Below are 576,716 nucleotides of genomic sequence, written 5' to 3'. Positions count from 1 at the left end.
AAGTCCATGCCGAACAAATGTTTTTCCCCCTTAGTCCCACCTGCCATGGGAGTCCCATATAATTAGTTAGTTACCCAATTGTAGCTAATTTCAAACTTCAATTACTGAATCTAAACATCTATCCATTTCTTAATAAATGATTAACATTTTTAAATAGCCCAAGTGTCCAAATAATATTCACAAATAATTCACCATAAAACATGATTTTTAAATCTCATTTACATCAATTTATAGGCCAAATGGAAAGAATTTAGTGTTCAATTGCTGTAAATTAAATTTAAATCGCCTTTCTAGTTGGTTCCTGTGAACGCGCTGGTTTAGAATGTTCACATTGCGCTGGATTTGTGCCCTCAAATGCCCAGAAAAATACTGCGGGATATAAAGAGCCCAAAATGAACTACTCGCTATAGAAAACTTTATATACAGGGTTATATACAAGCCCCATTTAATGTAAAAATAAGGTACATACCTTTAATTGTTTGCTTTATAAAACCCTGGGGCTGTGAGTGGTTGCGGAGTGAGAGAGTGATTTTTAAACTACTATAAATATTATACAAGGCCATAAAAACTAATAATACCTTTTGCGACGGGGTCTTTCAGCGATTTTCCGTTAATGATTTACTAGGCTGAACATTTTCGATTGGAACAGCCTAGTAAAAATCGCGTTTTAAACCCGCCCCCTCTAAACAGCGCCAAAATCACACACACGGGGCGGGGCAGATACTCAGACGCGATTCAGGTAGGTTTTGTAACATACCTACTAATAACCAATCTATTGAGTTAACAAACATATATACTGGGTGAAGTCTGTGGCCTGACAGTTGCATGTGTGCTTCAGAAAAAGGTCAGACACTTAAGAGAGATGCAGTGCTCCCAAGTTTTTACTGGAGATTCTGTCTGCCACATTCTAGAGTTTGAGGAGACGTTGCTGAGCAGTATGGGGAGAAATGTAGAACATTTGCCCTTAAGCTGTTTGCCATCACTTTCATGCAGAAAAACTACCTTGTTTCACTCAAGTTTCTTTGTTCTTTCAGGATTTACCCAATGCCATGAATGCTGCAGAAATCACAGATAAATTGGGATTACACCAGATATGCCAAAGAACATGGTACATTCAGGCAACATGTGCTACCAGCGGTGATGGCATTTATGAGGGTCTTGAGTGGCTAACCAATCAATTCGGACAACACAAGTGATCCATTCCACTTCTCCAAGTCTCTGCATGACCAGCCGCGTGTGTGTGATTGTGTGAGAGAGTTTGAGTGGGAGCAGTTTCCTCACCACGTGCCTTTTTATAATACAGATGGGTTTGGGACACTACTTGTAAGAACGGGTAGTGTGGGCATTGATGAAAGTATTTTATTAATAAATGAATGGCTCTATTTTTGAAATAGTTGCCAAATAACACTTGCAGACCTAAAATAAATTTACAATTTGTAATTGCTAGCTAACCAAAAATTAGGAATACGAATACTATTTATGCCCCCTTTTCTAAATTAGAGGGGGAGGGGGGGGGGGGGGTAGAGAATGTGCCTGATCACTAGCAGATCTTGTCAATATTGAACGGTCTTGCAGACCTTGGTTTGCAATTTAGCCCAAGTCTGAGTGATGCAGTTTGAGTTTAAATTGTGCATGTATACACCAATCAATTTGGCAATTTAGCAAATACATCTTGGAAGGAAATTTCCTTGAGTTCTGGCTAGTGTTTTATGGCTCTGCAAATGATCCATCAAAATTGACCATGTTGACCAAAATTGACTTCTACTAGTGCAATTTTATGGATTTTTAGTACCTTGTATCTGGTAATTTAACGTTTAGAAGTCACAGAGGTAGCTGCTCCCATTCCTTGTTTTGTAAAGATATTGAATGACACTTGTATGTATTTGATATGAGGCGGGCAAAGGATGAAATGCATATAATAAATATAAGCCTTTTTGTTTGGATATGCCAAGACAAGCCCCAGCAACACCAACACTCCCTCAAAATAATACTCATCGCCAGCGTCGTGACACTACAGACACAAGTGGAATTTGAAATTATGCACCTATTTTCCAGAAAGCTTCCCCACGTATGAACATTTTCCAAAAAGTAAATTGAAAACGTTTCGGTATATTTCAGATAATTTAGAGGTTTAGTGAAATATTTATCCTGTACAGATCAGTAGCATGCACTTCAAATTGACTTGTTCATTGTAATGTTAATGACCAGTTGAATACTGATCTAAATTCAGAGACAACAATATACTTTATGCTTATAGGCATGTTTTTTAAACTGTAAACTGCAATCTTGTAAATTATAACAATATGAAAGGAAATGAGTCTGGAGAATTATTGGTTTCAATCTACAATTAAATATGTAATTTAATTTTGCTTGGACATTATGCTCAAACCTAATAGTGGAAATATGAAGCTTAGTTGTGGAATAAGGTTTCTGTCGCAAAATATCAAGAGGTGGGGAAACGTAATTTCGAAATTGATCTGAAGAAAAATCAGCTTATTTTTAACCATATCTGTAAACTTGTCTTGGGATGCATTATATGTTAAAGATATCTTTATGAGAATAATTGTTTGCATTACATACCAGTATGTTTGGATGCCAGTGTGTGACCAAATTGCAGACATTCGTGGATGTGTTTGAGAAAGGTGTGGAGAAGGGAACTTGTTGCAAATATTTCTGCTGCCAATAAAGGCTTGTTCCCCTTCCTAATATCTGCGTATTGATTGATTCCAAGATCGTTTATTTGTCATTTAAATTACAGTACAGGATTTGGTATTGGTATCAAAACTGGTTTTAAGCAGCATTAATTCTGAAGAGTCTAGACCTGAAACGTCACCCGTTCCTTCTCTCCAGAGATGCTGCCTGTCCCGCTGAGTTATTCCAGCACTTTGTGTCTACCTTTAATTCTGAACCCCTTAACTAAGGTTTCAAAGTCTCCTGCATTTTAGTTTGGCCTCAGTTTGATTTTAACATATTGCAATCTTATTTGAAGTGCATAGGGGAGAAAATAAGAGTGAAATTGTACATATATCCACCGGTGCTGAGAAATGGTCACATATGTTCTAGGTGCCACGTATTTGCAGTGTGCATTTTCAGAGCCTCCTTGCCAAGCTAGGTGTAGAATAATTCTCATTCCCCATTCCTATGCTTATAAATAAGCTTTCTCCACACTAGATTGTAAATCCACAGAAAAGGTACTTGCCCATACTGAGATTTCTGATTCATTAGAAATTTTAAAATGCTTTATTTCTTTAAAATATTGGTTCAAAGAAAAGAGCAAAACTTGAACTCAAATGTGTAGTGCAGAGAATCTTAAAGTAAAACAAGTTCAGCCTTAAATAGCTGAACATCGATTTGGTAAAAATGACGTGATGGCGTCAGTGGAGTGAGAAGGATGAAAAGACAGCAATAGATTGCATTAGCAATTAATGAGAAAAAAATTGTAGGAGCTTTTCAGATTTGTATATCTATTAATCTCATGAGGAATTCAAATATCTAGATTAGATATTAGCCAAGATACTGCTGCAGTCCCAGTTGAACAAGCTGGTCATTTAGTAGAAAACTAATTGGGGAATGGGAATACTTCTGTCCTCAAGAATTGCTTTTGCTAGAATAATCAGAATAGTTCTGATTGGTCATAGAAACAGCCTTGTCTCCTACTGATTCTAGATTACTTGCTGAGATTTTCCTGCATTTGAGCAAAAAGCAAATTGCTGGAGAAACTTGCACTTCTCTACACAGAGCCCCCCCCCCCCCCCCCCCCCCCCACATGCTACCTGCCACCTATAGAAAATGGCAGTACTGCTGTATATAGTCTAGACTTCAAGGTTTTTTTGCTCGATGTTCCAGCATCTGTAGTCTCATAACTCTTTTTCCATAATTTTTGGTTTTGATCAAAATAGCTAGTGATGGTAGTTTGGATAGAAACCAATGGTACAGTGGCAACTTTAAAGAATCATTTTCATCAATGGAAATTGTAAACTATGAAGGTCATCTTTTCCTTTTATAAATACAATACTTTAAATGCTTATTCCTAAACAGTGATTCTAGTGTGGAATGATGCAGCATTCCAATATTTGTCAGTCATGCAGTACATGAGGGCCACATAGCCTGCTGAATCTTCATTGATCCATTACATTCATTGATACCCATTAAAACCAGTCTTTATTTTTCCCCACATTCACCAACTTTTATCTCTTGATTCCTATTTAGGAATGGTCAATAATTGAGCAGTCCTGTTCAATTCTGATGATAGGTGCAGTAGGCCATTTGTCCCTTCGAGCCAGCACCGCCATTCAATGTGATCATGGCTGATCATCCCCAATCAGTACCCCGTTCCTGCCTTCTCCCCATATCCCCTGATTCCGCTATTTTAAGAGCCCTATCTAGCTCTCTCTTGAAAACATCCAGAGAACCGGCCTCCACTGCCTTCTGAGGCAGAGAATTCCACAGACTCACAATTCTGAGGAAAAAGTGTATCCTCGTCTCCGTTCTATGTGTCCATTTGTCTTTAGCACTTAATATTTCCAACTCAAGTTCTCTTCTCTTGCATTTTATGTAGCTTATATACCTTGAATTATGGATATAGAATATTATACTTTGATGTATTTTATTGTACAGATGCTACAGCAAATTGTAAATGTTTAAATCCTGCACTAAGCAAAATTAAGTTAAAGGTCAGCTTGGAATGGGATTGGAAGTAAAGTTATTGGCAACTGCAGGAGCAACTGAAAGCAAATGCAGTTGTAAGCCCTTAACAGCTATTCCTTTAGTGTGAAGTTCTGTAGTTCTTTGGAGGTGCTGTCCAAAATGGAAATCAGTGACACAGTAAAAATAATGCAAGAAAAGAAAACTGTACAATTCTATTAAATTCTTTGATCTGCGCAAGTTTATCTGGAATGTAAGACAGCTCCACCCCAAGAATTACAAACCAGAAAGATTCTTTAAACATGAATTATGTTCGTTTGAAACTTCTATTTCACTATTCACTTTCAAGTATACAGGTAGTATTAGCTCATATTTACATTTACTGAATTTGTGGTAGGGTTCTGAATTGTATATCAAATCAATTAGTACATTTTAATTAAAATTATGTAAAGGAAAAGCTCTTGCTCTGAGTTATATTGGAGACTGTCCGTTTCTATTTACGGTTGTACTATTAGAAGGAAGGCTCAACTCTTATGAACATAGGTAACAAGGAAATAAAGACTGGTTTCTCCATTTTATCATATGTGATATAGGAGCATTTGACTAACCATGACTATTGATTGTACACTCAATTATCTTCCGATCTGGGCAAAATACCAATCTCTGGTACACATCTGGTAACTTGATTTTCATTCCAAGTACTTGCCATGTTTGAAAATGTCATATCTGAAATCGCTTACACTATGTCTCAAAGTGTTATTTACTGAAAGAAACAATCAATTTGTTTGTGAATTGTTACGAAAGGCTTCCACCACTTCCTGGAAATTAGTTCCAGAGAATTACCTTTCACTAAAATATTCTGTGGATTTTTAAAATTTAACTTCCTACTTTGGAGGTCGTCCTTTGCTTTGATTTTACCATTTTTGGCAAAATGAAATAGCTTGTCAATGTCTAAATTTTCTGGTCCCTTTAAAATTCTCTAAAAGGAAATCTTTTCACTTCACCCTTTGAGAATATGCAGTAATTAAATCCTCATTTGCTCATGTTGGTACCCTCTTCTGCATTCTTACAGTATGCTGCAAGAGTAGTCTTGTTCAAATGATATAGATCACTGGAGAGATGGCATCTGGATTCTTGTTTGCAGGTCTCGTCTCCCTGCCTCAGGAAAGATATTCTGGCACCAGAGGGAGCGCAGTAAAGATTCGTCAGATTGTCTCCTGTTATGGCAGGTTTGTTGTATGAGGAGAGAAGACCATGCCTGTATAATACTGCAGGGTGGTCTACTGGATACATTCAGTTCTCCTACAGGGCTTGATAGGGTAGATGTGGATTTGATATTTCGTTTGGCTGAGGATTTTTAAACTAGATATCACAGTCTCCAAACAAAACTTAGACATTTTAGGAGAACATTGAAATTCACTCAGGAGGTGGTGAATCAGGAATTGTTTATTCATGATGGTTCAGAAACTAATAGAAACGAGGTATAGCAGGGTAGCAAGGGAAGTGGTGTGGGGCAAGAGATGAGACACAATCTTATGGAATGTTTCTATTTATGACGTTACATTGCAATATCTTTGTAAACCATTAAGTGGAAGATTAGATATTTTATTTATCATTGAAAAATGTATCGATGGCAGTTACTTCACCAATGCTATTTTCTGTTGCAGTTTCAAATTAGCGATAATGTTCATGTAGTGCAAGTACATATGAAAGGGTTGAGTTTATTAAAGGGTATAAGGACAATTCTTGGAACTGTCGGGCACGATGGAAATATTGTAGTTTGTATTTGCCTTCAGAAACAAATGGAACAGTGCAGATCCCATTGAAAGAATTACAGATGGAATAGTACTTGATTTAAAAGTAGCATTATTGAAAGTTGATGATTAGCATAAGACCTGAAGGTTACTAATGTCAAATGACTACTTAGACAAAGCAGGAAATTGCAGGATAGTCAGCTGGAAATGACCACAATGAGACAAAATCGTACATTTGGGAGGGTGTAGGTTAATCAAGAAGATAAACATCTTTCAATGTTATTGGATTATTGTTCTTGAATTATTTTTAAGTGATAAAAGGTTGATCAGGGTGGTGCAGTGGATTACAGGCAATGTCAGGCAAGTGTTTCATCCACAGGAGATTCTTGAAAGCCAAAATGGAAAACAGATGCATGGATAAATAATTGATTAGTCTTCGAAATCCGGATGGGCAGTAGTGTTGGATACAGGTGGTGGTTATTCAGTGCTCCCTGAATGTCAATTTTGGGAGTATTACTTAACTTTTTAAAATATGGATAGTCTGCACTATAGTTTTGGGAGCCGCATTGCAAAATTTACAAATGACAAAAGAGCAGCGAAGTGCATAGAGAAACAGCAGATTAGTGTCAAGACAGCTGAAGGATGCACTTTAGATTGAAAGATGACTTCATGTGCAAGGGAGAATTCTCAAAGGAATGAATTCCAAGTGACAGAACAAATAAATAATGTGGTTCTGAAAAGGAGAAAGGGAGAATAAAACAAACCAAATTTATTTTGAACAGCTGGCATCTTTATCAGAATGCATGGGAACACTGTGGGCCAGTACTGCTCTCCATACGAAATACACAGGAAATGGAGAGTGCATAAAATATTGAAGTGAAACCATAACAAAGGGCTTGTACCTATTAAAGATTGAATGAGGTGAGAGGTGACCTGTAGAATAGACTTGGCTGAGCGTTTGTGTTCTAGCAATCTTTTGGATCATGAAGAAATTCACAGTGAAAATGTAATGAAGACATTTTCACTCATGAGAAAGGTCATAAACTTAAGATGGTCACTAGGACGGTTAAAGGAATGGTAAACCTGTGGTGGCAGTGAAATTAAAAAATACGGTCTGATTATTTTGCTTTTGTATTCACCAAAGAGAATTAAATGGTGTGGTTGATGAAGGGTAAGGAGATTAGAACATAGGTCAAGATTCCTATGTATATCTCACTTAAAAAGCTAACAAATTATCCCATCCAGATGGAATATCCTAGGTTGCTGGCAAAAATTAGTTTGGCACACCTCAACCTTTCAATCCTACTTTGGATTGTGGAATGAAGTAAGAAAACGCAGGACTACACAACACCCTTATTCAAAAAATGAAGGGTAAACCAAGTCACCAGGTTTTATCCACTTTGCCTCTGTCTTCCCCTTCCTGACTCAATTGTCAATCATGCCTCCCCATTTGACTCCACCTTTCACTTGCCAGTTCTTACCCCACCCCTTCCTCTCACTGCTCTTCACTAACTTCCCTCCGAGAGTCTGAAAATGTTCTGATCCAAAACGTCATATATCCATTTGCCACCACAGATAATACCTGACCTACTGGCTTTTTCCAGCAGTTATTTTTTTGTTTACAACTGCAGCATCTGGAGTCTCGTTGATGAAGTACCTCATTTCAACATGAAGCACATGTTATTAGAGGGGTTGTGGTAATATTGCTGCAAAATTGGCTAAAGTTACATCAGAAACTATGGAATGATCACTTATTCTATATATATATATATATATATATAGATATATATCTATATCTATATATATCTATATCTATATATATCTATATCTATATCTCTATCTATATCTCTATCTATATCTCTATCTATATCTCTATCTATATCTCTATATATATCTCTATATATATATCTATATATCTCTATATATCTATATATCTATATATCTATATATATTGTCTATATATATCTATATATCTATATATCTATATATATATATATATATACACTACACTACACTAAGTGGGACCCGTTGGGTCCCAGCATCTTACAGGAGGGCTGGTCATCCAACACAATATTCCACCTCTCCACCAATTCACCAATATTATTTTTCATTGATGGGAAGAATTCTCTGCACCTGCTCAGCGGAGGGGGACTGAGTAAGATGGCCAAAAATCACAGCCGTAAGTGGTAGCGTTTTATCTAAAATCAATATACAGTGCAAACAGGAAGTAAGTGCATTTACAGTAGTGCCTTTCAACTTCAAACCAAAGCACCCAAGCCACCATTTGCAGTAAGTAGTGCATTTCAACTTCATGCCACCATTTGCAGTAAGTGGTGTCTTTCAACTTCAAACCAAAGCACCCAAGCCACCATCTGCAGTAAGTAGTGCCTTTCAACTTCAAACCAAAGCACCCAAGCCACAATTTGCAGTAAGTAGTGCCTTTCAACTTCAAACCACACCCAAGCCACCATTTGCAGTAAGTATTGCCTTTCAACTTCAAGCCAAAGCACCCAAGCCACCATTTGCAGTAAATAGTGCCTTTCAACTTCATGTCACCATTTGCCGTAAGTAGTGCCTTTCAACTTCAAGCCACCATTTGCAGTAAGTAGTGCCTTTCAACTTCAAGCCAATGCACCCAAGCCCCCATTTGCAGTAAGTAATGCATTTTAACTTCAAGAAGCCATTGCACCCAAGCCACCATCTGCAGTAAGTAGTGCCTTTCAACTTCAAGCCACCATTTGCAGTAAGTAGTGCCTTTCAACGTCATGCCACCATTTGCAGTAAGTAGTGCTTTCAACTTCAAACCAAAGCACCCAAGCCACCATTTGCAGTAAGTAGTGCCTTTCAACTTCAAGCCATTGCACCCAAGCCACCATTTGCAGTAAGTACTGCCTTTCAACTGCAAGCCAAAGCAACCAAGCCACCATTTGCAGTAAGTAATGCCTTTTAACTTCAAGCCACACCCAAGCCACCATTTGTAGTAAGTAGTGCCTTTCAACTTCATGCCACCATTTGCAGTAAGTGGTGTCTTTCAACTTCAAGACACACCCAAGCCACCATATGCAGTAAGTAGTGCCTTTCAACTTCAAGCCAAAGCAACCAAGCCACCATTTGCAGTAATAGTGCCTTTCAACTTCAAGCCAAAGCTCCCAAGCCACCATTTGCAGTAAGTAATGCCTTTCAACTTCATGCCACCATTTGCAGTAAGTAGTGCCTTTCAATTTCAAGACACACCCAAGCCAACCAATAGAAATCTTTTGTAAGCTTTAGAACCAATAGACACTTTTTTGCAAGCTTTAGAACCAATAGACACTTTTTTTGCAAGCTTTAGAACCAATATACATTTTTTGCAAGCTTTAGAACCAATAGAGATTTTTTTGCAAGCTTTAGAACCAATAGACATATTTTTGCAAGCTTTAGAACCAATAGACATTTTTTTGCAAGCTTTAGAACCAATAGAGACATTTTTTTGCAAGCTTTAGAACCAATAGACATTTTTTGCAAGCTTTAGAACCAATAGACATTTTTTGCAAGTTTTAGAACCAATAGACAATTTTTTGCAAGCTTTAGAACCAATAGACATTTTTTTTTTTGCAAGATTTAGAACCAATAGACATTTTTTTGCAAGCTTTATAACCAATAGATACATTCTGCAAGCATTTTAGAACCACTGAGGGCACTTACATTTGAGTAGACATGTGTTCAGTGTTATTCACAGCTCAGAGAAACGTGACCCTCTGCCTTCCTCCAGCTTGCAGACACTGATTGAGGCACACCACTTCCTGGTTTTATAGACCCTCCCCCCTGCCGCCAGCGGGGGCAGCAGAGAGAATGGGGAATTTTGTAAAAACATTAATATCTCTGTCATTTTTAATCGACGGGAAAAATCCTTGGCACACATGTGGCGGTGGGGGGCTCTGAGCGAGGTGGCTGAAAATGACGGCAGTAGGTGGCGGCGTTCTCTTGGAAATCGCAGCACAGATTGCCAAAACCGGTCAAGAACAGAGTTTTAATAATATAGATATATATGTGCTGGACTTGGCTTTAGGGAGTACAGTTTATAGGTTGTCAATGTAATAAATGGGCATTTGATTGCACGAGGGCAGAGATTAGTGAAATGGGTCAACAAAGATGCATTTTAATGCAGCCAGATTATAAGGGAAATTTGGTTTGTGAATACTGAATGCAATCAAGAAGGGTTTCGGCCCGAAACGTTGCCTATTTCCTTCGCTCCATAGATGCTGCTGCACCCGCTGAGTTTCTCCAGCATTTTTGTGTACCTTAGATTTTCCAGCATCTGCAGCTTAAATGCAAAATCAAGAATCACTGGTTAGGCGTTAGTAGGAGTATTACATACATTTCTGGGCACTTATGAAGGATACAAAGAAAATGTATTGGGATGATATTCCCCATGGAGTAAAAAGTTTCAAGGGAAACCAGAAGTATTTAAAATTGAGCGACGAAGAAGAAATATTTTTTGGTACGTGCGATAGCAATCAGTTACAAATTAAAAAAATAAGTGTCAGAACAATAGAACCTAAATGTAACAAGGAGATAGTTCATAACTCCTGAAATATTGAGCTCTACTTTTTAACTTCTTCATCCTAGTTCTAGATCTCAAGCAGAAATCGTTTATATCTTCCTAATCAATTAATCCTAATATACTGAAAATGTCTGTCACACCCATTTCTTAAATGTCGAGATTATGAGGAATATAACCGACAGTTGTATAATGGTAACCAAAGTCACTTTAATCTTCTATTGGCCCTAGCTTTTGAAAGTATTCTGGTAACTCTAAGCGTAATATTTGCATGCACTGAAATCCATTAGCTCTCCTGCTCAACCTATACAAATCTCTTTGGTATTTGTATGTGGGCAGGGATTTGGGAAAGGAGGGGGTTGTATAAGGGACAGGAGGAGGACGGTAGGAGCTGATAACAACAGAATCAAATTGCAACAATTTGAATGTCCTTGGTCCATCCCACCTCAATAATCATGGACCCTGCCAGGGCGAACTGTTATTGTTGTACACAGGTAGAAGTTATTTTTGGGATATGGTCCACAAAATTGATGGGAATGTTGAATACCAACAGCCACTTGAAAGAAGTGTGGGAAATGTTAGAATCTATCAAGGGTGCATTTTGGTTGAAAAAAGATTATGAATTAACATTTTCCATTTTGACAATCACTTTTCTGCTGTCAGATACTCATTTTCCTGGCACTTCAAAGTAAGACCTTGTACTTAGCAACTTTTTGTCCATTTTAGAGAGATGGCAATTTTTTTGCCAAAATGATTTGATCATTTGCAGAATAACATCACATGCAATTTGGTCTGAAAATCTCCCTCACAGAATTCCTATTCAGGTACTGTGTACCAGAATGAAGGAACATGTCCTGGATTCACGAAAAGTGCTGAATACATCCAATGGTACTCCAGGAATGTAATTACTTTTAAATGTGTTTAATTAATAGCAGGAAAATTGGCCACCAATTTGTTCTCAGCAAGTGTCCACAAACAGTATTAATCACCAGATCTTTTTGTTATTGTTTAGGCAATGTGATGGACATACGCCAACAAGAATTATTGAATTCTTTGAATAGTGTCAAGAGATTTTTAGCATCCGTCTATCAGAGATAATAGGGCCTCAATTCAAAGTGCCAGCTGAAAAGTTAGAGCTCCAAGTGTGCAACATTCTTCAGTCCTGTATTGATGTGCCAGCCTAGGTTTTGTTCTACGGTGCAGGAGTGTATTGATCTTAAAATAGCTTTTTGCTAAAATGTAGGAATTTTCACCCTTTAACATGACATGCAGGGGTTGAATTGGACTAAGAAGACCCTTTAGCAGTGACAAAACTAATAAAAGTGATTAGATCTTCAGCCTACATTCTAAACTATGTGTTCTCATTTTCTGTGGCTTAGGTATTTATTTGCAATATAACCAATTCCTCTGGGCATTGTCAAGGTTTGAGTTTTATTTTGAAATATGCTTGAAACATGTTGCTGACAGTTATGGTCAGAGGAAAGTATTTACATGTCAAAACGTTCTACTTAGTGCCCACCCAGACAGTTGAGATAGGATCATGCATTTGAGTTTTTAAAACTCTTAACCAATATCCAAACTTACACATGCATGATTTTTCTATTGGATTTTATTCAAGTTGCTGTTGAAATAGAATTTGCTCTATAAAATATAATTGGCGGCACAAAATAATGCAAGGGATTCAGTGGGTGGCCTTTGTGAGCATTTACAATACACAGTTCTAATACTTGAGGGCATGTTTTTGGTTTGCTTTCTAAATGGGCTTATGTTGCCTAATGGGTAAAATATAGCAGAATATTGAAGTCCTAATTACACCCAATCAGCTTTGTTGGCAGGCCCCATCATTAACATGTAGATACAAGGAACTTCTGTGATTGTTTCTTCAAAGTAGGGGGTCTTGACCCGAAACGTCGCCTATGCATGTTCTCCAGAGATGCTGCCTGATCTGCTGAGTCAAGGAAATGCTGTGTTACAAAAAACAGGACACAAAGTGCTGGAGTAACATAAAGGGTCAGACAGCATCTCTGGAGAACATGGACAGGTGATGTTTTTATTTGGGACCTGAAACGTCATCAATCCAAGTTCTCCAGAGGCTGCCCGACCCACAGAGTTACTCCAGCACTTTGCGTCTTTTTTTTCCTCCTCATTGTTATCATGTCAGATTCCAGATTCCCAAAAACGAACTCTCTATTCTGAGCTCCGTCTCATCAATATTCAATTCAATTCAACTTTAATGTCATCGCACAAATACAAGTATCAGTACAACGAAATGACTGCCAGAGAAGAAGGCTCATGGATGTTCTCAGAGTCTTGTTGAAATGACTCTGCATCCCCATGGATTGATGAGAATCCCTGGCCCATGATCACAAAGTACAAAAGGACCAGTGGGGGTGTTAAAACTTCATCTGCACATCAGAGGCATCCAGAGGGCAGAGTAAATAGCAGGATGCACACATCATCTTATATTTGACCCATGCACCTCTTGCCCTACCTGAGATGCAATGTGCAAGTTCTCATTTGCCCCATTAGTATTTCAGATATCTCAGAGGCAGAAAGGAAGCACGACAACCTCGACCCCTACAGGCTATCGAAGAGAGAAAATGCTACCTTTAGAATGATATGGCAGAAGAATGTTCAACTCATCTGCCCTGTCCCCATTCCTTCAAAGGACATTCCAATTAGTCTAATTCCTCTGCCCTTCCTTCCCAGCCCTTAATTTATCTTTCAATTCCCTTCTAGATGTATGGTCCACTGCAGTATATCTCAATCAGTTAAATTCATAAGCCTAGTGCTATTGAGCTTCCTGCCAGCAGATACAATCTCCCACTTACTTATTTTGAAGCCTACTATTAACTCTTCCTAAATTCATCTTATTGGGTCTAAAGAGAAGGATCCAGGTTTTTCCAGTGGACCCACATGATTGAAGTTGCTGGTATTCTTCCAGCAGTCCTCGTGACAATGTAAATAAAGAGGTGAATGATTACAGAGTTCTGAAGAACAGAAACAGACTGGTGGAAGGCAAATGAAATTCAGCAAAGCATGAATGATATGATGCTTTTTGGCAGGAAGACAGGAAAAAGGCAAATTACACAATTTATGTAAAGGACAGGTTGAGAAATCTGTAGTAGAATACATGGGACCTTAGCTATTTTAAATGAAATAACATATCAAAAACATGGGTGTTATTCTAAATGTAATAAAAAGGAATGGCAGATGTAGTAATTGCCAAAGATGGACACAAATTGCTGGAGTAAAGCAGCAGGCCAGGCAGCATCTCCAGAGAAAATGGATAGGTGATGTTTTCAGTCAGGACACTTCTTCAAATGTTCAGGAGTTATTTTAAACCTGTATAAATTGCTGGTTAAGCCTATCCAGGTGAAGCAAATTAAATTCAGGACAACAATGTATTGAAAGGATCTTCAGAAACATAGAAAATAGGTGCAGGAGTAGGCCATTCGGCCCTTCGAGCCTGCACTGCCATTCAATATGATCATGAGTATGACGGTTCAGGGAAATGTTGACAGATATGTACGGAATTTTGAAATGAAATTGAACCTGAAAGGAGAATTGGTAATCAATTCCAGGTAATTGTCCAACGGGAAAATACGAGGATTTATTTGCACACAGTTCTTGGTTTCTTGGTGAATCTGGAGTGCACAGACAGCAGGGGTTGGATAGGTTCACATTTGCAAAAGATGGAAGCAAGGAGTTTGGCCATGGGAGTAATGGAATTGTCCAGTTTGAAGGCAGGAGAAATATTGGCAATATGTTGTCTGCTCCCTGCAAGGAGTTAAACACCCTCCAGAGAGAAAGGATGAAAACAATGAAAAAAAATGGAAGGAGAAAGAAAATAAATGAGAAAGTTGTTTGAAATTGCAAGAAGCTTCCAGAGAACCATTGCCCTCCAGCCAACTACCTTGATTTGTGAGTGATAGCACTAACTTTGTCAACTGACGTTAGACAAAAAACAATCTACAGATGAAAGAGTATTTGGTTCAGGTACGGTGCTCAGACTGCAGTGGGAGGTCCCGGATAAAAGCTTATTTCCTATCTTATAAAAAGCCTGCAGGGAAGCAGTGACTTGGGTCAGGAGTGGAGAATTTAACTCCTCCCACTGACCACTGTACCTGCAGTCAATGAGGGTAGACGTTTCTTCCAGGATACGTTTATTTATACTGTATACACTCCCTTTGTTTGCCTTGTGTGCCAGAAAAAGAAAGAGAATGGATATTTATATTGGGCCTTCCATGACCATAGGACATGCCAAAGCACTTCACAACCAATGAAGCATTTTTGAATGGCAGTAAACAAGAAAGAGAATAGCAGTGGCCAATTTGCACACATAATTGTCCCACAAACAGCAACAAGATTAATGGGCAGATAATTTACTTTACTGATGTCGAGAGATAAATTACACTCCTTGTTCTTATTCAGAACCTGTTGCAAGATTTTTTTTTGCAATGAAGTATCACCCAAATTGTGTACACACACCAGGGCCTGATGGTCTGCATCCCTGGGTACTTAAGGAAGCGGCTCTAGAAATCGTGGGCGCATTGGTGATAATTTTCCAATGTTCTATAGATTCAGGATCAGTTCCCGTGAATTGGAGGGTAGCTAATGTTATCCCACTTTTTAAGAAAGGCGGGAGAGAAAAAACAGGGAATTATAGTTAGCCTGACATCGGTGGTGGGGAAGATGCTGGAGTCAATCATAAAAGATGAAATAGCTTCACATTTGTATAGCAGTAACAGGATCGATCTGAGTCAGCATGGATTTACGATGGGGAAATCATGCTTGACTAATCTTCTGGAATTTTTTGAGGATACAACTAGGAAAATGGACAAGTGAGAGCCAATGGATATAATGTACCTGGACTTTCAGAAAGCATTTGATAAGGTCCCACATAGGAGATTAGTGGGCAAAATCAGGACACATGGTATTGGGGGTGGAGTGCGGACATGGATAGAAAATTGGTTGGCAGACGGGAAACAAAGAGTAGGGATTAACGGGTCCCTTTCAGAATGGCAGACAGTGACTAGTGGGGTACCGCAAGGCTCGGTGCTGGGACTGCAGCTATTTACAATATACATCAATGATTTAGATGAAGGGATTCAAAGTATCGTTAGCAAATTTTCAGATGACACAAAGCTGGGTGGCAGTGTGAACTGTGAGGAGGATGCTATGAGAATGCAGGGTGACTTGGTGAGTGGACAGATGCGTGGCAGGTGCAGTTTAATGTGGATAAATGTGAGGTTATCCACTTTGGTAGCAAAACCAGGAAGGCAGATTATTATCTAAATGGTGTCAAGTTGGGAAAAGGGGAAGCACAACGGGATCTGGGGGTCTTTGTTCATCAGTCAATGAAAGTAAGCATGCAGGTACAGCAGGCAGTGAAGAAAGTGAATGGCATAACAGCCTTCGTAACAAGAGGAGTTGAGTATAGGAGCAAAGAGGTCTTCCTGCAGTTGTACAGGGCCCTAGTGAGACCACACCTGAAGTATTGTGTGCAGTTTGGTCCCCTAATTTGAGGAAGGACATTCTTACTATTGAGGGACTGCAGCGAAGGTTCACAAGGTTAATTCCAGGGATGGCGGGACTGTCATATGCTGAGAGAATGGAGCAGCTGGGCATGTACACTCTGGAGTTTAGAAGGATGAGAGGGGATCTTTTTGAAGCATATAAGATTATTAAGGGTTTGGACATGCTAGAGGAAGGAAACATGTTCCCGAAGTTGGGAGAGTCCAGAACCAGATTCCTGTTTAAGAATCAGAGGTAAGCCATTTAGAAGGAGATGAGGAAACACTTTTTCACACAGAGAGTTGTGAGTCTGGAATTCTCTGCCTCAGAGGGTGGTGGAGGGCGGTTCTCTGGATACTTTCAAGAGAGAGTTAGATAGAGCTCTTAAAGATAGCGGAGTCAGGGGGATATGGGGAGAAGGCAGGAACGGGGTACTGAAATCGTTTTAGTTAAAATCTTTTAATACCTGCTGGGATTTAATTAGGGAAGGCCTAGTGCATTAAAACATACAATGTGCTGGAGTACCTCAGTGGGTCAGACAGCATCTCAGAAGATCATGGATAGGTGAAGTTTTGGGTCGGGACCCTTCTTCAGATTGATTGTGGGGGGGGGTGGGGTGAGGGAAAGAAAGCAGGAAGAGAGGAGGGCAGGACAAAGCCTGGCAGGTAGATACAGGTGAGGGGGAGGGGGAGGGGGGGTGACAGGCAGATGGTTGGACAAAGGCCAGACATGAAAAGGTGGAAGGCGTGAGATGAAAGGATTGAAGAATTGCAAATGTTAGTTTTTAGTTTGGAGATACAGCATGGAGACAAGACTGGGGAACCCGCAAGGTCATGGGGGAAGTTCAAATTCCCATACAGAGAACATCTGAAGTCAGGATTGAACCCAGGTCACTGGAGCTGAGGCAGCAGCACTGTGCTGTAAATGTGATATCCCAGTTCGTGTAAAAGAGCACAGAGCAGTCATGTAATCTGCCACTTCAAGGATCCATTCCCCTAATGGGTAAACATAGTGTCAGTTCTTTGTTATGTTCTTTCTTAATTTCTTGTCTTCTCTCCCTGAAAGCATTGTGCGGTGAAATTATCAACCTCTGTCTGCATCCCTGCCGTGATCTTCATTGTTCATGTCCAGATTAGACTGCCATTAACTATCTGACTGCCACGTCATTCCTTACATGACATGCAAGGAATGAACAGGACCTCAGAATACAACACAGCAATTTACCAAGCCAAGAAACAAACTGAAGGGAGGAACTCGTCGAGCAGATCGACGACATCTATGTTTCGGAATGAAGGAGTATAGTGGGGATAGTTATTAGTGGGTAGAGAATTTAAAAGATCAATGAAGTACTTCTGATTTGTGGTTGTTACCATTCTATATTAAATAGAAGTGCTTTGATCAACCTCGCACGAACAGCCACATGGTAGCCCATTTCAATGGAGTTGTTTAAAGTGTCTGAAGAAGTGTCTCGACCTGAGACGTCATCCATTCCTTCTCTCCAGAGATGCTGCCTGTCCCGCTGAGTTACTCCAGCTTTTTGTGTCTATCTTGTGTTTAAAGTATCTATTGGGCATTGATAGAATCATTTTGTTTGCATTGATTTAAGAAGGCAGCTTACACCTCCTCCAACAGAACAAGCCAGGGAGGGAGTACAAGACCAGCTTCTGAACTCAGATCTCCACCTTGTGGTCTCCGACTCAAGGTGAGAGTTCTACCAGTGAGCCACAGCATGCATCTTCAAAAGCAGAACTCAAGATAGGTAGCAGTCTGAAGAAGGGTCCCGACCCAAAACGCCACGCGTCCTTTTTCTCCAGAGATGCTGCCTGACCCACTGAGTTACTTCAGCACTTTGTGTCTATCTTCGGTATAAACCAGCATCTGCAGTTCCTTTCTACACGCTCAATTCAATAGCATTCAGGAACAGAAAAACAATTTTGTGTACCATCGATCTTCCAGCATCTGCAGTTCCTTCTTGAACAACTGTCTGGTTGTGTTCTTTTTCATCAGCCAGGCTGGGTGAGTTCAATGGTAAATGAAATGAATTAACTCTGCACTCACCAGGAACTACACCTGAGACTGCTGGTGTAGATCGCTGTTATTGCATGATGAGCAGTTTGTTTATCTTTAAGCCCATCAGCAGCGTCTCATCCTTTCTTGTTTGATCTTTTATCCCGACAGAGAAATTCCTAGTCACAGCACAATGCATATTTTATCTCCATTCTGGTCTGATCAAGTCGTACTCTGAGCCCAGTTAATTTTTATTGTTTCATCTGGAACTTGAAAGGAGGCTTCAAAAGTAATGGTTTTCACCTACCTGATAATAGCCATTGACAACATGAGAGGTTGTTGGCAACTCCACGATAATGATGACAGGTAACCTTCTGCCGTCTCAATCCCATGGGAAAACTGGACGCATTTTCTTTCTTGTTTGTGTCATCTGGCGCTTATTTCCTGTGGGTAAACCTTTGGTTCCTGGGTCAGAAAGTGCAGGGATTAAGCCCTGCTCCACACAGAGGAGGTGAGAGAGTTGATGGATGCTCCGAATCCCCTTCCCCATTTCATTAAAAAAAATTATGTCAAGGACTAACTGCCTTGTCCGATGTAAAAGATGGTTATGATCACTGAAGAAGTATTCATGAGAGGCCCTCATGACGGGCTAAGACTGTGTTCCTTTGGAGCATAGGAGGATGAGGGAGGAACTTTTAGAGGTGTATGAGATCATGAGGAGAATAGAGTCTTTAACCCTGAGTAGGGGAATCAAGAACCAGAGGGCACAGGTTTGAAGTGAGTGGGGAAAGATTTAATAGGAATCTGAGGGGCAACGTTTTCGTACAGAGGGTGGTAGATATATGGAATGAACTTCCGGAGGAAGTAGAAACTATAACAACATTTAAAAGGCATTTGGACAAGTACATGGACAGGAAAGGTTTAGAGGGATATGGGCCAAATAAGTGCAGGTGAGACTAGTGTAGATGGGGCACCTTGTTCGACACGGGCAAGCTAGGCCAAACGGCCTGTTTCATGACCTATGCAGAAACGACAATTTTCACTTAAGAAGAGCTGCTAATACCCCAGGTGAACCACAGCAGATAAATCTGTCAAAAAGGAAGCTTTGGCAGACCTAGTATATTTTTTCACCATTTCTCAAGAGAGAGCAGGGCAACATTTTTCTGAGGAAGGGTGTCGACCCGAAACGTCATCCATTCCTTCTCCCCAGAGATGCCGCCTATCATGCTGAGTTACACCAGCTTTTTGTGTCTATCAACATTGGTTTAATATGTGCGCTCACTGGGCATGCTGTTACATAAACTATGGCTACAAGAACAAGTCAGACACTAGCTATCCCGCAGCAGGGGATTCATCTTCTAACCTTTCAGATCTACAAGCCATTTGTCTGATGCAATTTTATCCGGTTCATAAATGAGTGCGGCTCTAACAAAACATTAGAATCTTTGTTTTATTCAGGACAAACCGGTTTTCTTGACGCACTCAACCACCTGCCTGAATGGAGACATAAGGAACTGCAAATGCTGGTGAACAAGATAATGACAAGTGCTGGAGTAACTCAGTGATTCAGGCAGCCTCTCTGAAGAACGTGAATGCTTGCTCTCCCCACCACGGATTGCTATGCATTGTATCTGCAATAACCCCTGGTTCCTTCTCTGACGGCAGTTCTCAAACCACGCCCTCCATCCCCTGAGGGCAACAGAGATGGGGGCATGTCGCCCTCTGTAAGTTCCTCTCCAGATCACACGCCATCCTTGCCTAGGGCTATTACTGATGTTTTCAAATCCTGGAAGTCCTTACCTGATGGTGGAAGGATTACAGCAGCTCAGTGTACGGTGGCTTAGTACTGTCCTCAACAAGCTTTGCTCCATAAATGCTGCCCTTGCACGCATCTCTTGAATGGATAAATAACATTTGTTGCGGCTAATGACTCATTGTTTCTAATTTGAGTCTACAATGAAAAGTAAGTCTAGACTAGGGGCAGCATGGTGGCGCAACAGTAGAGTTGCTGCCTTACAGCGCCAGAGACCCCGGTTCAATCCTGACTACTGGTGTTGTCTGTACGGAGTTAGTATATTCTCCCCGTAACTGAATGGGTTTTCTCCAGGTGCTCAGGTTTCCTCCCAAACTCCAAAGGAATACAGGTTTGTAGGTTAATTAGCTTTGGTAAAAATTGTATGGTGCTTGTGTATGGGGATCACTGATCGGCGTGGACTCTGGGCCAAAGGGCCTGTTTCCGTGCTGTATCTCTAAACAAAGCTAAATTTAAATTTCCCTTGGTGTCCCTGCTGGCATAACTTGAAGGACTCATTGAAGCATTCATTGCTGCTTCCTTAAGAGGTAATCAACAGCCCCTTATATTCTGTGATCAGATGCTCCATTGCCAGCAGGGAACTAATGGGGCTGTCCAACTTGGGCGACCTAATTGGCGAGTTTAGAAGAGTTTGAAAAAATGGCATGTTGAAGACCTCCTTCAACTATGTTGAAGACCTCCTTCGACTATGTTGAAGGCTAGCTTCGACTAGCTACAACTAGCTACGACTAACTTGGGGAAAATCGGATACTGAATAGTGGAGAGTGAAGATGACCTCCTTCGATCTCCTTCGACCTCCCTTCGACTATGATGAAGACTATCTACGACTACCTTCGATTACCTTCGACTACCCTCGATTACCTGCGACTAACATGCTGACCTACTATGACCTAATACGACCTACTACGACTAAACCTACGAGTAAAAAAAGTATTGTTTTTTCCATGGCGACCTTTTTTTACTCGCGGGCATTTTTTAACATATTGAAAAATACCGCCGCGACCCAGCTGAGGCCTCGAGTACACGGAGCCCACTCTCGAGCAAGAAGGAGAGTTACGAAGACCTCCTACGACCTCGTGTCGACCATGCTGCGAGTATGAGTCGAGGACAAACTCGCCAGAACTCGCGGATTAGGTCGCCCAATGGGACAGCCCCTTAATTTTTCGTACCTTTAGCAATTCTCACTCCTCGCTCACATTGTTCTAAGTTGATGCTGATGTGCCTCGGGTAGATAATATTAGTTAATCCAGCATTTCAGTGTTAACGGAAGATAGCTATTGGCTTCCTCAGGCATTGGCTGGAAACTTGGCACAGACCTCAACTGGCATGCTAGTGGCCAGCATGTGAACTCTTGAAGTATAAACAATGGCCTGGACCGGTTTGTGGTGAATAAACATAACTTATAATTCAAGCTATCAATGGTTACCTTTGTGTTTGCAGTCAGTCCACCAGCTCTTTCCTTCCGATGTGTGTTAACCCAACAATGCTGAGTGCAGGTCTGTACAGATCTGTGGTAGATTCCAAGTAGCAGAGCAGCTTCATATGGAGAGCTTTCATCTGAACATCAACCACTTACATTTATAGAACAGACTGATGTTTCAAGTTGCACCAGAACACAAAATTTGATGCCGAGCCACATAATTGTACCAGAATGATGCTTGGATTAGGAGTATTACATGGAGTATTAGGGGCTACAGGGAGAGGTTGGACAGACTTGGATTGTTTTTTATGGAACGCTGGAGGTTGCAGGGCGACCTGGTAAAAGTATATAAAATTATGAGAGCCATAGATAGGGTTGACAGTCAGAACTGTTTTTCCCAGGATTGAAAAATCAAGTACTTGAGGGCAAAGCTTTAATGTGAGGGGTAAATTTAAAGGGAAATGTACAGGCCAATTTTTTTACACAGAGGGTTGTGAGTGCCTAGAACAATTGCCAGAGGTGGTGGTTGAGGCAGATATGATAGTGACGTTTAAGAGATTTGGGATAGACGTATGGATATACAGGGAACGGAGCAATATGGATAATGCGCATGTAGATAAGTTGGTCGTTGCTTCATGTTCAGCACTGACATTGTGGGCCAAAGGACTTGTTCTTGTGCTGCGATACTGTTCTATGTTCTATAGGCAGATGAAGCGATCAAAGCTTGGACAAGGTTTAAAGCAGCAAGGCAGAGGAAGATGTAGAGAGGCAGAAAGACTTGAGGAAGAAACTGGGCTCTAGTCAGCTGAAAGTGATTCAAACAGTTTATGTCTTGGAGGCTTTAAGAGGAGGAGTGCAGAGACTTAAGGGCCTGTCCCACTTACATGACTTTTTCGGAGACTGCCGGCAGCCGTCAAAGGTCGCCGAAATTTTTCAACATATTGAAAATTAAGCGGCGACCAGAAAGACACTACGACTCTTTGGGTGACTAGGAGACCACTCACGACCATACAGGCGACACCCTGGCGACATGTCGCGGAGTGTCGAGAGTGTTTCCCGCGACATGTTACCAGGGTGTCGACTGTATGGTCGTGAGTGGTCTCCTAGTCACCCAAAGAGTCGTAATGTCTTTACGGTCACCACTGAATTTTCAAAACGTTTAAATATTTCAGCGACCTATGACGACTGCCGGCAGTGGCCGAAAACGTTGCGTAAGTGGGACAGGCCCTTTAAGGGGGAGGTGCAAAACTATGCAAGGATAGGAACCCAAGATCGGAGAAGTTACATTTTGGGTATTGTTGGAGTGGCAGAGTGTATTTAACGGAGCACAGGGATGAATGGGAATTAGCATGTGGAGGCACAAACAGTAGTGTTGTGCATGAACTTATAGAGGAGGGAAGACGGAATTCTGGTCAGAGGAGGTAACAAAGGCTTCTGGACATAGACACAAAATGCTGGAGTAACTCAGCAGGACATGCAGTTTATCTGGAGAGAAGGAATGGGAGACGTTTCAGATCGAGAACCTTCTTCTGCATTGGCTAATCAGAGTAAATATTCTGTGTGGTTTCGACTGATTTTCTCCTTGCATGCCTCATTTATGACACAAAGATCTTCAGGTAAATGACAACACACATCAGACTTGTGGAGAGTTCTATGATATCCCTTTATTTCTTTAACCAGGGAGCTTTTTCACTGCAACATGGTTGCAGAATTAGACAATTCGGCCCATCGATTCTACTCAGCTATTTGATCATGGCAAAACTATTCCTCCCTCTCTCGACTCCATTCTGTTGCCTTCTACCCGTAACCTTCGATGCCCATAGTAATGAAAAACCCAGAATTGAAGGCCAAATCTTTCTTGGAGTAAACCCTGCTGATTCAAGAGGTGTGGCTCAAACCAAGGTTGACTAAGGTTCACTCAGGCTGCAAAGTAAAAAATGCATTGCAAGCTTGTACAGATGGACCTTCCAGACAAATAACAGCCAACTTCTGCCTCTGATAGTTTATCTTGGCATTGGTAGATTGTCTCAGCGCCAACTTGGACAAAACATGTGATCTCGGATGGGGCTCGCAGTGACTTGTTCTACTAGAATAGGTCTAGATATAAGATTGGTTCCCACTTACCGGAGATAGGGAGAGGTTATCGCATCCAAGATTGCCACCTAGTGGCAAGGTTCATAACAGCAAATTCATTGCAGTGAAGTTGAAAAGCCACTTTCACTTTACCACATTTCTCTGACAAATTGCAATATACTGATTTAAATTGCAAGATGCTGATTTAAACCAAAGAAAGACACACAAAGCTGGAGTATCTCAGAAGGTCAGGCAGCATCTCTGGAGAGAAGGAATGGGTGACATTTCGGGTGGAGAAGGACTCTCTCGAACTTCTACAGGTGCACAGTAGAGAGCACACTGACTGGCTGCCTCGTGGCCTGGTTCGGCAACTTGAATGTCCAGGAGCGGAAAAGAATGCAGAAAGTTGTGACCACTGCCCAGTCCATCACCGACTCTGACCTCCCCACAATCGAAGGGATTTATCGCTGCCTCAAAAAGGCTGCCAACATCATCAAAGACCCACACCATCCTGGCCACACACTCATCTCCCCGTTGCCATCGGGAAGAAGGTACAGGAGCCTGAAATCTGTAACATCCAGGTTCAGGAACAGCTGCTTCCCCACAGCCATCAAGCTATTAAACACAACATCAAATAAGCTCTGAACAATATTATTACTATTGCACTTTATCTGTTTATTTATAGTGTATATATGGTCTAAGGTCTGCAGACACACTGAATTTTATCTCCCATTCAGCATTGTATATTCTGTTGTGCTGCAGCAAGTAAGAATTTCATTGTCCTATCTGGAACACATGACAATAAAACTCTCGACTCTTGAAGAAAGGTCTCGGCCCGAAACGTCACCCATTCCTTCTCTACAGAAATGCTGCCTATCCCTCTGTGTTACTCCAGCTTTTTGTGTCTATTGTATCTTTGGCTGTATGACTCCATTAGGCTGAAGTGTCAAAACTTAAAGGAGATGTGCGGGGAAAGATCTTTACAAAGAGGGAGGTGGTGGAGGCAGATGCGATGGTGGTGTTTACGAGGCTTTTTGGTTGGGAACGGAGGGGTATGGATTATGTGATGGCAGATGAGATCAGTTTACCTTGGTATTATGTTCGGCACAGCCATTGTGGACCGAGGCGCTTGGTCCAGCCCTGAACAGTTCTATGTTCTATGACAGCCTCAGCTATAACTTCAGGAGGTGGAATATGGAAGCTATGTATGACGTGTTTAGGCAAATATACAGCTGTCTGAGCCATAGCATCAATTTATTCAAAGCCTTATTGTACCCAAATATCTTAAGACATTTCATCAGAACTTGATTATTGACATTGAGCTAACATAGAATCAAAGATAACTGATCCCAAGCTTCATTACAGGGGTAGGTCTGCAGGAAGAGACAGATGGACTGATTTGGAAAGGTAATCCCAAAGCTAATGTCAAATCAAGTTGCATTTATGAGACTCTTAAACTACATTGTGCAACTAACTACAACCATAAGTCAGCAATGATCTATTATGAACTTTATTTTTGGTTGCACCATGTGCTTCAATTTGCACTATTGTGGTCTGGCCACTATTATTGATACTTTATTGTATTATTTGTTATTGTATATATATGTATCAACGCGTTAATGTGCTATTGTAAAGTTTGTGCGGCACAGTGGCGCAGAGGTAGAGTTTCTGCCTTGCAGTGGCATCGACCCAGGTTCGATCCTGACTATGGGTGCTATCTGTACGAAGTTTGTACGTTCTTCCTGTGACCACGTGGGTTTGCTCCAGGTGCTCTGGTTTTCTCCCACATGTCAAAGATGTACGTACAGGTTTGTAGGTTAATTGGCTTCAGTAATAATTGTAGATCGTCCCTAGTGTGTAGGATAGTGCTGCTGTACAGGGTGATTGCTGGTCGGAGCGGATTCAGTGGGCCGAAGGGCCTGTTTCCGTGCTGCATCTCTAAAAGTAAAGGACATACAATGCAATCAGTTCAGGTTTTTCTCTACCAGCATTGTGCCATCAAATTGATGCATTCTATTAATCACAGTCAAAAATGAAAGGAGCAAGTTGTAACACTAGTAATGACTCCTTCCACCTCACATTTATTGTGCGATTGGCAACATTATCCTTGGTGCTTCCTGATACCTGCCAGTTACCACATGCGAGAGGATGATATGATTAATTGGAAAACAATTGGGCCTACTTCAGTCAGGCTTTGTGCTCAAAGTGAGCTGTGTTTACATTTCACGCTAACATTAACACAAGCCCACAAAGTAGAGAATGGCGGTGTCCAAGTGCCCCTCATTTGGATTAAGCACACAGTAAAATGCTTTGCTGCCTTAGGGAATGACAAATTACCAAGTAAAGTTATAAACATGATGAAACATTTCACAGTTGACAGTGAACAATTTTGCTTTCTACTTTTCACAGGTTTTATTTTACATAAACAGACCTTGGCAAATCCAGCATTTACAATCTGCCACTGGTGCTCCAGGCAATACCCAACACTGCGATGAGCCACTGCTGCTAGTTAAAGTTTGTTCAAAGTTGTTTGCAAGCTGCAAAATACAGTCAGTGTTCTTGTGTCAGCCATGATGCCAACTCCTTATAATTATTTTGCTGATTCACAGACTGTTTCCAGGGACACATTCAGAGACGGACATCACGTGCTGCTGGAAGGTCATCAACTCGATGAAATGTATTCCTTGGTCGGCTCGAAACCTGTTCATCTCCCAGCAGAACGAGATGTCCGTCGGGAAATGTTGCCGACTGGCCCGCTGCAGACTGCAGGAGTATGTGCTGAGGTTGGCACTGAAACTTGGTGCAGCCAAGGCCAAGGCTCTGTGGAAGGGGCGGGGGGGGGATCACCAGTCGATGGTCTTTCCACCAAAGATTATAGAGCAATGCAAGATGCGCCACTCTGCGAAAAAAGCGTAGTATGACATGACACCATTTTATTGAGCAGCAAATTACAATAATATTAATAAAATTTACAATAATATTAACTAAATATGTGAAGTGATCGATGCTATATAAAACACTGTTCCCTACAACACTGATTACACCAAAGATGATAGAGTGGATCAATCTGTGGAACGGATTACATCAAAGATACTAGAGGAGCATTGCCCGCTGCCTCGGGAGACCCGACCGCGGGCAGACGCTTGAGGCTCTCCCGCCGGCCGCCTTCATCTGGTATCGGGGGGACCGAGAATCAGTCCTGGATCAACTCTGGAGTGGAGGAAACGTCCTCTTCCCCCAAAGATGCTAGAGGAGCCTCTAGTATCTTTGCTTTTCCCTGCGACCTGATGTAAGAGCAGATTTGATAACTGTGGAGTCCGTCCCCACTACTAAAGATGTCGCGTTTGGCATAAACAAATGGCGGCCGTGATGTTCCGTTACGTACTACACGTAAGTCCATTGGATTTCGGAGGAGTGGTCTACCTTGCTCTGCTCTATAATCTTTGCTTTCCACTGCTGGACATTAGAGTGCTGGGTGTGGTGGAGACGCCCCTCAAACAAGGGTTGTGATATCACCGCAGGGGCCACAAGGGTGCTTGGTATAATGATGGTTTTGTAAACATTATGTACATATGTATGCACAACACTATGTTTGTACAGCCACAGAGAGTGTCAGTAACATTTTTGAAAAATGTTCCTGTGTCGAATATTTTTTATTATTCTGAATAAAATGTATTTTTTGGGGAATAAAACTATTCTGCGATTTCTACAGATGATATTCCCTTTTGATGATTGCCAGCTGTAATGCGCTCCACAGCCAGGGACAGACTGGGAGAAAAGAGGCTGGTGTTCATCTTGGGCAGCAGCACAGCATAGGCATGGGGCCCGTGGCAGAGCCAAAGTATTTTACTGCAATAGCATTGAATTTTGAACAGTGTCTATCTGAGGCAGCTCAAGTGATTCCTCCCATTCAGTGCCTGACACATAATGACAACCCTCGCTGCAGATAACGCAAAGACTTTGTCGGGAAGGATCACACTTCAGTCCGAAGAAAGATCCTGGCCCAAAATGACATCTCTCCATTGATGGACACAAAAAGCTGGAGTGACTCAGCGGGACAGGCAGCATCTCTGGAGAGAAGGAATGGGTGACGTTTCTGGTCGAGGCCCTCCTTCAGACCACTGCGACATCTCTCCATTTCCTTCCATGTGGACACTGCCTGGCCTGTTAAGCTCCTTCAACAATTTGTTTTTTGCCAAGGTGTTGCCACCACTGCACACAGAGAGGTTAAGCCCTGTGCAACTCTTCCTGGGTGCATTGTTGAAAAAGGAAATAGAAATGGCTTTGATGCATTGTAAGCAGAATGTCCCTATTAGATGACAGAATGAATGTATTGATCTGATGACATTATGAATTAAGAGAAAGACGTGTACTGATTATATTGTATTTTCTGCTTAGATTGTGAACACAAATGCTAACATACTGATGCTGGGGATGGATGTTCGTTGGGAGACAAAGCCTCTGGTAAGCAGAGGGAAAAGGCAGATTGGTGGTAATATTTCATTTCTGTGTGTGTGTGTGTGTTTGATTAATCCCAACCCTTTCTCTCTGGAACGTTAGAGGTTGAGGGGAGATTTGATGGAACTACATAAAATTATGAGAGGCATAGATAGGGTAGACAGTCAGACCTTTTTTTTCCCCAGGGAGGAAATGTCCAACACTAGTGGGTTTAGTTACAAGGTGTGAGGGGGAAAAGTTTAATGGAGATGTGCGGGTCAGGTTTTTTTACACAGATAGTGGAGGGGCCTGGCAAGCGTTGCCAGGGGTGGAGGCAGATGCAATTGTGCCATTTCAGAGGCTTGAAGTTAGGCATATGGAAGTGCAAGGAATAGAGGGATATGAATCATGTGCCGGAAGATGAGATCAGTTCAACTTGGCATCATATTCTGAGTAAAAATACTGGACCTGTTCCTGGGCTGTACCGTTCTATGTTCGATAACCTCTTGCCCTTTGTCTCATTATCCGCTATGGCAGTGATTCCCGACCTGGGGCCACACATGGCAAATTTCAGGGGGGCTACAGAAACATTTGGGGATTTAGGGGGCCACAGGTTCAATGAAGCTACCACCCTGTTGCCTCCTAAATTTCAGTTCTAATAAATTTAAATCTATGTAGTTGAAATACTTTTGATGTTTGTGGAATAGAATAAAAGAAAATACATGTGCAATTAATAGACATTGATATTTTTATGGAAGGTATTATAATATTGAAGTACTTTTTTTCCGCTAATAATGTCGGGGGGGGGGGGGGGGGGGGGGGGGGCTACAGAAAAATTAAAAGATCCCAAGGGGGCCATGAGCTAAAAAAAGGTTGTGAACCACTGCTCTATGGGACTCACTACTCCTGCAATCCACACAACCTGACATCTCTGTGTAGTCTCCCTACAGCGCACTGAAATGATTAATTCACATCTACATCTTTAAGCCCGTTTCATCTACGCAATTATCCAGTGTAGCTCTTGAGATCACCAATGGAACAAGCACACCCAATGGGAAACTGGAGCACCCCTACTGACATGCTGAGTAATCTAGATCTCTGCAGCAGGGAGAGTTACGTTAAACACAAAATGCTGGAGCAACTCAGCGGGTCAGGCAGCATCGGTGCAGAGAAGGAATCGGTGACATGCTTCTTTCCTTTCCTCCAGAGATGCAGCCTGACCCGCTGTGTTACTCCAGCTTTATGTGTCCATCCTCAGTTTAAACCAGCATCTGCAATTCCTTCCTACAGAGAGTTGTGTTAAAATTATCTCTGGGTGTTTCCTGATCTAACTTGTTTTTTGTTCCTACTTTTTTCTGCTTTGTTGTTTCCATGCCACCTTGTCGCCTGCCTTTACCCTGCATATAGTTTTACCCCCACACTTCCCCATAGGTAAAGGGTGCAAGGTATTTATTCGTCTTGCTGTCACCGATGTATTAACATTTCAGTTTCCTTTTTGAAGTGCCATTGTGAACTCTCTCACACCTATGTGAACTCTATCTGTACGTTGCCAGCACACAAATGCAAGGATTTGACACAAAAGTCATGAGCTGGGTATTCACATATCAGTCCTTCCCCTCTGCCAGAGGCAGAATGGGATCAGTTACAAAGAAAAGAGTCAATGGGTATGCACTCTTATAGTGACCCACAAACCTAGGAAGGTTTCAGCTCCAGCCTCGGTTAGTGCTATTTTAGTGAAGTGGCCTGTATGTTAAAGCTATATGTTAGGTGTCATTCTCAGTTCTGAGTCAAAATCTTGTGGGTTTAATTGCAGAGTCCAGAGTTGATAATCCTGGTTGATGCGCAGTAAAATCAGACCTGAACCTTGCCCCCATCAACCCTGTCAGGTGAGAGCAAAGGTCCATAAGCACTTGAAGGTAATGTAATGGTCAACATTTATCCCCGAGCCAACATTATGACAGTGACCATGGGTTCATCCTGCAAACATGAAAGACACTATTAAACAAATCTATTTCTTTCCTTCTATGCTGGATTTCCACTGTCACCTTCCAGTGCCCACTTGCTGTGAAGGAGGTGGACTACAAAGGTGGGTCAAGGTCGTGCCGATCAACAAACCTGATCGTGAGCATGGTACAGGGTAAGGCTGCCACCGCTCATCCATGCTTGCTTTATTATCATCATATGATGCAGTGTTTGGTTGGCCAAACTTCAGCGGGCAGTCTAAGCAGTCATTAAATGAATAGCCCCATAGTCCTACCATAATAATAATAATAATAATAAGGTGCACATTTATAGTCAATTTTTTGACCCCAAAGGTTGGCCATACAAACATAAAGATGGGTTAACAAAATATAAAAATGCATAAACAGGGTAACATAAACATCTACCACAGTCTGGAGCAGTCCTCCTCATTTCCCCCCCCCCCCGTAAATGAGTCCAGTCCAGGAGTCTTTCCCCACCGCGGCTTATTGTGTCCTAGATTTAAAGTACCTAAGGCAAGAACAAATTAAAATTAAAACATGCCTTCATGTCCTCTGGGTACCACACAGCAGATCACATCTGGTAAATTATTTCTGAGGTCACAGAGTCATACAGCACAGAAACAGGCTCTTTGGCCCAACTCCCCCATGTTGATCAAGATGTCTTAAGATAGATGCTTTAAACAAGTCCCATTTGCCAGCATTTGGCCCATGTCATTAAACCTTTCCTATCCATGGATCTTTTAAATGCTGTTATTGTACCTGCCTCAACTACCTCCTCTGGCAGCTCATTCCATATATCTACCATTCTCGAGTGAAAACGTTGCCCCTCAGGTTCTTGTCCCCCTCACCTTAAACATATGTCCTCGTGTTTTTGATTCCCCCACCCTAGGTAAAAGGCTCTGTGCATTAATCCTATCTATTCCCCTCATGCTTTTAAACACCTCTGTAAGATTGCCCCTCAGACTTCTGCGCTGCAAGAAGTAAAGTCCAAACATGTAGTGACATAGGCAAGTACAGAACCTAGTTATTGAAAAGCGATCCCACAAACAGCAAGTTGGTCAAATTCTTCTAGCTTGAGTAGTGAATGCTGGTCAACAGACCAAAAAACTTGGATGTTCCTTATAAGGATACCACAGGATCATTTATATTCACCTGGAACAACTCACCTCAGAGGAGACATAGTCAGAGTCTTGGTTCATAGTCAGAGTCCTACTTCCAAACCCTTCACCAATGCTGAACAATGTCCAGACAAAGACTTAAGATTTTTTGCATTCCATCACAGTGAGGAGGTGTCTGGTGAACTCACTGTGGTGGATGTTAAATTTGTGTTTATTGTGTGTTTTGTTATTTTATTACATGTATGACTGCAAGGCAACAACATTTCAATGACAGAATGACAATAAATTCCAAGATTCCAAGAAACTAAGCACTCAATTCCTGAAGATAGACACACAATGCTGCAGTAACTCAGTGGGACTACAGCATCCCTGGATAGAAGGAATGGGCGATGTTTCGGGTCGAGAGCCTTGGAGACCCAGTCTGAAGAAGGGTCTCGTCCCAAAACATCACCCATTCCCACCCAGAGATGATGCCTGTCCCGCTGAGTTACTCCTGTATTTTGTGTCTATCTTCAGTGTAAACCAGCATCTGCTGTTCCTTCCTACTCATTTCCTGAAGTTGGTTTGAACTCTCTGCTTTGTGAGCAAGAGGCTTGGTGAAGCAGTCAGCTGGCAGACCCATTGGTGACTAGAGATTGCTGCATGCAGGTCGAGCCACCTTGACTTTTAAAGTAGTTTTGATCCTAGGGTTCCAAAGACTTGCAAACAGCAAGAGCACAGCTGGACCTCCTGTTGGGGTCGACATCTAGAGTGTAAGACCAGGTTTAGCTGGGTTACTTTTGTGCACCCACAGTAAGTTAACATTCAGTCCCTCAGTTCCTGGGTTGCCAAGGGTTGGGTCTTGGGGTGCACAAGCAAAATGCACAACTGGTTTGGATTGTGATGGTGGGGGATTCAAAAGAGAGTATGTTTGGTTTAGTTTTAGTTTAGAGACACAGCATGGAAACAGTCCCTTCGGCCTATCGAGTCCTCGCTGGGCAATCATATACACTAGTTCTATACTACACCCTAGGACAGTTTTACAGAAGCCAATTCATCTACAAATCTGCATGTTTTTGCAATGTGGGGGAAACCAGAGCACATGGAAAAAATCCCACACGGTCACAGGGAGTATGTATAATATCCGTACAGACAGCACCCGCAGTCAGAATCGAACCCAGGTGTCTGGCAATGTAATGCCCCTGTCCCACTTAGGAAACCTGAACGGAAACCTCTGGAGACTTTACTCCCCACCCAAGGTTTCCGTGCGGTTCCCGGAGGTTGCAGGTGGTTGCCGGAGGTTGCAGGTAGTGGAAGCAGGTAGGGAGACTGACAATAACCTCCGGGAACCTCCGGGAACTGCATGGAAACCTTGGGTGGGGCGCTAAGTCTCCAGAGGTTTCCGTTCAGGTTTCCTAAGTGGGACAGGGGCATAAGGCAGCAACTCTACAGCTGCACCAACGTGTCATCCTCTTTCCCGACTCCATTTCAGAGGTCTGAGTTCCACTATACAAAACCTGGACACTGTTAAGTTTCTGACACGATGAGTGACAGAGGTTGAATACAGACTGAATCCATTGTTCGACAACAAAACTTAAATCTGTATCTGAAACCGGTTCTGTTTCTGAAATTGTTTTCTTTTCAAGTATTTATCCAATTCTCTTCTGAAGGTTTAGATTTGCTTCCAATGCTCATTCAGACCATTCTTTCCAAATCATACCCCCACACAGAGACATTTCTCCTCACGACATCTATGTTTCATTCAGTGTTAGTTAATTTCATTTTCTGACATACAATTCCTCAGACTTGAAATAAGCAGGTTGTTGGTGCCATCTGTTGGGAGAAGATATTTAGCACATCAGGCAGCATTCCGGATGAGAATTTTAGATCAGCACATTCAGGGAAAAGTTTCAGACACAAAGCCACAAAGTCAACCCACTCCCTGAAACTACACAATCCATACATTTCCTTTATTCTAGACCCTTGCACGTCCAAGAAGAAGGGTCCTGACTGTAAACGTGGCCTATCCATGTTCTCCAAAGATGCTGCCTGACCTGCTGAGTCACCAGCACTTTGTATCTTTTTTTGACAACCAGCATCTGCAGTTCCTTGTGTCCCCAGTTTTCACAGCTGTACCACAATGGGGCATTCCTGCAACAACAGGTCCTTTAACCCTTTCAAAACATCATCTCTTAATTTGCCCCTCCTCCTGTCCCAATCGTTTTGAAGGGTCAGTGTCAACGTCCCGTATGTGCCTGAAGATATTTCACCATATTAAAGGAGCGAAGAAATGCAAGATGCTGTTACTGAAGAAAGCTTCAAGCTGAATCATTGATAACCTGCGCATGTGTTGCACAGATTAAGTTCAGTAATTTATCAACAAAGAAACATGCCAGAGTTAAAAGGAACAGCTTTGCCATTTTTCTATATATCAGAGAAGAATCTCTTCCTCTCAGAGTGGTCACAGTTAGAAAAAGATATGGCATGGTAACAGGCCCTTCAGCCTTCCAAGTCCGCACCAACCATCAACCAGATGATTATACTAATCCTACATTAATCCCACATTCTCTTCAACTTCCTCCAGAATCTACACATTGGGGGCAATTTATAATGGCCAAGCCTTTTGGTATGTCTAGTATTAGAGGACATAGTATTGCACTGAATATGCAATGTAGAAACAGGTTATTCATTCACAACTAGTCCATGTACTTCAACTCCAGCATCCTCCCTCACTTTGAAAAAACAATCCTCTGTTCCTTTCTCCTTTTCTAACATCCCTTTGTTGTCAAATGTCATTTGCTCCCTTGTATCTTTTCTTAGATTGGGCCAATGCATGATGCTTTGTACAATATTGTACAAATGTTGTCCTGTGCAAGTAAGAATGTTCTGCTGCTGCGAGTAAGAATTTCATTGTTCCATTTCCATCCATATGATGAAGACTTCAGAAGAATTTTTGAATATGTTACTGTTTAATTGGCCAAAGATGATTTAATGATTATGAGTAACAACCAAATCTTCAAGCATCCATAAGTATTTCATACCACTATCTTGACTATGATTGAGGCAGAGGGACCCTACAGCCAATATACAGTATATGCAGCTTGCTTCTACATACGTCACCAATAAATGCCATCTGCCTTCCATCTGCTGCATTGTCACCTGTCAACATCCTATAGAGGTCTCCTGCCATCCTCTGCACAGTTTACTAAAGGGCCTGTCCAGCCAGCATGCGACTGCATGCGGCTAGCGCGACCTAACGTGGACGATTGAGCCGTACGGCCTTGCGGGGCCGATCCCACTTCAATCTCCGGAGCCGAATGGAGTTGCGCGGGGCTGGTCTCGACATCGCGCGGGGCTCCGTAAAACTGACACTGTCCAAAAATTCTGCGCGGCAACAGCCTGTCGGCCTGCAGCCGCATTGAGGCCGTACGCAGCGCCTCGACGGGTGTACGCCTGGCGTGTGGCGTTGCGCGATGACGTAACCGTATGCCTAGCGTCTGGTGTTGCGCGATGACGTCACTGCCCGGCGTGCCGTTGCGTGATAACGTAACCGCCCGACGCCGTGCGACGTCCAAACTCAGTCGGCCCGCCTCCTGCCCAGCTGATTGGTGAGTATGATGTCGGGACCAGCCCCGCACAACTCCAGACGGCTCCGCGGTTGGAAGTGGGACCGGCCCCGCGAGACCGTATGCCTCAAGCCACCACGTTTGGTCATGCTGGACGCATGCAATCGCATGCTGGTGGGACAGGCCCTTTAAGTTCTAGGCTTTGTATTGTCTGCAAATGTTAAATGTCCCTTATATACTGTAATGTATTCATGCATATTCATGTATATGTTAATGAGTTGGTGTTGTATAATAAGCAGGGAATGTTGGGTAATATATCTCTCTCTCGTGATCCAGGCAACCTGCGTGTAAGTTGTTATTCATTCTGCCGTCCGGAATATAACATTTGCCAAAGTCTAATGTATGAGCAAAACACACAGCGGTGGAGGGTGAGTCATGAAGCACCTATAGAGGGAATGTGTGTCTGTCCATTCCCTCCGCAGATGCTACCTGACCTGCTGAGTTCCTCTAGCACTTTGAATTTTGCTCAAGATTCAAAATTTCAAGTCCCTTCAAAGTCCAATGTTTGTTTTGGAAAGCAATGGTATCATTGACAAGGGATACCACTTCAGGCTGAAAAAGAGCCTTCCACTCCTAATCCCTGATTCCTGGCATTTAGCCCATTTTCCTTTTGTGCTGCTTGTCCAATGCATCTCTTCAATCTAAAACCGGTGATCTGATCATTTATCCCACAGTATTTGGCAGAGACTACATGTATGCGTTACATACTATACTTTAAGAGTAGCCATTTGTCACTAATCGTGGCTATTATGCACTTTGGGATGCTAAAGCATTTTATAATAAGACATAAGACCCCAATTAAAATAGTGTAATGAGGCACCCTTTATGGTACCTTCACCTCCTGGGGACAATTCAATTCTGTAAGCAAGTAGATCAGCAAGTGGATCTTTGCCACATCGTCCCAGCCAGATGGAATAGTTACGTAGTGAGCCATCAGGGAAGCTCATTTTTCTTTTCTCTTAACACCTAATGCTGTCCATTGAAATTACTGCAATGCTGCAAGGGACAGCCATTTTAAATGATCACACACGAAACAATGACAGACTCTAAAATTACAAGCTAGCAGTAGCGAGCTGCTTAGTAATGTCAAATACCTAATCTCTCCAAAGAAGCTAAACTAGCCCTAAAGTATATATCTTCTCAGATAATAGGCGGTTGGCAGTGATTACAAGGCTGCCTTTCAGTCAAAGAGTTTAAAAGACTTCATAAACTGTGAGAGCGCAGCTTCAGTGCTTTATGAGTGTCAGTAAAACCCCAGAGATTACAGCTTTACCAGCTCAATGTTTTTGGGTGTATTAACTGGCATAACAATAGGGTGCAGCAAGCAACAGCTGGAATGAGGGCAGGTGTCTCTCTGTTTGACCCTGTCAGTTGCAAGGGAATACAGAGAGGGACCAAGAGAAATTATAGTGTTTTAAAAGAGGCAGGTAATAGATTTCTCACAGCCTAATAGATTCTCGATGATTCCTGGTTCAAGCAATGACATACCCTGTGTTTGAACTTGGAGGCACAAAGGGCAGGTGAGGACATTACCTGGGGAAATGATTCCCATGGAGAATGAGCTCTATGTACTAGTTGGCCTCAAGTATTCTGTGCGGGCTGTTTGGATTGATAAAGACTACTGGGCAGTCATATGATGTCACCTTCAATGGAATTTTTATTTCCAATACTGAGGCGCTTCATCAATTTTGAGATGTGTTTGAATGGATTCCATCTTTTTGCACACTGATTTGGGTCTGAACGTTTTATATTTACCCTGTTATTCAGTTCTATGCACCACATTACTATGGCGCAGCATATAGAGCTGCTGCCCTACAGCTCCAGGGATGCAGGTTTCAATCCGGACCTTCCATGCTGTTTATGTGAAGTTTAAATGCTCTCCCTCTGAATGTGTGGGTTTCTCCTGGTCTTCTGGTTTCCTACCACATCTTAAAGGCATGCAGGTTGGTAAGTTGGTAAGAGGCATCTGTTTCCATAGCGTGCAGGTGAATTGTAGAACAAAGAAGAGGTTGGATATGAAGGATCAAAACAATTGAATGAGTGTAAATAGTTGCTCTGTGGCCAGTGTTGACACAATGGGCCAAATTGCCTGTTTCCATGCTGTGTGATTATGACTGGAGAAAAATAATCAGAAAGTTCTGCTATAATGCGCACTTCCACAATACAAACTGTATCTAACGCAATCATTGAATTAGGGAACATTATTTGTATTACTTGATATTATTTGTAACTCAATTTTTATTGGGAATTCGAGAACCATTTGAAAGTTACTTTGGAGGTTTGCAAGTAGAAAAAAAAGATATGTAGCCTATCTGCAGTAATCAGTCACCATCATCTCTTAAGAACATAACTGCCATGATGCAAAGCTGCTGAAATTAACAAGTGATCACTTCTGTTGTATTACTCAAATTTAATATTAATCAAAGTAACGCACAGCTTTTAGTATTTTAGCATGCAGTAACAAAAATAAACTTACGTTATTAAAAATACTTTTATTCTTGGAAATCTTGCAGAAAAAATTACTTGGATTGCCTCAGCGCAGAGGGAGAACAAGGAGGGAAGAGACAAAGACTTAAGATTTTTGCCTTCCATCACAGTGAGGAGGTGTCTGGTGAACCCACTGTGGTGGATGTTAAAATTGTGTTTATTGTGTGTTTTGTTATTTTATTATATGTATGACTGCAAGGCAACAAAATTTCATTCAGACCGAAAGGTCTGAATGACAATAAAGTTTCCAAAATTCCAAGATCCAAGATTTGTGTTTGTGAGTCTGAAATTCTTTAACTGAACCCCCCTTTGCCCTGTTGACACGTGTATTTTTTCTAACCTAATGTTTCTTGGAAACACAACTGTTGCATTATAATATAACTAGTTTTATTGGGATTTACAGCATTATTGTGCAAATTTACAAAATAAATACCCAGGACAAACATTATGAGGAAATTCCATATAATTTTGATTATGTTTGGTGGAACGTAGACAATCGATTAACCCAATGCAAGTACTTAAATGATTGCAGGATTTGAATATATATATGGAGAAACACTTTTATGTGACAAAGGAAAATAATCTTAAAATTGGAAGCTAAATCATTTGGAATTGTAATCAAGGAAGTTCTTCCTCAAATGTTGGTGATGCAGGAGGGTGGAGGAGACTGTTGAAAATGGAAAGGTGGAAATTACCATCCAGAGAGTTATGAATCTGTGGAATTCACTGGGTGTTTTCAAGAGAGAGTTAGATATAGCTCTTAGGGATAACGGAATTAAGGGAAATGGGGAAAAAGCAGGAACGGGGTACTGATTTTGGATGATCAGCCGTGATCATATTGCTGGCTCGAAGGGCCGAATGGCCTACTCCTGCACCTATTTTCTTTACTTCTATGTTTCTACCAGATTTATCTTAAGCAAATACATCAATAAATATAGATTAGATAAAAATAGTTGAGATACACAACATCAATGTTGTGAAGTTACACAGATCACATTGAAACAGACCTTTGGTCCATGCCGACCATCAAACCCCCGTGAACATTTATCCCACACTTATCCCATTCTATTCTCCTTACACTCCATCAATTCCCCTCCCAGATTCTCCCACTCACATGTGGGGATGGGGCAATTTACCACGGTCATTTGGCCTACCAACTTCCACAGCCAAGAATGGACCATTGTGGGCTCCACCTTTCCTGAGTCATCACTGCCGGCTGATTGTTCCGTACCTTTTCATATCTCTAGTTTCCCTTTCCCCTGACTCTCAGTCTGTGGAGGGCCTCGATCCTTTTCCCCAGAGATGCTGCCTGGCCCGCAAAATTACTCCAGCATTTTGTGTCCGTCTTTTTGAGATTTGAGATGTGGGAAGATATGGGAGCAACTCGAGGAAATTCACACATTACAAAAAAACAAATCCAAACTGCACCCAGGCAGCAGTGTGCGGTGAGGGTGGAACCCAGGTGACCGGTGCTGTGAGGCAAAGGCTCTAGTAACTGTATCACTGCGCTGCCCATTTACCATGTGGTCCACAGACACTCTTACAAGGCGGCTGCTATTGTAAACTGTGTCGATGGAAGAATCAGTTGGCAATTAGCCAATGGCAAATGGGTTTCACTATTGGGAAATTTAAGTTTGTCCTCTTTGGAATGAATATACATAGAGCAGGATACTTCCTGAGATGAGAATATCCAAAGAGACTTGGGGGATTATTAGATAATCAAATGCTGTGGACAGATACAGAAAATAATCAAAAAGGCTACCGGGAAGTTGTATCCACCCTTCGGGAGGGTCTCGACCCAAAATGTCACCTATTCCTTTTCTCCAGAGATGCTGCCTGACCTGCTGAGTTGCTCCAGCTTTTTGTGGTCTATCTTCCATTAAAGGCAAGCTAGGTGGGTGAGAAACAGGAGAAGAGTTTGTTCAGCACGGGAGAGGGATATGTGCGGGTGTGGAAGAAAGATGTGTGGAATATAAGCACCAACAACGAGCTGTTATGCTGAATGACTTGTTCTTGTACTGTAAATACATTGTAATCCCTCATCAAGTTTAAAAATATGTGTTTCTTCCACATGTAGAATTAATTTTTAGTGCTAGTGGTGCTGTTTGACAATAATATGAACAAAACGTATGCACATGGCAATAGAAAAGACCCTCTGGCAATTTAAAAGTTTATCCACCACACAGGTGTTACATGTGTAGGAAGGAGCTGGTGGTTTATACAGAAGATTGACACAAAATGCTGGAGTAACTCAGCGGGACAGGCAGCATCTCTGGATAGAAGGAATGGGTGACATTTTGGGTCGAGACCCTTCCAAAGGATCTCAACCCGAAACCTCACCCATTCCATAGATGTTGCCTGTCCCGCTGAGTTTCAAGAAGGGTCTCGACCTGAAACGTCACCCATTCCTTCCAGCCAGAGATGCTGCCTGTCCCACTGAGTTACTCCAGCATTTTGTATCTGTCTTCTACTCACAGGTGCTACAATTGAACATGTGCCTCTGTGACATGTTGCTCTGTGCGATATGGGAATGGTAATGCTTCAGAAACTGAGGGTTGCTTGGACAGGCTGTGCATTCACCTGGATTTTTCTGCCTGATTTTACTGTTCAATGAGCTCTCTTATTGTTACTTTTACCACAAAATCCTTGCCATCATAATGGAAAAAAAAATCGCACTGAAAACAGTGATTATGTTCTGGGGTTTATGTCAAACAGAGCCTGTGATGTCTTTTGTCTGAATGGATTTTCCAAATAATGTTAAAATATTACTTTAGGAAATCCTCTTCAGCTGAACGGGAAAAAGGTTAATAAACTGCGGATTCCTCATAAGAAGCCATTTATTAGTTCCCCTGTAACACCAAGCCCCACGGATCACATCCCAACTGCTCTGCCAAGTTTCACCTCCTCACTATTTTCTCAGCTAATTTGCTGAACTGTTAATTCCTGCCTGACACTGTTTGAAAAGTTTCTCTTTCATGTTGTCAGGTTTCATCTCCTGGGTTTTAGGGGCCTTTTCTTCCCAGCTTCTAATGACTGTGAGGCTGATAAAAGGATTAATAGTACTAACAATGGCTGTGTCACTAATCTCCTCCCCTTCCACTTTGAGTAATGCCAGTCGCAGCCAGTGCTGATAACTCTCACGTTGATGTGAGGAAAGGAGCTGTCAGGACAGGCACCTTTATTACCTCAGCAGGGGGTAATATAGGAGGTGAGGGAAGGGGTGGGGGGCTTGTGCTGGTGGTGGGGGAATTTGAGGGAGAAAGGGATGCTATTTACCAAGGCCATCATTTCTTGCACAAATAATATGTATCACAGGCCTACACCTCAGCAACTCAATAGCAAGCCTATCTGTAAGTGTGTGGGAAGAAACTGCACCAAAACATCACCCATTTCTTCTCTCCGGAGGTGCTGCCTGTCCTGCTGAGTTACGCCAGCATTTTGTGTATATCAGCCATGATCACAATGAATGGCGGTGCTAGCTCAAAGGGCCGAATGGCCTCCTCCTGCACCTCTTTTCTATGTTTCTATCTGTAAGTGTACTGTCTACCAGAATATCTTCCAGTGTGATGTGTCGCCATATCTTTCTGTATGTTTCAGATGGAACTGCAGATGCTGGTTTACACCAAAGATAGACACAAAAAGGTGGAGTAACTCAGCGGGTCAGGCAGCATCTCTGGAGAAAAGGAATAGAGACCCTTCTTCAGACTTCTCCCCTGACTCTCAGTCTAAAGTAGGGTCTTGACCCGAAATGTCACCTATTCCTTTTCTCCAGAGATGCAGCCTGGCCCGCTGAGTTACTCCCGCTTTTTGTGTCTAACTTTGGTTTAAACCAGCATCTGCAGTTCCTTCCTCCACAGTGTGTCTGTCTGTTGGTCGGTTAACTCTGTCTATTATCCAGTGATGTTCTTATTTCTATCAGTCTACCTGTTCTACTAATTATCCATCTAACCGTTTATCTGTTTATCCATTCATCTGGTCTACATCGGTAAAACGATACCACATAACAACAGCTCATGGGCCTCCCACAATAATAACAATTATATGCATTTATGTACCATCCCAGAAGGGCATCAATATGATTTGACATGAAGCCACATAAGAATATTAGGGGGATGACAATACAGTATATTGCACAAAGGTAGGTTTTAAAGAAGTGTACTTGAGGCATTATTTTCAAAAAGGTACCTAAAGGATATATTATACCTACATGAGGATGGCATGGTGAGGCAGCTGGCAGAGGTGATGTCATACAACTTCACCGATCCAGGTTCAATCCTGGCCTCCGGTGCTGTCTGTCTAGACCTTGTCCTCGTGACTCCTTGTTTCCTCTGGATGTTTCATTTGTCTCTCACACCACAAAGATATGCGGGGTGGAAGGTTAATTGGTCTCTGTAAATACCTGATGTAGCGGTCTGGAGGCAGGATAAGATAGGATTTGGGCATATGGGTCCTTGCTGGTTGATGCTAGTTTGATAGCTCCAGATACTCTTTCCATGTTGTATTCTTGAGAAACCTCATGGGTCTAAACTTAAGATCTCACCCAGAGGAATATACTTCCAACAGTGCAGCGTTTTCTCGTCCGAAGAAGGGTCTCGACCCAAAATGTCACCCATTCCTTCTCTCCAGAGATGCTGCCTGTCCCGCTGAGTTACTCCAGCTTGTTGTGTCTATCTTCAGCATTTTCTCAAATTCAGATTCATTCAGAATGAGTTTATTGCCCCATACACAGGGTTGCAATGAAATTCTCTGTTTGTAAGGGGCTGATAGAATAAACCATGAATTCAATAAGTACACAATAGATACAACAGTGAATGCAAAAAACAGCAGAATGGTGCAAAGATGTTAGTGCAAACTGAAGTACCACAAAACAGTGCAAAAAAGGAATAACCGGGTGAAGTAAAGTTAAGAGTAATAGTAAAGAATTGAGTGATTCTTGAATCTGACAGCCATGGGGGAAGAAGCTGCTCTTAAATCTGTACGTTCTGGCTTTGAAGTTCCTACATTTTCTCCCAGAAGGTAGAAGATCTAGGCCCAGGATTGGGATGTGTTCACCACGTACAGGTGATCAAGAGCACGGCAGTTGCCATAGCAACCTGTGATGCATTCTGTCAAAATGTACTCCATTGTGCATCTGACGTAATTCAAGAGAATTCTTGTAGACATGCCAAATCTTCTTTCTAAACTGCATCTGAGTATGGGTCTGGATTTATGTACATATATTTCCGGGGTGTGCCTTGATCCTATAATTTTGTTCAGATGCCAGGATCGCCAGGTTCCCTAAAATCCCTCTTCATACTTCTGTTCTTCACCTGTTTCCTCCTTTTAAATACCCTTTAAGATTTACCTCATCGGTCAATCTTTTTATGCCAATGTTTCCTTCTTTGTTTCAGAATCAATCCGTATGTGCTGAGGGAGTGACTTAACAGAATGAGGGTGCTGAGGTAGTGTGAAGAATGGAAGGTTCACAAGAAGACGGAATGAGTTCCTGCAACCAATCCTATCTGCGAGCTGTTATTGAATGGAGAGTTGGGGGAGTTGGGAGCACAAATACTGCACAACTGAACCTTGGGGAATAATAACAGCTAGGAGCAGTAATTGCTGTTAATAATTTTGGAGGCATTATTGAAAGAGGTGATGAAATCGCCGGATATAGTCCCATATTTATCATGTACCAGCAGCACAAAAATATGTTATTTGCTGATTTGTTGCAAAGGATTTTTGAAATCTTGGCATGGTCAAATTGATTAGTTATGATCCTTCATGTGTTTATTTTCACCATACTCCACAATGAAGTTATGCTGTCGATCATGTGGCATGTTTGTCTCTCTTTAACGCATAGTTTAGTTGTAAGCCTAGATCCTTTTTAATTCCTTATTGTTAGAACAATATTATAAACAATAATAGGCAATTTGAGAACTATTTAAATTAAAGGGGAATAAATTACTAGGATCTCCCAAGTCATTGACATGGATCTTATGTGAAATGCAAAGGGAATTATAAGGCAGATAAATTATATGGAAGTTTTATTGAGGGCAAATGTGTTCTGGAAGATTAAAGAGTTGTTAAAATGATGATGTTTTAATGGTTTATTGTTTTTTATTATTATCATGTGTACCAAGATACAGTGAAAAACTTTGACTGTATGTAGTCAAATCATATATTAGAAGGGTTCCGACCCGAAAGGTCATCGATTACTTTTCTCCAGAGATTTTGGCTGACCCGCTGATTTACTCCAGCATTTTGAGTCTATTTTCTCTCTTTCATTTGGTATGCAAAGATCTGAGATTACTATACCTGTCTTCAAAAAAGGAAGATTTCCTTGAGGATTGCAAGGAATCTTCCAGCAGTCTGCTACAATTGTCACACAGTGCCTCTTGTTAGATGGAAGCTTTTTTTTATTTGTTGGATGGAATCCGCACTGCAAATCTGCGAGAACCACTTCTATACTGGTAGATGTGGCTGAGAAGGTTCCTTGCAAGATCTTGCACTTCAAACAATCTTTGGCTCAATTCGACAAAGGCCGTGCAGTGAATATGGAATACGACACAAAATCAGCGGGACAAGCAGCATCTCTGGAGAGACAGAATGGGTGATGTTACGGGTCGAGACCCTTCTTCTGTCATTGTTAGATTCTTCTAAAGTCTGAAGAAGTGTCTCGACATGAAATGTCACCTATTTCATCCATCCGGGGATGCTGCCTGTCCTGCTGAGTTACTCCAGCATTTTGTGTCTATCTTTGGTGTAAAGCAGCATCTGCAGTTCATTCCTACACATATGCAATGTGTATTGATTTATTTCATCTTTTGCATTTTCACTTCCTAACATTAAATCGTGATCTACTTCTGGGAAACTGGTTTGCCGAAGGTCAGCAGAAGTGGAATTTGGAATATTTTTAGAGGAGGGATAGTGAGATCGTTGATGAGTAAGGGGGAGAAAAATGATTATAAGTAGATGGGAAAGTGGAGATGACATTACAATCAGATCAGCCATTATCTTACCAATGCAACACCAATTTGATCTGAGGACCAAGTAGCATCCCATCAATTCTCGTGGAAACAATCCTTGATGTGCCATCAACATAATAGTCTTGACACAAAAAAATGCCCCAGTTGTTTCTTGAGCCACAGAGATGTAGGGATGTATTCACAGATCTTGGTGAATATGCCTGAACTAACCAGGAATGTAGAGTAAGCTGAGTCCTTTAGGTTCTCAGATCAGTTGGTGTAGCTGTATATTTTCTTTCTTTTTATTAGGCATCCCCTTGACATCGAGGATGGCTCGCTTCCACTTTGGTGTAAGGGGTTCCGAGGTGGCTCACAAAGGCTCTGAGAATTGCAGCTTTACTGCAGAAGGTAAGAATTTCAACATTCCACTTCACATCAAGTGCATAGGACAAACAAACGCTCGCGAAAAATGACCAGCATCTGCAGTTCTTTTTTTCTATAAACACTCTTGAAACCCTGAAATCTATTCATGGGATACATGCTGGATGATGGGGTGGGTGGGTGGGTATTTTGGGGGTAGTGCGTTCCTTCCACCACCAATGCAGTGTTCCCAATGCATTGATGTTCTCAATACCTCCTCAAATGCACCTTCTCCATTTTCTGCAGTCATTGCTCAGAGGTTCTCAAAACTCAGTGTGGGTATTCCATTTATTCAATGATGCTTTGAGCACATCCTTGAATCTTTTCCTTTTGACTCTTCCCTCGACAGAGCTGTTTCTAACCAGCCTTTGGTCCCAGTTCAGTCCAGTTTTATTAACTCTTACTGCATGCACTGTAGACCTGCCCCGTGTATTTTGCTCTAAGGCTCCTCTCAGTGAAGGTCTGTAGTGTGCTCTCCATCTCCCAATCATTTTGCACTATAATTAATATTGATTCCATCAGAAAGGAGTAAAATTATTTCAGTTCAATTATTCAACGCCGCAGAAGGAGGAGACTTGCTGGACACATTCCGGAAGAGAGGTCTTTCATAGTGAGACATTTAGCTCCACTGGCCATGTTTATTATCAGTGGCAGCACTCATGCTACTTTCATCATCATTCGCAGAAAAGTATAAACTCTTAGCAACATCAAGAATAGAAGAAGGCAGTTTATCTCCTTGGGTCATTGAGATCAAACATAATTCAGGATGAACAATCACTACCAACCTTGCCAGATCCTTACATTCTCTAAGATAAAAATAACATTCAATATGATTTTGTCTGATCTGTCTCTCATGCTTGCATCATATCCTTTGAAATCTTTCCCGAACAAAATCTATGTCTCTCTTGAAAGCTCCATCCTTATCTTTTTGAGGGAGATTTCGAGTGTCCTACGAGCATTCATTCCCAATGGCTTGGTTATAATTTTCTTCCACTTGGCCACCAGAGGGAATAGTTTCCTTCTATGGATGTAATCAAACCCTGTTAACATCTCAGAAACTATCACTGATACTTTGTATTAATGTTTTGTTTATAGGGACAGTGCATATTAATTAACATTTTGCATGTAAATATGCGAGATTGGAATCAGCAGCTAATTTCCGTCTCTAGTCCCAGGCAAAGGTAGGTGAAGTGTCTTGCCCAAGGACACAACGACAGTACACACTCCAAGCAGGATTCGAACTGGCCACCTTCAGGTTGCCAGCCGAACACTTAGCCCATTGCGCCATCTGTCGCCCTTTGGAAATTCAAGAGAATCCAAGAAATGTGTCCTTATAAATTGATTTCTAAACCTGAGATCATTCTGAACTGCAATTTTATTTGACACTGGGATTGCTGAGATTAAACTGGTGTTTTGGCTCAGCCCAATCCACTCAGCGAGGACAGAATTAATTTAAACAAGAGATGATGTTTTCACCCACAGATGCATCAAGCTTAACCCCGAATGACCACAGTCAGACGTACCCAGCAGCTGAGCTGTCAGGTTGTGTTTATCAACATGATTCTGCCAGGACGATGAAAATGGCACAGGAACTTGACAGCGGGGAAGTGTGAGGATGAATTTTGGGAAGAAATAACAAGACAACAATGTTCTCAATAAATGTGTAAAAAAGAGCAAAAGCACAGGTATTGTTTAGTTTACTTTAGAAATACAGCACCAGAACAGCCCACCGGGTCTGCACCAGCCATCGATCACCCGTTCGCATGGCATTGCCACTCATGTGGTCTCGTTGAACAATGCACCCTCCCAGTGTTTGCAGGTCTACTAGACTGGACCCAGTCTCTCGGTGCCCTCGACACTGCAGCAGCACCTTGTATTGCAGTCCTTCCCCATGAAACCTATGGCTGCAGTGACTCAGCACATGCTCCTGCAGAATGGTATGTACTGGGTGGCAGCATTCCCTTATCGACATCTCGTTGTACTGTCTGTCTTTGATTGAGTTAATGATCTTCTGGTAGCGGTGGGATGAACAGTTAAAAAAAACCTTAAAGGCTCACTCCCTTTGTACACTGTTCTCCAGGCAGCTGTGGTGAGGATGAAGCATTTGTCCACCTGTTTGTGGATTGTGTGTTTGCAAAGATAGTCAGGATACGCATACAAAACTCCATGTCAAGGTTGATCCTGAGCGCTGCCTAACGAAGGACTCTGATCTATGTCCCTGGAAACAGCCCATAGATCAGAGTTACACAGAGTTGCTCAGGATGAACCTCAACTTGTATCTTTCTCTTGACCTTCTTTGCAAACGCCCAGTCCACAAACATGTGGACAATTGTTTCATCCTCACAACAGCTGCCTGGAGACCAGTGAACATAGGGGGTAAGCCTTTAAGATTTTTGTAACTGTTATTCTCACTTTACCGTGACAATCTCCACTCTCCACTCTCACTGCTGGTATAATTTTGGTGTATCATTAATTTTCCTATGCTACATCGTAATCCTGGCCTCTCAGCCTCACAGAGTCAATAATCACCCCTACTCAGTCATACTACCCTGGAACCTTTGAAATGCTTCACATACAGTAAAGGCCCACTTCACCACAATCCCCAACCCAGCAGAATTTGAAGAGTTTTCTCTGTGTCGATTTGTATGAGGTCTTGTGCGTGGTCAATTATTTTGGCCGTGAGCAAAATAGAACATTGCTATGGAAGTGCTGGGTTATTAGGAGGCTTGGTACTGTCATAAAAAGGATGCAAAGCATGGCATTGCATCAGGTAAAGGTGCTGAAGACCTTACAGGCCCTGGACCCCCTTAAATGGACTAACACCTGAGCCATCTTCCATTTCATCTGGGGATCCAACATGGAATGCATCCAATGGTTCATGATGCACGTGTTCAGAGAATCCCGGGAAAAAGCTTATCCCAACATTACCTTAATCCTGACTACACTTTTATGTGCAGCTGCATCAAAATACACACAAACACTGTTGTGTGCAGAAGAGGTTCTCCCTGTCCCCAATGTTGTGAAGGATGAGGGTTACACAAAAAAGCTGGAGATACTCAGCGGGTGCAGCAGCATCTATGGAGCGAAGGAAATAGGCAACGTTTCGGGCCGAAACCCTTCTTCAGACCCTTCTTCTTGTGAAGGATGAGCCTGACCTTGTTGTCACACAATGTTCCATTCAGTTAGACTTTGCTACACTCTCTGTCTTTCTTGAAAATGTTTCCACAGAAAGTCATTTTTGAGCACAAGTCCATCAGGCAGTGTTCAGTACAGAACCTCCTGCAGGCCCCGTGGGTGGAGCCGATGAATGCTGTGGGATGGTTTCCCAAGCAACCTGTCAAAACCACATATCACCAGAACTCACCAACGATCACCAAGACCGCACTTGGCTTGTAATGAAAGGGACCCTCCCCAACAGATCCTTCCTGTACAGCCAGAGTCACACTCCTAAAGCTTGCTATCCTAAGAGCGGCTGCAATGTCAATAGTGTAATGGCCCACCTCTTTGTGGATCGAGAACACGGTCTGTAAAGAATGGTCTGGAAAAGTATGCAATAGTCCTTATCGTAGTTCCTTCTGAGCATTTGTGTTACAAAGACTATCTGATCTATGTGCTGTTCCCATGGATTCACACCAAGACAGATATCAAGTGCTGCTTGAAGATCATCATCCCGGTGAAAAGCAAACTTTGGTCTATCCAAAACTAAGTCTTTCAGTCCAACAAGATAGCCGTAAGTGAATATTGCCGAATGATTCCAGTCTGCAGATGTACGTGCTGGGGGATGCACTGAAGCTTGAAGCAGCCAATGTTAAAGCTCTGTGAGAAAGGACTGCAATCTAAGGTCCTGCTGCCGCTGAACACGGGGGAGCTGGGTCCAGTGTAACAGTCCCGCAAATATTTGAAGGGTATATTTTTCAAAGAAGCCACGAACGCAGTGGGATTTTTGTACTTTGCATTGTATGAAGTTCATGACACCAAGAATGCAAAGAAAGCTGTGGTGTGTTTTATATTTCTTGCATGTCGTTTTTATGAATTAGGTTTATTTTTGAGATACACATATAAAAAATTTGATGTGAAAAAGGCAAAGAAAAATTTGCAAGGACGTGACGTAGTCACTATTAGCAAAGACGGAACATGCCAGAGGTGTTCATTGTAGGAAAGAGACTGAAGGTTGACTTTTCACAAAGTTCAAAAGGCAGATGTAGAGAAGATGCTTTCCATTACACAATTCAATAGTAAGTCAGGATAGCAAAAGAGAAATTATGAATACATCTAAAAGAAATTCAGGAAATGCTTCTTTACCCAGAGAATGGTTAGGTTGCACGACTTGCCAACAAATGGTATAGCTGAGATAAATTGTATAGAGACCTTCCAAGGGATGTTACAGTGCATGAACTAGAATGGAAAAGATGGTGAGTTAGAGAAAGGAGCATTAGAGGAAGATCCTGTGGCATGAACTGCTAACATTACTGTGTTTAAGAAGGAACTGCAGATGCTGGAAAATCGAAGGTACACAAAAATGCTGGAGAAACTTAGCGGGTGCAGCAGCATCTATGGAGCGAAGGAAATAGGCAACGTTTCGTCCCGAAACGTTGCCTATTTCCTTCGCTCCATAGATGCTGCTGCACCCGCTGAGTTTCTCCAGCATTTTTGTGTACCTGCTAACATTAATGTCCTGCTTCAGTAATAAAAACAGAAAATGATGCAACTCCTGATAAGATCAGATATCATCTAGGGGAAGAGAAGCAGTGTTAATACTTCAGGCCGATGAATGTTCAGCAGAACGCCATTTTTGTACATTTTGGGTACTTCATGGTGATACAGTACATCTGTTTAATTTCATTGTGTTAGACCAGCCTGCAAACAAAGTAATGGGAGGTAAGTGAATGTGGAGGTACTGATAACCTAAGTAGACACAGCGAAACAGGAGCTGATGTCCCTAACATTGCTGGAGTTCCCCGTTCTGATGGTAGCTGACGAGTTTCTGAACATCAGGCAAGAAGCAGACTTCTGTTAGTCACATAGATTGCTCACTGTTCCTGCCCATTCCAGAAGGGAGTTTTGCAGCTTTGACCTGCTGCTTCTTGTGGAAATAGTCAAACAGGAGTAGGAAACAAAAGGAGAAAATTAATTTTAAAATAGGTTTAAAGAATGGTAAAAAGAAAACACCAAACAATTCCGGATAATTTTGAGTTTGTTTTTTGCAAAAATCCCATTAAGGTTCCTTATATGTCAGAATGACAGCCTGGGATCAAGACTGCAGTCTGTTGGGAGGAGGCTGTTAAATAGGCTTCAATGGATGGGTGATAGGGCACATTTAACCCCTCTCTAATATCTGTCACCATCAGTCACCAACTCCTCCCTGCCTTTCTCTCACTTATTGTTCAGTCATGTCTCCTCTCTCTCGCTGTTCCACTCCCTGACCTCACCCTCCTCACTTTTAATCAAAGAATAAAAGAAAAACAATTAAACTCTTACAGATGCATAGCAACTGGCTAAGGCATGCGCCACTAGGGCTGGGAAAACACTTCCAGGCCGATTACTGATTGAGAAACAAGACAAATAAAAAAGCTACTACAATGGGGGAAGAATGTGTAATTGGCAATAGGTCAGAATTCTGGCACAGGGCTGATTGATAGCGGAGAAAATCGCAGCTACACATAGAAAAAGGCTCGGGCTCCAGCCACCCTGGACCAGCCGTGGTGCTGCAGAACTCAACATCATCTCCTTTAATTCAGAATCTTAAAGGGTCTGTGCCACCTGAGATTGTTTAACACAATAAGCGGAATGGTAATGGGATTAGCCTTGGTGCTTCTGAGCCCTTTCAGCAGATTCGGGAATCGTTTTCCCAGTCTGTACTCCTGTTGTGGGGAGAATGGGACATGCCTGCCATCGGCGTAAATCAAACATTTCCTGCTACCCACTATTTTCCAATTGCTAATCATATTAGATGATTACACACGGCTGGCAGCTCCCTGGATTCCCGACAGGGTGTGTTGGTCCGTGAGTGTCCCGACCATAGAGATCCCCTCGCCGGATTGCAAACTGAACTTCAAGTCACTTGTGGGCCCTTTCACTGAGGGAAATGTTTTCTACTCAAACATACGCAGCAAAATCATCAGAAAAATATGGGAATGTTCTTACGTTGAGTGTTTGCTACAACCTTAAACTTGTAGAATGCCTCATTCGCATAAAGCAAACTACCAGAGCTGAAATTTATGCTTGAAAACACTCAAATGCTTGCTTTATTGTGTCCTGAATTGTAGACCTCTAAGATTCCCTTTGTTTTGCCAATAAAATAAACTTGTCTATTTGGGTGCAATGAAATGACAAAACAATTCTCTCACCCCCCATTCACACGCACCATTACACAAATCACAAAAAGATTCAGCACACTCAAAGTAATTGGGGTTCATTTAAGAGTCAAGAGTTAAGAGTCTTTGTCATATACAGGTATACTGTCTATAGAACAATGAAATTCTTATTTGCAACAGCTTGACAGGCCCTTAAATGCAATACACACAGATAATATATAATTTTTAAAAATTCAATAAATGAATAATCCTAATACTTGTGCAAAAAAAAAAAGAAGCTTTAGGGCAACCAAAGACATAGAAGTCCTTAGGTTATTGTTGTGTCGTGTTCAAGAACCTGATGGTTGTTGGGAAGTAGCTATTTATCATTGTGACTTTTTTGCACACCTTTCATTCATTGTTCTTTATCTCTGCACATCACCGTCTATATCCCTCGTTTCCCTTATCCCTAACCAGTCTGAAGAAGGGTCTCGACCAGAAATGCCACCCATTCCTTCTCTCCAGAGATGCTGCCTGTCCAGCTTTTTGTGTCTATCTTCAGCTTAAACCAGCATCTGCAGTTGCTTCTTACACAAGAAGCTATTATTGTTTGTTTTTTTAATATTTAGATATACTGAACTTCTTTTTGGTTTATTATAGTGTTTACAGAATACAAAGTATACATACAGTACATGTTGTGCTGCTGCAAGTAAGAATTTCATTGTTCTGTTTCGGGACATGTGACAATAAAACACCCTTGACTCTTGATTCTTGTCGAACATGCTGGGGATGGTTTTGAGGCTTCTGCACCTTATTCCTGATGGTAGGAGTGAAAAGATAGTGTGGGTCAATGTTATGAATCAGAATTGCCGACTGAAGAGATTTGGAATAGTTTGAACTTTGAGTGATTTGTATAGAATTCAGCCATTCATTGAATATCATATCCAATTTTCCTTTTCATTGAAGTTATCATGGGATAGGAGTAGAATTAGACCATTCGGCCCATCAAATCTACTCCGCCATTCAATCATGGCTAATCTATCTCTCCCTCCTAACCCCATTCTCCTGCCTTTTCCCCATTCCCCTTGACAAGTTGGTTTTATATAATTGATGGCAATTTCAATTGTGCAATGTCAGGCACAATTGACATTCTTGTCGGAAATTAGACCTACATGTCTGATTGTGATAATGTCAACAAGTACAAACAAACTGGTGGGGAGTGGTAAGGGATCAGAGAATGCCTTTACAGCCGGGTTCTACACAGCACACAAACAAGAGGGGAGTGGACAATCCTGCCAGACTCCAGACCTGATGGGGGGAAGCTATCTGTTTCCCACCCATTGATTTGCACTGCACTATAGATATCAGTGTAGAGCAGTTGGATCCAGTTCCTGATTCCCTCCCCAAAGCCTATCACAGTGGGTGTCACCTTAATTGTAGGCCCACTTGAGAGACTACTTGTTTTCCAGCTGTTGCTCTGTGGATCTATTCCTGGAACAGACAGGGTATGTGCGCCCGTTCCATATCAGTGACTTGAAAAGAAAATCAGTTTGATGGAGGTGAAGGATGAGGGAACATTTCCAATGTTGTTCCTTGAAATTGGTCACTGGAATCTTTTACATCTAAAGCTGAGGAAATGCTACACAATCAGTCATTTAAATGTAGTCATTTGAAAGAGAGAGAGCTTGCAGTGAATGATCCTAAACTATTATTTGGAGAAATGCAGAGGATTTCTCCCTGGTCTCTGGGTCAAGGTTCAGCCTTAAATGTCCTTAAAATGAAAAAATACCAAAACTGAACTGTCATTCAGTGTAAATCAGTAAAATTATGACAGGTGCTATTTAAAATAAAGTCTATCATTCCTATTGCCATCAGTCCAGTCCACCTATGGCCAGGTTTAATAATATCTTGGCATTAGCTGTAGAAAATGATTAGTGCATGCACAGGGGGTGCTCAGCACTGGGGAAATGAGAGGCTCAGCTTTAACGAGAATTTGCTCAGCTGCATGGAGATTCAATGCATTCATCTAATTGTGAAATGCATGCAATTCCCAGGTAAATTGGCTGAAGTGCCCAAATTATATTCCTTTGCTCATCTTTAACTTTGGTTGCATGCCATTGCTAATGAGATCGTTCTGTTTCTGTTAAAAAAAACAAGCTAAATGCAGTTATTGGGTATTATTTTGAACTCAGGCGATTAATGCACCACTTACCACAAAGAGATCAATTTTGGATTTGTGACTTTTCAACAGTTATGGTACACCGTTTGCCTGCACAATGAGTGTAATTTTTCAGCTTAATCTTAGTGCAAGTTGTAGGCATTGGAGTATTATGTCATCTACTTCCAGGATGCTGGAATTTCCCAAAATGTCTGCCCAAATTAAATGGAAAGCTGTATCCCCAATCCTTTCCACTCATCACTTTAATTTCATGTTTCATGTATTGTGTGTTTTTATGACCATTGGCAGATCAATCTCCCTCCTGGAATAAATAAAGTCCTATCGAATACCCATCAGAAACATTGATGTGTATCAATAAATGCCTAAAGGTTGTTGTGCTGTACAGCTATCCTAACCTTTGTCATAGTTGCTGTACAGCTTGCTGTACACATTGTGCTGTACAGCTATCTTAAACTTTGTAAATAATGCAGCTTCCACAATGCAGCCCGAGTTGTGTGCATTTCAGTCTGAAGTTGGATGCCAATGGATTGAAATTGTTAAAAAAAAGCTTGATCTCATCATGAAAGACATGCATCAAAGGGCATCACTAATCTCTTCTCCTCTCTGGGAATTATTGAACATATGAATTGCACCAACTTCTTAAGAGGAATAAGATATTACACTGATCTGTAGCAGATACTGTAACATCAGATTAATTGAGTACCAAATCTCTACTAGTTCATGATCATATAACCAAAAACGGGAGAGCAGTTAAAGCAAATGATGTGGATACATTTAAGAGATCAAATAATGGAGAGGAGAATAGATGGTTGAGCTGATATATTGAGATGACTAAAGATAGGAAGAAGTTCAAGAGGATCATAAAGTTAGCATGGTTCATTTGGGTGGTATGTCCTGTTCGTGTGTTACACAATACAATATAACCTTAAAGCTACTGTCAAATTGCAGCCTACGCACTATTACCAGCGACATTATGAAAAACCTGCAATACCTGGAAAACCTGTAATATTTGCTTTGCACAAAGGCAGACATAATTACATGCATATTGAGAAGGAAATGCTGATCATTATCAGGAAGGCTGGTTTTGTCGTGGTGACGGAGTTGGGTTCATGGGAGGTGGTCTTGGAGAGGAGGATGCTCCTCAAACACTGGAGCATCTTGGACAATACAGCTCGCCCCCTCCATGGCACACTAGTCAACCTGAGCAGTACAAACTGTACAACTTCCTCACCTTCTTCTGTCGTGGGGTAGACTGACCCCCACCCACCCACTCCTTTACCAATCGTTGCACATCCCCAATCCTTTCCACTCGTCACTTTAATTTCATGTTTCATGTATCGTGTGTTTTATGACTGTTGGCAGATCAATTTCCCTCCTGGGAGAAATAAAATTCTATTGTATCGTATTGGTAACCATGTTTGTTTGTTGGTTAGTTACCTCAAATTAGAGAACTCAATGTTCATACTATTGGGTTGAACCCTAACCATGCGGAGCAAGGGGTGCTGTTCCTCCAGTCTGCATGTGACCACACTCTGGCAATGGAGGAAGCCCAGGACAGAAAGATCAGTATGGGAATGGAAAGACGTTAAAACGGTTAGCAACCAGGAGTCCCAGCAGGTCGTGTTGCACTGATAACAGGTGTTCAGCGAAATGGTCACCTAATCCAGTTAATTTTAGCGGACTTCGTTCTGATTCCTTCTTGATTCCTTTTTGGCTTGACAAAGTGACAATAGTTTATTTGTTCTTTTGATGTGTGATCAAACTGGACTCAAGTCTGGTAACATTACAAATGACCCACTGAAGAGCCAGGTATGGCCATGGCCCGTCAGAAGTTCTTCTGCCATGCGTTCATAAATTCATAAGTGATGGGAGCGGAATTAGGCCATTCGGCCCATCAAGTCTACTCTGCCATTCAATCATGGCTGATCTATCTTTCTCTCTCAACCCGATTCTCCTGCCTTCTCTCCATAACCCCTGACACCTGTAGTAATCAAAAATCTATCTATCTCTGCCTTAAAAATATCCATTGTCTTGGCCTCCACAGCCTTATGTGTCAATGAATTCCACAGATTCACCACCTTCTGACTAAAGAAATTCCTCCTCATCTCCTTTCTAAAGGAACGTCCTTTCATTCCGAGGTTATGACCTTTGGTCCTAGACTCTCTCGCTAGTGGAAACATCTTCTCTACATCCACTCTATCCAGGCCTTTCACGGTTCAGTAATTTTCAATGAGGTTCCCATTCATCCTTCTAACCTCCAGTGAGTAGAGGCCCAGTGTCGTCAAACACTCATCATACGTTAACCCACTCATTCCGGGGATCATTCTCGTAAACCTCCTCTGGACCCTCTCCAGAACCAGCACGTTCTTCCTCTGATATGGGACCCAAGATTGCGCACAATACTTCAAATGCAGCCTGAGCAGCGCCTTGTAGAGCCTCAGCATTACATCCCAGTTTTTGTAGTCTTGTCCTCTTTGAAATAAATGATAGCATTGCATTGTAGGCTCTGTCGATATTCTGTCGGGGATATCACTCAATAACAGCATTGCCTCTCCCAAAACACTGAGCATCATCCCTCAAAAAAAAAACCCTGCACTGCCAATCAGAGCAAACCTGCTGAAACAAAACCAACGAACCAACCTCAAAGATGAGCTGTTTCCCCAAAGTAGATCCAAACCCATAAGGAGATAAATCTTAGCTGCCCCTCTAGAATCAGTTACAGTCCCAAAACAGAGAACACAGAGCTGCACCTCCATACGATGTTGAACCCCAAAATCTGAGCCACAATGATGAGTCACCCCACCCCAAATAACAGCTGTACCCTAAAAAAGCATTGCACCACTCAAAATTAGAACCGCACTCACTCAGTCCACCTCCAACCCCTTTGCTTCAGTTTCAACGTATACCCTGCACAATGAGCACTGACTCCAATATGGTCAGCACAGGCCAAGTGATTCGTGCTTCAAGGGTTAATGAGCTGCTGTCGAGAGTTCCTGCTCTAACAATGCTTTAAGGTCATTGCTCTGCCACGTTGACAGGAGTGGTAGTCAGACTCCAGGCCCCCTTCTGCTCAATGGAGTATCTGGGTCTTGGGGCTGCCCATGTGAATGGTCGAGGCCATTGTGAGTCACTGATGAACTGACTCAAGCGGTGCATTATTCTGGCAGTGAGCCTGATGGATGAGGTGGGCCCTGCCTCTACCTGCAGCTTTTCCCACGTGAAAGACTGGAAAAAGTGTGCAGTTCTCCTCAATAAGAAAGAGCCTATTTGTCCGTTCCCAGTCACTTCCTACAGTTCCTGGTCAAATTAAACAGCAAATGACTCTCTTAGAGACCCTTGAGTTTAGGGACTCTCTCGTGTCTGGCGGGACTTTCTCCCCTGTTGTTAATAGCGAGGGTTTGGTTAAATATTTATGGTTGTTTTACTTCCGCATTACAGTCATAGTTATACTTATACAGCACTGAAACAGATCCTTTGGCCCAACTCCAAGATGCCCCATCTAAGCTAGACCCATTTGGCCCATACCCCTCTAAACCTTACCAATCCATGTACTATCCAAGTGCCTTGCAGATTGATTTCACAATTACCCCACAGTGGCCTGTGTGCTTAAGCACAACATGTGAACAATTTCCCCGTGGAATCAAAGAACTGCAGATGCTGGTTTATACCAAAGATAGACACAAGGTGTTGGAGTAACTCAGCGGGTTGGGATCCTTGTTCTGAATGCAATTTCCCAAAGTTCTTTAGGAAGTTTTGATTGCTTCTAGCATTAGTGTCCAGCTCAACAAAACTTTACCCGTATAGTGGAATTTGCCCAGGGAACTAAATAGAATCTATAGTGCCGATTCAGACCAACAAGTCTCTGCCTATCCCTAGCACCTTCTGTATACTTCATATTCTGTAGATGTTGGAATGACAAAATGAAAATGAAGCTTCCACTTAGAAGTTGGAGTGGGAGCAGGATAGTGAAATGAAATTACAAACTGAAGACCAAATGGAAGTATTCTACAAGTAGTAAACCAATTCATGTTCGCTTTCTGCAGTGTACAGGACATTGTATTCTGTATGAAACAGAAAGAAAAATGTCGTAGCACAGGAGATCTTTATGATTTCTGACTCTGGCATCACATTCACAGACTGTCTTCATATTTCTGATACATATCGTGACGTTGAAGGAAGTCATTTATCCCATAGGTTCCGTGCCAGATTTCAGGAGAAACAATCGCGTTCGTCCCCATTTTCTCCCTCTGTATCCCCGGAAATGTATTCTTTCTCACATACGCCCACCAACCCTGTTTTTCATTCACTTTGCCTTGCACTAAGGGACAATTAACACCACCTAATTGGCACACCAGTACATCTTTTGATATGTGGGAGGAAACCCACATGGTCACAGGGAGTACGTGCAAATTGTACACTGGCGTATTCTGGGCCACTAAAATGGGAGCCAAAAAACCGCTCCCATACAATGAAAGCTTTTCCTCTTTTTGTTAGCCTTTTGAATATTTCCAGCAAGTTTAGCTTTTGTACCACTGTGACCTGATGCAGAAGAACTGGAGACTGTGTTCATGGAATAACCACTGAACTACCACCACAATCATTGAACCACCCAAATGTATAACAATGGAAATCGGTCTCAGGAAAATGTTCAAATGGTTTAAAAACAATCAACTCTAACAAATGGAAAGATAGCTGAGGCACAGTCCCAACAACATTTGGAAACATTTCTCAAAATAGTGAAGTATGGAATCCGGTTTTACTTTCTTTTGTTAACAAAATTCTAACAGCCTTCCATAAATTAAAGATGAAATAATGTTGGCAATGATTGGGTGGACCTCTGGCGCCATCCACTGCCTCATTTTCTAACTGCGCCAGTTTTCACTGATTTTTTTTTGTACATCAGCATCTGTGTCTGAATTATCTTGTGCCTGATACAGAAAATGATGGAAAATTCTGAACTGTTCGAAAAGCATCCTGAGAACAGAAGACACAAAAGCCTCAAAATGCGAACTCTCAGGGGAGTATTTTATTTGTGATGCAATATAATTATTTCACGTTGTCTATGAAGGCGTCATGGTTAGTAACTTTTCAGATACACTAAAACCTTCGGTATTGTTGGAAGTGAAGAAGGTCATCTATAATTACAATGGGATTCTGATGAACTGGATTAATGGGCCAAGGATTGGCAGATGGAGTTTAATTCAGGTAAATGCGAAGTCAAATTGTGTGAAAACAAAGCAGGGCAGTACCTACACAGTAAACGGTCGGGACCTATAGAATGCTGTAGGATAGGGATGCCCAAGGGTGCAGGTGTTGAGTTCCATGAAAGTGATGACAAAAGTAGACTAGAAGGGTGGTGAAGATGTCCTGCATGCTAGCCTACATCAGTCCATGGATGAGTACAGGAGTTGTGACGTCATATCACAGCTATACAAGATATTGGTATGGCCACATTTGGACTACTGGTTGCCTTGATACAAGAAGGATGTCATTCAACTGGAAAGTTACAAAGGAGGTTTACAAGGATGTTGCTGGGTCTGGAAGGTTTGAGTTATAAGGAGAGGCTGGAGAAGCTGGGTCTTTTTTTGTCCCCTGGAGTATAGGGGGCAGAGGGGTGACCTTTTAAAGGGTTATAGGTTTCTAAGGGGCAAAGATAAGGTGAACAGCCCCAGTATTTTCCCTGGAGTAGGCATTTCAAACGAGAGGGCACAGGCTTCAGGTGAGGGGTGGGAATTAAAAAAGGACCTGAGGGGCAACTATTTTCCATACAGAGGGTAGTGCGTATATGGAATGAGCTGCCTGAATTGGGTACAATTACGATGTTCAAAAGCCACTTGGTTGGGTTCATGGAAATGGAAGGTTTGGAGGGACAGGGGACAAGTACAGGTAAGTGGGACTAGCTCAGTTAGACCGAGCTCAGTTAGGCAGCTTGCAATAATGTTTGCAGGTTGCTGTGGGTAATTTGCCTAAAGTGTTTTCCTACATTACAAAAAAAAAACTAATTCCAACAGTTTTTAGTTAGACGAATGGCAGTTTGGAGGTCCTACAGTAAGTGAATGATCATCTCCAAATGCCTCTTTCTTTTCTCCCAAAAGCATTGATTCAAACAACTATGAAAACTTACCTTAAGAAAGCAGAAGAAGTCTGAAGAAGGGTTTCGGCCCGAAACGCTGCCTATCTCCTTCGCTCCATAGATGCTGCTGCACCCGCTGAATTTCTCCAGCATTTTTGTGTACTTTAAGAATGCAGGTTTGGCACTCATAAAACATTCCAATTCATTCATTGCCTTTAGACTTTAGAGATACAGAGCAGAAACAGGCCCTTCGGACCACCGAGTCCACGTCGACCAGTGATCACCCTGTACATTAGCACTATTCTACACACTAGAGATAATTAATAATTTTTACCAAAGCCAATTAACCTACAATCCTGGATGTCTTTGGGGTGCGAGAGGAAACCGGAGCGCCCAGAACAAATCCATGTGGACACAGGGGGAGCATACATACTCCATTCAGATAGCACCCATAGTCAGGAATGAAGCCGGGTCTCTAGCGCTGCAAGATAGCAATTTAACCACCACGCCATTGTGTCACCCCTAGTGTCAGATAAATTTGATACCCATTCAAAGGATATGATAAAAAACAGGAAGGGGTTTCTTACCTGTGTACAGTTCTGATTTGTATTGAGAGTACGATTTGAACTGACTTCATTCAACATCAATTATTTGTATCTGTTTGGCAAAGGGGTGCTGGATAATGATCAGCACCAATAAGCTAATACTTGTGAACCATGAAACGCCAGGTCTAATGGAGTTGCCCCGATCATCGTCAGGCTGGATTTTGTCAACTGAATTTAGACTGGAGATCAAACCAAGTATCTCTTCAAGTATGATTCAACAGATAGCGCAGTTATTCTCCAAGGCACCACAGATACCGAACATGTCAGTATAAATACCATACTTGGTGAAGTTCTGGCTTGTCCCTGACCTTAATACTCCAAGCTAAAGAGAGATACAATGGAGACTTCTGTCAGAAATGTGGATCATGACATTAAGTCTAACAGTGTTACGTCTCATAGTGAAATGGCCAAATTATATATAAAATGTAAATGCAATAGGATAAAAATGATGCTGGATAATCCTGTTGAACATCACTCTTGAGATAATTCTCTTTCATGTGAATTGTGAACATGTTCACTGTGGAGAACCTATGAAAAGCAACTTCTATCTTTACAAAGTCCTTCAGCCAATGGTTTAATTCAGGAATGTGTGAGGTGCTGCCATTTGGAGGTCTAATGTGAAGAGAAAGTGTACTGTTAATGGCAAGACCCTATATACATCGATGTGCTGAGGGATTTTGAGGCTCAAGTCCATAGGTTCCTCCAAATGGCAACACAAGTAGTTAGAGTGGTAAAGAAGGCAAGTATGTGCTTGCATTCATCTGTCAGGCCATTGAGCATAAGGGTCAGGCAATCATGTTGCAGCTTTAGAAAAACGACTGCATTTGCAGTAATGCGTGCAGTTCTGCTGGCCCAGTTGCAGGAAGGATGTCAAGGCCGTGGAGAGGTTGCAGAAGAGGTTTACTAAGATGCTGCCTAGATTCAAGGGTGCTAGCTATGAGGTTGGACAAACTTGAATTGTTTTGTCTGAAGCATTCGAGGTTGAGGGGAGACCTGATCGAAGTATATACAATTAGAAGAGGCAGAGACAATGTAGACTCGCACAGCATTTTTTCCCAGCATGAAAATGTCAAAGACTGGAGAACATAGATTTAAAGTTAGGGGTGGGAAGTTTAAAGGAGAAATGTGAAGCAAGTATTTTATACAGAGAGGGATGGTATCTGGTATGTGCTGCCAGGAATAGTGGTGGAAACAGATTTGATAATGGTGTTTAAGAGACTTTTAGATAGACGCGTGAATATGCAGAAAATTGAGGTATATAGGTCACATACAGGCAGAGGAGATTAGTTTGACAAGGTATCATGTTTGGAGCAGACATTGGGGGCCTGTTCTATGCTGTTGTTCTATGTTCTATCTTCAATGCAGTGCTTGCACCCTAGGTAGGCAGTGAATACTGTAACTAGACACAAAATGCTGGAGTAACTCAGCAGGACAGGAATCTCCAGAGATGCTATGCTGCCTGTCCCACTGAGTTACCCCAGCATTTTGTGTCTATCTTCGGTTTAAACCAGAATCTGCAGTTCCTTCCTACACATAGTGAATACTGTAAAATGTCAACTAATGTCCCAGCATTCTAACTTCGATACCATCTATTCAACCACTACCGGGGGAAGGTAACATAATTATTAACCACAAAATAAAACTACTCCAATGTCCCATTAAGTCAAGTCAAGTTTATTTGTCACATACACATACAAGATGTGCAGTGAAATGAAAGTGGCAATGCCTGCGGATTGTGCAAAAAAAAATAGCAGGTCAGGTAAAATGTTCATTTGACGCAGACTCAAGCTTTGTGTGCACCAGTGCAACAAGCATTCCCAGGCTTGGTGCAATACCGTTAGATGGTGAATAAGGTTCCCTTTACACTGCCAAAAGGTTCCTCGCTTCAGCAACAAACTTCCTTTGTTGCCGCATTTGTAGCAAAATCGTACTCACATTCTTTCAAAAAACAAGTTGACAATTTTTTTCAAAAGTAGCAGACGTAATCTCCCTGAAAGAATAGACAATGTTGTTACACATAGCAACCAGAGGAATTCATGCCCCAAAGCGCCTTAATCCCACCTCGAGAAGGAACCCCTACTGCATCAGTGACAGGTTCCTTTCCCACACCAGTTTTGTGCCTGAGGCAAAGAATAAAGACAAGAAAAAGCTTTTAAAAATGGGGGGCAAAAAGGATCATTCTGGAGACAGAGAAACAGCGACGCTAATAATTGGTGACAGGAAGAAAAACTGGAATGCTACTGCATACACAGAAAAACATTTCATTGTTGGTTATTGTGATGCCAAATTGTGATTGAGACATTCAGCTTAGCATTTAGTAGTTGAGGACTGAAGGAAGCTTTCGGTGCAAATATAAATGAAATTAAAAACAAACAAAATCAACAGAAAACCTTTGCAGTACCTGCCCATGAGTGCAAAGGGCAAAAATAGTTCTGCAAAGACCAAGCATCATCTCATGAATGGGATCCACCAGGACAGTCAATCCACATTCAACTCACAGGCTGGGGAGACGCAGTGAGGATGCAATCCTTCTATGGGAGATACTATGTGTTGGAGTTGTTCAAATTATCTAGCTCAGGATGTGCCAAAGTTCTACAAAGCCAACTGAGCATATTTGAGCTGCAGCCTCCTCTAAGATAGGAGCTGATGTATATTAATTGTGAACAGCAACATCCCGCAAATAACAATGAGGCAAATGAAGCAAATGATAAATGACCTAGTTTAGTGGGTCTGGGTGAGGGTTAAATGATGGCAGAGCCGTGGGGAGAGCATGGTGACTCTGTTAAAAAATATATCATGGGGCCTTTTATTGGAAAGGTGGATCATGACTTCTAATGATCAATGCTGCTTGACCTGTTGAGTATTTCCACCATGTTAGATCTTTCTATCAAGGCAATCAAGTGTTCTAGTTTAACATCTCATTAAAGACCATCTGACTATAAGACATAGAAACATAGAAACATCGAAAATAGATGCAGGAGGAGGCCATTTGACCCTTCGAGCCAGCACCGCCATTCATTGTGATCATGGCTGATCGTCCCCAATCAATAACCCGTCCCTGCCTTCTCCTCATATCCCTTGATTCCACTAGCCCCTAGAGCTCTATCTAACTCTCTCTTAAATCCATCCAGTGATTTGGCCTCCACTACCCTCCGTGGCAGGGAATTCCACAAATTCACAACTCTCTGGGTGAAAAAGTTTTTTCTCACCTCAGTCTTAAATGGCCTCCCCTTTATTCTAAGTGTGGCCCCTGGTTCTGGACTCACCCAACATTGGGAACATTTTTCCTGCATCTAGCTTGCCCAGTCCTTTTATAATTTTATATGTTTCTATAAGATCCCCCCTCATCCTTCTAAACTCCAGTGAATACAAGCCTAGTCTTTTCAATCTTTCCTCATATGACAGTCCTGCCATCCCAGGGATCAATCTCGTGAACCTACGCTGCATTGCCTCAATCACAAGGATGTCCTTCCTCAAATTTGGAGAACAAAACTGTACACAATACTTACCAGAGCCCTATACAACTGCAGAAGAACTTCTTTACTCCAATACTGCAATCCTCTTGTTATGAAGGCCAACATTTCATTAGCTTTCTTCTCTGCCTGCTGTACCTGTAAGCCATCTTTCAGTTACTGGTGTACTAGGCACCCAGGTCTCTCTGTACCTCTCCCTTACCCAACCTAACCCCATTGAGATAATAATCTGCCCCCTTGTTTTTGCCACCAAAGTGGATAACCTCACATTTATCTATATTATACTGCATCTGCCACGCATCTGCCCACTCACTCAACCTACTAGGTCACCCTGCAACCTCCTAACATCCTCTTCACAGTTCACACTGCCACCCAGCTTTGTGTCATCCACAAACTTGCTAGTGTTGCTCCTAATTCCCTCTTCCAAATCATTAATATATATGGTACACAGTTGCGGCCCCAACACCGAGCCTTGCGGCACTCCACTCGCCACTGCCTGCCATTCTGAAAAGGACCCGTTCCGTTCACTACTACTCTTTTGGATTCCAGTCTGCCAACCAATTTTCTATCCACGTCAACACCATGTGCTCTAATTTTAGTCGCCAGTCTCCCGTGCGGGACCTTATCAAGGGCTTTCTGAAAGTCTAGATACACTGCATCCACTGGCTCCCCTTCATCCATTTTATTTATACATCCTCAAAAAATTCCAGAAGATTAGTCAAGCATGATTTTCCTTTCATAAATCCATGCTGACTTGGACTAATCCTTTTACTGCTATCCAAATGCCCCATTATTACCTCTTTAATAATTGACTCCAGCATCTTTCCCACCACCGAAGTCAGGCTAACTGGTCTGTAATTCCCCGTTTTCTCTCTCGCTCCTTTCTTGAAAAGTGGGATAACATTAGCTATCCTCCAATCCACAGGAACTGATCCTGAATCTATTGAACATTGGAAAATGATCACCAATGCGTCCACTATTTCTAGAGCCACCTCCCTGAGGACACTGGGATGCAGACCATCAGCCCCAGGGGATTTATCATCCTTCAGTCCCATTAGCCTACCCAATACTATTTCTCGCCGAATGAAAATTTATTTCAGTTCCTCTACCCCCTTAGATCCCCTGTCCTCCAGTACTTCTGGGAGATTGTTTGTGTCTTTCTTAGTGAAGACAGATCCGAAGTACCTGTTCAACTCTTCTGCCATTTCCTTGTTCCCCATAATAATTTCACCCGTGTCTGCCTTCAAGGGACCCACATTTGACTTTGCTACTCTTTTTCCCTTAACATATCTAAAGAAGCTTTTACTGTCCTTCTTTATATTCCTGGCCAGCTTCCCCTCGTACTTCATCTTTTCAGCCCGTATTGCCCGTTTTGTTTCCTTCTGTTGTCCTATGAAAGTTTCCCAATCCTCTGGCTTCCGGCTACTCTTTGCTGTGTTATACATCTTTTCTTTTATTCCATTCCTAACTTTTCTTGTCAGCCACAGTTGCCTCCTACTCCCCTTAGAATCTTTCTTCCTTTTTGGAATGAAATGATCCTGCGTCTTCCGAATTATGCCCAGAAATTCCTGCCATTGCTGTTCCACTGTCATTCCTGCTAGGATCCCTTTCCAGTCTACCTTGGCCAGCTCCCCTCTCATGCCTTCATAGTCCCCTTTGTTCAACTGCATCACTGCCACTTCCGATTTAACCTTCTCCTTCTCAAAATGCAGATTAAAACTGATCATATTATGATCACTTCCTCCAAGCGGTTCCTTTACCTCTAGTTCTCTTATCAAATCTGGTTCATTGGACAACACTAAATCCAGAATTGCCTTTTCTCTGGTCGACTCCATTACAAGCTGCTCTAAGAATCCATCCAGGAGGCACTCTACAAACTCTCTTTCTTTGATTCCTGAACCAACCTGATTTTCCCAGTCCAGCTGCATATTGAAATCCCCCATCACCACAGTGGCATTACCTTTGTTACATGCTGTTTTAACTCCTGCTGCAACTTACACCCTACATCCAGGCTACTATTTGGGGGTCTGTAGATAACACCAATTAGTGTCTTCTTGCCTTTCCAATTCCTCAACTCAATCCACAGTGACTCTACCTTGTCAGTCCCTATGTCTTCCCTCGCAAGGGTCTGAATTCCATCCCTCAGCAGCAGAGCTACCCCCCCTCCTCTGCCCACCTGCCTGTCCTTTCTATAGGATGTATAACCCTGAATATTGTTCCTGTGCCCGATCCTCCTGCAACCCCGTCTCAGTAATCCCCACTATGTCATATCTACCAACCTCTAACTGAGCCTCAAGCTCATCTACTTTACTTCTTATAGTTCGTGCATTCATATACAATATTTTTAATTCCTTCGCATCTCACCTTTCACATCGATCCCTATTTCACTTGGCCCTCCTCTCCTATCCCTTTGTGAGCTTTCTTTACCGTTAATTCTGGGGTCATTAACTGTCCCTTTTCTCCCTTTCCCTTTAACTCCATCCTTGACTATCCCATTTGACCCCCCCCCTCCCCCCCCCACCATAGGAGCAGAATTAGGCCATTGGGCCCATCGTCCGCTGCATCGTTTTTCCATCTCAGCTCCATTCTCCTGCCTTCTCCCTGTAACCTTTGGCACTTTTACGAAGCAAGAACCTTCTAATCTCCACTTTAAAAATACCCAATGAATTGGCCTCCACAGTCGTCTGTGGCAGCAAATTCCCCAGATTCACCACCTTCTGGCTAAATAAATTCCTCTTCTAAACAGCAACTTCTCAGACCCTAATGCAACATTTCAGCATTCCCTCAAGTATGGACCAAAGCATCAACCTTTGATTAAGATGATTAACAAGGTAACAATATCTTGGTGACCGGGGTAAGGAGTTATGATGCAAAGGACAGTGGACACATCGGACAAGATTTATTTCTCTTAGTGCTTTTATACACTTATTCATACTCACATTATAATGAAAGAGCATGTTCGACTTCTTCCTCAGTCCATTCAAATAGTCTGTGAAGCTCCACAGCACAGTATCAGCCAAATGAAGAGTGACATGATGGGCTTTTGGAATGTAATCCAATTAAATGGGGCACAGTTGTCAAAGCAGCTGTAATCTTTGGTGAATATATTCACCTCAATAGCCCTAAACCTACAATCCTCCACCCAGTGGCTATTAAGCAATCTACTGAGTCTTGGGACATCATCCTTTGGAGGATCCAGCTTCAAGAATCACCTTGGGTGATAATGTGCACAATTTAATATGTGGTGGCCGGAATAAAAATCATATTGCACCCTAACCATTTTTTTAAAAAACACAACTAGTCCTTCATTAGAAGTTGGCTAATCATGGATATTACATGATATATGGATTTATGTTCTAATTTGCCACAAGGAACTTAATGAAACTGTTGAAAGTGTTAGTACTGGAGTAGCAGAAGGCAGAAATAAATTCTAAATTTAGCTGATCTTTGCAGTGCATGTAAAGCAGGGTTACGAGAATAAAAACATGAAACTGTGAAGGAGTGGTCACTAAAAGGGTGAATTAACCTTCCCATTAACTATTGCCCATCCTCTGTCACAGTGCAGCCACAACCACACAATCTCCATGCTGCTCTCCTGCCCTTAAATCCCAGGTTCTGCTGCCCAGCCACTGAAGCCTCATAGCAGATCCTAATATTGCATCCACCATATTTCTCAACCAAATCAAACCATCAGCAGAGGGTTCTGCTGCTCCCACACCAAATCATGTGTTGGGTTTTGATGCCTTATCCCCAAATATCAATCTATTTTGAACTTCAATACTACCACCCGTCATCTATTAGCACCGGGCTCATCCTCTACCATCCATCCATCAGTGCCGGGTTTTGATGCTTCACCCACTGATGGTCTGATACATCCCTTGGCAACATTACAGATCCAATCAGATCTCTGGTCACAACTACACTCTTGTCATTAATCAGGCCTGGGAACATAGTAATGGGTGGCAAAGGGTGTGTTCAAGGCCTGGCCAAGGAGACATTTGTTAGTGTCCTGCTGTAAAAAAACATCAATTGCATCCTTTGGCAAACTAGAATTCCCTTGCCTTTATCTGCTGGCTGCAAACAATTAGATCCAACATCAATATATTGGATGAGGCACTAGAGGAAGACAACATTAAATCACATCATGACAACAAACACAATATTAAAATGGGCCCTTCCGTTTAAACGCTGGCAATCAGCTCTAATTCACTTCTCATTATAATCACTCTTACATTGCAGAAATTAGCACCAATGATCCACTGTAATAGCTTTCCCCACAAAGCTCAGATCTTTTATTTTGTAACATAAACCCACAGATCTGTCAAGATCCAAAGAGCTGTTTATTACAAAAAATTGTCGTGATATTACAAGCTTAATGGCCCAAAAGAATGAGTTCTCAGGCTCACTTTGGTCAAACATTGTTCTATGATTGCTTTTGTCATGGACACTTGGCTACTATTTCATTGGCAGACAACTGTTGTGCTTTAGATCTCATTTAATGGCTCGTTTTGGTAGGAGTTCGATTTTCACAAGTTTGCAAATGAACCTACAATTTTTTCCATTGCATTCTAACATGTTGAGATTTACTTTACATTTGGCACAACAAGCAATGACCAACCACATATTTAAGAATCGTATGAAGAATAATGGATGGCGGTTTGATTTGAAGGGATTTCAGAATATTTGAATACCAGAATATTCTGAAATGCAAACCGTTCTGAGCTGCAGTTTTTTTTTACCTTTATCAATTTTTGCTGCTTTTTACAACTTCTGCTCCTAAAGTTTCTGGAGTTTGTAGCTTGACAATATTTAAAAGTGCATGGAACCAGAGTAAAACTAAATTATAATCTTGCCGTATCTATAATTAAACACTGGAAGCCAACAAATGCATCATCATTAAGAAAGGAAAGCTCTTTTACAATTATCACCAGTGGCCCTGGTGTAACAGCCATGCCTCTTTCACTCCTTCAAGCATGGCCCAACGACAATAACCAGCAGAGTCCCTTTTGTCGTTATCAATGGTAGCTCTATTACAGTAACAATGACCCTATTACATTAGCCATTGGTGGTACATTACAGTAAACAAATGATCAGACTGTGCATTTGAGATTATACCAACTCACAGAGTAAATAAGTCCTCATCTTCCTTTTAGTCTTTTCAGCAATTGCCTTAATTCTGTATTATCTGGTTATTGACCCTAATGCCGGTAAAAATACCTCCACATTATTTATTCCACTGAAACTACTAAACTTGAAATGCTACATTTTGTGACCAATGAATAAAATAAAGCCCCTTATCTCAAGACAGCAAAATATGTTCTTAATAGCTACTAATGTCAATGTGAATAACTATTGTTGTTAAGCATCAAGCACTATGGATGTTTTACTCCTCCACTGTGTTAGTGTCAGGTAATAAAATACTTTCTTATTTCTGAGTCACAATATCCAAATCTCCAAATCAACCAGATCACTGGTATATGATGAATATAGCTCGTCTTGCCTAAATCAAATTGTAATCCTCCCAAGCAATTGTTAGCGTGACAAATAGTTACAAAATAAGCAGAATAACTTTCACACCTCAATATGCCAAGAAAAATGTGGGCATCAACAATTGTGCTCAAGGTTTTGTGCCAACATTTGTGAATGTGAATTCTGCGGTGCATGGAATATCAGAAAAAAACATTTAAATTAATTCCAGGACTTAGTCTGAAATTGTATCCACTTTCTTAGAAATGTAGAGATTCAGTAAGCCTCCGAATACTCTAACAATCTTTTACAAATGTACCATAAAATGTATCCTGACTAGTTGCATCATGGTGTGACATGGCAAATCCAATGCATAGGAACTCAAGAGGCTGCAGAGAGTGGTGGACTCAACCCGTCTATCATGGATACAGCCCTTTCCTCCATTGAAAGCTCCTACATGAAGCACAGCCTCAAGGGTGTGGCATCTATCACCAAGGAACGTCAGGTGTAGGACGTGTAGGAAAGAACTGCAGATGTTGGTTTAAATCGAAAAGGTAGACACAAAATGCTGGAGTAACTCAGCGGGTCAGGCAGCATCAGGACCATGCCCACTTCTCACTGCTACCATCAGGCAGGATGTACAGAAGCTTGGAGTCCCACACCACCAGGTTCAGGAACAGGAACTTTCCTGCAACTATCAGGTTCTTGAACCCTACCTTGACACCAGAACACTACAGCCCGCTGTAATATCACTTTAAATTATGGTTTTACATTAATGTCTAGTTTTGCTGCATTTTCTTTCTTTTAGAATTTTATGTGTAAATTTATGTAAAATTTTTGTGTAATTTGCCTTTTGTGTGTTTGGTCGATTCTGTGTGATGATAACTGCAACATGCAAGACATTTCCGTGTAACTGTGCTTCACTGCACTCATGCTTAAGACGATAATTGAGACTTGAAACTTAATTTTCCGTGTTAACCTGCTTTATTGTTGAAAATGCTGGCTGTTTTGAACAACTGTAGCGCTTCAAGCTACAAACTGCAGCAAGTCCCGTACTCCAACACATCAGGGGAAATGCCAACAACTCTTCTGGGGTCATTCACCGTGGACAGAACAGACAGCCCAGTTACATCTCTTCAGTGCTTAATGGATTTACCTTGGCAAGGAGTTGGCCAATATTATTCAGTCCACTGGCCAGCACGTTCCCACGAGCTGCACTGTCTTCTTTCGCATTAAGACTCTCAGCAAGTCCTTAAATGATGACCTTCTGTAAGTCTTAACCAGGTGTTGGCAACGGATACAAAACTCTCATTATAGGGGGAAAAAAGGGACAGGTTTTTGGAACCTGCCATATATACTGGAAAGCTATCACTCCTGTCACCTGGTTTAGAGATGTGGTGGGGCCTGTCTGACAGTGGCATTAGGAGGAATCCTGGTAAGGCACCATCCCGACTGAAAGGTGAAAGACGGCGATGGGTAATATTAGTGGGAAGACCAAGGTGGTAAGAATGATAACGTAAAAACCAATTTATTTGGCAAAAAAAGGCTTTGGCATTGAAAGGAGCTTTTAATGTCAAATCAGTAAATTAAACACTTTACATTGGCACAAATGGCTGCTCTAAAATATTTGGATCCAATACTATGTGCAGGTTAAAGCGGTTAATTGGGTTAAGTCAGGGTCAATAATAATTAGGTACTTTTCAGAGTTACCCATTTTACAGAGTTCCCACCGACTTTCGAGCTGAATGCGCTGGTTATTACCTACTCCCATCTCCTCATGACTGCCTGTCAGGCTGCCCGCAGACCCCAAGCCCTGCCTGATAGTCTGATAGATCAAAGAGTCGGACAGTGGAGAATAATTTAGACAGCTATTCAGTCCAATTGGTTTAAAGAAGGCTGTTATAAAACCATCAGTGTTTTTCCCAATGTCTGTTGATACGACACAGAGTCACAGACAATAACCAGGAAACAGAGTGTCATTCAAACTCGCGAGCCAAATCGAATCGGATTCATCGTCTTCAAGCTGCTTTCTTATACTAAAATGGATCCTGACAACAGGATATCTGTAATCAAACTAGACTCTCATCCCACTTTTATTTTCTGTCTAACATCTCTCAACAGTCACGGAGGATTGAAGCTCTGACCCTTCTGTCAGTAGCTGTCAGTCTATTCCATTCCCCTTTTCATGGGCAGAATAAATGATATCTGCCCAGCAGTTTGACGTGAATAGTCCCAGACATGCAATCTGCTGGGATTAGTCTCCTGAAGACCCATTTTAACCATTAATCTTGCTTTTATGAAGATCTTGCCAATACCAGGTCCAGTGTGAGGAACACCGAGGGTGGCACATCCGTCAGTGTCATTAGGAGAAAAGGAGAGGTTTATTGGAATCCAGCTGAGCTGCTACCCCCTGCCTGCTCCCCTTATCCCCGTGTCTGAGTAAGTCAGAACTAATCACCCTGCACAAGAACACGAGTGACGTTTAACCCTTTCAACAGCAGAACCCAGCCACTCAGTTTATGGAAAAGTAGAAACAAATTGTGAATTCTTAAATAAAAGCAGAAAATATTGGAACAGAAGTCAGTTAGAATCTATGAAGGAATCTGCTCCAAACTATTTATAACTATCCTGTCTTGAATCTTGTTATCATTAAGTGCCCGGGATTACTCAGTATCAATTTTTTGAGCTGTTATCTTTCACCATACCAAAACCTATTGACTGTTATGAAAATATTTACAAAGATGTAAATTTTATTTTAATATATTAACATTATTTAGAAGTTAACTTCAAAACCCTGTTCCATTCCCATTCAGTTCTTTTACTAAATGATTTGGATGAAGGCACTGAAGGTATGGTAGCTAAAGTTGGTGCTGATATAAAGGTAGGTAATAAAACAGGTTATGAAAAAGACATGTGGAGGCTGCAACGGGATATGAATAGGTTATGCAAGTGGGCAAAGATTTGGCAAATAATGTAAAAAATATGGGAAAATGTAAAATTTGTCTTTTTGGGAAGAAAAATTAAAAGTATATTCCTTAAATGGTGAGAAATTGTAGAATTCTGGGATGCAGGGAGATCTAGATGGCCCAGTGCATAAAATGCAAAAGATTACTGAAAAATAAATAAATATTGTTCAGTGCTAGAGGAATTGAATGCAAAAACAGGGACATTCATGAGGCTTCATCAGGAATGCTGTGCACAATCTTGGTCATATTATTTAAGGAAGGACGCTATGCATTAGAAGCAATTCAAAGAAGTTTTGACTAAACTTGAAATGGGTTACCGTTGAAGGCTGGGCTAGCAAGGCTTGTATCTGCTCATTTGGTTCTAAAGAGCTGAAAATACTAAATCTGTTTCTCGTTCTGTAGATATTGATTGATCTGCTAATTTCCCAGTCAAGTCAAGTATATTGTCATATGCACATGTATGATTAGGAGCAGGTACAATGAAAATTTTGATTACAGTAACATTACTGGCACATAGACTAAAAAATAAGACAATAGTGAGAGTGTAAGAAAAGAGGTTTCAAATGTATTTTATTGTCACATGTAGCAATTAATGTACAGTGATATGCAAATTACCTTACAGCCATACGGGAAAAAAAAACAAGACACACAACTGCATAAAAGTTTACGTACTGTAAACATCCACCACAGCGGATTCCCCACATTCCTCACTGTGATGGAAGGCAAAAAATCCCAATCCTCTTCCTCTTTATTCGCCTGTGGTCAGGGCAGTCGAACCATCCATTGGGGCGATCAAAGCTCCCGCTGCCGCCGATCGAAGCCTCCGAGTCGGGGCGATCGAAACTCCCGCGACGGGGCAGTCGAAACTCCCGCGACGGGGCGGTCGAAACTCCCACGGCTTGGAGTTCCCGGAGTCGGTCTCTGACCAGAGAGTCCGCGAGCACCCACGGTTGGAGCTCCGAGGTCGACCCCTGGCAAAGGGATCGCGAGCTCCGCGATGGTAAGTCCGCAGGCGACCACGGTGGAGCTCGCAAAATCAGTCTCCAACAAAGCCCGCCAACTCCTCGATGTTAGGCCACAGTTCGGGGTAAGAGATTAGAAAAGGTTTCCCCCCACCCCCTCATAAAACAAGCTAAAGAACATTAAATACATACATTTAACACATACAATTAAAACACAAAGAAGGAAAAGACAGACAGACTGTTGGTGAGGCAGCCATTGCTAGCGCTACCCAGTGGCTCCATAGTGTCCAGATACTGTGATATGATTAGGTTTTTGCAGATGATTTAAGAATCTTTTTGGTTGTAAGAAAGTAGGTTCCTGAACCTAGTTATATGGGATTGGTGTGGGGCTTCTCCTGCCAATGGTAACAACAAGTGAAAGGCATGGCTGGGTGTGGGATCTTTGATGCCAAATGCCACCTTCTCGAGTTAGTGTATCATGTGGATGCTTTTGATGGTGGGAAGGGCTGTGACCATGAAAAACCAGGCTAAAACCACCACTTTCTGCGGTGTAGTGCATTCTTGTGTGCAGGAATTGTTGTACCAGGCCACAGTGCCACTAGGCAAAATACTTTCTACAGTGCGCCTGTAGAAGTTTGTTTGAGTATTTGGTGACATGTTGAATCTCTTTAAACTTCGAAGAAGGTCGAGGTGCTATTGTATCTTTTTCCTGATTACATCTATGTGCTGGGCCTAGGGCAGGCCATCTGAGATGTTAGTGCCCAGGAATATGAAACTGCTAACTTTCCAATGCTGGCTCACCAATGAAAGGTGGCATGTGCTTTCCGGACTTCCTTTCTGAAGTCAATATTTAGTTCCTTGGATAGACACAAAATGCTGGAGTAACTCAGCTGGGTCAGGCAGCATCTCTGGAGAAAAGGAATATGTGATGTTTCAGGTCAAGACCCTTCTTCAGATTCCTTGGTTTTAGTGACATTGTGCAAGAGGGTGTAATTAGGGGTGTTCTATCTCTCTCCTGTGAGCTGGCTCATCACCATTCGTGATTCAACCAATGACAAATTATGACATTGGCAAATTTATAGATGGCATTAGAGCTGTGTTCAGCCACACAATCTTGGGTGTAAAGACACTAGGGCAGAGAACTAAGCATGTACACCTGTGTTGCTGATCAGTGAAGATAAAATGTTGTTATCAATCCTCACTGATTGAAGTCTACTGATGAGGAAGTGAAGGATCCAATTTCAAATGGAGATACAGCCACCCAGACCTTGGATAGACACAAAATCTGGAGTAACTCAGCATCTCTGGAGAGATGGAATGGGTGAAATTTTGGGTCGAGACCCTTCATCAGACTGAAATTCACGGGAAAGGAAAATGAGAGATATGTTTTCTCTTGTGAGAACTACAATACAGTTTCAAAGTAAGGGATCACTCATTTCAGAAATCAAGGTGTAATCTTATCTTTCAGAGGGTTGACAGTCTTTTGAATACTTTTCCTCATAGGGTGGTGGAAGCAGAATCTTTTTAGGATCAATAAGCAAAGTGGCGAGAGGTTGTCACGTGTAAATGGAAGCATGGAACTGAAGTAAAATCAAATCCGCCATGATCTTATTATGTGTAGCAGGCTCAAGGTGCCCACCCCTTATTCCTGGTTCATTCATACGATTTCATTATGTCAACTTCTCTTTGATTGCTCCTGTAATAATTTCTTTCCCAAAACTTATTGGAACAGTCATCAATATAATGTTTCTTTCTTCATAGATGCTGCCTGACTTGCTGGGATTTCCCAGTATTTAGTGTTTTAGAATGGAGGATGGATTCTCCAGGTAAAGCAGTGACAATGTCCGGCAGTGACATGATGGATTTATCAGTGGGCTTGAGAAATACAAGAATCTCATCAATTTACCCTGTAGATAGACCAAGTGGAAGTGCTCTGACACAGTAAACTATGTCATCAATCTCCCTCTTGGAGGGTATATACGGAGCAAAATAGCATGTGAAATCCATTACTGAAGGAATTGAAGAGCCACACCGACTTTGTGAAACAGGCAAAAAAAAGAAAGGTAAGAATCAGATCAAAAAATTAGTCCAGGATTGTTGTAACATTACAAGAATCTACAAGTGAAGTGGAGGACAAATGACTTGGCATGAGATACTGTACTAAGGTAATTTCAGTTATATCTGGCAGAAACATTTGTGCTGCCAAAGGTGAGAATGTGCTGGTTTTGGAGAGAGGTTCTGTTTCTACAAGACTTTTATTTATAGATCACAGATTTATAGAATATTACAGAACAGAAACAGGGCCTCTGACCAAACTCGTGCATGTCGACCAAGATGCCTATTTAAGTTAACTCCATTTGTCTGCCTTTTCCTCTAAAACTTTTGTATCGGTATATATGTCCGAATTACATTTTAACCATTATAACTGTACCTGCCTCAACCACCTCCTCTGGCAGCTCGTTCCATATACCACGTACCCTTTATATTTTTTAAGAAGTTAATGAATAACAGGAGTCCAGTGTGGACTGCACTGGTTATTTAAGAGAAGACTGTTTTCTGATTTCCAAAGACCTTCTGAGAGCTGTCACAATAAACATGGACTTGAAAATGTCAAATCAAACAGTACGGGCAGAATGTCACAAGAGAGGCTGAAAATAATCATGGCGGAATTGGAAAAGTTAGCTGGGGAAAGTTAGAGAAGGCAACTTCATAACTTCAAAAAGGGGCTGCGGGAAGAGGACCAGACCAGTGCCCACTAGATGTCAGTGGAAGTTAGAAAGTGAGTGAAAGAATGCACAAACATAAATTGTAAAGTATAAGTTTCTTTTATTGAATTTGTGATATCTCAAAACATTCCAATTTCAATATATAATTGCATCCCTACGATAGCAGATAAATGTTAGTAGCCTGCATTGAGTTTAAACTTGAGAGATGATATTTAGAAAATTTGTAATTCAATGTACTTCTCATTATAATATAATTATGGAGACATAATAAGACATAATGATTATTGTCAAGCCTAAGGGGTCAATGAAAGAGCATTCACGTCGCGGCCCTGTTTCCGCCAATCTTTTCACCACTACGCACAAGAAGCACAAGAAGCGCAAGACGCCATTGTATGCAGATGCCGAGAAGTGTGGTCAGCTCTGACTGAACAATTTCTAATATTGCGATGTGGACTCGATAAGTAGAAGATCAAGCCTATTTTAAGATATGATATCAGATTAGTATATGAAACTTTGCTGGAAATATGATCTATTGGAATCATTGGTGCCTGAAGCTGATAATTTCAATTTAAATGGAATCTCGATTCTCTTCTTCTTCTTGCGTATGGCGTGCTCAGCCTAAAGTTGTAGGACAACTTGTTCTATTTGATCTTACTTGATTGTGCACGCCAGGTTGATTACATTCGTCGAAACAGGGCGGACCACGTGAAGGTTGCAATCTTCCACCCCGAATCTCGATTGAAGAGTTTGCAGTTGAGGAGGCTATGAGATGGAGATAATGTTTGTTCGGTCAGACTCACAAGTCTGTACATTTTTTGTGTAAAAACTTTCTACCTTATTTAATTTAATTTCTGTAAAGTTTACGGATTACATCTTTTGATGTAAATCATTGATAGTTTGTATGCATTCGCTACTTTCTCTAATTGGAAGCACTCGTATATATGAGGATGAATGTATCTTTAAGAAATAAATGCACCATATACAGTAGTATGACTTTTATACATTGTTATACCAGACACTGTTGCATCAATTGGTGGTGGTTCTCAAATAAATTGTCAATTAAATACAACCCAGATTCAGAATTTTCAGTAGGAACAGGATCACTAGGTTTCTGCTGTATTCATTGATGACTGGGATTCTCATTGGTACATGGCAGATTCTCGGAGATTTGATAAGTACTTGCTGCTTTCTCTAACTGTAGATTCAAGTTCAGTTTCTTTACCCATGATAATCCTTGCATTTAAAAAAACCATACTTATAACCATATAACAATTACAGCACGGAAACAGGCCATCTCGGCCCTTCTAGTCCGTGCTGAACACGTGTTCTGCCCTAGTCCCATCTACCTGCACTCAGACCATAACCCTCCATTCCTTTCCCGTCCATATATCTATCCAATTTATTTTTAAATTATAAAATCGAACCTGCCTCCACCACCTTCACTGGAAGCTCATTCCACACAACTACCACTCTCTGAGTAAAGAAGTCCCCCCTCATGTTACCCCTAAACTTCTGTCCCTTAATTCTCAAGTCATGTCCTCTTGTTTGAATCTTCCCTACTCTCAGTGGGAAAAGCTTATCCACGTCAACTCTGTCTATCCCTCACATCATTTTAAAGACCTCTATCAACTCCCCCCTTAACCTTCTGCGCTCCAAAGAATAAAGACCTAACTTGTTCAACCTTTCTCTGTAACTTAGTTGCTGAATCCCAGGCAACATTCTAGTAAATCTCCTCTGTACTCTCTCTATTTAGTTGACATCTTTCCTATAATTAGGCGACCAAAATTGTACACCATACTCCAGAATTGGCCTCACCAATGCCTTGTACAATTTTAACATTACATCCCAACTTCTATACTCAACCTCTATACTTCAGCCCTCCAGTTTCACCACTTTTCTTAACCTCCCCGTGTCTCTCCTTTTTTGAGACAGACTGGTTATAAACTCTACCTTCCTATCAGTACTTTAATTTGCTAACATTTTACTCTGGATCCCACCCCCTGCCACTCGTAGTGAATCTCCCTGCAAGGATATTGGTCCCCTCAGTTCAGGTGCAACCCGTTTCTCTTGTACAGGTCAGCCCTGCCTCAGAAGAGATCGAAATGGGCGAAAAATCTGCCCCATGCACCAACTCCTCTGCCTTTCATTTGTCCGTCCTATTGTCGCTCAGCTACAGCAGCAATGACAATTATGTTAGTGGACCAAACTTACATGTAACACCTGAATAAAAACTACTGTTTGAACCTGCCTGATGTCTGGCCTTTTCCTGACCACATTTGGTGCCACTACATTGGTGACCCCGACGTGATCCCAACACGCAGACTTCTAATCTGCTGATGAGGGTGTGACCATAAGTGGTCTGTGTATCAGCTGACGCCACACTATCTTCCTATTCTTACCCTTGCACAATAATAATAATAATAATAATAATAATAATAATAATATATTTTATTGTCGTTGCACATAAGTGCAACGAGATTTGGGTTTGCAGCTTCCATCCGATGTCATAAATTAAATAACTAATAAAATTTAGATTTAGATACCCCGAGAAACATGGTTTGTAAAAAGGACATTACAACAGTAAAACAGTTCAAACAGACTAAAGTGCAGATGTGTCTGTGCGACGTGACCATCCAAGGGAGACAGACCATGGGGGGTGGGGGACACTCAGCAGGGCCAGTTCAGAGCCATTATAGCTCTGGGAATGAATCCTGAGTCTGGAGGTTCGGGCGTAGAAGGCCTTGTAACGTCTGGTTGATTGCATTCGTCGAAAGGCACCGGGTGTAATCCAGAGTGCACTACCCTTGAGGTCATGCTTTTTAACTTTTTACCTAAATTGCTACATTCACCTCAGAAAATCATGTGCATTCTTTATTGCAAACAGTTCTCTACCAAAATCAGTCGGTTACCTACAGGACAGTATTCTCTTTTTTGATTATGTGTTGCAACTGATTATTCTGTGATTTATAAGGTACTTTAGCAGCAGATGATGAGACCTGGTATGTCCAAGCCACATTTGATGATGAATGATAAACAAATTGTACACCAGTTGCACGCGAGGCTGTGCTCTCTTGTGGACTTCTGTGGATATTGGACATTGTCAGGACAAGAGAGCACCAAAGATATAAGGGATTAAAAGCTGTGGACAAATGAGAGGCAATGGACTAGGCAACTGGCACCCTGAGAGTGAATTTGCAGGTGATTGGGCTGGAATATAAACACACCAATATTGGAGTTATCCTTCAAACAAAAGATTATCACCACGCTGTTACTGAAACCTCAGTATATTAAATGATGATATTGGTAAAATGAGACAGTAATATTTATCTACAGAACAGCAGATAAAGTAACACTTACAAACTTTTTCTACCCCTTCCTTACTGCCATCAGTTGTTCATGCTGTGTTATGAATTCAGGGTCTTCTCTCTCATAGGTTGGTCCAATGTTCATGTTACTGTCAGCTTGAGACCTGCATTTATATAACCTTTTTAGTTTAATCATACTTGTCAGCTAGATATATGCACAGTGTTACTCACAGTCATTTCCATCATTCTTAACCTATGTCTCTATATTTATGTGAATTTCTGATGTTTGAATTGTGAAATAAATACTCCTTCCCAATTCATATAATTTTATCTTTAATGTCAGTCCAAAGCTTGGTTTTCTGCTGATAATGGCATCTCTATTTATCTATTCTCTATCATCTTTCAACCTTAAGATAAACCCATTTATATATTGGCCTATCATGAAACCATTTAAATCAGGTAAGCCACCTTTTGATGCAAAGCAAATATAAATAGTATTCTCGTATCTTGACTAAAAACACTTCAAAAATAAAATATAATGCTTTGAAAACAAGATAGATTTGATATTGTTTTTCGCTAAGTTGCTTCTTGTTATTTATGTTTATTAAAGATACAATATAAATCCGTTAATAAGAAGTCCTATATATGAAATTCTCTCCTAATATGTTTAAAGGTGCAAAGTTTATCTTTTATCGATTCATTAATTTTCATGAACAGCTAGAAATAAACATTCTGTACTACTCCGTACCTTCCATTACCTTTAGTTTCCCTCTCCCTGAGTCTGATGAAGGATCTCGGCCCGAAATGTCACCTATTCCAGTATCCGGAGATACGGCCTGACCCGCTGGGTTACTCCAGCATCTTGTGTCTATCTTCGGTGTAAACTGGCATCTGCAGTTCCTTCCTACACAGAAATAAACATTATTCACTTTGTTTTGCCAACCAAAAATAAGGGATAATACTGCCCATAATGTACTACCTTATCTTGAAATTCGTATTCCCTATGTTCTTAGTCTTGCAATTAAAATTTGTTTTAATTTGTTACGCTGTTGCATTGGTATAATTTCTTCTCATATTTCGGCAATATGTTGCATCATCGCCAAGTTATTAATTATTTCTAGTTGGCTACAAAATATCACATCTGATGTCACAGCTGTCTTGATGCACAGAATAATGAAAACTGAACCAATATATATGTGTTTCCTCATCTCAAAGGTTCTACATTCATTTTATCAGATTGGCGTGGTTGTAGAAGTCAAAACATAGTCAAAATACCTCTTATCACCTGGTAGACACAAAATGCTGGAGTAACTCAGCGGGACAGGCAGCATCTCTGGAGAGAAGGAATGGGTGATGTTTCGGGTTGAGACCCTTCTTCAGACCCACCTTTTCACCAGCCTTTGTGTTTATGTAGTACTGGTGAAATTCTTCCTCAGCTTAAATAGATTAACAGATAATTATCAAATTCATGGGATTTTGCTGAATGAAAATAGATATCAATGTTTTATTGTGTAACAATTGTGACTGTTAGGTCCTTCAGGTTGTGTCTAGAGCTATACAAGTCTATTCTTTCTTATTGAGAAACCAATTAGAATGATGATGGAAAAAGGTCATTTTTGGTTTATGACTTGGAAAAATATAGAAAATGTTTAGATGCTTCTTGCGTAACTATATGAAGAAGAAATTATATTTGGAGACAAGAGATTACTGCTGGAATCTTGAGCATAATACAAACTGCTGGATGAACTCAGTGGGCTTGACAGCATTTATAGAAGAAAATGGATTAACAACGTTTTTGGTAGGAACGCGGCATGGTGGCGTAGTGGTAGAGCAACTGCTTTACAGCGCCAGAGACCCAGGTTAGATCCTGACTACGGATGCTTGGCTGTATGGAGTTTGCACATTCTCCCCGAGACCTGAGCGGGTTTTCTCCGAGTTCTTCAGTTTCCTCGCACACTCCAAAGACGTACAGGTTTGTAGGTTAATTGGTTTGGTATAAATGTAAAACTGGCCCTAATGTGCTTAGGGTAGTGTTAATGTGCGGGAATCGCTGGTCGGTGCAGACTTGGTGAGCCGAAGGACCTGTTTTCGCACTGTATCTCTAAACTAAAAAACTAAACTCAACCATTCTTCAGACTGATGGAGTAGAGGGGAGATAGCTGGTGGAGCGATGCTGAGAAAAACGTTGCTTGTCAATTTCCTTCCACAGATGTAACTTGACGCTCTTGAATTCCCCCAACATCTTTTTTTTGGCACATGATTATGTTTGACGCTTTTGGAAAAATATTCAGATAATCTCCTGGGAATTTTACCTTTTTAAAAATATATATAGAAACATAGAAACATAGAAAATAGGTGCAGGAGTAGGCCATTCGGCCCTTCGAGCCTGCACCGCCATTCAATATGATCATGACTGATCATCCAACTCGGTATCCTGTACCTGCCTTCTCTCCATACCCCTTGATCCCTTTAGCCACAAGGGCCACATCTAACTCCCTCTTAAATATAGCCAATGAACTTCCTTCTGTGGCAGAGAATTCCAGAGATTCACCACTCACTGTGTGAAAAATGTTTTCCTCATCTCAGTCCTAAAAGATTTCCCCCTTATCCTTAAACTGTTACCCCTTGTTCTGGACTTCCCCAACATCGGGAATAATCTTCCTGCATCTAGCCTGTCTAACCCCTTAAGAATGTTATAAGTTTCTATAAGATCCCCCCTCAATCTTCTAAATTCTGGCGAGTACAAGCCGAGTCTATCCAGTCTTTCTTCATATGAAAGTCCTGCCATCCCAGAAATCAGTCTGGTGAACCTTCTCTGTACTCCCTCTATGGCAAGAATGTCTTTCCTCAGATTAGGAGACCAAAACTGTACGCAATACTCCAGGTGTGTCCTCACCAAGACCCTGTACAACTGCAGTAGAACCTCCCTGCTCCTATACTCAAATCCTTTTGCTATGAATGCTAAGATACCATTCGCTTTCTTCACTGCCTGCTGTACCTGCATGCCTACTTTTAATGTGTTCAAGAAGGAACTGCAGATGCTGGAAACTCGAAGGTACACAAAAATGCTGGAGAAACTCAGTGGGTGCAGCAGCATCTATGGAGCGAAGGATTTTGAAGTCTGAAGAAGGGTTTCGGCCCGAAACATCACCTATTTCCTTCGCTCCATAGATGCTGCTGCACCCGCTGAGTTTCTCCAGCATTTTTGTGTACCTGCCTACTTTTAATGACTGGTGTGCCATGACACCCAGGTCTCGTTGCATTTCCCCCTTTCCTAATTGGCCACCATTCAGATGATAATCTACTTTCCTGTTTTTGCCACCAAAGTGGATAATTTATCCACATTATACTGCATCTGCCATGCATTTGCCCACTCACCCAGCCTATCCAAGTCACCTTGCAGCCTCCTGGCATCCTCCTCACAGCTAACACTGCCCCCCAGCTTCGTGTCATCTGCAAACTTGGAGATGTTGCATTCAATTCCCTCGTCCAAATCATTAATATATATATTGTAAATAGCTGGGGTCCCAGCACTGAGCCTTGCGGTACCCCACTAGTCACTGCCTGCCATTGTGAAAAGGACCCGTTTACTCCTACTCTTTGCTTCCTGTCTGTCAGCCAGTTCTCTATCCACACCAATATTAAACCCCCAATACCATGTGCTTTAAGTTTGTATACTAATCTCTTATGTGGGACCTTGTCGAAAGCCTTCTGAAAGTCCAGATATAACACATCCACTGGTTCTCCCTTATCCACTCTACTATATATTTGTGATAACTCTTTTCTATTACTTTGCTTGGCACATCATATGTACATATGGTTGGTATATACTGTCTGTGCCTTGTTTTTGTTCATTGTGTGGGTGGAAGCTTGAAAAAATCAGGTCCTTCAGACTGATGGTATAAGGGGGAGAAAGCTGGAAGAGCGAGGAAGTGTGGGGGGAGAGGCAAAGCCTGGCAAGTGATGCTTATGTGAGAGGGGTGATATAGGCTAGAGGTGAAAACAGGACAAAAGGGCCTATGAGATGGAAAGAAGGGGAGGAGTAAAATGCAAAGCTTGTCTCATTTTCTTCTCCACCCCTTTTCACTATCTCCACCCATCTGCCTAGAAGTGGGGAGGTAGATCATGTACCAGCTTTGGGGTGGGGAGGTAGATCATGTACCACATCATGTACCAGCAAGTTCTTATAAAACTTCTGCCGAAGAGAGCTCAAAGAGTAGTCTACTCATGAAGGCACTAAAGCCTGAAGGAAATGTCAAGGAGCTTCTTTAATATGGTTGGAGCAACATTCTTCGAGGCAAGCACTGGAAATTCCTTTATAATCCTGAATGTTGCCTTGTAAATGCTGACAAATTGTGGTAAAGTATTGTAAGGTTAGCAGCTGAGCCATTTACTGCATAACCTACAAAGTGCTCTTAACTACAGCCACAGTAACTAGGTGCCAGTTCTATGTCAGTTACTTGCCAATGACCAACCCAAGGACTGGACACTAGTGATGCTATTAATTGTTAGAGAGAAATAATTGTAATACTCTTGTCGGAAATTATCATCCCTCGACACATGTGGCGCGATGTAGCATCATCCCCAGTCCAAATGATAAGGTTTGTCCTGGCTCTTTGAACAGGAATGGGCCTTAGTTATACTGCGCAGATCACCAAATAAATACAGCCTGGTAGGTCATCTTGCCTTTGCCTCGTGTCTTATTCTTCTAACTCTTTCTCAATCTTCTTTCTCCAACTACTGCAGCAAAGGTTCACCATCGTATCAGACAAATTGTGAAGAATACAGGCAGCATGCAGGTTATAATTACAGAGGGTGAGAAATTAGTTCACATTGTGAAACATTTTTCTGACAGTTCCGGATTTGATCATGACTTTTTAATTTTTTTTTAATTTAATTTTTATTAGGTACAGTAAATTACAGTAATACACATCACCTATATCTTATTACATTTTGTTGTACCACTTTGGTTTTTTTTGCTTTAAAAAAGGTAGAAATAAAAGAAGTAAGGAAAGTGAGCAAGAATCGTGAAGGTGCAGGAAAGTGTTGGGAGAAGAAAGCCCCTTGGGGAAGAAGTTAGAGAAGGAAGTAAAGAAAGGAAATAAGACCCTAGAAAGCAAAGAAAAAAAAAGGAAAAACAATCGCTCTTTTTTAACACAAAACTCCGCAAAAAAGGATATACCAACCGTGGTTTTTTAAAAATTTATTTTATACCCACCGTTACCAGATCCTGGTGCCATTTATATTTTAAATTACTATTACACCTTATGCTTATAATAGTTCCGTAAATGCAGACCACGTCTTTTGAAAGTGGTCTGCTTTGCCTGCTAGGAGGACTCTCATCTCTTCCAAGTGTATTGTTTTGAACATGTTTGAAATCCACATTTTTATTGTTGGTATTGGAGCATTTTTCCAAAATTTGAGTATAAGCTTTTTTCCCATTATTAGCCCGTAATTAAGTAAGTTCTTCTGAAACACATTTAATTCGGGGTTACCTTCTGATATTCCAAAAATGATCCATTCTGCTTTTGGTACAAGTTTTATTTTAAATAATTTTGTGAAGATTTCAAATATTTTGTTCCAGAATTTTTGAATTTTTATACAGAAAACAAAAGAGTGCACTATGTTAGCTTCTTGTGACTGAAATTTATCACAAATGGGTGAGACATAAACGTTTATTTATTTTAGTTTTTGAATAATATAGTCTATGTAATGTTTTATATTGAAACATTATATTGACTTTCATCATGAAATATGATTGAACTGAACTGGAGGTGCTCTGTTGGTATGAAGAAGGATTTCAGCCCGAAACGTTGCCTATTTCCTTCGCTCCATAGATGCTGCTGCACCCGCTGAGTTTCTCCAACACTTTTGTCTACCTGCTCTGTTGGTATGGGTGTCTCTATGGTTGTTGTGCCACATGTCAGTGACTGATCAGTCAAAGGTTCAGAGTCACAGGTGCTACTCTGCAGATGTCGCATTTTGCTTGGAATACCTTGAAATATAAAAACACTCACAGGAAATTAAAAAAATCAGAAACATTTTAATTACCATAGGTTTTCCTTACCACGTCAAGTCAGTCAAGTCAAGTCAAGTTTATTCGTCACATGCACATACGAGATGTGCAGTGAAATGAAAATTGGCAATGCTCGCGGACATTGTGCAAAAAGTCAAACAAACAACCAAACAAACTACAAACAGAATGGAACAGAATCACATATTCTTTTACATATTAAATAATGTGGGCGGAAGGAAAAAGGGAAAAAAACAGCAATTTTTTAAAAAAGCAGTAGAGTGGTACAGTGAAAGTTAGTCCCTGGTGAGATAGGAGTTTACAGTCCTAATGGCCTCTGGGAAGAAACTCCTTCTCAACCTCTCCGGGGTTCTCAGAGCATGGCAACGGAGGCGTTTGCCTGACCGTAGCAGCTGGAACAGTCCGTTGCAGGGGTGGAAGGGTTCTTCCATGATTTTATTGGATCTGGAGTTGCACTTCCTGATGTATAGTTCCTGCAGGGGGCAAGTGAAGTTCCCATAGTGCGTTTGGCCGAACGCACTACTCTCTGCAGAGCTTTCCGACGGGAATGGTGATGGACGCACCACACACCTCTGTCCTCCATGCAGCTAGCAAGCTCCTCTTTTGTCTCTACACATGCATCTTCCATCAACGTCTTCAGCATCGTCTTGATTGGCCGTCCCGTATCACGTCTTCCATGGGTGGCTTCCCACAGCACAACCTTGTTTGCTGGCATTTCTGGGTGTTGGTGGCAGTGACCAGCGAGCCTCATCCTTCTCTACCTGATCGTCTAGGTCAGAGGTGGATTCTCCCCATAGAGCAGGGCGCTGGTGATGTGGTCCCTCCAACTGACATTTTGAACTTTTCTTGGTTCTACCACAAACTTTCAAAGAGCTTGTGGTAATATCACTTGAGCTATTCTTTTATTCATTTTAGTTATACTTGGCTCTTCAGATGAGGGCCAGTTTTAGATGGAAGATGTTTTACTGTCTAGAGGTACAGATATAACAAGTACCCCTTTTTTTCTCGTTTCTCACCATCTCTATGCCCCTGTGTGAGGAAGGAACTGCAGATGCAGGTTTACACCAAGGATAGACACAAAATGCTGGAATAACTGTAGATCACGTAAGGTTACGAAAGGTAAATCATGTCTGACGAATCTTATAGAATTTTTCGAGGATGTAACTAGTAGCGTGGATAGGGGAGAACCAGTGGATGTGGTGTATCTGGACTTCCAGAAGGCTTTCGACAAGGTCCCACATAAAAAATTAGTATACAAACTTAAAGCACAAGGCATTGGGGGTTCAGTATTGATGTGGATAGAGAACTGGCTGGCAAACAGGAAGCAAAGAGTAGGAGTAAACGGGTCCTTTTCACAATGGCAGGCAGTGACTAGTGGGGTACCCCAAGGCTCAGTACTGGGACCCCAGCTATTTACAATATATATTAATGATCTGGATGAGGGAATTGAAGGCAATATCTCCAAGTTTGCGGATGACACTAAGCTGGGGGGGCAGTGTTAGCTGTGAGGACGATGCTAGGAGACTGCAGGGTGACTTGGATAGGCTGGGTGAGTGGGCAAATGTTTGGCAGATGCAGTATAATGTGGATAAATGTGAGGTTATCCATTTTGGTGGCAAAAACAGGAAAGCAGACTATTATCTAAATGGTGGCCGATTGGGAAAGGGGGAGATGCAGCGAGACCTGGGTGTCATGGTACACCAGTCATTGAAGGTAGGCATGCAGGTGCAGCAGGCAGTAAAGAAAGCGAATGGTATGTTAGCTTTCATTGCAAAAGGATTTGAGTATAGGAGCAGAGAGGTTCTACTGCAGTTGTACAGGGTCTTGGTGAGACCACACCTGGAGTATTGCGTACAGTTTTGGTCTCCAAATCTGAGGAAGGACATTATTTCCATAGAGGGAGTGCAGAGACGGTTCACCAGACTGATTCCTGGGATGTCAGGACTGTCTTATGAAGAAAGACTGGATAGACTTGGTTTATACTCTCTAGAATTTAGAAGATTGAGAGGGGATCTTATAGAAACTTACAAAATTCTTAAGGGGTTGGACAGGCTAGATGCAGGAAGATTGTTCCCGATGTTAGGGAAGTCCAGGACAAGGGGTCACAGCTTAAGGATAAAGGGGAAATCCTTTAAAACCGAGATGAGAAGAACTTTTTTCACGCAGAGAGTGGTGAATCTCTGGAACTCTCTGCCACAGAGGGTAGTTGAGGCCACTTCATTGGCTATATTTAAGAGGGAGTTAGATGTGGCCCTTGTGGCTAAGGGGATCAGGGGGTATGGAGAGAAGGCAGGTACGGGATACTGAGTTGGATGATCAGCCATGATCATATTGAATGGCGGTGCAGGCTCGAAGAGCCGAATGGCCTACTCCTGCACCTAATTTCTATGTTTCTATGTTTCTATCAGTGTTTATGATATTCCAACAGTAACTCTGTGGGACAGGCAACATCTCTGTGCCCCGGTCAGATGTGGGAGGAATAAAACTACATTACCCATCACGCAACAGACGAAGACTGCGCATGCTCGGGAACGCCGATGGCATTTGCTCCGCCCCGTGCACATGCAACCTTAATGGCGCTTAGACCCGCCCACAGCAGACGATCATTGGACCTGTGGGTGCAATGATGTCACCAGCCGCGAGTGTGATAGGCCGCGGGACTGTCAGTCAGGGAACGTTCCGCAGAGCGGGATTAGCAGGTTAGGGTGCGCGGCGGATGGGAGGGAGTTGATGTGATTGTCGGAGAGGACAAAGATGGCGGCGGCGGCAGTAGTGGAGTTCCAGCGGGCTCAGTCCTTAGTCAGCACCGATCGGAACGCGTCTATAGACATCCTGCATAGTATCGGTAAGCGAGAGGGGTGGGGGGCCGCGGCCAGCGGAGGGAGGGGTGCGGGGGACAGATGCCGTGGGGCAAGGCGGGAGGCGCCGGGCCGTGCGGCTAACGCTGCTGACTCACTGTGAGTGCGGGCTGGGCCTAGTCGGCACACACACACACACACAGTCATTCTCACACTACCCGGGCACTAGGATGGCAGGTACATCGAGCTGGCCCACAACTCGGACTCACCAGCAGGACATCCGATAAAGTGTAGCAGAGCGGCGTGTGCGAGTTGGGAAGTAGCAGCCGCAGGCGGATGAATGGAAAGTCTGACAGGCAGAGGTTTGAAACTGCTCAGCTGCCCAGAGCATGGCTCGCAATTCAACGAGGTTTCGCACACGATTCTCCTGTTACTACTACAGTAACTTAAAAATAACAAAGCACTGGTTGATAAGCAACTAGCAGAGATGAGCACCTACAACGAGAAATTATCCCAAAATTCGTTTTAACATGAGAGGGGAGGGATGCAAATTAGTTATCAAAATGCAATACTTAGAAGTGAGAAAGTAGTCCAAGAATAGTTGCCGAGAAACTGGATAGATAATGTACTGAATCATAGTAACAATGTGCAGACATGTCATTTATGATCAGTCAGTGGAATTAAGAACAACGTAACATTGGAAGGCGTATGAAGGAACAACATCGAAAGTGGGAATCGAAGTGTAACTGAATATTCTGAACGACTTAAATATGGAGGCAGTATAAATTTCCTGATTTATAATAATTTTCCAATCTGGAATGATATAATTGTGTGACTGCAGTACATCCTTGACATTTTTGATACTGCAAAAAAGAATAATGAAATGCTAAATAAAACTTGCTTTTTCCAAGTAGACAGAAACTGCGATGCTTGTTTACATAAAAAGAGACAAAGTGCTGGAGTAATTTGGCAAGTAAGGAAGCATCTCTGGAGGACATGGATAGGTGATGTTTTGGGTAGGGAACCTTAACTCTGAAGGGTCGTGGCCTAAAATGCGCCTGTCCATGTTCTCCAGAGATGCTACCTGACCCGCTAAGTTATTCCAGTACTTTACCTTATTTTGCTTTTTCTAGCAATCATAACAGCAGAAAAAAGGCCATTTGGCCCATGAAGTCCACTCTGCCATTCAATCATGGCTGATCTATCCCCTCTCAGACCCTATTCTCCTTCCTTTGCCCCATAACCCCTGATACCCTTGGTGTGTTTACCATGGGTTTGCTCAAATCAACTGATACATGTAAAATAATTTGTGTACGATTGAGTGAATGTACATTGTCTATGGGGATGCTAAAGAAATCATATCCAGTCAGTACCTGATTTTCCCATCATTCATAAACTTAGTACCTTTGAAATGAAACACGTATAATGCAGGAGAGAACCATTGTGAAATGAAACATTTGAAAATAAGGGAAAGATGAATGATTGAAGTTTGACACTTGAGCAAAATATGTTCTGTGCCTTTTGGATTGTTGATTTGTCAAGGGGGAGACAAGAACTTTCAACCTGTTTTCAAATGTAATTTCTTTAATGTGATATGGAGGTCGGAATAGGCCTTAACATTTGCTTGAATCAGATATGTTGATCGTCCTGTGGCACCATTAACTTAAGTGGGAATTCAATACAGTCTTTACCGTGCATTTGGAAATTGATAAAATAATAACCTTAACAGCAACTATTTATAGTTTTAGGTAGCATGCTAACCTACTTTAGGGTTCATAATTGTTACAATTTGATCTGCAAAGTATTTTCAAATTTCGGGTGTTAGACGTGCCATTATCTAGGTGGTGTCCATACAGAATGTGATGTAAATTGTGCTATAAACTGTCCTTAAGTTTTAATGTAAGTGAATAATTCATGAATTATGATGTGTCCTATTCCAACAATTTTCCAATCATTCAGAAACATATGCCTTCTGGAATTGGACACCCATATTATCACAAAAATAATTTGCAAAATGATTTGGAGATGGACAATATAAATCAGAAAAATGTTCTGATTTGCAGTAGTGTTTGAGAATTAAGCCTTAAATTTACTTCTAAAATGGTTAATAGTCCAGAAAATGGCATAGAATTGAACTATGTTATTTCTGAAATATTTTCATACATAATCTAATTTTATAGGTTTTTATCTTGATGATCTGTTTGTTATTGACTCATTATCTACAGACATAGTCATACAGCACAGAAACGTGTCCTTTGGCCCAACTGACTAAACTGCCCACATTTGGCCCATATCCCTTTTAAAACATATCACAATGCAGCACATGATTTAATACTAGCTTCATCTGGATTATTTGGATGAACCGGATTCCATTAGTGTAATATAAGTTAAAAAATTCAGTCATGCATGTTTATCTTGATATTTGAAAACTCCTTGTCTTTGCTTTCCTTTTTTATTTTAAAGTGCACATTTAAGAATCTTGTGCATCTCAATTTGCATTGCCCTTTTGTGAAAACACCTGCAAAATCAATAATGCTGACTGATTTCAGGTTTGATTTAAGGCAATTTAATCAAGGCATGTTCATTCACCGATGACAATCATGTTTTTTGTACTATTATTTGTTGTTATAAATGAAGCAGTTATTACTCCAGTACATTGCTTGAAATGACATTGCGTTGCACAAGGTTTGGTGTCATACTTGTCGAGTACGCTAGTTTTTTCCAAAATTGTCTTTTTGATGCAGCAGAATAAATTTGCACGTCTATAGAGTTAAGTTGTTTTGTCATGATAACCATTTGGTTAATTTATTCTCATGAATTACTACCAATCCAAACTTGTGTTACAATTGGTAGATTATCATAACAAGTGTAAATGTCCTGCCAGTAACTCTCATTAATTTAAATACTTTTGGAGTCTCAGTAGAGAAAGAATCATTTATGATTGTGAATTATTTAAACATTGATAAGGAAGAGATATTAAAGATAAAGAGGAGAGATTAGAATGCCAGCTCAGACTTTGGTGCAAACAGACTAGCACATTTTCTGGAACTTAAAGGCTATTCTTTGGACTGGTGGGAAGTGTACATTGGAGTTGCCCGGGTCTTGGAATAAACACCATTGTTTGTTATACTTTGATATACATTATTGATTTGGGCAGTGATTTCCAAAATTAAACATGATTCAAGTTGGTAGTGTTGTGAACAGAAAAGAGAATGATAGCACACTTCAAGGAGATACAAAGCACTGGAGGAACGCAGCGGGTCAGGCAGCATGGAAGATAGGCACAAAGTGCTGGATTAACTACGTGGGTCAGGCAGCATCTCTGGAGAAAAGGAATAGGTGATGTTTCAGGTTGAGGCTCTTCTTCAGACTGATTGGAGTAGGGGAGAAAGTTGGTAAAACATGGTGAGGTCCGGACAAAGACTGGCAATTGTTAGGTGGATACAGGTGAAGAAGGTTGGATTGGCAGATGGGTGGAGTCAATGACAAGCTTGCAAACTCATTCTGCTGAAGATTCCTGGATCTGCAGTTTCTTGTATCTTCAAGGAGATTTAAAACTGACTGAGAGTTAAAAAGGGCAGATAAATAGTAAATTAAATTTGAAGCCAAGAAAAGTGAAGTGTTATACTTTGGTCAGAAAGAATGAAAGGATGTCACATAAAGTAGAGCACCCGATTTTAAATAGATGCAAAATCAAGTGGTATACGATAGAACTTGGAGGGATGTTGATCTGGATGCATATGTGCACAACTTCTTGGAAATCAAAGAACAGTTTGAGAAAGTGGTTTAAAAAACAAGTCTTTATTTACCGAGACATAGATTACAAGAACAAATAAATTATAATGGATTTGGGCGAGGCTGGTTCAGCTACAATTGGAATAATTTGTTTTCAATGCTATGTGCTATGCTGCAGAAAAGACCTGGCGATTTTATAGAGGATGTGAATGAGATTTATTAAAGTTATTACAAGGTTGCGGGACACTAATTATGTAAATATAGTGGAGTTACCTGTGAAACAAAACGATTGCAAGGGCATCACAGAATGAATGAAGGGAGACCATTCCAATGTCACCAGGATGGCCATGAACTAGGGGACATGGAATGAAGATTGTCAAAAGTGACACGAGAAAAAGCATTTGCACAGCAAGTGCTCTGGTGTCTCGTGCACTGCCAAGCTTTTGGTAGTAGAGATAGATTCAATTATGACATTTAAAAGGGAGCTTGGTAAATTTTGAAAGGAAAGATTTTACAGGAGAGGAAGGGGGAGTGAGAAGAGCTTGACCTCTCCTGCACAAAAAAAATATGGATTTGGCAATCCAAACAGCCACCTCTTTTTGTAATCATTCTGCAATACCATTATTTCCATACATTCCCACCATCCCATCACCAGCATCTTTGTATTAGTGAATTCAAAATAGTTTCTCTATATTCAGAATTTATGAGGCAATTTGTGATTGCATTGTACCATTCAAACACATGTTTGCTAGTCTGTAAACATTCTCATTTGGTTATTGGTTAGATAGCTCTGGACCTGGCTGCACCTCTTGCAGATTATATGCAGACACATTTAGCTCTTGTGGCTGTATTGCTTCCAAAGTCCTTATGGCTTTGCTGTTGCCATCATTCTGCAAAGTGAACTGGTACATAAGCAGCAACTTGGGCATGGCCAGCAGGTACCAAGTCTCTACCCACAGATAACCACTGCTATACCATTATCAGGGATGACTACTGCTCCAATTCTCACCCACACTTTAGAAACCATGACCATTTGACTTTGCTGTTTCCTCCACCAAACAACAAAGACTGAGAAAGCAAGTCATGGGAAGGCAGAAAACCCCTTATGGGACTGCCTGGATTTGTCAGCAGACCTGATTGAGTATGTCACAATTGTCACTAACTTCATGAAGAAATGCATGAAGGAGTGTGCACCTTCAAAAAATATTTCAGAAGCCTCGGATAAACCAGGAGATTTGTAATCCACTAAGGACTAGAAATGTGGTGTTTCGGATTGATGATCCAGAGTCATACAAGAAGTCCAGGTACGATCTTCTAAAGGCCGCCACATATGTGAACCAACAATTCCAGACTAGGCTGAAGTCACAGATGGAAGTTTGATAGCTGTGGTGGGGTTGCACACTATCACCACCGACAAAGTGAAACCTGATAATGTAAGTGGCAATAATGGATCACTTCCAAATAAGTTCAATGCCTTTTGTGCAATCTTTGAAAGGAAGAACCATGATGCACCTGCATGAGCCCCCTCAGCCCCTGACAACTCTGATCTCAGTATCTGAAGCTGTCATCATATCGCTACTTTCTTAGTTTAAAGAGATTCAACACTAACAAAGCAAAACAGATGCACTGAAGAAAGTATCGTGGCCTGCTACAGCATTTATGAAGCAGAAGTACATGAGACTGCAGAGAGAGATGGACTCAGCCCAGTCCATCACAGACACTGCGTTTGGATCTGGATGTAGTACGCTGAAAAGCTCTAGTTAGAGCATCACTCAGCACTGGACAATTTTACATTTTTTATCAAGCCAATTAACCTACAAACCTGTACGTCTTTGGAGTGTGGGAGAAAACCGAAGATCTCAGAGAACACCCACGCAGATCACGGGGAGAAGGTACAAACTCCATACAGACAGCACCCATAGTCGGGATCGAACCCGGGTCTCAGGCGCTGCATTTTGCTGTAAGGCAGCAACTCCACCACCATGACTGCCTCCATTGGAAGTATCTACATGCGGCACAGACTCAAGAAGGTGGCATCTATTATCAAGTATCCCTAACATCTAGGCCATGCCCTGCTTCTTGCTACTGTCAGGCAGGAGGTACTGAAGCCTGAAGATCCATGCCATCGGTTCAGGAATAGCTAGCTACCTTTCTATAACCTCAGGTTCTTGAATTGACTTGTACAATACTAAACCTACTTCCATAATAGAAGACTACAGATCACATCTTGCATGTCAAGGAACATTTTCTAAGCAAGAATTTATTCTACCTTATACCTCATCATACTTGTGCATATGGCAGTAAACTTGACTTGACTAAAGACTGGTCCTATTTAGAGCTGCTCAAAGTAGCCAGAGAAATGTGCCCCATGGTCATGTTGTCAACGCGAGGTAAATCAGAGCCTGAAGAAGGGTCTCGGATGATTCAGAGTTTGAAGAAGGGTTTCGACCTGAAACGTCACCCATTCATTTTCTTCAGAGATGCTGCCTGTCCTGCTAGTTACTCCAACATTTTGTGTCTACCTTTGAGATAAATCAGTGTTTTTGTATCTGTTTGGTTCTGATGATAACAAGTAATGTTGTGAGACTAAGAAATTCCTAATTGTACTGAGTAGTTAATTGAAATGGTCTTTGGTATATCTGCTGCAATTTAATTGTAGACTTCTTTCACTTCTCTAAACCATTCTCCTGGAATATTATTTGAACTCATCACTTAAGCATTCCAATTGGAAGAAAAAACATTGATGCAAGATTTCCCTTGCACAATGCTGAAAGCACTGGGTCTTGCAAGGATGTGCTTCAGATGGCCTGGCAACCCAGATGGAGATATTTTATTTTCAAGATTTAAAACAGTTAATCCTCAAGTTTACTGTGGCACCAATTTTTCGTACATGTTCACACAGCATTTAGAAGCAAAAGTTAGTTTGCGAAATGTAGTCGTAGATTTAATGCTAATATGTTACCGTTTAGATAGTTCCTTTGTGGCCTAGGGATCAAACTCCAGTCTATATTTTGAACGTTCCTAATGAGGGCGTGGTAAAACATATTAGACTAAGTCCTTACTGTTTAATACTAAAAGGTGTGCAAGGTTATTTGTTTCTGACCATTTCCTTTCCTTTATTTCCCCATATATATTGACATTAGTTGAACAAAGAAAGCTAATCTATTTTAGTGAGAATCTTAAGAAAAGTTTTAATTTTGGCAGTTTTCCATATATAGCACATTTATTACTTCAGCACTGTTGTGTATATCAGCAGTTACTTAGTTTTTGTCTAATTTTGAGTTATGAATGGAACTTGATTCAATATCTTTTTGTGAAAATCATGTTAGTAACCCGAACAAAATATTACACCTGTTTGGCAGTCACCCAAGATTCGCAGTACTTCAGCTTGTTCCTTTAACCTGCTTTAAAATCTGTTTTAAAAGTGCTTTTAGCCACTATGAATAAAATAAGCGAAGGACCAGGTGATTTATATTTCCTAGATAAACGCAAAGGTCTAAAGAAAGGTCTCGACCCGAAACTCCACCCATTCCTTCTCTCCAGAGATGCTGCCTGTCCCGCTGAGTCACTCCAGCATTTTGTGTCTATCTTTGATTTAAACCAGCATCTGCAATTCTTTCTTACACTTGATTTATCTATCCATTTGGTTTAACTATAATACACTCAAATTTATTGTCAGTCACTTGTGATTTGCCCGAAAATATGGTTGAATATACTGTTTATTACATAAAGGAAAGAAGGCTTACAGCATTGAGTTATGTGAGATAAATGCTTTATCCAGAATTGTAATACTTTTATATCCAGACATGGCTAAACCTAAAACCACCACTGGCCCAACAGCTTGCAGGAGCCAAGGGGAGACATCTGCTTGAGGATGAAGATAGTGCAACAAGCAGTGCTGCCTTCAGATTGATACCAACGGCCCTGTAACACTGGTTCTACTTCCCGCAGGAGCCAAATGTCCCTAAACTAGAAAGGGTCTAGAAGAGATTTTTACGAGGATGTTGCTAGGGCTGCAGGTTTGACATAAGGTGAGACTGGAAAGGTGGGACTTTTTTTCTTTCCCCCTAGAATGTAGGGAGCGAAGGGGTGACTTTATGAAGTCATAGGGCCATAGATGTTGAATAGCCAATTATTTTTGTTGCCCTTCCCCTAGGGTATGAGAATCTAAAACTAGAAGGCAAAAGGTGGAAGGTTTAAAAGGAACCGGGTGGCATGTTTCCACATTGTGCATACATCGAACGAGGTGGCAGAGGTAGATACAATTATGACACTTAATAGACACTTGGACAGCTACATGGATAGGAAAGATTTGTCATGAAATGGGCTTAGCAGAAGCCTGAGGGACAAGCTCCATTGGGCAACTTGGTTGGCCTTGCTATATAGTTCTGACACCATGAATGTCCTAATCACTCAATATAACACTTTAATACAGTATTGTTTGCCTTTTGAAGCATCATGATTAGATGGGGGGGTGTGGTGGGAAGAAGAAAGGAAGAGGAGCCAGAGGGCTGAGGGAGAGCTGAGAAGGGGAGGAGACAGTGAGGGCTACCTGAAATGGGTGGTCAATGTTCATGCCACTGGGGTATAAACTGCCCAAGCGAAATATGAGGTGCTGCTCCTCCAATTTCCAGTGGTCCTCACTCTGGCCATGGAGGAGGTCCAGAAAGGTCGGATTCGGAATGGGAGGGGGAGTTGAAGTGCTGAGCCACCGGGATATCAGGTTGGTTATTGCGGAGGTGATCGCCAAGCCCATGCTTGGTCTCACAGAGTAGCGGATGCAATAGATGAGGTTGGAGGAGGTGCAGGTGAACCTCTGTCGCACCTGGAACGACTGCTTGGGTCATTGAATGGAGTCAAGGGGGGAGGTAAAGTGAAAAGTGTAGCATTTCTTTTGGTTGCAAGGGAAAGTGCCCGGGAATGGGGTGGTACGGGTGGGAAGGGACAAATTGACCAATGAGTTACGGAGGGAGCAGTCTTTGTGGAAAGCAGACAGGGATGAAAAGATGTGGCGAGTGGTGGGGTCACGTTAGAGGTGGCGAAAATTACGGAGGATTATTTGTTGTATGTGACGGCTAGTAGGGTGGAAGGTGAGGACTAGGGGGACTCTGCCCTTGTTACGAGTGGGGGGGGGATGAGGAGAGAGAGAGCGCAGTGTTACGGGGTATGAAAGAAACCCTGGTGAGAACCTCATCTATAGCAGGGATGGAGAACCCCCGTTCCCTGAAGGAATCATCTTCATCCTTCATCTTCAGGGAACAGGGGTTCCCATCCCCTACTATAGATGAGTCTTTCCAGGTGTGGCAGAGGTTCACCTGCACCTTCTCCAACCTCATCTATTGCATCTGCTGCTCTAGGTGTCAGCTGCTCTACATCGGTGAGACCAAGCGTAGGCTTGCCGATCGCTCCGCCGAACACCTCTGCTCGGTCCGCTATAACCAACCTGATCTCCCAGTGGCTCAGCACCAACACCCCCTCCCATTCTGAATCCGACGTTTATGTCCTGGGCCGCCTCCATGGCCAGAGTGAGGACTCTCCTCAATGTCTCCTCCCCTTCCCGGCTCTCCCTCAGCCCTCTGGCTCCTCCTCTTCCTTTCTTCTTCCCCCCCCCCCACATCAGTCTGAAGAAGGGTTTCGGCCCGAAACGTCGCCTATTTCCTTCGCTCCATAGATGCTGCCGCACCCGCTGAGTTTCTCCAGCACTTTTTGTCTACCTTCGATTTTCCCACATCTGCAGTTCCTTCTTAAACATCATGATTAGATGCATGGATGTTGTATTTGAGTAGCCTATGGTACGTTTGATTGTGTGCTTATTGATACAGTGACTTTTTAAACATGGTTGTGATTAAGTACCTGTTGGTGTAATTGTGCTGAAAAGTCCAAAACTAGAAGGCATATGGTAAACGTTTATGGTGGGTACCTGGAACAGCCTGCCAGGGGAAGTTGGTATATTTACAAAGTTTAAAACACATTTGGACTTGTACATTGATAGAAAATGTTTAGAGGGATACGTCAAATGCGGACTAATTGTACAAGCTCCACTAGATACCTTGGTCGGAATGGATGAGTCACGCCTGGTGGCCTGTTTCCCTGCTGCATAACTATGACTCTACAACTATCACTTTAGTAATTGAGAGTAAACTGTGATTGCAGTTAACCATATTGTAATCTGCATGCTTCATTCAGTCTGTCTGAAGAAGTGTCCTGACTTAAATAGTCACCTATCCATGTACTCCAGAAATGCCTGACCCGCTGAGTTGCTCCAGCACTTGGTCTTTTTTGTAAGCCAGCATCTGCAGTTCCTTGTGTCTACATCTGTACCATTGAACCAGAGTATTTTTTCACTTAAAGAAAATATGTGCATTTGAAGTCATTGTTAAAGTATTTTTGCTGCAGAAGTAAATTTTCAGCAAGTGACTGTCCCATGTGGCTGCTGGTGACCTGAGTGTATTGAAGGCAGGGTCATGTTGACAAAATGTGAATGTTTAAGTAAAGAGTGGTGGAAACAGATGTTTTATTACTTTTGTAATGTGTATATAATTCAAAATATTAATTGATATGCTGCTGATAATTAGAGTTATAGTCATCCAGCATAGAAACAGGCCCTTTGGCTCAACTAGTCTATGCAAACCAATATTTCAATACAAGTTACCTCTATTTATCTGTGTTTGGCCCACATCTCTCCAAACCTATTCTATTTACTACCTGTCCGAATGTGTGCTGCCTCTACCACTTCTTCTGGCAGTTTGTTCCATATACCCTTATGTAAAAATGTTGCTCCTTGGGTCCTTTTCAAATCATTCCCATCTCAACTTGACTCCATGGTCTCTAAATTTAGCCTCCCTACACTGGGAAACAGACTTTGGCCATTCACCTTAATTTTCTTTTTTTTTGTGATGATTTTTATCCCCTCTTGATTTTTATAGGCTTTTTTAAATGTTACCCCTTGGCGTCTATGGCTAAAAGTCCCTCCATTTCCTGATAACACAAACCCTACATTCTCAGTAACATCCTTACAATTGCACCTTTCCCAGCTTAATGACATCCTTCCAATTGTTGAGCGACCAGAATGCACACAATAGTCCCATGTGTAGTCTTGTCATCAGTTTGTTTGGTTGCAACATGATGTACTCGTGCCCTGACATCATGGCAAGTTTAAGTGGTCATTTAAGACGGCTTGCATGACGCGTGCGATAATGTGCTCGGCTGAAGGGCGTAGTTACTAGACGGAATTATGCTCAATGAAGTATTCACACATTATTTCTGCTTCAAATAAAGTAATAAGCTAAACATATTCACCAATCAAGACATGATATATACCACAATGACATGCAGCAAAATTATAATACAGTATCTCGACTCTTTTTACAATAAATGCAATGTCTATTATTTCCACTTCCAAACAAAAATGCGGTTGGATTATTCAGCATATGGTCAATCTCGGTGAGACCAAGCGCAGGCTTGGTAATTGCTTTGCACAGTACCTCCACTCAGTTCGCAATAACCAACCTGATCTCCCGGTAGCTCAGCTCTTCAACTCCCCCTCCCATTCCGAATCCGACCTTTCTATCCTGGGCCTCCTCCATGGCCAGAGTGAGGCCCACTGTAAATTGGAGGAACAGCACCTCGTATTTCGCTTGGGTAGTTTACACCCCAGCGTGTATGAACATTGTCTTCTCCAATTTCAGGTAGCGCTTGCTTTCTCCCTCCATCCCCTGAAGAAGGGTCTCAACCCGAAACGCCGCCTATTCCTTCGCTCCATAGATGTTGCCTCTCCCGCTGATTTTCTCCAGCTTTTTTGTCTTCCAACGGGATTCCACCACTGGCCACATCTTCCCATCTCCTCCCCTGTAGGCTTTCCGCTGAGACCGCTCCCTCCGTAACTCCCTGGTCAATTCGTCCCTTCCCACCCAAACCACCCCCTCTCCTGGCACTTTCCCTTGCAACCGCAGGAAATGATACACTTGGCACTTTACATCTCCCCCCCCCCTTGACTCCATTCAAGGACCCAAGCAGTCTTTCCAGGAGCAGCAGAGGTTCACCTGCACCTCCTCCAACCTCATCTATTGCATCCGCTGCTCTAGGTGTCAGCTGCTCTACATTGGTAAGACCAAGCGTAGGCTTGCCGACCGCTTCGCCCAACATCTCCGCTCGGTTCGCAATAACAAACCTGATCTCCTGGTGGCTCAGCACTTCAACTCCCCCTCTCATTCCGAATCCGACCTTTCTGTCCTGGGCCTCCTCCATGGCCAGAGTGGAGGAGCAGCACCTCATATTTCGCTTGGGCAGTTTACACCCCAACGGTATGAACATTGACCTCCAATTTCAGGTAGTCCCTGCTTTCTCCTCCCCTTCCCAGCTCTCCCTCAGCCCTCTGTCTCCGCCTCGTCCTTTCTTCTACCCGCCCACCCTCACATCAGTTTGAAGAAGGGTCTCGACCCGAAACGCCGCTTATTTGCTTCGCTCCATAGATGCTGCCTCACCCGCTGAGTTTCTCCAGCATTTTTGTCTACCCACTCACACAAGTTCTGTTATCTCACTTTCCTCACCCACTCTCTACACATTAGGGGCAATTTTACAGAGACATGTTAACCTACAAAGGCAATGCTTCTTTGGGATGTGTGAGGAAACCCACACGCTTGCAGTGAGAATGTGCAAATTCAGCACACAGTGCCCGAGGACAGATACTTTATAAAAAAAAAAAAAAGAAACTCTCCATTTTCAGTCTAAAATCTCTAAGTGACGCTATGTCCCCCTTTACAGCTACTGTAATTTTTAATTCAGTTCAAGACTATGGGGCAGTACATTGGCCATAAAGCTGCTGCCTAAAAGTGCCAGAGACCCGGAATTGATCCTGAATATGGGTGCTGTATGGAGTTTGCTCCTTTTCACTTTGATCGCATGGGTTTTCTCCGGGTGCTCTTGTTTCCTTCCACATTTCAAAGGTGTGCAGACCCAACCCAAAGCGTAATATTTTCCTTTTGTCCAGAGATTCTGTCAGACCTGTTGAGTTGCTCCAGCTTTTTGTGTTTATCTTTAGATTAAACCAGCATCTCTAGTTCCTTCCTACACACACGATACTATACGATAGAATTTTATTAATCCCAGGCGGGAAATTGTGTGTGTGTGTGTGAGTGTAGTATTCTGTTGTGCTGCTGCAAGTAAGGATTTCTTTGTTCTAACTGGGACGCGAGAGAATAAAACACTCTTGATTTACGTCGCTAATGTGTGGAATAGAACTAGTGTATGGGTGGTTGGCGTGGACTCGTGGGCCGAAGGGCCTGTTTCCACGCTGTATCTTTCAATTAAACTAAAAACACTTAAAGCCAGAAGAAATCTAAAGAAGGGCCTCTACCCGAAACATCACCCAATTTCTTCTATCCAGAGATGCTGGCTGCTCCATGGAATTCCCCCACACAATTAAAGTATGGAATAGTCTTCACCCTACCATAGTTACACAACCAGACGCAACTAAATTTAAGGTAACTCTTTTTTCCCCAAGAACCCTTTTTTTGCTTAAGTCCAAGTCAAGAGTCAAGTGAGTTTTATTGTCATGTCTCTCTCTCTGTCTCTCTGTCTCTCTGTCTCTCTGTCTCTCTGTCTCTCTGTCTCTCTGTCTCTCTGTCTCTCTGTCTCTCTGTCTCTCTGTCTCTCTGTCTCTCTGTCTCTCTGTCTCTCTGTCTCTCTGTCTCTCTGTCTCTCTGTCTCCCATCCGTATCTGTGTCCAGGCCGCCAGGACTCCGCTCTCCGCCCGCTCATCTGCACAGCCGGCTGCCTTGTACATGCGCACTGCCACGGCCTGCACGTCTTCCCCTTGCACATGCGCACAACCATGGCCAACACATCATCGGCCGCCCTGCAAATGCGCACTGCCGCGGCAACTGGTCAGCACCGGGCACTTTCTCCCTCCCTTTGCATTGTGGGAGATCTGGCCGCCATTGCTGTCCGGTCGCCGCCCCTCGCCACTGCTGAAAACCAATGCAGAATCACTCCCTGGAGTAGGAGTAACTCTTGCTTCTTGGTTTCCTGGTCCTCCAAAAATATTCCAAATGGAATTTAAACTGGAGTGGACCCTCCACCACCAAACTCCAAACTCTGAACCTCCACCACCAAACTCCAAACTCTGAAAAATAACAGCTTATTGCACTATCTGTTTATTTATTGTGTAGATATGGTCCATGGTATATAAACACACTGAACTTTTATCTCCTTTTCTGCATTATGTTTACATATTCTGTTGTGCTGCAGCAAGCAAGAATTTCATTGTCCTGTCTGGGACAAATGACAATAAAACTCTCTTGACTCTTGACTTGGACTTAAGCAAAAAAGGGTTCTTGGGGGGGGGGGGGGGGGGGGGGGGAGGAAAGAGCTACCTTGAATTTAGTTGCATCTGGTTGGGTAACTATAGTAGGGTGAAGACTATCCCATGCTTTGATTGTGTGAGGGATCTCCATGGAGCAGCCAGCATCTCTGGATAGAAGAAATTGGGTGACGTTTCGGGTAGAGACCCTTCTTTAGACTCCCTCTGGTCTTAGTGATTTAGTTTAATTTAAAGATACAGCGTGAAAACAGGCCCTTCGGCCCACCGAGTCCACGTCGACCACTGATCACCCATACATTAGTTCTATCCCACACATTAGTGACATAATTCACGAGTCAAGAGTTTTATTCTCTCACGTCCCAGTTAGAACAATGAAAAACTGTCATTTGGCAACCTAAAAAGCTGCCAAGGTTGGTTGCCCTGCTGATAACAGAGAAAAAAGGTTAAGTACGAGCCCTGATATTAATGCTTTCAAATCTATTTTGCTGTCACCTATAACAGTGTGGTTGTAGGCTGTGGTCACTAGGTGGCAGCAGAGGAAAAATAATGGCATATATGGCCATGGTTCTTGTATACAAACTGCTACACAAACTTACAGTTGTGTTATTAAAGTGACATTGTTGCTTCCTGTGATCCTAATTCTATTTTTCAAGTTCTTTGCTGAATTGTTTTGTTGGCAGCTTGGCCCAATCAGAATACTCTAAACTCCACTACAATATATCAAAATATCAAGATAGCTGTCACTAAAATTATATGTGCTTTGCTATTCTCACTTTTTCAGGGGTTCTACAGCTGAATCCTCTGCGTGTATCATGTACAACTACCAAAACCTCTCCTGGGAAGGCAAAGTGTGTTTACAGTACAGATTTCAGCAGCATGTAACTTAATTTTTAAAGCTGAGTTTTAATTTATTTTTCATTTTAGCAGTTCAATCTATAGGTTATTTAACAGACCTATCAACTATTTCAGTTATTTGAAAGGCAATTTGTTTTTCAAGGCATGCTTTACGTTCTATTAAATGCTATTAAAATTTGGTCCCTTTCACTGATAATTCAAAAGGTTCATACATATGTAGATGTTGAAACTTTAAACATGCTGTAGATGGAGGAAAATGCTCGAGTTTTTCAACAGTGATCAGGATGGAATTATTCCTAATTTTCCACTCTTGTACCCCACCACATGATTAGTGACAATTTAGCTGAAGCACATTATGCATGTAAACTTTTAAGCTATAATTTGCTTTTGTAATATCCATTGTCCTTTTCTGACAGGTACATGTTAAACTAATTATTACCAGCAGTTTATTACTCAATCAAGACAAACTTTTATGAAATTGAAGTGTCACTTTGTCAAGTACAAGTTCAGTGGAACATATTATTTAGACATAATGTCATTGTTCCTTTTATATAACACTTTGTAATGTTCGGGGAATCAAGAATAGAAAGATCATTATGGGAATGGAATGGAGAGTTTTGCTGCTACCATCAAAAGTGTCTTGGAGCCATTGGGAGATATAGCATATAAATGGGCCCTTTGACCCATTCAACCATCAACCACCCATTTACTAATCCCATTTTTTTACTCCTCCCCCCCCCTCTCCACCCTTACCCTAGACTATACCAATGACCTACACACTATTGGCAATTTGCAATGGCTAATTAACAAAAACAAAACACGGAATAAACTTGTGTGGTCACAGGGAGAACATACAAACTGCATATCCAAGCCCATGATTAAACCAGAGTCTGTAGCACATTTCTAGCAGCAGTTCTCCTAGCTCCATCGCTGTCATTCATGGTTTGTCATCTTTTGTGAAGTTTATTGGTGACCTTAACATATGGGACCTCCAATACTGTGCAGATAATCCTCAACAATTGATACCAATACTTGTAAATGCCATCCTGTGAGATCTTTCCATCAATTTATGTAAATTGTTTGAGCGCAGATTTTTATCATTTAAAAAAAAATCACTTGTATTTAAACATGGAAAAAGTACTGTTTACTATTTGATGTTTAACGGATGAAGAGTACTTGAGTGTTTGCACACTGAGTGGATTTTTGAAGCTGGACCATAAAGAAACATGTTTTATTAACTTATTCTTTTAAGATAATATCTCTTATTCCAGCATAATAAAAAGGAAACAAGTCAAATGTACAGTGCACTCCATAATGTTTGGCCCATCATTTATGTATTTTCCTCTGTACTCCACAATTTGAGATTTGTAATAGAAAAAAATCACTTGTGGTTAAAATGCACATTGTCAGATTTTAATAAAGGCCATTTTTATACATTTTGGTTTCATCATGTAGAAATTATAGCAGTGTTTATTCTTAGTTCCCCCCCCCCCCCCCCCCCCCCCCCCACCGCCCATTTCAGGGCATCATAATGTTTGGGGCGCAGCAATGTCATGTAAATGAAAGTAGTCATGTTTGGTATTTTGTTGCATATCCTTTGCATGCAATGGGGTGGAAGATTGCAGCCTTCATGTGGTGTGCCCTGTTTCGACGAATACAATCAACCCGCCGTGCACAATCAAATAGAACAAGTTGTCCAACAACTTTAGGCTGTGCATGCCATACGCAAGAAGAAAACTGCTTGAAGTCTTGCGATTCATGGACATTACCAGTTGCTGGTGATCTCTGGTGATGCTCTGCCAGGCCTGTATTGCAGCCATCTTTAGCTTATGCTTGTTTTGGAGGCTGGTCCCCTTCATTTTTCTCTTCAGCATATAAAAGGCATGCTGTATTGGATTCAGATCAGCTGATTGACAGCCACTCAAGAAATGACCATTTTTTTTAGCTTTGAAAAACTCCTTTGTTGCTTTAGCAGTATGTTTGGGATCATTGTCTTGCTGTAGAATGAACTGCTGGCCAATGAGTTTTGAGGCATTTGTTTGAACTTGAGCAGATAGGATGTGTCTATACACTTCAGAATTAATCATGCTGCTACCATCAGCAGTTGTATCATCAATGAAGATAAGCGAGCCAGTACCTTCAGCAGCCATACATGCCCAGGCCATAACACCCCCACCACCATGTTGCACAGATGAGGTGGTATGCTTTGGATCTTGCGCAGTTCCTTTTCTCCTCCATACTTTGCTCTTGCCATCACTCTGATATGTTAATCTTCGTCTCACCTGTTCACAAGACCTTTTTCGAGAACTGTGTTTTCTCTTTTAAGTACTTCTTGGCAAACTGTAACCTGGCCGTCCTATTTTTGTGCTAATCCGTGGTTTGCATCTTGCAGTGTAGCCTCTGTATTTCTGTTCATGAAGTCTTTTGCGGACAGTGGTCATTGACAAATCCACACCTCTCCTGAAGAGTGTTTCTGATCTGTCGGACAGGTGTTTGGGTATTTTTCGTTATTCTAGAGAGAATTCTTCTGTCATCGGCTGTGGCGGTCTTCCTTGGCCTGCCAGGCCCTTTGCGATTAGTAAGCTCACCAGTGCTCTCTTTCTTCTTAATTATGTTCCAAACAGTTGATTTTGATAAGGCTAAGGGTTGGCTGACGTCTCTAACAGTTTTATTCTTGTTTCTCAGTCTCATAATGGCTTCTTTGACTTTCATTGGCACAACTTTGGTCCTCGTGTTGATAAACAGCAGTAAAAGTTTCTAAAGGTGATGGAAAGACTGGAGGAAAGACTAGATGCTGAGAGCTCTCTTATACCTGCATTAAGGAGGCAATAAACACACCTGAGCAATGATAAACACCCATGAAGCCATGTGTCCTGAACATTATGGTGCCCTGAAATTGGGGGACTAAGTATAAACACTGCTGGAATTTCTACATGGTGAAACCAAAATGTTAAACATGTCCTTTATTAAAATCTGACAATGTGCACTTTAACCGTATGTGACTTTTTTCAATTACAAATCTCAAATTGTGGAGTTCAGAGGCAAATAAATAAATGATGGGTCTTTGTCCCTAACATTATGGAGGGCACTATTATTGAGGCTCTCCTGTTCTATTGTTAACAAAAGCATCAAGGAAATTTCTCGAAAATAATCCTTTTAATGCAGAAAAACTTTGAAGTGATGAACACCTGAGTTATCACATTTTCCAATGGTACTAAACTGGATTTTTTTTTCCAGTGAAACGAGATATCCAGCAAGAAGATGAAGAAGCTGTTCGTGTTAAGGAGCAGAGCATTCTGGTGCTTGGGGGGCTCCTAGCCAAAACGGGGCAGGCAGCGGGTAAATATGGCACTGATCATCATTAGTATTTTGATAGGAATGGCAATCACATTATGTCTGACAGCATTATTAAAAATTAACTGCATGGCCCTACTTGTGTTCTATTTGGTGATAATAAATCATGATTTTGCAGGTTCACTCAGGTTAAATTCTGCTTAGTTGCATTATTTTTCAGATTGGTTAAATTGGAATTGTTCTCTGCCTCTTGTTTATTATTCATTCTTGATTATTGTAACTAAACTATCAAGAGAACTACTCTAGAAAGTGTGCCCTAAGCAATTGTATCTGCAAGTATACTTTCTACGTAAAACCTACATGAGAGATACAGTGAAAGGCCAAGCCACTGATTCCAAGTGCATGCATCACTCCAATCATTTTATTGTACAAGGCTTGGATAATTCAGGAATATTGTCTTTGTGGTCATTTTCTTTGATTTGGCTCTGAGCACTTGCTGAATATTATTTCTTGCCATTTTTTGTGTTGGTTCTATTGAGGCATACAACTGGATCCACCCTATCTAATACTGATTTGAGTTAATTAATATAAACCTGGCTGTCCTGGTAGATAACATGTGACATTCTGAATTCTGGTTGTAAAGTATACCATATTTTTCTGCATTAATGTCTCTAAATTTGTTAAATCCTCCACAACTACTGCATTATGTTTCCTCTCCTTTCGAGTAGCCTTCACTGCAAAGTAACATGGTCAGCATAGTGGATGCCCTTCCATTTGTCAATCCTTCTCCGATTTAAAATATCCTTGTAACTATTGAATAGTATTAATTTATACAGATTTTCATTGTCTCGCATGAGTTCCTGCTGTTTTGTACAATCCCAGACACTGCATTGTTGATCTCATCCTGTACCCTTCGATATTTAGGGAGCAAATTCTGAAGTTATTATCTGGATATCATCCCCTTCTCTGTATCAAAATATTTTCAATTTGCACTACTATTTATTGGCGGTAAGCTTTAAGCAAGAGTTGGAAGAAGGGTCTCGACCCGAAACGTCATCCATTCCTTCTCTTCAGAGATGCTGCTTGTCCCACTGAGTTACTTCAGCATTTTGTGTCTACCTAAGCTTTAAACAAGAATATGTTTGTTCAAAGCAGCCTGCCTGTCCATTAACGTTCACATACTGCCACCCCACCTATCATACCTAAAGCTTATGCCTTTTTATCTTTTAAGGTCATTTAAGCTACCCGCTAATGGCCATGAGAAAACAATTAAAATAATCCAGATTTAGAGCAATTGTATTGCAGGGCAATGCAAAGGATGCGAGTCAACACAGGATTGAATTTTAAAAGAGTGGCCTACACAGACTTACTACATAAATTATTTTTCAATGGTGCAACTTTGTGGAGAATGTCATCAAACCTGGTTTTATCTTGATCGAATGTGTGGGGAATTAAACTTAGCTGTAGCTTTCATGCTACAGAGCTGAGGCTGAGTATTCTGGACTATGCCTGGGTAAATCTTAGTCTTGGGTGCATTTTCAGATGAAAGCCAAGGCTAGGTTTAATTCCTTATCCACTGGTTCAAGCCAAAACCAAGTTTAAAGACGTTTTCTCTGAAGGTGCAATCGAAGGAGTGCATTGAAGGTTCATCAAAATGATTCCTGGGACTGGCTTCTCCTGCAATAAGAGAGTCAGTAGTCTGGGCCGATGAAAGAACAAGTGTATAATTCTGCTATACTCTGTAGTCTGCTTTTCCTTAATTGCAAATAATTTTGGTACAAACTGGATGAATCAGCGGAATAAGAGCATTGTGTATCTCTGAGATCACGCACAATTTTGCAGTATGTCTGCATTTGCTGCACTGACTCCACCATGCAAGATGGTTTTATTAAGAGGAAGTATTTCTGTTGAGTTTCTATTATTGTCGTTTTCTATGCTGTTAGTGTGCACAATTGATGTGTATAAATGAGAGGCATTATTTTGTTCATTGTAATTATGTGCAATTCATTAAAACCTCTAACCACTTGCAATGACCACTAAAAGCAGTAAATTGCCTACCTAGTTATTTATGACCTATCTAAGGTGCACATATTTGAAGTCGCTATTTTGAACCTCTCCTTTCATTTGTTTGATACCTTGCCACTCTAGTTCCACCATGTTTTGCTGCTGATTTATCTCTTGGACTGCAACGTAGCTAACCAACTTTCTAAAGGCTCTGTTCCTAATGCTCTGCCAGTTCTTAAACACTGCATAAATCTATCACTACCTTCTCCAAAAAGTATCACCTCAAACTTTTTAACCATGTCACCTAATTCAGTTTTATTTTGTTAAGCTCTGGAATTAATTATGCATCATTTTGATGCTTTTCTCTAATACTCCAATAATTGACATTTTTACTGGTAATCAGGTGATATAAGCTAAGGAGGTGCGCAATGTCAGAAAATTATTTTGTGAAAGTGATCATTAAGTTGTAATTGTACTAGGAAACAACATTCTGAGATTTTTATGAAGGTTTGAAAACTATAGTAGTAAAATCTAATTGTCTGAAATCTTTTTCATATCCTAAGAACTCGGGGGTTTGCTGAAATATGTTAGACCATTCCTGAATTCAATCAGTAAAGCAAAGGCTGCACGGTTGGTTCGATCGCTGCTCGACATGTTTCTGGATATGGAAGCAGCTACTGGCCAGGAGGTAAGAACTAACTAAACTGGGATATCGTTAAGCAATATTTATTTAATTGATGTTTTGATTCTGTAAAATTGGGGTCTAATTAGTGCAGGATTAATGTCATGCCAAAAATTGTTGGTCACTGGCATCTCATACATAAGTCCAAATTCATGAATCTTACTGCACCTTGCACTCGCTTAGATGGGAGTGAGGTTGATGGCAGGAAACAAATGTAATTCCAGCCGGTAATAATTCATCATCGTTGAAAACGTTAGCGACACAGTGGTGCTGGTCTCCGGCGGGAAGAATCCTTCGCCTAACATCATTGCTGTTTATGCAGCCTTGCTGTGAGCAGATTGGCTGCCATCCTCCTTGAAATGTGGCTCTGAAGTGCTTTGAGACATCCATTCCTGCAAAATGTGAATTAAGGTATTGATGGATGGTTTTTTTTTTTGCTTGATTTTTGCAAAATGCTGACCCGCACATCAAAGAATAATTGGCACTTTTTTTCTTTTCATTTAGTTTTTTTTACAGTTTTTGCTACAGTCAAGGATTATTTAACTTGCATTTTCCTTTGTACTTGGCTATCTTGGCGTTCACAGGTTGAATTATGTTTAGAATGCATTGAGTGGGCGAAATCTGAGAAGAGGACGTTCCTGCGACAGGCTTTGGAGGTATGTTTTCCACTTCAACATTGATCTTTGCGGAAATTAAAATTGGAATAACATCTAATTTAAGTTTCCAATTCACCCAAGATTACTGAGGTTTTCAAAACAACAATTGTCTTCCAATATAATTAGTAGGGTGAATTAATTTTAATGTATCCATAAATGTTGATTTAGTACGTTCTTCACCAAATTAGTCAAACCGGTAATCAAAAGTAATGTTTTTTAGGGATTTTGAGGGACTTTTCATAGTTCACTCATCAGGATTATGTGAATTCTTTAATCATGAATAATTTTACAAAGTATAATAGTATAAATTTTATACTAATCACATTTTTGGCAAATTTCCAATATTTTTCCCTGACATTAAGGGCAATTGAATGTTGAGACTGTTAGAATCTGAATTTCGGATCCTGAGAATGAGAAGTACTCTGCTTTTTGTGTCAAAGTGAATGAAATTAAATTAACTTGTACGTAACTCTTATGCCTTTTCTTCCATTTCTGCATAAGCCGGAACGCTTTGGGCTTGACGTTATCCTGCTGTTTTAACAAAGCAGTTTAATTTCCAGATCGGCAACTGCTTCATTCAGAAGCATTCATGGTCGAACTTTGTTTCGACTTTGTATAAATTCAGTAAGGTGTTACTTTCTGTTCAAATTAATCTGCAAAATTTTACAATCTGAAATTTTAAAATGAATATCTAAAATTATAAACCAAATTGTTGGCTTAGGTTCTGGAAATAGCTGTTGCATTTGTACCTTTATATGGAATTGACGCCTTGCACTTATTCAGTTGGTTCACAACTGTTGTGAAAATAATGGATTCTGCATATAATGAAGTCACAATGATTCAGTATATTGTGTGTGATTGGTACAATGTATTGATCATCAAAACATCATAATTTTGGGGAAAAAAGTATATTTTCCTTACTTTAAAATCATTCGAAAGGTTCATCTTGGTTGGTCCTAATAAGTTCCAAGTCTGATGCTATTTAGCAAACACAATGTCTGGATTTCTAAAGAATCATTTGAAGTTTCTTAATTCAGGTAGGGGGTGGGGAAGGAATGAGTTGATGGCAAGTTTCCTGTTAAATAAGCAAGTTAGGACGATCAGCTATTATCTTGAAGGTGAGTGAACTCCATGATCCATAATGATGAATAATATGGTAATGTCCAGAAGTACCTCTAAATTAGAGATATTTGTATGAGAGATTAGTAATATGTGCGTATCTTCCAGAAGCATTTGATAAGGTCCCACATAGGAGATTAGTGGGCAAAATTAGGGCACATGGTATTGGGGGTAGAGTGCTGACATGGATAGAGAAGTGGTTGGCAGACAGGAAACAAAGAGTAGGGATTAACGGGTCCCTTTCAGAATGGCAGGCAGTGACTAGTGGGGTACCGAAAGGCTCGGTGCTGGGACTGCAGCTATTTACAATATACATCAATGATTTGGATGAAGGGATTCAAAGTAACATTAGCAAATTTGCAGATGACACAAAGCTGGGTGGCAATGTGAACTGTGAGGAGGATGCTATGAGAATGGAGGGTGACTTGGACAGGTTGGGGGAGTGGGCAGATGCATGGCAGATGAAGTTTAATGTGGATAAATGTGAGGTTATCCACTTTGGTAGCAAAAACAGGAAGGTAAATTACTATCTAAATGGCGTCGTTGGGAAAAGGGAAAGTACAACGGGACCTGGGGGTCCTTGTACATCAGTCTATGAAAGTAAGCATGCAGGTACAGCAGGCAATGAAGAAAGCGAATGGCATGTTGGCCTTTATAACAAGAGGAATCGAATATAGGAGCAAAGAGGTCCTTCTGCAGTTGTACAGAGCCTTAGTGAGACCACACCTGGAATATTGTGTGCAGTTTGGTCCCCTAATTTGAGGAAGGACATTCTTGCTATTGAGGTAGTGCAGCGTAGGTTTACAAGGTTAATTCCCGGGATAGCGGGACTGTCATATGCTGAGAGAATGGAGCAGCTGGACTTGTACACTCTGGAGTTTAGAAGGATGAGAGGGTATCTCATTGAAATATATAAGATTGTTAAGGGCTTGGACAGGAAACATGTTCCCGATGTTGGGGGAGTCCAGAACCAGGGTCCACAGTTTAAGAATAAGGAGTAAGCCATTTAGAACGGAGACGAGGAAACACTTTTTCCACAGAGAGTGGTGAGTCTGTGGAACTCTCTGCCTCAGAGGGCGGTGGAGGCAGGTTCTCTGGATACTTTCAAGAGAGAGCTAGACAGGGCTCTTAAAGATAGCGGAGTCAGGGGATATGGGGAGCAGGCAGGAACGGGGTACTGATTGGGGATGATCAGCCATGATCACATTGAATGGCGGTACTGGCTCGAAGGGCCAAATGGCCTACTCCTGCACCTATTGTCTATTGTATAAGCCAATTTGAGGCTGTATTGATGGAGATTTGAGGTATATACTTCCTTTGTAATTGTTATCTTTCCAAAGGATTTTAAATGCAGATGGATGGCAATATAGATTTCGAATTTTCTCCTTTCTTTCTGTGTGTCAAATGTATTATTAACCTGGGGTGAAATGAAATGGGTGCAGGATTTAACTGCCATTTGACATCCAAAGTGAAGGTGTCTTTCAGTGAGATTTAATTAAGACTTCGGGAACTCGTTTTTGCTATTTTCAAGCATTGAGTCTGGAGAGTTGTAGACAGTAGGTGCAGGAGTAGGCCATTTGGCCCTTCGAGCCAGCACTGCCATTCACTGTGATCATGGCTGATCATCCACATTCAGATATGCCTTCTCACCATATCCCCCGACTCCGCTATCTTTAAGAGCTCTATCTAACTCTCTCTTGAAAGCATCCAGGGAATTGGCCTCCACTGCTTTCTGAGGCAGTGAATTCCACAGATTCACAACTCTGTGGGTGAAAAGGTTTTTCCTCATCTCCGTTCTAAATGGTCTACTACCCCTTATTCTTAAACTGTGGCCCCCCCAACATTGGGAACATATTTCCTGCCTATAGTGTGTCCAATCTCTTAATAATCTTATGTTTCAATAAGATGCAGTGGTGAACCTGGCATGGCTAATATTGTAAAGTTGCACTTTGCTGCAATGTAATAGGTAATCTGTAGAGTTGCGCTGATGTATAGTAGTTCAGTGGATTACATATATTATCTAATCCATTGCTAGATTCTGTGAGGACAGTCAACCATATAATCATCCTCTAGCCTCGTTGTATGATGCAGCAGGGTAATGTCATATCTAGGTACTGCTTTGGTGGAAGAGGATCTGAAATCTTCCCGGTGTAATGTTTTGATGTGTTGCATGGTTCAAGGAGTAGCACCCTTCATTGATTTGTGAGGCTGTGTTCTTTTCAAACTATGCACTTTAATTATTCTGGGTTAGAGATGTTGATTTTATCAGAAGATAGTGAAAATTGCATATTGAATGTAGTCCACATTGGATGGATATATCAATTGTTAGTATTGTGATGTATTTGCTTGTGTGCCAGATGAGAAAAGATTGCAGTTTGTTTTGTTTGTATCGAGCTGCGTCCTTGCAAATGCGTACAGGCAAATACAACAACATCTCAAACCCAGGCTTTGCTGTTTCTTTAGCAAAGCAGACATAAGAATCAACCAATTTATTCTAGATAGCTTTCTGTACTTTAGTTACTTGAACTAAAGTACTGGATTAGAATAAAAACTTTCCACAAACATTTTCCAAGGGTATTAAAGGAAACAAGCAATCGCATAAAGTGTAGCAAATCTGGCTTTGATTTATCACTTGGATAACTTACGGATTTATCATCAGTAGTTGGTGAAGTGTACATTTGATATTTCCATTTTAAGCAGAGTCTGTCTGACTATTTTGTGAAATATTGTTATCTGCTCAATGAGCTTTATCATTCATTAAATGTTAATGAACCTTGCTTCCAATAGTTTATAGAATGATAAATAGTAATGCCATTTGTCAGCTTCTGAAGCTTGAGAAGAATTTATCTCCTAGTTTAGGCTGAATGTAATAAATAAGCTTTTAGTTTGATGCCTGAAAATTTGCAAGCTCGCTTTTTTTGTGAGCGTGAGCTCACTTCCTGGGTTAATTATTAGTAATGAGGCTGAGGAGTCTGAATTGTATTTAAAAGAAAAATGGAACTAATTTCCAATCCAATTTGGCAGAGATCTGCAGTGTCTTCTGATTAGTTTGGCAAATGCATCCAGTTCACACAATGCTTGATGATCATCTAGCTTCTGACATACCATCGACTTGTAAATAAGTGTAAAACTAGTGCTATAAAGTCTTACAACGTTGACTTTGCATGCACTTTTGAGATGCTTCAACTGAAACTTTACACAAGGAGACCAGCCTTATTTGATTTACTTTGGTAATCTTTGTGTTGCTCCTCTGCACTTCAACTGCAGCATTGTACCTCTTCACTTCACCTTGAAGGTATTTAAAAAAAAAATTGAAAATTTGTCCATTTGTTGACTATTGCACTTTTTTGAACATATCAGCATTTTTATTCATTAATTTTATTTCACTTGCACTCACGATGCTTCCATAAATTTTGGGCACATTTTGTGTGATTATTTATCTATATTGATCTCGAGGTCGATGAATTCAGTGTTTCAAAAAGTGATTTTACAACATCAAGGCAATAAATTATCACTCAGTACATAAAATGGAAACAGAAAATGCTGAAAACATTCTGCATCTGTGAAAAGTGTAACAGAGTTCACATTTCTATTGAAGAACATCTATTCAGAACTTGGTCAGCAGTTTCCTGCGTTGGCAGCATTGCGTTTTTGACAGCAAAGGCAATGGAACAGTTGCAATGCCAGCTTGAGTTACATCAAGTATTTCATTCACTTTACTCCAAAAAAGCGTTTAACACTCACATTTACCCTCATTTATTAGAGTATGATTAAAATATATTATTTATTTTTACAATGTAACTATACCTCAGAAAAAATGGGTTTTCATTCTGCAGTAGTGGCGGCTTAGCCATTTTAGAATGGCTGTAAGATAGTCACTCACATCTGAAAGCATGCTGAAGGTGCCTTGTAATGGATTTTCATCAGCTGAATTAAAATACTTTTTGCATTTTTACTGTGCTTCCAGAAGTGTAACACTTTGACTTGCATTCAAACGCAGCTGAAACAGACACATTTTAACCATCTTAATATTTCCTATACAGGCTCGCTTGGTTTCTCTGTACTTTGACACTAAGAGGTACCAGGAGGCATTGCAATTAGGTAACTATTGATACTGCATTTCATCTCTTGGGTAGATAACAATGGGAGCTGTGATCACTGCGGCAACAGTGGTGGGGGTTGGTGATGTCCGGAAGAGACATAACTTCAATTAAAAATTCCTGTTGGGTAAATTAGAACCCAAGAATTTCCCAAAATTGTTCAACATCATGGTAATCACTAGTTTGTCAACAAAAAGTACTTTTTATTGTTAGGCAGAGTATCTTAGTGACTGGGTTCAGCTGTGTGTTCTTGAGAAATAATTTTTCAGTTGTACATGCGAGTTTGATATTCTGAAAAACGCAAGGAATCATGGGATTTGTCAAAGGTCATTCGAGGGGGGAAAAAAGCGAACGGGGGTGCCAGGTAGCGGGAGAGCGGGGTGTAACAGCGAGAGAGAGAGAGAGAGGGGGGGCAAATGCGATTGGGAAACGGGGAGAGACTGGACCAGCGGAGAGACGATGAGAGGTAGGGGAGAGTGTAGGGGGCTGATAGACGTGCATGTTTGTGTTTTACTCACAGATGTGTATAGTACATTCTGCGGGGAGTGCCGGGGCGTGCACGTTGGTTGCAGAGGCGGGTAATGTCTCCCAGTCCCCCCCCTCCAGTCTGGGTGGGGGTGCAGGGATTGTCCTAGCGCCAGGGAGTTCTTGCGGTGACGGGATATCCGAGATCTGCAGTGAAACTGCGAAAGCGAGTTCCTCTCACCCCATCCATTTCCCCGCCGCCTCGCCTTTACCCACGGACTGGCGTTGCTCTGTAGGAAAGAACTGCAGGTGCTGGGTTACACCGAAGGTAGACAAAACGTGCTGGAGTAACTCGGCGGGACAGGCAGCATCTTTGGAGAAAAGGAATAGGTGATCTTTCGTGTCGACCCTTCTCCAGAGATGTTGCCTGACCTGCTGAGTTACTGCAGTATTTTGTGTGTATCCCCGTTGATTACTGATGCTCAGCTTTCGCCAGCACCGCGGGGGTTAACCGACAGCCACTGGATAAGGCGGGAGGTGCAGCTGACGGTCCCAGGCCTGTCGGGGAACGGGTTCCTTGGGAGTTGGAGCAGACACTAAGAGGTGGAGTTCTGAGCTGGAGTTCGTGCTTCTTCTCTGCGCTGGCTGTAAGCCTGGGGCCGCCGGAGTCCCGTCAGTCCAGGGTCACCTCGGACATCTCCGGTCACCCTGGACAGGGATGGGACACTTGGGAGAAGACGAGGATGGTAGTGAGATTCCGCTCACAAATCTGCCTCCTGGGGTTATGCAGGAGAGGGGTGCGTGAATTGCCCCTGTATAATAACCCTGTATAACCCGGGAGGGCAGCCCGAGTGAGAACGGAACCCATACACCCAGGCTGAGAGGGACCGGACTACGATTCATTAGATTGTCACTGCTAAGATTTCTGCATGAACCAGTGGAGAAGGGAGAACTAGTGTCGCTAACTCCAATTGCAATTCCACAGCGCTTGCAGCGCCGGAGACCCAGTTTAATCCTGATTATCGATGAAACGGGGGTCTGTATATACGCAGCAACTCAGCAGCCGAGAATGTTTATCTCCGGTGACCTATGACCTGGGCATGCGCAGTCTGAATACCGAACTTGCTTAGTGAGATGAATCTTGTGTAAGACTCATGATCCTTGAGAACGCATAATTAACGAATGCAGTAATAAGATGAGCTTCTGAGTTTAAGTGCAGATCTTTTGGTAAAACTCTGAACAGTCTATTATTCAACTTTTTTTTTGACCTTATGCAATATGTAATAACTTGTATGGTGTGTCACAAAAATATTTCTTGACCACATTATTTTCAAGGTGGGTGAAGCACCATTGTGCAGTTTTTTGCATAGTACATAAATAATCCACCAGAGGGCAGGACTCTAAACTTTCATAAATTGCTGTTACTTAATACCATGGTTTCTTTATCCACAACCATCCAGTAGGGGCCAGTATATTATAGCGGCATTATTTGCAGAATTTCTCTCAGTCCTGCAAAGCTGAATTTTCATTGTTTTTTAATTTATATTTCATATTAGACAGTTTGAAAAGGTTGTACAATTCTTTGAACTTGAAGAAAGTCAAAACACTTTGCATACTAAAAGATGCATAAAGTAAATAAATTAAATAATCCAAGGAATTGTTACTGGATACATTTTCAGGAGAGGAGTATAAAAATAATAATAACACCTACCTGAGATATGAAGTTACCTCGAAATAAAGTCAGTGAATCCTGAAAATGCTCAGCAAGTCCATGGGGAGAAAATAGTTAATGTTTCAGGGCAATTACTTTTCATCAGAACATTTTAAGGAAAGAGCATTGAAAATAAACTTTAACTGTTATCCTTCTAAATGTGTCCTGACCTTTTGAGTATTTTCAACATTTGCTATTTTTATTTCCATTTCAGCAATTACAGTATATGCATTTGTCCACTGTTTCTCATACATTTTTAATACCACATTTTTATTTATTTGTACCCACATATTTAACATCGGAACAAAATTGTTTAATGTTTGTCATCTACATGCCAGTTCTCAATGAGATTATCTAAACCCATATTTTCCATGCATTTGGTGCCCAGGTCTCCTTGGCTACCTCTCTCAATCTCTCCATTTTTTCTACACTGTCAGTGTTTGTCTGGCATTCAATATTAGATTCACAGAGATTTTCACTTGACTTGGAAAGATCCAAACTATTTTTGATTAATGTCATACACTCTATGCCCTGGCCACCAACTTAATTTCTTTACCTGGTATTTGTCTGACACTTAACCAAACTTTTTCTTGCCTGTCTCAATGCCTTGTAAACATTATAATTGTATCTGCCTCCTCCACCTCTGGCAACACATTCTAGATATCAATTGCTCTCTGTTTATGTTTTTATTTTTCCTTTCTCATATGCTTTAAATCTCCTGCCTTTCACCTTAAATATATTTCCTCATTTTTTTTAACGCCCCTGTCAAAGGAAAAATATTTTATTTACCCCAGCTAATCCTTTCATATTTTTTTATTTGTATCTATCTGGTCACCCACAGCCTGCTTTGCTCCAGGGAAAACAAATCCAGTCTCCTTACAACTGAAGTCCTAAAATCCAAAATCCTGGTGAATATCAGACTCGGAATTAAATTTCAACCTGCAAACCTGCTCCATTGCTATTTTCATGTCCCAAACAGTTGTGACCTTTTAGATGTGCTTGTTCCTGGTAATCGTCCCCATTCTAACTTTAGTATTGAGTTCTTCTAAAACTCTACTGCTTGTTTCCATGTATCCCATTGATCCATTTGTCTTGGAATTGATGACCAACCGTGGCTCCATGTTGAACAGTGCCTCACCTTAGAAAATCTAATCTTCATGCCATCTTCCATTCAGCTCTATAATCTCTTCCATCCCCATTATCTAATCACAAACCTGTTCCCTACTAGCTAATTCCCAAATCTGGTTTTGATCATTCATTCTTTTAATTTGTTTCTTAATTGGTAGCTTGTTTTAAGTGAAATTTCTCTTTTCTCTAAACTGCTCCTTAGAATCCAATTATTTGACTAAACTCTTGAATCATTTCCATAACCCTTGAAGTAACTTGTCAAATTCTGTTTGGGACTGCCTGGGTAAATATGCTGCATTAAAGGTGTCATATAAATACAAGTTGTTGGCAGTAAATAATGGAGCTGCTTCGATTTTTGTGCATCTTCCTTTGTGCAATTATTTTCAACTAAACTGTGTTCTGCAACCAAATGGTCTTTGCTAAATAGTTCAGAATAATTTTCTTTTCTCTGTGCTAAGGTCAGAATGTTGACGGTTGCAGCTTGCTGTATAATTTGAGCTGCATAAATGTGTTCTTGTTTCCCTCGCATCTCGAAATGTGTGCTGTTGTGTTAGAGGTATAAAGTCCTGTTGGAGTCGACATCTTGAGAGAAAGGTGTCTAGTTATTGATCAGGTGTAATTTTTTTTCTCACTTTCTCGCAGCAGTACCAAGGGCAGCACAGGCTGAAGTCCAATATGCATGTCTTTGGAACAGCAAATTATTTTTATCTAAATAGAAACATTTCAAGTTCCTCGGTATTTTAATCAGTAGATTTAATCGGTGACTGGGAATATGGTCTGGAGGAACCACAAGATTTATCTCACAATTTTGAAGTTATATTTTGGAAAATACAACTGTCCTTGGTATCCTTGTATTCTAAAAGATAAATTGGACAGGTGTCATGTCTACTAAATTAATTGTTTTTGGCCGTTGTAGGTGTGTGGATATTGGGTTTATAACATTTATGGTGGATTAGAAGTTGATTATGCCATTAAACTTCAAGAATGAAAGTAATTGCTGTTGGATATATATTTTATAATTCCTCCTGTGCCCCACATAATAACGGGGCCTATTCAAAAAATATTTGAAAATTGAGAATAGAACATGATACACCTTGACAGACAATCCAGTGATACAATGTCATAGAATTATCATACTATGGATAATCTGCTTAGTGTGCAGATCTTTTGTTCTTGGTTGCATTGTAGATCTCAGACTGAAAGTCTTGGTAGAGTGTGATGTGTAGAAAGTAACTGCAGATGCTGCTTTGTACTGAAGACAGACACAAAATGTTGGAGTAACCCAGTGGGTCAGGCAGCATCTTTGGAGAAAAATGACAGGGATGTTTCGGGTCGGAACCATTCTTCAGACTCGTGTAGTGTGAAGAAGGGTTCTGACCCGAACCATCACCCATCCTTTTTCTCCAGAGATGCTGCTTGACCGGCTAAGTTACTTCAGCACTTTGTGTCTAGTCTTGGTATCGACATTTGGTTTTGTTTTGATGGTGATTATGCAAGATTCAAACTGTGTCATTCCAAATGACTTTTCGGCCCTGTTTCCAAACTCGTCTCAGTCCTCCAGCTTGGCAGTGTTCTTGTTATATTATATCTAATTGCATATTTATGATGGAAATGTAGAAAATGCCACCGAATGAGTCGATGCTTGTTCTTTGAGAACTTTAATGTATTTTGCTTAATTTAGTATTGAGCGATGAAATGTGGAATAAAAGTAAAATAAATGGAGATCTAGGTGTTCATGATTTACAAGATTGACAGAACATCTTGAAATACAGAATGGTCTATTTTCATCTCCTGCCAAATATTATAATATATTTGTACTTCTGTCATTAACTTTCCTCAATTAGTCTGTTGAACCACTAGTCAGTTTGAAAATCTATAAATTCATAACGTAGAAACTTAGAAAATAGGTGCAGGAGTAGGCCATCCGGCCCTTCGAGCCTGCACCGCCATTCAATATGATCATGGCTGATCATCCAACTCAGTAACACTAAATTCAAGAGTTTATTAGGTTATGTGTAGTGACTTAGTTTAGTTTTAGTTTAGCATTAATTTAACTTGCCAATTTAGTCCAGGAACCTTTAGTATTAGATACAGTAAACCATGTAGCAAACTATCAAGTGTACTGTCTATTGATTTACTTTTAAATTCAGTAATCCTTCATGGTTTCTTGTTAATAGGATTGATGCAGAGGATTGACTTTTTATTTAATTGTTACTTGTTTACTTAACTTTTTTTTCTTTGTGATCTCTTTAATTTTAAACCTGACATTTTTGGAAAAAATGACCAGTCGTTGCTGAAAAATCTCTATTTATTTCAATCTACCAGCTCAACAACAAAAATTCCAGTATTGGTGTTGTTGCTTTTATAGTTTTTGGGTGTCATGTGGGCCTTTTAGCCATTCAAGCGTTTTGTAGTTAATATGGTTGAATGTCCGGAAGTCGGTTTGCAAACAACAAGGATCCATAAACAGCAATGTGATGGTGACACATGTTGTTTGGATAATTTTGGCCGCCATACTGGGAATAATAACTCCTCTGCTGTACTTTTAACAGAATGTTTTGGGATCTCTTTGGTTTACCTGCAAGAGTTTTCGGAATCTTCATTTAACTTCTCAAATGAAAGAGTACAGTGTACTGATGTCGGCTTAATTTTTTTGTGCTTGAGTCTGATCTTTGGGTGCTATTGATTCACCCCCATTTGACGAATGTAACAATTGAAAAATAAGGAAGATTGGAACCTTGTGGTCAGATAAATTAAAGTATTTTCTTTGGTCATTCTTTAGAAACCACAACGCTTTTTTCCAAAAAAAAGGCTCAGTTTCTTCCTCTTCCCACATGAAGTACGGCTGACCTTTTCCCCCAGTAATTGCTGCAAGTAACCACGAGTTGTTAATGTCCTTCCCTCTTTTGATCACCCTGCTATAGAAGGTAATACATTTGTGAAATTTGGGCAGGACACTAGGAAATAATTTTACAATAAATCTATATCTGAACTAAAAAATAAACCTTAATGTAATCATCTCCAGGATTAATACCCATTCAAACTTGTATAGCAGAATATAAATTGGTGGCAATGATTCTTAAGTGGATTAGCTGACCATCAAGAAAGTTCAGCATTTGTTTTTGGAGATCTTTTTTTAAAACCAAAATTCTAATATTTTTCAGGATCACAGTTGCTTCGCGAACTGAAGAAGATGGATGATAAGGCACTTTTGGTGGAAGTTCAACTGTTAGAGAGCAAGACATATCATGCACTGAGTAATTTGCCAAAGGCACGAGCTGCTCTGACCTCAGCACGAACAACTGCAAATGCCATCTATTGTCCACCAAAACTACAAGCCGCACTCGATATGCAGTCAGGTATTGATCGTCTCCTATTTAGTTGCTTTTGCATAAAATAGGACAGCTGACATCTTGAGAATAAGATTATTTTAAAGTTCTAAATAAACAAATTTAAATATATTAAGTGTGAGTGAGCAGCTTTATAGGATTTTAGTTTGGCTGTGGTTGGGTTACTGCATGTAGTTCTGGACGCCTTAATACAGGAAGGATATTAAGGCTATGGAAGGGGTGCCAAAGAGGTTTAATAGAATGATGCCTGGATTAGAGGGTATGAGCTACAAAGAGAGGTTGGATAAAGTTTGTAAAATTATGAGATGCATTGATAGGGCAGACGCAACCTTTTCCCCCAGGTGGAAAAATCAAATAGTTTGAGGTGTGAGGGGCATAGTTTAGAGGAGGTGTGCGGGGGCAGGTTTATTTACATACATAGTGGTGAGTGTCTGGAACACACTGCCAGGTGTGCTGGTGGTGGCTGATATGCTAGTGGTATTTAAAAGACTCGTGGACAAGCATATGGATATGCAGGGAGTGGAGGGATATGGATTATGTGCAGGCAGACAAGATTTGTGCTTTGCATCATGTTCAGCAGAGACATTATGGGCTGAAGGACCGACTCCTGTGATGTACCGGACTGTATTCTACTTTCTAATAATGCAACTGACAGAACTGGAGTAAGCTGCAGTAGATTGTTATGCATTGCCTCTGAATATTAGTCTCTTGAGTCAGGCCACATATTTGGATTTGATTCCCGAGATTGGAGGACAAAATCTAAACTGACAATTTAATACCAAGGAATACTGGCTGAACTATCAGATGCTGTTGATGAGACCTTAAACCCAGGATATGTCTTCCTTGGTTAGATGTCAATAGTTCTAAGCCACCAAGCAGAGAAGTGCATGAAAGTTTTTCTTTTTTCTGATTTAAGTTTTCCTTACAAATCAAAATTAATAACTTTAAACGTCATCAATCTACTGCTTTTGGGACTATGCTGTAGAAACATTGGTTGCTGAGTTTCAATACATAATGATCATTTGGTGGAAATGCATAATGTGATAAAATGTTTTTGAGATGCTCTGATGATATAAAGGACACCAGATAAGTGCCAAGACATCAGTGAAAATAATTATATTAAAATAATGTTGGTGCTTCCATGTAGATGAAACAACATCAGAGACTTGCATTTTGCACATGTTTTAAATTTTTTATTTAGCCTGACGTTAAAAGTAAATTTTAAATTGCCGCATCACCATTTTGAACATTTTGTGCCTGCATGCTTTCTTTCCTTTTTCTGATGCTGGTGATCCTTTGCAATTCACGGGCGAGGGGGGGGGGAATTACTTGTATCTCGCCAACTACTTGACCATTACCTGTGAACCTTATCTACTGCCCCCTTTGCAGCCTTAGTTGGGGTTTGGAAACCAAATACATTAAGAACTATCAACTGCATCCATTTGTTCTTCATATTTTTCACTTAGAATTGCTGTGCTAGCTGAGACCTCATAACCGCAACAATTTTTGAAATAAAGTATAAAATGTTTGCCTCACCTGTTCATTGTTAGCCAGATAAGTCATGAAGCAATTTTTATTTTATTTTTATTTTATTTATTTTATTTTATTCTTTATTTCAAACAGAATAAAAGAATAAAAAACAAGTGTGAAACAGCATACAAAAAAACAAAACAAGAATATTTATAAAGTGTCTACACTTAATAAACAATATCTATAAATAAATGAAATCGTATGTGTCCGAAAAGGAGCAGGAAGAAGCCAAAGCTTATTAATTCCCACCCCTTATTCAACTGCTTATAATTATCTTATACAAATTTAGCAGCTATATGTACACCATATGTACACCAGCAGCTATATGTACACCAAATTATTTACCTTTACATTTATACACTAATCAAATATTTACAAAGCCATACAAAAAAGAGAGAAAAATAAATAAAAAAGGAAAGAAAAAACCCTCATATACTATACCGTATCTTAGTCATATATACAACCCATCACCCTATAATCACCCTTCCCAATACAATCAGTATAACAAATATCCCACTCACAATCACCTATCCTCATAATATCCTTTTAAAAAAAGTGTTTTTGTACATCTTTTTAAACTGAATTATGTTTGTGCTAAGTTTTATCTCCTGTTCCAGACCATTCCACACATTCACAACACTGATTTATTACAACTTGGAGTAATTCTGGTTAGGGTTCCCTACGCCTATTCCTTTCGTACATATTTGAACGATAGGAAATGTGTCAATCCGGCCAAGAAAATAATTATGACTTAAAATTACCTTTTTAAATTTTTCCTTTAATGTGTGCTGCTTCTACATATAGGTATTATCCATGCTGCTGAAGAGAAGGATTGGAAGACTGCATATTCTTACTTTTACGAGGCATTCGAAGGCTATGACTCTATTGATAGCCCTAAAGCTATTACCGCATTGAAATATATGCTACTCTGCAAAATCATGTTAAATACGTAAGTTTGAATGGTCTGCTCCGTTGATTGTGCAGAAGTAGTAATGTATCTTGGGGAACAATACTGTCAATTGAATTTTAATGGTCTGTTTTTTATCGGGTAGCAGTGGGCTTAGTTAGGCTCAAACCCAAACAGTTTGGTGTCTTAAGTTGAATGTATAAAACATGATCTCTTGTGATTTAAAAAAAAAAAACAATTTCTGTAATTTAATTCTAATCCATTCTCTTTGAAGTGGCCATAAGTCCTAAACATTTTGTTATTAGGCATGTTCATTTGCAGTGAACATAGCTGAAGCCAGTTCATTAAAAGTACCATGATACTTAATGGTGTTATAGTATTATGAAAGAAGAAAGTTGATCAAATGTATAATTAATGGCAACCTAATTAATGAATATATATGATTTTATTATACCCAAATCACAGGTAGGATAAAATTCCATATTTAAAAATCTAAAACTTTGTTGAGAAAATAGGGGAGGCGCAGTGTCGGTACAGTGGAGCAGTGGTAGAATTGCTACCTTACAGCGCCAGAGACCCACATTCGATCCTGACTAGAGATGCTGTTTGTACGGAATTTGTAATGTCCTCCCTATCTGTGGGTCTCATCCATATGCTCCAGTTTCCCCCCACATTCCAAAGATGTGCAAGTTTGTTGGTTGGCTTCTGGAAATTGTCCCTAGTGTGTAGGATAGAACTAGTGTATGGGTGATGGCAGGCCAGTGTGGACTTGGTGGGTCGAAGGGCCCGTTTCCATGCTGTATCTCTAAACTCAAAATACATCGAGGAGAGAAAAACTGACTTGGAGGATAATTTTAGTGATTAATTGTTGTCTAGGAGGTGCATATTCATGTTCAATTTATTTTAATAATTTATGATCAAACCCAAATTTTCTTTGTGATCTTGAATAGATCTACGAACTTCAGCTGTGGACTTTCCACAGAAATATTCAAGATGATGAAGAAAACGTGTCTTTGATGACATTTGATTAAAATAAATTGCATAAGAATCTGCAGAAATGTTGTGCATCTCAGACTACAATGATGAAAAGTTTTATTGTGGGACGTGTATTCTTTTGAGTGTTGTAATGGGTCAAATTACAAGGCAGTTTATAATAAGTACATTTGTTTTCCTTTCAGGCCAGAGGATGTGCATACATTAGTGAGTGGGAAGCTTGCTCTCCGATATGCTGGACGACAGGTAATATAATTATTATTTTGTTTCATTCATGAGAGGAAAGGATGGATTCCCTGTGTAGATTTGGTGTGTTTCTCACAGACACACCAGTATCTTGTCTCCGTTTCCAATGAGCCGGGAAAAAAATGATTAAAATATTTGACGATCAACTTTAATGGGTATCCATGGCTTATTATATTTGCAGAAATAAGGTGGAATTCTCTACAAATATTTGCTAGGTGGCTTGTCCGACTAATGTTATGGGTTTCAGCATGTTAGGGGTGGTGAATATGAAGTAAAATGATCAGATTATTCGTAGGTTAGCTGCCTTTAAAATCAACAGTTTTCTGACTATTTCCTTTTCCAGCATAAAGCATGTTTAACTATTTAGATGTAACTGGAGACTGAGAAACAAATTACACAACTTGATTTTCAAACGTTTGAATGGTTTCTCAATTAACAAATAACGACAAGGAAGAATAAAATGATGCCAATGTGTAGATTGAACTTTCAGGATATTGAACTGAGAAAGAGTGCGTTCTTGGTCTTCAAACACAGTTTAGATGCAGAACAAGCTTGAAATAGTTAGTATTTTGTAAAAAAAAAATGCACTTGGATGATCATAAAATATAGTTTTTTAATATCCCCATATTTTATTTATTTTGATTTGACTAATGATTATCTTTTAATTTATTTTCAGACTGATTCACTAAAATGTGTAGCTCGAGCAAGCAAGAATCGGTCTCTGGCTGATTTTGAAAAGGTAAGCTGACTAAAAGATAAATATGGATAATAAGATATTTCACTATCTGTCAGTATTAACCATAAGACATAGGAACAGAATTAACCATTCAGCTCATCGAGTCTGCTCCACCATTCGTTCATGGATGAACAATTTTTCCACCTTGATCCTATTCTGCCTTCTCCCTGTAAACTTTTGACACCCTTACTAATCAAGAATCTTTAAATCTCTGTTTTAAAAATACGCAATGGCTTGGCCTCCACTGTCGTCTGTGGCAACGAATTCCACAGATTCACCACCCTTTGTCACTAAAGAAATTCCTCCTCATCTCCTTTTTAAAGGTACATCTACAGGCTGTGCCCTCTTTTATTCTGAGGCTGTGCCCTCTGGTCCTAGACATCCTCTTTGCATCTACTCTAGCCTTTCATTATTTGGTAGGTTTCAATGAGATCGCCCTCGACCTTCTAAACTCCAGCAAGTACAGGCACAGGGCCACCAAACGCTGAGATGATCAATAAAAGTCATTCTGTGATCATTAACATACCACTAATGTGCAAAACCAGTCTCCATTCCCCCACCCTTAAGTCGTAGCCCTGCATATTTTTTTTCCATTTTGATACTTGTCACTGCCTTTCCGAATGCTACAATTGAATTTGCCTGCACTTTTCCCATCAGAACTGCCCCCTCCATCGACTCTTTTAAGTCGAGACTAAAGACTTATCTATACTCCCAAGCCTTTCCTGACGTCCTCTGAGTGAGGGCTGCATGTATATTTGTATGTAGTTTGTTTTGTTGTGCTATTCTTATAACAAATGTAAAGCACTTTGGCCAACGAGAATTGTTTTTTAAATGTGCTATATAAATAAATGTGACTTGACTTGACTTCTACCCCGGCAGTACATTTTTGACCATGAACACCAATGTTTTCCTTGTAAAATTCTTCTTTCATTTTTGGTTCTTTTTTCAATCACAATGTGAAATATGTAATTTTGTTAAAAAATACCTCCGTTTTCATTAATCATAGTTGATTGTCCCATTATCCGGTGGTTGTGGGTTGGAAAAGTGTGTATTGTGGTGGAATTGGGTAATTATGTCAAATGGTTTTTGCATTTAAATATGGGGAAAAAAGAGCATGTGTGGATTAACTAGATCCACACATGCTTTGAAGCATTCGCGATGTAGAGAATATCCATCTAAACTACACAATAATGACTCTTTCCCCCCCAGATAAGAAGCATCTGTAAAATAATAGATTAAAAAGAAAATGTTTTGTTCTAACTTAAAGAATTTTGTCATCCATTCTTTAAATGCTATCTTGCAAAAGAAAAGTAGGAACTTCAAATTTGCTTGCGATTTGTGAATATTAATTTTACAGTTCTTGGTGTGTACTGGCTACTGTAAGTATCTTTTTGATTTGCAGGCTTTAACAGATTTCCAAGCAGAACTGCGGGATGATCCAATTATAACCACGCATTTGGCAAAACTATATGATAACTTACTGGAGCAGAATCTTATCAGAGTGATTGAGCCTTTCTCCAGAGTTCAGGTAGAGGTGCAAGAAGTGTGAATGAAATACAGATTCCATAGTATTGTATGCATATCAGGTTTAGAATCCCTCCTGAAATCAATTTTAATTAGCTTTTGAGGCACTGCAATATTGACTCGTCAGTATTGCACAAGTTGATATTTATGGTTTATTTTGCAGTGGACTGATATTGAAAACTTAAAAATATAGGGTTTGGTTTTTAACAAGGAGCAGAGAAAGTAGCGAGGGGTCGTGTCAGTTTTTTCATTAAGACAGTTATGTTCTCAACTACAAAGACACTTCATTATAAATTTGGGTAAAATGGGATTATAATAATACACGGTTGCCATGGACATGGTGGGCCGAAGGGCCTGTTTCTATGATGTAAGACTAACTATTAAAAGTGTATGTGTGTAAATATATTTCAAAGGTGGTAATTTGTTTAGATCTACTGTCAATCTTCTCTACCAATTAAAGTTTTGCTACCTCTTGCTAAACCTTTCCGTTATAAGTACATTTTGCTTTTTGGTTTCCATCAGTCCATTGGGCATCAGCTAATTTGCAAAATAATTTGATTGCATCATACCCAAGAACAAATTATTTCCATAGTAAATCTTCTACCTAGGCCTTTACAATGTCTTAAAATATGAAACTTAAATTGGTACGCGAGGAAGTATTCCACTTATTCCATAGATTTCAGCAATCTTCTTTGGCAGCAGAGATTTTGTTCTTCACAAACTAAATGCTAATTTTTCTGCTTGTGCCAGCACGGCATCACATATGCTATATAGTCACAAGTACCATTTTTGTGTGCCAGTTCGGTTTTGCCTGCCCGGGTCTTGTATTGAGTTAGTTGCTCATAGCCCTGTTTACATCTCTGGTCTCCAGTGCATGGGGCTGGATCATCTAATTTACTCCCACTCCCATGGTCTCTGGCCAGCCTCTTAGCCTTTTCCAGCATACTCACTCTGCCCAATTAATTCGAGACCTTGTGCGTCCCTATTTCCACAACAGATTTCACAAGCCAAACCAATCATGCATTGGCTTGGACCAATAAACTGCAGTGTACCAAGGGATCTAACAAATTGCTCATTAATTACGCGGATTAAAAACTCCACAGACACAATTTGGAATCATGTTGATCTTTTTGGAAATTTACAGGGTATTTTGGTAGATTAAGTTTTCCCACCATCCTGGGAACAAGCATGTCCAGTGACTGATGCAAGTTTTCGCAGTGGGTAATTTTGCCTGTCTGCCTGCAACTCGACTGCAAACTTTTGAACTTCTTTCAGCAATTTGAGGTAGTGACTTGAATAAGAGCATAAGTAGTAGAAATAGGAGACGGCCTGCTTTGTCATTAATTTAAATCATGGCTAATCTTTCACCTTGACATTATTTTCTTGGGCAAACTCTTATCGTTTGCTTAATATCTTAATAAAAGCTGTTGATCTTTGTCTTAAGTATAGTCTTCAGCTGAGCATCCGTAGCCCTCATGGGATGAGAATTTCAAAGTTAACCACCTTCTTGATGAAGAAATTTCTTCTGATTTTTGTCCTGAATATACAACCTTTATCTTTAGACTATAACCCCCTAGCTCTAGACATCCTATTGAATGAAATGTCAAATGCCATACTGGAGTAACTCAGTGGGTCTGCCATCATCTCTGGAAAACATGGATAGGTGACATTTCAGGTTAGGACCTTCAATTCTTCAGGTCATAAATATTTTGTACACTTTAGTGAGAAAGCCTCTACCTTAATATCTCAATACCATTCCATTCCAAAAATTAGTCTGGTGAACTCTTTCTAATTGCTATTTTTTTTGTTCTCGGATAGGGAGACTTGATATGGATATGTATGTAGTATGTCAGATTGTGGTCTCTGAAGTACCATATATAATTTGAGCAAGATATTGCTATTCTATTGAAATATATGTTCAGTAAAGGCCAAATTCTCCCCTCCCCCCCAGCAATGTTTATGCTTTTAAAATGCAAAATAGAACATTCTACTACTTCTGCATAAATAAATTTATGTAAAACAAAAATAAAAATCTATTTGGTGGTTGACTCCTGAAGTGTTCCACCCATGAAACATCAGCATTAAGTATTAATAATGGCAACTTCTTATTGATCAGACAGCTTGGCGAGGAAATAGTTTGGTATGCCCAAATTGTGAAGAGACAGATGAACCCACCATAAAAATGATTATTAGCAGGAGGATTTCCTAACTAGTGTATAAATTCACATATGAAGTGTTACTCAAGAATATATATATTTTTTGAATTGTCTGATTATATCTGCTGACTATTAAAATTGTATGGCAATGTCAACAATGTTCAGTGAAAAGATACTCTTGATTATACTGTGCAGATAAAATTGTGCTAATTAGTAAAATGGCTACGAACTGGGTTTTTTTCCTCTACCTGTCTTTTGAATGATGACCTTAGAAAATGTTATTTCTTTATCTTACAGATAGAGCACATAGCAACCATTATAAAATTATCCAAGGTATGTGATAACCAATACTGAAACATTGCACATAAAGTTATGCATGTTGTTGTTCATCTGACTAATTTTTTTTAAATGCAATATTTCTTTACTTGGGATCATTCTTTGCAAGAATAAGCACTCTAGTTCCAATCCAGGTCTGCATACATAATCCTGGTAAAAATTTCAGTTGACTGCTTTGGGTGATATCTGTCTCCGGGGACAAATACTGTGGAGAACGTGAGCAAATTTAGTAGACGGGCCATCAGGAACATGGCAAAGAGAGAGGGAAGATCAATGGTTTAATTTGCATTTATTGTGATGCAAGAGGCTAACAGGAAAGGCAGATGAACTCAAGAAGTGGACTGGCTCGGGGGTCTCTGCGAGGCGAGATGGAATGGTTTTAAAAGTGCAATAGCTAGGGGCAGTGTAGTCCTGTTGGGGTGAAGGACAAGGCTGGCAATTGTAGAGGACTATAATTGATGAGATATTCAGGCTCTGGTCAGGAAAAAGGAGTCATGCGTCAGGATCAAGTAAACCCCTCGTAAGCATTGTAGCACTATACTTTAGAAAAATCAGATGGTCAACAAAGGGAATGAGGTGGATCTGGCAGGTAAGGTAAAAGTAAATCCCAAGAGTTTCTGCAGATATGTTAAGACTAAATGTGTGGCTAAGGACAAACACTTCAGTTATGGGGAGAGAATGGGCAAGTCAGAACGTTATTCATTGCAGCGTTGAAGATATGAATGTTGATATTATAGAGGGAATAAATCACGAGGGACACAGATGAGGTGAATACATAGTCTTTTTCCCAGCGGAAGGATAGTCTCCAACGAGAGGACATAGGTTTATGGTGAGAGGGGAAAGATTTAAAGGGGACCTCAGAGGCAACTTCGTGACACATAGAAACATAGAAATTAGGTGCAGGAGTAGGCCATTCGACCCTTCGAGCCTGCACCGCCATTCAATATGATCATGGCTGATCATCCAACTCGGTATCCCGTACCTGCCTTCTGTCCATACCCTCTGATCCCCTTAGCCACAAGGGCCACATCTAACTCCCTCTTAAATATAGCCAATGAACTGGCCTCAACTACCCTCTGTGGCAGAGAGTTCCAGAGATTCACCACTCTCTGTGTGAAAAAAGTTCTTCTCATCTCAGTTTTAAATGATTTCCCCCTTATCCTTAAGCTGTGACCCCTTGTCCTGGACTTCCCCAACATCGGGAGCAATCTTCCTGCATCTAGCCTGTCCAACCCCTTAAGAATTTTGTAAGTTTCTATAAGATCCCCCCTCAATCTCCTAAATTCTAGAGAGTATAAACCAAGTCTAGCCAGTCTTTCTTCATAAGACAGTCCTGACATCCCAGGAATCAGTCTGGTGAACCTGGTGACACAAAGGATGGTGCGTATATGGAATTAGATGCCAGAGAAGGTGCTTAAGGCAGATATAACAACATTTATTAGACATTTGGACAGGTACGTGGATAGGAAAGGGATGTGGGTCAAGCGTGGACAAATGGAACTGGTTTGAATGTGCAACCTGGTAAACACAAAAAAATTGGCCCAAAGGGCTTGTTTGTGTGTTGTTTTACTCCTACTAATTTCAACTATAAACAAATTATTTGAACCTAATAAAACTATTAAATAAAGAGAATTATTTGCAGTATCTTAGGATCTCTATTTTAATCTGTTATCAATGTTTTCTGAAGGATACAATAAAACAAGTAAGTTTCAGCATTAACTGACATCCTTTATCCTGTGAGCACAACTTTCAAAAATAAAATTGTTATCTCTTGTTCTAGAACTGAAGGTCTTGTTATTTATTATGCTGAAAAAAATAATAATTGGCAAGATTGACCCATGTATTTTTTTTATAATGTGGCAGCGTACTTCATAATTGCTTTTCACTTTATTTTTAAACAAATCAAATGAAATATACCTTTGTCTTCCTGTCCTTGCTGCTATACTCTTTCGAAAGAGATAAAGGTGCCCTGCGTCAGAAATCGATAGGAAAACACTTCAATAACAAATTAACGATTAATTTCCTTGCAACTCAAGGGAGTGTGTATAAACTGTATACCCTTTGTGTCATTTGTAACTGGTGGTCCAGTTATTGCATTAGCTCACAAGTTTGATAGAGCCACTTGAAGATCCATTTTCCATTTTTGCCTAAATATATTAGGAGCTGGATGTTTATTTTAGGAAAGAGTATTAACAGCACTGTATCCTTCAGCACAAGCATTATGGACCTGCTCCTATACCTGTTTGATTTATGCTAGTTCATAAAATTAATCAAAATTAGCAGGTTTTTGATCATATAGTTGAGACCTCGGGTTTAATAATGGAGAAATCTTTTGAATATTTTAAAGGCTATTTATTCTTCGGATTGATGGTCGAAAATAACTTCTGTCCCATTTGCAAAACGTGACCGCCCATGAAGTTAACAAAAGTATTATTGTCAAGCTACTGATCTTCCCAATCTGTCATTGACAGATTTATTGACTGAATTTAAAATTCCATGAGCTTCAGTTACACCAAGGAGGAAAGAAAACCGAGTTGTGAATCCTTAAGTTTGTGTACTCGTTGTGGGGTGGGGTGGGGGTTCCCCCTGTGCTGGCTCAATCGCTGAGTATATTCAAACGCAGATTGAAAAACTTGTTGGGTATTAAGGGATGTGAGGCTGGTAGACCGTGGAATCGTAAAAGATCAATTATGGAATGCAGAGCAGAATTGTGGGGTTTATTTTAACCCCTGAAAATGGTGCTAAAGATATCATGGTTGTCGCTGGATAAGTTTAATATAGAACTAGATTATAACACCATTCTGTTATTTTAGGGTGACGTGGAAAGAAAACTCTCCCAAATGATCTTGGATAAGAAGTTTCATGGTAAGTGTAGAGCTGTGTCAGTGCTAAGCAAATGAGAAGTTAAATCGTAGTTTATAACAGTTCTATGTGGCTTCTTTATTAAAAAAATCATCGTTGTCTCTGCACATCATATTGAATCAATCTGTAACCAAACATACTTTCCATAGAATTGATACAACTTAGTCTAACCACAATAGCTATTTAAAATTTGATATCTTGATGAAGCAGTATATTTCCTTGTGGGTATACGTCATGGTCAAACAATTTTTTTTTTTTTGTGATTTTATTTGATGCTTGCTTAGATGTAGAAAAAAAAACTGCATTTGTTTTTTTTTGTAGGTTAATTGGCTTGTTTTTTTTTGTTTTGTTTATTTTATTAGAAGTTAATACAGCACAAAACAGTACAGTGGAACCTAATTTTGCCAACTATGTAATACCGTAATCCATTCTATGTACAACCACTAGTTTTATGTTATGAGAAGGAAAAAAAAACTGCATTTAGGCAGTAGAATTAAAATTAAAATATGTTTAACTAGTCATATTGGGTTTATGCTTGCATCTTTTCCTTATGCTTATTTCAGGTATTCTAGACCAAGGCGAGGGAGTCCTCATTGTGTTTGATGAGCCTCCAGTAGACAAAACATATGAAACTGCGCTTGAAACAATCCAGAATATGAGTAAAGTAGTGGACTCTCTCTACAACAAGGCAAAAAAACTGACATAGGTAGGTGTAATGTAATGAAAGGAACAGAGTACCTAAACAAAAAAATTCGGGGACAGTTGATATAATTACATTCATGTGACAATATCCGTAGCCTTTGATACTCAAGACAATACATTAGTATGGACACCAATTATAAATTTGTGTACTTGCATTTATTTTGGAAATTATTTGCAAACTTGTCTCTATGTAAATGTGCATTTGACTAACAATAACTGCAGTGCCTGAGGTTGATGTCTCAACCTCTATAATCTGTGTCACAGAAAATCTAATCAAAGCCAACCTTGGGTCTTTACTTCTCAAATTGCTGCACATTTGGTGTTTCTTTTGATTTATACTTCATGGAGACATAACTCAAATCTTTAAAATAAAGAACATTTATGTCTGTTTGCCTTAATCAAATTAAAGCCTATGATCTTGCCTTTTGTCAATTTAAAGCTTGCTCTTTTGCCTTGTTGCGATTACTTTTAATTTTCACTTCATGACTACTTGTTTTGGAGGATCAATAGATTTCTTGCTTCTCAAAAAAGATGCTGAACTGCAATTCATGGAGTGGTATTTGCTTCTTTATCTCCCTTTCAATTGTCCATGTCCAGCAAGGGAGTCTTCTGAGAAGTAATTGATGAGCATCAAGATCCATTAATGATGGATCCTTGTGTAGCTTTCAAGAGTTATTTAACATTTTTAAGACACAATGTAGTTGGTCCTTTACTGGCAAAATTATTCATATTAGTACTGAATGAAATGAACATTGCAAAGATCACTTTTCTATTTGAATTGCTTGGTTTTTTTTTTAATGAAGTTATGCACGTAGTGAATGCAAAATACTTAATTCTAGATTCATTAGGAATTGTAAAAACTCCATCGTGATCATTTTTTTTGATGTTTTGGGCCCCTTTGGATCACCTGGCCAGTTCAAAGTCTGAAATATTTTCAAACAAAATGTTCCCAAGGCTGATTTATTGGAACACTTTTTAAACCATACTTTCATGGTGGCTTACTTTGTTTGTAAGGGAGACCATTGTTCATGCACAGCTCATTAAAGTTCATAGCTCATTAAAAATGTTATTGCTTTATATGATTGCTGCCCTTTTTCCAATATATCCCCCTTTAGTGAAGATTGAAGAAATCTTCACTAAAGAAAATCATTCACCTTGTATATTTTCCGATTCTGACTGAAATAGAACCTAATTTACTTATTATGTAGGGATGAATTTTTTTTTTCCGCCTCTTTATGTTCAATAGAATATTTTTGTCAACTGTGTTGTAATGTTTTTGGTCAATGTAGACCAGTCATTTTTTCCACAGATCAAACAAAATCCCAAAACGGAAATTAAAACGCTGCAGAGGTTCTGAAGGAACCTGGAATGAAACGTCAAATGTCTCTTTTCGCAGATTCTGCCTGGTCTTTTGAGCGTTCCGGCATTTTCTGTTTGTATTCCAAAGATGGAAACATGATATGACCATTTTCCACCAACTTAAATTTTCATGACCATGAAAAAGATTTATGTAAATAATTGTTACTTGGTAGTGCAGAATACATTTTTCCTGTTTGAAGTAACCAACCTCCATGTACTAAAACCCAACTATACTTGTTTTTGTTCCCCTCTGTTTCTCAATTGACCTCTTTGATGATAATATCGAGAAAATTGACCATCATTTGTAGATTTATGAATGAACTTTTTATCAAAACTTCTTTTGTGAAATTATTCCATCCTAAAAATTTGTCCTTGCCAGAGTTAAAGCATGAAAAGGGGCACTTTGACCTACCAAATCCACACTGGCCATCAACTGTCCACTTAAACTAATCATACATTAATCTCTTTTTTTTTAATACTTCCCACATTTTCATCAAATCCCCCAGATTCTACACCTCGCTACACATAGGACAATTTACAGTGGTTAATTGACCAGCGAACTGCAAGTCTTTAGGATGTGGGGGAAACCATGCATTCACAGAGAGATGATGCAAATGCCACACAACAGCTCTGCTAGCTGCACCATTCTATCATCCAATCACTTGATCTTAATTGATTGTTACTCTTTGGTTGAAAGCTTCTGGAAAAATGCTTGCCAGAATTCTGCCAATCGTTAAGTTTTATTGCCCAGGAACTAATTACTCTTGTAATGTAATATAGGGGAAAAACCTCATTTGCAGTATTAACTCTCACTGTTGCATGTGGCAGAAGATTGGAACTAATACAGTTATCAGTTTTTAATTTAAAGTTCTGTGACCCAACTTATTTTTTAGCTCGGATTCTATACCAAGCTTGTGTTTTTAACCAATGGTTTGCATAAACTGATATGATTCAAGCATTCCAATGATCATTTTAACTGCATTGCAGTATGTAAATTATCATAGAATTATAGCAGTAAATTGAAAATATTAATTTTATATTAGTACTAAATGACAGTGGATGTTGTGGGGGGTTTTCTGACTTTGAAGACACGTTACAGATTTAGATTAAAATTGAAGTATAAAACTAACTGAACTTTGGGTGTGGGTTGTTGGATGACTGTCACTCTTTGAAAATTGTCCACAGCAACATTTTTAGTAGGGGTTGGCTGACAAAGAAATACAGTTTTTACTTTTAAAAATTACTCAGTAGCAAGATTGGATAGTCTTTACGTAGGCAGCTGTAAAAGATATTGTGGACCACTATCGACATAATTATTTTTGTGATGAAGCCCATTGATTCTCATCCATAGTTTCAAACCTTGGAAATAAATGTAATTATCCTGTCAAATTTCTACTGTGACATTTCCATTCATAACTATCGGTAAGTGAAAGAATACTGCATAACCTTGGTATTTACAGCAGAGAAAGACCGATGTCCAAACTAGCCAATAGGTTTTTCTGCTAATCCTGCTTCCTGGCTTTGTCAGCAATCTTGTGGTTTCTGACTCTTCAGTTATCTATCCATTACTTTTTAATTGTCTCCATCATCTAGCCTGCAGGGTTAAACCATTCAGTTCATAGGTTCTAGGAGCGCGATAAGGCCATTCGGCCCATCAAGTCCACCGCTATTCAATCATGGCTGATCTAATCTTTCCTTCTCAAACCCATTGTCCTGCCTTTGCCCCATAATCCCTGACACCCTTACTAATCAAAAATATGGTAATCTCCGCCTTAAATATCCATTGACTTGGCCTCCACTGCCATCTGTCAAAAATAAACTTCCTCATTTCGCCTTTAATACTTTCTATAAACCTAAATATATATACACTAGTTAATGGCCTCCTTCCTGTTCACTCTGTCTAGCATTCCAATTTTATGCACAATTACATTTGCCAAGATCCAGGGGCCTGCTTGTTTCATTTCAAACTGAATTTGAGCATGTACACAGGCCACCGTCAAATCTTAAGTGGAATTTTTGAGCAGGGAGTCTTCAGTTAGTATCTTGTATGTGGACACATGCATAATACACCTACAAGAGCCCAGCTCAAGGCTCACAAATTATTCTAAATCAATCCACGCATTTATATTTTAGTCTCTGTCACTTACCTGCTGTACTGGGCATTCAGTTTAGTATAACATTTTTTAAATCTTCTGGTCAACGGTTGAATTAGACGGTTACTAGGTTTGCATAGTTTTAAATAGATACATAGTATTACTTCAAATAGGCATTAACAGTACCAATTTTCAATTACATTTTTTTTTTTCCCCTGTCAAAACCTGTAAGGCATGTTAAAATGGTTAAACGGATACAGTGCTGGAGTAACTCAGCAGGTCAGGCAGCATCCATGGAGAAAACAGGATAGTTGACGTTTCAGGCCAAGACTCTTCAGACGCCACACTGTAAAGCCATGGCATAGAGTTCTTCCATCTTGTGTTTTCACCCTCCACCTCTATTCTGACACAACGATCAATCTTAGGAGGCTTTGCCTTTACACCCCTCTACCTCAACAAGTTCTGGGTCCACCATGATATAGAGCTCTTCTTCAGTACTTTGTAGAAGATTGCATAGATTTTTTAAATCTATGCAAACTTATAAACATTTGCTTTCATTGTCAGACTAGCTATTCTTCAGTTTTAGCAAAATATGTTCAGATATTTGTTTTCCTTCAACAGAGAACGACTTTGATCCGGAGAGTTGGAGTGTGTGACAGAAGAGAGTGGAGCTTGGAGAAATGCTAGGATTTTTTCAGTGTGTCCTACTTTCAATCTGAAAGTTTTTAAATCCCTTGTCAAACTCATTCTGTTCAGAACAAGTTTGTTCCAGTTTGATGTAGCCTTTGCCCAGCAGATTGTCAGGGGGTGGCATGACATTTTTAAAAAATCCTTTTGTCAAATTTTGTCCTACTCGTCATTCTCTTGAGGGTTCAACTAAACCCTTGCTTTGTTAGACCCGGAGGTTTTTGGTTGACCATTGACCCACACTGTCTCTATGGACCTGGCTGACATCACACTGCTTTTGACCTGACTTGTTTTCCAACAGTTTCCTAAACATGCCGTCACTGTTTTGGTTCTTGCCATCAATATCAAATGTACAAAAGGTTCTCGCTAACCAACAATTATCAGGTATATCTGATGTTCAGATGAGTTCATAAATAAAGAAGAAAACTTTTTTTTCAAAGTGTGTGTGCTTTTTTAAAAAATTTCTAAGTTAGCAAGGAGAAAAAGTACAAAACCTAATTTCATTACTAGAACTCCTGGATACTAAAGAATATTATCTTTGCTTTTCCACAGATGTTTAAATATTTTAACTAGAAATGTTACAGATGAGTTGTTGGTAGCATACATATTTTCTGCATCTGAATTTCTTGGGGAGGTGGGTGGGTGGGGAAGAGGAGAAAGAATATTTCTTTTTGAACATCCGTATTAGCACTGTAAATTTATTCACTGAAATGTGTGCGGAGTTGGATAAAACTAAGTTACAAATGTTAAATCAGTATCTTAAAGGAGGAGATTTGCACAAAAACCTGCTGGAGTCGCCTTTTTGAATTCACTACCACTTTCGGCCAGTAAAATTCGTAAATGAGGAAAGGGAATATTTTCAAAGAAGAATCCAGAAGTTTTTAAAAGGCTAGTAATTTGAAGTAGATTTAAACCTAGTTTTCATGGTCACTAGAGTATGACACATACTGAGTGACATTGTGCAGAGTCACTAGGCTCCTTTTGGAATTAGCTAGGATAGAACCTGCATGTTACTCAGTTGCAACTGGACCTTCCGTCCATAATTATTTATAGTAGCACAAAATGTATTCAGTTGCATAAGATTCTGGAAATTAATTTCTAGATTTCATTAATAAGCTGCTGGATTGATTCAGAACACAATGTTCTATCTGCAATCTTAACTGTAGATGTGGAATGCAATTGGATTATGTTAATATCACAAAGTGTTGGTTGCTTTTATAATGTCAAAAGCAGAAGATAAAATGTTTCCAGCTAGTTACACTGAATGACTGAAGGTTACGTCAACATGGTCTTGTTTTTTCTCGCTCGGTAATTTTATTGCAGTAAGTGATTTGCTTCCCACTGTGAGATAAGTAATTTTTGATGTTTTGATGTAAACTGCTATAATTTACGCAAACTACTGCCAGTATGATCAGTTTACTTTTTGGAGCACACTTGTGTGACAATGATTGCTCCACGTTTCAAAAATGAATCTGCAAAATCAGCAATAACTTTAACTGATTCTAATCCTTTATAGCGTTCCTGACTGAATGACGAGATTTAAAGAGAACTGCATTTCCGCACCTTCCCAAGAGTGGCATTCAGTTCTACCATATTTTCACTCGCAGCGTGCGGTGTGGTTACTGGTTTTGGGACCCTCGCCTCAGTGCGCAATGGAATAGTAGGATATTTAGTCAAAAACTACCAGGAGCAAGTACATTGAACTTCAGTGCCTCAAACACAATGCTCTTGCTTGATTCCAGATTTACATACCATAACCAGGAATTGTATGAATTGATAATGTTAGGAGAGATAAGATGTGTACGTCTTGAGAAGCTTCATTATCCCAAAGAAAAATTATTGTTATTTCACAGCTAATTTTGTACTCTAGTATCTGATTCTTTAATAATCCAATCCAATTGATTAATGATTTGTTATATAACAAATCAAGATTAAGTAGACTTTTAAAGATTTTTGTTTGCTAATGCTGCTTCAATGATTTGCTGTTTGTAGTGATCACCAAGTAATTTATAGTTTGGTGCAGGTGTATCTTGTATATATTATTGGGAGGGTTTTTAAGCTTGAATGCAGTTTTCATGGTGCTACATTTGATTGATCTGACTTAGAATGTGTGGATTTTGTGCATGATCTCTTCCATTAACTGCACCTCTTTTAATATATTTATTATATCTGAAATATTGGATGATGTTGAGGACATGTTGACATTTCCACAATTAATAAACTCCATCTTTGATCTGGTGCATTTTAAGAGTTTTTAATTATCTGAATGCCTAGCAACTTGTATGATGTTCATATTGAGTTGTTGGTGTACTCATTACTAAATAAAGGTTTCTTCTTCAGATATGAACCAGAAGTGAGAGCATGCCGTGCTTGTACTCTTGACCAAACAGTTCTTCTGTTTCCATTCTGCAGAGGAGGTCCATTTTGCTCTTTTGGGATGGCAGTTGACTTTCCTCTACCATGCTACTCAATAGTTCTGTCTTAAGTTGCCTTTAAGTTGTATTGTAGTATTCATTTTATTTTTGCTTGTTTTGGTGAAAGTTGGACAGGGTGCTGATTGAATGTTTTAGTTTTTTTTTCAAAAAAGTTGTCATGTGCATGCTACTCTTGGTGATTGAAACGAGTATTATATTTTTAAGAGAGCCTTCAATGGGTTATCTTTGTGTTATGAATCCTAACCATTGTTCTTCACAGTTCCGATGTCGTCTTTTAAAGTGTTAGTAAAATTCATAGGTCTTTATCACATGATTTGCCTTCATCCGAGGTAAATTTGGAATTGGAGAATCGTACAGCATACAGGCCATTCAACCAAACTCATCCACATCGACCCAGTGGACACTCCCTATTAACGCCCTCCCGTATTAATCCCATCTCGCAGCACTTGATCTAAAACCCATGCCAAAGCAATTCAAGTGCTCATCTTTATATTTAGTTGCTGTCCCAGACCGAGCTTCATATCTTCAATTTTATTTAACTGTGGGAGGGAAAGCTTCCTGCAGATTATCATGTCTATACTTATAAATTATGATTTTTATATACCTCGACCAAGTCACCTATTAATTATCTCTGCTCCAGGGAGGACAGATCTTGTTTCTCTAATCTCTTCTCATAACTGAACTGCTCCATTCCAGGCAATATGCTGGTGAATCTCCACTCCGTCTACTCGAGCTAGTCTCTGCATCTAATGTTAAGTAATGCTTAACTCAGTTTTTGAATAAATGACTGGTATGTTAAGTACTTGTTCGTTTGATTTGGAATTTGAGGCCTATCGGATATAGATGAATCTCCTTAAGGATTACTTTGTGTTTACTCATTCATGGAGACTCATTCTGGGATTCATGGAGACTTGGTAGATTGGATTCAAAATTGGCTTGAGTACAGAAGACTGGAGTGGAGTGGTGTTATTCTGACAGGAAGTCTGTGCCACATGAATGCCATCCAGGTTTGTCCAACGTCTCGTAGCTAATGCTCTCTATTCTAGGCAGCATCCTGATGAACGTCTTCTGCACCCTGACCAAAGCCTCAACATCTTCCTGTGATTGGGTGTTTCTCTGATGCTCCACCTTCCTCCCACATACCAATAGGCTGATAGATTCATTGATTACTTTAATTGTAGATTGGTGATAGGTGCTTTAGTTTTTGTTGACTCTTCTGAATTGCAAGATGGGCATCAACATTTCGGGTTGGGAACTTTCAGAGGTCTAGGGGGAGGGGGGCGGGGGAAGAAGAGTCATCCCGAAGGGGAATGTTGGAGGCTGATGCGTGACCTTAGACGTTGATAAAACTGAGACCGAGACCGAGTACATGATCAAAGTATTTTTTCTCTCTAAGACAAATTTAAGATGAAAAATTTAAGACATTTCATGGGTACGTTTTTCCAGTGAGGTGGTGAATATCATGAATGTACTGCCAGAAGAGGCAGTGAAGCTGATAAGAATACAATGTTTGAAAGTATATGGAGATGTACTTGGATTGAAAATGCATAAAGGAATATAAGTATACTGTGAGATTAGTGTAGATGGGAATCACGTTTAGCGTGAAAGAGATGGGCCTGTTTCTATGCTGCATGTTTCTGTAATTCCATGATTTGATAACCATCATTTGTTTCTTTAGATTTGATAAAATTTCTGGTTAAAATAATCTCCCGTTCGTCCCTTTTGAACCCCAAATATAAATTTGCATTACCATAATCTTTTTTGAAAAGGAAAACAACCTTTGGTTAAGTGTTTAACTATTTAAACCGTGTCTCCTTTACACATTGTAACATTGCCTATAAAACAAAATCAACATTGCCATTTTGGGCACAGCACAAAGATCCTGACATCCTTTGCATTCAACAGCTATTGAAATGTTGTGAAGTACTGTATGTATTGTAATGTTGAAACTTTAGCAGCTAATTTGCATGCAAGCTTCCACGAGCAGAGATGTAATGACCAGAGTATTGCTCAAGTCCTTTGCGGTAAGAACCATAATAAACAAAGTTAATTGGTTAGACGGGATTTGGTACTTTGGGGGGATGGGGAGGTAGAGAAAATGGGATTGCAGGCCTGTTCAAAAGAATAGTTGTTTAGTATCTGTTACCATTGACCCATTGGAGCTCAAGACATATCTGTTCCATTAATAATTCCATTGTTCATTCATGCATGCATTCAATTATCTTTTTACAACGTCAGGACATGGAAATTTCACAACCCCACCCCGTCTTCCCCAAGCCTCAGGTCGTGAATGGTTGAGTGTTGGATTTTTTTTTTTTCTTGGAAATTAAACTGATAAGCCCTGTTTGAAACTTTGGAAAGATTCACAAAGCAAACTTGAGGAAGTAACCAGCGATAGAGTTGTGGCGGCAAGCTGCAACAGAGGGATTCAATAAACTCTTGCTTTTGTTTTCAAAATTCTTGATTTCCCTCACTAGCTCAGCTGTTTAGCAAGGTTGCGTCAAAATGCTACTTGCCCATGTTTAAAAAAATTAGTAGTCCATTCAATTTTTGGGGGTTTTTTTGCAGCACTAACAATCGTATCAATAATAAATTTATATTTGCAGTGGGCCTTTTAACTTTGGGCAGAGAAGGGTTGTAACCTCCATTCAAAAATATGGTAATCTTATCAAATTGACTTGTGGTTAAATATTATCTTTACTTTGAAAAATGTGTCAGTTCTGTGATTTGAGATGAAATCAATAAACACTTAGAAATTGAGTGGTGCGGGACTAATTGGATGCTTAACAGCTATTACCCCTTCAGTTACCTGCCCAGATGCACAGAATCGCTACTGAAATGGCCGTGCCTGAACAGGGTGTATAACAGCACACAGAAGAACCTAAATACAAACTCCTTGCTCCTATATAAAAGTCTTTCAGCTATTTGACACCCAGCCAAGCTGGCAAGATTAAATAGAGTTTTCATATGTACTGCAAAGGATGTACCTCTTTGGTTGGTGATTGTGATATAGAATATTTATTGATCTAAAATGATCACAGAATATGCAGACAAATTAGGTAACATTAGTGTGAAGTATATTTGCTGCAGGAAATAGTTGGGCAAAATGACCAAGTTGTCTCTTAAAATGAAAATTACATAGATGATTTTTTTAAAAACACGACGATTTTGAGCTGCTCGAAGGAAAATAACAGGACTGTCTTATATAATTCTGTATTCTCTGGTATCCCTCTGTAAAATCAGTTTACAGTATGTGCTACTCGGATCTGGACACTGTAATACTGCTGTGGCCAAATATGACAAAGGGTCATTAAGTCTTAGTGAAATGCTGCAAGGAAATGGGCCTTTCAGCTCACCAAGCCCATGGTGACCATCAACCCCCCCCCCCCCCCCCCTAATCCTTTCATCCTCCCCACATTCCCATCAACTCCATCTGCCTTGGATCCTGCATGAGGGGCAATTTATATTGGCCATGCAGGGTGCCAACATGCACATTTTTGGGATGTGGAAGGACATTGGAACACCTGGAGGAAATCTGCAGTCTTGAGGAATATCCACATGCCACAGACAGAACAAGCTCAGCATTGTACTTGTCATTGGCCTTATGAGACAGCAACTACTGATGAACACTGTATGAACACTTCTGTGCTGCCCAACTACTACATCCACCAACTGTGTTGGTGGGCCTTCACCTATTACTACCATTTCTCTTTCCACAGATGCTGATTGATCTGCTGAATGTTCCCACCAATTTCTGTTTTTGTACCCAAGGCTGCTCTTTATAATTGTTCAACGTGTACTTTTGTGTACTCTGGTTTGAAAATAAAAGCTATAGCTTTAAAAAAAAAAAAAAAAAAACCTTTCTGAACTTGCTCATTTATCCATATTTAACAGATGTCTCTATAGTCTCAGCATATCCAATCACTTTGTGTACAGCGGGTAGGTATATGTTCAATGTGCCATAGGAAGTAGTCATTTAAAAGACATTTAGACAGGTACAAATAGGAATGGGGTGGAGGGATAAGGACCAAATGGGAGTAGCTTAGATGGGGTGTCTTGGTTGGCATGGATGAGTTAGACCGAAGGGCCTGTTTCGGTGCTGCATGACTATTGTAAGCAGGTGTTGCTGGTGCAGCAACTTTAATCCTCTGTGACCAATTGCACCTGTGGGTATCCAACCTTAGTTTCATTTTCTGTTTACATGCATAAACCTGTCTTAGACCTTGTGCACTCTCTGAAAAGAGTTGACTGACAGAATGCCGATCCTTTTTACCAAATTTGGTTAAAGTGAATCTCATTGTAGTGTAGAACGGAATAAATAACACACAATGATTGAATTATACGCCTTGCTGTCTCTCAAACTTGGAATTTTAGTAACAATTTAACAGAACCTTCCAATTTACGTCAGTGAAGGCTGACGATATGGAACGGGGCTACAGATTACATTTTCGGGCTGCAGTTTTTGGCACGGATCATCATTTTGCTTTCCTGAGATATGGCACATGAAAATGGGGTGGTATAATCAATCGCTATTTAACAAGGTGGCAAATAGGTTTTCTTTAAATGGTTTGTAAGGAGTTCAGCCGTGGAGAGCTGTCGTACGGCAAGTCCAGAAAAAATGCGTGGTGACCAGGAGTAGGTCTTGCCCTTCTCCCCACTTGTTCTACAGTTGCTGAGGTTAGTAGGATTGCTCCAAATAGTCAGTACAGTGATGCAGGAAAATATCACTTTATTTTCCAGACAAGGAAGGGTATGTGGTATTTGGCTTCGGAAACAAAATACATGAATCATTGATACCTTAAACCTTCTCTGCTATTTCCTCATTTCCTTACCAAAGCCCTCACCCCATTTTTAACTGATCCTGCTAGACTGCCTAGTTCCTCCAGCACTTCTGTGTCTTGCTTTGATAGGGAAGATTGAGCTGCTGTTCCTTCAATGGCCAACGGATGGCCCCCTTGCATGAAATTCCACACAAAACACTTTCACTCCACAAAATGTGACCCAGGCTCAATCTGGAAATTTCAGTTGAAAATCACTCTCACTGGATTCCTGGCTAGAATTTAAATCACTATTTATTTTGAGACTAGGGATGTACCAAATCCGCGAGTTCAAGATATGACAATTAAACCAACCAAACCCAATTATAAAAATCCATGGCACTAAATGGATTAAAACTCTACAAAGACATTAAGGGTCTTGGCTGCTAGCAAATTAATTATTTTATAAAAGGCTCCCAGTTTTAGCGGAAACCAGCAAAAACCTTCCTCCTCCCCCCGCCTCTTAAAGCAACCAGATGGGTAATACTTCCTCATTATCGCCTAAAATCTGGAGAGGGGAATTAACTCCCGGGAATGTTTGTACCACGAAAGCAAAGCGGCGAATTTCATTTATTTATTTAAAAATGCAAATCATGTTATGTTTTCACTGACTCCTTTGTTTTCCTCTGACAAAATGGGCCGACTGTCAGTGGCTACATTGTCCCTCAAGCTGTCGGGGAGGCTGCAGAGGGAATTATAATTTCGTTGATTATATTCGCTGGCTCATCTCCATACTGGACGAAATATGTGCTGAGCGGGCGTGAGGCGGAGCCAATTATTAACCCGTAATGTGCCTGGATTAACCCCGGGCTGTTCCTCTTTAAAACGATATCTGATATTAAATTACTAAAATTAACAGTTGGCAGAAATTTAATTAAAACCCCTAGACTATAAATTCGTTTAAATAGCATGCAGAGAACATTAAATTTATTAATGTGGTTTGCACAGATTTAAAATATCAATTTTTTAATTATTGTTCAGTTAAACAGCTCATTGCATTTTGTCTATAGCTAAGACTACAATCACAATAGGACAGGTAAGAACCAAGACATATTTGCCACAATGATACAGCTCAGAGGCAGGCCCTTCAGCCCACTAGGTCCACTCCGACCATCGATCATCCATTCACATTTATTCCATGTTATCCCATTTTCCACCTACATACCAGCAGTAATCTACAGAGGCCAATTGCCTACAAACTCGCAAGTCTTTGGGAAGTAGGAGGACACCCACATGGTCACAGGGAAACCGTGTAAATTCCACACAGACAGCACCCGATGTCAGGATCCAACCCGGGGCGCTGTCGCTGTGAGGCAGTAGCTCTACCAGTTGTGCCACTTATACTTTTAACATTGTAGGATGACAAATGACTGGAGAATTATGTAAAATGAAATATAATATTTTGAAATAATTATATGCTGGATTAGAATTTGCCCATTATGTGTTAATAGAGCTGCAGATCAAAGGACTAAGATAAAAGAATAAAACATGGATCCTTTTAATATAATCACTCAGTTTAACCTCCAGCATGAAATATTTTTGCAACACATGAGTATGTTAAATGATTGGAAACGTAATATTCAGGAAACTTTCATTTGTGGAGTATTTTGTGTCTGCCAGGATATGAGACGTACTTTGAGAATTGGTCCTATTTGTATGCAATAAAAACCCAGAGCTTTGTATTTTTATAGAACCTTTCAGGATCCATGGAGGCTATCGGAACGTAAAAATTGAAGCCTAATTTTTATTGTGAGGCCATATAAACAATTTTGAGCTGCTGCCTAACCCGGGTTCAATCCTGACCTTGGGTGCTGTTTGTGTGAAATTTGCACGTTCTCCCTGTGACTATGTGTTTACTCCGAGTGCTTCAGTTAACTACCGCATCCTAAGGATGTATAGGTTTATGGGTTAATTGGCCTCTATACATTGCGGTTTGTGTGTAAGGAGCGGATACCACCCTGGGATAACAGAACTAGTGTGAACGAATGATCGATGGTCGGTGTGGACTTGATGGACCAAAGAGCCTGTTTCCATGCTGTATCTTTCAATCAATGAATACTAAGATCATGATCTGGGACGTTATTTTAATAATGTTGGCTAAAAGATAAATATTGACCAGGACACTGGAAGAATGCTGCATTTCCCCTTCTATATAGTCATAGCATCGGTCCCATGAGCAAATAGTAGCTTTGTTAATATCCCACTTTATGGGTTGGAATGAAGCACCAGGCTATATTTTGTGTGCAAGTCTCTAGAGCAGAACATATCTACTGTGTTTGGAAGAGAGAGTACTTACTACCCAACAAGGAATGACTAACATTCAGGGGAAATAATTAATCCACATGAGGATGTTTAACGGCAGCGTAAAACTAACGGATGGTTTTCGTTAGGTTTTAATCCAAGTTTATGTTAACAGTCTGGGAGACTAAACTAAGAGTATCTCACTCTGACATTCAAATTAAAGGATATGATATCTCAGCTTGTGTTTTTTTTTCCCCCAATAAAAACTGAATTATGTAGCTGGTACAGTGGCAGAATATAAATTCCAAGAATATCGGAGGGTGTGAAAGACTGATTTCCGGGAAACATGAATCTTCGCCAAATTTCTTGGGGTGGCAGGACTGAGCTGTTAAGAGAGAGAGAGGGATTGGGTTCATTAGGCTTGATTAGACTGTTGCATGCCACAAGTAATTGCAGAAAGTTATAGCACAGACCATCATTGACTCCATCTCCACTTCACGCTGCCTCAGAAGAGTAGCCAACATAATCAAAGACTCGTCCCACCCTGGTTATTCCTTCTTCCTGCTCCAGTTCTGCAGAAAGAATAACCAGTTATTCCAGCACGGTTACCAGTTCCACACGGCAACCAGCCAACAGTCGATTTATGACTGTTGGCAGATCAATTTCCCTCCTGGGATAAATAAAGATCTATCATATCGCAAGGTACAAAAGCTTGGAAGCACACAACGCCCGACTCGGAAACAGTTTCTTCCCCTCTGTTATCAGGCTCCTGAATGGTCTTTCCATAATCTAGGGTACTATCAGATTCACCTCAACTGCATGGAGCTCATTGGGCTTTATCTATGGAATGCTACAATGGCTCTACAATGCTAAGAACTATATTCTGCATTCTGCATCTTCCCTTTGATCTATCAGTACTTGGTTTTGAAAGCATTGCATCTATGTGAAGTATATCCAATCTGTTGTTATAGCATGCAAAACTAACTTTTATCACTTTACCTCGGCATACCTGACAATAAACATAAACCTATTTCAATTGTTAGGATATGTGTCGATGGATGCAGATGCCACTGTTATTAAAATTGTGTTATGGTGATATCTGGGTTTGGAACAGCATCTCACAAGACCGTGGCTAAATGTGCTGAACTCTGTACAAATGAGTAGGAAAAAGGTCTTGTACCCTTTCACTCCCAGTGGCATGGGATATTCTAATGCATTATGTAGCCAACAAAGCTGGTTAGGATCAGGATAAGACATCAGCCTGAAGTGTTTTGTAGCATCTTGCACTACATTTCTGAAACATAAAATTTAGGTAAAGTATCAATTATAATGTTTTGTTTAATGTAAGTCTTAAATTAGGCCAAGCGGATAAACCTATATATGCTTCCTAATGTTAGTACAGGTACTTCACAAAAATCCAGCAAATTAGTTACTTTATGTTAATAGGTTAATTTTTACATTGGTAAATATTATTGCATCTCAAGACTTGATTGCATTATTGCTTCTTTTTAACCTACCCTTGAAAAATGCTGCATCAAATTGAAGGCTCAAAAGATGTCCAGCATCCAGCAAATTACAAGAGCCTGGAATCTGGAGTAAAAATGAAAGTGCTGGAGGAACTCAGATTGTGAAGGAGAATAACATCAATGCCCTGCAATTACTTTTGGGACAGACTTTACTCTGAAGAATTGTTTTTTAAGAAATTATTTTGAAGAAATGAATTTTCTGTGGTTTGGGGCAGAACACCTGAATTGCATTTAAATTATGGGGTTTAGAACTAAATTTATAAATTCTGAATTCGGTCTCGAAATTGGGTGGTGGTGACTTGTGGAGACTTTAAAAAAAAATTGAATTTGGAATGGACTTGGGGAATCTGACTTGGGACTAATTGGAATTTTGATAGTTAATTGACTTTGTTATTATCTCATCCGCAGAAAGGCAGACAAGGATGGGAAGGATTGTTCAAAGGGATCCAAGAAGGATGGAATTGGAAGAAATCTGGTAATTTGGAGTTAATGAGGGAATATGAGAGTTCAATAGAAATTAGGAGTGGAAATTGAAATAAACATTGGGATTTAAAATAAGAGGTGATTTTTGAATATGATTGGATGTGGTCAAAAGAGGAACTGTGAGCAACAGGACTTCCCTTTAGGAGACTGGATCAGGATATCATCCAGTGGTTGGAAATTATAAGAACAAGAACCCCCAGACAATGAAGCCAATATAGTGATGGAGTAATGGAGTAAAAGACAATGATGCCAGGGAAAACAAATCTAATAAAAGGAAGGAGCCAATAGAATAAAAGGGAGAACCCCTAGACAGAGAACAAAGCCAACCGAGTAAGAGTTAGAATAATAGTAAGAGCTGACATAATAGGAGTGGAGGTAATAAAGAAGCATTAGAGTGGAGAGTTTGCAATATCATAGTAAGAGCTCTGATAGAATAAGGGAAAGTAGAGGACAGACTTGGTTAACTGAAGGGAGGAAACTTGGATTGTATTGGAATAGCAGAGCCAATGTGTATTTGCCCGATAGCTTTGAATTGCTTAATCCTTGATGGTAAAGAGGCATATTATCAAGGTGGAGAGAGATTGGATTTGGCAGTTTGATTGGACTTTGTATGAAATTGCTGGTATAGAAATTGATTGGTTAAATTTGAACAGCTGGGAATTCCACAGGAATTGGAAAGAAATTGTAATATCGGCTACAATGCTGTGGAATGAAGAAGATGGGCATTGAAATTCAAAATGGTAAATTTAAGGCTCAACTGAATTTGGTTTAATTGGAGCACTTAGCATGGTTTGCGTTAAATTAAAGTGCGCCTTTAGGGGAATCTGGACCAAACCCAGCTGAAATGTATATGATTTTCTGTCATCAGGTATACATATTGTGTGAAGTAGAGGGAGATTCCAGTGCGATCCTAGAGTAGTCGTGTAGGTTAGGGAGTACGAGCCATTAGGGCCAATAGACTTTAGAATAGGGCTAGTTAGGTTTCAGTGGAATGGGAATAGCAAATTTGTGGTATAATGGTAACTTGCTTTATCCAAAGTTTCTTAGGGTTTTTCTAGGATCTAGGTTCAACTGGAAGGTGATGGAAGACTGGGCAAGAACACGGATGGAGGGAGTTTGCGCCCACAAAAACCCGGGCGGTGAAGATTCCTCCGACAGGACTTGTGAAGTCATGCCCATGCAAACTTGGGATGCTTTACAAGATTCTGAGCAGAGACAGCATTATCTTGTGTTGCTGATAGAAGGGAAATGTAAAGCACATATATGTATATCTGGTTAGCTGATGACTAAGATTCTCTAGTTATTACTTATGATGGATTATCATAATGATAAAAGGAAGGAATGCTAATTTGGGCTAAATTGGACCAGTCAGGACTTCAAATTGGGGTTAAGTTTCAGGGCTTGCTGGGAGATTTGGCTAAATTGGGAATGCTCTCTGCAAAGCTGGGACAAGCTGCGAGAGGTGACAGAAAGTCTGGAGCTTAGATACAATTCATATGGAAAAGGGCAGGGAACCTGCAAGCCTTGTCAATCTGATACCTACAAATGCATAGAATGGATTGGGTGGTTGCAAACTAGATATACATTTTGTAAATAGGTTGTAAGTAATGTTGCAGAATCCGACTGCTGGATGTTTATTGGACGGGATGTTAAGCCTTGTCTGAAAGCTCTGTAAATCAGGATACATGTTTCAATAGTTGACCATCTCGAAGTCCGTTGTGAATACAATGTATTGAGCTGTTGTATCATTGGGTTTGGGAAACGTCTTATGTATGGGGTTAATCAATATCTGTTATTGGGTAATTGTAAGACAACCCCCTGTGTGGTTCGGCCCTCAGGTTCGCGGGGCATATAAAAGGCCGTGATCATGAGGCTCAAGGTCGATCTTCTGGAGAACTTCTGGGTGTCTCTTTCTGCTAGAGGGCTTGAACAGGCAGGACGCAGGGATCGAACCCGCGGTGGGGATAGGTACAGTGTTTGATCTGTGACGTGCTTTTGGCGAAATAAACTTTAGTTATTTCAAGTGCTTGATTCAGTGTTTTTACTGAAACTAGACAGGGGGGAAGCTCCGAAACGAGCAATTATCAAAGACTGGACCCGATCCAAAACATAACCCATCCTTTTTCTCCAAGATGCTACCTGACCCACTGAGTTACTCCATTGAGCACTTTGTATACGGTATATCTGTGGTAGAAACCAGTATCTGCAGTTCTTTGTTTCTGCGTTTCCAAATGCAATCTATGTGAGGAGGGGTGGATTGGTTTGATGGAGTCAGGTGATGGAGAAAGGGGTGGAGAAAACCAGAGGTTGGGACATGATAGGTGGAGGTGACCAGGAGCTGCAGATGATGGAATCTGATGGGAAAGGGAGGTGGGAATGAGAACCAGATAAGGGAGGTTGGATGGGCAGAGGAACAGTGGGATGTGGGGAGCCAGTGGAAGGAGTGTCTGGCCGACGAACAAATGGAGTGGGTGGGAAAGAAGCAGTGTGGGAGGGGTGGCATATTGTGGGCAATAAGGATAAAGTGGGAGGATCTCAGTAGATAGAGAGACTGGGATTGGGGGAAGCCGGTTACCTGAACTTAGAGAATTTATCGTTTATGCCATCGGGTAGTAGATGATGAGGTGTTGTTCCTCTTGCCCCATCTCCCTGACATCACTCAACAGCTGGTAGTTTAGGATCAAGCATTTGTGGTACAATTCACACAGACCAATGAAATTCTCTCATAATGCAGAGATTGCTGCAAACACCCAGTGAGTCAGGCAGCAGCTGTGAAGAAACAAATGGGAGTTAATGTTTCAAACCAAAAATATTTTATTAGAACTGTTACATACTGTATTTTTGCTTACAATATCCTGTTGTGCTGCAGCATGCAAGAATTTCATTGTCCTATCTGGGACACATGACAATAAACTCTCTTCACGACTTGACTTGATTACTGATCCAGTTGAAAATCTAAAAGAGTCACGTGTGGAGAAATCACACAAAGTTAAAAGCAGGAGATGGGGCTAGCAGCTAGGAGAGGGAAGAATGGCCCTTGGCTCCAACAGGACAATCTACCTAGTCCATATCCCCAACAACACTATAAGGAAGGAACTGTGACTTTGCTGCAATGCGGTATTTCACACAACATTCACAGAGATGGACAGATTATCAATCCAAACCTCATCTATGGGTCCCTCAGGAGAAATGCTTTTCATTTTGTTCAAACTATTCAGGAAAATGTATAACGACAGACTCCTGGTGTTATGTAGAGACTGATCCATGGCCATTAGTACTGTACCCAAGGTTATACAGGCTCCTGTGCCCACAAACACTGTACCACAGTATTGTACAGTGATAGACCTGTGCCTATCATTACCATACCAGTGACAAATTGCATTCAATAATATTATGGGGCGGTGCAGTGGCGCAGCTGTCGAACTGCTGCCTCATAGTGCCAGAGGGTTGGGTTCGATCCTGACCTCGGTTGTCTGTGTGTAGTTTGTACGTTCTCCCTGTGACCACATTTGTTTCGTCCGGGTGCCTGGGTTTCCTCTCATATTCCAAAGACGTGCAGGTTTGTAGGTTAATTGTCTTCTGTAAATTGCCCCTGGTGTGCTGGATGTGGAAGTGGGATAACATGGAACAAGTGTATGGGTGATGAATGGTCAACATGGACTGAAGGGCCTGTTTCCACGCTGTATCTCTAAAGGAAAAATAAATAACCAGCCATACCAGTTTTCTACCTCATATTTCCATTTTGTTTTCTCATTGCTCTTCAGGTATGTCAGATTCTTTCATCTTGCCCTACGTACTGCACGTCCACATTTAACACCTGCTCCCTGCCAGCACCACCCGTTCCTTCAGCCTTTGCTGATCTCCGTCCTATTTTGACCTCGCCCATTCTTCTCTTTGTTCCACCCTTATTGCAAACAATGTTCTTCATTTTAACTCCTCCCGTTTCTGATGATCCAAACTGCACCATTCACCCTGTTTCTCTCTCCCATAGATTTTGCCCAACCCATTGACTTTATTTTCAGATTCAATTTTAATTGCCATTGTCAGTGTACAGTACAGAGACAACGAAATGCATTTAGCATCTCCCTTGAAGAGCGACATAGCAAACGATTTGAATTAAAAAAAATAATAATAAATAAATAAAAATAAAAAATAAAAAATGGGGGGGGGTGGGGGGGGGGGGGGGGGGGGTGATTGGCAGTCACCGAGGTACGTTGTTGAGTAGAGTGACAGCCGCCGGAAAGAAGCTGTTCCTCGACCTGCTGGTTCGGCAACGGAGAGACCTGTAGCGCCTCCCGGATGGTAGGAGGTTAAACAGTCCATGGTTGGGGTGAGAGCAGTCCTTGGCGATGCTGAGCGCCCTCCGCAGACAGCGCTTGCTTTGGACAGACTCAATGGAGGGGAGCGTGGAACCGGTGATGCGTTGGGCAATTTTCACCACCCTCTGCAATGCCTTCCGGTCGGAGAGAGAGCAGTTGCCATACCATACTGTGATGCAGTTGGTAAGGATGCTCTCGTTGGTGCAGCTGTAGAAGTTCACCAGGATCTGAGGAGACAGATGGACCTTCTTCAGTCTCCTCAGGAAGAAGAGAAGCTGATGAGCCTTCTTGATCAGAGTAGAGGTATTGTGGGTCCAAGAGAGGTCATCGGAGATGTTGACTCCCAGGAACCTGAAGCTAGAAACACGTTCCACCTCCGTCCCGTTAATGTGGATGGGGGTGTGCGTGCCGCCTCTGGACTTCCTGAAGTCTACAATGAGCTCCTTGGTCTTCTTGGAGTTAAGGGCCAGGTTGTTGTCAGCGCACCATGCTGCTAAGTGCTGGACCTCCTCCCTGTAGGCCAACTCATCGTTGTTGCTACTTCCTTTCGCTACTTTCGCTACTTTCTGTTTTATTTGAGATTTCCAGCACCTGCCTTATGTTGCATTGAATTTATCAGCCTAACAGAATACTAAGGATAATGCGGTAATGTGGGGCTGGGTCTGAAAATTGGAAATGATATGAGGTTGGGGAGAAGGCCCGTGTGTGGCTGGAAAATTGTGTCACACACATAGTGGAAATGTGACTGGGTCCATTTCCAAAATAATCCAAAAGGGAGCTCAGGATTGGCACTTGACCAACAAATCAATAGATCAGTAGAGTAGTAAGGAACTGCAAATGCTGGTTTACACCGTAGACCCAACATGCTGGAATAACTCCGCGGGACAGGCAGCATCTCTGGAGAGAAGGAATGGGTGACATTTCGGGTGGAGACCCTACTTTAGACTGAAGTAGTGTAGTAGAGACCAAACTGACTGATTGTGAGATGACCTGCTACGCTAACACGAACGCCCAGGAACGAAGGAAACTGAAGAAGGGGAGGGAGGGGAGGAGGGGGGGGTTGCCCGGCCCATCGCGGGTATTGACATCACCGCCATCAAAGGGGTCTGTAGGAGGTGCTGCCTCAAAAAGGCAGCTAATATCATCAATGACCCGTGAGAAAAAAAACATGGTTTCACGTTGCTGATCCAACGAAGAAGTGTAGGAGTCTGAGGACAGTGATCTCCAGGTTCCAGAACAGCTTCTCACCAGCAGACATCAGCTTCCTCCACAACACATCTAACCACAACCCGACCTCACCAACTGTTGACTTTGTTTGCTCGCACTAAGTACTTCCGTGTTGGAGTATTATGGTCTGGTTGTCAAGTATTAACGAGTATTCATAGAAACATAGAAATTAGGTGCAGGAGTAGGCCATTCTGCCCTTCGAGCCTGCACCGCCATTCAATATGATCATGGCTGATCATCCAACTCAGTATCCCGTACCTGCCTTCTCTCCATACCCCCTGATCCCCTTAGCCACAAGGGCCACATCTAACTCCCTCTTAAATATAGCCAATGAACTGGCCTCAACTACCCTCTGTGGCAGATAGTTCCAGAGATTCACCACTCTATGGGTGAAAAAATCTCTTGTATCATTGATTATCACATATTTATTTGTTGTGTTAACGGGCCTGTAAAACTGCAGCAAATAAGAATTGTGTTGCTCCCGACCCGGTACATTTTTTTTGTCTACAGGCAATTAAACAAGCTTTACTCTTGCCCTCTCCGCGTAATGTTCTATTAGATACAGCGTCAGTAAAGCTATCCTAACATACGATAATGTCGGAAATAATTGCCTGAAACCCACACAGCCGTCTATCTCATGATCAGAAGCCATTTACAATTAGAGTCGGTATCTCCTAATGGCGCTGCACTTCCTCAGTCGTCTGGGCGCCTGCATTTTATGCTGAGTGGAAACTTGACTAAATGACTGGGGAATATTTGGAACTGAATAGACGTGAGAAGTTTATCCATTGCCGTGAAGATGTAGCATTTTTCTGCATTTTATTCTTACCCCATAAAACGAGCTTTATGATATATTAGCAGCATTTAAAAGTCATTTTTCTCATTCGGATGCCTTCGGCGAACGCATTCAATCAATCAAAGACAAAAACATCAGTTGTTTTTCTCGTATTTGTGTGCAATGCCTTTCACAATGTCAATGTGATGCTAAAATGCTTCCAATCATAGATGCTCTTTCGAATGGTGAGCACCTCTCGCGTTGTATGCAGCGTGACAGACACTTCACGCTCGGTCCACGAAAACCAACCCAGTATTAGATTCTGGGGAGACACAAAAAGCTGGAGTAACTCAGCGGGTCAGACAGCATCTCTGGAGAAAAAGAGAGAAAACGGCGCCTAGTATTTGTCTCCGGAGATGCTGTCTGACCCACTGAGTTACTCCAGCTTTTTTTTGTGTCTAACTTCGGTTTAAACCAGCATCTGCAGTTCCTTGCAACACATCAGATTCTGGGTAGCGGATAAATACCGGGCTGAACCACCACGCACAAACGGGCTGCTCTGCTGTGCAATGCTCCGGGTTTAGCTCGGCCACGCTGCTCATCTCCGCAGTGAAATCTCCGTGGCATTACAGCATCTCCTCCGTCTAAATTTGACGCAGAATCTCCAACCTCAGAGGCATTAAATGGGTCATGTGCAAAACACAAAAGTTCTGGAAGAACTCAACGGGGCAGACTTTGAAGATGTGTTCTAACCCGAAACATCGCCTGTCCTCATTCCCTCCACAGCTTGACCCGCTGAGTTCCTCCAGCAACTTGTAATTTGCTCAAGATTCCAGCATCTGCAGTCTCCTGTATCCCCGTTAATGGGTCGCGGCTGGAGAAGCGCCGAAAGGGTTAACAACAACAAAAAATCACCATAACTCCTCCTGCTTGGGAGGCGTTGGGTGTTGTGAGTGGTGGGGGAGAAAGGAGGCGGAGAGTCAGAGCGAGAGGGGGCGAAAAAAAAAATCAGTTGTCAGTTAGGAAATAGCAGTTTCCTGGACGAGAGAGGGGAGAGAGGTGGGAGTGAAGCGGGGGGAGAGGGGGAGACAGAGCTCACCGATCTCGGGAGCAAGTATCGCCTGCTTCTCCGTCGGCATGATGCAGCTGCCCGCTTAGAGGGGACGCGGATCACGGAGATCTCTCCATCACCCTCGGGCAGATACCGCTCCAACGGGGAGAGCAGGGCGGAGGAGCGCAGCTGGGCTGAAGGATTGTGGAGACGGGGCCCCCCTCCATCTCCCTGTTCATATATAAAAACACACGAGGGCAGGGAGCCGATGTTCGCCTGACTCCGGGTGACATCGAGGGACCCCGCCGTTTTACCGCAGCGGAGACCGCCTCCACCGACACTGACACATCGCCATTGAAACACAGTGCAGCGAGGAGAGACCAAGCGCGGTGCCTTCAACCAAACACAGACGTCTGCTCTTCCCAGAAGCTGGAGAAGGTCTGGATTAATTCAGATGTTTGCCTTTTGCACTGAGACCGAACACGCCGTGTACATCTGCAAGGACCAGAGAAGGGGGTCTCCGTGTCCCGCCGCCCAGACAGAGTGAGCCCCGACTCGGCGCCATCGACTGAGACACGGCTATCCCTTCACTCCCCCCGCTCAGCCCCGCCAGCCGCGCCCCCGGGCCGCCAGCTCAGCCATGGGCACCGTGCTCTCTCTGTCGCCCAGCTACAGGAAGGCGGCTCTGTTCGAGGATGGCTCGGCCACGGTGGGCCAGTACACGGCCGTGCAGAACAGCAAGAACTCCAAGGACAAGAACCTCAAGCGACACTCCATCATCTCCGTGCTGCCCTGGAAACGCATCGTGGCTGTCTCCACCAAGAAGAAGAACTCCAAGAAGGTCAACCCCAACAACTACCAGAACAACGTCACCCACCTCAACAACGAGAACTTGAAGAAATCCCTTTCCTGCGCCAATCTCTCCACCTTCGCCCAGACACAACCGCCGGCCCAGCGGGTCAACCAGCTGCCCGCCAACAAGAACGCCGCCTCCTCGGTGAAGAAAACCCCCCACGGCACCACCGGCGGCTCCAGCTCCCCCAAGAGGGTGATCGTCCAAGCTTCCACCAGCGAGCTGCTCAAGTGTCTGAGCGAGTTCCTCTGTCGTAGATGCTACCGTCTCAAGCACCTGTCGCCCACCGACCCGGTTCTGTGGCTCCGTAGTGTGGACCGCTCTCTCCTGCTCCAGGGGTGGCAGGACCAAGGCTTTGTCACGCCGGCTAACGTGGTCTTTGTTTACATGCTGTGCCGGGACGTGATATCGTCGGAGCTGGCCACCACGCACGAACTGCAAGCTACCCTCTTGACCTGCCTCTACCTGTCCTACTCGTACATGGGCAACGAGATCTCTTACCCGCTCAAACCTTTTCTCGTGGAGAGCTGTAAAGAGGCTTTCTGGGACCGCTGTCTCAGTATCATCAACGCCATGAGTGCGAAAATGTTGCAAATTAACGCGGATCCTCACTTCTTCACGCAAGTCTTCGCCGACTTAAAGAACGAAAGTGGCCAGGAGGAGCGAGGTCGGATACTGATAGGATTAGACCGGTGATTGTTCGCCGGGGCCCTCAAAACGATACATCTATCGAGACAGCTCGATGCTCTTGGAGTGCGCACCCTTTATGTTCCTTTGTTCCATTGGGGTCTAGTTCAAAAGAGATTTATTTCCATGCTGCTAAAAGTGTTTTAGAACAAATTTTTTTTAAAAACCGGCCCTGCAAAAACGGCACGTTTTCCTTTCTCTCTCTCTGTCTCTCTCTCTCTAAATATTTCTCTAACTCGCTCCAGTGGTATTGTGCATGCTAAGTATCTCGTGTCCCTGACATCATCTTAGTAAAACTGACTCGCAGCTAGAAAGCCACATGGCAAGAACAAAAAAAATCCCTAAGGAAAATATCGAGTATTCGGACATTTGGGGGGGGAGGGGGGTTAAACGTTTCAATAAGTATTTATCAACACGGAGACTTGAGGGTGGGGAGGTTTTTTTTGGTCGTTCTCGGACGCACGTGTCTGTGTTTCTCTCTGAACCAGGTGACTGCGGAGCCTGCAAGAATGTGCCATTGCAAGGATGTGCCATTGTCACGGGTGGTCTGTCAGATAGACTTCAGCTGTACATTCTAGAAGTGCTAATATATGAAGATGTTTCCCCCAGTGCAATTTGTTATTTAAAAACAAGTGAAAATCTCTGTTGACCAAACGGTGTTATTTGTTGTATGTGTATAGGGTGTGTGTGTATGTGTGCGTGTATGTATGTGTGTGTGTGTGTATGTATGGGTGAAGTTAAGGATATTGGTGTCACAATGCTGTAAACAGCGGAGGCTGTATTTTACGTTGAAATTTTTTTAATTTTTATTTATTTTTGTACTGTGATTAATAAAATGCACTGATCATTCATGACCGATTGAGACTGCGAGTTTTTTTAAGGCGACAAACAGCTCCTTACCAGAGGCACATACCGTGATGGTCAGTTACTGGGGCATGACCAGTTCTGGACCATTGATCCAGACACGAGTTCTAGTCCAACTTCGGCAGCTGGTCAATTTAGAACTGCTGGATCTTGTTTTACAAAATCTAGTTTCAGTAATGTTATGAATCAATCTATATCGGCACTGAAAGGTCGTCTGTTTGCAAATTATCTTCTGGAGGTGAAATTGGTCGTCATTATCTATTGGGGGCCTACATGTAGATCATCGTTCCTCTGTTTAGGAATGAAAGTAAATATCAGTGGTGGCCACAAACAAATAACAAGTGCTCTTGGTGACACAGTGGCACAGCACAGGGTATAGCTGCTGCTTCACAGCACTAGCGACCCAGTTTTGACTGGTTCACTGAAGATGGACACAAAATGGTACAGGCAGCATCTCTGGAGAGAAGGATAGGTGACGTTTCGAGTCGAGACCCTTCTTCAGACTGAGTCAGGGGAGAGTGAAACTACAGGTTCCTACGCATTTTGACTGATCCACTGCCGTTTATGGAGTTTGCACGTCCCCTCTCTGGCCGTTTGGGTTTCCTCCGCTTGCTTGGGTCACTACCTATATTGGCTACTGTAAATTACCCCTAGTAGAGGGAGGAGTCAGGGCAATGGGAGGGGCGTGATAGGCAAGAGTCAGAATGGATGACAGGGAAACAAGTGAGAGAATGGGAACAACAGTCACAGCAGTCAGATTTATTTTTATATTTAACCACTAAGATTGCCTGACATCCTAACATCCAATTAACTCATCAATATTTCAACTAACCCTCCACACTCCCCCATATGTGTTTTATGCCAATTTGGTTTGTGAACAGCTCCATCCAGGACCATTACAAATTGCAGCGAATTGTGGACGTGGTCCAGGCCATCACACAAACCAACCTCCCTTCCATCGATTCAATTTATACCTCATGCTGCATCGGCAGGCCAGCAGCATAATCAAGGATGAGTCACAAGAGAGTCAAGAGTGTTTTATTGTCATATGTCCATGATGGGACAGCACCCTAGCCCCTTCTCCCCTCTCCTCTTCTCTCTCCCATCAGGCAATAGGTATAGAAGTGTGAAAACGCACACCACCAGATTCAGGTTAATAACATTCACAAATAATAAAACCTGTTGCAAATGGCCCCAACCCCAGGTGATTCTTTGTATGCTAGTCCCAGAAGTGGATCTCCAATCATGCATTACAATGGCTTCACTCTGTAAACCTCTACTTCAATTCATATTATTCCCTTTATCATGTATCTGTCCACTGTGGATGGCTCGATTGTAATCATGTGCTGCTTGCAACTGACTGGTTAACACACAACAAAAGCCTTTCATTATACCTCAATACACGTGACAATAAACTAAACTCAAATTCAACCCATTCTGCATATTTTTCTGTACTGGATTGTTCAACAATAATACTATGTCATTGGAAACTCAGTGACAGCTCATGTTAATATGTTTATTGTTTTTTTTTTAACAGGAATAACATGTAAAAAGTTCAAATCTCTGATTCTGTATTGAATGTGTTTGTGACATTTGGATCAGAAAATGCTGTTGTCCACTTTGTAAAGGCAAAGTACAGACAAAGGTACTTTCCCTGTCATTTACAACTACTATGTTTTTCGACATTCCACTAATTGTGTAGATTACTGGCATTCAGCCCATTCTCACAGAAAGATCAAAACATTCTGCCTGAGATCCTGACTGCAATTGAGGAGACAATAAATGGCAGTCAAAACCAAAGGGTATACTACAGGGTCATTGTTGTTTAAGAGAATGCTAATTGACTGCTGACCAAGGTAGCCTTACCTACTAAAACCCAATGCCATTGTTCTATATAACCATGTAGGATGATTGATATTCCATGTCAATGTGAGATAGGCGTAGGTGGGAAGGGGAATGAGAAGAGAAAGGAGATACATTGATTATCACATGGTCAATTACCGTTTAAAATGCCTGTAAGAAAAATATATTATTTAAAAGTTAGCCTTTTATTTGGTACTATGGTGGAATCATTTTTTAATATGTGACCATGTCAATAATACATATTGGCCAAATAACAATGTGACTAGTTAGATTACGCTAGCAATCATCTCTGGGGTAAAATCATGCCCATTGGAAAATCCATCTTCAATCTGACATTTTTGCAGCATCAGTCATGCATCAAATGATATCCCAGGTCATGTTCTAGACATTTCCTCCCTAAGTGACATTAACTGGAGCTTCTGGCTGCAACCTCTGACCTTTGACGGGCTGTCACTGAAAGAATTAGGAGTGCAATGATCAAGGAAATGTCAATTAAAGGGACTCCATTCTGACAATAATGTCTTTCAGCATCTGCCATGTCAGGTCTTGATATTTGAAAGCTCATCACTGGATTTTTCAGCATTGATTGCAGCTCTTTTGTTTGATCCACCAAGAAATGCACGCTTCAATCCCTGCTTCATTGATCACCGCACACTGCAGCCAGTCAGGGCAAGACTCAATCATGGCAGATTAGCTTGCGGAGTTAGCACAAATGTTGTCGAGCTTCCCCTTGTCTGCATGGCAACCCATAGATAGAATATAGAGTGCTGGAGGAACACTGCGGATCAAGCAGCATCTCTGGAGGACATGGATCGGTGATGTTTCAGGTCGGGACCTTTCTTCGGAACATCACAGAAAAGACACGGCATTTGTGAATTTCTCAGGCAACTTCTGCAGGTGTCTCTTTAGCATCGTATTCCTATACTTATCCTCCAATGCTGCTCCACCAAATGTTTGATTTATTTGTAGATGACTCTGCAGAGAGAGAGAGAGCACCACATACAGATAAAATTCACAGATAGTCAAATATTTCTAAACATGGTTAAGCATTTAATAGAAACACTGAGGAGAGCAAAAGCTCACAAACTCTCTTTATTAAAGTGGCACACATCATATCCAAACCACTCCTTCTATCAAACATGATATTTAATTGTTATTATTTCATAGGTTTTGAAGTATTGCGAGATTAGGACGCAATGTCCAATGTGTCATGTGGAACTTCTACCAACAACAGTGACTTTTAATGTCCCTATTTATTACAGTGACATAAATAAGAGATATTTATGTAGCTTTGATTGGGTTCCCAGTTTCTCCAGGAGATTCCTTTTGTATGAAGTTGGGGTGTGCTGCTGGGTGACAGTTAGGAATAGGAATACTTTATTGTCACACGTGACTAAGCATAGTGAGATTCTTTGCATACACAATCTTGCATGATGTGGTTGATTTAATTTGGCAGTGATGTCAATTTTAAATATTTTTTTGTTTTGAAATGTGATATTTAATCCCTTGTACTGGAACCATTTCAATGTTAAAATTGACCTATTTTGATGTATTATTTTTTTCAGGGTAGGTGCATCACTGGTTAAGCTTGCATTTATTGCCCATCCCTATCACTGACTGGCAGACACTGGAGAGCCACCTTGCTGAATAGCCCAGCTTCACCTTTAGTAATGTTAAATAGTGCTGATATATGTTGGATGAAATATTATCAGAATTTTAACATTACTCCAATTCGTAGTCGTCACCAGATGGAGGATGAAGGATTCTGGCGATCGGAGCTAAGGATTAGATCGGAAGAGCAGAAACTGCTGGGGAGAACAAAGATGGGTTTTCCGTAGTTTGGACAAATCACAGAGTACAAAGTACAACACAGAGATGCAGCTGGTAGAGCCACTGCCCCACAGCTCTTATGACCTGCTTGGTCCCTGACTCCATCTGCTGCCTGTGTGGAGCTTGGATTTTCTTCCTGGGAAAGATTTTAAGAGCTCAATTGAATGAGGGCATGAAGTAAGAGGATTCTGTTGGAATAAACAGATAATTTTAGGTTAGGAAACAGTAGGTCAACACAAAATGCTGGAGTAACTCAGCGGGACAGGCAGCATCTCTGCAGAGAAGGAATGGGTGACTTTGCGGGTTGAGACTCTTCTTCAGAATATCACTGCTCCCCCTCAGGCAACAATACTGGGTCCCCCTGATGATTAGCGACTAGTGACTTGTGTGAGTGGATGGGATGTAATGTATCCACGTTTCCTGATTAAGAAGGAACTGCAGATGCTGGAAAATCGAAGGTAGACAAAAGTGCTGGAGAAACTCAGCGGGTGCAGCAGCATCTATGGAGCGAAGGAAATAGGCAACGTTTCGTGCCGAAACGTTGCCTATTTCCTTCGCTCCATAGATGCTGTTGCACCCGCTGAGTTTCTCCAGCACTTTTGTCTACCTTCCATGTTTCCTGATACCTAGCCAGGAAAGGTCAGTTGTGAGGAGATCACAACAAGATTGAGTTAAGCAAATGGAAAGTGTAGATGGTTATGCATGCAACCATATATGTAACTACCTCATTAGCATATTGACCCTCCCACATTCTATAGTATAACTGTAGTCTCTGCATGTTCCCTCCCTGTTAGGTTCCAGTACGTGTGTAGACCAGATGTGGTTAGTACTGGAACGTGTGTTATTAGTGTATAAATAAAGATCTAGCTAAAGGACTATGGACAACGTCTAGTTTCCTTTACATGGTGTCAGAAGTGGGATTGTAATACAGAAAGAATGAAAGTGATGTTGTTCATTTGGGTAAGAAGGATAGAAATGTGATTTTCTTCTAAACATGTGAGCTACTGGGATAGACCAAGGTGTGTTCATTCATGAACTTGCCCTGAGAATTCTGGAGGTTGACTCACTGAGTAGATTCACAGCTGAGACAGGCAGAATTTTGCATTGTCAGGGCAAGAGCATAGGCAGAAACGTGGTGTCAGGCCAGGTCAGATCAGCCCTGGTCTTACAGGGCATGTAGTTAGGAGTCAGGTCTACACTGGCATCATTGTAAAGTGGGGGAAATGATGGTGGCATTGGAAGGATTTTTTACTGGAGTTGTATAGAGACTGGTATTTTGATATCAATGAATTGCTAATGTATACAGATAATATAGGAAATGGGCATGGAGTCACTGGATTGAATCTTCAAATGATGGGTTGTCTCTGTGGTTACATTAGCTCATACCCACAACAGTTTGGGAGAATGTGAGGTGATCTCACAAAAATATATAATATTCTGAGAGAGATTGACTGGGGATATTGTAGTGTTTCCGATGCCAGCTGAGTGCAGTACGAGGGACTATACTTCAAAGATAATGGATCAGCCATTTAGTACTGAGATAATGGAGCAATCTTCTGTTCATGTGCTATGAATACTTAGAATTCTTTAGCGCAGATGGCAAGAGGATAAGCAGCCTCTGTGTATATTTACATTTGAAATCAATAGATTTTTGGAGACTGGGGTGAGAGAGAGCAAGTGGGAATGTGGACTTCTTGAGCGAATCAGCATGGTCTGAATGCCTCGTGGTGCGTGGTGGGACTTTCACTGGAGATGTGTCCATTGTCCAGAGATGTGGGGTGTATTAACAGAATACTATTTTGAACAAACGTTTTTTTTAAAAATCAGAAACGCTTGTATTAAAAGATTAAAAATGACAATTTTACGCATCAATCTGCTCCACTGTGTGGAATTTGCTGATCTCGTATATGCTGCTTTTACCAGTGAAAAGGGCAGATCAGATTTTAACTTGATAAGGACATGCAAAATATAGGATGTGGTTGGTGACGAGTTTCAGCTCATTGATATATGTTTTGTTGACACAATGGGTGATAAAATGGTTTCACTCGGATCATTGAGCTCAAGGCCCCATCAGAGCCTTGAAATAAAGAGATGAAACCCAGAGACAAGGCAGTAGTGACTGCCCATAGCATCATAAGTTCATGTTCATAAGTGATAGGAGCAGAATTAGGTCTTTCAGCCCATTAAGTCTACTCCACCATTCAATCCAAACCCCTACTCCCCCATAACCCCTGACACCCACACTAATCAAGAATCTATCTATCTCTGCCTTAAAAATATCCATTGACTTGGTCATCATTATATAACATCAATGAACCCAGGTGAAACTGAAACACATTGCCAAAGTGTACACAAGCATACTGTGGGAGAATCTTTATTAGGGGATTGGGGAGGGGGGGGGGGGGGGGGGGGGGTCATTTAAAATTAAGGTGCGTAGGAACTTCTTGGAGAGGTTGGTGATTATCTGGAATTCGCTACCCCAGAGGGTTGTGGAGGCTGGATCATTTGGAACATAGAGCATAGTATAGCACAAGAACATGCCCTACATCCCACAATGTCAGCGTCAAACATGATGCAAAGGCCAACTCTTTACCTGTGAATAATCCATATCCCTCCCATTTCCTGAATATCCATATACCTGTCCAAAAATCTCTTAAATGCCACGATCGTATCTGCCTCAAACACCAACCATGGCAATTTGGTTTAGGCATTCACCACTCTCTGGGCATAAAAAATAGCCCCACACATCTCCTTTAAACTTTGTCCCTCTCATCTTAAAGGTCTGTGCTCGAGTGTTTGATTTCTCCATCTTGAGTAAAAGGTCCTCGCTGTCTACCCAATCTCAGGCAAGTAGATATGGAAGGAGTGTTTGGGAGTAAATATGTTGTAAATAAGTAGATACGGAAGTAAATATTTGAAAGATCATGGGAATTAAGGGCTATGGGGAACTGGCAGAGATGTGGAGATGAGGCCAGGGGTAGTTGACCCATGAAAAAAACAAGCAGTTTTAGTAAGTACAATTGGGACTGACAATATTTCAGCTGCAGCTTTCTCGAACTAATATGCTTCTTGCCAAGCTGGTCCTGCATAGTTAAATTCTGACATCCGCAAACATTTGGAAAGTTGCCCAGGGATGTACTGTCAACAAAAAGCAAGAACATCCAAACAGGTAATTATTGCTCCTTCAGTCCACTCTCCACCATTAGTCAAGTGATTTAGAAGCGACATGTCACTAATAGCCTGCCCACTATGTTCATTCTATGTATATGGACACAAAATGCTGGAGTAACTCAGCGGGTCAGGCAGTATCTCTGGATAGAAGGAATGGGTGACGTTTCGGGTCGAGACACTTCTTCAGACTAAGAGTTGGGGGAAAAGGAAACAAGAGATATAGATGGGGATGTAGAGGGATATAGAACAAATGAATGAAAGATAGGCAAAAGAGTGACAAACGTAAAGGAAACAGGCCATTGCTAGCTGTTTGCTAGGTGAGAAAGAAAAGCTGGTGCGTCTTTGTGGGGGAAAGATGGAGAGAGAGGGAATGCAGGAGTTACTTGAAGTTAGAGAGATCAGTATTATGCGTTTAGTCAGGACCTCTCAATTGCAGATCTTGTCACAAACATGGTCCAAACATAGACCTAGGAGCTAACTTGCAGAGGCAAGGTGAGAACAGCAGTCCTTAACATCAAATCAGCATTTGACTGAGCTAATACAATGACTATGGGGAGTGTTTCCGTGAAGCACAATCGCCTTGGCTGAGATGATTGATTGCAACTTTATGTTAGGAATGACTCCGAGTGTTTACGTAAAGTTGACATCAATGGGACACGGGAACACACTTCATTGCTTGTAGTCATTCCTCGCATAACCAAGGCCATTGTGTTCCACAAAAAAGACCCCCAAATCATAGTCATAATCATAGAATCACAGCACGGAAAAACTCCTTCAGCCCACTAAGTCTGCACAAACCATGAAGCACCTACTGCCACTAATTCCATTTTATTTTCCCACGTTCCCAACAATTCCCCCTGGATTCCAGCAGTCAGCTACTCATTAGGGGGTAAATTTACTTTGGACAATTAACCTAATAATCCACATTGGTCTGTTAATTGGAAAACCAGCACAGTCACAGGGAAGCCATGCAAACTCCACACAGACAGCGCTTGAGGTCACGATTAAATCCAGGTCACTGGGGCCATCAGCAGCCACACTCCTCAACTACTATATCAAGAATCAACCAAAATCATGTTCATTAATGAGTGCACAATCGATTCCACATATCATTCCTCAGATAATGAAATGATTTCTGTCGTATGCCGTCAGATTCAGACAAGATTTGAACACAAATAATATTTGGGGGGAAATTGATAAATGAGTAACCAGTTCTGATTAAGTAGAGGTAATCTCTTCAACTTGATATTAAGTGCCATTATTGATGCTGGTCCACTACTATTGAGATCCTGAGGGTCATAGAAACATAGAAACATAGAAAATAGGTGCAGAAGGAGCTCATTTGGCCCTTCGAGCCAGCACCGCCATTCATTGCGATCATGGCTGATCGTCCCCTATCAATAACCCATGCCTGCCTTCTCCCCATATCCCTTGACTCCACTAGCCCCTAGAGCTCTATCTAACTCTCTCTTAAATCCATCCAGTGATTTGGCCTCAACTGCCCTCTGTGGCAGGGAATTCCATAAATTCACAACTCTCTGGGTGATCATTGACCAGAAATGGAAACGGAGTGGCCACGTAAGTGCTATTGCTGTGAGGCTGGTTATTATTTGGCCAGTGACAATTCACCAACAACCCAATGCATTTCTGGCACTGAAGAGCACAAGTGAAGGCGAGGTGAGGACAGCTTCAACACTTCGGAAGCTCAGGTCAACAGAGCCCATTCTGACTCCATCACACAAAAATCTGCACTCCTCTACCTGCAGCACACTGTGAGAACAGTGTGCACTGCAGATACTCTCTGACCCACACAAGGCTGCCTCAAGAGCACCCATGAAAACAGCCGAGCTATTACCTCAAAGTTGAAGGGCAGCAAGGTAGATGCCACCAACATTGACCCCTGATCTGAGGCTTCCAGCCAGACATAGATCTGGTGCTGGCAGCATGCAGCCATCGTGTGGAGGAGCAGCCGATATATAGACCACAGACTGTCTGCAATACAGTCCATGGACTCAGGTTAATCACTCACTCTGATACCTGTACCCTTTCTTCAGAGACTCTCAAATGTAGCCAATGTTGGGCACACTTAACATTGCAGAAGGGTTTTGTACAACAAATAAAGCAAGGTGGTTCTCTGCAGATTATAATGGAATAGTAGGAATGTTTTTTTTTTAATTAATTGTGACATAAACATTTCTGTTTAGATTATATGTGGTAAAAGATCTGGTTCTGTATGTCTATACTAACAGAGCAATATTGCTCATCATGCCAATACATCATTCCATTCTGCACCATTTTGCACCAAGATGGTTACAAAATCTGGATCATTAGACCCTTTGTCTGAAATCACTAACAGCTGCCTCTTGCTACAGCTGGTGCAGCTCCTTGAGTTCCCCATTAATGTGAGAAAAATACAGTTAAATTGATTCTAAAAGCTCTGCTGAGGTTTTCTGAAGTGCTAGTCAGGTTAAGTGTTAACCAATTGATGTTCCAGCAAGGACGGCGACCAAAATACTGATGGCTTCACGTAAAAGCCCCGTTTAGAAAGAAAGTGCGATTCAGATGAAATAAAACATTATCAGGGTGTGTGGATGAGTATGGTGGCTCTGGGGAGACTCAATAGACAATAGACAATAGGTGCAGGAGTAGGCCATTCGGCCCTTCGTGCCAGCACCGCCATTCACTGTGATCATGGCTGATCATCCACATTCAGTACTCCATTCCTGCCTTCTCCCCATATCCCCTGACTCTGTGATCTTTAAGAGCTCTATCTAACTCTCACTTGAAAGAATCCAAGAGAATAGGCCTCCACTGCCGCCTGAGGCAGAGAATTCCACAACAATGGTGAACGGAGAAGTGCATCTAAAATTGAGCCTCACTGGCTTGGATCTGGTGAGCTGTGGGCAACCACCCTGGGAAAGCAGAATCAGATTGGGGCATTTAGTGCCAGCAAAGGTCCTCTGGCAAGTGACAGTGAGGGGCAACAAGGAAGCAAAGAGGCAACCAGGTAAAAGGGGCAATTGGGACTGCTTGGGTGTGACTAGAAAGTGAGAGAAGAGGGATTGGTTGGGAAGAGGGTAATTGGGAATGGGATTTGGTGACTTGGATTTGGCACGAGAAGGTGGAAAGTTTGGAAGTGGCTGCAACAGGAAAGGAGGATTGGTGACTGAAAAAAATTGGCCAAGAAGGTACAGGGTGGGGCTGATTAGGAAGGCAGATAACTGGGTAACAGGGGTTTGGGAAAGAGATGATTGGGAATTTAGATGTTGTGGGAAGAGTGGTTGGTGATGGGGAGTGAAGGATGGATGCCAATTGGAGGAGCAGTGATTGGCCACTTGTGCACAAAGGCCTGTTTTGGGTATAGGCAGTGAGTGAGACTCTCTAGTCCTTACTGTAAGGGGGAGGGGGACATACACTTCCTGGCTGCCATATTGTAGCCAGCAGGCTACAATCATCTGAGAAACATCCAAGTTTTAGGGCAAACTTTGTCAGTCTGTTATGCATACTTAGTGGTGAGATATTCATTGGGAATTGCTATTTGGGATGGAATATTTGAAATGAAGTAACTTTTTCAATATCTCCCTATATCCTAAGAGGCATATGACCATGATTATTTTGTCTAAGTTGCAGAGTTTGAAATCAGCCCATCCATCTACAGAGCCCCACATTTAGAGAACATTTGCTCATAATTCACCAATGAACTTTGGAAAGGCCACAGTTGGCAACAGTCAGGTCGCAAGATAACAACATATCCATAGAGACTGCAATGTCACCTTGGTGATCACAATGGCATAATCAAGAGAGAATGTCACAATTACAATGTCACGATTCTGATAAAGTCTTGGTGATTTTTGCCTCTGTAGGATTCAGTGAAGCCCTAATTGGGAGCTTAATTGGATCTCTGATGAACAATAGACTCCTGCCCTATAATCCAGACACTTTCCCAGGGAGCTGAAGGAATCATTGGCACATATCCAAGGACATCCTGCAAGTGTACCTACACTATAGGGAGCTGCAGTAATGACTGCTACACTCCCAGGAATCCTCAATAAATTATGGTACTCTTCCAGGGATCTTGAATTATTGAAACACACAACCAGTAACTTCCAAGTATTGCCACATTTCAGAGAGCTTCGATAATTTTGGTTCCCTTCCAGAGATCCCTTATATGTAAGGACACTCTTCTAGGATTCACATATTAACCAAAATGTTCCCAGAGATTCTCCATCTCTGTTTCAGAAAAGACAGTTAGATAGTCAACGAGAACATGCTATAATGACATTAGCAATATCAAATAATCTGTTTGGTTTCTCTGTGAATGCAGAAAAGCAGAACCATTTGTGGGCGAATAGACAGAAATGCAATGATTTTGGTTTGTACTGTTTCATCAGGGACTGGATTGTTTTTATTATGTGTGTAATGTTTGAGTTTTATGTGCGATGCTCCGGTATTCCCTGGGAAACGTCTTCTCATTTTGCACTGTACAATTGCTGCTTTGCAAGATGACAATAAAGGTGGATTGATTGGATTGATTGATTAGCAAAAGTTGGGATTCCTCTTAAATATCTTCCGTCTTTCGGTTTTAATGTCGACCAGGTCATGATGGTCGATCTACATGTAGGTATTATCTAAATGGTAGCCGATTGGGAAAGGGGGAGATGCAGCGAGACCTGGGTGTCATGGTACACCAGTCATTGAAGGTAGGCATGCAGGTGCAGCAGGCAGTAAAGAAAGCGAATGGTATGTTAGCTTTCATTGCAAAAGGATTTGAGTATAGGAGCAGGGAGGTTCTACTGCAGTTGTACAGGGTCTTGGTGAGACCACACCTGGAGTATTGCGTACAGTTTTGGTCTCCAAATCTGAGGAAGGACATTATTGCCATAGAGGGAGTGCAGAACGGTTCACCAGACTGATTCCTGGGATGTCAGGACTGTCTTATGAAGAAAGACTGGATAGACTTGGTTTATACTCTCTAGAATTTAGAAGATTGAGAGGGCATCTTATAGAAACTTACAAAATTCTTAAGGGGTTGGACAGGCTAGATGCAGGAAGATTGTTCCCGATGTTGGGGAAGTCCAGGACAAGGGGTCACAGCTTAAGGATAAGGGGGAAATCCTTTAAAACCGAGATGAGAAGAACTTTTTTCACACAGAGAGTGGTGAATCTCTGGAACTCTCTGCCACAGAGGGTAGTTGAGGCCAGTTCATTGGCTATATTTAAGAGGGAGTTAGATGTGGCCCTTGTGGCTAAGGGGATCAGGGGGTATGGAGAGAAGGCAGGTACGGGATACTGAGTTGGATGATCAGCCATGATCATATTGAATGGCGGTGCAGGCTCGAAGGGCCGAATGGCCTACTCCTGTACCTAATTTCTATGTTTCTATTCAGCATCTTATGACCGGCATGAGTCACAGGTTAAGCACATATTTTATTGTATTTTCTAAAGCTTGTTTTATTGGACAGATATCACACATTGAAACAGTTTTGCCTGAAAGCCAATCTTTCTCAGTTATTGGCATTCTGATGAAAGGTGAAGGAGAAACATCAAGTTTTGAAAAGAATCATAATTTCCCCTTTCTTGAGTGATGAAGCAGGCCAGGTGGCTTGTCGAAGACCCTGAAATTCAAGTTTGTTATTTAGCTCCTTCAACCTGGTAGAAGAGACCAGGTTGAACAGGGGAAAACTTGAGATGGGGCTGTGTGGTAGAGATCTGGTTGGAAAATAATCAATGTGCCGGGTGGCACAGGAATAAAACAAAAGAACTTTTATTTAGCTACCAGTTTATCATTTGATTATTGGAATTCATATGTGAAGGAGAGGTGCTAATCTTATACAGATTATTGGTTTAGACCCTTCAGGTGGGCATTCAAACTTTAGCATAAAATCTCAGGAAAGAACTTTTGGCTTAGAGGCAATTATATCAAACTCAAAGGGTTACAGTACAAGGATAGCCTGCAAGCATTGCCCTATAATCCCTTGAGTTTGATCCCTTCAAGGTGTTTAGAATGATAAAGGGATTTGCAGGAACAGCTAAACAGAAATTATGTCCTCAAGGAGGGAACAAGAATGAAGGTTGGAAGTGGGCCATTGAGGAGTCACAAACCAGGAAGCACATCTTCACACAATGGTCACCAAGGGAATCTACAGTGTCCTCAGGAAGTCTCAAAATGCTTCACAGCCATTGAAGTATATTTGCTTTCGAGACATCATTGTCATTTAGACACATGTAGCAGCCAGTACTAGTTTCAGTTGTGGTTCAGTTGGTCACTTCCAGTCACAAGCCTGGAGGTTGAAACTCACTCCCAGAGGCCTGAGAATAAAAGTCCTCACTGACACTTTAAGTTGGGACTGAGGTAGAGATGCACATGGAAGGTTTGCTCTCTGGATGAAAAAAAATCCTAGTTTGTATCTCTTCCCTCATTTAGTCATTATTCCAAAGAAGCATTGCTAAACATGATTAAAACAGAGTATTTAGACAATGCTGATCCGAAGTCTCTGGAATCATGAGCAAAACACAAAGTGCTGGAGGAAGATAGCGGCTCAGGCAGCGTTTGTGAATGGAGTGAACTGGCAGGATTTTAGGTCAGGACCTATCTTCAGAACCTTCAAGGGTCCAGATCCAAAATGTCAACTTTCTATTCCCTCCACAGATGCTGCCTGACCTGGCGAGATTCTCCAGCGCTTTGTGCTTTGATCAGGACAATGCTGTTGGCAGAACTCGCTGCATGGAAACTGGTTGTTGTGATTCACGTCTAACAGCAGCTGTTACTCTTTGGAAGTAATCATGGGCAGCTCTGGGATGTCTCAGCACTGAGAAAGGTGCACAGCAAGTTCTCATAAACAGATAATGAGACAAACAACCTGGGGATTTGTACCTGATGCCTTAACTAGGATGCAGGTCAGTGTGGGAAGAAAACCTATTTATTGTTGAATAATTCATTATTCATCCACTCAAACACTTGATAATGCAGAGTACCACTCTGTTTTGTCTTGATTTATCAGATGTAAACTGTGGAATAGATTTACACCTCTGGCTTCTGATAGCAGCAAGATTCCTATTGAGTAAATAAAATTGATTGGAAGAAAGTAAAACTAAAATTAAATTTGAGGCACATAACTTTTTTAAAGAGATACAGCACAGAAAAAGGCCCTTATGCCCACCGAGTCCATGCCAACCAGCGACCCCCTACACGAGCACTATCCTACACACTAGAGACAATTGGCATTGATCATTTTTATCAATGCCAATTAACCTACAAACCTGTGCGTCTTGGCAGTGTGGGGGGACCCGGAGAAAACCTACGCGATCACGACGAGAAAATACTAACTCTGTACAGACAGCATCCGTAGTCAGAATCAAACCCGGGTCTCTGGCGCTGTAAGGCATCAACCCTACCACTGCGCCACGGTGCTGCCCCAAACTTTTCAAACAATACTGAAGGAGAACCTAGCAATATTTTGGGGGTGAATTTATAATAACTGGGTGAAAGTCTGCACAGAGGTGACATGATTACTGAGGGGGGTGTCAGTGGAGAGACAGAGTTTGGTAACTAGGTTCAGAAAGCTGAGCCTCCAGTCAAATTTTGGGAAGTGAAACAAACTAATTATGAAGCGGTCTCGTCACGTGTGAGGAGAGGAAGGTGCTCTGATGCGTGTGGTGACATGCAATCTTTATGCCAGTGTTTGTGACTACTTGCGGCTGTTAATATGGTGGTGGCGATATCCTAAAAGGATGTCCCTGGCCCTTTTCAGCAGCCGTCTGAAACCTCCCCTGCGAGCTGTTGATGTAGAATAATGAAAGGAATAACATGATAGAAGAACCAATGTATTTGCTTCAATGTTGCTATGGAGATATGCTAATAAGTTCCTTTTTTTGTATTTTACATCCTCTGTTTTTTGTTCATTTGGTTTGGCAGTGTAAGCATAATGTCTCTTCTCATTCAGTGTAGTGAATTGTGGACGCAGCCCAGACCATCACACGAACCAACCTCCCTTCTATTGACTCCATTTATATATCACGCTGCCTCGGCAAGGCCAGCAGCATAATCAAGGATGAGTCGCACCCTGGCCACTTCCTCTTCTCTCCTCTACCATCAGGCAAAAGCTATAGAAATGTGAAAACGTACACCACCAGATTCAGGGACAGTTTCTTCCCAACTATTATCAGGGAATTGAATCATTCTACCACAGCCAAAGAGCACTGCTGAACTACTATCTGCCTCTTTGGTGACTCAAGGCTATCCTTGATCGGGCTTTGCTTGCTTTACCTTGTACTAAATGTTATTCCCTTATCATGTATCTATACACTGTAAATAGCTCAATTGTAATCATCTATTGTTGACTGGATAGCACACAACAAAAGCTTTTCATTGTACCTCGGTACACGTGACAATGAGCTAAATTGAACTGATTACCAAAGACAATCTTGGCCCACCATGCATTTCTCCACCTCCTTGCTGTCTCATGACGCAGGTTGAGAACTAATTTGGTTTAAAGATCCAGTTTTATTTAATGCTTTTACCTACACCTACAGACAAGGCCTGTTAATTTAAAGAATACTCATTGATTTTTTTGTTGTTTCTCTCTCCATTTCTGAACAGTGTGTTGGGTTTTATGATATTCCTCATAAAATGCAACACAATGTTCAGAAATGGAAAAAGTAGTATATTTGAACAAGATTGAATATCATGGAAACAGGTAGCCAGTAATGTTTTTGGGCAGCTTGCAATTGTTTCTTTCTTTCGTTTTTATTAATGCAGCTGTATCCTGATGATCTCCGAACAATATTGATTCAGTAAATTGTCATGAGGTATTTCAGAAGAAAAAAAATCATACACAGTTCAAAGAAAGACAAATTAAGACATAGGATTAACATGTGGTCAAAAAGTTAAGTCTTGTGGGGACTTTTAGAGAAAGAGAAAGGAGCTGAGAGATTTAGGGCCTCAACAGCTGAAGATTACACCAGTCATGGAATGAAGTTTGTTCTGATAAAAAAAAAAAGGCAAGAGCTGGAGGTCTATAGAGATATCAGACCATTGTACAACTGGAGAAGATTATAAAGGCAGGGGTTAGATCAAGGAGGTTTCTGAGCATAACAAGTGTTATTGGAAGACCAAGTATATTAACTATGTGTTCTATTTTTTAGGAGATGTACTGCATCACCCACTGATGTACTATAATATGTACTTCGATTATGCATTATACAACTCAGCAGCACATGCCTCAAAGTCTGGATTTATAAATAATATTGTGCCATAGATGTTACTGAAATGAATTGTTTTCTGGAAAACAAGATGTGGCAAGGCATGAGTAATTAGGTAAGTGAAAGAAAGAAAAGTCTATGAGCTGTATAAGCGCTGACTTGAAAAAGAAAGTAACACAAACCTGTGATTTCCGGCAAACGTGAAAGATGGCTAAGACGATTGCCCACGCAGTTAGACAAATTAAAACGTTGAATAATCAAAGAGCCAGTCTCCCGATCAACCCCAGGCAAGGGAAGAGGAGATGAAGTGAAACAACAGAAACAAAGGGGGAGTCAGACTAAGAATACGATTACTTAGCAAACACAGACGATTCAATGAAGTCAATCTGCAAGTTTAACCACTTACAGAAGAAGGTGTGCAGATTGAGAGAGAGAATATATCAAGAAAATGGTGCAGCAAGAGTGTGAAAACCAACCCAAAATAATCCAAACCAGAACTTTCATATAATGGGAATATTGATTGATCAGTTGATTGAAGGATACATCATGGAAACAGACCCTTCAGCCCATCAGGAGTGTATAGTAACATCATATCAGTTTATAAAATATCAAGTTCAAGTTCAAGTGTGTATGATATATTCAAAGTAGATATCTTAAAACAATTTAAATTAATAATATATGGAGGTAAATTTCTACAACTTCGAATGACCCAAGTGCACATTTCTAAATTTGCTGATGAAACAAAACTGGGTGGGATTGTGTGTTGTGAGGGGGATGCAATGATGCTTCAAGGTATGTTTCGAAATTTAAGAGCATGGGCAATACATGGCAGATTAAGGTAATACAGATTAAATTATCTGCTTTGGTAGGAGAAACAGAAAGGCAGCATTATTTATATGTCGGTCGACTAGAAAATATTGGTACGTGAAGAGATCAAGTGTCCTTGTACATCAATTACTGAAAGCAAGCATGCAGGTGCAACAAGCATTTAATGCAAATGATATGTTGGCCTTATTGTAAGAAGTTTTGAATATGAGGAAGTCTTTCAAAAATTATACAAGGGAGGCCAGTATTTGGAATATTTTGTGAAATTTCGATATTAATACTGTATATATTGTGAGGAACTGATGTTGCATATTGATACCTGTAGTATCTGCTTTGGAGAAAAAAGACTTGTTTATTCCTACCCCTTATTTACCATTGGCCATCCATATCAGCTCCTTACTCCCAAATTCATATGATTTAATTTTCCCTGCTAATTTCTTATGTGGGACCTTATTGAAAGCATCTACATCCACTGGATTATTGCTGTTTCTCTTGTCGGTAATGCTGCTGGATCTGCCCAGTGCTTCCATCATTTGTTTCTACTTTCTTTTGAGATACATGATTGTAGGCAACTCGTCAGCCAGGTAGGAGTGTGGTGAGTGGTCGGGCAGAACAGCAGCAAGTCAGGTCCGATCTTATGGGATGGGACATGGGATGCCTCCAGGATTAATATTATGTTTTCACTCAGATAGGTTGGCTTAATCTTATCCTCTATTTCTTCCTCTGATTTTTATTTTTATTGTTTTCTTTCCTTTAATTTTCCTTTCAACAGTTTCTCTGTCCTCAACATTGGTGCCGTCTTTGTATTGGTTTTCCAATTTAAACAGACTCTAATCCCAAACACAGCTGGTTGTTTATTCCCCATAGTTTCAGACTTCCGACATGGAGAATGCAGGGAAGAACTCGCTTGATCTAGGTTTCAGTCTGCTAGGAAGGCTATGAATTAATTTTCATTACAAATGTACTTCTAAAATAATCATCACTTGGCACGGAGTTTCAAGGAATGCTTTTATTAATGAAAACACTCTTTTATTGTAGTGTGGAACATATCAAGCATTTATGAAAATAAAGTAATTTATCGAATAGCCAGTCAAGGCTACAATGGGACAAAACTTTTCAGAAATACTAATTTACAAATCAAAAAATGTATATCAAATAAAATTGCACTATAAACTTTGATTTGAGGAAAACATCACAAAACCTTTGATTACCAACTATTATTCTCCTGATATTTGTAAGTATTCATACTTTATAACTAATCTGAATTCTGAATATTATATTTCTAAATATAAAGCTGATTTATACATGATTCATTAGTGATTAAATACACCATTTTATTACAACTGGTAATATCTAACACACCAATACCAAATGATTTCAGGTGCATCTTCCAATGACCTGCATTTTCAATATAAAGGCACTTGAACAATTACGTGTGTTGCTGGCACATTTGATTGCATATTTTTTAACTAACGCACCTGATCTCATGACTAGATCTGTGAAGGGAAAATCCGATATTAAGAACAAAACCAACATGCATAGACATTTGCCCATCACCAAACCTGATATGTTGGCACCTGGCTGTGATGGAGAGTGAAGGGAGAATATGAAATAAGCTATTTTTCTCCTTGCAGCCAGTGACACTGCTACTCCTCTCCATCCTAACACATGCAATTGAGTGGTCCCATGCAACCTCCTCAGCTCCTGCATGGTCTGACACTTTTACTGTCTTTGGATGGTTAAAATGTTTGGAATTAAATCGAAATCATTGTAACCAGGTTGCAGAAATGGAAATAGCAGAGTTTGATTCAAGTCAATTATTGGAGTTGATACAAAACATAAAATCTAGCAGAGGCCATTTTTACATTGAACTCTGCAAGTCAAAACACCAAGGCATCCTTCAGAAGTTGAACATTCCATGACTATTCCACACAACATAACTGATTATTGAAGATAGACCAAGCATTTGTAGTGCAAGCTAAATAAATAATAATCAAGGATTGCCTGATGATAAGGAGGAATGTGTGCAATATGCACCCACATCTTTGGCATTATTTCTTTCATTGGAACATAGCTGAACATTAATCATTAACATGATTGGTCTGTGGAAAAACTAAAACTAAAACTCATGATCACCTTTCTATCCAGTTCCTTGACCCAATCTTTCCAAAAATGATACATTTAAAGAAACGCTATTGATCAGTGTGAATCTTCAGGACTATCCACTTCATGAGAGATAAAAATGACTCTCTGATCTCACAGGATAACAAATGCCAAACTACATAACAAAATGCTAGATATTCAGCCATTTAAATTATATTCATCTTTCTGTTATTAAAAAGTCTTAGATGGTACAGTTGAGTCTACAGTTATGCTCAAAAGAATAGTCTTGTCAGCAAACACAAGGTCAAGGATCAGTGAATGTGTACTCACAGCTTAAAACTGCCCAGTTTCACAATAAATTGAAAATTGTCGTAAAAAATAGCAATGAGAGAAAATTATTCGTTGATGGCCCTGCCCTGCAGCAGGGAAGTGATTTGAATGTACTGCTTAAGCTGTGCATACGGTTCTTTATACATCAGCTATTATCATTTTTAAATGAATACATTTCCTAGACTGTAGGTTTTCAAAAGACATGAATGAATAATTTGCATCATTGTACAGTCTTCCACTTCCTGGGATAGACCAGAGCTTTTTATAGCCAATGATATGTATCCTTTTCCAGGGAAATGTAAACCCTAATTTTTGTACAGCAACGCCCAACATACATAATAAGATCAGTTTAAGATGCTGTTAATTGAGGAATTATGTCAGCCAGGAAATGCGAGAACCACAATCTGCTCTTCATTTAATCTCCTCCATTCTCCAACGTGATGTAGAAAGAACCTTTGATTTACTTTTTTTAAAGTATTTGAATGCTGGAGTAGAAATTGAAGTCATCATTTTCGAACTCTGGAAGGGATATTTACTGCAGCTAAAGTTGGTTATGTAGGAACTTATAAGCAGATTTCATTATGCTGCTGGCCATGTTAAGCAACATTTGAGGGGGTGCAACACAACATTCATGGACATTATCTGCTATAAGACCAGATTGCTATCCATCCCTGACTGACTTGTTCTGCTTTAAAGGGCATAGGCTTAAGGCGAAAGGAAAGTGATTTAAGGAGGACTTCAGGGGCAACATTTTCACTCAGAAGGTATTCCGTATCAGGAATAGGTTGCCAGAGGAAGTTATAGAAGTGGATACTATGACAACTTTTAAAAATACATTTGGACACACAGGTTTAGAATGCTATGGGCCAAATGCAGACAAATTTCACTAGCCCAACATGCCAACTTGGTCGGCATGGACAAGGTGGGCCGAAAGGCCTGTTTCTGTGCTGTATGTCTCTATATCAGCAGAGGCATTGGTCTACAGAGTTAAAGGAAAGGGGAATTAAAACAGAGAAATAAACTGTCCCTATAAGTGTCTGCCATAATAGGATTACAATAAGATAATGTCAAACCTTATGATAACATGAATTCTAGTTATGAATATAGGTTAATGTATGAATAATTGAAAGTTTCACTTCAACAGTAAGCAAGATGTGCTATGGTTAGCAGATGTTGTGGTGAGGGCAGCACATTCACAAGCATCTGAATTATAAAAGCCAACAGAACGGTTAGAAAATGTGTAAATAACTCTGTGTACATTGAAGTGTTGGGGTAGGGGTGTAAAAGCGCAAATCTGACGTTTAATAAAACCAAGATCTGTAAGTTTGATTGAAAGTTATACAGCGTGGCTGACATTATATAACCTCTTTCAAGCTAGATTAACAAATGAAAAACGTTGCAAGTTCAAGCTTTTTACTCATTTAGACAAGAGCTAGCTGGCATGGAATCAAAACGTACTGTGGCTTGGAGTTTTGCAGAGATCATATCAGAATTGCAACAGTTCCAGACTGACATAACATCAGATATGAGTTATAATAAGCAGGAATCTGAAGCTAAATAGATTAATTAAATGGGCATCATAAGATACATGATTACCTCAAGTACAGTTCATTTCATAAGGGTCTGTGAGACTTTACAGACTGAAGATAATTATGGATTTTCATATGAGACGATTTGTTCTCTCTCTTTCTGCATTATTAAAATTTGAGTTAAAACTTTAAATAAAAAAATAAATAGCGAGGGCAAGAGTCCACAGCCCTTAAAATCTACACCAGAGCCTGCTGTGCATGATCATTATGTTAAGGAGATTGAGAAATCATGATAGACAAAAGAAGAAAGCCAACTTCAGCTGGTAGCAGGAGAAAGAGTGTCGAAGAAGGCAATGCAGATCAAATGCAAAGAGGATAATGCAGATCAGTCAGAAGGGGCATGTCTACTAGGAAACATGTCTGCAGCATGAATGTTTATATTGCTAAACGTGACATATGCATGCCCCTTTTCCCATCATTAATGTTGAATTTTTTCATGGTGAATTTGAAGGGCATTCTGGCCTTAAGCCACAAAACTATAAGAGGCGTTTGTTAGATTCCAGGCCAGGAAAGAACAAATCCTGATCGTGTCTTGGTGAAGTCGGGCTGCGACTGGTTGATCTTGGTCTCCACAATGATGGTGTACTTCTTGCCATGCATAGTACACTGAACTGGATCACTGGCCTTCACATGGAAGTTCCTTTTCTCACTGGAAACAGGAGATAAAAACATTTAATCAAAATGTCTGTTTTAGGTATTTTCAAGAAATGTTTGAATATTAAATGAATACCATTAATATTAAAACAGTTACATTTTATGAAACATATAATGAGCATGCAAAGGCAAAACTTGCACCATTATAATAAACGGAGTCAGAACCAATACTCATTCAATCCTATTGAATGTGACAATGACCCTTTTTAGCAATAAGTTCTTAATGACAACATCTTAGAGATAGATATTCACTCTTAAAATCAGCAAAACAATTTGGCAAGTTTTCAGGGCTGCCAAGCTAAACCTGCTTAGTTGTTTGTTGTTCTCAACACTCTATATATTTTTAAAGTCTGTAGCCCAAATTTGTATTAAAATGGATCACAACCTATAAACATTTCCAGCAACGTTTCTACAACAGATAGATGTAAGGCCAAGGATGATCAAGCTTTACTGTATTGTCTTTTGAGCTCTTTTCCTAATTGCAATGACATTAGGACAAACAGATAAGCACATTTTATTTAAAATTAAAATCAGTAATGAACAAATGGAAAGAGGCTTGCTTGATTACAGCCTTGCAAAACTGTGCAAGATAGGCACCCAGGGATTAATTAATTAGGCATATCTTGAAGTAAAAAGGTTGAAATTGTGTTATGAAATGGTACCTCACAAAGGCACTGTTGGAGTCTGAACATCTCAGAGCAAAAAAAAGATTGATTTCCATTGCTGATTTGTGACAGGATTAGGACAGCATTGCCTGCGTATATCAGTTCCTTGTTACTTAGCATTGAAAACATTTTATATTTATCTTTCACAGTTGGAGAACATACAAAAAAACAAATATCAGGTACTTTATTTGAATATAGTAAATATCTGGTACTTTTAAATATCAGGTACTTTATTTGAATATTGTAAAGAGCATTTGTGAATTTTCAAATGTGGCTTCATATTCAAAGCATAACATGGCTACATGATAAAAGTTAGAAAAACGTCCAACTGCTAATCTCATATTTTACAGGATCTTGATAACACCACGATCCAGTGTGACTGTGCTTCCCATCAATGCTGGACCATGACAGACTTACTCTCTGTGATATCTTGGAGAAACTCAGCGGGTGAGGGAGCATCTACGGAGAAAAGGAAATAGGCAAAGTTTTGGGTCTAGACCCTTCAGACTGAAGAAGGGTCTCGTCTCGAAACGTTGCCTATTTCTTTCGCTCCATAGATGCTGCCTCACCCGCTGAGTTTCTCCAGCATTTTTGTCTACCTTCCATTTTCCAGCATCTGCAGTTCCTTCTTAAACACTCTGTGATATCTTGAAAGTTTTCCTTTTGAAGCTCTCCTTGCATAATTTTGAAGCTCTCCTTGCATAATCTTCTTCAAAAATTCAAACCATTACTCAGACCATAAACAACCCATTGGGCCCAAGTAAAGAAGACTGCAAGTTAGGCAAACCATCTTTTTTTCTCTCCTTGGTCTGTCATTGCTTGTGTATTTCACCATTAAATATGGGTTATCAGCAGATCATGCAATCGATGCATTCATAAATCCCTCCCTCATGCATACTAGAACTATGACAATACAAAATATGTACCTCATGATTTAATGCTCAAACGATATACACATTTCCCCTGCATGGAATCACTTTAAATGCACTATCGAAATCATTTGGAAAATTACAATAAGCAAGCATAAAACCACAACATTATCAACAATATGCATAACCCTTTATCTTCCATATATCTAGAACTGAACAGTTCCATATATATATATATACATCTGAATGTTCACCAAGCTAAAATGATAAACAAAAACTTGCCATTGAAAATACCATTGTTTCAGCCTTAAAATTCACAACATACGGCCCTGGTTCAGGGACTTCATTCAGCATTAAAGGACAATGGGTTTGAAGTTTCAAAATGATTGCCAAATGAACATTATTGAATAATTGGCATGTAGCCATTGTAAATTGGACCAATTTCCATTATAATCTTCAATTTGCCTATTGGGAAATACATGTATAGTCACTTAAGCCATGCATTCAAAGATATCCGGACCTTCATTTTCTTACACTTTGCTATATAGTTGCAGCCAGAACTACAAGTATATTCAGTAGTATCAGTAATGGAAGGAATATCAGTGATTCTAGGACTGGGGCAGAATGAAGGCAAGGCAAGAATTAATCTTTCTTTGTTAAATATAAAGAAGGTCGAACAAATTCAGTGAATACATGTTAGCACAACTCTTGTGCATAATTTCTCAGAAATAAACAATGATAATGTGTTGGGGAATGAAATGTCTGCTTTCTTGCCTCTTGGAATTAATATTCTCCGATGATTTTAATTCAGCTATCATATTCTTGGCCATGTTTCTTTCAGTATGAGTCTTTCAATGTTTAACAAAACATTAACAAAATAGAAAATAAACACCATCAGTTTCTTATTTTTACATGGGCAATGACAGTGCCTTGTTCAAATCTGATCTGATAAGGCTCCTGTCTCCCATCTTGGGTATTTTATTAAATAAAAACGCCACATTGTTGTTGATATACGGTGCATTAACTTGGATAATAAGCTTTTCTTTACTTACACAGTGCAGCTGTACTGGAACTTTCCATTAAGTACTTCAGACTTCGTAATTATTTCCAGACTCATCCCATGACCCTATCTATGAAGAAGTTTTGAGCTTGCAATAATTGCCAACACAACACTTGAAAGGAAAATAATTTGAATGTGAAGTTTTGAGAATGAGTGAAAGCTGCAATTCCAAATGGAGAGTGTTCTGCTCCAAGGGAGTTTACATACATAGACCTCTCAACTCAGTGGGATTTTCTTTTCATCTGTTTCACTTCTCTAACACAATGCATTTTATTCCTGTCCCTATTTTTCCTCCGTTTCAAAAAATCTTCCTGTTGTACCTCAACATTGTAAAATGAAAGGCACTGATGGTCAATTGGATTTTACAGTGTATTATTCAAGTCATTCCTTCACTCCAATCCAAAACAAGATTTCAAGAATATGAAAATACTAATTTCATAATCTTCACCCTCTACATTTCCACATCTTCATAGCAGTAAAATGTGAATTATAATTTATTCACAAATTTTATAAAATTAATCCAGATGTTCTTGGAAGAAGTAGGCCTTTCTCACGGGGCGGCTTGACGCAAGATGTAACCAGAGTGAAGTGGTCGTGGTCTAGCACGATATCACACGATATAACGGGGGGGGGTAGACAAAGAGTTCCCACGGTACTCGGCATTTCTGTTATTTGTGCGAGTGACTTCGTCTCCCGAGCTTTCCCGTTAAATCTTGAAAGACATTGTAAACTGTCAAGTGTAATTAAATCATCACATGGCACAAATGATGGGGGGGAGAGAGAGAAATGAGGGGAGACGTATATACACACACAAAGCAGAGTTTTACTGTGTATGTGGGAGACACAGATGGACTGAGCACAGTACCTCGGTCTTACTGTGTGTGGGAGAGGTGGAGAAAGAGACGTACACTCACAGAGGCAGAGTCTCTCAGCCTGTGTGAGAGGGAGGGAGGGAGAGAGAGGCACACACAAGGTGGATGTGAAATCTCACCTGCCTGTTTCAGTGACAGACACCCGCCGCCAGTAAATGAAGACACCCCCATCTGTCTCCCCCTCCTCTCCCTCGACTCCCCCATCTTTCCCTCCCAACTCCAGTCCCGTCCCGACCTCCTGGGAAACTGAAGGGAGCAACAATTAACTGCTGCATGCCCGCTGAGTTAAAGAGTTCCCACGGTATTTCCAACGTGTGTTTCAGAGTAAAGAGTCAGCGCAGAATCCTTGATAATCAAAAACTGTCTGAATCAGCAAGTTAGACACAAAATGCTGGAGTAACTCAGCAGGCCAAGCAGCATCTATCTCTCAAAGAAGTACATGTGAAACATTTCTCACGGACCATAAAAATGCGGGACCTTTCAGTAAAGTCCCTATTAAAGATTATAGTTATTTTCTTGAATCTCATTAACATAACTCATGAATAAGTTGATGTCCATATGCGGATGCAAATCTTTATTTTTTAAATTCAATCCCACAGAAGACAATTTTTACTCACCTTCTGTCCCCTCTGTCCAGCTTCCGGGTTCACCGTTCGCAGGAGTTCCCACGGTACACGCAAGAGTCAGTACGGATATCGCACTGGCCACTACGTGCATATAATGTTGCAATGTTCAACCACAAGTGTACAAGTTGCCGTACGGTTATCGCAAGAGGTTCCCACGATGTTCAACTCTTGCGTCAAGTCGCCCCGTGAGAAAAGGGTTTAACATATATGCCTTAATACCCCCACGAATTCCATTCTTGATGAAGTTAAAAAAACAACCTGCAAAGACTGAGGACTAACATTTATGCTGATCAAGATGCCAAAATCTATGCTTGTCTCATGTGTCTATGTTTGGCTCATATCCCTCTAAGTATTTCCCATCCATGTAACTGTCCAAATGTCTTTTAAATGTTGTGATAGTACTTGCCTCATTAAGGGCCTGTCCCACTTTCACGACCTGATTCACGACCTTTTTTACTCATGGACATTTTTCATCAGGCTAGAAAAACGCCGCAGCCTACTTGATGCCACAAGTACCTATGACTAGCATCACGACCAACCTACAACCTCGTGACGACCATGAGTCAAGGGCAAACTCGGCAGAGGTAGTGAATTAGGTTGTGGAAGTGAGACGGGCCCTTTAACCTCCTCTGGCAGCTCATTCCATATACCAACCATATACCAACCATAAACATGGCATTAATGATCTAGGCATATGGGGTAAAAACAGTTATACTTTATTGAACTAGGATGATCAGCCATAATCATAATGAATGGCCTGCTAATTTCTATGTTTCTAATGCAATTACTCTACAGTTATTCAAGTGTTCAAGTGAGTTTATTGTCATGTGTCACTGATAGGACAATGAAATTCTTGCTTTGCTTCAGCACACAGAACATAGTAGGCATTTACTACAAAACAGATCAGTGTGTCCATATACCATAATATAAATATATACACACATGAATAAATAAACTGATGAAGTGCAAATAACAGATAATGGGTTATTAATAATCAGAGTTTTGTCCAAGCCAGGTTTAATAGCCTGATGGCTGTGGGGAAGTAGCTATTCCTGAACCTGGTTGTTGCAGTCTTCAGGCTGCTGTACCTTCTACCTGAAGGTAGCAGAGGAGATGAGTGTGTGTCCAGGATGGTGTGGGTCTTTGATGATACTGCCAGCCTTTTTGAGGCAGCGACTGCGATAAATCCCCTCGATGGAAGGAAGGTCAAAGCCGATGATGGACTGGGCAGTGTTTACTACTTTTTGTAGTCTTTTCCTATCCAGGACGCTCAAGTTGCCGAACCAAACCACGATGCAACCGGTCAGCATGCTCTCTACTGTGCACCTGTAGAAGTTAGAGAGAGTCCTCCTTGACAAACCGACTCTCCGTAATCTTCTCAGGAAGTAGAGGCGCTGACGAGCTTTCTTGATAATTGCATTAGTGTTCTCGGACCTTGAAGCCTTACAATTCATCTGTTAAACTAAATAGGATTTTTACCCCTGGTTGTATAATGCACCTCCACAGTTGAGGTGTGTATTCAAGCAGGTGGGATTTTTTTCCCTTTCTATGCAATATCCTGAAAACCTTTTTAGATCCATGTCAGTTTAAGCATTGAGAGCTTTGCACAAGATTGGCTAGTTAATTAACTGCTCTAATTCTTTTGCAGGGAATCTGTTCCTCAGCTGCTGTTAACATCTGTACTCTACATTACCTAGAGTACAGCAGCCCAGGGTTTCGAATCCTGAAAAATTCCACAGGATCACAAAACAGCTGCCTCTAGGTGGATTTATTGTCCACTTAAACTGAAGGATTGTGCGACATATGGCAAACTACGCCAGACACAATGAGAGCTAGGACCTTTCAATGCATGTGATCAACAGGATGCTTGCTTCATGCTAGAGGTCAGCTAGGGGGAAGTGGTTTAAATACTCGTGTTGTTCAGGCTTCAGTAGTCGGAGATCATATATTCTGCTTTCTTCAATAAAACGAGCACCAATTTGTGTATGGGAATGCGTAACCACTTTTGTATTCACTAAAGCTGAATTTATTTTAAGAGGCTGAGAGGCAGCAAGTGACGGGACACACATTACGAAGCAGCAATGGGTGTTATTAAATGTTTTCTTTGCAGTTCCATGCATTGGACCTCAGCTGTTAAATTAAGCTCATCCAAAGCCAGTCCCAAGCAATTTGTTTTTGCCAGGGGTGAATCTCTCTGAGGCTTGGCAACTGAACCAAAGTGGAATTCAGAAAGCCAAAGGCACAAATTCTGCACTGACTTCATAGCAGAACGGTGTAAAATCTTGGTCGGTCAGCAGTCTGCATAGATTGTGAAACTGCTTCCCAAAACTAAATAGTAATAAATACATTTTCAATAAATGCAACCCTTTCGGGGAATTACAGACCAGTTAGTCTAACGTCTGTAGTGGGGAAACTGCTAGAATCAGTTATTAAAGATGGGATAGCAGCAAATTTGGAAAGTGGTGAAATCATTGGACAAAGTCAGCATCGATTTATGAAAGGTAAATCATGTCTGACGAATCTTATAGAATTTTTCGAGGATGTAACTAGTAGAGTGGATAAGGGAGAACCAGTGGATGTGTTATATCTGGACTTTCAGAAGGCTTTCGACAAGGTCCCACATAAGAGATTAGTATACAAACATAAAGCACACGGTATTGGGGGTTCAGTATTGATGTGGATAGAGAACTGGCTGGCAGACAGGAAGCAAAGAGTAGGAGTAAACGGTTCCTTTTCACAATGGCAGGCAGTGACTAGTGGGGTACCGCAAGGCTCAGTGCTGGGACCCCAGCTATTTACGATATATATTAATGATTTGGACGAGGGAATTGAATGCAAAATCTCCAAGTTTGCGGATGACACGAAGCTGGGGGGCAGTGTTAGCTGTGAGGAGGATGCTAGGAGGCTGCAAGGTGACTTGGATAGGCTGGGTGAGTGGGAAAATGCATGGCAGATGCAGTGTAATGTGGATAAATGTGAGGTTATCCACTTTGGTGGCAAAAACAGGAAAGTAGACTATTATCTGAATGGTGGCCGATTAGGAAAAGGGAAGATGCAACGAGACCTGGGTGTCATGGTACACCAGTCATTAAAAGTGGGCGTGCAGGTGCAGCAGGCAGTGAAGAAGGCGAATGGTATGTTAGCATTCATAGCAAAAGGATTTGAGTATAGGAGCAGGGAGGTTCTACTGCAGTTGTACTGCACTTGGTGAGACCACACCTGGAGTATTGCGTACAGTTTTGGTCTCCTAATCTGAGGAAAGACATCCTTGCCATAGAGGGAGTACAGAGAAGGTTCACCAGACTGATTCCTGGGATGTCAGGACTTTCATATGACGAAAGACTGGATAGACTCGGTTTGTACTCGCTAGAATTTAGAAGATTGAGGGGGGATCTTATAGAAATGTACAAAATTCTTAAGGTGTTGGACAGGCTAGATGCAGGAAGATTGTTCCTGATGTTGGGGAAGTCCAGAACAAGGGGTCACAGTTTAAGGATAAGGGGGAAATTTTTTAGGACCGAGATGAGGAAAACATTTTTCACACAGAGAGTGGTGAATCTCTGGAATTCTCTGCCACAGAAGGTAGTTGAGGCCAGTTCATTGGCTATATTTAAGAGGAAGTTAGATGTGGCCCTTGTGGCTAAAGGGATCAGGGGGTATGGAGAGAAGGCAGGTAGAGGATACCGAGTTGGATGATCAGCCATGATCATATTGAATGGCGGTGCAGGCTCGAAGGGCCGAATGGCCTACTCCTGCACCTATTTTCTATGTTTCTATGTTTCACAAGCTCACTTTTGAGCCTCGTCCTCTGACGTTACCTTCCTTCTGTAAGTATTCTCCTACCTGCTACAGCACTATTTCATTCTCGATGCAACCAGCATCACATTCATTGGTTCTGCCCATGATAGCATTGAGTTGGTCAGTTATGAACATATAGAAGTTTCCACAAAAATTGCAGCCAGATATTGTTCACTGACTTTTCTCTGAATCTCCTTTCCATGAGAATTTAAGATTTAATTTTCAATTTGGCTCTGTAACAACTTTGGAATGCTTGCTCATCTGTCAAGATGATCTTCTCACACTGTTATGACACTATTAGACAATAGACAATAGACACGGGAGTAGGCCATTCGGCCCTTCGAGCCAGCACTGCCATTTAATGTGATCATGGCTGATCATCCCCAATCAGTACCCCGTTCCTGCTTTCTCCACATATCCCCTGACTACGCTATTTTTAATCTAGCTCTCTCTTGAAAGCATCCAGAGCACATGCCTCCACTGCCCTCTGAGGCAGAGAATTCCACAGACTCACAACTCTCTGTGAGAAAAAGTCTTTCCTCATCTCCGTTCTAAATGGCTTACTCCTTATTCTTAAACGGTGACCCCTGGTTCCCAACATCGGGGACATGTTTCCTGCCTCTAGCATGTCCAAACCCTTAACAATCTTATATTTTTCAATGAGATCCCCTCTCATCCTTCTAAACTCCAGAGTGCACAAGCCCAGCCGCTCCATTCTATCAGCATATGTCAGTCCCGCCATCCCGGGAATTAACCTTGTAAACCTACGCTGCATTCCCTCAATAGCAAGAATGTCCTTCCTCAAATTAGGGGACCAAAACTGCACACAATACTCCAGGTATAGTTTCACTAGGGCTCTGTACAACTGCAGAAGGACCTCTTTGCTCCTATATTCAACTCCTCTTGTTATAAAGGCCAACATGCCATTCGCTTTCTTCACTGCCTGTTGTACCTGCATGCTTACTTTCATAGACTGATGAACAAGGACCCCCAGATCGTGTTGTACTTCCCTTTTCCCAACTTGACACCATTTAGATATTGCAACTACAAACTGCCCATTTCAACCATGGTGATGTGTCTTTTTCATTCATTTTCTGATTTGCTAACTTGGTCCGTACTTACTGTCTATGCATAATTGTTTTTGTGATGGTGAACCACATTCCTGAACTACAGTTCTTCTGGTGAAAGTATTTCCATAATGCTATTGACAATGGAGTATAAAGATTCAGACCAGTGACATCGAACAAATGATGATAAATGTCCAAGTCAAGGAGGCGTGAAAATAAAGTAGTTATATAAATGTTTGGTATGGATAATGGGTTTCTTTGGCATGGATAATGGCGGTCCTTTTGTGTGCTACTGAAGCTGGTAAGGGAGGGAAAAGAGTGATCCTACACACTTTCGACTTTAGTCTTGCAGATTGTTGAAAGGATTTAGACATCTGGAGCTATGACACTTGCCCAACTATTGATCTGGTCATGTAATCACGGTATTTTGTATGGTGGTCCAGCTGGGTTTCTGGTCGAAAATAGCTCTTTGGTTATTCGGTCATGGCAATGCTATTGAATATCATGGGTAGGTGACTGGAGATAACAACTGCCTGAAAATAATATTATTTGTCACTTATCAGACCAACTATGAATGTTGTTGCATACAGACATGAAGAGCTTTATTTGTTGAGGAGTTGTTAGTGGCATTGCACTCAGTGCTATAATCAACAAACATTCCTGCTTCGTTATGGGGAGAAGGTCATTGATGAAGCGGCTGATAATGGTCAGACTAAGGATATTGTTCCGAGGAACTCTTGCAGTGATGTCATGGGGCTGGGATGAATGACTCCAATAACCAACTACACAAATATTTTGTTTGATTTGAGTTATGCCTCCAGACATTGCAATACTTCCCCTTCAATGCCCCTTAACATTGGTTTCACTGGAATATTTCAATGCCACATACTCCCGATGCTAACACAGATAAATGCATTTGCTATATATAAACTAGCAAGGACATGGCCAATTTGGTTTGACCTTACCTTCAGTAACTGTCTACCTGCCATTAATTCAATCTACAGCCATGACCTTCATGGCTTGTCCCGCTCAATTAGAGGTGGTGATACCAGGCACCCTTGGCAAATGACAATGAAATTTCCCATCCACGGTATATCCCATCCCCTTGCTAATTTCAGTGCTTCTGCCAAGTATTGTACGACATGGTGAAACACTGATTCATCAGCTAAAGGAGTGAGCAATGTTATAAGATTTCATAGGTTCTGGAGGATGTAGATTCACAAGGCTAGTCCTTCCCGTCTGTATACTATGAGCCATTACCTTTGCTATATTTGTCCAGCTGGTTATAAAGGACACATCCAAGGATTGTGATGGAGGAGTATCTGTCAGACTATTATTTGACTAGACTGTGGGACATGCTCCCAATTTAGGCAGATGTTTGTAAGGGGGACTTCAGAAATCTGGTTTAACTGCATCCAAATCCCACTGCATTGGTGCAGCTGGAGAGCCGCTTCCTCACAGTGCCAGAGGCCCAGGTTCGATCCTGACCTTGGGTGCTATCTGTGTGGAGTTTGCACATTCTCCGTTTCCTCCACAGGCACCAGTTTCCTACCACATCCTAAAGTCGTGTGTGTTTGTAAGTCAACTGGAACCTGTAAATTGCACCATGTGCAGGAAGTGAAAGCGAAAGTGAGATAACATGGAACTTGTGTGAATGGGTGATCGATGGTCAGTGTGGACTTGGTGGATCTGTTTCCATTCTATATCTCTAAACTTAATTTAAAAGTTTGATGTCTAGGTCAATGCCGCTTAATCCATCCAGTTATTATTTGTGTTGTTTCCACGTAGTGGTTATATGCAACTGAGTAGGTTCCCATTTCAGAAAGCAGTTAGGAGCCAACATTACTGCGGGTCTGAAATTACACATAGGCAAAGACTGGGTAAGGATGAGAGATTTCCTTTGTTGAAAGTCGTGAGTGAATCAGATGCATTGTTAAACCAATCTGGCATTTCACGATCATCATTACTAAGACTAATAAAAAAAAAAAATTAAAAAAATTCTAACCAAATTTAAATTCCACATCTGACAGTGGGATTTTAACTCATGCATGTGAAATGATAGACTGGTCATCAAGATTACTAACTTAGCCACTGCACCATCATCATACCCTTGGGGTTAAAATGATTGGCCTCCATCAACCGTTCACTGTCTCCTGTGAAAGTGATATTGTTCACGGGTTTGAGTCAGCAATTTGTCTGCGTTTTCTGAGGGATGCATTCCCTAATCCTGCATTCTCCAATGCTCCTGCACATTCTCAATTTTCATTACTCATCACTGGCAACTGTGCTCTCAGCTGTCGTGGCTCTAAGCTCTGAAATTCCTTTCATAAACTTCTCCAATTCCTTTCGTTCTCCTTCTATAAGGACAACTCTGACCAAGGCTTTGGATGCTCATCCTAATATCTGTAACTCAGCATCAAAAGCATCTCAGGACATCATACTAGTGGGAAGAAGCTACATAAGGGCAGGATGTTGCACTGCAAAATGGTTATATTATTTCAGTGTTGAATAGCTTGAACTGTTTTATTCCACTAGGCTAGTTAAAAACATGGAGAATAATTATTCATAAGAGCTGAGAAAAAGAAAAGCGCCAAGTATGTAAACGGACATAGTTCTATGGCGGTTTTTTTAGAACAGTGTGTAATACAGATCCATTTCCTAGATGATTAACTGTAAACCACAGAGATAAAACATATGCGGCCCTCGTGAGTTGGAAGTGGCAGCTGCCCATTACAAGAACTTGAACAAAACCACTGAGTGGGTGGGGCAGGACCAATTCAAATTTCAATCAATTCCAATAAGCAACTCGGTACTCCCAGCACCCTACCACATGGATACAAACTTCTCTCAATTTACAGTGTGAATGAAACATAATTGACTCTGGGGCAATTTGCCATAACACTACAACATTACACCCAATATGTGAGTGCACCGATGGAATAAATATGTTCGGCCATCTTATCATGTTTACATCAAAATGCATGATGAGGACTTGGCAAGCTTTAATGTTGAAACATTTATGTTGCTCTGCCAGCTTAATGATATGTAAAAAGGGAAAAGAGAATACATGAGAAGTAGAATGCATTTAGAATTTGAAACAGGAATCCATTGCATCGGGAGGCTGTCGAGAATACCGAGTTAACATTTCCATTCACAAATATATTTCTAATACATTGACAAAGCTTGCCAACTACAACAGACTTAGTTGACATCAGAATCGTATTAACGCTGCCTTGAATGTGCAGCCTCTGACAATCAAGGAAAATAGAAAATTCAGATAATCGCTTTTAACATTAACAAACCAAGGGGCTTAAATCTTTTCAAAATGTTCTTAATAATTTGCTTCTAAGGTTTGAAGTTCCATTGTTATTATTAACAGCACTACATTTTCTGGATTGGAACAATTACAACTCCTTTCAAAGGTAGTTCTATTATCTGTGTGGTTATAGTTCAAGTTAGACTGCTTTAGAAATATGATTATGGAATTGTTAATAAGTATCTGGTCTTGCTGTACACCATGTAATTTCATTTCAGGTATATGAAAGAAGTGCCACAGGAATAGGTCATTAGATCCTATGAGAGTTGTATTTCAGTTATGTATGAATATCAAGTACTCTCAGAAAAAACGATGATGTGAGATTTGGAGGGCTTTGTCATTATTCAGGCTTTACAATTTTGAAACTGCATATTCAATATGCACATCTCTATAAATGCAAAAAGCACCATTTTTTATTTACCTATTTTTCAGAATCTGATTATTGCAGGCAAGGCTAACATTTTTTTTAAGTGGTCTTCTTCTTAAACTACTACTGCACTTCTTGTGAAATTACTTCCGCAATAATTTGTTGGAAGGACTTCTAGCATTAGTCCCAGTGACAATACATTAATACTAATTAACTTGCAAATTAGAGTAGTGGGCAAACTGCAGGCTGTGGTGTTCTCATCCACCTAAAGCCTTTGTCCTTCTTAGTAGTTTGTCTATTGAGACCCTGCTGGCAAACAAGGTGCACAGCATGCTTGCCTTCATCAGTTGGGGCATTGAAAATAAAAGTTGGAAAATCATGTTGCAACTGTATAAAACTTTGGTTTTGATACTTACTGATGTTCAAATCAATGTCTGAATAGGAATATTGCCATGGATTTACAACAGAACGTATGTGACTGAAGGGGGATAAAAATACTAATCTATCCATTTACTCAAGGTGCTGTATTGAATAAACAATTGTTAAATCTGATCTAATTCTTGGGAACGTTTTTTGATGTTGACGGCACAGATTTTATATGAGCAGCTTTAGTACACCTCTGCTTTATTGCTGACTGCCTTGGTGCAGTTGTTAACATGCTGCTCATGAGAGTTGCGGTTACTAATACATCTGATACGACTGTAACTACGGTCGTTGCAAAACGTCTGCTCCTGTGGATGTTATCTGCACATCATGTTGTCTTTCAATGATGCACTGCGACTGTGAAACCACTTCCGAGTGCAGTGTTGAGATCTTACAAAAGTGAAGCAATTCTATAACTGTTTCCTTTTCAACCAGAACCATATTTCTTTATTTCAGGCTTGTTTTTATATGGAGATACAGAAATGCAGCAATTTGCACAAGAGTTTGTTCCCTTAAGCAGTCGATGGTTAGAACCCAACACTGTAGCTTACGTATTAGAGTACAACTGAATTACTCATTTTGCATATTATCCACCAGCCACCCCCCCCCCCCCACACTTGTAATTGTGGAATTGTTGTAACTTTTGGTTTGTTTTCACTGGAGCATTGGAAGTTGATGGGTGATCTGATGGAAGTATATAACATTTTGAGAGGCATAGGCAGAGTAGATAGCTAGTCTTTCCCAGGATGGAAATCACAAATTCTAGAAGGCTTGGGTTTAAAGTGAGAGAGATAAATTTGAAATGCAATTAGTGATGCAATGTGTTTTTACGCAGAGGGTGGTAAGTGCCTGGAACACGCTGCAATGCTAAATGGCAGAAGTAGCTATAAAAGTCACATTTAAGATGCATTTAGGTAATCACATGAACAAGCTGGGACTAGAGGGATATGGAGCCAGTTCAGGCAAATGGGATTCGTATGGATTGGCATCATGGAATCATCTGCACAGACATCATGGAAATAACTTAAAGTATCAAGCTTGTGGTGATGTCACATAACATTTTGCACCTCATTAATGACATATAGGCCGAGATGGCCTGTTTCTGTGCTGTAATTGTTATATGGTTATATGGTTATATGATAATCATCTACATGACGAAAGTCTCTAACCATATGCTCTTGACATTTAATGAGATTATCACTTTTGACGTCTCTTAATTTACTGAAATAATCACCGTCAAGAAACATTGATGGCGATTAAATGGCATATAAATGTCATTGCATTATAGTCAAGATCAATGCCCGGGTATTTGTTCTAAGTGGCCCATTCTACATTTCTATACTCCTACTACAGGTGCACAACCTTTTATCCGACAGCCTTGGGACCAGACACTTTTCGTAATTTGGAATTTGTCGGTCTTCGGAATGGAAATTTTTTAGCGTAGATTTTAATGGCTGGCTCAGTGGTAGAGTGCTCGGCTCATATCCGCAAGGTCGCGAGTTTGCGCCTTGATCCCGGCAGTTCCTCGGTTGCGAGTTTGAGTCTTCAGTGTAGTTTTTTTCTTGCAGAATAAATGTCTGTATGAAATGCAGTGTGTTGAATGAATTCCTGAATTTGTAAATGTGACCGCAGCATTGAATCACCTCCCGCACTCATGTCACCCTAGCGGGGCTACATGCCCTTAGGCGGCCTAAGGCGACATTTTCACACTCTTATATCCGTGTGCAGCAGAGGCGCCAAACGTGAGCTTTGGTGTGCAGACGACATCCTGGAAAAAATGTCTGGTTTCTTCCAGGTAGGCGATATACCCTCCCGCGCAATATACCCTCCACTTCTCTTTTTAGTTCCCCTTTCTTCCAGGACCGACCCGAGGTTCCGCTGTCACCTCTGCGGGCCACCCTCGGTGAACGCTCACTCAACTTTGTCTTGGGATTCCTACTCTCCCGCGCAGTACCCTCACCTTCTCTTTTATGAATGGGGATTTAGTTCCCCTTTCGTCGAGGACCGACCGGAGGTTCCGCTGTCACCTCTGCGGGCCGCCCTCGGTGAACGTCCTGTCTCCCTGTCCCTGGGATAGTAGCGGGCGATCAAACAGCACAATACCCCCCTCCCCCCTCCCCCCCCCCCCCAACTCCAGAGGAATCCGCTCCCCGATGGGCCGCTACGGCGACAAGTGGCAGTTCGCCCACAGCCCGAGTTGCGCTACCTCAAGAACAAGACCCACCTTGCGCACCATCAGCTTCTGCCCCTCTGGAGTTGGAGCGGGGCTGGACTGGGGTTGCTGATCTGGGATCTCCGTGCTTGCAGTGGGCCTGGGGGTCGGCGTCCCGATGAGGGGGCACAGCTCGGGCTGTGGGCGAACTGCCACTTGTCGCCGTAGCGGCCCATCGGGGAGCGGCTCCTGGTGGTCCCGATGTCTCCCGCTAGTTTGCAGTTTTCCTCTGGAGTTGGAACGGGGCTGACCTGCTGCTGGCTGTGGGTCTCTGGGATCTCCGTGCTTGCAGTGGGCCTGGGGGTCGGTGTCCTGTTGGTCCTGACGTCTCCGGTGACTGGCACAGCTCGGGCTGTGAGCGAACTGCCACTTGTCGCCGTAGCGCCCACCGGGGAGCGGCTTCTGGTGGTCCTGATGTCTCCCGCTAGTTTGCAGTATTCCTCTGGAGTTGGAACGGGGCTGGGCTGCTGCTGGCTGTGGGTCTCTGGGATCTCCGTGCTTGCAGTGGGCCTGGGGGTCGGTGTCCCGTTGGTCCTGACGTCTCTGGTGACTGGCATTGCCGACGTGAAGACAGTGCAAAGCCCCCACGCCGGTGCAATGGGCGGGGAGCTGGAGAGGGGAGGGAAGGGGTCACACACATGGCCGGGAAGCAGAGGGGTGTAGGTGGGGTGAAACTGAAGGGAGCGACAATCTGCAGCTCCCTGCCCGCTGAGTTAAAAAAGTTCCCACGCAAGACTCACGATACACTGTGTATCGTGAGTCTACCGTGGGAACTTTTTTAACTCAGCGGGCAGACAGCAGCATATTGTCAATTATTAACCCTCCCGCGCAATATACCCTCACCTTCTCTTTTATGGATGGGGATTTAGTTCCCCTTTCTTCGAGGACCGACCGGAGGTTCCTCTGTCACCTCTGCGGGCCGCCCTCGGTGAACATTTTCAAGGACCTTTTTTCAAGGACTGAAAAAATGTCGCTATTCGGAGGTTTTCGTTATTTGGATCTTCGGATAAAAGGTTGTGCACCTGTACCTACAAAGTCAGGTCAAAAGCATGGAATGTTATTCTCTACTTGCCTGGATGCATTGGCATGGAACAACACTCAACCAGTTCAAGACCACCCAAAATAAAGAAATCCACTTGCTTGACACCTCGAAGGACATAATGTAGCCCTGATCATTGCTAGTGAATAGAAAACTGCAATATTTGTCACAGGATGCCTTGTAACCACTTGTCAACGTTATTTTGCTCAACACCAAGGATGATGGGACATCATCTTATTATACATATATCACTCTTCTTTCTTCTGTATGGGATATGTATCAAGCTAAACTTGGAAGTAGCATCAATAATAGGCCAAGTTGACCAACATCTTCCCACACACAATTTGATGAATGCAAAGTGTGGTACTGTAACACTTCATCCAGAACATGTGAAACATTTGACTTTATTTAAAATAATTGCTTAGTTAAATTTTGCAAGGGACTGTTGACAGAAATCTGTAAATATTAAAAACTCTTAACATAGGCCAATTAAAAAGATGTTGAAAATAATAACTAGTGCAGTCTGGAACATCTGGTGAGGTGGACAAGCTCCAAATGGCAGGTAAGCCTCAGAAATCACACAACAATGCCTTGATGGCCTCTAGTCTTGACATTTCTACCCTAGGAATAAAAATCTGACTGTCTACCCTATTTATGCGTCTCACAGTTTTATATACTTCTGTCAGATTCACCCTCAAGGTATGATGTCCACAGAAAACAATCCAAGGGGAAAGTTTAAAGAAGATGTTCGGGGTATGTTTTTTTTTTAACACATAGAGAGTGAAGGATGCCTAGAGTGGGCTGCCAAGGGTGGTGGTGGAAGCAGATATGACCATGGCATTTAAGAGACTTTTAGATGGGCACATGGACTTGTAATGATGCATGGTTATGGATCACATGTAGGCAGAGAAGATTAGTTTATGTTCCTCTTCAGTACAGACATTGTGGACTGAAGGGCCTGTTCCTGTGTTGCACTGTTCCATGTACAGCTCACTAGCATACTTGTTTCGAGCTAGTGTACAGTTAAATCTCAAAACCTCATTTACACAGATTTGATTTATAGAGCCTGTGTAATAATGATGATAAGATCGGATCTTTTCAACTTAAAAGCAGCATGAAATTCAATTGCTATCATTAGTCTGTTTCAGTGTCACTTGTCCTAGTTTTTTTCATCGCTGCTCGATAAGTTTTTGTATAGACAGATTAAATTTTAAAGTTAAGACCAGTCAGAACGATTTAGATGAGAATACTCTATTGCAAAGAGTGAGATCTAGTAGGGTTTTTATTAGCAAGAGATAGAGCAAAGCAACAGACTTTGTTACCAGTTTCCTGCCAAACACCTGTCAACAGTTTGGAAAACTAGGCATATCCCGCAGCTCCGCTCTTACTCTATATCCTGCAGCTCCGCTCTTAGTCTCCCTCCCCCTATTCGTTAGACAAGGACGGAGTCCCCCTTGTCCTCACACCCATCAGCCGTCGCATACAACATATAATTCTCCGACATTTTCGCCACCTCCAATGGGATCCCCCTACTTGCCACATCTTCAAATCTCCTCCCCTTTCAGCTTTCCGCAGACCGCTCCCTCTGTAACTCCCTGGTCAATTCGTCCCTTCCTACCCATACCACCCCCTCCCCGAGCACTTTCCCCTGTAACTGCAGGAAATGCAACACTTGTCTCTATACCTCCCCCCTTGACTCCATCCAAGGACCCAATCAATGTTTCCAGGTGAGGCGGAGGTTCACCTGCACCTCCTCCAACCTCATCTGCTGCATCCAATGTTCTAAGTGTCAACTTCTCTGCATCAGTGAGACCAAGCTCAGGCTCTGCGATTGCTTCGCTGAACACCTCCGCTCAGTCCGTGTTAAACAACCTGATCGCCCGGTTGCTCAGCACAGCAACTCCCCCTCCCATTCCCAATCTGACCTTTCTGTCCTGGGCCTCCTCCATTGCCAGAGTGAGGCCCAGTGCAAATTGGAGGAACAGCACCTCATATTTTGCTTGGGTAGTTTACACCCCAGCGGTATGAACATTGACTTCTTTAATTTTAGATAGCCCTTGCTTTCTCCCTCCTTCCCCTCCCCCGTCCCAGTTCTCCTACGTCCTACTGTCTCCACCTACTTCCTTTCTTCCCCCCCCCACCCCCCGAATCAGTCTGAAGAAGGGTCTTGACGAAAAATGTCGCTTAGTCCTTTTCTCCATAGATGCTGCCTCACCCGCTGAGTTTCTTCAGCATTTGTTGTCTATCTTGTCAAGTCACATTGATCTTTTCTTCAAAACTAAGGTCCTGCAAACTGGATGATGTCATTTGTTGAGACATGCAGGTCCTCAAACACCCTCTAAGGGGCAAAGAAATGAACGTTTGAAATACTGGTCCTAAACAATCAGTCCTTTTGAGCACAATGTGACGGTGAATTATCATCAGTTATCAGTAGATGTATGATTTATACATCATTAATTAAGGTTGCATAGTTAATTCAAGAAAAACTAAAAAAAGAGCTTTGGATACTTATCTTGTAGAATAATGTATACTTATAAAGCAAAAACATCCACTCTATAATAGTTTGCAGGACGAAAATGAAAACTTCAACCTGTGGCTGATTAATCAATTAGAATTTAAATGTCCTATTCTACAAAATACAGTAAAACACAAAAATAGGCCTTTTGGCCTATCGATATTCAACTTCAGATAATTCCACCATCTAAATTACTATTTGCAGTAGCAGACTCCATGGTTTAATCCCTCGGTTTACATAAATTTTTGCCTGGATTTATGCATGAATATCAGAAAGTCATAATCTGTTCTATCCACATGTAAAAATGTTCTCTTTGTGCTATTCAATCAAATTCTTCCATAGTGCGAAAAGTCTTACTCATGTCACACATTGGTTTTACCTTTCCTAGTGCAAACAGCCTCAGTCTGCTTATAACTATATCCACAGTGTATCATTCTCCAATCTCAACGAAGGCCAGTAAATCTTTTTCCAGATGTCTGGGAATGGACCATTAATTTGAACACATTGCTGATTGACATTCTTTCTGTTGCTGCTCCCCATGGAAGGGTGAGTGAAGTTTGAATAAAGTTTGAAGCAAAGTCTGAGAGGCCAGACTTCGTTTTCACTCCCCATCCCTACCCCCCTTTGACATGATGAAAATTTTGGACAATTGACGTTGTAGACCATTATTGATTGACACAATTCACATTTTTAATCTATTGAAATGCATCTAACAGCTGCTGGGACAAACACATGATTCATCGAAAACCCTTCATTTTAACTTGGCTCTTTCGTCACTGCTGTATACCACCTTTCTGCAATGAAATACATTGGGTTGGTTTGGGAATGATCTGGCCTGCTGCACATGCTAGCTCCAAGCTTTTTCCAGAGCTGCACTAACTCTTTACTGCTCTGTAATACCGACTGACTTTGAGCTCTGGATGCAGCAGCTGCCCTGTGAGTTGCAATTAAGTCTTGGGCTGCCGTCAAAGGTCTTTAGAATCTTGTTGAAAGTCTCTGATAATTAGTGACATTTAAAAACAATTATAGCTGACACGTACTGCATCACTTGTTTTCTCTTTCAGTTTTATTATTCACTGAACGCTACAGTCTGTGCTGAAACCTAACTTCCTACATGATCTCAGGAACTTTAACTATGTGTGAATCAAGAAAGTACATGCTGCAGGTTTCTCATGTTGTAGAGATGTTGAAAAGTCCAATGTGATTTTCATTCATCCTCACAGCGGTCTCACATCTCATCTGTGCTTTCCCTCCCTGCAAATTCAACTGGTCCTTCTCATCTTCTGTCCTACCCAAAATTCAGCTGGTTCCATCTTAACTCACTTCTGTTTTTATTTTTACATTCTGTCTGTGCTCACTAACCTACAGTGACTCCCAGTGCAGAAATACCGAAAGCATAAAATATTTATATTTCGCCTTGCAGTTCCTTATCGCTGTTAAATGTTTCAACCCTATAACCTTTTGAGAAATCTGCATTCCTTCAATTCAGACTTGTCGTAACACAACACAAAATGGATGAGATTGGGAGAACAATGGTGAGCAAGCTAACAATTACTGATTATTTGGAGAAACAGCATCAATGCTAGGTTGTTAAACATCAGTTATCTGAGCCAATTTACCCCCGAAATTAAAAAAAATAAATTATTAAAACTAATAATTTTGACAAATTCTCTCTTGCACTCCCCCTTCCTATAACATCTGTGGGTGCAGGCCCAATTGCGTCCCTCTCGCTCAAGATATAGAGTCAGCTCAGGAAAAACTTTGGTTTACAAGGCCCTTCCATCTTGACCCCACTGCTTAAAAACCACATCTTTAAACCTTCAAGTACAGACCACGCATTCAAAACCTGGCATAGCAACGGTATCAGTAGTAACAAAAACCTATACAAGGATGGCATTTTTTCGTCTTTTGCGGAGCTCTCGTCCAACTATAGCCTCCCAAACTCCCACCTTTTTCGTTTTTTCCAGATTAGGGATTTTGTGAAGAAGACATTCCCCCATTTCGCCCCCCTGAAACCCTGACCGATACCATCTTAGCTCTAGATCCCAACCGGAAGAAATGCATCTCTGTTTTGTATAACTTGTTAGGGTCGGTTATATTGAAACCTCATACCTCATTAAAAGCTGCGTGGGAGGGTGAGCTGAATACGAAACTAACAGACCAGCAATGGGACTCTGCCTTGGATTTGATCCATTCTTCCTCCATATGTGCCCGTCATGACCTAATCCAATGCAAAGTCCTTCACAAAGTCCACTACACAAATACAAGATTATCTAGAATTTACCCCGCTGTTAGGGACACCTGCAACAGATGTAATCAATCTCCTGCCAACCATAGCCATATGTTTTGGTCTTGCCCTAAGCTAGCAGCCTTTTGGAGGAATGCTTTCGACTTGATAAGCAGAGCCTACGGCCAGACTATTCCTCCAAACCCATTGTCAGCCATTTTCGGTACCCCTCCCAACACCAACCTCTCTGTTGCGGTGAAACGGGTTCTAGCTTTTACAACCTTGTTAGCCCGGAGACTGATCTTGCTTAACTGGAGGCTCACCTGTCCCCCGACACACGCCCGTTGGATTAAGGAGGTGCTTTACAATTTAAAGCTTGAAAAACTTAGGTTCTCTCTCAAAGGCTCTACCAAGACATTCCTAGATACATGGAACCCTTTCTTGGGACTTGTTAACTCTCTCAACTTGTCCCCGGACTCGGAAGAGGACTGAGTGTTCTCCACCATTGTTCTGCTCTACTGCAGCTGCTCTCCCCTTAACCCCCCCCCACACTTATTTATTTAATTACTTACTTATTTACTGTTATTAGTGACTTTTTTTTTCCCCAGTACTTTTTGTTTCGTTTATCTTACCATATTTGTGTGGATTTGTACGTATGTGAGTGTTGTTTGTCCCCGTTTGGTTCCGACCTGATTCGGGTGGGTTGAAGGTGGGTAAGGGTAAGGGCTTTGAGGGTCGCTTACATACTGTTGCACAATTATGCCTTGACTGTCACTGTCTGTTATCATTGTATGTATGCAAATTGCTGTGAAATTCAAATAAAAAGAAAAAATTCTCTCTTGCACAAGGCGGCAAAAATAACTGCAAAAATCTTAATTTTGTTGGTGACACCAATCATCAACCATTAAGCCTAATACTTGAGACAAAACATTCTCTTCTCAGTTAATTCTTACTTGAGATTTGTTGATTTAATATCAAACTCTCTAATTTTCTAGATTATAAAGTGAGCTATAATGGAGCTCTTATTGCAACCACAACTACAGACCTATCTATTCCTGACCTCTTTTGTTACTGACATTAAGAAATAGAAGAAAGCAGAGAGGGAGACACAGGTATAAGGTAGGGTCATGAAGCAGCAGAGAGGAATGTTGAGGCACATGGATGGAGAGAAGTGCATGGCTACTCAGGACAAACATGAACCAGCAACACACTTGTTCAAAGAGATATGCAGAGTCACATGAATTAGAAACCTACAATGCAACAGGCAGAGTGTGCTAACACTTCAGAGAGAAAGAGTCACAGAGTTATGAGGAAAAAGCATGGTAAAAGGCATGGTAGTACGTGCTTCAACTACTTCATCTGGCAGCTCATTCCATATCCCATCATCTTCTGAATGAAAAGTTGCCCGTCAGGTTCCTATTAAATCTGTACCTTTGTCCTCTGGTTCTTGATTCCCCTACCCTGGGTAAAACACTGTACATTCACCCTATCAATTCCCTTCATGATTTTGTACACCCTTATATGATCACCCCCTTAGCCTCCGGCACTCCAAGGAATAAAGTCTTAGCTTTCCCAATCTCCCCCTGTACCTCAGACCCTTGAGACCTGGCAACATCCTCATATGTTTTTATTTACCCTAAACTTCACATATAAGAGCACAATACCTAGAGCGGCACTGCACAAACATAGCCTGCACAAACGCTTAATTTGTAGTTTTACTAGAATTTTTCAAATTTCTGACCTACAGCAGTGACAAAGAATATCGTTAATGTAACACTTCTAATGTGGAAACACAAGATGACTATATAAATGACTGAGCAGGATGAAAATGGGAGCATGATGAATGCAGTCACAACCAGCTGGACAAAGATGAAGGGATATAGGAGGAGCATGGTATGACTGACTGTCTCAAACGGTATACTCAGTTAATTGAAGATCAGTTGGACTGTTTACCGTTATCACATTCAGAGAAGGGATGTACTGGGGTGGAGGTTTGGAGGAACAACAGGTTCAAAGTTACTTTAAACTATGTATTTGTAAGGCTATAACTGTTGCCTTTATACATTCTTGGGAAACACTTACAACTAATTACAGACCACATCCTTCCACCTGAACATTACTGGAAGCTGAACAAGATCAGCTGTAAACTTGGTGCTGCAGTTGGCCTTAACATGACGTTTTAACCACAAATCTGCCCCATCACTAAGACAATCACTTCCATCTGCAGACAACCCTGCCTCAGACTTAATCATTCTAATGCTTTTCTGGCCTGTCTTCCATCTTCCACCCACAGAAAATTCACTTCATGCCAAATTCTGCTGGCTGTATCACAATTCACATCCGGCCCTACTGATCCATTACCCTTGTGTACAGCAAATGTGTTCCAGTGCAGTTTTTTTCCCTCTACCACCCTCATTCATCTACCTCCATTGACACCCCTTCAGATAATTTAGCCTTGATTAACAAGCATTCATTACCCTCTATTTGACTGCACTGAAAGTGTCACCTGGTAGTTTTGATATCTCAGTTCATCATCCTCCATTCCCTACACCCTCAACTTCACTGAAACTTAAAAACATGCTTGTTCTCCATTTCCCCCCCCCAGTTCTGATCTGATCTGATTGACCTGAAATTTTAATTCTGTTCCTCTCTGCACAATTGTTGCCTCAGTTGCTAAATATATTCAACATACTTAGTAATTGATATTAACTAGCAGTTGTGCATAGAAATTACAGAAAAAATGAACCAAATTTGCCATTATTATAGTACAGATTTATGTAATTTTTCGTCAGAAGCTGAGAGATGGCTGGAATCTGCCTTAATGTTCATTAACTCGTCCGTATGTTGGTTAAATGGCATATGCCCATCCATAGTAATTACCTGTGAATATCATACCAGATGAAGGCAGAATTGGACATTGTTGCTTAGCTTTCCTCAGTCAAATGCATATCAACACTGTTCACACCCAAATATAACAATCTATTGGGTAGCATGAGTTGCTGATTGAAAGGCGGGTGAGAAAAATTGATTGGGGAAAGGACAGTCACAGCACTGCTTTAAAACAAAGCAACACAGTGAGGTGATCCAATTTTGGCCTGATTCGTATTTAGATAGCTTCCAAGTGCAGCTGTTTTGACAAAAAAAAAATGAAGCAGAATAGGAGCTACTTAAACTACATTCATGAATTTCTTAATGCTATAGGATGCCATTGTATGGTATGCAAACTGCTTTAATTGGCTTCTTGTGAAACAGGTACCAAAACAAGAGAAAAACACATCTGAAAGAAACAGGATGAGGCAAATAAATAAAATGTGCAAAGCAATGATTAATCTCTGAGCCACAAACATCTGTATCGCCTTCAAGAAGGAACTGCAGATGCTGGAAGATCGAAGGTACACAAAATTGCTGGAGAAACTCAGCGGGTGCAGCAGCATCTATGGAGCGAAGGAAATAGGTGACGTTTCGGGCCGAAACCCTTCTTCAGACTGATGGGGGTGGGGGGGGGGGGGGGGAGAAGGAAGGAAAAAGGGAGGAGGAGGAGCCCGAGGGCGGGGGGATAGGAGGAGACAGCTCGAGGGTTAAGGAGGGGGAGGAGACAGCAAGGGCTAGCAAAATTGGGAGAATTCAACGTTAATGCCATCAGGACGCAAGCTACCCAGGCGGAATATGAGGTGCTGTTCCTCCAATTTCCGGTGTTGCTCACTCTGGCAATGGAGGAGACCCAGGACAGAGAGGTCGGATTGGGAATGGGAGGGGGAGCTGAAGTGCTGAGCCACCGGGAGTTCAGGTAGGTTATTGCGGACTGAGCAGAGGTGTTTGGCGAAACACCTCGCCCAACCTGTATAGCCTTAATGATTTAATTTGTGCACTCGTTTGTACTCATTAACATTCAGGAAGTGATTACCAACTTCTTATTTGCATAAAGTACATGGCATTGGGGGTTCAGTATTGATGTGGATAGAGAACTGGCTGGCAAACAGGAAGCAAAGAGTAGGAGTAAACGGGTCCTTTTCACAATGGCAGGCAGTGACTAGTGGGGTACCGCAAGGCTCAGTGCTGGGATCCCAGCTATTTACAATATATATTAATGATCTGGATGAGGGAATTGAAGGCAATATCTCCAAGTTTGCGGATGACACTAAGCTGGGGGGCAGTGTTAGCTGTGAGGAGGATGCTAGGAGACTGCAAGGTGACTTGGATAGGCTGGGTGAGTGGGCAAATGTTTGGCAGATGCAGTATAATGTGGATACATGTGAGGTTATCCATTTTGGTGGCAAAAACGGGAAAGCAGACTATTATCTAAATGGTGGCCGACTAGGAAAAGGGGAGATGCAGCGAGACCTGGGTGTCATGGTACACCAGTCATTGAAAGTAGGCATGCAGGTGCAGCAGGCAGTAAAGAAAGAGAATGGTATGTTAGCTTTCATAGCAAAAGGATTTGAGTATAGGAGCAGGGAGGTTCTACTGCAGTTGTACAGGGTCTTGGTGAGACCACACCTGGAGTATTGCGTACAGTTTTGGTCTCCAAATCTGAGGAAGGACATTATTGCCATAGAGGGAGTGCTGAGAAGATTCACCAGACTGATTCCTGGGATGTCAGGACTGTCTTATGAAGAAAGACTGGATAGACTTGGCTTATACTCTCTAGAATTTAGGAGATTGAGATGGGATCTTATAGAAACTTACAAAATTCTTAAGGGGTTGGACAGGCTAGATGCAGGAAGATTGCTCCGGCTGTTGGGGAAGTCCAGGACAAGGGGTCACAGCTTAAGGATAAGGGGGAAATCCTTTAAAACCGAGATGAGAAGAACTTTTTTCACACAGAGTGGTGAATCTCTGGAACTCTCTGCCGCAGAGGGTAGTCGAGGACAGTTCATTGGCTATATTTAAGAAGGAGTTAGATGTGGCCCTTGTGGCTAAGGGGATCAGAGGGTATGGAGAGAAGGCAGGTACGGGATACTGAGTTGGATGATCAGCCATGATCATATTGAATGGCGGTGCAGGCTCGAAGGGCCGAATGGCCTACTCCTGCATCTAATTTCTTTGTTCTATGTTTCTATGTTTCTATAAACCTTTGTCTTGCTTCAGAAGAACAACTCTTGTGCTTCTTGTTTATCATATTGTTTACAGTGTACTATGTTTACATATTCTGTTGTGCTGCAGCAAAAAGGAATTTCATTGTTCTATCTGGGACATAAAACACTCTTGACTTGTCTGAAGAAAGGTCTTGACCCGAAACGTCACCCATTCCTTCTCTCCAGAGTTACTCCAGCATTTTGCATTTCACATTTCACTCCACCTCTCTCTGTAGCTGACACTTCACTCTCCCTTACATTTCTAGTCTTAAGGTCCTGTCCCACCAGCATGCGATTGCATGGGTCTAGCTTGACCAAACGTGGTCGCTTGAGGCGTACGGCCTCGCGGGGCCGGTACCAATTCGAACCGCGGAGGCGTATGGAGTTGTGCGGGGCTGGACCCGACACCATACTCACCAATCAGCTAGGCAGGAGGCGGGCCGACTGAATTTGGACGTCGACACGGCGACGTCATCACGCAATGACACGCCAGGCGGTGACGCTGTCAAGACGCTGCGTCAAGACGCTGCAGACGTCAAGATGCTGTGTACGACGTCAAGACGCTGCGTACGACGTCAAGACGCTGCGTACGGCCTCAATGCGGCTGCGGGCCGACAGGCCGTTGTCGCGCGGAATTTTCGGACAGTGCAAGATGTCGGGACCAGCCCCACGAGGCCATACGCCTTAAGTGACCACGTTTGGTCGCGCTAGACGCATGCTATCGCATGCTAGTGGGACAGGCTCTTTAGTCACTTACTCCACCCATCCAATCAAACTCATCATCACCTGTAACTTGCCAAGCCTTGTCCCACCCCCACCTTATTTCCAGCTTTCTCACCCTACTATAATCAGTTTGAAGATGGGTCCCAACCCAAAACATTACATCCATTCCCTCCAGGAATGCTGTCTGTCCCGCTGTGTTACTCCAGCACTCAAGGTTCCAGCACCTGCAGTTCCATGCGTCTCCTCTTGTCCTTTTGCACAAGATCAGATACAACTGTAGCTAACCCAAGTTTAGCCACGAGAAACTCCCCTAAGCTTCTTTGGCTGTATATTGCTCTGTCAGAAGATAATAACAATGAGAATCTGTGTCTCATTATGGTCTCTTAAATGATAATAGCTATACAACAGTGACTTTACTTTAGGGTGGTTTCCAGATGATTCAGGTAAACTCAGCAGTTTCCAAAGTTACAATTATCTTAAAGGAGACTTGCTTTGCTTTGTTTTAATTTACAATGTATTTCAATCTAAATTAATATTAAATGAATGGTAGATTCTATGAACGGTAAAATGGCATCTGCAGTTCCTTCCTACACAAAACAATAGGTAATCTTACCTCTCTCTCCCTATTACTACAGTGACATTATTTAATGAATGTTGAATGACAATAAGGAGACAAAACATTAAAGATATGACATTTCCTCCGCAGGTGCCCAAAAGCTAAAACCTCAAATAAATTAATATTTTGTCTTGATTTGTATAATTTTTGAAGCAGAAGATAACATATTTTGCTCTACTATTAATTGATGCTACTGGAATTCAAAGAACCTCAATGAAAAGAAGGGTTTGATGAAGTTAGAGACACACGTGACTGATTTTCAGGCAGACATGAAAATAAGGCCGTGTTGCAAAGATTAGCATAGTCACCAAAGATCTGTGGTGTCCTTGCTTGTTCAAAAGGAATATATGATCCCTTTGTGTATTTAGAGCAAAAAATACGATGGTGGGATGCTTAAAGGAACACAATGCACAGGAGAATCAATAATCCATTCAGCTCTTCGATCTTGCTCGTATGCCAATTAAATCATGGCTGAACTTTGATCTCAACTCCACTTTCCTAGACCATCTCCATAACCTTCAATTTGCTCAGCAGCAAAAATCTATTGATCTTTGCACTGAATGTATTCATTGAATGTCCATCAGCAGTTCTCTGGGGTAAATCATTCTGAAAATTCAGGTTTAGGTAACGATTTTGCTCTTAATCTCACTAGTAAATGAGACTTCTTATTTTGAGGTTTGACTGTGTGTGTGGCTATGTCTATTAAATAGATATAGACACATATCTATTAAAAAGATAATTAATATAAATAATATTTTATATTATAAAACTATAAAAGAGTTTTATACGCTTTGAATTTTTCCAAACTCAAGGAATATGGATCTTGCCTACTTATTTTTTCCACACAAAAAATTTATGTCACAAGCATAAACATAGTGAACTTTTATTTTACTTTATCCAAGGCAAATACGTCTTTTCATTTTTAAGCAACCTGAAATAATTTGTGCCAAGATCCTAGATAGTTGCACAATTCTTATCAACTGCTATTTCCTATCATGTTATCTTCCACATGTTAACTTCCAGTGAATTGTACAATAGGACACTTACGATTCTTCAAAATATAATTTTTTCCCCCAGATTCTCATAGATGAATAGTTAAAAAATATTTCACCAAACCCTCACACATCAAATGTCCAACTTCAACGCTGTCCTTTGCGCACATTGCTACAGCATTTGAGGAAGGGCTTTCTTGCTATTGAGGGAGTGTGACGTAGGTTCACATGGTTAATTCCCAGGATGACGGGACTGTCATATGTTGATAGAATGGAGTGACTGGGTTTGTATACACTGGAATTTAGAAGGATGAGAGGATTTCTTATTGAAACATATAAGATTATTAAGGGATTGGACATGCTAGAGGCAGGAAACATGTTCCCGCTGTTGGGGGAGTTCAGAACCAGGGGCCACAGTTTAAGAATAAGGGGTAGGCCATTTAGAACGGAGTTGAGGAAAAACGTTTTCACCCAGAGAGATGTGAATCTGTGGAATTCTCTGCCTCAGAAGGCAGTGGAGGCCAATTCTCTAGATGCTTTCAAGAGATAGTTAGATAGAGCTCTTAAAGATAGGGATATGGGGAGAAGACAGGAACGGGGTACTGATTGTGGATGATCAGCTATGATCACTGTGAATGGCGGTGTTGGCGCGATGGGCCGAATGGCCTATTCCTGCACCTATTGTCTATTGTCTAAAACTGACCATCTTTCTAATCCTTTATTTGTTTCATGCTTGTTAGTTCCTCTCTGAATGCAAGAAGCAGATCCTTAAAAAAGTCAAGGATACATCAACGGTATAAATCAATCACAGGTGAATGATATCCAGTTTGACCAGTTATTCTTAACAAACAAGTTTCAAATAATAAGTTACAGAAAATACTGAAACCGAGTCAACAGAACAACCAGGAAAACATGCAGGTTTATTTACAATGCTCCATGGGCCTTCACCTCAACTTTATAAGCAAATCACAAGTTTAGAATAAAGATATTACAATACCTCACCTCTCCCATCCCAGCTAAATAAATTTCTATCATATTGCCATTGTTTAAACATTGTATTAAAACTTTACTCACAGACATATAATTCTGTCTTACATGGAACCCAATCCTGGAAATGATGCCAAGAAAAACCATAAGTTCTCCCTGAACTGATATAGCCTGAAATATTTAACAAACCGACTGATTATGGATATCACTGCTGCCTCTGCAGCATGGCTGAAACGGAATAGTTGTGTTGTTTTCCTGCTCAAGAATACGTTTGAAAAATAGTTGGATGCATTAGAGCATTATAATCGTTGGGGGCGGCACCTAACGGCAGCGGCTCGACTACAGTCGTCCGTCTTCTTTTTAATTTTTGTCTTGTTAAATGTATGTTTTGAGCTTAGTTTTTATTATTTTTTAGCTGTGTATATGTGGGGGGGGGTGGAGGGGAAACCGTTTAATCTCTTCCCTGTACGGGGACCCGACTTTTGCCCTGTCGGGTCTCCGGTGTCGTTGGGCCTAACACCGAGGAGCCGTCGGCGGATTCCGGCCGGGACCAACCTGAGGGCTCCAGTCGCGGAGCCTGCGGACCTGACAACGCAAAGCTGGCCGTCTTCAGAGCGGGGAGAGCTGTGGTGGCGCGCGGCTGCGACCCGACTTTGGAGCTTCGGAAGCTCCGGCTGCAGGCCCGGTGGACAGGGAGCTGGGGGGAGATGGCTTTTCGGAGCTCCCGCAATGGCAGCTTCTCCCGCTGGAATCGCGGGGTTGAAAGGACACGGAGCGTGGCCTAACATCGTCCGGCGTGGCTAAATGGCCACAGGACTTGCCATCCTACCAAGCGGGGGGCTTTAACATCGGAGCCACAGTTCGCCTCAACGCTGCAGTTGGACCGCGGGTGGAGAATAAAGGGAAGAGATAAGACTTTGCCTTCCATCACAGTGAGGAGGTGTTGGAGACTCACTGTGATGGATGTTTATGTAAACTGTGTTAAGTGTGGGTCTTGGTTTTTTTTGTAATGTAAATAACTGTAGTAAATGTAATTTTGTTCAAACCTAGGTTTGAATGACAATAAATAGCATTCCATTCCATTCCATTGTATGCAAAAGGAAGGTATAAAAAGGCAATGTTATGGTCTGTGTATAAACAGAGACTTCTACCTACCAAATGTCTTCCCCTCTCACTATACTGAATCCTGATTGGAGCATAATAGTTTACAGCAAAACATTTTATAAGATTCGAGCCATTCTTAATATGTTATAATAACATCAACATTTGAAGCATAATTTACAGTTACAGGGAGGCATTCCCTGTGATAAGATTTCAGGAAATGCAACAAATAAGTCAAAGATTTTGTTTCTTTATCTTGTCAATTGATTCCTTATTCATATTCTGTTGTAGCCCCAAGTGGTTTGTTAGTTTGGCAAGCTAAAAGAGTGTGCCTACAGGCTATTTAACTAAGGGAGTGCAATGCTAATCAACAAATGTGCACATTTCTGCTGAGGGTTAAACATGTAGAAGTAAAAAAATGATGATCCTGCTCTGCTCCCTAAATAAGGGGTGCTGAGATCAGCTGCAGCAATTCTACCCCTCCAGTGGCTGCCGTCTATAAATTAGAAACAGCAATTTTTGAATATGTGGGCTGTTAGGTCTCTAGAGTTAACCTACTCACTCGATTAGTCCTTTGCAATTCTACAAAGTAAATGCACTTACTAACAATAAATAACCATTTCCAGTCATACCTTTTTATAAAGCTGAGTGCTTCTCTGTGTTTCAGAAATGTCCATACTTCACGCACTCACCACCTCACCATCTCTTATTCTCTGATTTGTTAAATGAAAGCTCGAATCAAGGTTGCTTTTATGCAAAGTTGAGAATTTGCAAAGGTTATCAGATATTTGCATTAGGTTTGATCAATGACGAAATTCACCGGAATTGCATTGGTTCACTGTTCCTCTTTCCTCTTCCTTATAGTTCTGAAAGATTAAATCTATGTAAATCATGAACAGAAAGTAGGGGATAAAATACTGTTTTTGTTATGGTAGAATGAACATTAATCAAATTGAAAAGAAAAGTAATCTTGACTTCATGATGTAAGAGAATTCCAGCTGAATTAGTTAAAAATGGATCTTGAGATATAGTGGGAGGTTGTGACGTGATACAGGAAGATAATGTTAAACTTGGGGAACTTCTCTCTAAGTGTAAACCTTTTTTGACTATCCAGGCTCTTTGTGCTCAGTGGAAAAATGAAAGTTGATATTGAACAGGAGTATTCATGTGTGAGCTTTCATTATCTACTTGCTGTGCCGCTCTTCCACATCTCCATTCTGATCTTCAAACTGCAAATCTCCTGACTCTTCTTTCTCAGGTACCAACTGGCACCTTCTATTAACTGGGTTAAGTAGAACACTATAATAAACTCACTGCACTTGCACGGTGTGCATTTCAATGCATCATTAGACTGAAAATGACAGTGGAATCTCATTTCCAGAAGACGAATTGCATTCCCCATAACAATGCTCATATTTGTGCTGCTGCTGTTATATTGATATTCAGCTGCAATAATTTGAATGTAAACAGATGTCAAATGTCACAGAAGAAGTGGGTACACCTTGTCTCCAGGAACTATCTCTCTGGTAAATGCTGGCTGCTTAAAATGTCAGGCAATGTGAACTCACAAGAATAAGGAAATTAGGCAAGCTGCCAGGAAATGTGAAATTGCCTCATAAAATTCTTCATAAGATTCTTGATGTGCACATTTAAGGAATGGAAACCATTTATATTAATAATCAGATTTTTAGACAGTCCTTCAGGTTAAAAGTGACTTGCTTCTAGTCCAGTTCTAGGAATCTGAGGTGACGACAGGAGCCAACACAGGATCAGCACCTGTTTGGCTTTTCTGCATTTCCCTTCCCCTGTCCCACATATTTGTTCCTCTGGCTTCACATTTCACACCTGTTCTATCCTAAACTCCTTATCTCACTCATTTTGTCTTCTCAACTATTGTCTTTGTACAAACATCTGCCAATCACCCCCCCCCCCCCCCCCCTCACCTGTAACCACTGATCACTTGCCAGGCTTTGTCATACCTCTAACTCTCTTCCAGCTCCCCCCCCCCAACCCCCAACTACAAACCGTATGTAGAAAGGTTCTGACCCAAAACATCACCTATCCATGTCCTCTAGAGATGCTGCCTGACCCGCTGAGTTACTCCAGCACTTTGTTTGTAAACCAGCATCTGCAGTTCCTTGTGCCTACATTAATTCTGTGCAAATGTTTTTATTTTTACTCCACTATACTGAAGAATAAACACCAATATAAAACATTAACTACAAACAAAATCATTTGTTAACTTAGAATTTGTATTTTTCATCCTATTTCAAAATAGGCCTTCACAGATCAACCTATTTCATCTCTCTATCGTATCAGGTTCCTGGTTCAATATAGCAAAGTATTTTTAGCGCTATCAAACTCTAGCATTAATGATCAAATACTCCTTGAAAGCTGTACCGAGTAGAACAAAAGACCTCAAGTTACTGACAATCTTTCAGACAACTTCCCTTTCAGCAGAAATTTACTGTGCACAACCACCTTACAGAACAAAAGCCCAAAATAAGGGGACTATTTAAAAAATGATTTTGCGATGTCTGTGATGTCCAATAAACAATCTCTTCTTGTTGGATTTCAAAACTTCTCTTGTGAATTTCTCATTATAATTGTTCTTTCCAAGGAATGCATCTAGCTTCATATATCAGTTTAAACTATTCAATGACTTTCATTCCCTGGGAATTGTCATAAACTTTAGTCTTCATATGATAACAAATTAGAGTGTCCTGTTTTTTTAAGTGCTTATTCTTCATATTTAAAAGATGTACACATATATATATCCATTCATGTCTTTACTAACAATTACTGAGGGTTTACAAAATTGATGATGTTTTCAATCATGCTCATGATTGCAGCACCTGCATTTTCATGTGCTTTTGTGTTTTCAATCATGTTGGCTTCACGTATCCAAATACTCGTATTTTAATCCAGTTCCTCTTGCATGTGAATTGATGATAATTCCTACATATCAATTGCCACCTGGCGACATTTGAAAGGCTTAATTCTTTCTTTCTGTTATAACACACAGTATGTCTCATAAGTTGCACCACAGTCACAATTCCAGTCAATTTTGTCAACTTCAGTTAATTTTAGCTGCAAAGAGAGTGAGCCACTGACTACTGCATTCTAACTACTGCATGTTCAAGTAGCAAATATATGCATACCCATCTGCTGTAGCCAATCCTCAACACCTATTATATGTAGCTCTTGGCGCACTCCCACACGTTCTGTTAGAATTCAGAGATCCTGCCTGACATTGGAATTGACTGATATCATTCAGTTCATTCATTTATTACGTACATTTACATATTCAGGTCTACAGTCTGCATAAAATATGTTCTCAAGCTGGACAATTTTATTTCTGGTGGCAATGATGTTTTATTGCTGATGCCTTTCTTTGCTCTCAATTATTCACCTGTGGATTGACTGAAGCTGATCGATAAGCCAATGTTAAATAATCCAAAAACTGAAAGCATTGGAAAACGTGATTAACAAGACTCCAGCTTCAAGTAAATTTCTTAGAGATTTCCAGAAACACTATCACTTTGTAATTCATGAGTAGAAAAACTCTCATAGACTGTTCAGATTTGTCACATTTTCAGACATGTCTTGCCAATCTAAGACTATCTGATTCAGTTCCCTCCTTTGTGTCGGAGTAATTGATACCAGTATTCAAGCAGGAAAGATGGATTATCTGTTGAATATATAGCTTTCCTCAGTTAGAAAGAAGCTCAACTTTCACATGCAAAAAAGTTAACCAAATATAAATGAAGACACCCATTCAGCCTGATAATTGCTCTTTTAAGCTTCCTCCCAGTCTAGTTTCAGTAAAAACACTGAATCAAGCACTTGAATCAACTAAATTTTATTTTACCAAAGGCGTGTCACAGTTCGACTACTGTACCTATCCCACAGTGGGTTCCATCCTCGTGTCTGCCTGTTCAAGCCCTCTAGGCCTCGCTCAGACAGAGACACTCCAGAAGTTCACACCGTCCCAAGCGCTCTCCCAGAAGTTCGACGCTGAATCTTGTGGTAGCGGACTTTTATATGTCCCGGGACCTCGAGGGCCGAACCACATGGGGGTGGTCTCTTAATAACCCAATTACAGATATCAATTAACCCCATACATAACAGGTATTCCCCTAACCCAATGATACAACAGTTCAATACATTGTATTCAAAACAGACTTTGTAAGGAAGCCAACTAGAAACATTTACCCTGATTTACAGAAAACCCAGACAAGGCTCAACACCTCATCCAATCAACACTTGGCAAACTCTACAACATTATTTACAATTATTTACAAGGTGTATGTTTGGTTTGCAGCCATCCAATCCATGCTATGCATTTTGCACCTAATTGACAGGGTTTACAGATATTCCCATTCTTTGCTTGCAAACTGTATCTAAGCTCCAGACACTCTGGCACCTCTTTGCAGCTTGTTCCAGCTCTGCAGAGAGCAATTCCAAATTGACCAAATCTCCCAGCAACCCTGAAACTTTACCCCATTTTGAAGTCCTAGCTGCTCCAATTTAGCCAAGATTAACAAGCCTATCCAACAATCCACTCTATTAAAGACAATACTTCCCGGAACACGTTTACTCTGATTGGTGAGGCAAAATTCTTCCACCTAATGAATACACATCCAACCAAGGATTTAAGACCATCAAATAACAATACAACACGGGGGGGGGGGGGGAATGTAGCTTCAAATTAACCTGTAATATGGGAAATGTAGCACAAATGTTGAGTACAGGAGCTGTTAATTAGTAGCTGTTTCAATAAAGATGATTGAGAAAAGTCAGTCTGATCCAACATGCCCTTTCTATTCACACATGCAGCTACAAGTAAATCATTAACACATTCTCACTATTCCCAAAATCTCCTGGGAAAGACGACAGCACTAATTGACTGATTTACACAATCACACTGAAGCACTGCAATAGCATTTCACATCTAAACCGTGCATTTAATGCAGATCAAAATCCTAATATTTTCAATTAAGTTTAAAACCCTTGAATAAAACAGTTTCTGGGAAATTGCAAGAGATACTGTTTAACTGACAACAAAGAGAGAACTATGGGTGCCAGAGCAATTTCTTTTTTATATCCGTTGCTTTGTTTTGAGTATAAATTGCCAAAATGATGCTGTCTTATCTCAAGAAGCTAATAGAAATACCCAACTCTATACAGCATTAGAGTAATTGAAGTATGACAAAAAAGAACCAAAAAGATGGACTTGAAATAACTCAAAAAATACTGCAGATACTGGAAATCTAAAATAAAAACAGAAAATGGTGGAAATACTCAGCAGATCAGGCAGCATCTGTGGAATGAGAAGCCGAATTAACGTTTGAAGCAGGGTCTTCAATTCCTTCTCTTGAGATGCTACCAGCCCCGCTGAGTTATTGCAGCATTTTATGTCTATCTTCGATATTTCATGGGAACTCTGATGGTCTACTTTTTATTTTTTAGCCACAAAATAAGGAAAAAAGTCATGTATGCATGAGCTTGCACAGACAATGGTGAGGAAAAGAATAAGACGTTAGAACAATGTTTCATGCCTGCTTCTCTCTGTCATGAAACACTCATTGGTCTACCAGCAGTGCATATTAATGATATGCATTCAATCTGGCGCTTTTGGAATATAATGCAAATTACTTTGCATTAACACAGATAAATACAAGCATAGCAACGAAGTTCCTTTCTTAGTGAGGCTATCCCAAAGAGAACGAGAACAGCATAAATCCCATTAATTGAGCATAATGTTCATAACACTAACTGGCTTCTTGCAATATAATCCTATTTTGAAACAATGACTTGTTTTTCGTCATTTTGTGCATTGTCAACATTTGTTTACTTGCCTGCGGTTCTAACCGAACAGGGTTACTCTTAGAAATCTCCCTGCAATGGTATGCCATGACCTACATTAACATATGATGCAATATTTTGAAGCCTTCTTTAACAATTGTAACAAGGATAACAGAGGCCTTTTCATATAATGATACAATTTTTTTTAATGCTGGATTCCAATTGTGACAAAGAGCATCATCGCATTCTTAAGATAACCAGGTCACTTTTTCATTCATTTCCATACCAGGATCCCAAATCACGTCCTGAAGGCAACAGCAACTACAATCATGATAGGAAATTGGATATATTGTTAGGAAACTAATCAGCAGCCCAAGTACATCAAGGACAAAACTTGTGTTCTTTTTCTAGGTCTGCACAAAATTTGAGAGTCTTTAAATTACAACAGAAGTCTTTAATGCTCTGCTCAATGCTGGCAGCAAGACTACTCAAAAATGGCTGCACGCGCGCACACACACACACACACAGGCGAAAACTACAAAACATCTCCCTTTGTCCTGTGCAGCGCCACCTGCTGCACGGGAGGAGCAACGGGTCCTCCCACCAACACAGTCCACCAAACGTCACATTCCCCCTTGTTTAAGAAGGAACTGCAGATGCTGGAAAATCGAAGGTATACAAAAAAGCTGGAGTAACTCAGCGGGTGCAGCAGCATCTATGGAAGTATGAAGAAGGGTTTCGGCCCGAAAAGTTGCCTATTTCCTTCGCTCCATAGATGCTGCTGCACCCGCTGAGTTTCTCCAGCTTTTTTGTGTACCATTACATTCCCCCTTTCCAGTTTGAACGTCCCCAATTAGCTGGACCTCGCTTCACTCTTTTCCAGCCTTTTTTGCATTTTACAACTCTTGCTAAAGGCTCAGAATCAACAGTTTTCCTCAGTGTTCTCTTTTGAAGAAATATCAGTATTTGCTTTATTTATATGCTGTTCTTTCTCCACTTGATTGTAGTTTTTCTCGGCTGTCGTCAGCATTTTGGATGCGAACGCGATTGGTTCTTCCTTGCCGTTCGGCGCCGTTTGTGAGATTACTGCTCCAAGACCATATGGCGATGCATCGGCGGCCAGCGAGATCGGCTTTGATGGGTCATAGTGGACCAAACACGTCTTCTGGGCGAGCATCTCCTTCAACCAGGTGAATGAATGGTCACACTCTTTGGACCAGTGCCATTCAACATCCTGTTTTCGCGTCTGCCTCATGGTCAACTCTTCGCGGTGCTCAGACATGGCAGTTCTGTAAACTCCTGCTCTCTGCGCCTGGAACAACTGGCGGTGAAGTGCCGCCCCTTATACCTCCTGAGGGAATTGACAACGGTCTACATCCCACCCCAGGCAGACATCAGTCTAGCATTGGAGGAGCTGCACGCCGTGGTCAACAAGCACCAGACAGCGTACCCTGAACCCTTTACCACCATAGCCGGGGACTTCAACAAAGCCAACCTGAAAAAATCACTCCTAAACTACCACCAACATGTCGCCTGCAGCACCAGAGGATTAAACACCTTTGAGCACTGCTATACGACCATCAAGGATGCCTATCGCTCTATCCCTCGCCCTCACTTTGGGAAATCTGACCATTCAGCGGTGCTGCTTCTTCCTGCATACAGGCAGCAACTGAAGAGCGCAGCCCCAGAGGCGAGGACTGCACAGAGCTGGTCAGGGGAGGTAGAGGAACAACTACAGGACTGCTTGGAGTCAGTAGACTGGGCAATGTTCAAGGACTCGGCAACGGACCTGAATGGACATGCCGCAGTCATTACAGACTTCATAAGGAAATGTGTGGAGGACTGTGTTCCTACAAAAACCTTCCGAGTGTTTCCTAACCAGAATCCTCGGATAAACCAGGAGATCTGCATTCTTCTGAGGACCAGATCCCAGGAATACAGGTCTGGTGACGCAGAGATCTATAAGAAGTCTAGATACGGGCTTGACAAGGCCATCAAAAAGGCTAAAAGGGACTTCTACTCAAAGTTGGGGCAGATGTTCGGCAACTGCGGCAGGGCTTGAATGCCATCACGTACAAGGCAAAATCAACGGTGTGCGGAATAGAAATGTTATAAGCCGTTGATAGCACACTGCTGAGGTTAAGTCACATTGTTTGTTGAGAGCTTACTGTATGCTTACAGCCATATTATACCTGACCTAAGAATGTCTGTTGCTGACAATAGATGCCTAAAATAGAAACAAGCAAATCCCAACACTGACAGATTTCCCTTTGTTGAGTACAAACTTTACAAAAAAATGTTTTACATTAATTTCAACAGAATCCTTTGTTTTATAATTTATTTGTGTGCACAATTAATGAAAAAATATTCTTGAAATCCCATTGCTAAATCAGATTGATCATACTTTCAAGAAGATAAAAAGTAGATGCTGATTTTATGATCCTTTGGGTTTAATTTCACCACATATTTCTGGTGATAAACGAGGTCATGTGTCTACAGCTACAACTGGTACCCTCAAATCATTAATTCAGAATGAGTACAGTGAATATAAATAGTGGTAAGGGAAAATCACAATACTGCGCTGGGAAGAACATTTGCTGTCAAAAACTGTACTCCCGAATGAATAAAGTGTGCTTTGTAACCATGGTAACAGAATTAGCAACCTTTCTATTTGCCTTGATTGCACGAATTAGCCAATAGGCGTTACAGCAGCAATAGTGTAGTGAGCACTGTGAACGTCTGCCACAGTTGGTGATGTGCACCATTGATTTAGATTAACCATTTAGTGTTGTGGCTTAACCAAGCTCATAGAGCTCTGTGACAGTTCATCTGATCCATTATATGTTAACTCCTCTCTCAATTTCATTTTATTCATTCAAATCTTTAATTAATGTTGTCTATGAAGCACATATCTCAGTCACATCACAATCATATATCGACAGCTGTACTTTGGAATGCATTAGGCAAAGTAAGTAGTCTTCAGTAAATTTCATCGCCAGTAATGAGGCTCTTTTGGCAAATTGTCCAAGTGTTATTATCACAGTTATGAATAAATATCTTAGTTAAGATTTTGGCATAGAGCCTAATATTTAGATAGAGCTTGTGAGTTCTTAATACACCACAGCTTCAATAGTACATTTTATAACTGCATAAATAATTTGCCATATTTTGTAAAATCTCAATTATCCACTATAATGGGTAAGATGCTATCCTGCAACTTGTTGAGCACAATATACGCCAGGAGAATACAAAGATTATCAATCAATTACCAGTTCTCATAGTTCCAATAACTGGATTTAGTCTTAACTTCCAGTGATGTCCATGAGATTGAGAGCTTTCTCTCTCATGTCAAAGACAAGCAGTTTGGTAGGCTAAATGGCTGTAGTACTTGAACCTACTAAATGCAGACTCGAGGGGAAGTAAGTGGGGAGAGACAAAATTGGGATTAAAATGGGATTAATATAAAATGAACTAAGAATCCCAGTACCAGTTCACCATATGGTGCTATTGTTCACTTCTATTCCCTTACATTTACTGTTACCTCATCCCAAAGCCACTCCGCTGAACCGAGAGTATGGCCAACTGAATGGAGCTAAATGTCTGCAGATGTCAATCACCTACAAAAAAAAAAGCTCTCTGCAGGGGAAGGTAGACAAAAAAGCTGGAGAAACTCAGCGGGCAAGGCGGCATCTATGGAGCGAAGGAAATAGGCGAAGTTTCGGGTCGAGACCCTTCTTCAGACCCGAAACGTCACCTTTTTCCTTTGCTCCATAGATGCTGCCTCACCCGCTGAGTTTCTCCAGCATTTTTGTTCACCTTCGATTGTCCAGCATCTGCAGTTCCTTCTTAAACTTTCTGCAAGGGAATATTTGCGGTATGGGGAAATCACTGGAAAATAGCAAGCACCTATTAGACTAACACCTGAGAAATAGCTTCATTTTATTTTAAAAGAACCCAAGCCCAAACTCAAAAAAGTTATCGCCCTTGCAGTGAGCCTGGAAAAAGTGAGTGTTATTTCATTACCAGAATTCTGACAGAGAATAAGGGACAGAAGAAACATTAATTCCCCTTACATGGTAATGAAAAACAAGAGAGTTAGAAATGTCAAATCTCAAACACACCATTTCTTTCCATTTCAACCATGCTGTAATTTACTTTAGATCTATCTCACAGACGCATTTAAAATTGATCTGCATTCCATCTGGAATTCTCCTCCAAAAATATGGATGGTCATTTCAATCAACATAGAACACAGAACAGTACGGCACAGAAACAGGCCCTTCGGCCCACAATGTCCATGGTGAATATAGTGCCAGATTAAACTAATCTCCACTGCCTGCACATGATTACAACGCTCCTTTCCACATATCCATGTGTCTATGTAAAAGCCTCTTAAATATCACTTCACTACCACCCCGGTGCGTTCCAGTCACCCACTACTCACTCCTTACATACTAAAACATATTCCTCATATCTTCTTTAAGGTAAAGGACTGGTTGCTTTACCATACCCATTTGTTATTTTAGGATAGTGATGAACTGAAATTAGATTGCTCCATCTTGGTTTCATTGGTCCATGGAAATCCATTGCATATAAGAACAAATTCAATTCATACAGACCACTGCCCAATTTCTCTGCCTCTCCTGAGGTAAGGATTGAAACTGGGGTGCACCATTAATCTCAGTAGTCCAATGCCAAGCAAAAAAAAAAAGGGCTTGTTTTCTGCCCAGGTTTGTCAGCTAGGTGATAATAAATTGTATTTAGCACAGCAAGACCACTCAAAGACCTCATACACACACTGGAAATTATCTGTGGGAAATAGAGAATGAGGACACGGTTTGGATTGGTTATGATGCCTTCTATGACTAAATAGAGAGCGAGAAATTGCAGTCACAACTCATTCATTGATGACAAGTACTTGACTAACTAGGTCCTTGCACAGGGAACAATAACCGGGCACAAATGAGTGGCTTCAAAAAAGGGAAGAAAAATATCAGCACCATGGCTGAAATGCCAGGCAATACTCACACTTCCTGCAAATATATAATCAGGTCTCTCTGCATAGCAAAAACTTCACAGGTCTCTCACTGTACCTGTTAAATTCCTAATTAACTTTGCAATCCAAAATGTAATTTCTGCATACCCGGTGACCTAGCCTACACTGTAGGCTGAAAATCTATGAGCCTCGGAACTGAAATTCAGCAATCACTGGTGGTTTTACTAATCCTTACAATTCAGCCACTTAGTTTTGGCAATCTTAGCTGCCGGAAGCTCCCACTCCCATCAGATTACCAGAAACGAATCTGTTGTCATTCATTTCTACAAAAAAAATTGTTTGTGGTAAACAAAAGAAGCTGAATAATGCAAAGTCATTTCCAAGGTCCTCTTCAACTGCCTCCACCCAGAGGCTGAAGAGCTACTCCCTGAATCATAGCGTGGATTCCATTCACACACGGGCGCAGTGCAATGATCTTCACAATTGCAAGATAAATGCCAGGAAAGCATTGCCAGCTACAAAACATGGATTTCTTAAAACTCACTAAAGCCTTCAACTCCATCCAAATTCTGCTCCCCTTAAAAAGGTACTTTCCTCTTATAGGCAAGTCATAAACTTCCTCTGTCATGCAATGTCATACAAGGCAAGTCATAAACTTCCTCTGTCATGCCAATGTCATACAAGGCTGTGTCATTCCCAACATTTTTCAGGAACTTTCTTATTGCAACTTCATTTCCAACAAACTTCTCATGGGATTGGAGCTAATGGAAGTTTGCCCAATCAACCATGGCCATTCACAGAACCAAGGTGGTTGAGCTGCGATACTCAGACATTGCTTGAATTTATATATGCTCAGAGGCTGAGTTCCAAGACATCATATGAGAGGAAGAGAACATCAGCAAGGCAAAGGTCCTTGTCCTCCATTATGTTCTGAGACAGGGACTACCTACCGCAGGCATCTCAAGGCATGCGATAATATATCCCCAATGCCGTTTCCACAAAATCCTCCAAATTGACTGGAGTGAAGGCCAGTTCTGAATCCATACGGCCAAGTTACTATCAATCTCGTGCATCTTAATCTTCCAGATTAGCCTATCATGGGGGACTTTATCAACCGCTTTACTAAACTCCATGTAGGCAACATCCACCGCCCTACCCTCATTGATGACCTTCATCAGCTCCTTAAAAAACTTGATCAAATTAGTAAAGACAAGTTACGTGACATGTCAGCCATGCCGACTGTCCATAATTAACCTATTCTCTTCCAAATAGTAAATACTATCCTGAAGAATCCTCTCCAATAGCTTCCCTACCGTTGTCACGAGGTTTACCAGCCTATAATTTGCTGGATTCTCTCTACTTTCCTTCTTAAATAAAGAAACTGTATGTCCAGCAGGTAAATTTTCATCTATCTTCAATTGTTTCTATGAACGTAAAACTATGTGATGCAAATAGTAACATGCAAATATATATACTGCTGGGTTGATATTATTTTGTCTTCTATTTCATTAACATTCTGATAAACGCTGATCAACTCCTTGCATACAGTGACATTGGATCCCAGGAAGGATATACTGAAGGTAGACACAAATTGCTGGAGTAACTCAGCGGGATAGGTAGCATCTCTGGAGAGAAGGAATGGGTGACGTTTCGGGTCGAGACCATTCGTCAGACTGGATGTACTGACCTTGGCAAGATATAATTCAGAAAAATCAGGAAGTATGTGGGGGGATGTATGATGGAGATGATCATAATCTCAAACAAAGGGGTAGACCACTTAGCACCGGAGCAAGATGAACTTTCTTCACTCAGAAGGTTGTGAATTGTTGAAATTCTTTGTCCAAACAGTTGTAGAGGCTGAGCTACTGATTACATTCAAAATATAGATCAGGAGATTTCTTGATATTAGAGAAACCAGGGATATAGAGATGTAAGGAAAATAGTACTGAGATAGTTAATCAGCCATGAACTTGTTAAATGGCAGAGCAGTCTCATGGGGTTGAATTGTCCGTTCCTGCACCTCTTTCCTCCATTTTTATGTTACAACTTTCTACAAAGATTTCTAACAAATCTGTCAAACATCATTTATCTGTCATAAGTTCAGGTTCACTCCCACAGCTATAATTACATCCTATGTGCCATGCTACACTTCCTTAATAAAAGACTCCAGCAATTTCCCATTACCACTGTCAGGCAAACTGGTTCATTTCCTGCATTTTCTCTCTCTCCTGTTTCTTATGTGGCATTAAATTTGCTATCTTCTAATCAGCTTTAGCATTTGTGGAATTTCAGAAGATATCAATCAGTGGATCTGTTATCTTCATAGCCACCTCTTTCAAACGCTTCAGGTCTGGTGGATTCAGTGGCTTTCAGTCCTATTAATGTCTCCATTATTTTTATCTTAACATACTAATTTATTTTAGCTCCTCAATCCCAACCTGCTGTTCTCTACTGTTTCCACAACATTTCCCATGTCTTTTGAATGAAGACAGACTAAATAAATGTTTGATTTCTCTACCATTAACTCTTGCTACACATTTCCAATTGACACAGCAACAGAAGCTTTTTCAGGTTGTTTATCTGTTTCTCAATGGATTATTCTCATGGCATAGTTTCCTTATCCATTTCTAGGTCTTTCCTTGCAGAATTTTGAAATTTCCCAAGCCTCAGGTTTACTATTATATATATTATATCTGGCAACATCATAAGTATTTTTATGTGATCCAATATATCTTTATCTTCTTATTAGCCATAGCTGGTCCATCTCCCCAGTTCCATTTTATGCCTTAAAAAGGATATACATATATTTTTTTGATCACAAAGGTCTTAATAATTTAAATGTTAGACATTTGGTTGTGTATTGTCACACTTTTTTTTAAAAGGTGATTTTCCAATCTACTATAGTCAAACTTTTGTTACTTGTTTTCCATAGATTTAAGACTCTGGTTCCAGATTGAACCATATTACTTTCAATTCAATCTTTAAATAAAATTCTGTCATATTACGATTATTCTTCCTTGAAGACACCCCAACTACAAACCTGCAGGAAGTCCATTTCCTGTTGCCCATTACTAGATTCAAAATAGCTCTTCGCTTTTGGTTCTTCTTAATGTGGAAACCATCTCTCATATCCTTGCCTCACTATTACTGCCATTAGATTTTCATAGATTTATTAAGTGACTGTGGAGTTATTATAGTCCCGTGATAAAGAGCTCACAAAAGAGGATCTGTTAGGACTTCAGCACTCAGGTCAGAAAAGGAACCACTAATATGGAAGCAGCACCAAAGCAGTTTCCTACAGAAACATCTCTGAAGGGGTGTTCCACATCAAGAAGCAATTGCCATCTTCAATAATGATAATCTTAAAAAGAAGCACAGTATTGGATATAGTGGTACGATGAACTGTTATGTTCTATGGAAGTATTAAAAAGTGAGCTGCCCGCATTGGCTAAGCCTCATCCTTCTATGCAGTAAAACAGCACATATTATTACATGGATGGATCTATCTCGCCAGTAAGAAAGTTAGACAGTCATAGTGAAAATGTGCAATCTTCACAAAGATAATGCTGGAGGTCAGAATCGGACCAAGATCACTGGAGCTGTGGCAGCAGTCATTGTGCCACCCCTTTTACAGTTTTGTTTGGTCTATTTGGCTTTATTGCAACCGTTTTTGGATACAATTAAATGGCTTGCCAGGCCATTTCAGAGACCAGTTAAGAGTGAACCATATTGTGGCAGGTCTGGAGTGACTTATAGCCAATGCCTCATTACATCCATATACAGTAAAAATCCATTAACAAAAATCCTAGTTTTGAGTTGTAAAAGTGGATGTAATGCCTCATCTTCTCAAAGGCCATTGGTGAATTAGATGCATCTTTATGACAACCGAGCAATCTGTGGACAGTTACACAGCTCTATCCTGTAACTGTGTTCATGGATTTTTATATGAATGCAATGAGGCACAGAATTACTGGTATTATAATTTGCAAGTTTATAATATTACATCCTTGCACTGCTGATTCTGTGTACTACTGAGACATTATATCCAATGTAACCCCCAATGCCAAACATGTCAAAGGAAATTGTTTGTGGCAGTATATTAATTTCATGCAGCTAATCTGGATTGTGGCAATTAAAATCTGCATTATTTACCAAATGTAAATATGGCTGCGGTGTTGTATAGGGAATACAATTCCTCAATATTCCCAGGAAATTTCTTAATCGTTGACGCAGCATCTGCTTTGCACAAACAAGTGATACACCCATCATTTGTTTACTTAACGGAATTTCAAATTAGATTGTTTTCATTTGAAATAAAGTATTGAATGGGTTGCTTTCTACAGATTTCCTTTACTCTGTTGGAACACAAAAAGTGTTCGGCACATGGGCAGCATGGTGGCGTCGGGGTAGAGCTACTGCCTTACAGCGCCAGAGACCCGGGTTCGATCTTGACTAAGGGAGCTTTTCTGTACGGAGTTTGTACATTCTCCCAGTGATCTACGTGGGTTTTCTCCAAGATCAGTTTTCTCCCACATTCCAAGGACGTACAGGTTTGCAAGTTAATTGTTTTGGTATAATGTAAATTGTCCCTAGTGTGTGTAGGATAATGTTAGTGTGCAGGGATTGCTGGTCGGCGTGGACTCGGTGGGCCGAAGGGCCTGTTTCCGTGCTCTAAACTAAACTAAAGAGGTAGCATCACATTGACACACTGATGCAGTCTTCAAATCTGTTGTTAGTTAATTCCAGTTTCTGCACAATAATTTTTTAATGGAACAGAGGTTTTATGACAGGTCACAAAGTTATGCTATTAAGATTATTCTAGGAGTAAATATGTATTTACCTAAGTTCTAGTTAAAGTGTAATCTCACACATTTTAGATGGTATGCACAGCATCAAAATTTAAGGCCTTTAACCATAAGTGATATGTAAAAACATTATCATTAAGATAGATATTACATGTTATTGAAATACACTGTTTGTTAACTCTAAGTTCATGTACACATAATATATGAAAATGGTAACTAGTATTGAAAAAAATCAAGGGTTAATTATTTTGAATCAAATGACTTTGAATTAAAAATAGGCTACTTTTATGCCCACTGGAATTTTCAAAAATCAATAATAATTTTGAGAAAAGTTCAGATTTGAGCGATGCTCAGCGATTTTTTTACGTCCAAATTTCCTTTAGAAACATAGAAACATAGAAACATAGAAAATAGGTGCAGGAGTAGGCCATTCGGCCCTTCGAGCCTGCACCGCCATTCAATATGATCCAACTCAGTATCCTGTACCTGCCTTCTCTCCATACCCCCTGATCCCTTTAGCCACAAGGGCCACATCTAACTCCCTCTTAAATATAGCCAATGAACTGGCCTCAATTATCTTCTGTGGCAGAGAGTTCCAGAGATTCACCACTGTGTGAAAAATGTTTTTCTCATCTCGGTCCTAAAGAATTTCCCCTTTATCCTTAAACTGTGACCCCTTGTCCTGGACTTCCCCAACATCGGAAACAATCTTCCTGCATCTAGCCTGTCCAACCCATTAAGAATTTTGTAAATTTCTATGTTACTACATTGCAAGTTACAATGCTAGTATCTCTAGTTATGCTCTGTGATCAATCTTCTGAAACAAGGTCTACCCCTGAATGGAACACTGTGACATATTAATCTAGATATTAAGAAGATAGGAATGCTTAATTCTTTCTAGCTGTTTTTTTTTCATGTAGAAATTGCTCATTCAAAAGTCTCTTACATCTTAATATTTATTCAACGTATTTTCAGTGGATGATATTAACTATCAAGCAACAGACATGTAAGGACCACAGTGTATAATCTGAACTACTGTGCAGCACAATTCCGAAAAAAAAACTTGGAATAAAATACAACTACAGAAGTGAACTATCTTCAATATCGGAAAAAATCAACACAGTAAGAACATTTTCAATTTTTGTCACTTCTGCTCCAGGGTTATTTATTCCTCACTGCTTCTTCCCAGTATATTAACAATTCCCAAGTGCTTTCTAATTTGGTTTTAATTCTGTAGAATGCTGTGATTAATTCTGGTTCAGTCAGATATTTGCTGCAATGCATTCACATTGTAATAAATATTCTATGATTAAGTGTACAATGTTCATGAAACTCCTGGCCAATGATCAAATCCCTTTTCAAAGTTAATGCTTCTGTCATTTCATCAATTGCTCTTCCAAATATAACCTTTAGGTTTCCAGCACTAACTGTTTTTATGCCCCTTTGTTATTTGTCCATTGGTAGAGTACATTCCCCCATTGATAACGTTTAAGTTTTTAACCCTCTCGTTAGCTCAATAACATCACAATATTGGTGAAATTATTTGCACTTCGCTTATGCTTAGTTTAGCGATACAGTGCAGAAACAGGCCCCTTGGCTCACCGACCAGCAATTCCTGCACACTCGCACCATCCTACACACACCAGGAACAATTTACATTTATGCCAGGCCAATTAACCTGCACGTCTTTGGAGTGTGTGAGGAAACCCACGCAGGTCATGGGGAGAACGTACAAACTGCATATAGGCAGCACCCGTAGTCAGGATTGAACCTGGGTCTCTGGCGCTGTAAGGCAGTAGCTCTACTGCTACGCTACCATACCGCCCTGTCTTCACTTAAGGATTTCCCAAAGTCCATTTTAACAAATAATATCCTGTTCATATTATCTCCTTATTTTTGTATTCAACATAATTTGCAAAACTGTCAAACTGTATTTTCTTTTATTTTGGCTATCAGTTAATAGTTGTCATACTTTGATATATTTAAGTATTATTTCAATTTTTCTTCCAGAATTTACTACTATGGATTAAAATTGAAATGCATTGCCAAATATCTGCCCACTATTTAAAAACAACATTCCTGTTCAAATTGGCTCAGTGAGCACATGATAAAAATCAGCTATGATGTGTACCATGGTGAATAGCCTAACACCACTGATTGTATGGTCTCATAAATTATAAAAGACCACTAGGATGAAGCACCAAAGCATGCTCAGTACCCATGGATCTGGATCTTTGTAAGAAATTGAGGCCTACAATGAAGGAGGCAGTTGGAATAACGGGCCAGTGGTAAGAAACCGAAAAGACAAAAACATGTAAATATTGAGAGATTGTAGGTCCCAAGCAGTACACATTAAGTCACCAGCTTGATTTTTCTGACATGGCATCATTCAGATGCTAATATTGTTTCTATGGCAACAAATCCTGTGCTTTGTTGCTGCATGTCTTGCTGGCACTGCAATCATACCAAGCTGAATATTTACTTCTGGAGGGAGTGAAGAGAAAATGGTATGTCAAACCGAAGCATCAACAGGACGTATGTGCATAACACTAGAAATTAAACATTGCACTGAACAGGGATACAGCCTATGTTTGAAAGATAAGACAAGGTCTGTTAAGATTGATTTAACAGGCCATAGAGGTGTGAGCCTGCCAATATTTTTGCATTGATAGGTGCAACATAGCTATCATTTAAATAATTTCTACTATAAATTTCTGAAACGGTTTACAACAATAATTAAGAAATATGTCTATTTAATTTGAGTAGCAGACTCAATGCCAGCTTCATTTATTTCAGCAATAATAAACTATGTGTTGAAAATGAACAGTAAAACAATGGTTTCAATATTTTATATGTCACTATCATCGATGAGGTGTAAAAATACTTTCCTTGTATAGGGAATACTGCTACCTAATCAAAAGTATCCAGTTTTAAGAATCTGGTCATATCAGCAGATTCCTTTGTACCGCCATTTTTGTTATACCATCCAACTTCACTTATCTACATCATGTTTTATGCTGGAACACTGGATTTAGCACAATAACACACTGTTCAAAATCAACACCTTTCCTCCCCCAACTGAGCTTGTCCAACAGAATTTGGTAGCTTTATTCTCAAGTTATTTCCTGGTATATTTACCCACTACAAACCATGTTCCAAGTGCTGCGTGGTTCATGGAAACCTCTTCACCCTATTCATTGAATTCTCCAGGTCTCCAAACTGCTAAAAATACATGTACAAGGTATATTTTTTGACCCCAGGTTGTTGAATAGTACTCAACAGCCAACTAAATATTCTGCCCTGTAATCATTTTTAAATTAAGGTAGTGTGACAGTCAATTTATGTGATGTAAAGCTCTCACAAACAACAAAATGACACCAATTAGACCATTTATTGCAGAGATTGTGAAGGAAATTTGGTACAACTCCCCTATTCTGTCTGAATCGAATATATACCCTGTATTACAAGGAGGAATAGCATGCCAATATTAAAGTATGTGTGTTAATGTACAAACCGTGGCGCCATTGCAATGGGATGAGGAATCTAAGTACAGACTTCAAGGCTGGACCCTATCGTAATAGAAAATTGACTGTAGCTCAAGAATAATTCCCTTTCCTATGTATGTATTTGCTTTAAAAGACCCATCATGATGCCAAATGGAAATCTTTCCGAGAGATTTACTGAGTAAGCTTGGTTCTACATCCATTGTAGACTACACTTCCTTCTCCACATAGATTTATTACATCTTATATGAAGCAATTGTCTATTCACTGCACGTGCCTGAAGTCTGTAATGTATACAACAAAGATTTGGAACAGTCTTGGGCTCATTTCATATAAGCAGCTCCAGCTTACTTAGATTACAAATCAATCTTCTTCTAGAGAAGCCAACAACAATGGCAGACTGCACGAATCTCACAGTGCTGAATGTTTCAGGGAGCATGTGCAACTAGTGCCCTGGAGGACGAGATCAGCTGTTTAAGAAGGGATGGATTACAACAGTTACTGTGACTTCAGTTCATATCCTATGGGTGAGTACTTGACGAGTTTTGCATTTGAAAATTTGTTAATGTAACATGTTGGACGCAAGAAATAAAACAATGCTCCCTTCTTAAAAATCACCTCGTAAAATAATCTACCCACCAATTCACATAATTTGCTTCACGGTAGTTAACAGAAATTGGCATTAAATATTTTCAATGAACGTGACTGATACATAAACAATAATATCAGAAATTGCTGCCAGATTGAACACTCAATACTGCCACTCGTTTCAGCATGGGTCTTAACTTTCAAGGCCATTTCTCATTTTGTATGCAGTTATTGATATAATTGACAAGTCAAGCACTTACTGCTTATGCCAAATTCCTCCAGTGCTGCCATTTTCAATAATACTTCATTGTTTATTACAACTTAGCAACCCTTTGTAATTGTCCCGTTGCTGAGGAGGATTAGTTAGTAAGTTTGCAGGCAACACAAAGATTGGTGGAGTTGTGGATAGTGAAGAAGATTGGCAAAGAATACAGCAGGATATGGATCAGTTACAGATATGGACCGAGAAATGTTAGATGGTGTTTTTCTCTAAGAATTGTGAATGTTGCAATTTGGGAAGTCGAATGTAAGGGGAAAGTATACAGTTAATGGCAAGACCCTCAATAGCATTGATGTCGTGTGGGATATTGGGGTTCAAGTCCATAGCTCCCTGAATGTGGCAACACCCAGGTAGACAGAGTGGTAAAGAAGGCACATGGCATGTTTGCCTTAATAGGTCAGACCATAGCGTATGAGAGTCACAAACATCATGTTACAGTTTTTTCTAAACTATGGCTTGGCCACATTTGGAGTTCTGCATTCAGTTCTGGTCACCCCATTACTGGTAGGATGTGGAGGCCTTGGGGAGGGTGGAGAGGAGGTTTACCAGAATGCTACCTGGACTAGTGGGTATTAGCTATAAGGAGAAGTTGGGCAAACTTGGGTTGTTTTCTCTGAAGCTTCAGAGGCGGATAATAAGTATATGAAATTATGAGGCATTGGTAAGTCAGAACAGTTTTCCCAGGATGGAAATGTCAAATACCAGAGGGCATAGCTTTATGGTCAGAAGGGCAAAGTTTAAGAAGATCTGCAGGGAAAGTTTTTCTTAAACAAAGAAACATAGAAAATAGGTGCAGGAGTAGGCCATTCGGCCCTTTGAGCCTGTACCGCCATTCAATATGATCATGGCTGATCATCCAACTCAGTATCCCGTATCTGCCTTCTCTCCATACCCCCTGATCCCCTTAGCCACATCTAACTCCTTCTTAAATATAGCCAATGAACTGGCCTCAACTACCTTCTGTGGCAGAGAATTCCAGAGATTCACTACTCTTGTGTGTGAAAAATGTTTTTCTAATCTCGGTCCTAAAAGACTTCCCCCTTATCCTTAAACTGTGACCCTTTTTCTGGACTTCCACGACATCGGGAACAATCTTCCTGCATCTAGCCTATCCAACCCCTTAAGAATTTTTAAAGTTTTTATAAGATCCCCCCTCAATCTTCTAAATTCTAGCGAGTACAAGCCGAGTCTATCCAGTCTTTCTTCATATGAAAGTCCTGACATCCCAGGAGTCAGTCTGGTGTACCTTCTCTGTACTCCCTCTATGGCAAGAGTGGTGGGTACCTGGAAAGCACTGAGGTGTGGTAATGAAAACAGACATGAGAGTGCGGTTTTAGAAGCTTTTAGATAGGCACATGAATATGCAGGTGATGGAGGGATGTGGATCGAATGCAGGTAGAGGAGATTTGTTTAACTTGACCGAAGGGCTGGTTCCTGAAATATTCTTCTGTTAGATTAATATGGAATCTGGAACCTGAAGGCAATGCAGGCACTGAATGCTACTTTATGCCTACTCTCTTATTATTCTAGGTTAAGAGAATTCACAGATGAAGGAAATGCTGCTGAAAACATTTCACAAGTTGCAGCTCTGCAGACTGCAGCTGCAGTGCAATGGAAGTTAATGCTTGAAGAGATATAAAGGGTGCAAATGAAGCAAAATGCACTGTCCTGGATGATCAAGCACCTTGAGAGTTCTAAGAGTTGCTTTAATCACAGTTTAATTGTGGTCAATAAAGACACATTCTTCAGTTGTTCCCTTCATAAATACAAGTGTGCATTTAATTTTTATTTACGGAACTGAACATTTTTCTGACGATGTTGATTTACAATGGAAAGGGCTGCAAAGTAAAGGGTAGAAGGATGTTTGTCAGCTGCGGGTTAAAGCGGAAGTTCATTGATCAATTAAGTAGTTTGTGGGAAAGAGAAATACAAAGAAAGGGTTTCCTTGAAAAAACGGTTTCTGTGAGCACTTCCCTTATTTAGGACCATTGTCTTCTACTTTCCTGTTTGTTTGTGAATGTGCAGCCATTTCCCTTCAACTAAATTCACAGCAGGTACCTGCTATTGAACCTGTTGTAGAATAACTTTTTTCCACAGACCCCAGAAAAGGGGCATCTTGTTTAACAACTAACCTATCATTAAATCTCCTTCTGTTCAAGAGAATTTAGTGACAGATGATTACATATTTTTTGAATAATTTAAATAACTTCAAAAAAAATTTAAAATTATGCAAGCGAGCTTTATTGCAAAAATAATTTATTGATCTGTAGAAGCCATCCATTTAATACAGTTAGTTATTTAGAAACAAAATACTGCTCGTAAAAAAGCAAAGTGTTGTAAATAAACAGCATCTGTGGAGTGAGAAACTGATTTAGCATTTCAGGTTGATGACCTTTGGTCAGAATTGGGAAAACCTAGAGATAAAATGTTTTAAATTCCAGAGAAAGCATGAGGGGTGAAAATACAAAAGGAAACAGCTGAAAGGAAGTGGGTAGAAGAATAACCAATAGTAGGTCGACAAAAGTGCTGGAGAAACTCAGCGGGTGCAGCAGCGTCTATGGAGCGGGAAATGGGCAACCTTTCTGGCCGAAACCCTTCTTCGACCCGAAACGCTGCCTATTTCCTTCGCTCCATAGATGCTGCTGCACCCGCTGAGTTTCTCCAGCACTTTTGTCTACCTTCGATTTTCCAGCATCTGCAGTTCCTTCTTAAACCAATAGTAGGTCTGCAGGAGGTCATCTGAAGTTGTTGAATTTATTCGAGTCCAGTAGGCTATACTGTGCTTACTCAGAAGATGAGATGCTTTTCCTTAAATTTACACAGAACATTGTTAGAAATAGCATGGGAGGCGAAAGGTAGAATGTTTTGTGTACAAGTAGGATGGAGAATAAAAGTGACAGGAACCGTGTAACTGAATGCATGATGGTAACCCTTAAAGTGTTTCTTCCCCAGTGCACAGGAGGCTCATCAAGAGAAACAAATAAATTCTTGTATGTGGATGGAATAGGTTTCGAGCGATATGAGCCAAATACAGGCAGGTGCGACTAATGTAGATGGGACATGTTGGTTGGTGTGGGAAAGTTGGGCTGAAGGGCCTGTTTCCATGCTGTATGACTCTATGAATGAAATTTATTAAATTGGAAGTAGTAAGTAAATGATTACTTCAGATGGACAGTGGGAAGAAATGGCAATGCTTTCACATTGAAAAATTACCGAAGACAATGTTGAAAGTGGCATCTGGTGGCGTGGAAGGAGGTGGGGGGGGGGGGGGGGGGGGGGGGGAGATAAGGGAAACTATCTTTGTTCTGCTTGGAATTAGAGCAGAAATGGAGATTGATCAATTACAGTTGAGATTCCCATTTACTCTGAAGGGGAAACCATGATTGAGAAAAAAAGGAAAATATATCAGAGCATGAGGATGACAGAAAGAACAAGTTCACAAGGGATAGTAGTTATGCCAGGGGTAAGATTAGGAGAAGAGATGACTAATGAGGTCTGGTCCTCTCTGACAAATGCTTTTAAATGCTGCAAGAGGGAAGCTGATGTGTATTTAGGGGTGTTTAAATTAAAGCAAGTTTGCTCGAGGTTAAAGTGGGTCAAGAACACAGACCTTCAACAAACAACAAAAAAAGTATAAATGTAAAATATATTAGAACACAAAAGACACATTTTTGAATCAGCAAATGTGGTTCTTTGCTGCAAAATTACTCCTTGCAGTGGCTTAGTTAGAAAAATGTTGATTGATTTCATTACTGATCATTACAAATCTGCAGAAACCCGGCACACTGCACCAAAATAACAGTTAAAACAAGAAAAGCTTTCCCTGGGATAATTAGAAAGATTAGATTATCTGCTGAAAACACATGCTGGGTTTTTTCCAGCTTCATTACTTTGAATGCTGTTTGGCAGATATGGCTCATTTACCCTAAATCCAATGTTCCAGTGGCGAAGGAGAGTTCTTTATACAGTAACCTGTCATCATTATTCTTTAACAGCATATACCCACAAAAATTAGAACAAGTTTCTTGAAAAGTATAGAGTACCGAAAAAAGGATGGGTGCACTGCTACTTGTGCAGCTAATGTGGTGAACACCGTATAAGGGGAGAAGATTGAAGAACTTAGAAGAATGATAGGTAATCTCATAGAAGAGTCTGAGGGGTGAAATATAGTAAATAAACATAGTTTATTCCTCCTGGTGTAGGAAAATTAGAATGAGAGGGTATCTCCTCAGGGTAAGAGGTTGCCACATAAGATCGATAAATGAAGGAACTGCTTTCGAAGAGTTTTCGATCTTTGTGGTTGTCTTGTCTAGTGAGCCATAGATGCCACATCATTATGGATGATCAATGAGTGGTTGGGTAAAAGCAGATAGGCAGAAAATGCGTGTAATGATTCCAACAACTTTCATAGCAATCCTTCTCTCATCCAGTTCCATTACCAACTTCTATGCCTATTTAAAGGGTCTTTGATCTGAAATGTTAATGTTTTCTCTTCACATGGATGTTGTCTAACCATTGAGTGTTTACAGCATTTCCAGCATCTGCAGTTATTTGATTTTCTTTCATTGTACCTATTTGGCAATTTTGTTTCATCCCAATTAACTTATTTATTACTAGTTTAACTGTAACTGATGAATGTTGAACTTGATGTCAAAGGAAGAAAATACTGCAATGTATTTGCCCTCAGGATAAGGCAGTCAAACATTTTGTCTTCCCACATTTTGCAGGTGTGTACAGCCTTAGATTTGAACTTTGTGTGCTCACTATGTTGTTTTATTAATTTGTATTTATTTGAACACATTTTAGCATCCTAACAGGGGATTTATTCGTCAGTAGGCCAATGCCATTAAATACAGTCGTTTCTTAATCACAAAGTTCACAATTCAAACAGAACAAGCAAACAAATGCAAAAGGAATGCAAACAAGAAGACATTCTCTTTGGTTCAAGTGTCACATTTCCATAAATCCAAATTACTCGACTCCAACGTAGCAGTATTTGATGCAGGATGCATGATTCTGATAAAGTGCTGTAGAGTTATTTTCTAACCTCTTCCAATAAGATCCAAAGTTTGATTCATCCAAGGAAGAAACCTGGTCTTCAAATTCCCATGTACCATAAAGATGATCTAATATCGTTCTCCAAGCCCATATTCAGAGGTTATCCACAAGCCTGGTCTAACATTGGCCATTTGAACCGTGCATGTAGGTGGGTGTTAAGGAATTGGGCTGAGTGAGGCATTGGAGGGTGGAAGGTATCTAAAGTCAATGGTGTGTCGAGGAAGGTTGGTCATCAGCATCAGGAGCCGGAGAGGGAGAATCCAGCATTGTGAATGCTGGTCAGGAGATTGATTATGAGGAGCACTAGTATCAGGATTTATCTGTGAATGGTCTGTGGTCTGGGGACTTCACATGTAGTCAAGCAAAGCAGGGAACTGTAAGATGTGGAAAAAGAGGCATTGTGCTTCACCTAGAGGTCAGAGATGGGGCTTCTTCATCATACTTCTGAAAACCCTCCAAATGTTCAGACCCCTTTTAGTGAAGTATGGAATGATTTTGGCCAGCAAGGTAGATCCTCTGCAACATTACAAGTTTAGGGAGATTGTCGGTAGGTTCACCAGCCCAGGAAGATCTAGTCCATGTGTTATTCAAAATCTTTGTCATAAGCTCTTGAGTAATGGCACAATAATTTCATTCATTTGAAAACAAAAATGTAATCTATATTTAGCATAATATTTTTTCGGCGATATATTTCGGATATTTAACCTTTCATATCATAATTGCAGCATGAAATTCACTGATGTCAGAGATTACTTGGGGATTTTCTTTAATCTACTTTGCCAACAACAAGTGTTCAAGTAGAATTGGTGACCTTAACATAAACCGGGGATTGAGGAAAAGTAATATCAAAAACTGGATCCAGGTCACTAAACCTAACCTCCAATACTTTTAGAAGATTGCATTCTCCCCAAATTTAATGCAAAGTTGATGAAGTCATCAGATATTAAATTGCAACTTCAAAGAATCAATGAAACCAGACAGCATTATTGGCCACAGTCTTATCTTAAAACATATTTTACCTATGAATCTTCCAAAAATTGACTGATTTTATGAAAGTGATCATCAAATTATTTTAAATTCTCAATATTGTTTTAATAAAATGTCATGATAGAGATTTTTGGCCAGATCCAGTGTAATTATTGGTTGCGTTTAAAGCAAAAGTAATGTGAGAAACTTAGGAATAGTCAATTATTGATCAGTCAAGTCATTTTTCAAAAATGGTTGGACTGAAAAACTAAACGCAACAACTTGAATCAAGAGCTTTAGTTGCTGAACTCAGAAGACTGAATAGAGAAAAGACTAAGCATTCTTTCTAGGATCTGCGGAAAAGTCAATTACAATGGGATATAGAAACATAGAAATTAGGTGCAGGCGTAGGCCATTCGGCCCTTCGAGCCTGTACCGCCATTCAATATGATCATGGCTGATCACCCAACTCAGTATCCCGTACCTGCCTTCTCTCCATACCCTCTGATCCCCTTAGCCACATCTAACTCCCTCTTAAATATAGCCAATGAACTGGCCTCAACTACCCTCTGTGGCAGAGAGTTCCAGAGATTTACCACTCTCTGTGTGAAAAAAGTTCTTCTCATCTCGGTTTTAAAGGATTTCCCCCTTATCCTTAAGCTGTGACCCCTTGTCCTGGACTTCCCCAACAGCCGGAGCAATCTTCCTGCATCTAGCCTGTCCTACCCCTTAAGATTTTTTGTAAGTTTCTATAAGATCCCCTCTCAATCTCCTAAATTCTAGAGAGTATAAACCAAGTCTATCCAGTCTTTCTTCATAAGACAGTCCTGACATCCCAGGAATCAGTCTGGTGAACCTTCTCTGCACTCCCTCTATGGCAATAATGTCCTTCCTCAGATTTGGAGACCAAAACTGTACGCAATACTCCAGGTGTGGTCTCACCAAGACCCTGTACAACTGCAGTAGAACCTCCCTGCTCCTATACTCAAATCCTTTTGCTATGAAAACTAACATACCATTCGCTTTCTTCACTGCCTGCTGCACCTGCATGCCTACTTTCAATGACTGGTGTACCATGACACCCAAGTCTCGCTGCATCTCCCCTTTTCCTAGTCGGCCACCATTTAGATAATAGTCTGTTTTCCTGTTTTTGCCACGAAAATGGATAACCTCACATTTATCCACATTATACTGCATCTGCCAAACATTTGCCCACTCACCCAGCCTACCCAAGGAATCTTAATTTCACTGCCGTAAGGATTATAAGAAGGAAGTTGTGATTTTTTCAATGCTTACAAGGAACAATACGTTTTGAATGAGTACCCTATCATAAGAAAACAACATTGATATCCAGGGATATCTGGGCCTAAGACCTTTGAAGAAATAATGGTTTATTAGCATAAAACAATTGCTCGGGGCTACTTACAGTAATAGAGATATGGAAAATGAATGCAAGGTTAGAGGAAAAACTTGATGAAGAACCTACCAAAAAGTTGGAAGTATGGAAAAAACAAAAAGCATTAAATGGTACTTCTTGGCTTATGTAAGTAGATAATTCATATCACTGAAAAATGAAACATGCCACAGAATGATATGGATAAGATCAAGACATAATATAGAAATTGCATTGAGATAAGCATGCAGGCAAGAATGCAAAATGGAATCAGCCAGAACAATGAGAAGAAGGGACCAGGGTGATTGTGATAGAATGTGAGAGAGCAAAGAATAAATGGAAACCAGAGTTCTTATTGTGAGCAAGGGGCTGTTTGTTAACATTTGGCGATAAAGACATTAGTGTTCATTAGTGCTTCATCGTATCTTTTGGAGTATCCACAAAATTATGACGTGCGCCAAAAAATATTTTAAACCTTTATTAATATTTTATGCCATCAGAATAAAGATATATTTTTATCGATTGACTGAAGAATATTCCCAGGACATTAAAAATGTTGTTCTTTGTGCCATAAAGTATTTCTCAATCCAGCAGGTGACTAATGCCATGGTTTAACACCGCATCCAAAGAATAGCAGATCTCAGTAATACACTGAAATAATGAAGACTCTGAAGGTGCTGTGGTACATTTGGTTCATATCTAATCTTCAACATATTTGAGCAGTGAAATGCGTGGAACATCACTGCACAGAATGACTTAACACTTACATTTTTTTTTACCCAGTCTTTTTTTTGCTATTATTTATACTGTGCACCCCCTACGGTTTGGCAGTTCAAGTGAAGAATGGGTACATTGCTATTGGGGTTAAAGATAAGGGCAATGTAGTCCATGTGATCTCTTGCACGGGTCTTGATATCTCCTGGGGATTTAGAATGTTTTGCTCAAAAATTATTTTTCAACCCTTTATCTTCACTCTCTTTAAAACTCCACTAGCAACACATCCAGTTCCCTTGCAGTTTTTCCAGCAAATGCCTCTCAAGAGAATCTTTACATTTTTTGCAATTTTCCATGTATGTACTCTGGACCTCTTTAAATTTAACTTGTCTGAGTGACTTCCTTTCTATGATAATTGAATACAAGAATTACAACAATTCTACAATTACAAATGTAAAGTCCAATTATTACCATTTCATACATCACTGAGTGGCAATGAAAAAAGAGACAGAGTCCCAGAAAAATAACCTACTAACAATCAAATTTGTAAAAACCTCATTAGCAGAGTCATTTATGAACATGATTCATGAGGACACTTATTTCCCTTCATTTATTTTTAAATAGCTTTGCATTTAAACAATTTCACAATAAATGGATTGCGTGCACTTCATACTACAGTAACTCATTCCCACCCATTCAAGCCACAGAGATTGATGCACAGCTATAAGCCAAGCTCAGTCATTAAACACCCAATTTGAGAGCTGGAATTCACTTTGCTTTCAGATGAAATGTTAAAACAAGTCCTATTTGCTCAACCAAGTAGATGAAAGTCACTGTTCTTCACTGACAGATTGCTGATCGATATTTGACCTCGATATAACATTAGTAATACAGATGAACAGATTATTTATTTCACTTGCTTGTGGAACCTCATGGGGTGAAATGATTCTCTGCATAAAATTGACTGCAATTAGAAATAATTAATTTGCCATGACGTGCTTTGGTATATCTTAGAAGCTTTGGATAGAAATTAATGCGTATTTTTTCTTTCTTTCTTTTCATTTTTACTTTCAATTTCTGATCAGTACTCTGCAATTCTCAATATTTCATAGAAGTGGTGTATGCATGGCAATGCTCAACCCAGTGTATCGCACTTAAGAATGATTGTTATAAGTCAGTGTGTGCAGATTTCAAACCATAGATGTAATTGGCACTTGACATCAGCCGATATAAATTTGTTTTAAAGTAAGATATCTTGCAATCCACCAAACTCCCTTAAACGATTAAGAACTGCACTCAATTCAGAATTCTTATTGTGCCAGGTCAGGTATTGAATATTCTGCAAACTAATTGGAATCTGGGTCTTTTATAATAAGCAGAAATAGTAAAAATTGTAATCTATTAATAAATCTAAATTTGAAACTGAATTTATCACCATACGGCAATATTTACTCCCATAGAAGAAATATGTTTCTGATGGTGAACCTATTCTGTCACATGCTTAGACAGGTACAAGATAATTCCCCGTTTCATGCACCCAGAGGCAGAGACAGAGACACAGACTATTTCTAAGTATGAAAATGACAGAACAAACACACCAGAAATCTGGGTCAGATTGGAATCTTCTGATTTGCAGACTCTAGCCGCATCTGGTGTCCATAGAGAATGCTAATGAGCACTACATTGAATTATGAATGTGGCAGCTGGCCTGGAATCTTATTCTGTCAAGAAAATATTTGCAGGTAAGGTATTTTCATCACTGAGGTATTGCACAGAGCTGAAGTGCCTATCTTGTTGTCCCTGAAGGTGACTAGGGGCAGAGCCCGTCAGGTATGTGGTGATGTACAATAAATCTAAATGTAAACGTTAGGTCTATGTAATGATGTTCAGGAATATGAAACAAAATGGTAAATGCTAGATAATGGGTCTGGATTTGAATACTTTGTTTCAGACATTGGAATTTGTTCTGCAATGCAGACTTAAAGGAATGATACAAACAAATGTTTTGTGTTTTACGTGGTAAAGGCCCGTGTGAAATATGAACGTCCCAATTCAGTATCCGAGTGGTTCAACTCATTAGTTTATAATTTAAATTGGCAGTTCCAATAAAAAAGATCAAAAGATGGCTGGTATTGAAATCAAAGATGCAACATTAGGCTTTATATAATAACCATTCAAAAGTGTTCCCGCTTCATTCAAACAGAGAATAAATGTCTTTGGGAGAATTGCTCCTTGGCATTAAGTGCAAATACAGACCATAGAAGTCCACTGCAAATAGAGAGAATGTGTCGATGCTGCCCAACCAAGCTGGCTCCTTTTGATATGTGATTTAAATATATGAAAGTATATCTAAAGTCAAAGTAATGTAATACATTCAATATTACCATAAACTCAATATTGTTTACATTGTACACATTGTTAGATGTATCACAGCACCAGTACTGGAATGCCAAGTTTTGTTAAAGCTATTCCGCAGATTCATTTCATAAACGCAGAATGCAGCCCCCAGCTAGAAGATGAAAGTACAACTGTCTCAGCTTTCAAGTTAGATGGAGGATTTTGTTATTATTCTCCACATTATGACTACTTCTAGAAATTGAATGCAGAATTAGGATGCAAAGCTCCAGGATTGAATAGTTGATCACGATTTTGGAGATACTTTGGCCCAGTAGAAGAAAACGTCTAAGGTCGTTTGAAATATATAACATCTTGAGTTAATATCTCACTAAAATATTATCTGTTCTGAGAACAATAGACATTTTCAAAGCACCATCGGATTTAGTTAGCAGCTCTGGTGTCTTAGCATGCTACACCATTAACAAATTAAGCAATAAGTGAAGTTTTGGAAGCCTCTTTCCACTGAACTCTGAATTCACCACAAATTATAAGACCAAATGATGCATATCATCAACAGAAAATCCAAAAACACGACAATGAAAAAATAAATCAGACAAATCAAATACTAGGTCTTCAACTTCAACATAATTAGTTATATCCCAAAGAACTAGCTAAGACTTCAAAAATGGAGTAAAAAAATAATTTCAAAAATCATCTTTATCGCCACTCTATCTAATTGTCGTCACTTGTAGGGAACTATGTAGTTGTACTTTCTCTGCTTTTTAACATTCCCCTGGGCCTGACTGTTCACTGTGAAATTCTTGCCCTGCTTCGACTTCTCAAAATCCAACACCTCATATTTATTTGATTTAAACTTCATTAGCCATTCCTCGACCTACTTGCCATGACTGATCAAGATCCCTCTGTAATTCTTGATAACTTGATTGGGATCAGGCTAAGGAGAAATATCTACCTTCAAATGCCTTAGAACGTCCAGCACCTCTTCAACGGAAATTACGGACTATCCTCAAGTCATCTCCATTAACTTCCCCATGTTCCCAAGTCTTCATGTTTTACTCCATAGTAAAAACAAAACTTAAATAATGATTGAGGATGTTGTCCTACAGCTCCATACACAGACAGCCACTTTGGTTTTTGAAGGGCCCTATTCTCACTGTAGTTATTTATTTTCCCTTAATATACAAAAAATCTCTTTGGATTAGCCTTAATCTTTCTGCCAGAGCTGTCTCATGCCTCCTTTATGCCTTCCCGATTTCCTTCTTCAATATGCTCCTTAATTCCCTATACTCGCTCGAGGACTCTCTCAAACTCTGTCCACAGGTGCACAGTACAGAGCATGCTGACCGGTTGCATCGTGGCTTGGTTCATCAACTTTAGTGCCCAGGAGCATAAAAGACGGCAAAAAGTTGTAAACACTGCCCAGCCCATCATCGGCTCTGACATCCCTACCATTAAGGGGATCTATCGCAGTCGTTGCCTCAACTGACTGCAAATGTTTTTATAGATATGTGAAGAGGAAAAGATTAGTTAAAACAAACATAGGATCCTTGCAGTCAGAAACAGGCAAATTGATCATGGGGAACAAGGACATGGCAGACCAATTGAATAACTACTTTGGCTCTGTCTTCACTAAGGAAGACATGAATAATCTGCTGGAAATAGCAAAGGACCGGGGGTCAAATGAGATGGAGGAACTGAGTGAAATCCAGGTTAGCCGGGAAGTGGTGTTAGGTAAATTGAATGGATTAAAGGCCGATAAATCCCCAGGGCCAGATAAGTTGCATCCCAGAGTACTTAAGGAAGTAACCCCAGAAATAGTGGATGCATTAGTGACCATTTTTCAAAACTCTTTAGATTCTGGAGTAGTTCCTGAGGATTGGAGGGTAGGTAATTAACCCCACTTTTTAAAAAGGGAGGGAGAGAGAAAATGGGGAATTACAGACCAGTTAGTCTAACATCGGTAGTGGGGAAAATACTGGAGTCAATTATTAAAGATGGGATAGCAGCACATTTGGAAAGTGGTGAATTCATTGGACAAAGTCAGCATGAATTTATGAAAGGTAAATCATGTCTGACTAATCTTATAGAATTTTTCGAGGATGTAACTAGTAGAGTGGATAAGGGAGAACCAGTGGATGTGTTATATCTGGACTTTCAGAAGGCTTTCGACAAAGTCCCACATAAGAGATTAGTATGCAAACTTAAAGCACACGGTATTGGGGGTTCAGTATTGATGTGGATAGAGAACTGGCTGGCAGACAGGAAGCAAAGAGTAGGAGTAAAAGGGTCCTTTTCAGAATGGCAGGCAGCGACTAGTGGGGTACCGCAAGGCTCAGTGCTGGGACCCCAGCTATTTACAATATAGATTAATGATCTGGATGAGGGAATTGAATGCAACATCTCCAAGTTTGCGGAGACTATTATCTGAATGGTGGCTGATTAGGAAAAGGGGAGATGCAGCGAGACCTGGGTGTCATGGTACACCAGTCATTGAAAGTAGGCATGCAAGTGCAGTAAGCAGTGAAGAAAGCAAATGGTATGTTAGCATTCATAGCAAAAGGATTTGAGTATAAGAGCAGGGAGGTTCTACTGCAGTTGTACAGGGTCTTGGTGAGACCACACCTGGAGTATTGCATACAGTTTTGGTCCCCTAATCTGAGGAAAGTCATTCTTGCCATAGAGGGAGTACAGAGAAGGTTCACCAGACTGATTCCTGGGATGGCAGGACTTTCACATGAAGAAAGACTGGATAGTCGGCTTGTACTCGCTAGAATTTAGAAGATTGAGGGGGGATCTCATAGAAACTTACAAAATTCTTAAGGGGTTGAACAGGCTAGATGCAGGAAGATTATTCCCGATGTTGGGGAAGTCCAGAACAAGGGGTCACAGTTTAAGTATAAGAGGGAAGTCTTTTAGGACCGAGATGAGAAAATAATTTTTTACACAGAGAGTGGTGAATCTGTGGAATTCTCTGCCACAGAAGGTAGTTGAGGCCAGTTCATTGGGTATATTTAAGAGGGAGTTAGATGTGGCCCTTGTGGCTAAAGAGATCTGGGGTTATGGAGAGAAGGCAGGTATGGGATACTGATTTGGATGATCAGCCATGATCATATTGAATGGCGGTGCTGGCTCGAAGGGCCGAATGGCCTACTCCTGCACCTATTTTCTATGTAAAGGGTGCCAGCATCATCAAAGAACCATACCGCCCTGGCCACTCACTCATCTCCCCGCTGCCTTCAGGTAGAAGGTACAGGAGCCTGAAATCTGCTGCATCCGGGTTCAGGAATAACTGCTTCCCCACAGCCATCAATTAAACTCAACTCAAACAAAACTCTGATCGTTAAATAGCCCATTGCACTTTATCTGTCATTTATGTGTTATATCATATTATATCATATATATTCATTGGTATATGGTCACACTGATATGTTCTGTTCTGTATTTATTTCTGCCTACTATATTCTGTTGTGCTGAAGCAAAGCAAGAATTTCATTGTACTATCTGGGACACATGACAATAAACTCTCTTGAATCTTGAATACACAATCCCAGCTAGTTATATCGGACTCATGCCTACTTCTTTTTCTTGACCAGAGCATTAATTTTTTTCATCATCCAGGGTTTCTTACTCCTACCTGCTTTGCCCTTTACTCTAAAAGGAACTTGATACCGTGAACTCTCACTATCATACTTTAGTAGGTCAGGTTTTGCCCTCTTCATTGTAGAATCCTCTACTTTTTATCCCTGAGGAAACTTTCCTGAAACACTTGACAAATTCCACTCCATCTCAGCTATAGGTGCTATGGCAGTCCCAGTCTATATTGGGAAAGTAAAAATCCCCTTTGATGACAACCCTATTAGTTTTGCAGCTGACTGCCGTCTCCAGCTTATTTGTTTCTCTAATTCCCATTAACCTTTAAGGGGTATATAGTGCAATCTCAATGAAATGATCAACTGCATTTTATTTTTCAGCTCCACACGTATAACCTCAATGGACTGGTAGTTGAAGGCAAATGAGAAGATGAGTACATGAGCCAAGTATAAATTCCAGTAAGGTCTGTTGTATCTTTCTCTATTGTAGGTTCTGGTTGAAAATTACCATCTGACTGTTGAGAATGGGATGGCTGGAAGGCTCATTTGTGAAAACTTATCTTATCGGGCCTCTTCTAATAACAGACTAATCACTTGAGTGAATAAATTAATGTGCATGCCTTTCACTCTAAGCTATAGTGCATGTGTGGTCTAAGCCTTGAAACTGAATATTCTCACGTAGAGATGAAATGTCACTGACTAAGACATGGCTGGCATCAAAGATATCAATATTGACAAATCACCATGTAAGGTATTACAAACGACCATTGTTGCTGGTAAGTGTTTTGCAGATACCGATAGCTAGTGAGATGTGCCTCACCCTACCTTTATTTTATCAACATTTTATTAAACAAATTATAATGGAAAGCCTAGTGCTTTGCATTTCACATCCAACTCGGAAGACTTCTATTTTTGGATGTAGGCAACAGAACATATGATCCATTGATGTCCTTGTGCCTGGAGGAAGCACATCACCAGCAAGCTCCATCACCTGTTTTGTGGAAGCATGGTATGCCATATTATTACAGAGGGAAATGAAACAAAATGGAAACTCCACATGCCAGAAATAAAACCAGGATCTATTGGACTTACACAGCACCTGTTATGGAGCATGATGCTTTGAGACACAAAACCTGTCCTCTTGATGCAGGCTAACTAGGCAGCTGTACATTACCAGCATTGTGTTGCTTTAATTCAAGTATTCAGACAGCTGCTAGATCACTTTCTCTGCAAGAATGCCCAAACAGTTGGGTTTTAAAATCTGGAAATAGTTGAAGTAAGCAGGAAATATGTTGAAATTATTGCTGTTACTTTATAATGTCCCACCTATAACAGCATTATCCTGTAAAAGTAAACACGAACCACTAAATACCTCCATCTAATAAAATACATAAAAATTGTGATCTGAGAAAAAGACCAACACCCATCTAGTTAATTTTCTAGTGATTCTGGTACCTGCATGGTGAGATGATAATGAAAGTTGTTACTTAAAATAGCAAGGAATCAATTAATCTACGGAGATGACATAATGAAAATGATATGGTGGAGAGCTTTCAAAACCACATCTGATGTCAGCTGTTCATAAGCATATGGCACAAAGTACATCTCCAGTTATTCAAATACAGTAACTAATAATATTAAGATCTCCATTTTATACTCACAAATATACGTTGCCTTACAACTAACCAAAAATCAAATCAATAAGATCGACATCACTCATGGCTCTGATTATAGAAAGGAAGGGACCACACATAGCTTTATTAAATAATGTTGGATACATAATAATAATGGTGTTAAAGATCACCTACAGCAATCTGTGCAGGCCACAATACCTCTTCTGTGTCATTTCCCAGTAGCACTCTGTCCCATTATTTAATTATTTACCTCCACTTTAAACACTTCTATTAATCCAGCTTCCACCACCCGCCAGGGCAGAGAATTCCACTGAAAATTCGAAGGACCTCAGTTTTAATGCCAGACCCCTTTTTTATACTTCTCATCTTGTTTGAGACCCTCTCACTAGTAAAACATCTGTCTTAAAGAACAACCAGTAATAAATAATATGGACATTGGGCATTTGCCTTGCATGGAAATAACTTTTTAAAAATGTCCTTGTTTCTTGGTTCCCAAACAGTGCCTAAGTAGGTTGATTGTGAATGTCATTCTTTCTACATTCCCACCAGCCAACAATACTTGGTATTACAAGTGACTTTTCTCTGATAAGAACCTGGGAACGATCAATAGATTGTCACAAATATTGAAATTAGTCTCAAAGATTTTGAGATCGATCCAGATGTAATGGTTAGACAAGCCAAAAAATGTAAACATATTGGATTGCAGTGGGAGAGGAGGAGAGGAGAACCACGCCTTTATCTCAATACCATACAGTGAAAGGATAAATTGAATATCCTACTTAGAGCGAAGCAACAAGATGAAATATTTAAGCTGATACAGATAATCAAATCCATATTGCTTTTGGACACTTAATAAGTTATCGCCACTCAAATCAGTAGCTCTTACACAAGTCAAGTTTGGCATGGAATATCTCCAGACACTTAAAGTATAAGATGTTTCAAAAACAGTAGATACTATTTGTTAATTGATCACACTAAAGTATTTTTGGCTCAAGGTGTCACATGCACAGTCGAACCCTGGAGCAGCTGTTTGGAACAGATGGATCTTACAACTGCTAGTGCAATATGTCTGTCACAAATGGCTGCCCTGGTCACTTTGCTGTTAAGGGTCAAACAAATGCGACCTTGGTTCTGCGTGACAGCATGCCATTTCAAGAAGGTGGTGGGGTCTGTTGTACAAACTCTGAAAATAGCACTGATGTATACGAACACCCTAGAATAAGAATATCATAAACAAATACACAATAAAATTAGGAATGTATTTAAGGAATGAGACCGAACATAAATAAATGTCTTTGTTATTGTGTTGGTAATCTGAAGTGAGATTTATAATTCCATTATTATGAAACTGAACTCAGAACTATACGTCAGATTTCTACTTTCAGCAATTAAACCAGGCAAGAATTTACACAGTATTTATACAGTATACAGTATGTGCAGTACAAAAAAGTTACATCCATCTTATCAGGCCCACAGAATCCTCCTTTAACCTTAATGCACCTCTCCCAACTATCATGGCCTTGAATATTTTCTCCTTCAGCTGCATATTAAATATATTTATACTAATAATATTTATTACTACAATCTAATGCTGTCAGAATATTTTCGGCATTTCTCCCATTTGTCTATCGCATTTATCAGCAACCATCTTGTCTTCACCATTCCTACTTTAAAAATAGGATCACGCAATTAACAATGATGAAGGCCATTCAGCCCGCCATGTGTGTATCAATGCTACATTTGCATCTTGAGTTATATTAATCCAAATCAAAGACAGTGAAGTAAAAACACTTTAATTTGTCATTTATTTCAGTTTCAGTTGTTGCCCTCCACTTTATAGGAAGAATGTTTTAAATGACCTGATGTCATCTTACCTGCAACTTTCTATTGTGCATATCTATGATTAAACAGAAAAGATTAGGTTTGAATAACCCAGAGTATGACTTCTTATTCAATAACCACTCACTTAAACATCTGAAGTTAGTTGCATTTCTGGAACTAGCCTCTGTTCAAATGGCAATGAACCAATCTCTGAATCATAGATACATTGAGCAATGACCAGTGAGCTGTGGTCATGCCTAGTTATGAGTTTGTATTCTCAGTACAAACAGGCCCTTTGGCCCACTGAGTCCATGCTGAACATCAATCACCTGTTTGGACTAATTTCCATGTTATCCCATTTTCTTATCCATTTCCTAGGCACTAGGAGTACACACATACTGAACCTGAGATCAGCGTCAAACTCAGGTCTCTGGCGCTGTGAGATAGTAACTCTACCAGCTACGCCACTGTGCCACTGTACAAAACAAAAGAACGTAATTTGGCTCACTGCGGCAAAACCTTCCCGGAGTTAAATATCATAAGCCTAAAGTCTAGGTTCACACGGGGGGGGGGGGGGGGGGGGGGGGGGGGGGGGGGGGGGGGGGGGGGGGGGGGTGTGTGTGTGTGTGTGTGTGTGTGTGTGTGTGTGTGTGTGTGTGTGCGTGTGTGTGTGTGTGTGTGTGTGTGTGTGTGTGTGTGTGTGTGTGTGTGTGTGTGTGTGCGTGTGTGTGTGTGTGTGTGTGATTTTCCTTGTGATTTTAGAAATCCACTCCTCTGTACATTTGGTACATTATTTTCCCGACTTTTTAAATTAAAATTGTTGACCAATCTGACCTTTTAAAAAAAAAAAAAAAAAATCTGACCGCTGCCCAGCTGCTGACGTTACAATAACAGTGACATTTTTACATCTTCTGGTAAAATGTTCCTTATGCTTTCAAAAATCCAATCCTCTATAAATTTGGTCCATTATTTCCTGAGATATTTACTACCATTTATCACCAAGCTGACATTTTTTTTTAAATATTAAGGTTGCCCAGCTGCTGACCTCACAATGCCATTCCTCGTGGCCCCCCCCCCCGCTACTCTGGATTAATGCAGCTGCTGTCAACGCGCAAGCACAGTTTTCCACGAGGTACGTTAGCCCCCCACCCCCCTGTTCTTCAAAAGGCGCAGAAAGATCGAGGACGTTCTGCAACAAAGATCTTACAGCTCTGCACCGCTATTGGATCTTTGTTCTGCTCAATCGCGATGTCATAGGCGCTCACGCGCTGATGCTTCTCCCGTGCAGCCTGTGAAGCCCCACCCTTCGCATCCCCTGCCTGCCCACTCAGCTGCCAGTTTCCAGAGCGTCAAGCTGGTGCTGTCCCTCTCCGCAAGAAAAGGAAATAATTTGCATTCATTCAGGACCTTAATGATGAAAATAAACCTCAAAATATTAAGTAGAGGAAACAAATGTCAAGACAGGGAGAATGATAGAAAGGGATTATAAAGGTTGAGAGGACACTTTATACAAAGGCTCTGAATATGGTTTTGTGGTGTACAGAAATTGATAGATTTAGGGAGCCGTTTCAGAAATGAATGACATGGCAGTGAAAGCATAGCCTGCCATGGAGATGGAAATATACAGGAAACCAGGATAAGGACTTCAATCACAGGTGGGCAATGTTGTAGAAATTGAAGTAATTTGTTATTGTGATCAATTGGGTTTCTAGGAGTACAAAGCTTAATTTAAGGCCAAACAGAATGCCAAGTTTGTGACACGATTGAGAATGTCTCTGAAAGCACTATAAAGTGTGTGTGTGTGTGTGTGTGTGTGTGTGTGTGTGTGTGTGTGTGTGTGTGTGTGTGTGTGTGTGTGTGTGTGTGTGTGTGTGTGTGTGTGTGTGTGTGTGTGTGAGAGTGGTGGGGGGTGAATCAAAGGCGGAGGTTGTGCTTATGATTACAGATGACTTGTTGACATCGAGGAGGTTATAAATTACTTGTGATGGCATTTTATAATCTGACAGCACAAAGACAGTCATTGGTCAAACAAGACATTTTAAACATATTTAATAGAAATCCACTGAGTGCTTGTGGATGAGGTCACTGAAGCTGAGGAATGGAATACCTCCAAATGAAAGTATTCTGGGGCACTCGAGAGATATTGTGAACTGGATGGTAACAAGGCCACTATGAGGGATGTTCTGGTTCTATTCGAGAGGTAGATATGTGATAATACAAAAGTCATCATTGAGAAAGACAGTAACCAAATTGAAAGGAATAGAAGAATAAGTTACTGAACAGATGAACATGAAGTTGGGTAGTAATTTCAATATCCAGCAATAGGAAAACAGGTTTGGAGGTAAGAGTAGCAAATAAAATAATTGATGGTGAAGGAGGAGCATAGACTTTTAAAGGGAGGAGCAATAACAGCAACTTTGAATATTAGCAAAAGGATATCGAGTAAAGGAAATTGTTAATTTGTATAATGATCAGGAAAAGAAACAGGTAACCAGGAATTAGGCAAAGAGGTGATTGAAAAATCAGCAGACAGAGATGCCGAGATATAAAAATAGGTTAGAAATTGGAGACAATTCTTAAGTTTGAGCCAGCTGACAAGAGGATTTATTTAATTGGTAGGTGGTGAGATGAGTGTGCACAAGGATGTCAGTAAAGTGAGGGCCAAGGAAAGAGAGCTAACCTTGGCTGCATTAAGATTGTGCGTGTTGACATTCTACGTTTGAGAGAATATGCACAAAAAAGCAAGTATGAAAATGTATATGAAGACTGAGGGAGGGCAGTAGGATACTGGAGTTGGGGAAGGTGGTCAAGGGAAGTTGAGAAACAGCTTGGAGAGCTGAGAAAAAGGCTGAGAGATAGAGGGCTTCCTAATAACGAATTTGCCAGGATTCATTGGAAGAAAAACAATATTTATTCTTAAATGTAAATTTAAAAGATAATGGAAGAAAGGTAATAACTTGGTGTTCATCCTCGTGATTACTAAGATAAAATGTTTTCTGCAAATTTTCTGCGATGGTTGAAAGGGTCAAGAGCTTTAAATTCCTGGGCATGCACATCTCTGAAGATCTTTCCTGGTCCGAGATCACTAATGCAATTATCAAGAAAGCTCATCAGCGCCTCTACTTCCTGAGAAGATTACGGAGAGTCAGTTTGTCAAGGAGGACTCTCTCTAACTTCTGCACAGTAGAGAGCATGCTGACCGGTTGCATCGTGACTTGGTTCGGCAATTTGAGCGCCCTGGAGAGGACAAGACTACAAAAAGTAGTAAACACTGCGCAGTCCATCATCGGCTCAGACCTTCCTTCCATCGAGGGAATTTATCGCAGTCGCTGCCTCAAAAAGCAGTGTGGGTATCATCAAAGACCCACACCATTCTGGCCACACACTCATATCCCTGCTACCTTCAGGTAGAAGGTACAGGAGCCTGAAGACTGCAACAACCAGGTTCAGGAATAACTACTTCCCCACAGCCATCTGGCTCGGACAAAACTCTGATTATTAATAACCCATTATCTGTTATTTGCACTTTATCAGTTTATTTATTCATGTGTGTGTATATATTTATATTATGGACACACTTATCTGTTTTGTAGTAAATGCCTACTATGTTCTGTGTGCAGAAGCAAACCAAGAATTTCATTGTCCTATACAGGGACACATGACAATAAACTCATTTGAACTTGAACTTGAACTTTATGTCTGATTATTTTGGTACAGCTCAGATTTTCTAGGACTTAAGAAACCCAGCAGCAAAATGGAGATGGGTGTCACCAGCTCCAGAAAGAAAATGCTTTTTACAGAACAGCATGGGTCAAGAATAGTAAGTGTGTTTCTTCTAGCTCCCAAAGGAAGCCTTTAGCCTTCTTTCTGCTTTTGGAAAGGAACTGGATACGTATTTAAATAAAAAAATTGCAGATATATGTAGTGTATATAATGGTAACTGTAACTTTAAGAGCTGAGTACTAGAATGGTATGATGTATGTCATGTAATATATTCAATATCTTATCAGTCTCGTGAATATGTGTGAGTATGCAACAGCGTGTACTGAAAACATGTGCTTGTTTCTATCTACATGCTGAAGCCGTAATATCTTACAATATACAACAAAAAATTGGCTAATGGCATCACTCTTGCAGAGTCGGATTAAGACAAATGGGACAAGGGGCCTGCTGTGCCTCTGATCCCAATCAACAGGATGACAGGGTGTGGTACTTTGGAAAGCAATTATAATTTTCAACACCCCTTTCTAACCTTATAGACAATAGGAAACTAATTTTGAAGCCCATCTGTGAAAGGGATTTAAGACATATAACTGCTAGTAAATTTCCATGGTTCACTCAAAACCTCCAGCAAGTATTCTGCGTTCTGTGCAGAACAATCCATCTCATTAACATTGTATCAAGGGAAAAAATATATTATTTCTGAATCTGTTGTAGAGATCTAGTCAATAATCCATAGCGGGGTCATGAATATATGCAGGTTTACACTCTAGAAAACACCATACTGTTGAATAATATTTCTCATATTGTCTGCTTTTTTCTCCCTCCAGCTGGATCTAACATGCCTTCAGAAATCAGACCCACTCAATTTCCCACCAACATTGCTCCACAACCAATTGCTACAAGAGGACACGTGTGATGGTTGGGTTCTCTGGTTTTCTTTTCTTTATTTGTGTGGAGCTGCCTAGCTTTCACATGAATGCATGTCAGCTTATGACAAATCAGTGGCCCTGGCAGATCATATCTTACTAACTTGATTGAGATATTTGAGGAGTCGGTGAAGGTGATTAATGAGGTTAGGACAGTGTTTGTTGTCGGCATGGATTTTAGTAATGCATTTGATAAAGCTGATTTAGAATGGGAAAATGGGATCCATGGTGACTTGGTGGTTTGGATCCGGAACTGGCTAGTTCTGAGTGGGTAGTGGAGGAAGGGTGGCTGGAGGCCTTATGACCAGTGGTGTTCCACAATGATTGTGCTGGGACCTCTCTTGATTGTTATACATCTAAATGACTTGAACGTAAATGGAAATAGGTTGATGAGTAAATTTGCAAAATTGGTGGAGTTGTGAACACTGGGATTTGGATCAGTCACAAGATATGGGCAGAAAAATGGCAGATGGGGTTTCATTCGCACAAATGTGAGACGGTGCATGTTAGGAGGCCAAATGTAAGGGGAAAATATACCTGTTAGGGGAAAGACACCAACAGCATTGATGTATAAAGGGATCTAGAGGTCCAAATCTTAACCGATTGAAAGTGGCAGCACAAGTTCATAAGGCGATAAAATAAACATTTGGCAGGCCTGCCTTCATCAATCGAGGCATTGAGTATTTGCAGCGTTATAAAACTTTGTTTGGGCTACATTTGAAGTATTGTGTGCAGTTTTGGTTTCCCTATTACTGTGGGATTTCAAGAGAAGGTGGAGAAAAGGTTTATCAGAATGCTGCCTTGATTAAAGGGAAAGGTTGGACAATTGTGGATTATTTTTTCTAGTGTCAAGAGATCTGATGGAAGTTTATAAAATTGTGAGAGGCATAGATAGGATCGACAGAATTTTTTCCCCCCCAGGATTGAAATGTCAATGGGTCGGGGGCATAGTGTTAAGATCTGAGGAGGAAAGTTTAATGAAGCTGCGTGGGGCAAGTGGATGCGTGGGACAAAAAGTGATGAGTGCTGGACCGTGCAGCCAAGAGCGGCGGTGGAACCTAATGTGATAGTGGCATTTGGGTGGCTTTTAGAAAGGCACATGGAAATACAAGGGATATGAATTGTGTGCATGCATAGCTTAACAGACATTGTGGGCTGAAGGTCATGTTCCTGTGTTTTACTGTTCAAACTATCGTCCCCAGTTCATGCAGTGCTAAAACAATGCAAAGGATTTCTGAAATAGGTTAAAAACATCTGTTATAACCTTGTGTTTATAGAATTGTTTGCATTTCTTGACTGACAGCATTTTCTTTTACGGTTTAAAAAAATAAAAAGGCCTTTTGCAATGATGGGAGAGTTTTTCTTTGGATATCTGACATTATCTCCCAGAAGGTGTAACAGGCATGACATATATATCAATAATTCTTGTGATATCTGGCTGGGCGTTAATATGTAATGAGGATCTCATCCATTTCGAAAAAAGCATCTGGGAAACCCTTTCTCCAACACTACACAGAGAAAAATGGCTGTACTAATGATTCATATGAGAATTAATAGTTGGTGAATATATTTCCAAATGCTTAAAAAGGTTATAAACAGTTTTGTGCTGTTGCAAGATTCTCTCAGTCAGGCATGTAAAACAGGCATGTTAAACAAGCCTCCCAAGAGAGAAGGAAGACTGGATAGCAAATTCAGCAGAAAAATCAAGAAAGTAACTAAAGAAATGAACTTACATTTACATTATGCCGTTCACAGCATTTGTTAACACACTTGACAATTGATTAAGTACATAAATGACTGCACTTCAAAAATAATGATGCTATGAGATAATTTTACTATGTTAATGACCTAACATAAAAAGTTGTTGTTATTATACGATGGGGAACAAGGCAATCAATTTCCCCAATGTTTTAACATGTCAAATTATGAATAAAATTACAATTAAATATGTTTGGAGGAGGAATGGGTAGAGCAGAATTGTATTTGATGTTCCTAATAAAAGTGCCTACTGCATTCTGAACGGTAAACTGAATATACGATGTGCAAATAAATCTCCCTTTAACTGGGGTGGCACCCCCAATGGCTGCCTCGCCAACAGTTTGCCTCATCTCTTCCTTCATTGTTGTTTTATAGTATGTCTTTAATGTGTGTTTTATGTTCTTTAGCTTGTTTTATGTGGGGGGGGGGGGGGAACGACTTTAAAAAATCTCTTACCTCGCCGGAGATGCAATTTTTTCTGTATCGTATCTCCGTCTGGCCTAACATCGTGGAGTTGGCGGCCTCCTGCTGGAGATCAACTTTGGGAGCTCCAACTGCAGGAGCCTGCAGGTCTTACCATCATGGAGCTGGTGATCCCTGGTTAGAGACCGACTTTGGGAGCTCCATGCCGCAGGAGGTTCGACCGCCACGATGCGGGAGCTTCGATCGCCCCAGCAGCAAAGGCTTCGATCGCCCCGACTGCGGACTGTTCGACTGCTCCGACCGCGGGAGAATAAAGAGGATGAAGATTATACTTTATGGCCTTCCCACACAGTGAGGAACGCGGAATCTGCTGTGGTGGGTGTTTATGTTAACTTTTATGTAGTGGTGTGTCTTGTTGCTTTTTTTTTTAGTATGGTTGTATGGTAACAAGAGTTTCACCATACCTTAATTGGTCCACGTGATAATAAACAGACCTTTGAACCTTTGAATTGATTTAAGCATTTTTTCTTGCTAACTTGAAATCCCTCTTTAACCTATTCCAGCTCTATAATCCAGAATCCTGCTATACTTAATTCTGACCTCTTGAGTTATGAGCTCTTGACCTCCACTCCAACTGTCTCCGCCTCTTCCTTTCTTTTTTCCCGGTCCCCCCCTCCCCCCCCAACATCAGTCTGAAGAAGGGTCTCGACCCGAAACATCGCCTATTCCTTTGCTCCACCCACTGATTTTCTCAAGCATTTTTATCTATCTTGAGTAACTAATTTCATTACTCTGCTGCCAACCCCAAGGCTCTGGAAATATTTCTGTTACTTCTACTTTTTCACCTCTTTTCATCTCATTTAAACCTCTTTCTTTCTCTTTTCATGGCAAACGTTTTTTTTAAAATAAGTCTGAAGAGCTTTAGCATATTTTGTAGATGCAAGGAACTGCAGATGATGATGTTTGATTACAAACAAAAAAGTCTTGTTTTTTTAGAATGTTTTATATCATGTTTCTGTGTCTGAAAGCAGGTCATGGATAATGTGCAATTTTCTGGTAAGTAGTCCAATTTTACTTTCTTCAGTCACAAAGAATCATCCAGTGATGGAGAAGTGAACAGCTGGGTTGTGGTGCCAACATTCCCTTGAGAGAACAGAGAAGAGGAGGGGATGATAGCATAAAGTCATGGAAGACATGCTGGAGATTATCTGTCAGATAAAGAAGCTACCAAATAGAGGAGACAAAGGAAATCAAATTATCAGTGGGAGACCAAGTGTGCGAGCCGACTTTCAGAAAATCGGTAGAGAGAATGAGTATATCAGTCCAAGGTTATCTTGATAATGAACAAGACACAAGCAAGGAAGACTGCAGATGCCATAATCCTGACCTGACAGATAAAACATCCCAACGCTGGTGATTTTTTTTTTTACATAAATGGAATTGTAATTTTCAATACTGAAAAAATTCACCATGATAATATCTTCACAGTGTTTTTAGAACTACAATAATTTTTACCGGTATTTAATTGTTGCAGACTATGTTTAAACTACCCTGAATTCATTATACCAAAATTAAAACTGGCTGATTAAACTATCTTCCACATGACCATGTTGATTCTGTTTTCTTTTCAGTTTATATTACTATTTTCACTAATGCTAGCTGCTACAATGCTATGTAAACTAAATAGATAAAAGTGTTCTTTTGAATACTTTCAATAAAGGGACTGACCAGTTTATGATTGCTCAAACTTGAAATCATATTCCATGAAGTCAAACATGTCACACAGAATCAAATACACAGGACAAGATGTTAAGAAGTCCCTTATGCCAATAGGTGGGGAGCATTTCACGACATTCGTTGATTGTTGAGAGTGGTAGACGCTCAACATCGGTGGGGGGCGGGGGGGAGATACGTATATCTTGGCCTGGGTAACAACCTTCAGGACAGTTGGGCACAGGACACATCATCAGTAGCGTACCCTTGCATCACTGGGTGTTTCGGCCTTTTAACACTATACCCCCTCCACAAGGGCGGCCCGCTGAGATTGGAGACAGCAGCATATTTCAATTCAAACAAAATGATTAAGGTGTTGTGAAATTTAAGATTATATTAGGATACAGTTGGCTGTTCCTATTTTTTTTTGATAAGATAACATTAGACCTTCAGCTTATTGATGTCCAAAGAATAATATTGTTAAGTTGTAATCTACAAAAATACAATTGGATACACTGAGAAAGTAAGATTTTACACAATACATTTTCAGGCGGGTGATTTAGCAATTCACTTGGGCTGTCTTTGTGGATGGAATGGTTCAAACTGAAAATGGTGTTGGTGCGGCATTGGAGGTGCTGCCAAATGGTTAGAAATGTAGAGATTGGGAAGGAGGTTGCATAGCATTCACAATCTTTGCCCGTAATCTTTCAGTGAAATGCCATAAGATCTGCTTGGCTGGAAGCTTTGGATGTTCAAATGCAGGATCGAGGTAATTGCCAATCCTGGAATACCTGTTCTGTACTGGTGTACTCCTCGTGGAGCTAATAAGGCAGTGCAGTGATCCTCTCAATTCTTAGGCTGGGCAACCTGCCCACTGGGCCTGAACCAGGTCAGACCTGGCACAGTTGCAGCCACTCACAGAATAAACATTTTTTTTTAAATTTGATTAGGTTAATGTGAATGGACTTAATTGTTTTTTTTTTAAGTGCAAGTCCTTACCATATTATAATATTTAAAATATACTTCATATAACTATTCATTCAGCGTTCATTCAGCCCTATAGATAATAGATTATTCTCCGGATCTTAATGTTCCAAGGTCAATGACAGTACCATTTAGTCAGATGGTAATTATGTTGAGGTTAGGGCCATCACTGGCAACTCCCTGTGAGAGTACATAAGGTATTAGGCTAGCAATAAAGCAAATAATTACAGGATTACTAGATGCAGGTGGTTCAAACAAAAGCTTCAGATTCCTTTTGCAACAATATGTAAGCCAATCCTCTGACTCTTTGTGATGACTGAACGCACTTTCCCAGAACAACGTGGCATATGGTTTTCAATGATTCAGTTGGCTTGAGCGGATACCAGTTCCTGCCATTTGGCATAATAGAGCCAAAATCATTCAACTGGATTTGTATTATGTATAATTTAATGTAAATATACAAATGGGAGCAGCACAATTAACCACATCCTACATGGTGTATGTTCATCGCCTTCTATCCATCAGTACAGGTGAAGGAAATGTTTTCAAGCTCTGGAGGTTGTCCAAATAAGTGGGTTACATCATTTTTTGACTGATCTTGCTTTAGGAATTTGCATGAAGTAAAACGTTCTGACACTTCTTTAGTTCAAATGCTGAGCTCACATTTTAAAATGTTCAGCCATCTGAGACCTTGTGTCAAAACACATCTAGACCAGTCTTAATGGGCTGAATTGGGCTTGATTTAGAGTCTGGCACTTCGGGTTGCCAGGCTCTCTTCCCATCGCCATATTAAGCTTGTACAGTTCATTTCAGTTTGAGAAGAAAATGCTCTACATGTCCCGTGAAAAGGCTGCATAGCTCACCCCATACATTTTAAAATGTAAGTTCTTAACAATGTCGTTCATTGTAGGAAATTAATTACGTTCATGGAGTTATTTAACTGAGAATGTGAGGTGGAGGATGTTGCTGGACCTCTGCTCAAGGAAGATATGAAAACTATTCAGGGTATTTTGCGGTGTTGAGGTATAAAAGATTTGGATATCCATACTGATAATAAACTTGGTTACTTAAAAATCTGCTTATGTGTTTCATTATTTTAGTTAACACTTTGTTGCATATCTGAAATTACACCTGATTTATTTGCAGACAGGTAAAAGAACTTTCAATTTTGTAATTCAATCAATCAAAAAATCACAACTTCGCCCTCTTTCCTGTCCTCCCTTTAAACTTATCTTTGAACATCTGTATAGACTATTCTTGTGTTTAAGAAGGAACTGTAGATGCTGGAAATTCGAAGGTACACAAAAATGCTGGAGAAACTCAGCGGGTGCAGCAGCATCTATGGAGCGAAGGAAATAGGCAATGTTTCGGGCCGAATCCCTTCTTCAGACGAGGAAGGGTTTCGGCCCGAAACGTTGCCTATTTCCTTCGCTCCATAGATGCTGCTGCACCCGCTGAGTTTCTCCAGCATTTTTGTGTACCTTAGAATATTCTCGTGTAATGATATAAAAAATGTTGTACAATATCATTGCCTTGGAACATTTTACATGTTGAAAATGCAGTTTTTGTTGCACAATGTAGGTTTTGTTGCACAATGTAGATAAATAGGAATGGGATTATTTCCATTTTGATGTAATTGACCTACCTTCTTTGCAGATTGTGGAACTGCACAATGTATGTATCCTCTAACACTTAATGCAATGCTATTACCTAAAACTTTTACTGCTTTTAGTGGCAAACACCACATGATTGTGTAGGTACATGTAATCCTTAGAATTCTATATCAAACAAAAACTGTGACAGTCATAAAACTGCTTGAAGAAAGAGAGGAGATGCATTAGTTTGCCCCGTGCATGTTTACACAGGTTCAATGTATGCACTGCTTTGTTAAAATACAGAGATCCTTGCAATTTCACTAACCTTCTGAAGTGATTGGCCACAATGCCGACAAGCTCTCCAATACGGTTCTCATTAGCTGGCTGCATTTTATGAAGGCACACAATAAGGTCTTTGTTGTCCTTTGTGTGAAAAACAACAAGTTGATCTTTTCCTGTTGACACGCTCACCCCAGTCACCTAAAGATAGAGAAACAAAATTATGGCACGCACACTACAGACAGCTCTCACCTCTCTGTCACGATCCAAATGTATAAGGTATTAAGAATTAATTACCTGACTTTAATTAGTCGAGAGGCTGGCTTTAGGCCTTGAATGAACTATCCACGTTGTCCTATTTCCTTTCCTCATCATTAATAATGTCAATAATTATTTTATTTTTCATTTGAAAAGTTCTGGCCAAACACATAATCAAAATCATACTTCATTTAAATGCTTGAATGCTGGGGTTACAATTGCAAGGGAATTATTATATGATTCGTGCAAGATGCCATCTAGGAAAAATTAGAACTACAGGTATCAGAACATTTAAAACAAATTGTGACCTACATGCGTATTAAGATAATAAGAGAAGGGTCTCGACCTGAAACATCACCTATCCATATCCTCAGGAGATGGTGACTGACCCGCTAAGTCAAACTAAAACTTGTGTTTTACATAAGGTTTGAAAACTACCAATTTTAGTTCATTGACCTTCCTCGAATTATACCATTAGTGGTTATATCTTTTGATAGGGTTTATATTTTGCAATTTCCTCAAGAATAATAGTAAATTATTATTTTATTATTATCATTCCCATGCTGTATCTCGAAACTCAACTAGATTATGTAGATTGAACAGGGATTTGTGAAAATTATATTTGATATTTTTATATTTTTGGCTTGAGATTTTCAAACATTTACTACCCTCCCAGTGAAGGACCATATTTTCATCTCAGTCCTAAATGGTTCAACTATTATTTAAGACTATGCTACTCCTTGACAAAGGCACCCTTACCAAAGGAAATATGATCTCTGTAGATACTCTCTCAGACGTGTAAGAATTTTGTATATTTCAGTGAGATCTCCTTTCGGTTTTCCAATCTTCCAGTCTGCTTGATCTTTTTCATAGGCTAAGCTTCATCCCAGGAATTCTCATCAACCCCTCCAGTGTAAGTGTACTGAAGAAGGGTCTCGACCCGAAACGTTACCCATTCCTTCTCTCCAGAGATGCTGCCTGTCTCGCTGAGTTACTCCAGCTTGTTGTGTCTATCTTTAAGTGTACTTTTCATTTGATAGGGAGACCGGACCTGTACACATTGTTCCAGATAAGGTCTCACAGGAGAAACAGAGTTAACATTTCAGATTGAAGAACCTTCACCAAAACTGGGAAAGAAACTTGTTCAAACTACCTCCAATTGAATGTGGAGTTTGGTGAACTAGAAGATTAGGACCAGGGGAATGCTATTTTTGCTCTGTCTAGGCGAGGATGAACGCTGAAAAATGAGAGGCAGGAGAGATATGATCAGTGGTACCATACATTACAGTAGAGGGGAATCCAGATTTCAGGAAGGTAGATATTTCAGAGCCACCGATGTGTAAAATCTTATCACTGAAGCAAATACGATGAGACAGAAGAATCAGGGGAGTGGAATTAATTCCTTGAAGGAAGGTTGAAAGTCATGGTCATTGAATTACACAGCATGGAATTAGGCCTATCGACCCATAGCATCCATGCCAACCATGAAGGATGTATGGTCAAGATAGCTCTGGAAGTCTGTGGGCTTGGCCTGGATTTTTTTGGCAAGCCTATTTCCTAAGTTGGAGACAGGAGATCTAAAAAGAGAAAGGGTCAAAAATGGACCATGTGAAGGTGAAAATAAAGTGGAAATTGGCTGACAGTGCTGAAATTCTCCAGTTCTGCATAAGTGCAGGGAGCATCACTGTTAGTTCTGCATCAGGGACAAAAGGCTTGGGGGAATGGGAGCATCAGTGAAATGACTATTCCACATCTTATCAGGACGAAGGGCCCTCAGGGATATAAATCTGGCGAAAATGTGGAGGGGAATTAAGGATCAGAGTTTTAACAGAGTACTCAAAGCGGTGTGGACTGAGCTTCCAGTGGAAGTGGTGTCTCTCATTTAAAAAAAATTGGGACATATGGATGAGAAGGGAATGGAGGGTTATGGTATGAGTGGCCCAGGTCTGACTAAGAGAAAAACCTTTCGGCATCTTGTAGGGCGAGATGGCCTGTTTCAGTGCTGTAATTGTTATATGGTTATATGGCTATAAGTTCTGCCAGGTGAATGAAATTGTTAGTGGAGGGGAACTGGGTGGGTTCAAGGAAGAAGTAGAGTGTCCTCAGACTCTCCTGATATAACATGAAGGTATAAACTGATGATTATGTCCATGGTGAAGATGAACTAGTTGGGACCAGGGAATTTGAAATAAACGTAGATAAAATGTGGGAAGGAACCAGACTAGAGTAGGAAAAATCAAGTAAAGGGGAAGAAATATGTTTGGTGGGGCTAGAGCACTGAAACAATGGGTCTGCCTACATATTCCTGCTTGTTCTGCATGCGGTCCTATCATTTTATTCCAATGCTGTTGGAATAAAAACTAACATGCCACTAACATGCTTTGCAGTTGCTTGCTCTATCTGCATATTAACCTGTGGGATACTAGCAATTGAGTCGTGTCACAAATAATGGAGACCAGGCAGAGTCACAAATACAAAGTAATAAGTCTCATTAGGAAACATGGATTTCATAAGAATAAAAGATACCTGAGAAAGAGTCATAGGGGGAATGTTGTTTATCAAGCAGCACGTCACTTGGGAAACAATGTATATCTCAGAGTGAAGTACATGGGAAATATGTATCGGATATCTGAGCAAAAGTCATCTTTGTAATAATGCACACATGGAGAAGTATTACACAGGAAACATTTTAAGTTTGTAGGGACACAAGGAAAGAGCAAGGAAGAATAAATAATTTCACAGCCTTCTCAAAGAGACAGCACAGTCATGTGGAGCTGAATAACCTAATGAAAGGAAATGAATGATTACATCCACAAACTATCCATTATTCAAAATTAGATATTTTTAAATAGATGAAACCAAAAAAAATCATCTTTAAATGAATCTACTTAATCTTTAGCTGTAATCCTCTCAAGAATTTTGTTTTGGTATTTTGTTAAATAAATACGTAGCATAAGTAACTTCAAATTATGTCACCTCCCCACCCTTCCATCTTATTTATTTTTCTCGTCTTTAGATTGAACAGCAGCTCTGCAGAGCACAGAAACAAAATGGACATTTGCCAATTCTTTATAAAAGAAAAAAAATGACGTCATTATTATTGCTAATTAAAACAGATTCAGACCCAACTGCAGGCATCATCAGTTCAAGACAACATATAAAAGGCAATGGGACAAAGCAGCCCAGACAACAGTCCAGTCAGCCCATTTTAACATGTCATTCTTTAATGCATGTTAGTACACTTCCAATGTTCAGGGATCTATTAGTATTCAACTGCTCATCTAGAACTACTTATACAGTGAAGCTACAGATAGCTGAATGCAAAGATTCCTTCCCTTCTAACACCCCTTAGAACTTCCAGTTTCTATTGCATTCTTTTGACCACTAGGTTTCCCAGAATCAAAATGTAATTAGACAAAGGCTGAATTTTTAAAATTTTCATCATTTGGACATAAACCAAGCCCAGGTTCAATTTCTGCAAAGCAGATGCATTTAAGATCCCCAAACAGTTAATTCAGAAATTGGCCTTATATTGTGACTGAATTTGACACAAGCAAAATAGTTTGACCTTCCCTGACAGTGATTACTACTACATCCTTTAATTTGGAGAGACACATTGAGGTATACTAGTTAAGCAACTTGATTATTTTATGTTCACAGCAACTATGTTCCTCCATGCAGCGAGACATCAGCTGATGCAGTCTCCAAGGGGATTGCTATGGAAACTGGGTTACCACGGAAATGCTGATACTGAACTATTCTGACAGTAAGATGAATTTACCATTGAACATCTGTGCACATAATGCTACAAAAATCGATCTTCAAGCGCATCGGATGCCTTCTTCAAGTACATAATACAAATAAAAAGCAAATTTGACATCCTTTTACAGGTTATGGTTGAGAAGAAAAAAACAAATATTTGAACAAATAGTACAATATACTTGTATCCTAAAGAGATTTTTCTTTATATAAAATAAATCTATCCATTCCGGAAATGATTCTGTTGGATTTTAATTAACATTCATATGTAGAGTTTAGGTAGATGTTAATCCAAAAGTGAAACTCATCACTGTAGAATTTTAAAAGCTTTAGGCAGTGGACTTGTCTCGTGTTTTGTTTAGTGTCAGTCTTAATCAGTGAAGTAGAAAACATTAGGTCTACATTGTCAGGCCAACTTTTCATATTGTGAGGGGACAGAGTGAAGGGAGCTTGGTGAAGTGTAGTTCTAAATATTTATGTTGCAATTTATCATATCTTAGAAAGGTAGGTCTTTGCAAGGAAATGTCCCAAATGGCAATGATAAACAACTGTGCTGCCAGGTACAGAAGGAACTGGGATGAGGAGCTGAGCTAATTGATGCTCCCTTCGTTGCACAGGTCAAAAGAGAATGCAACAGCAAGTCACTGGAGGTTGTGCCTGTCATCTAATTGTGGCCGGCTATAAAGTGGAAATGACACAACATCACAGCGGGTTCCTGGCTGCCTTATCATAGAGATAATAAACCATGGAGGCAGTGTACAAAGACAGGCATACCCATTTCCACAACCCCAGGATATAGGTTATTCTCAAGATAATATGGAATTTTAATAGCTACTCCAAACAGAGACTTTTAGACTGTGACCTACATTATACAATGGGATAGTCTTCATCACTTGATATTGCTTCAGTGGATCCAATTTGTACAAATGCCGGTCAGTGATGAAAATTGCACGATCTTCAGGTTTATTAAATCTATTTATCTGTAGGGAGAGACAAACAAATATAGTTTAAACAATAAAACCAATCCAAAATTATTAGCAATATGCAAAAATTATCGCTCAATTAGAATGTCTCTTCCGAGCATAATTATGCTGTATTTTTCCTATCATCCAACTTTCTAACAGAAACGGCCAAATTAGCATCAATTAGAAAGCAGAATTTGACTTTCTATTAGGTTGAGCTATGTTGAGATTACTTCAAAATGAAATCTTTAAAAAGACTGAAGAATTTAACACATCATATTGTGAGCTAAACAGTATGCAGGTTTTTTTTTTAAATATACCTGCTCATTCTTATATTGAGAAAAATAGAACCCCATCTGCGGTCATTGTGAATACTTTTAAATATTAATTGTGGTACACATCTGCTGGGCAAATATGTAAAACTGACTATTCAAAAATTTAGTTTCCATTCTCAAATGTAACTTTAAAGATTTTGAATACTTTTACTGTTCATCAAAGGGACATCTGTGCTCAGGAAAGAAACATTTTTGCACATTTTTGAAAATGAACAGTGGCAAATTTAATAACTACTTTCACCACAATGTTGTTATGCTCAAGTTTCCATTTTTTGAATTCCAAGTAAAAGCTTTGAAGCAGAGACTGCTTAGATTGAAGGAACAATGAGTGTAACAGCATTTGTTACTTTACATTCTCCAGTAGTTTCCACCTTATTTCCTATTATGCTTAGATGCAGTGACATTGTTCAATTTGAGCCAACATTACACACAAAAGAGGTAACTGCCAACAGGAGAAATAAAATCAGTGTCTTATACAGGCATCAACGCAAACAAATGAATGATGGATTGGGATTGACTGGAATATACTATTAAAAAACAGCATTGGCTTGATGGGCTGTAATAATTCTATGGTTCTAGATGTGTCTGAATGGTGAAACTCATGACAACCTGTTCTCTCAATAAAAATCATATACTTACCTTTCGTACATGACTGGAAAAGAGTGTGTTCATGTATTTGTCTTTTCGCTTCAGTTCATTAGCTCTTGCAGAGAAAGCAGGTGTCATCTGTGGATTATCCCTTTTCTGAAAAATGTAATGAAGAGTTGATAAGCAGTCTTTGTAATTTCACCACAAGGACCCTTACTGAGTTGTTGATTTTATTTCCATTCATCCAACAAAAGAAATGAATAAAAGCAGAAAATCTGAGAAATGCTTGGCAGGTCAGGCAGTGTCTACCAGAGCTGAAATGTAAACTCTCTCTTTCCACTGACACTGTCTGATCCGTTGAGTGTTTCTAGCATATATTTTCTATTTAAAATTCCTTTATATGTAGTTTTTTTGATTTTCAACAAAAGAAATGAACTGGCATTTTGTAATTTGCAGCAAATTTGGTTCAAAACTACAGAACTTTTTGTATGTTGAAGATATATTATTTATTCAAAATGAAAAGGCAATTTTGAAGGTAGAGCTCCCAGTATGAGTGATCCTTAAATTTATATAATTAACAACAGGGTGAAAATACCAGCTTTTATAACATAGAACAGTACAACACAAGAAAAACGTCTTTAGCCCACAATGTCTGTGGTGAATATGTTGCCGAGAACATCTCTTCCCCACCTGTTTATAATCTACATCTCACCATTTCCTGCATTTCCACATGCCAATCCAAAAGTCTCATAAATTCCACTGTGCCTCAACCACCACCTGTCAGCGGGTTCCAGGCACTCATCACCATCTGTATAAAAAAGTTATCCCACATATCACCATTAAACTTTGCCCCTCTCAGCTGTTTAGTATACGACTTTTCCATTCTGGGGAAAAGATTCTGACTGTTGACTCCATCTATGCCTCGCCTAAATTTCTATACTTTTATCCTCCAGCTTTCGAAAGAAAACAATCCAAGTCTGTCCAACATTTCTCTGAAGCTAATACTCCCTAATCCAGGCATAATTCTGGTACACCTTCTCTGCACCCTTTCTGCCCTACATCTTTCCTGTAATGGGGCAACCAAATCTGCACTGTCTTCCAAACTCCAAATCCTGACTCTAATACTCAATGCTCCAACCTATGAAAGTAAGCATGTATGAGTGATCCTTAAGTCTTTACCGACATGTATTGCCACTTTCAGGGAGTTATAGACTTGGACCCCAAGATACCTGTGTACATCAATGCCATTAATTGTCTCTTTTCCCCTTTCATTTGACCTCCCAATATGTAGTACCTCACATTGTTCGGATTAAATTCCATCTACTATTTCTCCGCCCATTTCTGTAGTTGTTCTATCCAGCTGTACACCTTGACAGCCTTCCTCACAGTCTGCAACTCAAGCAATCTTGATGTCATCTACAAACTTACTAACCAACCAGTCTATGTTTCCGTCCAAGACATTATATATTTTATATATATTTTTTTTTTTTTCATATCACAAATATATTCCTTATTGGACTCAGATTGGCCTAACTTACTGCTCACAGGTGTTTTTCTCTGAATGCCTAAAGAATATTTCTCAATTTGTCATTGTGTTTGCTGCCACTCTTTGACCTCCCTTTGTCTCTCATTTCCATTTCTTCTTCCTCTTTCTGTAACCAGCCTGGTGTTAACAAGCGGGCATCAACCATTTGACAGCAGCCATCAGCTGTATTCTAATCTCAGTCTTTTTGGTGATCCAGATTTTTCCAGTTTTACTCTTTTCTCTCACAAGAAGTATCTTGACTGCTTAAATAGCTTGATCTTGAAAGTAGCATTGTGCCTGGTAGGCTTTCATTCAAATTGTCCAGGCCAGATATGTTTTCATTGCAATGAAATTGGCCCATCTCCAATTGACTATTTTTTATCTTTAAGTGGTCTATATATTTATTTCATGAGCCTAAACCTTACAATAGAGAGAAATTAAACCTTTTCTCCATTCCAACCCTTGATGGACAGGGTCTCGCCCTGAAACGTCACCCATTCCTTCTCTCCAGAGATGCTGCCTGGCCCGCTGAGTTACTCCAGTTTTTTGTGTCTATCTTGATGGACAGAAACAAGTTGGTGATTTGTCTAGGAACCGGAACAGCACCTCATATTTTGCTTGGGCAGCTTACAATCCAGCGGTATGAATATTGATTTCTCTAACTTCTCTAACCCTCTCTCCATCCCTTCCCCACCCAAGTCGCAATAACTTTAAAATCATCTTGTTGAGTGTCATTGTCTGTAACACGTTCTCACCTGGCTCATAGCTAACAATGACCTGTCTCCTTTATCATCGTTATTTTTTTGCATATCTTTAATTCATTTGTTCCATATCTCCCTATATCACTGTCAATATCCTCTTATTTCCCTTTCCCCTCTCAGTCTCGACTCAAAACGTCACCTATTCCTTTTCTCCAGAGATGCTGTCTGACCCGCTGAGTTACTCCAGCTTTTTGTGTCCATCTTCGGTGATTTGTCCAGAAGCCCTTTGATCACTGGGAGGATTCATGTCATGACTTTGCCTATGCAAGGCAGCTGGAGACCCTGCAATTAATGTGCCTCCCTTCTTAAAGATGGCCATGATTACAGTACCTCTGAAGTACTGTGGTCCACTTTCCAGGTGAGGGAGATTAGATTATGAATTCATGCCAGATGTTCCTCCCTGCCACAGTTTAGAACTTCAGTAGGGCACCATCTGCTCCATAGACTATGTTATTTTCCATTTGGCAAATCATCATTTCAGCCTCATGTTTGTTAGCGATGAGTCTGGAACGGATTGTGTTTTGTGGGAAGGAGTCATGGACACCCATGTGAAAGACTAAGTCCGGTTCAAAGTGTTCTTCACAATGTTCCTTCCAGCAAGTACTAAGTGGCTTTCTGTCTTTGATAAATTTACCTCTCTTCTTGGTTCTCTGTGGGTGGTTGGGCCATGATGATCCAGAGAGTGATGAAGAATTCATACCTGTTGTGCTTATCAGCGAGTTGCTAGATCTGCTGCACTCAATCCATTAATTTTTCTTTAAGTCGTGAATTTTCTTGCTGGACTTTTGAACAGCGGACCTTTTTGTTTATCCCCAGAGGCGCAATCTAGTCACGTCTATAGTTTGTAATTAACTAACTCCTGGATCTCTTGATTATTCTCATCAAACCAATTCCAGTATTTCTGGTTGACATGGAATGTTTTATGGTAAACATGGAATGTTTTTGTATTTTAAGTGAATAAGGACAAAACATTTTGAAATTTAGATTCCCAACGCTTGCAACATTTTTTCTTGATAAAGAAAATCTGATTTAAATTCAATTGGAATTAATGTATTACAGAATATGGTCAAAAATTGATTTTAAAATATTCTATTTTTAGAATGTCTTTTTATCAGGTGTTGGGCATATTGGATACGTCATTGCCAATGTGTCATAGGTGAGAGGCACACAATGGTATTTAATGACATTTGATGCTGAGGTACCAAAAAATCTTTACAGTAAATAGATCAAAGTACAAAATGTTTAACTAAATTAATATTTCTTCCCTAGTTAATGCAACGTTTTACCAGAAATAAATCTTTTCCCTCTATTTTCCCCTAAACAGGTGTTGTTGGGAAGTAATCAGCCAACAATATGCTTGCATTCTGATTTACTTTGTGTGGCTTTTCCTTTGCAAACTAACCTAATTTCTCATTCCATCCTGAACTACTTATAACTGTGAAGCACGCAGGTATTCTTGGAGGTCCAGGGCAAGAGCAGACATGGGGGAGTAATTTCAAGCATCCTTTCCACCCTTTCCCTCTAGGCTCTTTCCCAGTAACATCGAGCATGGACAAGCCCATCCACAACCATGATTATGAATTCTTCACAGATTCTTACCAGCTAATATACGTGATATGACCAAGCATAAGAGTGATACTGAACAGAAACCAGGTGTTCAGCTCACTGAGACCATGCTAACCTTCAAACACTTGTTCTACATTAATCCCACTTTTATTCTCTCTACATTCCCATCAACTGCTACCACATTCTACCACTCACCTACCCTCCTAGTGACAATCCTCAGTAACTAATTTGTGTATCCACCTGCATGTCTCTGGGATGTGAGAGGAAACGGAGGAAACCTGGAGGAAATCAACACATTAATAGGGAGAATGCTCAAACTCTACAGACAGACACAAAATACTGGAGCAACTCAGCAGGAAAGGCAGCATGTCAGGAGAGAAGCAATGAGTGACGTTTCGGGTCGAGACCCTTCTCAAACTTTGGACACATTGCTGGAGATCCAAATTGAACATGGTCTCTGGCACTGAGAGAGTGGCTGGCTGTATCACTGAAATTCCTTCATGGCAAATCAGTTATTCCCCGCCTCCCAGCTTAATCATTGAAGGTTAATCTCATTTTCAAGAAGAACGCAAATCATTATGCAAGATTGTGTTTGAACTGGGAACTCTTTGTCACAAAACAAATACACACGTTTTAGCTTCAGATGTTAAGTGTTTGTTCAATTCAAACCGCAATGCTTTTAGTCTGAGGTAATTGAGTCAAGTCCTACTAAAATAATTTAGTGTGACCTGACTGTTATTACACTTCAGCATTAATCGATTCATTATTGGAGGATATATTCTTCATTAAAGATTCCAGAACACTAGAAAATACAATCTAGAGTTCTCCTGTTTAAGAAGGAACTGCAGATGCTGGAAAATCGAAGGTAGACAAAAATGTTGGAGAAACTTAGCGGGTGAGGCAGCATCTATGGAGTGAAGGAAATAGGCAACGTTTTGGGTCGAAGCCCTTCTTCAGTCTGAAGAAGGGTTTCGTCTGAAGAAGGGTTTCGATCCCAAATGTTGCCTATTTCCTTCGCTCCATAGATGCTGCCTAACCCGCAGAGTTTCTCCAGCATTTTTGTCTACCCGCGAGTTCCCCTGATGCCTTGGCCAGCATCTTTTCCTGAATAAGTAACACTTATTTTCACTATCACATGTGAGAGGTTGACAGTGCCTTTACCTGCATAATAGTAATTACATTCAAGATGTAATCTTTCAAATTTAAAAAAAATGTTATCATAAAATGATCCAGATCTGTTTTCTTCCTGTACACTTTGGCATAAAGTTACAGGAATTATAGCTTTATTATGTACACCATAAATACATCAATTAATTTTGTTGCTGACAAGATTCTCAAGCAGCTGAACTAACCATCATTAGGACCAAAAATCCCAAATTACAGTAAAAGTTGCCAAGTAAATTAGCTTGATTGGGTTATTGCTGGTTTCTGTGGGTTCCAGCAAGGATGAAAGATCCAGCAAAGCTGCCGAATGCAGGTTGCAAACCACAGGGCTGCTGAATCTCATTAATGCACAACTATTATCAGCTAAGAGGAGCAATGTCTTGCTCTCCTTCCAACCCATCTCTCTCTCTCTCTCCCCCTCTCTATCTACTCTCATACATCCGTTTCTCACCCTCAGACAGTTTTCAATGGATTATATTTCCGCAGCAACATTCTACTGCACTGTAATTAATAACAGTACAAGCAAATCAATCAGTGATAATGGCAGCAGAAAAGGAGAAACTGAACACACACAACCAGATTTTATTCCAGCTGCGCACCAGTTAATTGATACCTCTTGATGAAACAAACAAAAGGATCACGAGATAAGCAAAAATACTCAAATACATTGTGAAATTCATTACATGATCAGTTAGAGAAACAAGATTTGTGAATGATGGGTGGAAATATTCTATAAATCCATCAAAATCGAATGAGCAAAGTAGAGGAATAATATTTAGATAAAGTATCCATGTCTATTCATAAACTCATTTTATTGTGAAGTAAAATCACTCGATGTGGATGTTGCCAGGAATGGAACATAGTACCAAGTGGTAGATGGGCTTTAGAACTGAGAAGGCCAAAGGTGGACTTAACTGATTCATAAAATTCTAGTGTCCTAGATAGAATAAATAGGAAGACATGGCGGCACCCAGTGGTTAGGCCACTTGCTACACGAACCCTCAGCAGTCGGGGGTAATGTCACGTGACTGGACAATGGCGAGGAGAAGTTGTCATGGGGTATAGGGGTGTGTCCTAGTAGATATAACGAACCCCGGGTCAACCTTCCCGCGCTTCCTCTTCCTCTCTCTTGGTGTGAGTGTCCTGCCACCTCAGCAGGAGCTCAGCTCGAGCCCACGAGGCAACAACCTTGCAGCATCAACAATGACTTTTGGGTTAGAGGACAAAACGTGCATGTATATCTAACCTATAATGCCTGAATAAAGAAACCGTTTATTCACGACGTTTGGTATAAAGGAAGCATTTCCTTTAGCAAAGAAGCCCAAAAACAAGGGTTTGAGAAATTAGAGGGGAAGTCGAGGAAAGTTATTTTCCCCTACACGGAATGGATCTGGAACTCATTGCTTGAAAGGAGAGGCAATGAACCTCAAATTTTAATTTTGAATCTGAATATGAACTTGAAAAGCTATGATATGTAGGACTACAGACCCACTGCTGAAAATTGGATGGGGTTGATTAATTCTTTTTCAACCAGCACAGACATAATAGGCCTCATAGTCCCTTCCATATTCAATGAATTGTATTCTCTGGCAACAAGGTTAATGACAAGTAATAGTTTCCAGGCTACCCGTGAGAGAGCATATTCAATAGCATTAATATATTCTGGGCTTTCCAAAGGAGCTTTAAATTAATATGATCTGAAATGTAAACCAATTCTAGCTTACTATAAATTTAATGTTTACAGGAATTAAAAATATGCAGAGAAACAATGTGTATACAGAGAATTCTGCAAGGGAGAAGGTGAAGAAATTATTAAATTGAGTTTTTTAAATAATAGAAGAAGGGACTATTTCCTGAGGCTGGCTAGTCCATGACAAATGATCATTAGTTTCAAAGGTCGACAAAAATGCTGGTGAAACTCAGCGGTTGAAGCAACATCTATGGAGCGATGGATATAGGTAATGTTTCGGATCAAAACCCTTCTTTAGTTTCAAATGAACATGGGGAGAGAGAGAGGCGAGAGTTTAGGAGTAATTTGTTTTTCAGATGGAGTATTACTGGAGCATTGAACGACTGGCCACAGGGAAAGTGGAAGTAGAGATTTCCAAAGGGAAAACCAATATGCATTTTAAATGCAGGTAAAATGTTGAAGATTTGCTTCCTTTCATAGTTGATTATTCTGGCAGAAGGCCAGAAGAGACATAATGGATCATGTGGCTTCCTTTGGTATTTTTATCTTGCAAGAGCTCATGGAGATAGAATCAATGTTTTTTGCAAAAAATATTAAATTCCTGATCCTAAGTAATTTAATTAGAAACCAGAAAGATTAGATATTTGTACGTCCTATGACTACTGTATCTCCTATAGATACTGTTAAGTGGAAGGAAGCTTAAATTAATGTGTTTTAGTGCTGTGAAACTTTTGTAATGGACACAAAACATAAGTAGCTCCTTTTTTAGTTTTGTTCATTTAATCAATCAATCAATTTTTTATTTATATAGCACATTTAAATCAACTCGCGTTGAAACCAAAGTGCTGTACATAGAAAAATTTGGGTTTCCATACAAGATAAAAGTTAAGACACAACACACTATAGAATTTAACAGGAACGTCCCCCCACAGCGGAATAAACATTTCCACTGTGAGGGAGGGCAATAAAAAGCCCAGTCCTCTTCCTCAGTGTTCACCCATTTGAGGCCTCTGTAGCGGCAACCCAATGTTTCACGACCTCTCGCCGGGATGATGGAGCTCCGGCTTCGGAGAGAACACTCTCAGCGGCTTGGAGTTCTGAAACGGTCGCTTCCTACCGGAGACCGCGGCTCCCGAAGTCCACAGGCCGCGCTGGTCGGAGATTCACACTGGCGACCTCGGCGAAAGATCCCAGGCTCTGCGGTGTTGAAGTCAGCGCCGCCAGCAGCTGGAAGGTCCGCAACCGCAGCTCTGCGATGTTGGAGTCGACGGTGTCAGCACTCCGGAGCTTACCATGGCGATCCCCGGTAAGGCATCGCCCGCTTCGGAATGTGATGGTACTTCAGCGCTGTGACGCCGCCGAAGCTGAAGGTCTGGCCGGTCCCGGCAGGAAACGCCGCTCCAGTCCAGGTGGTAGGCAGCGAGGAAGGGGCGAAGATGCGGCTCGGTGAAAAGATGCATCTCCAACCAGGTAGGGACTGAGAAAAACAGTTTCCCCCTCGCCCCCACCCCCTCACATAAAAAGACTAGACCTCCAAAACAAAACTTTTTAACATACTAAAATAAAAAAAAAACAAGGGTGAAAAGATGAACTGCAGGCAGGGCAGCCATACACAACTTGTTCAGAGATACAGCATGGAAACAGATTCAGATTCAGATTCAGATTCAATTTTAATTGTCATTGTCAGTGTACAGTACAGAGACAACAAAATGCATTTAGCATCTCCCTTGAAGAGCGACATAGAAAACGATTTGAATAAAAAATAAATAATAAGTGTCGGGGGGGGGGGGGGGGGGGGGGGGGGGGGGGTGATTGGCAGTCACCGAGATACGTTGTTTAGTAGAGTGACAGCCGCCGGAAAGAAGCTGTTCCTCGACCTGCTGGTTCGGCAACGGAGAGATCTGTAGCGCCTCCCGGATGGTAGGAGGGTAAACAGTCCATGGTTGGGGTGAGAGCAGTCCTTGGCGATGCTGAGCGCCCTCCGCAGACAGCGCTTGCTTTGGACAGACTCAATGGAGGGGAGCGTGGAACGGTGATGCGTTGGGCAATTTTCACCACCCTCTGCAGTGCCTTCCGGTCGGAGACAGAGCAGTTGCCATACCATACTGTGATGCAGTTGGTAAGGATGCTCTCGATGGTGCAGCGGTAGAAGTTCACCAGGATCTGAGGAGACAGATGGACCTTCTTCAGTCTCCTCAGGAAGAAGAGACGCTGATGAGCCTTCTTGATCAGAGTAGAGGTATTGTGTGTGTCCAAGAGAGGTCATCGGAGATGTTGACTCCCAGGAACCTGAAGCTAGAAACACGTTCCACCTCCGTCCCGTTAATGTGGATGGGGGTGTGCGTGCCACCTCTGGACTTCCTGAAGTCTACAATGAGCTCCTTGGTCTTCTTGGAGTTAAGGGCCAAGAAACAGGCCCTTCAGCCCACCGTTCAAGTCAAACATCAATCACCCGTTCATTCGAGTTCTATGTTATCCTACTTTCTCATCCACTACCTACCCACTTGAAACCGGGGCACGTGGAGGAAACGCTCGCTGTCACAGATAGAACATGCAAACTCCACACAGGCAGCACCTGAGGTCAGGATCGAACCTGCGTCTCTTGCAGTGTGAAGCAGCATCTTTAAAAGCTGCACCATTGTGCCGCCCTAACTTCTGTCTGCCTGATATTATTTTATTATTTTCACATTAAAGAGGGCAGTGTGAGTGCAAGTTAATATGCAAAATAAGAAAGGCAATACAATCCAGTCCTTGTTCACATTCCTCCTAATGGTAAAGGTTGTGATTGACCCGCCGAGTCAATCACAGGCTCCTTCAGGAGCGGAGTGTGGGCCCTGTTCCGCGAACGGGGGCTGGCCGTGTTCCGCGGGCGGGGTGCGCCGTGTTCATGGGCAGGGACTGTGAGCACGACAGGCGCTGGGGGCGGGAGCGGTTTAGTGAGTCCAGAACCTGGAGCTGTGAACCGGTGAGCCTACACAACCTCCTCCCCCACACACACACACCCCTTCCCCCACACACCCTCCCCTCCCCCCCACAGCCCCCTCCCCCCATACTCCTCCTCCCCCCCACATAATCCCCCCCCCCCCCCCCCCCCCCCCCCCCCCCCACCCCCCCCCCCCCCCCCACCCCCCCCCCCCCCCCCCCCCCCCCCCCCCCACACCCCCCCCCCCTCCCCCCCCCCCCCCACACCCCCCCCCCCCCCCCACACACCCCCCCCCCTCCCCCACACACCACCCTACTAGCCCCCCGACAGGCCCTGACTGAAGCCACCCCCCTCCCCTGGCTGCAGGACGCTCCGCGCCTGATGCCGTCCCCGTCCCCCGGCTACAGACCGCTACCGCCGTTGCGTTGGAGGAACAGGTGAGTGGTGGAATATTGCATTGGGGAATGGGTTGCGTTGGGGGACCATGCCTACCGTGTGACCGGGACCCAATGGGTCCCACTTAGTCTAGTTGAAATTAAAATTAAACTGAAATTTTAAAAATCATATTTCAACCCTATTGCTTAATTCCCAAAATTATTGAAATTGATGATATAAACTTCAAAACTGTCCTGGTTTGTACGTGTATCTCCTATTGCAATCCTAAGTGTTTGTATGACCACATCTGGAACAGAAAGCGTTAATTTGTTAAGGAATCCATGCAAGTTCTTTCATCCATTAAGCTAGCCAAAGTCATATCAAATTGATCTTAAGAAGCAGTGACATGCAGCACTTCTTTTGGACTAAATGGGTCAAAACATGAAGTTAATTTACCATTTTGGAAAATCTGGAATTAATAATTTATACTTGATTTATTATGTGTAGAAGTTGAATACACAAGAACTAATTTTGATTTTCATACATAAATTGTATCTAACATCATTTGGGATGAACTTTGGTCTTATTTTAGTTCATTTTATGCTGTAAGAGCACCTTATAAATTAAAATTTTGGGGATCAATGGGACTTGTATTTGAAGAGGCACGATGACATTGTCAACATATGGCAGGCGTTTGAAACCTACAATCTGCTCAACCCCCACATATGGAAACTCAAGATCAAATGCTGGAAAAAATACTGGAATATATCATCTTTCAAAAGACAGCATAACATTTTTTCTAAAAAAAAAATTCCTCCCAATTGAACAGTCATTCTTTTCAGTGCAAAAGTTTGTTGCATGGTGAGCTAGTGGTACTTTTTCTTTCTATGACGAGTCCATTAACATTCTTCCATTCGTTGCTAAACAGCAGAAAAATATAGCCTATTTTATGAAGTGAACAAAGTCCCAATAGCTTAAATTCAGCAATCAAAACAAAACAGTATCAAGTTCAATTATTTCTTTATGCTCCCAGAAATTAAACTACATTGAGAATGCTGTTTAGAAAAAAAACCTACAGAAGTTGTCTTTAGGATTGGAATTACCTCAACAATGAAAATCTAATTTATTTGACTGATAATCATCATCACTTAGATCACAGCGCAAAGCTGAATGAGCTTTCCATTTGAAAAGAATAATAAATAGTTGCAAACTTTTTCTGTAAATTTAAGAATTTTAAACCGCTATCAGACAATTAGTATTGAGGAAAAAAGGAAGGTATGAGAGATGATTTCTACAATGCATTAACTTGATTACTCACAGTTGCCAAGTAATTGCCCTCCCAGCTTCTTTGGAGGCCCAGATCACCTCTCTGGCCCTTCAGGTTTGCAAAGGCTGCGACCTTTGCTCTGACCTGCGGTAAGTCAGCAGGTGGGATGCTCTTAATCAGTTGAAATGCTCTCCATCTATCGGCAGAATTAAAATAAAATAACTCAATGCAATAAAGACTTGGCTTTACTGAGCACTTTTTACAAACTGACATTTGCAAACATTCAAAGTGTTTAAATTTAACAGGTTAAAGAGGTTAATGATATTTTGGTTTAACATCTCATCTAAAAGATGACACTTCAGACTGCACAGTTCTCAGGTAGACAAATGTGCTGGAGAAACTCAGCGGGTGCAGCAGCATCTATGGAGCAAAGGAAATAGGCAATGTTTCGGGCCGAAACCCTTCTTTAGAATTGTGCACTATTCTCAATGCTTTGTTGGGAGTGTCATTGTTGGGCATCAAAGAACATAGGTAAATTATGGTTTGAATAACTAAATATTAGTACAGTGTCCAGTCTGCTTCCAATATTAATACCAAAGTAGAAATAATTATTTTCTTCCTAATTTTCACCAATTTTATCAGCCACGAAGACTCATCCAAGATTAATTTTGAATTGGTAGACTGGGCAATGTTCAAGGACACGGCAACAGACTTGAACGTACAAACCGTGGTTGTTACTAACTTCCCAAGGGACTGTGTAACAGAGTATGTTCCTACTAAGATGATCTGAGTATTCTCTGACAAGAAACTTTGGTTGAACCAGGATGTCCGCAATCTATTTAGGACCAGGTCTGCAGAATTCAAGACAGGGTCATACAAGAAGACCAAGAATAATCTTATAAAGCTCAAACTGCAATAGACTTTGCATTACTGAGACTGCACTACATATACTACATGTAATATCATAGTCTGGATTACCAAGAATGACTGATATATTTTGGTAATATTTTGTTGTGTTGTTTCGCTAAATATGCATGTAAAGCTGAAGTAAGAATGTAATTGTACCTGTCCCAATGCAAACAATAATTAAACAATCTTGAGACATTTCAGTTTTAGTTTCCAGAAACGTTAATTAATTTGTTATTAAAAAAACTTCAATCACTGAGTTTCACCAAAGTCGTGTCCCCAGAAATGCAACAATTAATGACAAAGTCATGGATTGGTGTGGTATTCCTCTGTACCTATTCAAGTTCAAGTGAGTTTATTGTCATGTGTTCCTGATAGGACAATGAAACTCTTGCTTTGCTTCAGCACAACAGAACATAGTAGGCATTGACTACAAAACAGATCAGTGTGTCCATATACCATTATATAAAGTGTTAAAGAAGGAACTGCAGATGCTGGAAGATCAAAGGTACACAAAAATGCTGGAGAAACTCAGCGGGTGCAGCAGCATCTATGGAACGAAGGAAATAGGTGACGTTTCGGGCCGAAACCCTTCTTCAGACTGATAGGGTTTCGGCCCGAAACGTCACCTATTTCTTTCGCTCCATAGATACTGCTGCACCCGCTGAGTTTCTCCAGCATTTTTGTGTACCTACCATTATATAAATATAGACACACATGAATAAATAAACTGATAAAGTGCAAATAACAGATAATGAGCTACTAATGTTCAGAGTTTTGTCCGAGCCAATTTAATAGCCTGATGGCTGTGGGGAAGTAGTTATTCCTGAACCTGGTCGTTGCAGTCTTCAGGCTCCTGTACCTTCTACCTGAAGGTAGCAGGGAGATGAGTGTGTGGCCAGGATGGTGTGGGTCCTTAATGATACTGCCAGCCATTCTGAGACAGCAACTGCCTTTTTGAGGCAGCGACCTATTCTGCAAACTACATGGTGCTTCTCTGTTTAACCTGTATTTAGAGGAATACATACTGTAAAATGGACTCTTATACATCAGAGAGACCAAACGTAGACTGGGTGTTCTTTTCGCGGAACACCTTCGCTCGGCCCGCATGAGCCAACCTGATCACCCGGTTGCTGGACACTTTAATTCTCCTTTTCATTCCCTCACAGACCTTTCTGTCCTCAGTCTCCTCCATTATCAGAGTGGGGCTAAACTCAAATTGGAGGAACAGCATCTCATATTTCTCTTGGGTATGATTTCTCTCACTTCAGGTAGCCCCGTTATTCCCTCTCTCTCTATCCCTCCCCCACCTAAGTCGCACTAGCTACACATTTTCACCCTGCAATGGCCCGTTTCCTTTATCATCGCTGCTTTTTTGCATATATATAGAAACATAGAAACATAGAAAATAGGTGCAGGAGTAGGCCATTCGGCCCTTCGAGCCTGCACCGCGATTCAATATGATCATGGCTGATCATCCAACTCAGTATCCTGTACCTGCCTTCTCTCCATACCCCCTGATTCCTTTAGCCACAAGGGCCACATCTAACTCCCTCTTAAATATAGCCAATGAACTGGCCTCAACTACCTTCTGTGGCAGAGAATTCCAGAGATTCCCCACTCTCTGTGTGAAAAATGTTTTCCTCATCTCGGTCCTAAAAGATTTCCCCCTTATCCTTAAACTGTGACCCCTTGTTCTGGACTTCCCCAACATCGGGAACAATCTTCCTGCATCTAGCCTGTCCAACTCCTTAAGATCTTTCATTCATTGTTCTTTATCTCTACAAATCACTGTCTATATCTCTCACTTCCCTTATCCTTAACCAGTCTGAAGAAGGGTCTCGACCCAAAACGTCACCCATTCCTTCTCTCCAGAGATGCTGCCTGTCCCGCTGAGTTACTCCAGCTGTTTGTGTCTATCTTCAATTTAAACAAGCATCTGCAGTTCCTTCTTACACAATGGATCTATTACAACTTCTGAGATTGAAAAATATTTATTCTGAAGAGATAGTGAATTTCATTATTTGGACTGGTCATTTATTCAAATAAGGATACGTTAAAGCAAACCTATTGTGCAATGTGCCAGAAAATTGTGTTTTGCACTGAAAGTGATCCCATCAATCATAAGAGTCTGTTGATTTTTTCCTGAGCATGTTCGCTGCTGGGTTGAGTACTGGTAACTATTAATTTAATTTCTGCTAGATTAAATTCTCAGACTTTCATGTAATTATACACAAGGAGAAAGCTACAAGAACAGCCACAACTCCAATGATGGCATGGAAGTGCCAAAGTCTATTGCAACAACTACTCTCAAATGTATCATTTCTGCAGTTATTGTGGTGAAAACTGCAGGTGCATGTGAATGGCACAACCTACAGGTTCTCCATCAAGTTACACATCACCCTAACTCGGGTATATATCAATTGTCCTTTATTCTCCTAGGTCTAAATTCTGGAACTCCTCGTGTGGATATGTTCACCAGAAGGACTGCAGCAATTAAATAATGTGGCACAGAACAACTTCCTCAACAGAAATTAAGGATAGGCAAGAAATATTGTCCTTGTCAGTGGTGCCCATATCCAGAAAAATGAATGAAAATTAAAAAAACAAAATGCAAATTCAGCATGATTGCTCTTTCTGGAGTTTTATCACCTAAATTAATGAACTATTCTTTCTTCATTGATCCTTTGAGGATAATTTTTGGATTTTTAAGTAAAGCTTAATCCTGACATATGTCATAATTGGTTCAATAGTTTCAAGTATTTCAATTTACAGTACAATATTTCTGAAACAACTGGGTATAAGATACAGCATTCTTTTGTATTCTCTTGTATGAATTAGCTACACATTAAGGATTGATGCTGTTGTATACCTAGAAACTTGAAAATGATTTTTTGAGATTATATTTTCTTGTACTTTGCTCTACTAAGCATTTTATCTAAGCCTAGAGAAATCTGGCCGAATGGTCCAGTCTGAAAGCCATGAACCGATGAGGATGGCATTGGAAAAGTAAACACATTCCAAACCGATTAAAGGACTGAGGTTGCACTTTGTGTAATTTGTGATTTACCTCAATTTAAAGTTTAAATCAAATCACAGTGAGGTTCCATGGACACAATGATCATGAAAGATTTCATTCATAAATTTATGAATGAAATTCTGAAAACCTAATCTAATTATGATTTTGAAGTCTGTAGAAGACTAAAATTACATCTTAAGCAAATGTTACTGAATAAAGATGATGAGAATTTGAATTCCCAGTGTATAGTAAACTTTTAACTTTCACAGTTTTTCAAAATGTTTGTTATAACCCACCAGTACAGCCATGACAAGACTTTCATACTATCAATCGTCAACTAATTTTAGCCCACAGACAATCGCTGTGGACTTTCAAACTTATTTATAAGAGTGTGAAATTTTTTGGGTGAGTTGTGTGTAATACACAATCCCTTCACATTCAGGTTTTCTGTTACTGATGTATTAAATACCCCACTAACAACCTGGGTTGATGCCTCTACCTATGTCCTTGTAACTTATCTTATTGAGAGGATTCAGGGAAAATCTCCCAGCAAATAAAAATCTCATTCAACTCTGAAAATACCATCTACAATGTAATCTCATTGAGATGGTGGGCAATAAATGGTACTAGTGGTATTCCGTATTTAAGATTTACTGTACATAATTAATTAACCATGCTGATAATGCTTGGAAACATTTTACCTTTGGTAAACAGACTTCAATGTTTCATCAAATGTACGTATGATCTTGGGCGGAGTTGGCCACTTCACATGTTTACCATAATCCTTCAAGGTCCCAACATTCTGGAAACGCTTGCCTACCTCCCGGATATAAGATTTCACCTTGTATTTCCTGTAGTAATTTATGATGGTGTAGACAGCTCTTGTGCGTTTATAACGAAGTCGAGCTATGGTTCCCCTCCAGATCTATAAAAGGAAAAATAACGTTTAATTAAGGAAAATAGGCCAGAAATCTACCAATTATCTAAAATACAAATAGACCCGTGCCAGCATTAGGTCAAATACCTTTAAAATCCTTATGTTTCAAATGGAATTAAATTAGTCCTTGATCATCTGCATTTTCTATATCATTACTTTGGCCCTCTAACATATTTAATTAAGACAATCACTACTCAATTCTGACAGAATGAATTTTAAGATCATTTCCCATTGGCAAAATTACCTTTTTTTCTTACTTCCCCACTTCTTCCCCCCACACAATTAATCTGCATCATTTCATTATTGACAAAGGAAGGCAACTTGATCTTTGCCCTTCACTAATGCAACTTTGTCAAAATTTGTCATGAAAAACTTTATGAAGACTTGTGGTTTGCTTCTCCACGGATTCTCAATATTCTGTTAAAGAAATTATCACCTTTTGCAAGCGGTTAATGTCAACTATCCAAAGACTACAGAATACATTAGAATTTACCCCAACGCCTCTTGGATTCTGACATTTTATTAATTAACGATCCACATTGCAGCTCTTCCAGATTTTCAATTCATTCACGAACAAAACTCTTGCTATTTTTAACCTTTAGCTGGGTGATTGTACTTAAAACAGAAACTTTGATTGAAACCTTGGCCTTTACTGAAACCGCCTTGTCTATTTGTATACCTTCCACAGTGTTGGTGATATCCTTTAAGTCAGATTTTATCTTGTACCTTTAAATCTTTTAATTTGATCATGACACCTCCTTCCATAACCATCTTCCAAAATCTGCCTTTTCCTGTGATTCCTCTGCATCTTGATCACTAACAAAACCATATAACACCACTCACTTGAATCGTTCATATATATCACCTTACCCAACTTCAACTCCACTTCCCTTGGCACTCAAGCAGAAATAAAATACACTTAATTGTAGTAGTGGTCACAAAATCCTTCTGCCTATATTTTTAACCAACATTTGTCACGTTCCTCAAGAACCACATATATGATAAGCAATACATTTGGCCTCCATCTTTGATACCTAAATTCAATACATTTTAACATATTTCATTGGATCTTTTATGAGGATGAATTTCTTTAGCCAGAGGGCAGTGAATCTGTGGAATTCATTGGTACAGTCAATGGGTATTTTTTAAAAGGAGATTGATAGGTTCTTGATTAGTGTTAGGGCATCAAAGGTAATGTTGAGAAGGCAGGAGAATAAGGTTGAGATGAAAAAATAGATCACCATGATCGAATGGCGGAGCAGACTCGATGTGCAGAATGGCCTAAGTCTGCTCCTATGTCTTATCAATCTTCATATAGCATGTGTAAATCAGGCCAGGTTTCATCTTTAATGAACGTGACAATTAAAAATAAAACTATGGGTACACATTGTAAATTTTTGCAGAAAATCCATTGCTTCATTCCTCATAATCAGGATTGAAATATATGGAAACATCATTAAACTGGACACAAATCGCTGGAGTAACTCAATGGGTCAGGCAACATTGATCAGAATCTGAAATGTCACCTATCCATGTTCTGCAGAGATGCTGCCTGATTTAATGAGTTACTCCAGTACATTGTGTCTTTTTTGGAAAGCAGCCTCTGCAGTTCCTTGAGTCTATCATTAAATTAGAAATGGCTATTTCTCTGGATGCGAGATGAAACTGGAGCACCTGGAATAAGTGCAAACTCCACATAGACATCATCACAAGTCAGGAACATACCAGGGTGTCTGGAATTAAGAGGAAGCAACTCTAGAAGCTGCACCACTGTGCTGCCCAATAGCCCATGATAACAATCTATGGACAAACCTTCATTTTGCTTCCACAGGTCTAATATCTGCTAATGTACTACCCTACCTTAAGGAAAATCAGTGGCAGCACACGTTCAAGAATGCTGGAAGCCATGCAAAAGTTAATTGTTAGCAAGGCAATCCTATGTCGTACAGAAGGCAAACAAAAGGGACAGGATAAATCATGCACTATCTCCTTCAACCACAGTTTGGACACTGTTTTCCATTTGGCATGTGAGAAATCTTTCTGAAAAATCGTAGATTACCTTCACGTGAATGAATTCAAATTGCCTTACAACTTTAAAACGTAGCACTTTAGGCAGAATGTTTTTCCATATGTGGGATATTCAGCATAAGATTTTCCCAAGCGTTCAATATTAATTACTGCACTCTTTCTTATTTTAAAAATTTTGCTTTCATTTTGATTTTATTTAAAATAAAATAAATCAATAGCTTATCCTGTGATAAAAAGGTTGTCTGGTTGCCTTTGAGTATTACTTGCCTTTGAGCTAATATACAGAATATAGTGGTATGCCACATATTCTTGTTCAATGTCAAGGATTGAATTATTTGCAAATGTTACAGAGAATAACGAAGCAACCATCGATACATATTAAAAACATTCCTCGTGTGGAATTCCCACCCAAAATTGTCCATAAAAGATCTACAATATTTATGCAATCAATCAAACAGTAGGCCTTTGGTACCAAGTTTACAGAGGAACTACAGGGAACAAATCTTCCTGGAAATAGAGGCAACAGCGACAAAAACGAATATCCTCAACAACATCCAGTGAAAAGCATTATTTTTTACTAAACGATGCCGTTTAAATATTTTTTAATTTTACTTCTTATGTTCTATTCTTATGTTTATAACTGAATAAGGAAATATTTAATAACTGAGTTATATGTGAACCTTTTACATCCAGAACATTTAATGTCTTACAGATAAAAAATATGCCATGGAGAAAATAAAGAATACCGTTAATTCTTCGAGATGACATGCTGTGAGTAAGCTGCTTTCAAATTGCCTTTCCAAAGCAAACAGATGCAGCCTTTCACATGAAGCCCAAAATGGATGGCTAGGGGCACTATATCGAGACATAAGGTTTCCCTCGCTGACTCTAAATGTTCATGGGATTTCATTCCAACTGACTGCCAGTACATTCTGCTAGCCACTCAAACATTCATTATGAATTTACCCCCTGCTAGACTAGAAGCAAGTATATTAAGAATTTTGTAATGTAAGTTACTAAAAATGAAAAAAAGCACCAAACAATCTTTTTTACAATTGATATTAATTATTCTCTACATATGCAGATATCTATGCTAAACTTAATAAATTATAACACTTAAAACTTTGAAAAGAAAAAACTGATTTGGTGGTGATAAAATAACAGTTGGATTTTACATCAGTTCAGTTGTGATGCATTCCTATAGGTCCCAGAGGTTAACATCTTACTGCTTTTAAGTCCAATGTTATCCCATTTACAATGGCAAAAAGATTTTCAGCTCATTTACCAGCTCTTCTCATTGAACATACACAATTTAGTTTTGTAAACGGATGAAAAAATTTAATGTCTTTTAAAAATCAGAGTCAAATGTTTCAGTATATTTCTATTTCATAGATTAAACCAATGCACCTTGAACACAACTCTGGACTGCAGATTACAGGCTTCGCAAGGCAGCTGTTCCTGTATTTGCATCATTAACCTACAGTAAAGGCCTGGAGGAATTCTCACACTGATAGCTACAACACTTTGAGGCACTATTGCAAAAACCTCAACCATGCTCACATTAGTTTCCGTCAAAAAAATCATTTTTTCCCACTAATGATGATCTAATGGTTTCCTTGTGGTATTTAATGGGAAAAATGGTAAAGAAGGTTGAATGCTTTGGCTGATGAATGGCAAAGAAGGCTGAATACTGAACGATACGGATACAAATGGTGGCCGTCTGTTACCAACAGCTCATGGTGCATTTGGGTTCCTACATTTTTGTCTTGGTCTAGTCCACAAAATATGGGCGTTATGTCATCCTTCACACTACAAACAAACTTCACTTTTCAGCCAAGGAATTATCTTCACACAGTTAGTGGTAACCTTGAAAATGGTTTAGAAGCCAGATAATTTCACGACAGTTAACATTCCGACATTATTTGCTGAAATTAGTATCTCATCATCTAATGCCGCTCCAGACTAACAGCCAAGGATGAATATTCCAGATTCAGCCTGTTCAGCAGGTACTAACAAGTTCACCTAATGGAAACCAGAATGCCCACAACCAAGAATACATTTTCCCTCTCTCTTTTACCACCTACAGAGCCTTCCCCAGAGTTACGCAAAGTTTGCATGACCTTATTTGAGTGGGCATGTCATCTGGAGTAATAAGGAACACTGCCAATATGATTCCACTGCCAGTACAATACCACGTGTCACAACCACAGATGGGCCTCATACCTAATGATGGCATTGGAGGAATTTGGCATATTGATGATGAATCTGACACCATGTGCACATCAGGCAATTGCTTGATATATTACTGGTTAGCTCTCCCAATTGGGCTTCAGTTAGCAGATGGTGAATGTGAATGAATTGAGTGGATTGAGGGTGTCTGATTTTTTTTCCTGATGCATTACGGAGTTCATTGCTCGTATATCTGTCTATATTTCTGTTAAATTCTGAATATGGGCGACATAAGTAGAATTGATAATGACAGCCAAGGTTCTGTACCTAATTTTCTGTGTGATTAGGAGAGGGCAGCCAGACATGGTGTAGAAAGAAGGATATGGTGTAGAAAGGAGTTGGGGATGAGAACAGTCGGAATTTACGTAAAGAGAAAACTAGCTGGTAGTCAGTGGCACAGTTCGATAGAATGGAAATTGGAATTAAAAAAAGGGGGAACTAGGATAAAGGAGGTAAATGAAATTGTGGGGAAGATTGTTTTAAAGATTAATATTGGTGGCATAAAAGATCATAAAGGCAGATAGGAAGGCAGTGGAAAATGTAAGACAGCTAGTACAGCATGATCTAGGTGGTAAATTCACATAGGATGACAAAGTAGCACACTTTGAAATAAACAGTGCAATTCAAAAATGGAAGAAATGGAGCGCTACAAAAATTGTTATATAGAGCTATTACTATTTAACAGGAAGTATGTGGCTTTGTGTGACATTTAGACTGATATCTTCTACTTTTATGAGGTACTGTATAGTAAATATAGTTGATGCACTTAACTGCTTTCAATTTTTGCCATAATATTTATTCTCTCACATTTTTTGACAAGTTAAGAATTCTTGGGTAGGCAGTTGAAATGAAGAGGCATTTTAATCACAAAATAGGCTGTAGAACGCACCCTGTTCTTTGGGGAATAAGTCAGAAAGTAGTGGTGTGGCTGTGCAAGATACAGAATACAATAAACCACTTTTCTGCCATCTTGGCAGAAAGGTATGAGCGAGAAAATAAATAAGTGTCTCATAAACAAAAAATAATACATGTCTATGACATTGGAAAGATATAAACCTCAATTTATGCTCGTGGTTTAATTTTCCTATTCTAAAAGATGCAATGCAACCCAAAATGAAACTTTTGCAAGAGATCTGCACAAGTAATTACTTCGCTATCTGGGCAAAGCATAACAAATAAATGGCTTTTGAAACAGATACAGTGTGTCAACAATCAAATATATTGGAGAGGTTTTAAGAGTAGGCATCCAAACTGTACCATGGAATCAAGTGGATGAAACCACCAAAGGGGTTTCATGAGGGGGATAGATAGGTTAGATGCACACCTTTACACAGAGTAGGGGAATCAAGAACCGGAGGACATAGGATTACGGTGAGAGGGGAAAGATTTAATAGGAATCTGAAGGGAAACGTGTTCACAAAAACGGCGGGTATATGGAATGTTCAGCTAGAGGAAGTCGTTGAGGCAGAAACTGAAGCAACATTTAAAAGACATTTGAACATGGATAGGAAAGGCTTAGTAGGTTATGGGCTGGCAGGTGGGACTAGTGGAGTTGGGGCACCTTGGTTGGCATGGGCAAGCTGGGCCGGTTTCCATACTGTACGAATCAATGACTCCAGGATGGAATCAGCCAGTAGGACAGGCCATTGTCGTCTGACTAAGGCAGGTGCAGATATACTGGTATCATGGGGAGTGACTGTGCAGGGAGAAATGGTACAACAATGATCTGGCCTAATGGATTCCAATTGGCTCTGTGGCAAGGCTTTATTAATTCATTGATTGATAATGATCCCTATTTTGCATTATTCAAATTATTGAATATTTTGAACCATCTTTGAAAATGCATAAATAAATTGTAAATGAAGACTTTATAAAATTCTCAGCCAATAAAAAAAACTGCTTCATCACAATCAGTGACTAAAATAAATGCATACTGAATAAACAGGTGGCAGCAGTTTAAATGCTGCAGCTTCAGATGAAATTGATTTAATTACTTTGTTAATTAGTTAGCAAATGTTACCAACTAATTTAATTTCTTAGCTATCATTTCAAATCCTCTCCCAGTTTATGAATCGGATTGGAGACTGCAGGGAGTATCATTAACCAAAATGAACTAATAAACTAGTGAAGATAGACACAAAAAGCTGGAGTAACGCAGCGGGTCAGATAACTTCTCTGGAGAAAAGGAATAGGTGGCATTTTAGGTCCAAACCCTTTGTCAGGCTGAGAGTCAGGGGAAAGGGCCACAAATAAACTAGTGATCCTTGATAGATGATTGTCCTGCACTAGGGAGTGAGAGCGAGAGCGAGAGAGAATATCTTATGGGTTAGATGCCTGTGGGCAATAAGTTAGGGCAAGATGAGATGCTCTGTGCAGCATGCAAAACTGATGGGAGCACATGTACATATGCCTTGCGCACCAGGTGGAAAACAGAAAAACTGATTCATATCCCACAGTTGTGCTTCCTTATGTTGATACTCCGAAGAAATTACCTCCCAAGAACACAGGAACAAGGTGGAGAATTTGGGTGGGTGAATGGCCTGCAGACACAGGCTGAGCTTGTGTCACTTACTCTTTACGTGCTTTATACTTCAACATCATCCAACTAACTAATAAGTGTTATGCTGAAACAGCAATGGTCTAATGCTGCCAATTGCATATTCACAGACATTTTTGACACAATCTCTAACAAATCACTTACACCGCTTGGAGCATTGAAATAAAGGGAGCTTACACCCAAAATTAGTGAAACCTTCTTTGATTTTAAAAAAAAGTGAGATTTTTCAAATATTGAGACTCCTGAAAATGCAATGATGGTAAACAGATGAATGTTTACAATCACTCAATGAAATATATTTAGTTATGAACCTGGTGATTCGCAAAGCGTTCAGTGGTTGGGTCTTCCTCAATAATTGATTGTTGGCTTGCATTGAATATGTTGACAGCATATTTCATCTTTCTTCTCCGGTGTTAGTTTTATGATTCTAGAAAGCCTGGGCTAGAGGGACTTCAGGAGGTCGTTGTGAAACGTAAATTGATTACAGTAATCAAAGTTCCGGCAGAAGTAAGTGAATGATTGATGCTGACACAAATGACTAATGGCTTAATACAAAATAAAGTCCTGCATAGTTTGTCATCATTAGATGTATTTGACTGAACTGCAGGTTCATTGTTAATATTTTATTCTGCATGTTCTATAGGAATACATTTCTGGCCTTTAAATAAGTAAAACTATTTAGGAGGATTAGTCTTTTGCTTATTAATTTAATAATAATAAAACAACTTCCACATTAGCTCAACCATTTTATTCCAAAGACCCCTAATATGATCCCATCAGCTTCTTCATTCAGATTGATCCAAGCAGTGATATGAATGTAACATTATCCCTAGTGTCTCAGGGTTCAGGAAGTCGAAACCTTAAATAGCAATTGTGGCCTTTCCTTGCACATATTGTCATTTTGGAAATCTTCTAAATATTCCCCATGATTTTCAGTTTGTCCTTTGATAGCATCACCCACAGATTACCGAGTCAGTTTTCACATGTACATTGATACCAAACAGATCGGCCTTCTTGATATCTTTTCTAATATTATCATACCCAAAGTTAATGTGATCATTTTTTGGATATCAATCGATCTCTTTATATCACTGGAGTCATCCTCCCTCCCCATGGCTCACCAGTATTGGCGATTTTCAGTCTGGAAATACCTTCCTCAAATCTCCGTCTGAAGAGGTGTCTCGACCCAAAACGTCACCCATTCCTTCTCTCCAGAGATGCTACCTGTCCTGCTGAGTCACTCCAGCTTTGTGTGTCTATCTTTGGTTTAAACCAGCATCTGCAGTTCCTTCCTACGCAATACCTTACTTAAATTCTTCAATTTTCTCCATCCTCATTTATTTCTCTTTGCCCATCCTTATTGGTTAATTAATCCAATATCAAAGTCAATTCCCAATGTCCATACAGTAATTGATTACTGGAATCAATTTATGTTTCACAAAGAACTCCTGAAGTCCTTCTAGCCCTTGTACAATGGTGAAGTTATCAGATTCTAAGAAAAAACTTTGCCCCTTATACAACGCTGTACGTGCCTGGGATGCATACTTTTCTTACAAATTAAATAGACATCCCACATTCAACAGCTTTGTGTACACCCACTTGCATTCAAGTCCCTCCGTTCTTTAAAAAAAAATCATTTTCAGAATCTAGGATCGCTGGCATTTATTTTTTTCATCAGTATGTTGGACTTCCAGAAACCTCTTCCTTTGTGTGAGGAATGGCTGCACCACAGGAGTGTTTTCACTTTAATGCCCTTTAATATCAATTTTACTTTTGCTTTGAGCGCTTTGATGCCACACTTGGTCAAATGCAAGCTTGGAGGTGAAGACATCTCACCTCCATAACTCAGAACCGTGGGACATTTTAGACCAAGTCTATAATGATGTCTGCAGCCAAGTGGTTCTGGCAGAACATAAAATGGGCATCACTGAGTCTGTTATTGACAAGAAAGTAGCAGTTGACAGCACTATTGTCATCATTTTGATGATGATTGAGAGTAGTCATTAGGTGATAATTAACCAGATTTGTCAAGCTATTTGTGAGTAGGACGTACATCTGAAATAACAGGTTATGTATTTGATGGTACATGATTTTGATCATAAATCTCACTTTTGTAAATCATTGATGCGTTTGTTCTCTATGAAGCAACTTGAATTATATTTGTGAACGGGAATGTTAAAAATAAAATTAGTGTATTCTGTTAGGTTGGTTGCTTGGTAACAGTGATCTTTCCCTGAAGGCTTCATTGGCTAGTGCTAAAAAACCTCAAGTAATTATTCAGTTGTTCTCTGAAGAAAATTCCCAATGTATTTCCTATATTTTACTAACAAAAAAAATGCTTGCATTATTCAGTGCATGCATTCAAAGAACTCAATATTTTTTTAGCTTTGAAACGGACTGATCAATGTAGGTAAAAATAAAGAGCTATTCAGTGTGAATAACAGTTTACAAGCCAATTCATTTCTATTTAGTCACATTGCTGTTATACACGGAGATCTTTCAATGTGAACCTAACAGTTTAGATAAGTCCTTAGCTTCTGATTCAATGGAAGAATGGATATGTGTGCCTATCACATATTGTTTATGAGCTTTGAAAGATTCATCATTGATGGTGCTGTTTGAATTTCAGGATTAAACATACTAAGTTGTGCTTTTATCCAATAGGTCCAAATAGGTATATTAAAGCATACTTCGTGATTTCCATGAAGTGCTTTGGTTATGAAACTAAACAATGGCTTCATAAGATTTAGTGTGTCCATATCCAGTAGTGTCTTCCACAGAATTCTATTGTGTATGAAAATAACCTCACAATAACTTTTGTTTGTGGAGCATCGAGTAATGGGAGATATATTGGAAATTGAATCTTCACTTTGTATTGACAATGTTCACTGCAATATAAGCAGAAGAGTTCCATTTATCCCAAAAGGCAAGCTGTTGAATTGGAATACAATGTCTGCCAGTAAAGTGCAGTACAAACCATCCATGCTGTGCAGGGAAGCATTCTGGTCCATCAAACGTTAATTGGGAAGAGCAGCTGCTGTCTCCTGCTGTGTAAATGCGGAGGTCTGGAACAGTTATCTTGCACCCAACTGCTGCTTTCGGATAATACAATACATAATATCCCGCCGTAAGCAAATGGTGCCACTAATAAACGTAGGAACGTAGTATTAAAGCAAGATTGTACTCAGTTATTGTGGTTTTCCCACTGTATAATTTATGCTATGAACGAAGCAGCAATGCAAGAAATACAAGGTAAAAATAAATACAACTTAACAGCTTTTTTGCTGGAAGCTGGATAGTTGGGTTGTCACACTGTCCAACCATGTTGGATGGTAAAACATTTACCTATAGCTGCAGCAGATCCTATGGAGGAAAGATTAGCAGGGTTCTGGTACAGAGCCAGTGACATGAAAGATCGAAAGAAAAATCAGGAAATAAAGGACATGCTTGCAACAAGAGTTTCAAAATCCCATGGTATTGAATGGAAAATACATTCGGCATTTGATAAAGCTGGGAAGCTCAAGTAGTTGAAAATGAATAAATGTCTGACAAAATAATTTTAATATAATTGTATTACTCTTATAACTGAGAATGGTTTCAAGACAAAGGAACTTACAAACAGACCAATAATTTATTTAAGACACAAATCTCTTTATGTAGAAAGCATATAAAACTGGAATGAGAAAGTACTTGACTAGCTTTGAATTAGGAGAATAAAAACAATTTTTACCAAATACCAAAAGATGTTGGGTATTCAGTGGGATAAACATGAAAATCTGCAAGGACATATTACAAGCATGGGTCCAGAGTCCAAGGGACCCCTGGCAAAGTATCTCTGCAAATTCTGAATGAAAAAGAAAGAAACACTCTCAGTATTATGATGAATCAGTGAGGCAGACATTATAAAAATCTTAAATATGCTTTTCAGGTTAATAATGAAGGAACATATTTTAAATTTTAGGACAAAATTGGCATCGTAAGTAGATAGGCTGATAAAGGCCGCTTTTGGTATGTTGGCTGTTATCAGTCCGGGAATTGAATATGGAAGTTGGGACATTATGTTACAATTACAAAAGACATTGGTGAGCCCGCACTTGGAGTATTGCATTCCGTTTTGGCCACCCTCCTATAGAAAAGATGCCGTTAAGCTAGAAAGAATGCAGAGAAGATTTACATGGATGTTACCAGCATTCAAGGCCTGAGCTATTGGGAGAGGTTGGATAGAGCAGGACCTTATACCTTGGAACGCAAGAAGCTGAGGGGGAATTTAACAGCAGTATAAAATCATAAGGGGTGAATGTACAGACTCTTTTCCGGAGGACAGGGGAATCCAGATCTAGAGGGAATAACTTTAAGGTGAGAGGGGGAAGATTTGACATGAACATGAGCGTTAACTTTTTCCACACAGAGGATGGTAGGTAAATGGAAGGAGCTGCCAGAAGAGGTGTGGAGATATGTACAATAGCAATATTTAAAACAATATTTAGCAGGTACATGGATAAGAAAGGCTAAAAGGACATGGGCCAAAAGCAGGCAAATGGCAAACCCTGGCAGCTTAGATAGTACATCTTGGTCAGCATGAATGAGATGGGCCAAAGGCCGATTGCAATGCTCTATGACTCAACAACTCTGGAGTTAAATTAATAAATGATTGGTTCCTCCAAGTATTTACCAGAGGAAGGAGCAATATGCACTCTTAAAATTTAAATGTATTTATTTGATCTAAATTGGATGGGAAAGGCTTGAAACAAGTAACAATGGTGTATTTTAGCATTTGCCCACAAATACTGAAAAACAGGTTGACTATTATTGTGAAGCTATTATTAGATAGATGTAGTGGACAGGAACCCAGTGCACGTTGAGAAAGATTATTTTACAAAGCAGTACCAGGTGATTGCACTTGTTTTGTATTAATATATCAAAGAGATATCTTGCAGAATACGGGTAGGTGTCTTGACTGGTTGCATCATGGCCTGGTTCAATAATTCTAATGTACAAGAACACAAGAGGCTACCGGGAGAGGAGGACTCAGTCTAGTCTATTGCAGGCATGCCACCCCACTATCAATAGACAATAGGTGCAGGAGTAGGCCATTCAGCCCCTCAAGCCAAGGTCATTCAATGTGATCATGGCTGATCATCCACAATCAGTACCCTGTTCCTGCCTTCTCCACATATCCCTTGACTCCGCTATATTTAAGAGCTTTGTCTAGCTCTCTTGAAAGCATCCAGAGAACAAGCCTCCACCGCCATTTGAGGCAGTGAATTCCACAGACTCACAACTCTCTGTGTGAAAGCGTTTTTCCTCATCTCGGCTCTAAATGGCTTACCCCTAATTCATAAACTGTGGCTCATGGTTCTGGACTCCCCCCAACACCGGGAACATGTTTCCTGCCTCTAGCATGTCCTATATCTTAATAATCTTATATGTTTCAATAAGATCCCCTTTCATCCTTCTAAATTCCAGAATATATAAGCCCAGCCGCTCCATTCTATCGACATGTGACAGTCCTGCCAGCCCGGGAATTAACATGGTAAACTTATGCTGCACTCCCTCAATAGCAAGAATGTCCTTCCTCAAATTGGCCGACCAAAACTGCACACAATACTCCAGGTGTGGTCTCACTGGGGCCTTGTATAACTACTGAAGGACCTCTTTAGTCCTATATGCAACTCCTCTTGTTATGAAGGCCAACATTTGCTTTCATCACTGCCTACTGTAACTGCATGCTTACTTCCATTGACTGATGAACAAGGACCCCCAGATCCTGTTACATTTCCCCTTTTCCCAACGACTCCATTTAGATAATAATCTGCCTTCCTGTTTTTGCTATCAAAGTGGATAACCTCACATTTATCCACATTAAACTGCATCTGCCATGCATCTGTCCACTCACCCAACCTGTCCAAGTCACCCTGCATCTTCATAGCATCCTCTTCACAGTTCACACTGCCACCCAGCTTTGTGTCATCTGCAAATTTACTAATGTTACTTTTAATCCCTTCATCTAAATCATAAATGCATATTGTAAATAGCTGCAGTTCCAGCACAGAGCCTTGCGGTACTCCACTAGTCACTGCTTGCCATTACGAAAGGGGCCCGTTAATTCCTACTCTTTGTTTCCTGTCTGCCAAACAATTTTCTTTCCATGTCAGCGCCCTACCCCCATTACCATGTGCTCTAATTTTGCCCACTAATCTCCTTTGTGGGACCTTATCAAATGCTTTCAGAAAGTACAGGTACACTACATCTACTGGCTCTCCCTTGTCCATTTTCTTAGTAACATCCTCAAAAGCATCTATAGGAGGCTCTGCTTCAAATAGGAGACATCTATCAAGGATCCTCCCCATCTTCTGTATTTCCTGCCTTCTTCTCACTATTACCATTTGGACAAGGCCTAAAGTCCTTCAATTCCAGGTTCACATTTATTATCCTAAAAAATCTGGTTTTGAACCAATCTGCACAACCTTGATCTTACCTCAGTAAGAGAACACTACAGAACTCCTCTTGCACTACCGCAGATGTTGTTTAATTATATTTTGCACAAATGTCTTGTTTATTTGCAGTCTTTTTCATTTCACTGTCCTGTATAATTTATATTTAATTGATGTTTTGTGTGTAGTCTTGAGTCTATTTGCCTGTAACGCTATTTCAAGCAAGATTTTCATTATGTCTGTACCTCATGGGACATGTGCATATGACAATAAATTTAATTTGACTATTTGACACTTGGTATAATCTAGTCGATAATGGCTCAGATTAATTCAGAAATTAACCACTTGCTTTGTTTTTGGAGGATGCAATGCCATATGGATTATCCAAAGGGAAACCTTGATATTGAAAGAGACTCTCCAAAAAGTATTTATAAAAGTCATGCACAGGCTAAAATAATGAGAATCCGGTTTGGACTTGGCTACTAACCAGAGCATCTTTCTAAAAATATTTTTAGGAAAGAGATTCAAATCCCACAAAGAAAATTTCAAAATTTAATGTTGATTTGATTGCAGATGCCAAATGCATTAAACTGCTGCACAATAAATAAACAAATCACTCAGTTCATTTATGATGCTCACAAAGGAAGCCATGTTATTCTAAGCCAATTAAGTATCTTAACAAATTAACGATTGAATAGATAATTACATTTTTTATTCAAGAAAGCTATGGAACTTCTCTAGGAAACTAAATGTGGCAATAAATTAACATGATCATATCAGCATCAGTTCCATCTTGAGGTTAAATTTTTCAATAATACTTTTTAGCACTATAAATTTAGCTTGCTTTAAAGCTCTGATAACCATTTCACGCACAGATCTGTGTTTTTTTTTGTGGTGCTAGCATTCAGAGGTGAAGAGTAATAGTTGCAATGGTAGCTGTAGCATAATACCATCAGGCAAATGTATATAAAGTGCAAATTTCAACAATCACAATTTAACCACATGAATGAATGGTGATCTGCTATTGAATTCAATCAATAAAAGCAATCGGTGATGACTTGCCGCATCTGAAATGAAAAATTAGTCAGAAACCAAAGGGCATAACAATAGATTACAGCACCATGTACAGCTTCATTCCACAGTCTATGAAAATTGATCAAATTTATTCTAGGAGGTGGTAGATTTTGTGCCTCTGTATTTAAGTTGCTATGGTAACAAGGCTGCAAGTTTTTACACACTGGATACAAAACATTAAGGTGGGAAGGTGGGAAGAGGTGCTTTACAAGAATCTGCCAATATAGGTTGTTCACTACATTGATAATATTTTAAAAATTTTCAGAGAACACCAATATATTTGTTTGCTGGCAGACAGGAGGGAATGGCTGGTGGGAAATGGGTCATAACCTTTGCTACTGTGGAAATCCAAATAACGAAAAACTTTAACAAACTGACCAAAAGAGTCCAGAAAAGCATGACCTGTAAACTCAATCCATTTTGGCACATTGTCTGATTATGGATATACAGACTGTAGATCTACTGCACAGACAAGTAGCAATGGTATGCTTCGTAGGAAGACATCGTGAATGGATACTCCTTAGAAAATGGGGTAAATGAACAGGGGAGGATCTGGGGCACATATTGATAAATGTGCAAAAACAAACAACTCATCTATTTCCATAATACTCAATTTACTAAAATGTTCATCGCAAAATAAGTCAGTTTTCACATAAACCTTAATGATATCAAGTCTATATTATTATAACCTCTCGACTTATCCACTCCAAATTGTCAGACTGTTATGTAATTGTTAGCAGCTCCAGTTCTGGAATGCAAGTTGACAAAAGATGATTCTGAACCTACATATTTCTCTCTCCACAGATGCTTCCTGGCATGTTTGGTAAGTCCCTGGTTGTGAGTCCAGAGATACAATCTAAATATTGATTTTAAGATCACCTAAGACATGGCAACCTGGTCTCTCACTGTTGGACATCGGGAAGAGAGACAGCTGCAAATAAAAGAATCACAATTTAATCCTATTGTATTGTCACAGAGAGTCAAATGACAGCACAGATTGTAATTGTATTGGCACTTCAGGCTTCCTGGCATGTTTGGTAAGTCCCTGGTTGTGAGTCCAGAGATACAATCTAAATATTGATTTTAAGATCACCTAACACATGGCAAACTGGTCTCTCACTGTAAGAGAGACAGCTGAAGCTGCAAATAAAAAAATCACAATTTAATCCTATTATATTGTCAAGAGAGTCATACAGCACAGAAACAGGCACTTCGGCCCAGCGAGCCCACACTCATCGCCCCTTCAGATTCTATCATACCTCCAGATTCTACCATTCATTTACATACCTTGGAAGAAATTTACAATGGCTAATTATGTACTCCAAAGCACAAGACTTTGGGATGTGGAAGGAAACCCAGTAGTTATGGAGAGTGTGCAAACTCCATACGGGCAGCACCAGAGGGTCAAGACTGAACCCAGGACAGTAGAGTTGTGAGGTGTAGCTGCATGAGATGCATCACCCTGTTGCCCTTGAATTCAGAAATTATAAAAATGGCAGAATGTGAAATTTGCCAACACTAGTGATTCAGAGGACCATTGATGCATTTTAGTGGAGGCTTAATTAAAAAGCCAACCGAAAAGTAAACCAAAGTCAATGACAATCAAGTTAGGAAATTAGGGTGATGGAAGTTTATATGAAACTTAACACAAACATGGACAAAATCAGCCTAATGGCCTGGTTTGCTATCCTGTACAGAACCAGTTAGTAAAAATGTGGACCTATGTAAGGAGCAGAGGGGAAAATAAATCCAATAACCACACGCCTGGCCCAGTCCTTAATCCTGAGCCATGACAATTTAAATCCAAATTAGCAGCAAATACCACATACCCATTTTAGATTTTAACCCATTTTAGATTGTATTGCTAAGCGATACATTCAGAACAGCCAAAAGCAATTTCACATTTATAGTTAATGCAACTTGACCAATTTACAATTTTGTAAATCTCAGGACTATACACAAAACAATCACCATCTTACGTAAAGTAAATGAGCACAGCAATCATTTTGCTTCTCCACTGAACAACCACAAGGGTGGCATATTGGTGCAGTTAATGCAGTCACCTGCAAACAACTCCAGCAACCCTGGTTCAATCTTGACTTCTGGCGCTGTCTGTGTGGAGTTTGCATGTTCCCCCTGTTACCTCATAAGCTTCCTTTAGGTGCTTCAGTTTTCTCCCATTGAAAAGTTGTATGGGTTGGTGGATTGATTTGTATACTGGTTTAGTGACCAGTATAAATGGTTTCTGATGTGTAGGTGAGGGTACAATCTGGAGGGGGAAGATTAAAGTGGTCAGGGTAGGATGGGAAGAAAAAAGTGTTTGATAGTCAGTGTAAATTTATTGGGCTTATGCTGTGACTAAAGAATGTCTTTGCATAATGCTGCAGCCCTGAAGATCATGAGGTAATAATAGGGTTACCAGCAGCAAAGTTAAGATAATTATCACATCTTCTCAATGCTGATGGCAATAATATTTCTCTCATTTGTAGTAATTTATACATGTTTTTATTATTCTTGTCCTGTGTGGACCATTCCCAATCACCAACTGAAAAGAAGAAACAGAAGAAAATGTGCCAAGCATTCCAGAAAATACCTCAGATGGACAAAATTCTGGATAACTCAGAGGGTCAGGCAGCATCTCTCGATGGTTCAAGGAAAAAGCGTTGACGTTGCAGCCCTGTTTCCACCAATCTTTCCACCACCATGCACAAGAAGCACAAGAAGAGCAAGACGCCATTGTATGCAGATGTCGAGAAGTGTATTCAGCTCTGGCTGAACAATTTCTAATCTTGTGATGTGAACTCGATAAGAAGGAGCATCTCCAAAGAAAATGGATAGGTAATGTTTTGAGCTGGGAACCTTCTTGTTATTCCAGAAAGTACTTCCTTGCACAATTTTCTTTCCCCAGTGACTTACTGATAAAGTAATCGGTAACAGGATGGCACAGACAAATCACATACAAAACTATGAAAAAAATATTAATCCAGAATAAACCAATAATCTGGAAAATTGCCAAAGCGGCAAGGATCCCGACTTCCAATAAAACCTCTATTTTGGCACCGTAGGACTTCAGTGCCAGAGATGGCAATTTTCCAGATTATTGAAAGTTATTCATACAATACTCCAACACACTCTAATTCCATATTTTCTAAGATGTCACACTGCAGGATGAAAAATGCCTTGGTGAATCTGGTAAATTTTAAGAGAGCACTACAATTAGGGTTCCAGCAAGTCAGTCTTCTGTCAGTTCAATCTATTTTAGGTGAAATCAAGAAACAGTTTCTGGATACAGCAAGGACCAGCCAACATTGACAATGTGGTTCTGAAGACTAAGCTTTCAAATGAACCAGACCTCCAGCCAATATGAAAATCTGCTCACATAATTGGCCTATATGCATGTACAAAAATGACAAACTCAATCCAGATGTTAACTATCCAGTATTCACTCAATCACCAGAGAAGCAGTGGCAGGCATTGTTAAAAGAGCTATTATGTGACAGTCATCAATACCCTGCTCATTAATATGTAGGAGGGAATTGCAGATACTGGTTTAAACTGAAGGTAGACACAAAATGATGGAATAACTCAGCTGAACAGTTAACATCTCTGGAGAGAAGGAATGGGTGACATTTTGGGTCGAGAGGGGTCTTGACCCGATACGGCACCCATTTTTTCGCTCCAGAGATGCTGCCTGTCTCGTTGAGTTATTCCAGCTTTTTGTGTTTATCCCTGCTCATTAATGGCATTTTTGTTTTGTCAGGACCAATTACCTTCCGAAATCATCACAACCTGGGTTCAAACATGGACCACAGAGCTGAATTCCAACAGATGAGAGTGACTTTCACATTACAGCAGCATTTGACCAAGTGTGGCATCATGCATTCTGAGTAAAACTAAATTCACTAGACATTAACAGGAAAATGCTCCAAAGGTTCGAACAAATCTTGCACTTTGGTATATAACCGTGGTTGTTGACGTCGATCCTCCCAATACCAAAACTGCAGCATGAGATATTCATAGAAGTGCATTCGACCCAATCGCCTTCAGCTTTTTCATAAATGATGTTACTCCATCATTATAAGTGGCAATGCTCACTCATGACTATAGAAAATTGAGTTCTGTTCATGACTTGTCAAAAAATCATCATCATCATCTTGAGGCTCACCAATGACCAGAAATGGATCAGCCAAATAAAATGTGTGGCTATATGAGTAAGTCAAAGGCTGGGTATCCCTTCTCTACAAGGAATGCCGGGAGGATAAGAGAAATCTTGAAATTCCTAACCCAACGACATAGTGGAAGTAGTTTCATTAGAGGGATTGCAGTTGCTCGAGAAGATGGCACTTTTCAAGCCAATTATCACGAGTTTACAAAGAAAGGGGAAAGGAATGGATACAGAAAGAATTCTACATAAGGATGAAAATATGAAAAATTGGGTTTGCTGGGATGGTACATTAAGATTTTAATTTCCATTACAAACAGCTCAAGACAGAGAATAACGTTAAATTGCTCAGCTAATTGGAATATTTTAAAATAGTATTTCCTGCACTGAATTATTTTAGTTGTTTCCAATTGCCTTATCTGACTCGAGATCAACAAGTGCTCGCTTTCTAAACTGACAATTTTTTAACGGCAACTTGAGTGGCAAGTGCAGTACTGTTTTCTGATTGTGTGAGATAATAATAATAATACTACATTTTATTTATGGGCGCCTTTCAATGGTCTCAAGGACGCCTTACAAAAATTTAGCAGGTAGAGAAAAAACATGTAAGGGGAATGAAATAAATAGTAGAGACATGACTAGTACACAAAGTAAAGACAGAATTCAATACAAAACACAATATGAGGCAATTAATGCACAGATGAAAAGGGAGGGGGACGTGGGGCTAAGGATAGGCAGAGGTGAAGAGATGGGTCTTGAGGCGGGACTGGAAGATGGTGAGGGACACGGAATTGCGGATCAGTTGGGGGAGGGAGTTCCAGAGCCTGGGAGCTGCCCTGGAGAAGGCTCTGTCCCCAAAACAAGAGGTTGGACTTGTGGATGGAGGAGGGGAGACCGGCTGATGTGGATCTGAGGGACCGTGAGGGTTGGTAGGGGGAGAGGAGGTCAGTGGGGGGGGGGGGGGGCAGATGGTGGAGGGCTTTGTAGGTGAGGATCAGGATTTTGTAGTTGATCCGGTGGGAGATGGGAAGCCAGTGAAGTTGTTTGAGGACTGGAGTGATGTGATGCCAGGATTTGGTGTGGGTGATGAGTCGGGCGGCTGCGTTCTGGACCAGTTGGAGTCGGTTGATGTAGGTGGAGCTGATGCCAAGGAGAAGTGAGTTGCAGTAGTCCAGTTGGGAGGAGATGAAGGCATGGATGAGTCTTTCAGCAGCGAGAGGTGTGAGAGAGGGTCTGAGTTTGGCGATGTTGCGGAGGTGAAAGAAGGAGGTTTTAATGACATGGCGGATATGAGGCTCAAGGGAGAGGGTGGAATCAAAGATCACGCCAAGGTTGCGGTCCTGGGGAGATGGGGAGACAGTGGTGCCGTCGATGGTGAGAGTGGGGTTATTGATTTTGCTGAGTGTGGCTTTGGAGCCTATGAGGAGGAATTCTGTCTTATCGCTGTTGAGTTTGAGGAAATTATGTTGCATCCAGGTTTTTATAGCTGACAAACAGGAGTTGATATGGGAGAGGGGGGGGTTGTGGGGGGATTTGGTGCCGAGGTATATCTGTGTGTCATCAGCGTAACAGTGGAAGTCCAGGTTGAAGTGGCGGAGTATCTGACCAAGGGGGAGGATGTAGATGATGAAGAGGAGGGGGCCGATTACGGAGCCTTGGGGAACGCCTTGAGTGACTGTGGCTGTAGCAGAGGTGTGGTTGTGGAGAGAGATGAAGTGCGATCTGTTGGAAAGGTAGGAATGGAGCCAGCTGAGTGCAGAGCCTTCAATGCCGAGGTCTTTGAGTATGGTGAGCAGGATGTTATGGTTCACTGTATCGAAGGCTGCGCTCAGGTCGAGGAGGATGAGGATGTTGAGGGAACCAGTGTCAGCAGAGGTGAGGAGGTCGTTGAGGACTTTGAGGAGAGCAGTTTCTGTGCTATGGAGGAGACGAAAGCCAGATTGGAGGGGTTCAAGTAGGTTATACGCAAGGAGGTGGGAATGAAGTTATGTCGCAACGATACGCTCCAGGGTTTTTGAAAGAAAGGGGAGGTTTGAGATTGGGCGGTAGTTAATGAGAGAGGAGGGACCAAGACCAGGTTTCTTTAAGATTGGTGTAACAGCAGCAGTTTTGAAAGCGGAGGGGACAATTCCTTGGAACAATGAGGAGTTGAAGAGATTAGTGAGGTAGGGGCAGAGAACGGGGAGGCAGGACTTCAGCAGGGGAGTGGGTCGAGGGAGCAGGTAGTGGGTTTGGAAGAGCTGATGAGTTTGGAGATTTCAATAGGGGTCACCAGGTCAAACTGGGAGAGGAAGCAGTGTGGAGGATGGGTAAGGAGGTCAGTGGAGATGCTGAAAGGAGGGGCCTTGGTAGGTGGTGGAGTAGATGCTGGGGAGTCCGGTACAGGGGATAAAGATTGATTGATGGTGCTAATTTTATCAGCGAATAAGTGGAGGAATGAGTTGCAGAGATCCGGAGTAGAGGTAGGGAGAGTGTTGGCTCGAGGCTTGAGGAGGTTGCCCACTGTGGAGAAGAGGGTTCTGTGGTTTAGGTAGGGATCGGTGAATATGGAGAAGAGGTAGGCAGATTTTGCAGCAATGAGGGCATCTTTGTAGTCAGTGAGGTAGAGTTTGTAAGCTTCAAGGTGGACTGTGAGAGATGATTTATTTGTGAGTCGTTCAAATCGGCGACCAGTCTGTTTCAGTTTACGAAGTGCAGGTGTGTACCAAGGTGAAGATGCGTTGAAAGTTACGGTTCTTGTTTTGAGGGGGGCCATAGTGTTAAGGGAGGTAGACAAGGTGGAGTTGAGATGATTTGTGAGATCATCAGGTGAGATGGGGGTTGAGTCCAGGGGGAGAGTGGTGGAGAGCAGGTCAGGGAGATAGTGGGGATCAATGGATTTTAGATTACGAAAGGTGATTTCTCGGAGGAAGCGGGGACGAGGTGTCGGAGAAGGGATGGTGAACCATATAAGCTTATGATCAGAGAGGGGGAAGAGGCAAGGATGGAGGTCGAGTACCGGTTGATTTGTGGAGCAGACCAGGTCAAGGATGTGACCTTTGTCATGGGTGGGAAAGGTGACGTGCTGAGTGAGAGAGAAGTTGTCAAGTAAAAAGGCAAATTCAGATGCGAGATTGCAGGTGGGGGAGTCCATGTGAATATTTAAGTCACCAAGTAGCAGCAGACGTGGGGAGAGGGATGAGGCAAGTGTGAGGAGTTCAGTGAAGTCAGATATCATGGCAGCTTGTACGGCGCGGTTTGCCACAAGCAAGTAGCACTTTATACATCTGCTGGAGACTTCAGTTTGAAACAATAGTCAAAATTACAAGCTGTAATTGGTCAAAATAGGAAAGAACGGTTGCGATTACAGGACAGCCCTGGTTGTAAGTGGGACACGTTTTAACTATCTATTTTGAAGGTATTGTAATCTGTGTTGGTTAACTGTACGTTTGCAGGTGCATGTTCATAAAGACAAGTGTACTCACACATCCTGTTGCGCATGTAAAACACTGTGGTACATCATTTCCTTTTCACCTTTTTATAGATACTTCTGCTCACAAAGTTTTTCAGCAAATAATTTCACCATGACCATGCTGGCCATCAAGGACCCATCTATGCTATTCTGCTTTACCATTGACATTTACAATTAACTCGCATAGCTCTGATGCCTTTCTCAAAAAGAACTGCCATATTTGCTGTTCTCTTGTCATCTGGCACCTAACCTGTGGCCAGTGAAGACTTAAAAATCTATCAACCCCAGTAATATCTTTCCTTGCTTCCAATAGTATCCTGGGATTCATCTCATCAAGATCTAGGGATTTAGCCACCTTTGTGATTGCTAAAATATTTGATACCTCCTTTTTTATAATAAGATTGTAGAATTTCACCAACCACCTTCCTCAATTCTTGCACTGCAATGGCCTTCAGTGAATCCAGATGAGAATTGTTCAAATATGCTTGCCAATATGCTCTGCCGCCAAACACAGATAACCTCTTTGGTCATTGGTTATTTCATAGTTCTTAATATTTTTATAAAATGTTTTGGAATTGTTCTTGCAATGTTTGGAATCCTGTCTGCCATGATATTTTGTGCCCACGTTTTGCCCTCCCAATTTATTTTTCCAACAGTCTCACTATAATTTCTATATTCCCAAAACATGCTTCCAACCCCATTTTCAGTATTATGCACATGCTTCCATTTTCTACGTAACCTAACCTTTGACATCCAAGAACTATAGGTTTAACTTCCTGATGTTTGACTCTTATAGGAACATAGATTAATTATTTCACTTTACAATCACTTCCACAAGTTGAAGACCTACCTGCAAGTAGCCAGTCTAAGCCAGAGTCTGTCTTACTTGATATTAAAATCTGCACTCCCAAAATCCAGGGTCTCCGTTTTCAGCCTTTCCCTATTCCTTCCGTTGATTACTTCGAAACCTACAGAATTATGGTTGCTTACCAGAAAAAGTGCGAAACAAAAAAAAAGCCGCAGTCTCTCGTGCAACCGGTTGCGTCTATCTTCAGTGCATAGTTCACAGTTATTTGTAGTGTTCAATAACCTGTTCCATAACCTGTAGGTTTTCAGACTCTGATACCTTCATATTGATGGCAGGGGTGAAATGAGAGTGTAGCCAGGATGATGTGGGTCCATGATGATGTTGGCTGCCCTTCTGAGGCAGAGCCTCCTATAGATACTTTTGATGGTGGGGTCAGTACCCACCACTTTTTGTAATCTCCTTCATTTCTGGGCTTTCGAGCTGTCAAACCAGGCCACGATACAACCAGTCAATAAGTTCTCTGCCGTACACCTGTAGAAGGTCAGAGCGTATTCGTTGACATGCCAAATCTCCTCAATTGTTTAGGAAGCAGAGGCATGTTTGGGCTCTCCTTATGATTACATCAATGTGGTGGGTCCAGGATAGATCTTCAGAAATATGCACACCCGGGAACTTGAAGTTGTGGACTCTCTCCACCACTGACCAGTCAATGAAGACAGTTTATGGATCCTTGACCTTCCTCGTGTTAAGTCAGCAATCAGCTCCTTGGTCTTAGGGACGTTGGCACCATTTAAACAGACAATTGATCTCCCTCCTATACTCTGACTTAGTACCCATAATTTGTCCAGTAACAGTGGAGTCGTCAGTGAAAAATCACTTGGGGATACAAGCTCTTCAATTGATATTACTTTTCGCAGTTCACAGGCACCTCTCAGTTCTTTGGATGCGGAGTGTGTGTTCCAATGTCAACTCTGACTGGTATTTTTAAATCATAGCTTAGTGTTCACACATTAAAACTGAATGCATAGCTTGACATCAACCAGACCCACATGTTCCATAAAGAACAGTGGGCTCATTGCCAAGACATAATTTTCAGAGTAACTTACTATAAACTTAGTTCAGTACCAACATTTCTAAACTTCTAAACACTCCTTTGGTTCTCACTTGATAAAGTCAAATGTTCACATGACGATACACACTGCACAGCTAATGCACTCGAACCACTTTCCAGGCAGATTGTTTGCATTCTTCCTTTTCCAATGGTTACCCCATTCTTCCCCGTCTAACTCTGACACAATGGATGAATCACAGGCTTAAGCAAACCCCTTTCAACTCGATTTTGCATTGAGAATCCTCAGTTTCATTACACTTGACCCACCTTCCACTTCACTCTTTGCCCTAGATTAGGTTTCCAAATGCACTTACATTTTACCTGCTTACCCTCTCTTAGAATTGATCCAATGTACAACATGCTGCTGCTATTATTAGAGGCTCTTGCATTAATTCCTTTAGAAACAACAAACTAAAGATGCTGGTGTACAAAAAAAAGACAAAATGCCAGAGTAACTCAGTGGGTCAGGCATCGTCTCTGGAAAACATAGATAGGTGTTGTTTCAGGTCAGGACTCTTCTTCAGACTGATGGTCATCTACTATTTCTTAATTCATCACCCCTGCTCAATTTGTGGCTGTTGTTGTGGAGAGTGGGGGGTGTAGGGGGGCAGGGGGAGGCTTGGATAATTCTCTATAATGTTATGGGCAATATCCCAAGATCCAATTCAGGAACACAGAAAGGATTTTGCTAGTTAAGTATATTGTTTATGTCATTCTCGAGTATTACTTCATTAAGGAGTGTTGGAGGTAACTTTGCAAAATCTTTACATTCAGAAAACTTGGAATAATAATATATTCTATTTAAATATATACAGTAGGAACTTTGTCATAGAGATACAGAATGGAAACAGATCCATCGGCCCACTAAGTCAGTACCAACCCATCAATCACCTATTTATATTAATCACCTTTTTTTATTCTGCTCACATTCTCATCAACTATTCCCAGAAGTTACCACTCACTTACACGCTTGGAGCAATTTACAGTGGCCAATCAGCCTACCACCTGCACGTCTGTGGGATTTGGGCGAAGATCTACGCTGTTCAGGGAGAACGTGCAAACTCCACATAGACAGCAGCCGAGGTCAAGATTGAACCCGGATCTCTGACACAATGAGGCAGCGGATCAGTCCACAGAGGAACTGCAAATGTGATGCATGAATTCTACACTTGGAAGCATAAGTATTAAACTCATGTCCACTAAACATTTACGGCTGAGTAATTGCTCAGTGCCATTTTTTGTTATTACAGCAGCAATAGGGCTCACACCAACATTGTCTGTGATAGCTGTGTAAATAACAAGAACTTCAAGGTGGCTGAAACAGAACAGGATCTTTTGATTTCCCAGTAAAACCTCATGCTAAGAATAATATTGTTGAGTTTAGCGTATTATCCCTATTGATCCGTTGCAGGTTCTCACAGCTGCCACCAATATAAACTCAGCAAGTATGACCTTTACAGGCAGCTCTTAATGGAACATTTATTCAGGTACAGGAATGCATTGCTACTGAATGAATGAATGTTGCATTGAATGGGTGAATGTTCCAAGGGTGTCAGAATGATCTGGGCAACTTAATGAAGCAAAGAGCCCAGAGGAGCCATTGGCTTTGTGCAAATTGACAAAGAGACTCTTCAGGTATTCCTTGTGGTAGGTTGTCAGAAATTTCTGTATCAGGTTATGAATGAAATGCACTTTGACAAAGCCTATAATGCTGGCTTTAACCTGTGCCCACTTTGCCCTCTTATGTGAACTGATGGAATAGTTGATTACATTTCTTCCATGTATGGAGAATAGGTGACGTCCCTAGTGAGCAGCAAAGTGTGGGAGATGCCAACAATTAGCAGCAGCCCAGAATAATCACAAGGCTAGGAGGCTGAGAGTGACCAATAACCAAGGCACACGTAAGATTTTACTTCAGCTTGTATTGATGGCCTTCATCAATCATAATATTAAGTATAAAAGTTGGGAGGTCATGTTGCAGTTTTTCAAAATGTTGTTGAGGCCACATTTAGAATACTGTGTTCAATTTTGTGCACCATGTTGTAGGAAAGATGTTGACAAGCTGGAAAGGATACAGAGAAGATGTATGAGGATGTTGCTAAGCTATAGGGAGAGGTTCAGCATGCTAGTACTCTATTCTTTGGCGCTCAGGAGGATGAGGGGTGATCTTATAGAGGTTTACAAAATCATGAGAGGAATGGATTGGGTGAACACACAGAGTCTCTTGCCCAGTATAGGGAAATCGAGAACCAGAGGACATAGGTTTAAGGTGAGGGAGGAAAGATTTAATAGGAACCTGAGGGGTAACATTTTTACACAAAGGGTAGTGGATATGTGGAACAAGTTGCCGGAGGAAGTAGTTGAGGCAATTATTATCGCAACATTTAAGAAACGTTTGGAGAGGAGAGGTTTAGAGGGATACTGGCCAAACACAGGCAAGTGGGCCTAGTGTAGAAGGAACATGTTGGTCGGTGTGGCAAGTTAATCCAAAGGGCCTGTTCCCACGCTGTATGACTCTATAAGATTACAGATTTCAATGAGGTTGAGAATGATGTTTGAGCTCCGACCCTTTAAAAAGGAGCATCAAAGGAAACTGGATTAGTAAAATGTGTTTATTCTGTGAATAAGAACAGTTTTTTTTTCATGCCCATTTGAGTTGAAAGTTTCACTGCAAACAAATTTTGTGTGTCGCATTACAGCTGAGATAATTTGGGGGGTTTTATGCTGATATAAGTGTGAGTGAGAATGAAAATTATTTCAATAAATGAGATGAATTTCAAGAAATGTGTGCAAAATCGCTCATCCCCAGATTAACTCTGTTTTCATTATCACGACACCATTTTGATTTGGAGTGTTAGGAATTAATTTCTATCTCCATAAAAGCTAAATAAAAAATACATGTTGGATGCTTCTTTTTATATTTTATACGAATATCATTCTCAGAGCTGTTTAATATTAACCTGCCTTATCTGAGAAGAGCTCAAAAGGTTTAATGAGCAGTAAGTGGCTGGAATGTAGAAGTTGGTACGATAGGCAATTGAAACAAAAACGCAGCATTTAAAAAGAGAAACTACATAAACACAAAGGAGAATAAAAGCAATGGATATTTCTGAAAATAGGTGAAGAGAGGAGTCTTGTGTGGTATATAAACACTAACATGTACTAGTTAGACAAACTGAATCATAAATGCATGTTTAACTTTGGAGACTTTGGGGATTTACCTGCTTTGAAAAACAGTCACTCCCAAAATTCCCCAGCGAAATTCATACAGCAACTGATCTTAATGATCACGTGTCTTGTGGAGGGATACCAGTAGTTTTCCCAGACAATATTGTCAACATCAATTCTGCAACGTTGTCACAAAGTATAAATTTGCACCTAAATATTACATACACCTATTGACAAATGTGATCCTCTCCTTTCCATATGACGTGGTGGTTTTTAAGTACCAAATTTTGCAGAAATTTCTATGGGAAAGTTTTTTTTATTCCTGGCATCATGGATTTCTATTGACTCAAGCAAGTGCTACCTGGTCAAAGTCAAGGGGAATTTAAAGACAATCCTCAAATCCAAATCAGAAACTTCAACGGATTTGCACTTTGGGAAGAAAACACTAATTCTCACCCTCTCCCGATCCTGCTGTAGTTCATCATGAACTGCTCGCTGTGCAGACCAGCGGCACACTGGCAACTAGTTTTAAGGTGCAACGACAAAAGTGCTGGAGTAACTCAGACTAAATCAGTCACTGTCACTGGGCCTGTACTCGCTGGAGTTTAGAAGAATGAGGGGGGACCTCATTGAAAGGTACCTAATAATGAAAGGCTTGGATAGAGTGGATGTGGAAAGTATGTTTCTACTAGTGGGAGAGTCTAGGACTAGAGGTCATAGTCTCAGAATTAAAGGACGTTCCTTTAGGAAGGGAATGAGAAGCAATTTCTTTAGTCAGAGGGTGGTGAACCTGTGGAATTCTTTGCCACAGAAGACTGTGGGGGCCAAGTCGATGGGTATTTTTAAAGCAGAGAGAGATAGATTCTTGTATCTAGTATCTTGGTGTCAGGAGTTATGGGGAGAAGGCAGGAGAATGGGGTAGGAGGGAGAGATAGAACAGCCATGATTGAATGGCGGAGTGGACTTGATGGGCCGAATGGCCTAATTCTGCTCCTATCACTTGTGACCTTATGAGTCTGAAGACAGACCCTGGTGTTACCTATGGTGTTCTCCAGAAATGCTGCCTGACCTGCTGAGTTACTCCAACACTTTGGATCCTTTTGTGTATCAACCACCATCTGTAGTTCTTTGTTTCAACTATATGCAATGATAGTATCTTACTTGATCATAACGAGCTAAATGGACATTCTCCCCCATTGGCCCTTATAATGAGGGTTGACTGTATTTGCATTTATGAGGGTGTAACTCGGTGTATGAAAGTGACAGAATATGATCTACCAGAGTTCACCAAGTGACGTGGAAGAAGTCATCTCTAAATAAACATGAAGAGCACCTCTTCTTTTAACTTTTCATTATTGACGAACAATCCAAAACAATATAGCGTTTGAATATTGTAACGAATAGAGACATTTGTTTTCAAATTACTTGTTTGCAATAATAAACGTATTTTGTGGCCAAATTACTATGACAGCCAAAGGCTTAAGAAATCAAGAAAAGTGCAGCAAAAATAATCAGATTGAACAGATTAATTTTGTGAAGCTAGCCATTTACTATGGGACAGTCAAAGGCTTATGAAGAGAAATTCCCAACAAAAGCCATTTTTGCAAGCAAAAATATCCTTCATCAGGATTGAACAGAGCAGAGAGGTTTTGCTGTACAGCTGGTGCACATGGTATTGCCTACAGTTTTGGGCCCAAATCTGAGGAAGGACATTATGCATTGACTTATGAAGACGGTTCACCAGACTGATTCCTTATTACTGTTTCCACTACTTGGTTTATACTCTCAGAATTTAGAAAACTTATAAAACCAAAATTCTTAAAATTGTTCCCGATGTTCAGGACAAGGGGTCACAGCTTAAGGATAATGGGGAAATCCTTTAAAACCGAGATGAGAAGAACTTTTTTCACACAGCATTCTCACTCTCTGAATAGTTCTGCCTTCATGCTATTTTGTTAGACCTGCCTGCTTGCAGGTACGGGCTGAGTTGGATGCCATGATCATATTGAATGGCGGTGCAGGCTCGAAGGGCCGAATGGCCTTTTACTGTAATTTCTATGTTTCTATAAAACCAAAATCAATGGCAGCATTTCACTGAATTTCTGCCTTCATGTTTTGAACCTGCCTGCTTGCCGCCAATGCCATCTGTTTTACTGTAGTTACATTTAAGCTTGGGATGAGTCCTCATCATTATTCAGCACATCAGGAGCTGTAGTGTTAGAAAATCATTAAGAATTTTAAAGTACTATTTTAACCAGTAGGGACTGATTGACTGACCTATACTGTGCTTGACCAATGGTAAAAATATATCTATACCCATGCCGTCAAAAGCCTGTGTTCCAAATTATTCCACTTAACAATCCAGACATAGCATTGCATCAGAGATAATAGTTGATAGCTATGTATCTGCTTCTCACAAACTCAAACATTATGCAAGATACCGAACCCATGCCTGTTACCCTTACACTCAACACGGATCTTGCAGATCGACTATCATACTGTACAATCAGCATTGGAACCAATGCACATTTAATTTAATTCAGTATTTGCAGTTTTTTTAGCGTTACAGATAATGTAATTCTAAAGCTCAGTGAAAATACCTTCACACCAGTGGAAACATCACAAAAATCAACCTTGAAACAGTAAGGAGGGATAGGAAAGAGAAAAGGCCAATGTTCTATTTTCCCTCTTTAAACTGCAGGTATTTTATCTAAAAACCTTAGTTAAAATGAATGATCCGAGCTCTAATTTTCCTTTTTAGTGTTCCCTCTGTACTCTAGCTTCTTCCCACATGCCAAAGAAATGCTAATTGGTTAATTGGCTATTGTACATGTCCTAAATGTAGAATTGAAGGTAGTTAATGGGTATGTTACAGAGAATAGGTTACAGGGAAATAGGACCAATGGGAAAGCTGACATTGACTCAAAGGGCTGAATGGCCTCTTCCTATATCAGGAGAATTGTGAAAAAAAAACATGAACAATTCAAGGGAAAATATTAAGCAGAATAATTATGATCAAGATTTCACTGCTACAATTCTAATACATCAATGATCCAATTATGCTTCTTATTCTTCCCGAGTTTGAGGCAGCAGGGGTTATGTAACGCCCTCCAGTTGCTGGAGCCAGTTCGATGTGCTGTTGTCGAGGGCCGTGAGGTCTATCCCTCCACCAGGGTGGCGAAGGACAGCGCAGTCGAAAATGTCGTGCTGTGCTGTTTGCTGGTCTGCTCCACACACGCAGGCTACTGATGAACGCAGCCCCCAGCGATGCATGTTGGCTTTGAACCGGAGAACCCCTATACGGAGCCGGTTCAGGGCAACCCACTCTTTGCGGGGCAGGTTCGAGCCAGGTGGGGGTGTGGTGTTCTATTCTGCAAAATACTGTGATGCAAATCACCAGATATCTGATTGTGGGTCTTTGGATTAGACATCATGTACATCACCAACTATAATAGTCTTTAAATCAAAATTAAACAATGGAAATTGATGGAAACACTCAAGGGTAAAGAGAGAAAGATAGCAGAGAAGATTTACAAAACCTGATGAATGACCAACCTGATGCTGGAACTCAAATATAACAGATCACTTCTATTAGTAAAGCAGGAAAATTATCCCAAAAAATAATTTGCCCTTAACTGGGAACTGTTTAAGCATGAGATGTGGGGCTTTTCAGTTGGAGTTTTTCCAGGGGCGAACTGAGTAGTGGGGGAGTAAGATGGAGAAAGTCACAACCTACGTCCAATTAAAGTCATAGAGGTGCTAATGGTAGCACTTAGTCCTAGAACCAGTAGGCATGTCAAGATGGCTGGCCTTTGTCCAGACAGGAATCCATCCCCAGAAAATTCAGAATTTTCCATGTTATCGTTACATCCTGAGCTGGCAGGGCAGGGCTCTCCATTGGAGCACACCCCATGTCAAATCTTCTCTTTTCTATTCGGGACATAGACAGAGGTTGTTGAACAACCACAGCTTTAGACAATAACCCTTCTTTTTCAATTGGCTCACAGGTCCAGAAATTTCAGCGTCCACGTTCCTTATCTGTTCAGAATATGAGCCTGTTCCAATATCTGACTGTACTATTGTTCAGTTTCTACACTTGCCCATCGGCAGCGAGTCATTGTTGGATTTCTTCAACTCAAGCGGCTGTCCTTCCTTCATGGCTAACTTGCATCCAGGTGTTCATGGAGAAGGAACATAGAAACATAGAAAATAGGTGCAGGAGTCGGCCATTCGAGCCTGCACCGCCATTCAATATGATCATGGCTGATCATCCAACTCGGTATCCTGTTCCTGCCTTCTCTCCATACCCCCTGATCCCTTTAGCCACAAGGTCCACATCTAACTCCCTCTTAAATATAGCCAATGAACTGGCCTCAACTACCTTCTGCGGCAGAGAATTCCAGAGATTCACCACTCTCTGTGTGAAAAATGTTTTCCTCATCTCGGTCCTAAAAGATTTCCCCCTTATCCTTAAACTATGAACATATGTCACCCACTGACATAGCAAAGGTTTTGCATAACTGGTAAGCACTCGGGGGGGTTAGAATTCTTCACCAATTGCTACGTTTTGAGTTGTGCTTTGTTTCTAATGGAGAAATTTAAAAGTAAAATGATCAAGCTGCATTCCCACAGGAAGTGTGGAGATAGGGCATCTTAATAATAATTCAGTGAAGGTCATATTGGATGGCAAGCTCCTTATGAAGAGGACAGTACATAAATAATTTACAATTATTTTGAAAGAAAAATAAACTATGTAGCCTTCCTTTCTATAGAGATGTTACACAATGCAATGTGCACTTCCGCGTGGTATTGCATCAGATTTATAGAATTAATTAAGAGGGTGGGATTCTCTTACGTTTTAGAATTTTTTGTGTAATTTTATTTTAATTTCAGACAAGATTACTGCATTAACAATGAAATGAGAAAATAATGTGCATTCATAATAGAAGCAAAGATAATTCCCTTATCGAGGTTTCAAACAGACACATGCTGCAGTTGACAGTGAAATGCATCTTTTAATAATGCATATTCACACTGCATGGCTCGGTGCCTGATCATGGTAAATAATTCATAGGCATTCCGAATTAACAGCCTCACAGAAACATGAGGTGGCACAGAGAAAGATCAAAATGTCATGGTCACTGAGCTCTAATCATTTTACAGAACTTAAACACCAATGAACAATGATAAATAATTTGTACCACAACATTTAGAAAGAACCATTAAGAAATGAAAGGCGCAAGATGAATAATAAACACAACACAAACCAAATACAAATATTTATCAACAAATTATTCATTAAATATTGGCCACTTTGAAAATATGTAACCATAATGGGCAGGATTCAGGTTCACCCATGAACAATTAGTTTGAGTTTGAGTTTAATTAATTGTCACATACCAAGGTAAGGTGAAAAGTTTTAATCAAAGTTAGTCATTCAGTACATTTGTCTATAAACTTTGCAAACGGACTGTACTACAAATGGTTTTAAATAGGAGAGCTGTACTGTACTATCTAAAGACCATTGGGACTTGTATAAATGGGACAAACAAGTACATCCTTCTAATCAACTTGAAAATAAACAGCACAATGTTATATACTTAACAGATTTTGTCAAGGGAGTGAACTGCTCTTAGAATGAGTTATTTCTATACTGTACCCATCTGAGATCAGTTACAACAAATAAAGAAACCACTGATTAAGAGAATGATAAACCAGCCAAGTAAAAATAGTTTAAGTTTATATTTCCAATTGTAATTGAAATGCAAAGTGCTAACATTATTCAGTGAATATATTCTTGAATGGGAGGCAAAAGTTGGACAGGGCAGTTCTGCACCTGGAGCTTCAAAGATTGAGAGGTGACTTTAGGAAACATAAGATCATTATGGGAAAGGACAAGATGGATGGAGAAATTATATTTCCTCTTGCAAAACAATCTAGTGCTATGTATTGCAGTTTAATTAATAAAGGGCCACAAACTTAAGACAAATAAGGAGAATTTAATTCTCTTTCACACAATTTGAGAGTCTAGAATTCTGAGAAGCAGAAAGTAAAATCCTTGAATATATTTTCCAGCATTCCCTCCACAGATGCTAACTGACCCAGAGATCCTCTTGCTCTTTGCTGTTGACTCAAGGGGTTAACTAGATCGATTTCCGCATTGAGGGTATCGTCTTATGAGAAATACAGGAATGTGGGTTTAGTTTACACAGGCAAAAAAAAGCTGGAGTAACTCAGTGGAGCAGGCAGCATATCTGGAGAAAATGGATGGGTGATGTTTCAGGTTGAGATCCTTCTTTAGTTTATTTTAGTTTATTATTGTCACATGTACTGAGGTACAGTAAAAGGTTTTTTGTTGCGTGCTATCCAATCAGCAAAAATGCTATACATGATTACCATATGGTCCTTCATCAAAACTTTTCGACTTGGTATCAATAACCCTCAACTTCCTGACAGACCGCTAACCTATCCATGTTTAAGAAGGAACTGCAGATGCTGGAAAATCGAAGGTAGACAAAAATGCTGGAGAAACTCAGCGGGTGCGGCAACATCTAGTCGGAAGAAGGGTCTCAACCTGAAACGTTCCCTTTTTCCTTCGCTCCATAGATGCTGCCTCACCTGCTGAGTTTCTCCAGCATTATTGTCTACCGCCACCTATCTATCGTAGCTTTGAATATATTCAATGATTCAGCCTCCACAACTCCCTGGATGACAAACATCATGATAGCAAGGAAATTCATCTTTCTCTGTCCTAAATGGGCAACCCATTAATCTGAAACTATGCTCCTTCGTTGGGTTAGTATTTGGGGTAATGGGCTAATGATACAAGGGCTGTCCATTTAAACACACAGATTGACAGGAGTTCTAATCAGGAGGTCTGTGAATCAGTCAAATTCTCTACAATAGGATGCTGTAGATACTCCCATTAACTGTACACTAAAATAGATTTTTGCACAATAGGTTACGTTAATTGGGTGAGAGAATAGAATTGAGGTTAAAGATTATTCTTCCATTATTTTACTGTACACCTGCGCAGGTCTGACAGGTAGTCAGGTTCATCACTCCAGCTCCATGTGTTTCGTTCTGCGTTTAAGTGTATGTTGGAGGGCGGCTAACTCATTTTCTCTTACATTATCTGACCTAAAATGTTTTGTAGAGGGCATGATAATTCATTATATATTTCTCCAGCAAAAAGAAGTGCAGCATAATGCCTACTTTTTCACTGGACCTCATGAACACCCTGAATCCTCTCTACACGTAAAAAGAATTACGTTGACCTAACTGCATTAGAAAGGCACGTTCAGGACCCTTTTTCTCTCTAGCAATGGGTTGAATGAGCTATTGATTTTCTCCAAAATCTACAATGTTGGACATTGGGAGAACTGAATAGCTCTTTGTTAAATAGTGCAATGGGATCTTTACCATCTGCCTGAACCTTTATAATAGAAGGATTTCAATTTAACGCTGTCTGAAGGGCAATACCTCCACAATACATTTCTGTGCAGAAGTGGTTTGCGACAGGAACCTCTAATTCCCAGGCAACAATGCTATCAATTCTAGCAACATAATGCAATGTTGGTGACAATCTCTCTAGCATCAAGTGGACAGCTGGATGTGACATTAGTCTAGCATTTTTTTTTATAATTATTGCATTCAAATAAGTTCCCACAGTTTACTAATGTATTTATTTGAGTTTCCATGATAGACACGTTATTACTCTTGAGAGTGACTACACAAATTACCAAAGTCAATTATGACTTTGTGCTTTGTTTCCACCTAATCGGATATGAAATTTAACATCATTGCTGCCTTTGGTGAGAATGCCTTTAGTGAGAATAAAAAGCGAGAATGTCAGCAAACTAATAGTCCCAGGTGAAGCACAGCAATAAAAGGAGAGAGATAAATCACATGAGCATTATTACTAGGGAGAACACCAAGATTACAGCAATCTTACCCTTTTTTGAAAATCTTATATACCCAAGGGCAAGGTAAATAATCTTACTGGATGTGCATTTGATTTCCATTGTACCATATTCAAATATGGACTCAAATCCAAGTCCAGATACTTTAACATTAAATCTAGAAAAGTCCTGTACTTTGCTATATTGGAGAAGTATTCTAATGTTGAAAGTGATTTTTGGATGAGACATTAAACTGAGGCAATGTTTATCTTTAAATCGTATGTAATAGGACAGGTACTTTTTTCTGGGGAGTTCTCTCTGAAGAACTCACTAATATTTATCTGTTAACCAATAGCATTACACTGTGCTGTGTGGAAATGTAATTACAGAATGTTATTTTGTTTTCAGCATGATGCAACTGAAAGCCATTTTCTATACAAGTGAAGCATGATAAAGTTCATTTGCAGGTTGTTTCACATCGCGGAAAAATTCAACCAGGCATTTGTTGTTATGAGTTACCCGTGTGCGTTTGTCAGAATCTCACATAAGGGGGTCCAAGAGGTGTGGTCAATTCCTCATCTGTATTCATTTTAGAGGCCTGCAGGATAAGTTGACTGCCTGGTCTTACAAATGCAGCAGCAATTTGGGCTGCCGTTACATTCATGCAAAATATATACTGTACCTACATCCAAAAGCAAAATACTGCGTATGCTGGAAATCACAAGTAAAAACAGAAAATATTGAGATAGTCAGCAGATTCAGCAGCATTTGTGGAGAGAAATAATTAGCATTTAAGTTTTGATGAATAGTTATTAAACTAAAATGTGAACATTTTTGCTTGACGGCTGCAGATCAAATTGCTGAGTATTTTCAGCATGTTATTTGTACATCTCTACACCCTTCCCACATTAAAACAACCCCATTAAGCCTAATGCCCGAGATATCTTAGTGCCTTGCCCCCATCTCTCCTAGTGATCCCTGACCATTAATAACTCCTTACCTTCCTGACCTCCAATTAACCTCGCCCGTTTCACCCATAGCAATGACCTGTATCACTTTATATGAAAGTTTGCTAGATTAAAACGCCATTTTTATAATGCAGAAGGAGAATGATATAAGATAAAAAATAAGGTATCTTGAAGGGAGTTGCCAAAAACAGAGGTATCTTCACAATTTTAAAATGCTTATTAGAAAAAAAATATTGAAAATTAACTGCATATATTTCCAAGAACATAAATTCAATTTAAGGCATTCACAAACAAACAATCAAAGACCCAAATGCACAAGATAGCCATAAGATTAGGTTCGTTTTATTCACCCCACCAGTCTACTCTTCCATAAAATGTGCCAAAGGGAAAATAAACATTGGCTTACGGTGAAAAGAGTATTTAGTGTAGTCACAGAACTCTTTTAATGAGCCATCTCAGGAACAATGGCACACATGAGCTCCTCCATTTTATATGTTTCTCTAATACGTTAAAGGCAGAAAAGTGGAGCTTGGAAAATAAAAATGACAGTTACATATCATTTATAATCCCATGTTATAGTTAAACATTGGTAACAGATAGCCCTGAGCTAGTTTCTATTTAAAACAACAGAAAATTATTTTCTTTGCAATGGCTGTATGTGCAGCTGTGGCAGACATACACTGAGCAAATATAAAATCAATTTATTTACCATTTGAACACTGCTTTGAAGCATAAACAGGAATCAGTGAGGATAAATTGATTTTGATGTCAGAGCAGTTTAATAACCACTGTGTAGCGTGCAATCAGAAATTCAATTAACATCCAATTGTATGCAAAATGCCTTCATTAAGGTCGCAACATACAGAAAATTAATAATCAAATGGAATGAAGAGTAATCAATGTTAATTACAAATCTCATTGAAATAAGAAATTATATTTTGTTTGAACAGAACTTCTTCATCAATGCGATTCCTTTCTCACTCTCAAAAAAGCAGAACATTATTTTGTAATATGCAAGCAAAGTAACCTTCCCAAGTGGCTGTATATTGAAAACATCCAGATCATTGTACTGGCAGTACGTTTGTCTGTGGGCTATTAGCTCTCGCTCCACCCCTGTCCTTGCATAAAGCAGTGATCAATGCCACCAACCTATTTTCCATTTCTCGAGGCACAACATGTTGATGTCAGCTGTACCAGCTAAATTGTCACTCATGCGAGTTTAATGAACCCATTCAAGAATCAGGTCTTCTCTGGCTTTTGCGTTTTATTCATCCTATTTGACTAAATCTTTGTCCACCGGGTGGTGCCAGCAATGGCTGCCTTGCCAACAGTCTACCTGTCTCTTCCTTCTTTGTTGTTTTAATAGTATGTGTTGAATATATGTTTTTAGTGTTCTTTACCTTGTGTTATGTGGGGGGGTGGAGGTCAAGGGAAACTTTTTTTAAATCTTACCTCGACGGATTTTTTCTTTATCGTATCTCCGTCCGCACTGCGGCCTAACATCAAGGAGTTGGCGGCCTTTGCTGGAGACCAACTTCGGGAGCTCCAACCACGGGAGCCTGCGGACGCACCATCGCAGAGCTTGCGATCGCTTTGCCAGGGATCGACCTCTGAGCTTCAACCGTGGGAGCCTGCGGACTATAACATCGTAGAGCTCACAGTCTCTGTTTAGAGACCGACTTCGGGAGCTCCCAGCCGCCGGAGTTTCGACCACCCCGTCGTGGGAGCTTCAATCGCACCGACGCGGGGGCTTCGACCGGCGGCTGTAGGAGCTTCGCTCGCCCTGACGGATAGTTCGACTGCTCCGACCGCGGGAGAATAAAGAGGAAGAAGATTTGGACTTTATGGCCTTCCATCACAGCGAGGAATGTGGGGAATCCGCTGTGGTGGATGTTTATGTTAACTGTTAAGTAGTTGTGTGTCTTGTTGCTTTTTTTTTTAGTATGGCTGTATAGTAATTCGCATATCACTGTACCTTAATTGGGTACACATGACAATAAAAGACCTTTGAAAGCTTTCAATCTTCCAGTACCATTAGGGCCTAGCCAATGAGTACAAATTACTGCAGTTCCATAAGAGAGGTATTTTTGAGGACACACAAATTTAGCTCAATACTTCATATTTAACATTGAAAAACAGATCATTCATAAAATAAAGAACAAAAGGTAGCAACTATCTTTGCTCTACTTACTATATTTTTTATTATATCTATAAATGTTTTACTTTGCTTTACAAGTATACATTCACACAGTACCGGAGTACATCACAGCTCAATTTATTTAGAAATATGGGTCATCATTTAATGCCTGAAGAACATTACTCCTTGCTTTGGAAAAAAAGTTTCAGGGCATACAGTATGTGTGGGAAAGCCCTCAATCACCCACACAAACCAAAACTAAGGACATTACGTGAAATGCAGATTTGATTCTATTTATCAAATGACAAAGTCCCAGTGAGGGGTTGTGGCATACTTCCTTGGGATAACAAAAATCATAGATTTGGTTCTGTTATTTAACATTTATAACAGTCACTTGTTTAATTCACATGGCCTATGCCCATGAAACGTACTCTACAAAGCATTGGTGGCATAATGGAAGCAAACAATAACAATAAAACAAGCACATTGTGAAGATTACTCAAGTGTTATGAAGGAGTTGTTTCTTTGATTTGCAATTAACTGCTTACATCAGAAATTAATGTATTATTGATATTGTGCTATGTCCTCGGGTTGTAAGTGCATTTTGGACAGCAGGCATATTATTAAAATTTACGGTAACTAATCTGAAAAATCTCAACTAAACCATCAAAAATGTCAGATACAAGGAGAGAATATAATGAAAAATTAGAATGCATCAGCTGTGTTTCACAGTTAAGGGGCAAATAATTAATTGTTACTATGGAAACATCATGTAACATTGCCAGAATACAACCTGAGGGAATTTCTGCTACATAAAGGGTGCGAGAAAACTGGAAGTGGCGGTCCTTTAAAAAAACAGAAGATGTTTATATAGCCTTGGGTGTACAAGATAAAGTTATTTAAATGGAAAATTAAAATAGCTATCTATAACATTAATTAATTTGATTTTACCAGACACTAGTGAATTTCTATACTTTTTAGTATTTCCGGATTTAAGCTTCATTTTGACATGCCTCGTCTTTGACAATACTTCCTTCATACATACACAGGATGCAATGCTTTGCTCTTCCTTGAACACACACACATGCTCCAATTCATTTCTACTTCCTGTTCCCTTTTGGTTCTCATGACTGCACAGCACAAGTAAGCATTTCATTTTATATTAATCGCATTGAGGAACTAAAAAATTGAAGAATATTTTGACCATTTGAATATATCAGGCAGGAAAGGGGAGTGAAAAGTATTTTGAGAAAAATCATCGAGGAAATAAATTCCAATTATGAGACAGCATTATGATAATCAAATTCTATTTTTTTTTTAAAACCCTGATTAACAATTCTTGTTTTATAATTGATTGGTTTGCAAGCTCTTGGAGTAGCGCCAAGAAAGGAACGTTGCTTAAAGAACAGATTTCCCAGTCTTACCGGAAATAACCAATTTCATTCTGGCATTGCATGAACAACAAGAGATCATTTGAGAAACAGAACCTAGATTTGACAGAACACAAATACCAGCCTTGCATAGTAACATTGAATTAGTATGCCACTCCTGCTTCACTGAAAGCATGGCCAATATTAGATTAGTAGAAACACAAAATAGGGAACAAATATCTGCAGTAATATGTTAAAACTTTATGAAAATATACATTTTCTTATTCTTTTTGAATTCCAGTGGATAATAATGGGATGGAAAATGTCCTGCTGACCTTTAATTAAAGTTATTGGTGATGACGACTGCTGACAAAGCTTTTGCTTTGAGCTGCTACAGTCAATACCTTGGGTTTTTGCTGATACGACTGATGCTTTATTTTTTTGAAGCAGCAGTCAGTGATTAGCAGGTGTATCAATCATGCCAACAGCAGAAAAAGATAGTGAGCATGGAAGAGAACATGGAAGTAAGGATAGCAAAATAGACAGAAAGACAAAGCACCAGCATCACCCATCCCAGTCAAAAATTCGACTGTTAGGATTAAGTATAAAGTGCAACCAGTGACATAGAAACATAGACAGGTGCAGGAGTAGGCTATTCGGCCCTTCGAGCCTGCACCGCCATTCAATATGATCATGGCTGATCATCCAACTCAGTATCCCGTACCTGCCTTCTCTCCATACCCTCTGATCCCCTTAGCCACAAGGGCCACATCTAACTCCCTCTTAAATATAGCCAATGAACTGGCCTCAACTACCCTCTGTGGCAGAGAGTTCCAGAGATTCACCACTCTCTGTGTGAAAAAAGTTCTTCTCATCTCGGTTTTAAAGGATTTCCCCCTTATCCTTAAGCTGTGACCCTTGTCCTGGACTCCCCCAACATCGGGAGCAATCTTCCTGCATCTAGCCTGTCCAACCCCTTAAGAATTTTGTAAGTTTCTATAAGATCCCCTCTCAATCTCCTAAATTCTAGAGAGTATAAACCAAGTCTATCCAGTCTTTCTTCATAAGACCGTCCTGACATCCCAGGAATCAGTCTGGTGAACCTTCTCTGCACTCCCTCTATGGCAATAATGTCCTTCCTGACAGCTTAATGTAATTGTTCCATTGGTGGCAGCACATGCCTGTAAATCTAGTACAAATCTATGAAAACAAGGTCTGCAAATCAAATATAAACCATTCCTAGAAATATGCCATAGTGGACAGCCAAATTAACATCATTTATTCTGACTTGCGTCTCCACAGTTAGAGTCTGCCCAAGGCGGTGTCATTCTGCCATGGATTTACTTGGCAAACAGTTGACAATATAAAATTTGAGAACGTGCTCATACAATTGAGTTTAATTGCTCTCAAAAAATGAGTACACTCTGACCTTGTTGACTTCACACATTGGTCTCCAGCACAAGGAAACAAAGTAGTGAATTAGTATGATACATGCCAATGGTGCATAACCACTGTATGAGTACAGTAGAAACATAGAAAATAGAAGACAGTTTCACTGTTGAATGAGCAGCTGAGAGGAGCAGCAATACGAATGATTTATAAAATTAGCTGTCGGCATGAGGCCAGGTTGGGTTCACTGTCGAACGAGCAGCTGAGGAGGAGCAGCAGCGCGGGAGATTTAAAAAGCATCTCTTTGTGTCCAGGAGTGACTACAACTATTGGTGCATAAAAAATTGAGACATTATCGGAGTGACAATTCAAGAGCAGACGTTTTGGGATAGACTGTATTCTGTGGTAAATTATTATTGTGGAGGATGGATAGGTGACAATATATTCTCATGTTCTCTGAACACTGGTGCTACACAAGGATGCATTCTCAGCCACTTACTATGCCGCGTATGCACTCAATACTGTGTGGCCAAATTCTGCTTTAATTCTATCCACAAGGTTGCAGATGACACCACTGTATGGAGCCAGATATCCGATAATGACAAGATGGGCATGGTGTCAAGACAAAATCTCTCCCTCAAAATTGCAAGATGAAGGAGCGAGTTACTGTCTTCAGGAAGCATGGTGGAGGGCATGCCATACTCAGCATTAATGGTGCCAACGTTGAAATGGTGAGGGCTTCAAGTTCATTAAATGCTATTGAGGATAGGAATTGGAAGATGGGACAGTGTCTGGCTGAGGAGTTGGTGCAGGGACAGGGATTCAGGTTTTTGGACCATTAGGATTTCTTCTGAAGCATAGAGGAACGGAGATGATCTGCACAGGAGGGACATGTTACACTTGAACTGGAGGGGGATCCATATCCTGGTGGACAGACTGCAAGCGTTATGAAGCGAGGGTTTAAACTAGATTGGCAAGGATATGGGATCCAAAGCAGCAGTGAAGTAGATTAGAATTACTTTTTAAAAATCAACTAGTTCAGTAGACAGAATAGGCAAGAGGATGGCAAGTAAAACAATGAACTAATGGCATGGATGGGTATGTGCAACTGGGACATAACATTACAGAAATGCTTCAGGGTATAGTTGCTACAGGTGAGAAAGAGGAGGGGACAAAAGAGGAAGTGATGTTATTTTGTTGGTTATGGAGAACAATGATGCTGTATAGGAGGCACAGAGAAATAAAAAGAGGATGATCACATTGTTGGGTTTTGTGTAAGAGGCCCTCAAATAATTAACGGGAATTAGATGAACTTTCCCAATATAGACTTGGACTGGTGTAGGGACAAGGGCTTAGATGGGAGGAAATGTATCAAGTGCAAATGTACAAATTGTACTCATGTACAAAATCCATGAGAGGAATAGATCAGATAGATGCCCAGTCTCTTGCCCAGAGTAGGGGAATCGAGGACCAGAAGACAAAGGTTCAAGAAGAAAGGGAAAATATTTAATAGGAATCTGAGGGGTAACATTTTCATACAAAGGGTGGTGGGTGTATTGAACAAGCTGTCAGAGGAGGTAGTTGAAGCTGAGACTATCCCATCGTTTAAGAAACAGTTAGACAGGTACATGGATAGGACAGGTTTGGAGAGATATGGACCAAGTGCAGGCAGGTGGGACTAGTGTAGCTGGGACATGTTCGCTGGTGTGGGCAAGTGGGGCCGCAGAGCTTGTTTCCACAGTGTATCACTCTATGACTATGCATTCAGGAAAGCTTCATCAGCCAATATGTAGAGGACTTTACAGGGAAGAAGGCAAAGCTTGACTTTGGGAATTGGCAGGGGAAGTGACTGAATGTCTGTGAGTGAGCATTATAAGATCACGACCACAGTTATATTAGGTTTAAAATAATTCTGGAAAGTTGCAGGGCTGGTCCACGATCTAGTTAAATGACAAAATAATCATATGTACAGTGGCTTGCAAAAGTTTTCATACCCCTTGAACTTTTCCACATTTTGTCACGTTACAACCACAAACGTAAGTGTATTTTATTGGGATTTTATGTGATAGACCAACACAAAGTGGTGTATAATTGTGAAGTGGAAGGAAAATGATACATGGTTTTCAAATTTTTTTACAATTAAAAAACTGAAAAGTGTGGCGTGCAAAAGTATTCAGCCCCCCTGAGTCAATACTTTGTAGAACCACCTTTCGCGGCAATTACAGCTGCAAGTCTTTTGGGGTATGTCTCTACCAGCTTTGCACATCTAGAGACTGAAATTTTTGCCCATTCTTCTTTGCAAAATAGCTCAAGCTCATTCAGATTGGATGGAGACCGTCTGTGAACAGTAATTTTCAAGTCTTGCCTGAGATTCTCAATTGGATTTAGGTCTGGACTTTGACTGGGCCATTCTAACACATGAATATGCTTTGATCTAAACCATTCCATTGTAGCTCTGGCTGTATGTTTAGGGTCGTCGTCCTGCTGGAAGGTGAACCTCCGCTCCAGTCTCAAGTCTTTTGCAGACTCTAAACAGGTTTTCTTCCAAGATTGCCCTGTATTTGGCTCCATCCATCTTCCCATCAACTCTGACCAGCTTCCCTGTCCCTGCTGAAGAAAAGCATCCCCACAGCATGATGCTGCCACCACCATGTTTCACAGTGGGGATGGTGTGTTCAGGGTGATGTGCAGTGTTAGTTTTCCGCCACACATAGCGTTTTGCATTTAGGCAAAAACGTCAATTTTGGTCTCATCTGACCAAAGCACCTTCCTCCACATGTTTGCTGTGTCCCCCACATGGCTTGTGGCAAACTGCAAACGGGACTTCTTATGGCTTTTTTTCAACAATGGCTTTCTTCTTGCCACTCTTCCATAAAGGCCCGATTTGTGGAATGCACGACTAATAGTTGTCCTGTGGACAGATTCTCCCACCTGAGCTGTGGATCTCTGCAGCTCCTCCAGAGTTACCATGGGCCTCTTGGCTGCTTCTCTGAACAATGCTCTCCTTGCCCGGCCTGTCAGTTTAGGTGGACGGTCATGTCTTGGTAGGTTTGCAGTTGTGCCATACTCTTTCCATTTTCGGATGATGGATTGAACAGTGCTCCGTGATATGTTCAAAGCTTGGGATATTTTTTTATAACCTAACCCTGCTTTAAACTTCTCCACAACTTTATCCCTGACCTGTCTGGTGTGTTCCTTGGGCTTCATGATGCTATTTGTTCACTAATGTTCTCTAACAAACCTCTGAGGCCGTCACAGAATAGCTGTATTTATACTGAGATTAGATTACACACGTGGACTCTATATACTAATTAGGTGACTTCTGAAGGCAATTGGTTACACTGGATTTTATTTAGGGGTATCAGAGTAAAGGGGGCTGAATACTTTTGCACGCCACACTTTTCAGTTTTTTATTTGTAAAAAAATTTTGAAAACCATGTATCATTTTCCTTCCACTTCACAATTATGCGCCAATTTGTGTTGGTCTCTCACATAAAATCCCAATAAAATACATTTACGTTTGTGGTTGTAACGTGACAAAATGTGGAAAAGTTCAATGGGTACGAATACTTTTGCAAGCGACTGTAGGTAAAGAGCATGTGGTAGATAAGAAGTTGTATGGCTACAGGAGTAATAGTACTGATAGGATTGTGCTGCTGGAAGTAGTCTTGGATCTAATGGGCTGCCAACATTCTTCTGTGACGTAATACATAAATAAGTTAGCAACAGGGTCCCTTCAGTCCTCTGTGGTTGCAGATTCCACTGGTTCATAATCATTTCAATGAAGTCGTTTCTCATCATGCCATTTCGAAATATCTTACGACACATTGTTGGACTGCCACTCCACTCTGGATACTCTAGCCCGAGGTCATCCCCATTACATCAGTCCTGCCTAGCCCGGTCAGAATTGTGTTTCAACTAGATCTTCTCTCATTCTTCCGAATTGCAATAATACTAAACTGTTTGATTTAATTTCTCCTCATGCAGTGGTCCCAATATCCCAGGAATCAGTCTAATGAACCTTCACTGCATGTCCTATACAGCAAGTATTTTCTTTCTTAGATAAGGAGACCAAAATTTCACATAACACTTTGGATGTTGTCTCACCAAAGCCTTGTATTATTTTAGCGAGACACACATGCTGCAGCATTCCAACCATCTTGTGATAAAATGAAACATACCATTTATCTTCTTAATTATTTGCTGCAATCACACTTCTGTCTGCAGCGATTGGTGTACAAGATCCCAGGTCTCTTTGCACATCAACATTTCCCATCCCAACACTGTTTAAATAATACGATTTCTTTCTATTCTTCCTTTTGTCACAAGGTCTATTTTTAATTTTTAATGAGTGACTGTATCATAAACACAATGTGATCTAGCCAAATTACCTAATATGGCAAATTACAGATTGGTGACCCGATATTGGAGGGAGATGCAATTCAGTCTGAGGACACAGTTTGCTATCTACAATATGAACTGAACATTAGTGCACAATAAATATTCCTACAAGGGGAGAAAGAGGGAAAGATGATCGCAATCTTCTTGATCAGTACGCCCAACTATTATCATGCAGCAACTGAAGGCAAATTAAATGTTGAGGAGTCATATTATCATATTGAAGAATGCTAAAAATAAACAGTGTTGTGCTGGAACTGCACAGTGCTCTCTACCGGCCGACCAGTCATAATCAAGATATTTAAACACAAAAGACAGAAAAGAGCCAAAAGATAAATCTTCATGTCAGAGAACTAAGGCATGAGAAAATATTGATCATAGCTTCAAATTAGATGTTACAAAATTCTAGTTCACAAAAATTCAGACTACTCAAGCCTGAACATAATTCATAACCATTTCCCATAAGAGAATGGGAAAATAGGGTATTTTAGGATAGGACAGTTAAATAAACTAATCATCTCAATTATTTTGAAATGCTGCTAGGCTAATCCATTAGCATTCATTATCTTGATTAAGTATGAGTAAAGAGATATAGATCACAAAAGCTAAATTTAAAAAAGAAAACTGCAAAATAATAGATGTGTTTGCTCTGCATGTCTTCATTAGAGCTATCTGGCAAACATTGAACAATATATTTGAAATGTAAACGCATTTCCCCCTACTGCCCTTAATTATTTTGTGTTGCCTAATAGTTTATTTACTATGTCATAATTTCCATCAGAATACTAGTTCATTAAACCTTCTGCCACAGTCAATCCTCAAGAAGATTTCCATATGGTTGCGATCCCTGGAAATGAAAAATACTTACTTATTACTCGTCATTCTGAAATATCAATCATATTTCAGCTAATAACCTTCATGGTCTTGAGCAATAATGTGTGGATTCATGATCCACTCCAGAAACTTAGCACAAAGTCCAATCTGACACTTCAGTGTAGTCACCTGATATAACTGCACTTTCAAATGTTTCATTGGGTAGATGCAAAGTTAATCTGAGGTCTCCTCAGCTTTCTCAAGTGAATGCAGAAGATTGCATATAAATATTGAATGGTAGCACAAACTCTCCTGACATCCTGACTAATAATTGCAACTCAAACAATATAATTAAAATATAATTCTCGTACAGTACAGGAGGAGGCCAATGAGTCTACACCAATCTCAGATTATTTCCATCAATCCCATTCCTCACCTATTTCCTATTCTCGATTGTGCTGAACTCCCCTTGATTCTTCTGTCCACAATCACACAAGGGCAATTACAGCAATCATTTACCATATGTTTGAAGAAGGGTCCTGATCCAAAATGCACTTGTTCAATCCCTTCCAGATACTGCCTTACCCACTAAGTTGCTCCAGCAATTTGTATTTTGCTTAGGAATCCAGCATCTGCAGTTTCTTGTTTAAGATCAGTCTGTATGTTTTTTAGGACTGGCAGGGAATTATAGGACCAGATGAAGTCCACACAGTTAGAGGGAACGTGCAAACTCCAGACAGCCTAATTATATGTAGTTTACTTGAAGAGTAACATATCATTTTCATAAGGGGATGCACTCAAGCATCAACATTGTTAATCCACCTATTTTTTTTGTTTTCGATCCAGATCTGCAATTTTCACCTCACCGCCCAATTTAAAATTACTTCTGAATTTGACAGTATTTCAGGAATATCCGTATTGCACAAATCAGATTGTAGTGTTGAACTGAAGTTTTGCTAATGTTTAGCAGTAAAGCTTTGATTTTATTTATCAAAGAGAATTGACAATAGAAACCAAAGAGATAATTTGTATTCTCTGTTATGCATGCCCTCAAATAGTTGGAGCTTCTGGTGCAATGAGAAACATTCTTCCAGTTCTCTCTCTGACTTGTTTGTGAAGGTTATTTGATGTCTTTCATCCCTCTGTGCATTTAGTAACTGAAAGCAAACTGCACTCCATATTGAATACCAAACAATTATTTATACAGTTTAGCTGCAATTAAGATACAATTAAAAACCGACTCCTTGTTATGAGCATGTATAGATTTTTCTAAAAAGCGTACAATGTGACCACAGAAAGTTGTTGTTAGACCAATTCTAGAATTTAAAGGAAATTATTTAATCAAAGCACAAAATATAAATTCGAAAGTGTGCCTGTTTTGTGTTAGTAAATGGGAGGTATTGGTTTGATTGATGAGTACAATTCAATATTGCACAGCTTACTCTGTGCATTAAATCAATACTTTGATCAATGGTACATTTCCATATTAGAAATTCCACTTCTCATTTCAGGAAGTTCTGTTTTAAGGTAGAACTAGCTGAAAATGGTGCACTGAATATACCATTCTAATAATAGTATAAATACATAAAAAATACAGCAGGATTCATATGAGAGTCAAATATTAAATTAGAATTTAATGTTTTAAATTCTCGAAATATTGGTTACCAAAAACAAAAGCAGTTATTTACTTAAACCAATTTGCAAAAATTAAATATTGTGCATAATCGGTCACCTGGCAAATTTAAGATATCCTCATTGCATCTTAATTTAAATTATTGATGCTAACCAACAACCATTTCTTCAATTTAATTGAGATAATGGGAAATGCTCACTGTATAATGTGCATTTCTATTAGGGTGCTGCACAGCATCTCTCTAATAGCGGTACAATTTATTTGCAATGTTACAGGCTACGTGTTGCTAACGTGATAAAAATGAAAGTTTAAGGCAAATATCAAATCAATTAAATAAGCAGTCTTGATCTTTGCAGAAAACTTACAACATGAAGAAACTGCACATAACTGAACTGCGGATGCTGGTTTATACCAAAGATAGACATAAAGAGCTGGAGTAACTCAGTGGCACAAGCAGCATCTCTGGAGAAAAAGCATGGGTGATGTTTTGGGTCGGGACCCATCTTCAGATGGGACCCTTCTCTCCCTCTCACCTGCACACCAGGAGGCCGCAGCCATCGACTCAGCTCCAGGCTAAGAGCCTCCAAGTTATTGGCTCCAACACCAAGTGCTTTGTCTCGCCTGCTGACTATCCCATTTCCTACTGCTCCCCCCACTCCACCCCCTAAACCAGGCAACCTCAATAATGGTGCCACTGGGTCCTGCTGCCCCTCTCCCTCTTTAAACCACATTACCCTTACCAGCCCTCACCCTTACACAACTCTTCACACCCCGTCCTCTCTGAACCCCATCATCTCCCCACAGTACTTTCACAAGCCTCCTTCCACCTCTCTGACCTCAGCCCTCACCCGTTTCATGTTTTCACCACCCCCCAACCTCTCTCTTTCCAATACAGAATGGTCTGTCGGCAACAGAAGCCTTACCTTTGTATTCCTTGCCCCCACCTCAACAGGTTCCGCATTCGCCACGATGTAGAGTTTTTTTTTTGTTGTCCCCGCGCTTTCTTTACTTTAGACTTTACAGATACTGCATGGAAACAGGTCCTTCAACCCACAGAGACCGTGCCAATCATTGATCACCCCGTACACCTGCATAATCCTACACACTTGGGACAATTTTACAACAGAAGCCATTTAACCTACAAACCTGTGCGTCTTTGGAGTGTGGGAGGAAACCAGAGCACTCAGAGAAAACCCATGCGGTCACAGGGAGAAGTTACAAACTCTGTACAAACAGCACCCATAGTCAAGATTGAACTCGGGTCCCTGGTGCTGTAAGGTAGTATCTCTACCGCTGTGCCACTGTGCCACCCTTCTTCTATGGGAAGGAGTCCTCACATCCCAGAGAGGACTCCTTCTCCCATCTCCAACATTCCTCCCCCTCTTAGACTTTCCCGGATGGCTATCTACTCTCTCTGGACCTACTTATCTCCCACTGCCAGCATGAAAACAACCATCTTGACTTTTCTACTCCTTACCTATTCTAATCTCACCCCCTCCAAATCTACAATATGGAGATTTGTTTCGATTTTAATGCAATTTCAATGGATAATACCAATGCCAGTTCAAATTTATCGTTTAATATAAACAAAATACATCTACTTCAATGAAAGCAAACATGACAAAACCATGCCTTAATATACTATTTTCATCAACAAGTTACTTCTGTATCAGGTCGGATGTATCTAATAGGTACATTTGTTTATTCTGAGGCCTTCTGGTCCTGGCCTTTCATTATTCTGTAAATTTCAGTGATATTCCCCCCACCTCATCCTTCTAAACTCCAGAGAGTCCCGGCCCAGAGCTGTCAAATGCTAACACAATCAGGACTCATGATCATTCTCATAAATCTCCTTTGGACCCTTTGAACGCGAGCACATCCCTCCTCAGATATGGGTCCTAAAAATGCTCCTAATACTCCAAATGCAGTCCACCCTGTGCTCTATAAAGCCTCAGCATTACATCCCTGCTTTTATATTCTAGCCCTCTTGATATGAATGGCAACATTGCATGTGCCATCCTTATTATCAACCTGCAAATTAACCTTTTGGGAATCCAGCACCAACATGTCCAAGTCTCTTTGCACCTCAGATTTCTGATTCCTCTTCCCATTTAGAAAATAGTACATGCCTTTATTCCTAATAAGGAGAAATTGACTGGCAGATGGAGTCAAGTAAGTATGTAGGGGGGGGGGGTAAGAAGAGTGGTGATAGTGACAGAGTTAGGGAGTAGATCAGTGCAATAACAAAAGGACTACGCAGGGGATAGGCTGATGGATACGGGAAAGAAACAAGTGTGTTGGGGCTGGGGGAGCACAGTAGGAAGAAAGGTGTATGTGAGAGGTGCAAGATAAATAAGAGAAGAGAGAAGATGTCTGAGGGCGTGTGGTTTGCTTGAAATTGGAGCATTTAATGTTTACGATATTGAGTTGTAGACTATCCCGAAAAGTTGATTTAATCCTTAATTCAGAAAATACACAAAAAAATACTCCCTATGGTACCCATAAATCCATTGTATAGCATTTTATTGTAATGAATGGCATCAAAAGCACATAAGGCTGATAAGAAAGACCTAAGAACTGGGCTTTAATAACCTGAGGATGACCTATATAATCAATGTCTCATGTACGAAAACGTATTTATTTGAAGTACTGGAACCCATAAGAAATTAAAATGTTATAGCCAACAAATGGAGGGGTCAGCTCACTTAAGCACCTGAAAACTACATTACAACTGAGCAATGATCCTAAATGCTTAATCCAATTCAGTTTTTAATGCAGTTGACAAAACGTCCATGTTGGTGCAATCATATTGCAGATTTTGAAGTGGAGCAGACAAATTGTCAGAAGAAGTGTCTCGTCCCAAAACGTCACCCATTGCTTCTCTCCAGAGATGCTGCCTGTTCACTGAGTTACTCCAGCATTTTGTGTCTAATTGCAGATTTTGAACACTGATTGTGGAAAGGATGAGAGTGGCGAAAAGTGGGCAAATGACTATAGCAAGGACTAATTCTCTTTTATATGAATTGTTGGGGAACTCTTGCACACATGGCAGTTTTCTTATTTTGTACCTGTCATTTAATCTGAAAATGGTACACTGTGTACTGAAAGAGGTATTATTCATAGACAAGTTTAATTAACACTTGTAAGTGGGAGAGGGTGTGTTTAAAAAAAAAAACCTACTCGTATAGCCTCAATATTAGGCAGTGACATATATACTAGACTCATCTGTATTTTATTACCTAGCAAAAAATTCAGGGCAGTGTTCCCAAGTGTAAACTTGTAACTCTTTTTCTCAACAGATCCGTATGTGCTTAATAAGTATATTCCAACCCATCAGGTCATGCTTCCTGTAAAGCAGCATAGTTTAATTATATAACCCATCTGAAATGATTTATATGCATGTGATTTTGAAATTCCAATAACAGGACTCCACATGGAGAGAGGGGGAGAAACAGGATTCCACATGGATAGAAGGAGATTTTAGGGCATACAGGAATCGCATCTGACCACCTCATCCCCCCACCGGTATTTCATGTTCCCTTCAGCCCAAATCTGTACAAGGCCATCAAAGAAAAAACACATAGCATCGATCATGCACTCTACTCACTGAAAATGAAAGTGAATGCTATTGTTTAGACTTTAGAAGTTCAGGTCAGTCTTTTGACCTTTTCAATAATGACCTTGTATTTAAAATCCACTCACTGCTAAAATGCCTCTCATTTTCCTTGCTGGAGAACTGAATCAACATTCAAATTATAACATTACCTGTGCTGCAAGACGATAAACATAACTGTCATGCTAACACCAATTTTATTCCTTACTGACGGGGATGTTTTATTTTCTAATTATGTTTCTCCTTTTTCTCCAAGCTTAAGTTCAAATAGAGAGATTCAATGATCTGTAAATTTGTCAGCTGCTGAGCTACAAGGATTACCAGATGTCACAAAGAGGAGGAATAATTTTGGTTCATATAATGATACTTACACAGACCAACAACTTGCAGAAGCTTTCAAGAGATTTCAAAACAAAATTAAGGTCATGGTCCAAGATGGCCAAGGTGTGTTTTTTATACCTACACCCAGCTTCACTCAAATTATAACATTCATTATTCTTCACCTTCAGCTTGAGAGGCACTTACTGCTCTGGAACAAATCTGAAAATTTAGCTAACCTAATTTCAGTATTGATCGATGTTTTTCTGCTAATTTTAGCTCACACACAAGTAAAGGTGACTCCCAAGTTACAAAAAATTTGTCCTTACAGAATTCACCAATTGCTATCCAGAAATTTGAGATAGGGAATAACGTTTGCTCCTACAGAATATGTGTGAAATGGTAAAAACATTTATTTTTGTTCAATTCCCATTTCTTGACACAAAAATGAAGTGGTTTTGTGATACAAAAAAATGGTGTTATGGACCATTTTGCAACTACCAATTCACCCCACCTCCTATAACACAGGGTGAGGGAGTGCCTGACGTGCAATTCTGGACTCGAATGAAAAGGCTCAAAACACAATTGTATTATCCCACTGCCATTTTCACCTGTACATCAATATCTCTGCAGCTAAAACTAACTTCCACACTACAACCCAAAATTCCACCGACCCTGGTTGTGTGGTAATAAATTCTTTCTTCTTCTTCTACAACCTAGTCAAACTTTGTCAACTGCAAACTCATCAGCCATGCCACCCACACCCATGTCAATCTAGTACCAACAGCAACTATCTTAGCACTGATCCTTGTGCGACACCACCGATCTGGCATCAATTGATAAAACATTCCTTTATCAGCCAAACTTTTCTCACATGACTTATCCTAATCCATCCTCAAATTCTGATATCTATTTCTATCATTTATCGACAGTCCTGGCTAGGATGACCACCACAACTCCAACCTAGTGCCACTGCCAGGTCAATAAGCCTTCATAGCCAAGTTAAGACTCTTAATATCTTTAAAAAAAAAACCCATGAAGGGGACTAGTGGCGCCTATAATCGAGGTGACTCTCGTGTACAGACCCAGAGGGTCCACTATCTTACACTCTTATAGTTAGTATGATTGTGCTTAGTATGGTTGTTCACTGAATTGTATGCAAAAGAAGAATTTCACTGTACTTGGGTACACGTGACAATAAAGTACCATTGAACCATAATGTGTCCAGGATCAGCTGTCTGCGAAGGTCACTCTATGATTACAAATTGGTATCTAGCAAGGGACCAAAACATTTAGCAGAAAGAAACATGAAATCCTTTTAACTTTTTCTTGGAAGAAAAAAAGGAAACTATTTACACAATAGACAAATATTTACATTATTATATCCAGTGAAAGCGGAAACTTTAACAACGTGATAAAGTAATTATTACTGGCATTCTCTCTGGGGTGTGCTCAGATGGTCAAACATTTGAATCAATGAAGCGCTCTCCTATCACTGAACGAGTTTAAATGCTTCTTTTCTGCTCATCAGAGCAGCACGACTTGAAGAACTAGGACACCCTGACGGGTCAGTATCACCCCATGCAATTGAAGTAAGATCAATAGTTGGTCGGAAAGAGGCCTGAGGCTTTTAAGCACTGGCAGAATAATTATCTGAGCTATAAATGCTCAAGTTTAACATGGACAGCATACATTTTATGAATACATAAGCAGCTGAGAGTTAATTTCCTGCCATATCCTTTATCACTGGTTACTACTTTCTTTGTTCTGCAGTAGTGTTATAAATTCTCACACTAACCATATAACAAATATAACCATATAACAATTACAGCACGGAAACAGGCCATCTCGGCCCTACAAGTCCGTGCCGAACAAATTTTTTTTCCCCTTAGTCCCACCTGGCCCATAATATTCTGATGCGTGGTTTGAAAGGGAGCAGTACACTGAAGTAGTACAAGATGATACAAAATAAGAGCAAATGTTTATTTTGGTTACAGTCATATGTGGCCAAAGGATCATTTGGGGCCCACCTTACCAGAACAACTAAAATAATTATGCACCACAGAAACATTTGATCCTTGTGAACCAAGATGTCTATTTGAATTCAAGATTCAAGAGAGTTTATTGTCATCAATTAGTCCCATTTGCCTGAGTTTGGTCCAAATGTCTGTAAAAAGTTCCTATCCATGAACCCGTATAAATTTATTTTAAATATTATAATTTTATCCATCTCAAAGGCTTTCCTCTGGCTGCTCGTTTCATATGTTATTTTTTTACGCCGAGGGTGTCGAGTGTCCGAAACACACTGACAGGGAGTTAATGTTGGAAGCAAGTCAAGTCAAGAGAGTTTATTGTCATGTGCCCCAGATAGGACAATGAAATTCTTGCTTGCTGCAGCACACCAAAATATTGTAGGCATAAATACAGATCAGATCAGTGTGTCCATATAACATAGAATATATATATACACACATAAATAAACAGATAAAGTGCAATAGGCTGTAGGCTCAGAGTTTGTTTGAAGTTGTGTTTAATAGTTTGAAGGCTGTGGGGAAGAAGCTGTTCCTGAACCTTGATGTTGCAGATTTCAGGCTCCTGTACCTTCTACCTGATGGCAGCGGAGGGATGAGTGTGTGGCCAGGATGGTGTGGGTCCTTGATGATGCTGGCAGCCTTTTTGCGGCAGCAACTGCGATAGATCCCCTCGATGGTAGGAAGGTCAGAGCCGATGATGGACGGGGCAGTGTTTATAACATTTTGCAGCCTTTTCTGCTCCTGGATGCTCAGGTTGCGATAGTGACATTTGAAAGCGTTTTGGATAGGCATATGGATATGCAGGGAATGGAGGGACATGGATTATGTGCAGGCAGATATGAGTTAGTCTTGGCGTCCTGTTCAGCACAGACATTGTGGGCCGAAAGTCCTGTTCCTGAGCTGTACTGTTAGATGTTCCATATTCTATGTTCTACTTCCCCATGATCCTCTATGAAAAGGTTACCCCTCAAGTCCCTTTTAAAACATTTCCCTCTTACCTTAAATCTATATCATAGTTTTAGACACCACCCCCACCCCCTCCCCACTATGAAAAACATTATGATTATCCACTTTATCTGCTCTCCTTACGATTTTATGAACCTCCACAAAGCCACTCCTCAACCTCTGCACCATTTCCAGTTTAACATCGTCCCTACAGTTGGGTGACCATAACAGTGTACAGTAATCCAAGTATGATCATCCCAGACTTATATAGTTGCAACATGATATCATGGTGCTGACTGATGGAGACAAAGCTGCCAAATGTCATATTTGCCACCCAGTGCTACCCTTTGCCACCCTATAATAATGGGTAAAATTATAATATTTAAAATACATTTATATGGGTTCATGAATAGGAACCTATATCCCATTGGACATCGTCCCTATGGACCAAACCCAAGCTAATGGGACTAGCTCAAATAGGCATCTTGGTTCACAAGGATTAAATGTTTCTGTAGTGTATAATTATTTTAGATGTTATGGTGAGGTGGGGCCACAAATCACCACTTTCAGGATACTGTTTACCTGTTAACTCTAGTCTTTCTGCTCTATAACACTCTCCAGGGCTCTACCATTTACTATGCAAGTCCTGCCCTGGTTTAACTTTCCAAAATGCAATACCTCGCATTTAACAGAGTTAAATTCAATTTGCCATTTCATGGCCTACTTCCCCAGTCCATCCAGATTTCAATGTAATCTTAGCAGCTGACAAGATCACCAATATTAATATCATCCACAAACTTACCAACTGTGCCACTTAGATTCACTTAGAGAAAAATAATATAAATTTAAAAAACAGAGGACCTGGCACCGACCCCCATTTTCTATTTGGCTTGATCACCTCAAATCCCATGTCATCTAACATTTCAAACTAGCTTACCATGCAAGATTTTGTCAAAAGACTTTCAAAAATCTATGTAGACAATGTCTACTTCCATACCTTCATCAATGCACTTGGTCACCTCTTCAAAAAATTCAATTAAATTATTGAGCCATAATTTTACACATACACAGACGCTGATTATCCCCAATTTTATCCCAGGTTGAGTCCACAAACTGTTTATGATGCACAATTAAGCACAGGATTCTCACTGGAAATCAGAGGATAAGACCCATCACCACATTTTTCACTATACTGCAATATTTTTGAATTTGTGAATTCAGTGAGCATTCACAATTAGCTGAAGAAAATGAACCTCAGGCTAAACAAATACCTCAATAACTTAGAGACACAAGGAACTTCAGATGCTGGAATCATTAGCAAAACACAAAGTTACTCAGTAGTAATGCAGTGTCTGTGGAGGGAATGGAGAGGTGACATTTCAGGTTGGGACCCTTCTTCAGACTGACTATTGGGGGGGGGGGGGGGGGGGGGGGGGGGGGGGGGGGGGGGGGGGGGGGGGGGGGGGGGGGGGGGGGGGGGGGGGGGGGGGGGAGATCTGGAAAAGGGAGGATAAAAGCCTGGCAAGTGATAGGTGGGTATAGTGAAGGGGTTTGATTAGCAGATGAGTGCAGTAAGTGCAAAGGCTAGAGGAAAAGGAAGCAAAAGGGTGTCAGATAAGGAGTGAAATGTAAAACAAGAAAGAGGGGGTATAGATAGAAAGGGAGAGGGAGCGGGGAAGAAGGTGGTAGTGGGAGAAATGGTGCACACTGGGTTAAAGGGACACAGGATAGAGATGGATTGGGGCTATTACATAAACTTGGAGAATAAAATGAATAACCTTACAATATTTTATAATTCACTTTCTAGATAAAGTTTAGATTTTTCTGTAACATAGGTTATGGCGCTGTTCTTTATGGCATGCTAATTAATTTTGTACCTCAACCGACAATATTGAAGCAAATAACTTACATGGTCATTATCAAATCATTGTTTGTTGAACCAGCTGTGTAAAGATTTACTGCTAGGTTCCATATGGCAAGTGATTATAATTCAGAGTGTCTGTCAATTGCTTTACTAATTTGAGATCATAAAAAAAAGTTCATACGATTAGTAGTTGTTTCCTTCTCTGCATGGACAAAGAAGAGGACTTGAACTGAAAACTCAAGAAACATTAGAATTTAGAAATTTTCTTCTCCCAGAGGACAATTGATTTGTGAAATGGACGAGCAAAAAAAAATCTAGGCCAATCAATATCTTTCACAAGAAACAGAGTCAATCCTAACAGAGAAATGTGTGCTGTGAAGATATTAATACATTTGCTTGGTTCATTTGGGGCAAAGAGGAATTGACACTTGGATGATTCCGGTAGTCGTTTAATTTCAATATTTATGCATTCCGAGATTTGTCATAAAACATTTCATAAATTAATACTCCCAATTAAATGATCACTAACTAACTACATAGAAAAATATCCCGACCAGCAGGAAATCAATTGAATGGTGATGAGACTTTAGGAGGAAGAAAAATCTGAAGTAAAGAAGTAAGCTTGCAGCAGCAAAAGCGTGCAAGGAGTAATGAGAATTGTACTGAAAAATGAGAACAAGATCAGCAGTGACCTTATTAAGCAGTGAGCATGCATGTGGGACTGATGGCCTACTTCTGCTCCTAATTCATACGTAACCTGACAGTCGGAGTAAAAGATGATGAGAAAGTCAAAAAATAATAAGTTAAACAGGAAGTTTTCAGTTCAAATTGTAACTTTCGTTTTCAAATGTGGATGTTCAATCAAACGGCTCATTGAGGAACACAAGGCGTTAAACACAATTTAAACATTACATTAAAAGGTTAAAACAAATCGGCACCACTTCAGCTGTATGTAATCATGGATATCCAGACAAGATGATTATCTTGGGGGGAAAATGCAGATACAGGTGCACAACCTTTTATCTGAAAGCCTTGGGACCAGACACTTCTCGGATTTCGGAATTTTTGGGATTTCCAAATGGAAGATTTTTAGCCTAGATTAGGTAGGTAGTGCGGGCGGCTTGAAAAGTCTGGAGCGGCTGCCTCCTCCCCGGAGACCAGGGAATCATTGTAAATCATTGCTTAAATGTTAGTCAGTTAGTTTGGAGGGATTTTATGTGGTGGGGGGGGTGAAGGGGGAAACTTTAATTCTTAGTCCCCTACCTGGTCGGAGAGGCGGGGAGCGGGCAATGCCTTACCGGGTCGCCGTGCAGTAAGCTCCGGAGCGCTGTGGCCGCCGACTCCCAACATCGCGAGCTGGGGGCTGCGGGCGTCCGGCCGCGGGCGGCGCCGGTTGGAGCTCCGACCCCGGCAACTCTACCCCTGGTTGCGCGGTGCTCCAAATCCAGCGCCGCCCGTGGCCGGACGCCCGCAGCCCCAGCTCCAGAATGTTGGGAGTCGGCGGCGTCGCAGCGCTGGTATACCAGCGGGGAGCGGGCAATGCCGTACCGGGTCGCAGTACGGTATGCTCCGGAGCGCTGTGGCCGCCGACTCCCAACATCGCGGAGCTGGGGCTGCGGGCGTCCGGCCGCGGGTGGCGCTGGATTTGGAGCGCCGCGAAGCCAGGGGTAGAGTTGCCGGGGTCGGAGCTACAACCGGCGCTGCCCGCGGCCGGACGCCCGCAGCCCCAGCTCCGCGATGTTGGGAGTCCACGGCCACAGCGCTCTGGAGCTTACTGCACGGCGACCCAGTAAGGCATTGCCCGCTCCCTGCCTCTCTGACCAGGTAGGGGACTAAGAATTAAAGTTTACCCCTTCACCCCCACCCCCCCCCCTCACATAAAAGCCCTCCAAACTAACTGACTAACATTTAAGCAATGATTTACAGATGTTTAAGTGTCTCCCCGGTCTCCAGGGAGGAGGCAGTCGCTACAGTAGTATAGACCTGGTTGACCGTGGGTCGTTTCGGGTCAAGTTTGGCGCCAAACGCGAGCTTTGGTGTGCAGACGACATCTGGAAAATATGTCCGGTTTTCGGAGCTTTTCGGTTTCCGGAAACGGATAAAAGGTTGTGCACCTGTACCAGCAAACTCTGGAAAGACAGCAAATACTGATGGCAAAGAGAGGCCTATATTCAGTGGGTCCACAGATGATCTTGAGTATATTTCCAGCATTCCCTTTTTGTTTCATAAAATACTTTTATCAACACCCTATGTTCACTGGTAGGTGTCATTGGTGAGTTTCAATGCATTAAATGAGGAGTGGCCAAATATTTGCACTCAAGAGTCCCATTTTCACTTTGGTTCAGATGGCTACAGGTTGAAAGGTAGCAGTGGAACTACAGCATTACAGGGCCAGAGATCCGGGTTCGATTCTGACTGCGGGTGCTTGTCTGTATGGAGTTTGTACGTTCTCCCTGTGACCTGCATGGGACTTCTCCAAGATCTTCGGTTTCCCCCTACACTCCAGGTTTGTAGGTTAATTGGCTTGGTGTAAATGTAGAAAATGTCCCTAGTGTGTGTAAGATAATGTTAATGTGCAGGGATCGCTGGTCGGTGCTGACTTGGTGGGCCGAAGGACCTGTTTCTGCGCTGTAGCTCGAAACTAAACTAAAGGTCAACCCTCAACCTGCTTTGCTCCAAGCAATAAAGTCCAGGCCTGCCCAACCCTTCCCTCTAGATTAGGCTTTTGTGGCCTGGCAACAAAGTCTTAAATCAAATTAATCCACACGGGAAAACCAGGAGCTATGCTGAATGGCTGAATGCATTTGCTGTTTTGTTTTGGACCATCATTTATTCAAGATGTTGCAAACCTAAAACTTAAAATTAAGAATAGACCTCATGGGGGTAGTAATCCATCCGAGCCATATGCTACTTTGGACTGCAGTTCCAAGATAAGATAAATTTAATTGTCACGTGTGCCAGATGGCACAGTGAAATGAATTCCCATACAGCCATACAATAAAAATAAACAGGACTCAACACACTATAGAATTTAACACAAAACATCCCCACACAGCAGAATCAAAGCTTCCCACTGTGTGGGAAGGCACCAAAGTCAGTCTCTTTCCTCCACTGTTCCCCGTTGTCAGGGTCTCCCCAAGCCCTCCGCAGTTGCAGCTACGGGCGGCCCGATGTTCAGGACCGCACGCCGGGATGATACCAGTCCGACGTCGGGGCTGCGGGACGTCCTCAGCGGCATGGACACCAGAGTCGGCCCCCTCCTACCAGAGTCGGCGGCTTCCAAGGTCCGTAGGCCGCACCGGGTGGAGACTGCTGCTGGAGACCGTCTACAAGGCGCCCCAGGACTCCTCGGTGTTGTTCAGCGCCGCCTGCGTTGGAAGCTCTCCGCACCAGAGCTTCACGATGTTGGAGCAACGGCCCAACGCTCCGGAGCTCCAACGGAGACCCAGGTAGGCATCGCCCGCTCCGTGGTGACTCCAGCGCTGCGCCGCCGCTGTAGCAGCCCTGGTCCGGTTTCCGGACCCCAGCAGGAAAGGCCGCTCCGATCCAGCTGGTAGGCCGCGAGGTGGGGGGCGAGGACGCGACTCGGAGAAATAGTCGCGTCCCCACCAGGAAGAGGCTGAGAAACGGTTTCCCCCTTACCCTGCCCCCCTCCCCCACATAGAAAAGTAAAAGTTTCCCCCTAAAACAGACTTAAGACTAACTAAAAATAATAAAAAAGATAGAAATTACATACAGGCTGTAGGTAGAGGCTGCTGCCAGGGCAGCGCCCCTAGTGGACTACTACCATGAGATTTACATATATTTTCTCTCTTGTAAAAACTGTTATTTTTGCATTACAGGATGTTCTGATGAGCAATGCATGCAAAACATCAGAAATGCATGTTCAAAACTGGTCGATATTTTACATTCAGCGAAAAAAAATTACGAGTTAATATGTCTACTGATGCAAAACAGTGCCGGTTACAACCCAAGTTCAAGGAAGTGTTTAGATAAGGAGGAACACAGATTTCTATTTTTGAATTAGAGTGGAATTGTGCTCAACAGATTCATGCTAGTGACCTTTACAACAGATGCACCGATCAGAAGTTGCGTTTCATATGCTTAATAATCATTGCTCCTTTGCATTGCCAACTCAAATCTCTGTGGAATGCACACGCACAAGTGTCAGCACAAGAGATTTATGATTTATTTCTTTTTTTGTTTTATAATGAATTCGTGGAGCTCTTGTACTTCATATATGGGTAATTACCCTGCCTCTTCACACTACAAATGAAAGACCATTGTTGAAATTCCATTGCTTAATTTTTGTAACATATTGTTTGTTATATGTTATATTACGTTATGTTATAATGTTATATGTTATACGTTTTGCCATGATACAGGAGAAATGTTTGGTTTCCAGAACCAATGAAAATAATCTTCATGCACAATCTTCTCCAAAATAATACTATTATTATTTTTGAAGGATTGTGCAATCTTTCTCCTTTTTAGTGACTGAGGTGTTCCACACATGAACAAGTTTTTTTTCATACCTTCTGCAGGAAGAGAACAATCCGTTCAATCATCTGTGTTCGCCGCTCCTCCAGAGTGAACAAAGTTCTTGGTGTCCGAATGAAGAGCTTGGTCTTTCCATATGCCACGTCATGCTGAAATTCACAGCACTCAATCAACTTCTTGACAGCTTCTTGGTCAGTTCGCATATCATGGTTTGGCCATGTGAACTCTGAAATCATCTTATATCTAGAGAGGTGGTGAGAAAAGATGTCCATTACAACATTATGGAAACTGGAAATAAATCTGTTTAATATATTGAAATTCTTATATATTCTGCTTTAAGCAAGCAATTTCTTCATATGAGAGCACTGCAAATTCCCATAAGGCAAAAGATGAAGATGTACCAGTTATCATTTTGAAAGGGAAAAAAAGACACTAAGTGCTGGAGTAATGCAGCAGGTTAGGCAGCATCCCATGAGAACATAGAGATAGGTGCTGTTTCGAATCGGAACCCTTATTCAGACGAAGGGTCATGACCCGAATTGTCACCTATCCATGTTCTCCAGAGATTCTGCCTGATCTCTGATTTGCACCAGTACCTAGTGTATTTTGTTTTTGTAAACCAGTATCTGCAGTTCCTTTGTTTCATCATTTTGAAAGAATCATGCCACAACTTTCCTTTGTTATTAATTTTCTGATGTGACAAAAGCAGATAGCATTTATAGTCTTGACACACTTCTGGCATGATTAGCACTCGGCTTGTCCCTCCAAAACTAAAAGCCCCTGTCCCACTTACGTGTCCTTGGCATGCTAATTACGCAACCTCATGGTCGCTTTGAGCCGCGATGGTCCCGCGAAGGTCGAGCGCGATTTCATTCGACCGCACAGCTGTCTGGAGCGCGAGACGTCATTTGAAGATGGACGCAAAATGTTGGAGTAACTCAGCCGGACCGGTAGCTTCTTCAGCCCGAAAGAAGGGTCTTGACCCGAAACATCACTCAATGCTTCTCTTCAGAGATGCTGCCGGTCCCGCTGAGTTACTCCAGCATTTTGTGTCCATCTTCAATTTTCTTGGCCCTGCTCTGGGAGTAGAAGTGGGGGCGGATCCGGACCGCAACAGCCGTGAGCCCCAGGCCGAGTTTGGCAATGGTTTGCCTGCTTCTGCTGCTGTTGAAGGTGAGACGTGGCGTCGCGACAGGGTCTTGGGCCTGTCCCACTTTGGCCGTCAATTCCACGACGGAATTGGCGCGCAAAGATTTCGTTCGCTACAAAAATTTCGGAGCCCCGCGCGATGTCGCTCACAACTACATACCCCTCGGCGCTTCTCAGTGGGACCGGCCCCGCACGGCCATACAATGCCCGTGTGCCTCAACGCGACCAAGGACACGTAAGTGGGACAGGCCCTTAAGGCTTAGAATAAGTTTGTATTTCATGAGATAGTCGAAGGATATGGGTGAAGCGTTACACAGATGTCAACAAATGCTGAAATACTGTCTTAGATGAGTTTACTGATTAGATCACAATCAACAGCATTCTTTAAAGGTCACATTGAGATCACACACAGTATCGACATGATTTAGTTGGCCATGTATGTTAACATCACAAAAGCTAAAAACCACAATGTTTAAATGCATATATTCTCAGTAATGTACATGCAATTCAGCATTTGCAAATTGAGAAATTTTGGTTTTGCGAGTTAAGATTCACTCTCAATAAAATCGTAATGCTGCTCAACTCAAAAACAGTACAACGTTTCTTCAGCTTTGAGTCCAAAGGAAGGACCTGGAGAAATGTCACCCTGATGTACAATTTACCACCTGATAATTATTTCTGTATAATAAAATTATCAACTGTTGTAATCCTGCAACATTGCTTTAAGTTTCTGGTCCCCTTGAAGAATGTAAAATTCAACCAATATGTTCAGTGATTTATTTTAATTGCAGTAAACCCAGTAGCCAAACTTCAGTAATCCCACCCTCTCCTCACCTAAAATTGCTTTGTCAATACTCATGGAGGAGCAGTTTTAAAGGATTGTTTATTGGGCACAATTATTTTGACTGTGATTGGGATTTTAAGAGTTTATAATGCTACAAAAGCATTGACTAATTCCTAATTACCCTGAAAAAAATGCATTTGTTTTAATGTGGCCAATTGCAATCCTAATGCTAAAGTTTTTTAACATTCCATTTTCAGCAGGACTGTTTTCAGAGTCACAGAGCTGTTGCCCAGAGTCACACCAGTCATAGCCCACAATTTCACACCAATTGTACATTAATCCTTTTTTAAATTTTTGACCAGTCTCAATTCCTCCCAGAATTTACAACTCACCTGCAAAGTGACCTGGGGAACTTATCTTGGAAATTTCAAAGAATCATACAGTTGTGGAAGCCAATATGGCCAATCCTGGCTGTTAATGTACAAAAAAAATATTTGAGATATATTGCATTTATGCATTAGAATTGATGATTTCGCAATTGATGTAGGTAAAAGATGGAGAATATAATATTTCAGCTCAATGTAAAGAAAAAATATTGCCACTATGCAAAATCTTTCCTGGTAGGGTATTTCAAACTGTGCCCCACAAGCCAAGAATAGTTTTGAAGTATAGCCACAATTGCACAGTCTGATATTCAGCAATAAATTTGCACTAAAGTCCCAAAACATCAGAGATAAACGATGTTATACATGTATTTAAGGTATGGATTACAATATAAACATTAGCCATAACATAGGGAACAATTTTGTCTCTCTTCGTCTTATAAGCACACTTATTTCAGTTGTTTAGTCTTCAGCTTAACTCAACCTCCAGAAAAAACAGCATGCAAAGTGTCATTTTAACTCTGTCAAAATATTCAAAGCACAAAAAATATGTATTGCTATTTATAAAGCGTAAAGGATAGAGTGAAAGCTTAAATTGCCCAAGCCATTAGTTCAGGTGGCCCCAGGATCAATTGCAGGGCTAGCTTTAGTTTTCTGACATCTGTTTGGGTGACAATAGAAATCTTTCCAAAGCCTTCATACCTTACTGGCAAAAGAAATAAAATAAGCAAGGATTTCAATCAAGTGAAAGCTTTTCGGGCCCAGAAAGCGTGAATAAGGCAATGATGACATGTTAGGCAAGAACAAAGAAGAGGAAAGCTGTCAAATAAGCTCTTAGTCTTGGCTCACACATGGCCAACATTGGCATGGTACTAAAGGGAAGGAACTCAATGCTGTTGAAAAACATTCAAAATGTATTAACTATTAATTCAGAAATAATTTCAGAATCATTTAAAATCAGTGGCACTTTAAAGAAAATAAGTCAAAATTATAGCAAGAGGTAATATTGGAGTCTATATTCACACGTTGGAGAATTAACCATGCAGGCCAAAACAAACAATTATTCCATGCTGCACAGGAATAAATTGTTAATGAATCTCAGCAACCTGTTTAGTGGTGACACAGAGCACCATCTGCCTCATTATTTTTTGATTGTGCAGCATTCCCATAATAATGAACAGACTGGATCAATGCATTTCATCAGATTCGGTTGCCCTGCAATCCAAACATACAAACTCTGAACATAGAGAATTATCACAAATTTAGAATGTGGGCAGACATGTGTTAATGCATAATGCCAAAAATAAAACGTTTCATTCCAATGCGCACTGTGAAATGAAGCCGCAAAATATGCTTTTGAATTGAACATAAAACAGTATAGCATGGGACAAGGCCCTTCGGCCCAGTTTCTGTACCGAACATGATATCCAAGGACCCAAACAGTCTTTCCAGGTGAAGCAGAAGTTCACTTGCAAGTCCTCCAACCTCATCTACTGCATCTGCTGTTCCAGGTGTTAACTTCTCCACATTGGCGATACCAAACGCAGGCTCGGCGATCGTTTTGCTGAACACCTCCGCTCAGTTCGTCTTAACTTACCTCATCTCCTGGTAGCTCAACATTTCAACTCCCCCTCCCATTCCCAATCTGACCTTTCTGTCCTAGGCCTCCTCCTTTGTCGGAGTGAATCCCAGGGCAAATTGAAAGAACAGCACCTCATATTTCGCTTGGGTAGTTCAGCGGTGTGAACATTGATTCTAACTTCAAATAGCCGTTGCTTTCCCTCTCTATCCCCTTCCCCTTTCCAGTTCTTCCACCAGTCTCAAGCATGTCAGATTAGTAAAGCTTCGCTGTACTGTGTAGATACAAAGAATGAACCTTGGATCTCTCCTTGTGGTTTAATAAACCCACTAATACTCAAAGGGGAGCAAGCATAATACCACTACCCTTGGCACTCTGTTCTAGAAGGATCAATTCTGATAAAAGGTTTCATTAACTTGGCTACAAGATTTAGGACACTAAATTGTGACTTGATCGACATATTTATAACATTATAATGTTTGATAGAATAAATAGAAATGAACTATATTTTCTGGTGGGATAAGCAAGAACAAGGAGACATGGTCTTAAAATTAGAACCTGGCATTCCAGAAATGCAGTCGGAAAATACTTTCACACAATGGCATGGATGAATATTTGGAACTCTCCATTCAACATGTGTGTTTTGGAAGTCAATAATGTAATTGAAATAAATTATCCATCTTTGGAGAAATTAGCACTTTCACATGGCCAGAATGTAATACCCATGCCTAAAAATGATGCCAGTGTGTCTTCTTGAACCAACACAGTCCACATTGTGAAGATGCTTCCATGAAGTGGCTAAGGATATTGTAGAACTGAGTCATCCATAATAACGAATGTTCAAAGACAGATGGTTCATAGTATGAGAATGACTTTGGACGTGATGACATGATCCAGAAAATGGGCTTGTTGGTTCTGGTTTTCGAATATATATAGGGATGGTGTAAATATTAAAAATGATTAATAAGTAGAATTATCAGGACTCAATGCAATGCAGCCAGTCAGATTAGCTAAATGGTCCAATATTATGTGCTTACCAGATGGGAAACAATTGTCTTTGGCAAAGTTTGGAAAGAAAGTAGGTAAAGGTTCAGCAGAATAATTTCAGTTCCATTCTGTTGAAACAAACCTCAATTCTGACTCACAAAACTCCAGTGCAGTTTCCCCACAGAATATTAATGATTTCATTCTTCTGCAATGCAAAGTTAGGGGTTCTTAGGCAGCGATTCAATATTGAGAATACTTGTTTTCATTCCTGCTTGGTGGGTTCGAAGGTGGCTAACAAAGTCATTGAAGGAACTGTAGACTCTTCCACAGGTGGAGCATGAGGTGACTGAAAGGACTGGCAGGTGGGTAGCTGCTTCTGCCATTTACACATGGCTTCAGTATGCTCCTGCTACATGATCTAGAGGCTCTCTATACCATCTTGAATGCTTCTTTGCCACTTTCCGTGATCAGCAACCAGAGGCTTGTTTACTGCAATAGTGCAGTTGTACACACATGACATTTAAAGAAATCAGCTGCTTGATTCTGGGGCCTGACAATGGTAACGGATTTTTAAAAGGTTCAATACTATTGCAAGTCTTTTTAAGTTCAATAGCGTAGGCTGTCTTGTCTTCCCATAGATAAGAATAAATGTTTTAGGGGAAAAGATAGAGAGTTTAGACGTCAGCAGCATAACAAACAGTAGTGGGAAATATTACAAAGTCAATTCTTCTCAAGAAATTCAGACAGATTCTTCACTTTTGGAAGACCTTGGTGCCAATGGTTCATTTAATGCCCTTGTCTTTAGATTTTTATTTTTGGTAAAGTGGAGATACAAATCAATATGCAGCAACTATTCCTTGATGTTGTTTTCAATGTTCTGCCTCACATGTCTGTCACTTCAGATGTTGCGTCTTCAACCACCTACATTTTGTTTCCACCCTGCAGTATTGAATATTTGTTTTTCTATCACTTAATACTGCACAGTCAAAATTACCAAATCCCATTTTAGGCAAAGGAAGACACTTTTCCATATTTAGTAGAGGCAGCGAGATAGAAATAATCTACTATCGCTTGTCAACATTAAGCATTTTATGACAGCCACAGAATAAAGCCTTGTGGGAGTTCTTGTGTTTTGAATCTCCTAAGAGGCCGAGAACACATTAATGCTGAGCGCCATCCAGTGGCTGAAGTGACACAGTAGAAAGATACCCAAATAGAAATCTGAACATTAATAGCAGTTTTAAAATTTGTTTTAGTGCTATCTACATGTGATAGCATGACTGCTGGCACATAAAAACAATGTCAAATCTCACCATCTGATAGCATTTGAACTTGACTTTTGTTCAAGTACCATTGTCTCCCCAACAGTCTTTCTTTCTTCTTTTTGTTATTTTTAAGTATGTGTTAAAGGTACGTTTTAGTGTTCCTTGGTTTGTTTTATGTGGGGAGTGGGGGGTGGGGGGTTATGGGAAGCTTTTTTAAATCTCTTACCTCGACGGAGATGTGATTTTTTTTCCCGTATCATATCTCCGTCTCCACTACGGCCTAACATCATGGTGTTGGCGGCCTTTCCTGGAGACTAACCCGGCGCTCCAAGCCACGGGAATCTGCGGGACTTTAACATCGCGGAGCTTGCGATCCCTTTGTCAGGGATCAAAGCTCCAACCGCGGGGCCTGTGGACTTTAACATGGTGCAGCCCGCGGTCTCTGGTAAGAAGAGGCCGATTCGGGAGCTCCATGCCACGGAGAGAGTTTCAACCGCCCCGACGCGGGAGTTTCGATCACCCTGACGGGGGCCTCGATCGTCGGCTGTGGTTGCTTTGATCACTCCGACTGTGGATGGTTTGACTGCCCCTACCGCGGGAGAACAAAGAGGAAGAAGATTGAACTTTATTGCCTTCCATCACAGTGAGGAATGTGGAATCCACTGTGGTGGATGTTTATTTTAACTTTTATTTTATGTGGTTGGGTGTCTTGTTGCTTTTCACTTCGTACGGCTGTATGGTAACTCAAATTACACTGTACCTTAACTGTGACAATAAACTGTCCTTGAAACCTTGAAGTCATTGGAAGCAAAGGAGAAAACATTCCCAGGCCTACTAGCTGATGGCACGAGCAAATGTAAACAACTGATGGCACTAGCAAATGAAAAAATAGATTTCAATTTGCATATTATTCCCCAAGATCAAAGAATTTATATAAAACTAATTTTGTTAATCAAAACTGAAATACAGCAGGGCCTACCAGGACAGAGTCTTAACATTCTGAGATTAAAGTTTCCACACCACTCCCAACTACACAATTTGAAGAATAAAGGAATAGGAATGAAAGAACATAATTTGGCAGAAACTGTGGCAATGTCATTGCTGTTGCATAATTAATTACACATTTTATTTGGCACAACCTAGGAGATTTGGTCATGAATCTTTACCTCTGCAGGAATCTTTCATAAGTCTGCCTGTTCGCGAATCCTGCCCTCCGAACACGTACATTTTCCATTAAACCTAAATATTCCACCTGATGCTGGCAGCGACGCTCATCAAACAGGAGTGGAGATTTCTGCTCATTGGGCTTAATGCATCGAACATAGTAAGGCTCCTGTAAAACAGACAGATGACATCTATAAATTAACGTCCTTAATATGGAATACACTCCTGATTTAACCACTGACAAACATTTTATAACAGAAGCATTCATGTGCAATACTGTGTATTGATATATCTAGGTTAACTTTTCTAGGTTAACAATTGTACATCTTGACATTATTGTAAAATTCAAGGAAAAAAACACTAGAATCTTACAATAGCACCTGGTATACGTTGTTGAAATCAGTATAGATTATTCTTGGTATAATTATGCATCTTAGACACAGACATGCCATACAAGTCACTCTCTGGCACCCATGGTCCCCTAAAATTTTATCACATCTTTATTTAAAATGAACCCCCGATTCAACTCTTCTAGATATGTTTATCAAGCTTCACCATGAACGATTCAATACTACATGTCCGAACCTTTTCTTTATAGAAATGAGCGCCATCCTGTTTGTCATTGTATTCCAGGTGCTCCACTATTTTAATAGTTCCAAAGGGGTTATATCTATCAAGGGGTTTCAGGTGAGAAATTTACTTCAATGGAATTACAAATTCACAATGTGGCTACATTTCGGGTGGGAAATACAAACTTCAAAACTTCCCCATCTATGTCCTTTAGTTAAATATATTAACTGGATTTTGATATCACCGATTCAAACAAAAAAGCCCTTTAAACACAAAGTCTCTATTTAAATGACTGTTCATTTAGATTACAAAAGTGTTATTTTAAAAATACATGAAGTCAACGTTTTCTTTCTCTTCTGTGCATTGATATTTTATAGGGACTTTGTTTCCCTCATATAAAATTCATAATTAGGAGCAGGCTAGTGAGGCGCTCAGGACTGCTGCCATTCAAAAGGTATAAAGCAAGCTAGAATATTAAACCTTTAGCCAATTGCAGGATATGTGGGTAAAAAATGGCCTCAATTATAACAACTGCCAATTCAGGTTGCTACTCCTTTTAAGATTTGAATACAATAATTCACAAACTGTTCAATATTTGTGGTCATTGGTTATTGCAGTTTATTCAGGAAATCATATTCTGACTAAAATATAATTTTAAATATCTGCAACTGAGAAACTGCAGAGCTTACCTCTAAAGTGGCCATTTCTTTCATATCCAATACCCATGGAGTTTTCTATATCCCGAACCAAATCATTAAATTTCTCTTTAGGAAGTTGATTTTTGGATATACCAAATACCATGAATAAAATTCTCCCAAAATCCAGGATTTGAATCCTTATCTTGGACCCAGGATTACCAGTCCCTTCCCAAGACCACCAAACGTTATCTTGGACACATGGGTTAGAGATGGATTATGATGTCAAATCCAGGCCATCAGTACTCTCCTCTTCATGATAGGAAATGATTAATGGTGAATTTACCCCTGAAAGACCAAACATCCGCAGAGACCCAAGCCACAGGCTAACGGTCAGGAGGTCCTTTAACCTCTTTCCATTTCTATCATGGAAAGAACCAAACAGTTCTTCCAGATGAAGCAGCAATTCACATGCACCTCTTCTAATTGAGTGTTTGATGTTCATAACTCTCTTTTCCAGCTTTCTTGTTATCCCCACCCTCCACTCCTATCGGTCTGAAGGGTCCCAACAGGAAAAATAGCCTATCCATGTCCTTCCCAGATTCTGGGGATCCGCAGCCTGATTTGCTGAAGTCCTCCAGCATCGTGTGTTTGGGTCATGATATCTGCACCATAAAAAACAAACGTACCTCATTTAATCTGTAGGTACATATGGATGGAAAATACAATCTCAAAACTTCCTGTTTTCTGCCACTTTAATTCTCCATCACAGTCCCACATCGACCTCATGTTACAAAGAAGCAGTATGCAAACTAGACAAATAGCATCTCCCATTCAAGCATGTTATAACCTTCCAAATTTCATGTAGGATTTGTCAACTTAGAATAACTTATCATCTTGGTCTGTCTCTGAATTCTCATTTCTTCTACGTCATCTATCTGTGATATTGGCTCAGATTGAATCTCCATTTGTACAACCTGTCCTGTTGGCTATTTCTGATACCTCTGCATTTTGCAACAGTTTACACTCCTTATTACCCTGTATCTCAAATTGCTATAGATTACTATTACAGCAATTTGCACCTACTCCACCCATCTGCCAATCAAACACCCCTCACCTGCATCCATCTATCGTTTGTTAGCTTTATCCTGTCCCCAACTCTCTTTTCCAGCTTTCTTGTTATCCCCACCCTCCACTCCTATCGGTCTGAAGGGTCCCAACAGGAAAAATAGCCTATCCATGTCCTTCCCAGATTCTGGGGATCCGCAGCCTGATTTGCTGAAGTCCTCCAGCATCGTGTGTTTGGGTCATGATATCTGAGTGGTTGGCAAGCAGATTATTGAATTTAACTGTGACTTTGCTTTTCATTCTCTTAATTCTGAAGGTGGATATTCAACCTGAAAGGTTTCGCTTTCTACAGATGCTATTTGACCAGTTGAGTGTTTCCACCATTTCCCAATGCTATTTCAGGTCTCGTTTATCAGACGGGGTTGGGGGGGTGCTGCCATTTGGTGAGCTAGAGCAGACACAACTTTGAGGATAGTACAATGGCATTGCAAGTAGTGCAGCTATCCCACAGCTTTAGCAACCTAAATTGATTCTAAACTGTGAGGCTGGCACTTGGGAGTTTATATGTTCTCCCGGTGACTGTATGGCTTTGTCCCAAAGAATAGAGTTTCCTCCCATGTCACACTAAGCTTGTTGATCATTTAATTGGATACTATAAACTACCCCTATTGCATGTGGCTGGTGGGAAAAGCAGAGGAACGTCCCTGAGTGAATGAGGCAAGAGAATCAATTCAAATGCATAAAAATCTCAACCCTCGGCCAGTAACATTTCTCCAAAGCTGCAGGTTTGATGTTTAAGCACAAGATACCCATATGAAACGTCCAGCATGGACAAAAGTCCTGGAGGGGGTACAGGGGTCATGTCACGTCCCCTCCATGTTTTTGAGATGTGGGGGACAATCCCCACCCCCCCCCCCCCCCCCCCCCCCCCGCCCCCATGTTTTGTAATCAGGATTTTGAAATTCGGTGAAAAATCTATTAAAATTGCCACTTTCCACGAGACAGTGGGGGTGTCACTGTTATACGCTTGTTAAATGTCTCTATTAACACCGTATTAACACGATGTGTCACCAATTGGGTTTTGACCTTCGAAAGCTGTCTGATGTGTGTATAATTACCATTTGAACTAATTGGATGTATTGGTGGATGGGAAAGATTTAAACGTGTTTCGGATTTAAATGGGTCAGGTCATTAAGGAATCCAGTCGAACGGGTTTCCTGGCTGGCTTGCAAGTAAGTCCCTCATTCAGGTCACTCACGTTATTTAGTGTGTTTTCCCCATCTCTCTCTCTCTCTCCCCCTTCCAAGGTTGGTTCTTCTGTTTGCCTGTTTGCTTCAGTTTTATTTCTTTGAGCTATTTATCACATTGTAGCTTTTGAAAGATTTAAGCGGGTATCAGACGCTTTCTAAGGGCTGAATTGGCCTGTTCACGGGGCCTTTCAACGCTCGGCGTGGCTTAAAATCAACTGCTGTATCGAGATTCCCGATGTTGAAGCCCCCCATTTTAAGCCACACAGGCAATGAAAGGCCCCGCGAACGGGCCGATTCAAGCCCCACGATTTGGGGCGGACGAAGCTGCTGCAACTGGAGTCCGGAGTCGGTCACCAACCAGGTCAGCTCCCGATATTACCGTCCACAGGGCCCACGGCCGAAGCCTCCGAAACCTCGCGTGTGTATGTGTGCGTGCGCATGTGTGTGTGCGTGCAGCCGCCAAGTAATTGTATCCCCCCCCCCCCCCATGTTTTGATAGCGATTTCTGCCCCTGTTATACATCCACTATAACATGTATCCGCTGATTGTGAATTTAGACAGAAATATAATCTTTAGAAAGTCATTTCAAGTCAGTATTTGCACGCACCAAGTTATGAAATAAATAAGTTTTAGAATACAAACATTTAAATTTCAGATCTGGATTAAGATCATTTTACAGAAGAATTAAAATATGTTGCAATGTAAGTTTATCACTAAACATTTCAATTGTGACCATACCAGGGATGCAATGAATTAAGTTTGATATCCTCTTGTGTATGTCAAGAATACTTATATTTGCCGGATCACTGCTCTGAAGAAATTGTTCCCACAAATTAACTGTAGTACATTTCAACGACAATTCAAGGATCCGATATTGTAGATAGGATACCGAACAAGAGGGATTTTGGGACTGCAAATATTACAAATGAAACCTAGGTGTAATCAATCACTGCTGTCTGTTTAGATGGTTAGTGTCCCTAAAAGTAAATCAGAAGGAACCAGCCAATATTCCGCTTTGCTCCATCAAGCAAAAAGCAATCCTGGAAGCATAATGAGACAAAGGAAGTCTCATCAGAAATAGCTTCCCATGACAATGTTATAAATCAGGTCATGAAAACATTGTACAAAGACAACAGAACGTCCCTCTATCAGCATGTGTTCACCAGATAATCAGAACCAAGCTTTAATATCTCCATGTCAAACCCACTGACAGGGATACAATTCAGAACTAGTACAAATCTTTGGTTGCCATTCACAAGCCACGGCATAGTTGTAGAACAGATGTCAAACTGCACTTGGCTTCAGCAAAAGTAACATATGCAAGAAAACTACTGCTTTATTGTCAAGAGCCCACTCAATTGTTTCCACCCCCTCCCCGCCTCTCTTTGCCAATGTCTCGCATGCAGAAACTACCATACGTATTGTTTTCAAAACACCACACATGACTTTCAGGATAAACTTATAGGTGCTCATAGTCACCTTATATCAGTGGCACTATGGCAGCTAACTTTCTTTTGAATCTGTAAGCACTTCTATTATTACAGGTATTAATTCAATTGCACCTCAATTTTTGAAAATACCTTTTTTCGGTTATCAATAAAGACAGAGAAATACTACAAATTCAGTCTCTCATTACTGAAATACTCTAACCCAGGCAAAATCCCAGTGAACGTCCAGTGCAATCAAAACCCTCAGAAGTGTGGTGACCAGAAATCTGAATCGCAATACCTCCAGGAGTCCTATTATTCATTCTAAAAATCCCTGCATTATATTTCCTTCCAAAATGCATCCTCAGACCTATCTGGCTTAAATTTCACATGGCATTGATCTGCCCATCTTGTCAATCCACCAAATGTGTCCTGTAACTTGATTCCTTTCTTCACGTAATCACTCTGCTGCCCTGCTTGAATTAAGAAACCACATTTTCTGTCCTGCAGTCATCTGCAACTTCACCCTTGGTGAGTGAACATTTAAAAATCTGTCAGAGCCTCAGTAATTTATTTCCATGCCTCCCAAAGTAGCTTGGGATACTTCACATCTGAGCCAGGAGTTTAAACACCTTTAAACCCACAAAGATATCTAATACCTCTTCCTTTTAAGTAGAAATGTGTTTTGGAATTGGTGGGGAGGGGCCATGGAGACCCTGCTCTTAATAAAAGGAGCTGGATAACAAACAAGCTCAAAGACGTTCCTTCTCAAAAAGTGACTAAACTCTGCATCTACCTGACACATAATAAATAACATCCTTGCAAGCCACCATAATATTGCAGGAAATAAACATTAATAGTGGAAGTATGATGACTTTCAGATAAAGACGATTGTATATTTGAAACAACATAGAAGTGAGAAAATACAAATATTGGGGTAGATAAGTAATTAATATGCCACGATTATCCTCTGATGTTGAATGACCAGTGTGTTATCCATTTTAAAGATTTTGTTATATTGAAGTCAATGGAACCAATTTCCAGAAGTAGATTTCAATGCATTTCTAATCAACTAAATCACATGTTTAGATCACGCGGGGATGAAAAACAATTTCAAACCACTTGATTTTAAGACTACATAAATTTCACAAATGAAATCAATGACTAATAAATGACAATCTGACTAAAATTGTTAATTGAACATACTGGCAATACTTTTTATCCCCCAACATGGTCCAATCACATTTTCTCTTCGATCAATCTATATTACAGACATTGATCATTCACAATCCCTAAAATGAACACAGTGAGAGATGTGAGCACACAGAGTGTTTATTAAGACCTGTTCAATAAAGCAGGGAAAAAAAAAAACTTAAGGTTGAGATTCCTCTCAAACAAAGAGATGGAAAGTATTTTGGGATTCAAGATTCAAGAGAGTTTATTGTCATGGTTCCCAGATAGGACAATGAAATTCCTGCTTTGCTATTTGAGTTACCTAATGGTCAAATTATTTCCGTAATTTTCACATTTTCTCTGGCTTTTCCTATTTACCAATTAAGGTTGATAAATACTTGATAAACAAAGAAGTGAAAAGTTAATAAGGTTGTTTTTTAAATTCAGACCAAATAAAACTGTTTTTCTTTGATGTAGAAAAGTATGGGAAGTATTTCTCATCATAAATGCATCTTTTGTTCTTGCAATAACAGAAAAAAATGGATACAATGGAGACGTTAAGCCTTAATGTTTATGATTTACTTACTTTTGATGCCAGGTTTTCTACTAATGCAATCATGGAGTTCTTAAATAAGGTGGCAGCTGTTAAAGGACGTTTTGTTACTTCCGTGATACTGAGCTTTCCCTCTGGCCACATGTTCTTCAGCACAGGATTAGAGCTGGTTACAAAGATAAAAAAATATTCGATTACAAATGCACTCCAGTGAGACGATAATCACCACTTGCAGTAGATGAAATATAGAGTACTTAAATATGGAGACCAACACAGTATTCCAAATGTGCTCTCACCAGCGCCCTATGCAATTGAGGCACAACCTCCCTATTCACAAGTCTGATCCAACAGCAATAAATAATAACGTTGTCAGCTTTCCTAACTAGTTGCTGTACCTGGACACGAGACCTGGATACTAGGCTTATGTGAGTCATGCATAGGACACTCAGATCCCTCTGCATCTCTGAGCTCTCTCTCGATTTGGTTAGCATGATTTTTTTTAATTTTCCTCCCAAATTAGACAATTTCATAGAAACATAGAAAATAGGTGCAGGAGTAGGCCATTCGGCCCTTCGAGCCTGCACCACCATTCAATATGATCATTACTTACTCAGTATCCTGTACCTGCCTTCTCTCCATACCCCCTGATCCCTTTAGCCACAAGGGCCACATCTAACTCCCTCTTAAATATAGCCAATGAACTGGCCTCAACTACCTTCTGTGGCAGAGAATTCCAGAGATTCACCACTGTGTGAAAAATGTTTTCCTCATCTCGGTCCTAAAAGATTTCCCCCTTATCCTTAAACTGTGACCCCTTGTTCTGGACTTCCCCAACATCAGGAACAATCTTCTGCATCTAGCCTGTCCAACCCCTTAAGAATGTTGTAAGTTTCTATAAGATCCCCCCTCAATCTTCTAAATTCTAGCGAGTACAAACCGAGACTATCCAGTCTTTCTTCATATGAAAGTCCTGACATCCCAGGAATCAGTCTGGTGAACCTTCTCTGTACTCCCTCTATGGCAAGAATGTCTTTCCTCAGATTAACGGACCAAAACTGTATGCAATACTCCAGGTGTGGTCTCACCAAGACCATGTACAACAGCAGTAGAACCTCCCTGCTCCTACACTCAAATCCTTTTGCTATGAATACTAACATACCATTTGCCTTCTTCACTGCCTGCTGCACCTGCATGCCTACTTTTAATGACTGGTGTACCATGACACCCAGGTCTCGTTGCATCTCCCCCTTTCCTAATCGGCCATATTTTCCTGCATTATATTCTATTTGCCGGATACTTGTTCACTTAATTAACCTACTTGTATCCCTTGAAAAACTCCTTACTTTCTCTTCACAACTTACTTTCCTACCTTTGTGTCATCAGCAAGTTTAGTAATTACACCGTATATGTCCTTCATATACAAATTCTCAAACTTTGTGGCAACAGCACCAATTCCATGACACAAAAGTCAAGTATTGTTAGCTCTTTCACCACAATCTGTTGTCAACAATAATCTTTGATGTGGTACGTTGCCAAATCTCTGGTATAACGTCCTTAATAAAAGTCAATTGGCTAATAATTTCCTGTTTTCTGCCCCTTATTTTTGCATAATGGAATTAAATTTTTCCCATCCAATGGAACTTTTTGCAAATCTTGGGAAACATGAAAAATCAAAACAAACACATTTCACAAGCCTCTTCTTTTAAGACTAAAGAATGAAATCCATCACAAATATACAACGGGTTTTCTAACTATATATATATTTTGAAAGTCAACAGGTAATAACACGATTGTTCATCCCTTTCCGGCAGAAAATTGCATGCTTCTCCTACACTCCAATTAATGTAACTTTCTCTCCTTTATCTACAGTTTTGTCCATTCCAAATCAGACACTCTTCACCATCTTCCCAATTTACATGGAAGAATTTTCAAAATCCTCCTGCTTGCTCAAACCAGGACATTTCTTCTCACATCAAACTCTTTCTTTCAGTTCAAAATGTTACTGCCACCATTGAAGCCACTTATCACGGAAACCCAAGATTCATAATTTCTTGGCCATTCCTTTTACAGAATGAACCATTATTTACAATCTAACCCTTCATTCATATATTAAAAATAGGTATTTATTTTTGTTATGATGCAGTATCTATGGATGCAGTAAATTGAATTGCTTTATTTAGCAAGCGCAATATTAAGATCGATGCAAGATCCGTTTGGCAAATTGTTGCATAAATGATGTTAAATCAAATTCAGACCTGTTCTTGTGAATTGGTAAAAGTATGAGCGAACCTATTTTGTTTCATTTTAAGATTACCACATTATTTCCTCTGTCTCACCTGTTGTACATTAGCCGCTTGAAATCCTGAAACAGTGTGTCCTTGTTTTTGTCAATGAACCCATTGACTGAGTATCTAGATGGAAGGAAAAAAGGCTTGGTGTGAATGCAAACACAAAATGATATAGACTATTTATGCCATCTAAACTGCCACAATCCTGAATAATTACTTTCAGACCCTTAACCATAAGCAGCCACAATTGCAGCGATACCGTACTACTAACAAAGCAAATCATCTCATGGCTCTTCACAGAAGCTTTACCATCATAAATCCACATGAAATCAAATTAAAATTATATATACTTCAAGCAGTAGACCATTATGACCATTATCACCATACCTTTCTCACAATCACCAGGATAGAGGATTGCCAGATGAACAAAAGTTCTTAATTATAAAAGATTTTTACAAGTACAAAGTAGCACATTTTTACACATGCTGCCATGCAAGAAGAAACGTGTTTCCATAGCAGCAGAGCATGTCTGGAATAATCAAACTCAAGTATTGTTGTAATATACATACAAATCAGGACAAATAAAAAGAATGTTACATTACTATATATCTGTAAATGATAAAACGCTAAATCAAATTACCAGTTTTGAAATAAGCATCATATAAGAAAAAGGTGTGTTGCAGTTGTTAAAAGGGGAGTTTCAAAGCTTAGCTTTCATTTTAAATTGTTCATTTTTCAGGATCTAGGTAATGGGGTTGAGGCCCATGGGGAGAGCTTGGAGAAAAGACAGGGGAAGGGCCATGAAGGAGAGGGGGGTATCATGGGAGAGGGGAGCAGGAACCAGCGAGGGGGACCAGAGGGAAAGGGGCTGGAGCTGTGGGGCGTTGAGATGGCGATGTGTTTGGGACTCACAGTGGGCACTGGACACTCTCCTCCGCCGGGATCAGATTCACCGCTTTCCGTTTAGCGACATCACTTGGGATGAACTTGGCTCTCTTTCAACCATTGGCTGATTCAATGCCCATCATCACTCATAACTAGATATGGAAAGACGACAGATCACTAATGGGATCTGGTAGCTGCAACATCACTTAGCTTTGTCGACTGCTTTCTCTGCTTGCTGTGCTGCAGCTTCACCAGGTTGACAGCACATTTGTAGAAATGCCTGGTATTGCTCTTGACATGATCTTCTGCATTGTTCAATGACATGTCCTGATAGAAATGATAGAGCTAAGGGCATGCTAACTGAGTGGCTAGCATTTGTGATGATATATCACAATCGCTATATGTTGGGAGAGTCCAGAACCAGGGGCCACAGTCTAAGAATAAGGGATAAGTCATTTTGCTGATGGCCTGCGGCAGATTATAGGTGCCTGCTCTGGGGTGGTTCTGAATTGAAACCATTTGTCCAGACTGCAAAGCCAAACAACATGGAGGATGCTAGAAGCCTGGAGCTTGTCACAACAAAGTGACGTGCAGCAGTCATTTCTACCAGCATCAAAGGGGCAGTAATATCCACCTGTGGATGCAAGGCCAGTCAATTCGGTTTATCTCCCTTGTTGGTTCACTCACTACCTACTGCAGATCCAGTCAGGAGATGTGTGAATAGACAATAGATAGGTGCAGGAGTAGGCCATTCAGCCCCTCGAGCCAGCACCGTCATTCAATCTGATCATGGCTGATCATCCACAATCAGTCTCCCGTTCCTGCTTTCTCCCCATATCCCCTGACTCCACTATCTTTAAGAGCTCTGTCTAGCTCTTTCTTGAAAGCATCCAGAGAACCAGCTTCCACCGCCCTCTGCGGCAGAGAATTCTACAAACTCACAACTCTCTGTGTGAAAATGTTTTTCCTCATCTACATTCTAAATGGTTTATCCCTTATTCTTAGACTGTGGCCCCTGGACTCTCCCAACATCGGGAACAAGTTTCCCACCTCTAGCGTGTCCAAACCCTTAATAATCTTATATTTTTCAATAAGATTCCCTTTCATCCTTCTAAATTCCAGATTATACAAGCCCAGCTGCTCCATTCTCTCAGCATACGACAGTCCCGCCGTCCCGGGAATAAACCTGGTGAACCTACGCTGCACTCCCTCAATAGCAACAATGTCCTTCCTCAAATTGTGAGACCAAAACTGCACACAATACTCCCCTCACTAGGGCCCTGTCCAACTGCAGAAGGACCTCTTTGCTCCTATACTCAATTCATTCAGGACAATCAGATTAGTCACTGGTGGTGGTGGTGGAAAAACACTCATGATGGACAATGAAGCAAGTCCCAGATGCAAATTTAGTCACCAGTGATGTGAAGAGAAGAGGTAGTTTAGGGGAAACATTGGGTTCTTGAAGGTGTAGAATTAGAAAATAATTGTGAGAGAAGCCAACTTGACCATGAGAATGAAAATGTTTAGATGGGTTCAATGCATGTCAGTAGATGATACAAAGTAACAGTTAAACATTAATTTGACAGTTATATAATCAGTCAATTAGCAGGAAATATCACCCAAAATGAAAACTACTTTGCTCATAATAGATACTGCAGGAAGGAGATCAGATACTGCACACATATCTAAGATGCTATGGAAAATGAAGGTCAGGTTAGGCACCAAACTTACACAACATGTCCAGCGTAATGCTTAATCCGAAAATCTCGTTCAAACTCCAGGGTCTTGTCAGATGCACAAAGCTGAAAACAAGGAAGGATATTGCCAGATATAACTTAAATCAATGGCTTTCTTTAAATAACTTGTGAGCCATCCTACAAACAACAAAGGATTTATGAAAACACAACAACATGGAACAACTTTCAGTTGATAATTCTATTTGTAATCCAGAACTTATTTGCATGTTCATCTGTTTGATTACATAGCTGCTATTTGCTTTACAATTTATTTATTTTAGTAAGAGATTATGTGATAAATGCAGAGATTTTATCTTTTTTATTTGGTCATTTGTGAATAATTATTCAAATAGCAGATCAATTGAACAAAAGATCAAAGAGAATGCTTTGCTGTCAAGTTCAGTGTCAAGTTCACATTTCCATAATTGATTGGGGACAGATTGTAAGATTACCCTCCTTTTTCTTTATCTTGCAAACCGAGCCAAACATCATTTGTTATGGTACTATATGTGCATACTAATAATATTTCCAGATGCGATCAAATCAAATTTTATTCGATCAATCTCAAATGGATTGAAAATGTATAATTGGTAATCTTATTTCTGTATGTAATATTATCAAGTTCCATCTCAGCACGCAACTTTAAACAAATTGGACAAAACTATTCAATCAGAATTTACTCAAAAAAGAGAGCACACACCAATTAAAAGGAAAGGACACTGCCATTAAATTCATATAATTACAAAATACTATAGCATTCATAGCAAAAGGATTTGAGTATAGGAGCAGGGAGGTTCTACTGCAGTTGCACAGGGTCTTGGTGAGACCACACCTGGAGTATTGCGTACAGTTTTGGTCTCCTAATCCGAGGAAAGACATTCTTGCCATAGAGGGAGTACAGAGAATGTTCACCAGACTGATTCCTGGGATGTCAGGACTTTCATATGAAGAAAGACTGGATAGACTCGGCTTGTACTCGCTGGAATTTAGGAGATTGAGGGGGGATCTTATAGAAACATACAAAATTCTTAAGGGGTTGAACAGGCTAGATGCGGGAAGATTGTTCCCGATGTTGGGGAAGTCCAGGACAAGGGGTCACAGCTTAAGGATAGAGGGGAAATCCTTTAGGACTGAGATGAGAAAAACATTTTTCACACAGAGAGTGGTGAATCTCTGGAACTCTCTGCCACAGAAGGTAGTTGAGGCCAGTTCATTGGCTATATTTAAGAGGGAGTTAGATGTGGCCCTTGTGGCTAAAGGGATCAGGGGTTATGGAGAGAAGGCAGGTACGGGATACTGAATTGGATGCTCAGCCATGATCATATTGAATGGCGGTGCAGGCTCGAAGGGCCGAATGGCCTACTCCTGCACCTATTTTCTATGTTTCTATAAGATGCTTCTACAAAAGAACAGATCTTTGCCATTTGCCATCCATCAATAAATGGTAACATCTTTACATATGATTACTGCATCTGCACACAGGATGCACCTGCAACATCTGCTGATACGAAAATAAAATTTAGACTTATGGTCTCCCAAGCTTGCTCTATCATTCAATAAGATCATGTCGCACCCTGTTGCTTACCGACTTCCCCATTCAAATCCCACATTCTGATTCTCACGGTCCAATGACATTAACATCAACATTTATAGTACATGATTATATAAAGCTCACAAGAGGTAGACAGAGGAAAGTCTGAATCTTAGCTCCAAATGGTTGAGCCAAACTCATTTTGCTAAATGTTGCTAAACTCTCCAATTTGAGGAAATAACTGCTTAGCACCTAGCCTGTTGAACCCTTTCAGAATCTTTCATATCTCAATGAGATATCTCACTCTGAACAGGTCACAGAGATGTGCTCAATCATCACCCTTGGAAATAGTTTTTCTGACTCTCATAAATGGATTTACTTATATCAGGACTTCCTTCAGCAATTTTTCTTTGAAAACTTTATTGACAGTGTCACCATTGAACTCTTAACTTCTTTCTGTCCCAAAGTGTTACTTTGTTTGGCCTTATAACCATTTCCACATTTGAGCTATGACTTAACTATGTTATGCTACCCCATCCATCACTGACCCAAAGCTCCCACAATAACTCCCATCATTTCGCTGGTAATTGCTGAAATGCAGTGCATGGACATTTCAATTTAGCATTATGATTCTTGCTGCAGAGAATATACTGTGCAATTTCTATAAGGTGATTATTTCATGCTTAATGATTAAAGTACTCTTGTGCTGTCGAAGGTAAACAGATTATTTCTAGTTTAATGTACTCGAGCGGACAAAAATGAATCCATGGAAAAATAAATTTTGCTGTTTGACATTTGTAACTTGTATCATCCATAATATTTGACGCAGATAACAGCCTAATATTTCGCTTGGGTAGCTTACAACATAATAGTATGAACATAGGATATCAATGCCTCGACTAGCACACCAGAGCCTCTACTTCTTTAGAAGGCTTAGGAAGTTCAGCATGTCCCCAATAACCCCCACTAACTTCCACAGATGCATCGTAGAAAGCATTTTATCACAGCCTGTTTTGGGAACAGCTCCATCGAAGAATGAGCTTACTCTCTCCCCCACAATCAGTCTGAAAAAGGGTGCCAACCCGAAATGTCACCTATCCATGTTCTACTGATCCGCTGATTTACTCCAGAACTATGTCTAATTTTGTGCAATTTTGCAGCGCTCCATGTCATTGTGCAAATAAATGATATTTTCTTTCACACAGACATTTTGCTGCAAAATTAGCAAATGCAGCTTTCAAGACCAAAATGGGTACATTTTTTAAGGTTACGAGGATTAAAATTCACACTATTTTGAGACAGCAGCCATTCTCCTTCTCCTTGCTCCCATCTGGCAGAAGTTACAGAACAATCCTTCTATAATATAGATACTGGCCGATTCACCACAACCCCGCTGTGGACACTGCATTTTATCTGTGGAACAACTGCACTACAGTTGAGAAATATGGGTGGCACAGTAGCACGCACCAGAGACCCGGTTTGATCCTGATTAAGGGCATTTTCTGTACGGAGTTTGTACATTCTCCTTGTGATCGCATGGGTTTTCTCCGGGTGCTTCAGTTTCCGCCCGCACTCCAAAGATGTGCAGGTTTGTAGGTTAATTGGCTTCTGTAAATTGTAAATTGTTCCCGTGTATGTGTGTGTGTAGGATAGTGCTAGTGTACGAGGTGATCGTTGGCCAGTGTGCCAAAGGGCCCGTTTCCACGCTGTATCTCTATAATCTTTATATGCACTCCGTACCTTCCCCTTTGCTCCATCTATTGTATTCGAGTTTGACGTGATTGTATTTATGTATTATAGTATGCAAAACAAAGCTTTTCACTGTACACCTCCATACACACGACAATAATAAACCTAACCATAATGATATACGTGGAGTGAGTTGGCGGAATCGAGGAGCTGCAGGTTAACCATGATCAACTTAACCGACTATTCTGATGATATATAAACAAAAAATGCTGAATACCTGTAGTGAGTCAGGCAGCATTTGTTGAAAGGAAAATATTTTATGATTCAGTCTTCATCAGAACTCAGATTTCTGAGAAAATAAGTTAGTTTTCTAGACAGTCAAGGCAACCTGACCAGGCAAACTGAAATGGCCTCATCCACAGTGTTAGAAGTCTTTAAGATAGAAGGTAGAACAAGAGACCAAATCATTGATACAATGTTGTGAAAACATCAGGCACCCCAAGAACGGGAAGACCCAATTTCCGTTCACTGCAGCACATGCTGCTGACACTCTTCATCTCCTATCATCCCTTGGATCTTCCTTATTCCATAAATTCCCACCATTTTTCCTTAGATTAAGTTCTCATTCTAGCAGATTGGCTACAGTGAGCACTGACACGTATACAAACACAGACTACAGAAACAATAATGAATAACACAAGTCTTAAAATGGATAAATCTTCCTCGCATTAAATAAATGCAACAATGTCAATTTTGTATCATCAGTGATTTATAGAAAATATAATGTCAATTTTCATCTAACTTTAAAATGAAAACATACTTTCATGGCTCTTTGTAGGTTTATTTCTGTTTATCAAAAGCAAGATGCTGAGCAGAACAGCTAAGCCAGAAAATTACGGAAGACATGAAAGAACATGAATATATCAAGGACACCTTAAAAGCTGAGCTAAATAAAGATGTTCTAGAATGGCTACTATGTTTCTGCTCCTGTATCTTGAAATTAAATATTGATTTTTAACTCGCATCATAATTATGATCTAGCGATATGATTTATCATGTCTTATTCTCTGCTGTGATTTATCATTCAAGCAACTTTAAATATAGATTGGATGATAACATTGCCAGATAATAAGTAATCATGCTTGCATAAAGATTTCATTACAATTTCTTGCATTTTGCTATTCTTTCAACTGCTAGGGTATAATTACACAAATTAGTCCAAGATGCTCATTTTTATGTGGCTAGTATGTTTAATTGTGCTACTCGTTTACAGGGGGGCATTGCGACTAACCCCAATCCCATTTTTGTTGGATGTCCACACACCACATTCATTAAAAGTAACTGGATACCAACCAACAACTGTTACTGATATTTATTACTCATTTAGCTTGTCGTCCAAGTTGCAGTGCTGAATAACTGTCCCAACTGCGATTAGTCAACATCACTACAGTGATTATATCTGTGACACTCATTGATTCCACCCTAAGAGCTCTTACTCTCGTTGACTACAGGATTATTTATAGTTTAGAAATTGGATATAGCAGAAAATATTTAATGAAAATCTAAAATTATTCAAATTGGCACTGGTTATGTTCGTGCCGTTTTACTCTCACTTTTGAAAATTCAACACTTATATAAGCCCAGATTTTGTGATCATTAAACTGATAGTATTTGCCACCTTCTTGGAAAAATGGAAGCCCACAATCAACAGTGGTGAATTTTCTCCTTTCAGATGTCGGTTATCGACAGCTAATGCAAGAGGATCCCTGTTGTCCAGGAATCATGATTCAACAATTTTTAGCAGCAAGTGTCAAGAATTGTACTGATTTTACAAATGGACAATATTTCCATTTCAGTTTAATTGATTCCCATTGACTATGATTGTGGAGGATGCAGACAACACAACCTAAAAGGTGCAATAAATTACTGGCACAGCTTTAATATTTCTCTATGACACATCAATGAAAATCTCTACCTGGTCAATTTCATGGTTCAATCGTATTCTAACTAATTCTAATGGTTCTTCTCTCCACAGATGCTGCCTGACATGCTGAGTATTTTCATCATTTTCAATTATATTTCAGATTTACAACATTTGCTATTTTTGCTTTGACTGACAGTTTAAATGTTATTACAGCCACCCAACCACCATTATGTCACTTTTGGAGGACAAAGCAGCAAGTCCCACCAAACATTCTGATGATACCATATTTAATGAGCCTCAAGCTGATCCACCGGAGTGCCATGAATTAATTTCCCATCCTACAAGTCGTTATTTACTGCTTCTCCATGAGTGAGGTTGTTAACTCAAGATACAGAAGCAAAATGGCAGAACAATTGCGCTATTTCTTCATCCTCTAATGCAGTGTTAATTAAATACATTGACTTCCAAGTCTGTTATTTTCATCACTGCTTTTCCTTAAAGTTGGAAACTAATGAAGCACATCTTTCACCAAAGACCATAGAATGCTAGGAGATGCCCTGTAGTTATGACTCTCTACAGGTAGCAGATGAAACATTCTTTCTTCAGGTTCATTGCAAAACATAAGAATTTTATAAACCTTCCAAGCCTGCCCTTACGGGTTATAGCTGTATTTATCTGGAAAAAGCACTGACTTACACCAGAGTGGGTTGGCAAGCAAAAATAGTTCAGCTGTTCTCTTCCTTCGTCACTGAAGGATCCGAAAATCCTAAAAACAGATCAGAACTAAAATCCTGTTCCTTCCCCACGGAAATGTTGCAAAAATATTGAATACATTGCTATTTGTTACATAGTCACACTATGTAATGTTATAACAAAAAGTATTGGTTCAGTTCACTCCAGTCCTCCTGCATTGTACAACTGCTATCTGGCTTTTTTTTAAAAAGAGCCTAAAATATCTGGGCCAGCAATAAGTACGTAATCTAATCCCTGTGTAGATATGGAGCAAACAATTTGCACGTCACTGACAGTTTTTACCCCTATCAAAGACCTGCCAATCTCACAAGAATGAGCATAATACAAGGTCAATTTGGATTTTATTTTTTCCATTTGTTTTTTTTTTTAATTTACTGCCTTCATAATGGATAAAGATCAGGTTTTCCTTTTGTGAATTCTGTACTTTGATTTACTGCATTAACTTGCGCCTTCAGGAAGGAGTGGAATGAGAACTAGTCTACTGCCCATGATGACAGATTCCATAACAGACAAGAAGTCTAAACACATCCAAATCTAACAAGACAAGCAGTGTACAATAACATATTAGGTAGACAAAAGTGCTGGAGAAACTCAGCGGGTGCAGCAGCATCTATGGAGCGAAGGAAATAGGCAACGTTTCGGGCCAAAATCCTTCTTCAGACCGAAACGGTTTCGGCCCGAAACGTTGCGTATTTCCTTCGCTCCACAAATGCTGCCGCACCCACTGAGTTTCTCCAGCACTTTTGTCTACCTTCGATTTTCCAGCATCTGCAGTTCCTTCTTATACAATAACATATTTATGTGTTTTGTAATGAGCTTTGCAAAGGATAATTCTTGCTTCAATTCCTGCTTGGATTTAAATTAGTTGCTCACAGCTTTAAATACCTTCAATCTTTTAATTTTTTTCTTACATTTATGTTGGTCGCAGATTCAGCTGTGGTACCCCAACTTAGCCCTTTACTCAACTTCTATTTGAACAATTTGAAGTATAGAATAATTTGTATTTTGATAATCTTGAGTTAGAGGGTGGTGAATCTGTGGAATTCATTGCTACAGTAGGCTGTGGAGTCCAAGTCAATGGATATTTTTAAACCAGAGATAGATAGATTCTTGATTACAGAAGGTGTCAGGGGCTATGGGGAGAAGGTGGGATAATGGGGTTAAGAGGGAAAGATAGAACAGCCATGATTGAATGGCAGAGTAGGCTTGATGGGCTGAATGGCCTAATTCTGCTCCTATCACTTATGGACTTAATAATCCAATTCGTATTGAAACATTTGAGAACCTGAGGAGACTTTATCAGTAAGATTTTGAATGGATAGTTTTAGTCATGGTTTCGAAAACAAGAGCTGAGAGGATCGTTTCAGAATAAGGAGGAAATTACTCATTTAAGGGAAGGGAGACATTTTTCATCAATTGGGGAATCTGGTGTTTAGGGAAACAAAGTAAAGTGGAACTTAGATCAAGATCAGATCAACAGTAATCATGCAGAAAGGCAGAGTTGACTAAGAACTGCTTTTACCTCCAGTACGTCCCAAAAACCTTTTAGTGCTAGATACAGTGGGCTTGACGTATCAGCGGCTGATACATTGTCTAAAAGAGCATTGTTGGAAAATAGAAGTGATTGCTTGTCAATTTTCAAAGCAACTCTCTTACATGACATCCGCAGTGAAACTGTCAGCCTATGTTCTTGAGCCAATGATATCCAATTACAGTAAGGAAGTTACATGTAAACACTTTGTTTTTCCAAGACTGGTATTCGTTGAATTTAATAATATTTATGGGAGCTTGCTCCTATGCGACTGAATTTTCGAAAATAACCTGTGGCCATTGATAATGAGCTCTGCAGAAGCAACTCAAATTTGGCAGACAAGGAACGGCAGATGCTGGTTTGCAAACAAAGTGCTAGAGTAACTCAGCAAGTCAGGTTGCATCTCTGGAGAGCATGGATAGGTGATGTTTTGGATCAGTCTGAAGAATGTCATTTTTTTTGTAAAGCTGCATCAGTAGTTCCTCGTACATGCCAAATTTGAGTTGATCTGCAGGGCTCATTACCCACTGAATTACTCCAGTACTTTGTATCAAATTTGGCAGAGCTGTTTTCACCAATTGAAAGTGAAGCATTTTCAGAGAATAAATTTGTTATAACAGTTTCATGTACAGATAATTGCATCAACAATGAGTGTAACATTTTACTAAACAATTCACATTTTGCAATTTTAACCTTCCTGTTCTTGATTAAAATATCTGGAATATTACATAAGCTTGCATTCACTAAGCTACTTTCCATTGCAAATCAACTCAAGTCACCATCACATGCAGGATATTATTCAATTAGCGTTTTCAGCATATCATTTGCTGCTATAAGCATTCGGTTTACTCAGAGGTTATGAAAGAAAATTACAATTACATATTCATGTAACGAGCCTATGTTGAACAGGCAAATCATTAATATTCATTCAATTTTTTAATTAGTTGCTTCAGCATAGATTTGATTTGACCAAAGTACACAAGATCTTCCTGTATTCTGTCAAGAATACTGACAAACTAGGAGAGAGGTTATTACATCCAATGTATTAAATATTCTGTATACTAAAGGATGGTGCAGAAAACTCATCAACAGATTGTTCAAGGTCAGAAAACTTTCAATCCTCAGGTCAGAATAACCCCTTCATTACAGACTTCATTAACATGAATGTATCATTAAATCTTTCCTTTACATAAACTCAAAGCATCAATTTCAGCAGGAAGCATTTTGTAGGATGGGTGATCAACATGAAAGTATTTATATAATCCCTTGATCTTTACAACATATGAAATATCTTCAGATGCAGACCTTAAGATTATCATTAAATGCCATACAAATTTCATTAAGGCATTGATTAAATCTCAGACTAACATTCTCTTCATACAGAGTTATCCTTGAAAAAAAATCACATATATTTATATTAGTTCAGTACATTTTTCAGATGAGCATAATAGAATATGACTCAATGATAACCATAATTACAAAAATATGTGTGAAAGTAAACTGTGAGGAGAATATAAAGAATACAGTGTCCTCCATAATGTTTGGGACAAAGCCCCATCATTTATTTGCCTCTGTGCTCCGCAATTTGTGATTTATATTAGAGAAAAAAAAATCACATAAGGTTAAAGTGCACATTGGCAGATTTTATTAAAGGGTATACATTTTGGTTTCACCATGTAGAAATTACAGCAGTGTTTATACATAGACATCCCCCCCCCCCAACTTTTATTGCTGTTTATCAACATGAGGACCAAAGTTGTGCCAATGAAAGTCAAAGAAGCCATTATGAGACTGAGAAACCAGAATAAAACTGTTAGAGACATCAGCCAAATCTTAGGCTTACCAAAATCAACTGTTTGGAACACCGTTCAGAAGGAAAAGAGCACTGGTGAGCTTACTAATCGCAAAGGGACTGGCAGGCCAAGGAAGACCTCCACAGCTGATGACAGAACTGTCCACAGAAGACTTCATGAACAGAAGTACAAAGGCTCCACTGCAAAATGCAAACCACCGCAAAAATAGGGTTACAATTTGCCAAGAAGTACTTAAAAGAGTAACCACATTTCTGGAAAAAGGTCTTGTGCACAGATGAGACGAAGATCAACATATTAGAGTGATGGCAAGAGCAAAGAGGAGGAGGAGAGAAGGAACTGCCAAAGAGCCAAAGCACACCACCTCATCTGTGAAACACGGTGGTAGGGGTGTTATGGCCTGGGCATGTATGGCTGCTGAAGTTAGTGGCTCACTTATCTTCATTGATGATACAACTGCTGATGGTAGCAGCATAATGAATTCTGAAGTGTATAGACACATCTTATCTGCTCAAGTTCAAACAAATGCCTCAAAACTCATTGGCCGGCGGTTCATTCTACAGCAAGACATTGATCCCAAACATACTGCTAAAGTTTTTCAAATTGAGTTTTTCAAAGCAAAAAATTGTCAATTCTTGTGTGGCCAAGTCAATCAACCAATCTGAACCCAATTGAGCATGCCTTTTATATGCTGAAGAGAAAGGTGAAGGGGACTAGCCCCCAAAACAAGCATTAGCTAACGATTGCTGCAATACAGGTCTAGCAGAGCATCACCAGAGCAGACACCCAGTAACTGGTGATGTCCATGAATCGCAGACTTCAAGCAGTGATTGCATGCAAAGGATATGCAACAAAATACTAAACATGACTACTTTCATTTACATCACATTGCTGTGTCCCAAACATTATGATGCCCTAAAATGGGGGGGACTAAAGTCAAAGTCAATTTTGTTTGTAATTTCTACATGGTGAAACCAAAATGTATAAAAATGTCCTTTATTAAAATCTGACAATGTGCACTTTTTCCACATGTGATTTTTGTTAAATTGCAAATCTCAAATTGTGGAGTACAGAGGCAAATAAATAAATGATGGGTCTTTGTCCCAAACATTATGGTGAGTACTGTAGATAGGAAAATGTGATGGGGAAAAATTTAGGAGCTGGAATATAAACTTGAAAAATGTGAGATTATCCACTTTTTAATTGAAAGAAGGGAAAAGCAGAATAATATTATGATGCTAAATAATCTGGGCCTCCTTGAACAAGCCAGAAGTCTGAAGGGTCTCGACCCAAATCCTTCTCTCCAAAGATGCTGCCTGTTCCGCTGAGTTACTCCAGGCTTTTGTGTCTATCTCCAAAAATTTAGTATGCAGGTATGGTAACTAACTAGGAAGGCAAATGGAATATTAACCTAGCTTTCAAAAAGGATAGTATATAATATAGTAGAGAAACCTTGTTACGAATGCTAGAGTAACTCAGCAGGTCGACGGCATTCGGCTTGGATCCTTTTTTCAGACTAATTGCAGGGGTGGGAGGAAAGAAAGCTAGAAGCCACAGGTTTACTTGGTCATCATGACACTACATATACTGCATACAATGTTGATCTCCTTCACCAAGGAGAGAAAATACCAGCATTAGAGGGTGTTCAGAGAAGGTTCCTGAGATGGAAATTGGTAATAAAATTAACAAATGTTATGTCATCTACAAAATTTAAAATCATGACCCATCTCTCAGAGTCTAGGTATTTAACCTACATCAAGAACACCAATAACCCCCTCCAGTTTAAATTCCATTTGGAATATTTTGGAGGACCAAGAAACCAAGAACCAAGAATGCTTGCAGTGAACCCGAGGTAAACGTATTTTCTTCTTTGCCCGTGGCCAATTATTTTCTAACTTCAATATTTGCCTCTAAGATTTTGAATTTTAATTTGTAAACTAATGTGGCATTTTACCAAAATCTCTCTTTTTAAAAAAAAATCATATACACAATTTGAACTGTCCCACAATCTTCTTCTAGCTATTACACCAAATAATACTTACCTTCCGGCTGGTATAATGAGCATGTTTCTGCAGTTTGTTGTTCAGAGCATCCAAAAACATCTTATCGGTAACTTTTCCCACATTAACGCAGGCATCATCAAGAATCGAAATGATCCCCTTGTGTTGCAGTTCTACTAAATCCACAATTATCTGATTGTTGAAGTAGTCAATCTACAGAGAGGGATGGGATAGTGATCTTCCATGCATACCAGCAGATCTTAGTCAATAGCATCGGCAACTTTATTCCAACAAATTTATTCTTCAGCTCATGTCAGTACAACCAATCATCTCATCATTTATCCCCACTGTTGTTTGTGGGAGCTTACTGTGTTATTTCCTACATTAAAATTGTAAAGTACATGACAACTAAAAAGCAAAGATAAAATTCCCTGTTGAAGAGAATCATTGCAATGCCCCTGACAAGACATTGGCAAGCTCACACGGGGAGAACAGGCATTATAGACACAAAAAGCTGGAGTAACTCAGCGGGACTGGCAGCATATCTGGAGAGAAGGAATGTTTGATTTTTCGGGTCTCGAACTGAAACGTCACCCATTCCTTCTCCCCAGAGATGTTGCCTGTCCCGCTGAGTTACTCCAGCTTTTTGTGTCTATCTTCAGTTTAAACCAGCATCTGAAGTTCCTTCCTACACAGAACAGGCATTATATTGAGGGAAGGCCTCCCTTTGACCCAGGTCTTCATTGCAATCAGACAAGCGTGAACTGAAATAAACATGTTTTGTCCTTACATGTCTCCAGGGGATGCCTTCACGCTGGTACTCTTCCTGTTCTTGCTTCAGTACAAGCTGGATGAAGAGCTGTTGTAACTTCTCATTGCAATAGTTGATGCAAAACTGTTCTAAACTGCAGATATAAAAATACAGTAATCATTAGTAGTGCCCGAAATTACCTACTTTAATCTTACTAACCGCTAGTTGATAAGTACTAGAAGCACTCCAATTACCTTGAAAATATTAGCTCAAATAATCAATTTCAAGGGACACAATTGACAACCTAAACCCTGTGCTCTGATAACTAAAGCAATAAAAATAAAATTGAATTAATTTTCCACAGATTTAAGTACAATAGAGCACATTAATTTTCTTATAAACTGATTTTTTAACACATACCTGTTGTCATCGAAAATCTCAAAGCCATAGATATCCAAGACACCAATAACTGTATTTTTCCCATGGATTCTGGCATCATAATTCTTAACTTCAATGATATCATTGATTCGGTTAACAATCCAACAGAAAAGCCGATCATATATTGCCTACAATACAAATGCAAACAAAAAGTAAATACAATTATGTATTTGTCAACTATTTGTTAATTGTCATCTTTCTTTTTCAATTTGGCCTGGATGGTGTGTTCAGGGAAATTAAAAATTAAAAACTGGTCAATAATTTCACTCCACATTCCACAGTGAATCACAGAAACTACTGCAGTTGGTCGCTATTCAATCTACTGATTGCGTCTGGAAGCAGCCCTTCTATTCCCATTCCTTTTAATTTAACAGATTGTTGTATGATAGTTAGCTTTAGAAAAGCCTGGGGAGATGGTAGAAACAGATATAATATCAACATTTATGAGGCAATCGCACAGAGACATGAACAGGCAGGGAATAGAGTGGCACTGATCATGTGCAGGCAAGCGGGATTAGTTTAAACTAGCATTATGGTTGGCACAGGCACGTTGGGCCCCAAGAACCTATTTTTGTTCTGCATTCTTCTTTGTACTGTGTTCTAGATTCAATTGAAGCTTGTCCCAATGTCCCCTCTTCCTCCATTACCAGTACCAGAATCCATTTCTACCACAGAAACCTTTGAGCCATATATTTACTTCTCTAATCCGATTTATCCCGTGAGAATTTACGCACAATCCAGAGAACATAATATTTTGTGATTCTGCTTTTCAATTTTCTGAGCTGCTCAAAATTTCTCAGCAAAACCTCTTTCCTTGTCCGACCCATGTCCAATCCATGTCTACATGGACCAGAGCAACTGGCACCACTCCACTCCCTCTGAGATATTTTATGCCACTATTTTGTTTTTAAGCCATTGTTACATCCTTACCGAGTTTTCCTGCAGCATTACTTTCATAGAACATTGAACAGCACAGCACAAGTTCAGACCCTTTGGCCCTCAATGTCTGTGCCGAACATTTAAATGTTTATGCAATATATTGTATTGCTTTGCTTGAAAAAAAATTGATTCTCATTGCCTTTTGTTTTTGCTTATTTCGTATCAAAATCCTGGTTACTTTTTTTTGGCTGACCCACTAAACAAATCATCCACCGCCAAATCAAATGCGTTAAATGCGTCCCATTATACAACCTTCAAGTCTCGTGTCCCTGTGATGTGGTGGAGAAACTGTAGAGGCAACACATGGACACACGGAGAACGTGCAAATTCCACATAGATAGCATCAAGATTTAACTGAGTTTACTGGAGCTGAGGCAGCAGCTTCATTACCTATAATCGCTGTTCTGCCCCTACTTCCATAAGTCACTTTCCTGGAGGCCCTCTAAAATTGGTTCTATTTTCCTAGAATTGGAATAAACTTGATGTAATCAACCTCTTGCCCGAGACCTTAATGGCATCAGATTTATTGCTATTCAGCACTTATGAGCTGCAATTATTAACTTATAAGTGAGTGGTTCCGAACTAGATTTTGATTTTCATTTGTAATAGGAATTTTCAATGCCACTTTTGTTGTTTATCAAAAGATATTGCAATTTTTAAAAAAATTACAGATTGTCATATACCACAGAAGGAACAGGGACAGAACTTTGCTCGAGAAATAATTTGTCAATTACTATCTAACAGAAAGCCTGTTAAAATTAAAATTAAAATAATTCCTTTTTTTTTAAACAATACACTAAAATACTAAAAAGTGACTAAGAATTGATACGTACAATTAGTAATTTTTTTGCGCCATAATATTCTATAGTTATAGGTCATAATAGTTGTAAATGTGTGTGCATGTGGATCAATAACAGTACTTATCAATATGTGCAGTGGAAAATGCGGAATACTTTATTGCCATACACAATAGGATTTTAACTTCCCAATTATTGACTGCGTGCCTTACTTGGAAGGGTCTTAGATAGGTTAGAATTTGTGAAGTGCATTTGAGAGTGGATTTGAGCTAATATGCATATAGGTCAGTGAGAAGGGGCATGACTGGATTTAATCTTGCAAAATGAAGCCAGAGTAATGGTAGAACTGTCAGTGGGTGCGCACTTTGGGATCAGTGATCATAATTCAGCAAGGTTTCTAGACAGTGACGAAGTGAGAAAAAAGAGGGTTCGCAAGTTAGGGACTCAAAGGGCCAATTTCAGTGACATATGACAGAATCTGGCGTAAGTAAACTGGAAGCATCCACTTTCGAGCAAAGCATCCAAAAGTGGGAGGTTTTGTTTAAAAAGGGAAATATAGCAAGAGTACAGAGTTACCTTGAGTGAAAGGTAAGGATGGCAAGATTAGGGAACCATGGATGATAAGGGCTGCTAAGGAATTAGAAGATTGAAAAATAAACTGTATGGCAGATTCAGGCAAATAAAAAAATGACTAAACTCTGCCGAAGATAGCAAGTGTAGGAAATAACTTTAAAAATTAATTAAGAAAGGAGCCTTGAAATATAATTGCCAAACAAGATTAAGGTGCAGCCCAAGGCAATCTCTAAGTGTATTAAGTGAAGTGAGTAATTAGGAAAAGAGTAGGCTTCCTTCAGGACCAGAGGCAATCTGTCTGTAGGGCCGAGTGATGTCTAAAGTGAATATTACTCGCATGTATTCACCGAGGATATGGAAGAGTAATATTCTGTTTGAGGAACTGTGATGTTCTGAAGTATTTTCCTAACTCTTTTTTTAGTCCTGAGGAAAGAGGAGGTGCTATGCTTTGGGAAGCATAAAGGTAGACAAATTACCAGGCCTTGATGACCTGCATCCTGTTGCTAAGGGAAGCAAAGGAGGGGACTGTGGGCCACGAATGGGCATTATTGTACCTTCCTTACCCATGCACAAAGCACTGGCTTACTGGAGGATAGCAAAGATGTAGCAGCGATAACAGATAATGACAGGTCTGCGAATCTTACATCGATGGAAAGGAAAATTATGAAGAAATAAATTCTCAAAGACAGGTTTTATCTTCATTTGGAAATCATGGATTAATTAGAATAGTATGTATTGCTTTGTTTGCAGGCCATCATCAAATTTGATTGAATTTTTGAGGAGATAACTAAGCCTATTGAAGAGGGGAATGCAGGTTGTCTATACAAACGTTAGACCATAAGACGTGGGAGCAGAATTAGGCCATTCGGGCCATCGAGTCTACTCGCCATTCGTTTGTGGCTGATCTATTTTTCCCTCTCAGCCCCATTCCCCTCCTTTCTCCCCATAATCTTTGATGCAATTGCTAATCAAGTACCTATCAATTTCCACTTTAAAATACCTAATATCTGGGCATCCACAGCCGTCTGTGGCAACGAATTCCACAGATTAATCACCCTCTTGCTAGTCAAGTCAAGTCAAGTTTATTTGTCACATACACATACGAGATGTGCAGTGAAATGAAAGTGGCAATGCTCGCGGACTTTTGTGCAAAAGACAAACAACCAAACAAATTATAAACACAATCATAACACACATACTCTTTTACATATTCTTTTACTAAAGTAGTATCTTGAGAAGTAAGATCTTTGACAAGCTGCCACAAGCTAGGCTAGTCCAGAATGTTAAGAGTCCAGGCTGCCAGATTCAACCCAGAATTCCCTTGATATTTGTGATAAACATGAGCAACTTGGAGCTACAAGGTATGATAAGTAAATAGAACAAAATAGAATAGAATGCAATTTATTGTCATTCAAACCTAGGTTTGAACGAAATATCATTTCTACAGTTTTTTACATTACAAAACAATCCAAGACCCACACTTAACACAGTTTACATAAACATCCATCACAGTGAGTCTCCAACATCTCCTCACTGTGATGGAAGGCAAAGTCTTTATCTCTTCCCTTTGTTCCTTCTCCCGTGGTCCAGCAGTCCAACTGCAGTGTCGAGGCAAACTGGGGCTCCGATGTTAAAGCCCCCGGCGGGCGATGGTAAGTCCTGAGGCCATTTAAGCCACGCCGGGCGATGTTAGGCCCTGGCTCCATGTCCTTAAACCCGCGATTCCAGCGGGAGAAGTCGCCGTTGCGGAGCTCGGAAAAGCGGTCTTCCACCAGGGACCTGCGAGCTTCCGATGTTCCCGTCCACCGAGTCTGCGGCCGGTGCCTCCGAACTCCAAAAGTCGGGTCGCAGCCGCGCGCCACCACAGCTCTTCCCGCTCCGAAGTTTGCCAGCTCCGCAATGTCAGTTCCGCAGGCTCTGCAATTGGAGCCCTCAGGTTAGTCCTGGCCGGAGGTCGCCGCCGGCTCCACGATGTTAGGCCCAACGGCATCCGAGACCCGACAGGGAATAGTCGGGTCTCCGCACAGGGAAGAGATTTAAAACGGTTTCCCCCACAGCCCCCCCACCACCCCCCACATATACACAGCTAAAAAAAATAATAAAATCTAACTCAAGACATACATTTAACAAGACAAAAATAAAAAAAAGACAGACGACTGTAGTCGAGCCGCTGCCGTTAGGCGCCACCACTAACCCACCAAATCTGTAGATGATGTTAAAACAAGATGCAGTAGAAAAGGTTGCTGAAGACAAACGGTATGATATAGATCAACTGAAAGTTGGACAGTGCAAGCCAAATGAGATTAATCCTGATAAACGCAAATTGGTGCATAATGGGAAAGTCAACAAAGGTAGGGCATATACAGTAAATAGTGTGGCCTTGGGAAATGTTGATAAATATAGGTACCTTCAGGTTCAAGTCCATAGATCCTTATAAGTGCTAGGACAGATGGATAAGGCAGTGAAGGGAACCTGAAGGCCAACTTTTTCCACACAAGTGGCTGGCGTCTGGAATGCATTATCTGAAGAGGTGGTGGAGGCAGATACACTCAAGGCGTAGAAGGCTGCACACCCTATGGGGCAAGAAAGTTTAATGCAGATGGATACAATGGACAGGGTGGACAAGGTGGGCCAAAGGATCTGGTTTTTTTTGTGCTGTACTACTATGATTACCTCATCACCTCAAAATGCTTCATTCTAAGCATCAAAATCTTTTCATTTTAGAGTGGTGCGTATTTTACCATCTATTTCTGATTCTAGGTACGCTTTATTTAATGAGTTTTAAGCATGTCAGACCACAGCTGTTAGACAAATACAAGCTTTCGTAGATGTTAGTATAGGAATAGATGTCAAAGTAATCATTGTGGATGCAGCTATAAATGTTCATGCTGAACTAACAAGTAAAAGGTTGTGAAATGTGACCACTACTGGCAAACAGACCATCAGAGATGTGTTTTGAACAATGTACAAATCGCTATTGCAAGAAAGTCTTACTTTCAATGATATTACCTTAGCGAATGCATCCCGTCCATAGCTGGCTTCCTGATCTGTGTGTTGTTTGTCAATCACATCACGTCCTGTAGCTACGGTACGATATAACAAGGCCTTTTCTACCGCATCAGTTTTTGTTGAGAGCAGTTCTGCAATCACTGACAGCAGCTTACTGCTTTCGATGATAGTGGCGTCACCGTCCATTGTAAATTTTAAATTTCCCTAGTTTTAAAAAACAAATTGGTCAAACTATATGGCATAATGAAAACAAGAATCACAGTTTTGCTTTAAGTAGAGGGGCAACAAACAAGCACATTTCTATTGTTAATGCGTCCTTCTAAAATGACAGAGGCCAAGATGGAGAAAAATCTGCTGCATGGACAACAGTCATCAATAAACCAATCACTTTATTTCAAATAGTTTAAACTGATAGCTTGTTCCATATCAAAAGAAAAAGTAAACACTGCTGGACATTTGAAATTTAAACTACAAATCCTAGAAATAGACGAAAGACAGTAGGACCTGAAGAAGAACAGATGATTTATGATGTAATAAAAATGAACTGCAGATGCTGGGTCATTCCAAAGATAGACACAAAATGCTGGAGTATTTCAGCGGGTCAGGCAGCATCTCTGGCGAAAATAGATAGGTGATGGTTCGGGTCATGGAACTGGGGGTGGGGAGGGAAGCAAGAAAAGACCAGGACAAATCAGGGCTGGCAAGAGATGACATCAAGCAGGGTGTTTCCGATAGTTGGCTAGGGACTGTGTGATCCAAAGGGGGAGACATCATTCAGTTGCCTGATAACAGCTGGGAAGAAATTGTGACTTTCTTAGAGACATTTGAGACCAACTCAGTTTATGATTATATAAATAATTCTTGTTTTCAGTACTAAGAAGAACAGCTAGTTCCAAAATATTGTTGACAGCTAGTTGCAGATTAGGATAGAATTGCGGGTTTATTGATGATGTAAAGGCATGCTGCCAGCGAGCTCACCAGACTTCGCCTCGAGTTGTGATTCCACAATGGCACCAAGGGCCATAGACATTTAAATACATTTGTTGTAAGAAGAAATTCCCAACAAGCTTCACCAGTAAGCTGTTACATTGAAGGACACGAGTGACTCAGTGTTCCGTTGTTGTTCCGCTGCTGTTGAGTTGTTGTTTGATTGTTTCAAGAAATTTTTTTTTTCTATTAAAAAATGTTCTATTTTATATTTTCCTCACAATAGCCAGTTTTTGCACTATTATCACAAAATTCAGGCCAGTGGGTTTTCCATTTAAAACAAATTGACATCCGGAATATCTTTATGAGGACAACAGCAGTGTTAAAATGTTGAACCATACGTATGTAGATATTATTTTCACTATATAATCAACCAGTTTCCTAAAAAAATTCTGGGTATTGCATTCATTTTACATTTCTTCATTTTATAACTGCCTGAATGCACAATATCTTTTTTTTCCCTTAAGTAAACCCACCAAGTGATGTTTGATTGAACTGACAGCATTTAATTTTGAACCTCATTGAAAATCTCACATAAACACAATTGTCTCGGTACATGTCTACTCCTTGAACACTTACAATCAGTGGCTTGTTTCTAAAATTGCCTGGTGCAATGCTACACGATTTAAATAAGGTAGCGAGTCAGAATTGAACAAGCCCGTGAGGTGTGTATTACTTCTGTGTTCAATTGCAGGGCAATGATGTCAACCATGTACAACATCTGCTAAATTACACAAGTAAAATAATCTGTTCTTCCTCCTCTAACAATTTGTGCAATAATTTCTGGTAACCTGACAGAGAGAAGACATGCCTTTCTGATGATTCCCATAGCTATTTCATAAAATTCATACCAGTTTCGTCGGTAGACCTATGTATTAATGACAAAGTGAAGGAAAATATTCATTAAATGGTTTTAAAAAATATATAAAGTTGAACTTTATCTTCGTAAATCTCAGATCATTTCTTATCAGGGCATTTTGCAGTCTAGATCCGTTTAAATAATAATTTGTCATTTTATTCTTTCTTAAGTAGATAACCGCATATCATTCCACATTATACACACAGTACTGGAGTAACTCAGCAGATCAGGCAGCATCTCTAGAGAAAGAGATGTTTTGGGTCGGAACCCTTCTTCAGAGTGAGAGGGGGGTGGGGAAGAACTGGAGGTAGGAAAAGGTCAGAACAAATCAGGGCTGGCAACAGATGACCAAGGAAGGGAGAGCCCATAATGGGCCAGTGTTGCCTGGGAAAAGGAGATAACAAAGGGATACAAGGCTGCAAATAGTGGAACTAGTAGGATGATTATTTACTACTATTTCACTATCTTAATAATCATAGCATTTTCCCAAAGACAGGTTAGACTAAGCAGTCTACTTTGTCATTCTCCAAGAGACTAAGATTTACTTTAGCTAGTGTACTCTTTGTATCCTTTTAATGTTGCGTTTCATGTTAATTTTGCTAATTAAGTCTGCATGCACATTCTTCAGCTGAAATGTGGCAGCCTCCCAAACACATTATCCACATAGCTTTTAACCTCGCAGATGCACAGTAGTGATTGTAGATGCTACTCCAATTCAATGCTCAAGCTGCTCTCGTTGATGACACTTCCCGCAAATACGATCATCCATGACACAGGTGCCCAGGTCTTTCAGAAAGAGAATAATTCTATAAAGCACTTTGGCATGTTTCAAACAAAATCTTAAAACTGAGCGACTGGATAAATTCTTGTCCTTGGCTCAGTGATTGCAATTTTACTTCTACTTTGCGCGGACTATTGAGAGGCCTATGGTATTATCCAAAGTGACCATCCCTTTCTTATTCCTAATTTCCATCCAGTGAAGGGCCTGTCCCACTTGGGCATCATTTGCATCATGCAGGTGGCACGCGAAGATTTTGTGAATCCCAAAATCCTGGGGCGCCACACGCGACTGCCAACGCCACCACATCTCACCATGTGCCATGCGCGTCACGACCCATGTGTCATGCATCGTGACGCGTAAACGATGTCGTGTAAATGACGTGCAAATAATGCCCAAGTGGGACACGCCCTGTAGCCTCAATGGCCAATTTCCCATACAACATCTTTTCGAAGTACTACTGTCCCCGATTGCGAATGCTGCATCTGTTCTGCTTGCAATGTATGTATGCTAGAACACTGAGCTGCCATTCTTTCCCTTCCATCAACAATATTTCCACAATAATATCATAATCCTATGGGATTCACAGCTCATCTGTTTTATCTGTGAAATTCCTTGCATTAAAGTAAATACTGATTAGCCTACTGGCCCTATCATGTTTCATGGTACAAAACATTACACAGATCTTCTCTGCTAATATCTAGTTTTAAACTTGAATTATGCAACAAACGTTTGCTTGTAGACAAAAGGAAGATTTTATCTCCAGGGTCCCTTTAAATTCTTTGTAAATAGTTTCCTTTTTTAATTTCTCATCTCTGTGGGACCCAATTTTAGTCAGAATTATATATCAAGGTTTCCTTTCTCTTGTGACGTGTGGAAAGGACTAAATGCCCGTAACGCAAGTCATTACCAAGCATTGTCCGGTTATACGGTTCCTACAATCATAGTAATATTGGCAATTGAGATACCCTCCATCTTACATACCGTGAAGAAGGCATGCCAGTGTCTCTACTTTATGAGAAACTTAAAGAAATTTAGCATGTCACCGGATACTCTCTCAAACTTCGACAAATATCCATCGAAAATGACTGACTGGTTGTATCATGTCCTGATGTGGCCATTTCAAAGAACAGATATGCAAGAGACTGCAGAGAGTGGTGGTATGCAAGAGACTGCAGAGTGGTGGACTCAGCCCAATCTATCAATGCACAGCTGTTCCCACCATTACATCACAGTTGGGATGTAATGTTAAAATTGTACAAGGCATTGGTGAGGCCAATTCTGGAGTATGGTGTACCATTTTGGTCGCCTAATTATAGGAAGGATGTCAACAAAATAGAGAGAGTACAGAGGAGATTTACTAGAATGTTGCCTGGGTTTCAGCAACTAAGTTACAGAGAAAGGTTGAACAAGTTAGGGCTTTATTCTTTGGAGCGCAGAAGGTTAAGGGGGGACTTGATAGAGGTTTTTAAAATGATGAGAGGGATAGACAGAGTTGACGTGGAAAAGCTTTTCCCACTGAGAGTAGGGAAGATTCAAACAAGGGGACATGACATGAGAACATCAAAAAATTAAGGGACTGAAGTTTAGGGGTAACATGAGGGGGAACTTCTTTCTTTACTCAGAGAGTGGTAGCTGTGTGGAATGAGCTTCCAGTGAAGGTGGTGGAGGCAGGTTCGTTTTTATCATTTAAAAATAAATTGGATAGTTATATGGATGGGAAGGGAACGGAGGGTTATGGTCTGAGCGCAGGTATATGGGACTAGGGGAGATTATGTGTTCGGCACGGACTAGAAGGGTCGAGATGGCCTGTTTCCGTGCTGTAATTGTTATATGGTTATATGGTTATTAAAAGCACCTACATAAGGTGCTGCCTCAGGGAGTGGCATCTATCATCAAGGATCCCCACCATGACATCTTCATGTTGCTAGCATCTCACAGAAGTCACACACCACCAAGTTAAGGAGCAGCTACTTTCCTAGAACTATCAGGTTTTTGAACCAACCCCCAAACCCTAATCCTACCTTAACAACAGAACACTATGGACCACCTTTGTACAACTGTAGGTGTGACATTCTTATCTTTTTTTTTTTACTGTCTTGCAATATTTTGTCTAATTGCAGTATAATTTATCTTTTTGCTTGTTTGTCTTTGGGGAAAAGCAAATTTAAAAAAGGTTGACTAACTATTTGGAATGCAATTTGAAGAAGTTACAATGAGATGATTCACTGAGATATTTATAGCAGTTCATTGTTAGTAAATTTAAATGCGACTTATGACTGCATGTCAACACTTTGGCAATGACAATGTTTTTTAAATACATTCTTAATTGAGAGCAAAACTAGTAGAACAGGACTGTAATCCTCAACTTGAGTTCTACCAGAACATGGAGCATAATCTGCATTCAAGAATCCAATGTGGGCCAGAAATTGAGGGATGACACTTTATCAACTAGGCAGGAATTCTTTTTTTGGCTCCTTGCCATAAATATCCAGATATATAGAGTTTAATTTAGTCACTTTGATAGATTTACTTCTTACAAAAACAATAAGGAATGTAAAATCAAAACTTCCAAATGTAAAATGGAAACAAACTATCGAAATTAACTTTCGTTACATTGGACAAGCAATCCAGAGGTTATATAACAAGCCATCTGGTGAGTTTCAGTAAATATAGTACATAATCACGAGTGCACGTTTCAATGAATATTCATTTAAATGAATATAGTGGTTCTTTGCAGTACTAAGTTTACCCATTCAATTTTAAGCTGGATACGCCTGCAACCACGTGGGTCTACTTGAAATTCACTACCAAAGTGACATGCACCAGAGTGTATAAATGTTCATTCATAAATTTCCTGCAAATTCCCAACACTTAATCAAGGGAACCTGCAACTGAACCTGTGCCAAGTTACACCCTGGGTTCAGAAACTACATTTCAATGGAATCCATTTTACATATTTTTGTCATTTCATATTTGATGCTTTAATATGAATATTAATTTTTACATGCAATTGGTTTTCTTTTTGTTTAATTGCCCTGAAAGATAGTTACAGGTTGATATTTCCTGTTTCAATTACTTTCTAAGCACTAGGCATTGAATGTGATTATAATGTTTTCTGCATTTGTGTTGTAGGGGTTTATTCTGAGTGTGGCTTGTGATTTACTTTTAGCCAAACGACCTTGAACTGTGTAACGAGTCTGAAGATGTTTTCAGTGAAAGAGTTGCTTCTAGAAAATGTGTTAAATCTAAGTGCAGACTCGGTACGTTGGTGAACAATGAGCTGTATGAAAATTCTGGGCATCATAACAAAGAAATACGATTCAGAAAACAAGTGAAACAAATATTTCCTGATCAGGAACATGGCAATAATAATGTAATGGAGCTCATGAAAGATGTACACACAGTACAAACAGGATCATCAAGTTTGCGGACGACACGACTGTGGTGGGACTGATAAACAACGATGACGAGTCTGCCTACAGGGATGAAGTCCAAAAACTGACCGTCTGGTGTACCAAAAACAACCTGGTACTAAACCCATCAAAGACAAAAGAACTTGTCATTGACTTCAGGAGGAAGAGGAGAGAGGAACCTGCTCCCTTATATATCAAAGGAGACATGGTGGAGAGAGTCAACGACTTTAAGTTCCTGGGAATAAACATCTCCCAGGACCTCAAATGGCAAATGAACACCGTCACTCTCGTGACGAGGTCTCATCAGCGGTAGTATTTCCTAAGGTCTCTACAGAGAGCTAACGTCTCACAGCCGCTGCTGCTGTCCTTCTATTGATACGCCGTGGAAAGTATCCTCACCTATGGAATCCTGGTGTGGTTTGCCAGCTGCACCGTGGCTGAGAGGAGGGCGCTGCAGGGAATTATAAAAACTGCGTAGCGCATTACAAACGCTAACCTGCCTTCCTTGGATGACATATACAAGGCCCGATGCTTGCGCATGGCCATAAATATCAAGAAGGACACATCCCACCCTGCCAACCACCTTTTTACTCTGCTACCCTCCGGGAGGCGATTCAGGTCTCTGCAGGCTCGCACTGGTAGACTAAAAAATAGTTTCTACCATTGTGCGATAAAAGAGCTTAACTCCAATAGTGAACACTGGGAAGCAAGAAGTAACTTCGAGGAATACCGCTAAATTCTTTTAATCTCTTTTAAAAATGTATTTATATTCTACTATTAACTGTACATATGTGCATTGGTGTCGTGTGGTATTTCTTTTAACGGAGGAGAAGCAAATGGAATTACGTTGCTCAGTTTTGTGCAATGACAATAAACATATTCTATTCTATTCTATTCATGTACTGTGCCTTAAGGTTTATTCTACTTCATTTAATTCTTTCTCCATTTATATCTGTTTTGCATAGGGTGCATATCAGTAGAGAAATACCTAGGTTTAAATGTTTTATTGTTTTTTTCAGTTTTTAAATCAACATTTTCTATCATGTACAATTCTTGAGTGAAAAGAATTCCTGAAATTAGCTAAGTTTGTTTTCTGTTTAGTACCACTAAATCATAACAATGGTTATCCACACATATTGCCACTAGATGGTGGTATATGGTAGATTAATGACGAATAAGATTAATAACATGGTTTAGACAAGGTGGAACTTGTCAAATGCATTCAGGAACGTTTTGGCAATATGTAGAGGGCCCATCAAAGCAGAGGGCAAACTTGATCTACTCTTCAGAAATTGGGAAGGACAAGTGACTCAAGTATCGGTGGGCGAATATTTTGGGAAAGGCAAACCGAGGTCTATTAGGTTTTTAAATTGTTACTTGACCAAGGGGGACCCCTTTGGTCCTGTCCCCTCAACCAACGGTTGCGGGGGGGGAGGTTTGGGAGGGCAGTTGGGCCATGTAACTCGCAGCTCGTGGAAAACAGTGGGGCTGCGCATTTAAAATTCTGTGCAGCTTGCCGTGAGGAGCAAAGGCATTGTGACGTCATCCAGCTCGCTTCAGTACATTAGATTTAAAAAATGTCAGATTGGTGAACAATTTTAGTAAAAAACTCAGGAAATAATGAATCAAATTTTCATTTGTGGGGATTTTTGAAATCATGAGGTAAATCTCTACCGGAATATGTAAAAATGTTACCGTGCCGGGTTTTGGAGGAGATGTGAATCAAAGAAAAAGTTCAAGCAAACAAACAAACCCACAAGTAAACACCAAGATCAGTTTTCTAATATAATAGATAGATGGAAATGGATAGGGCAGGCCCACAAATAAAATTCTGAAAAAAGAGAGACAGTGCTGGAGTAAGTCAACATCTCTGGAGAAGATGGATAGGTTGTTTCAGGTCGGGAACCTTCTTTAGACCGATTGCCATTGGGGAGGTTAGGGGGGGGGGGGGGGGGGGGGGGGGGGGGGGGGAGATAGGAAGGGTGTGCACAAGGAAGAGAAGAGAGGAAAAAGGGGCAGAGGGTAGTAAAGAAGGGGGGGGGGGGGGGGGGGGGGGGGGGGGGTTGGTCAGTTACCTAAAATCAGAGAAAACAATGTTCATACCATGAGGGTGTAAGTTATCCAAGCAGAATATGAGGTGCTGTTCTTCCACTTTGCATGTGGCCCACTCTGGTAATGGAGGTGGCCCAGGCAAAAAAGGTCAGAAGGGTAATGGCAACACGAGTTAAAATGGTTAGTAACTGGGAGATCCAGTAGGTCTTATGGAACCGAGCGAAAGTGTTTGCCGAAATGCTCGCCAAGTCTACGGTTGGTCTCGCTGATGTGGAGGGCTACATGATGAACACTGGATGCAGTAGATGAATTTAGAGGAGGTGTAGTAAACCTCTGTCTCTCCTGGAAGGACTGCTGGGATCTGTAGATGGATCCATCGACGGCACCACTGTCTCCCCATCTCCCCAGGCCCGCAACCTTGGCATGATCTTTGATTCCACCCTCTCCCTTGAGCCTCACATCCGCCATGTCATTAAAACCTCCTTCTTTCATCTCCGCAACATCGCCAAACTCAGACCCTCTCTCGCACCTCCCGCTGCTGAAAGACTCATCCATGCCTTCATCTCCTCCCGACTGGACTATTGCAACTCACTTCTCCTTGGCATCAGCTCCACCTACATCAACCGACTCCAACTGGTCCAGAAAGCAGCCGCCCGACTCATCACCCACACCAAATCCTGGCATCACATCACTCCAGTCCTCAAACAACTTCACTGGCTTCCCATCTCCCACCGGATCACCTACAAAATCCTGATCCTCACCTACAAAGCCCTCCACCATCTGGTCCCCCCATATCTCACTGACCTCCTCTCCCCCTACCAACCCTCACGGTCCCTCAGATCCATATCAGCCGGTCTCCTCTCCATCCACAAGTCCAACCTCCACAGTTTTGGGGACAGAGCCTCCTCCAGGGCAGCTCCCAGGCTCTGGAACTCCCTCCCCCCAACTGATCCGCAATTCCGTGTCCCTCACCATCTTCCAGTCCCGCCTCAAGACCCATCTCTTCACCTCTGCCTATCCTTAGCCCCACGTCCCCCTCCCTTTTCATCTGTGCATTAATTGCCTCATACTGTGTTTTGAATTGAATTCTGTCTTTACTTTGTGTACTAGTCATGTCTTTACTATTTATTTAATTCCCCTTACATGTTTTTCCTCTACCTGCTAAATTTTTGTAAGGTGTCCTTGAGACTCTTGAAAGGCGCCCATAAATAAAATGTATTTTTATTATTATTATTATTATTTATGAGAGCAAGTATAGTGACACATGTTACATCTCCTGCAGTTGCAGGGGAACATAAGTGGTTTGGTTGGGAAGGGATCAGTGAACCTAGGAGTTGGATGGAGCGTTCGCTATGGAAGGTGGAAAGGAGGATGGGACGATGTGACTGGTGGTGGGATCAAGTTGAAGGTGGCAGAAATGTCAGAGAATAATGTGTTGGATGTGACTTTCACCCTTTAAAGTTCTCCATCAATCCCCCTCCTTCCTCTACTTGAATCTTATGGCTTAACTTTTTTTTTTAAAAGGTCATGTGTATGGTTTGTTTTCTGGTTTGTTTTATGTGGGGGTTGGGGAAGGGGGTCGGGAGAAACTTGTTTCAATCTCTTACCTTGACGGAGAAGTGATTGTTTTCCAGATCATATCTCCAGTCGTTCTGCAACCTAACATCATGGAAGTGGAGGCCTTGCTCGAGACTGACTTTGAGCCCCACTGCAGGGCCATGGACTAGCCATCGGAGCCTGCGATCCCTTGCCTGGGATCGACGTTCCAACCGCGGCCTGTCGATTTCACCATTGAGGAGCTCGCAGTCTCAGGTAGAGACTGATGTTGGGAAGCTCCAAAGTCCCAAGAGGTTCGACCAATCCCAACCTGGGGTCTAATCGCCCGGGCGCATAGGAGCTGAGATCCCCCCCGATGCAGGAGCTTGATCGCCCCGATGCGGAGGGCCGGATTGCCGGCTCGGGAGCCAAGATCATCCAGTCAAAGGAAGGTTCGAGGCCCCTGACCGCGGGAGAACAAAGAAGGGAAGAGATTGAACTCTTTTTTTCGCCTTCCATCACAGTGAGGTACGTGGAGGAGTCAATGTGGTGGATGTTTATGTTAAAATGTATTTTGTGTGTTTTGTTGCTTTTTATTGGTAATGACTATGGCAAATCAAATTCCTCATATGTTGCAAAACATACTTGGATAATAAAGTATGATTATGGTTAAGATGATAATCATTTCTCGGTCACAATAAGGCCTCAAATAACAGTGAAAAGAACACCCCCACAGATTGTGCATGGTAGACTGACAGAAAACGAAGCGGTCAATGGAGCTATGACTTCTGTCAAAGGAATCAAGAATTTTAATGTCTGTAATATTCAGTGATTTTAAAAGTATTAAAAATGAAGTGAATTATTATAATAAAATCTCCTGAAAAGGAAAAACATAAGGACACATCCACAACACCATTAGAATATCATAACCAGGCAGTAATTTAATAGCATAATGTATAAAGGTTACTAATAAACAACTCTTTCAGTAGTTAATGAAATGTGGTAACAAGGATTTAAAGAAACATAGAAACATAGAAATTAGGTGCAGGAGTAGGCCATTCGGCCCTTCGAGCCTGTACCCACCGCCATTCAATATGATCATGGCTGATCATCCAACTCAGTATCCCGTACCTGCCTTCTCTCCATACCCTCTGATCCCCTTAGCCACAAGGGTCACAGCTTAAGGATAAGAGGGGAAATCCTTTAAAACCGAGATGAGGAGAACTTTTTTCACACAGAGAATGGTGAATCTCTGGAACTCTCTGCCACAGAGGGTAGTTGAGGCCAGTTCATTGGCTATATTTAAGAGGGAGTTAGATGTGGCCCTTGTGGCTAAGGGGATCAGAGGGTATGGAGAGAAGGCAGGTACGGGATACTGAGTTGGATGATCAGCCATGATCATATTGAATGGCGGTGCAGGCTCGAAGGGCCGAATGGCCTACTCCTGCACCTAATTTCTATGTTTCTATGTTTCTATTCAGAGAATCAATTATCTAATTGAGGGTTCATTCTGGGCAAAATCTTAAATAGATGCCTTCTGCTAAACTTATATAAAATACCAGTTATATCTACCTATCCAGTCTTTCTTCATAAGACAGTCCTGACATCCCAGGAATCAGTCTGGTGAACCTTCTCTGCACTCCCTCTATGGCAATAATGTCCTTCCTCAGATTTGGAGACCAAAACTGTATGCAATACTCCAGGTGTGGTCTCACCAAGACTCTGTACAACTGCAGTAGGACCTCCCTGCTCCTATACTCAAATCCTTTTGCAATGAAAGCTAACATACCATTTGCTTTCTTTACAGCCTGCTGCCCCTGCATGCCTACCTTCAATGACTGGTGTACCATGACACCCAGGTCTAGCTGCATCTCCCCCTTTCCCAATCGGCCACCATTTAGATAATAGTCTGCTTTCCCGTTTTTGCCACCAATAGCGGCTTTAACAAAATACATCTTACTTTAGCACTGCTGATGACTAGGCACAATTTAGCAGTAAAGAGAGAGGGGCCAAGCAAATAATTAGTTGGAGTTGTCTATTTTTGTAGGATAAAATAACCAAGTTTTACATTTTCATAAATGCACACACCCTGTCAAATCGCACTGTTAACTTCTTACTTCAAAATATCATTTTGATATCACACCATGTCTCCCCAAAATTGGCATAAACTTATACAAATACATTGTCTTTGCATAGATAACAGAAGATGGTCCAGAAGTGGATTACTATCTGTCCATTACCCACAAGAAAAACTGCACCTACCAGATGCAGAATGGTGGCGAGGATTTTGTAAACTGTCTGAATCTCTTCAGCCGTGAACCCAATCACTTTCATCGCATCTGCGACAGCCTTAAAGTCAGCAGCATCATTTATAGCAGACTGTGTAAAATGAACTTAAAGTTAGACAAACCATTTTACACACAACACAAACCACAAGCAAGCAAATCCTACATAACAGATAACATGGTGCTTTTATGGATAGTCGGGCTTTGAGTGAATTCAACGATTTCCCCTCACCCCCCATCCCCACTGAATTTTTCAAACAGAATCAGTTTAATGATAGATTACATGGAACAGATCATGGAGCCTCCAATTTGAATTGAAATAGGTTTAATGCAGACGGTTACTGGATTGTGAATGCAGACTCTGGGCTGAAGGGATTATCTCCATGTTGTATGACTAACTACAATTGCAATTCACTGACTATTAGCATACGAGTACATGCATGAAAATGCTCACAAGGCTGCGTCAATTGTAAAAAGCATCCCAGACATATTTCCACAAACACCCTTTCCCAGAAATTGTCTGAAATGTTTAAAAGGCCGCATAATCTTATGGTCTAGTGCAGCACTGGCAGTTAAGTCTACTACAGTCTTTAAATGTGATTACTTCCCCCTTCTCCCAAAGATGTGCACTCTGCTCCCTCTCCCACATCTACCACCATCTTCTCCTGAAGCCACAAAACGTTGACAGAAAGGCGAGAAAAATAATTTCCTGTCATAGATTTTTTTTTTTTTTTTAAATTTCTGTCTCTACTCGTAATTCAGATATTACATGTTGAGAAGGAGAAGAAAATGGGTTGTATAATTTCTCTGTTTAAGAAGGAACTGCAGATGCTGGAAAATTGAAGGTAGACAAAAATGCTGGAGAAACTCAGCGGGTGAGGCAGCATCTATGGAGCAAAGGAAATAGGCAACGTTTCGGGCCGAAACATTGCCTATTTCCTTCACTCCATAGATGCTGCGTCACCAGCTGAGTTTCTCCAGCATTTTTTGTCTACCGTGTATAATTTATCTCTTTTCTTGCTAGGATCTTACCTTTACTACTCCACCACCTTTGATGAAATTGTAGGTTGTGGGATTTTTCTCAATGTGCAAAGACCGCAGCAACTTTTCAGGTCCACCCAAGAGTAACTAAAATATAAATACATCATTTTTCAAACTGGGGGGGCAATCTAAACCCTGATGGTCAACATATTTAATTTAAGGGGGCAGCATAATGCCACAACAGTAGAGTTGCTTCCTTACGGCGCCAGAGATCAGAGCTCAAACCTGACTGCGGGTGCTGTCAGTGCAGAGATAGCGTGACTGTGTGGGTTTTCTCTGGGTACTCCGGCTTCCTCCCACATTCCAAACAATTTCAGGTTTGTAGATTAATTAGCTTTGGTAAAATTACCCCTAGTGCATCGAATGGGAAACTGGTCTAACATAGAACTAATGTACGGGTGTTTGATGGTCGGCATGGCGTCAATGGGCCGAAGGGCCTTTTTCTACACTATCTCAAAACTGAACAAAGGTAGTAAATAGCACTTCAGTCGTGTCCACTGCCTCAAGGCGCCAGAGACCCAGTTCTTTCCTAACCTTGGATACTGTCTGTATGGAGATGGTACTATCTGTGCGTTGTGACAGGTGGGCTTCCTCTCGGTGCTCCAATTTCCTCCTGCATCCAAGATTTGTGCAGGTTTTCAGGTTAAGTGGCTAGTTTAAATTGGTCCATGTTTTAGTGAGCCATAGAATCTGAGGTGAAGGCAGGCGGGGGGTGAGGAGTACTTGGTCAGAGTGCGCATAAGAAATTGAATATCGCAAATGGCTTCTGAAGCAATTATTTATTCATACTAACCTGGTAAAATGAGTGAAAGCTTCTCTCTCCACCCTGCTGCACGATAACCCTAGACTATTAAACAAGAATCATTACTGATTTAGATAGAGCATCAGTTAAGCAGGATTTCTGTTAGAAATAAATTGCTCTAGCTCAATTAAATAATCAATAAATGCAATTAAATTATTCATTTCCACATGAAGCTTCAAAAATATATGCAATTTCAATGTTTCACAATTTAATTTAATTATAATATTTAGCACAAGAAATGTCTTTAGTTAAACCATTCCCCAACAAATATTTTATCAAAGTTAAAAACATAACAAAATTCAAATTAGTATTAAAAGAATAGAAACCAGGATTCATTTTGTGGCTTGGGGACTGCTGCATCCATATTTTATGTTCTTTTTGAGTTTTGAAAAATATAGTTTTCAGTATATAACTATCACTTAAAAAAATTTACAATGAAAGAAGCTTACACTTTGGCATAAAAACCCATCTCCCATAAATTCACATCTCCGAGGAGACAGTATCGACTATAGCACAGAAAAGAGAGGGGAAAGAGTTGGATTGAACTGCATTTATTTCAAAACTAATGGCCTGTTAGGCAAGGCGGATGAACTCAGGGCATGGATAGGTATGTGAACTGGGACATTACAGCCATTACAGATTCCATTACGGTTTCTGTAGACTGTTTAATGTCTGACAGTTTAATGTTCCAGGGTGCAGGTGGTAAAAGAAAGATAAAGGAGGGAGTAAGAGGACGAGGGAGTTGCTTGATTTAATTAAAGAGAACATTACGACATTAGTCCGAGACGGCAATACTGACGGATCATCCAATGAATCTACATGGGTGGGTGGATTTGAGAGATAAAAAGGGAATTTTCACTTTATTGGGATTTTACTATAGGCCCCCAAATAGTCAACGAGAACTTGAGGAGCAATTATGCCCGGAGATTGCAGGCTGCTGCAGGATTAATATGGTTGTCATAGCAGGGGAATTCCCAATATAGACTGGGGCAGCCAAGTGCCAAGATGAGGTGGAATTTGTCAAGCGTGTCAAAGTTAACTTTGGCAATATGTAGAAGGCCCTACAAGGAATTTGGCAAAGCTTGACCTACTCTTTTGAAAATGTCTCCATCCCTCCCCCATCCTAGATCTCTGACCAGTCTTACTGTCCCCAAGATTACATTTTATCTTTGTATGCTTGGTTGTCATCTTCCCCTAGCTAACAATGATCTATTCTACATTTTCCTTGATCTTCATCACCTTTGACGCCTCGTTTTTATACCTTACCCTTCTATATCTCTGTGTTTCCCTCTCCCTTGACTCTCATTCTGAAGGGTCTTGACCAGAAACGTCACCCATTCCTTCTATCCAGAGATTATGCTTGTCCCGCTGAGTTACCCAAAAATTTGTGTCTATCTTCTATGGAAAATGGGCAGAGTAAATGACTGAATTGTCAGTGTACGAGCCTTTTCGGGCCAGCAAGCACAGTTCCATTAGCTCTATGGTATTGGGCAGAAACCTGTGAAAGTTGATTGGAGTAGATTGTTTACTGGCAAATTGAAAATTATAATACTGTAAATCATTCAAAAATCTCAATACATCAACATTTTAATATTTAAACCAGAGGGCAGCTACGCAACTTGGTGTCACGGATTGCCCTTTACTAGATGCATCCCAGAGCATCGATATTCACTTTCAGTAGTGCACAATTATCAAATGAACTAAAACATGAATTTGATTTCCCTCTCCAAAGCCACTGAAGTTTTATTTTTGGTAACAACAATTCTTACTTTTTCCAGCAGATAGTTATTGATGTGGCCACCTATAGGGTCACCTTTAAAATCAAAGTTAATATCCATGTACTTTCCAAATCGACTAGAATTATCATTGCGGTTGGTCTTAGCATTTCCAAAGGCCTCCAAAACACAATTTGATTTTAATAGTGTGTTCTTTACCCTGCAACAGGAATAAAAACAGGCCATATTAATGCAGAGTTATATAGGAAAATTTATAATTGTATTCATCTCAGAACCACACTAGATAGTCAAATCATTGAACAATGGCAAGTAGTGGATACATTTGCATAACTATTTCAAATTCAGCTTAAGGTTAAAGTAAGAAATTGCTCTTTAATGCTCTTATATCATTGCATGACCAATTTGATCCAGTGATTATCATTTTACAACATAAAACCTTATTCAAAAGAGAGTCAATTATTATCTGATTGCAGGGGGCTACAGAAAAATGCAATGACATGAATATAGTTTATTTGTAGAGAGCATAAACCAGTTTTGGTTTGTGGGTTCAAAGAGTTGCCAAAGTCAGAGGGTGATGAATCTGTGGAATGCTTTGCCACAGAAGGCTGTGGAGGCCGTCAGTGGGTATTTTTATGGCAGAGATGGATAGGTTCTTGATTCGTATGGGTGTCAGAAGTTATGGGGAGAAAGTAGGAGAATGGGATTAGGAGGGAGAGATTGATCAGCCATGATTGAAAGGCAGAGTAGACTTGATGGGGCCAAATGGCCTAATTCTGCTCCTATCACTTATGACCTTCACTAACATGTGCAGATTGTTTTTCATGCTCTTCTGTCTGTACAATATTTGTTTGCACCCAAAAAATGTGCCTGTACAGTAATTGCTACTATATTCTATGAATACGTTGTCAGGAGCATATTTTATATCATTTGTGAGACTTGCAAAACTTGTATTATACGTTGTCCTAAGGTTGGTTGAGAAGGCACATGGAACTGGAGAAGATTGCAAGAAACTCAGTACTTGCTCTCCCATTCTGGTCGATGTAGATGACAATTTGGACAACTAATTATTTTGGGATTGTTCTGTGTGGTGGTGCTACAGGATCCAAATATTCCCAAAGATAATAGCATGGCGTTTAATTACCTGGAAGCATGAAGATTGGGTTTTCTTGACAAGATTGTTGCAAAATGAGTTATGGAAGAATAATAAAACTCAACTCGATAATCAACAATTAACAACACATAAAACATCTTCAGAAGTCTGTGCATTTAGAATATTTTGCTTGCAGGTTAAATAAAACAATCATTTTATATGTTCTGCAAGGAAACAATGACTCAAATTCAACATAAATTAACCATTTACTACCTTTCCACTTCCTGCCTTTGGCTGGGATTTGTAGTAGCTGCAATGAACTGCATGATATATTTACTAGCTTCAGTTTTACCAGCACCACTTTCCCCTGAAATCAGAAGGAAATTTTTATTCAATAAGTTAGAACGATAACTTTCAAACATTAAAACTTGAATGCATAACATTCCTTGCAATCAATCGGCCACACTGCCACTCTGCAAAACAGTATTTACTTCAGCAATACAGTTCTAAACCAAGTTTTATTTTACAGCTCAAAATATTATTTCCTTTTCAAGACAATGCCAAAGGAATTTGACCAATAATATGGTCTCAAAGTGGAGGTCCAATGCTTTCCCCCCATAACGCACAGGTAATTCTGATTTCTTTCATCTTTAATTAGGCTTCTCTTTTGGTCATTTTAAAACCAATAGCATGGCTGCAGAACTCAGCTCTTCAGTATGGAGTCTGTGTTGGTAATTAATAGGGTTCCTGCTACACTACTTATCTTTTTTTGAACACACAATGGCAGAAGACCAAAACAATAGTTTCCTAATTTAGAGAAATCCAGAATTCAGTGGTTAATATTTTGCATGAGAACATTTGGGAATGCACCATGTCATTGGCGCAATGATCTGAATCTGTAACACTGGTATGTTCAAACACACTGACCTGAAAAGTCAACCTGTCAAACTATGGAAATTTCCACTAGATGACAGACATGAATGTAACAGCACTGAAATCACAGTTCCTTCAATTTAAATCAGGCATGGCTCATTGCAATTCTTCTGATTCAGCCAGTATCTCACTGGCTCAAACTACTGTGCGCAAAGTTCAGGATATCATGCACATGAGAATTTTCTTCGCGACCTACCACCAGTTTTAGAGTGGACAGAGGTCCCGTTGGTCAGCAGATCAGAGGCTAGCAGTAGAAATTAAAAATGGTGGTGAGGAAGGGAGAGGGAGCCCAATATCACGTGCATTAGAATTTTCTCTGCAATCTCCTGTCAATGCAAAGATGGAGACAGTGTTGGGTGGAAAATTGTGGAGAATGAAAAGGCGAATTATTAAAGGGTAATGGGGGCAGGTGAGTGGAGTAAATAGGCTTTCAAGCACATGTCAGGGATAAGTGATTGAGACACTATCGGGTGGTGAAAAAATAAATGATCAGGTAGGCAAATATACAATATAAAACATTGATGACATGTTTCTTATTTTTTTTTTTTTTAATATTTTATTTTATTAGAAGCACAATCATATGGCACCAAAGTGCCTAATATATATTTTCATAATACATTTTATGTATAGCTTCTTATTTGTTTTTGTTATATTAAAGAAAGATTAGAATAAGAAAAATAAATTAGATAGTAAAGGATAGAAAAGCGTGAGATATATAGTGTGTGAAGTAAAAGAAGAAAGACGAATGAGTGAAGAAAGTTGAGAAAAAGAAAATAGAAAATAAGACATCAATAAATAAATAAAAGGGTAAGGAGATCATTGTTTATAATCTTGACCAACCCTCGTCCAGTCCTGAAACAGTTAGTTTTTACAATTGTGTTGCACCATATGATTCCAAAAAGACGACAAATGGTGACCAACTCGTTATGAATTGGTCTGATTTATCAATTAGGAGGAATCGCATTTCTTCAAGATGTGCGGTGTCCAACATACTTGCAATCCACATTTTAAGCGTTGGTATTGATGTATTTTTCCAAAATGTAAGTATTAATATTTTTGCTATTATTAAACCATAGTTAAAAAATAAATTTTGAGATGTGTTCAATTTATTCCCATCTTCCATTACTCCAAATATAATCATTTCAGTGTTAGGTTCCATTCTTATCTTGAATAATTTTGTAAATATTTCGAAAATATCACTCCAAAATCTATAAAGTTTTATGCAGGAAACTAAGAAGTGTGTTATAGTTGCGTTTTGGGATAGACATTTATCACAAATAGCATTTATCATAAATTTCTTATTTTAGTAGCAAATAATGGTTTCACTTTCAATTCAGCACTCTCTACCTGATATGACAATGCAGGTGTCTTTTGATCGCCTCTTCATGGCTTTGTATGTGGCATCTGCAATAGCAAATAGGTGAGGTGGCCTCTCATACAACTCGCGCCCTTTATATTGCTCAATGGTGTCCTTCCCATAGATATTCATAGAACGGTAAGGGTTTACAGAAACCACCACTTCACCAATGTATGTATAGATTCTGCCCTTCTCAAACCTGCCATAAAGAATAAAAATAATTGTTATGCAATGACAGTACAGACATTTTATTATACCATACAACAAACTAAAAGGACATTATCATATGAAATTTGGTTCCAGAAATCAATTATATATATGGAGTCAACCACAACTCTGGTACATTACTAATGTTAGTACCTTTGACAAAAATTGCATACAATTTACCTTAATTTCGTGTAAATACAAGTGTTAATACAAGAGGTTTATTGAACAAACTGTTCAATAAATATTTTATAAGACAAGATTTATTTTCAGTATTCCTTGTTACAGCCAGAGAGAGCATAGAGCTGATAGTTTGCTCCAGATAGACCTAGTGTATACTATGCATAGAATCCTATGCAGTAATAAATCTATGATTTTGTAAAACATCACTTTCCAACTGCCTATTAATTCGAGCAAAAAACATCAGTAACAATTTTTTCATATTTGTGTACTCTAGGTGAGTTTTACAAGAGGCATTTATTGCTCTGATATACACAACAAAGCTTGGAGAATATGCCTTCTATTTGATTTGATCTCCATGTACAAAGCACTTTTATTTGTTCATTGAAAGTGACACTGTGCAGCTGTCACAGCTCCAACGATGCAGGGTTGATTCTGACCTCTGTTGCTACTTGTGTGGAGTTTCCATCTTCTCCCGGTAACCACAATAGATTTCTCCTTGGTGCTACAATTTTCTCCCACATCCCAAATAAATACCTTTGTGATTTGGTGAACAATAATTTTCCCTTTAGTGTAGACAGGTAATGGCGGAGCTAGTTAGTGGCAAGTGCGAGAGAATAGGTTGCAGGAAATAAGTGGGAGAATGGGAGTGATGGGATTGCCTACATGAACTCGATTAGCCAAATGACCGCCTTCTACAACATAAGGAACTACCGTATGTGGATTACATTTATTCAACACAAGGCTGTATTATCTTAAGTTTCCCCATCAACAGCATTTTTGTCTGTTTCAAAGCAACAGAACAATTAGTAGGCTGACTCAGTGCTCATTGTACCCCTCAGTGAAGACATTAATTGTTCAGCTCACATTTATTTTCCACAAATGAATTTCACAGAACTGTTTTAAGTTCAGAAATTGAGCTTCTGCATAACATTGAATATATTACATTGAGTGGCATATTACATTACATTGCCTTTGAACCCATCATACCTCAGACTTCCTTCAATATTTACATTTCAATACTGTATAAGGGTTTTGACCCGAAATATCACTTATCCATATTCTCCAGCCTGACCTGCCGAGTTACTCCACCACTTTGTATCCTTTCAGATTTTTCCCAATAAGAGTTCAACATTATGAAAAGCATTGTTTACCTTAAGCCAGATGAAATACAAAAGCTTTAAGATGGGAAATTTGAAGATAAAACTGTTCTACGGAAACAATTAAATATTAAGTTAACAAAGACATTCAATTCAGCAAATTATGAATTGAGTCATGTTGTTGTCCTACCTTTCTCTCTCCCTTACGCTCAAGCCCAGGGATACAAGATTCAAAACAAATTGGAATTTAGGAAAATTGTATTCAGCCTTTAAAAAATCTTTGTTTATAACAAACCAAGTAATCATATGCATTATAATAGTAAATTATTGAGCAGACCTGCAAGAAAACATGAAGCCATAAACATTCATTATGGGAAACATTACCATGCAAGGAATATATATGAGAAAATGCATAATCCGGAGGTACCACGGCTAACCCTGGGATGCCGGGGCCGGAGCCTCGTGACTCACGGACCAGAACCTCTCGACTTGGAGGCACGGCCTCGCCTGTCGGTGGTGAACTCTCGTGGGGTGAGAGTCGCCGGGCCTCTCAGGTTGGAGCCCGGACCATGGAGGCGTCCGAAGAGGACCTGGCAGCGTTAATGGAGAGTTCGGTGTGGTGGTCAATGATGGCGCCGACTGTCAGATGTGGACAGACACGTGGAAGTGAGGATGCCGCTGCCGAGGGAAGGAACAAAGGAGGAACAACGGAGGCCCCGGCATGGGGGGGGACTGCCGTAAGGGGGGGGGGGGGGGGGGGGCACTGCCGTAGGGGGGGGGGGGGGGGCCCCGGACCTGGGGGGGGGAGACTGCCGTAAGGACCTGGGGGGGGGGGGAGGGAAGAACAATGGAAATTGACAATGGGGACCCGGCCTGGGGATATGCCGTAAAGAACAATGGACATTGGAGGACCTGGTGTTTGGGAGGACAGGGGTGTGAGGGAATTTGAAACAATGGAAATTTATGGGCTACTTATTTGCATACCTTGGGAAAGAACTTCACTGTGACTTGTCACAATAAAGTACTCTATTCTATTCCATCTATGGGGAGGCTAAAAGCTTGTTTCAAAAGGTAAAATGGTGGAGAGGGACTTAAAGGTAGGAAGGGATGTAAAAGAGTAAATGAAAAATGTTTGATCATAGGCATTTTTTTCAAGATGCGAAGGGGCGTGTAAGATTATTTGAAATAGATCTCCTGATTAAGCAGCATAGATAAAATCCAGTGGAAATAACACTTCCGGTAAAATCTTAACTTCACGAAAGCAGATACAAAGGTTTTATGCATGGGTTAATTTGACCAATATCCTTCTTCTACAATAGGACACATATATGCCAAAATGCAAAAACAAGCATGTTGGCATAGCCAAGGCTTAAGGACCTTATACAGTGCACAGAGAATTACAACCTGCTTGTCTTAGCACAAAATATTGTTTATGGCCACTAAAGCTTTATAAGAAATATTTCATCATACCAAACTTGTAAGTAAATGTAGAATATCCAGGCTACCAATGAAAAAAAACAGTTGAAACTTTTTACATGTCTTGCTGAAAGGGCCACATCCTGGACTTTGGCAGTGGCATGGCCATTGCGAGGCCTTCCAGACACCCTGCAGCAGATCCCTTTATGACAGCAAATCCCTTTATGACAGGCCCTTTCTCGCTAAAAGGCCTTGTACTTTACACCATAAAACGCTGTCCAGGATTGTACTAAAGTTCAAGTTTTGAGCTCTATTAAATTGATTAACTCTAAATGTTGACACTTTCACTTTAACGCAAAGACAGATGGACAACATGGAAAATTTGAAAATAATTGAATACATTCTTATTCTACTGAATAATTTTTATAGCAATCTACACTAAAATAAATTAGAAACACAAGAGTTTGCCCCATTATTATTATATCAGTGAAATGTATGACAGAAGGGCAAAAAGTAGTTCAGAGCATTCTCTAAAGTCGGCAGCAAAAACAAGAGCCCAATATGCTTTCAAGAGAGAGTTAGATAGAGCACTTAGTCAGGAACGGGGTACTGATTGTGGATGATCAGCCATGATCACATTGAATGGCGGTGCTGGCTCCAAGGGCCAAATGGCCTACTCCTGCACCTAATATGGTTCGTTTATTTATGATAGCAAGAGTCCGACACCCTTCCTTCCTTCACTGTACTCTGTCTTCACCAGCTGCAATGCAATTAAAACACCATCCAGCTCCAGATAAGGCTTCCCTTTTAGCCTTCAGTCTGACCGGAAACAACGCCCATTCCTTCTCTCCAGAGATGCTGTCTCACCCGCTGAGTTACTCCAGCATTTTGTCTGTACCTTTCTTTTTAGCCCCCTGACTCGTGCAGTACACCACCAGCTAATATTTTAAAACTTATAGTTTATCAAATTGGTAGAAAGGTAGAAGCATGAAGTACAATCAAATCTAAAAAATCCATAGGTTCATATTTTTAATCTCTAGCTACTGCATCTTATTTATAGAGATAAAGGGCTTTCATCGAACCCTCATGACCAACAAGAGTTATCCAGCAATACAACAAAATAACATTTCACTATTAAATGTGTAAGAACACCACTCTGCATTGCAGCCAAGGTAACATTTTAGCTGCTATCGATCTGTGACTGAATTGTCTGGCTCTAATAGGTGGCAATTTTAATGTAGTAATTTTGAAAAAAAAAATCAAAGCAAGTTGATTTAAATGAACTACTGATCAACAAGTGTGCTCAAGTACAGTACACAGCTGTCCAATTATTTTTACTCCATAGGAAGTCAACCAGACCAGCTTTTACGAAAATCAGAAGTGCTTGACATTTTCTTTCCCTAAATTTTAATCGAACTAGAAGCAAAACCAAATATCCACCCCAACTTAACTCCCACTGCTCCACTGCCGCCTCCCATCATCCCATCCCATTTAACTTTATGGTGCTTCATTTTTGTTCAATTTTCAACATATTCATTTAGCCAGAAGTACACAAACTTTATTTCAACCAAGATTTTGTTGCTTATTTCTGAAATTTAACCATGTCTTGCTCAACAATTAACCTCTGCTCGCTAACAGTATTCGTGCTTACTATGTTCTGGTGTGCTGAAGCAAAGCAAGAATTTTTATTGTCCTATCAGAGACATATGAAAATAAAACTCTTGATCTTGATCTCTAAATTTGTCCAGCAATACTAATTTTTAGTGAAAACAGGAACTGCAGATGGTGGAATGCTGTGCAAAATACAAAGTGCACTAGAGTAACTCAGGCGGCATCTCTGGCGGACATGGATAGGTGTGTGTTGGGTTAGGACCCTTCCATTGACTGATATGCTATGTCGCTCTTCCAGGGAGATGCTAAATGCATTTCGTTGTCTCTGTACTGTACACTGACAATGACAATTAAAGTTGAATCTGAATCGGATTTTTCTTAATTTTGAAATCCATTTTATAAATGCTGGCAAATTGCACCAGCGTCGATGGGCATCTTGGTCAGCACTGGCGAGTGGCCTAATTGGGATGACGGACTTGTCTCTCTACTCTGTCACTCTGCAACTATGACTCCATAACTCTATTTCTTATCCCAAATAAGTCTGGCAGTTTCTTCCAGCGTAACAGCTTGTGAGATCTCCAGACACCACCATCGCCAGACTCTTGTTGAATAACCAGCATTGTCATTTGCTCTTCAGATTGCTGTAAAAGAGTAATTATCACTGAGATGCAGTATTTTTGTGGTCCACCTCAGTATTATTCTCAACTATAGACTTCATTCAATGACAATTATTCATTTGATTTAATGTGTGTGCTATTACAGCCAACATCACACATAGCAATGAATAAGATGCATGCATTTACATCAAGTATCTCCTATTTAGTCAGTGAGAACATTTCAGCAGTCTACTGCAACACATTTTTAGGACTGAAAGGCCTTTAATGGGCAAGGTCTTCAAAGTAATGAGTTTTCAAAATGTGTATCTTGATTATAGAAGTTAGCTGCTGATATAGGGTGCAGCTTTAGACTTTGTTCCAGGATGAAAACAGGTGCAGTTTTTCTGTTTATTGTTCTATTTAAGTGATCAAAGTCTTATTATTATTATTACTCCAGTATGGGGTTGTGGAAATATTGCATTGCAAGCGGTTACATTTCATTTGATAGAACATTAATCCAAGGCTCCGCTTTTTAAAAGGTAGATATAACTGGTATTTTATATAAGTTTAGCAGAAGGCATCTATTTAAGATTTTGCCCAGAATGAACCCTCAATTAGATAATTGATTCTCTGAATAGAAACATAGAAAGATAGAAATTAGGTGCAGGAGTAGGCCATTCGGCCCTTCGAGCCTGCACCGCCATTCAATATGATCATGGCTGATCATCCAACTCAGTATCCCGTACCTGCCTTCTCTCCATACCCTCTGATCCCCTTAGCCACAAGGGCCACATCTAACTCCCTCTTAAATATAGCCAATGAACTGTGGCCTCAACTACCTTCTGCGGCAGAGAGTTCCAGAGATTCACCACTCTCTGTGTGAAAAAAGTTCTTCTCATCTCGGTTTTAAAGGATTTCCCCCTTATCCTTAAGCTGTGACCCCTTGTCCTAGACTTCCCTAACATCGGGAACAATCTTCCTGCATCTAGCCTGTGCAACCCCTTAAGAATTTTGTAAGTTTCTATAAGATCCCCTCTCAATCTCCTAAATTCTAGAGAGTATAAACCAAGTCTATCCAGTCTTTCTTCACAAGACAGTCCTGACATCCCAGGAATCAGTCTGGTGAACTGTCTCTGCACTCCCTCTATGGCAATAATGTCCTTCCTCAGATTTGGAGACCAAAACTGTACGCAATACTCCAGGTGTGATTTCACCAAGACCCTGTACAACTGCAGTAGAACTTCCCTGCTCCTATACTCAAATCCTTTTGCAATGAAAGCTAACATACCATTCGCTTTCTTTACTGCCTGCTGCACCTGCATGCCTACCTTCAATGACTGGTGTACCATGACACCCAGATCTCGCTGCATCTCCCCCTTTCCCAATCGGCCACCATTTAGATAATAGTCTGCTTTCCCGTTTTTGCCACCAAAATTGATAACCTCACATTTATCCACATTATACTGCATCTGCCAAACATTTTCCCACTCACCCAGCCTATCCAAGTCACCTTGCAGTCTCTTAGCATCCTCCTCACAGCTAACACTGCCCCCCAGCTTAGTGTCATCCGCAAACTTGGAGATATTGCCTTCAATTCCCTCATCCAGATCATTAATATATATTGTAAATAGCTGGGGTCCCAGCACTGAGCCTTGTGGTACACCACTAGTCACTGCCTGCCATTGTGAAAAGGACCCGTTTACTCCTACTCTTTGCTTCCTGTTTGCCAGCCAGTTCTCTATCCACATCAATACTGATGCTACAAATATACGAATATTTGATGCTACACTTTTTGAACTACGTGATGTTATATATTTCTTGTATTGTGACTTCAGACAATCTAAAGTAATGAATGAATAACTACATAAATGAAAATTATTTCCATAAAAGGTGGAAAATAATATTTACTACTTAACTCACCTATCTATAAAGTGAACATACGAATTTCAATCCAAAACTAAGGCAAACGTCCACATATTCTATAAGAAAAACAATACATACCAAACAGAAAACTAATATAAAGCAAGCTCCCCATCAACTCAGGGCTGGTCTTATTCTTGATAACTAATAGCAATTGCTCTACAAAGCCTTGAGTGCACTGGGCATCAACGGAAGGAAGAGGAGAAGAGCCATCAAGAACACCACAGAGGCAGTTCAGAAAGCCTCGAGATGGCTCTGGATCAGGAGAGGAGGTCCATGGGGAGGAGCGAATGCCACCTGAACACAAGTCGTGGTCTGATCAACCACAGCTGGGTCGCCTGGGTGAGGGTGTCCAATGTTGAAAGACCCGAAACACCCAATGATCCCAGGATACAACACTGATGATGTATTCAGGAGCAACAATAGATGTATTTTTTTATCAATCGCAGGCTCAGGTCAGAATGGGCTTTTGACTGTCCACGATCACAGCTTTTTGTTATGTCCATAGAAAATCAATAGGGAACAAGATGCTAATTTCCGAGTATGAAAATGGCCATAACTTTTTAATTACTTGAGATATTAAAGTGAATTAGGTATCAAATTAAACTTCTTTTTATGCTTTATCTGATGTGATAAATTGCAGACTTGATTTTTAAAATCTCAAAATTTTGTAACATTGCTATGACTTGTCACAATAAAGTACTCTATTCTATTCCATCTATGGGGAGGCTAAAAGCTTGTTTCAAAAGGTAAAATGGTGGAGAGGGACTTAAAGGTAGGAAGGGATGTAAAAGAGTGAATGAAAAATGTTTGATCATAGGCATTTTTTTCAAGATGCGAAGGGCGTGTTGAAGATTATTTGAAATAGATCTCCTGATTAAGCAGCAGAGATAAAATCCAGTGGAAATAACACTTCCGGTAAAATCTTAACTTCACGAAAGCAAATACAAAGGTTTTATGCATGGGTTAATTTGACCAATATCCTTCTTCTACAATAGGGCACATATATGCCAAAGTGCAAAAACATGAGGCATAGCCAAGGCTTAAGGAGTGCACAGTGCACAGAGAATTACAACCTGCTTGACTTAGCACAAAATAATTTTTATGGCCACTAAAGCTTTATAAGAAATATTTCATCATACCAAACTTGTAAGTAAATGTAGAATATCCAGGCTACCAATGAAAAAAAACAGTTGAAACTTTTTTCATGTCTTACTGAAAGGGCCACATCCTGGACTTTGGCAGTGGCATAGCCATTGCGAGGCCTTCCAGACACCCTGCAGCAGATCCCTTTATGACAGCAGATCCCTTTATGACAGGCCCTTTCTCGCTAAAGCCTTGTACTTTACACCATAAAACACTGTCCAGGATTGTACTAAAGTTCAAGTTTTGAGCTCTATTAAATTGATTAACTCTAAATGTTGACACTTTCACTTTAACGCAAAGACAGATGGACAACATGGAAAATTTGAAAATAATTGAATACATTCTTATTCTACTGAATAATTTTTATAGCAATCTACACTAAAATAAAATTAGAAACACAAGAGTTTGCCCCATTATTATTATTATATCAGTGAAATGTATGACAGAAGGGCAAAAGGTAGTTCAGAGCATTCTCTAAAGTCGGCAGCAAAAACAAGAGCCCAATATGCTTTCAAGAGAGAGTTAGATAGAGCACTTAGTCAGGAACGGGGTACTGATTGTGGATGATCAGCCATGATCACATTGAATGGCAGTGCTGGCTCGAAGGGCCAAATGGCCTACTCCTTCACCTAATATGGTTCGTTTATTTATGATAGCAAGAGTCCGACACCCTTCCTTCCTTCACTGTACTCCGTCTTCACCAGCTGCAATGCAATTAAAACACCATCCAGCTCCAGATAAGGCTTCCCTTTTAGCCTTCAGTCTGACCGGAAACAACGCCCATTCCTTCTCTCCAGAGATGCTGTCTCACCCGCTGAGTTACTCCAGCATTTTGTCTGTACCTTTCTTTTTAGCCCCCTGACTCATGCAGTACACCACCAGCTAATATTTTAAAATATATAGTTTATCAAATTGGTAGAAAGGTAGAAGCATGAAGTACAATAAAATTAAAAAAATCCATAGGGCTCTTGTTCATATTTTTTATCTCTAGCTACTGCATCTTATTTATAGAGGTAAAGGGCTTTCATTGAACCCTCATGACCAACAAGAGTTACCCAGCAATACATCAAAATAGCATTTATTTTATATCTATTCTTGAATGCTTACTTAAGAATGTGTACTAAGTGACCTTGAGGTACAAGTACAAAGTGGAAACACAAATAGACATTTGTCTAGTGAAAAAGACATTTAGTATAGAACATTTAGTTTAGTTTAGAGATACAGAATGGAAACAAACCATTTGGCCCACTGAGTCCATGCTGACCATCCGCTCACAGTAGTTCAATGTTATCCGACTTTGGAAATGGAACATAGAACAATGCAGCAGAGAAACAGGTCTTTTGGACCATGAGTGTCAAACATATCAAATTCAATTAATCTCTTCTGTCTGCACGTAATCCATCCCACCACATTTTTACATGACGTGTATAAAATCATGAGAGAAATAGATTGGGTAAATGCACACAGTCTCTTGCCTAGAGTAGGGGAATCGAGGACCAGAGGACAGGTTCAAGGTGAAGGGGAAATGATTTAATAGGAATCTGAGGGGTAACTTTTTCACACAAAGGGTGGTGGGTGTATGGAACAAGCTGCCAGAGGAGGTAGTTGAGGCTGGGACTATCCCAACGTTTAAGATACAGTTAGACAGGTACATGGATAGGACAGGTTATTCAGTCTGAAGAAGCGTCTCAACCCGAATCATCACCTATTCCTTCTCTCCATAGATGCTGCCTCACCCGCTGAACTTCTCCAGCATTCTCCATGTCTACCATGGATAGGACAGGTTTGCTGGGATATTGACCAAGCACAGGCCTGTTTCCACACTGTATGAATCTGTGACTATGACTATATGACTACACCCCCCCATTAGCTACATATTTATATGCTTATCTAAACATTTCTTAAATTCCATTATTGTGCCTCATTCAACCACCATCCTTGTGAACATTCCAGGGCGCATAAAACATAAAAAATGTATCCTGCACATCTCGTTTTAATTTTCTTCCTCTCATTTTAAACAATGCCTTTTAGTATTTGACATTACTGCCCTGGGGTAAAATTTAACAACGTTTTACCTATTTATGTCCATCATAATTTCATAAAATCCATCAAGTTTTGCCTCAGTACTCGACACTCCATAGAAAACAACCCTAGTTTGTCCAATCTATCTTTAAAGCTCATACATTCTAATCAATATAGGTCAATACATTCTAATCAATACAGCATCCTGGTAAATCTCTTCTGCACCCTCTCCATAGCCTCCACGTCCTTCATGAAATGGATGACAATATATCGTCACCTACTGACCAACAGTAGTTTAAAGAAACATATTAAATCGTTTTGGCAAATGTGAATTTTTAACAATTTGTTCAACAAAGATTTGTACCTTTGCCTTCTGCAGTTTGAGTCCCAAATGTTTGCATTCTGTCCCCAAATCTTTCTGCCTCTGCACCACAGTTGATTCTAAAAATTTGACTTTTGACCACCTGCCCAAATATCTTATACTGCATGTTACATTTTGTCTGGTGGCACTCTACAATGCACCTTACATCAATTTGAATTATTAAAAAAACGTGCACATTGCTGCTTTCCTTGCAATGTGTTATTTTGAAACAGAATCAGGTTTAAGATATTTGTAAATGTTATATAGTCAGCTGTCTAAGACTATTGTCCTCCATTATCACTGGGTGCAAATCCTTAAAACAATTCTATGGAAATAGTTTTAGCAGGAAGCCTACAAACAGTTCAAGATAGCAGCACATCATCACCTTCTCAAGACCAATTAGGGATGAACAAAAAATGCTCGCCCCACCAGCAGCATGCAGATCTCAACAATAACTATCAGAAATCCATTCTTGTACATGCTCTCACAGGATATCTGAACAATATAATAGTGCTTCTTTACAAAAGTCACATACAGAGGATGAATTCTCCACACCCAAAATGCAATCAGCAACAAGCACGATCACTTTTCATTCTGCCACCTTGAAAGCAGTGTTCAATTTTAGTTGAATTGTTACATGTAAGTTTCACGCTACACTGAAAACCAAGATCTTTTTGTTCATAGTTGCAAGGATCCTATGTAAAATGGTATTCAGTTGGGAAAGAAACAAAGTTACATAGGTTTTTTTTGGTCACAAAAGGACCATCCTCCAGTGAAATTGAGAAATCTGTGGCACTGAGGCTATTTTCACTACCAAAGCATGAATAACTGTTGGAACAAAAATTCTTGTACTGGAAGGCAAGCTATTTTAAAAATACTCAGGAAACATTCTGTTTAACAGCTGTTCTCATATTACACACTATTTTCTTTACTGCTGCATCAGTGCCCTGCCTATTGCTACCACACCATCACAGCATTATCTGGCTTTAATTACCTCACAGATGTCAGGCCAGGCAGACTACATTTTTTTTTGTTTAAACGAGGCCATCCTGTCAGCATATATTTACCGAATTGACTTTCAATATTACAAGGTATACATGATTGCAAGACAAATGAAAAAACAAGATGTCTGGTCTCTTTTTCTGCAAAAGAAAAATGCAAGATAACCTGATAGGTAAAGTTTCAATAATTTTGTGCCAACATTATCATGATACATTAACAGTTAAATTCACAAAGGCCACTTGCAGTAATACAAATCCATTTGGTATTGCCTTGCAGCCAGTGCTATTGTAATGGTAGACAAAAAATGCTGGAGAAATTCAGCGGGTGAGGCAGCATCTATGGAGAGAAGGAATTGGCGACGTTTCGGGTCGAGACCCTTCTTCAGACTGATGTCCGGGGGGACGGGAAAAAGAAAGGAAGTAGGCGGGGACAGTAGGACTTGTGGGAGAACTGGGAAGGGGGAGGGGAAGGAGGGAGACAGCAAGGGCTATCTAAAATTAGAGAAGTCAATGTTCATACTGCTGGGGTGGAAACTACCCAAGCGAAATATGAGGTGCTGTTCCTTCAATTTGCACTGGGCCTCACTCTGGCAATGGAGGAGGCCCAAGACAGAAAGGTCAGATTGGGAATGGGAGGGGGAGTTGAAGTGCTGAGCAATCAGGCAAACAAGTTGGTTAAGGCGGACTGAGCAGTGGTGTTCAGCGAAGCAATCGCCGAGCCTGTGCTTGGTCTCGCCGATGTAGAGAAGTTGACACCTGGAACAGCGGATGCAGTAGATGAGGTTGGAGGAGGAGCAGGTGAACCTCTGCCTCACCTGGAAAGACTGATTGGGTCCTTTAATGGATTCGATGGGGGAGGTAAACAAACAAGTGTTGCATTTCCTGCGGTTGCAGGGGAAAGTACCTAGTGAAGGGATGGTTTGGGGTGGGATGGGACAAATTGACCATGGAGTTACAGAGGGAACGGTCTCTGCAGAAAGCAGAAATGAGTGGAGATGGGAAGATGTGACCAGTAGTGGGATCCCGTTGGAGGTGGCGAAAATTTCGGAGGATCACATGCTGTACTCGACGGCTGATGGGGTGGAAAGTGAGAACAAGGGGGACTGCGTCCTTGTTACGAATTCGAATTACAGCATTTCAGACTTGCAATAACCAAGATATTTTTCCTGCCAGATTTCCAAAAACAGAATGTCTTTAAAATAGCAATACGTCTATTTTCATTGCTGCAAGCTAAAAATACCACAGACTGTATGTTACATTGTTTAGAAAGCATAACAGTACAGCACTGGAACAGGCACTTTGGCCCATAATATCTGTGCCAAGACCAACTCTTAATTGCCTGCACATAATCCTCTATGCCCTGCATATACATGTACCTATCCAAAAGTGTTCTAAATGCCACTATCGTATCTGTCTCCACCATCACCCCTGGCAGCGCATTTCAGGTACTCACCCTCTTCTGTGTAAAAAAACCTGCAACACACATATTCAACTTTGCTACTCTTATCTTAAAGCTATGCCTCTAGTATTTGATATTTCTATCCTGGGAAAAAGGTTCGGATTATCTATCCTATCTATGCCTGTCATAAATGTCTATGTCTATCAGGACTCTCTTCAACCTATTGAGAATCATGGGGCTGTCCCACTGTACGAGCTAATTCAAGAGTTCTCCCGAATTTCCCCCGATTCGAACTCGGAGAATTATGGTAATAGCCGCTCGTAGGTACTCGGGGCTCTCGTGGACATTTTTCAACATGTTGAAAAATGTTCCTGAGCTTACCACGTTTCCCGAGTACCTGCCGTTAGCATTACGAGGCCGCTAAGAGACGGCCGGAGCTCCGACGTAAAATTACATGAAAAAATTGACTTTCTTCATCTTGGTGGCATCACAAAGATAGTTTATTATGATTAGTTAACAAAAGCGCCATCTCTCATTTATAAAAGCAGATTCCAAATCAAGTCACCAATTATTTAGTTTTGTATGTGGTCACCGGTGATATATCAGCATTTAATGGCACTCAATTTCCACACAACAAACAACAGTTAAATCACATAATCTGCTAATCAAAAGGTGTCTGAAATCCGAAATAAAACAAAATACTTAGCAAGTAAAAGACAAGTGAAACAGTATTAATATTTCATGTTGCTAACCTTTCAGTACAATCAGGAAAAGAAAAATTAAATGGAAAGGGTGGAGAATGAATGACAGTGAAGGTGGTGTTGGCCAAGGGGTGACACTGGCTTGTCAATTCCAGCTGAGTTTGCAAATAAGAGATGAATGAGAACAGAGGACAGAAAGTTTTTTGAAACCGAGATCTTAAAACACGGCAGACTTTGGAAATCTAGATCACCAATTTAGTACAATTCTGAGAAATAACAAAGCAATTAGTATCCTCGTCCCTGTTTCTTCACCATAACACTTCAATGTCCTTTTCATTTTAAATATTTAATTTCCTTTACAAATTAATGTTGTCTTCTTCTAGCATCTTTTAAAGACAGTGCATTTCAAATCAATACAGTCACTGTATGTTCACATTTCTCATACTCATTCTGATCCTATTGTTAACTTGCTTAAATCATTTGACTGGAAACAATCACAAGTTATCAAAAGACATTTGCTTCTGAACTCCTCAGTTAAATGTTCCTTGCCTTTGTCTGTTCGAAGGAGAGAATCACAGCTGATGTCTCTCATTCTTTAACAAATTACGCTACAAGGAGCCACGAGGATAAAATTAGGACTATGTTGGAAAGGTCCTAAAAATAAGACAACATCACACTCTAAAGAAAAAAACAAATCATGTTAGTTTACAGCTATCCAAAGTCAGGCAACAGAGAGTTGAAGACTGCACAATAAAGGAGGCCATATGGTTGTGATTTTGATTTTGCTCTCAATGCCACTGCAGGAAAGCAAAATATTTGGACTGTGGTTATTTTGGCAAATGCAATTGAGGAAAGCAACACGAGTAAGAGACTGCTTTGAAATAAGTGCCAAGAAGTGGATACCTTCTAATTTCCTGATCAGTGCGATTTTTGTTTGTCTGTCAAGTAACAAACTGGGCATGCATAAAGGAAAATGTACAACTATTTTTAACCATTAAAATGTAAAAGACAATTTGGTCTGACTTTTCCATAATTGCCTATGTCTCAAGTCGATGGAATGCCCACAATTATCCTAACAATCCCATGAATGTGGAGCAGTGGGAGTACAAATAAATATTGTACACACCACAAAACCTACGGAAATAGCCTACAAACACTAACATCCACACATTATTCAGAAAGGTTCTTTAGAAAATGTCCCCACCCTGTACAAAAACTCTCAGTCTACAATTTACATTCCCCAGCAATGATCACTTCTATCCCATAATCATGTGTTAAAAATACTTCCTGTTTTTTTTCTGGAAGAAAGGAAATTCCCACCTTTCACAATACGTTCCCCTCAATTCAACGCTTTAAACAAAAATTATGGCAACATCATGTTTTCCTTCATCTAGAACCTTTCAATATCCTGACTAAAGCTACATCCACCCAAATTCCCCCATCACAACCCAAGAGTCGTGATATTGTGCACCATGGAATGAACAATTATTATTTTACTGCAGTTTTTCACAAGTCCAGTTCTTTAATTTAAAAAAAAATCTCTCCATTGGCATCTGTGATAGTAAATAGAGATTATGGATAGTATAGATTGCTTTGTGCATGGATAAAATTTCACAAATCAGATTAGACTTTTGGAATGGTGACCAAGAGGATCGACGAGGGGAGTGGAAGTTGTCCAGATGAAATTTGACAAAGTCTTTGACAGGGTCCCACACCGTAAACTGGTTTAAAAGGTTAAATTATGGGATCCAGGGTGAGATTGGCTATTGGTTAGAGGGCGATAGTGGAGGATTGGTTTCTGATTGGAAGCTTGTGACTGGCGGTTTGCCACAGAGATTGAGCAGGGTTGCTGTTTGTCATACATATTAATGGTTTGGTGAAAATGTAGATCCAAACATCATCTTGAAATTTTCAGTACCTGTTCAGTTTCCTGGAATGGGCTGGTTGGTGAGTGTACTACCAGCGGAGCTGCATTGACTACAAACACTTTGTTTTGTATAATTATCTGGACAGAGCAGTACTTTATCATATATTTAAACATAACCGTCACAGTACCTTCATCACATCGGTAGGTACAAGAGGGAAGGCAACATTACAAGACATTCCCATTAATAATAAATTTTAAAAAAACACAAGCATCTTGAGTAACAGTTCAAAACCAAGAAAGATCCATATTGTTACTAATGTAAGAAATTAACCATGAACATCACAAATGTTCAAATTATAAATTTCCAATGTTTTCAATTCAGGAAATAGTCATTTAGATTGGAAAATTGCACTGAGGAAATATGATAGAATAGAACTGCTCGGATAGTGACTTTTATATAAGCTAGGTAATTTGCAAAAGAAAAGCTTAAGCTTTTCAAAAACATACATCTCCTAATGAAATGAATTACAATGAAACACACACACACACACACACACACACACACAGGGAACGATGAATCAAAACATAGAAACCTGAATCTGCATGGCTTGATTTGTTGCTTTGGGGCAATTGTATCGCTGGAGGAAATTGTATTTGGTATGATTGTGTTGGAGAGTGGATTGCTGAATGGGGCCTCTCCTTGGGCCAGAGGTCATCTGCTCTTTCTCTATGGCACATTCTTGAGCTGTGAGGGTCATGCTGAGATCGAGACAGACTTCAATGCTGAGAGATAGACTCTGTAATTTAGCTTTGGCCAAGTTAACTTATAATGAGGTTGTGATAAGGGATGGATGCTTGGAGAGGAAAATAATTAGATTGATGGATATGTGACCTTCCTATGTTTATAGAAAGTCGAAGTAGCAGATGTAATTCTGAGTTGTGAATTTACGCTTTGTTCTGTAATATTTGTAAAAGACCTTGTAGTGACATTGGAAATCCAGCTCGCAGATAGCAGGAAAGGGGCTGCAAATTAGAATTAAGTTGTATCCCGGCACCAAACACTTATTAATTTAGTTGACAGATTTACGACCCATGTATGCCTGGTTGGGAGGTGTGTGTGGGTTTTGAACTTAGAAACTGAAATCGGCAAACTTATATAATTAATGTTTTAAATACATAGGTAATAGTATTTTAAACTGTGTAAAATTGTAGTGAAACAATTTATGAAATGTATTGTTTTAGTAGGACTGTAAACATTAGACTTTGTTTAGATTTATAGAAATATCTTTCTTCTTGGTATGGAAAGTGTGTATGACTTGTGTGATCATTGTATTACATATGTATCTTATATTTTGAGGAGTGGTCTTTGATAATTGAGCCTACTGGGGTTTTGCTGTGTTGAAATAAAATAATTCTAAGTAAAGTTATGCCACAGCTACAAGCTTTTGAGTCAAGTTGACTTTAGATTGACAAATTAACTCAGTATTACAGCACCTCACAATATTATAAATAAAGCAGAGGCAGAAACCTAGGAATTATAAACCAATTAGTGTAAAATTTATTTGCAGTATATTGCCAGAATCTATAATTAAGGATTGGGTACCTGAATATGAGTTCATTAGAGAGCCAGTATGTAAAAGGATTTGTCTAAAAAATGACAAATAATGGACAATTACTACTGGTTTTGAGGAATTCTGGGGATAAAAGCATGATAAGAGCAAATGTCAAAGTTTATTGACGAGGCAAATTATTGTTCTGGATGGGAAACTGGTTGAGCAGCATAAAAGACTGAAGATAACTGACATGGACTAAAATTGTAGTTTGTGGCCTATGGCATATCACGGGATCTTGGTTTGATCTGTAACCATTCATCAAATGTGACGAATGCAGGGTTGGCGATCCACATATCAAATGACACAAAGGTATATTTCAATATACAACAATGATGTAAACAATGATGAAATAACCAAACTCCTGGAGGAGAAACACAAGGCATTCATCGAGTGGCAGAACGACGTATCCTCCATCTCCAAAAAGAACCGCTTCAAATACCTGCAGAGCAAGGCACAGAGGGAGCTATGAGAGATGCAAGACTGGGCGCGTAGAGCTGACGAAGAACTGGGAAGTTCAGACATGAACAACTCTACGCAGTTTTTCAGCTTGATCAAGGCTGTCACTGGTCCACCCAAGCTGACCTCCTCCACCCTCCTTGCAGCTGATGGCAAAACCCTGTTCAAGGATAAAAGCACCATCTCAGACAGATGGAGAGAACATTTCACCAACCTCCTCAATAGACCCTCTGCCGTTGAACCAGTCACTCTCGACCAGATCCCACAGAAGCCAACACTTGACGACCTTGACCTCCACCCATCTTTGGAAGAGATCAAGAAGGCCATCAGTCAACCCAGAACAGGCAAGGCATCAGGCTCGGACGGAATCCTTATTGAACTCTACAAGGCAGCAGATCCTGAGACACTAGACGCCTTCCAAAAATCTTGTCTAGCATCTGGGAGACAGAAAGTATGCCCAATGAATTCAGGGATGCCACTGTTGTCTCCTTGTTCAAAAACAAATGTAGCAAAGCTGACTGTGGCAACTACCCAGGCATCTCCTTGTTGTCCGTCACTGGAAAGATACTGATCCGTGTCATCCTCAACCGCTTAATCAATAAGGTTGCGGAAGCAAGCTGGCTGGAGTCTCAGTGTGGTTTCAGACCTGGTCGCAGCACTGCTGATATGATCTTCACGGTGAGACAGATACAGGGAAAATGCATCGAGCAGAAGATGAACCTCTATGCAATCTTCATCGACTTGACAAAGGCCTTTGACACGGTCACCCGGGAGGCTGTGGTTGATACTTCACATGCTCGGCTGCCCAAGAAAGTTCATCCAGATCATCCGGCTCTTCCATGATGGCATGACAGGAACAGTTCTGGTCAACGGCAAAACTTCTGCACCTTTCGACATCTCTAATGGAGTGAAGCAAGGGTGCATTCTGGCCCCTGTACTCTGCAACCTCTTCTTCGGCTCCATCCCGAGTCACGCACTCCAGGACCTCGACCGTGACGTGTACCTCAATAGTCAATAGTCAATAGTCAATAGTCTATTTAATTGTCATTTGGACCCCTGGAGGTCCAAACGAAATGCCGTTTCTGCAGCCATACATTACACACAAATAGACCCCAGACACAACATAATTTACAATTTTACATAAACATCCATCACATAGCTGTGATGGAAGGCCAAAAAAAAAAAACTTACCTGAAGTAACGTCTGGACCGATCTCTCTTTGACTTTCGACGACTGAACGCCAAAACCAAGATGCACAAACGGCTCATTCTCGAAGCCCTTTTTGCCGATGACTGCGCCCTCATGGCTCACGAGGCTGACCCCCAGTTCATTGTGACCAAATTTGCGGAAGCAGCACAGGTTTTTGGTCTCACAATCAGCCTCAGCAAAACGGAAGTCATCCACCAGCTGGCTCCAAACACTGCAGCACCGCCCCTAAGCGTGCATATTGTCAGCACACAGCTGAAAACCGTCGATTCCTTCAAATACTTGGGAAGTGTAATATCATCTGATAGCTCCCTGGACAAGGAAATCTCAACGAGAATCAGCAAAGCCAGTCAAGCACTTGGACGACTGCGTACACGAGTGTTGAACCACCACAACCAAGCTGTCAACTAAACTCAAAGTCCACAAAGTAGTTGTGCTTTCCAGGCTTGTCTATGGCTGTGAAACATGGACCTTGTATCAGAATCACATCCGCCAACTTGAAAAGTTCAATATGCGCTCTTTTCGGTCCATCATGGGCATTCACTGGCAGGACAAAGTGCCTAACCAAGAAGTATTGGACAGATCAGGCTTCACAAGCATCAAGGCAATAGTCATCAAAGCACAGATTCAGATTCAGATTCAATTTTAATTGTCATCGTCAGTGTACAGTACAGAGACAACGAAATGCACAGCTCAGATGGATTGGGCACATTATCAGGATCCAAGATCCGAGATCTTCGGTACAGGTTTGTAGGTTAATTGGCTTGGTAAATGTAAAAATTGTCCTTAGTGTGTGTAGGATAGTGTTAATGTGCGGGGATTGCTGGTCGGTGGGGATCCGGTGGGCCAAAGGGCCTGTTTCCGTGCTGTATCTCTAATCCCAGTGGTATGAGTATTGATTTCTCTAACTTCAAGTAACCCCTGCACTTCCTCTCCCTCCATCCCTCCCCCACCCAAGTCAAAGCAGGTTCCTGTTCTCACCTAACAAACAGCTAACAATTGCCCTTTTCCTTCATCATCGTTACTTTATTGCATTTCTTTCATTCATTTTTTCTATATCTCTCTGAATCACTGTCTATATCTATTGTTTCCCTTTCCCCAGACTAGTCTGAAGAAGGGTCTTGACCCGAAACGTCACCCATTCCTTCTCTTCTTAGATGCTGCCTGGCCCGCTGAGGTACTCCAGCATTTTGTGACAGAGAGATAGGGAAGGGCAAGATTTGAAAACGAGACATCAAAGGGGACAAAGTTCAAGGAAAATGTACAATCGCGTACAATGATAAAATGTAATCAGGAGGACAGTCAGACTGGTCAGAGAACTAGGATGGGGGAGAGATGGAGAGAGTGGGAAAGCAAGTGTTGCTTGAGGTTAGAGAAATCAATATTCAATTAGATTATGAAAGAAAACTGGCAGGGAACATAAAAACTGACTGCAAAAGCTTTTATAGATATGTGAAGAGAAAATGATTAGTTAAAACAAATGTAGGTCCCTTGCAGTCAGAAGCGGGTGAATTGATCATGGGGAACAAGGACATGGCAGACCAATTGAATAACTACTTTGGTTCTGTCTTCACTAAGGGAGACATAAATAATCTGCCGGAAATAGCAGGGAACCAGGGGTCAAATGAGATGGAGGAACCAAGTGAAATCCGGGTTAGCCGGGAAGTGGTGTTAGGTAAATTGAATGGATTAAAGGCCGATAAATTCCCAGGGCCAGATAGGCTGCATCCCAGAGTACTTAAGGAAGTAGCCCCAGAAATAGTGGATGCATTAGTGATAATTTTTCAAAACTCTTTAGATTCTGGAGTAGTTCCTGAGGATTGGAGGGTAGCTAATGTAACCCCACTTTTTAAAAAGGGAGGGAGAGAGAAAACGGGGAATTACAGACCAGTTAGTCTAACGTCGGTAGTGGGGAAACTGCTAGAATCAGTTATTAAAGATGGGATAGCAGCACATTTGGAAAGTGGTGAAATCATTGGACAAAGTCAGCATGGATTTATGAAGGGTAAATCATGTCTGACGAATCTTATAGAATTTTTCGAGGATGTAACTAGTAGAGTGGATAAGGGAAAACCAGTGGATGTGTTATATCTGGACTTTCAGAAGGCTTTCGACAGGTCCCACATAAGAGATTAGTATACAAACTTAAAGCACACGGTATTGGGGGTTCAGTATTGATGTGGAGAGAGAACTGGCTGGCAGACAGGAAGCAAAGAGTAGGAGTAAACGGGTCCTTTTCACAATGGCAGGCAGTGACTAGTGGGGTACCGCAAGGCTCAGTTCTGGGACCCCAGCTATTTACGATATATATTAATGATTTGGACGAGGGAATTGAATGCAACATCTCCAAGTTTGCAGATGACACGAAGCTGGGGGGCAGTGTTAGCTGTGAGGAGGATGCTAGGAGGCTGCAAGGTGACTTGGATAGGCTGGGTGAGTGGGCAAATGCATGGCAGATGCAATATAATGTGGATAAATGTGAGGTTATCCACTTTGGTGGCAAAAACAGGAAAGTAGATTATTATCTGAATGGTGGCCGATTAGGAAAGGGGGAGATGCAGCGAGACCTGGGTGTCATGGCACACCAGTCATTAAAAGTCGGCATGCAGGTGCAGCAGGCAGTGAAGAAGGCGAATGGTATGTTAGCATTCATGGCAAAAGGATTTGAGTATAGGAGCAGGGAGGTTCTACTGCAGTTGTACAGGGTCTTGGTGAGACCACACCTGGAGTATTGTGTACAGTTTTGGTCTCCAAATCTGTACACAAATATGATGAAGAAAACTTTTTTCACACAGAGAGTGGTGAATCTCTGGAATTCTCTCCCGCAGAAGGTAGTTGAGGCCAGTTCATTGGCTATATTTAAGAGGGAGTTAGATGTGGCCCTTGTGGCTAAAGGGATCAGAGGGTATGGAGAGAAGGCAGGTACAGGATACCGAGTTGGATGATCAGCCATGATCATATTGAATGGCGGTGCAGGCTCGAAGGGCCAAATGGCCTACTCCTGCACCTATGTTTCTATGTTTCTATTCATACTGCTGGGTTGAATGCTGCCCAAGCAAAATATGGGGTGCTGTTCCTCCAATTTGCGCTGGGCCTCACTGTGACAGTGGAGGATGCCCAGGGCAGAAAGGTTAGTATGGGAATGGGAGGGTGAGTTCAAGTATTTAGCAACCGGCAGATCATGTAGGTTTAGGCAAATTGAGCAGAGGTGTACAGTGAAACAATCGCTGAGTCTGCACTTGGTCTCGCTGATATATAGGAGTCCTATAAGCTCTATTTAGATTACATCTGTGAACAATTCTAGATTCCACACTTTTGGAATGATGCATTGACCTTGGGTGAGGGCGGGGGAAATGAAACTTTGAATTACCACAATGATAATTGCATTTCCTGGGTTAAAATACATGTAGAAATTACAGATACTTGGGATGTGTTCCCTGATCTTTAGATAATTCAACACAATTCAATCAAAGATGTTGACCGATTGAAGAGATTTTTTTAAAATAAGACAGATCACCAAATCCTATTCTGTTGACTTGAGGGCCCAGGATTAGGCAGCAAGATTTAAAAGTGAGAGCCACATCATTTGTTGCTACATTTCTAATATTTCCAATGTCACCAAGATGGTGCGCTGACAACATAATTGAGACCAAACTATTTTTTCCCTCCCACACAACCCCCCCCACTCACCCCACCCCCCTTCATCTTTCAGAAATCAATCAGGAAATCTGATCTTCATATTTGGAACAGGGAAAATAAAGTTGCTGTTTAAAGATTTTTTAAAGACAGGAAACTCCCTGCTAATCGTCAAAGTCAATTTGCAAACAGAGATTTGCCTTCGCCTACACTATAGCCTGCCACAGCATCATACAATGGACTATAGAAATTGCTGCAAAATATTGCATGAGAGAGTAAAATGGTTTTACAGTAGCATCAACAGTCGCATCATTTTTTTAAATTGATGTTATGACACATTGCCAAATCTCAACTTATACTAATAACACTTATAGTTCTACAAAATAATGAAACATTCCAAAACATGTGCATAGACACATAAGCTTGCATACAATCCACAAAATTATCACTTTACTTATTTGGCGGAAAGTTTGTTAATTTGACGTGTTTGTAAATTTATATTTAAACAAATCTGTTTCAGAAACGTTGCCAATTATTTCTATAAACCAACTGAACACTTGCATTAATTCAGTGCAATGCAAGTTTTCCCAGATTTTGTGTTATTAGTGTCGGTGTGGAGATCAGTAGTTGCTAGAGTGTATAAACGTCCATCGGGTGATGCAAATATGAAACTGCACACATAAGTGAGTGACATGAAGAATTGTGATGGCAAATTTTTACTGGAAGCCGAAGAAAATGAAGGCAAGGTAATGAATAATTTATGGTAAATCACCAGCCTAAATCAGATTATTTTTCTAAATAAAGAGTTGTCCCTCAAAACTTTGTTAAACAGAAAAATGAAATTTTAATTTACAGACTGCCAAGGAAGTAATAAGCAAACATCTGAAAAGCATGGTATGCTGAAATGGCATGCCATCCGTCAAATATTTCCTCCTCCACAGTGCTCTATTTGATTGCCTCCTTTACCTCCTTCCCCAAATAAATGTATTCAGCCATCAAAATAAAGAAAACAGCATGGTATTGAGGGACTAAATTTTTTTTAAATAATCAGATTTGGAGGAAAAATGCCCTCAAGTAGTCATTTTGGACTTTGCATCCCACTCACAATTTATAATCCCATTTAATGTTGTCAGCAATCTTCAAAATATTGTAATTTGTTTTATCATCTAAATTATTGATTGATAACTTGAATAGTTGAGACCCAAGCACTGATCACCGTGGCAGCAAAAAGTACAGTCTGCCATCCCCAGCTTATTTATCTGTTTTATCTGTCTGTCAACCATGCCTTCAAACATACTACCATTCAAAAGTTAAAAAATTATCAAAAGTTTTTTTAATAAACACATAAACCACATATGCTATATTTCTCAGATATTCTCATGTAACACAGGAGACGGCTATTTGTTTACCAAGTCTATACTGGCTCTCAGATCAATCTCTTTTCCCCACATTCCTTTGTGATGCATTTCCTTTCACATGCTAATCAATTTCACCCCAAACACTTTATTACCACCAAGGCCAATTAACTTATTGTCTGCATGTCTTCGAGAAGGTGAGGGGAGAAGGAGCTCCACGGTGACTGAGCGCGTCCTTTCGTTGGCAGCGGCCTGAAGCAAGCACTGCCGGCCAGGGGCTACAATGTGAGCCACAATAACACCGGATCGCGCAGTGGCAGAAGAAAGGTTCGCTGGTGCAGACCAATGGCATCAGCGCTTAGTTTTAAGGTGGAACGACACAAAGTGTTAGATTAATTCAGTAGACCAAATCAGTATGAAGAAGGGTTCCAACGTCACCCATTCATGTTCTCCAGTGATGCTGCCTGATCCACTGAGTTCCCACCTTCTGTAAATGTACATGTTTGTAGGTTAATTGGCTTCTGAAAATTGTTCTAAGTGTGAATAGAACTGGTGTACAGGTGATCTCTGTTTGTCCGAAGGGCCTGTTTCCATGCTCGATCTCTGAACTAAACTAAAGAGATGGACCCCACCCACCTCGTGAAAATGTATGCAATGGAAATTGACAGCAAGACTAAAGACATTTTTAAGTTATATTATGAGTTGTATTAAACAAGTGCATTAAATAGCGCCAATACTAATATTGAAGAATTGAAAGAGGAAGTTACTTTTAAGATAAGGTTTTTTCAAGGTAAAATAATTTGGCTGCATTACCTGGTCTGTGTAGCACAGACGATAGTAACCCCATTCCTCTACAGACGTAATCTAATTAGATTTGCTCACCTATTTCTGAATCTCATTTTTATGGTTAATGAATGTTAAACTCCCATGACATGTTGCAAGCGTATCCCATCGGGCAAGTATATCGATGTTTTATATTTTGGAAATCAATAACATTTGTATTAGATTTTGTTCCATGAGTAACTTCCACCAAAAGTACCTAATTTGCATGTCTGAATGATTTCCTTTTAACATTTATCATCAGAATACTTGGCTAGACTGTCTTTGGATATAATATAAATCCGTTCCTGTGGTCCTCTTTTCACTGAGTTTCCTGTATAGTATATGGGTGTGTGAAGTGAAATTCTTGTCTTCTGGAAAGGAAAGCAATGTCACTGACTTGAGTATTCTGAGGAAAATGAAGATGGTATTTTATTTCAAATAAAATGATTGCCATAGAACTAAAAATTAAGACAAAGCCTCAATTTTTTTTAACTTAAAATCAATTTGGCTGAAACAATGGAATATAAAACATTGTTATTGATCAAATAATGATGGAAGAGAAAGAGGCACCAATTTAAGATTACTTTAAAAAAACCCAATTATCTTAAAATATTTCAGTAGATCAGATTTGGCTGCTTCCACCATCCTCTTGTTTTAAAGCCGAGTAATAAATTCTCTAACTTTGATGCAGGAGTTCCACTGCTCTGTTTGCATTATCTAAATGAATTTCATTAGTTTAATTGATTGTTTAAAGTAAAGTACGTAATTAAAAGAATTGTGTTTTGAACCCATAGGCTAATTTTGGTGGTAAATCAACCAGTAAGCACTATTCATGGAACATTGTAATTACAGAAATAAATAGTGAAATATAACTTAAATGTATCTTCAAGTAAGTTGGAAGTGTTGTTGCATGGTAAATATTTTAAGATCTTGCAGAGCTAAATACTCCAGTACCTGATAGTAACCTAGTGGCAGCAGCAAGTTATTTTATGCCCAGATTTAGACAGGATTTGGTTTTCCTTCAGTTTGTTTCAAAGTCAAATGTCATGCTGACACCACCTTTTATGCACAGCCAACAATAGCCGTAAGGTAATGGAAGAACGCCCGTGACTGTAGAACCTTGAATTAAGAGGGGTTTTTTTCAGGAGAAAAGTTAAGAAAATTGAGAAATGATCTTTGAAGTAACATTCAAATTTTATTTGACGCTGATCATTATTTTTGGTATACAGGAAACCAAAGCCAAATGTATAGAAACATTTCTTGGTGCTGCTCTGATCTATTGCAGTTTGTTGTTGTTGCTCAATATAGCTGTGGGTTTTTTTCATTTCAAGCCCAGTCAGTGCATTTCTTGGCTGGGATAGATGACTGAATAAGGGAGAACATGGATGGAATTTCAAATAAGTGATCTGAAGCTATCTTTGAGGTTGATTCATGTCCATGTTAACAGATATGTAAAAACAACATGCAGCAGAGATGCATAATTAATTCCATGGGACAGGATCTACATGCAGAAGGGAAGCTCCCAAGATGTGCCATGGAGCCGTGGAAGAACGGACCCGGCGGCCCGCCAAGACAAGATCAGGTCCGGTGGCCAAGAACGAAGACTGGTGGCCACTGCCACAGCCCATGGGGGGAATCTCAGTAGCCCAGAAGACCAGAGAGTTGAGGACGGTTCCATTGGCAATGTTGGACATGATAAGTGGGCCGGTAGGATTTGTACTGGGTTAATGCTTCCTGCGCCTTCAAGGTTGGCTGCAGGAGGCACTCCCAGGCCACAAAGGTTTTTTGGGCAAGGAAAGTGACGTCGGGTCATGGGTCTGCAGCAGCCTGCGGCTTACCTGAGCTTATCTGGATCGGGGCGCTGCATTACTTCCATCATGTGAACTGGACCTTTTCTTTGTAAACAGCACCATAATGTGGCGACTGCATTTGTGGGTTGTGCTAAAGAAAGTCACTGTGCTGTGCATATGTGGCAATAAAGAACTATTGATTATGTCCTTTTAAACCACATTACATGTAGAATTATTTCCCTCTATACAATTTAGCAATTCATACAAATATCATGCAAGCAACCCATTCCTTCTCCTAAAAATTGCAGGGAATATATCTACATAATTCCTTCTTATAAATCACATAGCATCTCCTTTCAATAAATTTGACAACTACGTTTTTGCTTTTCAGAAGATTTCTTCAGGGGAACAAAGATCAGTTCATCACCTTATAGAATTGGATTTTGGAAAGGTCATTGACTTGAACAATTAGTGGTGGCTGTTTCTATAAATGCTTCCTGACCTGCTGAGTTATAGAAATCCACAATATGGCCCATTTTCCCAGAATGAAAATCTCTGGCCCTAATGTGGGGATTGTCTGTATTTTGCTTTCATCTGAACTAATTTTAATTAATGGACAAAACCATGAAAAAATCAATTTAACTAAAGTTATTCTGTGGTTTGGTATAGTGCCCATTTTTGGTTATTCCAATTCAAGAGTCATCCTGGTGTGGCAGATTAATCTAACCTATTCTGGAATTGTGGAATCTAGTGAGAAGAATTTATTCCTTCAATAAGGTTACCAAACTAACCACTCAGGCTTATGAACAGTATTATCAAGTCTACGATACCACTGAATTCTGTAATGGCCATTCCACGATGATAACATTCCACTCTTCACACTATTTTCGGTATAGAGGAACTGTTCCAGAACAGAAATAGGTACTTTGAACAATATTGTCCAAATTCCTTAGAGCAAATGTTTGTGCAACTCTGCGATATTCGCAACCACTTTCCATTTCACTTGCACAAGAATCTTGATGCTGAAATGATTGTCCCGGTGGTTGGGCGCCGAGATTGAAATCTCAAGGTACGAAAGCAAAACATTTTTGTCTTGACAAAGAATTGATAAGGGATTGTAGCTAAATTACGTGAAGTCGACTGAAATAACATGCTGGAAATACTCACCAAGAAAGTATCTGACACTATTATTTCCCCTTACTTCAGATTAATAGTATCTGTAGCATTTTTCTGAAGGAGCATGTATCTTAAAGGTACAATAAACCCTTGTTATAACGGACCATAGGGGGAGAATGGTGTCTGTTATTACTGAGTGTCTATTATAACTAAGTACAGCATTATTGTTGTATGTCATTGAAACAAAGAACTGCAAATATGGTGGAGCTCCAAAATGCTGGAGTAACTCAGCGCGACAGGCAGCATCTCTGGATAGAAGGAATGGGTGACATTACGGGTCGAAACCCTTCCTCAGACATTCCTCTGCCTAGCAGAGCTTGTCTTTACTCTTAACAACTTCTCATTCGACTTTTCCCACTTTCTCCAAATCCAAGGCGTATACATGGGCACTCATATGAGCCCCATCTATGCCTGCCCTTTGTAGGGTACATCAAACAATTCCTGTTCCAGGTGTTACCAGGCCCTATCCCCAAACTCTAACTCCACAAGTTACATCATTCCAGCCTGGGAACGACGCCTCCAATGCCTGTGATGAGCAATTATTACTTCATGCTCTCATATGTATATGTATAGTATATGAGGGTTTTTTCTTTTCTTTTTCTTTTTTTCTTTTTTGTATGGCTTTGTAAATATTTGATTAGTGTATAAATGTAAATAATTTGGTGTACATATAGCTGCTGGTGTACATATGGTGTACATATAGCTGCTACATTTGTAAAAGATAATTACAAGCAGTTGAATAAGGGGTGGGAATTAATAAGCTTTGGCTTCTTCCTGCTCCTTTTCGGACACACGATTTCATTTATTTATAGATATTGTTTATGACACTATAAATATTCTTGTTTTGTTTTTGTATGCTGTTTCACACTTGCTTTTTATTCTTTTATTCTGTTCGAAATAAATAATAATAAAAAATAAAAAATAAAATAAAAAAAATACTTCTAAAACAATGAGCTCATATTTATTTTATGGTTTAGATAGACAGCGTGGAAATAAGCCCTTCGACCTACCGAGTTTGCACCGATCAGCACATTAACACTATCCTATGCACACTAAAGACAATTTTATGTTTATACCAAGCCAATTAACCTACAAACCTGTACATCTTTGGAGTGGGAGGAGACCGATGATCCTGGAGGAAACCCACGCGGTCACGGGGAGAACATACAAACTCCGTACAGATAGCACCTGTAATTGGAATCAAACCCGGGCCTCCGGCACTGTAAGGCAGCAACTCTACCATTGTGCCACTGTGCCACTCAGCTTTGTGATAACTTAGCAAATGCCTTTTAAAAATCTACAAAATAATACATTTCCAGACACTCCTCTATCAACCCTGTTCATTACATCCTCAAAGAATTCTTGCAAATTTGATTTACCTTTCCTATTATTACATTGACTTAGATTACACTACACTTCTCCAAATGACTGATATCAAGGTCTGATTTTAAGGTGCTCTGTTGGTCCATCCAGTAGAATGGGCCAACTGGTATATAATTCCTTAGTTTCTCCCTCTCCTCTCCCTTAAATAGTGAATAACCAGTGCAGTTTTTCTAACTAAAACAAATGGTTCCAAATTGAGAAGTTTGGAATTTTATAGTTAGGGCATTTACAGTACAATCACCAATTCTTCTTTAAGCTCTGGGATGGAAATTATCTGTTTTTCACTACTATACCAAAAGGCGGGACATTTGAGCAACAGATTTACTTACAAGACAATTTACAGGTATAGAACAAAAGATTAAAATACCAAGAATGAATCCATCCATCATTACTTAGATGTTCTCTTTTGATCAAATGTATTGAATAGCTCGACCAAAGAAGAACTAAATAGAGGAAGCAAATTGGAGGTTCTCTAATATTATGTTGAGAATTCAGTCTCCTTTTCAGTTACCAAATACTGAAGAAAGCTCAGATCTCTTTTGCAACTTCAGAAGGAAGGTTTCGTCACACAAAATCAAAAGTCTTGGAAAAAGGAATTACATTGCATACAGTCTAAACAAATACACACCCTGGACACCAAAGTTGATGATAATATGCAGAAGATGATTTTTTTAATTATAATTCTAGAAAACAAGTTGGCCTGTTCACTTATCAACTACCTGCCTCAGTTTCCATTATAAAACTTTCCCAAGGAGATGCAATTTTCAATTTATTGCTAAACAATACAAACTAGTGCAACACAAAGTATATATTTTCCGCATTTGCCCGATGGAGATACAGGGTAACAAAAGTACCCTGGTTTGCTACCTCCAACACTTTTATTCCAATGAACAACGTAACCTAGATTTCACTTTCAAAAAGCACAAAATTTATCGTTGGTGTTAATATGGTGAATATTATTCAGCAATGTGGTAAAGGATTGGCATAGCAATTATGAATCTTCACCAATTGTGCTGCTTGACCACGAGCATCATGAGAACAGCAGCTAATTCTCAATTTTCTTGGCAATTTGATGTAAATTATAAATGTACACATTAACAATTAAATTCACCACTGAAATTTGGGGGGCTGATTAATGTAAAAATAAATACATTTCTAAATAAAGGGATTTGTGCTCCTGCAGTTGGCATCAACTTTCAGAGAGAGGATTAAAACGGGTCTCATTAAAGCAGTTAGTAAATTGTTCATAGAACTTTTTCTAAATTAAAAAAAATTAATACTTACTTACCTGGATCATTTTCTTAACTACCTCAATCTTTTCTTATTAATTTTCTCCAGGCCAGTGATTTTTCAAAGAAATATTAAGCAGCTGATCTATAAATTATGGTTAAGAATCCTACCAATTGGAAAGTTCTTCAAAATTACTGACAGTGTTCTTGATAGGGTTCAATGTTTATTTATCCCAGTATACAATATTGTAACTAAACACAGTGTTACAGTGATCAAAACAAGCAGGAGCAATCGTGTTGAGTGTGGAACAGATAACACAAACACAAGAGCAATGCTCAAACATATTATAATCTTTTAAATCTAAAGATCAAACAACTTCAATTGTCTTTAAATATTTCCTTTTTCTGACATAAATTGTTGTACTTTGGCATGCTTTCAAAGTTTCTTCCCCCATACAAATTTATCTCAAGAAATCCCAAACACTAATGATCAAAAGAAATATACAACCATGTTGTTCTGAATTAGAGATGAAAGTTGACAAAAAAAAGGCACTAAAAACAAAGGACAACGCATGAACATTGGAAAAGGCTGCTTCACGCCAGCAGGATCAATCAGGAACACCATATTGTATCATTTCAAATGCGGATTTTCAGTGTTTTATTTCTAGCAGGAGCATTCGTTATTTGATTTTAAACGTGACAGTCATCAAGACTTCTTATTGGCAAAGCTTCAGTGAATAAATGTGCCATGCCACCTGACCCTCCCCCATCTGGTTCTGGTTGATTTGCTCTTCACCTCTTTCCAAATAGTTCCCCACATCACCTCCCTTGCTTACCAGATTCTAACACTGGTAGCCTTTGTGTTCCTGCTTATCAGCTGTCTCCACTACCACCCTCCCCTAGCTCAATTTTATCTTTTTTACTTTTGTCTGCCTCCATCTATCATCCACCTGCCTCTCTCTCCCAACTACATCCCTACCACTCCCTCTCTAGCTTCATCTACCCTTCATCCCTTAGTCTACCAATAACCTCACTGTTCCCCCTTTCCTCTTTATTCTAGCTATCTTCCTTCCCCATTACTATTTCTGATGCAGGAATTTGACCCAAAATATTGACCAATCCTTTACTCCCACAGGTGCTGCTCGGCCTACTGAGTTCCACCACAAATTACACGACAGATTCAACATTCTCAATTACCAGTCTTCACATATTCAGCAGCAGTGATGGAAAGTGTCTACAACATATCCATTAAGCAACACCAACTGAGCACTAATCTGTTAAATACAGTTTCCAGCCATATCACTTCACTCCATATATATACATTACTAAAACTCTGATCTTGTGCTCTTCCGGTTTGCGTGGTTTTTCTATTTGCGCAAAAACGGTACACGATGGCACTACGATTTTCCGCCACCTTACTCAGCAAGCGCAGATTGGTCTCCTCTCCTGTCAGTCACCCAGGACGGCGACGCCCAGGCAGGACCGGCAATGCCCCCTTCCAGCGCAAACATCGCCGCACTGATTGGCCATGTCCTCTGTCACTCACTGACGGGGAAAATAAAGCTGAAGGAGCGGAGTGGGCAGAGCCAGGCCGACTCCGAGGAGGACTCCGATTACAAGGTATGGAGTCCATCTCCAAAGCCGACTGCTGCAATTCGAGATCCTGGGGAGGTGAGGAGGGAGAGTGCGGGATTGAGGGAGAGGAGGGGATAGGAAAGGAGAGGGGGGAAAGTGGGGGAGGCGAGGAGGGAGTGGAGGGGGAATAGAGGGAGGGGGGGGGGATAGTGGAGGAGGAGTTGGGGGGATAGGGGGAAATGAGGAGGTGGGGGGTAGAGGGATAGGAAGGGGGGGGTAGGGAGGGGAGATGAATTGTGGGAGGGAGTGACTGAGGGTAGGGGAAAGGAAAATGAGGTGAGGGAGGGATTGGGGAGGGGAGGAGAGGGGAAAGAAGAGGGAGGATGAAGAGAAGGGGAGGGAGTGCTGGGGGATGAGGGGAAATGAGCCGCGTCTGAGCAATTAGGGGCTATGTGTGTGTGGTGGAATATTGTGTTGGGGGAATGGGTTGCGTTGAGGGAAACGGGTGAGTGGTGGAATATTGCGTTGGGAAATGGGTTGCTTTGGGGGACCAGGCCTCCCGTGTGACTGGGACCCAATGGGTCCCATTTAGTCTAGTATCACATTAAAGTTTGATCTAAATATAAACACAGACGTACTAATGACAAAGATATTCCTTTGATATCAATTGTAGCATTCTGGAACCTTCATATAATTGAAGGCAATGAGAATCAAGAAGAAAACACTCGAGACATATTTTGCACAAGAAAATAGTTTACAGGGTTTACTATCCAATAGATTAGCCCAGCCCATTGCTAAAGCAGTAACTGAGCCGTGTTCTAGGCTTAGACAGCATATCGTCCCTCAAGACTGCTCTAACATTCTGCAAGATAACTAATCTGATCTTGGCCTCAGTTCCTTCTCTATCACCAGCCCATAACTCCCTTATATACTCAAAATATGTTTATCTACGCTCTTCTTCAATTAATCAGCTTTCAGAGCTGTGTATGATAAAAGGTCCAATGCCTCATAACACAGAAGAAATTTATTTTTAACCCCATCAAAAATGGATGCCGCTGATTTTGAAAGGGCACCCTCTGGTCTTGGGCTATCAAAAGGAGAAATATCTTTTCAGCTTCGATGGCCCTTCTTGGTCGGCATGGAAGGTTGGGCTGAAGGGCCAGTTTCCATGCTGTATGACTATGACAATCTACCTTGCCAAGCCCTTTTAAAATTAAATCTTTCAATAATATTACCTCTCCAATATCTTCAGCCTTTGCACTGGCCTTCCCTCAACAAATGGGGTGGCACAGTAATGCAGCTGTAGAGTTGATGCCTTGGAGCACCAGGGACCTGGGTTTGATCCTGACCAAGGGTGTCGTCTCTTTGTAGAGTTTGTAAGTTCTCCCCATGACCTGTGTGGGTTTTCTCTAGGTGCTCCGGTGTCCTCACACGCTCCAAAGACGTACAGGTTTGTAAGCTAATTGGCTTGGTTAAATTGTAAATTGTCCCTGGCATGTGTGGGATAGTTGTTCGTGTGCAGGGATTGCTGGTCAGCATGGACGAAGGGCCACTTTCCTCACAATATCTCTAAAACTAAAAAAACGTTTTAAAAAAACAAAATCAAAAATGAGGAATTAATCTGTAATTCCATTTGCCACTTCTCAAGTGAAGCAGCGGTCCATCTCAAGTTCAAGTGAGTTTATTGTGGAAGGACATTATTGCCATAGAGGGAGTGCAGAGACGGTTCACCAGACTGATTTCTGGGATGTCAGGACTGTCTTATGAAGAAAGACTGGATAGACTTGGTTTATACTCTCTAGAATTTAGGAGATTGAGAGGGGATCTTATAGAAACTTACAAAATTCTTAAGGGGTTGGACAGGCTAGATGCAGGAAGATTGTTCCCGATGTTAGGGAAGTCCAGGACGAGGGGTCACAGCTTAAGGATAAGGGGGAAATCCTTTAAAACCGAGATGAGAAGAACTTTTTTCACACAGAGAGTGGTGGATCTCTGGAACTCTCTGCCACAGAGGGTAGGTGAGGCCAGGTCATTGGCTATATTTAAGAGGGAGTTAGATGTGGCCCTTGTGGCTAAGGGGATTAGGGGGTATGGGGAGAAGGCAGGTACGGGATACTGAGTTGGATGATCAGCCATGATCATATTGAATGGCGGTGCAGGCTCGAAGGGCCGAATGGCCTACTCCTGCACCTAATTTCTATGTTTCTATTGTCATATGTCCCTGATAGGCCAATGAAATTCTTGCTTTGCTTCAGCATACAGAACATAGTAGGCATTTACTACAAAACAGATCAGTGTGTCCATATATCATTATATAAATATATAGATACATAAATAAATAAACTGATAAAGTGCAAATAACAGATAATGGGTTATTAATGATCAGAGTTTTGTCCGAGCCAGGTTTAATAGCCTGATGGCTATGGGGAAGTAGCTATTCCTGAACCTGGTCGTTGCAGTCTTCAGGCTCCTGTACCTTCTACCTTCTCCATACAACACGACCCGTAGAACAGCCAGGTTAGTGCTCACGTTCAACGAAATACAACACAAAAGAATGTTTAACTTGGTCTCCTTATCATATAAGTGTATTGTCATCATCACCAAGTTCATGACCGCCACATGGAAAAACAAAGGCAGCATGTGTATAAGATAGATCCACTTGCAAAATCTGCTCCAAGGCATGAATTATTGTGATCTGGAAATATATGAAATATGTCACAAAATAGAAGTCACAAAACACCCAAGCTAATATCTTCACAAGAATACCTTCATCACAAGGTTTGTGGCAGTTCAAGGCCCTCACACCATCTCCTCCAGTCCAATTACCATTGGGAAACAATTAATCTTGCCTGCAATATTGTACTCCATGTAAAAATAAGTACATCTACATTTTCCGTGATCTTTTTATCTTTTGGTGTCTCGTTTCACACGCCCTAACATATCTGTCTCCATCTCTCCTGACTGTCTGAAGAAGGGTTTCGACCCAACACATCACCCATTCATTCCTTCTATCCAGAGATGCTGCCTGAACTGCTGAGATACTTCAGTATTTTGTGTCTATCTTAAGTAAAACACAAGGATGAACCAAAATACCCAAACTTATCACCTGTGGATCCTGACTGTATTTACCCAAGCTGGGCAAACTGAATAATCCCACCTGATATGGCAGCCACCCAGCAAGGTTTCCCCAGTGAAACACCCTCTGATGACATGTGTGGCCTCTAACCAAAATATTCAGACAGTCTTGACAGAGGCACAGCTGGACAGGGAAGATAGAACTTTGCTGTTTGTCCAAATTTTTGCGACTACTTTATAATTTTAAAGATCTGAGATATTCAAAAATATATTTTAAATAAGTTTGCTGTAAATAATTCAAATTCTAAAAATTAAAAATTAAAACAAATGTTCCTCCAAATTTTAAGACACGAGTCCCATTTAAATGAATGGTAACTTCAAATCTATCCAGCACATAATATTACATTGCTAGATTTGAGGATAACAGAGTGCTGAGGGTTCAGACTACATTCTAGAGATCCTAGCCAACACAGATTGAGATCAATACAACACTGAGGTGTGTTGCACTGTCAATTTACAAATATCACTTTTTGCCCAAATTATACTTGAAACAACACATTTAAATGGCAGAGTGATGAGTAACCTTTTAAAAACATGAAAAGTCCTAAATTGACGATCACTGCAGCACATCTTTCTGGTAAGATGTTAAATTGAGGATCTATTCAGAGAAACATGACTGTTATGCAGGTACCCTAATCAAGATTTAACTCTCAAACAAAGTTAAAGAATTACCTGGTCATCTGAGCAAAATAAACATTGATATGTATAACTAAAACAGCAGCTGTACCATATTAAGTCTGCAACTTTAAACAAGGTTGGCATATTTATAAATTAGTGAAGCTATTCAATTTTATTATCCATAAATATTTTCAAGATTAACTCTTCCCAAAGAGTCTGTGTGGCCATTCACCTCAAATATTTAATCAACAACATTTTGGTAGATGTGAGATCAAAGAAAAGGAATCCTCTATTCCTCAGGCTCGTCATTATATTTACTAGAATACTCACATGTGTTTTAGAGCAAAAATATTTTCAAAATAGAAGCAACAATTTAAGAAGTGGTAGGCAATTTGGAAGGTTCCATGAACAGCAATGTAATGACCAAATAATCTGTTATTGTGATGTTTATTGAGGAATAAATATTAGCCAGATACCAGTTTAAATCTTGATTGAATGTTCATTCTACAAAACTGCATCTCTAACTACATTGCTTTCCCTCAGAACTGCACGTTAGTGTTAGTTTTATCTTTCTGGAAGGGATTTAAATCCACAATGATCTAACCCAGGTGAAGATACTGCCATTAAGTTAATTCTGGTCCTGTAAATAACTCGAAATATCTTTGGACTTTACAAAAAGCAGCATAAAATGATATTTAAAGAAACTGTTGACCAAAACATCTCTGACAGTTACACCACACACAAAAAAAAAAATCTGCCGCATACTGCATGCAAAATGTCACCTTCCTCCTATGCCATCTTGAATTCAAGATTGTTATTGCAGCTGTACCTCAAAGTACTTTTGAAAATTATAAATTCGACTAAAGATTTGAAGTTTATCGTCAATGACAAATCATAACTCCATGCCACATTACTCAAGTTTAAACAACAGTCTACTAAATTTACACAGGGGATTAGAATCAATGACTGCAAACTTCCTGGAGGCAAATCTAAACAAACCAATAATGTTGACGAAATGTTCCGATAGTGTAGACTTTTCAAAAGTTTGTACGGTTTAGAGATTCAAAATAGCAAGCAGCCCAAATTAAAATATACAATTCAAAGGCAAAGCAAGTTCTAACATTTTTTTTCCATTAAAGTTTCTCTTACAGGTTTTCTGCAACTTCAGGTCTGCAGACATTAATTTCTATTAGCATTGGACAGATATCAAAAGTTGAGGATGGTGGAAAGTACAATGAAGGAAAGACATTCTTCCCAAATGAACTTAAGATAATCAGACCTCAAATCTGGTTGTAAGGGGCAGCTGATATAAAGATTGGTGGAGTTGTTGATAGTGTGGAAAGCAACGTTGGTGAAATGAAGATTGATGAAGTATAATAGAGATAAACGTAAGGTGATGCATTTTGAAAGCAGTAACGAAGTTACAATGTATACCGTGAGTGAAAAGGTCTTCGAGAACATTGAGGAAGAGAGAAATCCCGCAATACAAGTCCAATGATCGTGAAAATGGAAGTGTAGGTAGAGAATTTGGTTAAGGTATATAGGATACTGGCCGTTTTAAAAATAAGGCACAAAAACAAAAGCAGGAAGGTAATTCTCCAAGGTACACAAAAAACCTGGAGAAACTCAGCGGGTGCAGCAGCATCTATGGAGCGAAGGAAATAGGCAACGTTTCGGTCCGAAACCCTTCTTCAGTAATTCTCCAATTTCGGTCAGTCGCAAGGGAGTTTCAGCAGAACATTACATGGGATGGAGCATGTTAGTTGTGAGGAAAAAGGCTTATTTTCCAAGAAGAGATCGTGGGAATGTGATTAAGCAATGGAATTAAGCATAGCTGAAATGTTTTCCCCACTAAACTTCTCTGCTAATCAAATGCACATGCCCAATCTAAATTTTCTTAAATAATTCATTATTGTATATGTTTTTACAAAATAAAGGCAAATAATTACATTTTGTTCTACCTTGTCCGAAAACAAAATGCTAATGACATGATCAAGATGTTTCGCTGGTTGGTGTTCTCTACTGTACATCATGTGCCTAACTTCCAACTAGTGCACAGGTTTAGTCAGGATTCTGTTCCTTTCAGCTATTCATAACCCATCTCCATCCACACCACGCAGAAAAGCAGCCAATATAATCAAAGACTTGTTGCACCACTTCTTCTACACTTCAATCGGGCAGAAAATATAAAAGCTGGAAAGTGCACAACAAATTCTCCTCTCCTCTGAATGATCCTTTCATAAACTGGGTACCTGTACTGCCTGATTCACCTCTACTCCAATGCGGACATTGGACTTTGTTTTCTGAAATTGGTGTGCTACACCTGAGAACTATATTCTGTTCTTTCCCTTGGCTCTACCTATCAGATACAGTGGATGTTGAAAGAATGTTTCCACTGGTAGGAGAATCTAGGACAGAGGTCATAGCCTCAGAATTAAGGAGCGCTCTTTTCGAAAGGAAGTGAGAAGGAACTTCTTTAGTCAGAGGGTAGTGAATGTGTGGAACTCATTGCCACAGAGCACTGTGGAGGCCAAGTCGGTGGAAAATTTTAAGGCAGTGATATACAAATTCTTGATTAGAACGGGTGTCAAGGGTTAAGGGGAGAAGGCAGGAAAATGGGATTAGGAGGCAAAGATCAGCCATGATTGAATGGCGGAGTGCACTCAATGGGCTGAATGGCCGAATTCTACTCCTATAACTTGTGAACTGTACTTGAGTTGGGCTTGTATGATATAGAGCATTATCGGATTTGATTTGATAGCTAGAATGTTGGAAATACAGCCACAAACAGAGTTTCCAGCTGACGTAAGGGGCCCGTTATGGCCAGCAAATCCACCCTGTCAGTCTCCCAAATGATTATCCAGATGAACACGTTGTTGATAAGTAGGGCATTCATGACCCGAGGAGGACCTGTGGTGAGCAGCTTGTTGGCCTTACTCAATCTCACCATTGAAATTTAGAACATAAATTGGAGACGATGAAGTCAACTCCACACTGCTAATTTACTTTGGCTTCAATCCAGATTTGTGTATTGAAAGTAAAAGTGTTTTCCACGTCTGAACATGACGTCTTGGTTACAATGTGCTAATGGTTTGCTGTTAAGGTAAGAAAATAGGTTTAACTGCATAACCCTTATTTGTCAGTGTGTAAATGTTTTTAAACCAAATTAGAGAATATTCCATAACTTCTCAAAAAAAGCTATTCAGAATATCATACAGCTAATGCCAAAATGACTACTTGCAGGAGTAATGTGTTCGGATATGCAATTTTCGAACATCAGATTGCTACTGTAATAGGCCAGATTAATCATAATTAATGAGTCAGATCATCTCCTGGGATGTGACGCGAGGCAGCAGAAGATTCCTGGGATGCACCACTGAGTCAAATGGCGGACAGGCCACCAAGGACAAAGAGGAACCCGGCAGGGGGCTGCTGAGAGCAGTCCAGTGGAAGGGGCAGTGAGAGCAAAGTGGGACCCGGTGGGGATCTGCCTAGAACAAAGAGAGACCCTGCGGAGTGCCACGGAGAACAAAGATGAACCCAGCGGGCCACCTGTGGTGGCAGGCCTGGTTCACCACTGCAAGATAAGACTGTACTTAAAACTTTTGAAACTTTGTTGGCACAAGAAATGTGGTGACTCTTTGAGTACTACCTAGGTCAAGTCTGCTGTATGATCTTACTGGATTGTATGCAAAAACAAAGAATTTTACTGTACCCAAGTACGTGACAAATATCTATAATTGAATTATTGATCCTGCCAAGTCCACACATTCAGAGTCCCAGCTGATCCTGCGGCTTATGATCAGTCTTTCAATCTCAGAGTCCACCCAGTCCCACTGCTTGTGCAGCAGATTTTTGTGGATAAATTGAGAGTAAATATAACTTTCAGCAATTTTATCCATCACTTAGCTACAAACGTGACATTCTACCATTTAGTTAGGGCATTTTCCAAAAAATGCATTTTCAATACAAGTGAATAACAAATACTTGGCTGATGTATAATATACCATATGCAGAAAAATATTCTCTCTAAACTACTCAACACAAAACCCCGCAGCAACATGTGGCTACCAGAATGAACATGATCAAACATTTGCAACAATGAGAGGATGAAAGGGAAAAAGTGCCCGACATAGAAAATATCAAATATTAATCAATATCTCATCAATTATGTTACAACCTCCCAACACATTCTGAATTACCCCCCCCCCCCCCCTCCCCCATCCCATTATTTAAGCATTTTGACTTAATATGAAATAACCTTGTACTCCAAAGTCCAAGAACATCATAAAATCATACAGAATTACCCAAGTTGCTATTCAATCCAATAAGCCTGCCCTGGATCTTTGAAATAGTCATTGGTTAGTCGAACTTCAAATGGTTCTGAATATATATATATATAAATCTGCTTCCCTCACTCTTTCAACATTGTTAAAACCTTGGAATCAAGAAGAATTTGTAATTCATCAAAAAGTAATCAACATGGAGTGGGTTGAGGGTGGTCAGATATCACAGAAGAGCCTTCTGAACACAGAACATGTACTTTATGCCAAGGTATTATTTTTTTTCAATGCTTGAGAAAAGATTGAAGGACAGCCCCTCGAGTAACCAATTATGACAATGTATTTTGATTCTCCATATTAAACTTAAGGGTGTAATCGGTTGTAGTGGATTTGTGTTGATCATATGTCAATTACATCTTTGTGGAATGTAAAACAACCTTGTCTCGGAATGAAATCACAAACGGTGAATTTTATTTGATGATATCTTCATTACAAATAAATCACCAATACAATATAAATTACCTGTAGTGTATTAAGTTTCATTTCGCCTACATGTAAATCTGTTCTAATTTCTTCATGCAGGTCCTCCGCCCATCCCCATCCATTGATTATGGGTGCGTGTTTGAAACATAAACAAAAACACCCTTGCATCTCTTATCATTAGTTAAAATTCTCTCATTCGCTTCCGTTCAACGCTGTCGCACACGCCAGGCTTCCCTCGGTTCCCACAGCTCCTCGGTCTGTCTCTTACCTCAATTTTAAGTTTGCCATGAACTCTGACATGTTGATTGTGTCCATCAGGACAAAGTCTGCTTTGCCGAACTCCAGGCTTTCCTGCTCCGCCATGGTTCCCCTTGTCTGTCGGCAGCGTTGCCGAACGGGGAAAGAGTGAAGGAGACTTTGTTATCCTGGACTTCAGCTCCTTCGGCTTACCGCTCACAGGTTTCCCTTAACTCCACGCACTTTTCCCCCCTCGCTCCGAACGATCTAAAATAATAAACGATTGCAGCGTCCGCAGTTTTGGGTGGTGGGGGGGTGGGAGAGAAAGGCTCTTGTCCCCGACAGTTTTCCTTCAGCTTTCCTCTATCCTGACTTCGACTCTTTCCTCACGCGAACTCTCCGAAGCCGCACCTCACCTGAGCGAGACTGTCAGCACGTCACGCCCGCGCGCGTGCGTGCGCGAGCGAGTGAGCGAACGCCGCTGGCAGGGCTTACGCAGGCGCGCGCTCTCGGTCCTGGCAGTTGGGCGGTTGGGCGGGCGGACGGGTCTGTGCGCGCGCGCTCGCTCGCTCGCTCTCCCTCCTTCTTGGTTGGGCGCAAAGATCCTATAGCAGATCTTTGGTTGGGCGGGTGCGGGACTTTTTGGCAGAGGCTCCATGCAGCCGGCTGGAGCAGACTGGAGATGAGATGGGGGTGGGCTGGGCTTGGCTTACTTGCCCGCCCTCCCCCAAACCTCCTTGCTCAGGTATGATTTTCTTGGTCCTCCAAAATATTCCAAATGGAATTTAATGAAATGGAGTTTGATGATGTATGTGAAAGAAAAGAAAGACTTATACTCATCCATTGTGCCAAAGTGCGAAGAGAAGATCTCAATGGATATTTATTGTCAAATATGCAATTAAAAACATTACACAATGAAATTCGTTTAGATGGGGTCCAGGAAAAGTGTTAGAACATAGAACAGTACAGCACAGGAACAGGCCCTTCAGCCCACAATGTCTGTGCCGAACATGGTGCCAAGGCCATCACTTACCTTCCTGCTCATAAACCATCCCTACATGCTGGAGCAACTCAGCGGGCGGGACAAGCAGCATCTCTGGAGAGAAGGATTGGGGCATGTTTCGGGTTGCGGGTTTTAAGAACCTCGACCAGGTCTCAACCCAAAAGATCACCCATTCCTTGTCGCCAGAGATGCTACCTGCCCAGCAATTTGTGTCTAAACGAGCATCTGCAGTTCCTTCCTACCCATATTCTCTGTTCCCTGCATATCCATATGCCTATCCAAAAGTATTTTAAATGCCACTAATGTATCTGCTTCAGCCATCATCCCTTGTAGCATGTTCCAGTCACTCCCCACCCTCTGTGAGAAAATCATGGCCCACACTTTTCCTTTAAACATTTCCCCTCTTAGCATAAAGCTATGCCATGTGTTCTGAACATGCAGATAACCCTACAAGAACCAGAGTTACATACTGCTTCCTTTTTTAAAAAAAAACACCCGTTGGACCAATGGCTGGAGGTGCACTTGGGGATCAGTTAATATATTCTATTAGTTTCAAGACAGTTGTGGAAAAAGATAGACAAGCCCACAAGTTAAAGTCATAAATTAAGGCAAGGCTATTTTTGATGGCTTTAGACAGGAATTTGTAAAGGTTGACTGGGTGAGGCTTTTTCAGGAAGACTTTTAAAAGTGAGAAAGGAAGAGTTCAGAGACAGTACATTCTTCTTATAAATGAAGGGCAAAGCTGACAGGTTTAGGGAACCCAAATCCAAGTAGATGGGGATATTAGAACATAGAATAAGGGGGTGCATTCCAGGCATGTGCAGTCGGTTAGAATATATGTAGTTCTGCTCTAGCATACGCTTCTCTAACACAAAGTAGATATAACGTGAGTGAAAACACTATTTTCATTATAATTGGTTATCACGTAATTTTGACGAGGAAAGTTACTTTGGAAATTGACAGACTGATAAAAAAATTGGCTTGAATTTAAACAATATGGGGTGGGGGAATATGTTTCCATGTAACCTCATTGTTTCTTAAGAGGAATCTATCAGTTTTACCAACAGGCAGTCACTGAAATTGACAAGCAATTACTTCTATTGACATATGTGTAACAATACTCTACTAAACAATGTAACATATAGCCTTTAGTATCGTTATCTTGCAGTAACACAAACCGGTTGCTTTTGAAAATACCTTTATTTGGAAAAACCTGCCTCAAAAATAACGTACTGTACATCTGAAACTCTCTAGCCCCAACTTCCTTTCCCCCATTGACGCAATTATGTTTATAAAGTGATTTTCTATAATACAATGTTTCTTAGGAATGCAACTATTGCATTATAGCAGAACTAATTGTGCGAATGGATATAGATAGATTGAGTGTGGGTACAAAAATAATAAATGGAATTTAATTTGAAAAGCAGCTCTTGACTACTGGAAGGAGTCAGTTAAGGAGGACGAGTGATGTTGTTCCCTGTGCCAGACAGCAGGGAGATTTGGCTTCTTTCTTGAAGATGATGATGATTACTATGCCCCTGAGATCCCTTAACATACTCTCCTCTTCCTACATGTGGACAGTAAAGTTGTGCATTTGTAGCTGCTGTTTCTGACTGCAGAGTTTTATAACTTCACCAGGAACTTCTGCTCCCACAGCCTTGTTTCTTTTTAGTTTGGCATATGATTTTGCAACTTATTGTTGGTATGAATTTGGATTTATGTAGGCCCTTTCACCCCCTCCCCCCCCCCCCCCCCCCCCCCCCCTTTCTGAAGGCCCTAAATCACTGCACAGCCACTGAAGTACTTTTTATTGTGTCATCACAATTGCAATGTAGAACATACAGCCATCAAAGAAACAACAAAATCATCAATTTTAGTATAAAGAGTAGCCACAGCACTGAAGATAACTCGCATTCACATCATGGTTGCAACACAGTATACAGTCATTTGACAAATTCAGTGTATATAGGCTTCACGTAAGACCAATTCAGCCAGTCCACTCCTCAGAAACTGTCAAATCATTTTCTTTCACCTCATTTTTGAACACTTCACCAACAATTGAACCTATCTTAATTTTTACCCTTGCTAGTGTGTTCCTGACCGTGACCAGTTGTGTGTGAAAACATTTTCTCTTCTATTGCTTTTGATTGTTTTGACAATTACCTTCATTCTGTGTGTCTTGGTTCTTGAATCCTCTGCCAATGGCAACTGTTTATTTCCATCTACTTTGTCTACGCTTTCATGTTTTTAAGTAAGCATAACAGATCTCTTTGCAAGTCCCTCATCTGGAGAATCCTTTTTAATAAATCTCTTCTATACCTTTTCTAGATCCTTTACAACTTTGTTAAAGTTTGCTGTCTTGGCCTGGAAACAAAGCTTCAATTGCGTCTGAACCAGTATTTTATACTTCTTTATTATGGCACTCTATGCATCTGTTTATAAAGCCCAGGATCCTGCAAGCTTTTGTGACCTCTTTGGAAATACTGCGTTTGAATCATATATGGAGATACAAGAAACTGCAGATGCCGGAATCTTGAGCAAAACACAAAGTGCAGAGAAACTTAGTGGGTCAGGCAGCATCCAGGGAGGGAATGGTGAGGCAACATTTTAGGTAGGAACCCTTCTTCAGTCTCTGGAGACACAAGAAACTGCAGATGCTGGAATCTTGAGCACACACAAAGTGCTAGAGGAACTCAAAAGGTCACTGAGTTCTTCCAGCACTTTGTGCCTTGTTTAGGATCTTATACGTCCATCTGTGAGAGCAGCAAGAGCATTGTTTAAATATTTCATACAGATGATAACATCTCCAGCAATACAACATTCCCACACTATTATACTAGCATATTATGATGTATTTTAATTTCATTATTGGAAATGTGTCTCTCAGGTTCTTAGAATTCCAAAAATGCAATGGATGAAGAATAACATGCACTGAAAGAAAATGTATTTTGTTCCAAATCCTATCATAAGGTTGACTTGGGAAATGTTTTGGAATCCTATCTCTAACAAACAGTCACAACTGTGATCCTGTTTATGACCTTAAACTAGCCTCCTAAATTATCAACTAGGCTGTTTATACTCACCTCTGTGTCTCACCAACCCTGCATTTGACTCATCTGCTGCTGAAACTATCATCAGTGCATATTTGCTTCTATCTTAACTATCCCAAATACACTTCTGGCTCACCCCTCTCATTCTGTTCTTCATAACAATTGAAATCACCTAAACTTTGCTGCCTTTGTTCTAATTCATACGAGATCCCAGTTAATCATGGATTCAGCCATCCTCTCTATCTCTAATCTTCAAGCCGAATGGGCCTGTCCCACTTATGTGACTTTTTAGGCGACTACAGGAGACTATGCGGTCGCCACACGGTCGGCACATGTTTGTGGGTGGTTGCCGGGGAGTCGCCTTCATGGTCGTGGGTAGTTCCCGCATTCTCGGAACTAGTCGCAGCTTCATGACGGCTTCATTCTGGTCGCCGCTAATTTTTCAAAATAAAGCTGCAACAGAAATGCTAATCCTTGTTTTTTTTTAAATGTCTGACTGCACTTATTTTTGTTGATTGTGTTTTATACTGTTGGTGGGTTCAGCAATGCAACAATATGGACTAGTGCCCATCGTTCATTATAACAGCTATTTCAACAAATTCCTTTCACCTTGGTGCATTTCCTTTCATTTTTACATATTAATTTCTTCGTTTTCAGTCTCGCATCTCAGTTTTGCCAACTAATTCCATTTGATGCACTTGTTTTTAATATGTGGAATGCTCTGTTTGATGGTATTAACAAAGTTAACTCAGCATCTGGCCCTAACTGATCCACATTCATGCCACTGCCCATCTCTTTCTTTACAAATGGTACGACTTCCATTTACACTGATTTACTGATTTTTCTGTTTTTTCTCAAGATTCAAGAGTGTTTTATTGTCATATGTCCCAGATAGAACAATTAAATTCTTACTTCTATACTCTGTTCTATACTCATTTTATATCAATAAATCTGGTGTTGCTGTCTGTCACGAGAGGTCATTGAAATCCAAATACATAATGTTCCATTTATCCACCAGGTCTATTCATTCTTAAAGGATGCCAATTGATATGACCCCATGATTTATTCTTGTTAGTCAATGTTTATTCTCCAGCTTCCTCCATCCGGGTATCCTCAAGTGCTTAGTCTATTATAGATGTGAGGTACAGTGTACAGTAGTTTACTTTTTTGCTTATCTTTTGCCAGTAAATTGTTAGTATATTTGTTCTAATTAATTCCTATGGGTATGGAATTTAAAAGCAAGAAAGTCATGCCAAAACTGTATAAATCATATCAGGCCAGAGTAGACTGTACTCTTTTGGTCAGCTGTTCACAGGAAGGATGTCATGGCACGAAGGAAGGCACAAACGAGATTTATGAGAATTTTTTTACCAGAGCCAAAGAATTTTATTTAGGAGTTGAAACTGGTCGGCGTTGTTTTCATTGTCACAGAGGAAACTGAGATTTATTTAATTAAGCTTTGTAAAATTATGAAAGTCCCAGGCAGAGTGAACTGGAAAGATTGTTTATCCATTGCAGAGAGCTCAGCAATTGGATGCCATAGAGTTAAGGCATCTGGAAGAAAGGCTAAAGTGAAGTTGAGGAACAATGTGTTCAACTAAAGGATGGGATTTAGATTTGAGTGCACGTGAGGGAAATGGAAGCAGAAACTATTTTCACGTTCACAAGATGCTTGGATAAGCACTTAATTTACCACTAGATGAAGGACTGGGAGCAAGGAAGTGGCATAAATTTAAATGTAAGCGACACCCAAGTTCCAGCCATTTGGTTATGGAAATTCACCCTGGGGAAATGCACAAATGGCCACCAAAAATGTTGAGGTACAGAATGAAATTCAGTCTTACAGAACTAAAGTGGTGATAAAATATATAAGCAGATAATGTAAAAAAAACAACAAATTCTAGCAATGTTCACTTTTAGTCACTCAATACTGTGGGGAAATAAGATATGAATATGATGTCACTGCATCAATTGGGTTGGCATTCACTGCCGTATCTTTCCTTTACCGCACTCTCTCGAATCCAAGGATGTGAATAAACATCTCAGCGTGCACTGCTGCTGCATTCTTCATCTGCAAGGCCATTTCCCTGATGCACAGCATTGTGGGGGGCTGCAGTAGCCATTGCCAGCTCCTGACAGTGATCCTTAGGCCTTTACTCCACTTCCACCAAGTCATCGAACTTTAACCCTTTCTTCCCCACCTCCACCTAACTCCTTCTGCATCACCTTTCTATCATAAACCCCCAATTCTTGAATCACATTCCTTTCACTGATATCCCCACTTTCCAAATCCTATCCTAACCACAAGCTTGTGCACCTGAAAAAAATTGCAGTTTCTTTCTCAAGTGCCTTGCCCATCCTCCACTTCTAAGGTTGGCCTTAGCTGTCACATAACAGCAGTGGGTCACTTTGTTATCACCGTTAAAAATAGCTTAATATGAGAGAGAAATCCCCATTGGAATGCATCTCTGCTAACAACATGGGATTCAATGGGAAAATGGGTTTGCATTATAGTAAATTGCATTAAGTTGGGGTTTTCTTAAACCTTGGGGTCACTTGAAGCTCTATTTGTGGTCAGCAAGGGACAATGGATCAAATAGCTTTGTACATTGAATTATTGTGATTCATCTTCCTTGTTGCCAAAGATTGTTGGCTTCCATTATGATATAACTAATTTCACGGGCCACTTCCTAATTATACAAACTACATGATTTTTCTTTTTTTTTAGTTAGGCTTGGTTTACCACTGAGGAGGTTGAAGTACCATTCTAGAGATATAAAGACAGAATCCCAGCTCATAACTCTGTGCAGTAACAGAGAAATATTGCATTATCAGTGGTGGTACTGTTCAGAAGAGATGTTAAACAAAAGCCCTATTGGATTTCAGATGGATGTAAAAGATGCTATCAGAGAAAATGATCCTTTATACTGGACAGCCACCAGTTCTAAACAAATATCAACTGAAAAAGTAATTACGTGATCATTTACATTTGTGCTATTTGTCTGAATTTTCTGTACATGGTTTGGCTGTAGTATTTCACTGCATTACAACGGTTGCTGCACTTCAAAAGTTATTAATTAAATATTAAATAATTTTAGGACATTTAAAGGTAGTAAATGATAATTTATGATATTTGACATTTTCTTTAATATTTCCAGGTTGGCTGATTTCTTCCTTGATTTGTAAGTTATGTCATCTATATTACTAAAAGTCTGATTTTAGACCATTTCCGGTTGTTCTGTATATTGATTTTAGAAAGAACACTGCCACTTATGGCTATGATTTTTGGCCATCTTACTCAAGGTCCCCATCCACTGCACAGGACTAGAGGATTTTTCCAATCGATGAAAAATAAAAGAGTTATTAGTGTTTAAAAAATGTTGGGATTCTCTCTCTTGAAGGCCACGCCCCTTCCGGAGGCACTTTAAAACCCGGAAGTGTTGAGTGCCTCAGTCAGTCTCTGTAAGATGGGGGAGCGAGAGGGTCACGTCTCTCCATCTGAGCTGTGAATAACGCTGAACACATGTCTACTAAACTGTGAGTGGTTTTACTGACCTGTCAGTGCCCTTAATGTGGTTTGAAAATGTAGTTTGGAAATGCTAAAGCTGCGTTGCCTTTGGTTTGGAAATGCTAAAGCTGCGTTGCCTTTGGTTTGGAAATGCTAAAGCTGCGTTGCCTTTGTTTGGAAATGTTATTTGCTAAAGCTGTGTTGCCTTTGGTTTGGAAATTAAAGCTGTGTTGCCTAATTAAAGTTGCATTACTTAATTAAAGTTGCCTTGCCTAATTAAAGTTGCCTTGCCTAATTAAAGTTGCCTTGCCTTCTATATAATTTAAAGTCTAATCTTGACCACTTCCTGTTTGTGCTTTATCTTGATTTTAGAAAAAACACTACCACGTACAGCTGTGATTTTTCGCCGTCTTACTCAGAGTCCTCCTCCGCTCATCAGGTGCCGAGGATTTTTTCCATCGATGAAAAATAAAAGAGTTATTAGTGTTTAAAAAATGTTGAGATTCACTCTCTTGTCAATCACACCATGAAGGCCACGCCCCTTCTGGTGGGAGGGGCTATAAAACCCAGAAGTGTGGGCGTGATTCAGTCTCTGCAAGATGGAGGAGGGAATTTCCAATGTTGGAATTGGTGGAAAGGTGGCATATTGCATTGGGGGACCAGCCCTCCCAGTGTGATGCTGGGACCCAATGAGTCCCACTTAGTTTAGTTCTTTATATTTCTTTGTTAAGCCCTGCACATGATATTTTTCCTTTTGGAAGGTAGACAATAGCACTTTTCCTTTTATATGGTCAACCTTTTAGTTACTCAATACTGTGACGCTCTTTGGATTCTTCAGTGGGGCCCGTTGCTTCCTTGAATACAAATTTTATTTCAAATGTTTATTTAAAACCATAAATATCTTGTTTAATCCTCCATGCAATCTTACCATTTTTTATATTTTAACTCTGCTGTCCTATTTCTTATTTTATTAATGTCTGTCTTCAATTCTGCCTCGTCATGGTTCAATTATTTTGCCAACGAGCATTTCCTTCTTAGTGAAATATGGTTACTTTAAAAAAAAAAAAACATATTCCTGAAGTACCATATTTTCAAGTTTACCATCTCTTTGAATGTTTGGCCAGCTTTGTTAACTTCCTCCAACCATTGTATGATCCTTATTTCCACAATTAAATGCCTCTGTTACAATACACCCTTTCTTCATTATAAGCATAACAAAATTGATAAAAAGGTCTATGGTCGAGTAAAATAATTTCAGCCTTGCAAGAACAAAAAATACGGAATGGTGCCATTCGGGCGCTGCCGTTTGGGCGCCTCCGTTTTGGGGTGTTAGAGTTAGGGTTAGGGTATGGGTTAGGGTTTGGGCCAGGGTTAGGGTGCCACAGCAGTGGGCCAGTGGAAATCAATTTCCAAACTTGTTAACATAAAGCTAATCTCACTTGCTATATCCTTGGCATAGGAACTTCTTGCAGTGGGTGATGAATCTCTGGAATTCACTATCCCGGAGTATTGTGACACATGGAACACTTTTATTTATCTGGAGGTATTTACAGAGGTTAGGGTTAGGGTTAGAGTTAGGGTTCTGATGAGTACAGATATTATAACCGGATGCGCTGAAACAGCGGCGCCAAAACGGCAGCGCCGAATAGTACCCGACCCCAAAAAATAAACCACAAGAAGAGCACAGCATCTTTGGAGGGGAAAAGGATAGTTGGTGTTTTGGGTCAAAACCTTATTTCAAGTTTCACACTGAAAATGCACAAGGAGGATAGCCAAATTGTAGTGAAGGAAAGGGTTGCAATGGGTTGGTAGGTGATAGGTGGAACCGGATGAGGGGGGAAGAATCATGCCACGTGGGGGAAGATGGTGCCACGTGGGGGAGGGAGTTGTGGGACAAGCTAGTGGGTGATAGGTGAAACAAATAAGGGGAAAAAAACAGATTAAGGAAGGATTATGGCAGATGGAACCAAATGGGGAGGGAATAAAAAAGGTAGATCAAACGATCAGAAACTAAGGTGGATAGGTATGAGGGGATGGGGAAACTCAGTGGGAGAAGGGAACAAATATTGGTAATGGGGAAAAGGGTGGGTATGAAAAAGTTGGTTAAAGGGAGAGACAGAGTAGGAATGGTAAAGGACAATGAATGTGGATTAGCCGAAATTGGAAGATTCATTATCCATATAAACCCCCCCCCCCGTTGTACTTGCCTATCATTCATCCACATATCTTTTTTGTTGCTATCTGCTTCCACCTATCACCCACCAGCCCCCGCCCCCTCCCCCACATAGCTGCATATGTCCATCATCCCCACCTTTGCCTGATTCCACTTATCACCCCAGCCTTTGTCTTAACCATCTCCCTTACCAATTTATACTGGCTCTCTTCCCTCCAGATTCTCAGTCCTGATGCAAGGTCTCAACCTGAAACATTGAAACATCCACCAGCAGTATGGTTTTCATTCCAGATCTCCAACATTTTGTGTGTTAGCCTTATACTAATTCTTTATGACATATGAAAATGACTGTTCCTTAGGAATGATATCTTTTCAGGTGAGAGTAGAAGGATTTAATGGGAACCCGAGGGCTGACATTTTCACATGGAGGGTGGTAGGTTTCTGGAATGAGCTGCCAAAGGAGGCAGGTACTATAACAACATTTAAAAGAAATCTGGACAGGTTCATGAATAGGAAAAGTTTAGAGGGATGTGGGCCAAACATTAGCATACGGGGCATCTTGGGTGACATGGACCAATTGGACTGAAGGGCTGGTTTCCTCTTGAGTATGACTCTTTAATTCCAGGTGTCCTAGCACCTGAAGGACACTACAGGAAATAATTATTGTCTGTGGACAAATGTTAACCCTGCTGTTTCACTTTTATTTTGTGAAGTTGCAAAGACTAGCTGTTTCGTACCTGAATAAGCATGCTGCCTCCCTCTCCTGGTATGCATTCAACATAGCATGCCGGAGGGTGTAATTTAAAATTCTAGTCTAAACATTTGTCTGGGTTTTTTATTTAACAGTCCAGTGTAATTATACATGTTTTTTTGGCAAAACAAGAAATGGCAAAGGAACCATACATCAAAAAAAAATGTCTCTACAGATAGGCTAAGGTCCTTTCAAACATGCTTTCGTTCCAAGTCCAATATATTTAAAGCATGTAAGCAAAATTTAAATTGAGGATGCATATACTTAGAAATAATCTTATGCAGCACCAAAATTTTGTGTACTATGCGATTCAACTTGTATAAAAATAAATAGTGAATTAAAATCAGAGCATTCTCAGTCCTCGACTTATTTCTGTGTTTATCCATGTGTCTTGTGCAATATCTGAAATATTCCAGAGGAATACTTTGCAATGACATACAACCACATGCAATGCCTCTTATGCAATTTTTACTCACATTGGAATGCCTCACACTGACTGCAAGTCACTCATCCAGAAGCAGGCGTTGACAGAACCTGAAAGATCCACGGCAACGTTTCTTGAGAGTTGCCAAACTGGTAGAGCCTCAAGGTGGAGCTGCAACCTTTCTCATGACAGGCTTAATATCTGCCTGAATTAATCATTCCTGGCACCAAGCATACAAATTTACAGACACCATTTTTAGATTATGAACCCAATTTCAGTTGTGCCTGGAACACCTAGTTTTGTTTATTTTCTATCCAGAAAAAGCCACAGAATCATCTGCTATGTCATCCTCTTCCCAACTCTGCACCATTCTGGGATCTTCCCATATGTATTTCCTTTTGACCCTATTTCACTTATAATGGTGCCCATTAATAACATCATCTGAAAATGCAATGTTTATTTCTACATGTATGCTGGTGGTTCAAATTCATGAACACCTCTCTAAAAAATTCGCTAAAATGTTAGGCTGCATCTTCAACATCAAATAGTCAATGAGTAAAACATGCCTCCAAATGTTTATTATGATTCTATCCCTTTCGTTGGCAATCATGCTAGACTGAACTAGATTGCTTGCAAACGCTATCAAATTCGGCTTTCAAGAATAATATATTTATCTAACTTTATAATATGATCAAATTTAACGGTGGAAGTTATTGGGGCATCTTCAACATCATATAGTCAATGAGTAAAATGTGCTTCCAAATGTTTATTATGATTCTATCCCTTTCCTTGGCAATCGTGCTAGACTGAACTAGATTGCTTGCAAACCTGCTATCAAATTTGGCTTTCGAGAATAATGTATTTATCTAACTTGATGACGTGACCAAATTTAACAGCTTCCTCAGCTCATCTGTGTTTTGATGGTTACATCTAAACTACATGATTTCAAGACCTACAGTATGTCTCAAAAATGTTCAAACTAATCTCTTTTGCTCAACATTTCAAAAAGTTGAGATCAGCCAAAATTCTGCTGCTTTGTCCTAATTTGCACTCTCTTCCACATACCCAGTGTTAGCTCACTCCTGGTTAAACATTGTTTTCAAATCCTTCCATTGTTCTGCCTCACCATTGCTCTATAACATCCACTGCCTTACAAATTTCCAAGATTTTTGTGCTCAAATGCCCACAAATGAATCACTCCACCTTTGGTGGCCAAGCCTTCAGTTATGAAAGCCTTAAACTCTGTAATTCTATTCATACACCTCTCTTTGGTTTTTTTTCTCCAGTAAGATACTCATTGTTTTCTTTTAAACTAATAGTTCCTGGATGAATAGTAATGGTAGTTAGTGGCAGAGGTGTGCTCCTACAAGAAGTGGGTGATCAGAAAGAAGTCCAATGTTCTTGACAACTACTGTACCCCTACAGCTACTCTCAGACAACATGGATCAGTTAGAGTGGCTGGCAGATAGATCATCGAGGAGCATGCAGGCAAAATATTTTATAGTTAGGAGTTTCAGGGACAGATGGGGGACCACCAGAAGGGTCAGGCAAGTGGTGCGGGAGTCTCCTGTGACTATACTCCTCTCAAATAATGTATCGCTGATACTATTGAAAGGGCTGGCCTGTCAGGGAAAAGCAACAGTAGCAGCCTGATCAATGGCATCACAACTTGCTCTGTTAAATTGCAGGGAGAGTCGAGGTGCAAGCAAGCGATAGTGATCAGGGACTCTGTAGTCAGAAAAACAGACGTGTAGGTAGGAGCTGCAGATGCTGGTTTAAACTGAAAATAGACACAACAAGCTGGAGTAACTCAGCAGGACAGGCAGCATCTCTGGAGAGAAGGAAAAGGTGACATTTTGGGTCGAGACCCATCATCAGACTGGTGTGTTACCTTCCAGGTTACCTGCCAGGTTCATGTATGTCTCTGATCAGGCATAGAACATTCTGCACAGGTAGAGTAAGAAGCCAGAGGTTGTGGTCTGTATTTGTACTAACAATCTAGGTAGGTAGAGGTATGAGGTCATGTAAAAGAAATTTAGGGAGTTAGGTAGAATGTTTCAAAGCAGGCGCTTGAGAGTTGTAATGTCTAGATTATTCCCTGTGGCATGAGCTACCAAGGCAAGAAATTGCTGAATAGTACTGTACAGTTGAATATGGCTAACAAGCTAGGGTAGGAAGGAGAGCAGATGCCTGTATCGTTGGGCTCTTGTCGTGGTTACGAGACTTAAAATTGGATAAGATGACACAGACACGGAGAATTCTCCAAGAAGACGAAAGCCTTTATTTGGAAACATCGGCTGGAACATTCAGAGATTACATCACCTGTCTGTTCTCTAATTGCTCTCCGATTCACAGAAACAAGCAGCTTTTATTTCACTCTTTCAGCCTTATCTCTGTTACACTGTCTTTCATGCTGTACTCCTTTGCATCAATCTGTCTTTGATTCTAGTATTCACTGTCTCGCCACCATTACGTTACCTTGGTTCAGTCTTATTTCACTTTACATTTCCTGTCCATGTCTCGTCCCTCACTTGCCACCCTTAAAATTAACTTCTAATGTCCCAACTTGTCCTGCCACCATTATGTTTCAGTTAAAGCCAATTAAAGCCAAGGCTACACACACACACCATATTACATTGTTACATATTGGTTTATACGTTTACACACAAAGATACAAATGTATTTATTAATAATACAGATACAAAAGTAAAAATAAGTAACTTGTTTAGTACCTTGATTACTAGATAAATGTTAAGTGCTGCAAAACTAACAATCACGTGAGTCTGAGTACAATAAGCTTATTACGTAAAATAGCTGACATCTGCTGTCTATGATAAATGTCTTAATTAAGTCTTCTATAACTTCCATATTCTCTTTTAGGACAGGTGGGACCTATGTAAGAAGGAATGGTTGCATCAAAACTGGTGGAATATCCTTGCAACTTGTGCAACTCAGGAGAGTTTAGTGTGGCAGGTGATAAGCAGGAAAGCCCTGTCAATACTGGACAAGTTGTAATAACTACTGTTTCAACCCTGTTTTACATATTTACATAATCTGCCTACATCTTTGTTCTTCTGCCTCCCGTTGGCTATTAGGACCGTTCGTATTCTTAAAATCTACACATGTAGCCTAATTGGATGAGCTCTCCAAAATGTCTTCTCTAAGTTCAGCTGTAGCATTTTCCCTCATTAATGATGCAACTCCCCCACTTCTTTTACATCTCTCTCTATCATGAATAAAACATCTATACCCTGGAATGTGTATCTTGGATACACTGTGCACTACTACCATCATATGTAAATATTCCCTTGCATCCTTGCATCAGTATATTGCCTCTGTCTTGCATCGCAAACATCTAGCTTTGTGGAATTTTGCCTCGACCTATGGGGATTTTTGCCTGAAATACATTAGCCTGCTGAAAAATACAGTAAGACTTTTGTCTTAGAGATACACTGCTGCAACACATTAAAAAAAACACAAAAATATGGGAAGTACAATATAGTAGGTGGGGTCCATAGTCAGACTTTCCAGAGTCTTTTCCATTGAAAGTCAGTGGTGAGCATGTTGCAATAACTAGGAAGCACCTCGCAGGATGTATCGTTCAGACAAGGACACTTGGAAGATCAAGCACTAAGGAGATTCATAACAGTTATGTATTTTATGCTGCAGGATAAAATGTAATTCATGAATTTGATTTGCAGTGTTTATTTTATGTTGGATTTACTTTTGCAGTGTGTCAAATAAAATAATGTGTTTATCATCGATGGACTATGATTAGAGATGTAGGATATTGGTAACAGGTATTTAAACTGAGATTACTGATACTATAAAGCAAAAAATCAGGACTGCCTAACGAATTCAATGGGTCAAGAAGCATCAATGGAGGGAAGTACAAAACAATATAATACAATAATACTTTATTAGCCAAGTATGTTTTGCAACATACGAGGGATTTCATTTGTCAAGTCCGTCATACAAATAAAAAACAACAGAACACACAAATACATTTTAACATAAACATGTACCACAGTGACTCCTCCACATTCCTCACTGTGATGGAAAGCGAAAGAAAAGTTCAATCTCTTCCCTTCCACGCCCCGCGGTGGGGCTCAATGTCAGTCCGAGCAGACCTCCAGCTCCAGGATGTTAGGCCGCAGAGCGACCGGAGATACGATCCGGAAAACAATCGGATCTCCGGCAAGGTAAGAGATTGAAAAAAAAGTTTCCCCGACCCCCTTCCCCTCCCCTCACATAAAACAAACCGGAGAACATTTACACAAAATTTTTAAACACACTAAAAATAACAGAAAAAGATGATAAAACTGACAGACTGTTGGTGAGGCTGGCAATCGTGCGGCACTACTTGATACAGTGGTTGATATTTACTGATTCCAAACTTTTTGTGTTGAATACAAACAGAAAAGGAATCTTTTCTGAAGAAGGGTCTCGACCCGAAACAGCACCTATTTCTCCTCCCCAGAGATGCTGCCTGGCCCGCTGAGTTACTCCAGCTTTTTTGATCTATTTTCAGAAAAGGAATTGTACATTGCAGCCTTCCTAGCTGTCCCGAGCTGTTCTGTTCTTCTTCCAGCTACCTCACCTCAGCTTCCATTTTTCAAATATTTATTAATTTATTTACTTATTTTCACCAAAAATCATTTGATCAATTATTTACAGTAATATTGACAGTACAAAATTAAACAAAACCCACCACCATGATACAAGACAAACAAATGTACTAGATTAACTATTGTACAACTATATTACAATCCTTATTGAGGATGACTCCCACCCCACACAGAGTCCAACAGTCCTGGAAATCCCCCAGGGTGCCCGTGGGCAGTGCATAGTCCCTCTCAAGTACCCCCTGGGTGCAGACATAACCCCGGAAAAAGGGCAGGCAGCTGGCTCGAGCAGAGCCCTCTTCCACCTAGCGCCCTCAGCTTCCGTTTGGTAAGTGATGCCAAAGGCTGTTCTGTCATGGTGGCAATGTCAGGCAGTATGACACCTCAGATTATAAATGAAGCTTGATGAATTATTGTCGGACCTCTGCAGATGGGTCCAGGCAGCAGAAGTATTGTTTTTGTTTGCCAAGTATCTGTTGTTGGATACCTCTCCTGTGGTACATATTATCATTGGGTTATTCTTGTCTTCTAGCAGCCAGGATTTGTTTTATTTTGGTGGCTAATATACTGTTTGCAATGTATACTATCAAAGAATCAAGGCATCATATCTGCTGTACATCTTAAATGGTGTACACAGTCACACACCAGCCAGAAGTTGAGAGAGTGGAATCTGTTCAGTCAGTGTTGACTGAATGTAAGTAATGATGATGCAGTCAATAGCATCTTGTAAACACTGATTTTTGTGCTTGTTCTGCCTTCTTCTCTGTGGCAAAAAATAATGAAATGAAATTATATCTAATTTAAATAACCTCCCTTAAGCAGTAGGGAGCAGCAGATTTCAGAATGTTGATAACACCTTCAGCACAGCTTTGGAAAGAACTGGTGTGTAAAAATCATAGTTGTGATCATCTTGATATTACCTGAATGTTACTTGTCGATATTTTTTTTAATAAAACATTAATCTCAAATTCAGGCATAACTGAATTTGAAAAGCCAGTGCTCTGAATGGGATTCTAGAAACTTTGGATTTATGGTTGCTACTTAATTTGGGACAGCACGGTGGTACCGCAGACAGTGCTGCTACCACACAGTCTTTGCGATCCCTCCAGAGCTTTCTGTGTGGAGTTAGTATGTTCTTCCTGTGAACAACTGGATTTGCTCTGGGTACTCCAGTTTCCACCCAGTTACCAAAGCCATACTGGTTGGTAGTTTAATTGAGAAATGTATTTACCCCCAGTGTAGTTGGATAATAGGAAAATCAGGATGCAGTGGATATGAGATAGTTTAGATGGATGCCAATGGTGGAATCTAAAAATGTCAGAGCACAGAAACAGGCCCTTTGGCCCAACTCATCCATGCCAAGCAAAATGCCCTAGATGCACTCTTCCCATTTGCCTGCATTTGCCATATCCCTCTACATCTTCCCATCCATGCACCTGTCCAAATGCCTTTAAATGTTGTTATTGCATCTGCCTCAAACACTTCCTCTCAGAGTTTGTTCTATTTACATACCACTCTTTGTGTTATAAAGTTTCCCACAGGCTCATATTAAATCTTCACACTCATCTTAAACGTATGTAATTGATATCTTGATTTCCCAATCCTGGGGAAAAGATTGTGTGTATGCAGCCTACCAATGACCCTATCAGGTAATCACTCTTGAGAGCTAGGATAGACTTGATGGGCTAAATGGCTTTTTATGAATGTCATAAGGAAATATAAAAAAACATATGCATATCATCAAATTGGGTTGCTTTGTACAAAGGGAACTCGGAAGTTCAGCTTGTTAGTGCAGTTTTAGACCCTGATTAGCAGTGATATTCGTAAAAGTCTTCACATGCCATGTAAAAGTATTTTCCTTTAAATGTATCATTCCTCCTTCCTGCTGAGCTTTCAAATTCACTGACTCCTCCTTATCCAACCTTTTCTAAATTCTAAGTTATTCTAAATATTATTTTGCATATTGTGCACTATATGAGTGTTAGTGTTTGCTACACAAACACAGCTGCTCTTTTAAAAGAAGGTGGTAACTATAACAGCTGTCAGAAGCCATGACCCTGAATGTGGGAGGAAGAAATTTAACCTGCAGTGTTTAATGGTGCAACCATCCATATCCATAGTACTGTCCCAAATATAGTTCGCTGATGACTCTCAGAACTTAAGTGCCTAGCAACGAGGTGTCCTGTTGTCAAACATGGTAATACCAATTTAGCCATCTAAAGGTTCAACACCCACTTCCATTAACCATTTCTAAATTTCTCCTGCTCAGGAGATTTTGTTCACAGAATCTACTTATTGCGATTCTAAAGAATTTGTTTATTAATTAATTGTGGAATTTAACCAAATTGGATTTGAGATGCTGTTTTTAAGTAGGGTTGAAATTTTTGCACTCAATTGTTCTCCTTCCCTCCAGAGATGCTGCCTGTCCCGCTGAGTTACTCCAGCTTTTTGTGTCCATCTTCTTTTATTTGGTGACTAATACTGTTACTCTGTGTTCAAACCAAACCTAGCTTTCAATTCTATATTCAGATGGATTGGTTCAACCTGAGTTACCAATATAGAAATTTAAAAAATGTGGTTCTCCAAGCTAACTAAGATTTTCATTGAATGCTTTTCCCTCTTGCCCATGTTTGTGGTACAGTAAGATGTAAATTATGCAATCCACACTGTGTACAGTTTATCTAGCCTCAGATGATTTTAGCACAAAAGAGGCTACCTACATGTTGTGCAAACTCCAAATGGGCAGCACTGGTTGAGATCAACACTGGATTGCCTATTTGCAGCAGCTCTATTACCTGATCTTTCACCTAAGCACTATTCTCAGCACTATCTGTAAATCTCCTGAAATATATTGCTTTCTAGGTTGAATGAACATAATGGCTGAGTTTCCACAGCTCTCGAATGTAGAGAATTTTAAATAAAAACAGAAAAAGCTGAACATTTCTGAGAAAAGAGCAGAGTTAATGTTTCAGGTGAAAACGCTCCATAAAAGCTGGGACAGAGAGAAATTCAATAACAAACTTTCCAACTTTTTCTCATTTATTCTGTCTGTGTCAGAGCTGGCCATTTCTGTCTATCATCGAAATATTTGGCTCCATTTTATTCTTAATATTAGTATAGTCTGGCATGCAAGGCATGTTCCACTGTCGTGCTGTTTGTAACACATAACACGGATAAAGAAGCAATAGAAACATAGAAAATAGGTGCACGAGTAGGCCATTCGGCCCTTCGAGCCAGCATTGCTATTCAATATTATCATGGCTGATCATCCAAATTCAGTACCCCGTTCTGGCTTTTTCCCATATCCCTTGATTCCCTTGGCCCTTAGAACTAAATCTAACTCTCTTGAAAGCATCCAGTGAATTGGCCTCCACTGCCTTCTATGGCAGGGAATTCCACAGATTCACAACTCTCTGGGTGAAAAAGATTTCCTCATCTCAGTCCTCAATTTATGATTACAACTGTCACAATGTACAATTTTCTCATCCCTTCAAGGCATATTCACTTTGTTCTATGCATCCCTCAAGGGTCTGTCCCACTGTGGGAACCTAATTTGCGAGTTTAGGAAAGTTTTAAAAAATGTCATGGTCTTGTTGTATCTCCGAAGTAGAACACCTCCTACGACCTCCTTTAACTATGTAGAGAACCTCCTATGAATATGTACAAGACCTCCTTCGACTATGTAGAAGACCTCCTTCGATCTCCTTCGACTATGTTGAAGACTAGCTTCAACTAGCTTCGGGTAAATTGGACACCGAATAGTGGAGAGTGAAGACGACCACCTTCAACTATACTAACACTATCTCCGACTATCTTCGATTACCTTGGACCACCTTTGATTACCTTTGATTACCTTTGATTGCCTTTGATTACTTACGAATAACATGCCGACCTACTATGACCTACTTCGACTAAACCTATTGATTTTTCCCATGCCGACCAATTTTTACTTGACAATTTTCAGCATGCTAAAAAATACTCTTTAACCAAACTGAGGCCTCGAGTATGCGGGAACTTGTCTCGAGCATAAAGGAGAGTTACATGGACCTCCTAGGACCACGTGTCGACCATGCTGCGAGTTTGAATCGAGCGCACACTCTTCTAAACTCACAAATTAGGTCCCCGCAGTGGGACAGGCCCATTACTAACCTTTTCTGCTACTGAAAACTAACATTTCTTTCTTTCCCAGTTCTAAGAAATTACAATTAAAACACAAGGTACTTGTGCTGTAACATCAAGATAAGTGCTCAATCAAGAAAACCAAGCAAAAAGCCAAAGTATTATCTAAACTGATTATGCACTTACGCTAATGACAATAACTAACTCCATATGCAATAATCAGCTACCTACATGTTAACAAGTACATTATAAAAACTCTTCGTGTAGATGCAAGTATATAATTGGGGTTTTCAAGTGGGCGCCTCCCTTCACTGGTATTTCATTGAGTTAGGCCCACGACACCTCGGGAAGGCTCGACAGTTAGTTCTGGTGTCCTAGAATAATCCCCATCAATTCCTGCTCTCACCATCTATGCTACAGGTATCTACTAAATAAAGGAAACTACAGACAATTAATTCACTCATACAAATGCTAAACACTCGCATCCTGTTTTCCACTTATCCTAACCCATCATTAAACTCGTAACGCCACAAATATCATCCTTGCATAAAACCGGGATACACTTACACAGAACACACCTACAAAGAAATACACATATCGCATGTTGTACATTTCCTTTCGGTCCCCACCTGACACTTTTTCTTTTCCACCAAATCCACCTACTGCCTTGCTTTGCTGCCTCTGACATCTACTTTAAGACCTGACACAAACTCTGTCCACAAATTCCGAACTCTCCAAATAGCGACGTGATCGATCGTGCTATCACATTGAATGGTGGTGCTGGCTCGATGGGCCGAATGGCCTACTCCTGCACCTATTTGTCTATTGTCTATTGTCTATTGAAACCTCTACAACCCACCTCTACCGGACGTACTCTTGCTCTCCATCCTCGCTGCTCAACTTCTGCTGCCAACTTTACATATCTAAGCTTTTTACTATCATAAGCCACATCCACTAAGTTCTCCCAAGGCACAGTCAGTTCTATAATATACACTATCTGCTGACTAACTGACCATAACACTATATCAGGCCACAAACTAGTACTAATTATACAAGCTTTCCTCCCAAACATAACTGCATCTCCCAGTCATTGGCTCCACTTACTGTAACTGGCCTAACTTATACCTGTCTGAAAACTTTCCTCCTCTACCTTTCTCCCCCTCACAAACTAAATGAATAGCTACAATCTCTGTCCTGATTCCCACTGAATTAATTTGTGCTCTCCTCCTCTCAATTGCAGCAGCTATACACTTCAAGACCTGGTTACACTGCCAAGTACACCGACCCTGAGAAAGACTCGTGGACGTAAAAGATTATCTGCGTTTCTCTTTTCGTAAATGCTGCCTAACCTCTTGGATATTTTCAACCTTTTTTTCAGAATTCCAGCATCTGCTATTTTATTGCTTTTCAGTTATTCAAGAATTCCAAAGGTTTCCCAAACCACGACCATTGTTAACCATGGTCTTATCCTTCATTGTCAAGCTGAATCCGCTTGTCTTAGAATCCTTAGTCAGAGGAAACATCTCTCCGCATCCAGCCTATTAAATATTGTAAATTTCAATACAATTTCTGTTCGTCTTTGTAACTGTTAAGGAATACAGTCCAAGTTGACGGAATCTCTTCTCATATGGTAAACCAACCATCTATGGAACCACTCATAAATCTTCACTGCATTACCCTTTGTGGCAAATAAATCAATTGAAATACCTTAAGTAAGATAAACCACACAAAATATGCCAGATGCAATATTAGCAAGGTTCTGCACAATATAATTATAATTATATCATAACAAGGAACTGCAGATGCTGGTTTATACCAAAGATTGACCATAAATTCTGGAGTATCGAAGTGGGTTTGGCAGCTTCTCTGAAGAAAATGGATAGGTAGCATTTCGGGTTGGAACCCTTCTTCAGACTGAAGGCTTTAGGTCCAAAGATGAGGTCCCGACCCAAAACGTTACATACTCACTTTCTCCAGCGATGCTGCCTGACAAGCTAAGTTATTTCTGGATTTTGTATCTATCTACACAATTACAACATTTCTTTACCCTTGCAATCAAACCCTCTTGTAATGCACTTGTCTGCACTCAAATTCATTTAGACCATCTCCGACACCTCCCTACCCCTATCTTGATCTCACAATCTCCATCACAGGAGATAGACCATCGATTGACATCTATTACAAACCTACTGACTCCCACTAACTATCTTGACTACACTTCTTCCCACCCTGTTTCTTGCAAAGACTCCCTACTCCCAATTCCTCTGTCTATGCCGCATCTGCGCCCAAGATGAGGTGTTCCACACCAGGACATCCAAGATGTCTTCATTCTTAAGGGAACAGGTATTCCCCTCTCCCATCATAGAAGAGGCCCTCACACGTGTCTCCTTGGTACCATGCAGCTCCACCCCTTGCTCCCCTTCCTCCTAGTCGCAACAGACAGAGTCCCCCCTAGTCCTTATCTTTCACCCCATAAGCTGTCGCATACAACACTAAATCCTCCAACATTTTCCCGCCTCCAATGGGATCCCACCACTAGTCTCATTTTCCCATCTCCACCCCTTTGCGCCTTCCGCAGAGACTGCTCCCTCCACAACTCCCAAGTTAACTCATCCCTTCCCACCCAAACCACCCCCTCCCCGATTTCTTCCCCTGCAGCTGCAGGAGATGCATCGCCCGTCTCTATACTTCCTCCCTCGACTCTGTCCAGGGACCCTGACAGTCCTTTGAGGTTAGACAGAGGTTCACTTGCACCTCCTCCAACCTCATTCACCGTATCCGTTGTTCAAGATGTGGATTCTTATACATCGGCGAGACCAAATGTAGACTGGGTGATCGTTTCGCTGAACACCTTCGCTCAGTCCACTTGATCTCTATACATCGTCTATATCTCTCATTTCCCGTTCCTATGACTTTCAGTCTGAAGAAGGGTCTCGACCTGAAAAGTCACCCATTCCTTCTCTCCATAGATGTTGGCTGAGTTACTCCAGCTTTCTGTGTCTATCCTCTTGTAATAAAGGCTAACATATCATTTGCTCTTCTGATTGTTTGCTTCACAGATGTGTTGGCTTTCAGATACTTGCATAAAAGTATTCATAGCACTTTATACATATTAAAACCTGCAAACCCTCACTAATTAATAAATAGTATTTTCTTCTGCTTTGAACAGCAAAGTGGACTGCTTCACATCTCTTCAAATGTTCTTGCGCTCAGATAACCAATATACTCTTGAACCTTCTTTACATCCTTCCCCATACCCATAACCCACCCAGTATTATACCAACATGTAGCTGGGTACACTGAGTATAACAAAGTCGATGTGACTTTTCAGCATCCTGGCTGTCATGGTGAATGTTGGTGCCTCAGAACTGGTGCACTTCTGGTTAAATTGGTTCAACATTTCTAGCTGTAGCATCTTCAAATAAAGTGGCAAACTTCCCCAGTCACACACCATCGTAGGTGCAGTGACTTCCACAATCTGCACATAAATATTTTCTTTAAAATTAAGATATTGACTAGTTAAGTAAATGTGGGAAGTGACAGCAGATGAAGTATTTTACCAATTTATTTTCCATTAATTTGATTGGGAAAATAGCAATTTATTGGAAGGTTTTGAAGCAGGTGGCATCATCTATGGCAGGTGGACATTTAGTACCTAAATAAAGGGAATGTTATTTACTGAGAATAATGTTAATTTTTGTAATTCTCTAACCTAGAAGCCTGTGAAAGCTCAGTGGTTAAATATATTCAAGACTAATGTAAATGGAATAGGTAGATAGAAGCAAGAAGATCAAGCAAGGGCTGTGGGAATTGGAAGGAACATGCACTTGCAGTCTGGAACAATCATAGTATATTTTGTGTGTTTCTTATGATTTACTTGATAAATGCAATGAGCATTATTATTTTCGCTCAGATGGATTTTTAAAGATGTCATAGTAATGAGCTTTGAGGGTGAGCGACGTGGAGCCCTTTCCCGGTAATCTGGCCATCATTTCTCCTTAGACTAAGAGCGAAATGAAACAATTAGGCCATTATCTCATTTATATTTGTTGCACCTTATATATGAATTAGTGGTGCAACGATATTGGTCACTACCTTCAATTGTTTGCAAAGTTATTTGGGACGTCCTAACGTCGCAAAAACGTCCTCTACGTTATTGTTTTAACAGTTGTGTGAGGGGAACGCCCTTCACGAGTTACATTGCTGCCGGTCCCCAGCAGAGGGAGTGAAGAAATAGGAAATCTATCGTAAACAGGAAACTAAAAATATGATTGTAATAAAGTTTAGTTCTTTGTAGAGAAAAAATGAATTCTGATCAATCATTTTGTGTGGGTTACATGTTGAAGTGTTCTTTACTTGGTACTAGAGTATGACACTCTTGGATGTTGTTGGTTGATTGGGTAACGTGTATTTTTAGCTCATGTTAAAGGTTCCGCTTCTGTTTTATATGTAATCATTTCGAAGCTACTCCCCGCGAAGTGGGAAGTGCCATTGATTCTCACCATTAGACTGAGGTCAGAGCGGAATCTACAAAGAGCGTATCAGCTCTGCCGAGTCTCATCGGGTCTGGAATCGCAGGTGAGAGTCAGGATGAAGGTTTTTGTAGGGATGGTTGGTTTATTATTGAACTGGGGAGGTTTAATTTGTTTCCTACTAAAAGTTTAAGAAACTGCAACTGAATAAAATGGCAGCATCGGTTAAAAAAGCGGAAGTTTGTCGAGCTGTATCGAGGACATTTTGTGAAATTAATTTTCTAACGGTACGTGTTTCTTCATTTAGTTTCATTGCAGTATATCCTTTAGATCCTTGGGATATTCCTGCATTTTCCGATGGGCTACAGTGACGTTGGTACTTTTTCTATGTTGTGAGATGTGCTCACAATCAATTAAATCAATTAAAACTTACGACATGTACAGTGGTATTGTTTAGTTGCAAATGCCTGAGGACTTTGCAAAGCTTAAGTTTCTTTTTTACACTAGATTACTATTTGAAAGCTACTTCAAATGGAAGTTTTCGAATTAATTTACAAATCAATTATTTTGTATGATTTAAAATGTTGTTATGGTATTGGAATACATTTCTTACTTGACACCGTTTCCAGAATCAGGCTTGCTTCAGAAATGCATTTAAAATAAATAGTTGCACTTTCATCTTCGGTTTAGTAATAATCAAAAAATATCGTAATTAAAAGTATATGCCATTTAATTTAATCTATTGGTATACTCAGTTGGTCAAATGATGTAAAATGCATTAATAGCTACAACAAAAGCAAACAGGTAAATGAAAGACGTTAATGTTTTTATTGTATACACAGCACAATAATAAATGTTTATGAACTTTTTTGCTGTCACTTTTGCTAAAATGCAATGTACGTTGTTTGAAAACATATTGGCTGATTTTGAAAATATCTGAAAATGTTTGTGTTGCAAGGACTCCTCCTAACAAACTAAATTAAAGCATTTTAACTTCTGAATGAATATGAAATAGTTTGCACAGTTCCAGAAAATATACTGCACAAATGAATAAGCCAAAAATAACTGAGCATTCAAGTAATTCCCTCCATCTATCATTGGAAATGTGTATGACAACTAAAATAATTATTGTCGATCTTTGAGGTTGCCACTGTGAGCCATTGAAAGTTGCCCCAGCCAACACGTTAAGTTTTCAATACTAAACCTTGCAGCCTGATGGTTGTACTGCACAGTACCCTAGATGAGACTTTAAAAAAAATACGACTTTAAACTATTTTAGTTTTTCAACTAATATCTGAATGTTGTCATATTAGTTGGTAACAATGTAATGAACTTAGTGCCATTTTTCTGCACTAATACCATAATCCCTTGGTTATGAAAATGTTAGATTGTGGCAGGAATGTGGTATTGGGTTGAAAGAGCAGGCAGAATTTTATTGAATGGCAGAGTAAGCAGAAGGGCTGAATGGCCTATTTATTTTTTATGTTCAATAGTTTGAATGAACGCATTATGCATTCTGCAATGCAGAGAAAACAAACCCAAATATTTCAGTTGTTTATTTTGCTTGTAAATATTCTTTATATTGCAACAATTTATTGACCATGAATAAGACTTGGAGTAAACTGCTTCTTTCTTAATTTTGATTAGCTAATGAATCAATCTTCAGACATCATTGGATGTTATTTATGATAGAAGAAATATTAAAGGGTAAATTTATTTTGCGTTCTTAGCATAATCATTGGTTTATTTTTCCATTCAAATTCTTGACCAACATTTGCAATGCTTTGACAATAATGATATAATTTCAGAATTGGATCACACTAACAGTCTAAGTTCATGGAGGAAAATACATTGGCTTTGATATTGTGGGAGTAACAGTGGTGAAACTATCTATTTTTTATAGTTGTTACTTTGTGAAACCGACACAAGCATTACGATTGCTGTTCTTGTGCTCTAAAGATGAAATGCTGATGTAGTTGCAACTCTGCAACCTACACTCTTGATATTGAAATCAATTCGGTAACTGAGTGAGGCTGTGACGATTGGCCAGTGTTTGTGAATATAATTTGTGTAAAGATTTTCTTGCCATTTTGAAGGTGTGCAAGAAGTGTTTTTCCGACATCGGAAGAAGATTTCAATCATGCTGAGAGGCTTGGGTAGAAGCTTTTTTTTATATAACCAGTTTATTTTTCCATGGCTTATGACACACAAAGAACTCTTAAAATTGTTCCGACGCGTCCTTGAAAAGTCTCAAAACTGGTTTAATTTAGATTGTTTTTAATTGTTTGATTGTTTATTCGTTATCAATATTTAAAAAAGTTTAAACCGTTTAGCTGTTGAGTAGTTTAGCAGTTCAACCTAAATCTGATAGTATGTTTTGGCCTAGTCTATGAGGTTTTTTGTGGGCATGGCTGGTCTTAGCCATCTCAACCAATAACACTTTCATGCTTGAAAAGTCTTGAAGGGCCACCACAGAAAAAACAACTGAGTTTTTTTCCAGTTCATGCAGAGAGATTAGGTGAAAGTGTGTGTTAGTGCTTAAATAAACTATTCTGTTTAGTGTTTGGGTGATATTATTGTATGCAGCACAGACATTTATTTAATATGTGGTGTAGATATTAGAATTGTTTAGAGTGAGGTAGACCATCTGTTGGACTATTGATGGTGTTATTTAATAATATATTTTGGATATACATGTTGCAAAGAAGATTGCCATTATTATTTGTAATTTAGTTTCATTTAACTTAGAATAAATTCAACTTGTAAGGATATATTTTTCCAAATCTTCACAATTTTGCTTTAATTTTTGTGTTGGATAATAGTTATGGAATCTTGCATGCCTGATTGATAAGTTCACTGTAATTATTGTAGCCTTTGGAATGAATTAGATGGGTAGAGATTCGCATGAAGAATGTGCAGCCCTAGTGGTGTGGCCAATTCTGGTTGGACATGCTCCTGGAGGTTCATCATTTAACCTCAAGCCTATGATTTCCTGTCAAACATTTTTCCCATCTTTTAGGTTTTTTTAAACTACTAATTCAGAGTGTTCAAAGGAAATGGATGAACACACAATGTCTAATACTCTTGTGTCTTTCCTGCATGTTTCTCACAGTCCTTGATTTTTTTTAAATTCCTGGACAATCCATGAGAATTAGTACTTGTAAATCTCATTCTTCAGCCTCTCTAAATTTAAAATGTGTCTTCTAATAAGATAGTAGAACAATTGCTCCATTCTATCATTGTCTCTATTTTTATTCATTTTCTAGGATTTGGGCCTCACTGGAAAGGCCAACATTTTCCTGATTACCAAATTAACTGAGTGGCCTCGAGGGTCAGTTAAGTCACCAAATGAACTGTGCAGCCTCTTTGGCCAGTTAGGGTCTTGAGTCATAATATAGGCCTGATTAAGATATGACGACATCTTCCCAAAGAACAGTCGTGAACTGGATAGGTTTTTACAATAATCCAGTAGTTTACTAGTCATCACCATTAACAATGAGCTTTTTAAAGGTCAGATTATTAATCTGAATTAACATTTCATAGGTACAATGGATTTGATTTTGGGGCTGTTTGTTTGGGTTCAGCATTACCAGTAAGGTAGCTTAATCATCATATCCTAATCAATAAAGGCAGGTAACCTATAATAGTATCAAAATATTGTGATATTAATCTTTACTGATGGTTCTCAGAAAATCTCTTGAGCTGTTATAGTACAATTCAGGTGTCCTATGAAAAAAAAATTTTTTGTTTTTTTTTCCTTTTCTCTTGCATCTTTATTCACTCTTTGGCTACACTGGTAGTCTAGGGGTCCTATCTTTGCACCTTTTTTTTCTCTTTCTTGTTCTTTTTCTTTTCCCTTATTTTCAAGTTAAAAGGTTAAAATTGAAGCTGTACAATAACTGTATAATTTTATATGCCGATAGGTGTATTCTTGTACATTTACTTCTAATAAAAAAATAAAAAATAAATAAAAGAAAGGGCAATGTGAATCTGGAGTCAGAATCTAGATTGTAATGGAAAGTGTACACCATTCAAAGTCTGACAGAATGCCCAACTTCGATAGGGATCCGAAGGTTTCCTTATGTCCATTGTATTCAAAAAACAGCTGTTGAATCTGTTGTTGTTGTAAAAAAAAATTAAACTTGAATTGCAATTAGTAAAATGCATTTGTTAAGCCCTTTCCCATAAATAGAAAAATCCATGGCAGGGGCTTGTGGGTGTTGTAAGGTTTGACTATGTAGCTTATTTCTTTACATTCCAAAAGAGAAGGGAGAAGATTTTGAAAGATGATTATGATTGGGTATTTGTTCTTTCTTTTGAAGCTTTGGCAAAATAGAATTTAAAAAATAATTAAATAGAATTAAAATAATTTTAATATATGATTTATGATGCTTTTATAAGTGATATACTAAGATTTTATATGTACTTTATGATATTTTTTAAATGCAATTAATTTTTATGCAATGTTGCCCCTTGTCTGGACCTTGAGTCCGAAATAAAGTTTATTAAAAATTCAGAAGAGAAAGACAAGAATTACAAAACGATATATGGCTGTCTTTACATTAATTCACAGATTCAATTTTTATTGTCATTGTCAGTGTACAGTTAATCCACTATTCATTCAGAGCGTCGTCAAGTTAGTACATTTGTAAAGTTATCAAGTTGATATATTCTATGTACAAAGGACAAATGCCACATTTGAGAACTCTGAACACTTTGATACAGGCCGAGTCTAAGAGATATGGTGTATGTGGGATTAGTTCATGGGTGAGACCATATAAGCAGTACTCCCTTTCTTGGAACAATAAGTTTATAGTAATACGCCTGAAAGTCCTCCAGCATCTTCTCAAAGCTTGCTAGTTTGAAAGTAGCAAAATAAGTGAGTGACCAGCGTTTTATACTGCTGTATTCTTGGCCCAGCCTACAACTATTTTTTTATACGTGGGTGTTTTGTACTTTGTTGGAGGGTAGTAAGAGGAACTGATGAAATGAGTAATTTTTGAAATTGGCAATAAACACTGATTAGGAAGGGAGTAATTACAGTAAGCACATCATGTGGTTACCACAAGACCACAAGTGCAAAGTATGAACAGTTTATCATCTCAGCCTCATATTTCTACTGAATTCTCCTGCTACTCTGAACAGAAATGTAACAAAGTAATGGTGTATTTTCATTGTCGCTGCAATAATCTGTATTTTGAAAACTCAGAAGATACTTTGTGTCTGTTTTTTTCCTAAAGCAAGTATTTTTATTAAAAGTTATTTTCACTATTAACAACAGTGTGGTGGTATGTTGTCCTATGTGCTTTGTTGTCCTCAGTGGTTGTAGCACACTGTAACCTTTACGACAAAAATACACGTTGATGTAAATAAAGTAGTTACCAAAGTTATGACCAAATTTATGGATAAACAGGAAAATAATTGGAATCTTTGCGCTGCTGTCAAGGAACCTATCATTTAATTTCACAAAAAATAATGAAACTGACTACAATAACTGGCAGTTGGCAATCATTCAGCCCTTGTCAATATTCAGGTTTGTTTATTGTCATACAGAGCAGCATTCAATTACATTCCTTGGTGGCATGAAGCTCATAGAGTAAACAGTATATGATATTTATAACAGTAAATACAACAAATGCCAGACTGCAGAATGTAGCACAATCTGAAGTAGTGCAAATGCACCTCCAGGAAGAGGGTGAGAAAGAGGTGATTAGTTCAGGAGCCTGATAACTGTGGGGATGAAGCTGCTTTTAATTCGGGATGCCTGGGCTTTCAAGCTCCTGTATTTTCTCGCAGAGGGTAGAAGAGAGGAAAGGGATGCAACACTCTGTGAAGATGGACTGGATGGAAGAAAGTGACAAGCCAGTGATGGAATGGGTTAAGTTCATCACTCTCTGTAGGTTCAGTCAGTCAAGAGCCGACTAGTTGCCATACTCGCTTTGGATGCATTTTGTCAAAATACTTTCTATCAGCACCTTTGTACGAGTTCAAGAGAACCTGCGTGGGCATGCCAATTTTCAGGTGCCTAAGAAGGTCAATGTGCTGATATTCTAATACTCCCAGGTGCTCGTCCTGAGATGTAAAATCGTCTCTGGTCCAAGTAAAACAATCGCAGCAATTCCAGTGCTCTGGTTACTTATATTGCACTATTGGGTCTTGTGCATTGTCATTTAGAAGTGTAGTCGAAGGTTACTCTATCTTGGCTTGTCAAGTGTGGAAGAAGCAAAATCCCTGCCTTTGGTTAAAATTTGGTGTGAGCTGTTGGCACGGGTGGGCATAAATGTCTTTCCTCATCTAAATCAATCTGTGGACAGAAATATGTATGCTAGTATCAACGATGGGATGTGTAGTCAGAAATCGCAAGGTGGTCTTTGGAACAAGGGTGCTTGATGGGTTCTGCAATCATTTCTTGTCCTGTACTTTCTTGTGTTCAATCTGCATTGGATAAAGGTTTTAGACTCTACCGTTAAGGATGAGGTTTGGTAGTGGATATTGTTTTTTTGGATTTTTAGAAGGCCTTCGAAAGGATGCTGCACGTGAGGATGCTAAACAAGTTAGAGGCTTATGGTATTTGAGACTAGCATGGCGAGAAGATTGGCTGACTGGCAGAAGGCATAGAATGGGAATAAAGGAGGTCTTTTCTGGTTGGTGGCTGGTGACTCGTGGTGGTTCGCAAGGGTTGAGGGATATCATTGAAACCTACCGAATAATTAAAGACCTAGATATAGGGGGGTTGCATGTAAGGTCATCGGGTCAAAGGGCATGGCGCAGAGCAGCTCAATCCATGTGGAGGACATGGCAGCCTATGGAATACACTGTTAATACGCGAATCGTGTACTTTCTTACCTGTTAAAAAACAATAATGACTTACTGTTGATGAAATGCAGTGAGCAAATGCGATAATTCCCAATATTTTCAATCTTGATATCTGCATGGCCAATGTTCGCCAACCACTTTAGCTGTTGTTGTCCATTCAGCTGTCGCTTCTCTCTACCATCATTTCTCCTCACTTTTGGAATTCTAAAGTAGGATAAATGTCTCTCACAGTCACCCCATTTCCACAATTATTTACAGTGCAAAAATTGACCATTTCGGCGGTTTTTAACAGGTAAGAAAGTGCGCGTTTCGTGTATTAACAGTGCATGCTATCGGCTGCCATGTCCTCCACATGGATTGAGCTGCTCCGTGCGTCATGCCCTTTGACTCGATGACCTTACGTGCAACCCCCCTGTAGTTAATGTGAAGAGGATGTTTCCAGTAGTGGAAGAGTGTTGGACCAGGGGACACACCTCAGAATAAACGGACATAACTTTTAGAATGGAGATGAGGAGGAATTTCCTTAGCCCGAGGGTGGTGAATCTGTGGAAATGATTGCCACAGATGGTAGCGGAGGCCAAGTGATTGGGTATTTTTAAAGCAGTGATTGATTGACTATTGATTAGTAAGGGTGTTAACGTTTATGGGCAGAAAGCAGGGGAATGGGGTTGAGTAGTAAAAATAGATCAGCCGCGATCAAATGGTGGAGCAAACTGAATGGGCCGAATGGCCTAATTCTGCTTCTATGTCTTGTGATCTATGGATGAGTAGGATACCATATTGCTTTGTAAATATCAAGTCTACTGTATTAGTTATTCAACTCAATAACATAAAAAACTATCTGTTCATGTTCACCACTTTAAAACACGAACCTTTCAAAGGCACGCCATCCTTTTTGAATTCTAACTATAAAGCAGCAGGGTTTTGTTAAAATGAAAATGCAGTTATTTCTCAGAATCTCCATGTTCCATATCAGATTATAAAAAATGGTATTCCTGTAAATTTCTACCTATATTGACGCCTGTCTTCTGCAGATTTCTAATCCTGTGACCACTACTGACTGTTATGAATTGTTCCCTCAGCCGTGTTGTCACAAACACAGTAATAACCACCTTTCCCCAAGGCAGCAAACCTAGTTTCAAATAGATGACAAAAACATTAGAGTTTCTGCAAAAGGATTACACTGACTACCAAAGCATTATAAGTGCACTTGACTGGAAAGGGTAAAGAGATATGAGAAATTGATACCTAGCAAATTACTTGCTTTAATAAAATGCAATTACTTTTATATTGATTGACGGATCAAGGCAGCTAATTTGCATGTAATATGATCCCACAAGCAACCAGGAAACCATGACATGACAATCTGTTTTAGTAATGGTTGCTATGTAGTGAAGAAGTGTGTTATATTGAATCTTTTAGCTTACTGAAGGACAGAGACCACAGTGCAATGTTTCATTGAGTCATACAACACAGAACAGGCCCTTTGGCCCAACCTGCCTATGCCGATCAATTGAAAGCTTTGTGGCCAAGCTTGCAGATGATCGCAGGTCCCATCTACACGAGCCCCCACCTGCTTGCTAGCACTTGGCCCATATCACTCTAAACTTTTCCTATCCATGTACCTGTCCAAATGTCTTTTAAGTGACCAAATCAAGACCAATTCATGACAAACTCATTATGGATGAAGAACCTGGCAAAGAAAAATACCAGAGAAATGCTGGAAGGCATAATGGCAGAGCCACAATCTTTGGAACTGTTTAAGAATCTGTCAAAAACTTGCTTCTTATTGGAACCAATCTAAAGTGCTGTAATTGTTTTGATAGGGACAGAACTAGAGAATAACAATCACAAGATATTCTTCCAAACTGGAAAATTCAACGTCAATAATAAATTGAAATATTCTAATACCAAAGATGGCAAACGTGAAGCTAAATGGTTGTCTTAGTTTGCTCTAGGGAAGGAAATGTGGTGTCTTCACGTTGTGTGCTTTATGCTACTCAACAACCACAGTAATATCGTTGGTCTGAAGAAGGGTCTCGACCCGAAACATCACCCATTCCTTCTCTCCAGAGATACTGCCATAGAAAAATAGGTGTAGGAATAGGCCATTTGAGCCAGCACCGCCATTCAATATCATCATGGCTGATCATCTAAAATCAGTACTGCTTTTTCCCCATATCCCTTGATTCCTTTAGTCCTAAGAGCTAAATCTAACTCTCTTAAACTTCCTTATTGCCGGTCCCATTGAGTCACTCCAGCTTTTTGTGTCAATTGTTGATCTGTACTTGAGTTCAAAGGCCTTTGCCATCAGCCCTGCACAGTTGGTTTGGTTCGCACTCTCGCTGCTGGGTCAACCGGTTATGGTTTTAAATCATTCGGTAGAGCCTTGAGCACATAATCAAGGTTTAAACTATCAGAGGTGCTGGTGTTTAGAAGAGAACTTACAGGTGCCATTTGCTCATAAAAATTAACATTTATTATTTGGAACAAGAGGATATGAGTTTTTTAAAATAATATTTATCCTTCAATTAAATAAAAATCATTATTTTCTTTGCTTTTACCGAGAGCTTGCTTTGTACATATTAGTTGGCGCTTTTCCTACATTATAATAATGATCAGACTTGCTTGTAAAATACACCTGAGATGCCCTGATCAAATGTAGGATGTACATAAATACACACTTATGTTGTGGTATAAATTTAATCTCTGTGGTTAGTATCGCCCAAATATATTTGAAATGCTCCTTGATTTGTTGATGCCAACTTCCTTATGGTCCATATTACATACCACATTCTGCTTACTGCTGCTCGGAAATGGAACCTAACCATGTAGTTTACTCCCACATCTAATTATTAACCTGTTCACCACCAGGACTAGTGCAGTAAATGAAACGTATAAGATTGTTAAGGGCTTGGACACGCTAGAGGCAGGAAACATGTTCCCGATGTTGGGGGAGACCAGAACCAGGGGTCACAGTTTAAGAATAAGGAGTAAGCCATTTAGAACGGAGACGAGGAAATGCGTTTTCTCACAGAGAGTGGTGAGTTTGTGGAATTCTCTGCCTCGGAGGGCGGTGGAGATGGGTTCTCTGGATGCTTTCAAGAGAGAGCTAGATAGGGCTCTTAAAAATAGCGGAGTCGGGGGATATGGGGAGCAGGCAGGAACAGGGTACTGATTGGGGATGATCAGATATGATCACATTGAATGGCGGTGCTGGCTCGAAGGGCCGAATGCTTACTCCTGCACCTATTGTCTATTGTTTATTGGTCAAAGAGTCAAATTTGTAGTGTATATATTATAATTCATGATATCAGAATTTTTCTAAAAGTCAGGGAAAAAAATCACTTCTGTCACATTTATAGATTTTAGGAAAACTAGAATCTGTTGAGAGGGACCATTTTTTAATGTAGGTTCGATGGGCCACAGATCATTTGGAGAATGACTTCTCCCTGAAATATATTAAAGTAGTTCAACTTGTCTCTTAGCTTGACTGTTCCTTTTCCTGTCTGTTCTTTTAAAGCTTGGGCAATTACTTTTTTTTGTGTCGAGTAATCAACATGCATACCAATCAAATGATCCTACTTGGTGCAAGAAAGCTCACTATGATCTTTGCAAAACCATCAAGAGACAATACCGGGAATAACTTGAATCCCAGTATAATTATTTAGAACTCAACAGACTGTGGCAATGTCTGAATACTGTAACTGGCTGTTGAGCAGTCGGGCAACAGAGCTGGTGAGCAGATGTACTGGATGAACCTAATGTGTTCTTCTGCTCACTTTGAGCAGAGGGCCAACGGGACAATGACATCTGTCCCATCAGACTCGAGTGCGTCTATTTCCCAAGGTCAAAATACCAGTTTTTATTTGCAGCATCAAAGAAGGAACATAGTAATTAGTAGCCTAGACTGGTAAATATTCCTGGTATGTTCTGTTTAGTTAAACATGGCTATTCACCCTTGATTTCAGACACTAACATGCAAACATAGTGCAGCATCTCGATTTTGATTTCCTGTCTTTGAGTGATATGATTGTACTCCCGACTTGGCCTCCTCAAAATCATCTGTAAGCAATCGCACACCACAGGACGTGGATTGCAGACTCCCACTGCTTCGGACAGGGGACTTAAGTTTTTTTAGCACTGTATGATGCAATCCCTGTCTGAAATATCTGGATTTAATTCAACCACGGCTGTGTTGACTTTACTATAGTCCCATATAGACACCATGTGAACTATCATGTCAGGAATATTTCATGGAAACATGATAAATTAAAAATGTAATTAACTCTGGGGAAGCAGGATGTTTCATCTTAAATAGAGATTGCTGTTCCCATGACTTTATGCATTATGTGCCAAGAAATGTAGCACTGTTTATTTTATTGTTGGGCATTTAAAAATGCACTTTCCCTAGAATGAAACACAACCAGTTTGTGAGTGTTTTCATTTGTGCTTTTGAAATGTTGGCTGGGTCTTACTGGCATGAGATGCATATTGCATGGAATCAGATTTTTACATTTTTAATGCTATGCAGACTGGAATGTTGTTAAAGTAAGTCCCTTTGCTTTTACCCATTAACCACACTCCCTACCCATTGATGTTAATCCCTGTAAACACCTTCCATTTCCCCACAGACATCTACACCTGGTGAACTGACTATTCCTTTCCCTCCACAGATGCTGACTGACATACTGAATTTCTCCACCTTGTTCTCTCGCTCTCATCCCTGTCTCCCCAAAACACCAAGACACCAATGTAGCCACTTTTGGCTCTCCCACGCAGCCAATCTCTGGCCAGCAGAGAGCCTGACATGTGCCTTGCTTGGCTTCTTTTAAACCCTCTCCTGTCTCATGTCCTGCCTTTGATCAGCTTCAAATGAAGCATCTCCCCACTGCAGCATTTTTCCTTTTCCTCAACGTGAGTCTCATTTGGCCTGTTACCGCTGTGAGGTTCCATGGCCAATATATTTTTCAACCTTTGATCCTGGACACTGTTCCTTTGTGCGCTCATATTGCCAAAAGGAAGTGTGTAATGGAAGTTCAGTAGAATCAAATTTGTTGTAGCAGGTCTAAGTTCATGAGGAATAGGAGTAGAATTAGGTCATTCGGCCTATCAAGTCTATTCTGCCATTCAATCATGGCTGATCTATCTCTCCCTCCGAACCTCATTCTCCTGCCTTCTCCCCATAACCTCTTACATGTGTACTAATCAATAAGTCTAGGATTGAAGTAGCTAATTGAGGTATCGGGCAGTGGCCAGTCAGTGTTCTTTTATGACACTTTACTAGTTGTGTTGTTCAGTTCCATTGTTAATCCCCCAAATCTGAATCTGTTGCATTAAAATAGCACATTCATGTTTTAACTTCCATTCAATATAAGCAGTTATTCCAAAAGCATCCTTAATCGGAGTAAACTGTTAATTGCTGTCTTATTTTTACTGTTACTTTGCTGTGGGGGGAAAGGCACAACTCATTCACTTACGATTAGTCAAATGTGACTAATTTTTAAAAAAAGTGAATTAATTGTTGGCTTTTATTGTTTTGCTGGTGAAACCTATTTCCTGCTGTCTGCAAATGGCAATTTGAACATTGAGATTTTAATATATTTTTAAAGGTCAAACTGGTCTTCTGTTAATTAAAGGTGATTTTGATACTTCAAGAGGGTTTAATTGTCATATATACTGCAACAAAACAATAAAATTCTTACTTGCAGCAGTATAACATGTCTAGACACAGTACCCGATAGAGAACACAAACAAAACAATGTTCAATAAATAAACAAGCCCAATATTAGAACAAAACTAAAAATCCCTCGTCCCAAGACAGTTCGTAGCTTTAAGATTAATTAGTGTTTGTAGTGGTCAATGGCCTGATCATTGTTGGGAAGAAGTTGTTCCTCAGGTCTTTCTGATGGTAGGAGCTAAATGAGAGTGTGTCCACCACTTTTTATAATCTCCATTGTTCCTGCATGTTTGAATTGCTGAACCAGGCAATTTAAACATTGCCTAAAGAAAACAAGTCAAAATGGTTCTCTGGTAGAAAGAAGGATATTGTTACACATTGGTCTTTACTCTTCCTCAATAGAAGACAAAATTAAATAATCAGAAAGTGCAGCTTGTTCATGGTCTCATTTATCTGCTTATAAAGAAATAACTTTTTAATAAAATGTTCTCATTTGTATAAGGCTATGTCTCTTACTGTTATTCCACATTCATGATTTGAACTTGGATGTACAATAGCATAATTGTGAAATCTGCAGGGGTTGCAAAGATGTATCATATATACTGTTGTAAAGAGAAAAAAGAAAACATTAACAAAAATTGAAGTAAAAGAATTGGCAAATAGATGGCCAATGCAATTTAAGAATAAGTTGGGCTTATTCATTTCAAAAAGTCTCTAGATGTATTTAAAAAGATGAAGGGTGTGGAGAATAAGAATGGCCTAAGATCTGAAATGTATTTACCCTAATCACACGAGAAAATGTTAGCTGTTTTGAATGAACCTGCGAGCATTAACTTGTCTGGAACTTCTGTGCATGTGTTCAAACATAGTTTGAAATTTACTGACCAATTTGAAACTGAATCTGTCAGTTTGCACCATATGGAATCCAGCAATGGATAGTATTAAAACTGAGTGTTGATTTCCAGAACAGGAAATCATAATAATAAAAAATGAAAAGAAAAGGTCCCAAAATATGTGTTTAAGTAATTATTTTATTTATTGATAACTTTTTGGAAGAAAATACCAGCAACTTGTCCTGGACAACCCATATAAAAGCGATGGCCAAGAAAGCACACCAAGGTCTCGACTTCCTTGGAAGTCTTGGGCAGTTCGCCATCAACACTCACCAACATCTACAGATGTGCTGTGGAAAGCATTTGATTGGGATGCAACACACATGGTTTGAGAACAGCTCCGTCTAAGACTGCAAGAAATTGCAGAGTGAACACATCCCCAGACCATCACTCGGAGTGAATAGTGAACGCACCCCAGACCATCACTCAATCCAACCTCCCTTCCATTCACTGTCAACACTTCACGCTGCCTTGGCAAGACCACCAGCATAATTCCGGTCACTCCCTCTTCTCCCTTTTCCCATCAGGCAACAGTTACAGAAGTGTGAAAATGCAATCTCCAGATTCGGGGACACTTTCTTCCCAGCTGTTATCAGGCAACTGAACCATCCCATCACAAACAAGAGAACGGTTGTGACCTCCCGTTTACCTCATTGGAGATCTTCGGACTATATTTGAAGGAAACTTTACTGGACTTTATCTTGCTCTAAACATTATTTCCTTTGGTCAGCTTGATTGTAATCATGTATAGTGTTTCCACTAACTGGATAGCACACAACAAAAAAGTTTTTCACCACCTCGGTACACGTGACAATAAACTAACCTAAAGTAAACTAAAGTTAAAAACAAGGAACTGCAGATGCTGGTAACGAAAAAACCCATAAATTGCTGGAGTAACTCAGCGTGGCAGGCAACATCTCTGGAGAACATGGATAGGTGATGTTTTGGGTCAGGACCTGGGACAACATGCAAACTCTGTACAGCCAGCACCCGTAGTTATGATTGAACCCAAGTCTCTGGCAGCTACTCCACTGCTGTGTCATTGTGCCATTTTCGATGGGCAGATGGTTGGACAAAGGCTAGAGATGAAAAAAAAAGGTGTGAGATGAGGATAGATGAGTTGCAAATTGTGAAACAGGCGTAGGAATGTAGGTACAAGAAAAGTAAAACAGTAGGAAAGATGCAATCATCGTTAGAAGCTCGGTGCAAGAATGGATATTGTTCATAATATTCCAAAGGATGAAAAATATGGAAAGCTGGTCAATAGACCATGGGAATAGTTTTACAGTGCTTGAATAGAACCTTAAACAGTCAATGCACTGTTCAATGGACAGAGGAGAACATGGGTCCAACTTGCAGAAAAGACCTAGAACTAAATACTGTGCGCAAAGCATAGATTATACAACTGTTGGAGGATTCAGTTTTAATTGTCCTGTCATAAAGAATGTTAAATTATATGTAACATTTTAAAGAAATTGTTGTGATTTGCTTCCCTTTAATTCTGTTGTAAAACACATAGGTCAAGTTTCAAATAGTTTTCTAGACGGGCAGCTACTGCATCATTTGGTCCGTGGAAGCTAGTGCTTCTAAAGAGATCTCCTTATCGCAACCTCAGGCTGAGGGAAGCGAGGGATATTGTGAAAAATGTGGTGGGAACTGGAAATTTAAATGGACAGGAGTAATGACATATAGCTATCCTGAAGCCCGCAGCCCGCCTGACACACACAAATGGAGTGGGTTGATTGTACTCTTGAGTTTCTACATAACACAGAACCAGTTATCGGCATTAGATCATGGATAAAGGATTGTTTACTTACTTCAGGAACTTTCGATTTTTACAGATTGCTGCAAGCACCTTAATCAGGTGGCTGCAAGCTTTATAGATAAAATTTGCCTCATAGCAGTTTATTTCATCCTCTGCCTGTTATTTTTAGCGTGATGTCATCCTTGTAATATTTAAAGTTATTTACAAAATGTTACAATTCATAACATTTTGAACATTTTGAACTAGTTGGAAGATTGGAAGATCCTGGTCCAGTTTCTAAATGGTCAGAACTTAAACAGGAACTAAGGGGAAACACTTTGAAAAGGGAGCGAAATGCTTTTTGTATGCAATTTGCACATTTTAAAAAAAAGAGTGCAAATGGATTAAGTTATTTAACATCAGTACCTAGCAATGAGAATATATTGTATCGTAGAGTCTGCGGTGCACATTAAAAGCTGCAACCTGTGTAAACTTGATTAATGCTTAAGGTTCTTCTGATAATCTTCTAATTATTGCTACCTACTATAACAAATCAAACATTGAGGTTTTTGGTCATATTCCTTCCACACTTATGTGTAGGAAAGAACTGCAGATGCTGTTTTAAATCGAAGGTAGACACAAAAACACTCGAAGGGCCGAATGGCTTACTCCTGCGCCTATTGTCTAATGTCTAAAATGCTGGTGTAACTCAGCGGGTTAGGCTGGATCTCTGGAGAGAAGGAATGGGCAACCTTCTTCAGACTGATGTCAGGGGAGGGGGCAGGACAAAGATAGAACATAGTTGGAGACAGTAAGAGAACTGGCAAGGGGGAGGGGATGGAGAGAAAGCAAGGGCTATCTGAGGTTTTTCAGGAGAAGGGGTGGGATAAAGATAGAATATAGTCTGAGACTGATCACACTTATGGTCATCTAAAAACTAAGTTGCAAAATCCAAACTAAAAACATACTAGTGGCTGTCATTTGTGTCGCTCTGAACCAAACGTATGCAGGGGGCATGCTCAAACCAAGCAGGCCTGTGTTCAGTTGTTAAAGCTTCCTGGAATAATGTGTTTCTGTTCCTGTAAATCAGGAGAAACTGCAGCCAATAGCTGACAAAGGTTTGGGGGATGAGGTCATTCAGTTTCCATGTTATTTGATCCAGTAGAAAGAGAGAGAGAGATTCAGTTTTGTGGCTGTTCTTTCCTGGAAACTGCAGAAGTCGTTTCTCAGCGTTAGGAGATGAGACTAGTGTAATTGCGTCCTCTCTCTTCCAACCATTAGGTATGTACATTGAAGATATACAATTTTTTTTTTTGTTGTCTAAAATGAGGGTATATTTTAACATGTGGCTTATATTATAATCGCAAAACCAGGAAATAGTTCTGAAGGATATCTTTGTCAATTCACCAAGGTGATCTGCATTTTTTTTTCAAGTCATGAGCGTATTGTGTACTTATTCTTTCTTTAAAAAATGAATGGGCGTTGCTTGAAAATAATTCTGTTGTCAGAGTTTCAATGTGCTTGAACTCCCCCACCGACTTCACAGTGTAATCGGACAGTGTGTGTGGTCTGAGAATACTGCCTCCGATGGGATTGTGAAGTTTTCTCCCTGTTTTGAGGATTTTTATTGAAGTGTGATGTTGGTTAGCAAGGAGCTTGCAGTGGACTGGCAGACCCTTACAAACATGTACGTCTGCTTTACTTAAATGACACGTGTCATTTTAGCAGACACTTAATTTATATATAGATGTGCACACAATTACAGAATTGCTGCTGTTGCACTGCCTGCCATCAATTTTACATATTTTAAATCGATGTTCGTCTCTGCGAAAATTGCACCATAGTGTGTTTGCTGCATTGACATTCTGAACTGGTGGTCAGTATGCCAATGTGACCACTGTCAGAGCTTAGTGTTCCAACACTTTTGGCTATCCGAATGTTTTCTAGTTTGCCAAATGAAAGAACGTGAATTGAATCCAGTGAAAACAGTTTTATGTTCAAAGTGTGCAAGTAAGCTTCTTGAAAATGTAGAGATTTCTAAGATCTTGTACCAAGCCCAGACTTGCATCGAAAGTCTTCTCTTTCGCTCTTAAGTTTATAAATGGAATGAGCATGGAGTGTCAAGAGCCACTCAACACAGTAAAATAATTTGTTATTAACTGGCACTTAATTGTCATGTAGAGAAATTAGAGGTCGCTAAATATGAGGAAAATGGGATCCTGTTACTGCGCTGTATTGGGTGCTATTCTTAGTTTAAGGTAAATTGAAGTTCAGTTTGTATTCGCCTACGCTGCTGCACCCCTTAAGGTGACTGAAGCCAGTACCAGATGCAAAAATATTCCATTCCCAACATGTACGTTGCTTATTTTACCATATTGATTTGCCTCCCTGAGAAGGAATAACAATTTAAAAGTTTGTTTTCTCAGCAGAAGTATTTGATGGGGGTGTAAATGGTTTATTAAATTGCAACATTGGTGTGAAACTAGTAATTTTATTTATGGAAAGCATGGAAAACTCTTATGTACAATTGGAGCATAAATGTAGGCACGGACCCTGATGGGCAGCACAGCAATTTAGTATTGCTTGCTCTCTTGTGTTTGATTCAGATTTTGGGTGTTACCAATGTGGAGTTTATATGTTCCATCTGTTACCAGGTGTGTTTTTCCCCCAGATGCTCCAGCTTCCTCTGACATGCCAAAAACACGCTAATTGATAAATTAATTGGCCACTCTAAATTGCCCATCGGGTTAGTGGGTGACAGGAAAATGCAGGTGATGGAGCAAATGGATGGCTATTTGAGCGAAAAGCAAGATTAGCATGGATGGTGCTTCATATGTTGGCCCGAAAGACCTGTTTCTCTGCATGGTGTTCCATATTTAATGACCTACTCCGTTGTGCCACCTGTTTTCAGTTGCTATAAGGACTCTGTTAATTTAGACATTCCAATTTTCTCTGTACCCTCATTTCCTGAAGAAACCTGTGTCTTGGTGAAATATGGCCATTCCACAATTGATGACTGGATTTTACCCTGCACCAAATGACCATTACTTGTGTGAGCTGCTAACAGTGAGTGTCACTGGCTATTTGACAGCTCCATGGAGCTGACTGCAATTGCCAAACTTGACTCGCTTCCAATAAGTAAGTGCAACAAGACACAGAGCACAGCAATTGCCGAAATAAATGGTAGCTAAAATATTTTCTTATCTTAAATGTAGAATCTGCCTGAGAATAGCAAACACACCAATGACTGGGATTCTACCCAATCTTTCTAACCCATGGTTTGCATCGATTGAGTGATTGAGATGTTGAGGAAGCTTATGTAAATGCGCTAAAAGTTCTTGACCAGAAACATTGGGAGAAAAATGTGCACCTCTGAGGAAGTGCAGGGATGCGTAAATGATTGGATATTGTTTTCAAGTGCTCGCACACGTCTGAATGATCAATGAGCTACAATGTTGATCTATTTTGTTTATGCTAAACGTGTCGTAGCTGTGTGATGCACACCACATCTGATATTTATTTTCACTCATTGAAATTTGAAATAAACAGCTACTGCAAAATGTGAAATAAATGAATGATTTCTACTCCCATGTGTTTGCAGACCATAACTGGTCAGTCAACATAGTTTGATCTGAGCCAAGGCATATCTTGCTTGAACTATTTTTCCTTTTGCAGGTGCATTTATTGCCTGCGTTCTAGGTGTGATAAAGAAAATGGCAGTCAAATGTTCATCACGACACCCAGCTGAATCGGATATCAGGAACCAGCAAGAACTCCCGATTAGTCAAATGGAGAGCAAATGGTTTACGATCAGTGAAAATAAACGCAGTATGAAGATGTCTCTCCCAGCAAAAGTTCTAACTGAGGGAACAGCCAAACAGGAAATGGATAACAATGGGCGTAAATTTTCTTACATTGCTCAGGCAACTGGTAAGCAGAAGGATCTGTTCACGTGTGGCATTAAATTATATAGACCACTGATTGACGACCCCCTCAATCATTTTTACAAAATGGCAACTGGTGTGCCTTTGTTCTCAAAATATTTTTTTTTTTGGTGCTAACAGGTTAACAATTGTTCACTATTCAGCACTCATAGAAACAGAAATGGAAACTATGCTGTACCCATCATTAGCATTGTGTCAATAAGAGCAACTGACGAGTGGGTTGTTGGCATTAAACGACATCGCCCACAACTTCCCCCTTTTGGTAGAGATATTATATGCTGAGGAAGCATTTAGATTCATTCCCATTTTGTGTTTTTTGAATCAGCTGAATGCCTATTTAAAGTAAGTTCTTAAAATATAGTTTTAAATTTTATTTTTTCTGGAGCATTTGAGGTTGAGGAAAGACCTGATAGAACTGTATAACATGAGAAGAAATATAGATGGGGTAGATAGTCAGAAACTTTTTTTTCCTAGGTGAAGATGGCATAGCTTTAAGTTGAGAGAGGCAAAGCTTAGGAGGCAATTTCCATTTTACACAGTTGTGGGTGCCTGGAAAGCGCTGCTAGAGGTGGTGGTGGAAACGGATACAATAGTGACATTTAAGAGTCTTTTAGATGGACACATGGAAGTGTAGGGAATAGAGAGATATGGATCATGTTCTGGCAGAAGAGTTTAATTTGGTGTCATGTCGGCACAGAGAGCTGAAAAGCCTGTTCCTGTGCTGTAGTGTTCGGTATTCCAACAAATGATGGTATCAAAAGGAAACTTTCCCCGGATCATGAAAAAAATGTCTGGGCAACTGAAAACATTAGCCCTGCAGTTGTATGAGTCAGTGAGAATTAAACACCACTAGATACCTTGACCACAAGGTATTTGATCAATGAGAACTTAATGTCCCGAAGATTGCTTTTGGCTCAGTAAAAACTACTCTTTGTATTGAAAATAAATCAAAATGATGTTGAAACCTGCGGAAATGGTTAATGAGACTTAGTCTGGACAGCTCCATTCATCTATGCTCGTAAAGCACTTGTGGGCTGCCTTTTGCAATACTTAATAGACTCTTTATCATTATAGGTATAGGAAACCAGAAGCTCATACCCAGTTGTGAGAAGCCACAATTCATTGCCACACCTAACAGTTACAGGTAAGAAACTTTCAGCAGTTTTGTGCTAACCTCGGAACAGTTTTAACGATGATTGACATGAAGGAGGAGGAGGGCTGGTGGAAGTACATATGCAATGAAACGGTGGCTCATAAATCTACAATTGCTGAGGAATTAACCTGATGATAGCGAAAGAGAATTACATGAATAGAAGTTATGAGATCAACCTTGAATTAGATTGCAGAAGACCATCCCAGGCTGATGAAAGTTTCTTGCAGCAGAAGCTTGGAGAGAACATATGAACAGACTTGGTCTTTTCTGCTGCTCAAATCTATTCTGTCATTCATTCAGATCATGGCTCCCATCCATTCACTCATTCTAGGTGTGCATCTCTTCAAGTGATCGCCTCATTAAAAACCATCAATCCATATCCTCTTAAGTACTTAGGAGAGAGTTTCTAAGCTGCAACACCTGTCATGTGAAACTCCGTTTATGATTTCACTCCATCTTCACAATTCTAGTTTAAACATTTTGCCGTCTCAGTCCTAATTCCTCAGACAAGCTGCCTTTTTTCCTACTAACATTGGATCATTTTATGTTTGAATACCATAATTGGAGTATCCATTATATTTGTAATTTCCAGATTTTATAAACTGTTAAACCAACGGGTTGATGTATTAAAAAAAAAGATTAAATTTGTGTAAACATATAACCAACATTCAAATAAGAATGTTGCAGATTTGGATGTGAAGGACCATCATTATATTATGTAGATTAAATGTGAATTCTGTTAGAAATCCACAGTAATGGTGATAATTTTGTCTTTAACCAGACAGTTTTCTGTTTTCTTTTCCAGTAATCGTACAGAACGACTGAACTTGGAAAATGTTCCAAACAATGTGGCAAAAGTGGCTGAAGGGAAGCTTCCCCAGCCCCAACAAAGCCCAGAGCTCAACAAATATCCCAGGAAAAAACGTAGGAGGAGAAAATCCAAACACAAGGTCAAAATTTCTCAAAAGCAATCAAAGACCCCCGAGCAAGAAAGCTGTCCTCCAATACCAGTTCAAGTAGGTAGCAAGTTTCATCTTAAACAGATCAGAATCTGTCATTTTATGCCGACTCCTAATTTCCTGCCATTCTTATTTCTCACTTTGATTACAGTCATAATCTAACCTTTTTCATGAAACAGACATTTTTATCATGTCTTTCCAAACTTTACTTTATAGCCAATGAACTATTTTAAAATGTGGTATCTGTGACAATGTAAACTGTGGTCTGAAGCTTGTCATGCTACTCTATTTTTTTTATAATAGATTTGAATGTTAATTAATTTTATTTCTTTTTGCTTGTAGGAAAATGATGCTGAAAACAGCACCTCTGATTTTTGCAGCAGTACCTCGAGCAGCAGCAGCGGTTGTTGTGAGCATGAACAGATTCATATTAGAGATTCTCATGGATTGTGTGGACTGCGTCTGCAAAACCGAATGCGGGATGTCGAAAAAATTGAAAATATGTACTTGGATATCGAGCACCTCAGTAACAGAGTTAAGAAGTCTAACGTTCGACCCATTCCCTCCTCAATCATGAAAAATGGCAGTGTCTCGCATAACATGACACAGAATTTTGAGCGGAAATTACATATGGACATTACGCGGATGCCTAAATTGAACCACGTTGACGTGGATGGGGGACAGGAAAAGCAAGAACGTTCCTTCAATAATAATGCAGCCATGCTCTATATCAATGATGTGGGAGGAGACACTGGAATACGTATTCCAGATTCAATAAGTGCAGAAGAGACCTCTCCACCACAGTTTTCTGTCTTCCAGTGCAGTGCAAGCAAGGGGTGTGTCATCTCTGATAACTTGAGGTGCTTGACAATGCCAGCACTACAATGGGAAAAATACGCACAAGGGTGGCAACAAAGTGAAAAGCCTCCAGAAACCAATGAAGGCGTTCTTCAACATGAGGTACATGGTGCACTACTTGCAAAGTGTTGAATTATATAGCTTCTCACTCCAGTACGTATGAATTGTTCAAGAGAGCAGTTAGTGAATTTGCCAACCTCAGCCCCTGTTTGCCTCCTAACAATTGGCTATTGAGTTATAGCTTTGGCATCAGCAGAAAGCTTTGCATGTTTCTGGAGTTCTAAATTATATGGATAAAAAAAAAAAGAAAGATACATATATTTGCTTGTCCCTATTATGCTCTACACAACTTGTTTTCTACATTTTTATTTTATGTATTTTCTTGCAGACAAATACACTAGACAATTTGCACAAAGGGATCTTGCAACAAACCATTGACTTGGTACCATTAATTGAGGAATTAAACTTGGCCATGATGATCACCTTTCTCATCTTCAGAAAGGCTCCTTGGGATATTTTATACCCACATAACTATCCCCTTCGGAAATCCCTTAATCCACTTTAGACAATGCAGTATTTCCTCAATGCTGCACTAAAATGTCAGACTACTGATGCACTTGACGCTAGGAGTGGGACTTCGGCACATAAAATATCTGATTCACGCAAAAGCTGACCAAGCAGGTAAACTCGTCTCTCTGAGACAAAAGTAAGTTGAAGAAACATGGAAGTGTTGAGCAGCAACTTTGTGATTGCCTGTAAATGTTGCCGGCAATCTAACCAATGAATCATTCAAATGTTGATATTTGTCTACAAATTCATCGCCAGTTAGTAATCAATTACATAGAAGCAGCTGCCTTCAGTATCCCACCTCTGATATTCAGTTTCATGGTCTCCAATCGAACCAAATCTCAGTAGGTGAAATATTTGGTGTGTTTAACAATACAAACCGAGGATTAATTTATTTCTGACAATTGTTTTGTAAGTTGGACATGACTGAATTAGACTATTCTTTCTCCATCTAGAAACTGAAACCTGTAGATAATCATTATCAAGAAAACTTGCAGTGGTCAATCTGCTCCAAACCGTTGGGAGTTGGAACCTTTGGAGAGGTGTATGTGGCAAAAGATCATTCCACTGATTTCACCTGTGCTGCTAAAAGGGTAGGTTTGGCCAATTGGAAGTATATTCAGCAAAGTATGTTGGTGGCAACTGACCCATTGAGACAAGTTATCTGTGCTCGTCTCCTGTACTGAAATTTCACATGGAGTTATAACTATTCTCCAGCTTTGATTATAGTTCAGTTGTTTGGAAATTGAACTTGCCTTTTCTTTGATACATTTAATGTATGTTTAACATGTTTAACACAGAGCTGAATCCTCTGCAAATATTGAAATGGTCACCTAAACCCATGCTATAAAGTGAGCTGAGCATTTACCTGTGGGACGATGCTCGATTTTATGCTACTGTAGACTACTTGTTTAAATCGTAAAACCTGTAATGAAACTCTTAACAATATTCAATGTCGTCATTTATGGCCCAAATAATAATGAGTTTGCAAAAATAGAGAGCATTGTAAAATGAGGAAGATCCTGCACACAATCATTGATATCAGAATAAATATGTTTTAATTCTTGTTTCACTGTTGATCTCACTAAGTTATTATTTTTGTGTTATGATTATGTTATAATTTTAAGATAGTTACTCAACCATAGAGTCCAATATCAGTTGCCGTGGTGTAAAACATGATGCATTAATTGCATTGCTTTCAACATTAAAAAAGTCAGACGAGCAACCATGAATATTTGAAGTGCCAATCAAATTTCGCAAAGTTCACTTTCTTTGGAGATGGTGTCTTTCAGGGAAAATCAATTTTGCATCATGTTGTTGAAAAAAACAATTGTGTACAATCCAGTTACTATGCATAGTAATTCATTCTGTGATTTAAGTGTATCGTACACAGGAAGAATTGTGTTTTCAGTCCAGAAACCTATTAAGATGCATCTCCTTTCCTAGATTCATGTGAGCAATTTCCAGCCACAGGAGTTGTTGAATTGGAGCAAGTTGAACTCCCCACGAGTTGTTCCATTATATGGTGGAGTGCGGGAGGGGGAAATGATCACTCTGTTTATGCAACTGATTCAAGGTGAGATGCATATTATTTCATCTTTTGTGAAACATCCGATGTTCAATTTTAGCAAAATCATTGTTATTTCGAAAAGTCTGTATTGATATTCTAATCTGCATGGTTTAGGGAATGGTGTTGAGTAATAAATTATTAATTGGCATGATTTTGATATTATGGCTCTCCTTTTAAAAAAATATATATGTTTACTTGAAAAAACGTAAGCCTAGAAATTATAGTGCAGCCAAATGTAAGTACTTAACGGTTAAAGTAGCCCATCCCCAATTCTTGTCCTGAACCTCATTAATCCCTGAGGCACAAGGGATTTTTGGAAAGGTATTACATATTTTCAGTAATGGGTACAAACTGGTGGGAACATTCCTATAGATTTCATTGGGATGTAAAGTTGGATCAGCAGAAAGGTAAATGGATACAGGGACTTTGCAACCAAGCTCTGGATTGGTGGATGGGTGTGAAGATGCCACTTGTCTGATAGGGAATTTGTCTTTTACACTTTGCTAATGCTCCTTGGGGTGGTTTCATTAAATAAGTTATATAAATGAAAGGTGCAGATGAAAATGTGTTGAGGTCGGAATAAAGCCATGATTTGCAACCAATTAAGAGATAAATGGTGAACATTTTAATGTGTAGAGCTTCATCCTTGGCTGCTGATATCAAGCATGTGATACCACGGTGTCAGCATTCTGCTTCTGTATCCGATTAAGATCCATCAGTCAAATTACCTTTTCAATAAACTTCTACTTAATTAAAAAGGAAGACATAATTGCAAATCAATAGTCAGAAAGTTCTTGAGGTGCATTAAGTGAAATCAACATCTAATAAAAATAGATATATATGTATTTTTATTTGAGATGTAACATTCATCAGTTCTAGCAAAATGTTGTCAAGAGTGTTCACTTGCCTTTCCAGTCTAAGACACATTGTATATTGCTTCAACTGTACCTGCTTTAAACTCAGTGTTCAAACATTGATTGGCTGTTAAAGACCAATACTTGGACACACGACAACCCAAAGTGTTTTGAAGAATAAAACCTGTTGCAATGGCAATGTTTCATGAATTATTTTAAAGCTTCTATTTTCATTTCCTCGAATGGGAGTAGTGAACTTTCTGTCTTAATTTAGGTGGATCAGTGGCACAGCTAATTGGAAATAAAGGACCTCTTCCTGAAGGTGTGGCTCTTTATTACACAGGCTATGTGCTTGAAGCCCTGGAACATCTACACTCCCTTGGAATTGTACATGGAGATGTTAAAGGTAAGATTGGACAAAACAATAGTTGTTATTACAATCCCTTTTTTACTTTTGGTTCGGGTTTCAATCAGATGTTTTTTGATTTATTCATTGAAAGATACAGTGTGGAAACTGGCCCTTCCATCCACGAAGTCCACACTGACCATTGATCACCCATTCACATTCTGGATCCACTACCGAAGCACTAGGGGCTATTTTATAATGGCCGTTTAGGTACAAACCCACATGTCTTTGGGATGTGGAAGGAAACCTGAGCACCCGGAGGAAACCCTCGAGATCACGGAGAATATGCAAACTCCATACAAACAATATCCACAGTCAGGGTCATACCAGGTCTATTGCACTGAGAGGCAGCAGCTCTACCCCACATTAAACATCCATCTCGTGTTCTTCTTTTGCAGCTGAAAATGTATTAATATCACACAGCGGTCGAGAGGCCTACCTCTGTGACTTTGGACATTCAACACAATTAACACCAAAGGAAAAGAACACATCAAATGCAGGTAAGAGTTAGTTATACATGAGTGCTAAATTCATTGGTTTGCGCTTGGGATGGACATGAGGAGTGGAGTTTAACTGGAGGAAGATGGGATTGGGGTTGTGAGTAAATGCAATAATTATTTTCAAGAGACACAACCCTGATAATAACCAGATGGCTATTTGTTATTTGGCTCCGCCAAAGAGTAATTGTGAAGGGCCCAAAATGCAGGGATTTGCATATCTTAAGAGAGCAGATAAGAAGTCACAAAATGTGTGCACTGATAAACATAACCTCCATTTTTCCAAATGATTCCTGAGGAAGTCTCTTCCTTTCATTATGCAGTGTCCTAGCTGATACCAATAATTTCCAAGTCAAAATAGGTATTTATATTCATTTTGTTTCAAAATGAGTAAGGTAGCTAATAAATCTTTCTGCACCAAGTGAACACTGCCCTTCAAGGGATGAGTCAGCTTTTATGCACAGTAACTTTTTTCCCTAGAATGTTTTAAATGGAATTGTAAAATAAATGTATATTTTCTCTCCGCTCCTTCAAGGCAGTCAATGCTTGGGTACAGTGACGCATATGGCACCAGAAGTGGTTGAAGGCAATGGCTTTGGTGTCAAGGTGGATAGCTGGAGTGTTGCTTGTATGATGCTGCACATGTTAAACGGCCATCACCCCAGGAGGAATCTATCAACACAACTGCTACTTCAGGTGAGTTTAACTTTAAAAGTCTGCAAAAGCAGTGCTACAGTTTTGCAGTGATGTCAAATTTCATATTGAGTGGGCTTTATCCCACAGTAATGAGCGCATGTGTTCATGCTGTGATAAAGGCTCAATGTTTTGAAGGTGTTGAAGACTCTAAATCTGGGTGGAGAAATTCTCTAAGTGGAAGCATGATTTCACATCACAAGCAAGACAAAAGTCTAGATGTTTTCAGTATTGCAGCAGCCCACTGAAAATAATACCTAAGGCTGATTAATGTCCAAAATCCTGCCTATCACGCACAGAGGTGGGATTCATTCCATGCAGCATTGAAAGTGGGGATTCATGCCATGCATATTTTCTATTACATAAGAGTTGTTGAAATCAGTTATTGAGGCACAATTAAACGTAGGAACTCCATTCACCTCTTTCTGGTGAGATACGTTGTTAATGCAGTAGATATGTACTCATTTATAAAAAATGTGTGTATTTAATTACTTCAGCAGTTTATGGACATGAATGCGAAGATACATTGCCAATTAATTGCCTTGTGCTTTCTTCGCAGATTGTGAAACTGGATCCTCCAGTGAATGAAATACCACCCACATGCAGCCCCCTCACAGCTAATGTGATCAGGGCTGGTTTAGTGAAAGACCCAAGGAAAAGAGCTACAGCATCTGAATTGCGTGAAGCAGTGAACAGAGCTTTGACATCATTAAGACAACGTAAGTTGAGCCGTTGACTCAAAAGCCTCTCCTTTATTTACAACAGAATAGTTTGTCCAATAATGCTGTATTATGGCAAAAGAAACCGCAGAATCGACGACTGAATGCCAAAACCTCAGGTCAATTTCTATCATTAACTGGCAATTCTTTCAGAGATGAGTGAGCTATGTTCTGAACCACAGGTTGAAAATCTTATACCTTTCCTAACTGTAAATGAGGAAAAGATCAAAGCTTTATTCTTCATTGGCTCAGGTCTGCACCTATGATTTGCTTTGTTGCAGACATTAAGTGCGCTGTTACACTAGCATATCTGGGAAACGTACTCCTGAATAAGGGGTGATGTCACCCAACTACAACAGGAAATGTTGATCTGCGGTTAGGAATAAGATATCGGGTTAATTATAGAAACCTTTTATTTTCACCTCATTCCTGAATGAAGACCTTCATCCAATCTGTAATTTAAAAAAATCAGCAGGTATTTCATAAACATCATTCCTTTCCGATGATACAGTTACCAGAATGCCTAAATGTATTTTTAGACATTCTGGATCGGATAACTTTGTATCAACAGTTGATGCAACTTAAAAATGGAAGTCTCAACAATGGGGATCAATGTCCTGGTGGTCTTTGGCCAGTCACATTTGGACAGCACACTTCAGCTAGAATAAGTTTGGTGTAATAAAATATACAGTCCACTGTTAATTATGTATGGCTTTATTGGAGTTCATTTCTGTGCTTACCTCATTTCTAGACTTCTGTTAAAACATATTTGTTGTATTCTTGAATAAAGAATAGTAATATCAAGGCCTGTCTGGAGACCTAGGCTGGTGGATATTATATTGCTACAGAGTCATGTGGTTGTATGCGCAGGCTCTAACCTGCTGCTGCCTGATCCAATTTATTACTTGGTTAAAGCGAAATACACTGCTCAACAAGAGAGGGAAGTCCAAGTGTGACCCAGTTCCAATGTCTCCTGGTCAACCAGTAACCTGGGAAGAGGTCCTCTTCATTATGAGGAATTCAGCAAATGTGACTTGGTCTAAAAGAAAGTGTTGCATCCAATTCAAGGCTGGATGGCAGTGATGCGGTTATTGTTTTGCAACGCTGAATTTTTAAAATTTCTCCTTGGTTTCTATTGCAGGAAATAGGGCAACTCCTCAGAGTAATCATGTTCAGAAAGTGAGTTGTGCTGCCAAGTCGGAGGATGGCCACAATAAGAGTGTAGTGACCCCAGTCCAGGTACATCACAATGCTGTATCGGACACCAAGAAAGGCTGGCCACCTCTTCGATCAGAAACTGTGTCAACGGCTGTGGACTCGAACATGCACCAACCTTGCCTCCCGAAGAGAGAGCCACTCAATGTGAACACGGTCAGACCTCTAACTGAAAAAAAATCACCACAAACCTACCGAAGAAAACCAAAAAATGGCATCAAATTGGCCTGTAACTTTGACCAGTTGCATTTGCAAGATGATGATATTCATTTCCCAGAAGCGACAAAACCTTTCAGTGATGAGAAGGTTTTATCTATTCCTTCACCACTGATGTCGCTGTCTTGTTTTCAGAACAATGAAACGGAGAAGAAACTTGTAGAGGAATATGGGAAGCTGCAAAAAGGTACTTTATTCGGCTTCTGGCTTTTGAAGTAATGAGCAGGGAATTATTGTGTTATGATTGCAAGCATTTAAATGTTTATGGAATGCTAAATTTACAAATTCATTGAGCTTTTGTGTTGTGTGGTACATTGCTATTATTCACTTTCAGTTATCTTAACATTTCATGTTAATGTCATGAATACACACCTCATTTTCAGAACAGGATTGCTTGCTTGGTGAGCAGTTCATTAATACTCTACCAGGGCAGCTCTTACAGTGTGAGAGATGGTCTTGAGTCATAATTTCCCTCAAACTAAACTTCCCTGAAGGAGATCCCAAAATAGTGTAGAAACGTAGTGAAAATTGAACAGTCTCATGCTGAATTGCAAAATAGTGCAGAAAAAGGCATAGGCGTTGTCTCGGTCCCATTCAGGGAGGAATGACTTTTTTGTTTAGAAAAATGAAGAAATAATTGTATGGTATTGTAATTAATTTATTAGCCAAGTATGTGAAAACATACAAGGAATTTGATTTGCCATATGGTCATGCCAAAAAATAAACAAGTTACACAACTACATAAAAGTTAACATAAACATCCACCACAGCGGTTCCCCCACATTCCTTACTGTGATGGAAGGCAATAAAATCTAATCTTATTTCCTCCTTATTCTCCCGCGGATGGGAAAGTTGAACCATCTGCAGTCGGGGCGTTCAAAACTCCCGCGTCGAGGCGATCGAAGCTCCTGCGGCTTGGAGCTCCCGAAGTCGGTCCCTAACCAAGGGAGAGCAAGGTCTACGATGTTAAGTCCGCAGGCTCCTGCAGTTAGAGCTCCCGGTAGATCCTCAACTAGAGGCCACCAGCTCCATGATGTGAGGCAGCAGCGTGGACGGAGATACGATACGGGAAAAGTCGCATCTCCGTCGAGGAAATTGATTTTTTTTTTTAATGTTTCCCCCACCCCCCACATGATACAAAACTAAAGATACACTAAAATATACATTTAACAACAGACTAAAAACAACAAATGAGGAAAAAGGACGAGACGGACTGTTGGCGAGGCTGCCATCGTATAGTGCCACCCTAATACAGCAGAGAATAGAATTGACAGACCCATGAACTCTAACTCACAAACCAGCTATGTTCTGTTTTTGAAATAACTATGATCCAGATTTTTCCATCGTCACGTTGCTGTTGGCGAGCGAACAACAGCTGAGATCAATTGATCCTGAATGTGTTTGAAACTAGTAGTTGAAACTGATGTCTGCAGCAACTTTTAAAATCTGATTCTATTGAATTCTGTTTCAGATTTTTTACTTTATAACCTATCGCAAGTATTCCCTGAACAGTTGGAGGATCATATGCTGGATGTATTAAGCAGCGATGCATATAGCATAATGGATGACTACGACAAGGTATATATAAACCAATAATACATTGCCATACCGAACAGGCCTATCACATTATCACTCCCTATGTTTATTGGCAAGGGAACTAACCGAAATAGTGACAATATATCGAAATCTATGTATCATTGTAAGTTAACTGGTTGATCTTGTTTCCTGTTACGGATGGAGAGTTAAGATCAGGCAAAACATTTTATGTGATTGTTAAGGAAAATTCCAGGAGCAGATTAAATAACCAATTACTCAGAATGAAAAATAAATAGTCAAAACACTCAGCAGGTCAGACAGCGTCTATGGTGACAGAAAGAACATTAACAAACGGAGACAAAGGAGTTTGTATTATAATTTGGGATGGAAAGTGTGATGATAAGAAGTGTGTGAATAGCACAAGATTTATTTTTAGAAATCATCATGGAGGGATAAATGTGATAATGTATGAAAATGGAAGGGTGGAATATCCTTCCTGAAAGCTCCCACCATATTCATTGGGAAGCAAATCTTCGGTGATACAGTAACCGTTCCAGGCTACTGTTATTAGGGGAAAATAAGAGAAACTTACAATGGTAGTACAGTGGTGCAACTGATAGAGCTGCTGCCCATCGGCACCAGAGATCTGGGTTCAACCCTGAACTCGGGTGCTGACTGTAGGGAGTTTGCATATTGTCCGGGGTGGATGATTGCAACCTTCACGTGGTCCGCCCTGTTTCGATGACTGCAATCAACCCCGGCGTGCACAATTAAATAAAATCAAATAGAACAAGTTGTCCTACAACTTTAGGCTGTGCATGACACACGCAAGAAGAAGAAGCATATTGGCCCTGTGACTGTATGGGTTTCTTCCTGGGTCCTCTGGTTAATTGCTATCTTTAAATTGTCCCTAGTATGTCGGGAGTGGATGCAAAACATGAAACTATAGTGAATGGGTAATCAATAGTCAATGTAGACTGGGTGGGCCAAAGGATCTATTTCCTTGCTGTATCTTTCAATTAGTTAATCAATCAAATGGTCAAATAGCAGCCTAATATAGTTTCTACTGGTCATTTAGCATGTTGGTGCCAAAGAGGAAGCAGTAGTCCAAAACATTTTTTTTTAATGAGTGTCATGATGGTGGTTGAGGTTAAGAAGTTTGTGATACAACTGATATTTCACCTGGAATATACTTTTTTTCAATAGGATTCCCAAAAGGGGATGCCCAGTCTAAGTGGCAACTACAGTTCTGGAATTCACTCAATGTCATGGAACAGTCAAACAGATGGACTTAGCACCAGCTTTAGCCTCAGTCAACGACTAGATCACCAGCAAGATATGCCAAGCCTCTTTAATGGTGAGCAAAAACAAATGGGGAGAAATAAGTTTAAGAGCTCCTAATTGAAAAATTGTGCACTCAAGCAATAGAATCCTACAAGTTTCACGCAGTGCAACATAGTTGACATTGTAGACCATAAACAGGAGATGAGTAATATTATCTGAACACTGAGGGAAGTTATGTTAAGGGAGGGATCTTCATCATGGAAGTGACATTGATCATGGCATAAATGCAGAGAGACCGATAGCAAATCTGCCAGAAGTTTTACACTGTTGTAGACATTCCTTTGTCAGGAGTGCAGAAATGGCTAATGTCTAAATGTTATTGTTGAATACTGAGGGAAGTTCTGTTAAGAAGGGAGGGATCTTCATCATGGTAGTGACATTAGAGTGCTGTGCAGGGCTGTACTTTGGAAAATGATACATAAACAGGTTCTGATCTGGGGTTAGCATCTGGCTTCCGGGCCTTCTGCTGGTAAATAACAGCTGGGTTGTCTAATACCTGTTTTTCTATCCTACATAACATCAGGGTTCCCAGGTGAACAGCCTATTATGGGGTTTCTTTTTCTTTTTTAAAGTGCTCTCACTCCACTGAGAACTAGAAATCTGTCCTCTCTTGTTCAGCACCAATCAGAAGCCAAGTAACAGCATCTGCAGGAACCACCAGTGTGAAAATGTTGAACTCTAACCCACTAATGCACAAGCTTATTGATGTGCTAATTCATCTTGTAGCTTTCCGTGGAGATTTTGTTATAACTTGTCCGAACAGCTGAAACCTGGTCCTCAAGACTAAATTCTGCAATTTTCTATTGAAGGAGTTGAGGCCAGAATACACACATTCAGTGGCGAGTGTCTGATTGTCCATGATGTGCGTAGAGCTACAGTTGGCCAGGTGGCCACAGGAATCAGTAATCTGGTAAGTTTTTTTTTTTTTTTCCCCAAGGAGCGTTCATTTAGTTCCTACTATTTACAATTTCCTTTTCACTGTTAATGCAATTATTTACATTTAAACCATAATAGGTAATATCTCCAGTAATTTGGAATGCTAAACTTTGTTTCTGCAGAAACTAAAGCAAGTTAATGGCTTTAATTTGACAGCAATATTGAGTTTAAGGCTGAAATCAGATATTATTCATGTGACTAATTGGCAGTGTATCAAATGTGTAGTCTTTTGTCAATTGATACCCTTCTCCCATTTCACACAACAATGGAATTCTTTTTTTTTTTAATAGTAGTTGAAAGAGATATATCCATTAGTTTTATTTGCATAAATGAGGCACAGAAATACTCCACATCTATTGTATTACGCAGAATTGCTGAAATTATTGCAGGTACCACCTTTGTGGTTGCCTTTGTTAGCGTGTATCATATGTGGCAGGTTGCGGCTCAGCTCCATTTGCCTTGTATTGCTCCAATTGCTTTACATTTGGTTAATAAGTATTTATCAATCCCTTATGTAAAATTAACAATTGATTTAGCAACTGCTATTTGCAGGAGAGAATGGAAGGTCTGAGGGCTTCAAATTGTGTAATGGGTACTTTATCGTGTTAAAAATTGACTTTATTTATTCTTTTTTGGGGTCTGAATATCTCTGACAAGCTTAGCATTAATTACACATCCCTTGTAAACGTGTCGATGAACCACCTTCTTGAATTGTCCTGGTAATTGTAGTGAAGGTACTTGGTCCTTGGTGCTGTTAGTATGCAATTCCATGATTTGGATCCAGCGATGATAAAGGGCCAGCAAGATATTTCAATGTCAGGATGGTGAGATTGACTGGGACAAGTTGGTGTAGGAAAGATGGAATCTGTAGGAAGTGGTATTTCCATGCCAGTGCTCCCCATGTCCTTCCGGATGGTTGAGAGCGGGTTTGGGAGATGGTGTCAGGGTAACATGAGCAAGTAACAGCATGGCCTTTAGTAGACTGAACATGTTGCATCACTGGGCTGATGGTGGAACGAATAAATATTTAGGATGATAGAAGAAGCCAAGCAAGTGGGTTGCTTTTTCCTGGATGGTATTAAGCTTCCTGTGTGCTGTTGGTGATGCACTAATCTAAGCTATTGAAGACTTTCATGTGCCATGTAGGTGGAGGAATGAACTTGGATGTGCTGGATGTGAATCATGTGTTGCAGAATACCCAATTCCAACATGTTCTTGTAGCCAAAGTATTTATGTGGCTGGTACTGTTGAGTCTCTATCAGTGGTGATCCTCAGTATGTAGAAGGTGGAGAACGCGACTATGGTATTGCCACTAAATGTTACGGGTAGGTTTTTCGACTTGTTCTTGTTGGGGGTGGTCAAGCAGCACCAAGCAGAAGGTATTTTCTTCTGCTCTTACCAAGTGTATATTAGCTATGAGAGTGCACTGAAATGATTTTCTAGAATTATATATGGTTGTTTTACTTGGAACTTAGAAAATAAAGTTTGGATCAAAGTTTTCACCATATAACATAGGACATAGAGAGGAATTATTTCTACTGGTTGGGGAATATGAAAAAAGAGGGCGGATCATAAAAATATCTGTTAGATTAAAATTGGGTGACATTTATACAGGAAAAGCATGGCAAAAGTTTGGACCTCCCGTGAAAATGACATTTGAGATCAAGACAAATATGCTGGAGAAACTGGTGAGGCAACATCTATGGAGCAAAGACAATAGGCAACGTTTCAGGTCGAGACCCTTCTTCAGACTGGGATGAAGACTGAGATCAAGACAATAGTTGCACTTAAATATAGAGATTGAATATAGAGAGTATATGGAGATTAGACAAACAATTACCTAATTGAATGGCAACACAAATTCAGTGGGTCAAACAATCCAGACCTGACCCTCCGTTCCAAAAACCTTTGTTGACAATTCAGTAAAGGCAATTCAACATATATGTATGACATGTTTTAACTCTGCGTGGATTGTAAATAACAATGTATTTAACTGACTTGTTTCTTATTGACAGATCCAGGTCGCAAGTTACTCTCTGGTGAAGCAAAATGGATATCCTATTTCTCCTGACTTTGAAATCCCAGATTCTGGAATTGATCTAAAATGCGCTCCTGCTTCCAATTCTAGCAGCTCCTGGACATGGAGAATTAAGGATGGAAACCTTAATTTCAAATCTTGAAGCTTATTATTTAAATCTTCAGGATCCTGGGATTATAGATTATTTTTCTCATTTCAATTACTTAAAGCTCGGCTCACTTCAACTAGATCAGGCACCAAAATTAAGTCAAAGTCAAAGGTATTTTATTAGTCACATTCACATACACCGAGGTGTAGTGAAGTGAAATGCTTTTTGCCATTTTGCAGTACACAAAATACAGACATAACACCAATGAGAGTTTTAAACATAAAGAACATCCCCCCACAATGGCTCCCACCATGAGGGAAGGCACAAAGTCCAGTCCCCAACCCCAGTTCACCCATAGTCGGGCCTGTTGAGGCCTCCACAGTTGCCTCTATGGAAGCCCGATGTTCCTGGCCGTTCTCGCCGGGTGATGTTGCTCCGGCGTCGGGAGAGTCCTCTCAGCAGCTTGGGAACCCTGGAACGGCCGCCTCCGTACTGGAGGCCGCGGCTTCCGAAGCCGACAAGGCCGCGCCGGTTGTAGCTCCATAACCGGCGATCTCGTCGCGAGATCCCAGGCTCCCGGTGTACAGTTCGGCGCCGCCGCCCACAGCTGGCCGCTCCTCAGACCCGCAGCTCCACGATGTTGTTCCCGGCGGTCTCAGCTCACCGGAGCTCCAGCGCGGCGACCCAGGCAAGGCATCGTCCGCTCCACGATAGCGCTCCAGCGCTGTGCCGCCGCCAAAGCCGAGGTACTGGGTGGTCCCCGACAGGAAACGCCGCTCCAGGCCCGCTGGTAGGCCGCGAGGACGGGTCGAAGCTGCAGCCCGGAGAAAAGCTGCCTCTCCGACCAGGTAGGGACCCTGAAAGGTAGTTTGTCCCCCTCCCCCCCCCGCCCCCCCCACATAAAAAAAGTCTAGACCTCAAAACAAAACACTTTAACTAAAAATAAAAATAATTCGGTGAAAAGACAGACGACTGCTGGCAGGGCAGCCGTGCACAGGACAACGCCCCCTCTTGAGACTACTAGACAGATCAAACAATAAGAACATTTCAATTGAATTATCTGGTTATGTGCTAAGTTTCCAGTTTGATGACCATTACATTGTCTTGTTTGAATTAATAGATGATAAATAGAACTATTAAATGAATCTGCCCTGTTACCTTAATACCTATAATTGTATTTGTCTGGGCTGGTCAATGTCAAAGAGCCGAACGATTTCATGGAGGTGAATGGAACTATATTACCTTAGTCGGGAAAATTACATAGCAGTTATTGTCATGCAAGTCGCCAAATTAAATTAAACAGAGATTGAATTCCCAGAAGACAGACACAAAAAGCTGGAGTTACTGAGTGGGTCAGACAGCATCTCTGGAGAAAAGAAATAGGTGACGTTTCGAGTCGAGACCCTTTAATTTCCACGATGAGTCTTCCTCTTATGAGGGGGTTTGATGGACTTTCTATGGAGAAGTTTGCCACTTGTGGCAAGGGAAGAAATGAAGATAGCAGGAGAGGCTGAGAACCAGATGATATAGATTTATGGTACATAGAATGGTATAGCACAGGGACAGGCCCCACAGCGCACAATATATGGGCTGAGCCTAATGCTGACAAACTCTTAGCCTGCACATAATCCATATCCCTCCAATTCCTGTATATCCATGTGCCTATCCAAAAGCCTCTTAAATGCCAAACATATCTGCCCCTGCCAACATCGTTGAAATTAGAACTATTTCATGCAGAAAGTTGTTCTGCCTGAATAAATGGCAAATGTTGATTCAGTTATAACTTTCAAAGGCAAATAAACAGGATACTTGAAGAGGAAACATTTGAAGTACTACTCGAAATATGGGTGGTGGGTCTAATTGAAAAGGTCCTACTGAGAATTGCAAGGGGTACCACGGGGTGAATGGCCTCTTTCCAAGTTTTATAAATGCACGTACATCTCCAGTAATTTCAGCAGAAGATAATAGATGCTTTATATAAAAATAAATTGCACTAATTCCCCTCCAACTGTTTTCTAATGTTGATGTGCCTTAAGCTGGTTCATGGCACAGTGTTCTGTGGGATCCCTCGGTGTTCAAGAGCAAAACCATTGGCAGCCATGCAGAGTTGGCTGTCCTGTTGAAAGTTAATTCAATCCCATGTGGTGTCAGAGTAATACGCTTCATTTTTATTGTTGTCTGAGTTGCAAGCAGGCAACAGTGAGGTGCTACCATGGTGGAATGGTCCTGATTTCTGCCGACCCAAAGGTGGAACTATAAATATTTTTAGGAACTTGAAACCAGAGCAGCACATGGATAGGAGAAGTTAAAATATATTTCCATTATAAGAGAACAAAGTAATAAGCCATCAGATTTTTGATATTTATGGTCTGAAATGAAACTAATGGAATTCATTTCTCTTCATGGTGATGGATTTCACTGAAATACTCCAAAATGTAGTTTTGGTGGAGTGCAGTGGGAATGGGGTGAGTTGCAAGAGTCCTTCTCCTGCATATTCTCTGTGATTTAATTTGATCTTCCGTTGTTCAATAATCTGCCCATTTTTTAACTGAATTTACTGGTTTATTGCTGAATTCGGAAATTACTTTTACCCAAGTGCATTTTGCTATCAATTCGTACTCTTAGTTTTATTTCATAATTAACATGGTAATATAATTTGGATGCTAATTTAAGTAAGGATGTATGAATAACAATATGAAACCTTGCTATGGGTTTCGTGACCTGTTGGTAGGATGTTTTTATTCACTGAAGTTTTAACTAATTACAGGAATAATGTGTAATTTTTCTTTACTTTGTCAAAATGTAATTGTTAAACTGCAAGACAATTAGACACTAGGACTTGAACCAAAATGTATTTGCATGCTTTAGTTTGCAAGGCTTGAGAGAGAGGAATACATAAATACTGAGATTAACATACAGGCCTGCGATAGATATCTGATGAACTGAAATTGAAGGGTTGCTCCGTATATTTGTGGTGCAATGTGACAGAAAATGTTCGGGTCTTTCAAATCGGTGATGCTGAATTCTGCTCAATGTCGCTAATGGTTTGGGAAAAGCAGTACTGGCTCATCCAGGACTGGTGGATGTTCATAATTAACACATCCCTTGCAACTATGTATCACTAGGAGTGACAATCTGTGTTATTGCAATTGAGTTGAGCTCTGGTTTGGTAAATGGGGCATTTATTTAGTAATATCGTTTTTTCACACACCCACGCACGCGCGCGCACACACACACACCTCTTTCTCAGGTGCAGAGTACTATCTTAAAGTAACTTTTATTCTGAAGCAGTATCTTTAGTGTGCTAAAGGAAACAAAATATATGACATACCAAGTAATGTTTTGTCAAGTCAAAACTTTACTATGGAGGCTGGAGATAGTGCAGGCAGTTGAGAAAGTGCTGTGAAGTGATACAAATTTGTTGTTGGAATAAGGCAGCAAAATTCCCTATGGGCTTCTTTACAACCGGACTGATACTTGGCTGATAGTCACCATAGTTGGCATATGGACATAGAAAAATAGAAAATAGGTGCAGAGGAGGAGGCCATTTGGCCCTTTGAGCCAGCACTGCCATTCATTGTGATCATGGCTGATCGTCCCCTATCAATAACCTGTGCCTGCCTTCTCCCCATATCCCTTGACCGCTAGCCCCTAGTTCCTCTTAACTTGGGTGTAATTTCAAATTTTCATCCAAGATCAGTTTTATCCAAGGTTACTAATGATTAGTAAATAAGTAATTTGAGGTCTACACCATCCCATTGATATTCATTAAAATGCTTATGGTAATACTACTTGGAATGTCTTTCCATATTTGTAATTAAATCTGCCAGACATACACTACTGCTGTTACATTTGGAAACCCTGATCCACGTCAATTTTTTAAGAAATGTATCTTAAAATTATTATGTTTCCGACATGAATGTATATTTTTTTAATAACTATGGCTGTAAAAGCACAATGTACTTTTATCTAGTAAAAATCTGTAAATTTACCATTTCATTTATGAATAAATGAGATCGTGAAATGAATGTATTTTGAACTTTTATGCTGTTCTTTCTTCTGGAAGGTTTTTGTGCAATTGTACTGCAATGTAAATTGCATGTTACACAAAAGTAATAAAGTATTTCTTAAGTGATTGCGTGCATCTTGCCGTTCATTTCTGTTTCAAGACCCTATTAATGACGTGCTATAACCATTACACAACAACGTGGGTTGCACTCGATTAATTCGGAAACCCTGGAAGATTGGGTAAATGCGTTGCAGGAGGAAACCAAATGGTTTACTAAACCCTTCCTGAGACTTCAAAATGCATCTGAATTACTTAAAAATCTAATGACTCCCCCTGCCCTCTCAAACTAGTTAAAATCCAGACAGTGCCTATTCAATCAAAATAATACAGAACTGACCAGTTATTTTCTTTCTTGAGAAATCTTCTGTTTTCTTAAATGTCATAGGAAAAAAGATAATTGAACAGTATCGTGCAACCATTAATTCCAAGCTTAGTTAAACATACAAACAAATTTTAAGTTCTCCAAATGGTCCACTTCATTAGAACATAGAATATTTTAAACTCAAATTTCACTGCAACTTAATTGGTACATGTGACAATTAAATTGAATCTTGAATAGCACAGGAACAGGCCCCTCAGCCCACAATGTCCATGGTGAACATAATGCCAAGTAAAACTAAATTCCTCTGCTGTCTGTGATCCATACCCCTGCAATGCGTGAATATCCGTGTGTATCTAAATTATTTTTTTTAATCCCACTACTGTATCAGCTGCCACCATCACCCTGGCAATGCGTTCCAGGCACCCACCAATTTAGTTATTTTTTTAAAACTTGCCCTGATATCATCTTCAATTTTTTCCCCTCTTACTTTAAAGTTACGCACCCCAGTATTTTACATTTCCACCCTGGGGTAAAAAGGCTGACATTCTCCCTTGCCCATTCATTTTCTTTCTGTAATCGGGCAAGCCAGAATTGCACACTATTCCAAATGCAGCCTAAAGAAAGTCCTGTAAATCATTTCCTAACTATTGCACTCAATACACTGATCTGTGAAGGCAAGCACACAATATGCTCTCTTTACCACTTGATCTACTGTACTGCCACTTTCAGAATTATGGACTTGTACCCCAAAATCCCTCTGTACATCAAGCTGTTATGCATCTCGCCATTAACTGTATACTTTAGACTTGCATTTGGCCTCCCAAAGTGTTGCTGTATTGGAATTTGTTTCTGGATTATACGTCCAAGATTCTAGACCAGCTGCTGTGCCCTGTTCCCTCAATACAGAAGATAGTGAATTGCAGATGAATACGTGGCTTGAAAAATGGTGCAAGGGGGAGGGATTCAAATTTTTAGGGCATTGGAACCAGTTCTGGGGGAGGTGGGACCAGTACAAACAGGACGGTCTGCACCTGGGCTGGAAGGGAACCAATGTCCTTGGGGGAGTGTTTGCTAGTGCTGTCGGGGAGGATTTAAACTAATGTGGCAGGGGGATGGGTACAAGAGCAGAGGGGCAGGGGGGTGTAAAATGAAGGTAGAAGCAATAGGTAGCAAGGTGAAAAGTAAAAGGGGCAGGCAGCCAAAACCAGGGCAAAAATCAAAAAGGGCCACTTTTCAACATAATTGTATAAGGGGTAAGAGCGTTGTAAAAACAAGCCTGAAGGCTTTGTGTCTCAATGCAAGGAGTATTCGTAATAAGGTGGATGAGTTGAACGTGCAGATAGCCATTAATGATTATGATATAGTTGGGATCACGGAGACATGGCTCCAGGGTGACCAAGGCTGGGAGCTGAACATCCAGGGATATTCAATATTCAGGAGGGATAGAGAGATAGGAAAAGGAGGTGGGGTAGTGTTGCTGGTTAGAGAGGAGATTAAAGCAATGGAAAGGAAGGACATTAGTTTGGAGGATGTGGAATCGGTATGGGTAGAGCTGCAAAAACAATAAGGGGCAGAAAACGCTGGTGGGTGTTGTGTACAGGCCACCTAACAGTAGTAGTGAAGTTGGAGATGGTATCAAACAGGAAATTAGAAATGCTTGTGACAAAGGCAAAGCAGTTATAATGGGTGACTTCAATCTACATATAGATTGGGTGAATCAAATTGGCAGGGGTGCTGAGGAAGAGGATTTCTTGGAATGTATGCGGGATAGTTATCTAAATCAACATGTAGAGGAACCAACGAGAGAGCTGGCTATTTTAGACTGGGTATTGAGTAATGAGGAAGGGTTAGTTAGTAGTCTTGTTGTGCGTGGCCCCTTGGGCAAGAGTGACCATAATATGGTTGAGTTCTTCATTAGGATGGAGAGTGACATTGTTAATTCAGAAACAATGGTTTTGAACTTAAAGAAAGGTAACTTTGAGGGTATGAGACGTGAATTGGCCAAGATTGACTGGCAATTAATTCTAAAAGGGTTGACGGTGGATATGCAATGGAAGGCATTTAAAGACTGCATGAATGAACTACAAAAATTGTTCATCCCAGTTTGGCAAAAGAATAAATCAGGGAAGGTAGTACATCCATGGATAACAAGGGAAATCAGGGATAGTATCAAAGCAAAGGATGATGCGTACAAACTAGCCAGAAAAAGCAGCATACCGGAGAACTGGGAGAAATTCAGAGACCAGCAGAGGAGGACGAAGGGCTTAATTAGGAAAGGAAAAATGGATTATGAAAGAAAACTGGCAGGGAACATAAAAACTGACTGCAAAAGTTTTTATAGATATGTGAAAAGAAAGAGATTAGTTAAAACAAATGTAGGTCCCTTGCAGTCAGAAACAGGTGAGTTGATCATGGGGAACCAGGATATGGCGGGCCAATTGAATAACTACTTTGGTTCCGTCTTCACTAAGGAAGACATAAATGATCTGCCGGAAATAGCAGGGGCCCGCGGGTCAAAGGAGGTGGAGGAATTGAGTGAAATCCAGGTTAGTCGGGAAGTGGTGTTGGGTAAATTGAATGGATTAAAGGCCGATAAATCCCCAGGGCCAGATAGGCTGCATCCCAGAGTACTTAAGGAAGTAGCTCCTGAAATAGTGGATGCATTAGTAATAATCTTTCAAAACTCTTTAGATTCTGGAGTAGTTCCAGAGGATTGGCGGGTAGCAAACGTAACCCCACTTTTTAAGAAGGGAGGGAGAGAGAAAACGGGGAATTACAGACCAGTTAGTCTAACATCGGTAGTGGGGAAACTGCTAGAGTCAGTTATTAAAGATGGGATAGCAGCACATTTGGAAAGTGGTGAAATCATTGGACAAAGTCAGCATGGATTTACGAAAGGTAAATCATGTCTGACGAATCTTATAGAATTTTTCGAGGATGTAACTAGTAGCGTGGATAGGGGAGAACCAGTGGATGTGGTGTATCTGGACTTCCAGAAGGCTTTTGACAAGGTCCCACATAAGAGATTAGTATACAAACTTAAAGCACATGGCATTGGGGGTTCAGTATTAATGTGGATAGAGAACTGGCTGGCAAACAGGAAGCAAAGAGTAGGAGTAAACGGGTCCTTTTCACAATGGCAGGCAGTGACTAGTGGGGTACCGCAAGGCTCAGTACTGGGACCCCAGCTATTTACAATATATATTAATGATCTGGATGAGGGAATTGAAGGCAATATCTCCAAGTTTGCGGATGACACTAAGCTGGGGGGCAGTGTTAGGTGTGAGGAGGATGCTAGGAGACTGCAAGGTGACTTGGATAGGCTGGGTGAGTGGGCAAATGTTTGGCAGATGCAGTATAATGTGGATAAATGTGAGGTTATCCATTTTGGTGGCAAAAACGGGAAAGCAGATTATTATCTAAATGGTGGCCGATTGGGAAGGGGGAGATACAGCGAGACCTGGGTGTCATGGTACACCAGTCATTGAAGGTAGGCATGCAGGTGCAGCAGGCAGTAAAGAAAGCAAATGGTATGTTGGCTTTCATAGCAAGAGGATTTGAGTATAGGAGCAGGGAGGTTCTACTGCAGTTGTACAGGGTCTTGGTGAGACCACACCTGGAGTATTGCGTACAGTTTTGGTCTCCAAATCTGAGGAAGGACATTATTGCCATAGAGGGAGTGCAGAGAAGGTTCACCAGACTGATTCCTGGGATGTCAGGACTGTCTTATGAAGAAAGACTGGATAGACTTGGTTTATACTCTCTAGAATTTAGGAGATTGAGAGGGGATCTTATAGAAACTTACAAAATTCTTAAGGGGTTGGACAGGCTAGATGCAGGAAGATTGTTCCCGATGTTGGGGAAGTCCAGGACAAGGGGTCACAGCTTAAGGATAAGGGGGAAATCCTTTAGAACCGAGATGAGGAGAACTTTTTTTCACACAGAGAGTGGTGAATCTCTGGAACTCTCTGCCACAGAGGGTAGTTGAGGCCAGTTCATTGGCTATATTTAAGAGGGAGTTAGATGTGGCCCTTGTGGCCAAGGGGATCAGAGGGTATGGAGAGAAGGCAGGTACAGGATACTGAGTTGGATGATCAGCCATGATCATATTGAATGGCGGTGCAGGCTCGAAGGGCCGAATGGCCTACTCCTGCACCTAATTTCTATGTTTCTATGTTTCTATGTGGCCCCTTGGCTGCATTAAAATTCAGCAACAAGGTATTGAATCGAAATTAGTAAGTGTGAGTAGTCATGGTTACAAAATTGAAAATGAACTATTTTCAGATGTTTGCCATTTAGAACAACACAGCACAAGAGCTGGCCCTTTGGCCCATAATGCCTGTACCCAACATAATGCCAAACCATCTCTTATCTACTTGCACATAATCCATATTCCTCCATTACCTGCTAATCCATATTGCCCTTTAAAAAGTCTATTTAATGCTGCTATTGTATATCGGGGCTCTCACTTAACTTTTTTTCTCTGTTTCCAGCCAGGCAGCCAGGCAACCTAGGCAGCTTTTTAGGTTGCCAAATGACAGTTTAGGTGGTCATTTAAGACGGCTTGCATGACTCGTGCGATAATGTGCTCGGATGAAGTGCGTAGTTACCAGTTGGAATTATGCTCAATGAAGCATTCGCATATTATTTCAGCTGCAAATAAAGTCACAAACTAAACATATTCACCAATCAACGATATGCAGCAAAATTATAATACAGTATATACAGTATCTCAACTCTTGACACATTGCAATTAATGCAATTTCTATTATTTCTTTCCTCTTCCAAACAAAAATGTGGTTGGATTATTCAGTATATGATCAACCTCGGTGAGACCAAGCACAGGCTTGGCGATCGCTTTGCACAACACCTCCAGTCAGTTCGCAATAACCAACCTGATCTCCTGGTGGCTCATCACTTCAACTTGCCCACCCATTCTGAATCTGACATTTCTATCCTGGGTCTCCTCCATGGCCAGAGTGAGGCCCACTGCAAAATAGAGGAACAGCACCTCATATTTTGCTTGGGTAGTTTACACCCCAGCAGTGTGAACATTGGCTTCTCCAATTTCAGGTATTCCTTGCTATCTCCCTGTCATTTCAATAGCTGATCTTTATCCCGCTGCATATCTTGACGGCATTCTGTGCAGTCCATGACCCGAGCAATCTTGGAGTCATCTGCAAATTTACAAACAGCAGAGATCACTGCAGAACTCCACTGGTGACAGATCCCCAGCCTGCATATTATCGTTATACTGCAGCCCTCTGTCTTCTATCAGTAAACCAGTTCAGAATCCATCTGACTAAGTCACAGTTAATCCCATGCATCTTAATCTTGTGGTTCAGCCTACCATTGTGGAATTTATCAAATGCTTTACTAACATCCAGACAACATGTAGGCAACATTCACTGGCCTACCCTCATCGACAACATTCATCACCTCAAAAAAAACTCGAGCAAGTTTGTAAGACTGAATGTGCCATGTACCAACCCATGCTGACCATTCTTAATTAACCCATTCACTTCCAAATGGGACTAAATCCTATTGCAGTGAGTCCTCTCCAATTGTTTCCCTATCACTAACATGAGATTCACCAGCCTAAATTCCCTGGATTCCTTCTTCCTTAAATAAAGGAACAATGTGAGCTACCGTCCAATCCATTAGGACTTTGCCTGTGGCTAAAGAAGACAAAAATATCTCATCAAGGCTCCCATTATCTCCCCCTTGCCTGCCATAGATATTATACAATGGATAGCCATTAGGTATGTTTTATGGGAGTTTCAATTAGTTTTAACCAGATAGATCTAAACTCTCAAAAGACATGTCTCACGGCTGTCCATTGCATTGTAGCTGAAATGGCAGAAAGAAGAACAAAAATCAATCCGTATTCTATCCAGTGAGAGAATACCTGATGTTTCCAACTGATACTACAAATGATTTTTTTGGGTCAAGAATGGTTAATTGTCATATGTCCCAAGTAGAACTATGAAATTCTTACTTGCAGCAGCACAACATAACACAATACACTGTAAGCAATATAACTTCAGAAGTTAACATTATTATATGCTAAGATTAACCTTGTATTAGTAACTTGAACCAAAGTCATCTCTCAATCAAATCTCAAAATGCTGTATCTCTCCTTATGGTGCTTTTTGAACCGGCAGGCAATAAGAGGTTGATGCTGAAAATTTGAACTATAGTTAAAACAAACACTTTCAGTAAATGATTAAGAACAATTAGTTCAATGGAAAAAAATGTGGTGGATAAGTTACCTCTGACTGTAAAGATAAAACTTTGCATGTAATTTTCACTTAAAAAGTGGAGCAACATCTGAATCATAGGTGTATGAGGAAACAATTTGTTCGCTGGGATACCGTGAAGGAAGAAAGGTTGGACAGGCTCTGGTGGTATTCTTTGTATTTAACACAATGGTTACAGTCTTTATGTTCCTGCTTATCATCTTCCAGCAGTTGGTTCCACTTAACCCCCCCCCCCCCCACCTGGACCTTTATTGGAATGTAGACGTACAAGTTTATTACCTGTCATAACCTCATGAAAAGCAGGTGCTGTCCTTATGTTGGAAGTATAGTAGTCAGGCCCGTATGAAGCTTTTCAAAAAGGTGGGTGGCATGACAGATTACAAAAAACTTAATGTGAAATAATGTGCGCGCTGCGCACATCACGAGCGCGAAGCGTGAAGTCCCTCGATGCCGGGGGGCTCAGGGGTTTTAGATCCTCTCTGATGCATTCTGAGCCTTATTTTGGAGCATTTTTGCACTAAATTTATGACCAATATTTCAGAAATTAACAGAAATCTGAGAGGTAGCTTTTTCACACAAAGGGTGCTGGGTGTATGGAACGAGCTGCCAGAGGAGGTAGTTAAGGCTGGGACAATCTTAATGTTTAAGAGACATTTGGACACATACATGGATAGGACAGATTTAGATGGATATATGGGCCAAACGCATGTGAGTGGGACTAGTTTAGATGGGACATGTTGGTCGGTGTGGGCAAGTTGGGCTGAAGGGCCTGTTTCCACACTGCATCATTCTATGACTAAAAAGTGAAGAAGAAAAATGCATGTAGATAAGTAGAGCAGATTTGAAAGAGGAGTGAAATGTAAAGGCAGAGAGAGGTTTATGGGTGGAAAGGAACATAGGTAAGGAGGGGGGAGAGTGGGCTTGGGCAGATGGGTGAAGGAAAATAGTCACAAAGTGCTGGAGTAACTCAGTTGGTCAGGCAGCATCTGCGGAGAATATGAATAGGCGACGTTTCACAGAGTGCTGGAGTGACTCAAGTTAATAGTCATTTTTCAGGAGGAGATTGATAGATTCTTGATTGATACGGGTGTCAGAGGTAATGGGGAGAAGGCAGGAGAATGTGCTTGAGAGGGAAAGATAGTCATGGAGTTATACAGTGTGGAAACAGGCCCTTCGGCCCAGCATGTCCCATCTGCACTAGTCCCACCTGCCCATGTTTGATCCATATCCCTCCGAACCTGTCCTATCCATGTACCTGTCTAACTGTTTCTTAAATGTTGCGATAGTCCCTGCCTCAACTACCTCCTCTGGCAGCTTGTTCCATACACCTCCCACCCTTTGTGTGAAAAACATACCCCACAGATTCCTATTAAATCTTTTGCCCTTCACCTTAAACTTATGTCCTCTGCTCCTCGATTCACTTACTCTGGGCAAAGGACTCAACCATATCTATTCAAATCGTGATTTTATACACCTCTATTAGATCATCCCCCATCCTCCTGTGCTCCATGAAATAGAGTCCCAGCCTACTCAACCTCTCCCTATAGCTCCGGCCCTCTACTCCTAACAACATCCTCGTAAATCTTCACTGTACCCTTTCCAGTTTGATGACATCTTTCCTATAAAATGGTGCCCAGAACTGAATACAATACTCTGAATGTGGCCTCACCAACTTCTTATGCAACTGCAACATGACCTCCCAACTTCTATACTCAGCCTGGCCCGCTGAGTTACTCCAGCACTCTGTGAAACGTTACAGAACGGGGCAAGATTAGCAAGTTTGCTGATGATACAGAAGTGAGTGGTTTTGCAGATAGTGAAGATGGTTGTGAAAGATTGCAGCAGGAACTGGATCAATTAGCCAGGTGGGCAGAGGAATGGTTGATGGTTGCATGGTTCCTTGAAGGTCGTGTCGCAGGTATATCAGGTGGTCAAAAAGTATTTTGGCACTTTGGCCCTCATCAGTCAGAGTATTGAGTATAAAAGTTGGGAGGTCATGTTGCAGTTGTATAAGACGTTGGTGAGACCGCATTTAGAATATTGTGTTCAGTTCTGGGCACCATGTTATAGGAAAGATGTCAAACTGAAAAGAGTACAGAGATCCCCATCCTGGATCAGTCCAATCAGGGTTGTGTCATCCGCAAACTTGAGAAGCTTGACAGAGGTGTCTGTGGAGGTGCAGTCATTGGTGTGGCGAGAGTAGAGGAGAGGGGAGAGTATGCATCTTGCGGTGCTCCTTTGCTGACCGTTTGCTGGTCCGAGATATGCTTTCCCACTTCACATGCTGCTTCCTGCCTGTTGGAAAGCTGGTGATACACCGACAGAGGGGTTCAGGCACAGTCAACTCAGAAAGTTTGGAGCGTAGTGGCTCTGGCACAATGGTGTTGAATGCAGAGCTAAAATCAATAAAACAAAATCCTCGCATAGGTCCCCTGGCGGTCTAGATGCTGGAGAATGAAGTGCAGGCCCAGATTGACTGCACCATCGACAGATCTATTGGCCCAATATGCAAAATGCAGAGGGTCCAGCAGAGGGATTGTGATATTTTTCAGCTTGGCCAGCACAAGCCTTTCAACGGTCTTCATGACTACAGAGGTCAGTGCGACAAGCCTGTAGTCATTAAGACCAGTAATCCTTACCTTTTTGGGTACAGGGACAATAGTGGAGACTTTGAAGCAGGCAGTACATCTTTGCAGGGACTGGTTAAAAACGAGTAATTGGGTGTGAAGTGGTGATTGCTGTGGGGTGGGTGTAGAAGGGCCCAGTCTTTGCAGACTGAGGTCAGGCTGTGAGTGGGTGTGAAGTGTTGGTTGGGGTGGGAAAGGGTCCACACTTTTCATACTGGAGTCTTGCCTTAAGTAGGTGTGAAGTGGTGAATGGGAAGGAGAGGGTGCAGGGTCCATTCTTTGCAGACTGGTATCTGGCTGTGTTTGTTGGGGAGAGGGTTTCAGGGTTACGTTTCTGATTTTCAAACCAGCAGTAAAACTCATTCAGGTTGTTCGTCAGCTGACGATTGCCCAAAGAGCAGGGGGCTTTCCTCTTATAGCTGGTGATTTCTTGCATGCCCTGCCAAACTGAAGAAGAGTCATTAGCTGGGAACTTGCTCCTCAACTTCTCAGAGTATCTTTCCTTGGCAGCCCTGATTCCTCTTCTCAGCTCTTTATTGATTAGGCTATCTTTAAACTCTTTAATGATTAGGCTATCGGCTTGATGCATATTTGCCCCCAGCCCCCTCCCCCGATCTCAAAATGGAAATGTTACACCTGTATATAATGATCCCATTAAAATGTGTATTTATGCACAAACTATGCAATTCATATTTTTCAGTATTGTTATCAAGGAAAAGAAAGCAGTTCCAATTGTTTGATATTATTTGATATTATTTAATATTATTCATATGGAGGAGAAAATATAATAGCTTTAAAACGTAACTTAATTTTGCAATCTCACTAAAGATAATCCCCCTTTCTCTCTCCCCTCCCCAATCTCTCTCTCTCCCCTCCCTTCCATCCTCTCTCATCCCCCCTCTTTCCCCCCCCCCCCCCCCATTGCGGCAGGGGGGGCGAAGATGAAGGTGGCGTGGGCCCAGCGAGGGTGGCGTGGGCCCAGCGGGTGTGGCGTGGGCCCAGCGGGTGTGGCGTGGCCCCAGCGAGGGTGGCGTGGGCCCAGCGGGTGTGGCGTGGGCCCCTCGGGGGTGGCGTGGACCCAGCGGGGATGACGTGGGCCCCTCGGGGGTGGCGTGGACCCAGCGGGGATGACGTGGGCCCAGCGGGGGTCAGCGGGGGTGGCGTGGGCCCAGCGGGGGTGGTATGGGCCCAGCTGGGGTGGCATGAGCCCAGCGGGGATGGCGTGAGCCCAGCGGGGGTGGTGTAGGGGGAAGATGGCTTGGGCCCCGGCGGCGGAGGGAGGCGAGGGGAGCAGGCTTTGCCGCAGTGGCGTCTGGTGTTGGGGTTACAGCCGTTGGGTTCAGATTCAGCCACTGCCGCCCGGCCACGGGAGAACGGAGAACTGGCTGTTTCCAAAGTGGCAACGCTGATTTTTTTGATTTTTTTTTAGTGATTTTTTTCATAGGGGGGAAAAAAGGGGGGTGCGGTCGCACCCAACGCACCCCCCCTTTCGGACGGCCATGGTAGTCATGAGTTATGTAGCCTAATACCTTGTTGGTGGCTTCAAAACCGGTGCACACTGGGACTCTACATTAATTACCTCCAAGCAGATTATTTCCCGTTTTATCTAACTTCTACATTTTGTGTTCTATTCAAATTCTTGCAGTATTTGAACTGAACTCTTGTCTGGACTCAATCTTACAGTGGCTGAGGAAGTAGAATAACCCATGGTCACAAATACAACATGCGTTGATTATGCAATTGTTTGTCTTATGATGAGATTGAAATGAGACTGAAGGAAATTAAACAGGATGTTGCAAAAGATATTGGGGCAGGCCTGAGATGAGGGCTACCAACTAAGTGTCTGAGAATGGAAGCAACTTGAGAGAAAAGATGCAATAGGTTCCTGCTGTTAACTGCTGTTCTGATGCTTTAAGTATCTGGTGATCTTTTAGTCTTCCTATTTTTAATCATCATCATAATAACACTTTATTAGCCAAGTATGTTTTGCAACATACGAGGAATTTGGTTTGTCATACAGTCATAACACAATGTTGATTTGTGGTAACAATGTTTATGCTTCCTGTTTCCTTTGTCTCTTTTACCTCCGCCTCTTCTTCCTCAGAAGATTAAAAACATGTCTCTCGAGACTCTTACCAATTTTAAGATGCGCTGTAGAAAGAATCCAATCAGGATGCATGACAACATAGTTTGGCAACTGCATTGCCCAAGATGGCAAGACATTGCAGAGTTGTGGGTACAGCCCGTACCTACCCACCCCTAGCCTCTACCAACTCCATGGACCCATCGCTTCAGGAAAGTGGCCAATATAATCAAGGACCATGTCGAAACAAGGAACTGCAGATGCTGATTTGCAGACAACATCTCTGGAGAACATGGATCGGTGATGTTTCAGTTCAGGACCCTATTTCAGACTGATTGTGGGGGTTGGGGGGAGGGGTTTGAAAGCTGGAAGTGAAGAGGGACAGGTCAAAGCCTGGCAGGTCTTAGGTTGATACACGTAGTCACCCAGCCATGTACCACAGAGATGCAGCTTAACCTACTTATTTACTCTGAGCCCTATGTATCTACAATCAAGGATCACCTACACCTTGGTCATACCTCTTCTACGCTCTCTTGCTGTGCAAAAGTTCAAAAGCCCCCACCAGATTGTTTGCACTTCCTCCATAGCTGTAACAATAGACAATAGGTGCAGGAGTAGGTCATTCTTCCCTTCAAGCTAGCACCGCCATTCAATGTGATCATGGGTGATCATCCCCAATCAGTGTCCCGTTCCTGCCTTTTCCCCATATCCCCTGACTGCTATTTTTAAGAGCCCTATCTAGCTCTCTCTTGAAAGCTTCCAGAGAATCTGCCTCCACCGCCCTCTGAGGCAGAGAATTTCACAGACTCACCACTCTCTGTGATAAAAAGTGTTTCCTCGTCTCACTTCTAAATGGCTTACTCCTTATTCTTAAACTGTGGCCCCTGGTTCTGAACTCCCCCAAAATCGGGAACATGTTTCCTGCCTCTAGCGTGTCCAAACCCTTAACAATCTTATATGTCTCAATGAGATGCCCTCTCATCCTTCTAAACTCCAGAGTGTACAAGCCCAGCTGCTCCATTCTCTCAGCATATGACAGTCCCGCCATCCCGGTAATTAGCCTTGTAAACCTACGCTGCACTCCCTCAATAGCAAGAATATCCTTCCTCAAATTAGGGGACCAAAACTGCACACAATACTCCAGGTGTGGTCTCACTAGGGCTCTGTACAACTGCAGAAGGATCTCTTTGCTCCTATATTTGATTCCTCTTGTTATAAAGGCCAACATGCCATTCGCTTTCTTCACTGCCTGCTGTACCTGCATGCTTACTTTCATAGACTGATGAACAAGGACCCCCAAATCCTGTTGTACTTCCCCTTTTCCCAACTTGAAGCCATTTAGATAGTAATCTGCCCTCCTGTTTTTGCTACCAAAGTGGATAACCTTGCATTTATCCGCACGATATCCTGTTTATTCTTCTCTTTGCATACAGTCACTGGGAGAATGTGCAAACTCCACAGAGTAGTGGCCGTGGTCACAATTGAACCACAGCCTCTCTGAAGCTGTGTGGCAGTGGCTCTACTAGCTGCACTACAAAATCACTTTACTATTATTCCCCCTTGATATATGAACATACTCCCAGTCAAGGTCACCAGACCATGATCAGCAGTGGAGAACATTCATTCCTGCCTACCCAGAGATACTGAAGCAAATGTTAAAGTCCCTCTTAATACCTGATTAGATTATGGAATTCAATGCAACCCTTGGGCCAAATTACAGTCTAGAATCTACACTTTAAAATGAATCTTTTAGGACTCGAATGATTCGTTTGGTACAGAAATCTTCCCTTGCTTCTTCTTTCTCCCTCCATCCTTCCACACCCATCCCTGTCACCATCCCATCCCTCCTTATTCTTCTTACTTCTCCTCGTGATTAATTCCTTGCTGTCGTATGGTAAGCAAATGCTCCAGATGTTCCTCTTTATCTCATAACTAAATATTGTTCATGTACGTGTCTTCACAATGTGAGTGGAACGGCACCGCTGTCAGGTTAGCTTCAAGGCTCATCAAGTTGTTCAAACATGTTGTAAAAATGAAGGAGGAGGAAAGGTGGGAGGCTTGGCTCCATTGAATACACTGAGTCTAACTGTAACAACTTTTATTGCTAATATGTTTGAGGTCACCTCAAGCAACTGATGATAGTGTCCAAACTGCACAACCCAGCCCCAATCCCTAACTCTGACATTGAGAAGCTCAGGTTTGTCACGTCAGAGGTGGCATTATGTCCTGGGTCTCCTCCACTGTCAGGGTGAGGCCCAGCACAAATTGGAGGAATAGCACCTCATATTTCACTTGGGTAGTTTACACCCCAGCGATATGAACATTGACTTCTCTAACTTCAAATAACCCTTGCTTTCCCTCTCTCTCCATCCCCTCCCCCTTCCGATTTTTCTGGCCAGTCGTACTGTCTCCGACTGCATTTTATCTCTGTTTGCCTTGTTGTTACCTTATCCCAACTAACAATGATCTATTCTACATTTTCTATTTTTTTTCATTCCCTTTGCCCTGTTTTCACACCTTACCTATACACTTCCTTATCTATGTACCTCCCACTCCCTTGACACCTCGACCCGAAAAGTCACCCATTCCGACTCTCCAGAGATGCTGCCTGTCCAGCTGAGTTACTCCAGCATGTTGTGTCTATCAGGCAATATGTTTGCCCTATTGATGATAATGTTAGGGGTGGGATTTGACCAACATTGAAATCAAGTTATAAATGAATGAAACTCAACAGATTGGCTAAAAGCAGAAAATAACAAACATCATTTAATAATTCAATGACCTTACATCATACCCAATCTCTGTCAGCTTCTGATGACAACTTAATATATCATGTGGAAATCACGCTATTAATTCTGAGTTGTGAATTCCATGAATCAGTCTAAGATAAACATTTCCAAGTAGATGCTGCTTTGTTATTTCCAAATTATTTGATAGTATTACAATGAGCATGCTGGCTTGTCATGCCAGTTATCACACAGGAAAGGCAGGGTGGGTATGATAGTTCTATTTATATTCACTATAATAATCAGACCGTTATACAAGAGTGAGGAAGCGGCCTTTTACATCCTGAATGTATTTATTCTCTCTCTTGATCATCCGGTGGTTAAGCTGCTTCAGAAACAGAAGCTGAATAGCATTTAGAAAGGAGAGAACTTGTGTTGGTAAAGCTGTGTTTTGCAAACTGACAAGGTGCTGCAGAAGAACCAGTGAAGTACTTCCTGAGTCTCATTTTTCTCCCTTGTAAATAAAAATCTCTCCAAAAGCAACATAATGCACTCCAGAGGCTCTGCTGCTGGTTAAGAGATAATACATTACCAAAATATTCAGTAAGGTGCCAGAAGATACATTTCAACGAGTTGAGACCTGAGTTTAACTCCTAATCTGAAAGGCTGAAGGGGAAGAAAGTCTATCCGTCCATGCTCAGTTCTCCAGTGTATATATTTATACTGCCCTTTTTTTTGTTTATTATATTGTTTACGGAGTACTATGTTTAAATATTCTGTTGTGCTGCTGCAAGTAAAATTTGTGCTGTCTAGGACATACTGTATGATAGTAAAACACTTTTGACTCTCTTGAGTTCACCACTTTATGAGACAGGTGAGAGTGTTATTCACTTAAGTGTGTAGCATTACATTTTATGAAGAGACAAGACATTCACACAACTCTCAAGGGATGCCTCAAGAAAGCAGCCGACATAGTTAAGGATCATTTACACCCTGGTCATTCCTTCGTCTTCCCTCTCCTGTTGGGCCGAGATATAAAAGCTTGAAATCCCTTCGATGGTGGGGAGGTCAGAGCTGGTGATGGACTGGGCAGTGGTCACAACCTTTTGCAGTCTTTTCCGCTCCTGGACGTTCAAGTTGCTGAACCAGGCCGTGATGCAACCCGTCAATATGCTCTCTACTGTGCACCTGTAGAAGTTCAAGAGAATCTTCTCTGACATACCGAATCTCCGTAATATTCGCAGGAAGTAGAGGTGTTGATGTGCTTTATTTATAAGTTTATCAGTGTGCTGGGTCCAGGATTGGGAAAATGACAATATCAAAATCAAAATGTTAATTAAATCTATGCAGAACGATTTTAACAATGCAAAACCTAATGCTGTGGCTGTGATGCGTGTAATCTCACTAACATATGATTTAAGGTGAATATCTCCAATCTAAGCACATCATTTAGTTTTTCCTGGATTTCGGAAGCAGCCTCATTAATTTGTCTTCCTGTTTACTCAACGACCAATACGGCCAGATGTTATCTGTGTAAGAACCTCTAAACATCGCAAGTGAAGTTCATGGGCCAGACTAGACCAAGAGTTAGTTGTATGTTTGAAGTGGGGTCTCTGCCTCCATAATTCAGATCCATAGGATCCAGTCACATCATAAATTGTTCATTGAATATGTGGCAAAGGGTAACATGATGTCAGAAGAACATAGCAAATTAGCAATAGGAGGAAATGTGTAGGAAGGAACTGCAGATGCTGGTTTTCACCGAAGATAGACACAAAATGCTGGTGTAACTCAGCGGGACAGGCAGCATCTCTGGAGAGATGGAATAGGTAATGTTTCGGGTCGAAATCTTTCTTCACGATTCCTTCCTTGAATCTCCATTTCTTCTATTCAGAGATGCTGCCTGTCCCGCTGAGTTACACCAGTATTTGGTGTCTAGTTGCAATAGGAGGAGTCGATCTTCCTCCTTGACCCACCTACCATCACTCAGTGAGATCATGACTGATCCACAGTCTAAGTCCATATATAGGAATTTGCCTCACTTTATTTACTATCCTTGTCATAGAGTCATACAGCGTTGAAACAGGCCCTTTAGCCCAACTTGTCCACAGGGGCCAACATGTCCCAGCTATGCTTGCGTTTGGACCTGCCTGCGTTTGGCCCATATCTGGCTAAACCTGTCCTCTCCATGTACCTGTCTAATTGTTTCTTAAACGTTGCGATAGTCCCTGCCCCAAATACCTCCTCTGGCACCTTGTTCCATACACCCACCACCCTTTGGTTAATGAGAATTTATCATCTCCCCAAATTTCGGGATCACAATTGATCAAGCATCAACGACTGCTGCTGGAAGAAATGTTCACAACTTCCACCACCTCAGCCCAATGAGTTTGTTTCCTTCCATCACTCCTTTGATGCCCGTCTCCACTGAGTATCCACTGCCCCATGTAATAGCTTCCCCAATCAGTGCAAGTAGCTTACTCAATAAATTCTTATCTGATCCCATACAAAAGCTATGACAGGTCAGACTTTTAGATGTTGAGCAGTTAACATGCATGTAATCCGTTACTAAGAAATGTTAACCAATTTTGATTTTGAAAAAAACAAAAACTTTAAAAGCAGTCTTATCAGCAAAAGAGGCTGATTCTAAATGAGTAAATTGAAGGAAAATTCAACTCATTAAAGTTCATTGAATTTATAATTGCTTGCTTCTTTGAAAGTGGCATTCTTTGTAAAATAGTCTCAGTGTTAAACAACTAGCAGCAGCATTTTTACATTTTCGGTTATAATCCCCTGGATCTCCCTTTCATAACTAAAACCACTTCTCGTGATGGTGTGAGGATAGAGAGTGACGAAACACTTGGCTTAGGGTACATTTTCATTTCACAGCTGATATGTTCACAAAGGGCATTGAATGCCTGAAAGGGCACATTGAAGCAAATCAGTGATCTGCTCTTGCCTGTCAATAGGCACAAGGCATCCTTACTGGAACATTGAATTTCAACCAGCTTTGGTGCTCGCAAACATTTAACACCAATGTCCACTTTAGCTTAAAAAGCAAAGAACTGCAGATGCTAGTTTATATCAAAGATAGACACAAAGTGTTGAAGTAACTCAGTAGTGTGGCAGCATATCTGGAGGAATTGAATTTGGGTCGGGACCATTCTTCAGACTGTGCACAGCTGGTGCCCAGCATTGCTACTTATGGCACGATTGTAATCATGTATTGTCTTTCCACTGACTAAGATAGCATGCAAGGTAGCTTTTCTCTGTACCCCGATACACGTGATAATAAATTAAATTAAATAAACTAAACAATGCCACTAGATACGGCCTTTCAAACCTGAATATGTCCCATTTGTTGCTAGTTTTCAGTCTATTAATGATTCCACAATCCACTGCAACATATTACCCCCAGTTCAATCTGCTCTAACTTTGTTCATTTCACGCAACCTTTGTGCTATGGGGTACTGGGATGGGATCCTAAAAACATATTATTATTATTGCATTTTTCCATAACGCAAAGGCACGTGCATCAAGAAACGCGAGTTAAGAAAAATAAATGTTTGCTTTTTTTTCCACATAAACATGTATTTCATCTATAAGACCAAATTTTCCTCCATATCTCAAATCACTGGATAGGGATTTGTAAATTCTGTAAGGGAAAATGTTGTTTACCCAAACATCCATAACGCGGAGTCTGTAATCTATTGTGAGGCATCTCCTGAAAGTCCAAATGCACCGCATCCCTGGCTCATTCTTATCTGCTCTTCAAGTTACCAACTCATATAAAACTTTAGCACAGCGGATAAACATTATTTTCCTTTCATAAATACATGTTTTTACTCCGCCTAATCCTTGGCTCTCCTTAGCTGAATTCTAAAGTGTTCTCAGTCATCAGGCTTTAATAACTTTTTGGCAACTTTATAAGCCTTTGATTTAATGCTATCTTTACTCTCTTGTTGGTCAGGCAGGACCACTTGGTGAATTTTTGTTTCTATATTTGATGTAAACTATGTACTGTTTATTTAAATATTAGCCACCACTTGTTTACTGTTGCATATTTTAATATAGTTTCCAAATCTACCATTGCCAATTCAAACTTTGGATCTTCATAGTTTAGATTTAAGATCTGGATTTGAAATTGAACAAAATCACTTTTAACCTTTATATAAAATTCTATCATATTATTTTCACACTTCCATATTTGGCCTTTAGTTAACAGTTTATTATCAAACCCTTTCTCTTTAGACGACAATGACCCGTTCCTTCATCGATTGCTCAAAACTCTGACCTAGCATTCAGCCTCTGCACTAATGCTATGAATTTAGTTTGCACAATCTGTATTTACTTTTGAATTTTCTCCTGACTACTATGTAACCCTTATCACAAGCACTTTTAATTTCCTGATGTATTCCATTTCTTGTATTATCACTACTCTTTGGGCCTATAGACAACCCCCATCTGCACCTTGCTGTGTCTTAGCTCCAAAATGGATTTGCTTCCTTATTTTCTCTATCTTTTAAAAAAAAATCAGGCCACGCTGATCTTATTCAACTAATTGTAATTTTACTCTGTACAAATATCACATCATAGTCCTTATTTCATGGAGTTGACATATTCTTGATTAGTACAGGTGTCAGGGGTCGTGGGGAGAAGACAGGAGAATGGGGTTGAGAGTGGAAGATAGATCAGCCATGATTGAATGGCGGAGTAGACTTGATGGGCCAAATGGCACAATTCTACTCCTATAACACAAATTCCATTCTTCACTAACTGTGCATACTGTGGGCACTGCAAATTGTATTGTAAAGGTTTATTCATGGGGATGTTTGGGAGCTGGAGGTGGGAAGATGTTGTTGGTAAGAGAGGCATGAGTGAGGATCAGGATTGGGAGGGGGTTTGATGCCTGTGAATAGATATGAGTTCAACAGCCCAGCAAGAAGCAGGATATTTAGTAAGCACAAGGGCAAAGGTTGCTTTTTGGAGATTGGTAATGGGCAGTGGAGAGCCAATGGCCGGCAATTGGCACTGGGATTAGAATGAGGGTTGGGCTTGGAGGTTGGATGGGACAGAGATTGTGTTGAGGGAGGTGGTTACGTGACAGTGACAAGCTGAGGGCTGTGGGGTTTGTAGCACATTGGAAGGTCCAGGTTTAGATCCAAATATTGATTTAAAGAGGACTAACCTAAGGGAGGGTCCCAGCAATTGACTTATTGGCTTGGACCCACGACAAAATACCTCTTGTAATAAGCTTGCAATCTTTGTTTACAATTGATTTATCATTGAAACTGTCCTACGTAGAATTCAAATTACACCCCACAATCCAGTATCGAGGTAAAATTCTTTCAGGATTCGATTATTTTTGCTGAGTCTTTGAGTCAAATATCTGTGAATACGTAAAACCTTTCAAGGATGCAGGTTGGCCTCATCATGTAGTATTAGACACAAACAGCTGGGGTAACTCAGCAGCATCTCTAGGGAGAAGGAATGGATGACGTTTCGGGTCGAGACCCATCCTCAGACTGAACAAGGACCCGAAACATCACCCATTCCTTTTCTCCAGAGATGCTGCCTATCCTGCTGAGTTACTCCAGTTTTTTGTGTCTATCTTTGGTTTAAACCAGCATCTGCAGTTCCTTCCTACACATCATGTAGTTGTGTTGGCATGTTGTTGTCTTAAGTGTGAGACATTCATTCAGCTGAACAGAATAAAATCCTATGGACTATTTTGAATACAAGCAGGGGAGTTCTTTCGCCCCATGCTACCAATATCATTGTAATACAGTTTACTTGGTCAATGCCACATTGTTGTTTGTGGGAGTTTGCTGCAGGTAAAAATGCTGTCATGTTTCCTACTTGATGGTTGTGCATCAAAAAGTAGTTGAAGGGCTGGAAAATACACTGGGATTTGGTGAAAATGAAGGTAGTGCAAGGAATTTGTACGAATAAAATCATGCTCTCAGTTTAGTAACTATGTGCTTTCTTTAGCCTCTGCTAGGAAATAAATTCAGCATTAAGTTTATAGAAAAGCTATTAAATGCTCACTGATTAATGTGTATAAATAGTACCATACAATTCCATTTAATGTACAGAACTCATTGCACAGCCAGTACATTGTTTTGAATGACACATATCTTTCCAAAGGTCGCCAGTTTTTGTTGGCATACGATTGGGAAGTGAAACTTGGTTTGCTCATAAGAGGAACAATGCTGCAGAGTGACGACAACCGCTGTGAACCAGGAGCACAATTCAAGCAGCCCGGTTCACCGGAGCAAAGCTCGTTGCTCCCAGTTTTCTCCGGTGTACACCAGGCAGGACTTATTACATTTCAGCAACAAAACAGAATGTGGGTTGGAGTTTGTTTATAAAAGTCGTAGTGCATTCAGGAAATCGTTTTTTTGATCTACGTGAAGCAAAATGCGGAACTCTGTAGCCTTAAACTCAGAGCTGCAACAGCATAACATGAATAACCACAGAAAAATTTCCTCTCACCCACACACTGTGGCTTCTCAGAGAAATCTTGTTGAATCACTCCTCTGACACGATGATCCCAGGAGGCATTTGTGTTTTGGACACTTTTATTTCTTAGAGCCTTCTGCAATGCTTTCTTTTTTTTTTTTTTTAATCATTTCATGCATTTTAATTGCACCAATATGTTTTCCCTGGTTCCAAACCAGCTGTGTGTAATATCTTGAGCTACCAGATCAAGAAACTTATCAAGTAAAGTAAATAAACTATGTATTGGCTGCCTTGCAGTTCCTTGGAATAGGGCGAATAAACCATTTATATCTCCCATAGGAAGGGAGTTTCTGTTAGATTCTAACATGTGTGGCAGATTTAAGAGTGGAAGACTCCCTTAATACTGTGCTGGAGTATCAGACGAGATAATTTGTTCACATATTGCAGAATTTACATTGAGAATCTTCACATTTAGGGGCAAAGTTGTCAACAGCTCGGTCGCTGTTTGCACCTCACTTAACGTAAGACGAGGGACGTAAAGCGGTGGTCCGACCAGTCAGAGGCCATGCTGCAAGATGCACTGAGCGATGTCGACTGGAATATGTTCCAAGCAAGTTCCAGTGACGTCCGTGAGTTCGCGGAAGCAGTCACGGACTTCATCGCAACAATAACCGACAACATCGTCCCCACGGTAAGGGTAAGCACCTTTCCGAATCAAAAACCCTGGGTGGACAGGTCCGTTCGTGTTGCCTTGAATGCTCGCACCGCTGCCGACAACTCGGGCCTGGCATCAGGAAACATGGACGTCTACAAGGTAGAGTCCTACCGACTGCGAAGGGCGGTGAAGGACGCAAAAAGGAGGTACAGGGACAAGATGGAGTCACAGATGGAGCAGCAGGACACCAGAAGCCTGTGGCAGGGGCTACGGATTGTAACCAACTACGGGAGCACCCCACCCTCATCCGCAAGTGCCGGCACCTCCCTAGCTGATGACCTGAACACCTTTTACGCTCGTTTCGAGATGGGCAACAACACCCCAGGTCTGCCGACTATCGACAATACCGCCAGCGGGCTGGCTACAGAAGCTGAAGGGAGGAATGTGCACACATTCTCGCTGTCCGAGCACGACGTTAGGAGGGCTCTGACACGGGTGAACACGAGGAAAGCTACAGGCCCCGATGGCATCTCGGGGCGAGTACTCAAGTCCTGTGCTACGCAGCTAGCTCCGGTGCTCACTACATTATTCAACCTCTCCCTGGACAAGTCCATGGTCCCTGCCTGCTTCAAAAAATCTATCATTGTACCGGTACCAAAAAATGCCTCCGCAGCCTGCCTCAATGACTACCGTCCGGTGGCCCTTACCTCGGTAGTCATGAAATGCTTTGAGAGGCTGGTGAAGAATCACATCTGCGCCTTCCTCCCTCGCAACATGGACCCGTTGCAGTTCGCATACCGTCCGAACAGATCCACGGACGATGCGATCTCCCAGGTTTTGCACACCGCTCTCTCTCATCTTGACAGCCAGAAGGGGGGCTACATGAGGATGCTGTTCATAGACAACAGTTCAGCCTTCAACACGATAGTCCCCACCAGACTGGCTGGGAAGCTACTGGAATTGGGGCTCAACACCCCCCTGTGTGCCTGGGCCCTGGACTTTCTCATTGTTGTCTGAGATCAGGCCCACCACCACAGTGTCATCAGCAAACTTAATTATTGAGTTGGAGCTGAGCCTAGCCACACAGTCATGTGTGTACAGGGAGTACAATAGGGGGCTGAGGACGCAACCCTGGGGCGATCCTGTGCTCAGGGTGAGGGACTTTGATGTATTCCCTCCATCTTGACTACCTGGGGCCTGGTCCAAAATATATTTCTCAATGTTTCTTGTTTAAAGCCTGCACATGCACATTCACCCAAACTACTTATTTATTTATTTCTTTATCATCTAATAACAGACAAGCCTGCAGCATGGAATGTATTCGATGATAAAGAAATAAATAAACAAGTAGTTTGAGTGAATGTGGTGGAAGGATCGAGAGCATCCTTACCAACTGCATCACAGTATGGTATGGCAACTGCTCTGTCTCCGACCGGAAGGCATTGCAGAGGGTGGTGAAAATTGCCCAACGCATCACTGGTTCCTCGCTCCCCTCCATTGAGTCTGTCCAAAGCAAGCGCTGTCTGCGGAGGGCGCTCAGCATCGCCAAGGACTGCTCTCACCCCAACCATGGACTGTTTACCCTCCTACCATCCGGGAGGCGCTACAGGTCTCTCCGTTGCCAAACCAGCAGGTCGAGGAACAGCTTCTTCCCGGCGGCTGTCACTCTACTCAACAACGTACCTCGGTGACTGCCAATCACCACCCCCCCCCGGACACTTATTATTATTTATTCAAATCATTTGCTATGTCGCTCTTCAAGGGAGATGCTAAATGCATTTCGTTGTCTCTGTACTGTACACTGACAATGACAATTAAAATTGAATCTGAATCTGATCTGAATCTAATGGGCCAGATAGTTCGAGACTCGCAATTACAAAGTTATTTAGTGCACAGGATTTTCAAAAATAAAAGTGTTTTGTACCAGCTACAAGTTTATTTTTGTGACTGCAAGCTAAAAACACTAAAGGCAGTATGTTAAATTGTTTATTACAATATCATTACACAAGTGTCAATAGAAGCAATACTTGTGAATTTTAATGGCCACTTGCAGAGAGATGAGACTAAATTATTAACAGACAATGCTGTGATTACTGTGGGGAGATTACGTGGAAACTGTTTCATTTCCCTAAATGAGTTTTTTGCAGGACAGTTTTTTTCTGTTTGTCAAAACTGAACATGCCCAGGTCATAGGTCACTTGCGATAAACACTCTCGGCAGCTGTGCTGCTGCGTGTATACAGACCTGGGTCTCCGGGGCTGCAAGTGCTGTTCAATTGCTACTGGAGTTAACAACACTATTTCTCCCTTCTCCACTGGTGCATGCAGAAATCTCAGCAGTGACGATCTAATGTGTCCAATCTGCAGGTGACAAAAATGTGTGTGAGAGGGCCAATTTCTTGTCATTAATATCAGAGTTTGGGCGTAGGTGATGACATGCCAGATGGTGGGGAGTATTCACAGGAAGAGAAAAGGCCTAGGGTACAAACCAGAACCAAGATATTACAAAGCATCAAACGCCCTGGAGTGCAGGTGTTGATGATGTTACTGTGAAATGCACCAATTGGTGGTAGGGTTTTTTTTGTGAGCCCTTGCGGACGTAGTGGGGAATATCTGGCCAATTCCAAGCCCCGGGATCGACCCTGACCTGGGTCACTGTCTGTGGGGAGTTTGCATGTTCACCCTGTGCAATATAACGTTGGTTTCCTCCACATTCCAAAGATGTGCGGGTGCGAATGGGTGATCAGTGTGGACTTGGTGGGCCGAAGGGCCTGTTTTTGTGCTGTGTCCCTAAACCAAATGAATCTAACTCAGCAAAGGTACGTCATCGGAGGACGCAAGGAGGGTGGATACGGGAACGGGTGGGGTTGAAGGGAGGAAGGAAAGTTGTCTGGGATCAAATTCTGGGATCAAAAAGAAGTAAGGGGTTTAGGTGAGAGGGGAAAGATTTAATAAGGTACAACTTTTTTCAAATAGTGGATGATGGGGAAGTTACTAAGGCAGGTATAATAACAAATGTTTGAAAGACATTTGCACATGTGCATGGATTGGAACCCTCTCTCTCTCTTTATCCTCGCTCGCTCTGTCTCTCTCACCACCTCTCTCTCTCTCCACCTCTCTCTCTCTGTCCACCCTGCCTCCTATTCCACACTGTCCCAACAGATGAATCACTGTCCGGTCAACCCCACCCTCAGCCTGGGTGTATGGGTTCCATTCTCATTCGGGCTGCCCTCCCGGGTTATACAGGGTTATTTTACAGGGGCGAGCCACGCACCCCTCTCTTGCATAACCCCAGGAGGCAGATTTGTGAGCGGAGTCTCACTACCGTCCCCGTCCCCTCCCGAGTGTCCTATCCCTGGTGGTCGGGGTGACGGTGAAAGAGCTAATAGTCAAATCTAAAATGGAATTGTTCTTCAACAAAAGCATGGACTAGTAGAACAAAAGAATGGCTCGGTGCCAAGTCTGAATGACGTTGTAAATTATATGGAACACAAAATGGAGGACAGGTTGGCTTTTCAATAAAGACATTAAAATGGCAGCCTGCAGTAATAACATGTGCTTCTTCAAGGCCATGAAGAAGCCAAGATAGAAAAAAAAATAGCTGACGCTCCAGAGATAAGTAATAACTTGTCATTGGACGAGTTTGATTTGGACCCAGCTTCTCTTATATTCTGAAAGGCTACAGAATCTTTCAGTCATGCCATATTCAGACTTGGCAGGAGTGTTTTACTGATAAGAAATTGTGCTAACTCTCCATTGTTCTGTGAGTGGGAGCACGAGAAGCACTGAGCAATGTTTGTGCTCATTGTAATCTCGCCACTTCCATCTGGCGAATCATTTAAAGATTGCCATTGTCTACCTTCGACGGTTGTTGCTATCTGCTTTTTAAGCAACAAACTTTCACATTTGGCTGTAGTCGGCAGGGATATAGCTGGGACCAGCAACAGATGACTGAGTAAGAGGGGGGCAGTTGACCAGGATCTGAAGGGGAGAAAACTGAGCTCGCGTCGGACACTTTGCAGTCTGGCCTCTTGAAGAAGCTCCCGGTAAAAAACTAAGCTCCCTCAGTCTGAGGTTGGCCTGGTTCCAGACAAGATCCTTAGAAGCACAGACAGCGAAGGTAAGACCACTTGTATTAAGGATTGGCTTGAGTATTGGAAATGAGTAAAGGATTGGGCACGGCAGAACTAAAAAGGTTTTGTCATAAATAAAGGATTGGACATGACAGACTACAATGTTTTTGTCACTAATTGTGTGTTGGAAAGACTGGGTGTCTTGAAAAGATGTTTATTGAAAAGACAATGTTTCTTGAAGAGACAGTGTTTTGAAAAGACTTGTGAATTTGCTACCCAAGAGAATAGCCTGGATTGGGCTTTACAGACTGCAAAGGTTTGTTACAAATAAAGGATTGGGCTTAACAGGCTGAAAAAGTTTGTTACAATTTGTGTACTAAGTTGTGTACTAAGAAGTGATTTGGTGATTGGATAAACATGGAAATAATTTGGATAAGAGTGATGGAAAGACAGCTGTACAACACATGTGCTATTTGTTTACAAGGATCATATCATTTTATATTATAAATTGACCAAATGTTTGAGTAATGTGTCTTGACCAGTAGGAGGCATATGGAATGTGGAGACTATTGAAGGCAGAGAGTGATAGAGTGAGGCAGAAAAGAAATAGGTGGAGACACAAGTTAGTGGTTGGATGAATTATGCTTGTAAAAGAGGAATTGAATTGTGTATAAAGACAGAACTGTTAAAATAATGGAAAGTACTTCAGATAGAATGTCAGTGAGCATAGGAATAGGAGGTAAGGGCTAAGGCAGAGAAAGAAGGCGCTGATAAGAGTTTGGAGAACAAAGACGGTACCAGTAAGTCTTCTCGATCCTCTTGAGACCCTATGTCTGGCAATGGCGACACTGTCTATAGAAGAAGGGGGGAGGTGGCCAATCACAATCTGAATCACTGTTGAATCACAGCTCAGACCACTCCTATTTTAAACATTAGCCCGCCCACCATTACATTGAACTACTCCCTTTGTTCATTTTAAATTCTCACTCTAACAAAGAAGACAACTTTTGCAAACCTCCCAGTCCTAGTTCACAAAATCTGCCAGGGGAATTTCCAAGCTTGGTATTTCTGCAAATTGGTTCACATAGAAACAAAGATTTTTTTTAATATATTAAAAAAACAAAAAAATGTAATTTATTTTTATTTGAAGCAATTGTACAAAGAGAAAATAATCGACATAGCAGTTATACAATTTTCGTACTGCTTCAGTTTTAACATTTTATAAACTAATATCTAGATCGGAAAAAATGAAAAAGGAAAAAAGGGAAAGAAAGAAGAAAAGAAAAAGAAAAGAACGAATTTCAAGAAAAACACGAAAAAGAAAAAAGGAAAACCCCAGAACTAACGAAGGAGTGAAAGAGGCAGTGATATATCCCACTGCCCTTCCATACACCCGCACACGCGACCCTAGCGTCGGTTTTGAGTTTGTGTTCAACCATTATATTGTTGAAGAAATTCAATAAAAAGAGACCATATTTTGGAAAATTGATCTGGTTTGTCAGTCAAGACAAGCCTTATTTTTTCTAGATGTAGCGTTTCGGTCATTTCTGTGATTCACATTTTCACTGTGGGGACTTATCTTTTTCCAGAATTTAAGTATGTTTTTTCGCAGTTATTAAACCATAGTCAAGGAAGCGTCTTTGAGATATCGTTAGATTAGGGCAGCCCTCTGACATTCCTAATATTATTCGTTTTGAATCTGGCTCCAATTTAATCCAAGTGAACCGGTGGGCGGCGCGACTCTCGTCAGCAGCGGCCTCTGCAGTCTGTCCGCGTTTTATTATTTTCTGTCTGTGTTTTTATGTAGTTTTTGTTATTTTTTGTTGGGGGTGTGTGTGTGTGGGGGGGGGGGGGGGGGGGTGGGGTGGGAGGGGGGTGAAACTTTTTAAATCTCTCCCTGCACGGGAGACCCGACCTTTTCTCGTCGGGTTTCCGTTGTCGTTGGGGCTGCAATGAGGAGCGGCCTCCAACAGGAAGAGACCGGGGACTCTGGTGCCGACGACTCACCTCACCGTCACGGAGCTGGCCGAGTCCGGAGCGGGTGGAGCGGTGGAGGAGCGCTGCTGCTGTTGCTGCTGCGGCCCGACCGGAGAGTTGGAGGCTTCAACTGCAGGTCTGTGGACGGCGGCACCGGGAGCCCGCGGGTCCCTGGAGGGAGACCGCTTTTCAGGGCTCTCGCAACGGCGACTTCTCCCGCCCGAGTTGCTGGGTCGAAGAGCTCCTGGAGCGGGGCCTAACATCACTGCCCCGCGCGGCTTGGAATGGCGGCGGGACTCTGCGAGCGCCCGCTGGGGGCTCTAACACCAAGACCCGGTGTGCGACCTCGCACCACCCGGCGTGGCTTTAATGGCCGCGGGACAATCGCCATCGCCAGCCGGGGGCTTTGACTTTGACTCTGACATCGGGGGGGGGGGGAGAGTGCATTGGAGAGATAAGTTTATTTGGCCTTCCATCACAGCAATGTGATGGATGTTTATGTAAATTATGTTGTGTCTTGGGTCTATGTGTTTGTAATGTATGGCTGCAGAAACGGCATTTCGTTTGGACCTCAAGGGGTCCAAATGACAATTAAATGTATCTTGTATCTTGTATCAATTTAGGTTTAAGTGTTTTAGAAATAATATTGAATATTTCCGTCCAGAAGTTTTGTATTTTTATACAAGATACAAAAGAATGAGTTAGGGTGGCTTCTTGAAAGTTACATTTATCACAAAGAGGAGAAACAGTTGGGAAGATCTTGTTCAATTTGGTCTTTGAGTAGTATAACCTATGCAATACTTTAAATTGCATCAGGCATTGCCTGGCATTTATAGAACAGTAGTGTATGTATTGTAGGCTTTCCTCACATATATCTTTCGAAATGGGTAAACCCAGCTCGTCCTCCCATGCTCGCCTATAAATCTCAGAGGGTGGGGTGCCAATATTTAGAAAGGTGTTATAAATGTAAGATATCTACTTACTTGTATCGGCATGTCTATTCAAACAATCATCTCTAATATATCTGGACCCATAATAGGAGAGTCTTGTGGATATGTTTTCACGTAATCTCGGATTTGAAGATATCTAAAAAAATTATTGGCATTCAAGTCATATTTCTCCTGTAGTTCTTTAAAAGAGGAGAGAGTCCCCTTCTTATAGAGGTCTCCCACAGTATTGATTCCCAGGTTCTTCCATTGAACAAACAGCACATCTAAAATAGACGGTTTAAACAAGGGATTATTTGCTATAAGAAGAAGGAGAGACATATTTCTCAGTTTAAGACTGAACTTCACCTGTTTCCAGATACGGATAGTACTATGTATTATCAGATTTTGCTCATACATTGACTTATTCAGATGTATTGGAGATAGGAGGATCGAGTCTATACAAAAAGGCAAACAATCTTCCCTCTCCATTTTTAACCAATTTACATGTAGACATGTATCGTCCAACCCGAAAGTTATATTTTTAACTATACCAAGTGCAGACACGTTGGGTCTGCTCCCCCAACGCAGCCATTCCCTGCCCATAGCCCCCACGGGAGACGTGGTCCTCCAACTCATGCCGTTCAAGACTCAGCAGTGCGACTGTTTTTAAATGGCGTCTTTGAGGCGAGATGCGGGCGCCAGCAGCCATTATGGTCGCTGGCCAGCAGGAGGCGACAAAATGAGTGAGTGGGGTGGGGGGAGAAGGATTGTATTTAAAATGTGTACATAAACACGACGGAATTTAATCAGGAGTGGATACTTGGAATGAAATGTGAAATCTCTACCGAAATGGAAAAAATCTGGGCGTTTGTGGGTCTGGTGTTGGCGTAGCAATGAATCAAAGGCTGGCACCCACAAGTCAGGCAGACACACACACACACACACACACACAGTTTTAATATTATATCGATATTAGTTGCCCAGTAGTAAAAAAGAAAATTAGGTAGAGCTAATCCTCCATTTTCTTTGGATTTGCACAAATGTCTTTTATGTATTCGGTAGGTTTTGTAGTCCCAAATAAAGTCAGTGTCAATAGAGTCAATTTAAAAAAAAAAGCTTTTAGGGAGATATATTGGTATTGATTGGAATAAGTATAAAAGCTGCGAAGGAAGATCATCTTTATGGCATTTAATCTACCAATAAGGGAGATAGGAAGTGTTTTCCAAAAATGGATGTAGACATACAATTTTGTGATTAATGGTGGGAAGTTTATTTTAAACAAAGAGGAATACTCTCTAGATTTTTTTTGAAATGAACGGCTTTTGTCAGAGGGAACCAATAAGGGAGGGAAATGGAAAATTAATAAAGTGAGACGTCTCTAATGTTTTGCATTATTTATTTGGAAACGAGGAGGGGCTACGCCACTTTAGCTAACTCCTCTTGGATACCTAATGTGTATTTTACCTGTTTTTGTACTCGTTTTATTTTAATGTTCGAAGATTATTATTTGTTAAAACCAAAAGCCATTTCAAAAGTATTCAAGGAAGTTCTGGCTCTTATCTTATAATTCTCCGTGTTCTTTTGAGTTGTCACTCATCCAAGTTCTGTCTCTTATCTGACTAGAAAAGCTCAGTGTTCTTTTCAAGGCTATGCTGCCAAGATACTAGCAGCTTCATTTTCCTGTGGGTTTTTATTTTGCTATGTCTTTTTAATTTCTCCCAAAGCCTATTGGGATAGTTGACATTAAGGAACAGGCAATATTTATATATTTATATAAATACCCCTTTTGATGAAATGGTCCATGTTAGTGGCGGCGCCTAACGGCAGCGGCTCGACTACAGTCGTCTGTCTTTTTTTATTTTTGTCTTGTTAAATGTATGTCTTGAGTTAGTTTTTATTATTATTTTTAGCTGTGTATATGTGGGGGGTGGTGGGGGGGCTGTGGGGGAAACCGTTTAAATCTCTTCCCTGTGCGGGGACCCGACTATTCCCTGTCGGGTCTCGGATGTCATTGGGCCTAACATCGTGGAGCCGGCGACGACCTCCAGCCGGGACTAACCTGAGGGCTCCAGTTACAGAGCCTGCGGAACTGACATCGCGGAGCTGGCCAACTTCGGAGCGGGAAGAGCTGTGGTGGCGTGCGGCTGCGACCCGACTTTTGGAGTTCGGAGGCACCGGCCGCAGACCCGGTGGACGGGAACATCGGGAGCTCGCAGGTCCCTGGTGGGAGACTGCTTTCCCGAGCTCCGCAACCGCGACTTCTCCCGCTGGAATCGCGGGTTTAAGGACATGGAGCCGGGGCCTAACATCGCCCCGCGTGGCTTAAACGGCCTCAGGACTTACCATCGCCCGCCGGGGGCTTTAACATCGGAGCCCCAGTTCGCCTCGACACTGCAGTTGGACTGCTGGACCACGGGAGAAGGAACAAAGGGAAGAGATAAAGACTTTGCCTTCCATCACAGTGAGGAGATGTTGGAGACTCACTGTGATGGATGTTTATGTAAACTGTGTTAAGTGTGGGTCTTGGATTGTTTTGTAATGTAAAACACTGTAGAGATGATATTTCATTCAAACCTAGGTTTTAATGACAATAAATTACATTCTATTCTATTCTATTCTATTGAATGAGCTTGCAATCTATGGAAATTAATTGTTTATTTTTTGTTTTCTCTTAACTTTAGGTTTATTTGTTAATTACATTTTTTTTTTTTTTCTCCTTCCTTATTTCTTACCTTTTGGATTGAGTTCGAACAGAGACCTGAATTCCACGATGGCCACGTGGCATACAGGCAGATGTGTTAGATGAGATTGGAGATGCTTTTATCTCAGAACAAAATCTGTTAATTTGAAATTGTAAATTTGGGGAGATAGATTGGAACAATCGGGAATATCTTTGTAATTGTTTTTTTTAATATGATGATCTATTTTTAAAGGGTCTGCCTTATAGGTAGTTAAAGAGTGATCTCACATCCCCCATCACCAGTAGAATTCTGGCTTAGTGGAGGGAGTGAATGGGACACTAAAGAGTGTGGAAGTTAGTTATGACCTATAGGCCCACAGCAATGAATTAATTACATATGCACAGCAATTAAGCACAACCTTGTCAGTCTTGCATTCACAGGGGGTTGAAAACACAGAAGCCACTGCCAGTTGAACACAGACACAGTCCATACTACCTGGACAAAATTGGGGCTATGTTGGAGGGGACTGTACCAGGTGCTACTACGACACCAACCGCTGTGAAGATTGAAGATGACTCCCGTTGAAGACATCTGATACGATTGACTGTAAATGGAGGAGAACCAAGAAAGGACAATGGGGCTATTGACCTTACATTTTATCCTGAGGTTGGCCAAGATGGGCTGGACTTGGGGAAACACCCCTGCACCAAGATGTCCTGAATAAAGCTGACAACTGTCCTTACGTTTATAACACTGACTAAGATGAATCCATTACCACGGTAACCAGAAAATGGTGGCAGCTTATCCCGGAGCTACAGACCGAGCTGAAACAGATGAGAAATGTGCTCACCGATGCTCAGTCTGAAAATGACCATCTCGCTTCCATCACACAGCAGCTGAAGGAGAGCAATCGAGTTGTTGATTTGAAAAGCCTTGATTTTGGAGTGCAACTCAGTTACAGAACTGGATTGAGGTAAATCCCAGCTGGGATCAAAGTGAGGAGCTGAGTTGGGATGGATCAGACAGCCAGTTGGCATTGATGGAGGAGGAAGAAGAATGCTGGTTCCACACGCTGATGGACAACGTGCGAGAAAGAACGACTCGATTTGTGAAAAGAAACTACGTTTGTGATGATTGTGGACAGACTTTCCAACAGCAGAAACAACTGTCAGTTCAACAAATGAGACATAATGGAGCAAAAACAATGAAGTGTGAAGTTTGTGGTTTCCAATGCAGGCAGCATCCTTGAAATACCATATGACCAAGCACAAGGCAGAAGCTGAACTTGAATTTTCTTGTGACCAATGTGAGAAGCGGTTCGAAAAGGCTCACAATTTGAATGTTCAGATGTTCATGGTTCACCCAGATTACAGATAAAAACAAACCTATTGAAATTGAATCAAGTATTATAGCACACCAGCTTCTCTTATATTCTGAAAGGCTACAGAATCTTTCAGTCATGCCATATTCAGACTTGGTAAGTGTTTTACTGATAAGAAAAATGTATAATTGTGCTAACTCTCCATTGTTCTGCGAGTGGGAGCACGAGAAGCACTGAGCAATGTTTATGCTCATTGTAATCTCGCCACTTCCGTCTGACGAATCAATTAAAGATTGCCATGGTCTACCTTCAACAGTTGTTGCTATCTGCTTTTTAAGAAACAAACTTTCATAACGGGACACCGGCCCAGAGCAGTAGCCGCCTCAGACTTACAGCCAGCGTGGAGTAGTAGTGCTAACTCCAGCTCAACTCTGCTCCAACTCCCAAGGAATCTGTTCCCCGATGACCCGGGGACCGTCAGCTGCACCCCCCGCCTTATCCAATGGCTGTCGGTTAAACCTGTCGGAGAGATAGAGAGAATGTCCTCCAACGCTGCCGGGAGAGGTTCTGCGGAATTCCAGAGGGTAGGTTTGTGAAGTGAGATAGAAATAAGATCTAATTAATGTTTATAAAAGAGCGACGCCTGTCCACTATTGAGTTGACAGAATTCTAGATTAATTCATTTGTAGAATACTTAACAATTTGTACACAGTTTATACAGCCAGTGATTCGTTCATTTTTGCTTTATCACGGATGGCCTTTGATAAATCCCATAATTCCTTGTGTTTTTCGGAATACCGAACTCGCTTGCTGTTTCTCATGTGTAGGATAGTGCTAGTGTATGGGGCTGATCGCTGGTCAGCACTGGTTCGGTGGGCCAAAGGGCCTGCTGGCACACAGTATCTCTAAAGTCTACAGTCTAAAGTAAAGTTTTGGGTCTTGACTTTTCTTGTGTCGTTCCATGGCGAAAAACCCTATCCCTGCCAATTTGACATCCAGATTCTGCAAAACCACAAAGAGATTCATCCATCACCCGTGGCTTCCTTGTGTATCACCTTTGAAGTTACGTGACATTGGAGAGTTTTGTTTTCTTTAGGCACTACAAAGCTGGGTGTTACTCAATCAGTCGCTGTCTTTTGACCAATGCAAATTGTTGATTAGGCCTGCTCGATTTCTTCCTCACAGTACATCCTGGGCTTGCAGCAAACTGGGTTAACATTGGGCATAAGGTGCATGTATGCAGGTGGCCTTTGCAGCCCCAAGTGGCAGCATTCAAATCACCAAATGTGTCTGTGCTGCACCAATTCCTTTGTAAATTCTTTCGACTATGCTTTTCCTTGACCAGAGGCTGGAAGCCTGAAATAAAATCTAGGAAGCAGAAAATAATCAGCAAGGCAAATGACTTCTACAGCATGTGTAGAGGAAGAAATAGAGTTAAGATAATTTCAAGTCACTCATCTTTCTCAGAACGTTAACTATCAAAGGCAAGTTACAGAGAAGGGGGAAGGGTAGCGAGAATGAATGGACCGTCAGTCATAGGCTGGCGATCCAGACAGGCTAAATGACATAAATGGTGGCTTTCCATCATCTGTCGTTCTTTGACTTCTGATTACCAGTGAAGTCCCTGCCGTTTCTTTTCCAGGAATACTCACCTAGAAGATGTTCTTCTTGTCTCTCTAACAGGATTTCCGTTAGATTTGTTTTTACCTTGTTTGCTCTCAATAGTTTCTGTTTCCTTTCTTGTTTTGATAAAGTGTTAACCAAAACTCCAAAGCTTCCAAATCTTGACTCTTTGCTTTGCAAAACTGTCTGGGCAGACACTCTCTACTGTTGGTTTCTCCACCGTCTCTGCCCCTTCTTTGATATCTAACTGACCACATTTCTGATGAAAGATTGTAATCAGATGCTGCCTGGCCTGCTGAGTAATTCCTACATTTCTAATGGCACTGTCATGTTTGGTTAGTTAGCTACTTTGACTGCTTTCATCACGTTTTGTCGTTAATGAGACAGTTCACATTATCTCTGCCTGGGTTTTTCATTGTCTCTAAAAAAATCTTCAGATATTTTACGGCAGTCAATATCCGTTGTTAATGACGATCATATCATTATATTGATCATTCATTAATTGAAAGACACAGTATGGAAACAGATCTTTCGGCCCACTTGGTCAACGCCTATCTATATTATCCCACTTTCACATCCACTCCCTACAGAAGGAGCAATTTTTAGAGGCCAATTAGCCCACAAACCCGCACATGTTTTGGATGTTGGAGGAAACTGGAGCATCCAAGCGACATCCACATGGTCACGGGGAGAAGGTGCAAACACCACACAGACAGCACCTATGGTCACCTTCAAACCCAGGTTTCTGGCGCTGTGAGATTGCAGTTCTACCAGTTACGTTCTTGGTTCTTGGTTTCTTGGTCCTCCAAAATATTCCAAATGGAATTTAAACTGGAGGTGGTGGAGGGAGCCCTTAAGCCAGAAAGGGTTATTGGGAAGAAAGAGCTACTTCAAATTTAGTTGCATCTGGTTGGGTAACTATAGTAGGGTGGAGATGCTTTGATTGTGCGGGGGAAGAACAAATTGCTGTACACATCTGTCTTTGTGGCTGGAATCACAAATTGGATCGAATGCCCTCGTCTGCTCCTAATTAGTTTGGGTTTGGTGTAGGTCTTGTCATTTATGTCGAGCTGACCATTTAACATTTTGTAAAAACAGGTCGAACGGTGAGCTTCACGTCTGTCTTGGAGAGGGTTAGCTACTTTGCGGTATTGAAGGAGTGCAGCGTAGGTTTACGAGGATAATTCACGTGTTGGCGGGACTGTCCTATGCTGGGAGAATGGAGCGGCCGGGCTTGTACACTCTGGAGTTTAGAAGGATGAAAGGGGCTCTTATTGAAACATATAAGATTAGTAAGAGTTTGGACACGGTAGAGGCAGGAAACATGTTCCCGATGTTGGGGGAGTCCAGAACCAGGGGCCTCAGTTTAAGATTAAGGGGTAAGCCATTTAGAACGGAGATGAGGAAACACTTTTTCACACAGAGAGTTGTGAGTCTGTGGAATTCTCTGCCTCAGAGGGCGGTGGAGTCCGGTTCTCTGGATACTTTCAAGAGAGAGTTAGATAGGTGTTGTTGTCAAAGATAGACAGGGAGAAGGCAGGAACGGGGTACTGATTGGGGATGATCAGCCATGATCACATTGAATGGCGGTGCTGGCTCGAAGGGCCGAATGGCCTACTCCTGCACCTATTGTCTATTGTGCTGCCCTAATACTTTAAAATCTCTGCATTGCTCAACACTGTCACCAGTAACGCAGTTAGTAGAGCTGTTGCCTCCCAGATCCAGACCTCTGTTATTGTCAGCGTGGAGTTTGATTATTTTCTTTGTGAGAGCGTGGGTTTTCCCGGGTGCTCCTGTATCCCTGTGAAATATGTCACATTGGCCACTGTGAAATATGTCGGGTGTGAAGTAGGGAAGGAAGCTTGCAGAGAACATAACAACAAACTGTGAGAGTTCACAAGTTTTAATAGAACTAGGACATTCGGCCCTTCGAGTCTACTCCGCCATTCAATCATGACTGATCTCTGCCTCCTAATCCCATTTTCCTGCCTTATCCCCATAACCCCTGACACCTGTGCTAATCAAGAACTTATCTATCTCTGCCTTAAAAATATCCACTGACTTGACTGTGAAAGTTCTTTAAATATGTGAAGATAAAATGGTCTTTGAAGACCAATGTAGGTCTCCTACGGTTAAAAATAGCAGATGATGAAATTGGGATCAAAGAAATGAGAGAATAATTAAACATTGTTTGTTAAACATTTGTTAAACATTTAAAGGAATTATATCCTCTTTGTGATTCTCAATCTGAAGAAGGGGGCTCGACCTGAAACGTCACCCATTCCTTTTCTCCAGAGATGTTGCCTCACTCGCTGAGTTAATCCAGCATTTAGTGTCTATCTTCAGTTTAAGGCAGCATCTGCAGTTCCTTCCTACACATTATGAACATTGAATTATCCGATTACAAGTAATACCCCCTCCCTAGCTTTCCTGTGACCATTCTCACATTTCCCCCATCATTTTGCATCCTCCCAGTCACACTGCTCCTTTCTCCTGCTTCATATGTCCATATCCCAAACCCTAATCCAAAATGGTTTTACATTTCACTCCTCTTCGTATTCTCTCCTTGTCTGACACCCTTTTGTCTCATTTTCACCTCTACCATTTGTCACTTACTCCACCCATCTGCCAATTAATTCCCCTCCCCTCACATGCACCATTTGCCAGGTTTTGGCCCGCACCACATCCCTTTTCCATATTCTCTTCCCCTACTCCCAACAGTCTGCAGTAATAACACAGACTGAAACATCACCTGTCCATTCCCTCCGAAGATGCTGCCTGTCCAGTTGAATTCCTTCAGCACTCTGTGTTTTGCTCATTATCATCACAGCTCATTAATGGAGCTTGGTGTGTGCAAATCAGCTACTGCATGTCAAACAATGCAGCTGTGACTGCACTTGGTGCTCTGGACATTTTAAAGCATGTAGTAGATTATTCAGTCACTTGTTTTGTCACTCTTTGTGGACTCATGTTCTACAAATGCTGGCTGGGTTGCATTCAAATAACATTAATAAATCACTGGTACACAAAATTGCTGGAGAAACTCAGCGGGTGCAGCAGCATCTATGGAGCGAAGGAAATGGGCGACGTTTCGGGCCGAAAGGGTGCTGCTGCACCCGCTGAGTTTCTCCAGCAATTTTGTGTACCTTCATAGAAACATAGAAATTAGGTGCAGGAGTAGGCCATTCGGCCCTTCGAGCCTGCACCGCCATTCAATATGATCATGGCTGATCATCCAACTCAGTATCCCGTACCTGCCTTCTCTCCATACCCTCTGATCCCCTTGGCCACAAGGGCCACATCTAACTCCCTCTTAAATATAGCCAATGAACTGGCCTCAACTACCCTCTGTGGCAGAGAGTTCCAGAGATTCACCACTCTCTGTGTGAAAAAAGTTCTCCTCATCTCGGTTTTAAAGGATTTCCCCCTTATCCTTAAGCCGTGACCCCTTGTCCTGGACTTCCCCAACATCGGGAACAATCTTCCTGCATCTAGCCTGTCCAACCCCTTAAGAATTTTGTAAGTTTCTATAAGATCCCCTCTCAATCTCCTAAATTCTAGAGAGTATAAACCAAGTCTATGCAGTCTTTGTTCATAAGACAGTCCTGACATCCCAGGAATCAGTCTGGTGAACCTTCTCTGCACTCCCTCTATGGCAATAATGTCCTTCCTCAGATTTGGAGACCAAAACTGCACGCAATACTCCAGGTGTGGTCTCACCAAGACCCTGTACAGCTGCAATAGAACCTCCCTGCTCCTATACTCAAATCCTCTTGCTATGAAAGCCAACATACCATTCACTTTCTTTACTGCCTGCTGCACCTGCATGCCTACCTTCAATGACTGGTGTACCATGACACCCAGGTCTCGCTCTCATCTCCCCCTTTCCCAATCGGCCACCATTTAGATAATAGTCTGCTTTCCCGTTTCTGCCACCAAAATGGATAACCTCACATTTATCCACACTTCGATCTTCCAGCATCTGCAGTTCCTTCTTGAACATTAATAAATCACTGATTTTCAAAGATTTCGGGAGATCTTAAGGTTGCCAAGGGAACCTAACAGATGGAATTCTTTGCTCTGAATGGTTTGTACAAGCCTTGGTTGTATGTTTGTTTTATATATAAACACTTAGATAGAATTGTCACAGGAACACCTTCATAATCTTGGCTCATCATTCCACTTTTCCCTTTCTATAACAATGGAAGCTTTTCAAAAACTACTCTCAAACCAAGGTTGAGACCTTTCTCAACTCTCCTCCCATTCTTCCATCCATCTGTATCTCTATTAATTTTCTCCCAACCCAATGTGAAACACTTTATCTATATTAAAGTTGCCAAATTAATGTAAGCTCGTGTTTTTGTAATATCCATTCGTATACCATTAGATTACTACCTCAATGGTTCTGGGATTTTTGTTTCCAATTCTATTTGTGGAAGTTTAGTCCACAGATTTAGCTCTCTTTTGGGTAGGTTTCATTTTTGTGTCATGTTAAAAAAAAATGATAGCCTCGTCTAAATCTTTCTCAATTTAAATCCTTATATGTTGCATTCAGTGCTAAACTGGAGAGATGTAAAACAAGCTGCTGTCTCACTTCACTATTTTAAATCAGAGAACAAAATCAAAGTCAGGGCCTTTAGCCTCCAGTGCTAAAGTCACCCCTCTATTTTCTGATCTTATGTTGCCCTGTTCTGCTTCTGCTGTTTAAAGTACTGTAATTGCTGGAAACCAGACATCTGGGGAGATGTCAGGCAAGTCTGCGCATTAGGGTTGACCCAAGGTTAGAAGGCAAAACCTTTTGGATATTGCTGCAAGCATCAGAGACACAAAACAGTAGCAGAATTAAGAACTCAATCAGTTTTAAACAGATGACCATCAATTGATTTTCTCCACAAGCTGGAAAATACACAAAGTAATTTGATATTGCAACCATGCCTCCACAGTATTTTATCAGAAGCACAGATAAGAAAGAACAATTACTAAAAGAAGATTTAATATGCCTATAAAGCTGAGCAAATAATAATGTTATCTTCTGGTACCAGTGCATATGACAATTGAACATACACTTGACTCTTGACTTGAAGTTGAGAGAGAGTTATATACATATACTAGACTAAGTGGGACCCGTTGGATCCCATGTTTCACACGGGAGGGCTGGCCCCCCAACGCAATATTCCACCTCTCCATCAATTCCACCTCTCCACCAATTACTTCAACCCAAACAACCATTTGCAGTGCATTTTTACTTCAATCCTAACAACCATTAGCAGTGCATTTTTACTTCAACCCAAACAACCATTAGCAGTGCATTTTTACTTCAACCCAAACAACCATTTGCAGTGCATTTTACTTCAACCCAAACAACCATTTGCAGTGTATTTTTACTTCAAACCAACCATATTTTCATTTTCAAACCACATTAAGGGCACTCACAGGTGAGTAGACATGTATTCAGTGTTATTCAGAGCTCAGAGACACTTGACCCTCTGGCTTCCTCCATCTTGCAGAGTGAGGCACACCACTTCCTTGTTTTACAGTCCCTCCCCCTCCCTCCAGCAGGGGCAGCAGAGAGAATGGCAAATTATTTAAAAACATTAATATATCTCTGATTTTTTATCGATGGGAAAAATCCTCTGGTCCCGGAAGGCGGAGGGGGGCTCTGAGCGAGGTGGCCAAAAATGACAGCCGTAGGTGGCGGCGTTCTCTTGGAAATCGCAGCACAGCGAGCCAAAAGCTGTCAAGATCAGACTTTTAGTAATATAGACATATATAATAGTATTCTATGCACATAAATGTTCGATACATATACATTTATGTGCATGGAATATATATATATTTTAAATTTGCTTGTCAATAATAATAAAAAAACTGGTGAAAGTCATGTCTGACAGAGTGAGACTTTTAGAACCAGGTTATATAATTAAACCAGGAATTTGTATAACTACAGATAACATTCTGAGTTAATTGGATCAAATAATATTTTCCTGGTCTAAAAGAACTTATAATCAAGAAGGGTCCTGCCCCAAAATTTACACCAAGGCAAATTCCTTGTATGTATACATGTATTCAATTATTCAATATTATTAAAATGTGTCTGTCCATTTCCCCACACAGATGCTGCCTGACCCACTGAGTTCATCCAGCAGTTTGTTTTTTTGTAATCACGTACACTGTAATGGAACCGATGTGGTTTAGTGGTTCCAAGTTAGCTCACAAAAAACCCCTTCAAAATGAGGTTTGAAACAATGACCATCTTTTGCGGAAATGAGAATGCTGTAAAGTAGGTGAGCTGGTTAAAGATGGAATGCGATCCCTCCTAAATAAATAACCAATTTCTTGTTTAACCCATGGCTGCTCATGCAGTTTTAAAGAGGAATGGGATTGTAATCATTGTGAACATATTTGTGCATGATTCAACTGACCAATGCTTCCTTTTGCATGGTCAACAATCTATAGCCCCATGCAACACACTGATCCATTGTTTTCTCATTCAGCTGAGGCTTGAAAGGCCAAAACCTCACCAAACCATGGCTTGCTGCAAGTATATTTTGTTTCCTGTTGAAATGGCTGCACGCGAGGTAATGCTTTGCGTATAGCAGGCTTTTGTTAGTGTCATGCTGAGGAAATTGGGATTGATCAGACTGAAATGGAGATGCCCACTTCTGGGTTGCTTCACACTAATCTGGCACTTTGAGTAGGAATGTATGCTTTAGAAGGTTATGAATTTTCAGCCTTGGACGAGGTGCGAAGGGCATCAATCATCTTACATCCCTGTTATTCAGCATGGCTGGAGAAATTCTGGTGACACTTCTCCTGAGCATTTCTCAGTTGCAAGAAATGCAAGTTTGCAGAGAGATGATGACTCTGTCACTGCAGCGATTGTGTTCCTTTCTTGGCAATGCAGAGGCAGTGATATATGTGATACTAACATAGAAACATAGAAAATAGGTGCAGGAGTAGGCCATTCGGCCCTTCGAGCCTGCACCGCCATTCAATATGATCATGGCTGATCATCCAACAGTATCCTGTACCTGCCTTCTCTCCATACCCCCTGATCCATTTAGCCACAAGAGCCACATCTAACTCCCTCTTAAATATAGCCAATGAACTGGCCTCAACTACCTTCTGTGGCAGAGAGTTCCAGAGATTTACCACTGTGCAAAAAGTTGCCAGCATTTCCAACTCCTCCAAGGTTCGGGCCATTATCCACTGAACATATGAGACATTTTCTGTTCCCCTTCAGCACAAAAAATGTCAGAAAGGCTTCTATTAGCTCATCCGCAAGTTTGCAAACATTCTTGTAGTCTGGGTCACACCAAGAAAACTGGCGTGTTTCTCTCATTCCTAGGCAGTTCATGTTATCAACATTCACAGGTGGCTCTGCCTTTATGGACAGGTCTTTGTTAATAGGGGTCTTCTAACTCCTCCCATTTCAGCCATTTCCGGAGAACATGGATGCATTGAAGGTCATTGCAACCTGTAATGATGCCATTGCCTAACACACTGACACACTGACATACTGTATCAGTCTAGAATGCCCTGCAGTATGTTCCCCACTGACCCGCACACTAAAGCTCTGTTATGAAATGCTGCAGCATGTACAAAATAGGTAACAGGAGAACCTAGGCATTGACTGATGGAAGATTGCCAGAGCAGAAGAGGACCATGAGGAGCAGGAAGTGGATGAAGATGTGCCTTTTGCTGTGTCTCTGCAGTAGCCGCCACCTGATCACATAGCTGGAGTTGAAGACAATTGTTGGTGACCCGTGCACAGAAGCATGTCACCTGCAGAAGCCTCTGTGAATGTGGACAGGACACTATGGTAGCATCTCTGTGATCCCTGAACATGCATATCAGCTGGCAAATAGAAATACTATTGCAAACACTTGGAACTTCAGTATCCATATCAAGCTTCTGACAAATGTTTTCTGAGAAATTATTATTTAACAAGCTTTGCAAGAAACAGCTTTGTCTACTATTTAATGGAGAAATCAACTGCTGGATGGAAAACTTGTTTGCATCAAGTAGGTGCTTCTACCCTAGTAGTTGCTGGCTGCAAATGCTGACCTTGAGTGACTGCTAGTCAGGGTGGAGTCGCTAATGGATGTGCCCTTCTAGATGCACAGTAATATTGTTGCTTATGACTCAAGGTTGCTCATGACAACACTTGTGCTGCGGTTTGCTCCAATATTGCGGCTTCCTCACTTTTGGGCACCTAAACAGTTGTCCTTTGAAGTCCATCAATCTTCTCAGAATTTAAGCCAGGGGAATTTTGCTAGGTACTGGTTCTTATTTGAGGGGGTTTCCAGTTTGCAATGGGTCATCCTTTCTTTTTGTTGTGTTTTTAGTAAGTAGTCCTTTTTTGTATTTTTTGTATTGTTTTCCAACTTCCAACCATTTAAAAGTCAGCATATTTTTGATTCGAGTATTTTCCTGTTTGCCCCTATGCTTTTTCTTAATTTTAGTGTCTGGAATTTTCTGATGTTATATGAATGTCAGTGTAATTATATGCAGTCCATGTTCTTTTTAACCTGCTTTATAAAATGAAGGATGAAATCTGGGCCAGTACTTATCCCACAATTAACATCACCAGAAAAATGGCGCTGCAATTTAGCGACATAATATTCTTTGCATAATATTTTTGTCTGAAGAAGGGTTTCGGCCCGAAACGTTGCCTATTTCCTTCGCTCCATAGATGCTGCTGCACCCGTTGAGTTTCTCCAGCACTTTTGTCTACCTAATATTTTTGCAGCCTTACAGAATTGATAATACACTTCTGTGATAATAAACATTTCCGTGTGGTTTTACATCACTCTGGAAATTCATTAGCAAAGCACATAAACGCAAAGCCCATGTAACGCTCCTTGTGGAGCATTGTCGGAAAATTAGAACAAGTTGTTGAACACAGCCAGCACAACTAACATGGCACTCATTCTATTTCTTACGACATCCACCCATGCATCTGCAGGAGAGACAATGCCTGCCCTTTGATCCACTGTCCAGGGCACCCCATGCTTTCTCCAAGTAAAGTGATCATTTAGTGTGCAGGAAGAAACTACAGATGCTGGTTTAAACCGAAAGTAGACACAAAAAGCTGGAGTAACTCAGCAGGACAGGCAGCATCTCTGAAGAGAAGGGATGGTTGACGTTTCGGGTTGAGATCCTTGTTCAGTCTGAAGATGGGTCTCGACCCGAAACATCACTCATCCCTTCTCTCGAGAGATGCTGCCTGTCCTGCTGAGTTACTCCAGCTTTTTGTGTCTATCTAGGTGATGATTTATTAACACCTTCCAATTTAATTTGCTATACTCATTGTTCACAACAGGGTCCCTTCTATACAGGGACAAAAAAAAAACCCACAGACTGACAGTTTGCAAGGCGTAATCCTGAGTTTGAAGATCCTTGCCATTTTAATTCTCAAACAAATCTTATTTGCATCCCTTTAGCTTTGTCCTACTTTGCTATTCCAATGTAGCTTGGCAGAGTTCTTTTTCAGACTGAACGACGATGTTTTGGGTTGGTTCTTCGGAGTGGCGGCGCGGCTCTGGCTGCAGCGGCTTACCGGCGGTCCCGTTGTCTTTGTGTTTTTTATGTTGTTTATTTTGTTTGGTTAGTTTAGTTTTTTGGTTTTAGCTTGTGTTTTGGGGGGGGGGGTTGAAACGGGGTTTGCAGTCTCTCCCTGCGGGGGAATACGACCTTTTTGTCGTATTCCCCTTCTCTGCCTCCGTCTGCGCTGAGGCCTAATGGAGCTGACGACCTCGAGGCTCCGGAGGCAGAGCACCGTCAGGACTCGCTCTGAGCTCGCTCCCGTGAGGGTGGTCCGGTTCAGGGCTCAGGGCTGGAAGAGGTTGGGATGCTCCCGTGAGGGCGGCCAGCCCGAGGGTGGAACGAGGCTTCCGTCGGAGCGGCCGAGCTCGGGAAGGTGCGGCCCGGTCCGGGGGAGGTTCGGCGCCCAAGTCGGGGCGGCCCGGTCCGGGGGAGGTTCGGCGCCCAAGTCGGGGCGGCCCAGCCCGAGGCTGAAGACGGCACAGTACTCACGTGAGGGTGGCTGGGACGGTGTTCTGGCGGCGGTGGCCTGAGTCCGGGGTTCGGCCGCGGGCCAGCAGCTGCTTCTGCAGGACTGGTGGGCGGCAACTTCAACCACCCCGGGTCGCGGTGTTTGAGCCGCGGGACTGTTCTTAACATCGCCCGGGGGGGGGGTATCGCCCCAGCGCAGAGGGAGAAGAGGAGGGAAGAGACTGCGACCTAAGACTTTTGCCTCCATCACAGTGAGGAGATGCTGGGTGGACTCACTGTGGTGGATGTTAATGTGTGTTTATTGTTGTTTTATTGTATGGTATTATATGTATGACTGCTGCAATTTCGTTCAGACTTCGGTCTGAATGACAATAAAAGGCTATCTATCTATCTATGGTTCAAGTTCGACCATCCACAGATGCTGCCTGACACTGTTTAGGTTTATAATGAGTTCCTCCAGCAGTTTGATTTGTACTCAAAGCATCAGCAAAGCAAGCCTCTTACATCAGTCTACGTAGATGTCTCTAAAGAGGACTTTGCATATTGGATTAAACTGTGAGCAACTTTGGCTACTTCATAATAGATTTTAAAAAGATATAGACCTCTTAATCAATGTAAAAGGATTGGGAATTGCTTTCGGCAAATATAATGCAGGAAGGATAGAAGCTCTCTAAAGGGGAAAAGTCTGAATAGAGAGATGGTTGGGACTTTGATTTGGTTCACTGAAATAACAAGTGTTCCAAAAATGATTAACAGTAATTAACAATAAACAGTGATAATATCCTGTACTATCAAATCTGGGGTTTAATAAATAACCTTAGTAATAAAAAACATAATTGCATTTTTCTTGCTTACTCATTATGGTTAAGGGCTCAATAGGGCAAATTGAAGTCTGATGTAGGTTTCTCTCTTATCCAGGTGTTCTATGAATGAGTGTAGGGCCATGGGAGACGGCATCAGCCATGGACCTGTTGTGGCGGTAGGCAAACTGCAGTGGGTAGACTGGATAGTGGTTTTCTCCCTTTCAAACTGCAGATTGAATTCTATCACATTATGATCAATGCCTCCCAGCTTAAGCTCCCTAATCGCGTCTGGTTCAGTGCCCAACATCATGGGCTCAACCACAAGCTCCTCTAACAAGCCTTCTTCAAGTCTATTTTCCCAAGCTACTTGCAGATTGAAATCCCCCATGGCCATTGTAACTGTGTTTTTTACACACCTTATCTATTTCCTGATGTTATTTGTGTCCTACATCCTGACTATTATTCAGACGCTTATATATAACTCATGTCAGGATCATTTGACCCTTGTTGTTTCTTCCCACAGGATTCTACATCATCTGACATCACCCATGTCATTTCAAGTCAAGTCAAGTCAAGTCAAGTTTATTCGTCACATACACATACGAGATGTGCAGTGAAATGAAAAGTGGCAATGCTCGCGGACATTGTGCAAAAGGACAAACAAACCAACAACCAAACAAACTATAAACACAATCATAAACACACACATATTTCCAAGAATTCTTGCTAAGGACTGGATTTATTTCCTTACCAACAGAACCACCGCACCCCCACTATCTGTCTTTTGAATAGGATGTACATCCGTGGATATTCAGCGCCCAGCTCTGATCCTCTTGCAGCCACCTCTCTGTGATACCTGCAACATTGTACCTGCCAATTTCGACTGTGCTACAAGCTCATCCACCGTGTTTCATATACTGTGTGCATTTAGATGTAACACCAAACAGATAAACAAATCCCAAATCCCATAAACAGCAAATATATAAACATGGAATGCCTCGTTGGAAAAGAGACATTACAAAATTCCTCTGCTCTTTGTCAGAATATGGAGCATGAATTGCAAAACTGAGGTAAAATTAAAAGCTAATTAAAATACGGTACTTAACCAAGAAAAGCAAATGTATTTTGAAGCAACTATAAAAGTAAGACAATGAAGCCATTGAATTTGCTTCTAGAGAAGAAGGGACTGACATCTTTCGGGCATGCAGAATAAGTTGCTTGGAAGTTATTGATTAGAAGATATGAAGACCTGATTGGTTTTAACTGATCAGATTGAAAAATGCATTTTGGCGAATATGTGGATTTTTTTTGCCACAGAAGACTGTGGAGGCCAAGTCAGTGGATATTTTTAAAGCAGAGATAGATAGATTCCTGATTAGTATGGGTGTCAGAGGTTATGGGGGAGAAGGCAGGAGAATGGGGTTAGGAGGGAGAGATAGATCAGCCATGATTGAATGGTGGGATAGACATGATGGGCCAAATGGCCTAATTCCACTCCTATTCCTTGTGACCTTATGACCTCATAGTGAATGTGATAATTTACATTATTCCACTATCCATGTTTGCAGCATCATATCATTATCTCGCTAGAACTTGAAACCAATTATCACAAGTAATTATTCTCTGGTCTGATAAAAACGTGCATTGATATTCCCCATATCACTGCTACATGTTGAGACTACCAAGGAAATTGTGCATACTGTCAGTGCATCAATGAGATTAGATGGGAGTTTGTTTGTGCTTATGATAGAGTTCTTGGAAAATATTAAATCAGTGCCAAAGAAATCAAACAAAGCTGATCCAAAAAAAAAAGGAAAGCTGAAAACAAAAATGAAGAGGATTAAAACCCTAAATGTAAATGGGATATGATGCTTGCTCATTTCTGACTTTGAACTTCAACAGATTCATTTCTAGCATTCAAATAGTTTGTTATACTGAGAACATGAAACATTTTACATATTACTCAATCTTTGAAAAAACCTGACAAAGTACACATGCCCCAGCAGGTTTACCACAAAGCTTTGTTTGTTTGCTTGCTGAATATGGAAGGAATATTCCATTCACTGTAATCCACACAGTGAATTTAGTTTGTGAACATAAAAGAAGAAAATGATTTTCCAACATAAGCTATTATATATCCCTAATTTCAGGAACTGTCCCACGGGATTTCCGGCAACCAATTTTCTGAGAACAATCATTGGCTTTATGGAATGTTCTTCTGTTCCTGTGAATTACCATGGGACAAGTTACTACATTAAAATTTATTTTATAGACACAAGGGCTTAGATATTCCTCGACACAACTCTGAACATCCAACTTGGAGCAGAGCAACATTGCACCCATCTCCTGTGGTCCTGATGTCCAGCTAGAAGCTTGGCTGCTGAATTCTTGCCAAGATTTTCATATGTTCTCGCTTCTTTTGTACTGATGTCAAACTCCTACAATTTAAATCAATATTAATGCATGCAAAATTAATCTGCGGTGAGTTTTTTTACCCTATTGGTTTAAAATGTTACTTTGTTTTTGGTCACAAAAGACCTCCACAAGCCCTTTTCTCCCTCTCTCTTTCCCTCCCAATCTCGTCCGCATCCCAGTGTACACCCATTTCTCCCCCTGTCCCACCCCTCTCCCCCTCGTGTTCCCATCCACCTCTAACCCTCCCTCAGGCTTTACATTTCACTCACCTTCTTACTTTATCTTACCCTTTTACTCTCTTCTTCATCTCTAGCATTTGTCACTTACTCCACCATTTGCCAATCAAATTTCCCTCACCTGTATCAACCTTTCACTTGCCAGGTTTAGTCCTTCCCTCACCTCTTTCTCAGCTTTCTCCCCCCCTCCCTCACTACAATCACTCTGAAGAAGGGTCCCGAGTTGAAACGTCATCGATCCATTCCCTCCACAGATGCTGCCTAACCCGCCGTGTTTTTCCAACACTTTATGATTTACTTAACTTTTACTAATTATTTTTTTGCCCTGAAACCTTGCTATTTAAAAAACTAACATTAAACCTGCGTTATTTAATCTGAGATCAGTGACTCAAATAAAAACCTGGGTTTTGTTTGGAATTTAGGGTCAGGATCACTCTCAACTTCCTATCCTCTCTGGTAGTTGCGGTTGCAGCCCTCTCTCTATGCTCCAAGTGCATCTGAAACAATGAGAATTTCAGGCCACTGTCCTCAGCATTCATCTCACTAACATTTAATCACTTGAGAACAAGCTTCAAAAGCCTAGAACAAGGTTGCAGTTTCAAAGGGGTTACACAGGATGGCTGTGAAACTGAAACATTCATGAGAGGAATAGATTAGATAGACGCACGGAGTCTCTTGCCCAGAGCCGGGGAATCAAGAACCAGAGGACATGGGTTTAAGGTGAGGGAGAAAAGATTTAATCGGACATGAGGAGTAACTCTTTCCCCCAAAGAGTGGTGGGTGTATGGAACGAGGTGCCGGAGGAGGCAGTTGAGGCAGGTACTATCGCAATGTTTAAGAAACATTTGTAAAGGTGCATGGATAGAGGGATCTGGGTAAAGTGCTTGTAGGTGGGACTAATATAGATGGGACATGTTGGTCGCTGTGGGCACGTTGGGCCAAAGGGCCTGTTTCCATGCTGTACAATTCCATGGCTCACCATTGTTCACATGACCCTGCTACACATGGTTTCTCCATTTATCATATGGACTGTAAAGAATCCTAAGTCATAGGGAAACGACAGATCACCACCTTTCAAACACTACTTCCAGCATCCACCTCCCTCAGTCCTGCATTGTATCCCGCCCCACTGAGATTAACAGACAAGATAGCTGAAAGATAAAGAAAGGCGAGCCCAGGGTTATGTTCTAGATGTATTGTAGATGTTATCTGGTCAAATTAATTAGTCAGGAAAGTCAGAGGGTAAACATACTTTAGTAATTGAGGGCCTTTGCACTTGTCCAGTAGGTCAGGCTGTACCAATGTAGAAATTAAAACTGAGCCAATACTACAAATATCCAGAAGACTGGTGGTAACTGGCTTGAAATGTGGGCCGTGTAATGTCAGTACGTGACTATGACTGAATGCCAACAGTGCATAATGTGATTTCACTTCCATTGAAAATGTCATCAAGTTTTGCAAAGATGACTTCCCTTTCTGGCCCTTTCGTCTCGTTTTCCTTTCCTATGAACAAGGAAACCAAACCTGCTCCAGCCCACATTGCCACAGAAGGCTGTGGAGGCCCAGTCAGTGGGTATTTTTAAAAAAGAATCAACAGATTCTTGATTAGTTAGGGTGTCAAAGGTTATGGAGAGAAGACAAGAGAATGGGATTGAGAGGGAAAGATAGATCAGCCATGATGGAATGGCAGAGCAGACTTGTTGCCCCGAATGGCCTAATTCTGCTCCTCTTGCTTATGAACTTATGAATCTACTTACAGTTTAGTTTATTGTCACGTGTACTGAGGTACAGTGAAAAGCTTTTGGTGCATACTATCCAGTCAGTGGAAAGACAATACATGATTACAATTGAGCCATTTACAGTGTATAGATACATAGAAACATAGCCAGCAAAATCAAATCAAGGATAGTTCAAGGGTCACCAATGAGGTAGATAGTTGTTCAGGACCACTCTCTGGTTGTGGAGGATGATTCAGTTGCCTGATAAGAAACTGGGAAGAAACCGTCCCTGAATCTGGAGGTGTGCATTTTCACACTTCTATAACTTTTGCTTGATGGGAGAGGGAAAAAGAGGGAGTGGCCTGGGTGCGACTCGTCCTTGTTTATGCTGCTGGCCTTGCGAAAAGCGTGAGGTATAGATGGAGTCAATAGAAGGGAGGTTGGTTTGGGAGATGGTCTGGGCTGCATTCACAATTCGCTGCAATTTCTTGCGGCCTTGGATGGAGCTGTTCCCAAATCAAACTGTGATGCAGCCTGATAAAATGCTTTCTGTGGTGCATCTGTAGAAGTTGGAGAGAGTTGTAGGAAACATGCTGAACTTCCTAAGCCTTCTAAGCTACATTGTGACCTTCTACTAAGTATTCAAATCGGTAGCGAGAAATAAAATTAATTGTTCTCTTTGCCCCTGGTGGGTGAATGCACAGTCGACAGCCATTACTTCCCAGTGACGAGCTAAAATAAGTTATTAACTGGACTTCATCAGCTTCACCACCAATTTTCATCCTGCACTCAAATTTACTTGGAGCATCTCCGACACCTCCCTCCCATTTCTTGATTTCACTGTCTCCATTACAAGAAATAGACTATTGACTGACGTCTATTACAAACCCACTGATTCCCATAACTGTCTCGACTACACTTCTTCCGATCCAGCTTCCTGCAAAGACTATCGCCTACTCCCAATTCCTCCGTCTACGCCGCTTTTGCGCCCAAGATGAGGTGTTCCATACTAGAACATCTGAGATGTCCTCATTCTTTCGGGAATGACGGTTCCCCTCTCCCATCATAGATGAGGCCCTCACTCATGTCTCCTCGGTCCTCGCAGCTCCACCCTTGCTCCCACCCCACCCCCCTCCCCCGCTAGTTAGCGACAGAGTCCCCCTAGTCCTTACCTTCCACCCCTTCAGTAGCCCAAGTCTGCAATTTATCCCATCAGATAAAGCATAACAACAGTTTAATTTGACAGAGTCCCCCTAGTTATGACCATTTTCCTTACCTATTGATTTCAATGGACATTACAAAAAAACTGTGATGTTGGATAGTCAAACGCCCATTTCCATTTTTCAGCCTAAGTGTCCAAAGATTATTCACAAAATTCACAATATAACACATAATTTACCTCTGGAAATTTAGTTTCCGCCATTTAAATCGGCTCTAGTGGGTTCAGGAACGCGCTGGTTTAGAACCATAGCCACTAGTGCTCACGTGCGGGATTTCTCCTATAGATAACTCCATGCCCCCCTTTTCCGCTGCTTCTGCTATTAGATCGAGGCCGTTGCGACCCTTGCCGATTTTTTCGTTAATGATTCCCATGTGGTTAGTAGCCTCATCGCGTTTAAAACCCCCCCTTCAAACAGCGCCCCCTGCCCAGGCAGATTCCCCTGCAACACCACAGAAGATGCACTACACCTGTCGTTATACCCTCCTCCCAGAGACTGTCCAGGGACACCGACAGTCCTTTCAGGTTAGGCAGAGCTTGCACCTCATCTACTGTATCCGTTGTTCAAGATGTGCACATAGTACCTTATTTTTGCAAAAGACTCATAGTGTTGAGTAACTCAGTGGGTTAGGTAGCATCTCTGGAGAACATAGATAGGTGATGTTTCTTCACATTGATATGGTGGGGTGGAGAAACCCAGAAGAAATGAGGGACAAGCCAAAGCCTGACAAGGGATCGGTGGATGCAGGAGAAGGGGGTTTCCTATGGGCAGATGGCTGAACAAAGACCAGAGATGAAAAGACAAAAGGCACGAGTTAAAGATCGAAGAAATGTGAACAGTGAATCCAGAGGATCACACCTCATCTCCTGCACATGTGTTCCCGATGTGGCCTCTTTTACATCGGTGAGACCAATTGTAGACTCAGCGACCATTTCACCAAACACTTGCGCTTGGTTGGCAAAGGCCTGCTGGATCTCTTTGTTGGTAACCATTATAACCCTCCTTTACATTCCCATGCTGACCTTTTTGTTCTGGGCCTTCTCCATTCCCAGAAAGAGTCCCCATGCAAACTGGAGAAACTGCACCTCACACACATGGGTATCTTACAACCTTACGGTGTGAACATTGAATTTTTCCAATTTTAGGTAACTAACCTACAAAAAAACCTTCCTCCCCCTTCCCTCTGTGCCACCTGGACTTGCCCTCATTTCTCCCCTTCCCCCTTCTGTTCCTCCCCCTCTAAATGTGTTCTTTCATCTGGCTTCACAGTTCACTCCTCCTCTATCTGTCACTCACACAAGTTTTAGTTAACTACAAACATCTCCCACTCCCCCCCTTCTTCCCCCACCTCCCATTTATTCCCCCTGTCCCCACCCTCACTCCCCTGTGCACCACCTGGACTCACAGCTATTTCTCCCCTCCCCTCCCCTTCCACCTACATCCTTTCCCTAGCTTCACAACTCGCACCTCTTCAATCCTTTTGTTTCTCCAGCATGTTGTGTCTTTTTATGTAAACCAGCACCTGCAGTTCCATGTATCACTATTTAGTATGTTATTTTATGATGTAAGATAACTGACCCATATCTGATCAACCCTTGTTCCTTGTGTCAACCTTTTGATCTGCTGTGTACGTCAAAGGGAAGACATTGTTCAAGTTCAATAACACTGACTGAAATAAAAGGTTGATTGTGAATGTTATCATTATTAATTAGTAATGGATAAACAAGACAATAATTACTCTGTGAAACTGGCCATAAAATCCCAATATTATCAATACTTTCTACAATACATGCATTTTTCAATCACATTAAAAAGGTCCAAGATCACTGATCAGACACTTTCAGAAGTTATCTTATCTTTGACTAACATTCGACCCCTTTAGTGCAAACGAGAATCACTCAATGCCAGATGCAATATATGTTTGCTCAGTGCATTGTCGGCTGTGCCCTCTCCTTGCGCTAGATTGTCCTTGGCATGCATTTTGCCAGTAAATGAGAGAGTGAGGAGAGAGGTTCATAACTAACGTGTGCTAACCCAAGAAATCTGTTTTAGTGCAATCAAAACAATGCAGGTCTTGTGTGCGCCATGAAACCTTGCACAAACAACAAACCACAAAGAGTTCCCCTTTCTGCCTAACTGCGAACCAAACGGCTTGCTGTGAATCTCAGCTCTATGGTGGAGGAATATCCCAGGGCTGAGCCTGTGGTCTTTGCTGATTTGACTGGGAGGTTGACTCATGCAGACTCCAACCTTTACTTCCCCATCTGCAACCTCCGTTCATGTCAGTGTGATAGATTAAGTTGCCTTGTGTGATTTATGTTGGGTGGGGTTTGGGGAGCCAAAGAACATAGAATACACAGACCCGAAGCGGGAGTAAGCCATTCACCCCCATATGCTAGCTTTACCATTCAGTAACTGATCCTTTAATCATGAGCACTTTCTTGCAATAACCCCACGTTGGTAAATTCACCCAATACCTAAAAATCCATCAATCTTCCATTGAATGTATTCAGCAACTGAACTCCATAACCCACTTGGTGGAGAATTCCTAAGATTCAATATTCTCCTGGTGAAGCAATTTCTTCTCAACTCCATCCTGAATGGTTGATTCCCTATTTTAAGACAATCCCAGGGCACAATTATTACAATGCAGCAGCATTTTCCATCATAAAAAGGAACTGCAAATGCTGGTTTATACTAAAGATAGATACACAATTCTGGGAGTAACTCAGGGCGTCAGGCAGCATCTCTGGAGAAAATGGATGCTCTTTTCTTGCTTTCAGTAACCCCACCCCCCCAGACCGCAATCAGTCTGAAGAAGGGTCCTGACCCAAAACACCACCTATTCATTTACTCCAGAGATGCTGCCTGACTCACTGAGTTTCTCCAAAATGTTGTGTCTACCTTGGGAACATTTTCCTAGGATCTGAAGAAATAAAACAAATCAGTCTAAATATGTGAGAAAGCCACTTTAACAGTGATCCATTGTCATAGTTTTGAAGACCTTGGAAATTCAGCATAATTCCAAAGCAATTTATATTTTTTGAGTCACACACGTGCCATCTGCCATGGCAGTTACGGAGAGCTGGTCTTCCTAGGACCAATCTAAGATTTGGAGCATTGACATCAGAGCAAGTGAAGGCTTTCAGCAGCAGTTGTGGAGAGGGGGGTGGGGGATGGCAGGGATAAGGGTGTTCCAGGGATGATTGAGACCTAGATAGTTCTTCTTGCAGGTGGAAAGGGTGGGTCGTCTGTTGTGATAGTGGGCTGGTTGGTAGTGGGAGTGAGATGGCCAAGTTTGATTATCAGGGTTTCAGGGACTGACAAGATGGGTTGATGGCTGAATGCATAACCAGGAGAAAGACCAGTATGCATGTGTTGGCCTTTCGAAGATTGGTGGGGAGAAAGACGCATAACCATAGGTCAGTCATTGCAGCCCTAGCTTGTGACGTGTAAACATCTCTTCCCTGCCGCCAGATGAAATGTGTAGGAAGGAACTGCAGGTTTAAACTTTGATACAAAGTGCTGGAGTAACTTAGCGGGTCAGACAGCATCTCTGGAGAACATGGGCGGGACTCTTCTTCAGACTGTGCAAAGGACAATCCATGATCATATCAAATGCTGCTTTGCAACATTTTTCCCTTCCTTTGATAATGCGATAGTGTAATCAGGAGATCTAAAGAACTTTCTACTGCCAGTCATTAAGCAGATACGATCAATGTTCAGAGGAGAGGCAGTTTCTTGCCAAGTGCAAAGGATGACACAAAGTGCTGGAGTCACTGAACGGGTCAGACAGCATCTCTGGAGAACATGGGTAGGCGATGTTTTGGGACATGACCCTTCTTCAGACTCGGTGCAAAGGACAATCCCTGAATAGCATTCCTTCCATCCAGAGATGCTGCCTGTCCCACAGAGTTACTCCAACATTTTGTGTCTATCTGAAAATAATGATCCTTATTATTTGCATAATGATTAGATCAAGGACTGTCCTTTGCACCGAGTCTGAAGAAGTGTCCCATCCCGAAACATCCCATGTTCTCCAGAGATGCTGTCTGACTCGTTGAGTAACTCCAGGACTTTGTGTCATCCTTTGCACTTGGCAAGAAACTGCCTCTTCTCCAAACATTGATCGTATCTGCTTAATGACTGGCATTAGATCTACTTAAATCTTTGGCCTCTGGTCCTTGATTCACCTGCTCTGGGCAAGAGACTCTGTGCATCTACCCAATCTATTCCTCTCATGATTTTATACATATGATGTTTTGACAAAGGGTCTCAGTAATCAAATATTAACTCCGATTCTCAACCCATTATTTGAACTATTTCAGCAGAATAAACCGAACATTACCTCTAGAAAGAGAATGAGGTCATGTAGATCATAGATGCTACCATTGGGCGGGTGTGACAAGTGGCTAGTTTCTGTAGCAACAAGCAAACTGGTGAATTAATTTGATAGTTAAAAGGAATGGTCAATGTTTTGGGCCAAAACCTGAAAGGTTTGTGGCCGGTTTCTGTGTGGTACATATTCTGTAATTCTACATACTATTAATAAAATGAGTTTTGGTTGAGGAGCAATATTTCTGATTAATGGAAAATAGTACAATAATTCAGTTCCACATACTAGTTTCTGCGCATTTCTATCTGCTTCCCTCTTTTTGATTCTATTTAGAAGTAGTTGCGCAGTTAGAGTCCAGTAGTTTCGTGGTTATGTTGTCAATGATGACTAATACAGAGGATTGGACAGATAGAGTCATACAGCGTGGAATCAGGCCTTTTGGCCCAACTTGCCCACGCAGACCAACATGCGGCATCTACACTTGTCCCACCTGCCTGCATTTGGCACATATCCCTCTAAACTTGTCCTATCCAAACCTGTCCAAATGTTTTTTTTAAACTTTGTGACAGCACCTGCCTCAACTAGCTCTGCTAGCAGCTCGTTCCATTTCCCTTCCAACTTTTGTGTAAACAGATTGCCCATCAGGTCCCTATTAAGTCTTTCCCCTCTCACCTTAAACCTATGTCCTTTGGTTTTTAATTCGCCTACTCTGGGTAAAGGATTCTGTGCAAAAGATAATCCAGAAGCATTTGTGCTAAGGTTCAACTTTAGCATTTTATGAATTTCAATTCTAGAAATAAAAAGCTGATTTTATTAAATAATAATAAATAATCCGACCCCCGACGCATGTGGCAAGGCATCCAGGCCATCACGGACTACAGACCCACCAACACCACCCCCACATCCAGCGACGCCTCCTTCCTTTAGGAGCTTAATCACTTCTATGGCCGCTTCGACAGGGACAATCTAGAGACAGCCATCAAGGCTGTGCTACCTGCCGATCACCAACCCCTCACACTCACCCCCTACGACGTGTACGTGGCACTGAATAGGACTAATGCACGTAAAGCTGCTGGCCCTGACGGCATCCCCGGGCGCGTGCTCAGGGCCTGTGCTGCGCAGCTGACAGACGTCTGGACTGACATCTTCAACCTGTCACTTGCCCAAGCAGTTGTCCCCACTTGCCTTAAAACCACCTCAATCGTGCCAGTGCCAAAACACTCCACTGCGGCAAGCCTCAACGACTTCCACCCAGTTGCACTTACCCCCATCATCACCAAGTGCTTCGAGAGGCTGGTCCTGGCACACCTCAAAAGCTGCCTACACCCCACACTGGATCCCTATCAGTTTGCCTACCGCAAGAACAGGAGTATGAAGGATGCCATCTGAACGGCACTTCACTCCGCCCTCTCCCACCTCGACAACAGAGACACTTACGTAAGAATGCTGTTCATCGATTACAGCTCAGCATTCAACACCATTATACCATCAAAACTGATCACCAAACTCGGTAACCTGGGCATCGACCCCTCCCTCTGCAACTGGATACTGGACTTTCTAACCAACAGACCCCAGTCTGTTAGGTTAGACAAGCACACCTCTTCAACCCTCACCCTGAACACCGGCGTTCCACAGGGCTGTGTGCTGAGCCCCCTCCTCTACTCCCTCTTCACCTATGACTGCACACCTGTACATGGTACTAACACCATCATCAAGTATGCCGATGATACAACGGTGATTGGCCTCATCAGCAACAACGATGAGTTGGCCTACAGGGAGGAGGTCCAGCACTTAGTAGCATGGTGCGCTGACAACAACCTGGCCCTTAACTCCAAGAAGACCAAGGAGCTCATTGTAGACTTCAGGAAGTCCAGAGGCAGCACGCACACCCCCATCCACATTAACGGGACGGAGGTGGAACGTGTTTCTAGCTTCAGGTTCCTGGGAGTCAACATCTCCGATGACCTCTCTTGGACCCACAATACCTCTACTCTGATCAAGAAGGCTCACCAGCGTCTCTTCTTCCTGAGGAGACTGAAGAAGGTTCATCTGTCTCCTCAGATCCTGGTGAACTTCTACCGCTGCACCATCGAGAGCATCCTTCCCAACTGCATCACAGTGTGGTATGGCAACTGCTCTGTCTCCGACCGGAAGGCATTGCAGAGGGTGGTGAAAATTGCCCAACGCATCACCGGTTCCTCGCTCCCCTCCATTGAGTCTGTCCAAAGCAAGCGTTGTCTGCGGAGGGCGCTCAGCATCGCCAAGGACTGCTCTCACCCCAATCATGGACTGTTTACCCTCCTACCATCCGGGAGGCGCTACAGGTCTCTCGGTTGCCGAACCAGCAGGTCGAGGAACAGCTTCATCCCGGCGGCTGTCACTCTACTAAACAACGTACCTCGGTGACTGCCAATCACCACCCCCCCCGGACACTTATTATTATTTATTCAAATCATTTGCTATGTCGCTCTTCCAGGGAGATGCTAAATGCATTTCGTTGTCTCTGTACTGTACACTGACAATGACAATTAAAATTGAATCTGAATCTGAATCTGAATCTGAAAACTGGCAGTTGTATACACCATACTGTTCACCAGTGTTTATTAGGGAGTCCACATGGTCAGGCCTCGGTGTGATTCAAATCCCATGGCAACTTTATTGACTATATTGGGTTTTATACAGCTATATTTGCTGTATTATGCCTTGCTGTGGGGGGACGTTTCTTGTTGATTTCTATAGTGTACTGTTCTGTGTCTTTTTTTCTTTTTCTTTTTTATTTTGTATGGATTTATTGACATTTCATCTGTTCAATTAGTTTAATCAATCTCTGTAAAGCACTTTGGTTCAAATTGATTTTGTTGAAAAGTGTAGGAAATTGTCTTTGTTTGTATGGCAGTGGAAACGGAATTTCGTTTGAGCCTCACTGGGGCTCAAATGACAATAAATGGCATTGTATTGTATTGTAATAATCTTAAACCAGCCAATATTCTCGCACCCTCTCCAATGCCTCCTCATTCTTCCTGTAATGCGGTGACTTAATGCTTCAAATGTGACCCTAGCAAACATTAATACAACTGCAACATGACTCCCCAGTTTTTATATTAATTGCCCCGACCATTAAAGGCGCTTCACCCTATGCCCTCCCGTTCACTTTCAGGGAGCTATGAACCTGCACCCCTAAGATATATTTTTGGGTTGTGTTTGTGGTGGTCAGCAAAGTATCTGCTGGGAGGAAACTACCTGCAAATTCTTCTTTGCGCTTTGTAGATTTTCAGAGTAAAAACAGAAATCAGAAACATACCCCCTTTAAACCTGTCCCATCGAATTGCTTCTTAAACATTGTGAGAATCTCTGCCTCAACTACCTCATCCGGCAGCTCATTCCACACATCCAACAACACCCTTTGTGTCGGTGACCAGGACAGCATGCAATGCGCCAAATGTGCCCAGCCCTCACCAAAGCTTTATATAACTTTTTATTTCATGACTTCTTAACTTTTATAATCAGTTCACTGATCAATGAAGGCAAGCATGCCGTCCATTTTTTTTAACCCTCTCATCCACTTGTATTGTACCTTTCAGGGAGTTATTACACCACAAGTTCCCTCTGCACATCAATGCTCCTTGGGGTCCTGCCATTTACTGTGTTAATGTATGACTGCTGTGATCTTATCAGTGGCTTGATATAAAAGTAATGATAGAGAAATACAGCACAGGAACAGGCCTTTCAGCCCACTGAATCCATCAACCACCCAGTTCCAACAAACCTACTTTTTAATCTCCTTACATTCTCTTCAACTGAACTGGATTCTACCATTCACCTACACACTGGAAGCAATTTACAGTTGTCAATTAACCTGACAACCCATATATCTTTAGGAGATGTGGAGAAATCATAGCACTTGGTGGAGACACATGCGGTCACGAGCGGGACGTGTCAACTCCACACAGGGTTTAGTCACCAGCTACAATGAACTGGCTTTCTGAATCCTTCCCGAACGTCATCAACTTTCCCCCTGATATCAGGTGGGCAGAAGCAAAAAAAATAAATGTACCTGAATTCCAAGCCTCTCAGAAATTCCTGGGAAAAGTAAGCATGTGGTAAATGCACTCATAGAGTGTATAGGCAGCCATTGTCACCTTTCCTGTCACTAGACATAGTAACGGTAGAAACAGTGCCAGAGAACCGGGTTCGATCCGATCTAAGGGTGCAGTCCGTATGAAGTTTATACATTCTCACTGTGACCGCATGGGTTTTCTCTGGGTGCTCCGGTTTCCTCCCACTCTCCAAAGACGTACAAGTTTGTAGGTTTAATTGGCTTTGGTATGTTGTGAAATTGTCCCCAGTGTGTAAGTTAGTGTACGGGGTGATCTCTGATCAGCGCAGACTCGGTGGGTTGAAGGGCCTGTTTCTGTGCTGTATCTCTAAAGTGTAAAGTCTAACTGGATCTTCCTTTCTCTCCTGTTGGGGAGGGGAAACTCTCTGACAGTGGCTTTGAACAAGAGCGACTAGTGAAATGAGAAATGTTGTAAAAGAAAACTGAGTGAACACAACGCTAAAGCCTTTTCCGTGCATGGCTGTGCCTTGGTATCGATGTGAATCTTGGGGTGGATTTCAATTCATTTGTCAATGATTCGAGAGAAACAACTTGGCAAGTGACAAGTGCGCATTTAAAAAAAAATTTAAATCCACCCTGGTGCAGAAAAAAATATGCAAATATAGTTTCTGGGAAAGTCCAACTGGTTCCTTAATTTTGGATTCGGTCTGGACTTTGCTAAACTATAAACTTTGCTTTAATTCCACTGAGTTCATTAGTTCTAGGAGCCGAATTAGGCAATTTGGTCCATCAAGTCTACTCCGCCATCTAATCATGGCTGATCTATCTTTCCCTCTCAACCCAAATGCAAACTGAAAGAATGGGAAGTTGAAAGCAGAGTCTGTTGTACTTCAGTAGAACTGTGTGCCAACCCTCAGCAACCATGCTGCCTGGCAAAGGGAACTCACCACCATATGCCAGAAACCAGAGTTCTGACTACAAGAAACAACTGCTGGATAACTTTTTAGATGTTTGAAGGAACTGGAAAGCTTGAGGGAAAACACCATGTAGAGCTGATGAGAGTAAAGAATTGATAGTGGTCTCAGACATGTTGCAGCTGCGATCAGAGAGGCTGGGAGCTGAGCTTAAAGGACTGAATGAGGTAGAGATTTTTAGTTTTGAGATACATCACAGAAACAGGCCCTTCAGCCCACCGAGTTCATGCCGACCAGCATTACATGTGCACTAACAGTATACTATACACACTAGGGACAATGTACAATTTTACCAAGTCAATTAGCCTACAAACCTGCACGTCTTTGGAGTGTGGAAGGAAACCGGAGAAAACCCATGCAGGTCACAAGGAGAACATACAAACTCCATACAGACAGCATCCGTACTCAGGATCGAACCCAATCTCTGGCATTATTAGGCAGCAACTCTACCACTGCACCACCCTTTAATCTACTGGACTCCTGGTTTGCCTTGGGTATCAAGTTCGGTGTATGTGGATAAGCTAAAGATTTGTTTGGATTCACGTGATCTGGCTGAAAGAAACTCTGGACAAATTGCAAAGGAACTATTGGTTGTGACATCTGAGTTTGAAGACTGTGCAGACTGTGAATACATGTATTGATCTGCCTACCAATGCCATTGATGATAAACTTGCAGCAAGGTTGATTGAAAGATGCACGAATTACATGCAGTGGATAGCCAGGGAGACATCAAGAAATGCAACACCTTATCCATACTTCCACGTTCAAGATAGCGTCACCAACTCCGAGGGATTGTTTTCAGAGGTGACACAGTGGTGGTACCAAAATCCAGAAGGGGTGAAATGCTAGAGAATTAATTCAAAATATCTGGGAGAGATAGAGTACCAGTTTCATGGGAGGTTGGACAGATTTAGGTTGTTTTATCTGGAATGCTGCAGGCGAGGGGAGACCTGATAGAAGTATATAAATTTATGAGATGCGTAGATAGGATAGACAGCCAGAATCTTTTTCCCAGGATGGAAATATCAAATATGAGAGGGCCTAACTTTAAGGTGAAAGGGGCAATGTTTCTAGAAGATGTGTGGGGCAAGTTTCATTTTACATAGAGGGCGATGAGTGCCTGGAACATGCTGCCAGGGATGTGATGGAGGGAGATATGATAGCGGCATTTAAGAAACTTTTATATAGGTACAAACATGGGTATGCAGTGAATGAATTACGTGCAGTTCAAGTTTAAGTTCAAGTGAGTTTATTGTCATGTGTCCCTGTATAGGACAATGAAATTCTTGCTTTGCTTAAGCACACAGAAAATAGTAGGCATTTACTACAAAACAGATAAATGTGTCCATATACCATGATATAAATATATACACACATGAATGAATAGATAAGAGTTAATCTTTGCATCATCTTCTTCACAGACATTGTGGGCAGGAAGGCCTGTGCCTTTGCTGTACTGTTCTATGTTCTAAGAGAGACTGGCTCATTTAGCCAGGAATGATGAGAACATTAAAATACTTAATTAGAAATGTGATGTGATGTGTGTAGACCTGGGGATGCACGTCATTAGAAGTAGTCCGTGGTTGGATATGAAGTGCTGGATAGACCTTGGACAAAGGTAATAATGAATCTCCTCATAGCTGAAGGCAAAACTTCACAGTGACAGTGGATGATGTTTCCAACCATACTTTAATTCAACCATGCCTGCAACACCATTCACAAGCTGAAGTCCAGTTAACCAAGTGCTGCATTCCTGATGTAAGAACAAACTTCAGGCACAAAACATATGTCTTTCCACTGACTGGTTAGCACACTTCAAAAGCTTTTCACTGCACCTCGGTACGTGAGGGATATGGGGAGAAGGCAGGCACGGGTTATTGATTGGGGACGATCAGCCATGATCGCAATGAATGGCGGTGCTGGCTTGAAGGGCCGAATGGCCTCCTCCTGCACCTATTTTCTACGTTTCTATGTTTATATGTGACAATAAACTAAGCTAAATGGAGCAGCACAGGAACAGACCCTTTGGCCCAGGACTTCAGTGCCGAAAATTGTGCCGAGATAAACGAATCACCTCTGCCAGAAAGTGGTCCATATCCTTCCATATTTATATGTCCATCTAATGGCCTCTTAAACGCTACTATCCTATCTGCCTCCACTGTCACTCGTGGTAGTGCGTTCCAGGCATCCATTACTGTCTTTGTAAACATTTTATCCTGCGCATCTCCTTTAAACTATCCCCCTCTGCCCTTAATAGTGTTGGCAATTTACACCGTGGGAAAAAGGTTCAGTTTACCTAAAACCCGCGGCAGTTTCCAAAAGTTGCAGCTAAGTGGGAATTCCCTTATAATTCATTATCATATCCACATTTAAGTGGAGCAGCATAGAATGCTGCAAAACCAGACAAGTTGCTCCCTATAAAGGCTAGGAGAAGTATTCACAGTTTCCTTCCCACGTGAAAATATGCAAAGGCTAGGCATTAATTCCCGCCCAGCCTTAAGACAGAGGAATGAACAATCCAGAGCAACATTGCCAACAGCTGCAGGGCACTGAAGCCCGAAACTTCGACTGAAAGTAGCTGGGAGCGGAAGAGATAGAACAAACAATAAGCCTCCTATTTCAATAGGCCAATTAAGGAAATGTTCCCCCCTTAAACCAGGTGATGAGGTAAGAATCCAACCACCAGGAAAGTAGTCAGAGAGCTATTGGCATCACACAGTTGCTATTCTGTAGATCCTATGGGATAAACACTGAGGAAAATGTTACATAACCCAGGGAATAGGCGTCGCTTCTGGAAGACCATTGAAGAAGTTTGGGAGACTGATGCTCATGACGAGCCAACAGAGGATTCATCACAATCCCTGCTGTAGAATAGCAACATCACAGCTCAATCTGGTCACAGTAAACAGCAACCAGTAAAAAGTAGAACAAGACTGTTCAGGAACAGGCCCTTCGGCCCACAATGTCCATGCTGAACATGATGCCAAGTTAAACTAAATCTCTTCAGCCTGCAAATTAACCATATCTCTCCATTCCTTGTATATTCTAAAAGCCTCTTAAACGCCACAATCTTTGCTTCCAACCGAATTGTTGATCAATCAAACATCTCATGAGGCACACAAAACTGCAGATGCTTGTTTACAAAATGAGACACAAAGTACTGGAGTAACTCAGCGGGTCAGGCAACATCTCTAGAGAAAATTGATAGACCTCTTGTGAACATTAAGTTAAAACTGATTTTTATATGTAGTTTTGGATAGGGAATGTACCAACATTTAATGGTGATAGAGCAGCAGTTCAAATTAAGAGATGGCTTAAACTGCACGGGCATTCATATTTTCAATTTAATTCTTTTTTTTTTTTTTGGAACATTGCAATGTGATGCATGTTGAAATTGGAACACACAAAAAATGGAAAGTTTCAATTTTAAGAGATGTAGCAGAAATGGGATGGAGAGTGTTACCGGGATGGAGGAATCACCCCCACCTAACGGGAATGTTGCTCAAAAATAAACTTTAAAAATGATTCACCACAAATTTAGAGGGTGGCACTAGTGTAGATGGGGCATGTTGGTCAGCATGGGCAAGTTGGGCTGCCGGGCCCATTTCCCTGCTGTATGATTTAGGTCTGCAACCGTTGTGCTGACATTCAACCACACTTGGCCCCCGAGGCATTGGAATCCACTGTTTGAACCTTGGCGCGCTGCAATGGTGGAGAGAGAGTGGAGGAAAACGGCAGATAGATCCTGAACCAGAGACATTCCAGGGATGGGAGTACTGGTGGACAACTGTGACCGCACTCCGCACTGGCAAACAAACAAACTGGCAGACAAACAAACTGATACAACCCAAGTGCTAGAGCACTGGGCTGAGGGTCCCATGGTGCGTGAGGCAAAATCTTTACACTGTGACCTATTCCTGATTTGTGTAGCTACATGCTGGCAGACTGCAATTGGAGAGTTTATTTCTGCTTGTTGCATCAGCATAGATATGATGCAACTGTTTTGTTTGGAATAAATAAATGATTGTTTTTTTTACATGGGAGGATTGCATGAGCTTACGGCCAGAGGCAAGCAATTAAGATTCCGGATGGAATATTTTATTTCACAGACAATCGCTATTAAAATATTTCACTGAGAGGTATTAACTGTTATTAAACCACATTTTTGTCCTCCAACATTTTTGCCACCTCCAATGGGATCCCACTACTGGCCACATCTTCCCATCTCCACCCCTTTCTGCTTTCCGCTGAGACCGTTCCCTCTGAAACTCCCTGGTCAACCCGTCCCTTCCCACCCAAACCACCCCCTCCCCGGGTACTTTCCCCTACAACCGCAGGAGATGCACACCTGTCCCTTTACCTCCCCCCTCGACTCCATCCAAGGACCCAAACAGTCTTTCCAGGTGAGGCAGAGGTTCATTTGCACCTCCTCAAACCTTATCTACTGTATTCGCTGTTGCAGGTGTCAACCTCTCTACATCGGCGAGACCAAGCACAGGCTTGGCAATCGTTTCTCTGAGCCTGAACACCTTCGCTCAGTCCGTCTTAACCTACCTGATCTCTCGGTGGCTCAACAGTTCAACTCCCCCTCCTATTCCCAATTAGACCTTTCTGACCTGGGCCTCCTCCATTGTCAGAATGAGGCCTAGCACAAATTGTAGCAACAGCACCTCATATTTTGCGTGGGTAGTTTACACCCCAGTGGTATGAACATTGATTTCTCTAACTTCAGATAGCCCTTGCTTTCGCTCTACATCCCCTTCCCAGTTTCCCCACTAGTCTTACTGTCTCCGACTACATTCTGTTTTTGTCCGAGCCCCTCCCCTGACATCAGTCTGAAGAAGGTTCTCAACCCAAAACATCACCCATTCCTTCTCTCCAGAGACGCTGCCTCACTCGCTGAGTTACTCCAGCATTCTGTGTCTACCTTTGGTATTCTGTTATGTACCTTTGGATGGTTGTGGACAGGATGATGATTCAAAGGACGGAACTGTCTTTATACTCCTCGTTAATCAGTCATATTTCTTTCTCTTAGCACACAACCTTCTTACACAGAATGATTGTGGACAGGATGTGGAGAGGCACATAGCAACCAAATAAGTATTTTTGTATAATGATATCCTGGTAACTGGTAGTGTGAGGTCCTGACACCACACTGGGAAATCTTTGTAGAGTGGGAAGATGATTCTCAAATCCAGGGGCATGAAGAGGAGGGGACTGGTGGGTTCGCCCGGGAATGGCACAAGATTTCCCATTTTGCGTCAATACTTTTCACATGCCCTACCTGCTTGGTTTAGTTTAGTTTAGTTTAGGGATACAGCAAGGAAACAGGCCCTTCGGCCCACCGAGTCGCACCGACCAGCGATCTCTGCATATTAATGCCATCTTACACACCTGGACAATTTACATTTATACCAAGCTGATTAACCTACAAACCTGTACGTCTTTATAGTGTCGGAGGAAGCTGAAGATCTCTGAGAAAATCCATGCAGGTCACGGGGAGAAAGTACAAATTTCGTTAAGACAAGCACCCACAGTCAGGATCGAACCCGGGTCTCTGGCACTGTAAGGCAGCAATTCTATCGCTGTACCACTGTGCCGCGCTAAGCAGATCCATTTTGCGTTACAGCACAGAATGAAATTACATGAACTAAAACCATATAACTGCACAGCACAGGAACAGGCCCTTCAACCCAACTTTATCTGTGCCAAACCTGATGCCAAGTTTAATTAATCTACTCTGCCTACACGTGATCCATATCCCCCATTCCCTGCATATCCATGTGCCTATCTAAAAGGCAATGAAATGCCACAATCGCAGCACCTTCCACCTTCATGGCAGTACATTACAGGCACTCACCCCTCTTGGTGTAAAAAACTTCCCCCGTACATCTCCTTTACATTTTCTCCCTCTGACTTTGAACCCGTGCCCTCTAGTCTTTGACAGTTCTACCCAGGGAAAAAGATTGTGACTGTCTACTCTATCTTTGCCTCTCATGATTTGCTATACTTCTAACATGCCCTTCCCTTTGCCTCTGACGTTCCTGAGTAAAACAAAATCATAGGTGGTCCAACCACTCCTTATTGCCGATACGCTCGAATCCAGATGTTATGCACTAAACACCTCATAAATCAAAGGACTGAGAACTTCAAAGCAAAGGGCCCATTTGATTTGTGTCCTGTTCCCTGTGGTACATCACTGGCCGCACACTACCCATCGAAAAGCATTTTAGCAATGCTACCCTCTACTCTTGAGATGCAAGAATGTCCATCGGAGCCCCAACTACAGTATCTCTTCCCTTGCTTCCCATGGCAACCTGGTATAGATCTCATCTGGCCCTGGGGATTCATCACCCCTTGTGTTGTATAACATCCAACAAAAAAAAAGCTGGAATAACTCAGTGGGCCAGGCAGCAACTCTGGAGAGAAGAAATGGTTGATGTTTTGGGTCGAGACCCTTCTTCAGACCCTGCTCCCCATCATCATCTAATTGTCTCTGTTTTTGTGGAATTGGTGGGTTAGGTTAATAGTGACCCCTGCTGGTATGTCAGCTGAAGTAGGATTCACATTAGCCAATTCAACTTTTCAAATTGCTCTTTAGGAAGACCAAAAAATCAGAAACACTTCTGAAGGTCACTCAGTGGTCTAGAATTTACAGAAAACGGAAGAATTAATTCATATTATACATGCAACATATGCAAGTCCTGTAGCCTATTTGATGCACACACTATCCCTTTGATTTCCCTAATATCAACATGTCTACCAATCTCTGTTTCGGGCGGCAGCAGTAGAGTTGCTGCCTTACAGTGTCAACGATCCAGATTTGATCCTGATTTTGGGTGCTGCCTGTTCGGAGTTTATATGTTCTCTCTGTGACCATGTGGGTTTTCGTGGGGTGTTCCGGTTTCCTCCCACACTCCATAGACGTACAGGCTTGTGGGCCAATTGGCTTCGGTAAAAATTGTCCCTGGGGTGTAGGATTGTGTTAGTTTATGGGAAGAAATCTGGTCAGTGTGGACTCGGTGGGCCTGTTTCCGTACTGTTTCTTTGAAGAATTAACTCAATGACTGAGCTTCCATAATCTTGTCAAGTCGAATCAAGTCACAGATATTAACACATAAACAAGTATGGTGGGGTACAGGTCCATTGAAAATCTCTTGTGTAGCACCTCCATAGGCACATAGACTCTGACAAATACACAAAAGCATAAATTATATATTAATTCTGCAAGACAAAAAGAAAAATTGCAAAAACAAGACATTAGTGCAGAATAAATTGAAAAAAATGTCAAATCCATAGTGTAAGTGGTAGACGGTGGTACTCCACTGCTGAGGTGGGATTAAGTTGTGTCGGTTGGTTCAAGAAGCTGATGGTTGTAGGAAAGTAGCTGTTCCTGAACCCTGTGGTGTGGGACGTTGGGCTTCTGTACTTTCTGGGGGAATTGCAGATGTTCACCACCTTCTGCGAGTAGGAATTTCTCCTCATCTCAGTCCTAAACAACCTATCCTTTACACTGGCCTTTGGTTCTCGACAGTCAGCCAGAGAAAATATCCTTCCTGGATCCAGCCTGTCAAGCAGAGTGTGAATTGTGCACATTTCAATGAGATTGCTCCTCATTCTTCTGAACTCTAGAGAATAATGGTCTGGTCTACTCAAACTGCCATCCCGGGAACCAATCTTGGAAATATCCCTTGTGGTTTCTCTTTGGCAAGTACATTCTTTCCTATGTAAACTTTTATCTCTATCATCCCAACCAGTGACTGATGTGGTTCACTGGTGAGGGGTTTGCAACTTCCCAACTTATATGACAGGAAATCTGCTTTTAAACTTGCACCAGCAATGCAGCGGTGTAATTGCTGCCTTAAAGCGCCAGAGACCCGGGTTCGATCCAGACTACAGGTGCTATTTGTACAGAGTTCGCATGTTCTCCCTGTGACCACATTTTCTCCAGGTGCTTCAGTTTCCGCCCACATTCCAAACACGTACAGGTTTGTAGGTTAATTGGTCTCTGTAAATTGTCCCTAATGTGTAGGATAGAGCTAGGATACGAGTGATTGTAGGGCAGCGCAGACTCGGTGGGCCGAAGGGCATGTTTCCATGCTGTATCTCTAAACTAAATTAAAAGGGTGGATTCCACAAGAGCTTCATACATTTCAGAAAATGTACATTGTTTTCAATCGAATTTATATGTATTTGTTTGTTTGCCTAAATCTATTGAAATATTCCACTTAGTTTTTGCTACTTTCAACTTTTAAAATTAAAATGTTTTAGCTTTTTTAAAATGGTATTAACTTTAACTTGTTTTAGTAATTTTGCATGTTTGTGAATGCCAGAGACACCTTTAGTGTTTTAGCTGTTTTGACAGCTGGTATGGCTGTGGCACATCTGTCGAAGCTGGTCAGCAGCTGGGTGCTGAGACAAAGCGATCGTAACAAAATGTGGCTGATTGTGAGAAACAACATACAGAAATACTGATGATTCACCATCCAACTATTCAGAATTCCTAATGGTTCAGTGTCTGCTTTACTGGTTTTCTACGCTCCTCTCAATACTACATGGCCTGAGCTTGAAAAATCTAAACCACTGCTGATGTTGGAAATCAAATAAAAAAATAAAAAATGCTGGAAATATTTAGGCTACAACCATGGAAGGTAAATAGAGTTGATGTTTCAGGTTAAAGAACCATTATTAGATCTGGGAAGTTAAGAGAAGCTTGTTAAGATCCAGGGAGGGTGGGGGAGGGGGAATGTCTCCAATAACCCACCTTATCTGGCCAGTGAGTGAATGATAACAGCGAGAAAAAGAGAACGCAAACATAACATTGTTAAAAAGACAAAGTGCTGGCCTAACTCATTGGGTCAGGCAGCATCTCTGGAGAACATGGGCAGATGATGTTTCGGGTCAGGACCCTTCTTCTAAATGTCAAAACATTGGGCTGGCTGACAAACGTCATCTGTGCTTGTTGTCTAGAGATGCTGCCTGACCCGCTGAGTTAAGTCCACACTTTATCTTTCTAATAATGTTTTGTTTGTGTTCTCTCTTTCTCGCTGCTACCATTCACCCTCTGGCCAAATAAGGTGTGTCTCCTTTGATAAACCAGCATCTGCAGTTCCTTGGGTCTACATTCAATAGACATGAGAATGTAAGAGTTGCAAAATGTAGAGCAGGAAAATAAGTTCAGGACAGGCATGTTCTCCACTCTCTGGGGCAAAAAATATAAATAAAATGAGAAAGAAAATTAAACAAGTTGGATGAGCCAATATCACAGACAGAGAAATCAAACTACCTGGGGTTTGAATAATCAAGGGCCTTGGCCTACGGTGCTCCATTTAATACACCTAAGTTCCCTTCCTTTGTCCTATTTCACTCAATGGGGCATTAGTTCCTGTGCCTCCTTTACACTCATCTGGTTTTGTTTCAGTTCCTCTAACCCAACAGGGCCCTAGTTTCACGCTGTCTTGAAACCTACATGATTCTGTTTTCTACTTTTGTTGAAACACACTGGAGTCTTGTTTCTATAATTCATTTAAACTTCCTGGGTTCATGGGGAAGTTCATTGTGCTGCATGCCCTGCATTACAAATGACCCAACTTAGAAATTCTCCCTTACATTTGTAAAGCATTTTCAAGCATTTAATAATAATAATAAAATGGTTAATATATTTAATGATGACTGGATGGAGCATATATCCCATTAGTTTAATTAAAGGTAATGTTAGGGCAATTATCCAGGACATAAATAAATTATAGTCTGAAGAAGGGTTTTGGCCCGAAACTTTGCCTATTTCCTTCACTCCGTAGATGCTGCCTCACCCGCTGAGTTTTTCCAGCACTTTTGTCTGCCTAAGAAATTATAGCAAGTGTTTGAAAATACAATATAGGTTATTATAGAAAAACAGATGTTTGTGAATTAACATAGACATTGGTTTATGAACAGTTCACATGGACAGAATATTAATGTAGTCCAGGGACTATCTGTACTGTGTAACATCTACAAAAATGTATGTTGTAATATTAATCAGAATAAAATCCTGGGAGAATGAATGGGTGATGTTTTGGGTCAAGACCCTTCTTCAGACCAGACCCGAAATGTCACCCATTCTTTCTCTTCAGAGATGCTGCCTGTCCCACTGAGTTACTCCAACATTTTGTGTCTATCTTCGGTTTAAACCAGAATCTGCAGTTCCTTCCTACACAGTCCAGTAAACCTACCAGGCCAACATTACCAAAGAACCAAGCGTGCCGAATTATCTGATTATTGCTGTATTCTAAGTCTGATGAAATAAGGTTTTTAGTTTAGATTAGAGAAACAGCGTGGAAATAGGCCCTTTGGCCCACCGACCAGGGATCCCAGACACTAACACTATTCTACACACAGGAGAGGCAATTTACAATTTTACCATAGCCAATTAACCTACAAAGCTGTACGTCTTTGGAGTATGGAAGGAAACCGGTGCTCCCTGAGAAAACCCACGCAGGTCACAGAGATCCTACAAACTCGGTACAGACTAGCACCCGGGTCTCTGGCGTTGAATGACAGCAGCTCTACCGCTGCGTCACTGTGCCGCCCAGCATTGTTGGAAAGTGCGACTTTTAGTCTGTGCCCAGATGGGAGGGAGGGGAGATGGGGAGCAGTGAGGGCAAGAGGTACATTACTCAGTGAATGAGTCATGATCATTCTGTTGGCCACCATGCACAATGTTTCTGGAGCCATAATTTAGGATACTTATTGAGGCAGGAGTGTGACTGGTGTCAGTGGAAACTGAACAGAGGGTGACTCATTGTCTCCAGCAGAGAACACATCATAAAATTATGTTGTTTGTGTGAATACTATAGTTTGTGGTTAACAGCAAGGTTTAGATCGTATCATAGACCACACAACAGAAAGCAAAGTTCTTCAGCAGGTTTCCAGCTTCTCATTCTCAGAGTGATCATTATATTAAGGAATAGATGCTAGCCGTCCTCATGGTGTAGCAAATCTGAAACTATCAAAACTTTGTAAATGATAGATTCCGCTTTGTTTGGGAAATGTGACTCAATACTGTGAATACGAACTGAATTTATATAATTTCTGCCATGTTGATAAATCTGGCTTGATTTATTGGGGCAGATCTTCAAATTCGTGAGATCTCCAAATGGATGCTCCCGACACCATACTGCTTCTTCCAGTGTGGTCTTTCACCAGGAAACACATTCCCAGTTCACCACCACAGCCCAAGCCACTGCAAAACTTCTCCCAGTCCGTGTGCTCAGTGATGGTGATAGACTCTGATGCTGGTAAACCCAACCCCAAGGTCCTTTTATTGTTAAAGCTGTCAATGCTTTGAATGTCCGTGAAAGCCTTTGACAATCATATACATTCAACATCACTCGTTGTTGTGCCTGGCTTAGCTTAGACGTACAGTGTGGAAACAGTCCCAATGGCCCATCGAATCCACACCGACCATCGATCACCCATATACTAGTTCTATACTCTACACACTGGGGAGTCCATTTAACATACAAGCCTACACGTCTTTGGGATGAGGGAACAAACCGGAGCATCCAGAGAAAACCCACCCATGTTTCCAGAGTTGAGACCCAAATCTTATATGGCTTATATTATGTTTAGACAGAAGGCTACATGTGCTGCCAAGAGATAACGTTTGCAAATAATTCCCAGATTATGGCAAGGATGAACCTTCCACTCAACATCTACAAGACAAAGGCCCTCGACCAAACAGCTCCCCGTGTTCTTCCCGTGAGTTGCATGGGTTTTCTCCCACATCCCAAAGGCGTACAGGTTAGTAGTTTAAGTAGCTTGATATAATTATAATTGTTCCTAGTGTGTGTAGGATGGTGTTAGCGCGCGGGGATCGCGGGTCGGCGTGGACTCGGTGGGTCAAGTAAAGTAAAAAGCTCCCGCTGCACAGCAGTGCCTTAAATAATAAAGGTTCACTGTTGCAGATTGGCTATTGCATGTTAGCCAACTAGAATGCTTAGTAATTATAACTCCGTCTAATTATAACATTCATAGTGTAAAGACTCGCCCACTGACTGCCAGTAACAGCAGCAATGTGAAAGTGATATGACCTGCTTGCAAGATCATGACCTGAATAATAAAGATGCTTGTGCTTCAACCTGTGTGAGTTTGAGCTCTTTACATGGTGTCAGACAAATGGGTCTAACCTGTGTCTGTATATCGCGATTTATTTGGTTTATCATTTTTTATTTGTGAGTAATTTTGACGACAATGGCTAACTCTTGTCGAAAGCCTAGCCCGCTCGTGTTTGATTCTGATATTGCTGAGCGTTGCCGAATGTTTGGGAAGGGCTACTCTCATTATATCCGCATCGTTCACCGGAACGACCCCGACGATTTCAAAGCTTCATTGTTGCTCAACTTAGCGGGTCCGGATGCTATGATCCGCGCCGACTCTTTTGATTTCGCACCAGCTCAACTAGACGCGAATGGTCTGGTAGTGGTGCCGGCTGAAACAATTGATAACTCTATGGTTCTGCTGAGGAAATTCAGAGAACTTTGTGATCTGCCATCTAACAGAATCCTCGAGAGAACGAGAATCTCTGCTCGTATGTAACAGGCTGACAAACTGTGGAACGATTCATCAGTGATCTGAGACACATCAGCTCCCATTGCAGATTTGGTGAGTTGACAAACGAGTTAGTACCTGATAAAATCGTGGGGTGAATGAGCGACCGTATGTTAAGAGGCGATTGCTGCGGAACGCTGATTTGACTTTGGAGCAAGCAATTCATGCTTGTCGGATGGCTGAGACTGTAGCACCACTTGCAGACTTTGATAGTGTCAACCCTAATCAACAACTTAATGTGAATCTGGTTAGCTATTCTCCACAAAGATTTCTCAATGCGTCCCGCAAAGATCAGAAAGTGCCTGCTACGAGGTGCCCTAACTGTAACTATTTCCACCTCAAGGGGCGCCAGTTTTGTGTAGCCTACGGGAAAATATGTCATAAGTGCAAAATCAGCAGCAGTGTGAAAGTGATATGACCTGCTTGCAAGATCATGACCTGAATAATAAAGATGCTTGTGCTTCAACCTGTGAGTTTGAGCTCTTTACAACTGTGACACCCTGGAGCCTGTTAAACAGTTCCCAAATTTAGGAAGCCACCACTAAGTGAAGGCAAACAATGATAACATACGGCATCATCCGCAATGTGCTAGCAAAGGCTTTGGTAAAATGAGAAGGGTTTGAAGATCAGGAGCTCATAGTCTACCAGGATGCAGTGATCCCTGCCCTCCTATCTGCTTCCACCTCAAATCACAGGGAAGTTACCACCAAAGCTATCTGTCCTAAATTGTCCGAATCCACTGGATGGGTGCGAGAAGGTGTTCCTTCTCCCTGGTCACCTCCCCAGCACTGAGCAACTAGTTACACACCACACTGTTCACATCCCCAGCACCAAATTCTGTGTTGAACATCTTATTGCTGGCAGTTTATTTTCCATCATTTTGGGTCAAATCCAAGTCACACTGTGAGAATATCCAAAACTTATTGTCTTTGGCAGCATCTTGTAAAATCTTACAGAGCATTGTTGGTGACACATTATCTAGCTAGTGTATCCTCTCACCCATCTCCTATCCAGTGCTTCCACTGTTGCTGATGGATGTGATGGTGCCCTTGATAAGGCCATTTCTTGTGTCTGTATTTCGGAGTTATGTCCCAACTCTTAAGCCTCAGGAATAATCTTTACAGTCTTGTTGATGCTTTGTATTGGGTGTAGCTTGCAGATTTTCTTTCGTGATCAGAGATCACTCTTCATAAGTTCATGAGTTATAGGTTCAGAATTAAGCCATTCGGCCCATCAAGTCAAGTCTGCCATTCAATCATGGCTGATCTATCTTTCCCTCTCAAACGCTCTCTTAATTATTTCCCAGCTTTTGGAAAGATACAACAACCTTTTCCTCACTCGCATCTTTAAAAAATATCTATTAGAAGTTAGTTTACCTTTTGATGTTTCTGAAAGCCCAGGAATGTCATTGACCTCCAGTTCATCACAGCATGGAATTTTACAAACTTGACTGCTACTACCATGTTGTGTCTTGTTCCTCGAACTCTGCTTTCAGATCACACTTTAAAACTCAAGACTTGGATTTATTCCCAAACTCCAGACCATATGCTGCTGAAAAAATCATGTGTGATTTCTGTACAGAATGTAATACACTAATAGGAACTTGCGGGGCAACTTCTTTACACAAAGGGTGGTAGGTGTATGGAATGAGCTGCCAGAGGAGGTAGTTGAGGCAGGTACTATTGCAACGTTTAAGAAACATGTAGACAGGTACATGGATAGGACAGGTTTAGAGGGATATGGACCAAATGCAGGCAGGTAGGACGAGCGTAGATGGGACGTGTTGGTCGATGTGACCGATGGGCCTGTTTTCACTACTCTATGACTCTATACTCTTTTGCTTGGCGGGCGTCCTAACATCATGGAGAAAGATTGGAGTGGAAGTGAACACAGTAAAGACATTGGATCTCTAGAAAGGGCTGTTGGAGGGGGCAAGGAAAAGTATGACTCTACTGATTAATAATGTACAATAATTATTGACTCATACTTTAAACTTTAACAATAGATCCTTTTTCATTCATGTAACTGTATAACATGGGTCACACTGCAAAATAAACCCATAATGAAATAATTCACATAATTAAAAGAAAGACTAACAAGGTGTTCAGAATGAGGTAGAGAGATCCCAGGAGCTGAGACGTTGGCAGGGATTGGATCACAGTGGGATTGATTCTGTGTGGAGAGTTTTGCTTGGCAGGCTTCCTAACATCATGGAGAAAGATTGGAGTGGAAGTGAACACAGTAAAGAGATTGGATCGCTAGAAAGGGCTGTTGGAGGGGGCAAGTTAAAGCATTCCTTGCCCACAGGCCATGCTGATGAACCAATCACCCCAATCCATCAGGCCCCGACCCCCCCCCCCACCCTTCAGCTGCCTACCTTCCCGAGCCTTGGGCAGCATGTGCTACAAACTCTGGAAACTATGCAGCACAGAACCTCATCTAAATCTCCTATTACCCAAATATTAGAAGGAGCATCTGCTGGGGCAGCCATTCACGGAGCAAACTGATATTCAACAATGAAACAAATATATCTGTTCAAGATTATGGTCTTCTTTACAGTTAAGTGAATATGTGCTCTGACCTGCTCTCCAGATATCCCCTTGCATTGGTTGAGAAGTAAAGAGCCTGCTCATGTATCCATTTTCAAAATAATTTATCCCAAGTTGTCCATTGATTTCCAGAGCGATTTCCAGTTGAGCAGAAGAAAGATATCAAGACCCAGTCCTTCTCTCCAGAGATGCTGCCTGTCCTGTGGAGTTACTCCAGCTTTTTGTGTCCATCTTCGGTTTAAACCAGCATCTGCAGATCCTTCCTACACAAAGGTGATGTCAAACCATTAACATCAAACTCCGTATAAACATCAAAACGTAAGTTCAATAACAGCAGTGTTTGTGTACCGTCTGAAATTACGACCCCATGGATTATATTTATTTATTTATTTACAGCGCAAGTGGTGGGTGCCTGGAACACGCTGTCAGGGATGGTGGTGGAAGCAGATACGATAATGGAGGTTAAAAGACTTATAGATAGACATGTGGATATGCAGCGTATGGAGAGATAGGGATCATGTGCAAGCAGAGATGATGAACTTAGCATCATATTTGGCTTAGACTTCGTGGGCCTTGAGTGCCCATCATTTCCGCAAGCTTGTGCAATGTAAGGGTGATGCTGTCACAGACAGTCATGGGTGCGACTTTAAATTCTATGCACCCAACTGGT

General features: G+C 40.7%; 5 protein-coding genes across 11 annotated transcripts in view; 4 read left to right on the top strand and 1 right to left on the bottom strand.

Annotated features, from left to right (window-relative positions):
* The window catches only part of LOC129710209 (ADP-ribosylation factor 1-like), a 15,810-nt gene extending 13,104 nt beyond the window's left edge, over positions 1–2,706 (top strand). The window contains exon 5 of the mRNA XM_055657029.1: positions 1,035–2,706. Within this exon, the coding sequence (XP_055513004.1) occupies positions 1,035–1,196 (162 nt within the window). The 3' untranslated portion in view covers positions 1,197–2,706. The remainder of the gene's footprint in view (positions 1–1,034) is intronic.
* Positions 2,707–87,532: 84,826 nt separating this feature from the next.
* Positions 87,533–139,431, top strand: LOC129710207 (26S proteasome non-ATPase regulatory subunit 11). 2 transcript variants are annotated; one of them, XM_055657027.1, is made up of 14 exons: positions 87,533–87,688; positions 105,790–105,891; positions 108,414–108,538; positions 109,117–109,188; positions 114,351–114,408; positions 120,876–121,070; positions 123,396–123,540; positions 124,677–124,737; positions 125,414–125,476; positions 126,876–127,001; positions 129,451–129,486; positions 132,303–132,354; positions 132,915–133,057; positions 138,709–139,431. In XM_055657027.1, the coding sequence occupies exons 1-13, from the start codon at positions 87,598–87,600 to the stop codon at positions 133,055–133,057; spliced, it is 1,269 nt and encodes a 422-aa protein (XP_055513002.1). In that variant the 5' UTR covers positions 87,533–87,597; the 3' UTR covers positions 138,709–139,431. The 2 variants fall into 2 exon arrangements, with proteins under 2 accessions (XP_055513002.1, XP_055513001.1); XM_055657026.1 differs by lacking the exon at positions 138,709–139,431 and adding an exon at positions 137,127–137,631.
* Positions 139,432–156,018: 16,587 nt separating this feature from the next.
* Positions 156,019–158,457, top strand: cdk5r1b (cyclin-dependent kinase 5, regulatory subunit 1b (p35)). Its single transcript, XM_055657028.1, has one exon. It carries the CDS (start codon positions 156,707–156,709, stop codon positions 157,613–157,615), a length of 909 nt encoding a protein of 302 aa, XP_055513003.1. The 5' UTR covers positions 156,019–156,706; the 3' UTR covers positions 157,616–158,457.
* A 17,675-nt stretch (positions 158,458–176,132) lies between these two features.
* Positions 176,133–438,930, bottom strand: myo1d (myosin 1D). 4 transcript variants are annotated; one of them, XM_055657021.1, is made up of 22 exons: positions 438,507–438,930; positions 397,945–398,153; positions 395,938–396,031; positions 394,608–394,773; positions 392,830–392,883; positions 392,028–392,123; positions 390,973–391,089; positions 379,083–379,286; positions 373,747–373,892; positions 373,366–373,480; positions 372,618–372,788; positions 361,332–361,402; positions 358,764–358,838; positions 356,461–356,593; positions 349,754–349,920; positions 342,476–342,683; positions 281,301–281,524; positions 276,726–276,870; positions 265,455–265,559; positions 264,385–264,498; positions 259,548–259,702; positions 176,133–180,031 (listed from the first exon to the last, which is right to left on the bottom strand). In XM_055657021.1, exons 1-22 carry the CDS (start codon positions 438,599–438,601, stop codon positions 179,875–179,877), a joined length of 3,021 nt encoding a protein of 1,006 aa, XP_055512996.1. In that variant the 5' UTR covers positions 438,602–438,930; the 3' UTR covers positions 176,133–179,874. The 4 variants fall into 4 exon arrangements, with proteins under 4 accessions (XP_055512996.1, XP_055513000.1, XP_055512998.1 ...); XM_055657025.1 differs by lacking the exon at positions 438,507–438,930 and adding an exon at positions 400,909–400,996; XM_055657023.1 differs by lacking the exon at positions 176,133–180,031 and adding an exon at positions 248,149–248,176.
* A 22,870-nt stretch (positions 438,931–461,800) lies between these two features.
* map3k14a (mitogen-activated protein kinase kinase kinase 14a) lies at positions 461,801–498,166 on the top strand. Of its 3 annotated transcripts, none has more exons than XM_055657019.1 (16): positions 461,801–462,706; positions 481,409–481,663; positions 482,752–482,821; positions 483,636–483,846; positions 484,132–484,749; positions 485,670–485,807; positions 486,661–486,790; positions 487,913–488,044; positions 488,443–488,544; positions 489,077–489,237; positions 489,794–489,953; positions 491,095–491,571; positions 492,856–492,962; positions 494,127–494,277; positions 495,074–495,174; positions 497,216–498,166. In XM_055657019.1, exons 2-16 carry the CDS (start codon positions 481,447–481,449, stop codon positions 497,378–497,380), a joined length of 2,940 nt encoding a protein of 979 aa, XP_055512994.1. In that variant the 5' UTR covers positions 461,801–462,706; positions 481,409–481,446; the 3' UTR covers positions 497,381–498,166. The 3 variants fall into 3 exon arrangements, with proteins under 3 accessions (XP_055512994.1, XP_055512993.1, XP_055512995.1); XM_055657018.1 differs by lacking the exon at positions 461,801–462,706 and adding an exon at positions 478,758–479,014; XM_055657020.1 differs by lacking the exons at positions 461,801–462,706; positions 492,856–492,962; positions 494,127–494,277; positions 495,074–495,174; positions 497,216–498,166 and adding an exon at positions 478,760–479,014 and having other exon boundaries at positions 491,095–492,846.
* Positions 498,167–576,716: the final 78,550 nt, after the last annotated feature.

The sequence above is a fragment of the Leucoraja erinacea genome, chromosome 27, assembly GCF_028641065.1.
Source record: "Leucoraja erinacea ecotype New England chromosome 27, Leri_hhj_1, whole genome shotgun sequence".
NCBI lineage: Eukaryota > Metazoa > Chordata > Chondrichthyes > Rajiformes > Rajidae > Leucoraja > Leucoraja erinaceus.
Note: the sequence above shows the minus strand (reverse complement) of the source record. Positions and strands in the feature narration are given on the sequence as shown.

Excerpts from the sequence above, each read along its gene's own strand:
- LOC129710207 (XM_055657027.1), top strand. The coding sequence starts at position 87,598 with ATGGCGGCGGCGGCAGTAGTGGAGTTCCAGCGGGCTCAGTCCTTAGTC. Across the intron at positions 87,689-105,789 it reads AGACATCCTGCATAGTATCG|TGAAACGAGATATCCAGCAA; the intron begins GTAAGCGAGAGG and ends TTTTTTTTCCAG. Across the intron at positions 121,071-123,395 it reads CGCACTCGATATGCAGTCAG|GTATTATCCATGCTGCTGAA; the intron begins GTATTGATCGTC and ends TTCTACATATAG.
- cdk5r1b (XM_055657028.1), top strand. The coding sequence starts at position 156,707 with ATGGGCACCGTGCTCTCTCTGTCGCCCAGCTACAGGAAGGCGGCTCTG.
- map3k14a (XM_055657019.1), top strand. The coding sequence starts at position 481,447 with ATGGCAGTCAAATGTTCATCACGACACCCAGCTGAATCGGATATCAGG. Across the intron at positions 489,954-491,094 it reads TTTGACATCATTAAGACAAC|GAAATAGGGCAACTCCTCAG; the intron begins GTAAGTTGAGCC and ends TTTCTATTGCAG. Across the intron at positions 492,963-494,126 it reads TAATGGATGACTACGACAAG|GATTCCCAAAAGGGGATGCC; the intron begins GTATATATAAAC and ends TTTTTTCAATAG.
- myo1d (XM_055657021.1), bottom strand. The coding sequence starts at position 438,601 with ATGGCGGAGCAGGAAAGCCTGGAGTTCGGCAAAGCAGACTTTGTCCTG. Across the intron at positions 358,839-361,331 it reads CATTACGCTGGACATGTTGT|ATACTCAGTCAATGGGTTCA; the intron begins GTAAGTTTGGTG and ends CCTTCCATCTAG. Across the intron at positions 180,032-259,547 it reads GTGGCCAATCACTTCAGAAG|TGAGAAAAGGAACTTCCATG; the intron begins GTTAGTGAAATT and ends TCCTGTTTCCAG.